General features: G+C 47.1%; 4 protein-coding genes across 11 annotated transcripts; 1 reads left to right on the top strand and 3 right to left on the bottom strand.

Moving 5' to 3' along the window:
- Positions 1-66,995: 66,995 nt before the first annotated feature.
- On the bottom strand, positions 66,996-76,100 carry LOC144094955 (E3 ubiquitin-protein ligase MARCHF3-like). Its single transcript, XM_077628819.1, has 2 exons — positions 75,745-76,100; positions 66,996-67,877 (listed from the first exon to the last, which is right to left on the bottom strand). The coding sequence occupies exons 1-2, from the start codon at positions 76,024-76,026 to the stop codon at positions 67,371-67,373; spliced, it is 789 nt and encodes a 262-aa protein (XP_077484945.1). The 5' UTR covers positions 76,027-76,100; the 3' UTR covers positions 66,996-67,370.
- A 25,106-nt stretch (positions 76,101-101,206) lies between these two features.
- On the top strand, positions 101,207-121,774 carry LOC144094041 (glutamate-gated chloride channel-like). The gene is made up of 9 exons (XM_077627899.1): positions 101,207-101,315; positions 102,080-102,182; positions 105,684-105,793; positions 106,667-106,731; positions 108,853-109,076; positions 110,466-110,548; positions 111,152-111,286; positions 112,363-112,757; positions 117,326-121,774. The coding sequence occupies exons 1-9, from the start codon at positions 101,309-101,311 to the stop codon at positions 117,557-117,559; spliced, it is 1,356 nt and encodes a 451-aa protein (XP_077484025.1). The 5' UTR covers positions 101,207-101,308; the 3' UTR covers positions 117,560-121,774.
- A 188-nt stretch (positions 121,775-121,962) lies between these two features.
- On the bottom strand, positions 121,963-525,880 carry GluClalpha (glycine receptor alpha 1). Of its 8 annotated transcripts, none has more exons than XM_077627890.1 (13): positions 525,788-525,880; positions 465,465-465,658; positions 413,961-414,015; positions 343,646-343,839; positions 268,314-268,438; positions 232,040-232,144; positions 199,097-199,200; positions 152,398-152,465; positions 141,084-141,307; positions 137,495-137,577; positions 134,014-134,148; positions 128,803-129,323; positions 121,963-126,985 (listed from the first exon to the last, which is right to left on the bottom strand). In XM_077627890.1, the coding sequence occupies exons 5-13, from the start codon at positions 268,397-268,399 to the stop codon at positions 126,755-126,757; spliced, it is 1,557 nt and encodes a 518-aa protein (XP_077484016.1). In that variant the 5' UTR covers positions 268,400-268,438; positions 343,646-343,839; positions 413,961-414,015; positions 465,465-465,658; positions 525,788-525,880; the 3' UTR covers positions 121,963-126,754. The 8 variants fall into 8 exon arrangements, with proteins under 8 accessions (XP_077484016.1, XP_077484018.1, XP_077484020.1 ...); XM_077627892.1 differs by having other exon boundaries at positions 128,902-129,323; XM_077627894.1 differs by lacking the exon at positions 232,040-232,144.
- LOC144094038 (uncharacterized) lies at positions 381,335-385,748 on the bottom strand. The gene is made up of 2 exons (XM_077627889.1): positions 384,888-385,748; positions 381,335-383,721 (listed from the first exon to the last, which is right to left on the bottom strand). Exons 1-2 carry the CDS (start codon positions 384,985-384,987, stop codon positions 381,377-381,379), a joined length of 2,445 nt encoding a protein of 814 aa, XP_077484015.1. The 5' UTR covers positions 384,988-385,748; the 3' UTR covers positions 381,335-381,376.
- Positions 525,881-576,716: the final 50,836 nt, after the last annotated feature.

Below are 576,716 nucleotides of genomic sequence, written 5' to 3'. Positions count from 1 at the left end.
GCGAGGGTATAGCTTCTTTTCTGTTGAAAGCACGTGTGCCCGACCCCAGTCGATGTCATGGCCTGTGTCCATGTTCCTCAGCGACCAGATCATAGCAAGACTCGACAACATGGAGGACATCCCCTTGCCTTAAGAGAGATGCAGACACCAGCTACCGTGGCCAAGAGTGGGTCCCAGTCCCCGTCTTTTGTCGAAGTGGTGCGCCAGTGCGTGCAGCGAAATAAGGAGCTCAAAAGCCGGAATCTCTCCGACCTTCTACGCGTTTTGTTTGATCTCCTGCGTTCATATAGCCAAGCGATGCAGCCTGGCACTTTGAAGAACTTTATACAGCTGGTGCTTTCCTTTGAGACCTTGATCACCGCCTTCGCAGAGAACTTCAACTCGTAGATGGCTAGTTTTCTTCAACCTGTTGCAACTAAAAACCCTAGAAAAGTGCCGTTTATCATGCAATGGAACTGCGCTGGGATTATAAGTCGATTAGCAGAACTAAAATTGTTCTTGAAAGAGACCTGTGTTCCAGTACTGGCCCTCTCGGAGGCTTGCTTGCCAAGCGGGAGGTCTTTGCCGGGATACGTCGCCCATAAGAATTGCAGCATAAAGTCTTTTCCCGCAGGAAGTGCCGCCCTTTACATACGAAGGGAGATTCCTCATGTGGCTTTGAACGTCACCGATCTTTGCACCGACAGTATTGAGGTAGTGGCTGTGAGGATTCGGCTCGCCTTCCGAACTCTGTCCATTGCATCAGTATACGTGTCCCCGCGGAAGAAGGCCGATTTGGCTTTGTTCCTCCAGCAACTTTGTGACCGCTGCCCAGCACCCAGAATCATCTGCGGTGACTTCAATGCCCACCACCCTGCCTGGGGTGACAGGAACACAGATCCTCGCGGACGCCAACTTGTAGAAGTCATCGACAGTTTGGACCTGTGCGTGGCCAATGACGGAAGTCCCACTTTCTTTCGGCCTCCAACCTCACCCACATCTATAGACCTAACCTTACATTCACCTGACGTCCGTGTGCAGTGGTCAACTAGAGCTGACCGAATGGGAAGTGATCACTACCCGATATTTGTGTTTACTGTCGACTTCCATCTGCATGGTCCTAAAATTTGCCATGTTGTTAATTGGGACAAATACAGGGAGCACTTAGCCTGTGTTTCCGGTGATGTGACAGACAAAATGATTTATGCTAAGATGGCTGCTACCACGGCGCTCAAGCTACCTGATCATTTTCCGACTCCGGATTTAAAACTCAGGAACCTCTGCGCAGCGCGCAGAAGGGCGGAGCGACAGCTGTTGCGTAAGAAGGACGACAGAGCGTTGAAGACAACTTTCAACAGGCTCAACTCTACCATTGGACGTCATGCGAACAAGCTCTGTAGGTCCCAGTGGGCATCCTTTTGCGCTAGTTTGACTGTTTTCTCACCGATAACGAGAGTTTCGCGTGTCGTTGGCAGTCTTGCTGGTGGCTCTCGTCCGAGTAAACCTTTCGAGGTGCTTGCACTACGCACGCAGAAACATCTCGTGTGCTTGGCAGAGGAATTTGCGGATGCATTTGTAAATTCCAGACCAGGCATTCATCCCTGCTCTCTGCCTGCTACGTCTCCGTCTGTTATGGACGCCCCGTTCACACTTCGAGAACTACAGACAGCGCTCCGCAGCCTGCGGCGTCGCTGTGCACCAGGTCCTGACGGCATTACCAATCAAATGTTACAGAACTTGCCTCTGGAACACCGGAAGATGCTCCTAACCTATCTCAATCGAGTGTGGGAGTCTGGTGACGTTCCCCCTTCATGGAAGGTGGCTTGTGTAGTCCCACTGCTGAAGGCCAGCAAAGAGATGACAGACGCGGCCTCGTATCGTCCTGTATCGCTGACGTCGTGTGTGGCTAAGCTCATGGAGAAGATGGCAAGTAAGCGTTTGTCTTGGTGGCTTGAGGATAGAAGGGTACTACCAACATGCATGACTGGATTCCGCACAGGTTTAAGCGCGCAAGATAGCGTCCTGGACTTGATAAGCCACATTGAACATCAGAGTGCTTTTGGACTTTCAACACTAGCTATTTTCCTAGACGTATCAAAGGCTTATGATAGCGTCCTCCAGAGCTCAATACTGTATAGCCTGCAGGTCATAGGCGTACAGGGCTATCTTCTGCGATTCATTCACTCATTTCTCAGTGATCGTAAATTTCGAGTGCGGTTAGGCAGTACAGTGAGCTCCGAAAGGGCGGTATTGCGAGGGGTACCTCAGGGTAGTGTCCTGTCCCCAACGCTCTTTAATGTTGTCATGGCTGGTCTTCCCGCAAAAGTGCAAAAACATTGTAGGCATGTCCATATGTGCCCCGCCGCGGTGGCTCAGTGGTTAGGGCGCTCGACTACTGATCCGGAGTTCCCGGGTTCGAACCCGACCGCGGCGGCTGCGTTTTTATGGAGGAAAAACGCTAAGGCGCCCGTGTGCTGTGCGATGTCAGTGCACGTTAAAGATCCCCAGGTGGTCGAAATTATTCCGGAGCCCTCCACTACGGCACCTAATTCTTCCTTTCTTCTTTCACTCCCTCCTATATTCCTTCCCTTACGGCGCGGTTCAGGTGTCCAAAGATATATGAGACAGATACTGCGCCATTTCCTTTCCCCAAAAAACCAATTATTATTATTATTATGTCCATATGTCGATATATGCAGACGACATTTGTCTTTGGTTAACCGGATATCAACACAAACGCTTAGCTCTATTAGCGCGACAGGCCGTGCTTTCAGTTAAAAGTTACCTTCAAGATGTTGGGTTGACTCTCTCGGTGGAAAAATCTGGCTTCGTCCTGTTTCTAGGAAGGGGACGACGGTATGCGCGGCTGAGCATAGACCTTGATCAGTCTTGCCTTCGTCAGGTCAACCACATACGTTTTTTGGGCGTCACTATTGACTCACGTCTACAGTGGCGACGAGCTGTGGACTCGATTGTGGCTTCACTATCTTCGCGTCTCAATGTGCTTCGTAGAGTTGGTAGTGAGCAATGGGGAAACCATTCTGCTTCAATGATCAGGCTTTACGATGCCCTGGTGACAAGTCGCATAATGTACCAGCTCCCTTTAATTTCCCCCTCGGTATCGCAGCTGGAACGCCTTGAGGTTTTGCACAGAATGGGACTAAGGAGGGCTCTCGGCGTTCCGCAGGCTGCTCCAAACAATGCAGTACTGCATGAGTCTCAATCGAAACTTCTTCGGCTAGCCGCTTCACAAAGACTTTTGCTGCAAATTGGCCGCCTCAGAGAGACTGTTGCCGGGAGAGCGCTTCTACAGCGCCTTCGAAAGAGATCTGAGTCCCGGGCGTACTTGGCTTTAAATACTCTTCGTTCTCTGGGTCTCGACCTTCGAGATCGACCTAAGACGTTGAAGCCACCTTGGTGCTTTCCGAGCCTCGATTGTTCCTTGACAATTCCCCACGTTCGTGCTAAGCGGAATTCTCCTTTAGTGGCAATGCGTTCGCTCGTACTGAAACATCTTGAGACCGAATATGCCAGTCATCTTCAAATTTTTACAGACGGCTCTGTGGACAAGGTCAGAGGATCTAGTGCAGCTGTTTTTCATATTCCGTCTTTGAAGTATGATTGGTCTGTTCGTTTTACTAAAGTCGTGTCCTCCACAATGGCCGAAAGCGTTGCCATTGAGGCAGCTCTAAAGAAGCTACGCTGTTGTACGCCTCAACCTACTGTCATAATTACGGATTCAAAATCTGCCCTTCAAAGGTTAGAGTACGGGTTCCCCACTGATGCCTTGAGTCTTAGATCCCTACGTTTGGTGCAGAATCTACATAGCAAAGGCTTCTCTATACGTTTTCAATGGGTGCCCTCGCACATAGATGCCTTAGGCAACGAGATAGCAGACAACCTCGCCCATACAGCTCTCTCCGGGATTCCAGTACATGGAGTCCCTCATGAAGTCAAGCAAATGTTCAGAGATGTGGTGTTGTGCCACTTCAGTTCTTTGTGGAGCTCTCCTCATCAGCCATGTGTGACCAAGGGTCTCAAAAGGTACCAAGCCACTTTGCTGCACCGCGTTCGCACGGATTCTGCTCGTACGCCGGCATGGATGTATAAGACTGGCCTAGCGTTGTCACCATTGTGTTCAACGTGTGGTGTGTGTGGTGACATAGAACATTACCTCTTGTGCTGTACTTTGTACAACGCGGAACGGGCTGTGTTATTCGGATCCCTCCAGAAGGCAGGAGTTCCTCACAGTTCTCTTCAGGACATTGTTTTCCCGTGCGGGAGCCAGTCGAGTAGAAGGGATGCTTCTCGCCTTCTTCTACTTTACCTGCAGGACACGGATTTGGCCTCCACATGGTGACCTCAGGAGTGTCTATTTGGGTTTTTGTGGACAGTGTTTCTGTGATTTCTATTTAAGTGTCGCTACGGTGGAGCAATTGCCGGCAGCAACTGCAAGGCTAATCCCACCGGTAGTTTACAACCACTCAACTCAACGCCGCTCAGGTCCCAATTTTTCGGTCGGCAAACGATTTTGTAGTCGTCCGTTGTTAGTCTCGGGGACGGTATTCACATTTTGGTGGCGGGCGGTCCTCGCTTCTTCTTTTCTGGGCTCTCGGAGTTCGACTTCGCATCGGCCTGACCCGGCTTATGCCTAGGGTCGTAGACCTGGGTGTCGGCGTTTTGTTTCTTGCGCCTGCATGGTCTTGAAGGCGGAGGACGGTCTCCCACTCTCTATTTTCTAGCTCTGCTGGCGTTATGTCCTCCCCTTCGACGGTGTAATCAATCTTCGGGGTTGCTCAGCTCTCGGGCGTGCTCGGCTGAGCGAGAGAGGAGCCCGCCGGTGTGGCGTCGAGCGAGGTACAGACGTTAGGCCTAGCTCCCTCGGCGATGTGATCGGGGTACAACGTGCGAAAAATACCGAAACTGGGCGTCGACTTGCCAAAATTTGAAACATGAAATCCACGGGTGCCGGGTTGTCCCCCGGAGATATTCCAACAGTCAGCAGATCTGAGAATCGAAGCGTTCAGCCAAAAGCTGGCTTCAGAGCGGGAGCCCATGCGACGCATGTCTGCAACGCTCGGCAGCCAGGGTGGAAAAGACTGTTTCCTGGAAACAATATCCTCTTCTACTTCTTCTTCTTAGTAAGCATGGCACATACCCACGCAGGGGGATTGACCAAGGTTCAGTACATAATCCCAGTGAGGTGTTTGCGCGAGGAAAATTAGGCGTGAGAAGACTAAATCAAGATAAAAATTAGAAAAGTCAAATCAATTAAAGAAATATGAATTACCAGGAATAGAATCGAGCATTTTTGGACATGCGACAAAATTTTGTATACAGCTAACAAGGTAATCGATCAGTTGCACTTATGAAATCATGAAGGTAGCCGCAGACACTGCTTAACGGGAATCCCTTTGCGCTCGCACCGAACGAAACAATAACTGGAAGAGACAGTGGGAGTCCTAACCTCGAAAGAGGGACCTCCAATTACTGTTTTCTCTTGACTGCGAACCGCCGGCAAGAGAGGAGAAAATGATCTATTGTTTCAACTTTCCCACATGATACACAAATGTTCGTCGCAGCGAACCCACATCTGCATAAGTACAAATTTAGGTTAGGAATTCTGCATCGCAGAAGCGTCATTGACACCTCACAAAACCTTGATTTACACCCCCGGATATTCCATGGGAACTTTAAGTGGTTAAAATCCACGGTATTGAGCAATGGATCACTCAGGTTGGCTGAAATAGGTTGGAAGCGCTGGAAACGCGAAGTTTCTAACAGAATGAGGTAAGGGACGGGATAGATTACAGGAGCGCTGAGAACTGACCTTGCCAGTAAATCAGCCACCTCGTTACAATAGACCCCCGAATGCCCAGGTACCCAGACAAAGCGGATCTCACGCACGGTGTGCGGAACAAAAAACCTAAGCGAACGATTCAATATTTTCCGGAATTTTGGAGAGAGACTAGAACTGAAAGGTAGTCTGCAAGAATAAGAATCCGTGCTACATACCTAGGAAGTTTGAGAAGAGCCAAACCAATGGCCAGAAACTCTGCGAAGAATATAGGAGCATAATCTGGGATACGAACGGAATAGCTCCAAGCCAGCTCCTGCGAATATATCCCAACCGCCTCCTTCTCACAGCTGCCGGAGGCATGAGTGGAGATAACCGTATGAAGAGGAAAATTCCATAGGTATTCAGAAAGGGGACCATTTAAGATATTTGCGGACATATGTTTCGCATGGAGCGGGGAAATATGGTCATAATAGAAGACCGGGTCAGCCTGCGTATCTGCAACTTGTTGCAAGGATATCGGATCAACCTGTAGCGGGGATAACAGAGGGATAACAGCGGGGATAACGAAAGCTGACAGCGTGGCCAATGATTGGTGAAAACAGGTGTAGTTAGGATAGAAAAATGGGACTACGAACGCCGGTGGCCGTGTCAAAGTACCTGAGGAAATAACGCACTGTTAGAAGGTGAAAGCGGGAAAAGAGATTGGGGTATACGGGCTTCCAGATATCTTACCCATATTCTTCATTTTCCTTCCCTTTGGCCATAAAAATGGGCTTTTTTTTCTCTCCTTGGTTAAGCATGCCGCTTTTTTACTCGCCAGGTTGTCTTAAATATTGTCGCCGACAAACGTAGGGCGACACAAAAGGGGGCTTTTTAATCCGAAGGCCAAGACGACCAGCAGCGCGCTTCCGAGCGGGAACGCCGTCTTCTTCGGTTCCACTCGAGCCCAGCCATGCCGTGCGGCCGCATGGCGGCGCTCGCAGAATGTGAGCAGTGTGGCATTGCCCCCCTCCTTTCAGGAGGCATCGCCTCGATGCCTCTGGTAAGGGGAAAAACAGAATTGAGGCACCGAAAGTGCGAAGGTGCGTGTGGCGGCGGCACTGAATGTGAACTCCGACAATGGCTAACGGGCGCAATACGCTTTCATCCGGGACACGTGGACGATTTCAGACTTGGGCGGTCGAGAAGAGCGGACGACTCCTTGAGGGAACACTTCATAGTTCACCTCGTTGAGTTGACGTAGCACTTTGTAGGGGGCGAAGTAGCGGCGCAGAAGCTTTTCAGAGCGCCCGCGCAAACGTGTAGTGCTCCATACCCAGACGTGCTCGCCGGATTGGGAAATCACCGCCCTGTGGCGGAGGTTGTAACGCCGGGCGTCAGTTTTCTGCTGGTGTCGAATCCGTTGTCTAGCAAGGTGGCGAGCGGCTTCCGCATCACGAATGAATTGGTCAGCGCCGGTGACAGACGAAGGGGCACAATATGGGAGCAGCATGGCGTCCAGCATGGTCAGGGCGTCCCGGCCATACACCAAACGGAAGGGAGTGAAGCGCGTCGTTTCGTGGAGGGCGGTGTTGTACGCAAACGTGACGTAAGGGAGTATTTAGTCCCAGTTTCGATGGTCAGCGTCGACATACATAGACATCATATCTGCAATGGTCTTGTTCAGCCTCTCGGTCAGACCATTTGTTTCAGGATGGTAAGCAGTCGTTTTTTTATGACTGGTGCCACTGAGACGCTGGAACTCATGTGTACGAGCCGGGGTAAACGTGGTTCCCCGGTCAGTTAATACAACGGCCGGGGCGCCGTGGCGAAGCACAATGTGTCGAACAAAGAACTGTGCAATTTCAGCCGCGGTGCCACGGGGAAGAGCCTTGGTTTCACAGTAGCGGCTGAGGTAGGTAGTCCGTGGCAACAACAATATGCCGGTTACCCATGGAGGACACTGGGAATGGACCCAGTAAGTCCATGCCGACTTGCTGAAATGGGATTTGCGGTGGATCAATTGGCTTCAGAAGGCCGGCCGGTTTTGTCGGCGGTGTCTTCCGTCGTTGACACTCACGCCAGGTTCTAACGTAGCGTTGGACGACCGCAGCAAGCCGAGGCCAGTAGTACCTGTGGCGGAGGCGGCCCAATGTTCTGGAAAAACCAAGGTGGCCAGAAGAAAGGTCGTCGTGGCATGCAGCGAGAACTTCCTGACGAAGCGCGGTTGGGACAACGAGGAGATACGCAGTTTCGGTCGGGCCGTAGTTATTCTTGTAGAGGACTCCATCTATTAAGCAAAACGACGAATGTTCGCGAGAGAATTCTGGGCGGAGACGGAGCGGTTCCTTCGAGGTACTCAATGAGAGGCAGCAGTTCGCAGTCGGCCCTCTGGTGGCGGGCAGGGTCGGATGTGGTGACAGCGCCGAGGAAAGCAGAATCGTCGTCGGGCTCATCTGGTGGGCACGGAAGAGGAGCTCCGGAGAGACAGTCTGCATCGCTATGTTGCTGACCCGACTTATACACGGCAGTGACGTCGAACTCTTGCAGCCGAAGGCTCCACCGTGCAAGGCGCCCCGATGGATTTTTGAGGTTCGCAAGCCAACACAGTGAGTGATGATCGCTGACGACTCGAAACGGGCGGCCGTACAGGTAGGGACGAAATTTGGTGATTGCCCACACAACAGCGAGATACTCCTTTTCCGTGGTGGAATAATTCATTTCGGCACGGGACAAAGTGCGAATTGCGTATCCGAGCACGCGTTCCACACCGTCTTGCCACTGCACAAGCAGCGCGCCGAGGCCAACATTGCTGGCATCTGTGTGCAGTTCCGTGGCGGCTTTCTAGTCGAAGTGGCCAAGGATAGGCGTAGATTGGAGGCGGGCCTTAAGTTCTGTGAAAGCTGTTTCGTGATCCTGGCCCCAGAAGAAGGGTTCGGAGTCTTTTGTCAGGCGAGTCAGCGGCTCTGCGATTTTGGAGAAGTTTTCAACGAACCTCCGATAATATTCGCAAAGCCCCAAAAAACGCCGCAGGCTTCGTTTATCTGTTGGCTGGGGAAATGCAGCAACGGCGGCCGTCTTTTCTGGGTAATGGCTAACTCCCTGAGCGCTCACAATATGACCAAGAAACTTGAGCTCCCTAAATGCGAAGTGGCACTTTTCAGGCTTCAGAGACAGACACGCGGAACGAATGGCCTCGAAAACAGCACGCAAACGTTTCCGGTGCTCCTCGAACGTGTCGGAGAAAATCACGACGTCGTCGAGATACACAAGGCAGGACTGCCACTTCAGGTTACTTAGTACGGTGTCCATCATACGTTGGAACGTTGCAGGGGCTGAACACAAGCTGAAAGGAAGCACCTTAAATTCGTACAATCCGTCAGGAGTCTTCTCTCGGTTACGTTCATCGACCTCGATTTGCCAATAACCGCTACGCAGGTCAAGTGACGAAAAGTAGATAGCATGGCGGAGGCGATCTAATGAGTCATCAATGCGCGGCAGTGGATACACATCCTTTTTGGTAACGTTGTTGAGACGTCGATAATCCACATTTCTTTGCGACTAGAACAACAGGTGATTCCCAGGGACTCGTCAGTGGTTGTATGACGTCGTCGTGGTGCATTTCGGCAACTTGGCGGCGGATGGCATCACGTTCCTTCGACGAAATACGATAAGGACGCTGACATAGTGGTCTCTGGTCACTATCGACGATAATGCGGTGCTTAGTTATTGGCGTCTGAAGAACCTTAGAGGTTGACGCAAAACAGTCGCGGAAAGAGTCAATAAGGCTTTCCACGCGGCGTTTCTGATTGGTCAGAAGGTCAGGGTTCACGCCGATCGTAATGGCTGGTGCCGTGTCCTGTTCCGCTGTTCCGGGGTCCGTTGTGAATAAGGCACATTGGACAGCATGCTCGCCAAGTTCTTTCAAAATGGGCAATCACTGTGTTTTTCGTCAAATGTTGGGGTTCGCTACTAAAGTTGGTCACTAAGAGCTCGGTACGCGCGTGAGCAAGGTCGACAAGGGCGCGAGCAACGCAAACTTGCCGAGACAGTAACAGCGACATGTTCGCTGCGGCAATGCCCCGAGTACCGAAGCTGGTATCACACTTGACTGTGACAAACTTGCTTGCTCTCGGCGGTATCGTTGTGTGGTCGTCAGAGATGCGTAGTGCTGCTCTGTGCGACTCGGGGTCTGTAGCAACGGCTCGCTGAGTCGAAAACGATACCAATTGCTCATGCAGGTTGACGACCGCGCCATACTCTTTAAGGAAGTCCATGCCGAGAATCAGTTCTTTGGAACACTCTCGTAGCACGGCGAAGGAGCCAATGAAAGTTGCACCTCAGCCGCCGCGGTGGCTGAGTGGTTACGGCGCTCGGCTGCTGGCCCGAAAGACGCGGGTTCGATCCCGGCCGCGGCGGTCGAATTTCGATGGAGGCGAAATTCTAGAGGCCCGTGTGCTGTGCGATGTCAGTGCACGTTAAAGAACCCCAGGTGGTCGAAATTTCCGGAGCCCTTCACTACGGCGTCTCTCATAGCCTGAGTCGCTTTGGGACGTTAAACCCCATCAACCAAACCAAACCAAGTTGCACCTCGGATCTTTATACGGCAGGTGCAGACGCCAACCGGCGTCACCACATGGCAACCAACTGTGCGTATCTGCGGCCCATGCCAAGGTGTTAGAGCCTTTCTGAGGGTCGGGGTTAGGTGGCTGCTCATGACCGAAAAGTCGGCTCCGGTATCCACGAGTGCTGACACGTGATAGCCATCGGCGGCAACAAGAATTTCGGCAGCGGAAACAATTCTTTGGCAACTCGTCGGTGAGGTGTTTGGTGCCGTCTTCGATGGGGTCGGTGAAGCAATCGGTGTGGTCGTCGACGCGGTCATCGGTGGGGTCGGCGGTGAGATCGTATGTGAGGTCGGCGGCTGGGGTCGTCGGCGCTCAGGTCGTCGCATACAACCGTCGGATGGAGGCTGTTCACTCTCTGCTGCAGCGGCGGTCCTACCCCCGGAGACCGCCGTCTTCAGTTTTCCTGGCGGGGGGACGTGCGTCTGAATTGGCCAGCGGATGATGCGTGACTGGGAACCCGTCTTGGAGACGGCGACTTAGACTGACATCGCGGAGGCGGTCAGGGCAGCACATGATCGGCCAGGTACTGCTCAATGTCTCGCGGTCTCTCACCATAGCGTGGTCGAGGTGCGCTCGGTGGAAATCCTCTTAATCCCATCCGCTGGTATGGGCAGTTGCGGAGGACATGACCAGGCTCCCCGCAGTGGTAGCATAGTGGCCGGTTGTTTGGTGTGCGCCACACGTCCGATTTTCTAACAGGGCACGGGTCACGCAGCTAGACGGGGGGAAGGTACCCCTGCGTTGGTTCGGCAGCAGGGCGGAATGCCTGTGGCACTGGCGCAGGTCTCCGCAGGGCTTCACTGTAGCTCATGATGTACGGCTCCGGCTGCGGTGTCCGTAGGGCTTCGCTGTAGCTCATGATGTACGGCTCCGGCTATGGTGCCGGTGGTGGCTGGACCACTCGCCGAATTCCGTCACGGTGGGCATCGGCTACAACTGCAACACTGGCAGGTGGAGCATCTAAGCGGAGGTTGCGCAGTTCTCGAAGCGCCTCGTCTCCGGCGACTGGCAGTGACGCACAATAGTTGGTGGTCGCAACACTGCCCAGACGACCGTACTACGCACTGCGTTCCTGCAAGGAACGTTCCATGGTCGTGGCTTCTTTGGCGAAGTCAGCGACGGTTCTTGGAGGGTCGCGTATGAGGCCAGCGAAGAGCTGCTCCTTCACACCACGCATGAGGTGGCGCACCTTCGTAGCCTCGGGCACTAGGGTCAGCCCGACTGAAGAGATGCGCCATATCTTCGATAAACATGGTCACGCTTTCGTTAGACTGCTGTGACCTGAAGCGAAGGGCAATTTCGGCGTTTTACTTGAGACTTGAGTGCGTTGGTGCTGAAGGTAGCGAGCAACTCACGACGGAACGCTCCCCAGCTGGTAAAGGATGCGTCATGGTTCTCGAACCATGTCTTCGCCGAGTCTTGGAACGCGAAATACACGTTTCGTAGTTTTCGGTCGTTGTCCCAATGGCTAAAAGTGGCCACACGGTCAAAGCCGGACAACCAGTTCTCGACATCCTAGCACCTTTCACCGTGGAAGGTTGGCGGCGAGCGAGGTGTGAGGACTACAACCGGTGGGACAGTGCCGGAAGACTGACCTGTCTGACTGCCAGTAGTAGACGTCATGGTACGCGCCGACCTCGTCAGTGGCTGACACTCAGGTTGCAGGCCACGCAGGCGGCGGCTCGCTTTGTGGACGGGTGTTGTGTCCAAGCGGTGCTGATGATCGTCAAAATTGTCCTCGGGGTCAGTGTTCATGGGACGATACCCAGCACCTCCACCAAAATGTCGCCGACAAACGTAGGGGACACAGAATGGGGCTTTTAATTCGAAGGTCAAGAAGACCAGCAGCGCGCGTCCGAACGGGAACGTCGTCTTCTTCGCTTCCACACGAGCCCAGCCATGCCGTTCGGCCGCATGGCGGCGCTTGCAGAATGTGAGCAGTGTGGCAATATTTTGTATTTATGTACAATGCGTTTTAGCCCTATCGATTCTTCATCTTCGTTGTCTTCAATTTTCTATATTTTTTGTACTCATCTGAGTTACGTTAATATGTGCTCATGTATATCTTTATGCTTTCTGTGTACTATTCTTACGGATGCATGTATTTATGGATGGATGGATGGTAAATTTATTAGCAAGCGAGTATGGACCCATAAAGGTCTCAGGGTCACCGCACAGCCTTCACATTACGCGCATGTGTCCAGGCCACGTAGGGCCGTGGCACTGGCACCCCGGTTCACACAGGAAGATGGGTGTCTGTGTTCTACGAAGCAAGGAGGGCCTCCCATTCCTCCCATGTTCCGATGGCGGGCTGTCCCTGCGGGGGAGGATCGGCAGAGCAGCCGAACAGGATGGGGCCTACGGCAGAGTGCGATTCTCTGCAGAGTGTGCACTCTGGGGAAACAGGGTGGAAGTAGGATAGGATCTGTGGGGTGGGAAGAGTTCGGGTCTGAAGTCACCTCCAGAGGATTTTTTGTGAGTGGAATAGGCGGAGTGGGGAGGGGGTAGAGTCGACAGGCTAGGCGTGCTTGTTGTGTGAGTTCTGTGAACGTGTGTGCCTGCTTCCTCGAGAAATCCCGGCTGGGGTCGCATTTGCCCGGCAAACAAATCCTTTGCTTATGTTATCAGCGGCCTCATATCCGGGAATGCCAGAGTCAGCCGGCACCCACACGAGCTCAATGCGCCTGTCGGAATTTAGGGTGCACATTCTCAACATATGTCACGCGAGGGGATGGGCGCGACCGCAGGCGAAGAATGGCTGTTTTGGAATCGCTAACTATAGTTAAGCCGCATTGGTCTGGGCGATGGCTAATGCTATAGCATCTCCTTCTGGTTCTTCCGAGGTGCAGAAGGGGTCTATGAAGTGGGTGAGTGAGGGGGGGGGGGGGGCGCTGAATGATAAGCCACAGCTACTGAAAGGTCTGGACCACACGCGGCGTCCACCCAGCGCAGACCTTCTGAAGTGCCATATTCTTTATGGAGAACTTTGGCTCGCGCGACTCGCCGGGATTGGTGGTATTCTGGTTTTTCAGATTGGTTTGATAATAAAGGCGGCGTGCATGGCGCGAGGGCGAGAGATTAAGTCTAGCGTGTGCGCGTATGCGAATTCCCCGAGAGTCCAATATGTGCAGCCCTGTTTCCGTGCCAGCCAGACGAAGGTACTGTGTGTCTCGATGTGCTTCTATGAGTTGTTCTATAGTGTTGTGCTTTCCTAATCTTGAGAGCCTCTCCGTGCTAGTGCTCTTTGTTATGTTGAGCACTGCTTTGGTAACCATGCGGATTAGAGCATTGAATTTATCTCTATCCGCATAGGAGAGATTCAGGTAAGGAGAGGCGTAGAGAATGCGACTAAACACAAAGGCATGCATCAGCTTGAGATTGTCTACTTCGTCTAGACCGGCTCGTGAGTGTGAAACCCTTCTAAGAAGATGGATGACGGAGTAAGTGAACTGTTTTAGTGCTTTTAGGATATGGCTGTTTTTCCCCGTGTCCTGCAAATGCAGGCCAAGAATGTGGTGAGTAGGTGTTTGCGGTATGGGAGTGTCATGAAGATAAATCGGGATGGGGGCGGTAGGGACGCACCGCGGCCAAATTATGAGGAGTGCTGATTTTGTGGGGTAGCATTCAAGGCCAATGCTTGCCGCGTGGGTAGCGATAGCTGTAGCTGCTTACTGAAGGGTGGATTCTGTGTCGCCATCCGAGCCGTATGTGGTCCAGACCGTTATATATCCGCGTAAAGTGTGTGTCTTAAGTGCGCTATGTGGCTGATATCTTCCGCCAGGGTAATGAGGGTGAGGTTGAAGAGGAAGGGTGACAACACAGCCCCTTGGGGGGAGTGCCAGTGTTACCAAGTGTGAAGGAGGGGATCTGTATATCAACTGCATGCAGGGAAGCGGTGCGGCCGTTCAGGAAGGCCCGGATATAGATATAGGTTTTAGGTCCTAACTGCAGCTCTTTTATGCCTTGCAGGATGGCCCTGTGCGTAACTTTGTCAAAATGCTTTGGTGAGGTCTACTGCCAGGATTGCTCTCGTGTGATGTGACATGTCATTGAGGAGAGCGTGTGAAATCTACAGCAGAGCGTCTTGTGCTGAGAGCTGGGCTCGAAATCCTATGCAATGGGGATAAAGTCCATGGGATTCATATGTTGCGTATGACATGCGCAAGCAGTTTGCTCAGGCACAAATTCAGCGATATGGGACGGAGATTTTGGGCATTAATGGGCTTATTTGGCTTAGTGATGAAAATTATTTTCCCGTGCTTCCATTCAGCAGGTAGCTCCCCAATTTCCCAGCACTCATTGAAGTAATGTGTGAGAAGGGAATAAAGCGGTCATCTAGATTTCTGAGCATGACATTTGTGATTTGGTCCTCACCAGGGGTCGAGTTCTGGAGCTTAATGAGGGCCGCTCTGACTTCAACCTCCATAATGGGGGCGTCGAGGGAGTGTTGATCGGGACCTATGTGGGCGGGATATGATACTGTTTGGCCCACAGGGGTATAATTTCATTGAAGTTGGAATAATAGTGCTTGATGATTATATCGATTTTGATGGCTAAGTAATTTGAGTGTAAATTCACTTTGCTTTTTAGTTTGAGTGTGGTCTATCATATGTCGTAGAAGATTCCAGGTGCTGGAGGAGGAGAGATTACCTATTAATTCAGTGTAAACATTGCTCACAGCCACGGCCGGATTAAGAAAAATGGGGGCCCTGGGCTAATGCGCATGCAGGCCCCCTTTTCCTATACTGACACCACCCCCCCCTGTCGCCTGGTAGCTAATGGAAATACGCCATGTTTCATTTTAATTCCACCAAATTAAAAAAAACGAAGTGCGATCAAAGGGATTATTATTATTGTTATTATTATAAGGAAAACAACAAAACTTGCTTGAAACGGGTGCTGTTGTAAACACCAACACATACGTTCACTTCGTGATTAATCTGCATTCTGTTTTCAGCAAAAGCTAGGCTTGAAGGAAAAGTTTAGTGCACTCAAGACGAAGACCTAGTGGGTGGATACGTGTCTGCTTCTAGGTCTGTGTTTTCGCTTTTCGCTTTCTTCTCGTGTGTGGCGTGGGTCGGACAGTGCCCTCCGTGAGACCGAATGCTGACGACGCCCCTGCGGAGAAATTCCCGGCACGGCGGGCGCATTCTCAAGTGAGAAAACCCAACCGGAACCCTCAGGGGCAAGCTAGGCTTAGCTCGGCGCTGCCGAGCGAGGCCGCGCTACGCGTCTGCATGGATTCTGCGTTGTCGACGACGGCTACGCGGATGCCCGCTGTGTTGCCACCTGACGCAACCTCCACGTCCACGCAATCGTCAGCGCCTCTGGGCCTCCAGCCTGCGCCGTCTTCCGATGCTACGACTTTGGCCTGTGACATGGACTGCTCTACCGCCTCCGTGACCGTGGCACTCCCTCAAGAAACTGTGCCCGTCGCGCCAGTTCAGTATTCCCACCAAGGGCCGTCACCAGCGTCTGAGCCTCCACCACAGATGCCTCCCGTGAGTCAAGGCTCTCTTCCGCCTGCTGCGAACTCGTTCCGCGTTACCATCAAGCCTACATTGCGCTTTGATATGACTGCCATCCCTGCCCGGAATGTTCAAGCCACAATTGACCATGCCCTTGGCTCTTCGAACTACTACGGGTTTGTCGTCCATCGCCCATCGAACACCATCACGGTAAACTTGTCATCTTTGATGGACGCCCAGAAACTTTGCGCAGTTACGCGGATCCCCCTGGATGACAGCAAGCATGTCCCGGTGCAAATATATTTTGCATCTGGTCCTGACACAGTCCGCTGCATGGTTTATCATGTCGACAGCACGAGCCCTCCCGAGGAGGTGCGTGCAAATATTCGCTGCTCAACTCATGTTGTACTGCAAGCACGGCCTATGGTTCGCAGGGGCTCATACGTGCTCATCCTGCAAGGCCCGTTGACTCTTCCGAAGTACCTTACCTACTACGGTGCGATCGTCAAACCACAGCCCTTCCGACCTCGTCGTATTTTTTGCTATCACTGCCACAAAGAAGGACATATGCAAAATACCTGCCCTAATCCAGCAGCTGTGGCCGACATGAATGAACCAACAGCTCATTGTGCCCTGTGCAAATCGCCGGACCATGACATTCGCTCCCCCGCTTGTCCAAAGAAGAAGCAAGCGAAGAAGTTTCACAAGTCGCCTGCAAAAATGGATGTTCCTACAAGTAATCGCTTTGCAGCTCTCGCAAGTGACGACAACGACTTCCCTGAACTTCTTTTATCTAAGCCTGCTGCTCACCATACGTCTCCTCGCCAGCGTACATATGCACAAGCGGCTCACCTTCCCGGATCAAATGGTACGCCCAAACCTCCAGTGAATCCATCACATGTGGATACCACAGATGAAGACACAGCTTTAGACAATGCAATCGCGGAGGCTCGCCGCCGACTAGACGAACTCACCCAGCGCCGGGAACAGCGTCGTTCTCAATCCTCTCGAAGAATTCTCATAACTCGGGAGCAATCATCAGAGGAATCACCTAGGGTAAGCACTGGCCCACAATCAGGTGCCGCCCACCTGTTAGCCGTGACTACCCCGACAGTGGACAAGATATTAGCGCTGATGAAGCAGGTGACATCCCTCATCGTGGAAGCTCTTCGGCCTCGTCATGGATAGCGCATCATCATCGGTGGTGGTGCAGTGGAACTGTCGAGGTTTCGCTAATAAGGCCTCTGAAGTGAACATCCGCCTTCGCGACGGAAAGCTGAGGGCATGGGCGTTCCTACTGCAAGAGCATAATGCACTCTCACGCCTTTCAGGTTTCTGCGCATACCATTCACCATCTATCCCTGATCGCCGTTGCACCGCCTCCTCCCTCAGCCCAGGTAAATCTGCAATTTATATTCCCAGTTCAGTTCCGCACACACCGCTCGACCTTTCACGGTGGTGCAACACACGTCAAGAGGTTGTCGCCCTTCTCGTAAAACCTGCACGCACACCCCTTATTCTAGTTTCTTTTTATAGTCGTCCTGGCTCCGCATCTCCCAATCTGGGATGGGTTCGTTTTCTACGTTCTACCAACTCGGGTATCCCTATTCTAGTTGGTGGTGACTTCAACGTCGCACACACTGCGTGGGGTTACCCATCGGATTCCTCAAGGGGTTCACACATCCAAGGGAGCTTTTCAGATCATTCCTTTCAACTTTTAAACCACCCGAATACTTCTACCCGCCCACGAGGTGGCCCGTATTCACCTGATTTGACTTGGTGGTTAGGCCCCGGTAACCCTCGTTGGGATGTTGATTCTGATACTTGGGGTAGCGATCACAGCCCAATTTTTATCTCCCTCACGCCTACGCGTCTACAGAAAATACGCCGCACTGTACGAATAACATCATGGGATTCTGTACGCGCAGACAATCATTTATCTACATTAAACCCCTCTTCAGCATTGTCTACTCTATCTGCTGTTCTCGCTACTCACACTATTACCACTACTGTAAATGAAGACGACCCAAACCCGGACATACATCTCTTGAATCTGTGGGCTCTTCGTCGCCAGGCGGATCTTTACGCTACTCGTCACCCCGATGACCCTTCGGCTCTTCCTACTCTTCACCGCTCTACCGCACGGGCGCGGTGCTATGCAAAGCGGCTAGGCAGGCAACGCGGGGCTGCATGGTGTGCCCGCCTGTCCTCTACGCAGGGCAATCGACATCTTTGGAGAGTGTTTCACGCCATTGAGCGCCCTTCTCAGGTTGCAGATTACACAGAAAGCATTCGCCTCGCGCTAAATGTGGATGAGGACACATTTGCACAACAAGCGGCCCGTCAATTTTTTCCAAACCATGACTGCACCGCTACGTCTCCACCTGACTTATCGGTAACAGAGCCCCCCGATGGGATTACTTCTGACCTCACCATGGCAGAGCTGCTGGCCTCCATTGACCGTTTAAAAACTACTACTACTCCCGGGCACAACGGCATACCTAACTGCTTATTCCGTAACTTGGAAGGGAGGCCTTTGGAAACCCTACTTGATACTTTTAACGAAGTGTGGCTTTCTGGCGTCATGCCGGGAAACTGGAAGCATGCTATTGTGGTTCCAATCCCCAAGTCAGGTCAGCCTCCAGTATCTCTCTCTGCCCTTCGTCCAATTTCCCTTACCCCTACCACCTGCAAGCTTTATGAAGACATTCTAGCCGCACGCTTATCATGGTGGCTGGAATCCCATGATTGTTACCCAGATTCCCAAATTGGTTTCCGCCCACAAATTGGAACGGAGGACGGCCTTGCTACTTTGGCTGCTGACGTGCTTGACCACTCTCCACAGAGTCACCTTATACGAACCGTAATCGCTACAGACATAACAAAGGCATATGATAACATCCTTCACTCTGCCATTCTTGCCTCCCTTCAAACTCTTGGTCTCCCTCACCGGTTCCTCCTCTCCATTCACGCCTTTTTAGCAAATCGAACCTTCAGCGTGCGTGTCCACGGAAAGCCCTTTGGTAATTTTACTTCCAATAGAGGAGTGCCGCAGGGCTCCGTTCTCGCCCCCAACATTATTTAATGTGGCTTTAATTCCTCTTGTTCGAGCCCTAGAGACCATCCCTTCTATCCGCGTGCTTGCATATGCCGATGATATCACCTTGTGGTGCTGTCATCCAGATGCGTCTATTCATCAGTCGGTCCTTCAACACGCGCTGGATGTATTGACATCTCGCCTCCCACCTTTGGGTCTAACACTCCTACTAAATCATGTTTCATTCGAATTGGAAATAAAGCCGCCTTACGGAAAGCACCCCCTTTAAATTTTACGGTACATAATTCTCTGATTCCTCAGGTAGAAACTGTTCGTATTCTTGGTCTTCTCCTCCATACATCTGGGACTGGCACCCCGTGGCTGACAGCCACTCGTAAATCGGCTCACGCTACTCTAGGTCTGATTCGTCGCATAGCTATGCGCTCTGGTGGCGCACGTGCTCATACGGCCCGCCAGCTTGTGCGCTCTATACTTCAGCCACGGATAGTATATCAGGCTCAATCCTGTATGCAGACGATACTAATGTATTTTTTTCTGGAACAGACTTAGAAATGCTTGAAAGGCAAACAAACAGCTGGCTAAACAACCTATCACAATGGCTTAACATTAATCAATTATCCTTGAACACTAATAAAACAAAGTACATTATTTTCCGTCCCAGAAATAAAGCCATCAATAGAGAACCTATTATACAATTTCGTGGGGAACACCTAGAACGAGTAAACTCTCACAAATTTCTGGGGGTTATTTTTCAAGAAAATTTGAGCTGGTCTCGGCACATAGAAAAAATACGAACAGTTATTTCCAGATCAATTGGAATTATCTTCAAAGTAAAGAACTTACTACCAATGTGGTTAAAAAAGCAGTTGTATTATGGTCTAGTTTTTTCTCGTTTGCAATATTGTATTCTTGTATGGGGAACTACGACAAAAGCAAACATGGAAAACCTGCTTATACTACAAAAACGAGTCATACGATTAATAGAAAACTCTCCATATAGAGCCCCCTCAGCCCCACTTTTCGAAAAACATCAGATATTAACTATCACGAATATCATGAACAAAAGAGTAGCTTTGAAAATATATGATCAAATAAAAATGGACCAGGCTGGGTTCTCGCAAACTTTCTTCTTTAGAGACCACGACCATAACCTTCGGCATATGACCTGTAGAAAAGAACTAGTGCGTACGAACTACGGTACACAAACGCTAAAATATCGAATCGCTGATCTTCTAAATAAGTACCCGGGTATTATAGAAACCATTCACAACAGTCGTTCCACGAAAGCATTTAGCAAAAAGTTAACCCATTTCTATTTGTGACATAGCAATGGCTTACTTTTTCTGCACATATCTGCCCTATATTTAAAAAAAAAAGAAAAATCCATGTTTTTATTAGAAAAGAAAACCTTACTTTGGCCGGCATAGTTAAGCTCTTCTTTCCTTTTGTTATATTCAGTGACACCGATATTTGTATTTTATGTGCAATTTTGTGTAACAATGTTGACTCGCGAATATACTTTTTACAGCATTTCTTAATTGTGTACCTTAAATGAATATGTGCTGTTTTTTTTTATGTTTTCGTGTATAATGTTATATGCAATGTCTCTTTGGTGTTATGATCTGTTTTTCTTTGGTTAAACCTGCCCACTGCTCAGTTGTAGAGTGTAAAGGGGGCGGACGCTTCGTCAGGTAACTTTTGATTGCCTTTTTGTTCGCCTCCTCGGCAACCAAGTGTTGTTGAAATAAATCTGAATCTGAATCTGAATCTGAATTTCAACGTCTCACCCGCAGACAGTGGGACTCCCTTGAAGCTATCAATCGTGAGGCTATGCGCGTCATAACATATCTGCCTCGTTTAACACCCATACCTGTGCTACAGGAGTTCGCCCAACTTAATACACTCAGTGAAATCATCGACCAACGGGTGGCAAATAGAGCTCGAAAACAGTCTCTCAAACTTCATCGTTTAAAGACACTTCCACCGTGGTCGTATTGCCAGCTCACTGACAATCGCCCCACTGTTTCCCTGTCGGTATCAGCAGCGTATCTGCCTGAAGGGTGCATATTATACACGGATGCATCTCATTCTGCAGAGAGGGGAGTTACTGCTGTGTATAGTCCATCTCATCCGCATCTCAACTCTCGCGCAACGTATACTGCGGATACGTGCACTCCCCTGGCATTGGAACTTCAAGCCATTTACAATGCCATTGCTTCCCTTCCGCTCGTTCCAACATTCAATACAGTTCACATTTACACCGACTCCCGCGCCGCCCTTAAACAGCTGAAGGCTGTTCGACGAACGTTCCAGATTTCACAATCTATTCATGTGCTCTGCGCAAAGTATCCATGTCCTGTGCGCATACACTGGATTCGCGGCCATGCCCAGGATCCACATAACATTCAAGCGGATGCTATGACTCATCTTCATACATTAGACGATCCGCCACCTTCCCCTCTTCCCCCAGATCCGTTCCTGTCCCACGTTTCCGATTCCGAAGTTCTGCGCCAGCGAACACGCGCTCTAATTCCTCCGTGTTCGCACCCTCTCCCCCGTAGTCTTACTCGGCAGGAGGAGGTATCCGTGCGCCGGATTCGGGCAGGGGCGGCTCTGACACCATCTGTCCGTCATCGGTGGCGTGCCAAAGATCTGCCACTACCTGACAGGTGCCCTCACAGTGGCGCTGCACCGGACATATGTGATGTGCGGCACTTGTTGTGGACGTGCCCAGCGACGGCTGCTATCAGAAAACGGCTCCTCAGGGAGGTGGGCCTGCGGTGGAACCGCGAAAGTGACTTCGTGAAGTGGACAATGGACAACCGTTTCATTAACAACCTGTGCGACTACCTCAGCGCAACGGTTCTTCACTCCTTCTTTTAACTTTCAATCCCGTGCATTCCTTCCCCCCTTTCCTTTTTCAACTTATGCCTCATGGCACACTTCTCGAATAAAAAAAAAAAGAACGCAAAAAAACAACAACACAGCTCCGATATCGATCTTTCTGAAGCTAGGCTTTGTTTTCATCACTATATTTAATCCCGTGAGGAGACTCATGGTTATGTCCAAAATATTCTTTATAAAAATTAAATATCAGACTGCAGTAATCGTTATACACGTTACCCTATAAATATGCAATATATTCAATACATAAGGCAATACAAACAACATAAAATGCACTATAATAGAGATGAAAATTACCAACTCTAATTACAAAACATCATTTGAAAATATTTTCGTTAAAGGTAAGACAAGCACGGACGACACCAAATAAACGTGGCGCTATGAAAAACAACAAAAATACTGTTGTTTATAAGCACGCTAAATATCCCAAGAACAACAAACAAGAGACAAACAACGAAGATTTGCATATCTTGAATTACACTGCTCAGCGTTTCATTGGTAACGTGGAGGCTGGAAGGCGACACAACGAACTTATTGGAACTATTCATGTATAGCGCAAACAGTCCTCTTTTAAAATGGCATCTTTCGCGCCTTCGCTTTGGCGAAATCAGATATAGTCTGTTCGAAGGATAGATCGCGGAGGAGGTCACTTTCAATGGACATGACAGCAAGCGAGTTCATCTTGTCGTCAAGGAGGCTCGAATGAAGGCGATTTTTTATCAGCGACAACTTGGCAAACGATCGTTCGGTCTCACAGTTTGCCACGGGTATGCTTAAGTACATTAGCAAAGCAATAGAAAGGTTCGTAAACACACCAATAAGCTTTCTTTCGTGCAGCAACTTTATTATTCCTAGGGGAATCACGTCCTGGCGCGCAGAGTTGTGCAGAAAGTTCGCAAACTGAACGATTTCAGCGGAAAATTCTGGCTCCAAATCATTATTGCAGATTTTCACCAACTTCTCAGCCTGCTGTGCCAGAGAGGCCTCGCTCCCAACTTCTGTCAGCAATTTTAAGAATCCGAGCCTTTCGCAGATTTCAGAGTTCAGTGTTCGCAAAGCAGAGCCTAGACTATAAAGTACAACATTGTAGCTCTCTACGATAAATTTTTTTCCACCTTGTAGTGCACTATCGTTTTTTCCGTCCGGGTGCTTACTCAAAACGATGCGTTTGCCCTCATCCTGATAACATTGATTGGTACTTAGCGTGCGTGCTCTCTCTTCGAAGGCATCAAAGAGAGGTCACAAAGAATTAACAAAGCTTTCTAGAGAGCTCAGCAGGCCTACAGCAGTTGAAATGTCTAGGTTGGTTTCTGAAGTGCTACGCTCGTTTTGTTAAAGCGCTTCAAGATTTCACTCCAGAAAATCACCATGAATGCAGTCTCTAGTTTTGTCATTTTCTTGAAGAGAGAGTGCACTTCGTTCCTAGTGTCACCGTTTTCTTCCTCGTTCTTTGATATAGCTTCAAGGCAACACAAGACTGCATTGAAATTTTTCAGAATGGCCTTACATTATTCAGCGTGTCTTGACCACCTGGTCTCAGAGAGACTTTTCAAAACAAGCTGCAGGCCAGTTCCGCCCATGCTGCCCAAAAGATACCTCCATCGCTTAGGTGAGGCAGCAAAGAATACATACAGTCTCTGAATTACAGAGAAAATTTGACGGCCTGAAGGCAACTGTCAACGCTACACGTGCCAACTAAGTTCAGTGAATGACCAGCACACGGGACGTAGACTGCCAATTCGTTAAGGTGTGTGATTTGAGCTTGCAGTCCTTTGTATTTTCCTGACATATTACTCGCATTATCAAAAGCTTGGCCCCTACAATCATCAATTGAAATGCCATTGGTCGTGAAGAGGGACATCACGGTAACGAAAAGAAACAAGCCGGTATGCGATTCGATTGAAACAAATCCAAGAAAGCGTTCGTACACTTTCCAATTTAAATAGTATCGTAAAAAAACTGACAGCTGATGAACGTGAGTAAGGTCTGAAGTCGAATCAACAATTAAAGAGAAGTATTTTGCACGGTTTACTTCTTCAACGAGACGTTCCTTGACAGCCTTTGCCATTCTTTCTTCTTCTCAACTACTGAGCAGAAGAATTTTTTGGTATAAACTGCAAGTCTTACACCCAAAAAGCAGTTATACCCGCTCTTAGTACTGAATTATGGCATACTCCGCATTTCCGGACAATCTGCAAATTTCAGTCATTCCGGCACAGCCTCCTACAAATACCCAATCAACATCAATATGCCAAGATAATTTCATTTAAACAGCTTCAAGAATCCTTTTCCAAACCATAAGTAGTCGCGTTTCTGATATATGTGTGCTTCACTGACCTATTATTTCTCGTACCTGTATGCTATCTTGATTTCAGTTATGATTGTACAAATCTACAGTTTAATTCAAATATGTATGTATGATGTATTCTCGGGTTATTTCTCATAATATCTGCGAACTAAGCTTGTTCGTATTTTGAATACTATTCAAAGTTATTATTGTATAGTATCTGCTATTCTAGATCTATTCATTGTTTCTCTTAACTATTTTTAATAACTATGTCGGCACTGTCTTGTACAGGTTTTCTGGGCCATGTCAAGCTTTGATTCCTAGCTTTTAGCCCAGATGTCATTCCAAACTTTTGGTAAAATAAAATGAATTGAATTGAATTGAATATGATCGCTAAATTCATCACAAATGGTTTTTGACAGATACGATGGGTGACCTTTTCCTTTGTTCCCGTAGCGTTTGATGTGCTCCTCAAGAAAAGGATCAAAATTGGCAATGGCCTCCAGCACTATCATATAATCGCCATTTCTCGGTGAGCGAAAAATCTCCTCACTGCCCCTAAACGCTAGGTTGCGCTCAGCTAGAAGCTAAGCTTCAACGACTACGCGCTTGAACACCTCTGTCCAGTAAGCGGTCTCAGTGACAAGATGCTTAACCAGCTCCTTGTCAATTGTACTGCTCGAGTTAGAGCGGGGGAGCCATGCTGCCACGCAGTTCCGGTGATCGACGCTATTTTCTTGTGCGCAAACCTTTCCTTCTGCTCTTTTCCAATCAGAAAAGCCGTGCGTGGTGAAAGCACTGGAGTTGCTTGAAATCGAAAATACATGAAACAGTAAACGAAACCTTTGGACTCCGAGTACATTAACCAGTGTCGCTCGTACGCCTCCCTATTTACAGCATTTCGCACGAAAAGATGAGGTTACATATAGCGTTTCTGAGTTTTCTATTGCCGTTCGGAAGACGGAAAATTTTCTGCCCGATTTTGAAAATATAATGGCCCTTTCTCAAGGCATACACTCCGATAGCTGTAATAGCGTCCGGCCACTTAGCAGGGTCACTTCGGATAATCTCGCAACGTACCTCTTACTGCGGGGGTGTCCGTACTTCTCTGTTGCCGCAACGAGAAGTTGTCTCATTCGTCCTCTCGAGGCACACTTTGTGGGTGGGAACATGATTATTTGAAGCCAAACTAGGGAACAAGTGAATCGGTTCTTGGAGTGTTGTTTCCTGGCGCTCGTCAGTAGAAGGAGGCTCACCGGGGACGTTTGGCACCTGTTGATCAGCAGTAGTAGAAATCGGGCGTGGCGGAACGGACACCCATAGAGCACTGTGGCAGGGGCCCGGCCGAGTAGCATAGACGTTGCTGACTCAGGAACAGGAGGGGGCTCGGTTAGCGTCGGGTGCTCAGAAATATGGACGACCGAGGTTGGCACCGTTTTCACAGGATACAGACAACCAAGATGAGTCAAACCTTGCTTCTTGCCAGGAAACCGTGGTGATGGAGATGGAAAGCCCTCCACAGAAGCACTGTCGGTACTATTGGGAGTTTGACACGGACTCTGGGTAGAGCGATCATACTGCTCCGCGGAAGCTGCATTCAGTAGGTACTTTGTCATCTTTGGTAGCTTCTTTTCACGCTCTTCTCTTTCTAACTTCGCCTTAAGTTTATACGCACCACTTTGATGCTTCCGAACGAGCATTATCGCATGAACGGATGCGAATTGTTCACCGCACCGGGCACTTCGTCAGTCCGACGCGAGCGCAGGTGTCCAAAGGTGGCCGTCCCGATGACCGGCGCATGCTGCCTGGATGGTCCGTGGCTGGCCGAGAGTGGTGCGTCCCTCGGGAGCCCCTCAGCGGGCGGGCTTATGCAAGCGCAACCGACGGCTCCGGGCTGAATCGCAGCCCGCGATCACCTTCCTTTCGTAGACGCGCGCCGCGTCTCTCTGTTACTAGCGCTAAAGCAGGCGTTCACATACGCATAGAGTTCCTTGTACAAATTCCCCCCTTCTCCCGTTCCGGTCTCGTCTTCCTATTGGCTAGGAGCAATCGTCTGTTCTGGGAGGTTCTCGATTTTTCTTTCGCCCCGTCGACGCCGAGCGCGAGAACGAAGGGGAGAGGGCGATTTCTAGCGAGGGCGAATTTACGCGCCCTCTGTCGCCTCTGAGTCATCTTTTTCTACTTCTTTCTGGAAAGTTCGGCGGCCAGTCTGACCTACTTTTCCGTCGAGCGTGCGCGAGGGTGCGCAGCCACTAGGCATGCATGGGCCCTGGAGACAATTGTGTCCAGCTCTCCAACTTCCCCCTTCACTCTTCCACAACCCTAGCCGAACAGGGAACATTCCATGCCCCACGGCACGCGGACAAAAACACGTGTGACGTCTTCTTTCCGTTCCTGCCTAGGCTCTGCCATCCGACCCATCATCTGCTATCGGACTCATCCTCCCCCGTCCAAATTACCATCACGGTAAAGAAAAGTCGAATGGGAGGCACTGTTGGGTGCTGCAGCACATCCTTTTTATGAGAAGGTCCGCGGCGGAACTATTTGAGAGGTGGAGGGTGGCGTGGTGGTGACGAGGGGCAAGGGAGATTTAGGTCCTCATCCCACATTACATAGAACTGCAGATTGGGCTGGTTGGTGATGCATAGTGGTGGTTCGACAGCGCAACAGCACACACAGACCAAGTTGGAGACAAGACACACAAACCAGGGCTGAACTTATAGCTGATTTTTTATTGGGAAGAAGCTCGTCATATATACAGTCACGAAAAAATAGCGCACATGCGCAATGTCAAGAAGACACCTAGTGATAGTAAATGGTAAAAACCGCTTAAAAAGCACGTGTGCATCCGCTGGACCGCTACCCACTATGTAGCATATTGATTTCTAGAGGCGATAATGAAACAGATGGCGTACTCACGCATGCTTCACTTTTTCTGATAATATGAAATGCCTCAGCTACTTCTCGAGTGCGCTGGTCAGGATGAGCGAACAGGACGTCAGTGTCATCAAAAAACGGTGTGCATTTGCACGCGAAACAATGTTTAGCTAGGTTAGTTTCTTATCTAACCTAGAAAACTAACCTAACAAAACTAACCTAGCTAAACTAAGAAACCAATTCGCGTGCATTTGCACGCAAAACAATGTTTAGCTAGGTTAGTTTCTTATCTAACCTAGAAAACTAACCTAACTAAACTAACCTAGCTAAATTAAGAAACTAACCTAGCTTAACATTGTTTCGTGTGCAAATGCACGCCGTTTTTTGATGACACTGATGTCCTGTTCGCTCATCCTGACCAGCGCACTCGAGAAGTAGCTGAGGCATTTCATATTATCAGAAAAAGTGAAGGATGCGTGAGTACGCCATCTGTTTCATTATCTCCTCTAGAAATCAATATGAAGCGGTTTTTACCATTTGCTATCACTAGGTGTCTTCTTGACATTGCGCATGTGCGCTGTTTTTTCGTGACTGTATATATGACGTGCTTCTTCCCAATAAAAAATCAGTTGTAAGTTCAGCGCTGGTTTGTGTGTCTCGTCTCGAGGTTGAGGTTGAGGTGTTGAGTGCTACAGGTGGGGTTAGCCTTGCTTTGTCTGCCGGCAATTGCTCCACCGCAGTGTCTCTTCGATATTAACAATGCCGCATCTACCCCGCTAAGCGCACAGTCTCCTATAATAGCACACATTCTTTCTCGCAGTCACCATCTATGCACACAATCAATCCACACAGTTCACATCACAGTCCACTTCAGAAGTCACCATCTATGCACATATTCAGTCACAGTAGAACATAGGCCATTGTAGTGCCACACTCCATACACACATTCACTCCTACTTGGTCTGTGTGTGCTGTGTCGCTGTCGAACCACCACATTACATGTTTTAGCTGTTTCCCCCTTGCTCCTTCTCTTCAGACAGCACTGGACAGACGGACTGACAGGAAACCACGAAAACTCTTCCAAGCAAACGCACCTCGTTCGTAAGAAAGAGGGCCCCGCCGGGGTGGCGGGGGATTCCTGGTTTTGCAGCTCGACAAGCTCTCCCCAAATAATCAGGCTAAAAGCATGCTGTTACATTAGGTGGGGAGGGGGCCTCTTGTTTTCTCGCTTCATACATGTCGCTCGAAGTTCCGTTGCCATGGTTCCATATACTAAGCAGGTTAGAATAAATGGGCCCCCTTCTCCTACTGTTCGAGGTGAGGCCCTTGTCTGCAGCCCCCTTAGCCCCCCCCCCCCCCCCCCCCTTGATCCAGCGCTGCTCACTGCTCTGAATGTAAGTGTTGAAGGGAGTGACACTATGTCCGCCAGCTGTGTTTGAATTCTTGTTGCCTCCTCGGCATCAAGTGCTGTTTGCCATGCACTTTGAAAATCCGGCGTCCGGCGTTTGTGGCACAGAGAGTGTAGAGGGCATATATAAAAAACAATACCATACCTAAGCGACAAGCTTCATTCGCCGCTGTTTAAATGGACTATGCAATGAATCAAATGTCGCTTGCAAATATTTTCGATGCTTAGAAATGATGCCAAGAAGCATTCACAATATGTATGAGCCTTCATTCATTATTACAGCGCAAAGACGGCACAGAACAAGAAGGGGACACAACAGCGCTGACTGTCAACTAAGTTTTATTCGAGACCAGTAGGTTTTTTTTTATACCACCTGGTGATCAAAACAGGAAAAAAACATACAAGAATAGCTGTAGGCATGCGCAAGGGTACAAGAACGGCGGTTATCCGGCACGTGTTAGATTTCACATTCTAGATATTTCATCTCTTTCTTATGTATTATGTATGAGCCGTCGGAACTGAGCAGGTAGTTTAATATGAATGAATGAGCTTTATTCCCGTCGTCATGGGGTCCTCACGGTCGGGGCGCGGCAATTAGGAGGGGGTGCCTCCCGGCCGGCTCTCAGCACCGGAGACCGCGGGGAGAGTCTTGTAATAAGCTGTCTCCGCCTGACGGATGAGGATTTTTTGCTGATCCGGGTCGTGGCTCCGGATCAGCTCTTCCCAGGTGGAAAGGTTTGGGATGCTTTGTGATTTAGCGCCAAGAGAATCCTGACACTCCCAAATTGACAAGGCAGCTGTGGCGTGAGCAGCACGGACAACACTCCCACATACCTGGCTATCCCGGCTCTACTTTCTATGCAGTGCCACCGGCCTCGTGCGAGCAACGTCTTGGCTTCAACGCATGGAAATCTGAGACCCACATCGACAGTCATCGGCGCACCTGCGCACATGCTACGCCTGGATAAGCTGTGAAGTCAACGCTATTTCGTGTATAAAATGTGACGACTGACCGGACGACATTCCACAAGGCAGCTGTGGCGTGAGCAGCATGGACAACACTCCCACTTACCTGGCTATGCCGGCTCTACTTTCTCTGCAGGTTGGTGCTTTGAAAATTGTGACATAACCGCTCGTTCTGTACTTTAAAGGTGCCACGCCACTGCTGTCGTTTTTTCCATGAAATTTCGTCATTGAAACCGCGCTCCTCGCGCAATCATGCCAGAATAAGGATTTGCTAAGCGCGTTTGAAGATCTGAATAATGAAATTAAAGGTGACTTGAAAGCTTTCAAAGATTCTCTTGAGCGGGACATCCGTTCTGAACTCAGAGACATAAAAAGCAGCCTAAACTTCATAAGCGAGAAGTACGATGAAATGAAAGATGACCTTAAGAAATCACTTGATGAAAATGAGCATCTGAGAAAGACGAATGAAACTTTACAAGACGATGTGACTGGCTAACAACTCAAATTAAGATGTTCGAGGCACGCTTGGTTCAATGTGGGCAATATTCAAGAAATGCTAATTTAGATATTAAAGATATACATGTTGAACCGGACGAGGACCCAGCTGAAATCATGGAAAAAATTGGCAACGTTATTGGCGAAGAAATCTCGGCCTCTGACCTTGATGCATGCCATCGCGTTCCTGTGTATGGAAACCCTTCTGCATTTAACATTGTTGCCCAGTTCGTCCTCTGCAAAAAACGTGATGCAGTCCTTCTAAAAGTGAGAAGCAATAGGAACCTTTCTTGTAAATAACTTGGTCTGAAGGAAAAGACAGAGATATATATTAAGGAGCATTTACCGCCTCGATCCTCGCCCATTAACCGAGCAAAAGATGCTCGGAACCGCGGCCACATCCGTCGACTGCCCTCAAGGCATACAAGGCACTCTTTGCCTACTTGAGAGCGACTGGATTGAGTGACAAATTGTGACAGTGTTGTGCGTGTGTGTGTTATGCTTTTTTTCCCTTCTCTCTTCCTCCTTTTAGTCCCCTAATCCCTCTTCCCCAGTGCCGGGTAGCCAACCAGAACCCCTTTCTGGTTAACATCCCTGCCTTTCCCTCCTCCTCTTTATCTATCTATCTATGCCCTGATCGCAAATGTTTGCCAGCACTGGCAATCACTAAGAAAAGTGAGGCAGATTGGAAATTTGTTTGGGTCCGTGGAGGCCAAATCTACGCACGGAAAATGAAAAAGAGCAAAGTACTAAAGATTATGACCACCGAGGACGTGAAAAAAATGACCTAAGCCGGTGCTCTAAATCGATGGTCCATCTTGAACATGGACAAGTATCATTTGCTCGCTCCGGTAGCCTTAAACAAGGTTCCCGAGGAACCGAGTCTGAAGATTTTTCATTTGAATTGCTGATCGGTGAACAATAAGAACGATGAAGTACAGTCACTTTTCGATTCTTTTAATTTTTTCTTTGAAGTCGTACTGTTTACAGAAACCTGGTACCAGGACGAAGTGAACTATTTAGTTTTAGACGGCTACACGCATTTTGCCCTGAATAGACCAAACCGTAAAGGTGGCGGCGTTTCAATCCAAGTTTTGAATACTCGCGCAGTTACAGAGGTAAAACAGTTCACTTTATCTACTGCCGACTATGAAGTGCAAACAGTTGAGTATGATCGCGAAGTATACACTGTATTGTACCGCCCCCCGGTCAGTAGTTTCGAGAAATGCCTTGATATATGCTTGAAAGTCTGATTATGCGTCCACCAATCTCGACAATCACTGGTCTTAGCGGGCGACGTGAACGTTGACATGCAAAGCGTCTCTACCCGACAAACAGAAATGGTCACTGTTTGATGCTTACGGGCTTTCGAACCTTATTAATACTCCCACTCGCATAACCTGCTCCACATCGTCCTCTCTAGACATCATGTTACTAACTTCGAAGTGTCCAATGCAAAGGCTGGCGCACTTCTATCAGACATAAGTGACCACATTCCAACTTTTGCTTTCATTCATGCTTCAAGGTCCAATTCTGTCCGGCCAACAGCTTGCCATAGCTGTCAGCGCATAGATATCATAACCCTGGAACGCTTCTGAGCTGATATGTGTGCAGCTAGATGGGATGACATGTTGCTCTCAAAAGACGCGAATGACGCATACAGCATCCTGATTGATAAGATAAAGGTTGTGTACGATAAATGTTCCTTGGTTCGCCGTCCTCGCAAACAAAAAGCTAAAAAGCCGTGGATAACGCAGGACCTACTGCGCAAAATGAATGTTAAAGAAAAGCCGTTTGCACAGTTCATTAAACCCCGTGATTCATCAAAGCTACAGAAATTAAAAATTACCGGAATTCTCTTAACCGAGAGCTGAAATTCGCGAAGTTTAGTTACTACAACAGCGCTTGTTTCTTCATGTCTGGCAAAAATGTGAGCGCGAAATTGTGCCAACTTAATAAACTATTAAACCGGAATCCCAAACCTCCTGTCACCTCAGTAATGAAAGACGGCATAGTCATTAGCGGAGACGATCTCTCAAATGCATCTAATGAACATTTTTCGAGCATCACAAAAACAATGCTCTCTTCCACCGCACCGACTGCCGGTTACGCTTTGCGAATACCAACTGTTGCTGAGTCTATATTCCTTTTCCCCACAACTGAAGCTGAAGTCGTAGCAGTTTTTAGTAACCTAAAATGTAGCAGTGCAGAGGACAAAAATGGATTCCGCATAAAACCTTTCAACTTTATTATTGACTTACTTGCTGCTCCGTTAACCCACATTTACAACGTTGCTCTCGCTACTGGGGTCTTTCCGAGAGATATGCAAGTTGCAAAAGTTATTGCCGTTCATAAAGGAAGCGACACGTCCAATTTATCAAATTATCAAAAATTATAAAGCGCACTTAGGACAACAGACAAGGGAGACCAAACAACACAACCATCCATCCGTCCGTCCGTCCGTCCATCCATCCATCCATCCATCCATCCATCCATCCATCCATCCATCCATCCATCCATCCATCCATCCGTCCGTCCGTCCGTCCGTCCGTCCGTCCGTCCGTCCGTCCGTCCGTCCGTCCGTCCGTCCTGTCGTTTGAAAAGAGAGAATGTTAAAAATGACGGAACGTCCGGAATAATAGCAGGATTTAGGACACGTAAGCGTGCATACGGTTATGGCACGTAGACAGCTAACCTCTTGCCATATCTGTGTACGCCGTGAGCAGAGGACACAGACGACGAGCGGCGACATGGTGGCCAGGAAGTGCGAACGAGGCAGCTTTTTGGGGGCCGCGGATTTCGCTTGCTCTCGCCGTCGAATGCCCAAGTGTGAACGAAGCTTTTGGACTTCAGACTTGGGTCTTACGCGTTAGGACGTGCCTTCGCGCCAAGGGGACGTTTGTGCCGTGGTCCGTGATTTGCTACAAGTGCGAGCAACGAGCAACGCGAGTGCCACGTAGGAAACACAGGACGTACTATGTCCCGCCGCTATGAACGATAGTGGCGCTGGTGAACAACTCTCAAGGTTCGTTTACACTACACGTAAGTACCCTCGAAAGGAAAAGAGTGGACAGCCGTCGCCTGAGCTCAGTTGGTACAGCACCGGAAGCGAAATTCGGAGGTCGTGGGTTCAGATCATACCGGATGCATGTGGTTGTTTTATTCTTCTTTCTAGTCGATTATCTGTAAGAATAATTTCCTTATTAACCTCCCATTGATGATGGCTAAAAATTATTAAAGAAGAATACATCCTCTATGCTCCTTGGTTTCGGTCCCTGTTGGCTTTCGTCGTGTGCGGCAGCGAGAGGCAGATATAAAACGCCCGTCAGAGAATTCAGGATCCAGCAGTCCGAGAAGAGTGTGGCGAAGCTGCCCGCGATTCCCATTTTTTAATAAGCAGAAGAATTTCAGCGCATTGGCATAACACAAAATTATTAAATCGCCATTGCATTTCATTGGAGTAGCATCTTTCTGGGCGTAATAATTATCTCATGTCAGCGAGCGCATGCATTTCCACATTTCTTCTTTGTGTAACCGCTATTTTTTTTTTTCAAAATATTCCTACCGCTGCTACAAGGGCGACTTTTCTCGCTTATTTTCGTTGTGTGCAACAGATAATGTTAAGATTCTTAAAAACAATAATTTATACTTAATTTATTTTGTAATGATAGTAATATCTGGGGTTTAACGTGTTAAAGCGACGCGTATAGTCTACCAGGAACGGTGAAGTGGACACTCCAGTTTAATGTAGACCAGCCGGGGTTCCTCAAAATTCGCTCACATCGCACAGCACACGCGCATTTTTGCATTTATACGTCATAAAAATGCGGCCTCGCCACCTGTATCAAACCCGTGTCCTTGGCATCAGCAGCCGAGCAACACAGCCTCTGAGCCAACGTGAGGGGTTTATTCAGTATTTGCTATCTGAGGCAAGGAATGCCTCCGAAAGTACACGTTGCACAACGTGGTTGGATCGTCGCGCCTATGTTCCACATTATGATTCACGACACAAAGAAAAGGAAGCTATTCTCACTTGGTGCTTTATCAGTTAGAACACTGCCAACAATTAGATTAAAGCTCTACGTAATCATGTGAAAGGGGGATACTATTAAACCCAAGATTTCACGTCAAGTTTGCGTACAGTGATTTATAATTACCGGAAGCACATTGCAGAAGCGCAAATTAGCTTTGTACGTAGACACCAAACTTCCCTAAGTTTTGTTGTCACCTAGACTGGATGCCATTTTCGCACTGCCTGGCGCAGACAGCTTTCGTTGGGTAAATCTACGCGCTAGCGCATGTCATTTTGTGCATAATAAAAAGCACGCCATGCTGCAAAAAAAAAAAATGCGGCTGAACCGGGTCCCGAATTGGTTCGGAATGCTTCCTTGGAATCGTTCCGGCCCGGTTTCAATTCCAAGATGGCGAAGAAATTTGGGTTTGGTTCGGTTCCGGTTCCGGAAAAAAAATGCGGGTTCGGTTCTCTTTTCGGGTTCGGTTTCGGTTCCGGTTCCGGTTCGACACCCTGGTGACAGTGAAGAGACATCCCAGCACGCAACTCCTCTATCGAGACCGCACCGCAGTGCAGTGCCGCCCCGACGAGACAATTTTAACTATACCGCGGATAGCTTTTTGTGGCTGTGCAGTGGAAGCTACGAGGGCGAGGCGTAAGGCTTTCACAAGCGCGCTCTTATCACGCCCTCACGAGGGAGCGAGAGAGGCGTTTCAACTGGCGGAGAGCGTCCGTAGCTTCCGCAGCGAAGCGACAAAAAGCTGTCCGCGATTATACTACTATAGCCTTTCAGGCAGGCTTCCGACGGTGTTGTGCGTATATCGTGAATGCGAAACTACAGTGCAGAAACCTTTGCGTGCCGGCCCGACGTGCTGCCAGTGAGACGCGCCCACCATCGAAGTGAGTGCGCGATGTGAATGACTGACGCGGTACAGTGGGGCCCTAGTAGATTCCACGAGCAAAAAGTGACTTTTAGTAAAAATAATTTCGTCCATTGCGTATTGTTAGCGTGGGAGGGGCAACTGGAACAGTATGTCTACACTTCGCAGAACATTCTGAATGTACAAAGACTATCTCATAAGTAGACGTATATGTGAATGTTTCTACGCACCCCAAAACTCTCGCGAATGTTTGTGTGCGTAAATATTTGCTAGTATGCAATTGCATTTTTACACTATATGTTTGGTCCTCTCATGTGTGACGCAAGAGAACGGTTAAGATATTGCCTTGAGTGAGGACACTCACCCATCTTTTTTACTGCGAAGGATTGCAACGTGGTGCACGCCACCTAGAAGTTTTAGCAGAAAAAAAAAGCGCACTCTCTGCTGAGCTCGGGGACCCATAACAACAGCGCGACAGACGGGACAGAGAAGAAGGGACACAACACAGAGCTCTGACTCAGAGCTGAAACGTTTAACAACTGGTATTGCTGAGCCCAGCAGAGGGGGTGAGGCCAGTAGCGGGGCTACGCGGAAAGGATACGCGAGGATAAGCGTCCCTCGTTACGCGGGGATCCCTCTTCCCCACTTTCTTTTTGTTGGAGGGCATAAAAAGACCAGGAAAGCCAGTGGCCTAGCAGTCTCGTCCGGGAACGAAAACTAGAGTGTCTTGGTTTGACCCTGACCTTCTCGCGGAAGCCCTCGTACGCGCGGCCGATGCAGACGACAGCCACCGCTCCCCGCTGTCTTAAAGGGGCTGTGAAGGGGGCTTTAATAAAGTTGCGACATGCCTGGGATATTGAAGCATGCCGCTTCACGAATAGTGTCCAGCAAGGATTTTTTAAATGCGCTTTGTAGAAGCGGAGTCATCTGTAGTTAAAATTTGAATTTCAGCGTCTTCGCGCCTTTCCCTTTCCTCTCGTCACTTTTTGCACGCTGGAAGGTAGGCGCTCCTTCGCCGACCCCCCTCTGGGAGCGGAGCTTCCCGATCCGCCAGAGATAACCGGCTTATTGGCCGCTGCCACGCTAGCTGCCTGACGTCTGAAGGAATCTAACCAATGGCCACCTTTCACCTTGTCTACGCAGATGCGGGGTCGGAAAAGGGTACGAGCATGAAAAAGTCGCCGGGAAGGGCTCGCCAACTTTGACGCTTGATTGTGGATTGTCTGCTGCGTGTGGAAGAGTATTATTTGGCTCTTATTTTCATGGCAGCACAGTGCAGTGAATAAGTGAGTTAATGTGCTCTCCTCAAAACGCGTTTCAGAGCCCCTTTAAGTCTCTTTAGCGGGCCGCCGCTGTAGCAGTTGTTGCCAGGGACAGTTTACCCTCTCTCGTGTTCAGCCTCATATGCTACGTGAAAACAGAAACTTTGTTTTTTCTTAACCTATACTTGGGGCCCCGTACTCGCGACACGAGCTTCCTTACACAAGCCTGCCACAAAGCAGGCTTTAGACAAACAATGGCTATATGCGGGTAATATCCACTATAACCGCTAGCGCACTAAAGACACATCCCGTCCACGCGGAATATCTAACATATCTATTGGTCCAATGTTTAGAGATGTGCCGGAAGGTGGAGTATATTTGTAATAATGGAGTATTTGCTAATTAGCATCCACCAAGCGCAGTCATACGGCCAGAAAGAAAAGCTAGCAGCCTTCAGAGAAACTTCACGTTTGACGATTCTGGGGTTCGAATCTGGGACTACTGTCTGTACGAGTCAGTCGCTCTACCGACTGCGTTAACCAGGACAGCAAGAAATGGTACGGAGAGAATTGATTAACACCTTTCCATTATAGACTTATGGGTGCGCCTAGGATCATGCTAATAATTACTCGCTTATTACATCGTGCACACCTGAGTGAAATCGTTGCACGACGGCTACTTTTTCGGGTGGGTACATTTGTTCTTGCAGAAGTTATTGTGCGATGACCGGGCGGCTATGGGAAGAACTGAGCACACTTGTACTCAAGGCAATGATCGTGACACAATGATTGCCGAAGAAACTCGTTTTCACATGCAAGGACTTAGGGAGGAGGTGAACAATGCTCGTCTTTCCCTATTTCCGCGCCATCGACGTCTCTCCGTTTCAGTGCGGCTATAACACCAATCACGACCAACAGCAGAGACATAGACCGCCGCGTGTCTAATTCCTATTTGAGAGCATATGGGCCGGAACCGCTGAAAGGTGGGGGCAGGCAGCTATATGGTTATTGTGACAGGCAAGAGACCTCTTCAGGACATCCTTCACTGTGGTCCTCTTGCCCTTTGTTTCGCGCACATTTTTTAGGGAGCATATCCCAACAGCAGAAACGGGCACGGTGATCTTGCGCTGGATTTGGTTTTACGGCATTATTTCCTTCGCCGGCTCTCGCCACGTCGACCTGATAAGAGACCATTATATAATTTAGATTCAATGCACATGCTAACTAGCTCTAACGACAAGGACAGAAGAAAGAAAGACGGACGCCACGTCCTTGTCTTTAGCGCTAGTTACCATGTGCATTGAATCTAAAGATCACCAACTAGCCCAGTTGTCTGCTTTAAATAAAAACCATTACGTAACACGTCAATGGGAAGCATACCGGAATGCATGCCCCCTACATCGACTGCAGGAGGTCAAATTTTGTTATCTATATATGTGCCCCCAGAAGTCGTAGTTCACAAACGGCTGTTTTTTTTTTTTTGCCAAGAAAGCTGAGCACCGCCCTGAAGACGAATATGAGCGGACACATTAGGGGCGTAAGTGTGATCCCGACATGCATCGAGAAATTTGTCCAGGTTTCTTCCACTGCCTTCTTGTTGAGACCACTAACACCACCTTTCGTGTGCAGTCGAATGCATCTGGTTGCCCGTGACTCTCTTCAAGCGAATCCGTTCTCCGTGGTCTGGGAGTCTTGATGTGTCCCCGTGGTCACCGCCGTAGCGTTATTGTTGGCTGCGGTCGTGCAGTTGAGAGCGGATGGCAGCGGGTTTGGAGGCTTGGAAGATGGCGGTTGAGGTCCTGGTGACGGACTACTTCCGTTGGCCGACGCGCCGTCCTTAGGGAGCACCAGGACGACGCTGAAGTTGCTCCGGCGCCACTTTATGAATGCACGGTGGTAGCGGCGCACCATGAGGTACATGTCGCGGACGAATATGAGCCCCGCAAGCACTACCATGATGCCCTTGAGGCCGAAGTTGAGCACCGACGAGATTTCGTTGATGATATCGATCGCCGACAGCAAGGAGAGCACCAGCTGCAAGATGGCTCCGAAGAGGGACACCGACATGTCCATGAAGATGTACCAGCGGCTGGCCCGGCTTTTCAGGTCACGGAGCCAGTCCATGATGCTTACGGGTGCCTGCTCGACCTGCACAGTCAGTGGGCATAGGTGGTGTGGTTGCAGCATTGGATTAAGGATTCTACTATCGGGGACAAACGTTCCCAGGACACGCAAACGGAAACTAAGGAGCATAGCTTTTTATCGGACGCTGTTTCAGCCTAAACCTGTGGACGTGGAAGTTGGACTTAAATTCTTTAATGCGTACCAGGTAAATCAGACAATTATTGGCTGACGTCTCACTTATACGCCAAAAGCGCCAGACGCACTTCTACAGACAGACGCACTTCTCGATTATACATGGGTGGGGACCTTGCGTAGTAAGGTATCCACGTAGAAAATATATCCGCAGAATATGTGACTAAAAAAGGTAATGTTTTCATTTGGTGGCTCACACTTTCTTTTGGGCCCAAGCGACCGGAGTTCACCTGTGAGGACGCTTTTAGAGCGGGGCGGTTTGAAGTATGCTTTGGAAGCGTCACAGATATGCTCTCGGGCTGTAGGGTTAAAATACCGAAATGCATATATCCGTGTGGAATGCTGGCGGCATGTGCAGCAGGAATCCATTGACACCAACTGCCTATAGAATCCGCTGTGTTCCATCGTGGTTACTTTCAATTTAGTCTAATGCATCTGCCTCTCCATCTTCGTTTTTTGCGAGCTCCCCAGCTTAACACCTCCACCTACGCAGCCACGCATACATTTTGTGGCTTTAAAGACGTAGTACCCATGGGAAGTGCCCCCCCCCCCCCCCTTATTTTTTGAGCTAGTGCGCCCAATGAGGAGAAAAGTATTCCACTCTATCCCGCGGACAAAAGCAATTGCCCAGAATGGCGCTGAAAACAAATGTCCTGAGGCAGCTGGTAAAACTGCGTACCTTGAAATCTATTAGCCTGTTAATCGCTGTCCTGGTAGGAAGATGAAAGCTATCAGCAACGCTTGCGCAATAGTCTCCTAGGCGCCAGGCACGCGCTGTCGGCTGTTGGCTGTTGCTCATTTGACATTACACCGTCTACCTACCCCTCTCTTTTGAATAACTCTGCTGCTTGTGCTGTTATGATTCAAGTGGTTCATCTCATCAGCAGCACAATTCCTACACATTCCCCATCAGTTCCTTCGTCACTCTCATTCCTCCTGCATAAGCTCTGTACAGAGAAGTGCTCTGTGTTCCTTTGCTGGACAAGGATGCATCTCTCTTTGGCCCGACACTGTGTTTGGACCTACTGTGCTTGTGACTATATCTGGGCTGACATTATCTGCGACTTTATCTGCGTTTCTGACTGTCTGTGTCTGGACCAATTGTGCCTGCGACTTTATCTGTGCTGACATTCTCTGTGACATTATCTGTGCTTCTGTCTGTTCTGTGCCTTTGGGATTTCATGTTTTGTTTGTTTGTTGTTTCTATTTTCCTGCTTTTCTCTTTAAATTAAGTTTTTTTCAGCGTTTAGCTCCTTTTCTTTTTTTATTGGCTTTAAGCCTGGTAAAGCGTTGCTGGTCCGTGCTCCTTCTCTTTTTCATTTATGTTTTTTGTTTTTTTTTTCTGAGAGGACTAATAAAAGGGTATACGGTAGCACTCTGATAAAGCTATGTATTGAAAGGAATACCAACAGCCGATGCCCTAATTTACTAAACAAACGCTTATCCAATAGTGGCGAAGCTTTTACGTTTGTTACGTTCAAATTAATCAGTGAAATGTTTCTATGAAAGCTTGGGCTTATTTCATCTGGTGCTTTGCGCCGGTCTCACACTGTCACGTCAATTCGAACTTACACATATAATACTCAGTTGCAACACAAAGGTACAACTTTGTTACACTCCTTGACGAGGTATTTAAGCTAGCGCACTGGTAAAGATGTTAATCCTTCTAGTTATACATAAGTGTTTTAAGGGAACAGTGTTTCCTCTTTCTGCGTGTTTTTTGTGCTGATCTCATGAGTTTTGCCTGATCTACTTCATTGTGTTTCTTTTACTTCGACTGCATTTGCATTGTCTTGTGCTGTCAAATGTGGTCAAATACAGGAGCAACCAAAAAGCAGCCGTGTCTCAGAGCCGCAGACAGCACAACCAGAAGAGAGACCTCATTTCGGCCCGCATGCTTTTATCTGTTCAGACATGAGTTGAGCAATGTTATTGACCAGTGGGTGCAAACGATTGTGTTCTATTACGACATACAGCGCGCCGTCGCTGGATAACCTGTGTTTTCTTGTAGCGCCCCATTGCTGATTGAGACAAAGGTCGTGCTTCTGCGTAAGCGGCCTTGATCACTAGTTAAGCAATCATCTGGTTAAGGACCAACATTGACTGTGCAAGAGGTTGTTACTGTCAGTCTTTCCCAGTCATTCCTTCTGCTTTGAGGGGCTCATTGAGCTCCTAGACACCGAAGGGTGGCATCGCATCTGGTTCCTTCAGCAGGGAGGCGTTCTAGCGTACACTGGGAGTTTCGATTAGATTGCACGGATGATATAACTCGCGTGGCTTCCTATATTGCTTACGGCGAATGGTCAAAGCATTGCTTGTCTCTCTGTACCGCCTGTCTTGGCTGTTGATGTCAGACACTACAGGTGGCAGCTGGAACGGCGCACAGAAAGCGTTATCGTCCTTTCCATCAGGTAGGAACAAATGTCTGAACAGCTGCTTTTTGGACTGTTGCGAACAGATGCAGAGAGCTCGCGCGACTGCTTCCACCATGTTTAAACCATGGGCATACAAGGGTCGCGCCATCATTATGGTTTAGATTTAGGTTTATGGGGGTCTAACGTCCCAAAATGACTCAGGCTATGAGGGACGCCCGTAGTTAAGGGCTCCGGATGTTTCGACTACCTGGGGTTCTTTAACGTGCACTGAAATCTCACAGTACACGGGCCTCTAGAATTTCGCCGACATCGAAATTCGACCGCCGCGGCCGGAATCGAACTGGCGCCTTTCTGGTTAGCAGCCGAGCGCCATAACCACTGAGCCACCGCGGCGTCTCCATTAATTTGGGAAAGCCCAGAGGACGCCCATCGGACAGGCCTATCCATGCTCAATAATATGGCACCCAGGTATGTGGGAGCGGAGCGCGTAGTTACCTTGAACTGGTAGGAGCAGATGTTGCACTCGTCGGTATTCCTGCGCGACAGCCACTGCTCAAGGCATGCCTTGTGGACGAGTCCTATGCTCCCTCGGCAGTTGCAGGGTGACAGCAGGCTCCCGGCGCGGGATCCCCGAAAGCAGATGCGGCACATTCCGGACTCGCCCATGCTGGACGTCGCGTTCGTGTTGTCGGAGCCCGGCTGCTTGTTTTTAGCGGGTGCGGTGAGCCGTCCTCCGGCCGCTCCGGTGCGCAGTGCTGTAGCCGGATCCCCCTGCTGCCGGCCTCTGCATCAGTGCTGTTTTCGGCCTCCTCTTCTTTCTCTTCTACCTTTTCGCCGGATTGAGTATTGGCTGCATTCGAGCAGGGAGCGTCTCCACGCAACACACCCGCTGAGCGCGCAAGCAGTGGGAGACGTAGTGCGTATATTACCCACTTTGAAGCTATGAGGTTCTCAAGGGCGCGCCGACGTCGAGGTTTACACTGTGGAAAGTTAGCTGGGGCGTAGATAACAAACGCAGCCTATATTCTAAAGAACTCAGCAGTCACTGGAACAAAAAAATGTACAGAGTATATCCTAACGGGTCTCTGATTCCCATACTGTTGTCTGCTGAATTAGGAACTTTACTCACCAGGCTTCAGTCGATTTGAAAAAAAAAACTCCGTATTTTGGGTCAGTACACCTTTTACTGTCATATATCCTTCGCCAGAGTTGAGCACACTTGTGTGGTGTGCATCGAGAGCCAGCTTAAAGGGGCTGTGAAACACTGCTTTAACGGATGACGGTTGCGCTTCAAATGGATTCTTTATGTCACACAGATGCTGGCGATGCATAGGAACGGGAGTTATTCAATGAATAACTTTCAAAATACAAGCAAACAAAATGCTGCCCTCAACTCGATTTTCGCGCAGCTTCCCATTCCCATTTCACTCTCCCAATGACGACACTCAGTGCGTCCAATCAAAACAACCTATCTGAGCACGTGGCGGAAGTTTGCACTCTATGGTTGCCTGTTCTCTGTAACTCGTTCATGCGAAGGCTGGCAGCGCCGTTTGCATGGTTACGACAACCATGTGAACGGCCAGCTGACCCAGCGATGCTTCACTGTCACGTCGACGGCGCAGAAGAGAAAACTGATCAGCTACGTTCCCTTACTTATGGCTAGGAACTCGAGCGCGAGATACTGCGAGGGTGCGACGGCCTGCGCAAGATATCAGACACATTTAGCATAGCGCGTACAGCTACTGCTTACCGCCTACCATCGCCCGTCGCTCCTAGCGCACTGGTTGGTCTCGGCGAGCAAGGAGCGCGAGCGGTTGACTAGAGTCACTGGAGAAAATTTCAGAGTACCGCAAAGGTCGGGATTTGACTGGCAACACTGAGCGGCCACCGCCATATACCTTCCAAGCCGACTGCGTCGCAGGAAGGCCGCCGTGTTGGAAGAGCTCGATATTCGGTGAAACATCGGGTCGAGTGTCGACTGAAGTACAAATACTTTGTGCCCGGAGATGATGGTTGCTAAGAACGAATAGAAAATGTTATTTTGTGCGAAGTAATGCAGCTTGTGCTTTTGGGCACGAACATCGTGGACCGCCGTCGGCTTGTTTTCAGTGTTTCCAAGGAGGACGAAACAAAAAACCTGATAGTGTCAGAGGCACGTACGTTCATTGTATAATTTCACAAGCTAAATCGGATACATTTTATTTAGTTTGTAATCGGATACCGCGCGTTCCCGACTCTGCCGTACGATTTTGTCCGCCGTATGCAGGACACACTGTGACTGCCGTGTGCGCACCGGTGTTTGGCCGTGATCGTAAGCCGATCTGTGCACAGCAGGCGTAAAAACCAACTTCGATGGCCATTTTGCGCAATACATCTGGTGGAAGGCCAATATGAGTCATTTGCGTGATTACAGCAGCCTCTGTACACTGATAAGTGAGAGTTTGCTATTGCGATTTATGAACGCGGCTGTCTAGTGCGTTCATGAGCGGCTGCTCTTCCGAGCTTATTTATGACTGCTTTTATTGACAGCGATCGTCGCGGTCTGCGAAAAACAAACGCCATGGGTCGATGTGACTCGAAGCGAGAGCGCGCTTACGTGCGCGGAGAAATCATGCGAGTACCTGGCGCCCGTGAGGACGCGGAATTGTCGTGTGACAAGTGTGCCTCCGCGTGCCACGAGCACGGAATAATCGCGTGTGCTGAGCAACAAACGCGTACACGTGTACCCGCGTCAAGTGTGCAAGGCGCGAACGATCCCTGCAATGAACTCCTATTTTCGTAGCATCGCTAACACCGCGTGCACTTCGCTTAAATATCTTCTAAAACAGTGCCGAAAAGCACAAGCAACGTGTACTTACCTCGCACACGCGGGTGTTTTGTGTAGGCTTGAAGTTCTCCCTGCTGATTCTGTGTAACCACGCAGAACGACGCTCGCGGTCATTTATCAAGGTCGGAATCGAGAAAAAAGTCTTTCCAGACTCGATTCGTTTGCTGCATTCGAAGGCGCAACAGCAGCCAGGCATGATTTTCTTGCAGTCAAACGCGAGGGCGACAATCGGAGCACAAGAAACCTGCGCTGCCTGCGCTCTAACTCAACCGGCCCGCCCGGCGCTTGGAAGGTATATGGCACCCCAAAGACACGTGGTACGGTTGGGCCAATGAACGCGTCGGCGGCGAGGGGCAAACGAATGCGATACTCTGAAATTTTTTCCAGTGACTCTACTGTTGACGGGAGCGTGGCGCCATCTGGCGCCGCCGCCCGGCGATCCTCCACAAGCTGACGATGCGCATTGTCTGCTAAATGTGAAACGATCGCATCCTTCCTTGTGACCGAAACGAACGCTTGTAGAGTGCTATGGCTGGATAGGATAGATTCCGCAAAGCCACTCTCAGATACATAGAGTAGCCATAAGTGGCTCGATTGGATCGATGCCGCAAAGCTACTCTCAAATACGTAGAGAATAGCCATAAGAGTTGAGTGCTAGGTCGTAGGATATTTACAGAGAGGCGCGAAGTCCTTCGATGCAAGAAGTAGCCAGAGCCTCTGGTGCCGTATTTTTGTTTTACTTGCTTTACATCGCTTTTATCTAAGGAAGACAAGTTCGTTTTGTTAATGTAATATAAAACACAAAAACTTGACGAAACATGTCTCTAGTTATTAAAACAATTTGCAGTATATTTACTCTTTGTCCAATCATCAAGCTACCACTAATTGATGTCATATCCGCTGCTAAAAACCGCCACTGTATGGTGACACCGTCAGCGCCGCGAATTTGCTTTTGCGAGCTAATTAAAATATTAAAAACCGCAGTATACGCGGTATGATCGATGTTAATAGCATCACTCTAACTCATTATATGGAACCAACAGGCAAAACAATGCACTGAAAATGTGTTTCGGGGCCCCTTTAAACGTAGGCGTCGCCCTTCTGCTTGTACGACAAGCGTACCACATTCGTGCTTCGCCTGAAGTTGGGCGATCGGAGACAGGTGCTGGGCAGCGAACGGCATCGCTCTCTTGGCGCTCGCTCTGTGCGAGAAATATATTCATGGCCTTAGTCGCAGCCCGTTTACTGGGCTTCGTCCACGGATGGTGACCCGGACGTGATGGAGGTGTAGGGCATGTGAACAGAGGCATGGGACGATAGAACTATGGTATCGCCGCAGCCGATCACACCTCGCGTTAAACTGCAACACACTCTCGCGCTGTGCATTGCGCATCGTTTTATTCATCGACTTCCATCTGCGGCGCGAACAGATCAGATCAGCTTAGCCTCGATCACTGCTTATCCTGAGTCTTATATCGTCCCTAGGCGTGCCGACGACCAAGCAAAGCAAAATCACGAGCCAACCGGACTAAACACATGCTTTCGCACAGCTACTGGGTTTAACTGCGTTAAAACCGTAAGACTTTGGTGAGGGAGAGTAGTTTCTGCTTATTTTTGTTTTATCCTTGATCTGGTTCCTACTACGGGCATTCACATGGCGCTGAGCTGGTCGGTAAGCACATCATATTAATCACCTCTGCCATGCCGCTTGAAAAGGAAGCACTCTGTTGTGTTTATTTCGAAGCAGTGTTAGAGCACTGAGCGGGCTGGGTCCTACCAAGTCATTGTCAAAACTTCCGGAGTTTTGCAGGGCCTAGATTGGGCTCAGAGTCGTACATAGACGGGGCTATTCGTTTTACTGATGCTTGATTGTCGGGTTGAGTATACTTTGGGTAGTCCGGCGGCAAATCTTGTGACAGAAATGAGAGGGGGCCACTGATCTGGGTAAATAAGAAGCAGGCAGCGTCTGTTTTCAGCTTGGTACGTGTGTTGCCTGTCTTGTTCCCATACATTCCCCACAAAGTGTACCCCGTTTCGAAACAGAATCCATAGGCTTCGTGGCATGTCTCCCGGAGTATTTCGGGAAATATAATAGCCTCGTCGCTAAAAGCTGGTTACAAAAGCTCTTCGATAGGACAAAAAGAAAGGGAGCTTTAATTCAACATTTATAAACTGGCTTTACATGGTAATACCGATATTAAACAAATGTTCAAATACATTTGAACGCGTACCCTAGACCACGCGATTCGATGAAAGGATACATGTCACGGCTCCTGCAGGTGATTAAAAAGTAGTAGCAATACACTGCATTCGCACACCTTAAAACACGGCTTCGAGCAGTCTCTTGAGCGCTGCGGAAGCTGTCGGAGGAAGTCGCTTTGGAAAAAAAAAATAACGACACTGTTCCTGAAATGGCTTCGTCAAAGCGCTTGAAGTTGCTTAATCAAAAATGCCATCTTGTTTTCTTCGAAACCTAGAATTTCGTGATTTTTGTCAGTCTCTTCTTCGTCAGGTTAAGCTTTATCTTTATTCCTTCAGAGTCTCAGCAGTAAATTTTCAGTAGATACTCCACTGAATCCACTGAAATGCGAAGGCCTTCTACGGTATCCACTTCCTGCTATCCGGAGCGCTTTGCAAGGAAATATCAAGAGCCTAGAAAGATGGAAAGATAAGGCCTTGAGAGCCGTTCTTTAAGTGAAAAAAAAATAAGTACAAATTTTTGGGACACTTAAGCTCCGCCTTTAAGGGTATGGCGTGATAGCGTCAATGGGCCACTTCAGCCGCTCCTCTTGCCCACGCGGACACGGACATTATGTCCTCGTTCACAATCACAATCACTGTTTAAGAGACCGTACGTACGGCACACATAAAGGCTCCGCTTTAACCAAGCCGTACAACGTGCCTGCGTGGCATAGGTGAATCGCTTTGTCGCGTTAAGGAAAGGGACACAGGAGAGACACACATTACCGCGCGGACTTTAAGATATCATTATATTCCGTGGAAAGGAATTGTAAAGGTGGATGCAAGAAGGAAGCACAGGGCCGCTGGGTTGGAGTAACAAGGCGGTAGGCAAGAAATGAAAAAAAAAGCGCCAAGATAAAACCAACAAGGGCAACAAGTGTAAATGACGACAAGAAAGCAATAGCAACAAAAAAGAAAGAAGCCCTATAAGGTTTATAACTATCAGAAAACGCGAGAATGGCACGCAGTGATGCAGGCGGTCCTTCAACCGTTGCGCCTGCTGCCTTACCTTCGCCGCCCATTGCGCATACGTACACGTTGGTACTCCGGCAGAACGGCGGCCACAGCTCCTCCAGTGCCAACACAGCTGCGTTCGAGCCGAGCCCCCGCACGTGTCCCTCTCCTGGCCGAAGCCAGGCTCTGGAAGGCTGACGTGTGGCGGGCGCCCGACCTCTGGCCTCTCTGTTACCACTGCTGCGAGCCTGGCCACATGCTGCGTCTGTGCCTTATCGCCGAGCTGGCCTTACGCCACTATCAAGTCACTATTAATTCGCTATTACGTCACTATTATAAATGATTGTGCAGAAACACTTGGCATGCTTTTCCTAGAGCCTGTATAGATTTGAACCCTTGAATAGAGCGAAATTCTCGCAGCAGTTCCCCTTTAAGGTAGAGCTTGTGCGTCTCCCATGTTCTTTTCTCGTTCTTCCGCCGAGCACTGCAGTTTGAAGTCGAGTGAACAGTGCCATGACGACGAAAGGACGTCTCCCACGTTAGGTCACCGCTTCGTCGACAGACAGTATAAACCTACATTCTTAAAGGAACGAAAAGAAATTGCGTATGTCCTTGACACGCACTCACGCAACTCACCCCCATAACATGTTTCGATATACAAGGGTGTCCCAGCTAACTTTGGCCAGGATATTAAAATGCGCCGAAGCACTCTGAGACGACACGACCAAATGCATGCTGCTGGATATTGTACGTAGTAAGTCACACTATTTTTGTATTGTGCTTAATTGCATAATTAGTTGAGATTACTTAACCAACTTCGCAAGCATCGAAGATAGGCGAAAAAGTCCGATGAGAAAGTTGTAGAACGGTCCGCGAAACGTCCAAACTAACAGTTTCCAACTGTCCATCTATTACGTACCGGCTTTTTTTCGCTCTTTGCAGATGCCCGCGATATGCAAAAAATACCACGTGACATGCCCGCTTGTACGCCGCGATTTCAGCGCTTTCAAACGTTCTGTGTAGGAACGAACAGATTATTTAGCCCGATGTGCTGCATGCCGCCCTGAAAGGTGACAGGGCAGCGACACAGCAGCTGGCTGTGCGATATAGGCCAGCGGTACGCTTCTCTTGGGGCGCGTGATAGCGACCCTTCGCTGACCAGCGCCTCCTCCATTTTTACAAATAGAGGAAGCGCTGCGCAGACACAGTCCTTATCGCTTGCGCTCGCGTAAATCGCACAGCCAGCACCTGCGCTGCAGCCCTGTCACCGTTTTAAGCAGCAGCACCCCGGCGATGGCCTTTTTGCTTCGCCAGATTTGTTAGGTATTAGGCGCTCACCATACATGCGCATATTGATCTGTCATATTGATTTAATTGCGCAAGCTCCCCAAAATAAAAGGCGAAGACCATCACTCATGCGATAAAACTACACAAGCTAGCGAGGGACTGAATGCAAATGAGCTGCATGAGAATGGCGATATTCGTTGATGGCTAGTGGGATTCTGCTCTGAGCATAAGCCTTTGGAGTTAGAATATTGAACGTTGTTTCGAAACATCTCTATCGAGCGGGCGTGGGCCGATGTAACACGAAAACGTTCTTTGGTAACCGGAACTCTTAAAACGCGAAAACCTCAAGCCTGACATCGGAATATCTCATGGCATTTCACCACACGAGCAGACGTCACTCACAATGAATCCTCAGTAATGAGTTCTAAAGGCGCGTGAAGAACACTTCGGTTACATAGCACGAATCACACATTGTTGTGGGGTGCCGCGATGAATACACGCGTACTTTATATGGATAACAGCGCGGGGTACATGGTTAGGAGGCCAGAGAAAAGAATTCTTTCGCTACGGGCGGTACACAACGCAAACGCAAAATGTCAACCATGGCGGGAGCCGGCGATTGGTAGACCGTGTCCTTCGTCTCCTCAAGGCGCGCTCCATGCTGCGAAGAGATATCATCGCCGCGTCGTACGCAGGCGAGGGGGGGGGGGGGGGGGGGGGGGGGCATTTAAGCTCCACCTTAAAGGTAGCTTTAATGGGTTAATGCCCATACATGCAGAATTTGTCATTTTCTACTTAGTATTCATAGATCTCTCGTAGTCCTCATACTACTCCTGGCGTAGTGGTGCAGAGCACGGCGGAAGAAAGAGAGGTGCCCCGATGGCGCCGCCGCGCTGCGGTGAGAGAGCGGCCACTTATAGAGACCGTGCAGAGCTTAAGCGATGTGCCACTGCCCTGTGATGGCAGGTGCTGCCATCGATGGGGATTGTGCGGCCCAGGTTGCTCTTCCCGAGCGACCCATCATTAATTTAAGTGCCACCTGCCACGGTGGGCAGTTTGCTCACAATCCGGTGGGTAGGTTGTGATGACTGCACAAGGTTACGAACCTTCGTGGGGCGACCTGCCTCCTAGGTTGATTTTTTGCTCATGGATATTGCGCTCATGGTCTTCGACGCCGACGACGACGCCGGATTTTGTACGATACGAGCTCCTTGACGCAAGCGTGTTAAAAACGTTTTTCATAGCAGTAGGGGTCTGCGAGCTGGTCTACTTGTTACCGTGAACAGAGAGTCTCACCTTGTGATTTGAAGAGGGGCGGAAACCGCCCGTATAAATTTCCTATTTCAGATTAATTCATAAATCACCCGTCTGCAGTCTCAAGCTTAAGATCGGTCAACAATAATCAAACTTCAAAAATACTCTCGCTGTAACGTTTATTTGAGAAGCCGTTACTGCTTCCAGCTTTTAGGCTTTTAAGTACATGGTTTATTGATTAGTTTTAGGCGTTACAAGAGTTATCAAGCGTACAGAGCCCAAGCGCTTTATCGGCCATGTTGTGTGCCTCGTACTATGCGCCATCGACAACTGTTTTGACGCTCGCCCTGAAATCTGGGAAGATTAGGATCGCCACAGATTGTACAAAAGCCTCATCGCATGGCTTAAAAAAAAACCCGGATGTGTATACTTCTCGGAAAGGATGCCTTTTCAAAAATGAGAGAGGCTGACGAAAGCCTTTATTGTTCTAAGCTTTGCCCCGACGAGTAAGTCGGGGAGAAGAGACGTCTCCATTCAAGACGTACAAACTTCGCGGGCAGGCGCAGCGTGCCTTAGTTTGCAGCGGCGACATCCAGGTGGGGGACACTGACGCGGCTCTGATAGAAATACAGTTCGAGAGAAGGCTGTATCGAACCCGACCGTGGAGGCTGCGTTTTTATGGAGGCAAAACGCTAAGGCGCCCGTGTGTTGTGCGATGTCAGTGCACGTTAAAGATCCCCAGGTGGTCGAAATTATTCCGGAGCCCTCCACTACGGCACCCCTTTCTCTTCCTTTCTTCTTTCACTCCCTCCTTTATCCCTTCTCTTACGGCGCGGTTCAGGTGTCCGCTGATATACGAGACAGATACTGCGCCATTTCCTTTCCCGAAAGCCGATTATGATTATAGAGAAGGCTGTTGGGCACTTTGCTTTCAAAAACCGAATCGGGTGTCAAGGTACTCAGTTCTTTAAATGTTATCAGCACGTTCCCTGAAAGTTTTTCCTACATTAGTAAGAATGTGTTAACTTTTGGAGAACGTTAAGCTGGACAAGCTTGTTTGAGTTTTCCATACTGTAACAGGGCATAAGACGAGAGATCAAAAAAGTGGTGAGCCCGCACAGCGCTGACGAACACATGAAGCCGTTATTCACAAAGTATTCCTTTCATAGGCCAGACAAAAGTGACCGTAACTTGAAGGATTCAGTTTTCACTCAGCGCTGCTTTGTCTCGCCTCTTTCCCGGTCTGTCGCATTTCGGTCTGTTACAGTATGGACAATGCCAGCTTAGTTGCAATCTCTGAACTGGAATTTTGAGCACCTGTATGTGCATGCATTGTTGCCGGCCGTAGCGTGTCCTTGGGAAGGGGGGAAAGAGAGAGAAACAACTTTATTGATTCTAGCTCGACGTCTGCTTAGACGCCGTCGATGGGAGTGGTTCCCTCTTCACGGGACCCATATGCTTCCCTAGCCGCCTGGCCCCTGGAGATCAGGACGAGCTGGTCTTCCATGGCGGGGCTGGTTAGCAAGGTCTCCCATCGCTCGGTAAGGGAGGGTGAGGGATGGGGTGGGGTAGTGGGGCAGGTAAGAGGTGGGGGGGATTTCCTTGTTGAAGTTGCATACTCCAATGACATGTTGGAGCGTGCCTAACTGCGCCTTACAGAAATCACATTCCTTCTCGTACCTTTCCGGGTACATCTTGTTTTGAAGGTAAGGGTGCGGGAAGGATCCTGCCTGTATCTGCCTGTAGATCGCTTGCTGTTCTCTGGTAAGCGATTTGTGAGGATCGGGGCAACGTCGCCTCTCCGTCTTGTAATAGTTCGTAATGTCCTTATAACTAATAATGGACTGTGGCTCACTTTCCTCTGCCCGGTATTCCATCTCTCGGGCGAACTGGTGGGCAAGTTCGTTGCCCTCCAGCCCAGAGTGAGCCGGTGTCCATATCAACTCAACTTTCCTTTCAGGAACGTCGCGTTTACTTTTGAGAATTCCTAGTGCCGCAAGGGACACCCACCCCTTTCTGTAACTGTTATACGCCTTTTGCGAGTCAGTGACAATTCTTCCCACCTTGGGCTGCGCGAGTGCTAGCGCTATTGCGGCCTCTTCTGCCACCTCTGGAAAAGACGTCTGAATAGAGACGCAGGTTACGAGCATATCCCGCGCCGTAACTGCCAGCGTGGCTTTCGATGAAAACTTGGGTAATGAAGCGTCTGTGAAGAGAGTGACGCCCTGTTCTTCTTCTTCTATTTGATCTAATGTCTCCGTCAAAGCCGCTATACGAGCCGCTCTGCGGCCGTCGTTACTACCCGGCCTCATGTTTCGAGGCAGCGATTTACTGTAGATTTTATGCGCCCACAACCTGAGTAACGGTCCCATTTCCTTCCGGTCTGCCTCCTGCCAGCCCAACTTGGCAAGAACGTGACGTCCCGCCGAAGTTTGACTGAGCCGGACTCTTTGATTAGACAGATGGGCTTCTATTAACTCTTCAACGTTGTTGTACTTGGCCATGCCGAGAAGCTTGTCGGTCGAGGAATGCGTCGGCATGCCCAGCGCCATCTTGGTTGCCTTGCGTATAATAACGTTCAACTGGTCCTGGTCTTTCTTGAGTAACTTCAGGTACGGCGCCGCGTAAACGATGCGCGACGTCACGAAGGCCTGGACGAGCGTCAGTGCATCGTCCTCCTTGAATCCTCTTTTTCTGTTCGTTACTCTTCTGATCTTGTGCGAAATTTGTTCCGTTGAAACCTTGATCTTGTCTATCGACGCCCCCGCCTTGCCGTTGTTCTGGAAGATGACACCCAGAATACGTGCTTGCGTGGTTGGCGTTATGTTCGCCCCATCGATGGTGATGCGGATGTTCTCTTGGCCTTCTTGCTTTCTTCTGGGCTTGATGACGAGTAACTCCGACTTCTGGGGCGAGCAACTGAGGCCGCACGATTGAGCGAACGACACTCTCTGAAGGGTCTCCTCCATCCAACTCTCCGACCCTGCCCTCGACGTCCACACGGTGATATCGTCTGCGTAAAGAGCGTGATCTGTGCCCTCTATGTCTTGAAGCAAAATTGGGAGAGGGAGGAGTGCCAGGTTGAAGAGAAGAGGCGAAAGAACCGACCCTCGCGGGCTTCCTCTGTCTCCCAGGGCTATTGGTTTCGACTTCTCCTCTCCAATTTTGATTGTTGCCGTTCTGTTGGTTAAGAAATCCTGCACATACTTGAAGGTGCGCTTCCCGCAGCCCGTTTGGCGCAGGTTACGGAGGATTCTTTTGTGTGTGACGTTATCGAAGGCCCCCTTTAGATCGATCGCCAGGATAGCTCTTGGCGTACGAGGCTTCGCTTGCTTGATAACTAGCTCGCGTAGCTGCACCAAGACGTCTTGCGTGCTCAGGTGCCTCCGGAATCCGTACATAGTCGGTGGTAGCTGATCAGTGACGTCCAAATGTCTCTCTAGTCTCTTGAAAACCATACGCTCGACCACCTTCCCCACACACGACGTGAGGGAGATGGGGCGCAGGTTGTCGACGTGGGGTGGTTTCCCCGGCTTGGGAATGAAACGCACCTCCGCTTCTTTCCATTTATTTGGTAACGAACCCTTCTCCCAGGACGCGTTGGCGAGGTTTAGCAGTTCAGCTCGGCTTTTGTCGCTCATATTTTTTAGCATCTTGTATGTAATGCCGTCAATGCCCGGCGCGCTGCCTTGATTAATTTCATCGATGGCCGCAACCAGCTCCAGCTCGGTGAAGGGTTCGTCCATCTCGACGTTGCTTTCCCCTTCATACTCGTGAGTCGGGTTACCGCTCTTCTCGGTCTTGAGGTATTTACTTGTGAGTTCACTAATGAGCTTCTCCCCGTCCCCGCCGTAACTGTTGATCGTTCTCGTGAGGTCTCGAGCGCATGCGCTCTTGCTTTTTAACGGATCTATGAGGTGTTGCAACAGCTTCCAAGTCTTTTTTGTAGACAGTGTGCCATGCAGGTCGTCACACATCTTCATCCAATTCTCCCTGCATAGCTGCTCCGCATACTCGGCCGCCTGCTTGTTGAGCGTATGTATACGTCTGCGAAGCTTCTTGTTATGTCTTTGCCTCTTCCACCTTCGGGTAAGACCGTGCCTGGCCGCCCACATGTGGCTAAGCCTGCTGTCTGCGAAGGGAACTTTCGTAGTCGTAGTAATCTTCTGCGTAAATTTCTTTACAAACTCGCGTTGCTTTTTGGCCCACGTCTCATACGTCTTGGTGTCTTGGTCCTCGTCCGCGCCTTCACTAGCTGTGCTTCTACGTAACCGGTCCCAGTCTGTGATGTTGGCTTGACCCAGTTTCGTCTTGATGTCGGTCCCCCCGAGTGTTACACAAATGATGTCGTGATCTGAGCCAAGATTTTCCCCCGTGGTACGCCAAGTAACGTCGAGATTCCCCCGATTTAACGTCAGATCAGGAGTGGTGTCTCTGACCGTGCTAGTGCCTGTCCTGGTCGCTACGCCCGGTTCATTAAGCACCTCCATGTCGTGATCCTCTATAGCTTTTACCAATTGGTTTCCTCTTTTGGACGAATATTTGTAACCCCACATCGTGTGGGCAGCGTTGAAATCTCCTAGCACTAAAAGTGGTCTTGTTCTTGCTTCTTTAATGCAGTCTAATATGGTGCCTTCAAAGTCAATGACCCTGCTGGACGGTCGACAATACGCATTCAGGACGAAAATGTTCTTGTCACCCCCCCCCCCTCTTCTGCTGTGTATTTCAATAAGCGTATGTTCGCAGCCTCGCTGAGTGGTCACGTGCTGTGTAGCTGCCACGTTGCTGCGGACGAAGATCGCAGTACCCTTTTCGCTGGGGTCGGTATACGTAATGTATCCCGCGAGCTTGGCCCGGCCGTTGGTCTCTTGTAACGCTATGATTTCCGGTCTCTGGTCCAATTTATCTACGTAAAGTTGTAACTCCCCTATCTTGTTTCTAATACTCCTGCAATTCCATTGAAGTAGAGTCGCAGTCTCTTTCTGCTTTCCTTTAGTCTTCGTCATTTTGTACTTTTTGAGCGGTAGATTTGCGCACGGAACCAACTTTTCGCGGCCTGACCCGTAGATTAAGTCGTGGTGACTTCATCTTGGCAACCATGAGATGCTTATTTTTCGCATCTAACGTCATGACTCTAACGGAGAGTTGGCTGCATTTGGCCTCCACATTATCCATTCTAACTGTTAGGCTGTTCACTTGCGCAGACATTTGAGAAACTTGGCTGGAGATTTGCGTAAGCATGCTCATGACTGACTCCATTGTCGGAGGAACAGCATCCTCGACCTTCTCTTCCTCCATGGCAACAGCTGCCGTTTCTGTCGGTGGAGCTTTCGTCACAGACTGCGTCAACGCCGGTGGTGTGGTCGGCTTCGTCGCCGCCGGAGCAGCGCTGGTGGTGTCTCTCTTGGGTACTTTCCTTTTAAGCACACTGACATCATTATCACTGTTCGTTGTTCTACTGAGCGTCTCGATGCGCTCCATCATAGCCTGAATCTGATCGTTTTGGCTCTTGATTTGATTATTCTGCCTCTCTATCATCTGTTTGAGTTCCAGACAGTGTCTACACTCGTTGTCTTTGGAAGGATGGAAGGAGCGGAGTGGAGGGAAATTGCTATTGTCGAGAGCGACGGGAGACGCCGCTGCCCAGCCCACCTGTTTCTCGGCGCCGTTGCACCGCCGGGTCTTGGACTTGGACCGCGAACGAGATTCACGCCTGCGAGCCCCAGCTGCTGATGGTGACCTGGTATCGCTCTTGCTTCTCCCTCGTCTTGTCTGGGAGCGGCTGCGACGCCCGTCCGGCGCCTGCCACGCTGGCCCCCTCGGCTGCTGCTGCGGCTGCTGCTGCACCGCTTCTCGTTGCTGGCGTTCCCAACGCCGTTTTCGAACGACGTATGGTGTCTTGAATCTCGCTTTACACTCCTTGTCCGCGGTGAGGTGGTTGCCCCCGCAGAGGCTGCACTTGGGGTTAGTGCAAACGTGGCTTTCTTCGGGATTCTTCATGCCGCAACCACGGCATATCTTGTCTTCGGGGTTAGGACAAACGTCCATCCGGTGACCGAGGCGACCACACAGGTAGCACATATCGATCTGCTTGCGATACAGCGAACACTCGACCAGCAGGTTGCCGTATCGGATGTAGTTCGGGACCTTGTCGCCGTCGAATGCGATGACCACCGTCGTCGTCTTGCCGATGCGGTTGGCTTGCAGAGCAGTGGGATTATAGTCTTGAACGATGTAGTCGTTGATTTCTTAAATAGTGTCGGTCATCGGAACACCCCTGATGACGCCCTTAACGGTGCCGTCGGGGGCGGTCTCGTAGGCGCTTACGTCTTGTGCCGTGCCGCTGATAGTGAGGTTTCTGACTGCCGAGTAGCGGTCGGCGTTCTCTCGGTTAGGCGTACTGATAACGACTATGTTTTGCTGTTTGTTCGGGCAGATAACATCTTGCGTCACCTCCTCGCCACTCACGTTCGCGGCTGCGATGATGGCTCGGCTGATCTCGAATCTAGATACTTCCCCAAGGTTCAGGCCTCCCCTGGGACGCATGACGATCTTGATATCTTGCCTCGGCAGCTCAGGCATTCTCGCTGCCTTGAGTAGCTTGCGAAATTTTTCCGCTGCGGGCAACGATGCCCGGCAGCCGCCGGTCCCCCGTTCAGCGGCGTTAGACTTAGCTTGCTCTCTTGCTCCTGGGTCTTCTCTCCGGCGACAGGCCAGCCAAACTTCTCGGACACTTCCTCCGGCGTGATATCTTCACCCTCCACTTCGACACGCATAGCGGATGCCATTTTCTTGAAACACTGCGCCTCTAGGGCCTGGGTGAGGTCGATGACCCCGCCGGAGCACTCCTAAGCACGGGCGCTAGGCCCTGCTATCTTTAGGCTTAGCTCGCAGCGACACGGTGCTCGTAGAAGGACCCTTCAAAATTGGAAAAAAATGGTTTCCCACCTCAAATTGGGTATCCACACGGTCCTTGTAACGTCACGGATGCTGTTGTGTGAGAACTTGCATGAGTTGGGGTGAATGAGTATGCCTTTTGCCGAGAAATCGAGGAGCACATGTGAGACACGTCCAAAGACGCTTCCGCGACGCGCGCTTCCCCCTTAGGAAGGCTGCCGTGCATCGCAACCATCCTGTTTAGTAGAGAAGTGTAATGCACCGTCAGTACTATTCATGAGTACTATACAGCGATATTCGGAGAGCACCATTGAACAGATATGATTTATGACCGTACCAACAGTTCTGTGTGGCATTAAATTGGAGGGGAGGCATGATAACACAAACACCACTGAAAAAAAGCAGAAAAACAAGCTACAAAATTTGCAACCACCGAAGTAAACGAGGGCTGAAGTGCAGTGCACATTCCACGAAGAAAGATAACCCGTGATTCGAGGTAATGGTAGCAATATCCTGTGGCAGGCTTTTAAGCTATCTCTCTATCTAAACACACCCAGCTATGCCTTTTAAGCGTTTGTTTTTCCTGCTCTCTTTTGTTTGTTCTCGTTTTCTTGCGCTGCTTTCAGCCAATTGCAAATTGACCAACAAGTGCACAGACCAAAATTAGGTCATTCCCACCAACATTTGTCTCGCCGTGCCTGACAGCCGCTCATCCACCCACACATAAGGCCGGCGTCCAGCGCGAAAGCGCAGTAAGGGGAACGAAGGTCACAAGAGAGGGATTGGGCAGAGGGGATGGAGAGGTGACAGCACGGATGGCACCGACGACACTATTTCGCCGAACTTGTCATGTTCAGTTGTCACTGCAAAACAGGCACTTCATAGATGGTACTGTCCGCGCCAAAACGTCGCTGAACTTCTTCCCTACCATGCGGGCCATAGGGTAAATGTGGAACAGTGTTCAGACTCTGCAAACTGAAAGCGCTGACGAAATGCTTTGTAACAGCGACCTAACAAATTATTCTTTCGGCCCGTTTCTGAAAAAAAAACAAAAACGCAGCGGTGACTGCGCGCCACCTACCCATCCAATAAGTGGCCCACTCCAAAGCTCATATGGGCCATCCTCATTCAGATCAGCGGAGCTGTGCTTGGACAGTATTTTGCAACGTTTAAGCGAGTTGTCATTTGACTTTGTGTCATTAGTCACTCCTTCCATGGTGGATGAAGTGACGCTGGCGGTGGCAGAAACCTCCTTGGATATAGTTCCATACATGCGCCCAACGCACGCGCTGCTCTCGTAGAGTGGCATCGGCGGCGACGAATTACGTAGTACGACGACGCTTTTGACGTGCCTGACGAGCACTGCCGGATCTACTTCCACTTAGGGATAGAATCTGTGCAATGGTTAAGCGACGCATTGAGGCAACATGGTCCCTTGGACACGGCCGGAATGAATGCGACGGCAGTAAGGTTAGCCCACGGTGTCGACGCGTCTATGCCAGCTATGCCTGTGATTGGTGATTTTCTTCCGTACCTTCTGTTGCTTTTGTCACAATTTACTTTCAGAAGAAATTGAACGTAACAAAATACGGCCCGTGACCCCTTCATTGCAAGCTCTAATTTGCTCAGCTCGCTCGAACAGCATTCGCATGAGCCAGCAGATAAACCCGGCAGTTGACCGCTGGAACATGCGCCGGCTACCCTGGTAGCTACGACATTCACTGCGGATTGTACATGGTGCTTGCGAATACAGAAATAAGAATTAGCCTAATAAGAGTATTCAGTCAGTAGTTAATGCAATAGTACCGGTAATTTCAGGCCCGCTAGGTGACCTACGCAGCAGGAACAGCTACAAGAAGTGGTAACCCGCGAGAATGTCATAAGCGAGGTAGTTCGTGAGGAGCTCCGTCGGATGTTGGCTTCGTTGTTGCAGACTCAAGTGTCGACACTCATGGGCGTCGTCCACGGATGGGTCTAGTGGTCAGATTACTAACGATCAGATGGGTCAGATTACTAAAGAGGCAAATCGCGTCCTTGGTTACTTTCGAAGAACCCTGCGACTAGCACCCCCATCAGTGAAATCCCTTGCTTACTTAACACTTATCCGTCCCAAATTAGAATATGCAAGCGCGATCTGGGACCCTCATCAAAATAACCTTTCCACTACTCTTGAATCTGTACAGAATCGCTCAGGTTGTTTCATTTGCTCGGCCTATTCTTATCATGTAAGTGTGACTGAACTAAAACTCAATGCTCATCTCTCAACTTTAGCTAACCGCGGAAAAATTTCTAGACTGTGTCTGTTTCATAAATTCTATCATCATTCACATCTCAACTCCAATATCAGCCCCGCACATCGCATCTCCCATCGCACAAACCACGGGAAGGCAGTCTACCCTCCTCCTGCCCGCACTTCTGCGCATCTGTCATCATTTTGCGTCCATACAGCAAGGGACTGGAATGACCTGCCAAACGACATCGTTGATCAGATCGACTCATCGTCATTCAGATCGTCCATAGAAGAAATGTAGTGCTGAAATTCTACCCCCTCATGTAATACCCCTTCAATGGAGCCTTTGAGGTATTAATAAATAAATAAATAAATAAATAAATAAATAAATAGTGTGCACTCAGCTTCCCGTTAGCGAGGAGTGTAACGCAAGAACCACAGACTGTGACATACGACGCTGCATCACCCTGCCTTTGGCCATAAAGACCACCTACAAGTCCTTTCCAACGTGAGCGTGTTATACTAGAACACCGCCCTGCAGCCCCCCGCCCCATCCTACCGGTGGCGCTGAAGCCCTGCGAAATGTTACGCCTTGACAAGTACTTCCGACAGCCGTGTCTTCCGCTCTTGTTGTGGGCAGGCAGGCCCCGTTCTTCGTCAGTGCCCGTATAGGAGTATGGTACTGCGCGGATTCTTTTCTGGCGTACAGCGAGCATGCCCGGCCAACGACAACCCGAGGCCGACGACTAGCCGTATCGCGCGGAGTACGTGCAGCCACCTGTCCTTTTCACTGTCAGAGTCCCCGAGGACGCTTCGGGCCACTAGATCATTGCAGTGCAGCCGCTTTACGATATTCTACGAGCTACCGGAGGGAAAAATAACAGGAGTAAGCACTATATGCGAGGTTGCTTCACAGCGAAACGACAAATATCTTTCGAGGACGACGGCGGCACTTACTGAGACGCAGGTCACGACGTTCAGACCTATAGAAAACGTGCAGGGACGCAACCGACCGAGATGTCATCCGATGCCGAAGCGGACGTGCAACAGCTGAGCCCGATCCTCAGAACTCTAAGTGGCTACCGATGACCTGGCCATAATTGCTGTAGCTGGCACAGAAGCGGACTTTTCCGTGATAAGTATATCCTTCTCCGAGTAGCTTAAAAAATTGGCAACAACATGAAGGTCCCATATATAGACGTAACCCCAGGCCACCAAGCTGCACATGGCGTACAGGCGATGACGTACATGCTATAAACCTTGAAAAATGCGTCGCCCTTGGTGACTTGAGGAGGATGTAAGCATCCCATGTCGTTCAAGCACCGTGATTGCCAAAGACCGCCAAAAGCATTGAAGACATTGCCGAGGGTCTCTCTCACAGGCATCGCCCATTTCCGGAATGGCCATGGTGCTAATGACGAACTTCCGAGCAGGAAATCTCAGCAAAGACCGGCAATAGCCTTCTCGTATGAAATCGCTGAAGAGGATGCTGCATTCTTACTTTGACTACAATTATCTAGAGAACGACAGAAATCAAATGCGGCGCCAGTTTTCGGTTTCAATGCGGCGCTGCCCAAACATAGAGATGACTATGTCCACGACCTAGTTCGATGGTACAGCGACTGCTTTACGTCCTTTTCAAAGGGGCAACAAAAGCTCATTGATATGGACCGAGTTGCAACCGACCAATACATTCGAACTCTCCGGCATAACTCCTGCCGAGTGTCAACGCTAGAACGCGTAGCCAGTTGAAGGAAGTTGAAGTGCTATGGGACGGTGTTATCCAGCCCTCAATGAGCGCATCGCCTTCACCCATTGTTTTGGTGAAGAAGAAAGATGGCAAACTCCGCTTTTTGCGTCGATCCCCCCCCCCCCCCCCCCGCTTATTTCTACTCCACAGAGGACCTGATCTGCCATGCCAAGTATATCTCGTCCATGGACCTCAAGAGCAGCTACTGACTGATCGAAGTCAACGAAAGACTCCGACAGCAGATGGTCTTCATTAGGCCATTTGAGATCAAGCTCATGCCTTCCGGGCTTTGGTGTGCGGCAGCTGCGTTCGTACGTGCTATCAACACAGAGTTAGGAGGCCTGAACTGGCAACGATGTCTCGTTATGCTGCGCAACGTAGTAATGTGCACTGAAACTTTGAAGATCACATGAAGCGGCTTGCATCAGTAACGACGCAACTATGCCTTTAGGACTCACCCTGAACCTGGAGAGGTGTCGCTTCGCCTACGACTGATTTTCGCTCCTTGGTCATATCTTTAGTAAGTACTGGGTCTGCTCTGGCCCGAGCGTCAAAATTTCCGCGCCCGAACGACAAAATTATATAACAAAAGTATATTACTGGAATTATGCTCCAATTACCGACGGTTTGTGGAAAACTTTTACGTGAAGCATTTCCGTGAACTTCGTGCATTTGACGAAATCCGACGTTGCGTTCAGAAGAAAACCACTGCAAGTCGAAGCCTTCAATAAAATTCGGCACAGCTTGTGAGCTTGCAAGCACCACCAGTCCTCGGTCACTTCGATGAATATGCCGAAACCGCTCTCCACATTGCTGCACGTAGCCTGGGTCTAGACGCGATACTCGCTCAAAGAGAAATTGACTCAAACGCGTCATCGGTAACGCAAGAGAGTGCCGTAGAGCCATCTAGGCTACACTGATATGCCCCTGCTTTTCAGGTGAGCCATTCAACGTAGTCAGTGGCCATCAATCTCTATTCTGGCTTACCGCCCTTAAAGAACTGAAAATCGCTCGCTCTGGGAAGGTTAAGACTCCAAGGCTCTGATACCCCAGAGGTTTACAAGTCTCGACTCAAATACTCCGACGCAAGCTTTGTCATGAGCCCTTAGCTGTGGATTCATCGCCTAAATGTGAAGACGCTGTAGATGCTTTCCTTGGGCTATCTAAGCCATTTCATTCGCTTCTGCTTAAAGAACGATCTCGTAAAGAGGCTCGCTCCTAACAACGCTGCATATCTGTTTATCGCCGCTGAAAACTTTCGTGATCGAATTCTGCAAGTTTCACATGAAGAACCATCAAATGGACATCGCATATATACTCGCACTCTGCGCAGCATGCGGGGAAAGTATTATTGCCCAGGGCTATCCGTCGACCGGTTACCCTACACGAAGAGAAGACTTGCCCAGATTGCTAACGGCGAATAACGCAGCCCACCACGCAAAGAAAAGTTTTGAATTGCATATTGCCGCCGACGAAGACTTATTATGGAATGGACCTGCTTGAACTTTCTCCGTCATCCACGTTTGGTAAGAAGTGGATGATTGTTGCGACAGACTAGATGGCCCATTATGCCGAAGCAAGCGCCCCGGCGTCTAAAAAATGTACGGAAAACGCCCAAATCTTCATCGAACAGATCTTTATATACACGACGACCGGCATGTTTAGGCCTTAGCGTATGCAAGCCAGTCTGCAGTACAGTCACACGAGTAATCGAAGAACCTCTGCCTACCGCCCACAGATCAACGCCCTTACAAATCGCTTGAGCAAGAACATCCCCAACATGCTTGCCATACACTGTGTTTGCCAAAAGTAACCAGACATTCAGACTTCCTTCTCAGCCGTACACTTTAAAAACAAAGGAGTAAAAAGGGAGTAATCTGTTCCATTGCGCACTCTTCTATAAAAGGAAGTGAGCTAGAGGACACCTTCATCCTTTTTACTCCAACATAGGCGTATTCTTGTCTAGAGCGTATAGTGGAGCCCTTACGGCACCCCTAAAAACCAAAATGTTCCCGAACACAAGACATGGGACACTATACGGTCCTAAATGGTGTTCCTTTAGAACTAAGCTTTCCTGGTGCCAACCCGGAGGACTCCATTCATGACTGAGGACATTTGAGTACGACCACGCTCAAAGCAGTGGTGATGGAAGTCCTCAACAAAGAAAACCTAGACGTCGCCGCATACGTTGGCCACGCAGAAGCCCGACGGCGGCGTTTCGCGTGGACAACTCTTTAAGAGGGGGTTAAAGCCGCAAAACGTTGTTTGTTTGGCGCTATTTTTTTAATAATCGCTGTCAGCATGCGGCCTCATCACTTTGCTTACCGCTTGAGCAGTCGCCGTATTTCGGTGCGAAAACTAACCGCACGCAGTTTCTGAGACAAGATTATTGCCTATTCCGTGCCTTATCTCGAAAGTTACATTACATTCAAATTGGTCAAAGAACCACCACCAGAGCGGTGGTACTTCCGATCTTGGACGACCTCCGAGAGCACTTTCTGCAATTGTCGCCGTCGAGATCACTTCTTTTGAAGACTCGAGTTGATCCGATAAACAGCTTTCAACTTCTACGCAGGCGTTTGTGCCTCTGTTCTGGCCTGCCAGCTGTACACTACGCGGTAATAATACGGAACAGGCGGGCCCAGAAAAAGCTGAAGTGACAACTGGCCATGGCGCTAAAGGTCACATGCGCCCTACGCTGTCGGGAGCAATATCATCGTGCAGTTTGCTATGCTCGGTACCTGGACCTTAAGATAGCCTAATGTCGTCATGCCTGTTGCAGTTGTACCCGCATTCTAAAATGCAAGAATGCAGGAGTGTGTCCCTTTTAGAGCGGGAGCTCTACTTCTCGAGGTACAACTTCCAATTTCGATGTGTATGAGAGAATGACCTCCAATACCTCACAAGATCAAACCGAACTTAACTGCATGGTGTTATGAGCCAATCTATGGTAGTTTGACCACGTGACCATATGCGTATGACCATTGGGTACCTGACCATGATCCTTGACCTTGACATTTAATTTGAGACAGTGGACACAACATCGACAGTGGCCTTCAATGCATTGCAAGGTCAAACAGAACTGCGTGGTGGTATGGCCCGAACTGTGATAGTATGACCACACAATCATATGACTATGACCATTGGGTACCTGACCCCTGACCCTTGACCTTGACATTTGATTTCAGACAGTGGGCACCACATCGACAATGACCTTCAATGTCTCACAAGGTAAAACCGAACTGAACTGCGTGGTGGTATGGCCAAACTATGGTAGTATGACCACATGATCATATGACTTACCACTGGGTACCTGGCATTTGACCTTGACCCTTCACCTTGACCTTTGATTTGAGACAATGGAGGGCATGCTTAACATAGCTTTCGCTCGTATAACTAGGTTCAAGCCACGCTGAACCCCTGCCATATTTTTCGTGTCTGTCAAATGCTGGGTGGCAAGCAGACCTTTCTGGAACGCCCTATAGAGCAGCATCAGTGTTCCCGAATTTCAAAAAAAACCGCAATATAATTAAAATTTCAAAGCATTACGCTTGTACAGAGCTTGTCAGAGAGATCTGTTGAATTTTTTTTTTGAACTTTTCCTTCCAGGGCAGCTTATTTGCTCTTGCAGCTGCTCATTGCGCGGGGTATGGGAGTAACGGGAGCATGGTTATAAAGAAGGTAGTAATGGTGTCTCCATCGCTTCGAGTACAAGCGCTTTCAGATACAGGGATTTACAGGAGCAGTGAACAAAAATGGTGTTGCCTCTGTTTTGTTCCACGTCATTAAGGGTTTTCCATCTGGGTAGGCCAAAAGCGCCAATCACAACTAACGTCAAGGACCTACACTACCAAGCATATCATTAATTTACATATTACAACGATATTAGGGTCAGCAGAGCTAAATACAAGAACCCAAGAGGCCAAAAGCTGATTGCGACGCGCAAGCTATTTCTGGAGGACGTCCTTCGGTTGGGTCTTTTTCGGTACTTTGTTACGAGAACGTTTTGTGTCATTTAAGCTTAATGGGTTTATGCCCATATATGCGGAATTCGTCGTTCTCTAATTTACGTTCATAGATCCCTGGGAGTCCTGGTATCAATCTGGTGCAGTTTTGCAGCGGTTAAGCGATGCGTCACTGCCCTGCGATGGCATGTGCTGTCACCGGTGAGACTTGGGAGACACAGGTTGTTCTTCCCGGGGAAGCTCCCGCGTCCAGTCATTAATGTATTCGAAACCTGCCACGGCACTCAGTATTCTCGCAATGCGTTGGATATTTTATGATGACGTCACAAGGTCGCGTGACCTTACGTCCTGCGTAGGAAAGTTAATGGAGCACGTGATACAAACGAGAATGACTCGATTTATGGAAGACAACGAGCTATGGCCACACGAGATGATCGGCTTCCGACCGAGCTTGAGCACCCAAGATGTAATGCTGAGACTTCAGCACGACATCATAGATTCGCGGTCGAGAGACGCAAAGGTAATCTTAGGATTAGAATTAAAAAAAGCCTTTGATAATTTCAAGCACGAGGCAATCCTAGCAGAACTGCGAGAAGTAGGTGTAGGCTGTACAACCTACAACTACAGAAGACTTCCTGTCTGATAGGACAGCGCGTATAAAATATCAGGACATAGAATCAGAGGAAATCACGTTGGGAAGCAGAGGTACCCCCAAGGCTCTGTACTATCCCCGCTCCTCTTTAACCTCACAATGAGAGGCCTCCCCACGAGACTCAGAGATAGAAAACCTAAACTTCAGCATGTATGCGGACGATATAAACGTTTGGATTAACCAGGGTAGCGACGCTGACATCGAGAGCAAGCTGCAGGAAGCCACGAATATAGTGGTGGACTACGCAGCAGCCAGGAGGCTCTCGTGCTCACCAGAGAAGTCAGAGCTCCTGGTGTACAACCCTAAATCTCTGAGGCTTAGACAAAGCAATGACTTTAACATCACAGTCGAAGGTAAACCGGTCCCCAAGGTAGACAAGATCAGGATTCTTGGTCTCCATATCCAAAGCAATGGATATAATGATGCGACAATAAAGAAGCTGGAAGGCTATGCGGCACAGGTCATAGGAATCTTTAGGAGAGTAGCCCTCAAGGGAAGAGGGCTTAAAGAGAGGAGCCTGATTAAGCTGGTGCAGGCCTACGTTATTAGCCGTCTGAGCTACGCCACACCATACCTTCATATACGTGCCTCGGAACCAGACAAACTAGATTCGATAATCAGGAGATGCTACAAGCCAGCACTCGGTATACCCATAAGCACTTCAACCGAAAGACTCTTAGGAACGGGAGTTCACAACACATGGAGGGAAATCGCCGAGGCTGTTAAAACAGCCCAGCTGGAAAGACTTAGCCAATCCAGCACAGGTAGGGCTATCCTAAACATGGTAGGACTACAAATAGACAGGTGTATGCAAAAGAAGCAGGACATCCCAAGAATAATTAGAGAACAACTTAGGGTGGATCCTCTCCCTAGGAATATGTACCCCACCTTCCACAAGGAAAGGAGGGAGAAGAGAGCTGAGGCGCTAGTCAGGCGCTTCAGCGATAATAATATTACTTGGTTTATGGGGAAAGGAAATGGCACAGTATCTGTCTCATATATGGTTGGACACCTGAACCACGCCGTAAGAGAAGGGATAAGGGAGGGAGTGAAAGAAGAAAGGAAGAATGAGGTACCGTAGTGGAGGGCTCCGGAATAATTTCGACCACCTGAGGATCTTTAATGTGCACTGACATCGCACAGCACACGGGCGCCTTAGCGTTTGCTGTGCGATGTCAGTGCACGTTAAAGATCCCCAGATGGTCGAAATTATTCCGGAGCGCTTCAGCGAGGCAAACGAGAAAACAGTAGCATACACGGACGCGGCGAGTGGCAAGCTGGGAGCGGCGGTAGCCTCGGTGGTGGATGGCCGGGGTGAGGCAGTCTCATCAGCAACCATACGCAGCCGCAATCCGGAGTCGGCAGAAGAAGCTGCAATATCGCTTGCTTGCGTAGGGACAGAAGCAAAATTCATAGTTAGCGACAGCAAAACGGCCATATATAACTATGGTAGAGGTAGGATTGCACCAGAAGCGGTGCGGATACTAACAGGAGGAAAGATAGGAAAATTAGCCTCGTATGGGCACCAGCTCACACGTCAGTTCCAGGCAATGAGGCGGCACACGCTCTGGCTCGAGGTCTCTACTTCCGAGGCGGAGCAGAACCGCCCGACTGCAAAGAACTAGACGAGAGACTGCAGAATTACACGGAAATAACTGAAAACTACAGATTACAAAGGAGACTAGTCCCTCTACCGGATAGAGAGCTCGGAAACAAAGAGGCGACGATCTGGCGCAGATTACAGGCAGGAAATTACATTAATTCGGTCTGGGCATCGCACGTCCTCAAAGACGAAGACATAGATGATAAGTGCAAAAAATGTAGAGAGAGGGGGACCCTCGATCACGTAATTTGGGAATGTGTAGACTCCTAGAGGCTAACGAAGGAATTGATAGTAGAGAAGCCTGGGAGATCCTTCTGCGGAGCACGGACCCCGTCAAGCAGAAGCAAGCCATTCATCTGGCGGTGGAGGCCGCGAAGAGCCAGCAACTCTTTGCCTGCCTTTAATCGCGGATGTCCCGGCCCCTACCCCCTAGGCCTGCGTGCCGGGGGTAGGGAGTAGGGGGCCTCCCTTCTGATGGAAATAAAGGTTTTTGGAATAGAATGACCTAGGTTGCCCACCATCCCCCTAGATTTATCCTCTGTAGATTTTTTGTACGTTTTTCACTCAAGGCCAACGACGCCGACGCCGGCTTTTCTGCCACACGGGACACATTCCGTTATCATGTTAAAAGAAAAGGCGACTTTCATCACGAGCTGCGTTTTATTCGGTGGCACTGTTCTCTTCACCGGTGCTAAAGTATGCCGGTGCTAAAGTATGGAGGAGATCGTTACGGGCGAAGTTCGCTGGGAGTACTCGAGTGCTTTCACTCATCGGCTGCAGGGGGTGAGATTTTGTTCTGTACCACGGCGTCCACCAGTCGTCATTCGCTATAGTAAATTTAGTTTTCTTTTATCACGTACGCTGAGATCGCCTCTGGAATGGTTCATTCGTGGCGTAAGCGTGAACGCGATGAGGGTCCTGCCGTTCGTCCAATGTCTTTTCGTTGCCATCTCCCCGGGAGCACCTACACCACCGCGAATGCGCAGTCGGACACACAGGCGTGCCTGAAGCGCGCTTCACACGACGGGGTGGTCGGTGCTCTGAGAGTCCTGTGACGTTACCGCATCCGTCGTCGCGGCGTTGGCGGCGGTAGTACTGTTGAGGGCGGGCGGAACTGAAGCGGGGGGCTCGGATGGCGGCAGCGGTGGCGGCGGTGGTGGACCCGGTGGAGTACCGCTGGCCTCCGCCGACGCGGCGCCGTCGGGCATGCCGCTCGGCAACACCAGGCGGACACCCCAGTTGCTCTGGCGCCACTGGATGAGTGCCTGGTGGTGGTGGCGCACCATAAGGTAGATGTCGGCGACGCAGATGAGTCCCGCGAGCACCACGATAATGCCGATGAGCACGCAGCCGAGCACCGACGAGATTCCGCTTATGATCTCGACCGCCGACAGCCAGGCGGACACCAGCAGCATGACGGCGCCGAAGAGGGAGAGAGACATGTCCACCAGGATGTACCAGCGATTCGCCTGGCTGCTGGGGTCGCGGAGCCAATCCATGATGCTTTTGGGCGTCCGCTCCACCTGCACAAGTCGGTGGTAGCGGTGGTTTTTCAAGCAGCTTCGAATTAATGCGAATGCAGGTTCGCGCAGAGAGCATCAGCGTTTCGGATATCACCAGCAGCTCTGATTATAAAGGCAGCCGTTATTCCAATAATGCGGCGTGGTTTCCGGGAGCTTGCGAAAAAGCTTTCGCAGAGGGGCAGCTTGAATTCTTCACTAGAAGACTATACAGTCGTTCCCCGTTAATACGACCCCCGTCAATATGGGTGACCCGAAATTTGTTCACAATTTTGTGAAAACCAAGCTTTTTCAATATATCTACGTCTCGTTAATATAGGAGCTATTTGCTGCTACAATAGCTAGGGTGAAAGCCGCAGCGGTGGCTCAGTGGTAATGGCACTCGGCTGCTGACCCGAAAGACGCGGTTTCGATCCCGGCCGCGGCAGTGGAATTTCGATGGAGGCGAAATTCTAGAGGCCCGTGTACTGTGCGATGTCAGTGCACGTTAAAGAACCCCAGGTGGTCGAAATTTCCGGAGCCCTTCACTACGACGTCACTCATAGCCTGAGTCGCTTTGGGACGTTAAACATCCACAAACCAAACCAATAGCTGGGGTGAAAATTAAGAGCCTAAGGGGACGTAGGTATTTTTGCCACGTTAACATGAATAGCGATCGGAACAGTCACGACTGCCAAAAAGAGACCTTTCGTTCCCTCTATTTTGAGTACAGGACACCAGAAAAAGGCAGTGCGAAAGCGCAAATGTCAGTCAACATTTTTTTTTCTGATTTCATGCTTTACAGGGCCAAGGGGCCCAGTCAATAGGCCTTATCATTTGCCGGTTTGCATGAAAGGCTGTGACGTCTAGGAACTTCTGCGACATTAAAAGCCATATCCAGGAGCTGTCAGCCAACATAGTACAGATATGCACTAGCGGTTAGTGGGTTCTGGAATTTCCTAGCAGGAAATAAGTCAAACTGCACCCCACTGCCTCAAATATAATGGCATCTAGGATAACGCACTTGTGGCTCCCAACATTTTCTCTGGTTTCAACGTCACTGCCCACCAGTATGCAGAGAAGCAGGCGATAATCATAGCGTTTTTCTTACCATTTTTTTCTTACCGATTATTTACTGTGGGCGACTAGATTTATAGTCAGCTTTTCTCGGGAACCAAAGCGGATTTATTAACGAAGCACGACTGCATACTGAACTGAAGCAAGTTAGTTACCAGTGTCTGCAACGGACTGGTAAGTAAGTAGACAGTACGTTGCCTGTCACTTGTATGGTGCTGTGAAGCCGTGGCTAGTGTACTTACGTGCTTTTCTGTCCTAACTGATGAAACTTTTGTTAGTAGCTGTGGAGCTTCTGTTTGTTTTTTGTTTCCTTATTCATGAATTTTAGCAGGCTGGTAGTCTTGGACAATATTAACAGCGGGCGGGTTCACGGTAAAAGGAATATTTCCGTGTTGCCTGACTGGTCAGCCAACTGGCATTTGTGACAGCGGATAGAGCGAGCATGTATCCTCATGCTTGCTCACTTTGCATTGCCATGCTTTGTTAAAATGCTCAGGAATAACTTTTTTGTACACTGTCATCCCTCAAACTTTCCACCATCATTATTCATCGTTTTACGAGGAATAAAGCAAAACACATGCATAAAGTGCCGTCAGTTTTTTCATGTGATACAAATGATACAATTAATTTTTAAAAAGCGCGGGAAGGCAGTACAGACGAAAGAAATAACATGCAGATAACTTTAAACTATAAAATATTAGCACCAACCGATCGTTACTTCACTGCAGGAGCATACAAAAATTACTTAAGGTTATTAAAAGGAAGTTCACGAAGTTTGAAATTATTGTTCCACTTCTGTGATGCATAAATTATGTTCTGTTATGTGCTCCCGTTCTAGAGTGGCATTAGTTGCTAAAAATTGGCTGTGGTTTAGCTCTGATTAAACCTGGAGTGACGCGATAGCTACAGCTGGCCGAGGGGAACTTGCTGAGTCGAATTGCAAAGTCAGACTTTCGCCGCTCCGTTTCGCTGGGCGTTTCTTCTTCATCTTCGTCCCTGGACGTGATTCACCCTCTCCCCTTCTTCCCCCCCCCCCGCCCTCGGTTTCGCCCCGCTGCCGGCAACTGCTCCGCACCACGTGAGCAACCACCTGATCACATGGCGGCACCGCCACGGCACTGCCACAGTGGCCTCAACGCCTCCACGCTGAAGGCTCGAATCGCTAGCGTAATGTAGCTATCGCTACAAATAGGCGTCTAAGATTTTGATTGTTACCCTGAGGCCCCTGCCATTTAGTATAATTTGCTTCTGTCTTCTACTAAACTTTTTATGCCGTTCTTTTGAAGGATCTGCATCTAACAAACCTACCTTAGTTGCGGAAAGAAATGACGGCCTAGGCTTCGTTCAGTATAATCCGCCAGTTGAGAAGGAAGGCGGAGCGAGAATATTTTCATGCGTGCGACAACACGTTGCCTGTGAGGCATTCTGCGAGGGATGCCCGAGATTTCTGAGCTACAGTTACCGGGCAATACCAGAAACTATCTTGTATTGTTTATATCACATTGTTTATAGTTTGATATCGTCACGTGACTCGGAAGGGAGCACGGACGCAAGCAGAAGCTTGCGGAAGGAACAGAGAAGACTGTGTGGAACGACAAGTGTTTTTTGTGCGATCTTGTGCAGGCAAACAGGAAAAACTTATGGAAAAATTGTTTCCCCCTCCGTTTCGATGCGGCTACCATCTTCATCGTCGTGCGTCAGAGCGGCACCGGCTCGGCGAGGAGGGAAGTGTCCCTCTTGGAGGAAACGGAAGCAGCGATGGGAGCGCCACCTCGATGGTTACGCGAAATTCCGCGGAGCCGGGAGGGTCTGTTAGGGATCCGGCCAGAGTCGTGAGCGGTCACAGCAGCACGCTGTCGTCACCTTCCGTGGCCGGCGCATGGAGATCCGTCGTGTCTTGCCGCTGCACTTCTGGTTCCAAGCAGCGAAATGAGTGCAGCAAACGCGCGCTCTCGGCATCTTCCCCAGCAAATGCTCGGGAATGGCTTTGCCCCAAGAAAGCGGCGCACACGGGAGACCCGACCGCCATTGTCGGCGGATACAAATGTTCGCCGCCGATACCTCCAAAGTCGCGCCCCTGCCCCAGCCGGTAAGTCGGAAGCCCTGCTTACGTAGCTTTCTATTTCCGAGGAATGCCCCGTTGATATTTTGTGACTAGCTGGCCCGCTCTGTATATTAATTGCAAGTGTTATAAAAAATTTGGAGGACACTTAAGCTTCGTCTCTAAGAGTGAGACGCGACAGCGCGTTGCAGCGTTTCCAAGGTGTTCACGGAACGCTATCGCCCGTTCGGCGCGACAAGTGGCCCGTTGGACAATTTAAGGAAAGGACGCCTGTCTCGCATATCTCGGTGGCCGCCCGAACCGGGCCGTAAGGAAAGGAAAATGAAATGAAAATTGGTTTTAAGGAAAAGAAATGACGCCTGTCTCACAATTCTCGCTGGACACCCGTACCGCGCCGTAAGGGAAGGAAAATCCCTTCCCTTACGGCGCGGTTCAGGTGTCCACCCTAGATGTGACACATAATGGCGCCATTTTTCGCTCACGGCCAACGCCGCCGACGCCGACGACATCGGCTTTTCTTCGACACGGAGCCCTTAACGCTGTCGCGTTAATAGCATATGGGTTTTCGCGCTTTGTCTTCCCTCGTTTTGTTCCTTTGAGCACGAACCCCTTTGAGCAGGCTTTCACTGTGACAGAGACGCAAGACCTGCCCGAATCTACTTTCGAGAAAGTATGGACATGTTTCTGGCCATTCAGAAGGCCGCAGCGGAGCCTCCGGAGTGGCTCTCAAGACTAGAGCCACTCTGTACACTGCGTGAATTTTAAGTTGACGAAGCCAGACTCATGCTGGCTGACTTCGAGTCGGGTGTACATAGCGTTTGTCTTTTGTTGATTGTTTGTTATGTGCAATTTTCTGTGTCAAAGCCAGGCAATAAAGAAAAAAAAAGCACGAACCCCTCCGTGGTCAGCGAGCGGAAACGCGGCATCCGCGGAGTGGCAGTGCGGGGGTGGAAGGTTTTTCCCCTATATTTCCACAAACAAGTACGTGAACAGAAACATACGCTATAGTCTGCGAGTCACGTCTTTTATTTCCAGTCGTGCCCGGACAAACAACGGCACCGAACACATTGATAACCAAATTTCTGCAGTATGCAATGTGTATCCTTCCATAATTGACGAAGCTGTAACTTGTAAAACCACTTGTCATTTCAAAAAGAAAATGAAGATGCTTTTTATGCGTACGACTGACCCATCAAATACTTGTGCTATGTAGTGTTTACAGTGATAGCCTCACTCTTGTCATATTTTCTATTGTGTTGCGAACTGTAGCGTTACTGGTCTTTTTCTTTTCTCTTTGTTATCCTATGTGCCTTCATTAACTTTCAACTACTGTGAAAATTGAACTAAAGAGCTTGTTGAGTTGTTGTGACCCGGGGTGAGGCCTCGTCAGGAAGAATGCCAGCAGCTTCTTCCTTTTGTCTCATCTCGTGGGCATGTACTGTGCATACAAGTTCATGTCTGAATAAAATGATTGATTGATTGATTGAACTAGAGGAGGCAATCTCCTCCTTAATGGTACGACGCAATGGCATTAATGGGTTAATGCTCATATAGGCGGAATTCGTCACGGTCTACTTTACATTCATAGAACCCTGGGAGTCCTCATACCACTCCTGGCGCAGTGTTGCTGCGGTTAAGTGATGCACCGCTGTCCTGCGATGGCAGGCACTGCCACCGGTGTGGCGTGTGAGACCTATAGGCTGGGCTTCCTGTACAACATTTCGCGACCAATCATTATTTTAGCCGCCACCTGCCACGGCGGGCAGTTAGCTCACAATCCAGCGGGCAGGTAGTGAGAACGTAACGAGGTCATGTGATATTGGTGTTCTCCTAGGTTGCTTCACTGGGAATTTAGTGCGAGAGAAGTACTTAACGCAGTCCCAAACAAAGAATATTTTGTGAAGCCTCGGAGTAACTCTGGTAAGCTCATGTTAGTTTGGAGGAGCGTCGTGCCAGCTGCAGCCAGTGGGAGGGTGACGTTGAGGGAGACCTTGGCCAAAGCTAGCGTAGCAACAGCCCATGCAGAAATAAAATAAATATTGCCGCAACTGGATTTCGAACCCGCGGCGGCACAAACAGATCAGCTTCGCTGGCCACTGCGAGAGGGCACTACGCTATCTCCGCAGCCGACCACGCCTGGTGTTAAACTGCAATACACATTCGCGCTGTGCATTGCACATCGTCGTTTTCATCAACGTTCATCTATGGCGTGAACAGATCAGGTCAGCTTAAGCTCGATCAGAGGTTAACCTGCGACTAATATCGCGCCACACGTGCCGACGACCCAGAAAAGCAAAACTATGCGCCAACCAGGCTAAACACATGCTTTCGCTTGTCTACTCGATTTAATTACGTTATAACCCTGCCATTTTTTTTCGCTCACGCCATCGCCGCCCACGACGCCGGGTTTTCCGCACAGCGGGACGCTTAACGTGTCGATAGCAGCAAATTGGCCGAAGGGTCCTCGGGTGACAAATGGCACCGCTCTAGGCCGCGCTGAATTTAAACCTAACGGCGAACGTTCGACATAAGGTGAATGTAACATCTACAGCAAAATCGGCCAAGACAGAAACGTTTGCACGCGACTGCAATAATTCCCGAGAGATCAGGTCACTTCTGTCGTAGCAAAGTGATAACGCCGCATGCTAGCGCCTAATAAAAGTAAGGGGAATAATCAGACAGCAAGGCTTTGCGGCATAACACCCTTATTAATATAGCATCGACGCAATGCTTACAGTGAAGACAAAGGCTGACAAAAATTAACGATAAAAAGCAAGCAGTGCAGTCCATTAGCCCGAGTAATAATGTTTGAAGCACACGCCACGCACTGCGTATGGGCTTGCCCCGCGCCGCTGGGATGATGTTGCTCCGTCGTGAGCGACTTCGTAGTGAAGCTCTCCGAGTCGACGAAAGATTTTGCTGAAATAGGGGCTCAAAAGTTTTTGTCTGAGTAAGTGGCGGCGTATGGGCAGCTGCACCCAACATGTCACCGACTTTTATTCCTCGCGGAGTAGGCTTAGGTTGTAGCATCTGGCGTCGGTGCGATGTTGGTCCTTAGTAGCCGAGCATGGAGTCAGGCTTCTTCTGCACGGTGTGGGTAGGCGGCAGCGTCAAGGCTGCCATAATGGGTGACATTGGGAAACAAGCCGTCGAGCGTGGTGGCACCGTCTGTGCCATGGAGGCGCATAAAAGGCATCATCTGGGTGGTCTCCTGCACAGCAGCGTTGTGGAGAAAGACGGTGTAGGGGAGCTTGACATCTCAGACTTTGAGGCTGGCGTTGACGTAAATTGCAAATAGTTGTCCTTTCCGACTGTAGTACAGGATGGCTTGCGTCAGCTCTGCCGTGAACGGTGTTTCTCAGTTCGTCAGGGGCGCCGTGTCGCAGAAAAGATTTGTCACGACCACAATTGCTGTGCCTTTTAGCAGCGATTTCCTCCACGCGCATCGGTCCAGATGGTCTGTCGCCATCATTATCCCATTGCTTCGGAGGCCTACGTGCAGAAGGCTTTCAACGGCGTGATGTGTACGACCATTGCGACGTACTAGCCCCCGCACCATGAATAGAGTCAACGCGAATAAAATACGAAAACAGAATTGTGCTTAAAAGAGGCACGGAAAAGAAGGCCGCCGAACAAAAGCTATGCAAATGGGGCGGTCAAAGGATATCTGCAGAGATGAGTAAATTTTTCGTCATCCCGCTACGAGGAAATGAGGGCGACGAAGAAAGAGCGACATCTATGGGTCCCACAAAAACCAACCGGGCCGCAGATCCACAGATACACAACAGGAAGCGAGCCTTAACCTAGGACTGCATGGCCTTCCCTGTGGTATCCTGCCTAGATATTAGTAATACTGGCTAGCGAGTGACAGAGCATTCTGTATCTAAATAGCACGGTGTCGTCAATGGCCGCAAAGTCCCCATGCACAGCCGCCGCTCTTTAAGTCAGACATAGTGCTCATGCTAAAGTGCGCTTCAGCGCGAGTTCAAAAATACCAGTAGGGTTTGTTTGAATTGCCGCAAAAGAGGCCGCAACTCTACGCCCTGCTTTCCTTCTCACTTCAGAATTAACAATGAATTTGTCCCAGACGTCATGCATGTAGCGCGTATAAGTTAAGGTCCGGGCTCCTTCATTAAGCAGAGAGGCGGTTCAGGATACAGACATGGAGTTTCCATTAAATGCGACCAATTTCGGCTCTCGTGAGTTCCGAGCTCTGCCGGTAAACAGTGAGCAGTCCGGACTGACTGTCCTTGACGCTTGTACTGGGTGCAGGATTCGAAGGCCACATCTGTCGCCTGCACTGACGCACAGCAGATGCTATAGACCTGTACATCAGGTGCACCAGAGAGATATAAAGGCGCGTCATCTTTGGAGCTTCGCTAAATCAAGGGGTTGGGGTGAAGATAGCTTGTGCTACTTTTCCCGTTGTGCTGGCACAAGGAGCATACAGCAGCACAGCGAGAAGTATAGTGACGGCCAGGGAGTCCTGATGGAGAGATCTATATATGATCTTGCACCCAGGAGTGCGGAGGTTGGTTTGGGTTGGTTTATAGGGTTTAACCTCCCAAAGCAACTCGGGCTATGAGAAACGCCATAGTAGAGGGCTCTGATGATTTCGACTGCCGGGGTTCCTTTCTTTACCGTGCACTGAAACCGCACACTACACGGGTCTCTAGCATTTCGCCCCCATTAAAATGCAACCGCCGCGGCCAGGGTCGAACCCGCGTCTTTCGGGTATGTGCAACTCGTTACCTTGAACTGGTAGGAGCAGATGTTGCACTCGTCGGTGTTCCTGCGTGACAGCCACTCCTCGAGGCACTCCTTGTGGACGAGTCCTATGGTCCCTCGGCAGTTGCAGGGCGACAGCAGGCTGCCGGCGCGGGATCCCCGGAAGCAGATGCGGCACATGCCGGACTCGCCCATGCTGGATGTGTCGTCGGCGTTGTCGGAGCCGTCCTGCGTGTTGTTGACGCTGCCGCCGGCCGCAGCGGATCGCGACGAGCCCTCTTCGGGCCGCCCTTCCGACCACGCCATGGCCGCCCCGCTGCTGAGAGCAGCAGCCGGACCCCCCTTCCGCCGCCCCCGGCGTCAGCTTCAGCGCTGATCTCGGCCCCTTCATCTTCTTCTCTCTCTTATCCGGAGTGAGCATTTATAGCTGCTGAACTGGGCGCACATTTGGAAAGCGTAGCGAGCTCAATGCATCATGCGCCATCTTAGTTTATTCCATTATGCACACTTTGTTAAAAAATACGTACACTGTAAATAAGAATCAACCCAAATGGCTGCTTAAATGTTTTGTGTCACACTTTAAACTCCATATGCGGAAACAATTATTCCGTCAATATGAAGTAAAACTGTGCTAAATGACCTATTCTACCCCCTGCACTCAGTAATGGCGCATAAAGAAGGATTATCCTCCGTGTAAACGCATTTTAAATGGAGCTTCTTGGTCTCAATGCGTACCAAGTCCCCAATGGAGTAAAAATATACCATTTTGCGCCATCCGCCCCGCCACCTAGCGTCTCATCTGCTTCTGGTCAGTCGTCTGATAATGGCGGCGAGTGACGACCCCTTGGTTACCTTCGTCGCTGGATCTCTGCAAACTTCTGCTCCTTCATGGACGCCTGACGCGGTGCAAGATGTCGGTTTGTCGCCGTTTCCGCTGCAGTAAGCTACACAATTGAACTGCTCTTGGTTGAAGGTGGCCGCAGCAGCTAATGCCCGTTTCCGCCGCTGGCACTGTTGTAAGAATGAGCCTGAATAAGGATAAATAAACATGACGCCATATTGGGGCTTCGTTTCTGTGGGCACAGTAAAAAATTTACTATCTTATACTCCTAAATACCTCTCTTGTATAAGAGAGTAAATAAAATACTCCATTTATAAGGAATAAATAAAACTTACTTTCGGATTTACGCCAGAGGACAAACCATTCACTCCTATTTGGGAGTTTTTCGTCACCAGCGTAGGAGGCAGGAGTCTTCATAGGAGAGGGAGGGATGACGAAGAAGGTAGAGGACTCCACTAAGGCGTTGGGTTGAAACCGGGCTGGTGAAGTGGGAGGATAGAGGGTATAGAGCAGTAGGGTATGGCCCTGCTCGAAGAGTATATTCTCGAGCTAATGCGTCCACCCTGACGTTGCCATCAATGCCCTCGTGGCCGGGGACCCAGGTGATGACGTGGTCTTGATCGAGAGCGTGACCCAGGATGCGTAGCGCATGTCGTGGGACGCGGCCGCTTGTATACGCTCGACAATATGTGAGCGCTGTTGGAGTGGGTGTAACTCATATTTTTGGCGAGGGCGATGTCCACCGCTTCAGCGGCGGTTGAGTGTGGGGCTCGGATAGAGGCTTCCAGAAGGGGAGTATTGGTGCTGTCTACGACAAGACAGGCGAACACCTGTGGGTGGGCATAGGAGGCGGTGTCAACGCAGACAGTGGTGGAATCGTACCCGTATTGTCTTTGCAGACGCCGGAGTTGGGTTTGCCTCCTGGCGTTTTGGAATTCATGGTGCCGGTGCCAAGAGATAGGGCTTGAGTAAAGGTGGGTGCGAATGGTGGGTGGTAGTATTCCTGTGAGGGAGAGTGTTTGGGTTGATTGGGTAACCCCGATATGTTGAAAGATGCCCCGTCCCGCGGAGGTATTGAGTGAGCGCGCGCGTTGCCAGGAGAGGAACGCATCTCGGATTTCATCGAAGGTGTTGTGGACGCCCAGAGTCACCAGCCGAGATGCTGACGTGCAAATGGGGAGTCCGAGAGTGGTTTTGAAAAGTGTGCGGATTACGACCTCAGCGTCAGTGGTACTTACTGTCAAAACAAGCCCTGCGTGGTGTTTATTTCTTACCACTGCATGCTCTGGCTTCTCATATCTCGGTTAGTTGAGAATGCGGTTTTTATAATAAAGCAGTAATGGCTCACGCTATTCGGAACTTTCACAAACGGTGTCACCACCACGGGTATTGCCTCCGGTATTGTTAGAGAGGTGATAGAGCCGAACGGCGTCTGGCTTCGTCCTGCGTCTGCTGCCCAGCTCCCCTTTTGTCAGTTCACACTGCGGAGTGCGCTTGGCGTAGACAGTTTATTTTGCGTTGGTTTTGATTCACAACAACGGTAGCAGGATACTACAATATCCATGCGTGCGTGTGAAGCACTGAATGGGGACAGAAAAGATAAAAAGAGCTTCATTCTCTTCCTACCGTAGTGTACGAACTGGACGGTCAAAGGTGCGATAACATACATTCCATCTTGGTGTTAATCTCAAGGCGTGGATAATCAAGCTTCATTCTGGAAAAACCTGAGGAAAGCGCTGAGGATTTCTAGCAGCACCGGTAAGAAATAATTTTGACTTACGTATCTCATAAACAAACGTTTGGAGAACAATTTCCAGCAGTGCAGTGCTACATGACAATATCACTGCAAAAGCGGTACATAACCCTCGCAGTTGCATGGATTGCTGCTCCTGCGTTGAACGTTTACGCTAAGGTGGAGCGCTGCGCACGGAAACGAGCTAGACGATAACCCTCTCGATAAAGACGGTCACCTCCTCGTCTGTCTGGCGGTGGGCGGCGCTGAGAAGTAGCGCGGCAAGCAAGTTTTACCGAATCTATCGTGTTATACGCTACTTTTGCCTCCGACAGTACCTCTTGAGAGCACAAATATGTTTCTTGAGAGTTTCAACCTATTCAGCGTTTGCATTCAGTTAATGCAGGATTTGTAATGAATTAAACAAGACCTCCAAAAGGAGCTTCTTTGCCTTTAGCAGGGTAGCAGGCCCTCGGCTCAGTTGCCCCATTGTGGGACGTCTGTGCAATTTAGGAAACGAAGTGCAAACGCAACACAAGCCCTAGGGCAGCTGCCTACTCATCTCTCGGCAGCCATTCTGGATTTTCATTTGCGCCTAGTAAGAACTGACGAGAACACAGTTCGTGTTCATTGTTTCGCCACTGTTCTTTATTATCAGCGCTAGCGCGCGACCTTATCGTCTTCGGCCTGTCTAGCAAAGTGAGTTGTGCGTAAGCTTGCTACACGAGTCCAGATTTTGCTAGAAAGGTCACGATACCACGAAGTCCATTCTACACCTTTTAGGTCTACTCAGGAAGGCGCAAGCGCGTAACCTGCAGGAAGTTCTGAGTCAGGTGTTAATAGACTACGGCTGACAGCCCCATCCTCGATGTGAGGACACAGAAGAAGAAATGGGCATGGGCAGGGAATGTAATGCCAAGCCAAATAACCGGTAGTCCTTAAGGGTATTTGAGTGGGTTCCAAGAGAAGGCAAGCGTAGAAGGGGCGGCAGAAAGTTAGGTGGGCGGAGGAGATTAAGAAGTTTGCGACGATACGTTGGCCGCAGTTGGTAAAGGACAGGGATATTGGAGAGCCATGGGATAGTCCTTTGCTCTGCAGTGGGCTTAGTATGGCTGATGATGATGACGATGAAAGTGGCCCACGGCTTTCGCAGAGAAATTCCCCTAGTCTTTCTATACGCCACGAGATGGCTCTTGGATAAGCGGCCCATTTTCTCACGTTAATTAAACCTTCTACCTACGCGTTGATGGCAGAGCAGTAACTGCGTTGATGACAGAGCAGTCGCAGTAACATTATTTCCATTCGCCCCCACATTAAGTTTACCAGGTGCAACTTATTATTAACTCCAGCATCCTTTTGGGTCTGCCAATTAAACCTTCTACCGACGCGTTGATGACAGAGCAGTAACTGTCGCCTGACATTCCTTCGTTCATTCTTTTGTTCTGTGGACAGTTGGCTCGTTAGTTCGTCGGCACCCCCTACGGACGTTACTGCGCGCCTGGTCTTGTGCCCGCGTTCAAAAAAAAAAGAAATAACAACCACAGTTTTTGGCCTGAACGGTGCCCGACTGGCCAAGCATCAAGTAACAAGCGCATCTCGATAGACGGCGGTTACTAGAACAACGACATCGGTAATGCAGGTTTTTTTTTTTGCTCTGGAGACGTTTCACAGCTCGGCCGACAGAAGACGATGCGATCGCAGGCCTGATTTAAAGGTGCGTGAGTAGTAGATTATCTGGACGCTGGCGTCCGGAGCGCTTCCTGGGTTGTGTCCCCATCTTTACATCTTACACAATAGCGGCAATCAATTTGTGTTACAAAGCGTTGTGTTCGGTTGAGTTTTGTCACAAAAGCGAATAAGGCCCTCCTGAACCAAACACATAATAAAGATCTTGGCTTTTGGCCCAGCTGCGTTCGTTGGTTTCCGCTGAGCAGGCGTAGGAACGCGCTGCATGTGCAGCCGAACGTGAGCACGCCAAGGCGCAAGCAGAGGCTGAGGAGCGCAAAACACAAGCCGAACACGAGCATGCGAAGTCGTTAGCAGAAGCCGAACGCGAGCATAGAAAGTCGCTAGCAGAAGCTGATGAGCGTAGATCGCAGCTCCAATTAAGGCTCGCAGAAGCTGTTGGGGTTATTCGAGAACCTGCAGTAGGCCCCTCAGCAGCGGTTCGCCCAGAAAGGTTGATCCCGCCTTTTCACAATCGCAGGGATGACTTGAATGCATACCTCAAACGTTTTAAGCCTACCGCAGAAGGGCATAGCTGGCCTAAGAAAAAATGCGCTACAGTACTCAGTGCGTCTTTGACTGGGCAGGCTCTCCGTGTGTTCGGTCGATTGTCTCCCACAGATTCAATGAACTATGACTAGGCAAAACAAGACCTGCTCCAACATTTTGGTTCACAGCACAGGGTTATCGCGAAAGGTTTTGTGAAAGTAAGCCGCTTGATAAAGAAACAGGCAAGGAATACGCAGCACGCTTGCTCAATCTTTTTGATCGATGGGTCGAGATATCGGGTACGGCCACAACGTACAATAATTTACGTGACTTATTGGTGCCCGAAGAGTTCATGAGGAACTGTCATAGTCGTCTGGCGGTTTTCCTTCAAAAAGAGAGTGCACTAAGAGAGTGGACAAAATGGATGAGGCAGCAAACTACTTTCTAGAGGCCCAGCGGCAAAGGAACGTCATCGTTCAAAGAATCGTTCGAGGTGGGCATCCTGAGAGAGAAGGATGTTCGATCAAGTAGACAGCCAGGAAGGTGCCTCATTTGTAACCGAGCTGTCGTAAGGCTGCCGACTGTCGCTCTAAGCCAAATCAGGTTTATTGTGTTTATTGTCGAAAAACAGGGCATGATGTAAGTTCCTGCTCAAGGAAGCACGAGAAACAGAAGCATTGTCTTGTGTTCAACCAGAGAGTGTTGTACCTGAAACGGTGTCCAGAACAGTAGATAGGCTTGAACCAGCTGAGGATATAGTGGTGGTCGGACTTGTCCGGAAAACGCCTGTAGACGCACCACACATGCCTGTCCTAGAGGGAGAGCTCCGAGGCCTACCCGTACGTGTTTTACTGGACGCGGGGAGCAATACGGTGGTTGTGTGAAGGGCCCTAGTACCTGACTCAGCTCTCACCGGCTCCATATCTACGGTGTTCCTTGTTGATGGCAGTAGCCTGGAAGTTCCCGAGGCAGACCCTTATTTCACTGGCACGCCCCTAAGTGAAGAGCATGGAGACACCATTGTACGATACCATAATTGGGAATATACCGGAGGCTCGTGAGCCATCGAATCCAGATATTAATTGGAAGATATCAGAGGCCGCTGCTAAATTATGTCCTGGCATAGACAATGACAAGGTTGCCAGTGAAAATGGCGAAGGCGAGAGCCCAGATGTGGTGCTGGCTAGCAAGGAAGTTTCCGGACGAAGTAGGGAAAATTCTGCTTTAAGCGTCGATCCCATGCGGTTCAACAAGGTAATGCTAGAAAAAGCGCAATAAGAGGATGGGTCATTGAAGGCCTGTTGGGTGAAAGTAGGACAGGTGTTCCGTGGCAAGCACAGCACTTCTCACATATTCTGTTGAAAAGGACTCACTGTACTGCCTCTATCATCTCGCTTCCGGCAGAAAGGTTCGACAGGTAGTACTTCCAAAGTCTTGCAGATCGATGGTGTGAAGGCTTGCCCACGATAGCCCTTTGGCGGGGCATCAAGGCATTAAGAAGACTACAGATCGAGGTCTGGAAGAATTCTACTGACCAGGAGTGCAGGAGGAGATTAAGAGATATGTCAGGTCGTGCGACCCCTTACGTTCCCGAAAGGCAAAGTAGGGAAAGCTCCGTGGGGACGCATGCCTCTTAACGACACTCCGTTTGACCGGGCCGTTGTCGATATTGTCGGTCCGCTGTCGCCCACGTCGCTGAAAGGGAATAGATATATTCTCACTCTCATCGATGTTGCCGCGCGGTATCCCGACGCCGTGGATTTTCCAAAGATGAAAATGAAAATTGGTTTTTGGGGAAAGGAAATGGCTCACTTTGCCTCGCATATCGGCAGGCACCTGAACCATGCCGTAAGGGAAGGGATAAAGGAGGCAGTGAAAGAAGAAAGGAAGAAAGAGGTGCCGTAGTGGAGGGCTCCGGAATAATTTCGACCACCTGGTTATCTTTAACGTGCACTGACATCGCACAGCACATGGGTGCCTTAGTGTTTCGCCTCCATCGAAATGCAGCTGCCGCGATCGGGCTCGAACCCAAAGATTGATTCAGCAACCGTGGCAGAAGGTTTGGCGCAAATGTTTTCACGAATGGGTTTTCAGAGAGATTCTTTGTGACCAGGGCTCCTGTTTCACTTCAGAAATGATGAGAGAGCTCAATGATGTCTTCGCGGTGAAACACATCAGCGCCACCCCTTACCATCTAATGTGCAATGGGGTGGGGGAGAAATTGAACGGCGCATTAAAGCAGATGCTGCGGAAGTTCAGTCAGGAGCAGCCCAAAACATGGGTTCATTATAACGCTCCGCTTCTGCTCGCACACAGAGAGGTGCCGCAGGCGAATCTGGGATTTTCTCTGTTTGAGTTGATATTTGGACGACATGTGCCAGGACTGCTCGCAGTCCTCAGACAGCTGTGGACCAGGGATGAGCTGGTAGGAGACACGAATACTACATATGGTTACGTTCTCGATCTAAGAGAACGTCTCGAGCAAACTGTGACAGCGGCATATCAAAATATGTTACGTGCCCAACAGTCTCAGAAGAGATATTACGGTAGGAACAGCAAGAAGCGGCATTTAAGGGTTGGAGATTGCGCCCTAATTCGTTTGCCTAGTAGCCACAATAAACTACTGATGCAGTGGAAAGGTCCCTTTGTGGTTCCTGTAGAAAAGAACGACGTGGATTATAGGATCGACTTGGCCCACTCTAAAAAGCTCTTCCACATCAATATGCTCAAACGATACGAAGAAAGTGCGTCCCAAGAGAGCGTGTAGGCGTCATCTTTCGTCCTAATCGAAGAATGTGACTCAGAAGAACAACTGCCTACTCTTAGCATGGACGACGGTAAAGGGATTGAAGCTGTGCAGATCTCCACCAAGCTCGATGACGACAAGCAGCAGGATATTCGGAGCTTACTTGACACAAATGCAGACATCTTGTTTGAGAATCCTGGGAAGTCTAATCTAGTGGAGTGCCAACTCAGGCTCTCGACTTCTGAAGTCATCAATACCTCGCAGTACCCGTTGTTTTTTGCCATGAAGGACATGGTCTAAAAGGACATAGATGAGATGATCAAATCAGGGGTAATTAAAAGCTCAAAATTTTCATACAACTCCCTCCTCGTTCTGATTAAAAAAAAGACAACATGTCTTGGACTTGCATCGACTTTCGACGCATCAATGGTGTTCTTGTGTCTGATGCAGAGCCCATTCCACGAATAGACGTAATATTTACCGAGGTTGGAATCAAGGGTAGAGGGACACAAGGCCCCTCCCGGAGGATTTGATCCTCGGCGCTTGGCCAGATTGTTCGAGAACTGCGCAGGCAACGCGAGCGCTCTCACGCTTTTTAAGCGACACCGACCTTGCCTCGCGTGTGCGATGTTAGAAAGAGTGCCTTGTTGTTTTTTTTTCGGTGTATTTTTCATCTGCCGCCTCTCATCATAATCCCCCTTCGCGACCCTCTTTTTTCTCCTCTTCCCGTTCCCCAGTGCAGAGTAGCAGGCCAGATATTTATTTTTCCTTCCGGCCAACCTCTCTGCCTTTCCCGTCAATAAACCCTCTGTCTCTTTTCGAAATTTCACCTTGGGAAAGGCTATTAGCAAGTACCCTTGGAGAAAGCTTCGAAGCGGCCGAAAACAACGTTCTCTACCCAATCAAGTCACTATCAGTTCGTCTATATGCCCTTCGGCATTAAGTCAGCATCGGCTATCTTTACGCGCCTGGTGCGCATTCTGTTACAAGGCATAGACAATGTCGTTCACTACATCGACGATGTTATCGTAGCGACTTCTTCCTAGGAAGAACATGTTTGGACCTTAAACAGGCTGTTTAGCAGGATACGTGAGGCCGACCTCACGATCAAACCGCAGAAAACTGAAATCGCGGCCACTAACATCTCTTTTCTTGGACACCAGCTTGGAGAGGGGACAATCCGACCGTTGGAAACGGTGGTGGAAAACCTTGCCAACGTGCCGCTTCCGAAGACTAAGAAGCAAGTACGTTCCTTTTTAGGGCTTACCGGATACTACCGCGATTTCATCCCTGGCTATGCCGACAAAGTGCAACCAATCGTGGAGATGACACGCAAAAATGAACGCAACGTTGTCCCTTCGACACCACAGCGGCAAGCCGCTTTTGAAGAGCTCAAGAATACATTAACTTCCAGGCCTCTATTAAGAACTCCAATTCTCAGTAAGCAGTTCGTGCTTCGCGCAGATGATTCCGAGGTCAGCATAGGCGCCGCTATCCTGCAGGAGCATGATGGAGTTCTCCACCCGGTATCATATGCGAGTGGATAGTTTTTACCACGCGAATCTCGCTACTCAGCGATTGAACGATAGTGTTTGGCGGTTGTGTGTGCGGTTGAGAAATTCCACATATTCTTACACGGGACGTTCTTCATTATTCAGAGTGACCACCAACTCTTGCAATACTTAACAAAAGAAAAACACTTAAACAGCACACTACAGCTTTGGAGCTTAACATTACAAGCATATGCCTTTCGTGTGGAGTACATCAAGGGGTCGGAAGACGTAGGCGCCGATTGCATGTGTTGTTTGTAAATTGCCGGAGGGTGGTGCCCAATGTACAGTCCTACTATCGGGTGTTCGCAATGGTTATCTGTGCAAACGCAGGATGGTAGTGTTTGTGGGTCGTTTTTCTTCCTTCTTCCTTCGTTCTGCGGTTATCGGTTGTGCAGTGCGTACATATTTAGCTTTATGGCACAGACGTGTTCAAAGTTTATGTCTGATGTATTGTAGGGTTTTTATTTTCCCTTTTGCCAGATGTATAATATTTGACCCCATGTTCCCTCTGTGCGCGTTTCCATGTGCCTCCATGGGTCACTGTGTAAAGTGCCTCCGGCGACATCGGCGGCGTCTAACTTGGCAGTTTTCCACGGGAACATTAGTGTTTGTGAATCAACGGCGTTTGCTTCCCACGTGAACGTTCGTGTTGTGTCCACCAATGGCAGTTTTTTCTGCGAAAAACTTCCGAAGTGGGCGCATATGTGAGGTGCATATCCTCGGGCGCATATCCTCAGGGAAGTTTTGAATGTGGTACGTCGACAATGGTGCGTCGACAGCGGAGCGCTGCGCGTACCAGTCCAGCGTTGCGCGTGAAAGCGAGAGAGAAAAATTTATTACTGAAGTGGGGGAAACGGTGGTACATGTTGCGGGACTAGGAGTGGGGCCCTCACCCCAACAGCCCTCGACGCTGCTTTGGCTCGGTGAACGAGCAGGCACTGGTCCTCCAGGTCGGGCACGCGGAGAACACGCTCCCAGTCCGCTTCGGTTGGCACTGGTATACGAGGGGCCGCTTGAATAGCTTGGCAGGCCCAGACGGTGTGGTAGAGAGTTGCCAGAGCCCCACACAGTGGACATTCAGGACGATAGCGGGCTGCGTGAACACGGTCGAGATAAGAGAGGCAGGGCAAAGTCGGAGTTTGGAGAATTCGAAAAGAGACCTACTCGGCCCTTGAGAGGCGGCGGTGAGGCGGAGGAAAAGCGGAACGGGTCGCGTGGTAGTAGTCGAGGATGTCCCGGTAAACAAGGAGTACTGGGGTGTGCAGGTGTGCATGGTGTTTGCGATGGGACGACGACGAAGAGCGAGGCGAGCATGAGGAGTGGAGAGCTGACGAGTGAAAAAACCGAGGTGTGAAAGGAGACAGAGCAGCGGAGGTCGTGTCATTCAAGCGTGGAGGTGGCAGCCGTCGGACGTTGGGTCCGTGCTGCCGTGGACCTCCCTTGGATCACCAACGCAAGCCTCTAGCGTTCCTTTCAAGCGTGGCGGCAGGAGCCGATGTATTGAGAGTCCGTGCTGCCGAGAGGCTTCCTTGGATAGCCTGCATTAAGCCTACGGCGTTTCGGAACGCCGTCGACGGGTCCTGGCTACGCTTTTCCTGTTGCTGTCAAGTTCCTGGGGCTGCTGACGGGAGTCCACCGGGGTCCTCCTGCGGTCTTCACCGCTCCTACTACCACCTGTCTTGTTACCGCCGTTTTCTTCCACGCAACGCCAGCGACGCGTTGCAGTTCGTCTACCTGCGTCCGCCTTGTCTACAAGGCATCCTCGCTTCACCTGGGACGCTCAATAGCTAGTGAACTCTTTCCTTTAACCCGTAGTGTTTTACTCGTGTCGAGTGTGTGTTTTTCTTCGTGTTTCCGTTTCTGATTGGCTCTATTCCTTTGAATTATAAATACGGCTTCGTTGTGTTTTGTCTGAACTGTTGTCTTGTTCGAACCTGCGCGCGAAAGCGTTCCCCTTCGGCACTCGGGGACGCGTTAGTAACTCGCGACAGATACGTGCCGGTACGGGTTGCCGTAGAGAATTCGCGAGCCAGTGATGATGAATATTGATTGATCTGGCGGCCTTGTTTTTATTATCAGGGCTATGCACATTCTTTCGCCTCCGTGCTATTTCTATTGCGTACTGTGGCTGTGGTAATAGTGTCACTCTTCCAGTCAGCCACCGCCACCATCTTTTCCATAGCGAAGTGTTGCGGCGTCTGTGGGCAGTCTCCAATTTTGCCACAGATAAGCTGCAGGACGTTTGCCGTTGACTTGCATTTTCCATTCTTGAATTGTGGATGCTTGTTCTTCGGTAATGGCGCAAACGAGATGTGGAGTTTTAATTCTAGTTCGGCTGCCCTAGGTCCCGAACTGCTGCAGTAACACGCCTGCTGGGGGGGGGGGGGGGGGGGTATGTTTGAGTCTTTCAAGCATTTTCATTTTATTGGCATCAGTTTCTGACATCCAGATTACAATAGACGAGCTTATGTTCGTCGATTGTATATTGGATGCATAATTGTAACAGTTTTTTGGTTGCGGAGCAAACACATACTCCGTGGTTGTTTTCGCGTCTGTACGAGTAAGAATATTTAGTTGTTTAGATTCAGTTCGCGGTAGCCGATGGTAGGGGGCGTGGTATGTAAGGCGGCTGATAATAAGGGCGTGGATAACTTGAAGGATTTTAAACCCTTTGAGACCGCGGTGGCGGTTAGGTGCTCTTCTTATCATGCGAATTATCTGCTTTGTGCAGCTCCGAAGTCCTTTCTCCCCACAGTAGCGCTAATGGTTGCTATTAATTAGCACTAATACGCTTAAGTTGAGGACAACTCAGCGAGATATGGAAAGAAAAATTATAGGTGCAACGTTAAGAGACCGGAAGCGGGCACAGTGGGTAAAAGAACAAACGGGACTTAATGACATGCCAGTTGAAATCAAGAGGAAGAAATGGACTTGGGCAGGGCATGTACTGCGAAGGCAAGATAACCTATGGTCCTTAAGGGTAACGGAGAGGATTACAAGAGAAGGCAAACGTAGCAGGGGGCGGCAGAAAGTTAGCTGGGCGGATGAGATTAAGAAGTCTGGGGGGTGTGGTGCCGCAAGAAGTGAGTAGAGACTCAGCAAAACAGGACGAATGACGTTTTATTCACGGCGGTATGGGTTCTATATAGATGCATGCGCGCACGCACGCACGCACGCACGCACGCACACACACACGCACACACACACACACACACACACACACACACACACACACACACACACACACACACACACACACACACACACACACACACACACACACACACACACACACACACACACACACACACACACACACACACACACACACACACACACACACACTCGCGCACACGCACACGCGCACGCACGCACACGCATATATATATATATATATATATATATATATATATATATATATATATATATATATATATATATATATATATATATTGTAATGAAGAAGACGGCAGTGCGCCACCATCGACGACGATGAGGAGGTTCGGCTGGTATAAACATATACATACAGCGGTGGCAGGTCGCATGCGAGCACACTAGTAGCATATTATAATATTTACAGTAGAAAACATTCATAAGCACAGAAGTTTTGAAACTTACTAGAACAATTACTATCAAACAATGTGCATTTTAAAGTGACACATTGGATTGTCGATAACATACGAGAAAAGGAGACCGATACGCATTAACACGACAATATTTAGTACGAAAGTTATGAAACATTATGCACAAAAAACACTGAAATCATGTGGTCGGAGGTTATACATGCTTAAGTGGTTTGATTCGTACCTGCTTAGAAAATGAGGTATAAGAAAAGAAAGCGTTTTCCACAAATTATTCTTGTGCATGGAAGTGTCCATTTCTCAGTGGATCGTGTTTGAGCATAATTTTCTGTGGGCTTTAACAATTCGATATTGAGCAAAAAATTAAAAATTGGTGGTGAAAAAGATCTGACGTAGTGTAATGGGTGATACCCAAGAAAAAGATTTAAAGAATTAATTACTTCATATTGAGCAAACAATTCAGCCGTATGGGGAGTAAAACTCGTACCTGCGATAATCCTGATAGCTTTATTTTTGAAAAATTACAATTTTCTCAAGATTCGTTTTAGATGTGGTGGCCCAAACTAGGTGACACTAGTTAATGTGTGATAGGAAAGGGGCATGATGAATCATTCGTTTTACACCGGAAGGAAATTCAGTTCAGTACGGAGCAAGAAAACCAACCAAAGGAGCTTTTTTCCGACGAATATGTGTTGCATGCCCGGTCCAGGTCATACAGGAGTCAAATACTACACCAAGTGATTTGAAGCTATCCACGATTTCTCTTTTCTGGTTCCCAAGTTGAAGATCATGGCTTAAGTTAATTCCGAGGTTTTTGGGTCCGAAGAATACGGCTCTAGATTTATTGGTATTAATAGACACGCCATTTTGGAAGGACCACGCATGCAGAGATTTAAGAGGTGCGTTACCGCGATTTAATAAATCGTCTCTTGAGGAGCCCGATAAAAAAATACTGGTGTCATCAGCGTAGAGAATGAATTTAACGCTACTATCAGTGTTTACAAGGTCAGTTATGCATACGTTAAAGAGAAAACGACCTAAGAGGCTACCATGATACACACCACAATTTATGGCTTGAAGAATGGATTCGTGTCCATCAGACAAAACAGCCGGTTTTCCATCAGTGAGTTATCAACGTAGAAGATGGAGACAAATTCCTCGAACACCATACATTTCTAGTTTAGCAAGCAAAATATTATGGTTAAGGCAGTCATAAGACTTACCGAAATCAACAAAAATACCAAGAGTTAGACATTTAAGCTCAAAATTTTGTAAGATAAATTCTTCTTGTGATGAAAGAGCAGATTCAGTACAGCGTCCCTTTCAAAGCCTGAACTGCGAGTCTACAAGCATTAGCAAGTGATGTTTAGCAAAAAAGCTTTCCAGTCTTTATAGAATATTCTTTTCATATTTCTTCGAGAAAACCGGAAGTATGAAAATCGGGAGGTAGTTTGTTAACACGGCTTTACCCTATCCTTTAAAGATAGCTGCTACTTTAGCATTTTTCATTTGACTGGGAAAAACAGAGCATGAAAAGGACAGAATAAAAATAATTGCTAGATACGGGGCTTTTATGTCTGCCACAAACTAATCGGCCTTATTTGCAGCCCATCGAAATCAATCAGCGTGTAGATTTCATATTCATTAATACTGCGAAAACTTCTTCCGAATCCGTTTGATAAAAGGCCAGGGATTAGTTAGGCATATTGCTACTTATACTAGTCGCAGCTTTTACATCCTCGCTTGGCTTAAAGCAGTAACAAAACGGTTAAATTTCTCTCGAAGTGAGCCCCGGATAACACCTTCTTTTCCATGAATAATTCCTCTAATGTGTTATGTTTTTTGTGGACAAAAGCTTCATTCAAAGCTTTCTATAGCTGTCGCTATTGTGCATGTTATTACTAACTAATCGCTATTGGTAAGCTTGCTTTAGCGCTCTTTAGCTCACTTGTTAGATTATTACGATATTTTTAAATGAAACTAAATCAGCAGGATCCTTAGTGAGCATAAAACGCTTAAAAGGTCACTTTTCCGGTTCATCATTTTCACATGAAGTGGAGTTTCCTACGGCTTTCGGATTTTAGATTTTTGTTTTTGTCTTCTATAGAAATCATCGTGTGTAATGTACCTTTAATTTATTAGGAAAGTAGTTATAACAATCGTCAGGCTGGGGGAATTGAAAATCGAGCTGCGATCTTCAGAACGTATTGACATTCTAAAGCGGTTAAGGGATACTTCATTAATACATTGACAAGTAAAGACACTCTGTTCACAATAGACAGAAGTGGTTTGGGCAATAACATAAGCAAATGCAGCTCAGTGATCACTAATACCAGAATTTATAGTTCCAGTACAATTAACATATGAAAGATGTCAACAATCAACAGATTGAGGCTACTTGAACAAATCGCTGTAAATCTAGTAGCTGTCGTTATTAAATTAAAAAAGCCATCGGACGAGAAAGCTTCTAAAAAGGCACCGCTGTTACGATTTTAATCTTGAATGTTAGGATTAAAGTCATCACTATTAAGCGCAGATCTTTCACGAGAGCAAAAGTCAAGAAAGGCATCAAAAATCTCAATAAACGTATCAGTGCAACGTGATGGGGATCTCAAAATTAGCCTTCACAACAGAAAACTCGGGCAGCAGGTCATCTTTGAGACCACTTTTGACGTGAATGGCTACACCTCCAGCACGTGTGTTGAGGTTCAAACATAAAAGTGAATGATCAGGAAAGTTTATAAAATCAATATCATGCACCGCCCATGTTTTTATGAGGAGCAGCACATCAAAGCTATGTTGAAATTGCGCTATGAAATAGGGCAAGTTGTCAGCCTTGTTTCTTATCGAGCGAATATTTAGGTGCAAAGCTGTAAAACTGCGCTCTTTATTGCTAGACTTCTCTTAACTTTGTGCGCCAGAAAAAGCTCGTGGTGATGCATAATTTGTAGAAAAAAGCTTAAGACGACTGAGCAAGGTCCGCTTCAGATCTGAAAACCACGACTGAATCACCTTGCTTCTTTCTGATAAAGATCCTGCCATTTGCATGCCAAACAAACGCATAACCCTGCGCTTTAGTCCAGTTATTTGTGACAGAGAGAAGGTTAGGAGCGTGCTTTGTTAGGATTTTTCCAGGATATAATGGTCACTTTCGTCGTCACTCAAGGCACGTTTATGGGCAAACAACCATTCGTTCCTTAATACCTGACGGGCAAAACGAACGAGGACAGCAGGTATTCTGTCTCGTTTCGACGGTAGCCTGTGGATTGCTGTGACGTTGTGCGTGATGAGGGGTTCAAGACTCATAGCTGCACCAATTTCATTGACTTTATCGAGAAGAATATCATTGTGCGCTTGAGAAATGTCATGAAACTTCAGGTTCAGCCTTCGGCGTCGCCAATCAAGGTAATTCAGTTAAGCTTTTAGTTCTGCCACTTCATTTCAGTCACATTTGTTTTAAAAAAGTTACGGGAGCACTTTGCCAATCTGAAGTGCGGCAAGGCGAAATCCTTTGGCCTTGCCGACTGCGATTCTATATTCGCAGGTTCCCATACCAGTGGCAACTTGCCACACTTTCGATCTAGACGAGGTTAATTATTGGCGCTTGCTGGTCTGTTTCTCTGGCCTTCTTCTTCTTCTCTTCTTCTCTGTCTTCTAGCATCTCTGGTGGTGACGCACAGGTGGCGCCACCAGCGCGCGTGCCGTTACCATGAAGACCTCGGGTGTGACGTCACCATCTCCCATCGCTATATAGACGTCCGCGCTATATCGATGCATTTGGTTGATTTGTTTTTTTGTCTGTAATTGGCTGTAATTAATTAACTGATCACTCTACAGTCATAAAACAAGGGGTGGGGGGTTACATTTTGTCCCCTCTATCTGATGCTATCATTTGTTTTTTGCTATCCTGATTAGTTGTCGGGTAATTCGCGGGAGACAGCTTTACATAGGACGCGCGAGTATGAGCCATTAAAGGCTTTCGCCTTATTATGTGCTCACCCTGTCTTTCAATTATTTCGTTTCTTTTTCTTCAGCATCAAGACGTGTAGCAAAGTTGTCAAATTCCGCGGAGAGCAACTGAATGGAACTTTCAATCGACTCGACTTTACTTGGTAAGCAAAGGAGAGAGTTCAGCTTGCTATTTATGTCTAGAAGTACTGCATGAATGTTTTCTTTATGCGAGACAGGAGGCTCAGCACAATTTTATTTTTACCCACCTGGCTTGCATGTGTCGCACTTTCAATTTTTCTTTAGTGACTCTCTCCTGCTCTTGGTTTTAAGTGCTTCCTTAGTAACACCAGAGCACTCCCTCACATGGAAGAAAAATGCGCATTCAGTGCAAGCCAAGCGAGCAAAATCTCCAAGAAACACACCCCTGCAAACAAAACAACGGGACATAGTAAGATGCATGAAGCAGCAACCACTGAATGCAAAACACTTGATAGGCAGCAGCGGTAGAAGGTTGATACGAGATAGGTGAATTTGAAAACTAATCCGCAAGCGCTCAAGAACTAAGATTTAGACAGTGTCCCGCAGACGGGTTACGCCCAAATTACGCCAAATTACGGGTTCCGCCCACACCGATCAAGCAGAGCTGACCTCAAGGGGTCGCTGCTGTTGACGAAAGGTACTTGTCGATGACGGTTGCCCTCGAAAAGCGATGGCAACCACTGCATTGCAGCTGCCTTGAGTTTGAAAATACAGGTTGCTGTATGGCCAAGGACCGAGTAGATAGGCAGTAATACTTTGGTGAGGCATTCCTTGGGTCTGCCGCAAAAGTTCAAGAACGAAGGTGCAGCGTCCCGCAGAGGAGCGGCCGCCGCTGCCGAAGAAAAGAAGGTCACCACTGACCAGTATGGTTTGAAGAACGTACTACACAATAATAATAATAGAGCAGCGCGTAACAAAACAGGACAAAAGGAGGAACACAGAACGACAGGAGCGCTAACTGTCAACTGTTTGTTTCTTGCTGTTGCTGCATATAAATACATGAACCACAGCATGAAATGGGAAAGAGCGTTCAGGTCAGTTGATACAAGCTATACAACTCAGCCTTTAGCTAGTTGCCATCGATTTAGAAAAGCGAGCTCTTTTGCTGATAGTGCCTGTGATGCCACGCTCACACACTTGTTGACTGCACGTGAAATATTAAGAGCCTCAATAATCTCTCTAACATGCTTATCATTGTGGCGTTTGATAATTTGGCTCCTTTTAAAAAGCGGCATACACGGCTTCGGACGCCCCCGTTTCTTAGACTGGATCTTGCAGTTGCGACAGTGCTGGCTTAGGGGGCCTGATTTTCTCTCATTAACATTGTAGTCATGTTCTTTTAACCTACTTCTTTTTTCCTGTTTTGTTACGCGCGGCTCTATTATTATGGATCACCAACTCGCCCAGCAAGCAACACTTCTGGTGACACACAAGACACGTATGACTGGACAAACGCTGACTTCAAAAATGTTTATTGAAGGGTTGATCTCTTTGTTTGAAAGTGGATTTTTTTTTGATTAACATTGTTAACTAATTTGCCGCGAGAACAAGTAATATCAATGCAATCTGACTTCATTCGTTGCTAATTAGCTGAAAATAGCCCAATCCCAAGTAACCGGGAGTATCAATACGACAGCCGCCGCGGTGGCTGAGTGGTTATGGCACTCGGCTGCTGGCCCGAAAGACGCGGGTTCGATCCAGGCCGTGGCGGTCGAATTTCGATGTAGGCGAAATTCTAGAGGCCCGTGTGCTTTGTGATGTCAGTGCACGTTAAAGAACCCCAGGTGGTCGAAATTTCCAGAGCCCTTCACTACGGCGTCTCTCATAGCCAGAGTCGCTTTGGGACGTTAAACCCCCATAAACCATAAACCAAACCATCAATATGACTGCACAGACGTATACAGATAGCTTCCTGTTGTTACAAATGCAATCTGCACATCTGTCTCTTAAAGAACTGTTTTTACGCCGTTCGTTACCCGTAAAAGTCTAGTTACTCTTCCACAGAATTCGGGCTAGTTTTATATGCTGGTCCAAAGGCCCATTGTCGCGAATTCGCGAAGTAGCCTTTTCTCGAATTTCCGTGGCGCTCACAAATAGCTCTCATAGTTACTTTTGAATGTGGGAATATTATTGGGCAGAATGTAATGGTTATGATTTTACTTTATATGTTCAAAATTTTGACATTCAAGAGTTAAAGTCTGTGATATTTTTAAAAGAATGCGTCATTTTGTTTCTTTTTCGTTTATTACTTGCAGTTAAACTCGGTTGAACGAAGTGAAGAGCCGCTGGGATTTACTTCATCCAACCGGGAATTCGTAAAATCGTCCCCAAAAGGTACTGCTGCGTCGTATTTGCCGCGAACCGTCTTCCGCGTCCATGAAAAGTCCGCGAGAGCGGTCGTAATCGCTTGTGCGTGATTGCGCCATCTGGAAAAAAGGATTCGGAGCCAAGGTAGGAAACGCTGCCGACTGCCCAGTCTACTGCTCCCTACTGCGGCGCAGAGTGCAGCTCCGTTAAAACAACTCTAGGCCTGTAACTATGGCGCCTAGATAATACTGCTGCCACGTCATCAACCATCTGCGACGCACTGCGGGCACGATAAGGCGGAAATAACATCTTGTTTCCCTCATTTCTTCTCGAAAAAAAAAACGTTTTAGGTCACTGCTGTAACCCGCATTGGAGGTATGCGAAAGCATTGACGCCTCCTCGTTTCTCTTTGCTTCACTCCTCGCCTCTCTTTGCTTCACTTCGCCCTTCCCCTCAAATTTGCTCAATTAAGCACTGATGTCAACTAATCCAATTTCCCAACTACCACAATAAATTGTCTTACATAATCAAGTTCCATCAATTGCCCATTGTGTTTTCAAACATGGCGCCTAGCTTCGTTTTCAAATTGGGCGCCACATGTTGGATCCGCCCACACGCCCGGTTTTTCATATTTGGCGCCACACGTTGCCTCGGCTCCGGCCACTTTTTGACATTTTGGCGATAACTAATTAACTAATCAACTTATCGACAGGATTATTTTTTCGACATCAAGCTCACATTATCCTCTTTCGATTAAAACCATTGATTTGGCGCTACCTGTTCGAAGTTCCTCACAACTGCTGCGAACGCGACCTTGTCGACACAGACTAGTAATGCTTTCGCATTAAAAACTTCGTCAGATCGGGTTTGGGTGTCAAGATTGTTTCCTTATTTCCGGTTCATGAGAGCATTGAGCACTATAGGAACAGCCTTTGCCAAAATGTTAGAGCCCACGTGGTTCGTTTTTAAGCCGTGTAGTTGGGTTCCTGTAGCATCCGTGGAAGTCCTACGCGTTGGAAGGGGCTGGACCAAGAATCTTATGCGCCAGGAAATTTTGACTACGAAGGATGCATTACAAGCCACGCAGTGCGGCTCAGATGCAAACCCCTTTGGCTCTAAACATTTGACAAAGGGTGTACTTGCGGGGAATCAAAATTTGTTCCTTACAACAGAAACTTTGTAAACTAGAGTTTCGTCAGATCGAGATTTAAGTGTATTTAAATTAGCACACAGCAGATTATTAGCGAGGTCGTTCTTGTTTCTAGAGCAGGCAATGAGTTGTAGCGTTTTATGACAGTTAGAAATATAATGTATTTTCGCAGATAAAGGTTTCTCTGTTGTTAAATCTACTAGTTCGTGGTTGTAAGATGTAATCTTTCTCGCATTCAAGACCAGTAACTTAAACCTTAACGGAAGATGTCGTATATAGAAGTCGAAGCCCTCTTTCAATAGACAGAAGTTGCCAACCTCGTTCTGCGCATGCCATTTAGGCGCAGAAGCCACCCTAAGTTTTGTATATGCGTTTAATTTCCTCGTTTCTTTCTCCCATTAGAAAATTAAGTGACGGAATCAGCATGCTAATTCTTTTAGCATGAAAAACGTTGCTTTTTCTTTTCTTTTTTGTGTATTTCAAAGTAATTTTAAGAAGCCGATTCTGGGACTCCTTGCCAGTGGGATATTCGCAGTTTTGAATTGCTTCAGAACAAATGGGCACAGAACACAGATCGGTGTCACCAGAGTAAACAATAAACATTCCTCTGTTGATAGCAGTCGAGAGATTCATTCATACTTTCAAAATTATTCAACCCAGATACTCTATTGGCAAGCCATTTCAAGTTTGCGAACACCAAAACGAAGCGACCGTCACTTATGTCTAGGTGGGCACCGATGACAAAGGACAGGGTTGATTGGAGAGACATGGGAGAGGCCTTCGCCCTGCAGTGGGTGCAGGCAGGCTGCTGACGATGATGGTGATTCATAATTGTAAAAATGCATTAATCAGTACTTAGAGAAACCGGCAAATGACACAGCATAGCAACTTTACTTCTTTTGTTTTTGCGATAAAAAAAATTACCCGCCATGCCGACACACCTGTGTTAAAAATAAATTTAAAGGAAGCTACAAAAGAAAGATATGGCAAACCACAAGTGCAACGGGAGGGTGGCGGCTGCTGACAGATTATAGCGGATATTCGGCGTGCTTTTTCTACAAAATCCCACCACGGTGACAGGTCAAATAGAGAGTGATGGAGAATTATTTTTCATTTCTACGCATCAAGGCAGGCCTCATCTACAGTATATGCGCTTTATTGAAGCGGCGTGGGCAGGTGAGCGTTTGGTTCAGGAGTCAGTAAAGATGAGCCAAAAAAAAAGCGGCTAGGGAAACGCAAACGTAAAGCCCGTAGCTCTAGTACCGCAACGTCATTTTACCAATCTATCTTCTGGATTACAGTCTTATATAGTTGTGTAGAATTTTTTTTTTTGGGGGGGGGTATATTATTTACAGTCGTATCTGGAAAAAATACCTGCAGACCATTCCCAGCAGAATAGATGGGTACACTTTCCGCTGTTTTTGTGAGCACTTTGCCGCTCTTTCCCTCGATCATTTCTAATCATGTATATGTAGTATAGGACCACTTCAGCACTTTGCCATGCCCACATTTTTTTTTAGTTTTCGCTTGCACCTCCCAGAGAACTTCATCATGCTCAGCGTATACTGCGTGCTTGTGAAGTGTCGTCAATGATTTTACAGCGCTTACGAGGCTTTGTAGGGATTGCGCTCTGTTCAGCCTTGCGGTTTCATTGCCGTTCAGCCTTAGGTTTGGTGCGACCGACATTTCGCGACGACACGTGGGTGACCGGACGCATTCAATTAGGGCTCTGCGCTGCAAGGTTGCACAAGTGTTCAAGCGAGCCACTGAGGGGGGAAAAGTAGAATTTCGGCCTCTTCGGCATCAGTGTAAACGTGCATCACTCAAGTTCGTTAGATTAAATCTCGCTCCCGGAACGCTCGAAACATCAATTGTTGTTTACCTTTATAGTATCAGCCCTTTATATACCAGTAATGACGACCTTCAGAAGAAACTTGAAATGTCTTTTTACAAGTCACGCGCAGCCCTCGTGGTAGTGATAGAAGGCTTTGACAAAAGAGAAACATTAAAAAAAACTGTTCTGCTGGCATTTTTTTGAGGCATGAAAACCCAGAAAAAAAACGGCCATTATCTACTGGCCCTTCAAAGAGGCAGTGGACAATTATTCCGGTGACGATTAAAGCTTCCATGGGCGGCAACAAGAAAAAAAACCCAGATAAACTTTCTTTTTTTAGTGTAATGTTTCAGTTGCCATCTAATTCAGGCTTGAGCGCTTACATAATTTTTATGTGAAATTTAAGCCCCAAAGCCGAAATGAATGCGGCAGCAAGCACCGGCCGGCTGTATTCCCGTATTGTGCATATTGCTATCCATTCGAACCGACCTGGATCCAAGACGCTATCAGAAGATCGCGCAGTCCTGTTCTTCATAATAACTTGGTTACACGTGGTGAAAATTAAAAATTTAATCAGCTGTTGTTCCCTTGCCACCACTTACTTATCTGTGCAAAAATTGTTAGCTGCCTTCAGAAATAAACGAGCTGCCACTAAATGCATTTTTGCTTTGAAAACATTAGAGCACTTTCATTATAATTAAAAAAATCATAGCCGCCTGCAAGCTCTATAGCATGGAAAGCAATAGAAAAAAAAGTGGAATTACATCAGAACACTCTCCTGTATCAAAAGTTGAACAGATACCACATTACAGTTTTTTTGTGGACTTGACCATGCACTTCGAAGTCTTGCAGCTTCATAAGCTTAATCACGTCTCAAAGACGCAAGCTATGCGCAGGAAGGGGGGGGGGGGGGGGAAGGGGGCACAACAACCTTGCATCTTGAAGTAGGACAATACTGGCCACGATCACCCATATCGTACTTCAGTGTTTCTCGCGTCGATAGTAACTATATGGCAAACACTCGCTCAGCGTCAAGCTCTCGAATAACATTTGAAGTCTGCGCAGATATGCTGTCCTGTTCGCTAGTGATCATCATTTCCCCTGCAGTGTAGAGGAATTATGGCCCTAACGTAGCAACAAAAAAAGTTCATCACGCTCTTCCCGCGCCCTTCCTGCTGCAGTTGCTCTTCGAGCGATGTTAACCAAAGCGCAGAGCAGCGCTCTTCGGCTGCCCTCGCCACCTTGCAATTTTCAGTCTCCGAGAGTGCCCCGTGTAAAAAGTGTCTTGTTGGTGGAACGACTACGCGCCATCGAATTCCGTAGGTTTGACGCTAATATTGGTTCTGAGTAACAAAGGTGCCCCACTGTTGTGTATTATCTCAGGCAGCTCCTCCTCAAACGTGTTGTCACACTTTAGGGCAATTTCCTCAACATACCTTTTCTGTGAGTATATACAGAAAGGCTTTTCTTTAAACTTTCTGCTGACCTTTTGGTGCGGTCAGCATTCGGCAGAACTCTTCCGGATCTCGCAAATTCATTAAATTGCATGCTGGAAAGTCTGAAACCACGCAAGGTTCGTAAACCACGTGGTGTATTGACTGAGAAAATAACTCTTATGTTCCGTGGATCCTTCCCTAAAATCTTCCTGCGTTGCTCCGCCTGTGTATTCCTTGGATCTACATGTTTGTTTGGGAGGCAAAACGTGCACCGATAACAAACGCCAGCAAAGGCCAGTTTTTGGGATAACACTTCGCCAGGTACTGACGGATGTATGTGAATAAAGAAACAGTCTTTCCGGCGTTAAATTCCAGGCATGCCTATATTTAGATTTTCTGCATATTCTTGCTTTGAATATTTTTCAGCGGTTTTCAATATTTCCAAAAGTAGTTCTACGGCTTCCAGTAGAAGTTTACTACATCGTTTTTTTTATTCCATGTCTCCATAAATTTTCCATCTCTACCTGTAGGGAGTGGTTTGTTGTTTGCATCCAACAGCAGGCAACCGAAATACCAAGTCGCCAATAGTCGTCCACTAAGCATCCCGGATCGCAACGTTCGCGCTGTCACGATCAATAACATTTAAGCTGTATAAAGAAAAACATCTCACTGCATGCGTGCGTACAGTTCAAAAAGACTGACAAGCGTTCAACTTGTTCGCCGCGTATTTTACCATCAATGGGATCGGCGGGGGTGGGCTGCTTTTTTTCCCTTAATGCAATATAGTCGCGAGTAAAAAATATTATCACTAATGACGTGTAACCAGAGCTGCAGGTAGCGACTCTAGACGCTACGGTTACCAACACGCCGACAAGAAAAGTGCCAGGTGTGCGATTTTCGGCGCTCCGGTGACGTCATTGTGCTAAACTTCTTTACTCGCGACTGTACTTGTCTAAGGTTTACAGGTGCCGGATACAGGTGCAGGGTAGGTCGGATCCATGACTAGTGGGTTATACTGGTATGATCGGAAAAGTTTGATTTATGGGGGCTTCCCCAAATCGACTCCGGCTATGAAGGACGCCGTAGTGAAGGGCTCCGGAAATTTCGACCACCTGGGGGCCTTTAACGCGCACTGACCCCGAACAGTACACGGCCGTCTGGGATTTCGCCGCCATTAAATGCGATCGCCGCGGCCAGGATCGAACCCGGGTCTTTCGTGTCAGCACCCGAGCGCCATAACCACTGAGCCACCGCTGCCGCGATTCCGAAACTGTTTAACGGGATAGGATGCTCTCTCGTTTGCGTCTGCTCGATTGGCATTGGGACGTTTTAATTGAAGACGCATGCAATTTCGGCATCGGGTTCGGTATGACAGAACCACTGGGTCAGCGTAATATGAGCAGCTTGTCAGTGCCCACCGACACACTAGTGCCGCCAAAAGCTAATTTATATTTCTCTCGCGGAGTTGTTTGCAAAAGCTCCACGACTGATTTGCAAAATTCTCAACAAAAAAATTTCAAACCCTCAAGGACACCTTTGGGCAGATTGGCGCCCGTTTCGTGGCCTGAGGATGCAACCGTCATTCAGTGAGTGCCGAGCACTGCTTACAGCAAGAAGGGAAAAGATGCTGAGAAGCGACGCATGCGTGGGGGTGCTAGCTCCGGCAGAGGGCAAAACGTTGTGCAAGCCGTGCCTCAGGTTTCATAGAGAATATTTTTTGTTTGCATGTTTTCCAGACCGACCTTGTATTCTGCGGGAGAACTGTATGAAAACGTTCGAAATAGAGAGAAAGAAAAAGTGAATCGAAACTTTGCACACTGCTTAAACTGCTTGTTGGGAGCTCCCATGGATATTTGGAATACCTTGTTTACTTTGTGCACTCCGTTTAATCTGAGGAAACTGTCCTGTCAGTTTATGAGAAGGAATAGAATCATCCCTCGTTTCATTGTAGCCGGCATGTAGCTGTCGCAGCACGCGCAGCGGTCGGCCGCCCTACACCCGCAGACCACCGCAGGGCTCGGATTGGCACGGCCTCTTCGCTTCCTTATTAAGCGCACCCCGGTGTCTGGGTTCGTCCGTGGGCCCCGCTGTGGGCGCACTCCTTCTTCAGGCGGCAGTCAGGGAGTGCCAGCTGTGTAGCGCTGCAAAGACTCGCCTTCCTCCAACGCCAGACGTCGCCTGCGAGGAGTGACGTCGCCGGCGACATGCCAAGTGAGACCCGGACGCCTTCTTCCTCTAATAGCGTCCTCCGTACCGCTTTTTCTCCTTTCTTTAGACACTCCAACCAGCAACGTTGTTTGAATGAGCACCATGATTTTAACATCAGCAGTGCTTTAAAAAGGGCTAGTTGGTCGTTCATTATTAAAGGGGGGCGCTTAACTCTAGAAACGGATAAAACGGACGACACAACACTCGGTGCGCTCGGTGTCTCGTGTTGTTTCGTCCGTTTTCTCCGTTTCTGAAGTTAAGCGCTTCCCTATAATAAAGAACCATTATTTTATTGAGCCACGGATAGCTTGAATTGAGATCAAGACTGGAGCAACATAATGGTTTTCGTCCGTGTCTGTCCTAATCAGACCCAGACGTCAGAAGGCAGCTCACTCCTTGATTTGGTTTCTTCACGTTCCGACCTTTCTTCAGATTTAAAGGAACAGGCGTACTGCGCAAATATTCAGTGTTGTTGCCTTTGGCAAGGCATTCCGTGTAAGCTTTCCAGATGACGTGCATGACGTCACAGAGAGCGCACACTTTATAGTTCGTCTGCGTTCTCGGAATATCCCAGATACATCCCGTACAATCGGTGTGAGTCACGGGGAAAAAATCCGGAATCCATGCCGACCTTTGCATGAAGCACGCAGAAATAAATCGTACGTAATTGTGTTAACCGTCTCAGCCACGTTTTAATAAAGTTTCTTTATCACTTCCTGAAACCATCTAATAAGGATGCTTGAATATCTGTGTGCGCCCGTTTTCAGGCTGGAGGTACATGTCCGGGCGACGTGCAAGCAAGAAAGGCTCGCTGCAATGGATGGAAGCTGGCATTACCTTCTTGGCGCTGGTCACATTCTGCGAAGGACAGTGGGTGTTTCCTGTTCCTCAACGCTATGTGCAAGCAACAAGTGTTCACAAATACGGCGGCTTGTGCAAGCAGAATAGACTCCCTTTTTCATTTCGGTTCAAATACAACTGTCATGCGTGCACTGTCTTGAGGAAGAGGTGAATGCCATTTATCCACAGGTCCCTCACGCAACAAAAAGTGTAGCATTGCTTGGTCTAATGCTTACTATCTGCTTCCAGTAATTTAGCTGTCTCGCAAAAGCTAGGGCCAGATTTCAAGACATTTCTATTTTCGACAAATTGCATTCCTATTCTTAATCTAATCGAGCAACGATGTTTCCTGCTCAACTGAAAGTTCAGTTACTTAGTCTAAAAAAAGCTCCACTTTGGCCGCTTTTCTATACGTCGTGTTGAACAATTCCTGCACTCTTTGCTGAGCTAATTAAGAAACGTTTTTCACTATTTGTTCCAGTTGGTCGAGTTTAATGAAGACCACACTGCAGAAATTTGCCGATTTGCATGTCTGTGTCCTATTCCACGCTCCACCACGTATTTGAAGCAGACGCGACAGGTAAAAATAGTTGGCCACCATCACTATCAAAAGTTGCGCGTTTAAAGAAGGAATTGTAAACCATTTTCAAGCTTTATTCTTTAAGAAAATACTTGTAAATATAAGCAGACGAAGTACCTAAACGACAAGAGTAAACTCGTAACTTGCACATAATGTTTCTAACTAATGCTAATGAAAGCTCTAAATGATTACCGCGTGCCCTCGAAAATAGGTTGCGCTCTTGTAATGGTCTTCAGCCTGATTTTATGAATTAGGCAGAAGTAAAGTTGTGGTTCGAACGTATAGGTTTCCTAACGACAGTCACGAGCAGCAAAGAAGAGTTTAAGATAGCCGGAACACCGCTTTGTCTTCCACTGTTTCTGCGGCGCTGTGAGAATCGAGCCATTGGATATAACGTTTCCTTTCTGCACAACGCAAAGACCAGCGTAAGGGCGCTCTGGAGGGTGATTTTTTTTTAATCTACAGATTTTATTTGAAAGACAATGAAAGATATATCCGTGCGCTCGGAACAGGTGGATTGCACAGTTAGGCGGACAGTATATTCTTGCTCAATATTTACACTGGTAATTAACATTAACTTATAAGCTTCGTTATGCTAGAGTTTAGAGGACAATATTATAGTGCGAAATTGAAGGCCACCAACTTCAAAGGTGAGCCCAGCTCTTAAATTGTCATTAACAGCAGTATGGTTCGAAATATCGAATATCAAAAATAAGCGTTTGAAACCTCGTGGTTTGAAACCATGCATGCTCGTTTTATGACGTAGAACCAGTGAACGTGATTGCAGCGACAATACTACGCGCAGCGACACTTTTTTTGTAAAAATGCAACGCGGGATAGCGAACAGAACGAGATTAGAAATGCCTAAAAAATTTGACGCTCGATATTTGGAATCACATTACTGATGAGGAACAATAAAAAAACTCGGCTCGCCATCGATGTTGACGGCCTTCAATTGCTCGATATAATATTGCCATTTAACACAAAAAATGGCGATGGTTTAGCTCTGGTCAAACCAGGAGTGACGCGATAGCTACAGCTGACCCAGTGGAACTTGCTCCGCACCACGTTACCAACCACGTGACCAACCACGTGGCAGCGTGGTGGCGCAGCCACTGGGTGGCGACGCCGCCACCGCCACTGCGTCGCCACGCTGAAGGCTCGAAATGCTAGCTTAATGTAGCTACCACTACAAAACAATTTATTAGTTAATCTCAGTTAATCAATAATCTCGATATTTAGCTATGTCACGTCCATAATGTAAGCCTTGCTGTACAGTCCACCTGCACAGACCACACCGACGTATTTGCCACAGTTCTTAAATACAAATTGTGTAAATGTTAACAAAAGCACCTATTATATAAGACAGCGCTATGAACAACGTGAAATAGGGCCACGTTATTTCCATTTTGTTAAAGTTTGGCAGACGACACAAACGTCGCCAGAGCAGACGCTGACATACATTACTCTTAGTATAAAATATTGAACGAAGCAGCAACGACTGCAGAAACGCTTTTAGAAAAGAAGAAGGACGGTCGATACAAGGCTTATCTCGTAATCATTTCTGCCGCTCTCTTGAAAACAGTGAATGCGTAAACGACTCCGATGTAGCAGTGGTAGCGACTGTCGTATTTCTAGAAGGCTCGAGGGCGATTGCTAAGAAAAGATGTTCTCATTGGCATGGATTACGCCATTTTCCTCCCTTTTCTTTCTGCTTTTGGATCCACATTAGCGCCTTAACCTGGCGGGATATTTACCTTTCGTCAAAAATATCTGCGGCTCAAAAATACTCTCATCATATATTTGCTTACTTTTGTACCAATCAATCTTAGATAAAAATTCCCTGCAAAATTAAAAATTATTCAATTTGAAATCGATGTAGAGGAAAAGACATCCCCAAAGTGAACGTGAAGGCTAGAAAGATAGAGAAACTTTATTCAACCAAGAAGTTTTCCTAAAGTCCGGTGCTCAGCATCCTCAGCTCAGGACACCGGTAGCTTTCACTGCCTCCCGGGCCCGGTTATTCAGCTCGCGCTGAACTTCCAGGTCCACGCTTGACAGGGCTACTTCCCACTGTTCTCGTGTGCTGTTCTGCTAATTTTATGCCCGAGCACTCCCACGTTATGTGGTGTTGTGTCGGTGCCTGCCCTCATCAAAGGCATGTGTTGCGGCATTTGTCTGGGTACTTGAACTATATTTAAGCATGTGGGCTCGGGTATTTGTTTATTTGGATTTGTCTACAGAAGGTGGATTCTTTAGCGTTTAATTTTTGGGTAAAAATAGGTTTTTAAAAGCTTGAATTTTGGTGGTTTTGCACTCGGTTAACCATACCTACCCCCAAACAAAAGTTTGAGACGTTTCCTAGAGTTTTAGTTTTTATGCTTGCTGAGAGTATTTGAGCAAGGATAAGATGCAACAAAGAGAATAAAAGTGCTCTTTCTACAGCCAAACTGACATTGCATGCTGGATTAGTGTTTTCAGTTGCTATGTAAAGATCCCCAAAGCCGTTAACCCTTTCGGCTTTTCACGACTTGAAAGCTTGTCTGCGAACGCTTGGTTCACAAACATAAGCCCCCTTTTTTCATCATTTTGAAGGAAAGCAGGATATAACGGCGGTGATAAATAGGTGGCCTGCTGAGCCACTGCATTTCCTTCCCTGGAGCAAAGAAATCATTTACTGGCGCAATCTCATAAAATATGGAAATGAAGATATCGCGGTACAATAGAAAATATTTTGAAAGCAAAACTCACCAGTGCCTGAAAGGCGTTGGCGGAAGTATTGCACGCCTCATTTATGGTTCACCTTGTCGTCACAGAAGGTGAGGGAAGACCTCAAAATTGAAGCCGCTCTATGTTGCTTGCTGAAGCTGTCTTATTTCTGACTGCTAAAATTGGAGCAAACCTAAGAAACGCTGGCCTTTGCTTCACGAACTTCATCTCTGCCAACACAGGTACAAGGTTAACGAGAGGAACGTGAAGACCATATACGACATTCTTGGTGACCGCGGAAGGTACCAGCGTTACCTGCACCCTACGGGTCATCGAAACGCCTCAACGTCAGGTGACCAAAATATTTGTGGGGTGCACTGTGAGATTGTTTACTTCGCTGAAAATGATACAACAAAGCATTCCTGGGCGAAACAATGTATTTTAGAAAATGAAGAATGGTGACATAATCAGGGAAAACAGATAGAAAATAATAGCGCATCACAGAAAGCACTAATATAAGTTTCTCTTGCATTTCAGTTTTTAACTTTAAAATAATACTACAGCCTTCTTATGTAAAAGCACGAATTGACCACTGTTCGCACCTATCTATAGCTGCTGAGCCGCTCACATTCACTAACAAACCATTGTTGGATAAGTCCACGCTTGTGGAGTTTTATCCCCCCCCCCCCCCCCCGCCTCAACCGATTTGGACAAGCCAGGCTCGTCATAGGCCGACTGTGAATTCAAGCTGCTGCACGAGTATAGCTTTTCATGTGTTTTCTGGCATTCTGTGTCCGGTTTAAGACAAGCAGGGTTCGTCCAAAGCATTTTTTGGCTTGTCGGCAGGTGGCAGCATGGCTTCTAAATTACCATTTTGGTGCCATTTTCGAAAATAATTGCGCTCGTTCTAGGGTAAATGTATTCTGCTGTATTATCGCACTAGGCAAATGCTGAGAAACAGCAAACATGAGATTTTCCACCTTGCCGAATTTTGGCGTTTTCCAGGGTCATTAAGTTTACAACTGCGTTCTGAAGTGTATTTCACCTGTGATGAAAATTTCAACATATAAAAGCAACTTAGCTCTCATAACGATATCACTGGCCATAGGCACTATGAGGATGGAGTTTTGGCATATTTGCAGAACACGTGACCACACTCAGGTGTGAGAGAGAGCTTTGCGTCTCGAGTATGTGCCCTCAAACTGCATCTTTATTCTTTCTGCAGGTCCCCTTCAAGTGAGCGTCGACATCTACTTAAGGCTCATAACAGCCTTCTCAGACGACACTATGGTAAGACGACCACTAATCCTTGTCCATCTCGATGTACGCTAATAATGCACGGTGGCCGCTTGAGCGAGAGGCTACGTGCTCAGGTGGCAGGACCAGTAATCCCAGCACCGAGGATTTCATCACGGCGGGCACGCTGCACAGCCTATTAAGATCCCAATTAGGCCATAGTCCAGTACTATATAAAATCCTAATAATGGCTTGAGTACGGAAGCGAAATGCCACGCATGAATGTTCTTTCCCATGCCCTTCGTGCTGTCTTTGCTTTCAAAGTAGTGTTCGCAGAATCTAGTCTTCAGTCGAATTTTCAGCCTAGCTTGCCAGCCGAATGCTCGCTTCTACTGATTCTCGCCTGTCGATGAAGTTATTCATTCCCCTAACACCATTTTACCGATTCTGCGTTTGATCTCATGAACGCTTCCAATTGGGTCGTGCATTCAAAATTCATTTAAGCTAATTGACTCGCTGTGCCCGTTGCTAAACGAGCGAAGTGCCACTCAGTCGATGGTTCTGCTCGTAAGGCTCCGAATATCCTTGGTTATCACGAGCCTTAAACTGAAAGCTGACTTAGCGTATTAGTCGTCACAACTTTTTTTTTGACATCTACGCCCATACTTTGAATGCGCTTCCCTCGCGACTCTAACCTCGACACGAACAATGCGTGTTTCCTTGTAAGTTACGCGGCTGTGTTCACGCTCAATTAAAAAAGAAAAAAGATGAACCCCTTATATTGAAGTTTCCTGCAGCCGTGATATGGCTGCGTGTTGTTTAGCAAGCACGGCTGCCTTTAAGACCACGCACTGTGAGGGCAATCATTTGGAACGTGTGGCAGCGGTTCGTACTGATATTTATGAACGCTTTCGGTACTTAAAAGCTGTAAAAGTCTTTTCGCCCCCATTGTCTCTGGCAGGGGTCTTATCTTGCCAAGCGGTCTGCATTGGAACACTTTTGTCCCCCGCCAGCCAGTAGGAGGAACGGGAAGTGGAAGAATGGCGGCTATGTAAAGGATTTAAACTTAAATTGTGATGTTTGCGGTCCCGAAGCGACACATGGGCTATGAGAGACGACGTATTTGATGGTTCCGGATTGATTTACATCACCTGGAATCTGTAACGTATGCTGACATCGAATAGCACACGAGTTACTTGCAGGTTAACCTCCACCGAGACGCGACCGCTGTGGTCTTGATTGAACCTGGGTCCTACGGCTCAGTAGCTGAACGTGCTAACCACTGAGCCACCGCGGCGGGCCCTCTAGGTAAAGAGTAAAAAAGGCAAGCAATGTTGCCAGAAAGTAAATTCAAAGAAAAAATATTTGAAAACTGATGAGTCAGAAGTTCTGGCAACCCATAAGCTATTAAGCATACAAGTGAAAAAAAAAGAGCCGATCGTTATGGCATACAATACGGAAGCCAACAGCCACCGTAACCAAGAAGCACAGGGGATGTCTTTTTTGTAGTTTTTATCACTGCGAGATTAATAAAAGCAGATGGAAAAACAACCACGTGCCACCGGTCGGATCCGAGCCCATGACCTCCGAATTGCGCGTCAGGTGCTCTAGCAACTCAGTTACGGCATGGCTGTCCAATCTGCTGCTTTGGGGGGTAATTATGAGTAGTGTAAGAGAACCTTGGGAGTGTTAACTTGCGCCACTATCGTGCATAGTGGCGGACGTTGCACTTCTTGTCTTACCGCGAGTGCCACGTAAGAGCGTGGTTGAACGGTGAGGGCGAAAGCTCTGCGAGAACACTCTTATTCTTCTTATGGTACCAAGGCTGCCAGGTTAGAAGTACTCTTTAAACTATTAAGCATACAAGTGAAGGGAAACAGAGGTGCTCGTTATAGTATACACGACGGAACCCAACAGCTACTGAAAACCAAGGAGCTCCTTGGTTTTGGCGGCTGTTGGCTACCCTCTGCGGGATACTTCGTCAACCGCATTGCTAGGCAATTATAAGGCGTACAGAGCACCTCCGTGTTCGCGAGACACGTTCGAATACTCAAGACTCCCCTTTCAGTCTGAACCAGTGTTTACGCTGCTCGGGTGGGCTTTCTTTGAACAGACGTATATGCAATCTGCTCGAGAAGCTCACTTCTACAGAGCGGTAATCTTTGCTTGGTGTAGGACTACGATGTGCAGTTTACGCTGCGGCACCAGTGGCGCGACGAGCGGCTCGCCTTCGACGACTCCCAGGGGGCCAGCCGATTCGTCACTCTTCCCGACGACTCGTCCATGTGGAAGCCGGACACCTTCTTCTCCAACGAGGTGAGCGGACACACCCACGACATCGTGCACCGGAACGTCATGGTGCGCATCTACCCAGACGGCACCGTGCAGCACAGTCTCAGGTGGGTTACGCAACTCTACGGCGCTTTGGGCGAATCACCCATTTTTCGGTCCGATTGAGTGGTAGAAGCTTAAGTGCTCCCTTCAGGGTATACGTACAGAGTAGAAATAAAATACATAAATCCAGAAGCATGAACAGCGCAGGGTATTGGGGCGATTGGCACTGACCCCAGTGGCCTTATGCAGGTACCCATGCAGCCCCCGAAATCTTTGCTTGAAAAATCCATTCCCGGACGGTGAAATGGAAGAATTCAGAAACATAACGCTTTCTTACATATTCTTCAGAAAGCATTCTTTTGATGGATAAACCCCGAGTAATATCTCGAGATGTTTGTGGGTTTGCGAAGATCTCGCGATGCTTGTATGTTTGTGCCAAGTGAAAGAAGTAAATAAATAGTAATCAAATAAATATCCGCGACTGGGATTCGAACCCGCAGCGGCGAAAGCAGATCAGCTTCGCCGGCCACTACGCGAGAGCAGTACACTATCGCCGCAGCCTAACACGCCTCGTACCAAACTACAACACTCTCTCGCGCTGTGCATTGCATATCGCCCTCTTTATCAACTTCCATCTGCGGCGCGCAGATAGAGAATTCTCTGTGTTCATCGTCGGCGTTATCGGTCAGGTAACTCATCTTTCGCACGTTTATAAAATTGTGTAAAAAATTCTCTGTCATTTTTTTATTACGTGAACTTGTGGTTGCTCTGACTCCACAAGAAATTGGGCCTTTTTATATATCTCATACACGTAGCAATGTCTCCCAAAATTATTTACTTAAAAGCCACATGTAAGGTTTATCAGAATCAAAATTCCCTCTTGGACAGTGAAAATGTTACATCTAAATACAATGTTTTCAAAAGGGGGGCAGTTACAATAAATGTCTTTTCCTCTGGCAGTGTCTACCTAAGACAGAGTTCAAGGGTGGGGGAAAAAGAGGTGAATTTTTGACTTGACGGAGCACATTGCATATAACGGTCATTCGAAAAACACCTACTGTTTTTATGTGTGTAGCCGTCTGCGCATTACTATTTCCCTCCGGGATCACAACAAAGCGCCTTAAAGGATCATATTGAGCGCCCAAATTAACCAAAGGTTTCTATACTCTTGGGACGAATTCTTACCTTGCTCGCATCGATGCAGTTTGATAAAAATTATAAACTGTAAATTGCAGGGTTTAATGACCTGAAGCGAAACACAGGCTGTGAGGGAAGGCATTGTGGAAGGTTCTGGTATAATTTGCACCACCTGAGGCTCTTTACCGTGTGCTCATATGACACGGCACACCTTAGGGAACCCCAAGTAGTCTAAATTTATCCGGGACACTCCACAACCCTTGTTTCACCTGAGGATGTTAAACCGCACTATTTGATGGTTTGCACGTTTCTTGCAGGGCGTCAATGAAATTCTGGTGCCACATGCAGCATGAGAACTTTCCATTTGACACGCAAGTGTGCCACATCACTTTGGCGAGCTGTAAGTAGCCACAGCCGGAAGGCCCAGTGCTGTCTTCACAACCTGTCTTCACAAGCACTGTTTTATTCTGGGGCAGGTTCCTCTTCTTTTTTTTTTGCAAAACAGCCGAAGTTGTCGGCAGCAGTGGTGTATTTGTCGTGAAGCGAAAAACTAGACACGAGTAAAGAGGCAGCTATCAAACCCAAGAGGCTTCAACGCCTCAATTGATTTCCTTGCATATAGAGGACACCGGCATCGTCGCGTGATAGCGGGATCAGCTGGACGTTCCCTCAGCGCTGTAGAGATGACTTTTCATGCGGTTCAGTACTGTAGGCTTTGGTAGAAGCTTCACTGCAGCTTTTTGTCTAGCGGAAGACATGGATGTCGTGTTTAAATTATATAGTTTTCAGCTTTACCGGAACTATCGACTTCTTCTTTGCCCTATTTCCTACGTTTCAAGGATATATTGTTCTGCGCGGCACTGTTCGTGAATATTGGTCTTTACTACTCTTGACGTGACAAAGAACTATGAAAACAGAACTTGTAGTACGCATTGGAGATGACATGTGTTTTGAACTTCGTATCTGTGTGGGTTTCGAGTAATTTTGTCATTTTATTTCTAAGATGCCTACACAACGGACGACATAGTCTATGAATGGAGGAAAGGGGACCCGGTACAGCTGAGCCAAACCCTGCACGCCAGCAACTTCAAGATGACGGAGCTCACGACGACCCAATGCACTTCCAAGACCAGGACAGGTGCAGAGCCTGCGTATCCACTTACTGTCAAGATCTTTGTTGCGTTTACTAAGGGGGGTGCGTAAGCGCGGCAAAAATATGTCGATTCCAACGAACAGTCTTCCACAGATGTCGATAACAAAGCGAGTGAACAAGTTACAAAAGCGGCAGTATAGGTAACTGAAATTTAGGAACGCTTGCCTCCTCAGCCATATTGCTGAGGAAGCGCAATTATTAAAAACGTCTGTTAAACATTCGTTACATTGTCATTGACCCTTGTCGCAAATAGCCTCATAACACTCTTCTAGTTTATCGCTAGCCGACGCATTTGCGGGTAGTTGAGAACTGCCATAATAATGTATGCGATCTCGATAACTCCGCAAACAGGACGCCAGTAGTCCATTCTCAAAGTGCTCCGAGCACAAACTGCTGCCAAAGCAGGAGCCCTACAGCTTACTCGTTGTATTCTAGAGCAATTTCTAAGTGCCATCCAGCGCGGCAAGCTAAAATCTCACATAGTGCTTGAGTGGGCATGCTGCACCGTAACAATATTGCTTCGTCCCCGGCTCAACATTTCCATGGGATGTCAGGCATTTCACTTGGTCGGCAAACCACCAATCAACTCATTAGTAGAACGAGCTTTTGGGTGACTTGGTTGCATTTTTGAGACATAACTGCAGCTGGAAGAACCACATTCACATTAAGAAGAAACATTCACACATGCGGACTAACAAATGGAGCAGCGTTCGTCCCTGTCTGTGGGTGTTTCTTTCCAATGTGAATGTGGTTCTTGCTATGCAGTGATTTCTGAAGAGATCACAAGTGTCCGACCACAGCACGGCGACTGTCGTCAGTCACCGTTAGGAAGGCCTCACTGATCAGCAGCAAAGAGGTTACGAACAGGATGTCAAAAACAATTAATGGATTACTTCCTGCATGCATTCGTTAAAACGTAAACACATGTTGTTTTCTAATAATATTTGACATAAAGAACCCTAAAGTACCAGCGTGCCTCGTCCGAGTAATCCAACAGAGTTTCTAATAAAGCCGCTTTCTCCATTTTTTTTTCCATGCTCCAAATCTTCCCCGCACATTAGGCGCGTACCCGTGCCTGAAAGCCAGCTTCGCCTTCAGGCGCAACAGCCACGACGTGCTCATTCGGCTCTTCATGCCGTGCCTGATGATGGTGCTCGTGTCGTGGATACCCCTGTGGATGAACGCCCGAACCGCCGCTCTGCTGCGACAGCTGTTCTCGCTGGTCGTACTGCTGGCGCACGCAGTGGTGCTGGCCGTAGTCAACCTACAGCTGGTTCCTCGGAGCGGAGCGACAACCAGCGCCGACGTGTGGACCGGAACGTGCCTCGCATTCGTTTTCCTGGTCCTCCTCGAAGTGACTCTCGTCGATTTCCTCCAGAGAAGGGAGCGACGCGAACGCAAGAAGCCTGAGCCGTGCAAGCCAGAACCGGACACGGTTGTCGACGGCGTCGACACGGTGAGAGCCGCCAAGTCTGTTTTGATGGCCGTTAACTGTCACTGCACGAATCAGGCATGAACCTGCCTCATCCGTGGCTCGGCACATATATTCATAAGCAGATGCATGGAACAAATGCTCAAGAACTTTAGAAAAGTGGTGGCAGTCGTATACTGTGTTAATTTCTGGCTCTCCAAAGTCGCCAGTTTTCTTAGGTGCTGTTTAATACAGCCAACAGTCTGGCGTAGTATCTTCGCATTGCTTCGTTTAAGTGGTAGACATAGTAGATATTTTAAATATCGAGCATTTGTTTAACGGACGCTTATTATGCCAGTAGATTGTTAGTGCTGTGCTTCACAAAATCTTCGACACTTGTCGTTCCCATGACACGCTGTGAGAAATAAGAGAGAAAACCACTTGGCGGTGGCTGATTTTCTGACTCAACGTAAGCTGCGCCAGGCCTCTTTCCTGGAGGAGGCGACAACATCACAATTGTACGATTCACAGCTGTGAACTGAGTAAAAATACAGCCTGCTTGAGTTTCAAGGCTTCTAAAATCTTTTGCGTTTTCCACGCTGAGCAAAGACAAAATATTTTAAGTCCAATTACTCGTAGCACAAAAATTTAGAGGCGAAATATCCGCGAGTTTGAGATCGCAACTCCAGCTAGGGTTTGCGGACAATAAGCTCAAGATAAGCGTTGGAAGACAATAGATTCTCGCTGATATACGCTCTAAGAAAATTTCTGCAACTGATTTCGCAAAATTCATAGGCAGGAAGAATGCCGGCAGCTGGTAGAAATGGCCGTGCGGTGACAAACATCCTTCAGGCATGCCCTGGTCTCTGTTCGCTATGCGACTGCCTCTAAGCTATTGGTTTTCCATGCACGGCTTTTTGAAGCAGGTGGAAGGCGCTTGAGAATTTGCCAAGTTAAAAATGGCATACGAAGAGTTTCTGACCTGGTGGCTACCTCTGAGGTTTACCACCGCGCGTGCGCGCGCTGTTTCTCATCTTTCGTGGGTAAAATGCAAGAGCCTCGCGGCGCCCACACCCTGCGCCGCGGATCGGTTTTTTTCTTATTTTGTTTTGTTGCTTTCAGGAGCACTCTAGATTAATTAGCTTTAGGGTTGCTTTATGCGCTTCGTGCGAAAGAGATTATCCTTTTTTCAGTTCCGGGCTGCACTCGTGTCTTGTTGGCGAATGGCAAGTACGTGGCTGGAGCATATGTGCGCTGCTAAACTACTGAAATCATGTTGGAGCTGCGACGCGCTACTTGGCATTCTAGTGCGATGCGGAAGGCTCTTGATTTCCTTACATTTGATTTTATTATCTTTTCCTGTTATTCTTGTCCCGTTGAAAAGCTTACTTCAAAGACGCTTTTTTTAAGCGAACGCTCACTATACTGACTTTTATTCTATAGTCGCCAGGCAGTCGAACCATATTTTCTGTAGAGGATACCCCACGCGCTCTGAAATAAAACTAATGGTTCTATTAAGCTTCCAGACATGCATAGACGTCTTCCGATACTTTCTTTTGTCGTCAAGAAGGCAGCCCCTGTGATTGGCGGCGTTGTCGTCATATGGCGCATGACAACTCGTCGAGTTCGGCATCAGTGAGGAAGGTCCCCTAGCAACAACATATCTCGCTCATTACGAAGTATTTCCCTTGGAGCAAAGTGAGTTTGACAGCCGAAAATAAGCGGAAGATTCGAGAGCTCACCATATCCACTACGCCAAGCACTGGCTCTTGAAGGAAAGTGCACCGACTCGCCCATGAACAATTAACTATCATAAATCCCCAAAATATATCGCCCAATAGTTTTATTGCGATAGCATTTGGGTCGCCGTACCACAAAGAAATTGGAGGGGACAGCTAAGCTCTGCCTTAAGGGTAAGACGTTTTAGGGTAATGGGTTAATAACCATATATGCAGAAGGTCATTCTCTACTTTACGTTCATAGATCCCTGGGAGTCCTCCCCGCACAGCGGTGCAGCGGTTAAGCGATGCGCCACTACCCAGCAACGGCAGGTGCTGCCACTGGTGGGCCTTGCGTGACCCAGGTCACTCTTCCAGAATGGCCAATCATTAAAGTAACTGCCACCTGCCATTGCTGGAAGTTTGCTCACTATCCGGCGGGCAGGATGTGATGACGGCGCAAGGTCGCGTGACTTGGGTGGCCCATCCGCCTCCTAGGTTGCTCTCTGGGGAGCTGGCAGCTGCCAGAGCCAGGACGGTGATTTTTCGCTCATAATGCCGACGCCGACGAAGCAACGCCGAGACTGGATTTTTTGGAGAACGGATCCTTTAACGCTGTCGCATTAAAATTTCCGTCTTTTTTGTCACGAAATTCCTTGGATGGTTTGGTTTGGTTCGGTTCTATAATGTTCAACCTAACTGCGCGAATCTTACTATAAGGGACGCCCTAGTGAAAGACTCCGGACAATTTCGACGACCTGGAGTTCTCTAGAGTACACTGACATGGCACAGTACACGGGCCTCCAGCAGTTAGCCTCCACCGAAATGGGACCGCCGCAGTCGAGATCGAACCCGCGTTTTCGGGTCACCGGCCCAGCGGAAGCTTAGGGAGAATAGTAGTTTAGTTCTGCCACATCAAAGATAAATTTGGCACTGAAATTAATAAAGTTATAAGATGCCTATGCGTATCGCCTCTCTGTTTAACACGTTTCATTTTAACGCGACCCTTAGTAAGCTTTGCTTCTTCATGCCCGACGCCGGAGGCACGATGCCTTGAAAATTGGTTTTTGGGGAAAGGAAATGGCGCAGTATCTGCCTCACATATCGGCGGACACCTGAACCGAGCCGTAAGGGAAGGAATAAAGGTGGGAGTGAAAGAAGAAAAGAAGAAAGTGGTGCCGTAGGGGAGAGGCAGAGAGATAAAACATTTATTGTAATTCGGGAAGGTTGCTTGAGCAACTTGGGTGGCACCCCTAGTCCAAGGCGCCACTGGCTTTCGCTGACTGACGGACTTGCTGAACCAACATTAGTTGCTGATCCAGGTCCTCGCTGGTCAGGGCCACCTCCCATTGCCCATATGTCGGGTTGGACTCAGGTAAATGTTTTGGTTTCGCTGTGCATTCCCACGATATGTGGTAGAGCGTAGGGCAAGCTCCACACCAAGGGCATGTATTCTGGTATTGAGCGGGGCTAATCTTGTGTAGGATGAACAGGTTAGGGAAAGTGTAGGTCTGAATTTTCCTCCAGTCTATGGCTTCGAAGAAGTCGAGTTTTTTGTGAAGGGGTGGGTATTTTCTGCGCTCCAGCCTAATATGTACTAATCTGTCACCACAGGTGCTAGGCATGGGCGTGAGGTAGAAATGAGGATCCGCCCAGTTGGGTAAATGTCGGGCTAGATCGTTGGCTACCTCATTGCCAGCTAGTCCTTCGTGACCAGGTGTCCATGTTAGTTTGTGTGTTTGGCTTAGATTGCCAAGTAGCTCTGTTGCTCTTGAGAGAAGCCTGCCATTAGGAAAGTCTCGGCAGGCTTGTTGGGAGTCTGTTGGGAGAGCTCCGGAATAATTTCGACCACCTGGGGATCTTTAACGTGCATTGACATCGCACAGCACACGGGCGCCTTAGCGTATCGCTTCCATTCGAAACGCAGCCGCCGCGGTCGGGTTTGAACCCGGGAACTCAGGATCAGTAGCCGAGCGCTCTAACCACTGAGCCACCGCGGCGGGTGCAGGTGGCCTTATTTAATACTTTGTGACAGGAGAGGCTATTAAATCTATATGGCAGGAATTAGCTACGCGCAACTACTTCTATGATGTTCGACATCATTTTAGTTGCCTTTCGTCCGTTATCTTTAAAGTTGCTCCTCGGCTTGAAATTGAGCACCACTGAGAGTGGCGATCATCCTGTTCTTTGTCGACTGCCAAGCCTGCAGCAGCCGTCGCCTAGTTGCTTCTGTTTGCCAGCACAAGATCTTCCAATAAACGGTTTGCTTTTCAAGCTTTGGGACGTATTGTATTCCTCCCTCCGGACTGCCACCACCCTCAAGTTACAATGTAGTCGTTGGAAGCTCTGTTCACTGCACAGCCACGGTCGTATAATGCTTACTAGAAAAACCATAATGGTGTACTATGCTGGCCGGTCACAGGCGGAGGTGGAGCTGCTCTTGCTTCCTACTCTCCATTTCCGTGTATGCCATATGTGATCTTTTCATTACAATGCAACGATTGCTGTGCCAAAATAAGTGCTTGGAAATGATGTCTCTATTTTACTAAAGATATGGAAGGGAGACGACGTTAAAAGCCACACAGTGTTTTACAGTTTCTCCTATGTTGCTCTCTGCATTATAAAATAGATAAATTTAAGATTTAGTTTATTTCAACGGGATTGACTGACTGTGTGGTTTAGCCAATGAAACATCGGCTTATTTATTCATTGAATCATCATTTTATGTATTTATCGGTTCAGTAGAGATTCATTTAGAGGGCTCATTCAGGCTATAAATTAGATTCAGAAAATTTCTTCAGGCGTTGCTGACCGACAACTTCAGCCGTGTGTGTTGTTCAGTAGGTGAAGATGCATTAAACGTCGCCATATTTATTCTCGCTTCGTTGTTCGCAGCCGGACTCCCAGAACGTGTCGGCCTCAGCAAGGGCTTCGTACTGGTCATCCATCCAGAAGTTCCTCAAGAAGCGGCGCTCGGTAGCCGAATGGGTGGACTTCGCCTCTCGCCTCCTTTTCCCAGTGGCCTTCGTTCTGTTCGCCATCGTCTACCGGTGCTCCTACACATCTAACCAGGCCAGAGTCCCCTGGTCACAGCCTACTTATTTCGGGGGCACTGTGACCTACCTGTGAATCGCAGAGGAGAAGGTACAGCGGCAGGTGTGCCCAATACTGCCAGTGGTCATGCAGTACTCACACCAAGGGAGAATTACTTCCGTCACGTTTTGAAAACGTAAGGTAGGTCCATCACAGAGAGGTCCTCAAGTATGAATCCTGGTGGCTGAATGCTAAAACTTTACCCACAGTATGGAAACCTCGAATCCATCAACTCGTTATCGCTGGTAACCTTTAATTCAGTCCCCAGTGCGCATATGTCAGTTAAATGGTAGACCATAGACGCTGTGTAGAAATTTGGCACATATTTCCACGCGAGTGTGTGAATATATTGTAGCCAGCCAGCGATGTGCGTTTCCTATGCTCGCTATGGTACCAGTTACTAGCGCCGCTCTCCATCTTTCCCAATGGCGCACAAAAAAAAAGGCGACACGACAGAAGAAAGATGAGTACGAACGCTTAGCCATCGTTTCTTGTCTGCCAACTCGTTTTGTTTTGTGCGCTATGGTTTCAAGTTTGATATGATTACTAGGCTTGCATTCTTCATGTCTTAGCTCGGCATACTTGAATCTATATTGAGGAAGAAAACATTTATTTTGCTTTCTTATCGCCATGCCGCTTTGCTAGAGTGCACAGGTAGATGAAATGGCAAGGATTTCAAACTTCAGTTTAGCTGGGAAGGCTTTTACCACAGAAGGAGTGTCCTCCACAATTTCGTGCACAGCATGTTTGGCAGTATGAGCCCCGTCTATTTGTTTGGAAACACTAACACTCCCTGCTTGCGCTCCCAGTGGGGTTCACCTGAGAACAATGTTATATTGTGTTTGCATACATATTTACTGCTTATGTGAAAAAGGTAGTTTTAACATTTGTGAACTGCACCATTTTGGCCCGACCACATGCTCAACGAAACTGCCGCCAGGTTTGTTTCTATTAGCATTCGCACGTTTTGAGGTGAATAGCATATGCTAGAGTTCGTTCGACGATAACATTTCGAGTCCCAAAAGAGCAGCTTTACAGGTCCAACGACGACAATCATCTCATGAGGCTATGAGGGTGACGGGAAGAGAAAAAGTAAAAAAAAACCTGCCTGACACACATACATTTGTCTCCTCTCCTGTCTTCTGGTCACTCTGACTCATGCAAAGGATATGTAGTCAGCCATTCATGAATGTAGGGCTAAGTTCCTTGCAATTTTAGACTCTACTCAAACTAGTTCAAAATAATATTTTGTTGGCTTACTATCGCAGCCTGGATCATTAAAACAAGAGGCTCTTCTAGTGGCCTCTTTCTGGTTTTCAGGAGTTTTAAATTTACCATTGCTAAATCATAGAACAATATTGGAAAAAGATAGAAAACCAGAGCCGCTTGCTGCCCTTTTGGATAAGTGTTATGATTTAGCGACCCTAATCTTGCACTGGAGGATTTCATTAGTGCCAATGATTAAGATTAAAGAATAAGAGAATTTCCTCTTTCACCCTGCAATCACGATGACATGTTAATAAAAACAAGTTTTTTTAAATTAAGCCGCTGAGTTTGTGTTCTCCAGAAAAAAACTCATACAGAGACACCGCGATAGATCACCTCGTCCGAGAGCAAGTGACAACACGGCTTCTATGAAACCATAGCTGCAAGCAGTGTCGCCCTGCCCATGCAGCCATAGCAAGCAGCATTTTATTGAGAGTCGGGTTGTCTCCGAGCACAACAAGAATGCAACAGCTGCTTTCACGTGGTATTACACACTTCATAGAAGCCACCCTCTGGCGAAGAGTTTCAGAAGCAGCCATACGTACCCTTGTTGGGCCGGACATTTTGCTGCAACAATCCGATTAAATACGTTTTCTTACTCCTTTCTATAAAAAGAAACAATTTCATAGCAAGATTCATACAGCTTCTGGTGTAGCTGAAAGAGCGCTTAGCAAAACGAGGAGTAACACAGTGTAGCTGTTAGTTAATAAGCAAGTGAAGGTGACGCGTAACGTGGGCCAAATTTTTAAAGTGTACAGTGGGTGATAGCGAGCTTGGTTCCCATTGCAATCTTTGTGCGGTCATGTAGCGTTTTCTTCATTCTTTTCACGTAGCTCCCACCTATTGATACAGTAATCGATTTTCTAAATCTTTTGCGAAGTGTCTCGTGCCAAATATACCTTCTTGGAAATTAGTGCATTGACTTCCGAATCACACTCTTCCTTGTGTACCAGTGCCTGTGCACTTCCCCTTGCGATGCCGTTAGTTGTTTAACTATTAAATCAATGCCCCCGAGTTAAAAAAGTAAAAAAAACACAAACCCAGCAACTGCGTCCACGGAATTCTCTAGAGAATTATACAGATATAGCCTGTACTAAAAATAAATTCTAAACCGTTTACTTCCAAACCCTGTAGTGGGGCGCTGGTTGCATCCTTGGTGGTCCTAAGTTCTGGATGGACGAAGGCGGCGTTCTCCTGACCTGCCAGAGGTACAGAACGTCGTTGATGCACAACGAGCCACAAACATGGCCCTGAATGAAAGCTCTTGGATGTTTTAATTTTGACAAAGGATCTACATCCGCTAGCAGCCTATTAAACTCGACAGGAGAGTGATGCTTCTTTTGCGCCTAGGCTTCGTCGAATGCGGTCAGCGCCACAGAGCATTGATCCCTGATACTTTGATGACCTGCCGTATGCCACAGATGACCTGCCGTATGCCACAAACACCGAACTTTCACGGCATTCATAAGTGCGTCGTATGAAATTCATCGGTTAGCGCAGTATCATATTCCTAATATTACAACATCAGTTTTTTTTTTTGTCCAGTGTAAGGTAAAAGCCGCTGGCGCTGAGCGAGCATATTAATCTCACAGCCAGAGTTTACTTTAAAGAATGGCACTCACGCTCCGCTTAAAAGGGGCATCCAAGATTTTTCTCCGTACGCAGTTACCGCAGACGACTCACACGCCTTCGTCGGTGAAGAACTCCACGCGATTAGGGCACAGTCCATCTTATTTTCTTCCGTGTCCTTAATATTCTTGTTCTGCTTGACAGAAGTGTTTTTAAAACGCCCCTATTTGCAGACTGAGATTGCATTCAATTCAAAAGCGTGAGCAGTTCTGATAGGGTTCTTTGCTGCATTGTCGTTTTCAAACTGTATTGTTTCCCTTTCTTAGCATGCTTGCTTCCCTGTGTAACTTTGCTTTGAGAAAACTTGTGTTTCCTGTTGCAGGATCTTTTAAAAACAAAAAAATACATTGCCCTCTGTCTTTAATCTTTATTCGAAAAAAATTTAATTTTGTCTTTCCGTGCTTTTTAAGAAACTTACCCAGCTCGCTCTCTTTTCTTTTCTTCCTTCATCTTGTAACCTAGCGCCGTTTTTCGTCTTTACGCTACTCTCAAACGAGCCCAGTGGCTAAATGCAACACGTTTGCCCACTTTAGTCATCACTGGGTCTTAACGTCGCAAACCAAGCCTATTTGCGCACCCTGCAAACACAGTCGGCACGATGTATCAAGTCAGTGTCAGCGACGGCCATCCTCGTGCACGGTCAGCCGGAGAACAGCGGCTAAAGGCTGTGTGTTCTTGCAAGTTCTATCGAGCAGAAACGTTGTAGCGTCCGTGATGAACGAAGTGTTGAAACTGGACCCATCAATGAAATTTTTCATGCTGTTTTCCGTAAAAACTTGACACTGCCTAAGTATAGAAACTCCTAACCTGGTTGTTAGATTATTAGTAAGAAGGTGAGCGATTAGCTTGCCTAATTCAGGTACGGATTGCAATTCTGTCTGAGTGACCGCCCCCCCCCCTCCCCCTTAGCCCCACCATTAGCGGTCTTGTTGCAGGATGGCAGATTTAAGGATTCTGAGGTGGAGAGGCTTGACGCTGTAGCTTGTCAGCTTGTGAGCTTGTATGACGACGTGGGGACATAGCACTGCCATTTTTGTCTATATTTGATCACTAACTTAGAAGTGCAACGCATATTTGTTACAGAAATCCGGAACTTAATGACGTTGCAGCCTTGGGCTAGGATGTGCCAGTGAAAGCTTTGGTTAGGTTCCGATGACGGCTTAAGGCGGGATACTGCTATGGTACGGCTTTTGTGAGAAAGTTGCTTTGTTCGTGATGCAGTGCAGTTTATGTTATACGTATCATTTATTAGCGGTGGTTGTATTGTGTTTTGTGCTCTTGATCGGTAGTTACAACTTTGAATGTTGTTTGTCGATTTTCTGCTATTTAACAAAAATAAATTGGTGGAATGCTCTAGATAGTCCTTCTGTTTCTTCAATGCGTGGTTCTTTTTGCGAACACGGACTGCCGCTTTTCCGCAGTGCTGTTACTCTCATACTAAAGTAGAAGTATTTTTCAAGCCCAGACTTTGAAGTTCGGCATTAGAAGTCTACGCACATACTGCCGTCACGAACAAGCTAGTCAAGAAAGACAAAAGACAACATGAGCAGCAAACTTCCTTCATTGAGCATTCATGTTCACTCGATAAAGCGTACGTTTTCTTTAGTTATACGTCAGTGTTTTGCTTGCACCTAACAAATTATGTCTCTACGTACTTCGAACTGTCACAGATCCACTCAGCCCACGGCGGCATTCTTCGCCACGAAAACTCCGCAGTTACAGTCGGTAGAATTAGGCCTATGGGGAAACATACATAACGAAATCGTTCTTTTAGTTCCTTTTTATTATTAACAGTAGCCATGTCTTCTCAATAGAATATCTGCGTGCTGACTGCGCGTACATGCTAGAAACGGGACCAACTGAGACTGTACATGCGATACGCCGCCTGGGCAGCAGCGTTTTGTCGTGTGATTCATCCACAGAGGCGCTATCAAACTTGACGGCAAATCATGCATGAGCTACAAGGGAGATACTGCACTGACTCTTAGTACACTCAGCACTGGGGGGTGCGTGGGTGTAAATCCAAAGGGGAACGGTGGCAGCAAAAGAAAACGAGGTCAAAAACGAAACACGTTGACACACCAGAGGTCAGTAGCAGTCACCAGACTTCCCTCAGAGCACGAACTGACACTGAGATGTGAACAGCCTTTGGTACAGTGCCTCCTCGTTGAAGCGCCAACGCACAAGACGCGCGAGAGCATGTCGAAAGTGACACCTGCATCTGCTGCCTTTTGTTCGCGCACAGAGATATACCGCCGAAGAAGGCGAAAAACCGTGTGCTATTGACTGTTGCAGCTTGCCATCGAAAACAAGGGTGGAAGCATTGCTTTCACATTTCCTGTGCGATTAGATTGAACTCTCTTTAAACGGAAAACAGGATTAGCGACAAGCTCTTTTTTTTAGCTACAAAGTTGGTACCTAAATACTTGCAGAAAAGCATCGACACAACGTAGTGAAACTGTACCTTCTGAAGGTTCAGTACCACGTTTATAATGTTATGGCTTGCTAAGCTTGACTAAATTATCTCCTAAATTGCGAGCAAGAAGTTTGTGTTCATTGATCAGCATGCGCGACTGAGAAAAACTGTGTTTCTCAGTCACACAGGGTAAAGTTTTAAGAACTCCAATAGACTTCGTCATTTTCGGGGAAGGAACAAATGGGAGCAAGCACACGCTTTCTGCCTGGCAAACAACAAACGCCCACTTGAACCACTTTTTTTACAGACATCTCAGGTTCACGTAAGAAAACACCAACTCACCATAGAAACATCTGGAACATATGTACAGCGAACCCAGTTTAGACAAGCACTGACGTAAGCATACACCGAGCTACGCATCTATGTACAACAGTAACTGTGGACCCTGCAATACGAAGTACAGACTTTTCTTTTTTCCTTTCTCTCCTCTCCTAAAAGGTCAGTCTTTTAAGTGTCGGTGAGTGCACATGCTTGTGTAGACACAAAGCACAAGAAGTTATATGGTTCACCAAAGAAGTTAAACTCACTTGTATGTACACGGATACAGGAAGCACAAAGTCACATCGTTCTCTCCAATCTTGATTAGAAAATAAACTTTGAGTGCCGAGGATTGCATTGTCGCTCGCGTATTTTCGTCGCGTTGGCAATTAGTCAGATAAGGTTTAAAGAGTTCTCCGTTTCCCAGTTGTGCAGATAAACAATGTAGTTTTTCTTCTGAAGCACGACTATCAAAACAAGTAGCTTAGGTTCTGCTAAGCCTCGCGGCGGTCGTACGCCCTGCGAAAGTCTGTGACGAGCGGACCACTCCCGCCACCTGATGGAAAAGCCTCTAGCTAACCCTAGTGCGTAGGTGACCGCAGGTTGTAGTGCACATATTCAAAGTAGTTTCACCCACGCGCCTCTTGGGTTTAATGAATAAAACTGCTCAGATTTGTGACTTTGACTGCTCAACCTACGAGCGAGTATACCAATGCACGAAACGCCGCGGTTTATTTCTTAACTAAGATGAGAACGAGCTGCGCAGCTTTGTGCCTCAAACTGTGCACACAAACACTTGTATATGCGCCTGTTGTGTACACCCGCGTATTCGCGTGCATGCTATATACATGCATAGATGCACGCTTCTTGATCTGTTCTGACAAAGCGGGCTCCGCGTCGGGCCAACCACTTGCTACGACGCTTCCCCGTTTCCTTTTTTGTTTTTTTTTTCATTTCAGAGGCCTGGCTTGCCATGTTTCCCGTTCACGCTTTTGTAGGGAACTGCGAGAGCGACAGAGAACGGTGGGAAAAGGGAGTGACGTCTGAGCGAAGCCCGGCGCGGAGAGCCGCTTTTGAACGAAAAGTGCACAAACTAACACCACACACGGTGTAATAAACACCAAAGCGATACAGAAAACGCCTTTTCAAGGGGTTACGGGACAGGGTGTAGTACGCGGCGTAGCTACTTTCAAGTGGGTATAGAGTAGCCTCGTGCAGGACGTGCCCAGACGACGGCTTGGAAGCAACGGCCCTTCGCCGGCTGTGCCGCGGCCCACCATCGGCCTCGTATAAGAACCGGAGCCGCCGAGTTATTCGCTTTCCACCGTATGCATTGGTCGAACTCGACGCGATATGTTGGCTTTGTAAAGGCGCAGCGCGTCCGCTTTGGACGACAGGTGCACCGCATTTCTAATCACACGTGAAGGCAAACGACGATTAAATTAGCGGTAGCCCATGTTAGGACGTTGCTCTTTTCAATGAAATTTCTGCCTTGTTAAAGACTCCGATGATCTTGCAAAACTCTAAGTTTGAAGGAGAACCGTTGCCAATGTTTAATGCCAACAGCTTGAAGCAAAACAAAGGCGGTAGATCAGACCCGTTCTTGCAGGTTGTGGCAGAACTAGTGATGACATCACTCTTTCGTTTCGTGCCTCTTCCAACATCGCAGGCGTGGTGTTATTCTGTCTCTCATATGTGTACAGTTTTTCGAGACGGCTACGCTTACAATTAAGCTCTCAGTACGAAGCGCATTGATGAGGCGTTGACCAGCTGTTTTTGGCTACAAAAGTTTGTCGTCGAATGCGCCTGTGTTCCGCGGCGGGTACAGTGACAGTACAGTAGTCTCTGAAGTTCCGGCTCCACTCAACCTGGACCCTCGCGGGGTCTCCCCTGCCATCGCATACACACGGTGGAAGACTCGGCGGAGTGCGCGCAAATTAAAAAGAAAAGTGAAAACAACGGGTCAGCGTCGGAATGACCTTTCACTCCCGAGGCAGGAGCCTACATTTCCTCAGCGCACACATAAAAGAGAGAGAGAGAGAGTAGAAGCCGAACTGAGGCACTGCTCAGAGGTACACAGTGAAGTGTCGCGAGAGCTATTGCAGCCCAGAGTCCGGGAAAGGCGAGAGCCCGGGCACTTGCCCGGACACCCTTTCCCCCACAACGAACACCTTGAAAACACGAGAATATCAATGTGTACACGTCAGGACGAGTGCTTACATGTCATTCACGCAAGTGACACAACTAGAGCCTGGTGCGCGCGGCGTCTCCCGGGGGTTCTTGGACGCTGCTGTTGTTGGCGCCATCCTCCAAGCTCCACCGATGCACATGGCATCTCCACTCGATACAAAGGCTGATCACATCTCAGTGGAGGTTCCCGGAGCAGAAAGAGAGAGAGAGAGAGACGCTATGTTCTCAACGACTTTTTTCCTTTTGTGGGACGGCACTACCGTAGAGCGTTGCGGAAATCAATTAAACCTTCGAACACTGAGAATGCACTTAAGCTTCCTGCTCTCTCTAGAAACACGCGGTATAAACACTTGACCCTCTATAAGGACAGTCAGCTTGCTTCGGGGGGAAGGGGGGGGGAATTCTGGGAGGAGAGCCCGGGGGACATTGATGGATATGGAAGCGTCAAACAACACATCTCCGCATCCCTACGTACGCTCTGAACTAGCTAGATCGATCTCTACGACCTTGGGAGAAGTTCGTACATGGTATGAATCGCAGTAACTTTCGTTTACAGCACGCGTGACCTTTCTGCCTGGGTGCCACAGAGCGCCTCGCCAAGCCGTCCCTCGAGCTATTCCTGCCGTGCTCTCGCGGCTGTTGTGCCTACCACTGGCGCCCTCCTGCGCGCCTTCATTTGTGATCGGAGGCGTCGGTTAACCCCACCCAGGATAGACTAGGTAGATTTTAGGGACCAATTCTGCTCACGGGTGATAGGTGAAGAATGCCTCAACGCCGGGAGACCAACACGACCCTTGATGGGAGCGTAGCCGCGGCCTAACAGTTGACAACGGGCACACGAGAGCACACACTCAAGTTCGAGGGGCTGTGCCTGAAACAAGCAGTCCAAGTATAAACTCTTCTCGTGTACACAAACTTCGAGTGCAACAACCAATTGTACAGTGGGACATAACATCGCATCAACGACAAACTCTTTGCTGTTTTTCTCGCCCTCTCGCTCTCATATTTGCTTTTTTTTCCCTCTCTTTCAGCTGCGTAATGTGCTTCTTGCGAAATGATGAATGCCTGTGGTGGCCGAAGAGAAGGTTCCTTCCTCGCTGGTGGTGAGGGGCTGGGCAGGGGCAGAGGGCCACAGCAGTGGTGGGCGGCGGTTCGAGTCGAATGTGATGCCGCGCAAATCACGTGGCAGCCCGCTGTCCTGGAACCTTCGCACGACCCCTTGGCGGTGACAACGACGACGACGATTCGAGCATGCACGAAAATAGTCGAGGCGGGATCTCCGCCCCCACGCTGGGGTCTCCGAAGCCGGGGCGAGCGGGGGAACCCGTCGAGAGTGTGCGTGAGACAAGAGTGCGTGTTTTGTGACGATGTGTCGGAATGGCGCCGACGGCGGCTGTGGCGTTCGTGTTCGGTCACTCGTCTTCCTTGTCTTCCCGGAAGAGGTAGGTTGTCCAGTAGACGAGGTTGAAGAGGGCGAACATGAGCGGAAAGAAGATCCGCGAGACGACGTCGATGCGTTTGGATCGCGTGGGAAACTTGGAAAGCCAGGCCTTGCAGAGGTTTGTTTTGGGTGTCTTCATGTGCACTTCGCATTGCCGCAGCTTGTCGGCGTGCAGTTCTCCGTGGTGGTGTACCAGGGGCTTCTGTGAAACACGAGAGGGAGAGAGTGATCAGAAACCCACTCTGATTTTCGCTTTTTTGCTACGAAATTCGAACTGTCCAAAGCACGCAATGTACGCACATTGGTTCATTTGGTTACGCGCTTTCTACCTTACATGCCGCAATAATCATTCTGATTTCACGTTCAAGAGTGGTCTGAAACTGGGGTACCTTTAATCCTGGACTATTTTGACCGAGGAACAGAAATTCTCCCTAGTAGTAAAAATGCAGGAAGGAATACGCTGGCCCGAGAAGAGCACTCCCGATCACAACCAATGTCACGTTTCGATGTAACGAAAGAACGCTTCTTTTGGAGTGCGCAGCAGCATACACACTATGAAGACAGCACCCTCAAACGTACAACAGCGACTTCTCTTCGCCTACGCACTCTTGCGCCGGAGCTTCCGCCGAGAAATTCAAATGCGTTTTCAACAGTCAAAATGTTTTTCGGTCAAGTACCAATGCGGTTAGTTTCACATCGCCTATGTGCAAGACGCTTATGCACATAGGCATCAGGTTAGTGGCTCTGAAAGAAGAACTGTTCATTGTTCACGTGTTAACCGACATACTTCGTTGCATTATTTACCGCTTCATTTGCTATCGTTTTAATTATTTAAAGTACGTGCCACGAAACTGTATATATCTTTGGTACTCCTCAACCTTTACCTCGATTCCATTAACACTAGACGGCTGTTAACGGATGTTTCGTATGAACTATTAACGAGTGCAGATGTTACGCGGCTCCAAAACCGCAGAGTCTGCAAGCACCACCGATAAAGCTGAACAGTGTGGTGTACAGTATGCGTGATACTTAGAGAAAACACGCTCTTCGCGAAGCACTTCCGCCTACGGCTGGTGAGAATAGGCGGCAAAATTGTGTGCGCAGTAAGCACGGCCGGTTGCTCTTTACGCGCACACGCCTGGTGTCGCGCAGACTTGCCGGATCTCGCCTGCTGAGCTTCGCGATTCGCGTGGGCCACGGGTTGCTGCATTCCGTCTAAGCAAGATTCATACTGTGCAACATGGCGGAGCTCTCGTGACAACCAGGTTTTCGCTAGAATAAGCCGTATTATCACAAAAACGCAACCACTCGCGATTTTTTCTCCTTTCTGCAATAGCAAAAAGACAAGGGATCTTTGGATTGACGAGACAAGATCTCAAGACTCTCTGCTCTTCAAAAACCAGATGTTCCTTTAATCCCTGCACACAGCCAGAGTCAGGTGACACAAAAAACGCTTTGAGAAAGAAACTAGAAACGATGCCAGCTCCATTTTCTCTTGGGGAGGGCTTGGTGCCACCATATAAATGCAGTGCTTCTTTATTACGTAAACACTGTAAAAAAACGCTAAACCTTTAAACGAGCCTATACTTAGCAACTATGCCAGGAAACGGGCATGCCAGGAATAAAAGAGGAAGTGTCGACGATTACGTAATTTTTTCCATGGCTGCACCAACATAATTTTTTCAACCCAAGGTTCATTTCCGATCAGCGAGAAAGTAGAAAGCCTTGAAACGTTATGCCAATAGCCATAGTGCCGGCGAACTGTGCCGTGTGGGTCGATCCAATCTGTTTCTTTCTTGAGGTACGATAACATGAAACAATCGGAGCTCACGAAGGAACGCTTGCCTTAGGTAAAACCCCGCTCTGTCCTCAACTCAAGGTAACGCTTGCGGGGCGCTTTCGTTGATGGCAAGACATTCCTATAGGTGGCGGCTCGTTCACACAAACACACACGCGCAGAGAGAGAGAGAGAGAGAGCAGTGCACAGCGCGCGTGCGCGGAAGGGTGCGAGGTGCTTACGGCAGCTTGCGCCGAGCCCCCCGCCGCCGCCATGGTGGGCGGCAGGGGCGGGGGCGGCCAGGTGCGCGCCATCAGGCCCTCTCCACCACCGGAGCTCACCATGGCGAAGGTTGTGGCGCCGTCCTCGAGGTGATCCGAGTCCAGGGGCGGCTCGAGCTCCCATTTCCTCTGCTTCTGCTTCTGCATGTTCTGCCGGTGTGAATCTGACCGCGAGGCGTAGTTGACCAGGGCGAACTCGAGGAGGGCGCCGAAGACGAAGGTCAGACAGACGCCGGTCCACACGTCAATGGCCTTGGTGTAGGAAACGGGAGGCAGCGAGGCGTTTATGCCCGATATCTGCGTGGCCATGGTGAGCAACGTGGTGACGCCGAGTGAGACTCGAGCCGGGATCGAAGTGGGATCTAGCCAGAAGGACACCCAGGACACGATGACCAGCATGCAGCATGGGATGTAGATCTGGATCAGGTAGTAGCTGAACTCGCGCTTGAACACCAGGTCCACGCGCAGGCAGCTGTACTCTCCTGCGACAGGAACCACGCGTAGAGCGATATAGCCAGCACCTGTGGCCCGACCACTTCTCCAACCCTCAAACCGGGTTTTCCCGTATTTTAGGCGCAGATCAGTGTGGTCTGAGGTTTCGGTGAGTGTGTGCTTTGTGTGCATACTTTGTTCAGTTCAATGTTTTCTACGGGGCAAATATCTAAGTAGTGAAACGGATTTTGTGGTTGTACCTGGGCACAGAGAGCTTTTGTAATCTCAATTGCATGTGCTTCACCACCCACCACTTCGATACCATCTTGTCATCCTTCTCAAGCTTACCCTTTCAACGAGGTTTCTTGCTGTACAAAACGACTACCAGTAGCCAGTGGTCATATTAACACAGATCTTTTAGCATGGGCTTACGTTTTTGGTTCATCATAGAGTGACAGGCTCGCCCCGTCACTCTGTTGACAACGTACTCCACTCAAATGTTCAACAGTCGAAGGCTTAAGAGGCAAAAGCAGCGAAGAGATGACAAGCACTCTTAAACAAACACACGCCGCCGCGTACTTTCAAGTGACTCTTTTATACCGAAGGAAGGCACTACACAGGCAAGTAGAGCAATGTGTAAGGGCCGGTGTCGTGTGTGTCATATAGTTTCTTACTATTAACTAGAGGGAAAGCTGGCGGCGCTGCACCTTAGCCACGATGGGCGCTCAAAGCATCACGGGGCGATGAGCTACTTGGTGCGGGACAGTTGGTTTTTTTTCATAACACAGAGTAGCGTTACTGAGATGTCCCATTCCGTATTCACGGCGCGCTCCGCGCGCAGACGACTTTGGCGCAAACGTAGTGCGCAAAAGCCATAGTGGCGAAAACGCAACAGCACACGACGTCAATAAAAGGTTTTTGTTTTCCGAAATGCCATGAAAATATCTCTTAAAGTGTTGAAGCACCAAAATTTTTTTCAGAACATATTTCGTTTTAAAAGTGCGCCTGTTAAGCATGGAATATTGGCTTTTGTGGTCTGTAATACTTGGCCTATAGGAAAGCAAGACATCGCTTATTTTGGGCAAACTTTACATTTAGATGCTTTTCTGCTCGTTTGTTGCAGTTTATAGACAGGATATTAAATGTGAGAACATTCTCGATTAACGACCAACGTTTGTTTTTTTATTATTTTTTGACCAAAAGTTGTGGTTATGCAGTCGGTAGCTCTCAGACCCATGATTCTTAGAGCGCCCATGGTGGCTGAGGGGGTCTCGAAGAAGTTCCATGCAAACTCCCAAAGGCGGGACGCCTGCTTTCCCTCTAGTTAATATTAAGAAACTCTGTGGTGTTTGTCTCTCTTCTGTTCATGTAGTGTTTGCCCGGTTCTTTTGTATTTAGAGTAAATGAAAAAACGAAAACTAGTTAAACAGGCACTCTTATAAGCAAGAGTACAAGGCATTCTTTAGAGAATTGCGCTATTCGCATAGATCAACCAGCTGTCATATAATAAGGTATTGGGTGTTTGAGCAACAAAAAGATAAACGAATCATACAGTAAGTAACTAAATTTACAGGCGCTCCATTCCAAAACAAAAGGCGCCAGGTAAATATGTCCTTTCGGGGAATATCCAATGGAATTTAAAATTTAGGAATATATCACCAGTGCACACAGTTAGCAGCCACTGAAGCTTCATACGTTGCATTTTTTTCCTTTGTCCCGACTTGGAAAAATATGCCTGCTCATGCATGCGATCTTTTTAATTTTTTTTTTTTTGGGGGGGGGGGGCATTATCTGGCGCTCATTAAGAGCGACGCTTCGTGTCCCCTACCGAGCAACGACAGCTTTCGTGCTGTTTGTCAGGGCCGGAGCCGTAAGTCGCTGTACCGCCCAAGGTTACGCCACTTTCCTCCAGTCGATAAGCGGAGTTTATGACCGACGACGCATTTGGCTCCAGAGGGCTTGTAATGCCAACGAGCTAAAAACAAAAGAACCAAGTATTGCGATTTTGGCTCGCGGCAAACGTCACCACGTTGTCTAACACTCTCCGAAGCTCTATCCAAAGGCACACCTAAATGACTCATAGCCGAACCTTTTCATTTACTTGTCCCGTAATCTCTAAACAGGTGATGTGGCCCGGCAGTGCACAATCTAGCGGTTGCCCTGTTAACGCCAGCCTTGGATCGCATCCTTATCGATCAGCAACGGTAACATAACAAGACAAAAAAAAGGAGGAGGGGGGGGGGGGGTCGATGATGAAACGCAAGTTAGGCAAGAGTGGGGCAAAACGCGAAATTTTGTTATTTAGCGTCTTTTAACTTTTACATATTCACTCATATTATCTTTATATCTAGCTGATATTACTTGCCACATGTCTGTTATTATTGACTTAATGCGGAGAAGATTAGTCTTTTACACGGAGAGAAAAAAAATGTCAAGCGAGCCTCCGCGCACCAGAAAGCAGTAGAAAAAAACGCTAAATCCATCATGCTATATTTTTAAAAATTGTTAATTTGAACTGGCCTAGCGTCCTAGGTTAACGTAATTGTTCGCTTATAATTTATGGGTATTGATGTTTTCTTGTAAAAATTTTCAGAGTATTTGCTTCAGCTACACGTGATGCAAAACGCGACTTTAGGGCGTTCTGGGGGGGGGGGGGGGGGTAGGGGGGGGGGGTAGGGGGGCATATAGTAAGTATAAATTTTATTGTTTGCTCTGAAGCTCTATTTGCGTTTTCCCGTTCTCTAGAATAGTATAAAAGGGAGACAGTGAATGCCGGCTAGTGCGCAGAAAACTTGAAACGGCGGTGACGCCACCGCTGCTTTTGTGTTCCCAAATGCATCCTACAGGACAGTAAACAAAAAGAGGGACTATGTAAGGCGGAAACTGCATAACACGTGCGACAAATCTAAGCGTCGCAATCTGTTCGATGGCTAAGAACAGCTACCAGTACAACACATTCTCACAAAGAAGCGAGCTCTGTTTAGTCTTACCTATGATCACCTTTGAAATCTCGTGTTCACGTGCTACGAATCAACCCAAATCGACTGGACGGAGAGGAGCTACTGTTGGGACAGTAGAACCGAAATAAAAAATGGCTGTGGTTTATCTCTGGTTAAACCTGGAGTGACGCGATAGCTACAGCTGGCCGAGTGGAACTCGCTCAGTCCAATTGCAGAGTCAGTCTTTCGCCGCTCCGTTTCGCTGGGCGTTCCTTCTTCGTCCCTGAACGTGGATTCACTCTCTCCACCCTTTCCACTCCCCCTCACTCGGTTTCGCCCGGACGCTGCTACGGTGGCCACGGCGCCGCCACGATGAAGGTTCGAAATGCTAGTGTAATGTAGGCGATCGGAGCGCACACCAGCTGCGTGTTCTGACATTACTCCGCGCATGCGCACAACTGACGAGCCGGGCGGCGTCTGCTCTGCCGTTGGCGCAGCGGCGAGGCGCGCGGCGTGCACGCCAGCTGCGGGCTATGACGTCACTACGCGCATAGCACAGCTGGCGGAGAGGTGGTGCTACAGCTCAGCGTGCAGCCCCGCTGACCTCGCGAAGTGGCTGGCGTAGTGTACCTATCGTTCAATTTTTGCACAAAACCGTCGGGCTACGATTGGTGTGGACTCCCTTGCTCGTTCCCTTTTGTTTCAACAGCTGGCTAATGGAGTAGTTCCACCATCGCTCGGTGATCTGTCGCCACAGAAAAAGGATACGAAGGCGGGAAATTTAAGACTATCGCGAAGTTGGCTTCACGCAGGGGCGGCTGTAGAACTGCTTAGACTCTTGAAGGTCATGGAACAACACAGTGCCCTGTTCGGTCTGGGTACTGTGTCATTCAAAAGAGCTCGCAAAGATTTATCTACATGTCAGTGCAGACACGTTCATGCGCATTCGTTGCAAATATGCGTAATATCTTGACTTTGCAAGAGCGTCTCATTCTGTCCCGCGGGCTTAGGCAAAATACTAAATTTTTAAGTTTATATATCAACAAAGTTCACTGCATTCTGCTTCTGCTGGCCTTTTCACACTTGGTGAGCGCAATGCCAGGGCGGTAGGCAATAATTCGGCTATGTTTATTTTTGATACCTGTGAATCATAAAGATATGACGGCGACTTTTCGTAAATTTGCGTCGCGGTGTGCCCCACTCTCCCCTAACTATTTCCTGTAGACGAATGGATTTTTGGGCCGCTCCACCGGACATTACTGGACTTTCTTAGCGTGTCCAGTGTGTACCTATATTTGTTGATACTTTATGCCAGCAGGCACACTGTCGTAATAAAAAAAAAGTTCCTATTGGAAATAACAGAGCAGGTGGACACGCGCAAGGCGTGTAACGGGAAAGCAAAATTAACCGATGATGCCGTACGGTAACGGCTGAAATCCAAGCTATGGCACAGGCAGCAGGAAGTGGCCGAAAGTCAGGTTGGAAAATTACTTCAGGAAGTCTGGGGGTAATTGTGTGACCGGTGCTGGCGCGAGACCGCGTTATGGAGGCAAGCAGCAAGGTGTTTGTCTTACAGAGGACATAACTCAGATTATGTTGTTGATGTTGATGATGATCAGCAGTTGAACACAAAGGTTTCCGACTACAACATACCACGGCGCAAAACGGTGGCACCATTCTTCTCCGCCGGAACTCTCATACAAAACTACCTGTGTAAAATAGTACAAAACGCAGCACTTTTTCAAGATCAAGCAACATCGGCGTACGTGCTGAGCTTGTAGATTTACGAACATTGACGTACCGGTGTTGGTCCGACTGGTGCAGTAGTCGGTTTGAAACCTTTCCAGCGTGAAGCGCGGCAGGTGGAGATTTTTGGTGACCTGTACAGGATCCCCCTCTTTCCATAAGAACACCAGATCTTCAGTTGTATATCCGTCTGGAGGAAGTGGCAGAGAACAGACGAACAAAAAGACACAATTTATAAGAGCCGCCACTCCGTGCTCCGTGCATAGATAGAATTCCAGCGCTCAACGATGATTTCCAAGAAGCGAGTTAAAGGGAAGGCGAAATGTTTTTTTGAGAATTCGAGATTTTTCAAGAATTTCAATCTGTGCCGCTGCAAGGTTAGGCATGCGAAGTAGTTTTGAGCTAGCATTTAAAATGAGGACGTAATCACCGAATAAAAACGCGACGATGTTCAGCCTTCGCCTCATTGCGGCGGAGGAGTGCGGAGAAACTCGTGGTGGCGTCATTGCCGCCGAAATTTTATATGTCCGCTGCCTTCGTCTATATGCTGCCGTGCGTATTTCGACGCTGCCAAAAAGTGTTTCGTGAGCTTTGCTTTCGACGGAAGTCATTTTTTTTCTTCGAAACAAGAGTTTCTTCGCTGTATACTTAGCGCCGCCGTACATGACGTCATAATTGGGGCCTCTACCCGTCGCTGTGCACTTGAGAGAAGCCTGAACGCCTGCGCCGCTTTACTCGGCGATTATGTCACCATTTCAAATGCTAGCGCAAAAAATATTTCGCATGCTTTACCTGCAAGTTTCACACATTCGACTCCTTTAAACTCGTCTAACTCTAAAACCTCTTCAGTTGCCCTTTAATGTAGCCTTGGGCGTGCACTGTATTTCCAGCAAACTGGATTCATAATTCACTGGTATGCCCGGCCTTCGGGGAAAGTATAAATCCTCCTGCCCGATCGCCTTGACCAGCCTGATGTCTGCCTGACGAGCCAACAAGCACTCTGTGCTTAGGCAGGTAAGAATCTGTGAATGTGTATGCGTTACAGCGAATAAATACTTTAAAAGAAACTGAATTACGCATTCGCAGTGGTATACACGCACGTGTGCAAACAGCTTAAGTGCGCCTCTTGTAAATAGATTGACAGCCCCGTAAAGAAGCCAAACAATGTTCGACGGAGGCTATGCGCGTAACGTGCCACTGATTCGCATTTCGCTCGTAGCAGCGGTTTTAAAACCGACAAATGAGGTCAAAGATTACCTCTTCGGCCTCTCCGATGAAGCTGATGACAACAAACAGAATTCTGTTTTTGTCACGTTACAAGAACTAAGATACTGATGCGCCCTACTGTTACTTACTTCTTTTTAGGGCTGCCCCACCTACCGACGAACGGCGAGCCAATACGAGCATAATCTCGAGATATCAGGTAAAATTAAAAGAATAATCATCCTTTCGTATACCTGGAGCATTGATACGCGAAATATTGCTACTAAGAAGCGTTGAAGGCTCTGGTGCAGCAGTATTTTTCCGGACACATTCTCAACAAAAAGGAGTAGAAATGAAGTAAGCTGTCCTCCAGCGCACCCGCTAGAAGGCAGCTTACTCCTTTTTCGCTCTCATCTAGGCTTATTTCTATTTAGAGTGCATAAGCGTTGGGTTGGGATATTTTTGCGCACATTAGTGATGAAATATTTTCGTTAAAGTGAAGTGCTAGATGCACCAGTACATAAACGCTGCACGCAAAAGTGGTAAACGTTTGCTAAGACTTCTTAATATAGAAGTATAGCATGTGAGGACCAACGAACAGTGGCGCACTCTCGGGCTCCTCAGGCGAAACTTTCACGTCTAGACACTGCGCCTCCAGGAGGTGCCGGGGCCTCACGATGAGATCGTCATTCCTGCCACCACGTCGCATTCATTTCCTTGAGTTTGTCGCCTTCATGTAATGACCGAGCAGGCACATTGCAATGTGCACAATCATAATCCTTCTTTCAACGGCACTGCCAACTGGCAATTTAGCTGTGCAAGATTGGAAGAATACATAGTCTAGAATGAAAATCAGCTAGCTAATCGCGGCGATCCTCCACCGAGGGTATGCGCCGTCAAGTTTCAGGACATCATCATCGCAGCATTTTTAAGGTTTGGTCTTGAGCGAAAGGGATTTTTCGCCTGGCGTTCCCGTAGCTCATTGTAACGACCTTCTGTTGTTCACCTGTGTTCAACCACGGAGGAAATTTGCATAAATTTAGCACATGATAGATATGGCACAGGAGTTAAATGCGGCATTGCTTATGAGACCTGGACTGCAGTTGTCTGATTTTAATTATGCCCTGAGTCTCCAAGAACCGCCTAGGCAGTGAAACTTGTACCTTGCCTCGGTGAAAGCTAGCTACGCTGTTTTGTAGCAATGTTCTATGTAACGGATTGGTGAAGGTAAAAATATCAGCTTTCGCTCGCTTAGTTTAACGTCCATATCAGGACGGCAAGCAATAATAATATTCTGATTTGCTTCTTTTCTCCTGGCCCGCAATCTTTTTCATGATCAGCGATCGTAATAGGCTTAGCCCTTTGTAATCTTTTCTAGTATCTGAACAATACAAGCTAACAGTGTTCTCGATATGAAACCAGTGACCATTTCAACTGCGGCGGAGACAGAGCAGAGGCTTTTCATGTGCGGTCGTGATAACGGGAAGCTGCAAACCTTTGCGGCTAATATGATTTTGTAGTTTTTTTGCCATATGGCTTAAAATTCATGCCGCTGAAGTGCTCTAACACGCACGCGTTGCTGCCCTGGTATAATGGGGCGCTATTGACACCTGATGTAATACGTTTTTATGCGCACTATGCGAAAATAGCAAGCGGGAAGTGTAAGTTCTCTACGAGAAACGCTTTCACGTATAAATAACCGCATGGATTACAGAGTGTTGTACCGTCACAGAAACAGGAGTAAGAGGGTTAGCTCGTCCTATACGAGGTTGTAGGTATCCTACTTTCACAACAGCTATCGCAAAAAGGGCGTGTAGCGCAAAGAACACATTAGAGGCAAAGGGGTATTGTTCATCGGTGTTACGGTTTTCTGAGTAAAATGTTGGCACGTGCAAACCTCACGGAAGAGTGTAAATAGCACTACTGCATCAAAGTGACCTCAGGCTGATGCTCCGCCTGTCCTAGACTGACAACTACGGCAGCTGATGCAAAGATATAAGACGATCAGTAGAGAGCGTCAATATGCATTATGTGGTCAGTCCTGACGCAAGAAATTATAAATCTAACCATATGTACTGTACTGCTGACGCAAGGAATCAAAGTTGCACTGGGAGTCTTTTAGTGCCTTTCCACAGTCATGGAAGCAGATGTGAAAGGGGTGAACTTGTATTGAAATTTCCTTGTCGAGTTGTAGCCGTAGACTCGGCTTAGACCGAACTGGCGCCCGCGGTTGTCTCCACTGACCCTCGGTAAGACCAAGAGTGTTCCGAAGTACAGACCTTATTCTTACATCACTTTTCATAGCAGAGGACCAAGAGGAACGGGGTACTTACAGCTCACCATGACGATAGAGCAGATTTGTTTATCCAAAGGATAAAATTTCAGGTTCATTGGACACGAGAGCACCAACGATATTCTGAAAAGAAAAAAAGTGTAAGGGTTATCAGAATGTGCAGCAACTTCTACCGGCAACAAATTTTGGAAAGGGAAGCAGCGGTGGTGTGTTATGCAATTAGGCTACACTGGTTTTTGCGAATGGCCCACACCACGGTATAGCTTTTGTGGAATGAGTGCTTGAAAGTTCGGGTTCCTGGCTTAACCATGGCTGCTCGATACGAAAGAGATCGGAGCAGTGTAGCCTTACTTGAGACATGAAAGAATAGCGCCTACAAAGAAGAACACAACAGAATAACGACGCAGAACATGAGCGCTTGTCCGGTGTAGTTCTTTCGTTGTGTTCCTCTTTGTAGGCGCTATTGTTTCCAGTATCAAGAAATCTGCTCCATGTAGCAAAAATTGAAGTTCTAAACTGAATCCTACAAGGGCGAAGCAGCATAAGGGCGCCTATGCGCACTACACTAGCGCTGCGGCGCTGCCACCATGTACTGGTCGTGATTACCTGTGACCGTTGGTTACAAGCGCTAGTATAGCACGTGCCAGACTACTGGTAGCGTTCAACAAAAGCATGTTCTGCACGAAGTCATGACCAGGCGCTAGAAAATGCTCTTGCATATCTTGCGCACTCTTTCTCTTACAAAATGTTGTTTCAATGTTCTTTCAAACAGATATTCAGCTTTGAAGCTGTGTATTGTTCATCCCGTTATTTGTATTCTATGCCTAATAGTTTGATTTTTGGTTGTGAGTGGCAGGAGGTGCCAATACAGACGCTGAATGTGGAACCTCCTTAATAGCATTCATGCAGCCACCTCAAACTGGAATAAAAAAAATTATTTGAAACGATTTGTTTTTCTCCGTCTGGCAACTTCATGTGACCGATCACCACAAAAATAAAAGATGCCAGACGCACTTTTGCTCGCAGAGGCTGCTGGTGTTGCTGGTTGGATTTCGCCCACCGTCGGTCAGAGGAACTCTCAGGTGGCAGCGTTACATTTGCAGTACTCATAAGTACAACTAAGTGTAGACGCAGTGGTAAAGCCCGAAACTTTTCCCCCCGCCCTTAGTATGGGGCAGAAGCTCACCATTGGTCAGTATTTTTCGTTGTCCCGAACTACTCTCTGAGCCTCAGCAGGGTCACTCGGAAACTCTCCTACAACATCAAGTGTAACTCAGCTTGGTCGTATCGAGTGGCTGTACAGAGTGCAGTATTGAGTGGCCGCGCTAAACCAAAGATACACAGTTAATTTTATTTTGTAACACGACAGAAATGGCGGCACAGTTTTCAGCGGCAGCTGACACAACTTGGCAGATATCTGCCGAGGACATTTAAATGTCCTTGTTCTTAGCGCGTGGATTTATGCGCTTTATTCACGAGGTGCGACAATGCGGGTCAGGTGCACATGTTTCGCGCGTCACTAAATGGGGAGGAGCCTAAGTGACAGTGTAAAAAACGAGTGCCCCTCCTTATATGCGTTTGCCACTGCTAACGGCAATCAGTGTAATGCTCGATAGCGCAAAACATCTACGTGCAGATGCCCACTGTCTGATGACAGCAATGAGACCGTGGGCATCTAAACGCCAAGCACTTTCCCTGGACAGTCAGCAGTATTTTCAAAATGTTAAGGGGGTTGGAAGATCGGGGGTGGAGATGTTTTTCAAAGCATAAACTTAAACATCGATAGAGGACTTGTTTTCGAAACAAGTCCTAAACCTTTTCTGACCACCCCATTCACGTTTCTGGTGGATTATTATGGCAAATAACAAGTGCATAAACATCAGCTTTCAGTGTGAAAAATATAGCTCACACACAGAGTCTGAAATTCCCTTTTTTGTCGAGCGCAGTTTGAAAGGTTAGCAACTCTGTTTTGCTTAACTCCACGGCTCTAAGGACGTCACTGTGGACGGACATCGGCACGTCGTCATCGAAAATGTCGCTGAAAACGAATCCAGTTTGCCCGGTTTGAGAAGTACAAAATAATAAACGGTAGATTGCCTACCGTCCATTTCTTACTCAGAGAACAGATGGACTATTTCTCGGGAATAGGCAAAAGGTATCAGTTAATTAGTTTTCTCTCGCACTATATTTTTCACTAGAAAGCAGGCTTACATACATAATCGTGCAATAGATTGCCTTCCTACATTTTCGTCTGCAAGGACATACTTATAAATAAGACTTCTGGCAAGCTCCTACAAAGGTCCTGAAGGACACCCTTCGCACCAATGCCTTCTCGGGCAGCGTTCAAAAGAGGTGTTTCACTGGTGGCGTGCTTTAGTGCGTCCACTGTGGGTGACCCTGCAGTTTAATAACTTTCATTTATTTTGATGTAATAATGAATTCATTTCTAAGGTTTCATATATTAACGTCGATGAACCCATTGGGCACAGAGCTCAACATTTTTGTGAGGGAAGTGTCTCGAAGGCACCATTACCTTCTAAAGCATCTCTTCTAAAACAATCGTCGTCATGGTTGCCCTCTAAATTTAACCTAAGCCGTGGAAAGTTTCTCTGGTTTCAGCTAAGTTTTATAGTCTTACAGCACTCCGTCAGAGAACTCCCAGGGATGTTAGTAGGTGTTAGATTTGCGCCTACAGTGGCTCTGCCGTCGCGCTTAGGCCAGCGCCACTGGAACCAGCGTAACGTGATTTGCAGTTTCGATCCCTTCTGTTCAACTGCGCTCGGCATTGTACTTGATCAGTCGTGTTTAAAGTCATTCTTTCAGAAATGACTAGTGGCAAGGCCACTGAAGGTACGTTTTTACCAAAGAGGATGCGACTGGAGCTGCAGGAAGGCTGCGAAGCATGCATTGGCCAATATCAGTAAAATTATTAGCTGGTGGCAGAAAATTCATCTTATGCTACTAAATAATATGGTACATATTTTTCCGGTAACACTTGAAGGAAGCACACCTACTTTTTTTTTATTCTACTGAGTCTGGCAGGCCTTTCCGGGAGGCAAAAAAGGTAGTAGTCGCTCGTGAACGTGTTATGGGTCCTCTCTTCTGTCCGTCGTCCGTTTCTTCAGCTTACTTCTTCACAACAATACCTGGCGATTAACTACGGACACTTCATGCGAGCTGTGAGGGATGATGTTAAGAAGAGCTGCACATTAAAGCTCGACCACTTCGGCTTAGTTGATTAAAGTGCACACTGACATCGCTAAGCACACACGTCTCTTTGCTATTTGCTTCTATGAAATGCTGCCGCCGCTACTAAGAATCCCTCCCACGTACTTCGGGTCAGCGCAGGCACGCAGCCAGTTTTTTTTTTTCATGCAGGTGCCCAAAGCAATCTTGTTGAAAAGGACGATTGGAAAGGAGCAACGCTGGGGGGCGGGGTAGTGGGGGCGCATGCCCAGCGAGTGCATTTGCAGGAGTGCTACTAGGGGACGGTATGGAACTTGTTCCGGTGGGTGCTCAGCTAGGCCCCACAAAATCAAGGCGCTGCCTTGCTCAGCAGCTGGCCGCCATTGACACTGACGCAGCGTAGCGGTTGGCACAGGGACAGCAGAGACGGAAAGGGTCCTCACCTGATGCTGAAAAGGACGTCGCCGTTTGGGTGAATGCGCAACAGCACGTTGGGCATGATGATGTTGTGGAAGTGTCCCTCCTTCTCGTTGGAGAAGAACAGGTCCGGCTTCCAGAGTTTGTCGGGTTCGGTGAGCGTCAGGTAGCGCACCTGGCCGCCCAGATCGTCGTACTGAAGTCTCTCGTCCCGCCACTGTTCTCTGAACGTCATTTGCACTGTGTACTCCTGCGGACGCGCGCAGCGCGCACAACGCACGGGTGTACGCGAGTTCAGGGCCAGAGGAAGAGGGGACCAGGACAGAGAGAGAGCCCGGGCTGCGCGATCCCACTGGCAAGTGAGGGCGGTACGCGGGCAACTGCGCGAGCGGTCATCGCCAATTGCAAAGCGAGTAAAAAGCTGCAGAAGTTAAAGGTTAATGCTGTAGCAGTTAAAGCGCTCGTGTCTTGTCCTACCTCTTTCTTTGGTCCTTGTTCTTTTCGTGCTGCCTTTCAGCATAAAGTAAAGGTCATTCCTGTGAATACGCTTTTGAAAACTGTAATCCTACATGGAAGCTGCGAATGTAAATACACTAGGTAACTAAACTGTGCAAATGCAGGAAACCAGGTAAATATAATGTACTTCATGCGCGTGTTAAAACTTCCTCACATTCAAGGAAGAGGGGCAGAAACCTTGTTGAGTTGCTTATCAGGGTTGTCTCCTTGTCGTGAATCCAGATAATGTCTTTTTTTAGGCGGCTTTCTGACTAACAACATGAACCACCGTCGCTGCAGCTTATGATTGTGGCTGTCATTAGCTCGTGTATTCGCGGCCCTCAGCGACCAATGGGATCGAGTCCCGTGACGGTGACGCACAAGCATGCAGAGTGATGCGAAATTGCGAAGCATACCGCGTTACGTACGGCACCTGCTTAACGAGATCAACTATGGAACGCATTTTAAGTGCTAAGCGAAATTCTGAAGCAAGCTGTATAGCACTTCGCTCTCGGGAGCTCATGATACCTTGCGTAACCACCGTGCAATTCTGGCACGCGCCAAACTAGTACAGCCTTCACTTCAGGGCTTGCAGCCACAACGGTCATGCTTGCCTAATGCCAGGAATGCATCAACGAGGATGTACTGCCACTCGCCTCGCTATTGCGCGTTTTTGTGTTATGAACGTATTTAGCTTAGCGTAGCACATAGGGAGCGGCCGAGCTAAGAGATTTTAAACGCTATAATGCGTTGCTTACCGTCAAGCAATACTGAAGGCTAATAGAAATCCTGTATAGATACGGTGCCGCGTTCTAACCACAAAGTGACTACCCTCACCGAAAACTGAGCTTTTAAAAGATAGAGAATAAAATTTAAATACAGGTGGCTTCATCAGCGACGCATTTCGCAAGTAAAATGCGTACGTCGAGACAGTTTAGCGCGCATATCGGAGGCTACTCTATACCGCCGTCTCTATAACACGTCTTTTTCGGATAGGAAGTCACCAGTTTGAATCTAGTGGCGGGAAGATATTTAAATCCAATTTCTCGCCCATGTATGCCTCTTCCACACCCAGAAAAACGTAAACATAGCCAGAAAGAGGCAGAGAATCAATTTTTACTAAGAACTATACTTGCATGGAGTTATCTGCAGTGTTCCTTTAAGTCCCTGATCAGTCTCGCCAGTGTGAAAGATTGTCGGGGCTTGAGCAGGCTAGGAACAACTTTCGGTTGCTGCAGGCAGCGAGAAGCTACAAACACTTGAAGACAACGCTAGGTAAGGGATTGCCGGTGGTCACTGCATGAAAATCTTGTTTTAGAAAGCACCTAACTCGGTTGTTGGCTATAATGATAATGAACCAGGTAAATAAACTGGCACCCATAGTGAAAAACACTAGCATTTAAATGCAAAATAAATGGACGGCTCTTCATAAGTCTGCAGTGACATGCATATACTGGCTCATTGTTTTGGCGCATAGTACTGAATAAATCGCGTCTCTCTGCCTGATATCTTTCCTTACTAGTATTTCATTACTTTCTCTATCTAGTGAGGACTTTGATGGATATTTTCCAGTACTTTTATTATGCCTCTTCGACAGCCTGGCTCCATAATGCCTATGAGAGTACGGGGGTTTCAACTGATTCAGATGCTTTATAGCACTTAGATTTGGTTGGCAAAGCTAGGCTCTCCTGCCCCATTCTCCGCCTGGTTCCTCTGCCATCATGCAGCAGAGGTCACGTGCAGAACTCCGAAGTTAAAGGCTGGCGACAGTACATAGAAAATTTTGTTGTGAGTACCCCTTTCCGCAGCGAAATTGAATTGAGTTAAATGCTCTCTTACACTGCGCGCCCAGGTAAATGGCAAATGCCTGTTGCGTGACACACGTGGGAACATTTTGAGTGTGTCAAGACTCCCCTGTCGCTGCCGCACTTGCAAATGCGAATGTTCATGAACAGTGCTCTCTTGTGGGCGATCAAAAAGCTAGGCGCACAACGCCGTGCAACTTCCACGAGCGAGGAAAAGGTGAAATGTCCAAAAGCAGGGCGGCGTTGAATCAATGATCCGAAGCAAGTCGTAATCCTGACTATCTATCTCGTCCTCGTAATTTTTAAGTTCGTTTTCAAACTGCCCGCCTGCACTTCCTGCGCCCCTCTGGATGGCTGTGGCGCCTTAGTAACAACAACGGTGCTGGTAAAGTTGGGCGTCGCGTTTGCACGTAATGAGAGTGGAAATAACTAGTTGACAGTGCGATCAACGTTGCGTAGCCATCTTTAGTTGAGATAACTTCCTGCACCTCCGCCCTCCCCCGGCGTGAGGGTAGGCCCAGCATATGACTATCTGCCTTACATTGGGATAAAAAGGCGATTCTTGCATTTATCTGCCGGGGAGCCGTCATGACCCAGAGTAAAGTTCGACGTGCTCTCATGGTGGATTACAGTTTTGTTTTTAAAAAAGTTTGAAGATTTTGCTCCGAAATTCTCGTCGCGTGAAGCACAGGCCCTCTCTAATGCAGGCTATCCTTCTCTCTGTTTTTTCGCGCCTCCCTTATATTCGGCTTGGCGTGGCAATGGCCTTTCCTAACCTCTTGTTTCCATCCTTCCTGGGGCTCTTTAGAAAATGAAGGTTGGTGAGCAAAAACGCTCTCGAACTTTCCCCGCAATATTTACGAGACGTCTTAGGCACTACATGGTGTAGATTGCACATTCTAGCATGTGCTTTCATTGGCCTGAAACACTGCTATGAACACGCGCCTAAATGCTCCACACTTGAATATGTGATGCGTGTTGTTATCAAGCAAGTACCAATATGAAAAGGCGAAATGTTTTTCAGGCATGATGATTCCTTTATAATATGTAAGCTGTGAAATGTAAGCCAAACAATTTGGGGTTTAATTCTGTCATTAATACGACGATGACGTCGTTGTTTAGGGGGCAGAGCGTACGGTGTCGGCTGCGGCTTAGCGGAGTATGTTCACTCTCAATATGAACAGGTTATATCGTGACATGTGCTGCAATCTACATGCAGTGATTTTCGATTCCGCCATTCAGTGAGCACAGGTCGAAAGAGGCCTGAGACATAGCTAATACTGCGAGATGCAAGTAGTGGACAACATAATCGGCCGCAAATATAAGGAGCATATTCTCCTAAATTAAAAGAGCTGGGTGTTCACTGGCATTGACAGATTTAAATACAAGGCAAAGCTTTTCTCTTTTCCATTTTACAATAGAGATTACGAATGAGGCCAACAAAAGGAAACAATAGCCTCCTCTCGTTGTAGCAATACCAGGCCGGTTGAAACAAATGTCTGATTATAACTCAACCTACATAATGAGTCATAAAAAGTCACCTATACCACGCGTAAATAATACAAAACCAGATACCTCTACGTGCCTTACATTGTCACCGGCACAAAATAACCAAGGTACAATTGAACAAGAGGCTAAAATTTTGCAAGCTTAGAAGATAAGTGGTCCCGTGGTAAAGACATCTATTAATCAAAAATTGAGATGCAGGCGCTGGCTGTTTGCGCGTGCATTTCAAATATGATATCTACCACCATGGCATCACGTTAACATCGCGTAAACACAATGCAGCTTGGCTATATACTAAGCAGTCACGTCCATACAAAACGCATCAGAAAGCGGTATACTCTTCTTATCTTGTAAGGGGTTTTTATTACCTATAACAGACAACAAAATATTTTACATATAAGTAGCACCACCTGCGGTTTGAGATGCTCTTGAAGCTAGTCCTAGATATAGAACGGCACTGACCGACCGACACCAGCCGGGGCTCGCGTATCTCGGTGCTATAAACCGTAAAACATTTCGAGAATTCCACCGAATGCACGATACGCACAATGCTAACGGCAACATAACTGGAATAATGGTGAAATGACAAAGCGAGCGTCCTCGAACACTTCTGCAGAACCTGTGTGAGCCGTCAGGTAAGCTGTTTCTGACTTTACCACCAAACTAGAGAGCACAAAGCGCACGCTTTCAGGCGCAGAAGCATTTGCCTTCGCTTTTCTCCCGGGGTTGGGTCAGATTTCCGTTTTATACAGCATCTGCACGGCTGCGCAAGGGGTTAGTTTCAAGTTCCATGCTAGTCCGTCGCAGTGCAGGCTTAACTGAGCAGAAGACTTGCTCGGAATGAGATTCCTTTTCTCGAAAGAAAACCGAAACAAAGGCCTGCGCGCCTTTCGGCAAAGACCCACACGACAGAGCGAAAAACGAGAGCAGACAACAGTGAGGAAAAAAAATACAGACAAAGGCAGATAGACAGAGAGCAATAGAGAGATAGAGGACCACGGCCAGAGTATATAGAAGAAGGAAGCAAGTAAAAGAGTGGGCAACATACAAAAAGACGCTTCTGGCACGGATTGCGGCATTTAGGGTGCGTTCGCTCGATGAGGAGTGAGTAAAACCCCCTCAGTGCTTTGGACGTATATATGTTGACAGCTATATATTACCTCCACAGCACAGAGAGGGTTTTGGTGCAATTGCGTGGCTCCTGAAGAATTGGGGGGGGGGGGGGGGGACGAAGGGGGGAGAGCGGGAGAGAGCCGACCGGCCGCCGGCCAAGACACACGCACATCAGGCTGCTGCACGCAACATACACGCACGCACACGCACACGTACGCAAGCAAGAGCTAGCACCTCGCACGCAGTTGGGGACAGCAGCACCGTCATCGCAATGGAGCCATTTGCAGCCACACTCGTACGCTACAGCACGAGAATACACACAGCAGGCTTAGGGTGTGGACACGCAGGGGTGCAAGCCAGCGCTAGGAAAGGGGTTAATCGATTCGAGAGGTGTAACTGTGTGACGGAACTAAGGCCGCCTACGTCGCGAACAAAAGTCGATCTTTTATCACATTGGATGATGGTGATCAATAGAAAATTAGTTATCCGAAAACGGATTTCCGCCCGATACTGTGCTGGTTGCCGACTGAGTGTCGTGTCTTGCCTTCCTATAGCGATGCATTTTAGGAGACTGCAGAGCGTGTATTCTTCTCAGTCAAGAGGATAGTGATTAAGGTCTGTTCTGCCTAACGATTCACAGCCAACAGCATGCAAGAGTATGCCTCTCGATAAACCGTGACGGAACGCTAATGCGTGCATTGTAGTCCATAGCTAAGTCAGCCTGTTTCCTTTTTTTTCGCTTGGTTGTTTCCGCACCAAATATCGGATGTTCTCTGCATATTGTGCTGCGTTTTATGACACGCAAGCAACTAAGGCTATCATGATCCAAAAGCGAATACTGTAGCCGTGATATGCAGCGCTGAAAGTTGAAAAGTTTTTCCTCCACGCTTTTGTGGTGTGTTGCCTGCGCTGTGACTCGCAAGAGTCACGTAACCGGTATCATAGTTGAATGTTTCGGAAGCGTCTTACTGAATTCAACCATACAGTACTCATTTAATGCATGCCGTAACTATGCGCAAACTCCTAAGTAAGATACAAATAGAGGAAGCTCTGAAAACTTCTGCTGTCAAAAGAAAACCTGTTTCGCTCTGCTTCTGTTAAAGGCAATTACCATAGCTAATTCATAGATAACGACTTAGATAATTGCACGTTTTAAGTGTCAGAGTGCCAATGTGAATTTGTTATCAAAGAGCGGAATGTAGCCTTACGGTTGCAAAATGCCGCCCACTACCGTAAATGCAATCCGAAGCTGTCGTAGTTCTGGTTTTTTTTTTTGCTTCCTCAATTGCTGTTAACCTCACGTTAGAATTAGAGGGGTGTCTAGATAAAGCAACACCATTAATTCAATAACTGACAGCTGAAACTAACTTAGCGCTTACGCGTGACAGCCTACCAACAGATGGAAATGAACTGTCAAGACTCTGGAGCTGTCGTAACCGGGTTTCTCACTTTCCCGCCTTTGTAAACTTTGCCTTTTAAAGGTCTCACACTGCACGGACCATCAACGCTGCCCTTATATGGGTGGGAGAGGAAAGGGAACTAACAGTGTTGTTGCTTTAACTAGCTAATGCAAGGCGCAAAAATAAATTAGGGCGACGATTTATACTTCCATCTCTCTTCTAAATAACAAAAAATAGTTAAATTAACGAATCATTTCAGAGTTTATGCATTTCCTGTCATACTGACATGTTACACAGTTCTTAAATTGATCACTGAAGGCAGTGCTACCACCCTTAAGCCGCAGTCATATGAGACTCGGATAACAGGGTTTGATTTACTGTATGATCGTTATTCACGAACTGCCCATAAGGATGAGCGTTTGTAAATACTTACGAAGGTTTTCAAATTTCGGAAAACTTCCTTCGAAGCGTCGCAAACGGTCTTGTGTAAGGCTTATATATATATATATATATATATATATATATATATATATATATATATATATATATATATATATATATATATATATATATATATATATATATATATATATATATATATATATATATATATATATATATATATATATATATATATATATATATATATATATATATATATATATATATATATATATATATATATATATATATATATATATATATGATCAAAATTACTTTCCGTGTGAGTGTTGGGGTAGTCGGTAAGCAAAGCTGATTTAGTTCGATTTAGTTCGTAGTTTGCCGGGCAGGTTCTACAGCTTTCATAGCTACCGGTAAGTCTAAAGTTTACCACATTGCAACAGTACGGCAATAACATGTTTGGAGATAAGGAAAGTAGTAGTGTCGCCTTACACAGCATTACCTTTGCGTTGCTCTCGGAGTACTTTATGAACAAACCTCATTTGAGGATACCTACGTTAGAAGATTGTGGTTGACTTTTGTTAATTCACACACAGCCTTGTGCTATTCCACTGTACATAAACAATACAGGGAAAGCTAGCTGAACAACTGAGGAGTTTATGCACCTTTGACCCTCGTTCCTAGAGATGAAATAGAGTTGTTCAGTGGTTGAATGAATAACTGAGCTTTTATCAGACCTATCTCTGTCAGCACAACTATTTCAAAGGCAGGTACTTGAGTTAGCCGACAAATGCTATCATGACCGATAAAACAAGAAAACAAATGAACCCTTACTTGGTGGTCACGTGTGTTTTGTAATGCATTTTGCCCTGGCCATTTAACATGCGACAAGACAGTGACATTGCACACACAAACACGCTCACAAGCATACAAGCACACGCACAGGCAAGTGAACAGACAGTGCGACGAGGTGACACACAGAGAAGCGTCTCTTTAATGTCAAGTTGCAGGACAGACAGACGGTGCGACAGTGCATGGCAACAGAGCGTTCAACTGCAAACACGGCCAAAATTTCGCTGTTTTTTTTTGTTTCTTTGTCTCTTATTCCTTGCGAGGCGTCGGCAGCTCAGAGAAGAGAGACATGCACATTTCAGGCGAGTGAAGGCTGCTTCTCGGAGGGCACCGCTCACGAACAGCATGGACAGAGTGCTCAAGGGGCGTACGGTTTCTGCCGCCAAGACATATACGTGCCGGGGAGGTGTGTGTGTGTGCTAGAGTTGAGGGAGGCTGTCGCTAGCAAGAGGTGAGATTTTGCATATTTCTCCAGGCTAATGAATGGTAAGCTTTTTCAGTATCCTAGGCATGCTTTGAGTGCACAGGTGAATCCAATGTGCTCTTGAAGTTGCCCGGTTGTGTCAGAAAGAAGTAATAAAAAGCTCTGCTTTTGCAAGAAGAGGCAAGATTTCTCACAGAACTCTGACCTAATTATTCTTGAATTGATGTTTTACACCCTCGCCAGCTCTCTTAAGACGGTGAACAGAGCGCAAGCGCATGACACGAAGGATGCGTCATGGCTTCCTCAACCTCTGCTACCTTAACATCTGTGGTCGTTTAAGTTGACAGAGTATACCGGGAATAAAGCTTCAGCCATTTTTGTGTACTCCTACTGAAAACGTGCTACAATCTGGAACATATTGTGGTCCGTTTACAGGAATGAAATGGAAGTGTCATTGGACGCAGGAAACCTGGGAGAGAAAAATATCGTTTGGAAGGGCGGGTCACACAGCTGCCGTCTAAACTGCGTTTTGCAAGGCGACAAGAGCGATGTAGTAAAACACACAACACTTATACAGACAGAGGAGCTTTCAACAACACTGCAGCATGGAGCAAAAACGCCAAGAGAAAATTTTACCTTGCACGTGATGGGTTGTTGTCCAGGAAATTCGACTGATTTTGAAAGAATGGTTGAAACAATCAACAAAAAGGCACTTACCTTCTATTCGGCTGCTTCCTCGGTGCACACACTCACTCTAGCGAACGGCAGGATAAAACTATAGCCATGCATTCAGTCTAAATGAGGTGTCAGTACTCTCCTCAGATACCGAAGGTTTGCGCTTCGTCTCATTCTTCAAGGCTATCAGCAACAGAAAAGCGGGCGAGATGTTGCAAGACTACGAAATGATGCTTTGTAAGCATCTCGCAAGCTAGAAGCCTGGCTTGCATGCTCGTGTGCCGCCGCGCAATTAGGTGAACAAAGTATTAGTTGTCAGCCAAGGCTTGATCTGAAGAGAGTTTAGGACACTAGTGGTTGTCAGGGACCGCGGAACTTACCTTTACTGATGACTGAGGTACGCAGAAAACTGCGTAGACGACATCACAAAGTTCTCTCATTAGCTCTGGCTGCTCTAAGTGCATTTTGTTAGGTTTACGGATTTTCCGCAGTGACACCTACAGCACATTTAGGTACTGCTTATGGGCTAAAAATCAGCGCGTCAGTAACGAATTTTCTTTACGACTCACGCGGCGAAAAACTGGGAGGAAGCCTTCGATTCTGAGGCCTACACGGTGTGAAGCTGCTGAGATCTGTGATCGCTAAAACCTGTCTCGACCTGTGAATGTGTTCAAAAAAATATGTGCCGCACGACAGGTTGTTGCTCTGCAGCATGCTTCGCCAGTTGTAGCCTATCAACAATTTCAGTTGCGAGCTCCAGCACAAGGAACGAGCTTCGTAACGGTCGGAAGGGTGGACACAATAGCATCGGTCGTTCACGTATACAGGTGTAGGCGTAACAACAAGCTCAGATAAATTGACACAAAGGTTCGAGGGGAGCTCCTTCTTACTCGTGCGCAGCTTGGATGGACATGCAACATTAATGGTGGATACAGAGTGACTGTTGACTTTAGTTTTAAAAACGTTTACTGGACGAAAACAAAAAAAGATGTTGTATACGGCATACACAACACAAAGAAAAGGGAAAAGGGGGACAAGAGGCTTTTGCCGAAAAGTCAAAGGTTACAGGGCCTCAAGAGTTTCACCTCAGGCAAAATTACATGAGACACGAATGGTCACGAACTAGGAGATGAGCGAACCATGTTTCACGGCGGATGACAAGGACACACAGAGACATCCAGAGCGGACATAAGCAGACAGACATATTGACACCAGCTGGGTACAGGTGACGTGCATTGGGAGACAGCAATATTAGCCTAAACGCCGCCAAGCGTCACTGCTGCCCATCAGGCCTAGCTAGACTTTTGCCAAACATCTTCGAGGTGTCAAGTAGCCAGATGATGGAACATGGCTTTTCCGTTTGTGATGCCTAATTGCTCCCAACTGAGATAACAATTCTTAATTTTCCAGTCTTACTTTTATATTCTGAATAAAAATTGAGAAAATCAAGAAACTCTGCAATATTAAATGACGGGTAAATGAACAGAGGTCGTAGACTAACTGAGCAGCATGTCCTCTCTAGAGGTTCCCGCGCAGCACTATAACGAGCAGAGTCATTAATTTTATAGAAATGCGTTCGCTACTCTCGCCACAAAGACCGAATTTTAAATACGAATATGAAGCTAAATGCCGAGCCACCTCCCGCCATTGCTGTTGCAGCCTTCTACAATTACAATCTATTGCTTGCTGATACCGCATGCTGTCGAGTATATGACGTAAAGATGACGAATACAACAAGCACTCCACCAGCAAGTCCTCACATCGCCACAAAGACAACACTCACACAACTGACACCAACCACGACACCTCACGCACGGAGAACACGGCAGAGCTGTGCGTCTTATGTTTGCTACCGATGAAAAATGAAGGGTTGTATAAATAGTTGTGAGTAATGCTTGATGGCGGTATAAAAGTTGGCTTAACGAAATGCAAGAAACCTCGTATACAGTCGCCATTGTAGCTTGCTAGAAGGCACACGCCGCTGACATTATTCAAAGTCAAATCTGGTTTTATGGATAAAAACAGATTTCCTGCAATGCGAATTCCTCGAATGACAAAATACCTTTCTGAGAGACACGTGAAGTCAAATTATTAGTATAAGACGGTTTAAATAGCTCGGATTCTTACCGCAATTAAGTACTGAATGTAGCCAAACAACCTCTGTTCAAAATATGAAAAATTGGGCCGAATTTCGAAGCGGCACTGGAAGCAACTAGTCAAGGCATAAGTGTATATGTGTCCGTGGTTGCGTTGGCAAGGTTCCATGAAGCCTGCGGTCTTGCACCTTCTAGACAGCTCAGGCGCGTTGGCCAGTGCACTCGTGCGGCACAGGACACGCGTGTACTTACCATGCTCAAATCGTCAATCTTGCTAATACTGCGAAGATAGATGTTGACCCTGACAACACACGGGCCATCTACAAGGAGGAGGGCGGGAAGGGGCAATTCGAGAAGAAGAGTAATAAGAAGGCGGGCGGCGAAGGAGGAAAATGGCGGGCGCGCGTAATAGAGAAAGAGAGAATAAAGAAATAAGAGAGAGAGCGCGTGCTAGGAGGAGGATGAGGAGGCCCTACCTAGCGTTGTCTCCGGTTCGCCAACAGACCGACTCGCGGAAAACCTCTCTCTCTTTGCGGGCCCTGCCTTTGCCTTTTGCGTGATGTCACACTTACCATGGTGACGTCATCAATTCTGCTGATACTTCTTATATAGATGTTAACGCGTACAAGAGCCGGCCCGTCTGCAGCGGGATGGGGGAGACAGACAGAAGGGGGAAACGGCCGGTGAAAGAGGGGTCACGAGCTGCCAGTCTTGGTGCTGCTTTTTTTTCCCTGCCGTCCACCCTTCTTTTTCTTCGTGATTAAAGAAAACATGAGAAAGTCAGCATAACACAAGTGCTCCTAGAAAATATAAACTTTGCTCTCATGCTTAACTAATACAGAGAATACAAACAACATAACTGACTGAAAGAAATAGATTTAATTTTTTTCTTTTCTGCCTTGTAAATGCAGGCCTAATCGAGCATCTGCTAAATTACATTCCTAGAAGCAGCAGCACAAGCAGTGGTAGGGAATGGGTGGCAGGTTCAAAAAAATGATTCTTATGATGCTAAATTTAAGGCAGCGAACACCCTGGTGTGCCCTTGTGTCTGGTTGTAAGACCAGCAGTGTGTTTCCGGTCTTGCTATGAACTTTTATTTTGATGAAACGAGCATATGCACTCATTTCGCACAGAGCATGGCAGAGAAAAAGCAAGACGCAGTTTCTTCACAGGAAACTGTGATATATTTTTTTTTAGTTAAGAGGGAAGGAAATGATTAGAAGTGAGCGTCAGTGTCAAATTCGCTTCAACAAAAAGTCTTTTACAAAAGCTTTCCATCGCTGATTCAGTTACTCGATAGCGCAAAACAGCTTTAAAGGAAAAGAGGTGCCTAACTATTGCCTGTCGGGCATGAAAATAGAAGATCATTTCACAAATATTTATCGTACTTTTAATAGTTCTTGCAGGCAGTTTACAATACCAGCCGACGTTAGGCCGCTCAACAAAAGTCACAGTATTCTGTCGCTTATGGGCCAGCAGCTGTTAAAGGACTGTAAAAATACTTTGAGAGAAATTTCGGTTCAAACCCTTCACAAAAATAGAAGACCCAGTGCTTCAATCCTTCTCTAAAGCTTTCACCGTGGCACTTGCTAATATAAAAAACTTTACAACAGCCTGTTATGAAGCCAAGGTATTGTTATCCATATAGTTCAGGCAGTTAGCCGAACCACAAACAGGCAACCACACCCTAGGGCTCTATAAGTGGCACGCAACGCCAAATGTTTATCGTTCAATAATGCCATGCACCAGAAGAAAATTTACGTGCCAAAACGGCAACCACAACACAAAAAAAACTGGACATTCAGGCAACAACCAGATGACAAAGAGGGACAAGGGACGCACCTATGGTGCACATAGAAGAATGCATATTATATGCATGCCTTGATACCTGTTTAAAAGTTTTCATACAAGTGGATAGAATCGCAGGCAATAATACCAAGGTTTTGCCTTGTGTTGAAAAAGCATTGCCATCAGGTGCTGTTTATCTGCGGCCAATTGAGGAACATTTTCGACTTTAAAGTATGTCACTTTGGTCTTGGGATGCGCTTTTGAAGAAATCTTTGAAGTGGTCTTGTCTAGTTTTTTTTATGAATGCGTGTAAGGTTTGAAATATCACATGATAAACATGATACGGAGCTGTAAGCTGTGCTCAGAGAACAAGGAGTATACTGAGAGGAGCAGTGATTTTCTGATGTTTCGATCATCAAGACATGGTCTGATTGTCTCACTTAGGAGGAGCTGCTTAAGTAGCTTAAGTATTCGGCAGCCAAACCTCTCAAGAGGAATTGGCTGCGTATACAGTTTCAGATGTTAGCGAAGGAACACTAAGTAGCTCATATTTAACCATTTCGAGGGACGCTTATGGTCACTCTGCCGATGCTGGCGCAATTAATTTGAAGGGCTGAGTGTCTCGATCTGTTAAGTGTGCCGAGATCTCAACATCAGGCGTCTGCACGCGCGTATGCTTAAATGCGTTGCTTTAGCATATTATGCAATAATTCATTTCTTCCCAGACTTTTCGTGTCAAATTCTTGACACCTCAGAAAAACAAATTCTGCAGACACAGCGTCATATCTGTTGCTGTCATGAGGCATGCATCTAATATCAAACGTGGTCATGCTAACTCATACACATCTGATCGAAATCGCTAACGATAAATTACATACCACTTATTCAGTAACGTCACCTCGGTTTTAATTTAGCGTTGTCAAGGATGTTCACTCTCAAAACATTTCCTTTGACAGGTATTTGATGCCACTCAGAGCTTGTCAGTGTTGTTGGTGCAGCTCCTCCGCATTCTTGGTTGTAAAGCGAGTATATTTTACGTGTTCCTTTTCAGTAAACCATCAGTTGCTAGACAGGACCTCTCCCAGCTTCTTTTTTCTTGTCCCTGTTCCTGCGCTGTTTTTGGTCAAGTATGTACCAACTCGCTCAACTCGCCATTTTACTGTTTTTCAGATAAAGAGGTTTGATGGTTTTATGTGACTGCATTTCAGTCAAGAGCACACCAAAACTCCTCTGAGTGTGCACACAAAAGCTTACTACGTAGTATTTAGGCAGCTTATTTTTTTATTTCAGCGTCAAATACTAAATGAGAAAAATAATTTAGTCACAACTTTATCGCAGACGGTTATTTCAAAACTGTTACAAACCCTGCTAGCACAAGTCATCATCTAGGTTAGCTCATACCTGCTGCACAGCACAGTTCTTCTTAAGCTGCAATTGCCTATGACCATTGGCTTTTAGTGCTACGGCACCTCTACGTCATTTCAGGGTCACATGCTGTGCTCTACTGTTGAAACACTTTACCTACGTTCAAAAATTATTTGCCAGCAAACACTGTGGCGCAGAATAAATTCGCGAACTGTTGCGTTTACGGCTCCACTATTATGCGTTTCCGGTCTATAAGTTACATAAACCTGTCAACATTCCATATCCACTATTTTGGTTTAAACCTTTGAGCTGAGAAATAGATTCACAAACAGTACACTTTCGTTATGTTCTGAAGAATTCCGAAACAGCCGTTTAGGCTTTTTTGGGTCAAGGAGAGAGCTTAGAAACAATAGCCTGCTTTGTTTTGTCCGTTTCAGCCAGTCTGCTCAGACCCCGGAAGCAAACCACTCATGGGAACCTGGTAGAACATAGAGCAGTATTTATTTTACGACAGAGGATACTACGAAGATGCCTTTCGTGATAGGTTCGCTAGAAACATATGACACCAGATGCCGAATGCAATTTAAACTCTACAGGAGTTCACAGAAAGACAAGATCAAACAGGACATAGGAGGAAGGCAAACAGGGTCATTGCTGGGAGAACGAAAACACAGCAAGCATACAGACACACGACACAAGTGATGCCTCACTACTTGCATTAGCATACACTGACGGAGACACCCGAAGGAAATGGCCATGCGGTCGCCGTTCTCCGTGGTCATTATAACCTTGCCCCGACCTATGAAAACACAGGCTGCCCTGATGACACCCAGCGGCGCTGGCCATGTTGCTTCGTGTTTCCGCGCGAAAGCTTTCATTGTTTTCCGACAGCGGCTCCGCGCAAGGATGACAAGCAATTCACGGCCGGTGTTATCTTTGAGGCATGCTTCCTCGCCTCGGTGTCGCAGCAGCGGACAAAAATACACACGACGCCAGTCAAACAATATTTGCACGTTCGAACGCCCGTCATAACGCCCTAGGCGCCATTGCGAGAAGTGTTGCTGGGCCGCTCCCTGTAAACAAGTGTTCCAGATCCTGCCCCCTAGTTTGCGTGGAGTGGGGCATATGTTTTTGAAAGGGACGGGACGGGATGTATATTCGAGGGGGTGAGGAAGTGGGGGAGGTATGGCGGGGGATGTCGGTAGTTTCATGAGGACGCGCCAGCTGCGGCTGGAAAAAAAAAGCAGCGTGTCGGTGCGCGTTTTGTTATTAGGAAAACCAGAGCCCACTTTATCTCACGAAACAAAATACCTAGGAATGACCCGAGCGGTCGGAAGCCCGCGCTCGAATCTTCTCCGTTGTTGACGCGACCTACCACTTTCAAAACTGCCACCCGGCTCTCTCTTGCTCGTACCTTGAGGGAAATAAAAATTTGGCGAGTATTCGTGCTCTACGTACATCATGACATTAGCAGCAAGCAATGTGTTAGCATTCAGTCACCGTGTTAATAGCAGTGCAGTTACACGTGACAACCGCCGCCGCTGTCATATGCAACTCTGTATCGCCCCACAATTTGGTCACGAGCCTTATTTGTTGAAGGCTGGACGTAAAGGAGTCGTAAGCAGTATGATGAGACACATATGCCTCTCATTCAAAGCGCCAACGCGTATCTCAAGTCCCAGCTATCAAGCGCTGTGAATCAATTTGGTTGAAATCTTTGGTTTTCATATCTGTATTGGTTGTGTTTTGTTTAACCCATGCCAAAACTTTAAATGCCTTTTCAAATACGTAACCCTGCTGTTTACAGGCATCGCGGAAAGCAAAAGGTATAATTGATGCTACACCAGTTCTGGCTCTTCACGGTGCCTAGATTGTTTAACGATGGCGGAGACAACAACGCGATTTGAGTACCTTCGCTCCTACACGCATGTTCACAGCTCTGTATAACGCCGTTGATTCGTGAAACCACGCAACAAGTTGTCAGTCATTCATATCGAGACCCTCGTTAGACCAAGCAAGGTATTATCGCGCGGATAAAAACTAGGACGACGCTTATTTATCTACTTTGAATTATTTGAATCCCGAGGGTCCCAGGCGGGGCAGTACATGAGCGTTGTGCGCATGAACGGTGGTTAACAATGTTGCGTGGCGATCATGAAGGTAACATGGTTTCCTCGATGGCAGTCTTGATGCTCTTGCGCCATAAAAATTCACTATCATCATCGTCATCATTCCAAGGTCATTCCAGTTGTAAGCTGTGTGCACAAAAACGACTTCTGGAATGCAGTAGTGTGGGCACGATGAGGGATAACGCTGTGAGGCATAACCTGTAGCATTCAACACCTCAACTCAACTGAACTCAACGCTGTGAGGATGGCCTGGGCAATGTGTTCGACGAAACGGTTGAATGAGCTGGTTGTCACGGGGTGAACAATGGAAAAAGCTCTAATAACGGCGGAGACGAGGAATTCGGCGATGGGAAGCAATAGAAGAAAGTTGTAGTTGAAACTTTCAAGTGCATATGCTAAAGTACCGTCAGCAGTTTGAAAGAATGAAGCAAGCAGCACGAATATGAACAGATTCAAGAGCTGAAATAAGGTTAGACTGGTGTGGGTCAAAGACTGCGCTAGCGTATCCAAGTGTACGTCGCACAACTGTTTCATAAGATGGTAGCTTTAAGAAAGAAGACGCCATGCGCAGGTACGATGGAGCTACCCAATTGTTCGATTATATTAATTTATTGCATAGCTAACGTGGTAGGACAATGATAAATCACTAGTGAGGTTAATATCGAGGTACTTAAAAGAGTTATTGGAAATAACGGTACTATCCTTAATTTTATAATAATAATAATAGTAATAATAATAATAATAATAATTGTTCTTTTGGGGAAAGGAAATGGAGCAGTATCTGTCTCATATATCGTTGGACACCTGAACCGCGCCGTAAGGGAATGGATAAAGGAGACAGTGAAAGAAGAAAGGAAGAAAGAGGTGCGGTAGTGGAGGACTCAAAATAATTTCGACCACCTGGTGTTCTTTAACGTGCACTGACATCGCACAGCACACGGGCGCCTTGGCGTTTTTTTTCCTCCATAAAAACGCAGCCGCCGCGGTCGGGTTCGATCCCGGGAACTCCGGATCAGTAGCCGAGCGCCCTAACCACTGAGCCACTGCGGCGGGTGATTTTATAAGTCGACGGAGTGTAATTTCGGCGACAGTGGAAAGAAATGAGCGGTCTTCGTACTATTCAGGGACATTACCGAAGTAGTGCACCATTGCTTTATACTATCCATGCTGGTATACTATCCGTTTTGGAGGACAGAAGCATTGTCTGGAACCAGCCCTCTTGAGTACAATGCAAGAGAAGTGCTCTCTTCCGACAAATAGACCGCAGGGAGTCCTCATACCGCTAATGGAATAGTGTTACAGTGATTAAGCGATGCCCCACTGCACTGGCGGGTGGCCGTTTCAAACACATTCACCGGTGGGTTTTTGAGATCCGAGTCCCTCTTTGCGGGCTCCCGTAAGGTTCATTTTTGCATAAATGTGCCCTTCTGCAGGCTGTCTACCTCTCGAAAAATGTGCTGATGAGCCATGGCAGCGCGGTGAGGTGGGAATTGCATTCAATGTATTTTAATTTTTCCACTGACACTTGCTATGGTGGGCAGTTTGCCCGCAATACCGTGGGTATAGATTGCCACCTGTCCAGATTTGGAGGTGGGCCACCTCCTTTTTCGTGACATGGACGGACGGATGTGTCTTTTCTCGTGAACGCAGCCTCTAAGGTTGTCACATTAATGAAGGCGGACAAAAGCTCATCTCTTATTGGTCTGGTGTAAAAACGCATCACAGCTTGAAGGCGGAGACAGACAAGGTTGCCTGCACTCTTACGCTGTATTCGTAAAAACGCAAGAATCGAAACTGTAGCAGTAATTTAACGCAAAAAAGAGAAAGGTGACCGGAATTCGGTTGGAATTCAAGTTTGGAGGAAGGCATTGGTTTGTTGCGCCGTGCATACGCTATGGTGAGCCCTTCTCGGGCAGCCGTCTCACTCCATCGTCAGCAGCAGCATTGAATAGAGTTACACCCCAGTGAGCGCAAGAAGGAGACACTGCTTCGCCTTTCACGAAAACAACACCGCCAAGCTTCGTCACTGCTTTGCCGTCTTCAGGAGGGGAAATTCTTTTCGACATCGTTAGCGCCAAATGGGGTTAACGCGCGCGAAACGTTCGCGTCTTGCGCCTGGCGCAAGATTTCTGCAGCCGGCCGCAGCCTCCTCGCACGCTTCTCTGTAGTGCGCGCTTCATTTTACTTTTCTTTATTTCATTCCTCGCTCAGTGCACTTTTCTCGTCCGATGCCGCCACCGTTTAAAAAAGGGCCCAACGCGCTTATACGCGCGGCTCGCGAGTCAATGGCAGTCGCGAGTTAAAAGAGCCAAGTCGGGCGAGAGTATTTGCGATACAACATCCGAACAGTTTACTACAGTGATGGATGGAAGTCGGCCGTCCCATTCAACGCGTCCTCGACTCAGCGCCACTTCGCCGCAGACTCCTCCGGGCAGTAGCGCCTGGCGCGGGCTTTCGCCCAATCTATAAGGCGCTACGCGCGTCAGGCGAATTCATGCCTGCCTCCTCCTCCTACACGACCTCCTTTTCTCTGGGCTGCCTAACTCGACTCGCCTCTCAGCTTCTGATTCCTACTTCTCAACTTCTGCTCTCACGATACTGTTCCCCCAGTCTCCAATGAATTTTGTTGCTGTTTTCTGTCTTATTTTTGGTTAGACTGTTGGCAGGCCTCCTTTCCAGGAACCCATTTATCCCCAGCTAAAGTGCGGTGGGCGCTGAGATCAAAAGCGGGCGGATGAGAATTTCCCGCTCGCTGGCTCGAAGGCAACATTAAATTCTTTGCCGCTCTACTCGTTCGCATTCATAGACTTGACGCCTTTTGATCCATATCTGACGCTTTTTCTTTTTTCGGTGCATGCGTACGAAGGATCTAGAGTTCGTGCGAGGAGTCGAGAGCTATTCGTGCTGCTTTCTTTTTCGTTCGGCTTCTGAGCGATCGCCATTTTGTATCCACGGCTCTCACGTTTTGTTCTTCCCTCAGTCGGTTTCTTCCCGTGTTCGCCTTTGTACTATTTTGCGTCACTGTGCAAGACGGTTGCGCTTTTTGTTGAACCTCAATCCGCTCTCAGTTACAGGCCGCTGCTACATTTGCGACTCTCGAGCCGCCAGCCACACGCATTCGTGAAGTACGAAGAGCCAGCAGAGGAAAAAAAGGAGGTATAGGAAGAACAAAACAAAACGAAGACGAAGACAGGGAAGAGCGAAGCTGCGCAAGTAGCGCATTTCTCTTCTACGCAGCAAGCGAGCAGGCGCGAGCGCGGATTTCACATAAATCACGCCCTTTGTAGTCGAAGCTGAGGAGAGGCGGCGTGCAAGGGCGCGCGCCACATCGGCATCGGCATCAGCGGTCGTCACCGAAATACATATAAGTGAGAGTATACATCTTCTTGCGCCGGGCAACGGTCTCCCTAAACGGGAGGCGAGCAAGGAGACGACGAAGGGAGAAAAGAAAGAATTGACAAAGAAGCACGGAGAGATCTCTTCGGGAAAGGAGCAGACGTACACCCGCTCGTGTAGAGGGATGAAGGTGGTAGGGAGTAGGAGAGACGAAAAGCAAAGAAGAGGGTGAGGATGCAGTTGGACAGACTCATCTGCGCCAGACTTACACACGCACGCACGAGCACAAAAGGGAAGGCGCCGACGCCACATCTCCCGCAGAAAGCATTGATTCCCGGCGTTTCAATTCCCCAAACTCGCTCCCACGCGCTTCGCCGGACGGCTAGGTTTTTTTTTTTCGGTTCTTTCTCGAGCGCAGTTTGCTTTCTTTTTCTTTATCTTATCGTTTTCTTCGCTATTGCGTGCATTCGTATATGCCGATTCCTCTTCTCTCTTCTCGAGAGTTTGCGTTCATTCGTTTGTTTCGTTTTCAGGCCTCGCGTGCGGATCCCTGCTGATTCTGCGGGTTATGCATGGTTTCCGATGGTTCGTCTTCAGACCTTTCAGCCTTGCCGCTTTTCTACCGATTCGTTTTAGTTTCCCGCGTTTCTCAGCTCCGCTCCGAGGTAGTCCCGCCGACGCTCGCCTGCAGCTATCGGGGGACACTTCCATCATTCCTTTCATCGAGAGCTCTGTTTTGTCCAATCGTAGTTGCGCTCTATCGAAGTCTAGTATTGCCTTTGTCGTTGTCTGTTACCTCATTCTTTACTCTAATCAACTTGAACAGCAAACGACGAGACGTTTCGCAAGAGTATCGTCATTTTTGTCGTTACGTCATGTCTTCGAAAAGTGTAGATAATGACCGCAAAGTTTGTGAAGCGTTGGGATCTCCAGCAGCGCTGAAGCAGTTTCACAAGAATGCCTTGACAGTGTGCGAACGATTCTGTTCATTCTGCTAAACTTGTGCAACGGTAGCAACTGTACTTGTCGCTGCCGAAACGGAAGCTAATAAGTTTTGTAGAAGCCAGCCGTGTTGGCGGGTAGAAAGTCTCGAAAGAAGGAAGCAAACAATGTATAGGGTTGTTGAGAATTGCCACATTTGATAGACCAGGCGCCTGAAAGGATTAGACTGAGAGGAATAATGTGAGTGCATTTTATCTGCAGAGCTAAATGCCTGAACAACTGTAGCAACAAATTAGGCGCGTGTGAATAATGACTCTCGAAGAAGAATGAAACATCTCGCGAACGGATTGTGAGTGCTTCTTATGAAATCCTGATATTACGTAACTAAAAGCAAGCAGCCTGCCAATCGAATACTAAGATGTACGATTTATATAAAGCGGGCGCCTACGTCCTTGATCTAAGCACGAAGTGGCGGCGTTCCAGATTTGGAACAGTTTTTCTGCAGCGCATAATGAAATTTCTAATCATAATTTTATGATAATGTGCTTATAAACGTCTCACTATGAACGAAGTGTAAAGCACTGGCTGCTTGAATTACCTTGTAGTGTGCTTTGAAGAAGACAATCAGCAATAATTGTACAAACAAAAAGAAACTTTTCCAATGTATGCCGCTGCGCATAAACAATCTGACCACTTGAGCAGGGCTTGCTGCTGCCTTATTGGAAAGCATGTAATGCCGCCAGCCCTCAGATTGCAGCCAGCGCAAGCAACACAAAAGTGAAAGCGAAAGTTGGGGTACAAAGTGTTCAATGGTACCCAATTTTCAGAGGTGCTAGAGGTCGGCAACATTTGTGTCGATCACAACTTCAATGCTGAAGAAAGCACCTACGTTTCAGCTTCTAATGGGTAGGGGCTGCTATGAGCGGCTTCATTCTAGCGTTCCGTGTCAAACAGCTGCTGAATGCGTAATGTGACGCACTTGCGGGTAACGTAGCGACCGTCAGGTGCTAAACTCCAGCCAAGACCAAGGCATCTCGTCGGCAGTGTGTTTCTGACACCATGCAAGTATTCGAATGGTATTTTAAATTTCAAACATTATCCAGGGCTAATCAAATATTCAGCCTTTCACGATTCCGTGCCGAGCACTGGCTGATATTAAACTGGAACGTTTACATAAAATGTGCTTGAATTCGCTTTTCTGATATGAGAGAGAGAGAAAAAAGTGGTAGAGGAAAGGCAGGAAGGTTAACCAGAAGAATGTTCCGGTTGGCTACCCTGATTTCCAGGGGCTCGAAAGCTTCCCGAACTTCTCGCAAGAAGCACGAGCTTCTAGACGTTGTTTGGTTCCCCATTAAGAGACAGCGTTCGAGCCAAGAAGCTGGGTGGAATAATAAAGTCAACCAGTGATCCTTGATGATTGTGACGATCCCGACTCTTCTGTACTACGTCAGGACTGACCGAGAATCAACAACTGGCTAGCCGCAAGAAAACCATAACATGAACAACAAAGTTTGTATTTGCACATCAGAAAACATACCTAATTGAACTGGCGCTCCTCTACGTATTCGCTGCGTTACGTCAAAAGATAGTTATCTAAACTTGACGGCATGCTGCGCGCGTTGACATTATTGTATATAAACGCAGTCATAGGAAACAGAAATTGCGCTCTAAACTTAAATGCCTCTTTCGAACTGTACAACACGAGATGACTACTACCGATTAAATTTGAGCTTTTCATCGGACGTGAGCGAAATTATCGACCGTGTGCTCGACGTTTCTAATGTTGCAGCTCAATCGGCGAGCCATCGGTTGTTTTCTCCCCTTTAAAAAAAACAACGGAAAGTTCATATTTTACTGGTGCTAATGCTTCACAAAACAGTCTCTAGCTGGCCGTCAGCGCTATTTTATCGACTTGTAAACAAACAATGCGACAAAGGCTTCAAAGATTCTCGCTTTTCGCAAATCACAGTTTGAGTCGGTGTCGGGCTTTCTAGGTTGGGTTGAAAGAGGCGCGAAAACCTGGCAGCAAACTCGGGCGTCTGCACAAGTGGCCGGCGCAGGCACGCTGCGTTTTGTTTGTTCCTAGCTTTCACCGGCGAACGGCGAACTGACGCGCTCAAACAGTTCAAAATGCAAGTTGAAATGTGCCCCGAACACCGGGCCGAGGAACAAAACACTTCCGAAGCGATTTCCACGGGCCGGAGACAGCTGTGGCGATTGCAGTGGAGTACGTCCCTGGCAAACAATCGATCGCCTGATCTTGCCTCCGCCCGTGCTTCGCCGGCAGCGAATTCAATCTGGTTCCTGGCTGTTTCCCGGCGGACTCGCCGAGGAAGGCACTTTACGCTTGTTTCCAGTCCCTCGCCGAGCGTTTAAAAGCAGAGCGTCGCAGCCAAAAAAGAAAAAAAAAACAAGGCGAAGAGGACCGTTTCTTTTCGCGAGTGCATCGGGGCGTGTTATGCGCGAATACCTGCCACGTCTGCCGCCCCTTTACTGTCTGCGTGTTATGAGCGTCGGCATCGACGTTGCTTTTTGCCGCAGCTCTTGGGGTTGTCGTTGGAAGTGCGTTGGAGTAAATGGAGCGCTTGCTGCGGCGGTTGAGTGTGAGGTGGCGAATGTGGACATACTTTTCGGTTAGAGGTGCGCCAGCGGAGCAAAGGGATGAAAGTAATCGATCTGCATAAAGCGTGAAGCGGGTGTCCCGGTAGCCGAACCATGAGTGCGGGATTGTAAAGAAGAGGTGATGGCAAATGCCATAAAACATTGAACCGGGGTGACGACAACCGCACTGCTCTTTGTCTGTTGATGATGCGAGACTTTCAACGTACTACCCAATATTCGTTGTCGCTGTGGCACAGCTTTGCAAGGACGGCTGGGATTGTTAAGAGTTGTGATTGTACGTCGTGTTGAAACTGTAGTCTTTGCCCACTCGATTGTAGTCTTTGCGACCATCAATCCCTGGACCAAAAGACGAAAGGCCCTCAAATGCGCACATATACAACTCACTGGCAAGGCAAGAAAGTATGCGCGGAACCTTATTACTGAATAAATGTTAGATCGGAATAGGAGTTAAAACAATGGTAGTATGTAATATTTTTATGCCTTCAAAAGCGTGCGACGTAAGCACCTTATATAAATGTCTGTTCGCAGATAAGGCCACGTGCAAGCGTGTCATAGTGTGCTGTTATTCGTGGTTGTAAAAACATGCCCGTGATCTTTTCGACTTTCAGAGTGCCTGTTTCAGAGTGCTTGGGGGTCCACCTAACTTTAACTAATGGTACGTCCGTACCGACAATGTATTGTCCTCGTCTAGACGTACTTTGGGTTTTCTCCTTCTGACTTTGATTTCTTCAAGCATAAACACTACGTATGCTCCCTGCCAGGTCCCTCATTAGGTCTAAGCTAGAAGACGTGTCTTTAATTGGGAACCCTAATTCACAAGCTGTGAATAGCCTCCTCGAATCTCTACAAAATAAAGCAGCCCGATACAGCCGGTGACAACTGAACATCTATTGCGCCCGATATCAAACGAACCTCATAGCTTTCTCGCTTGGCTCAGACATTTGATTTTCAAAGTCAAATATTTTGATAACATATTTTATATTATGCTGCACCAAAAGCGCCCGTTTTTTTTCAACTTATACTCCGGCTAGAACCGGCGACTGTTGCAAATTTTCTCTTCCATTCTCATGTATATCTTCTTTTTATTTCTCACCATTACTTCTAGTTAAACGGCCATGAAACAAACTCCCGAGCTCAACAGTTGCTAATAGTAATACTTGAAATCTTCGCCCTTTGACCGCTGACCTTTTAAAGTGTTTTAAATAACATTTTTATGATTGTGCAATCTTTTTGCCGGTTATCTTTTATGCGGCCAAGAACCCTCTTTAATGTTTGTAGTTGGCGTGTTTCTTACATTATTTGTGCCATTTTCGAGCTGAAAAAAGGTGGCGTTGGGCCGCGTTCCTGTGCCATCTCCTCTGCTTTCTGCCATATCCACTTATGCAATGACCTTTGGGCATTCAAACCAATAATAAATTATAATGATGATGACATCAAGGTCCTGGCGGCAAAAAACAAACAAACTATAATTTGTCTTTCTTTGCGCTTAGTTCTTGTAACGCCTATTTTTTCCGCAGAGAAGTTTCTGAGCTGCTGGCAAGAAGGTGGTGTACTCTACAGGGTGTTTCATCAAAGACTTACCGCAATTTTTAAAAATAGGCTTTTGAGTTCGAAGAGCGCTTTTTTCGGCATAGCACTGTCAGCGGTTTAGTACGTCAGAATATAGCAAAGACGTGCTAATTAGTAGGCTGGCTAACTAATATTGAATAGTTAACTGTTAATTATTATTATTAGGTTCCTTAATTATTCAGAGACATGAAGCCCTCGCAAGTAATATCCGTGTCATTTTTAAGCATTTCGAAAAGGCGGTTATCCTAGGCGCTGCGGCCCAGCAAATTTTTGCTATTTGGACGAATTACGTGCACTGGAGAACTTGCTTTCCCTGAAAGCCTCTCGAAAGCGCTTGTAATTTTGGCCCGATGTAGCCAGAATTTGTGGGGCCAATGCGCCGAGGGTAACCGCCTTTTCAAAATTCAAAAAAATGACACGGATATTACTCGCGAGGGCTACATGTCTCTGAATAATTCAGGAACCTAATGTTAATAGTTATAAAGTTATTTATTCTATATTTGTTAAAAATTCTGCTAGTTAGCACATCTTAGCCGTATTCTGATGTATTACACCCCTGACAACGTGATGCCGAAAAAAGCGCTCTTTTAATTCAAGAGGCCTATTTTTTTTTTAAATTGTGGAAAGTCTTGGGTCAAACAACCTCTCTACTCGCCTACAGCTTTTCTTAGCAATGGAGGAAATGCCACGGGCATAGAATATTCATAACAGTGCGCCACAGCGGCAAATAGTTCGGCAGCGCGAAGGTGCGCGTTGCATCCTGGCTCGTTGCTGTGTACGTGGTACGTTCACACCGTCGCTGGGGCAGCTGGCGTCATCTATGAAATCTTTTTGTAACTATAAGGGCCTACTAACCAAGAGAACTGTTTTGTAGTGCGCTGGCACAAAGCGAAGCCTCAAACCGAAATCGAAACCGAAGTGATAACCAAACTGCTAGCGCAGCGAATTCGCATTTGGCCTAACCGCGCTCAACCATCCGCCATTGTTTTTCCTTAGCATCGAAGACTTGCATTTGGGAGTTGAGTTAGAAATATACTTTAAGTGACGAATACAGTCGATCCAGGATGTATCGCATTCTAATGAGATCAGAAAATAGTTCGAGATAATGATGATTCGATCTACAGAAAGAGACATAACATTCCACTCGCGATCGTTACGAATGCAGGTTTGCCAGTTGGAGCATCCAATAACTGGAAAGTTGGTGAAGACGACATGAAGGAAAACCTTTGTTTCAAGACAGTAATTTTAAAAACGCTGGCTTTGATCTTCTTTAGACTGTCCAAGTCCGAGAGCCCTGTAAACTCCATTTTGAAGGAACAATGCCGAATTAGGCTGAACGCTTACTCCAGCCCAACGAATGTGAAGGGCGCGTTTCCTCCTGACTACAACAATCATCGCGGTCGTTAGAATTGCCTTCCTCTTCGGTGCCAGCAATTCCCGCCACAATGTTCTCGTCCGCGGGGTTGGCTTCAATTTGTACTTCGCCGTCATCGTCAACAAAATCCTCAACTGTCGCTTCAGCCGGGATGGCCCCCGGAAAAAAAAAAAAAGGAGTCGCGAAGCACGTCGTGCTCTCCTGCCGACACAAGCCGTGCCTTGCGCAAACAGCTGGTCACTGTGTCCTGCTTAACATCGTTCCAAGCGGCAGTGATTATCTGAATGCCCGCAAGGAAGTCAACCTTCCCATCGGCTCCCTTTCGAAGGTTATTCAGGAGCCGTAGAACAAGTAGCGCACCTCTTTGACCTGGCGGAATTGGATATATCAGACGGCCGGCTAAGGTGGAGTTCGATATCTAACGCGTCATTCCTACACTTTCACACAGTATTTCAAGGGAATAATCTGTGCGTTTGATAGAGCCAATGATTCAATGGATCCCGGTTAGATATATCCGGGTTCTACTTAATCGGTAATGTCATATGTTTTAGGAAAAAACCTGATAACCGCAAGATGGTAATTATTCCGCTGCGTAGAAAGGTGTGGCGTGTTTCGGTTGCTTAGCCTGCGCTTCGTCACGAGAAATAGTTGTCCCGGACTATAGTTTGAAGCACATATGGATTTCACTCGTAATTTCCTTTGTACTCGCTGTAGCCAAACAGAGAAGCCGAACATCCAGCAAAATCCCCGCAAAGTAAGATACGCGTCATCATTGTGATGGCCGACCGACGTATGAGCGCAGCAAGTAGTCACCATGACAAGCTACCAGCTTACTTCCTGATCGAGGGCTCGTCCACGCAGTGCATGTCATTTTGTAATACACCCTTTGCCATCATCGACTAAGCAATGTCCTAGAAAAGTCACAGTGCAACTGATTAGGCCATTTGAGTTTGCGTACTCATGCTAATACGTGAAAGAATGAAAGTCGCGAACTGCACGCAGGGACACCAGCGGTGCACGCTATCATTTTTTGTTCTTGGGAAGATAATGAGTTTACGTTTATGCACGAATTCACTTTTTCAGGGTGCTGCTGCAGTGCAAGCTAAGCCAAGAATTATAATGAACTGCACATCTGCAACCAAAAATTTTAACCTTAATCCAACGTTTCGAAGCCGACTCGGCTCCTTCATCAGGGGTGACTGAGGGCAGTAGCTAGCGTCTTTTAAGTATGAAGGGGAGGGGGGGGGGGGGGCGCTGTCAAAGGAACGACAGCTGTGACGCGAAAGGCGCGGGGGAGGGGCTACAGGCTGTTAGTCATGCTGGCGCACTGCAGGGAGGTGGTGAGTGGCGACTTTTTTTCGTTGAGTTGAAGACCAAAGTTCAAATTTTTGTTTGGAGGTGTGCAGCTCAATATAATTCTTCAAACCCAACCAGACAGGCAAATCTGTCAAAATGTTTAGTTTTCAAGCTAAGTCAAGGCAAGCCAGTTAAGGCAAGATAAGACAAGACAAGACAAAGGACAAACCAGTAGCAACACGTTCAGAGTGGGCATTATATTGTAGCGACCCCCGCGGATGGCAGTGCGCGTGATGCTGAAAAGGAAGAAGTGTTCCCAGCACGCGCCGGAGAGAACGCTCGGGACATTTTTGGCCAGGGCCGGACGCTGCCGCCGCCACTCCGCTCCTGTCCCCTCTTCGGCAGCCCTCAATAAATGTGGCCGCGGTCGCCTCCCTGGGCGACTTCCACAGTATCAACATCAGCGTACGTATTGAAAGTGTTCACAAAACGTAAGGCGATGTGCGCTGCAGGACGCATGAAATATCATTTATTTAGTCACGAAGAAATAAATGGTCCTAATAAGCAGTATATAATTAGAGGTAGCGTAATTGAAACATTCTTCATCTGTGGAGATATTGAAATGATGAGTGCTGATCTGACGTTCACTGCGCTAAAATCTACCTCATCTTTCATTTGGGAAATATTTGGGAATTTTTGTCTGCCTTGCTGTGTTTTACTCTCTAGAAAAATAGTCCCCAAAAAGGTATGAATATGTAGAGGTAAGTTTACCGGTTCAGCGCATAATCAGGCAAAGCTTTTATAGCTTTGTTTTAGCCATTAATTTTGATCCCCTTTCTCTCTCTCTTCCCTTTGGCATTTTATCTCTTACTGCCGCCGCGGTGGCTGAGTGGTTACGGCGCTCGGCTGCCGGCCCGAAAGACGCGGGTTCGCTCCCGGCCCCGGCGGTCGAATTTCGATGGAGGCGAAATTCTAGAGGCCCGTGTACTGTGCGCTGTCAGTGTACGTTAAAGAACCCCAGGTGGTCGAAATTCCCGGAGGCTTTCACTACGGCGTCTCTCATAGCCTGAGTCGCTTTGGGACGTGAAACCCCCATAAACCATAAAGCTCCTCGTCACTAAATGTGGTGAAGGGAATTTTTTTAATTTACATGAACAGTAAAGGAGAGGTTGGTGCAGCATAGCGGCTCCGGCTGCCCCTTCCTCGCTTTACTTAGCCCCCTGACCACCGTGACCGATGACTGCCACTGAATATTATTCATGTGAACTCAGTTACAATAAGTTAAATTAAACAAAATAAAGAATAAAAATAAAATGTTCACTAAATAATTAAGGTCTTGCGGCCGACGTTGCTAACGAAGGTTATTGGGCTTAACTTTTTAACAGCTGTCGCTGCAAAAAAATGGACAGCCAGAAATGCAAGAACCCATGCTTAAGGCTCGCACAACGACAGCATGGCTTCGTGCGCGACCGGCTTCGCGCAGAAGTCGGTTTCTTTTTATTTTTGTGCAGACATAAAGAGATGCCTTCACTTGTTTATTGCAAACAGGTTCCCGCGGATATTTCAGATGACGTAATGCGCTTGCATAGGATTCCCTCATGAGTTTGTTAAACTCAATGCATTGCCCACCTGCCCCGAAGCTTGCGTTGCATAAAGCACATAATGCGTATGTCTTCTCTGCTTTTTATCTCGGTAGCGTGCACTGCTGAAGAGCTTAGAATTTAGAATTACACAACAGTACTGTCAAAACGGAGGCGTAGCCTTCGCGCTGCTGAAGCGCATAGCGTATAGGTAGCGACATGTGGCCGAGACATTCAATGGTATGTGTCGCAAATATTTTCTCACTTTCTGCATTTATGCTGAGTACATTGTTTCTTTTCTCTAGGGCATGCATGCACCTTCCCAAAATATTGAGAGTCATGAAAGACACAGACTTCGCGTGTCTTTTATTTGCGCTTAAGGTTCCCGTTCTATTGCAGTGGTTACAAGAGCCCACTACGTATTGTCCCACATTCTACCTTGTGAAGACGCCATGGGCTCCAAACAACTTAAATAACAGAGGAGTGCTTGGTACAAAATGATGCGCTAATTGCAGCAACCGCGAATGAGCTTCCATTGTGCTAAACTGCGGGCGTTTCCCCAGGCGACCTATCTTGCAAAGCCCCGTTGAGAGCGCCATGAAGATGAGACGACCGGGCCACCGAAGAAATATCCGTATTCTCTGAATGGAGAGGAACGTGATCAAGTAGTGAGCGCGAGAGCCGTGCGTGACGGGGTCCGCTGCGGCCGAAAGCGAGAACAAGTACAGCGAGCACAGAAAAGAAGACGCCAGAAAGAGGAGAACAGACCTGCAGCCAGAAGCAAGAGACCATCGAACTGTGTGAGACAGCGTCACGTCGGCCGTGGAGAGGCTCGCCGGGCCTCATTTGGAACGCTGCTCTGACTTTCCAGGTCCCTTGCGAAAGCTTCCCCCGAGGTTCTTGCGCTGTTTCTTTCGCCTTTCCTTGCTGCCTTCTGCCTCGCTCTCATCCTCATTTCTCCTATGTCTGTCTTTCTACGTCAAGATTCTTGGCTGAGCTGTATGTGCGTGTAAGCTTGTCGGAATTGACTTGCACACGGATTTTCTCCTCGGGTTCTCGGTTCCCCCTCGCCTTTGACTGGCGCAGTCGACCTCCTGTCAGGGTTTATTCCCTTGAGAGCCAAATCTGGGCGAGAGGCAGTGGGACACGATGGATAACCCGTTCGGAGCTGAATTCGACGTGGTGAGTTGGACTCCCGGAGGTTGCGACGGCCCCACGAATAAGACGGACAAATCTTCAAAGCCAAACCCGAGGGCGCATTTGCAAACGAGATACGCTTAAAGTGCACGTGGAACTCATAACGATGTATGGTGTGTGCAAAGCAAAAAGCCTCTTAGAGGGCTTTGCGCGTAAAAATGAGGAAGCTAAAAACAATGTGATAATAAGAACACTACAGGGGATAGTGGCTGAGGAAATAGATTAATATCAATTGCTAACATAGAATTCACAGTAATTGCAACGAAGCTTAACGCATTTTTATGCAGTCGGAAAGAAAGCGTGCCCTGAGTAAACTACGATATCACTGAGTCTGAAGGACCACTTCTTGATTCTTTCAAGTATGGGCCTATGGTTGCTTTGGTCCATGTGTCTTTACCATTGCAAGCATGCCTGCTATACTTCATTTTTTATTGATTTATGTGTTTTTTTACTGACATGTTCGTTTACTGCTGAATTAATATACGCTACAGGGCTCCCAGGCGGTGTAAAGGGACTGGGCAAGAAAAATCAATTTTCAGAATAAATTAAAACAACTTCTGCAGCTTAAAAATCAAACAGGAACAGCACCAAAAATTTTGCTGAAAAAATTGTCAGGAAAGACGAATCTGAATGATCATAAATTTTTGGTCAGGGAAAACTTCCGGTATTCCCAGGTGTTTGAAAAGTAAGCTTCCAAACCGGGTTTTTCTGGTGAACCGGAACAGAAACTTTAAGCGATCAATGCGCGGCGACAGGTATGACAGCGGTGAAAAGAAGCTGCGCTGTAATGTGGGTTCAGGGGTGGAACGTTTCCTGAAAAACGCATGGACCGGAGAATTTTTCTTCGTGAGAGCAAGTCAGGAAGTTGGAAGTTTGCTTTTGGTTCAGAAGCATCATAAATGCGTGCATAATCTTTGGAGATGAACGACGGCGAACAATTCTCAGTGAAATGATGTAAGTTGATAATGCTTTTCATGGGTAATCCTAATTTGCGGAAGCGTTAAATGTTGCAGACAGTTTAGGTTTGATTTGTTTTACGTGGTTTAACGTTCCAAAGGGACTCAGCTTTTAGTGGAGTTCTCTGGTAGTGGAGTTCTTCGAATAATTTTTGGCATCGGCTGTTCTTTAACGTGGACTGACATTGCACAATACACTGGTCTGTAGTATTTCGCCTCCTTCGAAATGCGATCACTGCGGCCGAGATCGAACCCATTTTTTCGGAGTCAGCAGCCGAACACGATAACTGAGCCACCGCGACGGCTCAGACAGATTATCCTTTTATAAATTAGAAGCTTGAAAGAGAATGGCAGTGCTCAAAAATTGCTGCGCAAATAGCTCGCAGTACAGTTTGCCTTATTGAAAACGATTTGATGTTGTTTGCTTGAAGATGCCATTTGCTTACTGCACGAAAACGATATTATGTAACAGTGTAGAGGTTTAGTTTTATAGCCGAATGGATCAGTGAAGTTATATCTTGACGCTACGATGTAATTAAATTGGTTGTATAGCAGTTCAGAACACAGTTATTGTGCAGGCTGATACCGTTTAAATGTCATTTTACAAAATAATATGACTAATTTTGTTATTTTGGAGCAAAGATTTCAGCTATCTCCGAAGTGTGCTATATAATAGGCAATTACATAGAGAAGGAAACAAGTTAGAAACAGCACTGTTGCTGGCACTGACCGTAGTTATACAACAAATTTTACACCTAAAGAAGTGCACTATGATCATTGTCTATTACCGACTTTCTGCGGTTAGAAAAAAACAAACAATCCAGTTGAGAAAGGCGATCATTAATTAATTTTAGACGATTTATTTTAGGCATATTATTCTTTATTCATGCCAATTGAAGCGGTACCTCCTCAGAAATGTTTGAGAAATGTATATTAATCTGCAGAGGGCGTATTCTGGTTGTTGATGATGATGATGATAATTCATGAGGTGCATTCTCGAAACACTTTTCGAAATCTTTTTAGAACAACGCGCGGTCCAGAGCTCCAGCTGTGCACTGAATGAGGGTTAAACCTAATTCACAAACACGGCTTTGCAAAGCCGTGCTTGCATGAGCTAAGATGCTCTAAGTTATTGGACCACGATAGGAGAGCAGGGGCAGTGAGGGTCAAGCATTATTTGATGACGAACGACTATCGCCGACTTCCACTACTAAGGAGGACGCATAAATTTCAATGCCGAAATTTAAGTTCATAGCCTACACAGAAGTGGTCATGACAGCAAACCTCATCACAAGTTACGCAGAGGTAAATGCAGCAATACTTGACTAGTTTCACTTGGAAAGAATTCTGCACAAAAATATATTCGACGTGGACCAACGTTCCCCGCTAGTATTCAATCTTCTTATTGAAATCCACAAGTGGTTTTGCAAATTCATTAGCAACTCCAAATGAATTAGGGAATTTAACACTGTCGGTGCACTTTGAAAACAACAAGATGCTGCAAGGAAACATTTGTTTGACTTTTCATTACGAAAGCACCAGCAGGAATAAAAATTCATAGTGATTTAAGGGCAATCTTAGTTTTTCCGTGTCAGTGTCGTTTTAGCAAAGCAAAAATCCAATTTAAATATCTCTTTCAAGGATAAGTGAAAAAAAAAAGACGCAGCTTTGTTCTGGAGCCATTTTGCAGTCAATGTTCAGGTGTACGACGAAAGAAGCCGACCATGTAGAGCTCAAGATAATACTTATTCTTGGCTGACTTTCCCGCAATCCCCGCCGCGCAAGAAATGCCTAACTGTTTTGCAGCATTAATCTCTACATATTGCAAAATATGACAGATGCAAGCTTGAAAAGCAGCAGTTGCATTGCCCGGGAAGGCAGGGCTCGGTTATGCAAGGTCCAGCACGGTAGTAACAATCATGCCAAATCTGTTGAAAAAAAAAAGAGCACTGCATGTGGCAGGCTGTGTGACAAGTTTGGGGAAAGACGGAGTTATGGCATATATTATCAAAAAGCGATGAAGCCGAACGCAGCTCCTAGAAACAGCTAGGGCATATACCGACTGATTTTTACAAGAGATCGCGGAAGTTTCCAGTTGATAACTTAGCTCCGTAGTTTTGGCAATATTTAAATGTGTGATGTACTGCACAGCAAAAGATAATAAACCGGAAACACGACCACCTTATGAACATTGTCGTCGTGCTTTGTTTTAAAGAAATAGTGTGAAACTTGTTGTCCGTAGTCTGGATATTTGAGCACGGCATAAACTGCCAACTCGCCAACTGAACAACGCTACAGAAGACGCAGGTGAGAGAAACATTTTTGGGCATATTTGATGGATGAAATTTTAATTCAGTCACGAACGCGATGATGCAGGATGCTTTAAAACAATTGCTATATTTCGAAAGAAAAGAACAGCTAGTATAACGCATGCAACTAAACCTGCAAGATACATTGCGGTAAAATAACGGTCTTTAAGGAGAAGTTGTGCACCAAGCGCACTGATTACACAACGCGGATATGTTGTGCGCAATATGTTTTGATAGCCGGAAAAAGGTTGAGCGCACTGTACACAAAAGTATTAGTCACTTTTTTCATCTCTTGTTATTCTTTGTTTGCAATTAGACCATTTCTTCGTCGCACAAACACTCTGTGTGCGGCAATGCATACTTCTCAGGGGCAAACACGAATAATTATATGTAGGTATACTATTAGGGCGCAACTGCTTCTTTTAGCGCATACCATTACACCATGATACATAGCGGCTCCATAAAAAGACAATACGCTGACGTATTAGAATACACACTATAGTCAGAAGTACCATATAAAGCCGGTAGAAGAAAGGAGTACCGTGAGGGGATTCTTCTGAAAATATCCCCCCTCCCCCCTCCCCCTTCATGAAAAGATAAAAAGAAATACAACAGGCGATAGACAAATGGAAATGAAAAATGTTGTCCCTGGGTGCCGTGATTTGTTAAATTTCGGAACCTCCTTCTGAAGGATAGGTTACATAGTCCTGCTCTTGCAATGTAGCAAGATGCGCGCAAAGGTAGTGGCGCCTAGAACTCTTGTTGCATTACGAGGTGTCACGAATCCAGTCAAAGGTAACGTAGTGCGTTAAATGTAGCAACCGGGAGATAAAGCCGTCGTACTAATACTGCGTAATGGGAAAGCAGGAGAGGTCCGCAGGAGAGAACGCGATCCTTGCCTCCTGCTCCACACGGCGGAAAGGCGAATGGATGAAAAGGGAGAGATAGAGTAGGTTGAATATGAGCTTCGCCCACGCGCATGCACTGTCTGTTCACATGACGCTAACAGGTACTTTAATATTCTCAAATACTGAATTGAAAAACAAAGGCTCGAAATGCAGGGTGCCTTCATCCGATAGGGGAATTAGCTTACTTCTTAAACGTTGCCCTCATGCCTGAAACGTGTGCAACGCAATTGAGCTTTAATTCCTTCGCATTTACAATAAATTACTGCGTAACTCGTTCCTACTGGCTCAGCCGCCAAATTGCATGGTCGCAAATAATTGGCTATCAATATTCTTTTAGTGTTCTGGCAAACCTGAACTCAGTTTAGTGATGACCAACATGGCAGCATTGCTTCCAGCGCAAGCACCTGCGCCTTAATAGCGAGAACAACGGTGTTGTCACGAAGGAAATTCCCGCGTCCTTATTTGCAAATTCCGTCATTTCTTGCCGCAGAAATTCATGGATACGAGCCCCGGGTAGCAAAAATGCAGAAAAACACAGCACCATCTAGTATTGCACGGAGTGGAAATCAGCACTCTTTGAGAAACTAATCACAAAAACCCAACGCGCTCATGAAAGCAAAAGCGGAAGGAAAGCAGCAGCCGAGAAACAACTCAGCCTGGCTTGCAGTCTATCGATCCGCAGTGGTTGTAGCGGTGCTCAAGCGCAGAGAAGAGGCAAGTATGAGGCTATAAGAATGAAAGAGATGGGGCGAGTGGGAACAGGAATGCAAGATATACGGGAGGGTGGAAGGGGAGGGGGACGTTGGAGGAAGGAGAAGGTGATAGGTCAGAATAAGAGGGAGGCGGAAGAGGAGGCCGGTGGGGTGGTGTTCTTGTTTCTGGCTGTGACAGACCAATTACGAGAGGATCTTCGCTTTACTGGGCCAAAAGCCGCTGCTTCCAGACCAGCGCGGCGTCTTGGGTCTGTCCCTGCAGGCACGACTATCGCTGCGCACGAAGAGCGGAAGAGAGGAACTCGGCTGAGGGACCCGACCCGCACAAACAGTGTCCGGCTGGAAAGTAATGCAAACAGCGCAGCGCCGCGCAGCCGGGGAAAAAGGGACAGTGTGGATGCTTGCCTTTGGATGGACACGTCGTAAGGGGGGGACCGGAAGGGAGAGAGAGGAGCCGAAAAGAAACAAGTCGGGGAGGAGGGGAGCATTTGAAAGAGCGGACAGGACCGGACGCCGTCTTCCCCGGAGGAATTCTGGTACCGCACTGCGGTTCGCTATGCGCGTGTTTCTGTCCCGTTTTCAGTGGCATTTACTTGGGCCTTCTATGAAAAAAAAAAAACTCCGGCTCTTCCACACTCCTCTGTTCTAGTTTTTTTTGTTTTCCTTTACTTGTTTTTTTTTGTCCCTAAGGAGGAGACGAACGCAGTTCCGCATGGGCAATTAGAGCCCCGGGAACATGTCAGGACCTGGAGCTCCAAATCTTCTCAACCTAATGGATTCCAGCTCATTTTTTTTGTGAATACATGTGCGCATTTCTTTGGTTTAATTTCTGAGTAGAATTAGTACAAAATATGAATTTTGCTAGCGTGAAGACGCAGGAGAAGAAAAGAGCGGGTCAGCTTTCACTTCGAAACGACTAAGGCGGAAGTCTCTGTTCGGTGCTGCTTTCTGTAAATGTTTAGAGGAAAAAAAACTCTTAGGCGATCCTTGGTCGATCGTTTAGATGCGTTAGTAGACGTTCTTTACATACGAGGTTGAAACACGAAACTTAGTTATATCTGGGGTGGTACACTTAGGTCTCTTATGTACGAGGTCAAGAGATAAAGTTCGTGACGTCGATGTTACTGGCATGAAAGTTCGTTACATTCGAGATGCCATACTCAGGTTCGTTGTATACAATGTGACATATATGGGTTCAGCATATCCGAGGTTAACACACTAAATTTCGTTATATGCAAAGTGGCTCACTAAGGTTTCCTCTTAGCCTTTTTATTGGCTACTGGCAAAATGCGGTACTGGAAGAATGCTAGCGTATTAGTAACAGCCCTTATGCTTCATCGGTAAGTTGGAGCCGTTACGAATGGTAAGTCCATTCCGTTCTACTATTATGATTAGTTTCAATATGCTGAAAGCTCTAACAGTGTACCGTAGTTGCATGTTTTAACACCTATAGGCGATGTGAAGACGTGTCTTCTGTTACTGAATGGTTTAGAAGTGTTTTGTAACTACTTAGAAGAACAAATGACAATTACTATTATCCCAAAAATCTCGATACTGATGACACTTGAAGCAGTACCTTTTCGCAAGTCTCGCACGTGCTGACTGCCAAAGAGAGCGAAGCTATAGCCAAAGTTGCTCGCAACTTCGCTGCAGTCCAGCTTCGGGGAGAGTGACTAGCGTTCGAAAGCACTGCGCGACCAGCGCTGTCGAACCCTGCGCGGACCCCAGTGACGGATGTGTTCGCATCCCACGCACTTGTGGCCAGGGCATTGTCACCCAAACCGGAAGCTCCTTTGTTGCGCTCTTCCGCCGTTGTCGCGATAGAGGGTTTACTGCCAGGTCTTCCGGGTGAAGGTTTCTGCTCTTGTTTTCCGCGTTTTCACTTTCGAGCGCCGAGTCCTTTCTTGGTCCTCTCACTTGTGGTTCAGCCCGGCTCGTAACCTCCGCACTCGGCAGGCACTCAGCGTTCTTTGCTGGCTACTTTTCTTGTTCCCTCGCCTTTAGAAGGCCCGTTATTTAACTCTTCTTGCGATGCTGGGGAATCAGAGACCTGGAAACTAAATTTTTGTTGCCTTTTGTAGGCTTTTACCATTAAAATACGCTTCCGTCTCTGGGAGAACGCTGTAAAACTTGTCTGCACATTTTTAAGTGCGTATTTTGCGCTTTTTTGCTTCCCCGAAGTCCACCCTTTGTCACGTTATCGTTCAGTTTAATGGACTGCAGCGCCTCAACTTTTTATACATAGCGAAGAAAAACATCTCCAGCTCCTTGAGGCTCTTGCACACCCCTCCCCCTTACTTCCCTGTACTTCAATTCTATTTCTTTCTCTGCCACTGTTTTTCTTGATTCGCTCTCTCTATCTTTTTTTCACGCGCTCGTGTTCTATCGCTCAGTTCGTCCAGTTTGTTTCGCCGGGAAGAGCGAGAAAACCTACTTTTGCCCGAAAAAGGAGGAGTGTGCAAAGAAGAAGAAAAAAAATGTGACCCGAGCATGGGAACCAAGGCGAGAACCTTACGCTCGAGACGCGATAAGAAGAAAGAAAATGAGGCAGCGATGAGTAGAATGGCGGGAGCGGCGACGCAAAACAGTGGCGGGCCGAGCATGCACGAAGAGCGGCCGCGCTCAGAATCGATGGCCGCCCTTATTTCCGCCCGTCCGCCGAGAGAGGGAGCTCGCAGCGGCAGCGGCGCGGATGGCGACATCGCGGGTGTTCTGCTGTTGCTGAAGATTTCTTTTTAGATATTCTTTTTTTCTTTGTCTCCTTCCTCTTGCAAAGCGCATAAACGAATGTAAGGCTCGCCTCTCTGTGAGAAGTGGGAAGGGTTCGCCCATTGTATCGACGCATAATGGGAGTGGACTGCCGGATTTACCAAGGTGGAAGGCCCCGACATGCACACAATGAGCTTCGCGAGTGAAACGGCCGCCCGTAACAGCACAGCGGCATTGAGGGAGGAAAAAAAAAAAGGAACTGAAAAACGAATATAGCGTACAGCGGCTTCACCGAAAGCGAAAATCTTTAGATTGTGTTTCGGCTGCTGTCGCACTCTGTGCTTAGTTCTTTTCTTTTTTAATGCGTCCACTGCCCCTTCCCCCTCTTCACTGCACTAGCCCTTACTTCTTCTGTATTATTTCGCGCTTCTATAGAGATTTTCAAAAGGAGCATAAAAAAGTAGGATCGACCTTAAAAAACGCGGTTATTTCTTGCCGTGTGGGCTACACGTTAAAATGGGAAGTTTGAAGGAATAAGATGAACGGCAACGCCGGATTAATCTATAGAAATCAGCACGCCTGCGGAGAAACCGAACAATAATTAAACTAAATGTTCATTTTAGAAATTTAAAGTTACCGCCTCCCACCGAGCCTTCAGAAGCCATAGAGTTTCATCTAGTTCCGCTCACACAAAGACAATGCGCTATCACGTGAATAAAACGCCTCACAATATCTACGCATTGTAAGGGGCGATATCGTCGCACAAGTGAAAAAGGTAGCTAAATTGGGTCGAGAAACAACGTCCTCCCAGTAATATTTCAGTGTCTTTCAGGGACTGTATTAGACAATACTAATTTTACCGGCACAAGTGCGCGTAGCCGCGACTGCCTGCATTTAAATGTGATCACCTGTGATTAAGTGAGCTTTTGTGACTCTCATTACGCGCTATTAAGGCCTAGGTTGTGATAATATTTTAAACAAAGCCAATATATGTTTTCAAAGAACAAAAAAGGAACGAGTCCAAGCAGTAGTTGGCCATAACCCCACTCTACACCAAGCATCACACGATCGACGCAAGGATAGTTTTGAGCCCAAGACTTTACACTTAATTTATCTAAGCGGTAGAAAGAGAGAGAGAGAGAGAGAGAAATGTTTGTTCGAATGTGGTTAACTGAATTCCTGTGCAAGAAGCCTGCTACTTGGAAGCCTTAACAATCGCCCAAGTGAGTACATATCGTTCATTTCTTTTAAGTACTGACGCTACTAGAAACCGAATAATTCGGATGATTGATTTTACTGTTTGGAAATTGCAATACACATAACCTCAAACAGGTGTATGAATTTCAAACGAAAATTTGTGAATTTTGTCGGTGTCACGTCATGTTTCCCTATTGAGACAGAGAGAAAAACATGGTCTAATACGCCTACTACAGTAAGAAAAACTGATTTCACTACTTTTCTTGGTAATTTTTAAAGGAATAATCAGTATTAGCGAGGCGTCCTCAAAACTGATTGCAGATAGTGATAAGCCATTGTTCGTGTTAGCTCCGAGCTCCGACCAATGCCTGTTCTCAAAGAGGCAGTTTTGAAATAAATTAGAATATCATGTCTGGTGTATTTTAATACGAAACGAAAAATTGCGTTCTTTAGGAGGCAAAAAAGTGTCAATGATGGGTTTTTAACCTAACTCTAACCTATGTCTTAATTTAGGGACTATTATAAAACCAGGAAATTGCAGTTAAATGGAACATCGTATGCATGCGATTTGTATAAAGGACCTTTTTAAGTTCCGTAGTCTGAAAAGTCAAACGGAAAATAGAAAAATTCTGCGCCGCAATAATGAAATCATAAATTAGCATAATATGGTTACTATTTTAGATACCATTATAAAACCCGGAAATTGTTGCGAAAAGGAACAGCATATGCATGCGAATTGTATAATGTACCTTTTTTTCCTCTTATTGAAAGGAGTAAAATTATTCGTTTCAACGAAATCTCCGAAGTGAGTGCATTCTTCACATCTGAAAAGCCTGTCAAGCTGAAAGACCTTTTGGAATAAAGGGCCAGCTTATTTGCAACACACATGCAATCGTTGTACACGTATAAAGATATATTGTATTATAATGAAGCTTAATGAAGAAAATAACACTATGACCCTAGCTTAACATTCGTAAATTAAGTTTTGTTGTAACTATAAATGTCACTGTGGAAAAATGTGCCAGTAATCTCACACTTAGAGCCACAAAGCGCCAGATATGACCATGTCATCTAATTGTCATTACTATGAGCGGCTAGAAAACACAATGCTTACTGCATCGATAAACTTAAATTTTCTTTTGAATCAACCGAAAATTAACGAAATAACAGCACATCATATGACCTCATGAGATTAGTCTGCGGTTAGGTCAAACTATATTGCTGTTCCGTATTTTTTCTCTTAAAATCGCGCATACTACGCTGATTATCATGATCATAATGTTAGAGTTCTATGATCTGGAAGGACAAAACAAGCTAGAAAAATATTGCACCCCAGTATTGGGACAATAAATGAACAGATTAGTGTTTTTGATTTTGGAATTGTTAAAAAAAGATTCTAGGATCCTTTTTCTGAAGGACTTATCAAATTTAGGAAAACACGCGACTTACATTCATTTAGCTTTTTTAATATCTACGACACTTTGTAGTTAGACTGCGCAAGTATTAAAAAGGCATGTTTCATCCATCGACTACAGCGTGAACATCATATGCTAATGTTGATGAATCTTTATGGCGCAAGGGCATCTATTGCCAAACAATGCCATGTCACAAGGTATTTTCGAATTTGCAAGGTGGGGTCAAAGACCAATTTCCCAAGAATTTCACCCTAATGAAACCGAGTGCCAGGCAGAGGAAAGCTTGTACCTATTGTATCACCGGTGGGTACCCGGCGGCGCTGGGGATCGAACCCCGCACCTCCCGCATGCGAGGCTGAGGCTCAAACGACTAGGCCACCGCTGCGGCGTGTGAACATCATATGAACTTGAGATGCGAAATGAAACCTTTCTGAAATAGGGCATTGTTTTTAAATGTGCCCTGCTCGCGATATTATTTTTAAAGAAACCAGCGCTGGATAACTGGTGTAATTATGTTTTCCCGTTGATTGCACGAGCAGTTTTGTAAGAAAACAAGTACGATCGTTAGCGGCAACAGTTTGCCATTTATGGCTCGAATTTCGGACAATTCCCTGAATTTCCCAGGCGCCGGTGACTGAATCTGTGAACGCTTTCCCGTAAATGAATAACATTTGAGCTGAAATAGGGCCGCGCATATGTTTCCAGCGCTGCAAGACAGAAAATATAAATTTCCTTATAATAAAAACGTCAAATAAACGTGCGTTTTCGATCACTCATTCCTGGATTCTGCCCGCCTCACTCTCCACTTTTCTTTCGTTTCGCTGTCGCCTATGTCCGCGAAGTCGAGCACCAAGTGATGAACAACAGTCATACTTCTCCCCGCTCGCCATACCAACCTCCCATCCTTCCACGCCTAGCAGAGCGCATTTTCCTAATGAAATTTATCGCGTCTGCCGGGGCAGGCCCAGCGTCGTGAAGAGGAGTGCGTTCTTTTGCTAAGAAAACGCTTGAACGCGAAGAATGTTGGCCTAGGCGCGGGCAGCCACGCGTCGGTGCCTCCCCGCCCACTGCCTGCGCACCCTTATTCCCGAGCATTCCTGCAAGAAGCCGCCGCCATGGTTCCTTAATTCCTCTTCGTGAATGGAAGACGCGCTGACGTCTGCACACCGGCAGCAACGGGCGCTCAAGTGAGAGAGAGACAAACAGCGAGCAGGGGGAAAGGGCAGCTTTATTAACGACGCACCGGGCATGGTTGGGCAGCAGCCACGTATGCGGGCGCGAAAAATCAAACGGGAAAAAATAGAAAGGCCAGACCGAGAAAGATCGCACGGAGAATAGTTAGGAAGAGCAGCCACAGAAGCTACCGCCGCACTTGGCGCTGATGCGGCTGAAGTACTGAATTTAGCTCCCGTTAATGCAGGCCCACACAGGCGCGAAACGAAGCAAGAACGACGTGACTTATTTGCACAAAGTGCTCTCCGGCCTTCCATCCATTTCCTGGTGTGATACTAGGCGAACTTTAAACTTCAGACTTTATATTTCGGCTGGGTGCCGAGATTTTACGCCGAAGGACAGGGAATAGCGCGTCAGTATTATGTTGAATTGCTCCAGCATTGCGAAGTTCTCCAGTAGGGAAGCAAACTCGTCTTGACAATCACTGCCTGTACACAACACTTTTCGCAGCAAGTAAATGTAACAGCCCATTTAAGGATTGTAGTACAGTGTGCTCGGAACTTGGCAAAGTGACAGATGTTCTTATTGTACCACGCAACCCGAATTTCTAAAGGATAGGAGGATGAGAACGTGCACAGACAAATGCGATAGAGATTTTGTGCCATTTTATGAGGATAACAAGAACAACAACAACGTTCACTGGAGCAAGAAAAATGGACGGCTATCAATGGAGCAATCAGAGAAGACAAACGTGCCACACTGTGAATGTGTACAAATTTATAAGTATAAATTCTTAAGTCCACAATCAAAATATGTTAAGTGTGGGGATTACTATTATCGCGATTCATTATTTTCACATTCTCTAATGATAATTTATGAATACTCACTTGTTTTTAAAACTTCGCCTCGAAGTGCTAGTTATAACAAGGAGATTTTTTTATTGAACAAAGAATCATGTAGATGGCTGTGTTTTGGAGAAAACATTTCGTACCGAGTCTTCGACGTCTGTCATAAGGATATGTCCCATTATTTGATCTTCAACATCTTTAAGCTTCATACTTCTCCACAAGGCAAATTTCGTCTAAGGCGTTTGAAAACTTGTAGGTCAATAAAGAACCATAAATGAGGCAAAGCAGGGCCCAATATAATAGCCTTCGATGAATAAGCCGCAACGTAAGCATATGAAACGTGTTGAGTCCCGACAGAAAGTTAACATATCACTAAGGTAACAGCATACTGCTCGCGAGAGATTTTTGTGAGATTTTTGCCGAATTGATGCAGCTACTCTTTCTATAGCGCCACCTGTAAGCTCTAGTGAATGCCCTTTCCAGAGCGTGTTTCTGCAGACTGGTTCAGCAACCCGACGTGAAGCGGGTGGTGGGCATGTTTAGTTAGGGAGTACGGTGGCAGGCGTCTCTTACACAACCGTGTGTAACGCGTGCGACGGTACTTCAAGTACGGTCACTAATCCATTCATCTAAGGCAAGCGCCTTGTTTGAAAGGCATGGCGAGGTAGACGGTTAAAGAGGACAGCCATAGAGAGAAGAGGAAAACGTGGGTTGAGAGCATTACGACCTCGTCATTTTCGCCGAACGTGTCTTATACAGCTGTCGCTGTAATACCCTTCCAGCGGATTATTATTGACTAGACAGACGTTAAGAAGAAATAGTACCTCTTACAGCCCTCCTGCACCTTGGAACGATATGAAAATCCCAGGATGTTTCGCAGGTATCCCTATGAGAGAAATATGTTTGGTGTTCACTCTTTCCTACTGCAGCATAAAAGTTGGAGCGGCGGCCAGATGACTAGGCTAACATTCAGAGCAATTAATATTAATTCTGCAGGAAGTAAGACGTGTAAATGGTATTCTGATGCCCTGTATGCAATTCACATTGGAGGTTTTTATTTTGAATACATCGTATTAGCAGCGTAAAATGTAATTGTGTCTAGAAAACAACTTATATATAAATCAACATCACCGTGTCATTCGCTTTTTATTTTTCTTTAATTCTTCAGCAATGTCTTTCATGTTTTATTGTTTTGTTTCGCACAATTTCACCGCGCTATCGCATAAAATGTTTGCATTGTCCGCTTGTGGTAACGCTCCTAAATGTGCTGTGGGTATACAATAAACGAATAACAAATTACGCCAGATTTATATTTACCCGCGTAGAGAGTAGGGCTTGTTGAGTTGAGTTAATCTTGAAAAGACAGGACAAGAAAAACGGACAGCATTCGTGTTGTCCGCCTTCCGTGTTTTGCGCTGTTTCCCTGGATTATACTTACCTTTGTAGTGGACACAGGCCGTCCATATTCAGAAATGGTCGAGTGGTTATTAAAGAAAGCAAACAAGTCATCCTACGCATTAACTTAATATAATCGACGCGGTGCACAGCGCCTTTTGAGGAATTTTAATATTTTGGCAGTCGTAAATCAAGCTGTCAGAAAACTGTGTATAAAAACAACAGGGTTTCCTAGAAGTGAATTCTCGTCTTTAGTGAGTGAATTTTCAAGGTCATTGTTAGTAAGGAGGACTCATGGTTAATCTTAAGGAAATCGTTCTTACTGGGAATTAGGGGATTGCATAGCTGAAAGAATTTGAATTCTTTGAGAGAAATATTTAGAGCATTTAAAAAGTTAGTTCAGAGATGTTCATAGGTGATTTGAGAACTGATATGCTGGATGGTTCTTACAGAAGCAATTGTTTACTATGTTGTGGACCTTGTGAGTAAGTATACAGGTATGCAGGGCGTTCATCTCACATAATAACGACTTGAGAGGTGTGAAAAATAACTAGGCGCATGTTGAGAAATGGATCTTATGATATTGTTGGTGGTGCCCTTGACATGAATAAGAGCCCATGCGCACTCAAAGTGTATAATTTAGTAAAGTATTTAATATTGGTACCCAAGAACATGCTCGAATACATGAAATTACGAACTTCTGGACTTTCAAAGCAAGCTTTAAATTGTGTCTACGTGTGCGGTTATTCTTCACGGTAGTTGCTCTCGGTATTAGTGAGCTCGAACCACCGCTGTCCCGCGCTCCTGCGTGATTTCATGCATTGATTTCTATTTGGAATGAAAGCGCAAAAAATGAGCGTAAAGAAACTGCTCTATTTATAGCGCTACCTTGCTGTCAAAATATTATAACCGAAACTGTTCTTAAGTCTAAATAATCAATCTCGACAAATACATTGCTACAAGTTCAAAAACACTTACTACTTGTAGAGACACCGTAATTCAAGGTCTACATTTGCAATATGTATGAGCCGTTTTCACCTGCCACCTTGCATTCCGTTAGGGAGGAAAAGGACAATTTAGCTAATTTGGTCATCACAATGACATATTCGGCCTTTTTGGATCCAGAAGCTGTCGGAGGGTAGAAGTCGAGGCGGCACTATTAACCTGTTTTTTCAGAAGTCATCAAATGAGAACCCTGCGTTTTGCGGTTGAGAACAGCTGACAACGACATGCATGTATCACGTCTCGGCGTGAACGTACTACGGGACTGCAATTCTTTCCCTGCACTGTTTCATCGAATCACAGATGCGTTTACTTTCAGATGCGAAGCTTTCCGAGAAGGGAATAGTCAAAAAGTGGCGCATGATCTTCCTAATATGCCTAACAGGGGAGTTTGCGCTGGGACTGACAGCAGACCCGGTAATTAAGACGTGTATCAGGCTGTGGGTACAACTCCCAATGAAAACAAAAGAACAGAAAATCTTAAATAGTGACTACTTTCTTTACTGAGAAGTCCTTGCAGCCTTCCCCAATTAAAAAAAAAAGAAGGCTGGACCACCGGCATTACGAGCAAAAACGTGGCGCCTGGAGCCAGGCTGCGCTCTGGAAAGCCGAGGCCAAACAGGAGCAGGCACCCAGGCCAATGGGGGCGTATTGGTAATCGAACTTCGGCCTTTCTTTCCCATTTCGCAGCTGCCAGCTTTTACCGCTTTTTCGCCCACTTTTTGTCTGTGGGACTTCACTCCCCACCCGCCTTCTCATTGCCCGGCTCAGTTTTCTTCCAGCGGCCGAAAACACTTCTTCCTTCTCTTCTTCTTGCTCTCCTTCATCTCGTGCTATCGCACTTTCCTACTTTCGCCTTCTCTTCTTCTTTTCTCCGCTAGTTTCTTGGATGCCACTCGAGTTATTATCGTCTTTGAGCGGATGCCTCGGTGGAAATCCATAGTCTTCCGCCTCGTTAGCGCCGGTCTCGCAATCTCGAAGCCTTCCCAGCTGCTTCTTTCTCGCTCTTTCTGTTGCTCGGCTTCTTCTCAGCGAGCCAAACCCCGAAGCCGAGCCAAGCAAAGCCGATGGCTCGCTCTTTAGGTGAGTCGGTCCTTGCCTCTGGCTTCGATTGCCGGGCAGCGCAGTGAAGAAGCCGCCACAGGCCGGCCCGGCAAGAATCACGAGCACTGGCGTCATCACTGAGCCGAGCAGCTGCAAACAGTTCGAACCAGGGCTCAAGCGGCCAGGCAGCGGCAGAGGGGGTAAGAATCGCTGGAGTTGGTCGCACAATCAACGAACCGAACTGCTCGAGCAGCGCGAGCGATGAGGTGATTACGTGGTGCAGAGGAGAATGCGAGCAAGAGAAAGTTAAGAGACCTGCGTAAGAAGCGAGTCAGCGTGGCAGACTCCAGAGACTAATTGAAAAAAAAAAAAGCTAATTCTCTCTTGAACCGAACTAAGTCTCTGACTTCATTAGGTTATTTGCAGAGGAAGATTCAGGATGTTTTATCGCCTCTTTCTGTCCGAAGACTTCATTTTGCCCGGAAGTGGCGTTTATACCGAGAGTTGTGAATAAACAACAGGGTACAAGCGTTCTGTCTTTATGGCTGAGCCTGGTAGAACTAAGAAGGACGGTAAGCAGTAAAAACATACCTATAGCCGGCTTACGCTAACGAGCAGATTTTTCTTCCTTGCAGGCAATCATAATATTGTTATTCCAGGTGTATTTGCTGACAAAAAGAAAACAATGTATGTAGGAAGTGCTACAGCGCTGTGAATACCCTCTTAGTATGCTGATATAAAAAGCGTATGCACAAAACAGCTCGTTTAGTTGACAGCTAGGTGGAGAACAAGCGGCTTTATAGTGTATATGAAAACAGTGGCGCACGCTGTAGATTATAGGATGGGGCAACACGGGCGGGCAATGTTTAAATCTGTTAGCAGTGGCCAAACGTTCTCATGGGATCAATGAAACAGCAACTGAAAAACACAAATTTATTGCAATTTTCCACATCAATACTTTTTCTGTTCTGTGAAACTGAACATACCGTCAGTGGGCGTACGACAACTGTTAAAGGGAAGTCAGCGTCAGTTTTCTTATCAGGTCAACAACGTTCTCTAGCGATTGTTTCTAAACATTTTTGGCCCTCAACTCTGCGCGCTTATACTGTCTTAAGCTTTGGAGCAAGTTTCTCTTAGATCGATTCTGCTCGCGGTAAATAGCGTCATCCTCTGTTGTTCCCCGAAAATGCCAGAGGCTGGGCACGTTGTAATTAATTGCCGAGCATCGAACGCGTCATTAGGCAATAGAGAACCTAACAAGTTTGTCTCGCTGGACGCTGCGACACGCTATCGATCAGAAGCGGTGGCGGCGACAGCAGCAGGCCCAAAAAGGTAAGGAACGGGGGGCCAAAGATGTCAGGCGCTCTGCTTGTGGCGTGCCTCTTCGCAGCTCCTCAGCAACGTCCATAGCCGAGAGAAAGCGTGCGGGCGGAGGCAGCCAGAGGCGTTTTTAGACGCAGGAACGCTCTTACGTGCTCGGTTAGTGGCGACCAATAGGCTGTAATGCTGAAGCCTGTTCGTGTATTCCTTGAGCATCCGCATCACTCGCTGCGAACCCGATGCCACATCGGCAACGTGGAGACGAATGTTGGCAAACGACACCCCGATTCTAATCGCACGTCTGTTAGAACTAGGGTGCCTGGACCTTCGGCTCCGTCGTTGTAGGGTACTGGCAGCTTACCTATTCAGATTCATTTACAGAATTTTGTGCCTCCACAATATCATTCCGAGAGGCCGCAATGCGCGCTGTCCTTGCCATAGAGTTTCTAAATATTACCTGGAGGGAAAGCTCGCTCCGCCGTCTACGCAAGTTTCTTAATAACGAGCCCTTCATCTACCGCGGGAATGCCTGGAAGGCGAGGCCTCGTGTTCGGCTTGCCTAGTGTTGGGCCGAAAGCGTTGATTGTACCGAAAAATTGGTAGTTATTGTGCCGCGATTCTCTCATTGTACGCAGATTATAATATTTCGCTGCTGCGTTTTTCACTTCTTCAATACATTCAGCGCAAGTGAAAGGTCGTTGGTAGGCTGGAATGAAAACTTTCCCAGCATTCCTTCGCAGTGTGCCTCGAGAAGAGTCTTTTATTTTCTGCTCAAGCCAAGTCAAGCCAAGTAAGTAGGCTGTCTTCTTTTCACGGTATTCCTGCGTCTCTGCAAGGTGGATGAATGGTAGCGCCGCCACCTTATCCTTCATTCATGACGATACTGTACGGTCCCGGCCACGAGATATTTGAGTGCAGCTACAAGGCACGCAAGCCTTAACGCAAGAGAAAATTTAGAAGGTTCATGCTGCTACAAGTCCACATAGCCGCCGTGAAACAAAATGGCGCCTCCCGAATAAACAACAGTTGTAACCCCATTAAATCAATGAAGTGGCATGAGGCACCCTAGGTGGACCCACTAACACTGCCTGCCAAGGAGTTGGACCATGCACGGTATCCGCCCCCCCCCCCCCCCCCCCATGCGTACTTCTTCGCTGCTCTCTTTCAATATCCCCTATCCCATTTTTATAACGTTGTTCAGCTGTCTACCCAGAACAAGACAGTTACTGGCCCGGTGACCATATTTCTTCGTGAATTTGATGACTCAGTGCCACAAGTGGATTCGGCAGCAGAATAACAAGGTGGGACTGCGCTGCAAACATGTCTAATCCTCCCGAGCTTGATGTCCGGTTTTCTGCACTTCTGGGTACATTCTCTAAAAATCTTGGGTGATGTACCTAACCTCAAGTACTTTTGTTGTTTTGTGAGATACACGCTTATACGCGTCTACTGCGAGTACAGGACATCATATATTATTGTTCTAGCAGTCTGTAGTGGATCCAAAATAAAACAAGAACCAAAAAAAAAGTGCGATCTTGCGAAATGTTCAGTCAGCTGACCTCATTACGAACTTACCCCTAGGGTCGCCACTGTACAGAACTGTTAAAAAAGGTAAGAAAAATAATTTCTCTTCGAAGCCCGGGCACATATATTGTACAGTCTTCAAAAGTCACAGTAACCAGTGCCTCATTTTTTTTCTGTGGGCGGGATACCATCGCTGTGATGGTCGTCAATGCAGTGAGCTCCTCGCTAGAATTTCGGAACTGTTCTCGTTTAAATTCTGGCAAACTGTTCTAGTATGCAGCCTTATTAGAATGAGAACAACGTTCCAAGAGAAACACAGCTCGTTTCGTGCGTCATAGCTATTTTAGCCTGTGATTTGCTTGCCTGTTCGTGAGAGAGAGTGTCCTGGTGCAACGCGATGCCGGTGCCAGAGAAAGCGTGACATCTTCCCCTTTTCCTTTCGTTGCTGCGCATACGCGCGCTACGGTATATGTATACGCCGCGCGCTGCAATGAAGTTTCGCTGAAGTCAGCGCTTTGTCCGTGCTAGTTTTTGCGCTGTGTTATTGCAAACATGATTTACCAACACGCCCAGCAAGTGGTGTTAAGCATTACAAGAGAGTGGCAGTGCAGTCGTTATGGTGCCGTTGCACATGTCGCGCATCTTTGGGCTAATAGCGCAGTAAATTCAGTTTTATTGACAAACAGCATACTTGCCTGCACGCTGCACCCAGTAGATGCCTCAAGAGGCTCGTTTCATATCTTCATTGTCATTTAGCACTCTTGATCAGATGCTTTTGAAAACAGTACAAAGTGTCGTTTTTTTTTTTGTTCTTCTTCCTATTTCCCTTCCACCCGTTAACTGTCGTGCATTATAGCGATCTCGCTAATCCGCCTTGCTATCCACTGCTCTGTACAGCCTTTCCTTATCACTGTTATCAGCTCTTATTTCCACACCTTGACCGATAATTGTCTTCCGCGCTCGACGTTGTGCCGCGCATAGTGCTAGAGGCACTGATTTTGCTGGTTAATCACTAGCATTCATATTTTCGGTAAAAGCAAGTATCAAGCTGAACAATATCAACAGCTCCGGGCGTAGCATGCAGCCCACGTATGCAGGCTACCCATTCTCGTTGGCGGGCAGATTAACGCGAAATATTTCCATCACAACGCACCGCGCCCACAATAGACCACAACAACTGTTGCCGTAGAGCTTGATGTTCCACGTATACCTATCATTCTACAAGAGAGAGAGATAGAGAGTCGAGAGAGGGGGAGAGTTATTGCGTGGTTACTGCTTACACTGCGCAGAGCGCCTCACTGCGCACGGCATGAAGAAACTCGGGCAGTGATTTCGTTAATTTCAAGTTCCCGCGACACCGTCTGAGCGTCCCACTAATTGCGTTCGAAGCCCCCCCCCCCCCCCCCCCCACCCCGTTTTCTATATCCTGTTTTAACGCTGTCGCACTTGTGTAGTGCCGTTGGTGGCGTTCTGTCACCACCAGGGGGCCGCTTCTTCCCACGGTGACCAGCCCCGTGCAGAGACGACTCTGCGCATGCGCGAGTGAGCGAGCGAGGTGTTCAGTCAGCCGGGCTGCCTCCGACTCGGGGCGCCCTTGAGGCGGAGGGAAGTAATCTGCTCCGTGTCCATCCCAATCAAATCAATGACCCGGTCTCAGGGCGCCGCGAGCGCAGTCGGGGCTTTCCCGGCGGGCCGGTGACTTTCCCGAACCGTAAATTGCATCACGCGCACAGAGTACCGGAGTGCTCCCTATGTCAAGTGATCCGCGCTGCGGCAATGAGGACAGGTGAGCACGAGAGGCGAGAATGAGCAGAGGAGGACGACGCTGTTAATTTCTCTCCGGATACCAGATGCATTTTTACGCACTCCATGAATGTAAAAACAGGAGCCTTTCGGCGTCAAGGTTCTCTGGCAATTGGAAACACGAGGTTTGTACCAGATCGGAAATTCCCTCAGCTAAAAAAAATCCTCGGGCGCGAGGAGTATTAATCGGATAAGCTTCTTCGGTCGCGCGCTGTTAACTTTTTTTTTATTACGTTCGCAATTGAGATGCCGAGAAAGTTATGTAATTCGTTGTTCCTCCTATTCGTATCTTTTACAGCTTTTTTGTGCAATCGATTGTGGGAAAAGAGCTCCTTACTTGTCCAAAAAAGTAACCATGTGTCTCCTGCCACTGCAAGGGCCACTAAATTAGGCGCAAGATAAAAATAAAACTAGCGAAAACGCATTTTTCTTGTGCTAATTAAAACAAAGAACTTCGCTTCGAAATGAGTCACGGATCAGAGGTCACACAATGAAAAGCTAGTGCTGATAAAGGTGCTCCAGCATAGAGAGCCACTATCGCTGTTTTTAAAAGATGATAAATAGTTACGGCTGCAGAAAGCCTGCATTATTTTGACCTGTAATCGTTGCCCACTTGTTGTTACGAAACAGGCGTGTTTTTTTTTAGATAAAGTTCTATATACCGCGCACAGTTAGTACATAGTTCATGCCATGCACCCAAGTGAAGAAAATCTTGACACTAAAATATTCTCTTCTTTCATATTTAAGTCAAAATTACGTGCGGGAAAACCTTATTGCGCAAGCGCTGAAGACAACACATACGTATCGGTCTTCACGGAATGGGTCTTAGAGCATATTTTGAGAGTTCTGTGAAAATTTATGTATGTGAACCGCCGATTAAAGTGGGCCATGTCTTTCGTGCTTCAAAGAGCGAAGAAAGAGCGTAAAGAATGAGGAATTCAGAAGGCGCCCGAGCATTGTTCATATCCGCATACAGCTTAAGAACGAAGCTGCAGATTTCACTCAAAGGATGCCTTCCAACCAATGGCTTCGACCTATTTCCATGACGTCACGGTCAGTCGCCTGGCGCCTGGCATCGCGGCATCGCAGGCGACTGTCAAGCTCAATGCGATTGAACGCGACCTCGGCCGACGTTATTTGCCGGTGGGCGCTCTTTGAATTGCATTTGCCGCTTCGTTCTTGGGCTCCGTCACGCTATAGCAGTGTCACTTTCCAGTCATGTGCAGCTTTCGTCACATGTCTTCAGGGCACATGCTTTGATATGGATACGCGCTAAGGCGGCGTGTAGTAGAATACTTACGGCGCTCCTTAAAAGAAAAGTCTTGAAAGGCGGGGACGAGACTTTACACGGGCTTAGAGCTTGCGGGGATCAGTGTTGAAAAATCAGGAAAATCACCACGCTGTTTTTCCTGTGTGTCTTCTTCTTCATGACGCTGCCTTTTCGGGTATGAATCCGTACCGCTCAACTTGCACGCCTTATTCGGTTCCACGGAGTGCTGCACAATGTGGGTCAAAGGCAACCACGTGTCCGAAAGACTTTTAATAAAGGGTTAAAAGATGTGCACTGTGTCCCAAATATACTGCAAGGACTGGAAAGAAGCAATTACTCAAGTCACTGTTTCATGCCCAGCTATAGACATTCGAAGTGAATTCGAATGACTTGCCGGATACTAAGAGAGCAGCAGAGAAGACACGATGGCATAATTTCGATGGAGTAACATGCGTAGATAACTGGTTGAATAAAATAGGCAAGACTGGCTTCGCGCTAGGGCAGAAGGAAATCTCTGAGAGAGGCCTTCGGCCTGCTATCTACTTTACCTACGATGATGACGAAAATTTACACAAAAAATTGCCAGTGGCTTAGCTCGGCTATGCCCGGATATACATAGCGAGAGGTACGTTTCCCTGGCTGAGATTGTTGTGGCCACTGTATGTTTAGCAATGAGAGACATTGGGCTCCATCTCGGCGGCTATGCGCCATCTATTACGCTCGGCAGTCTGGCATCGCCGTTTGGCAAGCCGTCCCTCTCTCTGCTCGGCCGTCCCAGCTGCTCTCTGCGCCTTCTTACGCTGATTCTCTCTTTGTTGGGTAGCCAAGTGCCAGGCGACAACCTCAGGATCGAAAGAGTTAATCTTCTCTTGTCTATAACGCCGTTTGGCAGCAGCTGGACTCTCCTCCTCTGCATCCATGTCAAACGTTGTGATGCAGACGCCCACTACATCTCCGCCTTTTATACGCGATGCTGTGCATGCGACGCGGGGTTCGGGTGATAGAGCGGCGTGCGGCGAGGCGGCGACAAAGAACGCAGCGCAGCTGTGGGGTCTCTCTGGTTAGCATGGTATTGGCGCATGCGCACAACTTCTCATACGCGTGACGTCACGCTCGGCTCCGACGGTGAACCAGGCGCGCGACCGTGGCGACGGCGAACTGCACGCCGCACCTTGCTCCTCACCGGTTGTCATGGTAACGGCGCATGCGCACAACTAGCCGCAAAATGCACCGCGAAATGCTAGATTTGCAGCCTAGCGTGCCCCGCCGCGGTGGCTCAGTGGTTAGGGCGCTCGACTACTGATCCGGAGTTCCCGGGTTCTAACCCGACCGCGGCGGCTGCGTTTTTATGGAGGAAAAACGCTAAGGCGCCCGTGTGCTGTGCGATGTCAGTGCACGTTAAAGATCCCCAGGTGGTCGAAATAATTCCGGAGCCCTCCACTACGGCACCTATTCTTCCTTACTTCTTTCACTCCCTCCTTTGTCCCTTCCCTTACGGCGTGGTTCAGGTGTCCAAAGATATATGAGACAGATACTGCGCCATTTCCTTTCCCCAAAAACCAATTATTATTATTATTAGCCTAGCGTATTTCAGTGCCGCCTAAGAGATCGATCAAGGAGCTTCATGTGAAGAAGCAGAAATATTGGCGTTCTAATTCTCTCATAACACTTTTTTGTGTAGCGAGAGTTACACTAGGCTAATAATAATAATAATTGGTTTTTGGGGAAAGGAAATGGTGCAGTATCTGTCTCATATATCGTTGGACACCTGAACCGCGCCGTAAGGGAAGGGATAAAGGAGGGAGTGAAAGAAGAAAGGAAGAATAGGTGCCGTAGTGGAGGGCTCCGGAATAATTTCGACCACCTGGGGATCTTTAACGTGCACGGACATCGCACAGCACACGGGCGCCTTAGTGTTTTTCCTCCATAAAAACGCAGCCGCCGCGGTCGGGTTCGAACCCGGGAACTCGACTACTGATCCGGAGTTCCCGGTTTCGAGCCCGACCGCGGCGGCTGCGTTTTTGTGGAGGAAAAACGCTAAGGCGCCCGTGTGCTGTGCGATGTCAGTGCACGTTAAAGATCCCCAGGTGGTCGAAATTATTCCGGAGCCCTCCACTACGGCACCTATTATCCTTTCTTCTTTCACTCCCTCCTTTATCCCTTCCCTTACGGCGCGGTTCAGGTGTCCAACGATATATGAGACAGATACTGCGCCATTTCCCTTCCCCAAAAACCAATTATTATTATTATTAGCCTAGTGTAACTCTCGCTACACAAAAAAGTGTTATGAGAGAATTAGAACGCCAATATTTCTGCTTCTTCACATGAAGCTCCTTGATCGATCTCTTAGGCGGCACTGAAATACGCTCTCCGAACAATTATAAATAAGGAAAGAGAGAGATTCCTCTCATTTGACACGAAGTAATAAGCCGCACAATTACATGATGTAGTGAGCGTGTAAGTGAGACTCATAACCAACGAAAGCTGCTTTAGTCGGGTGAGATAATTTTTACTCTATCTGCACCCTTTTATGTCATGACACGATGATATTATTATAGAAAGATCTTTGGGCAGTTTGGTAATGAATCATGATGAACCTGCCGCGCAAGAAAAGAACGAATGGTCAAGGAAATTATGCCGGACAAGCGCTGGCGTGCATCTAAGCAATTTATTGCACCATACATACACTGGCGTACCAGATTCGCGTGAAAAATAGGACAGCGGGACAAATAATGCAGTGAGCCGACGCTGGGACAACGCATGTCATCTATGAAAGCGGTTTCTTTGTCTATGTGCTGACAGTTCTGAGATGCTTTTTTTTCCCTGCGTGGCATGAGTTGCCGAGCGGCCAGCACTGATCATTATTTCCTCAGCTACTGTATTCTGCACGTGGTTCTTGGGTATAAATATGCATCTACCGCAATTAATCTTAATTAAGTCATGGCTATTCATATCTACTATCGCGAACAAACGTTTCCGGCACGCGAGCTCTAGGAAAACCACTTTTATTGTAGCTCCACCTCGCTACTCAGCAGCCTGATATTGTATGAAGGCATTAAAGGCCTAAATGCTCCTTTTTCTCTTCACAATATCAGGCCACTGGGTAGTGAGGTGGAGCTGCAATAAATATTTTTTTTTCTAGAACTCGCGTGCCGGAAACGTTTGTCCCCAGCAGTACCTCTGTATGGGTCTCCGTCACGTTTCTGCGCCCTTGATTGCCATAAGAATTCACCGCATTTATTAGAACTATGGTTCTTGTGAACTCATTCTGCCCATAAAGTACTTCTCAACCTACGTACAATAGATCCAGCCGCACTTTAATACTTGGTACAGCGCAGAAATTCTTGCTCACCTGTTTCTATTTTGTGAAGTCGTGTTTCTTTCTCACAAGAATAGCGCCTTCCAGAAGTGGTCGCCTCCATATACTGACAATATACAGGGTGTTTCATCTAAGACTTTACCCAACTTTTCGAAATGGGATTTTTGAGTTTGAAGTGCGCTTTTATTTGGTACAGCATTGCCGGTGGTGTAGTACATCAGAATACAGCAAAGACGTGCTAATACCAAGCTCGTCCTCTAATACTGAATAGTTATCTTTCTAGCTATTACAGTTAGGCTCATTAATTACTGAGAGGCGTGTAGCAAACCATAATTGATATCCAAATCAGTTTCTATAGAATTTCGAAAACGCATTTACAATCGGTGTTGTGGTCCAGAAAATTTTGGCTACATTTCTCCAAAATACATGTGCATTTGAGAAGCTTGCAGGCAAAGCAACCTCTCCAGTACTCGTAGCTCGTCGAAATAGCGAAAATTTGCAAGCCACAGCGCCTACAGTAACTGAGTTTCGAAATTCTAAAAACTGAAATCGATATTAATTACGGTGAACTACACGCCTCTCAATGATCAAGGAACCTAGCAGTAATAGTTAACAAGTTAATTATTAATTATTAGTCAACCAGCCGGCTAGTTAACACGTCTTAGCGGTATTCTGATGTAGTACACCGCTTCAATTCAATTCAATTCAATTTATTTCCAGAAAAAAATTCTGGTGGCCGCTTAAAACGCTATGCCGAAGAAAGGGCTCATCTAACTCAAAAAGGCTATTTTTAAAAACTGTAAAATCTTAATTTAAACACCCTGCATACTGTGCACACGGAATTTATATAAAAAAAGAAACAAATGTTTCAAGTCCTTGAGCCGTGCTTGGACCTGTAGACGTCCTTGCTGCGTTTGATTCAACGCAGCAATAAAGCGAAGAGAGCGCAAGCGGTGAAAATGACACGCATCTAGGGTAATCCGGTCTACTACGGCAGTGCAACACAGGGCTCAAGAAATACGCCAATGTGATTTCACCTATGGATTCTCGAAAATCAGCGAGAGTTCATGAATAGAAGCGGCATTTGGGCTGTAGATTGATGCTGTAGGCTGTAACCTATTGGCGGCATTGGCCCTGTGATTATTCTGCCGCTAACTGCTTCGCCGTAGCGACACAGAGCTGCCGACTTGATCAAGCAAAGCCAGCGGCTTTGTCGCCGACTTCGCCAGAACAGATGGTTCCCAGGAACTGTCTCTATAAAAGTGTGGCGCGCACTCCAGTCAATGAAGCAACTCCTCACCAACGATTGCTCGATATGACGTAAATTTCACCTCTACTGCTATGATGCAGTTGTTTATCCTAAGTTCAAAAGTGGCTGTATACTTTCAGTACCAAAACGCCTGGTTACTCTACACTTTTGTCGCTGAGGCCCCACCGTCACTGGCACAAAAACTGCCCTTGTTTTTCGTCATGTTTCTAAGATGTGTGCGAGCTGATGACAGTCGGGATTTTGTGCCGATGCCTGATCCGAGGGTTCGCTGCTCGGGCAAGGCCGCTTAAGAAGCAGTTAACGCTTTTCAACACTTTGCGCAGAAGCGAAATGTAGAAGTCGAGTCGGCATCTTAGGCACTGTTTGGGCGCTGCATCGTGGCTAGCAATTTGGCCTATTTGAAAGAAGCGAGTGAGTTATCCTAACGCTCGTTATTTGCTAGTGCACTCAGACAGACGAAGGCCATTCTGTTGCAGAGGGCTTTCAGAGGTGTTTTCATGCTGCTTAGGGGAAGTTTTTTGTTGTGTTTTTTTTGTGTCGCCAGTACCAGACAGGCATTTCGCAGACTTTTTACTGCTTTTGCTGAATATCTTTTCTTGACGATTTTGTGCAACTACACTGGGGCTTGAAAATTGTGGCATTAAAATGCCAGTAGCCAGAGCTACTCTGCTTTCTTCTCATTGAAGAAGGAAGCCCCCTCCTGATTTTATAAGCAGCCACATATTTGCGAGCAGTGTTCTAGTCATTAGGATTTGCATTCCCCTTTCTTTTAGCACATTAAGGCTTCTTGGTTCCCGTGTAAATATAGGCGAATATCCAAGCGATATCGAAGTGTTTACACCTATACCCGGGTACTTGACCGGTAATATAGACGCTCACTATGAATAGCGCTCCATTCTACTCGAGTTCCTTGGAGCTAGATTATACAATTATTACAGATTGCAGAAAGCCTTTAAAGTATTTTCTGCAACGTTGTGATGGTTCTGTTGATGAATAAATGTAACACGCATTTTATATGCAATTGTCAAATGGCATTTACGCAGCATGTATGCATGCAGCGCCGGTGGTAGATTTTTCCGCCACTCCGGTCACACGCACCAAAAAAGGCAAAATAACAGACGCCACGAAACGTCTAAATCAAATTAAATTAGCGCCCGGGGATGCAGTTGAAGAGGAGCAAGCAGCTGACCTAATAGGTCAGGGCGCTACTTGGCGCGATGACGTGTACTATGGACGATTTCATCACGCGAGGCGCAAATGCTGCGGTAAACTTTATACTTCACAACTATCTCCCGTGGCTAGCAGGCACATGCTGACTCAGAACGCGACATTCGCGCAAAATGGTCCAGGACCACTACCAGACAGCCCCTAAGTAGGAGAACGAGCTGTAGGCGTCCGTTCCTACGTGTCAAAGTGCAGGAAATTTTTGTTATTTGTATTTCTGGTGCACTCATTGTTCCCCTCGTTTCAGGTGCGATTGACTTGGGAGTCATAGTGAGCACAACTTTTCACATACAACGCACAATGGCGACCACGAAAGAAGAGAGCGACCGCATGACATTAATTCCAGCAGAAAACTTGAGAACAATAAACAATAAGCAAGAAACAATATTTGTAAGGGAAATCAGTATCAATAAGGAGGAAGTACTGCGAGTAAAAACGATGCACATAAAATCAAGCAGAAATGAGAGGTAATACTCCTACGTCATAAAAAGAAATGTCAGGAACGTAGGACTAGCCTAAACTTCCCCGCCAGCATGCAAATGCTCGACAGTTGGGAAAACATGCACAGAACATTAGCGGGCAACGTGCGGTCTATATTCGGATGCGGCTTGAGTCATTCCAACAAACACACGCAAGCAGGACCTAGGTAAGGGTAGCAGCGCGGTGCACCCACCTGTGTTGTTAATTCCCATGGGCCGGATCCTGCAGTCATAACGACCCTGGCCAATGATGCTGTCCAATATCCGCTTTTCTATAGCGCGGAAATTTGCCTTGCCCCTGTGGAAAGACAAGAGAGTAGGAGAAAGAGAATGAGCGATCACTTGGCCAAAAAAAAAAGTAGCAGACGATTTAGCATGGTCAAGAACGGAATAGCGTGCGGTTCTACTAGTTAGGGTGGGCACTTAATGTCCTTACATGCTAAATGCATTTGGCCTAAAGGTCTTTCCTATAAAGGCCTTACTATATCAGGCCAAAGTTATACACTATAACGACCTTTGGTCTAAAAGCCTTTAACAGGAAGGTATTTACCATGAAGGCCTTCTTCATGCGGGAGGCGCGGGGTTCGATCCCCAGTGCCACCGGGCACCCACCGGTAATACAATGGGTACAAGCTTTCCCCTAGTCTGGGGCTCGGCTTATTTATGTTGAAATGCTTGGGAAATGGGTCTTTGACCCCACCTTGAGAAGCCGAAAATACCTCGTCCCATGGCGCTCTTGCGCCATAAAAATTCGTCATCATTATAAGTGCTTCGCTACGCGACTCAGAAACAAATCACCGTTGCCCGGTTACTTTTGGCAAATACTGTGCGTACATATTTATTTATTACAGAATACCTACATCGAAAAGGGGAATTATCGCAGGGGAGACAGTTTTAGAAAAATAAGTTTTCAGAACACCTAATATGAATCCACGAAAAAAAAATGCACGAAATCAGAAAATGTGTTCAGTAGTGCTAAAACACTGAAACCGGATGTAACTTCTACATTTACTTTTTTATCTTAAAGTGAAAATAAAACATTCACAACGCTTATAGTCAGAAGTGCTCAGTGATCTGAGCGCTTAAAAGTCGACAAAACTCCTGTTTCATTTATTCCAGATCCGACGTGGATCTGGACCCGAACAGACCCGTCTGAACAAGTCTGGTTGGCACGCTGAGTGCCAAGTGTTTCTCCAACCGAAGTTTACGAATCAGTGCACTTTGTTTAGGGTCTTGTTAAGCTTGCAAAATAAGAAACATTACAATAAGGAATTTTTCTCAAATTACTGATTAGCGCTAGATTGGCTAGGTCTAATCCTATCAACGCATAAACACATAAACGGCATGTTTTGAGGGCATCAGGTTACTTCAAGTTTTACAGCTGGCTGCAGTCAGCACTAGAAATGATGATACTTGGTACCATGGTACCATGGGTCTCAGAAAATGTCAGTTCCTTCTACATTGCTCAGTCAGAAATCCTTTTAACCTTTTTCGTTAGCAAAATGTTTTAACGTGATCGCTCAAGTCCACATATTCCTTACAATATCTACATTTGAACATTGTACACCTCCTTCGTAGTCTTCAACTACATCTACTGTAGGACAGATGAGTCTCGCTATGATTTCAAGTTAACACGTTTCTGCGCGGCCTGCGACCAGCTCATTTCCGCAGACTAACTAATGTCATCTGCCCACCCACTACTTCCGGGTTAGTTTGTTCGGCTTCTACACATTTCTTCATTTGACTATACATGAAGCATTACGTTTAGAGCTAGTATAAAACTCTGTCTTGCGTTCATACAATATTTTGTCTGCAAAGTTTTGTTCCAAAGGCCGAGCAGGATTTCAACCAAAGAGCCCTTGAGAAAGAGAATATCTTCTTTTTCCTTTCGTAACAATACATTAAAGCCAGAAATACCTGAAGTAAAAGCGCATGCACCGTGAATAGGCATACGCCGAAAGGCTTTATTCCTGGACATTTTTATACCATAACTCCGCATACATCAAAATTAGACTGTCGGGGGTCTTTTATCTCCTTTATACTCCCAAGTTGGCCGCCCCGTGAATTACCGCCTCGAAACGCCGCGAGCGTACGTCTAAGGCTTCCCTGTTAATAGGGGATTCATAAAGAATGCCATTCGGCGTAGTGCAAATTTACGTTTGGGGTTATCAGAACGTCGCGGCTACTAAGGGGAGCCAATATGCGTACTCCAATAAACGTAATGATGGGCATTTCTTGAAGTATTGGAGCTGAAGCCTGAAACCGGAAATAATGAAGTGTATACTGGCGACGGTGGTCTCTTTTTATATCTGTGGATGGTTGAAGGAAGGTTAATTTTCGGTATGTGGCAAATACCATAGGAGCCACTTTGCCAAGAGGCGGACTGCAGAAGAAAAGGAAATAGACCGAAGGAGATGCCCAAGTCCGGTGTCAGAGCTTTGAGTATAAAAGTACAGCTCCAGTTCTCGTCATACCCGTTATAAGGCTTCTCCTCTGATGCTTTTACGGCTTTCAGAGGGACCAGCCCTGCACTGCAATTTTCAAGCTTCGGTGCTTAACACACCCACTGCCATCTCGACCATCAACTTTACATCTGCGTAGACATGTATATCTGTTTCAGTACCAGCGAATACCTCCTCTATACCAGCATTACTGTACGCGACATGAATGCTCCCGTACTGCCCACTCATTGATGCACAAGCACACGGTACAGTAAACATGTGCGTGGTACAGTCTTCTGAGGAGCTAATTTCGTCAGTGTTCTTTAAGGTGTCCCCTCACCCACTATCACCGTCGGGGACGTGGAAACAAGCCTTTACTTTCTTTCCGTGCCGCATACTCTAATTCTTGTCACGTGTAAAGCCACCTGTGTAAAAGTTACAAGCAGTAACAGCGTCTAAATTGGTTGTTACAGCGCGACCGCGTTTGACGTTTGCCTATTTTTGGCTGGTGTAAAGTTAGAACGCCTGAAGGCAGGTGATTTATAAGTTTTTTTTTTCGGAAGAATGTACCGTACAACTCATTCAAAATACCGGTTTACCGGCGCAGGCCACCACCAACTGAAGGACGTGCTGCCGAGCCCTGCCTTCTAACAGGTCCTCTCTTGTCACCAACACCGTGACAATACGTTTTTCCTCCATAAAAACGCAGCCGACCGCGGTGGCTGCGTTTTTATGGAGGAAAAACGCTAAGGCACCCGTGTGCTGTGCGATGTCAGTGCACGTTAAAGATCCCCAGGAGGTCGAAATTATTCCGGAGTCCTCCACTACGGCACCTCCTCTTGCTTTCTTCTTTCACTCCCTCCTTTATCCCTTCCCTTACGGCGCGGTTCGGGTGTCCAACGATATATGAGACAGATACTGCGCCATTTCCGTTCCCCAAAAACCAATTATTATTACTATATTAATACGGAACTTACCAAGTGAGGCGTTCTGTTGGCAGGGACAAACTGCTCGGCTGCCTAGTCGCCATTAAAAAAAAAGCTTTTCTAAAGAAAGAGGAGAAACCCTAAGCACGTTTGCGGCTACATTCATGATTACATAAGTGCAACTGATCGGTTATCTTGTTAACCGTATACAAAATTCTGTCGCATGTCCAAAAAGTGTGCTTGATTCTATTCCTTGCAATTCAAATTTCTGTAATTTATTTGAATTTTTCAATTTCTATCTTGATTCAGTCTTCTACTTTGCCGCCTCACGTCTATTTTTCGCCTCGCAACTACTTCATTGGCATTCTCCACCGTAACGTGTCAATCACCCCGCGTGAGTATGTGCCATATTGACTGAAGTAAAGAAGAATAAACTCGGAAGCTCCTTAGGGACTCCGCCGCCAATAAAAACTGAAGAAAAGTGTCCTTTTTCTTTTTCAAGGCTACTTCCGCCTGAAGCGGCAATCTTCTGCTCTTAACCGCTTGATGCCATGTTTGGCGCTTCATTGTTTGAGTAGCGCCCGGTGAGTAAGGATTCTTTTCTCTGGCGTTGTACCATACCTCATGCCCCGCCGCCCTGTATTAATTTTGCTATTATCATTGTGAGGTGCATTTGCGTTCATGGCTCCGAAGCAGCAATTCGTAACTGCATGAATAATCACTGCGCGCTCAGAGGAACCATGGCAGAGGATCCTTGCCGACAATGCGACGTCGGTGTGTAAAGCCACTTCATGCGATCTGGCTTGAGGTTTCGCGTTTCAAGAATTTTGGTTGGCTAAGCACGTATGAAGGCGCGTATGCGTAATAAAGGCGCGTATGCGTAATGGTTAGCACAGATGCTTCGAGACTATGTTTGCTGATTTTTTTAAAAATCGTCTCAGGACAAACTCAGGACAAACCCACTAGCCATAGACTACTGCCGCATATTATTTGTCTTATCTGCATGCTGCCTTTAGTGTAACCTAAACAGTTTGAAAGAGTGCAGAGTATCATGACGTAACCGAGCAGTTCATTCTCTTATTTCTTCTGCGTAATTCGGCCAGCATGGCGCCAAGGTGCGGGCCTGTATTCTCGGTGTGGTGCACTGAACAATAACACGTTCAGGTGTGTAACTGAGCTACTTAGTTCACTATACAGTAATCCATCCTGCTACAGTAACCAATCATCTGTGTATAAATCGCTTGTTTGGTGCGAATAATTTGGTAAAAATTTTACGCATACAGTTGCTTATAATAGCTATTTATTTACATCGATTGTATCTATATATGTTTGTTTTCGGTACTTTTATGGCAACAATTTTTTTTATGGTTACAGAGAAAGGAAATCAGACGGCTGAAGCCGACGTGAAATACAAGCTGTCCTACAATTAGAACCAGCCAAATAAATATCTGGCACATCTAAATCCATTTTCTACACCACTCCTGTTACTTCAGGCGCTTACGCTGACAAACCCGTGCCCGCAGGACTGACAAATACAATTCCAAAAAAAGGTGTGCATTGCGATTAAGGGAGCAAAACAACAAGTTGGGGGGGGGGGGGGGGCGGCGCTTCTTTCAATGATTTCACAGCAGTGTCTTCTTAGTGCTACCATTCCTGAAACGTTGCCCGCTGGTGTCTTCCACTTTTTGCTGCTTTTGAAACGCAGTATGCTACTTCGTTCTGCTGAGCTCCCAGTGTGCGATGAGAGGGTACGATAACAGCGGATAAATTTGTGCTTTCCCAAGCTATTGAAGAAAATTGAGTTCGTTTATAATTACTAACTTTTTGTCCTTGCATTCATCACCATCACCATCAGCCTGACTACGCCTACTGCAAGACAAAGACCTCTTCCATGTATCTCCAATTAGCACTGTCTTTTACCAGCTGCGGCCACCCCACCCTTAGATCTTCTTAATCTCATCCGCCAACCAAACTTTCTGCTGCCCCCGGCTGCGTTTTCCTTCCTTAATTCTGTTTACAGTAACATCGGGCAGATATTGCATTCTGAATTATCTTCTGTAATCAATAATGTTTAATGAATGCAAGAATGCGAAGTATAGTACTGATAATAAAAATTGACACACTTCGTCAAATCAGCTGACAAAGCTGTGAGCACTATCTCCTCATTCTGTATCGTCATCATAATCGTCATCATCAGCAGCGTGACCATGCCCTCTGCAAGACAAAGGTCTCTCCCATATCTCTCCAACGAACCCTCTCCAGTGTCAGCTGCGGCTGCTCTATCCCCTCAAATCTCTTAGTCTCATCCGCCCATATAACTTTCTGCCACCCCCTACTACGCTTCCCTTCTCTTAGGCTCCACTCCGTTACCCTTAAGGACCATCGGTTATCTTGCCTTCGCTTTACATACACTGCCCAAGCCCATTTCTTTGACTAGGCTGTCATTAACTCATGCTTTATCCCTCACCCACTCTTCCGTCTTCCTCTCTCTATGTTACACCTATCATTTTTCTTTCCATAGTGCGCTGAGATGTCCTTAATGTAAGTTGAACCCTTTTCTTTAGCCGCCACGTTTCTTTCCAATAGGTCAGTACCGGCAAGATATAGATGTTACATACTTTTCTCTGTGTCAACTGTGCTCTGCAAGAGCAGGCCCTAACGGGCCATCTTCTGCGAGAACCTGCTGCACATCCAAAACCACCATCTGTGTCCATAAAAGACGAAGTGATTGCCTTAGGTGCGGTTCTATGCCAGTTTTTTTTTATCTTCTCCTTTCTCACGCCTTCTCTCTTTTGTATATTTTGTGCCTCTCTTGTGGTTATAAGCGGTTCTTTCGAGATAATAAAATCAGTTCGTAGTTGGCGCCTGTCCCGTCTTTTGCGTGCTCTTCTCCTCATTTTCTGAAGTCGTTGCATTCCATTTACGACGTTTATTCACCAACTAGATCAAACAAAAATCTTGCCATAACAAAGAACATTATTCTAGTTGACCGCCTCCTGAAGCCAAAAAGAGCGGCAACATGAGCAGCGCGACTCCTTTCTCGGCCTCGCGAGAGCCGAAGACACCTCGAGACGTGCCACGGATGGCAGAAACTTCACCTGAAGCAGCCCAGCTCCGGGGCTGGGGATGAATCGAGCGACACGCAAGCCAACGCTGGCGGTCAAGCATGAAGGTTACAGCTTAACCCATAAATTAATTGCAGTGGACAGCAAAGATGGCGGTCACAGAGTAGCCCGGAAATAGCTCATAGCCGACGGTAAAAAGGCGTGCAACTTTTAAACTGTGCACCTATAGCAAGAGTGACGAAGATTATAGTGCACCTTCGTTTTCTCAACGAGCGGGAATAAAGTTTACGAGGAACCTCAGGTCGACTTCAATAGGGCAGTTACTTGGAACGGGTTGGCTATTCCTCATCTCACGAAAGATAGGCCCTCATGCTTTGGACTGCTTGCACGGAGGACTACTAAGTCAAGATACCTGCTATCACGCCAAAATACACGCAAGGACGGCCCATGAATCGAATACAGTTTACAATTTTACACTTTGCCAATTGAGCTACAGTGAGCAACTAGCTTGACTTATTGATCTACGCACCGTGTTCCTACAAAGTGCGTGTTCAGCAGTTGGCTACACATCGATGACGCGCTACACTGAAGTGGTACAATTTAAAAGTGATTCTTTGAGTTTGGTTGTGCTTTTTTGCTCAGAGGTGTTGTGTTATGCAAGCGTGTTGCGGGTTTCTTTGACTCATTTTGCCCACTGGTGCTCTTGTTTAGTGGGGACATTGAAGCCAATCCAGGCCCCACCTTGTCAGTGTCTGATCAGTTGGAAACTGTTATTGAAAATCAGAAGGTGTCTGCAGCTGAGCTGACATCTATCAGGGAGAAGTTGGACGGTCATATATCAGACTCAAACCGGAGGTTGGCTTCTATTGAAGAAAAATCGCCCGAGTATCGCTCTCGGCGTAATAACTTGATTATCTTTGAGGTCAAGGAAGATAGCGCAGAAACCCCGATGAGCCTTAGGAGCGCTGTGTTAAGAGAAGTGTTTGAAAAAAAAACTAGGTATTACGGTCGGGAGCGTTGAACGCATACACCGCTTCGGCAGGCAATTAGAAGATAAGGATCGACCAGTGATAAGGCGCTTCTTCGATTTTAATGAAAAAATGAACCTTCTTAGGAACGCGAAGAAGCTGAAAGGCTCAGGGATGTCACTATCTGAGGACTACCCGCTTAGAATTAAAGAAGTACGGAAACTGCTGTGGTCTACCGTTAAAGATAATTGCAAACCTGAGGATAATGCATACCTAAAAGTTGACACGCTAGTTTTCAACGGTGACAAAGACGCCTGGGATGCAGAAAGGAATGAAAGACGGAATCTCACAATTTCAAATGAACGCAAAAAAGATTGATAAGGCGAAGATTCTGGCAGTGTCAGTGTTGCCTCAACATCTACATGCATTGTCACAGGAAATCAGAAGCGAAAGGCGTATAAATGACGAGCTGATAATACCAGACCGTTACGACTCGCTTCCTTCAAAGCTTCGCAAATAAGACAGCTGAATTCGAAGCAATCCTTTCCGACCTAGACGCGCACATTACGTTTCTGACAGAAACCTGGCTTCATTCTGAAATCCCTGATGGCTTAATTGTTCCCCCCGCCTACAAAACATAGCGATGCGACAGAGCGACACGTGGAGGTGGAGTCACGATAGTGCTTAAGGAAACTATATCTACTTTGATGCTGCCGGGTATTCCTAACCATGAAAGTCTTTTTTGTAAGATTGATTTCTGTGGAACACCATTGTATTAGGCGTAGTATATCGACCTACTAATGCTGATGTCGCCTTTCTTGAAGAGCTGTGAGATTATGTTCAACGCTTCCGGGGCGACCGAGTGAAATTGATTTTAGGTGGCGATCTCAACTTGCCTGATATTGATTGGATCCACATGAGTATTATGGGTGCCAATTCTGGTCATTCTGAGCTCCTTTTAGACACTGCCTTCACGTGTAATCTGACCCAGATTGTTGACAGACCAACCAAGAAATGTGTCTCTGTATCCCACATTCTTGACTTAGTATTTATTAGCCCTGCCCTTAAGTGTATTTCTGTTGATGTTTTAGAGGGTGTATCTGATCATAATTTTGTTTCCTCTGTTTTTTCTCTATCGGATTAGGTTGACAGCAAAAAGCGTCTCATTGTTGTGAAAAATTTAATAGAGCTGAATATGTTGAAATTTTGGATTTCCTAGAGAACCACTTTGACTCCTTTAGGGCTGAAGAGAATGGAAACGTGTTATGGTGTATGTTTAGAAAGATATGCCTCGATTGCTTGACAATGTATGTTCCGAATGTTAAGAAAAAACATAACCCATAGATTACGCGGGACGCACTTAAGCTAAAGAGGCGCTCAAGTAATCGTAATAAGTCTAATGAGAGTATGCTAGGCAGTCTATTAAGAAATAAGCTCAAGCAAGCTAAGGACTCTTTTTCAATGTTACGCTTGGTCGTTTTCTCAGTGAAACACCGGAAAAGTTCTGGCCACACAATAATGGTAATAAACAACAAAATGTGTCATTAATAGTTAATGGTTCTTCTGTCACAGTGTCAAAGATATTGCTGGTGTGTTTCATGCGTATTTTCAATCAGTGTATAACGATAAAAACTCGACTATTTTTTCTAAGCCAGACGGCTACACTTCTTTAATGCCAGATGTTACTATCTCCCGCGAAAGTATTTTGAATCTTCTTCTGAAGCTTGACGTTAAAAAGTCTAGTGGGCCTGATAACATCCCTTAAGCATTTCTCCGCCGTTACGCAGAATGGTCAAGGCGGATTTAAAGTGGTGGCGAAGGCTGGGCCGAAAAGTGGTTTAGCGCGACTGCAGCACAACCAGAGGATGGGGGGCAAAACACTCATATAAAGAAATAATAAAGCTACAAAATTGGAATGAATCTGCCAATAGAAAAGAAAAAATATATTAGCACCTTGTTTTATGAAAGAGGTAAGTCATTTTATTAAAACCTGGCAAATTTTGTATTTTTGCAACACTCTTGACCTGCCCCCTATTCATGAGTGTGCGGTGCATTACAGCGCGTCTTTGCAGGCCTTGTTTCGATACCCGGCTAACCCGGCCACAGACATGCTTCGCCAGTGTCTGGAAGTGTTGCTGCCTTTCTATGCTGCCCCTCCTTTACCAGTCACTTTCATTGCGTTCCCAATTGCACATTAACAAGGCCATAACTAGCAGGAACTCGAGCACATTTGACTGGCAAAGGTTGGGGCGCGCTGAAAGGCAGCAACCTTCGAGAGGTACGGGCAAGCTCGAAAACGCGGATTCTACAGAAAGACCGCTTTATAATTCGCGCCAAAAGCATACGTATGCGTGACGTCATTCTACGTCACGTTTGCGTAGTTTGCCCCCCAAAATCCAGGGGGCGCTGGAGTGCCCACGAGACGCCATTTTTTGGACCAATGGGCGTCTATGGAGCCTTCGCTACCAGTGTACATCTACCTTGGAATGGTTGTCACATAACCTGAAAGTTATGTTCAATGCCTGTTTGTCTCAGTGCGCAGCCTCATCAGAATAGAAAACCGCACATGTCGCACCTGTTTTTAAAGGCAATGACCCATCTTGCGTATGGAATTATCGCCCAATATCTATCGTCTCGACCAGCTGCAAACTGTTGGAGCATATAATCTGCCGAGCTTTGATGGAATTTCAGGAAGTGAGCCATTCCTTGTGTGATCAGCAACGTAGAGTTAGGCGGGGATTATCTACCCTCTCACAACTGATAGCCACTTGCCATGATTTTTTATTGCAGTTAACAACAAACAACAAATAGAGCTGTTTTTCTTGACTTCGCCAAAGCCTTTGATAAGGTACCGCACACTAAACTGATAGGAAAGCTTTACACTGCCGGAATCAATCCTGACATTATTGACCTGATTACAGCCTACTTATAAAACAGATTTCAATATGTTCATGTTGGCGATGAGTACTCTGATGCACTTCAGGTTTCATGTGGCGTTCCACAAGGATCGGTTCTGGGGCCTATCCTATGTTTAGTCTATGTAAATGACATAATGAGGTTGATTCCGAAGTTGAAGTTAATTTGCTGATAACTGCGTTTTATACTCCTTAGTTAACTCCACAGCTGACCAAATTGAGCTTAACAGTAACCTCCAGAAGATCTCAAACTGGTGCCAGCAATGGGGTATGTTTGTTAACGTTAATAAATGTTTGGTACTCACAATTTGTAAAAATAAAACTGTTCTGACTCATCCATATTGTATAGTTGGCGTACCACTTCCAGAATCCTCGTCTGTAAAATACCTTGGAGTTCAGAAAACAAATCGCCTAAACTGGGATGCCCACATCGATATTTCTTGCCGGAAAGCTCTGAAGACTCTAGGGTGCTTGAGGCGTTAAGTGCCGAAGGCCCCAAAACACGTGAAACTGGCAGCGTATAAGGCTTTGGTGCGGCCTCGTCTGGAATATGCCTGTTGTTTATGGGACCCATTTATAGCCAAGAATAGTTCCAAGTTAGAAAGAGTGCAAAGCATCGCGGCCCGTTTCATTTGCAACAGATACAAACGGATAGTGTAACAATTATGATCAATTCTATAGGCCTAGAACCTCTCCAGACAAGGCGCACTGAAGCAAGGTTGAAATTTCTGTACGTAATATATAATAATCTGATCAAAATAAACACTCATTATTATATTACTCCAGTTTCGTGACCAAGTACGCGTTATAACCATGAAAAAATGCTACAAGAATTCCGTGCACATTCTGATACAGTTAAACACTCATTTTTTGCCAAATCGACTACAGACTGGAATGAATTGCGGAAGTGTGTAGTGAATAGCCCGAATGTAAAAATGTTTGTTAATAATTCGAGAGTCTTTTGTATGTGAAATCCCTGTTTTTTGCTTACTTTTTTTCGCATCATCTGTTTGCTTTTGCATGACGCTCGTCTATATCTTGTTTATTTTTTACTCGTATCAGTGCTGACCCCTGCTTGGAGTCAAGCGACTGGGCAGTAATAAATAAATAAATAAAAATAAATATTAGACTCAGGTGAAAGTCTGAGGTTAAGCTGATCTGATCTGATCGCGCCGCAAATTGAAGTTGATGAAGACGACGGTGTGCAATGCACAGATCGCGAGTGTGGTGCAGTTTAACACCAGGCGCGATCGGCTACGGTTATAGCATAGTGCTCTCATGCAGTGGCCAGCGAAGCTTATCTGTTCGCGCTGCCACGAGTTTGAAACCAGACGCGCAATCGGAATTGGACGCGTGAACGCGCCGTGAGGGAAGGAATAAAAATTGGCAGTGGCTTAGCTCTGCTATGCCAGGAGATAAGTAGAGAAATGTAAGGCATAGCATGGTTAGCCTCGGTTAATCTTGATTGCAAGTCCAGGTTAGTCTGGTTGTCTAGCTATGTTGTTGTCGCCTTAAAGACAACATAACTGTGGTTGGGGCGCACGAGCTCTCCTTTTCAATCCTCCGACATGTTATCAAGCATGCGACGCAGCTGGCGAAGCGAGCGGAGGCGAGCGCAACGACGAGGAACGCGATGTGACGTCATACCAAACGGCGGCGGCGGCGAGCCGCGCGTGTGACGTCATGCCAGATGGCGCGGAGAGCGCGCAAATCACAGTAACCCTCTCGCATATCTCGGTGGACACCAGAACCACGGCGTAAAAGAAGGAATAAAGGAGGGAAAGACGAAAGCGCGGATCGGGTGTCCACCGAGATATGTGAGGCACGCGTTGTGACGTCATGTGCTTTCCCAGAGTGCGGCCACGGCGAAATCGCAAGTTCGCGGCCAGTAGCTTTCGCTTTAAAGGGAATGAGTGACATAAGAAACATAGACAGAGGGGCCGTAGCGGAGGATCTTTAACGTGCACTGACATCGCACAGCCCACGGGCACCTTTTGCGTTTCACCTCCATGGAAACGCGGCCGTCGCGGTCGGATTCGAACCTGTACTCTGGCTCAGTAGACGAGCGCCTACTGAGCCACCGCGGCGGGAAAACCCATTCGCGGCCATATTTATTTTATTTCTGAAAACTGAAGTTTAGGGACGCCACAAGTATTCTTGATTGAGTTTGAGCCCGTGAATGTGGCGCTTTCGTACTGATATAATGAATTTGAGGGCTAGCGTTCCCATGAGGTTCTCAATTAGTCCTCAGGCTGTTGCGACCACGCATACAGCGATTTCGCCTTCTATGTACGTGCAACAGAGTACACAACGACTCAGCGAGCAGTACGCCGCCACGCGGAGAGAATTCCTAGTAAACGACCAAGGAAAACGCATGAATCATGCGTTCTGGCGCTGGTAGCATGCAAAGCGCCGAATGTCACTACGCATGAGGCTTCAGGTGTCTCATCCGCCTTCAGGCCATCATACCAGCGTTGCACCAGCCCGTCAACTTTCGCTTCTTCATAAAGAACCCCTTCATCTGAAAGCTTTCGGTGAGGTATAACTCAATTCACATGCACGCCGGAGATGAAGGCTCGCCGAACGTTCTCCTCAGAGTTTGTAACGCCTGGCGTCTACCTTTTCGCTTCCTTTTTCTGTTAATGAACACTCTGCGTTGCTTGCAATTTGGAGAGGCTCCGTTTAGCTGTGCTCGCTAGCCCAGTAATATATTGATCGCGGCTGCTATTATGCTTGTTTCTATCTGCGGTTCAAACTGCAAATTTTATGAGTTGCTGGCACTAATATTGGCTTTTCGTGTTATACAATGCTGCCTAACTGTTTATAGGGATCTTTATATTTGCATTCCGCCTTCTTATACATGTTATTAACAGGTTACTCGCACAATCCTACGCCAGCCTCAAACATGAGAGTAGCAGTATGTACTAAATAAAAAAAATAGCTGTGGTGTAACTACTGTTGAACTTGGTTAGAGAGCGAAAGCTGGGGTGTATCGGGCAACTAGACGCGGCTTGGCGTCTGTAACGTTGAGTGCGTTCCGGAAAATTTCGCTACTGCTCAAGTGGAATATCTGTAATTTACACGCTAATAATTAAATTATTCATGAACGGCTCAGTATAGCTCGAAGGTACGTTTCTAAGAGACGCGGAGACGCGCGCCATCATTCAGGAGACGCGCGCCATCTGCTGGGCTATTGCTGTACATTGTGTGTTGGGGTTTCAGTGAGTGTCGCGTGATGGCGCCAGGATGCACGCAATGCACGAAGGAAATTCACCGGACACGTACTTCGCGACTCCCTTAAATGGACTGTCTATAATTTACATGCCCATAATAAAATTATTCATGCATGCCTCAGTACATATCTCGAAGATACGTTTCTTAGAGATCTGCGCATGCACTAGACGCGCCTTCATTAACTTGAAATTAAAAAAAATATTTGGTTTTTGGGGAAGGAAATGGCGCAGTATCTCTCTCATATATCGTCGAACAAACGAACCGCGCTGTAAGGGAAGGGATAAAGAAGGGAGTGAAAGAAAAATAATAATAATAATTGGTTTTGGGGGGAAGGAAATGGCGCAGTATCTGTCTCATATATCGTTGGACACCTGAACCGCGCCGTCAAGGAAGGGATAAAGGAGGGAGTGAAAGAAGAAAGGAAGAAGAGGTGCCGTAGTGGAGGGCTCCGGAATGATTTCGACCACCCGGGGATCTTTAACGTGCACTGACATCGCACAGAACACGGGCGCCTTAGCGTTTTTCGTCCATAAAAACGCAGCCGCCGCGGCCGGGTTCGAACCCGGGAACTCCGGACGCGTAGTCGAGCGCCCTAACCACTGTGCCACCGCGGCGGGTTGAAAGAAAAAAGGAAGAACACGGTACCGTAGTGGAGGGCTCCGGAATAATTTCGACCGCCTCGGGATCTTTAACGTGCACTGACATCGCGCAGCACACGGGCGCCTTAGCGTTTTTGCTCCATAAAAACGCACCCGCCGCGGTCGGGTACGAACCCGGGAACTCCGGATCAGTAGTCGAGCGCCCTAACCGCTGATCCACCGTGGCGGGTAAATGAAATTTGGTTTTTGAGGAAAGAAAATGACGCAGTAACAGTCTCGCATATCGCGGTGGACACGTGAGGGACGGGATAAAGGAAGGACTGAAAGAAGAAAGGAAGGAAGAGGTGCCGTTGTGGAGGGCTCCGGTATAATTTTGACCACCTGGGGTTCTTTAACCTGCACTGACGTCGCACAGCACACAGGCGCGTTTTTAGTTTCTTCTCCCTTGAAACGCGGCCGCCGCAGTCTGGCCTCTCCTCCACCCCACGCCCTAATCACCTTCACTCACTTCCAAAAGTCGAACATGCAATAAAGAATAAAAAAAAAGTACAGTCTTGGAGGAGTGGAACCATACCCATCTCGCTTGCTGGAAGCCCGGGTTTTATTCCCACCTAAACCATAATATTCTACTATACCTTATTAACTGAGGCATGTGGCGAACTAGCGAACTCAAGGTTAAGTCACTTGCCCCGCCGCGGTGGCTCAGTGGTTAGGGCGCTCGACTACTGATCCGGAGTTCCCGGGCTCGAACCCGACCGCGGCGGCTGCGTTTTTATGGAGGAAAAACGTTAAGGCGCCCGTGTGCTGTGCGATGTCAGTGCACGTTAAAGATCCCCAGGTGGTCGAAATTATTCCGGAGCCCTCCACTACGGCACCTCTCTCTTCCTTTCTTCTCTCAGTCCCTCCTTTATCCCTTCCCTTACGGCGCGGTTCAGGTGTCCAAAGATATATGAGACAGATACTGCGCCATTTCCTTTCCCCAAAAACCAATTATTATTATTAACGATAAGTCACTTTCAGGTGGACTTGCACAGACAAGAAACAAGTTGAATAATCATGCCCAAGTCGCCATACATAGCCTATTATGCGTAAACGATACATGTTTGAAAATCTCTGCTCCTCTCACCTCCTCTTTAATTCCTTCCTTTACGGTAGACGCCGGGTGTGCAACCGTTATAACATTACGCTATCGCGTCTTCCTTATGAGTACTTCTTATTTCAGGCAGGGATTTCGCGAATACGTGCCGATAACCAGCCAACGCCCCCTTCAAATCGCCTCACTGCAGACGCAGTCTCTAAATGGAAGGCTCTATGTGGCAGCCGCGATCTTTCCGGGCTGAGCCGATCGACGTGTCTTTTGGCTGCTTGAACCGAACGACACACGTCTCTCCTACGTAGACACGCCCAGAGCGCCCGAGAGCTGTTGCGAGGCTCCTGGCTACGGCTGCCCCTCTGAACTGAAAGGCGTACAGAGGGAGCAAGCTTGCGCTCTTTTTCATCGAAAGAAGAGCGCTAGACGTAAACTTACTCCCCTCTTACACCAATGCAGGTGTATTGTTTGCAGAGTGTAGCTTGGTTTATGGTTTATGGGAGTTTAACGTCCCAAAGCGACTCAGGCTATGAGGGGCGCCGTAGTGAAGGGCTCGGGAAATTTCGACCACCTGCGATTCTTTAACGTTCACTGATATGGCACAGCAGACGGGCCTCTGGAATTTCGCCTACATCGAAATTCGACCGGCGCGGCCGCGATCGAACCAGCGTTTTCGAGTAAGCAGCCAAGCGCCACAACCACTCAGCCACCGCTACTGCATTTCAGAGTGCGGCACTGAAAGGAAGGCTACATGGGAGAGAGTGCGTAGCTGTGCTATTCCGCCAAAATAGTTCGGCCGCTGGTCAGTGCGCCTGGCTGGGATGCCTAGAAGAGCCTGGCCCATTTTCTTCTCGCGTAACTTCATACAGTCGCTGGGCAGCTGGCGCCATCTGTGAATCCTCTTGGAACTAGAGATGCCTAGAAAATGCGTTGTAATCGAGAAAACTGTTTTTTCGTTGATTTTGAACGTTGAAAGCTTTGGCAGTTGTGTTAGAAATATGCCTTAAATGACAAATATTGGCAATGAACTACGTTTTAAGAGAAAGCTGATAACTGCAACCGGAGACTGTAATCCACTGCCTAAAAAGAGGGGGCGTGTTTCGGCTCCGTAACTTTCTCTCCACAGCCTGAAAAAAATTGCTGCACAGTACAACTACCGCTTGTCCCACCCGATGACAACAAATGTTGCAAGGTGCGCCAGGTAACGGCGGCGAGCAGGCACTGGAATTACATCATTGCTCAAGGAAGTACAAATTGTTAGTTATAATTTTCAAATTATTTCCTTTCACGCAAAATTGCACTCGCGTCTATCTTATTTGCGTCAATGAGTCACATTGTTTTGCTGTGCAATCCACCGTGGCGAATTCCCCGCTGTGAGTATGTGCCACTTCACCTAAGGCCCATAGTTCCTCTTCAAAACGTGATTATCTGCAGCTTAAGCGCAACCTTTATTATTATAACCGCTGCACGTACCTATCGAAAAAGTAAAATCCTGTTCTTTTTCATGTTAAATATATTCGACAGATAGGTTAACTAGAGAAATAAAATGCAGCTTAGTTACACAGACATGGCCAGCAAAATGCCAACACATGATCAATGTCTCCTCGTCATCAGGTGGCGCAAAACGTTCTTTGAGCTCCAGTTTAGACCAATATGCTCCTGAGACGATTGTCGAATATTGATTGTGTGGAACGACTGGGTACAATAAATCCTACATAGGATATACATTCTCATTATCGCAGCTGCATCGGTATAACGACGGCATCACCCTTGTAAGGATATCAGAGGGAAATAAACGTGCCTCAGGAGGAGCCCTGCAAACGAGCGAACCTCACTGAGCGAGTAACCTGCATGTTCTACCGATTATATGAATATTGATTAAGTGTGTGCTTAACATCCATTATAAATCACCTTTCCAGACATGAAACCGTTATAGATGTGCGTCAGAGTTAAATGATGCATCACTCCGCAAGTTGAAAAATGGCGCACTTGCAATGAATGAGATGAAGAAATACCGGGAGGGGTGGTCAGTGATTCGAGTTAACGCAGATTCATGCTCGCAAACCGCGCTACATTGCTTTCTTTTCCTTTTTTTTTCTGAATTAAGGCAAAGAAGTGATTAAATGGGCAACAAACCCGCTTCTTTTTCCTAGTCAATGTTTTTCTTCATCGGAAGAAAGTGATATTTCAGTCCCGTCGCTCGCTTAATATCTTCTACGGCTGATCAAACGCTGCGCTGACTGTGGGGGCCTGCCGACCTCTCGCTACATGCCGTGATCACTCATATCTGAAGAGCAGTTTTCAGTTCCGGTCCAGCTATGCGCAACGGGCCCCATCGTTGCATGCGATTGGGCCCGTTCCCCCTTTCTATTTTTTGCTTGTGCCGGCAGTATGTTCTTCACGGCCTCTTTCCACAGTCTTCCACGCCACTCGCCCGGGGTTTTTCCAATTCGTCACGTCGGAAACAACAGCGTCGAAGTGACAGCCTCGAACGCCGTTTCGAGGGCTAGGGTGTACTCTTGCAATCTCGGAGTGAAGCGCCCCGACACTCCTGGACCGCGGGGGCGGGGACGCAAGATGAAGGCGGCTGCTTGGGGCCCACAATCGGCTAAATTTAGAAAGAAAGAAGGACGTATAGGAAAGAAAGAAAGAAGGCTAGGAAAGGGAAATTGGAGCGAAGTCCGGCTAGGACGCCCGCGTCCGTCCACCACTGTTTGCCGCCAGAACGCCCGCGCGAGCTCCGCCGCCGCGGTACAGAAGCGCGCGAGAAAGCGCCGGAAGTCATCACCATTCGGCCGTCTCGACTTCCGGTGGCGCGTCAATCGCCGCCACTGGTTGGAGCCGACGCCGAGCACGACGACGGCGCCATATCGAGCGTCCAGATGCACTCCATCATTCACGCGGCGGAAGGCAGCGGGCCGAGCGGCCGCCAATGAAACCGCCCTTTTGTCGGCGGGCTTAATGTCTTGGAAGAACTCATTATCGTGATGCGGTAAGGAGGGCGCGTCGTTAGGGACGCTGCTCATTCTGCATGCGTGCCGCTCGTCCGAACGCCTCCGCGTCTCTTCGTACAAAGCGGAGGAAAGGGAGACAGCGCCTCACCGCAACGCGACCCGCGTCTCGAAAATAGTTCAGTGCAGCATTGAGCAAGAAACGGCCCCTCTCGAAACAATTGGCAAAACCAGAATCATGTGGACGGACCTGGGAGAAGGAAACGCGATACTAACAACGCAGTCAGTAACGGTACTAACCAGACGCAGTGTCAATCCAGGCAAGATTATAGTGGGAAAGAAGGTGCCTGAGGGCCCTTGCCGCTCTGTCATTCTTCGCTGAAGCTTTTAATGTGAACAATGCGCTGTCCCAAAATACTGAAATGGGGCCGCTCTTTTCAAATACGCTATCCGGACGAGAGCGGGCATGAGAGGGTAAAGCCCCCCCCCCCCCCCCACCCCCCCCCCTCCTAACCACCTGGCTTTTGTGCTTTCGGTAAGTGTTGTCCCGACTCGCGTTGTCTATTATAGTTGCGTTGGTCTGCCTCATTCCGCGTCCTCGAATTACCTTCGTCTCATGTGTAGCCTCGCTAAGTTCGAAGCATGAGCTCCGGAATTAGCTGCGCCCGCAGCGCACCAGCCACGGGCATTGTCTGCGGGGGCGGTCGACATTCGTGGGCTGTGCATGCAATTACGGAGCACCGAGAATGGAGAGCTTCCGCCTTATCGCGTTTCCTTTCCCGGCGGTGCTTTGTCTCGCGCCCGGAACGTTAACAATGGTGTCTGGTCGCTGATACGCCGAGGTTCAGGGTCGACGGAGAACTCGCTGTGTGCAGTGCATGGCGTGCACGGGCAGAGGATGCACTGGCCCTGCCTGTTTTAGCCGGAACGCTCAACATACATCCCACCTTGCTGATCTCTTTTTTATTTTCTCTTTTCGCCAAAATTCGAGCAATCGCCTTCTTGTAGTGACACATATCGGAGAAACGAAGGCACAGGAGCGGGAAGAAACTGACATGAAATGCGAAGCAATGTGTCATTTACAAGCGGTACATCGCGTTGTATTTTGGGGTAAAAACGCGCGTTACGGCATGATCCTGTGCAGCATACCTTGTATAGCCTGGCGTGTTTCATGACCACTGTAATTTTAAGGGCGACCGGCTGTTCAAATATAGTTTTAATGCTCTTACGTGGTGATGTTTCGTGCACGCATTTTTAAAAAAGCCAACCGTGGCGAAAAGTGTTTACAGTTTCTGCCACCTGTTCTCAAGAAATTTGTATTACCTTAGTTGTTTAATATTTTTTTAAATGTCCAATGGTGTTGAGTGTTTCAAATCGGGGGGAATCGACGACCCTGAACAGCTGGCTCAAGCTCCGTGCAGACCGCGTTGTGCTGAGAATGGCGGCATAAATTTCGGTGTAGATGTTTTCATGTTCGTCACATGCAACTTGCCAAATGCGTTCGCTTTCTCCTGAACCATTAATGCTCATCAGACGTCCGGAGTACTCCAGTAAACTAGGCGCATTTAACTGCTGCAAAGGCAGGCAGGTAGATAGGTAGATAACAACTTTATTGGTTCACAAAGGAACAAAGTGAGGCGGGGTGGGGGGGGGGGGGGGGGGGGGGGAGAGGAAGCAGGACGACGATGCTCCCTATAAATGGCCGGGCATTGTTGTGCTCCGGCAGCCCCTCGGGCCCAGCCCACTGTCAGAAGCTGTATCTCCGCCAGCGAGCTGCGCAGAGCAGCCTGCCATCACTCCTGATGGGCTGACCCTTGCCGCGCGGGCTTGGGTTTGTTTGGGCAGATCAGAAATATGTGATTAAAGTCGGCTCTGGTGCTAGGACACAAGTGGCAGTAAGGAGAGGCTTCCCTCCTCCTAAAGAAAGGGGTCGCAACTGTGGCCGTTTCAAGCCTACGCCAGAATGGCTTTCTGGAAGACATCTATGCGGTGGAGGGTAGATTAGGCGGCGGCAATTTCTATAAGACAAGGTAAGGTCGCGATAGTTGAGAAGCCGGTACCTGGCACTGCGAGACGAAGGCAGGTCGCTCTCAGCCCGAGTGACGAGTGCTCGAGCTTGGGTGTGAGCGGCCGTGTTGCCTGTGTGTCCGCTGTGGGCAGAGATCCAGAGGATGGAGTTGAGGAGACTTGGTGGGGGGAGTGCATTTTGCGATCGGGGGTGGATTTTGCGATTGGCATAGTTACTAATTGCTGTTTTTGAATGTGAGAAATGTAGTCAGCGGAGGAGTGTGCGATAGCTAAGGCAATTGCTGCCTCTTCAGCTTCCAGGGAATGTGCAAAGGCAAAAGCCCATATTTCTCGAAATATAAATTGTTTTAGACTGGTTGCTGGGAAAATGAAATGGTTCCATATCTGTCTCAGATCTCGGCGGACACCCGAACCGCGCCGCAAGAGAAGGGATAAAGCAGGGACTGAGAGAAGAAAGGAAGAAAAATAATAATTGGTTTTTTGGGTAAAGGAAATGGCGCAGTATCTGTCTCATATATCGTTGGACACCTGAACCGCGCCGTAAGGGAAGGGATAAAGGAGGGAGTGAAAGAAGAAAGGAAGAAGAGGTGCCGTAGTGGAGGGCTCCGGAATAATTTCGACCACCTGGGGATCTTTAACATGCACTGACATCGCACAGCACACGGGCGCCTTAGCGTTTTTCCTCCATAAAAACGCAGCCGCCGCGGTCGGGTTCGAACCCGGGAACTCCGGATCAATAGTCGAGCGCCCTAACCACTGAGCCACCGCGGCGGGGCGAAGAAAAAGGTGCTGAACTGGAAAATCTGCAAGCGCGCTTCAACAGCGCTAGACACCTGGTACGATTCATGAAAATTCATAAGTAGCCAGCTACGAGAAAGATATTTATAATTTGCACGTGCTAACGACCTTGTAAATTTTTACAGAGTGGCCGCTCTCAAACATACAATACGGGTACATTGCACTTAAACGCCTTGTAACTGGACACTCAAAAATAGTGTATACTTAACAGGCATCCGAATCTCTGATGAATGGAATGAATTGCACTGGAACTCGCGAGACTGGCGACGAGGGTGCCACGAGTCGGTTGCCTTGTATTTCGGATAATCGCGACAGCACCGGGATTACCGGGAGCGTCAACATGCAGCTCCTATGGACAGCGCGGCTGGACGTGGTGTCCAGCGTCCAGCGCGCCGTACGCACAGCCTCGTTACGGCCGAGCGATGCGGTCCGCAGCTATCCCCCAATCGCCGCCTGGATGGAGCTGTCGGCCGACAAGAATTCCCCGCGATCGCGTCTAATTACAGGTGCGAAAAGGCCGCGAACCAGTCCCGCGCTTCGATTGTTCGTTATCCCCCCCCCCCCCTCTCCGACTGGCAACGGGATTCAGCTCGAGCGGCCTAATGCGACAGCGAGTGTCTCCTCTGCGGGGCACGCGGGTGCAGCTTACAACCGGACGCTTTGATGAGCAGGCTTAATGCTATCGGGCGAAAGGAGAAGGAATCAGGCCCAAGGCTGTTTTACACAAGTGCGAGTTCCACATAGGCGCATTAAAAAAGACACGCAATTTCTCTCTTTAACCCATTCGGATTAACGTTATTCTGTGGTCAAGTGTAAGACCTTGACCACAGAATAACGTTAATCCGAATGGGTTAAGGAGAGAAATTGCGTGTCTTTTTGGTGTAGCTGTGTGGGATACGATTCCTGAACGTTGAGCAAGATCATAGTGACTGGCTAGTTGGTTCTGCATATTGGAAAAATTGCAGCGCAGCAGTAACAAATACGAGACGAGAAGGACGCAAACACAAGCAAGATCTTTATAAATACGATGTAATCTTCCATCTTGGCCTGCACAGTATTTGGCGAAGCAGGATGGCTGTACGACACTGCGATGAAGATGCGCGGTCTGTTCGAGATTACTTCAAAGAAAGCTTATTCAAGCTGCGTGAAGTGCACAAGGAGCTATGTTTTGGAGATGAAGTTATCGAGTTGATGGGAGAGTTGTTTTTTGAAACAGTTTTGATTTTCTCATGTAACTCAAGCACATGTCCGCTCCTGATGTTTGAGAGTGCAGCGCAGGACATAAGTTTGTTGTCTGTTGTAAACTGTCGAAACAGGCAATAAAGACAAAAAACAAGTGCTTCTGTGGTCAAGGGGTAACTAATCTGACCCGCAACGCAAGGATCATGGGTTCGAGCTCCGACTGATAACCCGAATTTTCTGTTCAGCGAAATAAATTTACTTTCCATCCTTATTCGTCACAATAATTTTTCAGTCATTCTACGACCTCATGGTCACAATATAACGAGAGTTTTATGCATTATCATGCCACAGGTTAAGAAGTGATGTCAAAACCATTTTGACCAATCCTGAAACAGTGTGACGTCACAAATCGCGCGGCTTTTCCTCCGAACGTCCCCTCCAACGCTGTAGCGTTAAAAGAGGGGGAGCGGAGGAGGTGACGAAGGAAATAAGGGTGCCAGCTGGTGACGGTGATACAAGCGAGTCCGTGAGCAGGAGGCTAATTAAGTGCATCAAACCACCGATGACGTCAGGTGCTTATTTAGTGATGGCGGGTATATTTGCACTCCACCGACTTGTAATGCAATCCGATTGCATGTGCTCGTTTTGGCAGACATATTTCGACTTGAAGGCGCCGCGGTGGCTCAGTAGTTATGGCGCTAGGCAGCTGAACCGAAAGACGCGGGTTCGATCCTGGCCGCAGCGGTCGAATTCCGATAGAGGCGAAATTCTAGAGGCCCGTGTGCTGTGCGATGTCAGTGCAAGTTAAAGAACCCCTGGTGGTCGAAATTTCCGGAGCCTTTCACTACGGCGTCCCTCATAGCCCAAGTCGCTTCGGGACGTTAAAATCCTATAAACAAAACCATATTTTGACTTGCCAGTGGAGCCACCCTTTGTGAGAGCTAATATCGGGTCACAGAAGAATCTAGTGCTGAGAGAGACGCTGTTATAAATATACACTGCTGCCTTTGCGAAAAAAGTACAAGAAATAACATGACTTTTACGCTCAGCTGAAGTGTATACCGATGCAGAATTGCACTCTACCGACTCTACCGAAAGGAAATAAAATACTTTTGTGTTGCCGGGAAATATTTTTTTGCGCATTTCACTTAACGTCTTATCTTTTTTTTTAGTTGTGATACCATCTCCAGCTCACATAGCAACGGCACGTGATAGATAAATTAAAAAAACAAACATACGCCATTACCATGGTATGTGAGTGTAGCTCAAAACGGGACAAAGGACAAAGAAGCACGCACACATGACAGGCGCTAACTTCCGACTGACAGAAACCCAGGCGACCGACTCAGGCGAGGCCTTTCCGACTCGCCCAAGTTTCTAACCTTGTGGATTATTCGGCATTACCACAGGAGCCTCTTTTGTCGCTGCGAAGAATGGTCTATGTATGTTCCCGATTCGACAGTCTTGGCATCTGAGCCTTATTAACCATACCGACACTGAAGTGGTACACGTCTGTACCTTTAGAGCGAAAAGTCTACCTCACTACCAAAGCTGCAAAAGCCGATTCACCGCTGAAGCCTTGTCCTTGAAGAAGCAAAACAAAAAAGTTAATATCACCGCGACGGAGATTAGAATTCGCTGGATACAACACAAGACCACTATGCTACCGCACCAGTCGTTCGCCCCTCTTTTTAAACTGTAACACATTCTCGCGCTGTGGATTGCACATCGTCGTCTTCATGAACTTCCATCTGCGGCGCGAACAGATCAGACGAGTTTCACCTCGGTCAGAGCTTAACCTGAGTCTAATGTCGTTGCTAACCGTGCCGGCGATCCAGCAAAGCAAAACCATGAGCCAATCAAGTTTAACGCGTGCTTTCTCACGTTATACGCATTTTAATTGCGTTAAAACGGTACCATTTTTTCGCGCGTTGTAGTACGCGTTCTTTGGTCGCTTTGTTCATTCCTCTCCGGGCGGCTGCAAAATATGTCATGATGTGGTATTTCCTTCATAAAAATGCTGGTCGTCTGCGCATGCGTACATAAATAAAATTAGTTTTGGGGGAAATTAAATGCGCTGTATCTGTCTCGCATATCGGCGGACACCTGAACCGCGCCGTAAGGGAAGGGATAAAGGAGAGACTAAGAGAAGAAAGGAAGAAAGAGGCGCCTGTACTGGAGGGCTCCGGAGTAATTTCCCTTTTCTGGGAATTCCCTGCAAAAGTGAAGTTTTAGAGGATATTAAAGCGTCTTCATCCAGTTAACCTGTGTCTTCTATGAAGAAAAGGGACATTATGCCGCAGGTTACAATTAATGCGTTACTGACTGCGGTATGTATTGGATTATATTGCATTTTGTATCCATTGTGCTGCCATCTGCCGGGAGTAAGGATAGTGTTGAACGACAAGTTTTTCCACCGCTCGACAAATGGGATAGGACCCGTGTAGCAAGAAAACAATGGGTGCTCAGACGCTTTGGGTGCTTTTCGGCGCATGTAAATGAACTTATTGCACCCTGTAAACCACCATTCTTCTTCCAGGGCGCCACCATGTTTTGGGAGCCTCGATAATGATTCTGGCGGTATAGCGCCATCTGTTGTCAGACCCCCTTTCAGCGGCCATACCTTTCCTTTGTCCGTCTTTTCGTGCTGAGAAGGTGAACAGTGAATTCGGCTCTGCCCTTTTATCAAAATAAGTCTCTTTCTCGCGCTGTCTTACTCAGCAGAGCGGCGCAATCCGGGAACCAGAAGTGTTAATTTTTTAGAGGAGATCGTCCGAGTACATTACAAGCAGCATTTTAAGCTATGCGTGTTGGCTCCTTACGGTCAGTGTGGACAGACAAAGTTGTTAGTTCCTCAGCAAGCACCCATTAAGCACTAAACGCAAAGGTACGAAAGCGACACTTCATCCGTTCAAGGACTAACGGACGGTTCCGTGCGAGGAGTATAGAGGTGCGATCATTCCCATTTTACCCATTTGCGGCGTGCAGTGAACCGTACTGTTGCTTAAGATTTATAAAGGCGATAGCCCTACACGCAGAAAAGAAGAATTTGCTTATCTAAATTGGGGATCTTTAACGTGCACTAACGTCGCACAGCACACGGGCGCCTTATTATTCCGGAGCCCTCCACAACGGCACCTCTTTCTTCCTTTCTTCTTTCACTCCCTCCTTTACCCCTTCCCTTACGGTGCGGTTCATGTGTGCAACGATATATGAGACAGATACTGTGCCATTTCCTTTCCCCAAAAACCAATTATTATTATTATTATTATTATTATTATTATTATTATTATTATTATTATTATTATTATTATTATTATTATTATTATTATTATTATTATCGAAACTGTTTTTACAATTAGCTCTTTTATATTTAGATGATTCAAGCGCTGTTTAGCCTGCGCTGAGCCTGGCAGTTAGCCGTAGGGCATATCAACGTGAAAAAAGAATAACTCTAAGCTGGTCTCTCTCTCTCTCTCTCTCTCTCTCTCTCTATATATATATATATATATATATATATATATATATATATATATATATATATATATATATATATATATATTAGCAGACAAGTTAAGGGAAATGAGGGGCTCGTTTGACAAACATATTAAGGAAGCCAACAGTCACCGAAACCAAGGGGCATAGAGGAAAGATTTTTTAATTTTTTTTATTTGTAGTGCCAATCAATCGGTTTTTAAAGAAAATTACTTATAAAGCAGCAGAAAAAACAGCCATGCCGCCGGTGGGATCCGAACCCACTACCTCCGAATATCGCGTCCGGTGCTCTTACCAACTGAGCTACGGTGACGGCTGTCCACTCTGCTGCTTTCGTGGGTATTTATGTTTTACTGCGTGTAAGCGGAGCTTGAGAGTGTTCACCAGTTCCACCCTCGACCATAGCGGTGGACGTAGCACGTCCTGTAATACCGCGAGTGTGACGTAGAACGTCATCTAACGGCGAGGGCGGAAACTGTGCGAGAGGCCTCTTATGCTACCTATGGCAACAAGACTGCCAGAACCGAAACCCCCGTTAAGCTATTAGCAGACAAGGTAAGGGAAATGAGGGGCTCGTTTGACAAACATTAAGGAAGCCAACAGTCACCGAAACCAAGGGGCATAGTGGAAAGTTTTTATATTTTTTTTTATTTGTAGTGCCAATCAATCGGATTTTAAAGAAAATTACTTATAAAGCAGCAGAAAAAACAACCATGCCGCCGGTGGGATCCGAACCCACGACCTCCGAATATCGCGTCCGGTGCTCTTACCAACTGAGCTACGGCGACGGCTGTCCAATCTGCTGCTTTCGTGGGTATTTATGTTTTACTGCGTGTAAGCGAAGCTTGAGATTAAAAAAAACTTTCCCCTATGCCCCTTGGTTTCGGTGACTGTTGGCTTCCTTAATATATATATATATATATATATATATATATATATATATATATATATATATATATATATATATATATATATATATATATATATATTGCCAGACGGCGCTGAAGCAAGAAGACGTTGACACTGTTGGCGCGTGGATTGAAGGAAGTTGAAGTTCGCCGTTTTCTCCCACCGAAGGGCGTGCTGCCGAACCCTCTCTTGCCGGGTCCCTGCCTTGTCACCAACCCCGTGACAAATCTGGTGGAGGTGGGATCGACCTCATGTGCCGCACCCCTACGGTTAGCCGGCGCTCAAGTCCTATACCCGTGAAGACGCCCGTCCACCGTGCTCGCCACCGGATTCAAGGCTTACCACCCGAGCCTGACCCATCGGGTATGTCCTCGGAGCAACTTGGCGCCGCCTCAATGCCTGGCGTGACCACCCCAATGCCTGCCGCGACCATCCCAATGCCTGGGGCACCCACACCCTACTTCACGCTCCAGAACCCCCGCATCCCGAAGTCCTTCCACGGTGACATCTTTGAGGACGTGGAAGACTGGCTGCAGCACTACGAGCGAGTTGCCGCATTCAACCAGCGGGACGAACGACGCCCACGTCAGAAACGTCTAGTTCAGTCTAGACTTGGCGTATCGTCTACAGAACGCGAAGTCATTAAGTCCCAAGTTAAGGAGATGCTCGCAGATGATGTTATCCAGCCTTCCTACAGCCCATGGTCCTCGCCGGTCGTCCTCGTTAAAAAGAAAGACTGCACTCTGCGTTTTTGCGTCGACTGCCGGAAGCTGAACGCAGTCACGAAGAAGGACGTTTACCCATTGCCACTTATTGACGACTCTCTCGACCGCCTTCGGCGCGCTCGGTACTTTTCTTCCATCGACCTAAAAAGTGGCTACTGGTAAATCGAGGTCGATGAACGGGATCGCGAGAAGACGGCCTTTGTCACTCCAGACGCCTTTATGAATTTAAGGTTCTACCTTTCGGTCTTTGTTCTGCGCTTTGCCGGTCTTAAATGGCATTGTTGCCTAGTCTATTTCGACGACGTAGTGGTTTTCGCTGGCTCGATTAGTCAACGTCTTGAACGTCTGCGGACGGTCCTCGAAGCCCTTCGTTCAGCTAACCTCACATTGAAGCCCCAGAAATGCCATTTTGGCTACCAGGAGCTGAAATTTCTCGGCCATGTCGTCAGCCCCGCCAGCGTGAAACCCGACCCCGACAAGCTTGCAGCGGTGGCGAAATTTCCACCCCCACGTGACAAGAAAGCTCTTCAGCGTTTTCTAGGGCTCTGCAGTTACTACCGACGTTTTACCGAAAATTTCGCTGACCTCGCAGAACCGCTGACTCGCCTCACCCGCGACGCCACACCTTTCGTTTGGACCCACGAGCAAGACATGGCTTTCGCCGAGCTCCGCCTGCGTCTTCAAACGCCGCCCGTTCTTGGCCATTTTGATGAGCGGGGTGACACTGAAATACACACCGACGCCAGCAACATCGGCCTCGGCGCGGTTCTCGTGCAACGCCAGGATGACGTTGAATGAGTCATCGCTTATGCAAGCCGCGCTCTTTCGCGTGCACAGATTAACTATTCCACGACAGAAAAAAAATGCCTCACCATTATTTGGGCCGATGGGAAATTTCGCCCGTATCTTTATGGTCGCCCTTTCAAAGTGGTCACTGATCACCACTCCTTGTGTTGGCTGGCCAACCTGCGTGACCCGTCTGAACGCCTGGCGCAATGGAGCCTTCGCCTGCAAGAGTTTGACCTCACCATTGTCTAGAAGTCCGGGCACAAACACGAAGACGCCGACACCCTCTCTCGTGCTCCTGTCGAACTCGCTACATCCGACACGGACGATGACATCAGTTTCCTTGGGGCGATCCATTCTGATTTGTCGACTCAGCAGCGCGCCGATCCAGTGTTACGACCCCTCATTGATTATCTGGAAGTTCAGTCGGCCACCATTCCTAAATGTTTTTCTCGACACCTGTCGTCGTTTTCCCTTGCAACGAGGCGTACTCTATTCGGTCATTCCAGCTCCTATAGGTGGAGCGGCGGCTGTACGACATGGCGGACAAGGCGGTGACTGCGCCGATGCCATAGTGTGCGTCTCTATAGAATCAAAGCGGTTTCTTGACGTTGTGGAACCTTTTTGTGATATTTTTAGGGTCTACTTAAGCAGTAGTAAATTATTCTTGGTTGTTAATAAGATCTTCTGCTTAAAGGGACACTGAGGAGAAATTCAAGTTGTCTTGTATCGATAGAATACGAGCTCCTGATCACAAAAACGCCGCTTTTACTGAAAACAAAGCTCTTGTAAGGTAGAAAATAGCAAGAGCCAAACTATAGGTATCGCCGCCACAGGCCAATCTCGCAAGTACAAGTGTGGTGACGCCATAGGACAGGAGACGCCACCATGGAGGAATTTTCCTTCCTACATGGGCGCGAATCTCTGAGGATGACAAAGGAAGATTGCGCGGTTCAATATTGAAGTAAGTTTTGTTTTAAAACCGATAGTGCACTTTTATCACACATGAAAGGCAGACAAAAAACAATCTGAATGTTGGAAGCAAAGAAAACCGATGCTTGCCGTCGCCACAAGCAGCCAGGAGAGTTTCGATTTCTTATGGCGCTTCGCGTCTACGAGCTTTGCGTGCCCCGTGGTTTTGTTTTTGACGCGCCTCGATTTACAAGCGCCGAACAGCAGAGGAAATCGAAGTGCCGCTTCAAGTGCTAGTTAACCTTTGAAGGAGCCTGTTAAGGCTTGTCAGATGATCCCCACGGTTGATGAAAAACTATGATGGCACGATGGTCGGTAATCGTACAAGGCAGCACTTGTGTATTCGCACGCTCGCCCGGCGAAACATTCCCGGCTGTGCCGATCTATCTTATATGTCCAGGACCCCCTTATAGTTCAGCCTTCTTAGGAGGGCCCTCCCTGTTGCCGAGTTCCTTAGCCTTTGTATCTGTGACATGACTTGAGCCCTGCTTAACTCGTCGAACGTGTTGTGCAGCCCCAGTTCTGCCAACTTGTCGTTCCACGTGTTTCTGGGTAAGCCCAAAGCTGTCTTGTAGGCTCCTTTGATTAGGACCTCTGCCTGATTTTCTTCACTTTTCAGCATGCTGTGATATGGAAGTGAGTAAGTTATCACATCAAAGGAGCCCTCTCTTGCCGGGTCCCTGTCTTGGGACCAACACCGTGACATATATATATATATATATATATATATATATATATATATATATATATATATATATATATATATATATATATATATATATATATATATATATATATATATATATATATATATATATAGACTACTAATATCGTGAGTAAAGTTATATGCCTCTCCGTGCGAACATTCAGTGACGGTGAAGAATGCTGTCGAACAAAAGGCTGTGTCTCGTCAGGTTTCAATGCCGCATGCAACATTTCCACGGCGTTTTATTGAGCTGCGTTAGTTTTACAGCGACAGCTGTTAGGCGCCCATCCCTGGCTTTCGCGTCGTAGTCGTCCGGCGTCCGCGTAACCGGTGGGTGCGTCAATGACGTCATTAACACACCCGCCGGTCATTAACGCACTCACATTATATCACGGTCAACCTGGGTCGCATAAGCCTACGACTGGCCCTGCCGTGCAACAGCCGCCTGCCAGCGCAGGGGTGCATCACTTGACCACTACAGCAGTGCGATATGAGGTCACTGTGTTTTCTACCTCAGAATATTCCCAAAACTAAACGCCTAGGCAGCTAACGCTGAATCTCGCATTACGTAGACGTAACTGTCCTGTGAGTTTTTTATCCTTGCCCATGTTTGCGACGTGTAAGGAGGGCAAGCCTTCCTCTAATCAGTTAATAATTACTCAATAGCACCCACCCACGTGCAGCCATGGGGCTGCAAATAAAAACCACACATCTGTTAGAGGAACTTTGTATCTGAAAGAAAATTCGTCGTGGTCCATATTAATATTTTCCAACTTTTCTTCAAGTAGGAAGGTTCTGTGGAAGCTGTATAGATATATTATGTAGGCATATGGCAGCTCTTGGGCGAATGCTGAGGAGTTATTACTACTTTATTGCAAATATACCCGACCTTAAGGGATTCCTCTAAAGGTTAGACGAACGTGTATTTTCACGTATTAGTTCCCAATAGACCTGCTTTGCGCACTGGTCGTGCTATCGTGCCGGCCTCGCTCACGTATATTCGCGTCGCTCTTACAAAACAGTACTGATTCTAATCTAAGCACGCCTCAATTGTAAGCCAGCGCTTGAACATCGCAAAGCCACCAAAGAAAAATCAAATATTTTAAGATGCAGGTTGACAAATAAAAGACTAGCCAAAGGAGCAACGAATCGCATAGAAGTTTATTTGAACAGTCGCCTCTTCTCTCTCACTTTCCTCATCCTGCATCGTGCTTCTCTGTGTGTCTCCGGCTATTCTGCACTGCGAGGCATCTCTCTATAAATAGTTCTGCCTATTTCTGGTTCTACAGCATAAAGACTGCTTCCTCGCTATGCTCAAAACACCATTCTTGTTCGAGCGCAGTTGAAACGGCGTTTTCTTTGTTTTCGCCAAAAGTGTGCATTTGTTTCGCTTACGCCACACCCTCACAGCAATTGGAGATTGGATCAATTTTCTTGTCGTCAAAGAATGTTAAGCTTGACTCCAGCATTCCAGTGACACCGCCTGGTCAAGGCTTCCACATCGAGGAACAAAGCAGCCTAAAGAAATTGCGCCAGCGCCCTACTGAACGACGTCGCAGCGATGTTGTTTAAGCCGCTTCTTTATATCTAGGCGGATCTGCGAGTCTGAAATCCGGCTCTTTCGCACAAACAACAGGCTTAGATTCGACCAAATACGGAAGTACGGCAGGGTCCAAATGCGCCCACATTTAGACACCTACTCGCCACCATTGTAGCCTCTCACGAGAAAGAAAAATACTAAGTGAGCTGAAATGCCTTGCTGCTGGCAAGAAAAGGGCACCTGAACACAATATCAGAAGTCCTGCACTTGTTTGCGACAATGCCACACGCTGCTGAACAGGCTGAGTTTGCAAATGAGCTTAGTGCGAGGCCTTCACGCTATTTAATGCGTTTCGTACGCTCCGCTCTCTGCCCATAATCTTGTCGCGCACGAAAGGCCGTTGCATATTCATGGAGTAAATCTGTCCGTTACAGGATGCGACTGGAAGAGATGCCCCTGCTGCTATCGTTTGTGTGGGTGTTTCACGATCTCCAGCGGCTCCGCGTTTCCGGAGCTTGCATTTTTCTCGATGACTTTACGTTCCCGGCACCTTTGAGCCGGCCCCTTTATGTATGTTCCGGACCCGGTGTATGTGCCTGAATAAAGCAGTGGGCTGTCATATTGTTCAGTGCACGTGTCGCTTGTTATTCAGAATGCACCAGAGCATCGGAGCATCGGCAACGCCGCATTTAGCTTCAGAATCTAGAACCGCTTGCAGAGAGCGTTATTCAAGTGAACAAACATGCCTTACTAATCCACCATTCCTCATCTTTTACTTTATTTTCTTCTCAGCTAAACCCTGCGCAGTTTCCTTTTCTAGTCTAGTTTTCCGACCATGCTGGTCCTTTTCGTGATTTTTGATGCTTTATGTCAGGCGTTACAAACACCTCGTTTGGATTGCAGCGACAATGCCGTTCCCTTTTCCTGACTTACTGCTGACAGCAGTGACCACGTTTGAAATGAGGCGTTGAGCGGCAACTGCATTTGATTGTTTTGAAAGACCCAAGTGTGACCACCTGTCCTGATGGTAGATACGGTGGGCGCGCTACCTGTACGATCTTACTTTTCCATTTAGAAGTTTCAAGCCCCCCCACACCCCCGTTGGCAGACGACACATTGTCCACAAAATGAGAACCAGTACCAATCCAGCACATAGAGTGACGAAAGCGCCAGCAGCAGCATGCGATGCTATTCCTTTTTTTGTTCGCGTTGTTGCTAGGAGCCGTTCGCAGTGATGTGCTCCGTCCGCAAGTCCACTCGCACTAGACTCCGACAGCAGGCAAGCACGCAGACCGAAGCATACTGCCTTATAAAAGTGGTCAATAGAACTTCTATAGATTTTTTGTAGATTTCGTTGCCTTCCTGCTGATATTCTTTTTAGTCCATTTATAGTCCATTCAGTATGACCATAATTCTATAGTATGTCTAGAGACTAACCTACCGAATCTGTGTATAGAAGGTATACAGACTTTATTGACAAAAGTCTATGGGCAGTCTACAGAATGCCTAAAGAAATTTGTCTAAGCGTGTACTGCTAGCTCCCCTTCCGTGGACTTCCCTCGCTTGTCACCATCCCATCTGACGACGAGCTCTAAGTCCGTCAACATCAACGGACACACCGTCTGATCCTTTGAGGCAAAAGGCTACAAAAGGTCAGTCAATGCACGAGCAGTGGAGCAAAAACGTCTCGGGGATTCTACAGTGTTTACGTCTGTTTCTAGGGGTGGAGGCTGAGCAGGCACTAGTGATGGAGTGGTCGAGCAGCAAGAGGCAGAAAGAAGAAGATAAATAGAGAAAGGTACGTAACTCTTTATCTTGGTAGCGGGAACTTTGCTGTTTCCTCAGGAGCATCGCGGCCGCGACCGGAACGCCCCCCTGGCCACGGGTCGGTGGCGTAGGCAGCGTTTCGGCCCTGCGCCGAAGACAGACACCAGTGTCGCCATCTGGTAGCAGTTCGAAGAACTACAATCCACTGCACCGGTGGTAGCAGCGGCCTCAGCGGCGCCACTCAGGCAAAACGAAGCATGCGCACTTCCTTTTCGCGCTGTTTGTGGATTGCTAGCGTTTTCGCACCATTATTGCAGAGCATTCCACACGATTTTTCTTGCGTGAATAATCAGTCAAAGCTAGGAAGTTTCTTTGCAGAGAACCACGGTAGGAATATTCTTTGGAAGCAGCTCATCTATCGTCAGCAGGGCAACAAAGGTGGCTGTGGGCCATGAATGAGGAGCGGTGTACTTATGCCCTAAGACGAACGAGGAGCCATAAAGAGACGAAACAGGTAACGTGCGCTATTTAAACAGGCATCGCGCACGTTACCTGCGTTAGCCTATGGTGCGATGCCCTCAAGCGAAGAAACAAAAAATTCTCTCGATTTCTAGAGAGAAATAGGATAGGGTGAGACAGGATAGAAAAAAAGGCAACGCTCTTAGGCACCGCTTTTTTATCACGGGTGGCCTCTGGAAATAGAAAACCTTCGGATATGAAACACTCAGTGCTGCCTTTAGCATTATCGTGAGTAATTAGTGGTAGCGGAACATCTTATGTCTAGTTATTACGTAATTTGCAGTATATTTACTCTTTGTGCAATCATCAAACTCCCACTAAGTGATGTCATAACTACTGTTAAAAACCGCCACTGTATGAAGACACCGTCAGCGCCATGAAAATTAAAGCTAATTAAAATATTAAAACCGGAGCATAAGCGGCACGACCGATCCCAATAGCATCACTATAACTCGTTCTATGCAACCAATAGGCAAAACAATGCACTGATTATGTGTTTCGGGGCCCCTTTAATAACAGTAACATGGATGATATTACGCGAAGGAAATGAGAAGGATCGCAGAAACTTGTTCGCTGTTGCCACTTTCAGCATATCCATAGACGACCCTTACTTTATGCCAGGAGTGCTGTATCCAACGGGTATGCCAAAGCAAGCATAGCTGGTCGCCCGGATGGTGAGCGACCACGCACGCAATCTCATTTCCACTGGTATTACTAATGCTGGATGGGGCAAAAAATACAAGCGTATTCATTTAATTTGGATAAAATGGAGACATTGATGACTGAATTTGGCTCGCGACCTGTTGCATTTTCACCCGCAAGCATGGCGCACCAAATTTCGTGAGAGAACATTAAAAGTCGTTTCTGAGCAGCGTGCGCATTACCAAAGTGGTCAACGCCGTTTTCATGTTCACAGACGGACTAAAGAATAGCCAGAAGAAAAAAAAAACATACCGGGGGAGGACATTCAATATGTGAGCTGATAACCAGCGATGCATTCCAGTGCCAGAATAGATGTGAAAAAAAGAAAGTCAAAATCATGGGTGGCCCAGAATGAGATTTAACAGTGAGCTTGCGAACTCTGGCCGAACAAAATGGCGCTGCAGGATGGAAGACATTAATGACAGCATGTAGTCGGTTCTGTCCGTCAGTGGAATGTACAACGCCAATAATGCCGGTTGTAACGATAGTGATTATGGTGGCGCATTCACTGTGGGACGGTGATGTTCGAGGCCTGCGGTGAATTTTTACTGCAGAACCCGAAGCCCATACCGTGGTCCTCGGCGCTGTTAATGCTGAATTCTGGAAATCAAGGCAAATTAAGTGTTCAACAAAGTAGCGTTACGTTGGGCATACCCAACACACGTGGTGCATGGTGGGATTCTTCTAGGCTGTTTCCGGACGCAAATTGACTTGTTGGTTTCCCGGGGTCCGTCTGCTTCTAATTTCTCATCTATTTCTTTTTTTAGGCTATCACATGAAGCACTTTGGGCGTTCCTTCAGGCGGTTCCTCCTTACCTTTAGACCGTTAGCGTGGGAAGGCGACCGCCCTGTCACGAATACCAACAATGTCGAAAGAGAACGAGCACGGCGAAGTCATTGCGCCGTAATCCTATCGCGCACTTTGCTGGCAGATGGTCTAAAGAACACTTTTCACTCCAGGCTGCGTCATTCCTTATTCGCCGTCCCTCGTGCAGAAAGCTCATTAATGTATTTTTCGAGGAAGCAGCGTTGAGGCGAACTCGGCGGAAATGCAGAGAGCGAAAAGGACAAGATGGGACATTTACGGCCCACATTTCTCACACGTGATGGTCGGCCGCTTATCTCGGGAGGCATAAATTCCAGATAGCGGGCTTGGCAGTTATCGAGTGAAGCCCTTTGTTATCGCGCGCCGAGGGAGAAACACGAGAGCTCGCGCGACGACGAGAATCGTACCGAAGCCGTGCGGCGGGGCCTGCTGCTGATTGTGAGAGGCGCACACAACAGAGGGCGCTGACTGTGCAATGCCAAGCGGCGAACCCCTTCGAGCAGGGAAGATTTATTGACCAACGTCGCCGAGAAGCGAGCCGGAGCTGGGGGGCCTGCAGGAGGAAGCATCGGCTGGGCCCCGGCGAAAACTCTGTCCCTTTTGCTGTTCGCCTTTTGCCCGCTTACAATCGCCCGCTCGTCAGACGGCAGTCGAAAAAAAAAAAGAAAAAGACAAGTGGCAGGTGCTTAGCACAGCTTTTCCCAACGTCTTGATACGAATTAGTGCGCAAAAAAAAAAGAGAAAGAAACAGGTTCACTAAGAGAAATAGAACAGACTTTCCACAGCCAGTAATAGGCGCCCTTTAGAGGACTTGTGCTTGGTAGACCGTGGAACTTTGCTTAGCTGCAGGCGAAAACGGCTACCCTATTTGTTAGAGGACGTCTGGGATCTTCACCCCTTGTTATTCGCTAGAAAACAGGATGGTGTTTTCGGTGACCCCTTGAAGAAACTACCGAATGGAAAAGCTATCCTGCGATCAACGTGAACATTTTGTAATCTTATTTTCTAAGCGAAAGGTACTGAGACGAGGATCGGGGCCGCCCACGTTAAAGGTATCACAAGCAATAAGATATTATTCGCGCTCGAGAAACATAATGCTTCTGTGGTTAAATAATAACCGATGCAGATCTTTGCCGACCGTCACAATTTTCGGCCGGGATTAGGAGCTACCTGCAGAAGTTACTTCTTTTCGGCAAACAAAAACAACCGCAATAATTTTATGGGAGACAGTGGCCTGCATGATGCCAAGATTTCCGACCACGTGTATTTGCAATCTTTGTAAAAATAAACGCTCGCCTTTTCATGGTATTCAGTCCGTTACCCTTAACGACCGTCGGATAACTTGTGATCGATTTGCATACTCTGGCCAAGCCCATTTCTTCGTTTTAATTTCGACTAGGGTGTCATTAACCCACGTTTCTTCCCTCCCCATTCTGCCCTCTTCCGGTCTCTTAACGTTACACCTGTCATTTTTCTTTCCATACCTCGCTGCGTGCTCCTCAATATAAGTTGAGCACTTTTCGTTACCCTCCAGGTTTCTGCCCCGTAGGTGAGTACCGGCAAGATACAGCTGTTGTATACTTTTCTCTTGAGGGGTATTGGTAAATTGCCATTCATCATCTAAGCCGCCCCAGGGGGGGGGGGGGGGGGGGTGCTTCCAGCTGCTGATAGCTGCCTGCTGCTATCATAATTACTATATTCCAGAATGTTCCGCTCAGCAACCCTGCGCCTTTTAAACGAGAATTCAGACAATAGCCGATCACGAATTTAAGCCCACTGCAAAACAAAGAAGACCTTCACTTCAGCTCGCCTGCTCGTGCATTTCGAATCGATGGCGTGTGCTGCACCCGGGCATTGCAAATCTTTTAAAATTGCAAGATTCTCAACTGCAATGAACCAAACCGGAGATGACATAATTTAAACCGGTGGCGACGAGCCGTGCCGGAGCAGTGCAGACATGTAGCGCCAAAGGAACTTCGATATTTGCAACTCAGCGCCAGGTACAGCATCAGGTACGAGCGGTGTACAACAGAGTAGTTTTCCCGGAATATAGCTAGAAAACGTGACTGAAAATTCCACTTTCGATTAACGGCCACACCTAGCCAAATTTGTGCAACAGAACTGCGACCCTTAATTGAATGTAACCAATACCTTCGCCGTCGCTCCCTAGGTGACTTTATTTTGTTTTGCTGCTCCTTGTGTGCGCATCATTTTCAAAGTCTTTCTTATTGTTACGTATTTGCAACAAAATCGTGTTTTTTCTTCGCATCCGTATTTCTAATATCAGTTCTGTGATTAGCCTGCTTACTGTAAGGATCTCTATGGAATTTATGTGCTATTTAAACTGCCTTATACAAATGCAAGATCAGATTGCGGTTCTTGTCTCGTGGTGCCCCAGTGCGGTTTCCATCCACGTGTAATTTGGGCTCTGCGATTTTCTGGCTTCCTCGATGCTTTATTGTTGACCCAATCTTCTCCACGTTAACTTCTTACGTCGTTTAACATTCTTTACGTCGTCAAACATTCGCCGCCACCTGGTGGATGCGCGCCACCCTGTGGCTGCACCACCATGCTGTCACGTGGTTGGTCACGTGGTGAGGAGCAGCTGCCGGCGCCGTGGCTAATGACGTGGTTGGTGACGTGACCAAGTTCCACTCAGCCAGCTGTAGCCATCGCGCCACTCCAGGTTTAACCAGATGAAAATCTTCCTCGCCACATTTAGGGGAAAGGGGGAAAGACCGGATGGCGACTGGCGGCGGAAGACTCAGATATTGGCTACCGTAGAAAGAAGAGGTTGTGATGCGGGCGGCGGAATGCGCTACCTGAGGGTGGTTGGCAAGCTCACAAGAAGGTTCTTAGGCTATTGCATTGTTATAGCTCATGATAATTAGGTGTCCTTCTAGTTTTTTCTTCAAGATCCTTGCACATATCTTGTTATGATGGCTCAATTTCGGTGCCTTGGCCTGCGCCCCCACTTCAGTTTGTACTTTTTAGGAAGCACCAAAATCTGCTATCCCAATTATGTCGATGATTAAAGGGACCCACGAAGGGGCTTTCGACAAAGGTGCGATATGTCTGGGATGTTAAAAGACGACGGTTAATAATTTTCCTCGAGCAAGAATTGGTTTGGTTTATGAGGTTTAACGTCCCAAAGGGACTCTGGCTATGAGGGACGCCGTAGTGAAGGGCTCCGGAAATTTCGACCACCTGGGGTTCTTTAACGTGCACTGACATCGCACAGTACACGGGAATCTAGAATTTCGCCTCCATCGAAATTCGACCGCCGCGGCCAGGATCGAACCCTCTTTCGGGTCAGCAGCCGAGCGCCATAACCACTCAGCCACTGCGGCGGCCCTCCAGCAAGAGTTATTTTAATGCATTTTGTGGAAGCTGACTTATATGCAGACAAAGTTTGAACTTTCGCGCCTTTCCCTCTCCTCTCGCACGCCAGAACGGCGGTGCTCGTCCGCCGGCCCCGCTCACTCGGCCCCTCCCCTACCTCCGCCGGCTGCGGCGCGCGGAGTGGCCTCGGCCGCGGTAGCGAGTGACGTCTGAAAGAATTTGACGCCGTGAACCAATGATAACCCCCGGCTGCTGAGGTTACTTGCACGACGTGATGTCGTATGCTAGGTTTTCGCGCGAAAGCCCGACACCGTGCGTCGCCGCGAGGTGCAAAAATTTTTAAAAATGTTTTGTAAAATTTCCCACTCGCTTTTGAGGTCTCGTTAGCGGCATGAACGCTCGGTGGCCTGTATTCTAAATAGTGCAATTATTTTAAAGCCACGCTCGAACACCCTTTTCTGTGGCCCTTTAAGTAGGTTGCCCAAATTTCAACCGATGCTTTAGTAGGATCTAGTGTTAAGACTAAAATCAGTCATTGTAACATCACTGAAATCATGATTATTACGTATTTGTATTCCTTCCCGAACATGATCCCCCTCATCACTGCCACTTCTGCTGCCACGAGTGATATTGGTATGGACGGAAACCCTTGTGGCGCGTAAATTTCGGAATTATCCACTGAGCCATCCAATTGTGTCGCATGGAAGTGTGAAGAGCACGTAACAATAATTAAAATGTAGAGAAGACGCAGCGAATCGCCTTGTCATTGTGTACGCTTTTATTGTGTACGCACACATGTGTACGCACACATACAGACAGTTTCTATATGCTGCAACAGGAGCAGCAGGGTCCATGCGCCCTTGTTTCGTGCTATGATTTCTGTAGCCGGCCTACACGTGTACATGTCGTTTCACATAGGACTGTTCGCTCTACACCGTGACTCCGCAATGCCTGCATGACCGGATAACTGTATGAGTACATGACTGCAAACCCACCATTCACGCGGCAAAATCACCATGTGCAAGCTACTAGGCAAACTTCATTTAAAAAATCAATTACCTTATGTATCAGCAATACGATATCATTAGAAGCTGCCGATGCCTTTACCAGAAATGGCATAGCTGAAAGTCTTGTGACGTCAGTTCCATACAGCGAATGGGTGAATTCTATGAAAAACGAAGTATTTTTTTTCTCCGATGAGGCTTTTAATGCTGTTTGATTAAAAAATAATGACGTTGTCTATTTATGGCGCATCAGGTGAACAGAACAAGTCTGTGACGTCAGAAGTGCGCCGGTACTGATTCGGTGCTCCTGACCCCAAACACATCCATTGGTAACTGCACAACCCCCCCCCCCCCCCTCCGTTCTTTCTTGTGAAGTGAATAATAATAATAATTGGTTTTGGGGAGAAGGAAATGGCGCAGTATCTGTCTCATATATCGTTGGACACCTGAACCACGCCGTGGGGCAAGGGATAAAGGAGGGAGTGAAAGACGAAAGGAAGAAGAGGTGCCGTAGTGGAGGGCTCCGGAATCATTTCGACCACCTGGGGATCTTTAACGTGCACTGGATCCCCAGGTGGTCGAAGTGAAGAGACGCACTTTTTTTGCAAACGAAGACTGCAGCAAGGTCCCGCATATTTCCAGCGCGCATTGCTCTTTTCCGCGGGTCACTCTAACGTGTTTTGCCTTCAAGCGGAGACGCTTTCAATCATACTTATTTCGGCCGCTTGCTCGGCACCGTCTCCGAAAGAGGGGCCATCTTTCACGCGTTGCACCCCTTAGGCGCAAGAATAGCGCGACCCGCGCATAAGCCCGCGTAGCGCGTATATATATATACGGACGTTTCGCCCAACGTCACCCTCGCTTCGACAGCCCACTTATAACAATGGTGGCACAGCGCGCCAGCGACTCGACGATTTTCGCGCTCTCCTTGTGTGACGTGACCGGCCGACGACGTCTTCGAAGGCATTTTTGGTACTGATAGAGGCAGAAATAAAAGAAAAACAAATAAAAGCGCGGCTAAAGCTTCTGCCTTTGGAATTGTGCGAGTGACACTTTCCCGTCCGACTTCCATCCATCTTGGGCCGTTGTGAATCCTCGTCGCTCGCCCGCTTGGCGGCGATATCTGCTTATCGCGTTTTTTGTACCAGCGTCAGAAAGTGGAACAACACAGCTGGCGCTCACTCACGCGCGCCACAGCTTCTACGGGAACCGCTGAAATTGCACGTTCGGGCTGAGCGGTTTTCTACGCCGCGCCTGCGTCTTAACGCCTCTTGCCCGTCGTGCTGCTCACGAAAGTTGAGCTGCTCGAGCTATCCTGTAGCTTGAAACGCTTTGCTTAATTTCAATTCCGAACATTCCTTCCGTATAAAATGGGTCTAAAGATTGTCTATATATTTCTTGTAGATTCTGTTGCGTTCATATAGATTTTTCTGTTCATAGTCTACAAACAAACGTCTACTGAAAGTATATGACCAAAAATCTATACATTGCCCGTAGACTATAGAGTTCGTACTGCCTGTAAACTAGTCTATAGGATTTGTCTGCATGAAGTCTACAGATTTTATAGACAGACGTTTACGGACTGTCTTTAGATTTTTTTGTAAGGGCTTTTAGAATGTGCCGCTTGACGACTTGAGTTCTCGCATCGGGGCGGAAAAGCAGAATGGAAGCTTCACCCGAGGTGGAAAGGAAACCTTGTCCTGCTGCGCCTATAAGCAGTTGGGAAAATTAATTTCCGCAGTTGAGCAGGCGAGACAATCCGTAGGCATCTATTGTAGTCAATTTCTAATTAAGCCCCGACAACCCGGCGTCTACGGATGGCTAAGTAAAGTGGCTGCGAAAAACGTGGACGCAATAAATTATTGAGCGGACGCTAAGAGCCAAGGAAAATAAGGGTCCGCTAATTAAGCGGGGCGGGACGCCGGAGCCAAGAACGCTGTACACGGAAGACGAGGAACTAGCGAAACATAAAAAGAGGAAGAGATCTACCGGAAGACGAGAGGAAAAAACAAAAAAGAAGAAACTTGCCTACGCCATGCTGATCGTGTTTTTCCAAGGAGATCGCTTGGATACAGCGTGAACGGCCTCTCTCCTTCAATCGCCTGAAGCAGGGCACACATGCTAGAGTGTCGCAACGGCTGTCGACGACAGACGCTCCCATTCGAAGAGCGTTAGCAGCGGCTACGCAGAAGCGCTGTGCCGGGGGACTAGGGGTTCGGGGCGGAGCCTTAGACACTCTCGATTGTTTCAGGCTACAAGTGGCCGCCCCTCCAAATTTCTATCCTCATGTACTAGCTTGCTGCTTAATCAGGAGGGCGGCCGAGAGATAGAGCGGTTACCTTGTTCGAACGAGGGCCGCGGTTAACAGGCACGGTTTTCATGCGCAGCTGTCGACTGGGCAATATCGAAAGAATCGGCGAGCACGAGCGGCAGAATTGCGCAACAGTCGAGGTACAGGAATACGTTTGCACACCAGTGGGATCTGTCGAAATAAAATTAGGCGCTATGACGACAGTTCGTATCATGGCGTGGAAGCAGTGTCCTTCAGTACTAATTTCCACCGCACTAGGGCATTTTAATCTCTCCGTTAATTGGCGATTAAGATCCACCATAGTGAAGCTCTCAATCCAGCACGTGATGCAGTAATCTTCACCTGAGTGCTGACGACAGGAAACCTCCTATTAAGCTGCTGCGGTAATACCACCGCTGATTGAGCTTTTGATTCAAGCAGAAGAAAATTTGTTGTCGATGAAAAAGAAAACAGGAAAATTGAATCAAACGACTTAGGCTGCAGTAATAGTGAAACGAAAGCTCGCAGGAATAAGCCCTTAATTCGGTTTCGCATCGCTCGCCCTTTGAAGCTCACTCGGCTATTTTTTTCATTGTTAAAACGCAGGGAAGATTAGGTTTAGAAAATCGGTGTGCTAACCTCAAACCGAATCCATAGCGTAAGTACTACAATGGCAATCGCATACGGCGTGCAGCCGAATTTTATACGCAGCTCCGAAGCAAACCACGCGTATATTAAGCCATTCACTGCATTAACGACACTATAAATTCCTGATGTACGCACACAGATCTCTAAGTGAGTCAACAGATGGAGTCGATTTCGTGTACATAGCTAATCAATAAATGTTTTGGGTACACTGTTCTGAGAAAAAAAAAAACTGTAGGTAGGTATCTCTCATTTTGAATCTTCTCAGTCTGTTTGCATTTTTCTTCGAAGGGCTTACAACATGGTGTACGTAGTCCCCGAGGATAGTTTTTAAGATCCATTTTATCGAATTATCGCTTATAGCGAATATGTCAGCCCGTATATTTTCTCTCCTGGGAGAATTTAGCGCCTTAAAAAGCAACGTCTGCAGTCTTTTGGCGCCATATCATGGATAATGTGCTAGGGTATTATGAATGTCTGATACGCTCCTTTATTCTTTTCCTTTCTCAAAACGAGACACTCCATGATTCATTTATTTTTTGCAACTCCCACTTTGGGTGTTTAAAATCAAACTAAGCAATCCTGCATTCAGTTACCAGCCACAATTTCAATATAAAATGTCGATTTGCAACATCTTTGTACCTTTTGTCACGCTACGTTTATTATGCTTTAGTCTCTTTTGCAGCCAATATTGAAAGGTGCATCTATTCGACTTGCACACTGTCTCAAAGCTTCCATGATGTACGTGTGACCATTAATTTTCACTATTTTCATGTGTTGATTCCAAAAGAAAAGCTTTTTTTAAGCATTAGGTCAATCTATAACTGTGCCAGTCTGTCACGTGCCTTAAGATCTACCATGTTAAATAGTCAAGATGTTTGCAAACTTATTAATTTAAAAAACCTCCAAAATTTGGCATCATTTAGCCAGCAACGACAATTTATTCTTTGCGCCTTCATGATTCCTTATTGTTTATTCTTATGACGGCGCTTACTGCCTTGCACCATATAAATAGAAATGTAGCACACGGTGCGGTATTATGGCAGTTAAAAGGAATAAATATCAAATTTTTCTATTAGTACAGATTATCGAGATGTACCAAATACAAGTAGAGCGCAGATGTCCGCCATGAAGAGATGACAGGAGCCAGCGGCTTGCTTAGTATTTTTTTTCTTCAGAGTTTGCTGTTCTTCCCTGTCATGATTTTTATACATGATCAAACCTGCGCCACAAGAAAATATACTTCCTCACTTTGTGTAGGTGTTATTTTCTCACCAGCTGCGTTTTACGCGGCCTCGGATGTCATTCGCGCTTTTCTCTTAACTTGCTGACAACTGACATTCACACGAGATTCAGCGATAGCTGTGTAGGAATTTAGTTTTGGTAGGCGGCTGTTCTAAACAGAGCTACCCGTAGGCTTATGCGACCCAGGTTGACCGTCGCATAAGGTGACATCAGACGACGGGACAAAAACAGACGCACACCATTAATAAAGGCCTCAACACATGCTATGTGGTGTTTTTATCCGCGGGCAAAAGACGAGTACTGCAGGGTGTGATGTCAACGTCCTCCTTAATTGTTCGTTGTAAAATGTCCCAGAAGATATCATCAATGCACAGAACAAAACGATGGTCAATTGTCTGTGGTGTATTGCAGAGGCGACAATTCACCGTCCGTGGCGCAAGCATCTCCTTAGCATGAAGCCATGCCTTCACAGGCAGCGTTGACGTGTGCAGCTTAAAAAAGAATGTTTTCGCGGCAGAAGAAATGCACATTCGCCTAACCCGTTTTAACACACTGGCGTCAAGGAACTCGAGAAAAGGTTGCCGATACAACGGTACAGGGAACAGGGTGCAGGGCGTTTTTTGTTTTTCAAATCGTCCAACCACCCTTTTTTAGTAGCTGTGCTTATTAGGCGTCTCAGTGCTCATTTTCCTTTCCTATTCGCACCGAGTGGACACACTCGTGAGGGGCCTTTATTGAGATTCCTTAAGGAAGTTGCTGACACCTTCAATTTTCTAACTGCGCTTTTCTTTAGACTACCTGTATAGCCTCTCCAGATGGCAGATGACTCAGGCACTTACAAAGTATTTGTTCACTATCACTGGGACTAGAGTTACTGTTTTTGAACACATATAAATGTTTGCATTATGAGTTCCGTGGCGCTTCTTGCGTATGTTTCGTGAACGTCTGTCATTTAACTTCACAGATCGATGCCGCGTTAGTTGTCACAGCTCAGTAAATGATGAAACAGTCCAGACAGCAGCGGCGCGCCACGGATAATCTTTGCTCGGAAGCAATTTCATGGTGCACGGTATGTTGAAGCCTCACCCTTCGTGAACAAGATAAGTGCTGTGCTGCTGCATAATTCCTTGCATTAAAAACGCTGTGAAGCTTCACTTGAGCACTGGTCGACCATTCGCGCCGTATCAGCACTACAATAGCAAGTATTTAGAGTGATGTTTCGCGGCGAATCGAGCAGGTTTACGGGATCTGACAGAACTGTTTTCCTTGAACTGAAGCTTCGCTCTTTTCTGCGAAGCGCTTGTCCTCGGAAGAGCACTGTTTCGAATAATAATAATAATAATTGGTTTTGGGGGGAAAGGAAATGGCGCAGTATCTGTCTCATATATCGTTGGACACCTGAACTTCAATAAAACATTTTGCTGGGCGAGTTGGTTCATATTGCTCGAGGGGATGCTTGTAGCGCGACAAAATAACACAAGAGACAGAGACGAACGGGACAAGCGCCACTCTCAACTGGTTTTATTCAAAAACACGATCGCAACATTTATACATTTCCCCTTCTTCTTCAAGAACATAATCACCCGATCCCACATGCGAATGACACGCAAATATCACGCTTGAATCAAATCAGTTTATCTAAAAACCTGTACTCCTTAGAAAACATCGTCACCGAAGGGCTGCTGACGCATTCCGACCCTTTCTTTTTGATATGGAACGCCTCAATTAGCTCACGCGTAAGCGCATCTTTGCTTCTGCCAATGACCTCTGTTCTGTTTAAAAATGGTGAGCATTTGCATGACTTGCAGTGAACTACCATATTTGTTCCGCTCCCATTTTCGAGGCATTTTTCATGCTCGCGCAGGCGCTTGTTCAGGCATCGTCCAGACTGGCCAACGTCCAGACTGGCATCGTCCAGATTCCACTTTCATGTGGAAAAGTGTACGTTGGCCAGTCTGGACGATGCCTGAACAAGCGCCTGCGCGAGCATGAAAAATGCCTCGAAAATGGGAGCGGAACAAATATGGTAGTTCACTGCAAGTCATGCAAATGCTCACCATTTTTAAACAGAACAGAGGTCATTGGCAGAAGCAAAGATGCGCTTACGCGTGAGCTAATTGAGGCGTTCCATATCAAAAAGAAAGGGTCGGAATGCGTCAGCAGCCCTTCGGTGACGATGTTTTCCAAGGAGTACAGGTTTTTAGATAAACTGATTTGATTCAAGCGTGATATTTGCGTGTCATTCGCATGTGGGATCGGGTGATTATGTTCTTGAAGAAGAAGGGGAAATGTATAAATGTTGCGATCGTGTTTTTGAATAAAACCAGTTGAGAGTGGCGCTTGTCCCGTTCGTCTCTGTCTCTTGTGTTATTTTGTCGCGCTACAAGCATCCCCTCGAACACCTGAACTGTTTCGAAAGAGATGTACCAAATTAAGAAAGGCGGCTCCGGGGGGCGTAAAATACTTAGCGATTGCGCTAGGTTTCGGATAATTTGCGACAGTTACAAGGCATTCCCTTCTCATATGCATGTACGTAAAAGCATGCTTTCGCTGAGTGGTACTTATTTAGAACCTTTGCTCAGGCATATCGCTTCTTTTCTGCAGCTCAAAAGGATAGCTCTTCGTTTACGTTAAGCGGAATCAAGCGCGGACCTATTTTACATGAGATACGTGTCGTAGGTGACTAAATTGCTCCACTGCATTACAAAAGCGAAAAAAAATTAACATCGCCCAACTTCTCCTGGCCGTAGAGAGAGTGCAGTGGCGGTTGTATTCTTCTCTGCCACAGGAGGCGTTTCACTCCTTAGGCAATCTGGAGGAGTAGAGTGCTGCTGTAGGGAGTACAGTGGCCGGTATACTCTATCAAAGAGAGTAGCAGTTCTTAGAGTGGGTAAGCATGGTAACGCACCCACCGGTTACGCCGACGGCGACGACAAGGCCGCCTAACAGCTATCGCTGTAAAAACATGTACCGGGACAAGATTGCATGAAGAGGCTTCTTGTAAAAGCCTAAATGCGTTTTTCCGCAGCGACGGCTGTTAAGGGTATGTATCTGTGAGGTGCACAAAAGATCCTCGGAGGATTTGTGAACGCGGTTTGTCGACAGTGGTGCGTCGGACAGCGGAGTGCTGCGCGTTCCAGTCCAGCGTTGCGGGTGTGCGCGTGCGAAAGGCGTGTGCGAGGCGACGGCGACAAAGAGCGTGGCGAGCACGAGGAGCGGAGAGCTGACGTGTCGGAAAAACGAGGTGTAAAGGAAGGCAGCGCAGCGGAGATCGGGTCATTCATGCGTGGAGGTGGCAGCCGTCGGACGTTGGGTCCGTGCTGCCATTACCTTCCTTTGGATCGCCGACGCAAGCCTCCTGAGTTATTTGCGAGTTTGGAGGTGGCATCCGATGGACTGAGGGTCCGCGCTGCCGAAAGGCACTCTTCGATAGCCTGCTTGAAGCCTCCGGCGTTTCGTGACGCTGTCGACGAGACCTGGTTACCATTTTTCCTGCTACGGCCAAGTTCTTCGGGCTGCTGACGCGAGTCCACCGGCGTCTCCCTGTGTTCCTCTCCGCTCCTACCACCACCTTGCTCCCTACCGCCGCTTTCTTCGACGTAACGCCAGTGACGCGTCGCACTACAACAACCCGCATCCGCCCTGTCTGCAAGGCATCCTCGCTTCCCCTGGGACGCTCAGTACCTGGCGAACACTTTGTTTCATCCTGTAGTGTTGTACGCGTGTTGAGTGTGTGTTTTTCTTGGCTTTTTTCCTTTCTTATTGGCCCCCTTTCCTTTAAATCATAAATACGGCTTCGTTTTGTTCTGTTCGATCTCTTTGTTCTCTTCTCTGGTTCGAACCTGCACGCGATAGCGTTCCTCTTCGGAGAGTCGGGGACGCGCTACCCATTCGCGACAGTATCCCGGTTCTGCAGCGTCTTTCACGTAACGCGAAGGGGGAAACGAGGAGCAGAGGCGACATGGATGGGGATGGATGGAAGTTAGGGGTGTCTCCCTTGAAACCGATGGTGGCAGTTGCAACCAGTCTTGGCTCATTTTTCTCCTGCTATTTCTTAAAGCAATCCGTCAAGCTTTAGTACGGATGTGTGGCGTCCTCTCTGAGAGGCGACATGAACTAGTTATTGCAATGGTCACGACTCTTCGCATCTCATAGGGGACCTATCACACGCTTGAGAGCAAACGCGATAATCGATTTACGATGGGCACGCATTCACCAACCGCTGAGTGATTTGGACTAGTTAACTCCGGAGTGCACCACTGGAGGGACACCCCTCAGCCTAGAGCCGCAGCGGTGGCTCAGTGGTTATTGCGCTCAGCTGCTGACCCGAAATAAGCGGGTTCGATCCCGGCCGCGGCGGGCGGATTTCGATGGACGCAAAATTCTAGAGGCCCGTGTACTGTGCGATCAGTGCACGCTAAAGAATCCGAGGTGGTCGAAATTATTATCCGGGGCCCTCCTCTGCGCTGTTCCTCATGGTCTGAGTCAATTTAGGACGTTAAACCCCCATAAACCAGACCAAACCTCTGAGCCTAGCAAACAAAGCGGGAAAAAAAGGACGAAATAATGGAAATTTGGACGACAGAGATGCTCCGACAAGAGAAAAAAAAAATGTTAGGGTTTTAGCGTAGCTAAACCGAGTAGACGTGCGAGAGCATATGTTCAGGCTGATTGGTTCATGGTTTTGCTTTGCTGGGCCGTCGGCACGCCTAGAGAGGAATTGCACTCATGTTAAGATCTGATGAAGGTTAAGCTGATCAGATCTGTTCGTGCCGCAGATGCAAGTTGAAGAAGAGGACGATTTGCAATACACAGCGCGAAGGTGTGCTGCAGTTTAACACGAGGCGAGATCGGCTGCGGAAATAGCGTAGCGCCCTTGTGCCGTGGCCGGCGAAGCTGATCTGTTCGGGCCGCTGCGGGTTCGGATCCCAGTCACGGCGCTGAATGTTTTTATTTCACGCACAAGAAACATCACGTGGCGTCGCTTTTGCTCGGGAACATCCCAAAACTGCAAGATCGGTTGACAAGATTCATGGTGATAGTTGGTGAGCACGTGAGCGCTTTCGCACTAGATGAAACACGGACTGATACATGAAAGCGATGCTATGTCCATCAAATTCAATATATAATTATCCTGCTGTTCCAGCCTCGCTACACTGCGCGAAAGGTCCCCTAGTTGTGTAGCGCGCGGAACAAATGTAGCATACCCGTGGTCTTGTGGCAAGGTACGGCAAGCAGGGATCAAAACCAGGAGCGAGTCTTTAAACAGGTAAGGATGCCACCACTGATGGAGCAGGCGCCTTTAAATGAACGAGATGCGTAGTTGGAGGCAGGATACAAAAGGAACCTAGATGTTCAAGAAAAGTTAGAAAAGTGTCGATAGCCTGGTTGAGACCTTTGAGCGTGCTCGACACAGACGAAGCTGAATGTTGTCGAACGGCGACCGCCAGTGACAGCCGGCATTTTTTCTCTTTCGTGATACCCACCGGTGATGCAAAGGGTACAAGCTTTCCCTTGGTCTGGTGCTCGGCTTACATGGGTGAAATGCTCGGAAGAATGGGCCTTTGGCCCCATCTTGGGTAATCGCAAATACCTTGTGCCATAGCGCTTTTGGCCATTGATGCCCTTACGCCATAAAAATCCATAATCACCATCACTTTCTAAAGGATGCTGTGCCTGCGAGACAGGCTATGGTTATCCCTAAACCATCATCCTTACTTTCCTACCTGACATTTCATTCTTAACTCAGCTCTCTTTATACATTCCGTATCCCTCTTCGCCCCGCGCAGGGCTGCTCAGCGGTTCCTTAACCACCCGATCTTCCCTTGCCTCTCCATGAGAGAGGCGAGTGGCGTTTTCTTTTCGCCACTTACCCGGGTTACTGCCAATGCAAACCAAGATACAGGGGCTAGGCAGGGCGCCTCCTTTCGAAGACGATGCCGACCAGCCTCGGATTCATACCGCCGCCTCCCGAGATCCGGCGGGATTACTGCCGAGGGGGGACGCGACGCAAAAAGGCGTCGGGAAGGGGGGCAGCCCGCACCGCTTCTCGGCTCGCTGCTCGGCTGCCCCGAGCGATGCGTGCTGGCGCGCGCTTTCCCAGGAAAGCAGAGGGGGCGAACAAGAGGGAAGGGGCCCTGTCCGGCGGACCGCGAAGACGGGCCGCGATTACGCACCGCGCGCAAGCCAAGCATGGACGGAATTGTGACACGCGCCGTCACCCCGGGCTCGTTTTCGGCCTCCTCTCTACCGTCCCCTTTCCCCCGCACCTCGTCCTTTCCTTTCGCCCGTCCATCTGGTTGCGTGCGGAGACGACTTCATCTGCTGCCGACAGCGAAATGCCTGCACTCGCCTCGCGGAGCCTGCGCCCCCTCTGCTCTCGCTGTTCGCCGAGGTGAGGACAGGTGCGGCTTTGCACAACGAGCCCCTCTGTTTCCTTCCCTTGTGTGTTCATATATATATATATATAGATAGATAGATAATATGAAGGGAGCCAACGGTCACCAAAACCAAGGTGCATAGGGGAACGTTAATTTTTTTTTTAATGTGTTATGCTTATCAGTGGGATAATAATTCTTAGATTAATAAATCGCTTAAGAAAATGGTAAGAGCACCGGACGCGATATTCGGAGGTCGTGGGTTCGGATCCCACCGGCGGCATGGTTGTTTTTTCGGCTGCTTTATAAGTAATTTTCTTTAAGCGATTTATTAATCTAAGAATTGTTATCCCACTGATAAGCATAACACATTAAAAAAAATCAACGTCCCCCTATGCACCTTGGTTTCGGTGACTGTTGGCTCCCTTCATAAATTTGTCAAACGGGCCCCTCATTTCCTTTAACTTGTCTGCTGATAGCTTCACGAGGGTCTCGGTTCTGGCAGTCTTAATGCCAAAGGTAGCATAAGAGGGCTCTCGCACAGTTTCCGCCCTCGCCGTTAGATGACGTTCTACGTCACGCTCGCGGTATTACAGGACGTGCTACGTCCGCCGCTATGGTCGAGGGTGGCGCTGGTGAACACTCTCAAGGCTCGCTTACACCCAGTAAACATAAATACCCACGAGAGCAGCAGATTGGACAGCCGTCGCCGTAGCTCAGTTGGTAAGAGCACCGGACGCGATATTCGGAGGTCGTGGGTTCGGATCCCACCGGCGGCATGGTTGTTTTTCTGCTGCTTTGTAAGTAATTTTCTTTAAGCGATTTATTAATCTAAGAATTATTATCCCACTGATAAGCATAACACAATAAAAAAAAATCTACGTTCCCCTATGCACCTTGGTTTCGGTGACTGTTGGCTCCCTTCATAAATTTGTCAAACGGGCCCCTCATTTCCTTTAACTTGTCTGCTGATAGCTTCACGAGGGTCTCGGTTCTGGCAGTCTTAATGCCAAAGGTAGCATAAGAGGGCTCTCGCACAGTTTCCGCCCTCGCCGTTAGATCACGTTCTACGTCACGCTCGCGGTATTACAGGACGTGCTGCGTCCGCCGCTATAGTCGAGGGTGGCGCTGGTGAACACTCTCAAGGCTCGCTTACACCCAGTAAACATAAATACCCACGAGAGCAGCAGATTGGACAGCCGTCGCCGTAGCTCAGTTGGTAAGAGCACCGGACGCGATATTCGGAGGTCGTGGGTTCGGATCCCACCGGCGGCATGGTTGTTTTTCTGCTGCTTTGTAAGTAATTTTCTTTAAGCGATTTATTAATCTAAGAATTATTATCCCACTGATAAGCATAACACATTAAAAAAAATCAACGTTCCCCTATGCACCTTGGTTTCGGTGACTGTTCGCTCCCTTCATAAATTTGTCAAACGGGCCCTCATTTCCTTTAACTTGTCTGCTGATAGCTTCACGAGGGTCTCGGTTCTGGCAGTCTTAATGCCAAAGGTAGCATAAGAGGGCTCTCGCACAGTTTCCGCCCTCGCCGTTAGATGACGTTCTACGTCACGCTCGCGGTATTACAGGACGTGCTGCGTCCGCCGCTATAGTCGAGGGTGGCGCTGGTGAACACTCTCAAGGCTCGCTTACACCCAGTAAACATAAATACCCACGAGAGCAGCAGATTGGACAGCCGTCGCCGTAGCTCAGTTGGTAAGAGCACCGGACGCGATATTCGGAGGTCGTGGGTTCGGATCCCACCGGCGGCATGGTTGTTTTTCTGCTGCTTTGTAAGTAATTTTCTTTCAGCGATTTATTAATCTAAGAATTATTATCCCACTGATAAGCATAACACATTAAAAAAAAAATTAACGTTCCCCTATGCACCTTGGTTTCGGTGACTGTTGGCTCCCTTCAAAAAATTTGTCAAACGGGCCCCTCATTTCCTTTAACTTGTCTGCTGATATATATATATATATATATATATATATATATATATATATATATATATATATATATATATATATATATATATATATATATATATATATATATATATATATATAATTAATTTACCTGTCACGGTGCGACTGTTGCTCATAGTCTCGTGGGCGGGTCACGTGATCTATTTGCCCCCCCCCCCCCCCCCCCTCCCTGCCTCCTAAGTTCTCTCTCAGGGGATTTTTCGCTCACGGCCAAAGGCGGTGACGACGTCGTTGGCTGCTCGCCGACACGGGACGCTTAAAGCGGGACCAGTCCTCATCACAATGGATGAAGTCTCATGACGACTGGTCCCCAGTCGAAACATCAGTAAACCCTTGTTATGTATTTATTCTTGTGTCAGTCTACTTTATAAGTGTTTATATATATACACCTGACGAAATGTCAATTTAACTGTTGTTTCGTCATGAGACTTCATCCATTGTGATGAGGACTGGTCCCGCTTTAAGCGTCCCGTGTCGGCGAGCAGCCAACGACGTCGTCACCGCCTTTGGCCGTGAGCGAAAAATCCCCTGAGAGAGAACTTAAGAGGCAGGGAGGGGGGGGGGGGGGGCAAATAGATCACGTGACCCGCCCACGAGACTATGAGCAACAGTCGCACCGTGACAGGTAAATTAATTATTGCTCGAGAGAGGTTGTTAGCGATGAGCAACCCGGGTTTCACAAGTTCCCACCAGTGGCTGCGCTCGCAACAGCCTGCTGCCCGGAAAATGACGCATCGCTTAACCGCGGCACCACTGCGCCAGGAGTGATACCAGGACTTCCAGCGTTCTACGAATGCAATGCAGAAAATGATCAAATTTCATCAATATGACCATTAACAAATAAAAGATCTCGCGTTAAGGCGGAGCTTAAGTGACCATTGTAATTTTTGCTTCCACTCAAGCAGCGCGACAATTGCCGCGTCTTTATGATGATGACTCTTTATAGCGCAAGGGCATCTGTGGCCAAAGAGTGCCATGGCGAAAAGTTGTTTTTGTCGACTCAAGGTGAGGTCAAAGATGCTTTTTCTAAGCTTATTACCTTAAAGATGCTGAGCACCAGGCCAGGGGAAAACTGCTATCTACTCCAGCACCGCTGGGTGCCCGGTGGCGCTGGAGATCGAACCCCGCACAACCCGCATGCGAGGCGGATGCTCAAACGACTAGGGCACCGCTGCGTCTATCGCTGTGTCTTGCTTACTTGGCCGAAATCGGAAATATTGCGCTGATTATTTATGTCTTTAACTCGCCTTACATGGGACGGCAACGATGATGTCTTTGATTTCAAATTATCTAGAAGCGTGCGTTGACCGTCGACCGCTCCATTTTAACGCAAGCTGTTTTGAAACGCCAGACAGCGATTTTTTTCCTGGCTCTCGTTTATTTCTTTACGCTGTCGAAAGGCAAAAGACTGGCTCATACGAGGCTGCCTCTTTAAGCATAAAAGCGCCACTTGATGCCGAATTTGGAAAACAAACGTGATTCTACCTAGGCTGCCCACAGCAGACGTCCCCCATAACGCCCCCGTACTAGAATTGTAGCCGTATAGCTACATAAAGTAGATGGTAACGAGGAATTACGCCCTTAATAAAAATCTGTACATATCCTAACTGAGCAAGAAATTTTTTTTTCGGCTTTAGGTGCCTAACTTCATTACTATAACATAGAGTGAATATTCGCCCTCATTATATATATATATATATATATATATATATATATATATATATATATATATATATATATATATATATATATATATATATATATATATATATATATATATAGGTTAAAACGCGGCGTATTTGCTAATGGCTTCGGATATAGTTAACTTTTCAAATACATTTGGAAGATTAGTTTGAGGGTGCTCTTAGTTAAGACCCACCATTTAACTTTCCATGTAGGCAGCATAAACGGTCCCATAGTTTAAACGATTTTAATAAGTGATCACTATAGAAACGCGACGTCAAAGCTAGCCTAAGCCTGCGGTCGATTCTTCGTTCAGCCCGGAAAATAACCGGGATGGACCTTATTATTGACGAGAGAACGACGCTCCTCTGCTGAGAGCCAGCTTAAAAACCTTTCCGCCGCCTTTTCTTTTTCGTAGCAGCGGGAAGCAGCTGCTTTATTTAGCGCGCGTTATTCCATAACTATGTTAATATGCAAGCAAGCAGATGAAAGCCACAACCGGAAAACGCGAAAGAGATGTGCTTGGGTTCCTTCGACGGCCCAGTGTTGTTCGAGTGCCTGTTCGCAATCTCTGCGTTCGTTTGCTTCCGGAATACCGCTTTTGTTTCACGTATGTAAACGAAGTAAAAAAAAAAAGAGCGCTACATCAGACGTGCTTATTGTCATGTTCATTGCGAACAACGTCGAGCAGAAAACAAAGGCGAGCGCAGTGCTTATGCGAAAGCGACGGCGAGGCACCCGTCACAGGGCCGTAAATCTCTCCCGAACGAGACCGGCAACAAAGGGAAGCCCGAGAGGAATGGGGGAGAGCGAGAGGAGGATGACGAGGAGAAGGGCATCCCGGCGCCGGAGGTCGCGCTTTAAAACGCGCCGCGAGCGCTGGCCCGCGAACGCCGCCGAGTTGCCAGTTGACGCCTCCCTGGCAGATGGGAAACAAGACGCTTCCCGCGCTTTCGGCGTGACCGCTTTTCAGGGAAGAGAGCGAGCTGGGACGGCGCGCGCGAACCGTGAAGTTTTGCGGCCTGGTTCCCCGTCGTTTCGAATTGCGCCTCGGCGATGCACACGCGGGAAAATTTGCCTTCGCCGGCAGTATCGTCCCGCCCGCTGAACATCCTCGTTTCTTGATGCGAAGTAGCTAACTCGACACCCTGTAAAGTTATTGCGCACAGTGCTCGATATGCTATTCAAGAGCTTAGGTTTGAAGCTCTCCTAAACTGTTACCTTTACTTAGAGCCAGTTCCCAACGTGACTGGACATAATTGTAGCGTGAAAAAAGACAGCCACATTGAGAAGAAAACACTCGAAACACGGACAAACTCTGCATTTGTCCGTCTCTTGAGTGTTTTCTTTCCTATTTGTTTCACTTTTTTTTTGCGCTGCAGTTATTTATGTCCAAGTTCAGCAACCAACTTGCCCAAAAGCTCGCTTTACTAAATTTCTAACGTCAGCTTATGATTGCTCGTTTTTCACAACTGATGAGAGCTGCTGCTTAAACGATGAACGTTATATTGCCTCAGCTGTTGAGAGGCCTTTCCGTCTGGGCGGAACGATGGGATTATCACGTTTCGAAAAATTCTGGTGCTTGAATTATCTACCTTCCACATTTTGTCCGCAGGCCGCAAAGACTAGCAAAATACATATCTGCAGTGAGGAATTCCTACAAGGCTACTGCAGGCCACACTAAGTAGATAAAGAAAATACTGACTGGAATGGAACCGAAATGAATGCTATTATAGCTCGTGTTTCGCGCTACACTGCGGGAATTCTCCGCGCTTGCTGAAACGGTTGCAGGCTATACCTGAAATTTTTGTAGAGATGGTTTGTCCGAGGGTCTGCACAGTCAAACACACCTGTGCACAAACGCCACGCTTTCACAGTTCATTTATGTGTTTCCTTCTGCAATTTTAGGCAGATTTTTGGAAAAATGCATTCTTCAAAGTGTTATTCGAGTATCGATAAATAACAATTAAGTTAGATCTGTTCTCGTGATTCGCTTTGTTTCGGCTGTAGAGTCCCAGATTTTTTTCGAGATCCTTTAAACTAAAATTTCCTTGGAAGCTAACAGGGACATTATATGCTGAGGCGATGTTCTAACACAAAAATTTTGTAATGGCATCTCCCCTGTGGTGTCGCGCGCGTACTGGATGGAACACTATCACAACTGGACGGAACTCGACTGTCTCAGGAATTACAAACGAGAGCTGGGCATCTTGATCGTAGCTGATGCTGCAATATTTAAAGAAGTCCCCGCAAAGGCGAAGCACAAGAGCTTTTCTGTCGTCTTATAGCTGCCTTACCATACACTTCCGGTGTATACCGCACAGCTCTTTTTAGTAGCCTTTAGTCGTTACTGTTGCACATGCGCTATAAAATAGGGGAAGGGGAGGGGAGTATCGAAAGAGACTTGCTACGCCATACAAAACTCCTTAGGGTGGTACGTTCACGTTCAATTCAATCGTAAATGTGCCAGATGGGCAATAAACTTTCACAATATAGGAAATACATTCCGTTTTCATGCTGCCACTAAGATTTGAATTTTTGATATCGCGGAAACCACTTGCGAAGGTGAGCTCCCAAAGCACTTCCGCAGCGCGATCGATGTACCGTGAGTAAAAATGCACAAATTAAACACGACCGCTGCCCGCGTTTTGTTTGAAGCGAATTCCGATGCTCTCTTTGCATGCACGCCTGTATGAAATGTACCTGTAAACAAGCTACTCACGCGCCTGACGCTGGTATTAATTTTTTACTTATTTGCTTCGAAACAAGCAGTTCGCATTTTTTATCGCGTTTCCTCAAAGCAAAGAGAAAGATATCCAGATGCAGACAGTGCTGATCAAACTGCGCCATTCAGATTCTTAGCTGAACCTTTTCAAAGGAACTGAGGAATGACATATGTTATTAGAAGCATACACCCGGTCGTGTTCGGCATTCGAGCCGCTTTCATTAAGTTAATAAGGGGATTTACCGGGAGCCCCGCAGACTTCTTTGTCAAAAACGTACTTGTTCACGGTCTCCGCAGAAGACGCGGGGTAAAAAATAAAAAAAAACATATTTGCACCCGCAGTAGTTTACAAGCATGCTGAGCGCGTCGATAAGAGCGAAGTCATCCTCAGGATTAGTCTCGAGCAGCGTCTTCTCATTACGGAGCGCAGTCTTTCTTTCAAGAGACAGAAATTTTAAGCTCTATGGGCAGTAATTAACCTGCGGCGTTCTCAACATCATAGCGCAGTACCACTCTTTTCATTAAGCGTGCGCTTTCCTACGGGACCTCTTTGTTATGGTTTTTTTTTCCGCCATAGATGCTCAAACAGGCTGCTTCTTTATAGCCATATAAAACGAAGCGCGTTCTTATGAAGGCTGCTGAAGAGAATCATTCTCCTCATGGTGTTTCGAACGAAGTCACTCATAGCAGATGCAGCAGCTGCGTTACGCATGCTTACGGAAATATATCAAAGCTCTAACGTTGAGCATTATCCTTAAAATTTTTTAAAAATGAGGCGACCTTGTAGTTTTTTTTTTTTGCGAACCACGTACAAACGCACGCGCCAGAGACCGCCGCTCTCCCGCCAGGGGTTTAAAAGCCATCGTTGCTATTGCGACATGTTGCCAGCGTATGGTGAAAGGGTAACGCGTAAAGAATCGTGAAAACGCCTGTTGGTCATTATTATCGCCATGACTCCGGTCTCAAAGTGTAGATATACGAAGGAAGTTATTCATTGGGCCCAAAGCAGGACTCTTAACTCGGCCCAGCCGCCCCGGTGACTCCGTGGCTATGCTGATCTGAAAGGCGTGGGTTAGACCCCGGCCGCGGCGGTCGCATTTCAATGCAGGCAATTGCTAGCTAGAGGCCCATATACTGTGAGATGTCAGTGCGCGTTAAAGAACCCCAGCTGGTCGAAATTTCTGGAGCCCTTCACTACGGCGTCCCTAATAGCCTGAGTCACTTTGGAACGTTCAACCCTACAATCCTCTCCACTCGAGCGCATAAATGGCGCGATTAGCTCTGATGGGAGAACGCACAAACGCAGAAGTGTTTTTCTCCTTCCTTTGTACTTCCCACAAAGCGAAATAAAAGTGATTTTATTTATGCTAAGCTTTCATGTTTCGTTATGCGCCAACAGTATAAACCCTAGTGCTTGCCAATAATGATTCGCCCTCCAAGTATTAGACCAGAAAAATTTCCTTCCTTACACTTGCTGTGCAAAATGACGAAGTAGCAGATTTCCATAATACGCTACTAAGCGGCGAATTTCCGCTACAGATGTCAGGACTGAAGTAAGGAAATTGCAAATCTAGTGGAATACGTCACGATCACAGCGGTAAATAGAAATGCTAAGAGCGGTGGAGAAGTTTTAGATAGCGCTAAGGGACGCTAACATCCTGCGTACTCACTTAGGAAATTTTTAGCAGCACCTCTAGTATGGAAGTACTTTGTAAATGTCGCAGATATGGACGCTTGGAATTATCAAGGCTTCGGCCGCCTCACGCCTGTTTGCGGCGCGCAGCCGGTCTCAACTATGAATTTCATTATTTGGCGTTGATGGTACAAAAAATTGCCTAATTTCGACGTCTAAGCAGGCGCATAAACGCTCTTAGGAAACGTGAAGTGGCACACTCTCCTCCCGCAACCTGGCATGCGTGTGTGCGCGACTATGAGAGAGTGCGTGCTTCAAAGGCGCTAAGGGTATCAGGCACTGCCGCAAGCTGCGGTTATCAAATGTCACTACAATTAAAACCAATTAACTATAATATGGGAAGCTTTTAAATCAGTGACGCATATAGGATGCTGCTCTAAAAATAACTATGGGAAGGAGCGCTTTCGAACGCTCTTTGCAAGACAGGAAGTTTACATCTCTGGCGGGAACGAAGGCGTCACGAGTATACAGTTCGGCGTTGGGAGGAATTTGTGTTTTACTTGCGCTTGAGCGAAGGGCTCAGTTATCACTTGCTAGACGTTCGGTAGTTAAAGTGAACGTTAAGGTTAAAGTCCACGTTAAAGAACATAAGGTGGAATAAATTATCTGGAGCCCTCCACTATGCTTCCCTTATAGCCTGTGTCTCTTTGTGGCGTTAAACTTGTATATAAAAAGCAAACCAATGTGCACATGAAGGGCTTCTGAAAGGGGCATGTTTCAATCAAGCGCCTTCGGGCTTACCGGTACCCTCTTTTCCCTGCCTCAATTCTTTCTGTTGAGGCTTCTATTAAGGCTTCATTCAGGTGTTTTTGCGGAAAGAAACAGCTAGTCAATTTTGATTGCTCCATAACCCTATTCTAACCTGCCTTTATAAGTAAACACAATTGATGATCATCAGTAAAACGGTTGACGGTATTCTAGCTGAAAGTAAGAATGAGTAGATTTGATCAGGGTATGTGATTCGTGATTAGCGGCTCTTTATTTGAGCAACCGAGTGGATGCCAAGGAGCGCTAGATGCAGCCGCAGAGGCCAGAAAGTCATGTGAAGTGGCGAAGTTTGAAAATCCGCTGTGCTTAATTAAGGTAGCCACGGCAAGAGCGGCTGGGGGAGGGGGGTTTCGGCAATGCTTTCTACGGCAGTCGATGCAGAACCTGCGGAAAACGACGGAAGCGATATATATATATATATATATATATATATATATATATATATATATATATATATATATATATATATATATATATATATATATATATATATATATATATCAAGAGAACATACACGACACGTGCGGTTCTTTCTGAGCGCTCTTTAGTACGCAATTAGAATCTCAATACCACTCACTGCTAAGCCGTTTGAACGAGGGGCTGTTTTGTACCGACTGCATGAAAAACGCCGGCATGAACGGAAAACCGCTGACATGAGACGCATGCATCGCCTTCCCCAAAAGTGCGCACACGCACACACACTCGCACGCGCGAGCCAAACTGTCGCGAAGAAGCGAGCCAAAATTATTCGGCCGTCGCATTAGGGGCGCCGTGAAGCAGTACGCGTCGTGAAGCGGAGCACGTCAGTTCCGGGCGGCCGCAAACAAGTCGCTAATTAATCTCTCATTCATGCGACCCAATCAGGACACCCATCAACGCGCAGACCCGCGCTACATTCGCATTAGCGCGGTTGCTGCTGCTGCCTGCCCCCGCTGGACGGAGCCGCCAAAGCGCAGAACGGCGCCGCCGCTAGTGCGCGTCTTCAGCGCTCGTGAATACATTATGGCCCTCCTCTTGTGTGACCTCTCTTTTGTTCGTTCCTGACCTCGTTGGCTCCTTCGCGCAATTTTCCTGCTCCCGATGGGGAGTTTTTTGTTTCTTTTTTTTTTGAGGCAGTTGAAGAAAGGAGCGAGCGGAAGGAGAGGAGAACGAACATATGGTTGCAAAGCTCTGGCGGTGTCGCATTTTTCTTCGGCTCGTATACGTGTTCCGAGACATGCCCCCCTCACTGCGCATAAATGCAGGAAGATGGCACTGAACAGCTTGCGTACTCTGCGTGGCAAGGAAATAAAAGTGGTCGTTTCCTTAAATATTTTTTTTTCTGTTTTTCTGCGAAGCCCATACAGGCACGCATGCGAGCGCAGCCACCCACAAAAAGAAAATGCTGGTCGGCTCAAATGAGAACATTTATTTTTTGGAATACAAGGATTCGTTGATATCTCTCAAAATGAGAGATCCACGTTCCACTCACGCTGCAAAATGTAACGAAACAGATAGTTGCTCAAACAAATATTCAGAGCATTCGGTGAACATCATTAAAAACTGTTAATTTTTCCTCCATTATAAAAGCACCTAATGGCTCTACTTCGCTGCGATGCAGCTCGGGTGGCCGCCGCTCAGTGCGCCAGCTACGGTGACCATGCCCACTCCTCCTCTCGGCTCCATTTATCATTTCTCGAAGTGTTGACTGGGCATCCAGGCACACGATGAAGTTACCGCACGATACCTGCTCTCCAACAAAGTGGTCTTGGTCTCACCAGCTCCTCTTGTCATTGATAATCAAACAAGCACTACTATTGCCAGTTATACCAAGTGCGAATGCTTGTTCACTACTGCATGAGGAAGGTAGTCCTGAGAACGAGATGCCTTATTGTGTATAAACTCAAGGACGCAACAAAATAACGTGGAAAATGAAAGCGAAAAGATGTCAGCAATTGCCCAGAGGACTCTCGAAAGGGCAATAAAGTTCGTCATCAACATCAGCCTGACTACGCCCACTGCAGGAAACGCTCTTTCCGTTATCCCTAAACTTAACCCTTTCCCGTGCCAGTTGCGTCCGCCTTATCGCCACAAACTTCCTAATCTCATCAACAAACAGACTTTCTGCCGACCTCTACAACGCTCTCTTTCTTTTAGATTCGTGCCTGTTACCTTTAAGGGCGATTGGTTATCGTCACTTCGCGTTGGATGCCCTGGCCCCATCCTTTTCTTCGTGAATTGGACTAGGATGACATTGGCTTTCTTTCTCTCACCCACTGTGCGCTCTTTCTCTCTCTTAACGTTACGATCTGCATTTTCCTTTCTATAGCTCGCTACCTTGCCCTCAGTTGAAATTCAGCCCCTTCCCTTAGCCTCCACTTATCTGCCCAATAGGTGAGTGCGGCTAAAATACAGATATTTTGCATTTTTCTCTTAAGGGATACTGGTAAAGTGTCATTCCTGATCTTAGAATGATTACCGAATGCACTTCATCTCATTCTTATTTTCCTATTTATTCCAGTCACGGGACCAGCCATGGCGGCTCACTTGGTTTGGCGTTTGCCTGTGATCCAAAGGTCGCGGGTTCAATTCCGACCACAGCGGCCGTGTTCCAAAGGAGGCGAAATGCAATAACGGCCGTGTGTTTGCGATGTCTGCGCACGAAGAACACCAGGTGGTCTAAACTTATCCAGAGCCCTCCACTACGCGTCGCCCCTTAAAACCCAGTGTCGCTTCGCAATGTTAAAACTTACAATTTACAATTTATACACTCTGAGTGGCCGGACCTGCAGTAGCTACCTATCCTAAAATAATAATTCTAATTTTTAGACACAACGTTCTTTCTTAGACGTCTAGGTCGCTCATCATGCTTTGCAATTTGTTCCCTTCGTTATTTACCAAGGCAGTGTCATCAGCGAATGCAAGGTTACTAAGCGTTCCCTATTAAGTCTTATCTTCAACTCTTCCCAATCCAGGTCTCCGAGTACCTCATCTACAGTGTACCTCATCTAAACGCGCCGTGAATAGTACTGGATAGATCTTGTCTCCCTTCCTGACACTCTTCCATATTGGGATTTCATTGCTTTTTCTATGGCGGGCTATGGTGGCTGTGCAGCTGCTATAGATATTTCTCAGCACTTTCACACGTGCCTATTCTACTCCATTATTCTGTACTGCTCCCTGACCGCTGGTGTTTCGAGTGAGTCAAATGTTTTCTGATAATATATGAAGGCTGTGTTAGTGGGTTGTTAAATTCTGCGCATTTATCTGCCAGCTGATTGTTTGCGAATATGGTCTATTGTCCAGCAGTCTTCACGAAAGCCAGCCTGGTCCTTTGGTTGATTAATCTCTAAGGTTGCTCTGATTTCATTAACGATTGCCTTAGTAAATAGATGGTAGGCAGTAACCGGATCGGTCTAACTTTTTAAGTCCCTGACGTCTCCTTTATTGCAGGTTAAGATCATGTTAGCGTTCATTGAAGATCCCAGTCCACTCTGTGGTGAGACAAAGCGCATACAGGGTGGCCATTTTTTCTGGCACTGTCTCTCCGCCATCTATCAACAGATGTACATTTTTCTGACCTCACAAGCTTACTTTTATAAGGCTTTCTTTAGTACCTCTTATGGACCGTTGTGATGTCGAATACCACTGCGTCGCTGTCGACGTCATTATCCACATGATTACTTCGGCTACTGTATAGATCGGTGTAAAACCTCTCGGCTACCTTAGCTATTGTGTTCATGACACTGGCCTTCTTGTCTTTTAACGTGCACAGCTAATTTTTGCCCACACGTAGCTTCCTCTTGACCGCTTTTAGGGTACCTCCGCTCTTTAACCCATGCCTGGAATTCTCCAAATTATATATCCTTATGTCGGTTACGTCACACTTACTGCTTAAATCCGACAGCTCAACAATTCCTTTCTATCTATGAGGTTACAGGGTTTTATGCTTTCGCGTTTCTTAATCACATCTTTCCTCTCGTTAGAGAATCCGCCAATGTTGCGTCCAGCTAGCCAAATCCCTACTTATATTGCACAATCTCGCAATGATATCTGTGAGATTATCATTCGCTGCTTGAATTTTAAGTTCGTCGTTTTCATTTAAAGCGTAATATATGTCTGCAGCGAGATCCTGAATTCCTCTGCTTTCCCTATTACCGCTAACTCGTTGATGACCTCCTTCCTTACTAGTTTCCTCTGTTTTCTGTTCAAGTCGAGGTTAATTCGAGACCTAAACTTCCAATGGTCTCTACATCTCACCTTTCCAACAACCTCCACATCCTGCTTGATGACAGTATGTACGACAATATAAAGCCTAGCTTATTTTAGCCTCAGTACAGGGGCTCTTCCACGTCCGCTTCTGTTCTCTCGTTTACGGAAGAAGGTGTTCATGACCGATAAATTATTTCCTTCCGGAAATACCTTCCATCTACTATTCATAGAACTGATGTCACAGTCACCCACCGCATGGTCTTCTGCCTGCTTCGTGCCTACTGTGCCACTGTAGTCGCTGTCTTTGCAGGATAGTGTGTTTTTACTTTACTCTATGCCAATTCAACGTGTTCATATCAGCTGTCAAATATCTGGTCATCATGGCTGAATGCAGGCACGTAGGCCCGTGCCTACTTCGATGTGTAGCTCTTATTAAGCCTACGTACTCTAACTGCCAACCTCTCGTTAAAACTATATAACTCCTCTATGTCACCAGTTATGTCCCCACTGATTGTGAATCCCGTACCTATTCTCTTCAGTCCGCTCAACCACGATAGTATAGTATGTACCCGCCCTTTACCAATGTCCTATGCTTTGTGAGTACTATCCTCACTAAACGCTATGATATCCCATTCAACACGTGTTAGTTTCGCGAGGAGCACTGCTAGGCTGTAGCCTCACTATAAAAGTCCCTAGCGTGAAGCACTGCCTAGTTGAATTTCCTGTCCGGTTCACAGCACCCTCTGTTGCGTCATAGGCCTGAGGGCCGCGTTGGTAAGTTGCTCTTCCTCCGCTCGGGATGGAGGACCTAGGTTTAGTTAGTGAGTTCATATAGGAGAGGATGGCCAAATACTGCACAAATGTGGCCGTATTGGGCTCTTGAAAGGATGCATTTGTCGCCTATGGTTGGCGGGATTTGGCAGCACCCCATGCCTGGTTATTTAATTCCAACCCCACACTCATTCTTTTTATCCGGTGGATAATTACAGCGGGATCAGGCTTCGAGCCACGGTCCCCTTGCTAGCAAGGCGTGTGCTCTGTGCGTCATCGCTGCATCTCCTGGAATAAAGCTAGCCCTCCCCCCCCCCCCCCCCAGAAGGAATCACGTTTCTTTTTAGACACACACTGCATAGACAAGCAAGTCGGCTAATCAACAGCTAGAGGGGACCAAAGGAAGCGTGGTGATGCAGCCAGATCACTTGAATTCATTTTTTACCTGGGATTCAAAAATAACGGAGAAAAAAAGCAGAATCCAGTATTGTGCTTACAGCACGCATATCTGAATAAAATGCTTCCGTTCGAGTGTATCGCTTTCTTTCAGATGGTTGCCTAAATTGCAGGTAATGTGGACTTACACGAGTAGCTATGGACTGGAACATGTGAGCGGTGGCTTTTAATTTCCTGTGGTTGCTCTCGGAAGGTTACAAGAGCATCAGACGAGTCCAGGGTACTCGGCATGCGACGATCGTTTGTTTTTATTTCAATCGCTCATATTTCTTCAATTGGTCAGCAGTGCCTTTAATACCGAAGCAGCGGCTCGATATTTCTTCATAGCTATCGGTTCTGACTCACTGGCAACAGCTACCGAGAGCAAAAGGGCGAACGAGTTATTCGGGAAAGGGAATCGTTACAAAACGCGACATGATTGTTAGATTGTCGCTAACTCGAGCGGGTTTAGTTGCAATGGTTTCTGCTCAGCATCCCGCATAGACCTTCGGCTCCCTAATTGGGTTACGAAACTAACGCTCGCCGGACAGACGGGCCGGATTTCGCGAAAGGAGCTTAGCCATTCTAATTTGAGCAGCGATTTCTTGGAAATTGGGCAGATGAAGGAGGGCAGAGGAGCTTGTGCGCGTGGCAGCGTAAGCAGCAGTGAAGCCCCAATCCCTCCCACGTGCTCGCTGCGACCGTGCTGCATCCGCCTGGTCCTGGCTTCGGCGCAAGCAAAGCGAGATAAAAGGAAGCTAAAAAAAAAACGGGAAGCTTCCCAGACTTCCCTCGGCGTTGCGATAGCCAGAAGAGGGCGCCTGCACGCGCGCGCTTCACACCGACGTGTTATATTCGTTTCGCGGCTGAATCAGAAAGCGGCGATTCGAGGAAAACGCACCCCGCGGCTGTTCCCTTTTGGGGACACAAACAAGCAGCGCCACATTGACAAGCTCGCCCAAGCAGCTTACTGGGGGTGGGCGGGGATGGGCGGAAGGCGGTTCTCTTTCTGGACCCGAGAAACAAGAAGCGAGTGTGGTCAGCGGCCACCGGTGCCGACGCAACTGAGTGGCCGACGGGCCCAAAAAGAGCACCGGCGGCGGTTCCAATCCCAGCGTGCCGCTCTCCCCTCGTCCCGGACGGAAGCTTAGAGTTTGGCTTTCGATGTAGAGGACCGTAATCCTATTACGCGCCGGGCTAATCCAGCGAAATGGGCTTGCCTCCAACCGCGCAACGTCTTTTGACGTCTTTATAAACGCCGTCGGCAGTATCCAGCTTTAGGCCATTCCGAGTTTCACTTTTCTCCTGCTCTTCCTTTTGTTTTGTTTCTTTTATTCCTATCTTCTTTATTTTTCCTCTTTTCCACTTCTTTCTTCCCGACCTTCTTCCTAGCAATTCGTAGATTCCTCCGACCTAACAACGGATTCATGAATACGACAATATTAGCAAGAAAGCAGATATTGCATAGAATTAGATTAGAGGGAACACGGATAAAGAAGGTGCTGTCTCTAAAGGCTTTCATTCAATCTTTTTCATTTAATTTCTTTGCTTTCTCTTTTTTTTGCTTTCAAACAACATTTTCCAGGAATTCTAACCCATTTTCGCGAAGATATAAGCCATTTTTCCGCGCAAAAGCTTCCGGCAGTATTTTGACAACTTCAATAAAAGTTTACGCGGTCACCTAAACATGTCCGCTTTTTAGAACAGTGTAATCTTTGAATAAAAAGATGGCTTGAAAAGCGCCGGCACCTATTTTATGCGCAATTAAAAATGATTTGGTAAGAAAGGCATGCGTTTTTCCTTTCACAATGTAAAATAACGAAATGCCAATAATGCCATCCTCTTGTGGGATAAATTTTGTCTTCAACATTACTTAAGTTCTAGGTGCATTCTATATTAGAGCGGCAGGTTTTCTCGTAGTGGAGCGAAATTTATTAGCTTCAACTACTTCTGGTGGTGGAATAGAAGCTTGGTTAGAGTAATTCGCAACAAAATGTATTTACCACATTCCGTGCATGCGGACAGGTTAACAGAGAACACAGTAAAGGTCGATTGAAATGCGGTCTCTCGAGACGAATAAATTTTCCTCGAGCCAGATGACACACTGCATTCAGAAACGAAGAGAATGAGTCCAGGAAGGCTTCTCCAGTCAGCAATTTTCAGCGCATATGAATGTAGTTGACGTTCAAATGAGGTTAACGCAAACATCAGCGTTTCGCCTAGAGCCAAGATTTGAAACCATATTGGTCAACACCGCTAAGACACACGGATGGAACACAAAACGCGACTACATAGGGGCTTCAACTTCAACTTTATTCCAGAAGGCCACCGAACCATTGCATATATACCCTCAAGACAAACGCCCACCAGGGATGCCAAATTTAACAAACATGGCGCCAAGGGGTGAGAGAGAAAAGGTAAAACAACAAAACATAGAAGATGCTTCCGGGATTCTACACTGAATCGGACCGCGAGCGAAGCTAACTTATCATTAAAAGCCCAACAGGAATAGGGAAGCGTAACAGGGTGATAAATAACAAAGGAAAGGGTTCTTTACAACAGCCAACTTCTTTCCTGAAAACAGAATCGGCGTGTTGACACCAAACAAGAGCACGGAGCTAAAAACACACAAACAATTAAAGCATGGTGAATACATAAAATGGCACGAAGGCCTGAAAATGTCGTTAGGATGATCGGGTACATAAACGAAGAAAAAAAGCGCGTGGGTAACAAAGGTGCAGCGAACGATTAACATGGCTGAAAGAAAAAGATGAGAAACATTAACGTTTAAAATCATTAAAATAATGCTAAAAATATAATCAATTGACAGAGTTGTAAAGGCTTAAGGCTGAATACAAGGTGGGCGGTAAAATAGGGAATGCGAAAGGATCTTCTATCTTTTGTTGTTTTACCTTTTCCGTGTCACCCCTTGCCGCCACCTGTGTTAAATTTCTTATCCCCGGTGGGCGTTCGTCTCGAGGGGATGTATGCAGCGGTTGGGCGGCGTTCTCAAATAAAGTTGAAGTTAAGCGCCTGCGTCGTCGTGTCTTGCGTTCCGACCGTCTGTGTAAGCGCTGTTGACCGATGTGATGCAACGCCAGCTAGCCCGACAGCTTCTCTTATTCAAGAGTAGAAAGCTAGGGTGAGGATATAACCATTGGACAATTTAATTTTTCGAGATTTTCGAAGGGAACGTTTTACTTCTCCCCTTTAACCGAGGAGCGGATGTGGTGGCGCTATTCCCAAATACATCAACCAAAAGTCTGAGCAACCATTCGTCGTACACTGCATTCTGGATGGTGTCATAGCATTTCTCTTACATGTTCACACGTAAAAGAAATGCTGACATGTTACAGCTTACATGTTTTAGTCAAGCTGGAGGCTAGCTTGCAACAGGGCTTCGGACCAATGACATATGCACCTTCAATTGCATACTTGCTGAGACTTGCGGCAGGCGTTCGGACCGATGGCATATGCACGTTCCGTTGCACAATTTAAGGCGCGGTTGAGGTGTCCACCGCGATGACGAGATCTGAGAGCTACTGTGTCCTTTCCTTTCTTCAAAAGCCATTCCGTTCCTCTAAACCACATGCTTTCGCATTCCTCCAAGTAGGCAGATTTAAGTGCCCTCAGAATTTGTTTTTTGTAATTGCTTAGCTCAGTGGTGCTTTCCGCTTATCAGTGTCCAGTCAGTATCTAAGAAGTCCAAAGTGGAAATCTGCACAACAGATTTACGTATGGCGACTCAATATGTTGGTATCGTTGATAGCAATCTCTGCATGTTTCACGACTAACATTGGCAATGACTTTTTAGTGCACTGCAAATCTGCAGTTGCAATAACCCGCCCTCACGCCAAGATTTCCTGGTTGTTTCATGTTGAAATCTGCAAAGTTCATTCGGTCGAAGTCGCTGTGTTGTGATTTTATACGCGTACACAACGTCACAAGAAATTAAATAAAGTTCCTGTAAGTGCACTGATTATGAGAAAAGGAGCGCGAAAAACAAGACGACGGACGAAGACAGAACACAGCCCGAGCGCTGTCTTCGTCCGTCGTCTTGTTTTTCGCGCTCCTTTTCTCATGGATCGACACCGACTCGCCCAACTTTCCAGCCTTGTACACTGAATATGACGGCACCATAATCAAACCGTGATCGTTTGCTATTGCTATAGTTGGAGCTAAAGGCAAAACGTTATTCGAGGAAGGAAAAAACGCCGGGTGATATCAGCTGAGAAATAACATATTCACGAACAGTGACGATTTTGGGATAGTTGGTTGTTTGTGTATTCCTAGGATAAGCATTCTTCTATGAATGCTTTTACGCATCCCGGAATACAACATGGCTAGGTGAATGATACGTATATTTGTACGAATATGCAGAGTTTTTGCGTCTTGTGGGTGCCTCTCTCCGTGCCTCTACAAACGGATATGATTTTGAGCGCTGCGAGAACACAAGAGGTAAAGTGATATTCCACGTATCTATCTTGACTAGTCTGATGAGAACTCAAAATACTACTTTGGTACAAAGTGACCACCTGCAACAAAGTTTTTTTCTACCTGTTTAGCAGGTGCGCGCGAATTTTAACGCGTCCTCTGTGTAATCATGCTCACTCATGCATATCGAAGGCCCCACTCGCAAGTCACAAAATGTTCTGCGACAAATGAATAAGTGGTCATCGGCTTCTGGTCTTTCCCAGTGCCTTTCATACACACCAGCTTTTTGTTGTTATAAAAGAAGTCGCGCTATCGAATGGTCCTAAGCTTGTTATGCTCCCCTGCTCCCGATATAAACTTCTTTTTTATCCAAAATGCAGTCCCGGCGGTTTCCGTAATTTGAGCGACAATATCCAGCTGCCCAAAAATCTTACTTTTTTATTATTATCTTGACGCGCACCACCAAGGAAAAGTTGTACTGGTGTGCGTTCATAAAACTATTCGAAAGCAATTACCTCTGCACAATTTGCCCATCCTCTGTGCACTGCAGCCAGACACAACACGGAAGCAGGGTGTATGCGTGCCTGTCTCGACTGCGCTCATTCGTCGCACAACACCCTGCAACATGCGGGTCCGCCCCAGGGGGCTCCTATACATGAAGGGTAAGCGTGGTACTCACCATGCCGATGGACACGACAGAAGAATCAACAAGAAAAACGCTAGAGCCACTAGTGGGACACAAAAGCGCCATGAATGTACGCTCATGGTGACGGGCGAGTCTCGGTCAGCGATGTTCGCTCATTCCTGCGACAGAGAAGAGGGAGAGAGGGGAGGGGGGAGAAAGAAGCGAGGGGGAGAAAACGTTAACAGGATTACCGTTGGCGAAGGATCAATATAGATGCACATTCTGCATCGAAAAGACTACACCATTTACTGTTGTCCTGTGTGCAGCTCGAAACATTGCGTCGCATGCAGAAAGTCAGTGTCAAGGTCAAAACTATACTTGGCAACATTTTATTAAGTTAGGCCCACTTTTACTGCAAACGTATAAGTGACAAGCACATCCTAGTTTCTTGTTTTTTTTTCACAGTAATTTTATTTTATATAAAAGCTAGCTTTTTTACTGGGGTTTAACTTCCCAAAGTGACTCAGGCAATGGGGGACGCAGTTGTGAAGGGCTCCGGAAATTTTGACACACCTGGGGTTCTTCAGCGTGCACTGACAACGCACATTACACGGACCTCTGGAATTCTTATTTCCTTTAGTAAGGAGGTATTTGCCCTCCAGAATTAGAATCAGCTACAGTTTTCTGAACCTGAACTTTCTTTCCCACATTAATCCTATCTGTGCGTTCAAGCCAGAACCAAAGGCGAACAACTGCTGTGAACGAAATTCAAGCATCGTTCACGCATCTGCATGCATTGCCACGTGAGGTGAACAATCATCAAAGCAGCTACGCTTTGATGCCGTGCTAGATGCTCGCGAAATAGCGCTTTCCGGAGTTCTCATTAGAATACGGCAAAACAGTTAACTGCATGGCTGCAAGAGAGGTAAAGTTATACGCTTCATTCTTAATAGTCATTAACGTTTGCGCGGTACAGTCGGCGTAGCATAGCGTGGCTAGGAATTTATGTGTACGCTTCTATGCCTGCGAAGATCATGATGACACAGAAATAATGACCTAAGAATATTTGGCAGTGTAAGCAATCTGCGAACTTGACACTCATTAAAGATAGAAAATACGCCAAGGATTCACTCAGAAATTGTTTGCGCTCGAACATAGTAAAGGATATGAAATTTCATGGAGCTTTGTGTCAGTTTGACATTACATAATCTCAGGCGCTCAGTTTTGCTTCACTGCTGAAGATTGCAGGCAAATGTGTTAGGTGGGAATAAAGAGAGTTACCACGTGGTTATAGGGAAGCAGTATACAGTGGCCACGAGGGGTTTAAGGTTTTTACTCTTAGGTTGTACGTCTTCGCGGTCGTGTTCGTTTTAAAAGCTTTCTTGAGAAACACAGCAATACCACATCAAGAGGACAAGCTCATTATTTTGTTCAATACGGTCGAAAGATTTCTACAGAACTTCTTGATTACCGTCTAAATTACCGTCTAGCAGAGTCCGCTTCAGAAAGAGGACATTTCATTTTCAGTTTTCGAAACGCCCTTTACCTGCCGGGACATACCGTAATATCTCCCTTGGGGGGCTACGTCGAGACGTAGCCCGCCAGAACTTGTGATGTTGCGTGAAAGAAAAAAAGAACAAAGAAAAGCGCCCTTTCCGGCACCAGTGATGCATCACATTACATGTCCCTTGTTAATCAAAGCGCAGGAAAACACAATTCAGCGAAGCTCGAATACCACGGTACCCCGCTTCGCTGGAGCACACAGTGACACTCGTTTTCGCATACCGCAGCCGCTACCGTTACTCCTTTTCAACAGAGGCGGCCGTTTGCACATACATGCACGCACGCACAAACACACACACAGACAGCTCATGTCGTCTTCATAAACGCCGGCTCCTTCGAAAACGCACCGCCGAGCAGCGGAGAGAAAAGCAAACGAAAGAAGACGGCAAAGAAAGGAAAAAAAGGCCGGTTCCCTCGAGAAGCCAGTCCGGGAAGGAGTGGCTGGCTTATTCGAAAACAAGGCGCCGACGCAGGATGGGAAAAAAGGAGGACAGGGAAAAGACAAGGCGAGGTGCAAGAGGTCGCTTATTACAGCGGCTCGACAGGGGAAGAAGTCCCTGTTGAATATAGATAGCCTGTTCGCAAACCCTCAAAATGCTCTCGGGGGCGAAGCAACACGTTCTTTTTTTTTTCTTTCTTCCCGGTAGGCGGGAATGGTCGGCAGCTAAGCGGGGTCGACAGCGGACGAGCGAAGACACTGTGCACGCGCTATTTTAGAGAATAACGTGGTGCGCGGACAAGCGGAGGGGTGGTCTGGCTCGCCGTAGTCTTGCTTGTCGTCGTGTAAGGCCGGCGGAGCTTCTCGCTGGGAGCTCCTTGTTTGACCCAGACTGGAGCACTTGAAAGGAGCGTCAGGTAGTATAGCCGCCCGGCAGCGTTGCATTTATCTTTTCCCGTTTTTTTTTTCTCCGCTTCACTTTAACTTCATTGTGAGTCCTGGCGGACAGGGAGTCGCACTCTGCCGGAGTCACAGGCGTGCCTCGGCGACATGCTTAACAACTAACTAGACTGATAGGCTTTTCGTTGTTTGCTCCTATAAAATTCCAGCCATTTATCACGACAACCTTAGCACTTTTCTCGTGCCCGGTACAGCCTGAAAGGAATACGTGTATATGCAAGCGTATCTGGAAGGAAAGGAATTGCAGTGGAATAAAATAAGTGAAAGGAGAAGTAAACTACTAGGAAATACCAGCTGGATATGTCGCTTTGTGTGCGGACAAATAAAATCTTGGCGCAGTACTACAAATTGCCGCATCTCCTTCTTTTGGCAACGGGATATTGCGCCGATTTCAGTTAGGTGTACCACGGGCCGTATTCTGTAAGGAGTCATTTCAAATAAATATCAATTTTTCATTTCATTTCGAGAGGCGCTATCGCAACTGCAGCATAACAGGAAAGTAGCAATCGACCAATAAAAAAATCACGAGGTAGCGGGCCCACACGTGGACAATAGCCTTTGCTACTCGCCGCACGTAGCGGTTAATCATAGGCTGCGTGTCGCAGCCTATGGCGAGGTCCGGCCGCCAATAAGCCAAAGGTCCGCTTGTTTCACACGGATGCTTGATAGCCGCTGCTACGTCACCGGACAGTGACCAATGCTAGAGGACCAAAGGGAACCGTAATGGCGAACAGGCAAATGGATCCTCACAGAATACGGCCCCAGCCTTTAGCTAATCTCTTCATTCTTCCTTGAGATAATGCCGGTCGTCATTATTCTTAAGGCCAACTAATATTTCACGTCCCAAATCAAACAGACAAATACATGTGGGCTTGACTGCCCTTAATCGGTCGGGTTTTACGCGTTCTTAATGAGCCTGATTTCTTTAAAAGCTGGCTTGAAAGCAAAAAAACTCCCAAGAAATCATGTCAACCGACCGCAGGCGAGATCGTTTTCGTCTCTTATTAGATAGCTACGGGTAGCAGTGTAGTGGCGGCGGAGACTGCTGCATTTTTCTTGGAAACAACACTGTCGCCATGGACTGCAGCTACTACCCTCTGGTCAGTGCGCTCGAATCCGCATGATGTTGCCCCCCTGAGTAAGCCTAGACGCACAACCAGTGCTGTGGCAAGTAACCATAATCCAGCCGACCGTCGAATATAGAGCCTTAGTTAAATGACACCAAGCCACGTGGTCCCCTTTTGTGCTGCAAAGTCACACACCGCCCCGCTAACGTTTATGAGACCCTGAGTGTTGAGGTAGAGGGTTCTAGTTGTTTTAGGGATATTTAGAGCTTTACATGTGGCATAACAGCCCCACTACACGGCTGAACCGTGTGGTCCAGAGACTTTTCACCAAGGCTCTACACTTCCAGTTCTTGTCTACAATGCCTGTTTCACTGTAAGTTTTCTCCACGGACCAAACTTTCTTGGGAGAGATAGCCGCTGTTTTAAGGCGAAAGCCTTTAATGGCTCATACTGTCGTCCGTCTGTTAACGGGTGTCACATGTGTTAATTCGGGAACTAAAAAGAGATAGCGAAAAGCAATGGTTGCATCAAATAGAGGAAGCAAAACTCAACCTAGAAGCCAAGTTTGATGACTGTAGAATAATTAGTTACATAATAATAGTAAAAAACGTCCAAATTGCGTCGAAATAGCGCGGACGTCAATATAGCCACGGCAACGGTGTGACGTCACATCCACCGGAAGTCGTCGCGAATAGTGAAAATTGTCAGAATTGCCGGGAAAACGTCAGATTTGTGTCAAATTAAATGAAGAATTGTGTAATCAAGCGTAATTAATACTTAAGATCTCCGAAATATGTATATTTTGAGTATTGATATAGTCACGGGAACGGTGCGACGTCACATCCACCGGAAGTCGTCACGGCATAGTCAAAATTGTCACAGAATGGTCGGCTTTCGCCTGTCAACACTTTAGTTGCCAAAGTGTCTCGCAATTTTTTTAACGATTTCTTTTGGCGGGAAAGCCATTAAATGGGTTCGAAATAAATATAGACGCTCCTTGCTCAGACAGCGGTAACGAATAAATGTAGTATGCATGCAGTTCGGGGCATCATATATATGCCTTCCCAAACTGAAACACTGACACACTATGGCACTGTCCGAGGCACTATCTGTGGAAAGTCGAGCTGAGGCTGCTCTTGCGATGCTTTCATGCACAGCGCAAAGACGAACATGGAAAAGAGGGAAGACACCACTAAGCGCCGACCTCAACAACGTTTATTGCTGTGCGCAGCGAGTACCACAACCTGTACTTTCTTTTGGTTCAGCCCACTCAAAACTAATTAAACGAGCAATTGTAAAGTCTTGGTTCTGCAGTGCGTTCGAGAAATCGTGAGAGCATCGACTGGATTCTGCGTTCCCTAGCCGGGTGACCCGGTTGAGCGGCTCTGGCTATCCATGCACACTTTTGTTATGGGTTGCAGAGAGCATGCTCAAAGAAAACTGAAAAGTGGTTCCATACGACTGTGGGGCTGACACAGATTAGAGAAAGAATGCGACGGTATTGCCTTACATGCACACCATCGCACACCAGCTCAGGAAAATAGGGAAAAGAGCAGGTGCACATGCGGTGTTTTCCGCACCAGACAAGCTCTCAAGACTGTGCAAAAGGGTGAATTCCACCGTCACTGTGACCAATTTCTTTACTGTTAAGCACAGGCAACCATTTGTAGAGTGCGCGAAAGACGTAGTCTACTCGGTACCTTTGCCCTGTCGCCGAGCCTCTTTGGTCAAACGGGCAGATATCTTAACGAGAGGCTCATGGAACACAGCAATAGCGACATCGGGGCATCTCGTCATCTAGGCATGCACTGCCGTGATTGCCAACATCATAAGGAACGTGGTTCCTTTTTGGGAAGTACCCCAATCCTTCATAAGTATGTCAGCAGAACAGCCAAGGAGATAGCTGAAGCTGGTGAGATCGCGGAAAAAGGAGATTACTGTGTCAGCACTCCATCGGTGGTGTTAAGTGATAAGGAGCATCGATCTTGAGAATTTCTAATTAGAGTATTATGTTTTTTGTTCTGGTGTGAATCCTGCCTTTTTAGGCTTTGGCATTATGCTTTCTTTCTTGTAGCCCCGATAATGTGTTCCTTTGCTGTTTGGCGCTGTTACCGTCTTTACATGACTTTCCTTTTCGTTGCTGTGCTCTATACGTACCCGCTGCGCGCAGCAGTAAACGTCAGCGCTTTGTGGTGTCTTCCCTCTTGTCCGCCTTTGCGCTGTGAATGTAAGCATGAAATACCCAGCAACTGATTTTAAGCTGTCTTTTGAGATTCTAAAAACATGGGACGAAAGAAAAATTTACAGGCAGGAAGAACAGGCTATGGGTCACAATAGACAGGCTATTGCACTAGGCGTAGGAAGAGATGTAGTATCAACTGGAGGATCAGTTCTGTGCGTCCGAATTCGCAAACGGGCATGTTGTTTTTTCTTTCGGATTCTGGGGTTTCATTCGAGTGCATACATCAATCAAACAGTATTTCTGGAGATATCCAACTCTGCTGCAGTGGGTTATCATGGGCAGAAAAGCAAGTCCAAGCCCGCGACCAGGCGAGGAAGCCGAGTTGTCGGATTGGTATCGGCATCATGCACATGGCACGTTTTCGAAGCATCCATTAGGCCGAAACACGATGGGAGGGCATTAGGTTCGTTCTGATAAAACCCCAAGCCGGCGTCAGCATCATAGCGTTTTTAGAAGGTCAAACGCATTACCCTTCACGGAATACCGTTCAATAGAGAACGCGCCTGCTCGAAATCAGGTGGAAGCATATGTTTGCGAGAAAGAAACGACCTTTTCCGTTTGCTTAAACTGTGTGCTCTGAATCGAATTTCCGTACCAGCACAGACGATGCAGGGAGACAATGTTTTACACTGCTACTTTTGAAGCCTCTTTTGCGATTGAAGCAGCAAGGACTTGGCTCCTACGAGATGCTGAAAAAAAGGGAGGAAGGAATGGTTCATGCGACAGTGAAGGAAACCGCGGCTGCCACCCGGCCAACGGGCCGCAAGACTGCAGACTCAGTGAAGCGTCGATCGGTGGGCGATCGTTTCCCCAGTTTGGCAAGCAGCTCGCGGCCGAGATAGGTTGGTTCGATGAGCGCAGGCCGTGAGAAGAAACGACAGGCAGGAGCGCTGGAAACCAAGTTTTTTTTTTCGATTTTTCCCCCCGTCTTCGCAGCATGGGTAAAGCGGCGCATCTCATTACCGGCAGTGTGTGTACGGGAAAGCGAACACGTACAAAAGAACGATATGCGTTACGCGAAGAGAAGATCGAGGTCTTGCAGGCGTGATCTAAGCTGCGGCCTCCATCACAGTGGGACGTGTGAGAAAGAGAAAAATTGAATGGCGACTAACGGACGAAAGATACGTTTGCCAGAAACGACTAAGAGGTTGAGAGAGAAAGAGAGAGGGTGTGGAGAAGGAACGAAGGAAGGGTGAAAATGGTGCAGATACAAAATCAATACGTCTCTGGCGTGGCAGCTTTCTGGCAGTTCTTTTGTTCTACTTTTCCCCTCCCCGTTCTTTTTTTTTTACGCTGCATGCCCGCAGGATCCGAGGAAGCTTACTTCTTCCTCTTCACCATCGGTTGCCGCCCGCCGTTCCGGGCTGTTCAGCGAGAGAACTTTAGCATGGCTCGTAGCCGCAGCTCGGAAAACAAAACAATAATAAAACACACATGACCAGATGCTGGCATCAAAGAGAACGTAGCACTTTTCAGGAGATGCTGAGCGCCATTCTTTTAGGTTGTAAAAGGATGTGAACAGTCGCGTACGCGGGCATAAAAAAAGGAGGGAGAGAGAGAAAAAAGAAGGAAAGGAAGTACGAAAACAAAGACCGGCACAGCGCAGCCGTCGCCATCACCGCGAAATAGCCCTGAAGACGACGGGAAGCAAGCCCGCTTCTGGGCGCGCCGCCTGTTCCCCTTCCGCTCCCTCTTTTTATCCCCTTTTTTCCGCCTTCGCGCGCTCAGCGCGGTGAGCCCAGATGGCGCGGCCAAGTTCGAAAACTTGAGGAAACAAGACAGACTGCGGCAGCCTGAAGAACGAGTGCACGTGGCGGAGAAATGCGGCCCAATATGTAGGGGGCCAGATTTATGGGACTGTTATATACACAGGACTGCATGAGAAACACAGAAGATAAATAAAAACTACGCATTTTCCTTTATTATTGTATAATTTGTGGATTTTTTTTCTCATTTCCCTGCCTTTCCCTCCTATTTGAGGCAAGCCTGGTGAAGCATACAGGTTATCCAGTTAACTCGCAATGCGGCCGTTGCTTTCAGACAGTGGCCCTAGTAACCTTCATGCATAAATTGGAATGAAAGTACGAAAAGACCCGGAAATGAGATCACTTGGGCAATGTTGAGAATAAGCGGAAGCGGTTACATTTGGAAGGAAGCGGTTTACTTTTTGGAAGCGGTTACATTACCTTCATATTTCACAAGTACAGGCAAGCAAAAGGAGGAAATTATCTCTTTTCTTTTGCTATAAACTAGGACTAAGTGTTTGAATACAATGTAAGAAAAGAAGAAAAAACTTTTCAGGACGCCTTCATTCAGTCCGCACTTCAACAAGGCTCATAGCTGCTCTAAAAATATGTCGCGAAGGTATGTGACTTCAAGCTTAAGGTGCTCTTCTTGGCACTTAATCGGGCTTGTGATTTGTCTTCTTTTTACAGCCATATTTTAAAAGCACGCCGTCATGGGCATGAAATATTTTTTGCGGTCAAACGGGCCCTCCTGTTTAATGCCGTTTAAAATCCATGAAAATAATCAGGAGAGCCTGATTCGTACGTTCGCAGTCGCATTAGGGCAAAGTGCCGCTGTATTAACACTTTTTTTTAACTTCAAGTTGTAAGCTCGGCATTGAACATGTATGAATCTGTCAGCTAGTTTTCTTTTGACGCCTGTCTGGACTGTACATGCCTCGAACACTGAATTAGACGTGCAGTGAACAGTTAAGAACTCTTGGCGATTCTTTGCGTGCAGCGGTTTTTCTGTCATCGAGCCAGTATTTCAAGCACCGCCTCTTCCCAGTTGATTTCTTCCTTGACGTAGAGTTTTTACCCTTTCCACTCGACTCGGGAAAAAAGCAAGCATGGTGGAGTCTCATCGTGACTTTATGTCTCAATTAAATGTAATTCCTTCGAAGAAGTGAACAGAAAAACACTTTCCTCGATATCTGCACCGAGCTTAGCTATAGCACAAGATATGGTGGAATTATTGGAGCGGTAAGATAGTGTGTGGGCAGACAACTGATTTCACTTGCGCTGAGCGGGATGTGAGAGGGCTGGAAATGAAGCAAAGGGTTACGCTGTTTTTTCTTTTCCCCTCGACATGCATACACGAAGGCATAAGTTAATTAGACGGCGCTTCGGTTTGTTCATGCTAAGGATGGGGAAGCGTCCACCGTTCAGTATATGCAACTTTCATCGACGTCACGCACAGCCCCATAGATTCTTTTAATAGACGTTTTTAGCATACCGGAGACGTATACCGGTTTACCGTACCCCTCTTGCGCATACGCAGTGGCTCCCTCTCACCCCAACAATGCCACTGCGCATGCGCAAGAGGGGTCCGGTAAACCGGGATACGTCTCCGGTAGTACGTCTCCGGTATGCTAAAAACGTGTAATACTACGCAAAGGGAAACCTGGCGGCGCAGCACATCATCCACCATGGAGACGCGTAGCAGTGCCGGGAAGATGAGGCTTGGTACTTGGCTTGGCTATTGTTAGGCACGAAACTTGGATTCAGCCATGGCAATACGACTCCTCTAGCGGAAAACCTCGAAGAAATGCAGTGAAAGTTTCTATACCAGCCTAACAAAGGTGTTAAATTTATTGAAGCAATGAAAAACGGGCAACTAAAATCCACGTCTCCAGCCCAACACTAGCCCCGCCGAAACCTCGTCTTCCCGGCATTCTCGCGGTTAATGAAGGCCTCTTTAAGCAACTCGCATAGACGCGGGCGATGGCTTTCTCCCTCGGTAATATTGCAAAATTCTTTGGTGCTGCCTGTTTCGCAGACGTCAAAGATGCCATGCAAACTACTTGAAATTCGACTGGTTCTGGTGAGCTCGCCCGGCTTTCCATTTTGTCAATAAACTGTTTTAACGCAGGTAGCGGTGGCAGCCTGCGAATTGGCATCGAAGGCGCGTCGCTTTTAGACCACTATGGCGGAGCTTGTGCCAGTACTGGTTGTTCTGCTTCGTGCCGGCGGCCTTAGCGCAAATGCCACTTCTCTCTCGCACTGACGCCACACTTTAGCGACGACGCAACGCAGGCGCCACGGCGTGCCCTACTGGCGCGCTCCTCCGTCCGTCGTCTGCCGTATGCCGTCCCGTTTCGAGGCCGCGATGAAGCCTCTCAGTCGTCGTTCGCAACTCCTAATGCCCCGGGTTGCCAGCAGCCGCGCTTAGCATCTGCATTGCGTCCCAGGAGCGGCGGCAGAGCTGTCGTGTGGGAGGAACAGAACCGGGTCGTCGCGAGACGAGTAGCGGGGGGGTTATCGCGGCAGCCGGGCACGAAGGGGGGGTACCCGGGGCGGATATCGATTATGGAGATGGAAGACGCCATCGCCGCCGCCACCGCCGCTTCTGTCGGCCTGAACGAACCAACGAGGTTTGGAGCAGGGGGGCGAAGAAGGGGGGGGGGGGGGGAGGCACAGTGGTGCTACAGCCGCCAAGTATCGCGGTCCTTACACGGCGCTCGGGAACAGAGGCAGCCTGTTCCCTTTCTCGGGAGAGAACCGACGGCAAGGGGGGGGGGGGGGGGCTGTTGGAATGATGCGATCGCCTCCCGAAAGACCGCCGCCGCGGTCGCAGCCGTGTTCTACCCCGTTGGTGATTTTTCCTTGCACCCCACCCCCATGTTGTGCAGTATTCCACGTGTCTGTTGTTTTTTTATTGTGCCTTTCGTCAGTCGGCGATCGGCGTACGCGGATGTTGGGGCGCGAAATGCGTGCGGAGAAAGACGATTTTTGAACAAATGCGATGCTCGTTTGCGACCGTGCTATAGTGCTGCGGCGTTGGTCTTTTGAGCCAGCTGCGCAAGACACTCGTTGTTTGTTGCTGCCGGAAATGTCAGCGCGGACGTTGCCTATAAACAGACGGCAGCTTTTTCGTTCGTCGTGCTTAATACATAATCGCTATGATGCTGACGAAAACACAGCTGATAGCGCAGGCGGTAAGCGAGGCACGCTCGAAGATACCAGCGCACAGGGCGCGCCGGTAACATACACAGCCGTCGAATTTTTTAGCAATACCACGAGACTGCACAAGAGCGTCGACAAGACGGTCGTTCTGCGTCCCATTCAGTACGGCAGTGGGAAGTCGGACGGGAGTATGCGCATGCGCACAGAGTGCTTGCCTGTGGTCGCGTCGTCTGCTCGGCTGTTCGGCTGCTCTCGAGCAGACGATCACGGGGGTTGCGTCGCATAAGCGGAACAGCCGAGCGAGCAGATGACGCGGCGAATGGCAACCGCCCAGTGCGCATGCGCATACTCTTCTCCGTTTTCCCACTGCCGTCCTGAATGGGACGCTTAACGATCATCTGGTCGAAGCTCTCGTGATATTAATGTAAATACAGAAAATTGTAGAGTTCAGCCCACTTTTCTAGAGCGTACGAGTGGGGCTCTTCGCAGAAAAGAAAGGAAAACTTTAAAGCAGATATTACAGTTTCACAGCTGACATCTGCGCTGAAGCCCAGCCGTATAGACATATAAACCATGCAGGTACGAGCGCCTTACGTTAACATTCCACTTCTTTTGCACCTGCTGAGCACTGTAGGCAAGCGTCTTCAAGCATGCACAGCCTCTCGTGAAAAGTAGACAGCCCAAGCGGTTCGCTTCAAAGCTGTGTTGAGCGGGTTATGATCCAATGACAGCGTTCTAGATCATTATCGATTTAAGAACAACTCTTGTTATCATTCCCTCAAAAGTTCAGAAATTCTAGAAGTGCTACCAGAGGTGACAACTCGCACCCTTTGTAGCATCCCTGTACGCGCCTCAGAAGCAAGTCTCTCGGGCTGTTTACCTTTTACAAAGGTTGGACAAGCGACCCGCAATTCCAAAGCGGTCATGTCAGGTACGCGCAGGTCGGAGCACAAAAGCTAACAGATACTCAAGCACTACCTCGTAAGCAACACTGAGAAGCTTTTAAGTCGCTTTAGTGCGATTGCACTTATAGTGGACATTCCCGCATTTAGCCCTTCAGTGTGCGTTCGTCCGAAGCCTGCTTTCTGACAAACTGGCCACCGGAAAGTAGGCAACCTGCCCCCCCCCCCCCCCTTTCAGTTGCACCACCTGCCACAGCAGAGCAGTGCCACATCGCTAAATCACTCACCCACTGCGCCAGCAGTCCCACGGATCCACACGCGTAAAGTAGAGAATGACCAATTTCGCATGTATAGGCAATCACTCGTTATCACTGTTCGATCAACTTCCATCCTTGAACAATGGATCCGAACATCGAAATCGAAGTGAAAGCCGAAGTTCTAGCGTACCTAATTTGCATTTGGCCTAGCCGCGCTAATCGACCGTAAATTTTTTGTCTAGTAATTTTTCTACAGACGACCTCTGAAATCCCCTAATCTTCTTTAAAATGCGATGCGGAATCAAAAATAAATTCCGTCCCCTATTGCTAACTTCATTTTTATTGTTTCCATGTTACTCCCACCAGGAACAATTAATCGTTGAATAAAAAAGGATTAACTAGCTGCTTCCAAGCAAATGATTGAGAGTTGTCGTCGGAGAAAAGTAGTTGCGGGAAGTTCAACTTTAAAGGAGATTGAATGCTTTTGCGAGTAGCTTTTTTTTATACTACTAAAGATCATTGTTTTCATACATACCGAGAAGCACTTCGAAAAGGCGGGTAGCCTGAACCACTCAATTTTAGGCGCTCTGGACAGCAATTTGCCCCACCTGAGCTATTCACGTGGGCTTCGACGTACGTGTTCGTGTGTTTAAGCAACGGACAACAGTAGCGATTAGTCTGAACAACGGTGTTCACTTCTGCAGGAGCAGAATTTGAGGAGAGGGCCGCATACGGGTTCACAGGCACGTGCCTGCGATGACCACCGCGTTGTATGGCATTACGATGGTGGCTAGAAATGCCGCGTGATCTTCCTCCCGAGCATAAGCCTAATGGGATTCTAACTGGCGTCCTGCATTATGGGTGACCACCGTATCCACCTACCTCGAGCACGTGCCCTGCGGATTAGGCGGAGCGCCAATGTAGGGGCTTATGGAGGTTAACCTCGCTTTGAGCGATGCGGCTTTTTGTGGACAGCGGATCACGACGTGATCGTATTCGTTCCCGGCTTCCTTCAGCAGAACAACGTGCGTCACGACAGATGACAATATCAGAGGATCGGTGACTGTGCGTACTCGTTTCGCTTACTGTGCGTCGTGTTATATTACTATTGAACCAATTCGGGGAGTTAAATACGCTGAGGGCTGTATTTGAAGAAACCTTGAGTAAAATATACGCCGGCTTGTTTGAAAGAGGAATAAATTAAGGCTACATTAAATGCAGAAAATTTGATCGCTGCTGAAGTCTCTCAAGAGCGCGCATTTGAATGCTGTGGCCAACAGCCGCGAATCGACTCAACTATATTCGTCTGTAACCACGGTCACGTGTTCAAATTGAGTACTGATATGCGGGCCTCATGCACACGTTCTATCCCGTTCACCGGGTGCTGCATTACAGCGAGGGAAGCTCGTAGCCAGCCAAGCTGACGAAAGTTGCTCGAAGACAGTGGTACAGCATTGGACGGGGTGCGGGGTACACAAGATCGGATGAATCGGCATCGTACAGAAAATACGTCTAGCTGGGATGGAATCTTTGGGCGCGAAGGTTGCCTTTTGCGTGCGCAAGTCCTTTACACGAAAGCGCTATGTGAAAATAATTATTTTGTTTAAGTCAACATCCAGACACGCTATTATTCAGACTTCTTCTGGGTAGACAACTCTCGAGAAGTTTGTACCACTGGATGACGTCATATGCATCCGTTTAAACAGCCATAAGTCAAAGGCGTTTTCCTCTGCACTGAGTTGCTTCACAGGTAAGTCCAAGTAACTCAGTCGGTGCGGAACGTTGTAGCAGCCCTTAGAGCATCCGCATTTGCGAATCAATCAGTATTTTCTTCAACATACGAGAAATAATAGACAACCTAACACTTCTGCAGGCTTCTATCAGCAATACGCTGAGTCATTACAACGCCTAGAAATGCCAAAAAAAGGACAAAAAAGCAAATTTACTGTGATCGGGACTCGTTGAAATGTACAGCGTAGGTCGATGCCCGAAAAGTTACAAGCGCCTCAAAAATTATACGCAGCAGGGCAAGAACACCAATATACCCGAACATCTGAAAATGCCAGACAAATCCTAGGCGAGGGCATTTAGGAAAAAGAAATTGTCGGTAGACGGTAGGATAAGACGAAAATCTCCGCCAGCAATTGCAATCGCTTTTCGAAATTATAACCGTCCGCCCAGTTCTAAGCTCGAAAAGGCTTTTCTTGGTTTTCAGCCGCGGAAAGGACGCAAGATCGTCGAAATGGTTTGAGAATTGCCCAACGCTGTGCCGCCTGAAGAAAAAACAAAACGCAAAGCGGCCAGACAAGAAAAATGCGCGAAATTGAGGGCTTAGCCAATGATCGTACGGTGCACACGGAGATTGCACAAAACAGTAATGTCGAATAATTGTCGTGCAAGAAACATAAAAGTGCTTGGGATTCCTAATCCTGGCAGTTTTTCGGCCGGAATTGATTTCTTCTCTTTTTTTTCTGTGCTCTGGGGGTTATAACTGTTCCTTGTCTGGCATGCTTTGCTTCTTTGTCGAACGCTCGCTCCTTAAAGCACCTTGCCTGGACCTCTAACATTTTAACGAGACCCAGGCCTCCAGCTGCCTCGCCTTTCGCGAAATTAATGTGCTAATTTCTCTCATGTCCTCAGTGCGAAAAAAGTTTTTTGTAAAGGCTCTGCTCGCGTAAAGTCCTAAATTCTCGCCCTTAAGTTCAAGATTTGTTGCATCTTTTCTTTTATATCCCCATTCAAATGCATGCTGCATCTTGAATGTAACAAAAAAACCTCTTTGACAGGGACACGAAGATTCATTTACTGAGTGTCTATTAGCAGTGAACGGATATTTTCTATGAAAAACTAGCTGATGTTCTTTTTTTCTCTATAGTTGCGCATGAAACATAACAAATAAACATACTTCATTCGTCGTTCTATTCTTTCAATACCATTTCAGATGTCTGTTACCTATTTAAGCCATTACCTATTTACTCGAAGGTTTCAAGTGGTATTGCTTGTACATGTTGCGTAACCGAGTGATGTTTCTGCACATTCCTAGAATGCCGAAGGATGTTTGCACGGGTAAGTGTTGAAAATTTACAGCCTCACCAAAAACGTCCTTTGTGGTGAGTATTTTAAGAGCCCGGCAGTGTTTCCCAAGTGAAGTAGTCGTTATTGAACAAGCTCTCGCGCCCCAAACTAGGAACAACTCGGTAGCATGTATGCCACAGTCGTGCGGCCTTATGCCTGTTCCTTTTAATGTACATGTCCGTCTGCATCACTGAGCTCGCAAGTCACTATAACGTGTAGGGTTGTTCTGGTTTACTTCAGCATTTTAATTTTTGCTTCTGTGTTCAGCGGGGCAGCCATCAAAAGACACTGGTACCCTTCATCGCTCGCTTTGCACGAATTTCGAGGACACAGCCGCTTTCCATGCTGTGTGCTCAATTCTTGAAATAACTACCGGCCATCTCGAGACATTATGCCAAATCTCAGCCTCGGCTGCCTCGCACTGCCATAACGGGCGTATTTTGATTAAAGTTTACCTCCAACATGCAGAGACAATATCGGGACTCGCTGATAGTAATCGCACTGTCGTAGCTTTTAGCTCACCTTTTAGCCTTAGGGGCTAACGAAACAGCTTGAACTTAAACTGAAGGAAACGCAATGGGCTGTGAAAAAAAGTTAAGTGTAACGTTAAGAGAAAGGGTAGATAGGATGATGTCTCAGGGAAGAAACGCGAGTTAAAGACATTCTAGCTGAAATAAAGCTGAAGAAACAGGCATGGTCAGGGAATGCGATGCGAAGGAAAGACAACCTATTGCCCTTTAGAGTTAGGGATTGGAATACCAGAGAACGAAAGTGTAGCGGGAATGGCGGAGAGTCAGATAGGCGGATCAGATTAGGGAGTTTGCGGGAACAAAATGACTGCACTTGGCAAAGGAGAGGGTTAACTAGAGTTATGTGTAAGTGGGCTTTGCCCTGCGGTAGACGTTATCTGTTGAGACGCCAACAGGACAGGTTTATTCCAGACAGGCGAATACCGGCACGAGCCCGAGACGCACGACAGCCGCTTGAGTCTCACGCTAGCGCGCAGCAGCGCAGCCAAACTAACCGGCCTAGCCACTGCACGTGGCTACTTCCTACAACATAATCAAGCAATATAAATAAGATACTCCCGGTTAAGGCAAGTCTTTACTGAGTAGCCCAGGGTTACACAGTTGGTGTTCATGAAAGCAAGAAGAAATGAAACAAACATCACTGTGAAGAACGAAAACTGCCAAGCGAATTGGAACATTCGCTATCTAGCTGTTGGTGCCGAAACTTTCAAAATAGGAAACGAAAGCTAGAATGTTTAGCTTGTTCTCCATGTGTATACCATGTTCTCCGCGAAAGCACAGACATCATGTTCTTAGAGCTAAATCGATATGAAACGAGAACCTTGCCAAACTTAAGACTGTAGGAGAGATGCGAAGTCTTCCTCGTTCACCTCAAACGCCACAAGAGCGATTCTATCACGCACCACATCCACAACAATCACGGCCAAGCCCGCTGTCAACGCCGCACGTGTACTCTGATGACGCCCATACATTCCGCAACATTACTCACGTTTAAAACAGCGTCACCCAATTCTTGTGCTAATGACACGTTGAAAGCGCCCTATTTAAGGCGTGGACTGATCTACTCTACAAACTTGCTTCCCCACAGTTGGTAACTACTGTCTCGAAGCTAACCGGCAGTTTACTGGGTGCCCCGATTAAACATGTAAGAGCTATGTGGGCTTCATAAAACTGGACTGGGTGTTCCATTTACAACATTTGCTTTCTCTGCCTCCCAACACTTTATTGTGTCAGCCTTTGCATGTATTACTGTAATATGACCTCATTAGCAAAAGGACGCGAATGTTGCTCCCGAAGTCCAGCAGGCCGTTCTTGCAACGGCTACCTTACGCGCTATGAATGTAAGTACAGTTAAACCCGGATATATAGTACAGCACGAAGGGGACCCCGAATGGTTCAATACATGGTTCAATATATCCGTAATTCGACACAGAAAAATTGAAATAGATGTGTTTATCTGTAAGCTGAAAGCAAGAACGTTGCACCCAGACTATACCTACGCGCTTCTTGCGGCGGCGTGCACCCGTTTTCTTGCTGGCAGCGTACTGCTGGCTAGGGATTACCAGGTCGCCTAACCTGCTTTGCATCGAAGACGCAGCGGTCGGTGCTTTGGAACCACCTACTGCCAATTACAAGATGTGCACTCATTTTACAAGTACACTTTATATACAATAATCTGGTTATAATTAACGTACAGCTGGTTTCTGCAACGCTTTCGGTAGCGAAGCATAACAGGCTAGGCCGCTGATAAACTTTGGTTATATAGGTTGGCATCACCGCATGACCGCAGCAATGTGTCGTAGAAAATGAGTACAAGAAGCCCAAGGCCACTGCGAAGAATACCGCACGTCTGCCCCGTTCCGCAATTGCTGCCAGCAGGTGCCCAAGGCTAAGCAGCCTATCCGTCTTCGCGTGCGAAAAGTTACCAAAGAGCGCCGTGAGTAGAACCGGCACCTGCAGGGGCACTACGCGTTGTCCGATATAACGAATGAGAGGCAATATTGAAGTGTAGTATACAACGACGACTTTTCTAGACTTTTATAGAGCATTTTCGAAGGCATAATTCGTGTGTTCGATATAGCCGATATTTTGCAGTATCCGGCTTCAAGCTCGACTATATTGACGGGTATGTATGCCATCGGTCTTATTCAAAAATGCGTTTGCATATCAGGAGAAAAAAAAGGTTTTGATAATTCGGAGCTTCAAACGTCACACCCACTTTCGCGGTAATGCACCTCTGCATGGTCAATTTTTCGTATAGGCATAAACATTTGCAGGGATGTACGATCTCTTTTAATTGGTCCATTAATTACCCCTGCCGAATATTTACGGCTGTAATATTGGTAGTTATTCGCATTATTTCACTGATGCAGAAAGCATGGCAAGGAGTTTCGAAGTTGAGCAACAAGTTCGCGCCGTAGTCAGTTCCTCTTTCCTGAACAGTTTGTTCTGTCGCAAGAAGAGTCTTTTTGCGGAGAAGCAAGCTTTCTGAAATGATGAGAATGACACCTACGTGACGTTTTCACGAGCCATATTCGGTTCGGTAAAGGGTCTTCTTCAGGGAGAAAAGGGGAAGGAGAACGTATTATTTTAAAGGATAAATAGACTGAGAGAAAAAAAGAAAGAAGGCCTGAGAGCTACGTAGCGGAAAAGCGTCATGTGCACTCCTGAGTAGAATTGTCGGAAACGGTGGCATGACATTTACCCTTGCCCACCACTCGCGACACCTTTACGTTTTGTGTCGTTTAGCCATTCTTTTAACATATATTACTTGTTTCCACTACCCCTTTTTGTAAGGTCCTTTCGTGCGACTGAATACAGCTCGCGGAAACGTCAATTAAATGCCAGTCGTTCTTTTTTGCGAAGCTTGCTTCTTCTTATGCAAGCAAGTATTGCAACAGAACAAACCATTCAAGAAAGACGACCTGACCGCAGTGCTAAATGGAATCGGAACGCCAGCACTTCTTAAGATGTTGTATGCATTAACCAGTATTGAGCAATTGTCAATGCAAAAAAACAATCCAATCAAACACAAAGAAAAAAGTGAAGGCACTGAAGCAGCAGGCGGATGCGTGGGGTTTGGGCGGAAGCCTCTAACATGCGCAATCAAGGGCGCAAAAAATATTTAAATGAGTCTAAACCACGAAACTTTTTAGTGGTGAACTCTTGAGGCTGCTGAATATCACTAGGTGCTTTTAATGCATTGTATAAAAAGGGGAGTGGAGGGGTGAGGTGATATTCAGGTCACTTAGGTGTCAGTACGGTTAGTGTTGACAGAATGCGTAAGGGAGATGGATACATCAATATGCCGGTAGAGACAAAAATGTAAGATTCTGCGCCCTTTCGACTTTTCTTCTTGGTAGAAAGACTAAACATTGAACCGTGCCTGTTTCGACGTGCGCGCAGAGTATAAGACCTAGAAGAGCCTTACATCACGCATACAGCTTGCGCTAGTCTTATTCACAAAACTTCCTCTTACATTACAACTCTGCGTCCCTTACCAGCACGTAAAGCCAGCACCGGAAAACCGGTGAATTGTCTCAGGTAGTAAGCTGGTTAACTAATTTCTCATAACTAATTTTAACTCTAACAGCTTGGCAAGTGGTTGTAATTAGAGATTTGTATTCGGCGATTATTAATACCCATATCAGATTTTATGATTTCAAAAACGCGATTATCCTTGGCGCTGTGGCTCAACAAATTTTGGCCACATCGTGCCAAAATACATGCGCTCTCGAAAAGCATGCAGGCTAAGCAACCTTTGCATTGCATGTTACTAGTAGAAAAAGCCAAATTTTGACGAGCGATAGCGCCAAGTGTCATCGCGTTTTCTAAATTCTAAAACTTTATTTGGCCATTACTAACGACCGGCTAAAAGTCTCTCGTTGCAACAAGACGCCTGCTTCTAAAAGTCAAGAAGTTAAGTTTTAAAATCAGTTAACAAGCTATTTAGCCTGATTCACCGGTTTTCTTATGTCCGCCAACATTGGTATTGCTATGTTCAAGAAGTGATAAGTTTGCCTCAAAAAAACATATTTTTGAGAATTACTTAAGGTCTTCCCTGAACCAAGTGGTAGGAGCTTACGACTCAGCTCAGCAGTCTGTGTAATTTTTCATGTTTCGCAGACCTCTGTACGAAATATGCAACGATAGAAAAAGAGAACGGAACGCATTTTAAATAGGCAGACGAAGATCGTTGTGAACTCTATCACATTTTCAATGGCTGCTGGATAAAGATCGGTTGAAATTCGCCCTCAAGCAAAGCAGCAGATTGTTCAGCTTAGTGTTGCTTATCTGCGTTGCAGCTTCCTTCTCTCCTTATTTCGTTTAATTCAAATAATCATTAAAGAAATGGTTGCTGCATTCCTACTGCTATTTCCGGTACCGCCTAGTTTAAAAACTAAGCCTTACTTCAAAGGTGTGAGCACAAAACGTCGCCTTATAGAGGTAACACATCCGCTTAGCCACGGACTTTTTCTGTCTAACCATTTAGCTTAATACAGATAAAGAAGCACTAAACTCTCATCGAGATGTATTTTAAATGTTTTTGTGTGTTTGCTTTATTCTGTGGACCCCACTTATATCTTCCGTTAAATTCAGATGGCTTCTGCGTCAATAATCATAAATTGCAACAAAAAGTGCCACCCTTTTGACGCCAGGTCTGAGCGTCAGCGCGAGTCCACCGTCGGAAAAGCTTAATACTCTGTTTAAGCTTCTGTGGTGATATCAATACCGGAAACTGTTGGAAAAGCTCATCGATGAAAAACCGGAAGCTTTAAAGGGACCCTAAGCGGAAATAGCAAACTTCGAAATGTACACCGAGTGTTCCTTTGAAACACTGACAGCGTTTCTTCTGTGCAGAAGGGTGGCCGCTTTGCGAAGAAAGTCGCGAATAAAATTCACAAATTACTTCCGCGTTCAAATAACCCGCCAGATTTCCGCACATCGATGCCGCTTTCATGTCGTCGCTATGCTCAAGTTCTCCAGCCAACCTGAACGAGAAAACCCAAGCCTGCTTCACACGATAACAGCTGTCGAATATGGCGGCGTCGTCGACAGCGGCTGATATAGATCTCCGGATGTATTGCATTTCGTAGCATGTGCGCCAGTTATCTCATGTTCGGTGTTTTTGCGTGTTCAGACATAACCCAACGGGAGTGTGGGTTTCGTCAACGATGAATCAGTGTCCCTCCTACTTGTGCACGTCACCAGGTTGGTGGTTTCAACGACAAAAATGGCACAGCTAGCGAGCGGAGTGATTTGGCATCGGCCTATTTCCGCATCGAGAGAAAGCACAGGCGCCCTCCTCGGAAGCTTTTAATTTCTCGTTTGGCATCACTTGCCGAGAGTTCGTTCTCTCTGAGCGACGAGTTAGTGCACTGTTCGCCTACGGGTGCGCTCTCTTTGCTGTTTTCCGCAAGGGATATGGCGCAGTGAGCGAGAGAAGTGGTTTGCTGTTGGGGTTGTTTTCGCATCGAGGAAAGTCATTTCAGTGTTCGTGCGCGTCCGTGGCTGTCAAGCTCAAACACTGGAGTGGCAAACGTAATCTTGTGGGTGACCTGCATGGCAAGTGCGCACACAAGAAGTTACAGCGCCAGCCAAGTAATAATCGCTGAATGAAGACGGTGGGAAGATAAAAAAAAACTGCAGCCTGTAGGCGTCCGTTCTTTTGCATCAGCATCGTCTCACCCATTCTTTACGAGTATTGAGCTAAAGAAAATTCGAAAAATCCCAGAGGTTGTGAATGTTGATACGTATATAACCCGACCGAGTGCCTTACGCGGTGCGCTTCTTGTCTCGAAACTGAGGTTATTTGTAAACACACAAGGAGGTACAAGAAACTTTCGCTGTTCTTGTCCCTTAGTCACTTTCGGTTGGAACACTTCGTTCTCTTGCAGCCGCAAAAAGGAATACATTTCGCCGCTGATTGCAAAGCAGCTGAGTATAATAATTATTGTTTATTTCTTGGTAGACTGGTCAATTTTGCGGGGCTTATTGTTGGTTTCTCGTTTTGAGGACCATGCTGATCTCGTTCCTTGCGTTGTGCATATTTCTGGCTAGACAGTGACCCAAAGCGTTCTTCTTTGACATGAATTCTGGCTGCCTGGTGAAATGCCACTAGTGAAATGCAGCTGTTTCTGAGTCGGTGTGGCAAAGGTAATTTTTTACTGTGGCGCGCCATCCTGACCCCAGTTCTTCACTCGATTTGTTTGTATTCGAAAAAAAAATTGTTTACTATGCCGCAACTTACCGAGGTGGAGTGCTATTTACTTAGGACGTTGAATGCGCGTTTCAGTTCTCTGAGAGGCAGCATCTTGGCACTTACTTGCTCATCTGCTTGCTAACCTCTCACACCGCGTGTTTAAAAAAATTTTGAAAGCGCACTGTCATTAAGAGGCGCTCAGTTCTCCGACGGTGCTTGCTCATTGCCGTGGAAACAGCGCTGTTCGAGGGTTCGATGAACCAGTCGTGGCCGGGCGCAGTTGCAGGAATCCGCAAGGGGTGGCACCACGTGTACATCATTTATACGTGCTTTTACGCAATTTTATGGCCTATCAGTGATATGTTTTTGGTAACAATTACACATTTTGCTTTCACGCGACGCTAGCCTATTAAAGTAGCTTGACTTAGTAGTCCACTTTAGTGTCCTTTTAATGAAGCACGCTACAGGTCATACAGAATAAGACGCAAAAAAATTTAGGGGGGCACTTTGTTGACCTAAAGTGCGGTGAGGCGAAGGCCTTTAGCGCGGTGTTGCTCCTTGTGTCACTGAAGTGTGGTTAAGATGTTAATTAAGTTTACAATTATTTTTGAATCGTAAACGCTGCAGACACTGGGGGGCGTTTGTGGGGCCTTGCCAGCACCAGTTACACCTACGGCGATTATCAAAAGAGTTTCTAAGAGTTCCTTACTTTGGCAACATTGTGAAACTTACCAGAGATACACCATATCTTTACCAAATACACTATTCATGTGCCACACTGACGTTCATGATCAGTTCTTTTCTGTAATGGCTGCATTGTCACCGGTGGTTGAGGATATCTCGGCGGAGAAAAATTACTTGCAACTGAATATTCCTTTCAGCATACTTGAATAGAAATAAATGCAATGCTTAGGAATTAAGAGAAAAAATTAGCTGCGGTTCAAACTTTGGTTAACCCTGGTGAGAAGCAAAAGCTTCGTTTGCATGGCTACGTTCACAAGCGCCGCACACACACTGCCGAACGCATTGTCTGTAAAGCGTCGATGAAATGCCTGATGGGGCAGTTGCCACCTGCCACGGTGGGCAGATTGTGATGACGTCAGTAGGTCACATGACCTGCCACGTTACGCAACGTGACACCTGTCACGTGACCGCACTGACGCTACCCTCTTGAAAACATAGCGTTGGGAAGAAAAAAGTCTTGTCCTAAATACTTTAAATGTGCTGAAGCAGCACTATTGGTAAATTCATCATCAAGAATATAAAGCAAGGTTCGAAACATCCACAGCAAATTTCTCAAACGGTTGTCACAATAAACGGCCATTTAGCGAAAAAAGAACAAATGGTAACGGGCACCTTAACATGAAAAACAAACCTGCACAAGTCGTCCTCATGAAGTGGACGAACGTGTGTCTCTGGCGGCATCTCTTTTACAATTAGTTTAATTGACGAAGAACACGCTCTTCCTGCTCTTCGGTTCCATAACTCGAAGGCGAACGACGGCTTGGAAAGAAGGAAGTCGGCAGAGCTGAATTATCGGAGCACTTAGCCGTCTTCCGCTTAATTCTGATTCAACTCAGTGTGTCGTGTTCGCGTCTGTCGCACCAGATTCGGGAGCAAATCCCCCGGGGTTTTCCGCTACGAGCGCGTGGCGTGGCATTAAAGATGAACCCTCCGGAGCGCCACGGTGCGATGCGCTGTAATTGCTGGTTTCATTAGGCCTCGCTCGAACCAGGAAATAAGAAAAGGGGAAGATACATAGATAGAGAGAGAAAGAAAAAGAAGGATGGAAGGTCATTCGGGCACGTGGCGTACAAAACTGCGAACCCTCCGGTCTCTTCTTTCATCGGCGCATTCTTTTCTTCTTTCCTATCAACAGAAGCAGAGGAAAAAGAGGGGCGTAGGGATGGAGGATAGAAAGAAGAAATATAAAGGGCAGCGTGGCGTCCGAGATCCGAGGCGGTACGCACATGTGACGCGCGGTAGACGTTGCGTATCAAAACGCCGGTGAAATATAGTCCGAGGTGTCGCTCTAGGTAGCCGCGCGGGAGCGGAAAAACACGGCCACGGGAAATTCGAAGGCGGCAGGGATTCTCCGCGAAAGCTGAGCGATCCAGTTGCCATCGAAGGCAGCTGGCAAACGCGAAACAAAATGGGACGAAAAGGAAATACGGGACAAAGCGGGACGCAAGAACGAAAGAGCGAACGAGAAGGAAGAGAGCACGCGGAAAGCAGAGAAAGAAGGGATAGAGCAAGGGGGGATGTTGGTTGCGGCGCAGCTAAGGCGAGCTAAGGCCAGCGAATAAATTGAGGCATCTCCCGTTCTTCCCCCTCCCCTCCTCCACTTCTCTCCGGTTTCCGTCACGCCGTATATATAACAAACGCCGATGTTCCACTGTCGCAGCGTTTGTCTCTCATCCTTTGATTTCGTCTTTTTTTATTCGGCCGGAAGAGCTACGCTGTTTGCGCCCCCTATTTTTTTTCTTCTCTTCTCACTGTACGTTGCTTCTTTGCGTTATCGTCGTTTTCTTTTTGTTTTCCTTGCTTTGCGGGGGAGCCGCGGCTCCCGGTCTGCACGTTCGACCCAGTGTCCCCGGAGAGCCCTAGAGTGCGCCGCAAACGACTCATCGAGGAAAGCCAAAAGGCGACCCGACGGAGCTGTTGTTTTCTCTCTGAGCGTATAGACACACCGTGTATGGGATAGGAGGGTGGGCTGTCCCTTCTGAATCTGTACTTTTGCTGTTGTTGCTGTTGTCGTCCTTCCCTAGTTCGCTGCTCGGTTGCGCAGCTTTGCGTCCACCGCCTGTTCGCTCGGCTGTTTGTATATTTTTTGCTGTATTCCTTCCTGACCCGCGCAACAAAGGGACGATATAGACGCACACACAATGTGAGATAAGGGGAGTGCTGAATTCCTCTTTGTTTTCCCTTCGTCATTGAATACACTGCGATGGTTTGCATTTCTGTTTCTCTCCTCTTGTAGATTTTAGCACAGACTTTCATGTTGTTGTTGTGCTGGTGGTGGTATTTTAGACACAGAGGCATTCTTTTTCCTTGCGGTATTTCTACTCCAGGGCGCATTATTTTACGCTACCTCACCTCGCATCTGTGTTGCCGCGCCAAACTTGCTTCCTCTTTTCCGGTCTCTTTTTTTTTTTGCGCTGTTTAGCCAGCCGCAACATTTTCTTTTTTTCTGCCTCTGAATGGAGCCAGCGTGTCGCAAGGAATGAAGGATACTTCACATCCTGCCAAATACGCAACACATTTCCTACGCGAAAGCGTTCGTCTTCTCCTTTCGAGGCGAGCTCATCATCCACAAGGAGAGAAAAAAAATGAATAGAACGCGCGTGAGAACAACAGAAAGGGGGAGAATGAGAAGACAAGATGAAACAACGTGGCGAACTGAACGGGACAGCGGCAGGCGGGTTATGATGTTGCTTGAAAGGAATCGTCTACGCAGACGGGGTGAGGAAAGAACCAGTTGAATTTACAAATGGGCGTTGGTGGTGAAACGGGAGGCAGTGTGTCCTGGTTTCTTTGTGTTTCTGTTACGCGTACCTATGCGAAAACCTAGCGCGTGCTTACGCTTTCCCTCATCAGGCAGGGTCGGCTGCGTACAAAGAGCAGCTTTCTTACTTCCCTTTTCTCTTTCTTTCTTTCTTTCTTTCTTTCTTTCTTTCTTTCTTTCTTTCTTTCTTTCTTTCTTTCTTTCTTTCTTTCTTTCCTCCTTCCTTCCTTCCTTCCTTCCTTCCTTCGTTCCTTCCTTCCTTCCTTCCTTCCTTCCTTCCTTCCTTCCTTCCTTCCTTCCTTCCTTCTTTCTTTCTTTCTTTCGTTCCTCTTTCCTTCCTTCTTTCTTTCTTTCTTTCCTTCTTTCTTTCTTTCTTCCTTTCTTTCTTTCTCTCTTTCTTTCCTTCTTTCTTTCTTTCATTCCTTCCTTCTTTTTTTCTTTCGATCTTTCTTTCTTCCTTTCTTTCTTTCCTTCTCTCTTTCTTCCCGTCTCTCTTTCTTTATTTCTTTCTTCTTTTCTCTCTTTCTTTCGTTATCGTACTTTCGAGAGTAGGAAGATTTGAAGGCACCGTGGATGTCCCGAAGAGAACTTGACCTCATGCGGTTTCGCAGATTGCCAACGCCCCGATACAGAAGTTTCGGAACATTTACGCACAAAGTAGGCATGTAAATTACGTAGAATTAATGAAGGAAGATTAAAGGAATTGAAAAAGATTCTGCAAACTAAATGCCGAGGCCATCCTGATTTCCTCGTCTTGAAATTAGCGCTGTGGCGTCAATGATAGTGAAAAACGCAGTATTTTCTGCCAGGGTAAGTAATACAATGGTATTGTGTGTTTTATGCATAAAAGACGAGATACTTCTATGCCGTATGGGCTAAGAGGTAATAGTTACATGCAGTATTTGCAAGATTGACGACGTCATTCTGCGCAGGCATCATGAATGTGCACAGTTTGCTTTTACTGATTTGGTCCCAAATGCGTCTTTATTGAACTAGGGTCCCTGTTTTATTACTATTGAAATTTTATAATTATTTTTTCTTTCCTTCCTTTTTACAAAAAAAAAAACAGGTTTCGTATAATTTCTCTGAAACACATACTAAGTGTTCAGATTTGCTGAAACAACGCGGCAACAAAATTCGTTGCTTGCACTTCTGGGTGCCAATCACGGAATTCTTTTTACAATACATAAAGGTGTACTCTGTGTAAAGAGGTGAACCGTCCACTGAGTGGACTTGAGAGCGCAACTCCGCCGTAATAAGTGACATATGTGGTTACCTGGCACATATCACTCAAATGTGTGCGTGTACACTCGTGGTTACCTGGCACATATCACTCAAATGTGTGCGTGTACACTCCTACCAAACATTGGTCATAAAAAAAAAGTTAAGCTCGTTTAAGCATGGGTTGAACCTAGTGAAAGCTCTGTTAAGCATGTTTAGCGTGGCGCCTGCGGCGAAAAGTTGACACGCTCAGACCGGCACGCGTTTAATCCATTGCCAGCTGTCAAATCCCTGCTAGTCACGTGGTACCTCAGCGGGTCACGTGATGTGACGTCAAAGGACACACCTCCGCTCCGCCGGCTGTAGGTCAAACTCGTGCCACAATTGACCTTGGGAGTTTGCCTAGAGGGGTAGACCTTTCGCTCTAAAAATTCTGATCAGGTCCGCACGTTCGACAGAGAGGAAATAATTCGGGCCAGTCTAATCAAACAAGGCCAGAGGCCACTGTGTTACTGAGCTGTCAACAGCGCTGCGTGAACGTGAGCTGGTAGTCTTGGACAATGCCAGGTTTCAATGTTTTTTTTTAGTGTTTCTTTGGTGTCTTGCATCTATAAGAAAGTGCCTCGGCGATTTCCGATAATTATACAGCAGTGGTAAGTGGTTTCTCTGTTTTCTATCTTTCTACCTTTCGCAATCATCCGCTTTTTCTCAACTATCAAGTCGTTACGACGGGGTACGCCATTTGGACAATCCACTGTCGTTTCGGGACGCCGAGGGTGTTCTAAATTCTGCACGATTTTGAGACAACGGTACAAAAGCTAAAGAGTCAAAGTAGCGATTGTTCAAGAAAGTGTTAAGGTCTTCAGAAATGACATGAATAGCATGAACGCCTGAGCACTGCAATTATGTGGTCACGAAAGCCAACAGTGAGCGCCAACAAACGATAGGAATATCTCGGACAAAAGCATCGTCGTAGTCAGTCTTAGAAAACGTATCCTTAATGATCGAAACTAGGACTCAACAATTACCACTCGTACTTTGCTAATAGCCCGCTACCTATGGTATGCTCAGTGCTCCGTCGTATGCACTTCTCGGTCGTTTTGTGGGATGTCGCGACTTGCACTACGACAGCCATAAATCAACTCTATATTTCAGACACTAACCACGTGAAAGGACAACTACAGCCTTTGCTTTGCAGACGTCGTTAAAACATGTAGCGCATTCAGGGGGACTGAGTCATCGTGTATAGTTTGGCCATGCTTACGGCAGTGTGGCAGGGCGCAACTCGCGATGGTTCGTCACCAGGACGAAACCCCTCCTCCTCACCCCGCAAGACGACCCCACGCAGGAAGCGAACAAAGGGCAAGGTTTGAGAAGAAGCGGGGGGGGGGGGGGGGGTGGACGTGATCGGATCGAGCGAATAAGGTGCCAGAGAAAAGCAGTGCGCCCCTCTACCCTCGTCCGTCGCACTGGAGAGTACGGAGCCCCATTGACTCAAGCAGTCCAGCGCCATCCTGCAGCCCACGACACATACGGTATTGGGCGCACGTATGGCCCGGATTTGAGAACCAAAACCCCGCGCCCACTTTCAGCCCTGCTGCGCCTTTTTACCCATTCTGACTTTTTGTCGCTGTCGTCGGTTTCAGTTGCGGCCGCCCATGTGGCACAAGACGGCGGGTGGTTTATGTATATATTGAAAGCGTGAGCCGTCCTTTAGGTTGGCGCTGCCTGTATTCTTTGCTACACACGCGCACAAACCACCCGCTAATTGAGTGAGCAAAATGAAAATATCCACGTGCACATGCAATAGCTTTGACGAAAGAAACACCGACCATGTGTGCATGCCAAAAGACAAACACATCTAGGGAATATTCCGCCCGATTTTTACTCTTCTACATACCACGCGCGGGGCCCAAGCAGCAGCATGAACTACAGAAGACGAAGTATCAACTTTATATACCTGGGGTGAAGAAGAAGAAGAAGAAGAAGAAAAGAAGAAAAAGAAGAAGAAAAAGAAGAAGGAGAAGAAGAAAAAGAAGAAGAAGAAGAAGAAGAAGAAGAAGAAGAAGAAGAAGAAGAAGAAGAAGAAGAAAGAAAAAGAAAAAGAAAAAGAAGAAGAAGAAGAAGAAGAAGAAGAAGAAGAAGAAGAAGAAGAAGAAGAAGAAGAAGAAGAAGAAGAAGAAGAAGAAGAAGAAGAAGAAGAAGAAGAAGAAGAAGAAGAAGAAGAAGAAGAAGAAGAAGAAGAAGAAGAACAACAACAACAACAACAACTCTTCTACTTTGAGCCCCTTTTTCCCATACGGTTCCGTGTGGTCCTTTCTTTACCATTTCTATCCGGTCGCGTATCTCAACTGGCACGCCATCAGGTACGCGATAAATGGGTGGTCAAACTTAGCTTGACGTTGCAACAGAGACGTAAACTATGAAAGCAGTGGCAAAAATGTGACGAGCGATAAATTCGCACTGGCATTTTGTTTTGACGTTGAAGTAAATAAAAAAGGGAGAGACCTGAAACAGAAATGGTCAGCATATCCTTCTTTCCCAGTTATGCAACAGCTCGCCTGGCGTTTTTCTTTTTTTGCAGACCCGGAGCACGCTGCCATAATCAAAGTGGCACTACTGTTCAGTCCGCGACCTCCTTTATTTCGCGTAGCGCCCAGAGACGTCAACCCAAATTGTTGAATGGGGTTCCCTTCGTAATTTTCTGCCGTCGCCTTGACACAAGCGCCATTTTCTTTAGTGCAGTTACTTCTCTCACACAGTTTTCTCATCGTTGCTTTAACATCCATGGATCGCACTTGCACCCGCGCACAGTCCCTTCACGTGCGTGTTCGTGTTGTTATCTAAACACAAAGAGCCAGCATCGGTAGCGCCCTCTTCATTTTAGAATAATGGCGGCTTTCGTACAATTGGAGGCAGGAAAAAAAGAAAATAATCGAGAAACAAATACGCTGGTAGTAAACAAAACATCTAGCCCCGCGCCGACAAACAAAATAATATTATCAGCAAAAGAATGAAGAGTTGAGACTAACATCGGTTCGCGTGACTCCCCGAATCAGCGCCCGCAGCCAAAAGCGCCGCGGCCTTCTATCCATTCTTCGTTGCAGGTCGCTGCCGAGCCGAGGCCGCAAAGGTCAAAAGCGAGCAAATCGCTTCTGACCGTGTTGTCAGATATACCGCTGAGCGACGGGAACATTTCTGCCGACAAGGCGTTATTGAACGGCGACTTCCGGAGCAGACGCCTCCTGAGCTTGCGGGAAGGGAGGGGGAGGGGGATGCACTGAGCTTCCAACGTATATACCGCACGCAGTGGCAGAAAAGAGGGGAGAAAAGCATAGAATGTCGCAAGAGCGAAGCGGGTGGCGATCATGCCAGTAGCACCAGGTCTGGCAGCAGCAGCAGCAGCAGCAAGCGGCCCAGGCATCAACAAGCAACCCCCCCCCCCCCCCCCGTCCAAAACGACCGTCATCACGACAGGCTTCCTTCCGGACAAAGATAATCTCAGCCCAGGGCGTGAAATCAAAACGCCATCAGTCAACGTCACTGGCTTATGATGTCACGACAACCTGGATCCGACGCCGCAGGCTTGCGGGCGACACACCGCGGGGGCCAAGCGAGATCTTGCGGCGCTCGGACCACGCCTTTCTTTGCTTAGTGGTAGTATTTCTCCGGTCATGGCCGAAGGTGGTCGCGCGTCAGCTCGACTGCCGGTTCGGGCGCTTGGGATGAGCAATTGGCTGCGGTATCACAACCCTAGTAGGACGTAGAAAAGAACGAGCGCGTCGGTGAATGCTGTGAGCGCCTCTAGGTGACGCTAGTGGCATGCCTACTAACTGGCTTTCATGCGTCGAAGATTACGCTACACGGTCAGAATGCCAATGGGCTCAATATCGACTCAAGGGCGGCAAGCCGACCAACGCAGTTCATCGCTTGCGTATGGCAATAATTCACACAGGCAACACGGCTCATCTATGTCATGTGCCATGAATGAGACCTATTGTGAGCTCAGTTTCGCTTTCTTCCCAAACGCAAGAGCGTCACAAGTAAGAACTAATCTATTTCGCTTTACAGAGAATATTATGTTAATGACCATTCTAATAATGGAGTTATCCGAGAACGCCATGACACCATCGGTGGATCTGCCTCTCTGCAGCGGTGATCACATAAAAATGAGTCATGATTGTCGACCAGATTCCACGTAGTTCATATTGCCATGCTACTAACCACTCTAGTGGCGCTGTGACGTGGCCGAACTATTATCTTGCCCTTGGCTAGCCTTGAGCATGCTGGAGACCAGCGATTTCCTCTTCCTCCTGTCGATATCCCTGCTGCTTTTAGCCTACCAGCACGTCTAATTAAACCTTCGCTATCGACGCCAACCGTTTGTTGGTGACAATATGAACTCTGTTCGACCGAAGTACACTGAAGACCGCAGTTATACCATGAACTGCTTGCCACGAGTCAGCTACACTCATTAAACCCTGCTACAGGAAGGTCACAATGAAGCGCTACACGATCTTGTATCTTCACAACGAAATATAGGTTAAACGTGCCCGAAGTGTTCTTGTTTTTTTAACTCCTTACATCTCTTAGATGGTGTTAAACGCCCGTACCGAGGTTATGAAACCACCATATCGTGAACTAAGCACGCCGTTAGGTATGAAATACCAAGCTACTTTTAGTGTAATATATATGTGTTGAAAGATACATTTGTTATAATACGAAGATAAAATAGTCGGTAAGCATCAGTGAAATCGCGACGCTATGCGAATGTATTTCGCCAGTATTATAAATGAAGATATATTTACTATAAAAAAAGACCGACAGGCGATCGGTTCGACGATCCGACGGAAATTCGTGGCATTAGGCTTTCATTCCCATTTGCATGACAGGGCACATCACACACATTTCTTTGCATCAATATTTTATGCACATTTGATGTTCTTCTAACTTCTTTACACATGACCCCTCTTGCATATTTGGTCTTCTATTCCATGTCTGACCTCCATAACCCATGGGCACTCGTCTATGGAGGTTGCTCGCACATAAGGACTTCAACAGAATAGTAGCATCCGGCGTGCGCGCGCCGATCTGCTATCTCCGCTCCTCTTCTCAGCTCACTTTCGTTCTCACTCTCCACCTTCCTTCCAAGGTGTCCACCCGCCAGGACGCTCCCGTGGAACCCACGTTCGGGTTGCGCATTACTCCGCTCATGTCAGAACCTCCTCCGCCCACGGCAACCACCCTCTCATTTCTTCCTATGGCAGCCTCTTCCTCCTCTCCCCTATAAGAGGAGAAGGAGGATTTTCCTCTCTCTATTTTGCCACTTGACACGCTTGGCAAGTGGAAAGTGATTATCGAAAATCTTGGTGAACCCGGCGCGGAGGCTCAGTGGTTAGCGCGCTCGGCTACTGATCCGGAGTTCCCGGGTTCGAATCCAACCGCGGCGGCTGCGTTTTTATGGAGGAAAAACGCTAAGGCGCCTGTGTGCTGTGCGATGTCAGTGCACGTTAAAGATCCCCAGGTGGTCGAAATTATTCCGGAGCCCTCCACTACGGCACCTCTCTCTTCCTTTCTTTTTTCACTCCCTACTTTATCCCTTCCCTTACGGCGCGGTTCAGGTGTCCAACGAGATATGAGACAAATACGGCGCATTCCATTCTCCAAAAACCAATTATTATTATTATTATTATTATTATTATTATTATTATTATTATTATTATTATTATTATTATTATTATTATTATTATTATTATTATTATTATTATTATTATTATCTTGGTGAGCGACATACACTTTCCAAAACACTCTCGGGTCTTCGGAACACTTAACAGTTTCATGTCCAACCATTTCGGACGAAAATTTTCAATATTGGAAGACGGTAAGGTACTGGTATAGAAATATTGAAGGCAATGGTCCATTCTTCCGATATGTAGCAAATATTTCTTTTATATTGTTTCCATCACTCGCATCAAGCAGTTAAGAATGACATTGAAAGCCAATGGGGAAGGCTTTTGTCGATAGCAAAAGCGTTAGTAGCGAAAAAATTCAAACCTGCCGACGGGAGATCTGCGGCTATATTGATTGCTGTAGCATTATGTTACAATATATAAAAAATGCGTTCATAAACTGGTTCCTGTTCAAAAATACTTCTGTCCAGAATTGTAGGGTATGCTGGCGCTTATTCGGTCTTCTAGAAATGCACGTAGGGAATGCTTGTTTACGCTTGAGGAAAGCAGGTTTGCTGCGAGTAAGCCCTCTGTAACAATTTCAGTGACGAGCGAATTCCCAAGAAAAATAAGAGCCGCATTAATAATTCGTTTTGAGCAAGTTGGTTCATTCTTAAAAGCACTCACTTGCACGACGACGACACAGACAAACCAGTAACATATATGCTCACTCTACATGTCATACGCGTTCCTCGTTTGTCCGTGACTTTATTGCGCAACTATCTATTGTTAAGAACACCACATTAAAGCATGAGGTGTTTTCTTTCAATATAATTACTGCCATTGTTTGTATGCCAAGTGAAATTTAACCGGACGCGAGTGGTCATCCGTCGAAAATAAATCCCTGTAATGTTATTTTCTCGTGGTTGGTTTCTCCGTTCCGCAATATACCCCTACTATTCATTCTCTTATTAACCCAAAAAATGTGGACGGAATGAAAAGGAAATTCCCTTTGCCTCAAACTCAAGCTTCTCATGATCAAAGGCTTGCTCCGTGCAACATCGTATACTCCTCGAGACGCTCACCTTTATTAACCGGCAATCATTCCAGCTGCTGTAATTAAACGTGAACTACGCGGCCGCCTTTGCAAGGCCGAAAAGAAACACACTTCGCGCAGCCGCTCAAGCCGCCTCGTGCACATCGCGCACTGCGGGACCGGAGTTTCTTATTCTTGGCAATTTGCGTCAGTTACTAAGCAAGCAGCTATACCACAGCTCGGCGGCACGCGCCCACGCGGCGCTGCTTTTATACGGGGCAGGCTGCGTAATAAGGCGGCGCTGCGCCTAGTGTGGCCCCTCCTCTGTTCTTGTCACGCCACACGCCTCTCTGAGCGCACGGCTGCCTTCGCGAACAACGGGAAGAGAAGAGAGTGGCGGCGCAATGAAGGGCGGCAGCTCTGCGTCGGATCTGATGCAAACAGGACCCGCGGCGCCGGTGGATGTAGGCCTGCAGGGGCGCTGGTTCTTAGCGCGGGCCGAAGAGGGCGGGCAGACGCCTGGTTCCTTTCTTCGCTCGGGGCATGACACATCGCACTCAATTACAGCCCCACTTACTCAGGCGCCGACACCGCGAAACAACGACGACGCTGCCACGGGTGCACTCTCACCGGCGGGGCGCTTTAATTATCGCCCGAACGCGGCTTCCACTTAGGAGGACACCACGCACAGCAGCGAACGCGGAGCAAAGCTTCAACGCAGGCCTTCCTCCTCCGCCTCCGCCGCACTCTCGCCACCGAAGCCCGTCGTCTTTTCGGCACTCATGCTGTGCAAACGGGCCCCGGGGCACGAACCTAGCCGGCCCAGAGCACGAGGAAGCCTCTCAAAAACTTTTTGCGAACCCCTGAACTTTGTCGGTGCGCGACGGTTGCGTATCGCTGCCGCTTGCATTGACGTCAGGGCTCGTTCGCTGAAACTGGTGAAACGCTCCGCCTGCTGTGTGCTCGCGGAGCTCTAGCATTATGCGGCGCTGCTGCCCGACGACACGTGCATGAACCATTGTCGCCAGGGTGCTCTAGTGCCCGGAACACGGCTCATCGCGCTCTCTTTGGGCAGCGCCTCACTTTTTTTACTTTTTGTGGAGCGCAGTGTCTGGTTTTCTGCTAAAATCAAAGAGCAATAGACTTCGGTTTGCGATGAACAAACTGCGAGCTGATTTTAAGCCAAGAAAGGCTCTCTTTGCAAGTAGGTAAGCTAAAATAACCAACCGAAGCCTGGGTAACAATCTGAAAACATGTCTGTTCACTGTGTCCAATTCGTTCGGTTAGGAAGCATCATATCGAAGAAGAGAAACTCAAATGCACGTCCTCTTTAAGTTCACTGCGTCATGAGCCTAACAGGCAGTTTTGTCGGCGAGATCGTTACCGCACCGAGCTGGTGCCACTAAATTATGACGTGTTCACTGTTGTGGATATATATTTCTATAAGTTCAGCAATGAATTTTATTTGCTGACTTCCATTACGCCGCCCTTTCTTCTAGTCTTTGGAGGATTCTGTTAGTGACAGAGCACTGAGTTTTTTTCAGAAATGTTGACCTTCCTGACAGGAACGACTGCAGCCAAAAAAGCACTAATACTGCACGTGTGGTGACTTCATGGGTGAAACGTCAATTAGGTGAAAGTGTCCTGAAGGAACCGCGTCCCATACTGCATTATTCGCCTATTTTTTTTTTTAATTCGTGAATTTTCGCTAACACGTAGAGTTGCGCTCCTGAATTGAAATACTTTTCGCTTTCTCATATGCTGTTCTCTCATATAGAGTTTCTTAGCACGGGCTGCATATTTAGGTGCAACGGAAGGTCAGCGCAGACGTCAGAAGTAATGTATATCATCGTCTTCGCAAAAAAAAAAAGGATCTGAATTTCGCGCGTTACACCCACGGTTACTACTTACAGACAATTCAACTAAAACATTGTTAAACACGATAGCCGCTCGTGTTATTATTCAATAGCGTTTTTATTGCACCATTATAGATTACAGCATAGATTGACGATTTTCTAAGGACAAAACGCTGACTTTAGGCCGTTTCGGTCATCACTTCAATTCAGATTTCATTCTTTATCCAAATCCCCTTCGTTGTTTTCTTTCGATTTCCACTACTTCTCAACCCCGAGTAAATGGGAATTGTTCAGCAGAAGACGGCACCTACACATTCTCCCAAAGAACTAGTCTCTGTATATTCTACTAACCGACACATCACGAGACACTTTTGATAACAAGTGCAAGATTCCGTTATTTTCGTTGAGAGTTACGATTGTGCAACTGATGATATTGTCTTTTACAACAGGCACTACACTGCACTTTCAAGCCTCAGTCAGCCTCAAGTTAGCAATACTTAAACACAGACTGAAAGCATAATTCTTCAAGCAAGAGTGTCTTTCCCAAATCACTATCACTTATTCTAGATTTTTAATATTGTGCTATAGATTAGGCTGTATTCAGTGCAGCTGTGCCTGTAACGTCCTGCCAGTTCAAGGTGATGTCAAAGTAATCCGAATCCCAATATTGTGGGCAGAATCGTTGTATTCTGGCTTCGCTCCGTTCATGCCCCATCGCAAATCATAAGGCGTTTCAGCTCATCTGAGTTTGACACTTCAAGAATATCATTGTATATACGCAGGTGGTGGAATATACCTCGCTCCCTATTTCGATGTGCATGACTCTCTGTGCTGACTGAATACCTCTCTTCTGATCTCTTCCCTGCATTTATTAGAGAAAAAAACTTTCTTGTCGCTGTTCCTATAGAGGCGAATAATCTTTCGTCTCGTGATTTTTTCTCGTCTGCTTTTTTCTTGTTTTTTTCCCTGATTTTTTTGTCGTGCATATTTGTCACTGTGAAAATAACAAAGAATGAAACGCTTACTTCATATACAGTTACACATGTTATTTAACGCGGTGGAATAAAATGCTGCTCCCTACGTTCTCTCCCATTGAGTTTCCGCTGAGTCGAAACCAGCCAAATCCGAACGCCCGGTTGTAGAGAGCGACACTCTTCGCAAAATGTACACTGCCCTTTTGCCGCTGTTAGCTTGTGTTAAGGGAGCTCATATGCCTTTGAACATATGAGTGACAGCGCTAACCCCCACACACCTCATATTAGCTGTCTGAAATGTCGTCTTTCGGTCTATCTCTCTATTTTCGCACATCTCATGAGGGCTCACCTGCACCCACTATGCGCATCACAGCAATGATGGGATGCTCTAAATACACGCAAGTTAGTCCTTGTACACGCGTTTTCCCCACAACCAAACTCGATTTTATTTATTTTCCTGCGTACAATATCTCGTAAGGGCCCTCGTGTGAGTGCATTACATTGGGAAGAGAAGTAGGGGTAGGGTGTGACCGGCGACCGTATTAACAAGGAACATTAAAAACCACGTGGACAAATATAGCACCACAGGAGAAAACCACACACGCAATGTGAGCATTTAGGGAGAGCCGATATTCTGACGCGGCCTTGGACACTCACTCCTATTTCATTCCTTTTCTGGACACCGGTGTTGCTTCCTCTTTTTCCCGAGCACAAACAAATGCGCCGCCAACGTGCGCCTCTGTGTACTACGGGGCCCCGTGTGTGCGGCGATCTGTCACGGTCCAGATGGTGGTGCCGCCGCGCAAAAAGGCGTGTCCGGATTTCTCCGGGCCAGCGGCGCCGCGTACACCAAGTCCGCGTAAGCGGCGATCCACTTTGGGGCGCCTCCACTCGGGCTCTGCACTCTATCATTCGTTCCGCGGACCACCCAAACCTTATTTCTGCCGCGCGCCAGAGGCGGTCTCGCTGGTGCGGTCTCATCAGGACTGCGCTAAGGCGAAAATGATTGCCGCCGCTTGAGCCGTTCTCTCCCCCCCCTCTCTCCCCTCCATCGCCAGCCGCTGATGAAGGCTTGGGCGCGCCGAGATCGGAACTGCATCTCCAGCACCTTCGCCCAGCCGTGCCGCCGGGCTCCAGATTGCGGACGCCGCAGTGACCATCTTCCCGTGCCGCCGGATGGCCGCAAAGCGCACTAGCTGACACACGATTGAACGCACGGCTTTCGAAACAACTCAATTCGTTTTCCCATTGTTTCCTTCGGCTTCCTTTTCTTGCTGCAGCTGAGTCCTTCTAAAAGAAAGATCGAGAGTAGGTTCATTTTTGTTTTGAAACTTGGCTTCACGAATAATGAAAATGACGTCTTGATTGATTTGCTTTTTGGCGGTTTTAACATCGGCGCGCATAAAAAGGATAGTTGTATAGTCTACGCCCGGCAACTTGCTCCTTGTTTCATCGTGTTTGTAGCATTGAGGCGATTTCTTTTGATCCGTGGAAAGGACTGCCCCATTCCGGTACATTTTAACGTTTGTGACGGAAGGCTCGATTTGGGGACAGAGGACCAATAGGCGACATGAAGCAAAATGCGACAGTTTTATGCTTAGGCCTCCACAACTTTAATAAGTGCGTGGCCATATTAACTTTATACTTAGCTGCTGTGACCACCCCACATGAGCACTACAAATGAGCCTAATATTGACGATGTTGGCCTCATTTAGGCAAGAAAAAAATGGTAAAACTTGCCTAAGTAAGAAATAAAGCAGACGAAAAGCCACGAAAGTTTGCAGGCGAAATTATTCTAAACTGCGCCTTTCAATAAAACTAGCATCCTTGATTAACGCATTCATTTTGCAATTAAAATTTATTATTGTTCTCGTCTTATGCGATGTTTAAAAATTTTGACTCCTCGTCTTAAGAGAAAAGTATTTTACCATAATGTTAAGGGGTGGGGCAAAACACGACATTCTGGTGGTCTCAATGGACAGAAGCCAAGATAATGATTTTAATGCTAATAGTTTTAATGCTTGTTGTAAACTCCTATCTGTCATATTTCTGCCCCCTAAGATGGTCCGAACGTACAAGGCATTCACACTGAATGCCGACTAGCACGCAGAAGAAATGTGTATAAGCTGTGAGAGTTATAAGCAGCGCCGGCGCCATCAGTCGTTCTGGTGTCACCAAAGGGGCCAACCGCATAACAGATAAGAAAATGAGATAATGTGAAAGCAGGAACAGCATAAATATTGCTTTGAGCCTAAGCATCACACTCCGTCCGGTGGGTAAGAACAGCTGATTGTATTACCCATTCTTAAAACGGAGAAAGCTTGCTTATATCTGACCTACGATCACATTCAAAACCTCGTGTACACGAGTCACGAATCGAACCAAATAGCACGTATAGATTCAATAGGTCTGAGCGAAAGAACAACTACGAGATTAAAACAGAGAAAAATCGCGATAAAAGCAGGAAATTTGAAAAATATCGCATAGCCAGGCCACAAGCAAAGCATGGCTGCAGAAAAGCCCAGCCTGTATTGTGCCATGAAACAAAACAGTGCCGCGTTGTGATTTGGATACAGCGTCTGGCATTCCAATAGGGCTTCAAAGATTGAAAGAGGTCCTTAGAGCCACCTTTACGTATGTGCATTCATTTTGAAAATGAGCAATACTTCGATTTTGGCAGGTCGTTTAACTTTGTTCGATTCACTGTCTTTGCCTCCGAGGTGGAGCAAATTGCGACGTTTTGATGTTTAAAATTTCAATAAATTGTACTGTGTTGCTGTGTTACTGTGTTAAGGACAACGCAGCGAGACAAACGTTAGCAGACATAAAGCGGGCAGAGCGGGTAAGGGAACAAACGCGGGTTAATGACAGCGTAGTCGAAATCAAGAGGAAGAAATGGGCTTGGGCAGGGTATGTACTGCGAAGGCAAGATTACCGGTGGAATTACCGCTGGTCCTCAAGGGTAACGGATTGGATTCCACTAGAAAGCAAGCATAGCAGGGGGCGGCAGAAGGTTAGGTAGGCGGATGTGATTAGGAAGTTTGCAGGCATCGGGTCGATGCGGCTGGTGAAGGACAAGGTTAATTGGAGAGACATGGGAGAGGCACTTGCCCTGCAGTGGGTGTAGTCAAGCTGATGCTGATATTGATGATGATGATGCTTATGATGATGAGTGTTCCTCTTCAGGTAGCCTTTTCATGTCTGGTAATCGTGATGCCAGGGTGGTGGGAAGTAATTGGGAAACATTTGCTTTTTGATAGCTCTGAATAATAAAAAAAAACAGCCAGGATCTGCAAATTTCTGGCACGCTTTACTCCGCTCTCTACCCGCCGTGGTGGCTCAGTGGTTAGAGCGCTCGGCTGCTGATCCGGAGTTGCCGGGTTTGAACGGTGCGTATGTCGTGTTTCATCGAACACGGCAGCCGCTTTCTTCTCGGAAACGATTGGTACATCGATGGATGGGGAGGACAGGCAGCGGCCTGCAATCGAGAGTGCGGACCGCTTCCCGGAACACAGGGCAGGAAGCAGTGCGGGCGTCAGCTTCGGGCCGCGGCGGTGGCAGCAAGCAGCACGGCCGCGATCGAACTGCAGCCGGCCCTGCGTCGTAACGAGCTGACCACACGGAACTTCTTGTTTCGTTGACGCAGGCCCGCGCTCCACCGCACCCGATCCTCGGCCGACTATACGCGCGGGGAAGTTGTGGGCAGGGACGTCAGATGTCGCGGTGGAAAACTGGTCCCGGAAACTTACCAATCCTATGTAAGGCATCTTGATTGTTGTTTAATTGAAGTTTTCATTGGAAATGAAAGTGATTTCTTTTATCGCACTTTGTAATATTAACCCAGTCGAAAAACACAACAGAACAGTTCCTCTCGACACAACATATTTTCAGTAATGTTTTTGACCATTAACATGTAGTAACAACAGGATTTTTTGTAGGAACAGACGAACGTTCTGTAGTTACTACAGAAAGTACTATACTACAGAAAGTATTATAGGACTACAGACTACAGAAGAGTACTAGAGAATAATCTGCAGTACTACAGAGAAATATTACTAAACAACAGAAGAATCTGTCGTAAAAACAGAACTACAACATATATTTTCGTATTTTTGACACGCTAGTATCGGTTTCCTCAACTGGGTTTCCAAAAATAATATAGTTCGGTATTATTTTGTGCCACTACGTTATTTTTTGGCCGCCTATTGCTATATCTAGTGAGGAAGTGTATAAATTCGCATTCACTGTGGAATGCGCCATATTTTGATGTATGCACAAACTCGATAATACAACTTTCCATGCATTCTTGCTTCTCGACGTGCTAGGCTTGCAAACTAAAGAATAAAAACAAGGAACGCTTTTTCATTAATTAGAGAGAGAGAAAGACGACCGGAAAGGCAGGGAGGTTACCTAGGCTACGCCCGGTATGCTACCCTACACGTGGGAAGGGGAACGGAGGGAGAAATAGAAAGGGCAGAGAGGAAATGAAGACGATCCCTTTTCCACGTGTCCGTTGGCCATTACTTGCATGGTACACAGGACACAAAGTGATAGTTTACCACCTTGCACTCAGTCCTGAGTCCTTCAAGAACTTTAAAAGTGCCTTCAAAGCTGTCCTTATGCGATGAAGGCTTACTCCAAGGACCCAGAATCTTGGCTTCAGTAAGGGGCCGAAGATCTAAACGGCGGAGTGTTGCAGCCAGGAGTGCACGCTCACGCTGAAACCGAGGGCAGTTACAAAGAAGGTGTTCTGTTGTCTCGTCGCACCCACAGATCTCATACGCAGGAGAGTCTGCCATTGCGATTAAGTGGTGGGAGTAGGCTTTTGTGAACGCCGCTCCCAGCCACATTCGACACAAAAGCGTAGCATCGCCGTGGGAAAGGCCGGACGGGGGATCGAGTGGAAGTATGGGGTCGAGGCACTGCAGACGGCATGCGGAAAATGCGTTATAGTTATGCTGTGGCTGTTTGCTATGCTTGAATTCAAGCACTTCCGCCCAGCATTTAATTATGCAGCCACGTATGTCAAGTCCGTGTATAACGCACTGTGAGGAAGGCTAGTTATTCAGTAAAAGACGGGTCCACTCCAGTTTCACGGCCACAGAAAACTACATTTTTTTCTCTTTCTCTCTCCAATGATATAGCATGTTATTCCGGGCAACGAGTCTCGAACCGCTTAACTAGCGACACGGAAGGGAACATCCAAAAGAAACTTAAAACCTGTCCTTCTCAGCTGCAGTTCGAGTATGCTGCTTCGTAGAGTTTCCAAACAGAAGAGAAGAGAGCCAGTGAGGAGCGTTGCTGAAACACAATTAAATGTGCAGCAATCACGTCAGAAATAAGACCGCTATTTTTTTCTGCTAAACGTCAGACACCGCTAAGTCATCTACTTAGATCTTCTAATATGAACATCGACCTCCTTAGAAGGGCATTACTTGGCTGTTTTCTTCTATTTTATATTTTTATTCTTCATACTCCGCGAGATTCCCAGCTTTGTCTCAATGATCGTTGGCTTTATTCAGCTGCGCTTGAAAGGGCACTCGTAGTGCCGTGGCGAATGCACAGCCTTTGCTTATTTCACTGTAATACAAATACTTTGTCTCCACACAGCACAAGGGCATCGCAGCGTGCGCATGATTTTGTAAAAACTAAGACACATACATATAATTATGAAATGATGGAATAATTATGAAAAGAATACAAATAATTATGAAATGATGGGGACATTACGTATGCGTTCCCAACGTGTGCTACATTTGCGAGAAAATACTTTCATCTCTATAGTAGCCGTGCGGACGGCGCACTGAAATAGGCCGAAGGTGAATCGTGTGAACAGAAAAGAGCATCGACGGTTTTTTTTATTTATGCGAGTTTAACGTTCCAAAGCGACTCAGGCTATGAGGGACGCCGTAGTGGAAGGCTCAGGAAATTTCTACCACGTGGAGTTCTTTAACGTGCACTGACATCGCACAGTACACAGGCTTCTAGGACTTCGTCTCCATCGAAATTCGACCACCGCGGCCGGAATCGAACCCGCGTCTTTCGGGTCAGCAGCCAAGCGCCATAACCACTGAGCCACCACGGCGGCAGAACCGCGATGAACACGTGGCGGTGCAATCAACTCGAGTGCACGAGCCAAAGGAGCAATCGGCAAGGACGTATAGCTTCTTCATTGTTTCCCGGATCTGCGTCCCGCCGACCAGCTACAATAAAATAAAACGATAAAAATAGTGTCCGCGAAAGAAAGGAGGAGCATCTCACGCGGCCCCTTTGACCCTCAGGCACGCGGCAAAACCGCGATGGCATCCAGGAGCTAACGAGCGTGCTCTGTCTTCCCCATTCCGTTCTTTTTCCCTACGTTTTCCCGGCTGCATCCCTGCTGGTGGCTAATTGTTTCGGGCCCGTCTGCAGGCATGCGTGAAGAATGCTGAGGCGCAAATAGGGACATGTTCTCCTGCGCCTTCCGTTTCGTGCTGATCTCCAGTAAAAGGGGAAACGTTTTTCCTTAACTTCATTCATGCCAAGGTATGTATGTGCGCGATATTGGGATCAGCAATTAGCGCCGCTGAGCGAAGCCGCGTGTAAGAGCAAGTTGCTGCCGGATAAAAAGTTAATGCAGCGAGCCGCGATAGACTGGTGTCGACGGCATCGACCGGAGGATACCTTGCCATGTAACCAAAATGGGCGCTCAGACGCAAGCAGTATCGGCCCTTATTGGAGGCTCAGTCCTCTACCAATGACATTTAACATTACCGGAGATGAACAGCTTATTTCTGCTTGTGTCCTTGGCCATCATCAAAATTTATGCCTTTCGTTACACAATTTATTTGCATTACTGCTTAGGAGCAAGCCACACATCAATGACCAGCCTCCAAGCCTTTCGTCACTGCATTGTGTCTGTCTTCCTGCAGTAAGGCAGTAACAATGGGGAAGCTGAGGGCAAAATTTTTCTTTCTGCAAGTGAAGCTCCAGCAGTACGAACAGATAGGCGCATACCATTGTTGGTGGTCGGAGTGGCATGGAGGGGAAAATGAACAGAAGCAAGAAGCTGCGCTGATAGGTTACTCTTCGGTGCGCTGCACTGCGCTCTTCTTCACAAAATGGTGACTGCGTAGCTGAGAAAGAACCAAGGGAAGTTTCCGAGTTCTTCCATCGTGTAGAGGCTTCAGAAAAGCAGGCACGGGTAAGTAAGTGTTGAATGTAAAATAAAAAAAAACGAAGGCAAAAGAATTTTGCCAACCCCGGCATCTGCCATCACTACGGCGGTGGCACCTGAGCTGGGGCAGCGGAAATAAACGATAGCAGGCAGTTTGAAGAAGTGAAATGAAAGAGGTGAGGAGACAGTAAGAAAATATAGAGGGAGAGGTGATAAATACACTATTTATATAACAATACATTTGTAGAAGTTGCGCGCGTGCAGAGTCAATAAAGAAAAGAAAAAAACACGCTCACAACACTTTGCACACAACAGCTGGAGTGGGGCGCCCGGCTGTTAATCGTCCAAGGTAGCACACGCGGAGCGTTCGCTCACTACGTGTAACTACCTGACGGAGAACAGACGGGACGTCAAGCCCGTCTGTTCGAGAAATGCACAGAGGCTCAACAAGGTTCGCTCACGAGTGCGCGCACTGGCCTGCGGCCACAATAGCGTCTTGAGGGAGTCTGGTAGGATGCCCAGCACCCTGTAGGCCGCGAGCATATCACGACGAGCGAGGGCATACGCGGCAAAGCGAAGGAGCACGTGCTCCAGTGACTCCACTGCACCGCATCCGTCACACACATCACTCGTCGCGATTCCGTGACGTACCCGTCGTTCCCCGCGCCACACGCAGCCAATACGCGCGCGGAGGATCATAACGCGTTGCGACCGCGTAAACCTCCGGCGATGCGTGTGTCGGGGTGCTGCTATCGGAGATGGCCCTGGATGACCGCACGCACGTCCTCCAGCGCAAGGGGCAGAGGCGTGGAACACTTAGTTCAAATAAAAATTTAAGAACTTCTTTCTACAATGCAATTCTATTTAGCACGTGGGGAGCAAAAAGGCGTGAACAATAGATGTGATAACCCTAAGCCGGCGCGAAACGCGCGTGCATTGAAGCCCCATGGTCGTGCCATTGACTCTATCGCTTTTCACGATATTTCGACCTCATCGTTCACGAAAGAGCGCGAAAAACCCTGGCATCTTGTGCCTAATTACTGCTTATGCAGTTTCTGCTCACGACGGCTTCCCCCAGCCACCTATGCCGCATGCGAAGTCGGCGAGGTTTCGATTTTCTTTCATCACAGCAGCACTCGGTGAGCGGGTATTTCGAAGATGCTTTCCGTCCCCGTCGAAATAGTGTCTCGCGTGAAATCGTTCAGTTATCGTGGCCGGCGAAGGAATAACGTGCGTCGCTGCAGCCATCAGTTTTACTCCATGTTCTTGCTTATCAATGTCTCTTTTCATTAACAATGACCTTGGGACACTAATCTCTCAAATGACGTTTACCTAGCGTACCCCATTACTACCTTTAATGTTTAAGTACTACGTCGGGGCGCAAACACTTGGTGCTTGATCATCCAAACTGCTGTTATAACATTTCAGTTTGTGCATCTTCCGGTAAACGATATCCAAGAGACCGGCCAGCCCAGAGCGGGCCTCAGGCGCAGGAAGGCTTGTGAATTTGGCCACAGCTGCAGGACTAATGACCTCGTTCGGTGCCAGAAATCAGGTTTAGGAGACCTCTGTAGACAATGCACTTGTCAGGTAGTAATTGAGGCGTGAAGAACTGCAGGGATGCGTTATTTTGCTCTTGATTTTGAGACAAGTCCGCGGAGCGACTGCAGCCGTTTTAATCAGGCACCACTGTTTTTTCAACAACGCCATCAACAAAGAAGTGACAGGACACTAGAAGAATTGGAGGCTATTCACCGTCACTTGAACCATGACCGTATCAAAGCTAAACTTAATGAATAGAGGAAAAAATGTCCGCTTTTGGCCGGTCTCGGAGCTCTTTGATGACAGCTCTTAGAACTCCCCACGGATCCAAAGTATCAAAACCAAGCACAGTATTATTTTCGAAATTGGAAGGTTACCTCACCGTCTCGGCACTTCCGGTGTTCAAATGAAATGCCTGCGGGTGCTCAAACCAGTGATGTTCCCAAAAATAACACTTGTAAGGTTCACCTACCCAGTGGTGCTGGCACCGTCGGCAAATCTCCAAAAAATTGCAGCAGGTTATTCCCGGATTTCGATTCAGAGTTTAGTGGCAGCTATACGCAAATAACATTGTGCAGCTTCGTGAGTTGATGTATCAGGGTTGTTCGCCTTGAGCACCTAGAACGAGATACAGCTCATTCACGTTTATCCGGTGTTTTCTTGTAAGCATACTATGTCACAACTAGACAGCACCAGATAAATGTGAATGAGCTATATCTTCTTCTAGGAGCTCAAGACGAACAAAGTTACACGAGCCGCCGCGCTGGCTCCGTGGTCATGGCGCTCGGCTGCTGATCCGAAAGACGCGGCTTCGGTCCCGGCTGCGACAGTCTCATTTCGATGGAGGCGTAATTCTTGAGGCGCGTGTACTGTGGGATGTCAGACCACGTTAAAGAGCCCCAGGTGGCCGAAATTTCCGGAGCATATCACTACGGCGTCCTTCATAACCTTAGTCGCTTTGGGACGTTAAACCTCCATAAACCAAACTGAGTTACACGACATTAGAGCTCAACTATTACCACAACAATACTGCTAGTACTGATTAATATATTGCGCCCGCAGAGCAGATTAGTACACGACTCTAGTGTGCTGTTTTTTTTTAGTATAATTTCTCTAATCAGGTGTAACATATACGAGCACCATTAATGTTCTGGTCTACATTAGTAGGTAGTAGAGCATGTTAACATAACGCACTGGTAAAACAGCGTAATGAGGCACCGTAGTACGCTGCACGGTAGTTGCGCAACGTCTAGTTACACTGGATCAGTGTAATACGGTACGCCGCAACGGAAGCGCCGCAGGTTCGCCGTCTTCGATTCTGCTCAGCAGCCCGTGCCGAGCCGGTGGGCTGGGCCGCTATCGCTGCCTTCGGTCCGCAGAGGCGCGAGCCCCTCCTGGCCGGTTCGAGACAAAAGAAGCCGGCGTCGCCGTGACGGCTCCGCGCATCGGCCATTGTTCGCCGCCGCGGCGGAAAGCACTCAGCCAGTCATCGGGGCCCCCAACCCTGATCTGGCCTTTGTTTTGGCGCTTGCGCGTTGGCGGTGGTGCGCTTTGCGGCGCAACACCGTGGGAAGGAAAAGAAAGAAAATGGGAGGAAAGGAGTTTCAACCCAGCGGAGGCAAGAAGCGCGCGAGCGAGGGAAAAAAAGGGCAAATAAGGAAAAAAGGAATCGTAGCGGACGAAGGAGAGAAGACGGTCAGGAAGGAAACGGGATCGGAAGGGGCCTCTTCCTGCACGACAAGCGACAGCCGTAAAGAATGGTTCGAGAAGACAAAAGCGACGACGACGGCGAGAAGCGAAAGGGAGAGGAGGTGGGGGAACCGGGAGTCTAAGCCCCGCTCGGAGAACAACAACGCGCCGTAAAGCGCCGGGGAAATGCGGAGCGTTGTATGAGCATGCGAGTGAGACACAAGGCGCGTGTTTTTCCTCGTTCCTCTCTACTCCTACCAGCAACAAGAAAACAAATTGGCTGCAGAAGTGAGGGATCATAGAGTTTCTAAATATTACCTAGACGGAGAGCTGGTGCCACCGTCTACGCCAGTTTCTCAAATGGCACTTCATGCGCCACGGGAATGCCGGGAAGACAGCGTATCGAACTTGGCTTGGCCCTAAAATATAACCACGACTGTAGAAATACAAATTTTCGCAAAATATACAACGAAACGAAGCGTTGTTTTACAATAAATAAGTCTTGTGATAAAATATGCTTATTGTACATTTCAATAAATGACCAGAAAAGCAGATGGCCGTAAGCGAGCACCTAATTTTCCCATGCGCACAGAGGGCTTTCTCTTCATGCCGCCAAATATAGCTAGCCGGGAAAATAATTTTTTTTTGCATTTTACAGACACTTATCAGAATGAATATTCTTTCAAAAATTGCTTGCGCTTAAAATATTACACTTTAGAAGCTTCCGTTTTCGCCCTGTGACAAACAGAAACGTTTCATTGGTATAGTCTGCTATTGCGGGATGCGCCCTGTGCCCGTAGAAAACTTGCCCGAGCCCTAGCTTTTCAATGATAATCTAGTTTTCACGCACTAGGTTCCAGCTATCGGCATGTCGTGCCGCTGCGCTTACCGATTTTGACAAGAGAAACATGAATTAGGAAGCGTAAACCTCTCCTACCACAAGTAAGCAACAGCCGTGTTACTGCCGACACGTGCAACATGCGTGTATTTGTGTGAATTAATTTTGAAGTGGAAGTCGCTCCTGTATACAATGCGCGGCTACCGCCAGTCTTCGAATTGAACCAAACGCAATCCTCGGCGATTACGGTTAACATAAGTTGCGCTTGTCGAAGTACTTTTCTCTTTTAAGAGATAAATGACTTCGAGACAGTTACGAGAAATGTGCAGAGTGGTCACGGCAGCAGACTGCTGAGTTCTCAGTTAAAAAAAGAAAACGTCCTGTCCTTCTTTCAGAATTCGATGCACAGGCAGCAGAGGTTCCCGCTGAGCAAAACCCAGCTTGCAGAGTAAATTACTGCCAGTGAGGGGGCAAACGAACTTTAGGCCTAGCTGGCACCAGACACAGTGCTCAGCTCAATTCAAGCCAAGCGCCTTCTGATTCTTGGGATCTCAAAAGAACTGCGCGCGTGGCCGCACTACACAACCACTTAAGATCAGTGAAAACTACAGTGATGAAAAGAAAACTGAACAACGAAAAACATCCAAGCCGCGCTGTGTCTCGTCCCTTCTCTTCCTTTGGCATCTTGTCGTTGCGCTGTTGCACTACAAAAACTGTCAACAAGCCACAAGATGTCAATCCGGTGTGCTGTCTTCCCGGCATGCCGCGGGCGTTCATGGTGGATGAACTGGAGAGCCCCCAGCTTCCCCCTAGTACACAGTAAGAAACTCTATGCTGAGGATAGTGCACGAGAAGAAAGAAGCTAGTTTTGAGTAATGTTAGTGGCTGACACTGCTGCTTTGTGTCCTGGGGTCGTACTGGCTCTTTTCTAGTGCCGTCAGCTCAGCGTACGTCCGCTTACAAAATTTACACGAAATGACGCAGCTGCACTAAGAAATTCTAGAAAAAACAGCGCACACAGGACACGGACCAAGGGAAGAACCGACGACACGAGCGCTGACTTACAACTGATTTTATTAAGCGGAAAGTGAACAATATATATAGGAAGGAAGTAGCAGATACAATCAATAGCAGGCAACGTCAAAGAGGTGTAAATGGCCGATAAAATCGATAAAACCGTAAGGGGTGAAGATAAAACAGGATAAATTCAACAGATGACAAGCCATGGTGTAAAGAACCATAAAACGCTAAGACACGTGAATAACATATACAATGCCATGAATAACAAAACCGAATACAATCAACAGGTGGAAGGCATGTGAAGGTGACAAGGATTTATGCTGTGTGAACAAATTTAACAACTGACACGCGCTAGAAACGGATAACCAGGCACATAACTCACACTTTCATCCATTTTCTTTTTTCTTTTCTTGAGAGGTACGCCACTTCTTTTTCTGATAAAACTACAGATGGCGCACTGACGCAGGTGTATTTATTAGATTTTATGTTGAAGGCTTCCATCACTTCCCTAGTTATTTGATCCGAGTGGCTTCCTATGATTTTGCAGTTTTCAAATTCAGGTTGACAAGCACTGCAAATTCCTATATGGGCTGCTATATGTCCTTTTACCCCCTTTTCCACACCTTTATTATGTTCCCGCAATCGGTCATTAATACATCTGCCCGTCTGACCAATATATTTGTCTCCGCAAGTTAAAGGTATTGAATAAATTACTTCCTTCTGACACGGTACGAATTGTTTACGATGTTTTTTGCTGCATGTTCTTGCTGTCTTGGAAGGAGGGTTAACGCGGTTGCAGATATTTGCAAGCTTTTCCGGAGCTGAAAACACCACCTTCATCTTTGCTTTATTCATGACCTTTTTCAGATTATGGGACAGAGCGTGGAGATAAGGGATCACTGCGACTTTTTGTTTCTTTTTTTCTTTGTCACTACCTCCTTCATTTATCCTTTCTTTTCCTCTCATCCTCTTTTATTTATTTATTTATTTATTTATTTATTTATTTACAGAAGACTGCTGGCTTTATTGCAAAGCCTTAAGCAGGAGTGGGTGTGAAATACACTTTGACAAAAAGAAAACCTCCCTGAGGTACACGCAACTCAGCACACAATACCGAAAAAATGAACGACGAAAAGAAACAACATTATACAATATTAGACGACGCCTGGCGTCAAAATGAGCACTGGGGAAGAAAAAAAAAGGAGGAAATGTTGAATGCTGCAAAATTGTTACGAATTCCTTCTGGGCTTCTGGGCGACGGAGATTAACAGGTGATTGGGATAGCCTGCCCCTAATAACCTATTGCATTGTGTGTCAAAGCTGGAAAGCATGCTGTGAGGACATGATTTCTTGAGCGCGTTAGACATGCAAAGACTCGCGATTGCTCTCTTCACTAATTTCGAATGAGCTGAATGGTAATGAATCACCGGTTTCTTATTACGTGGTTCATAGCTCCAACAAATGTGATGGCCCTGGAATTCCCGCTTGATGTCAAGAAATCAGATAGTGCTGTCTACTGGCAGCTCGTGAGTTAGGATTAGAGGGAACATGGTCGAAGTGAAAGTATGCAAAATATTCTGAAGGTCTGAGTGGAACGCCTGCTTGTGGCTATTTATGACCACGAGATAATCATCGACATAACGAAACGTCCTTATAACAGATGAGCTGGAAAGGATGGAAGCCAAGGTCCTGTCTATAGACGCCAGAAAAATGTCACTGAGTATGGGTGCTAAACATGATCCTATGAGTATTCCAGATTTTTGGAGGTAAATGTGCTCGTTCCATGCACAGTAGGTTGAGGAGAGGTACGTAGAAAGTAACTCGAGAAAGCCTTGTACAGACATACCGGAGGCGTTTTGAAAAGCGGTAGAGCCGTGGTGATCTATGCAATCTTCTACTGCTTTGAGCAATTTTTCTTTTGGAATAGAATAATAAAGATCTTTAATGTCGATAGAAAAGGCTATGGTACCCTCTATTTTCTGATCTTTAAGGAACTCTATAACTTCAAAGGAACTTTTGATCTTGAAGGGGTCATCAACATGCAGGAATGCTAGATGAGCTTTCAAAAACGTGGAAACTGACTTCTGCCAAGTACCGTTAACACGTTTTGGCGGGCTAGTTGGTTATGCATCTTGAATAAACAGCGCGAACAAGGACGAGCACAAAAGACAAGAAAGCGAACGACACGGCGCTGACTAACAACTGAGGGTTTATTGCTGATCACACAAGTATAAATACATAGATGTCGGCAATGAGGGAAAGGTTTACAAAGTGCAAAAAAAACCAAAAACAAAACATAAATGTGACAACAGCAAAATAAGCACGCTAGAAATCAGCAGAGATTATCAACCCCCAGGAGTGACAGCTCTTTTTGCAGAAGTGTTAGCGAAGGGGTACTTATACATGCATTTCCCTGCTTGAATATATTGTATGCCTCGATAATTTCCCTCGCAGTTTTTTCCCGATTTTTGGCAATGACCTTGGTTTCATGATATAGCGGTACGCACTGTTTTTTCTCTTTCTTTGCCCATTCACAATCCCGGCAATGAATGCCGAGATGACCTGAAACTACTTTTGACACCTTATAGCGGTGTTCGGTCAGCCTTTTATTTATGCAACGTCCCGTCTGTCCAACGTACTGCCCTCCACAGGGCAGAGGGATGTTATAAACAACCCCCTTATCACAAGGGACGAAGCGTGACTGGTGCTTAGTTGTGCACTTCGCCACTTTTCCTTTGAACTCATTAACAGATCGGCACAAACCGGCCAGACGATCAGGCGCGGAAAACACAACATCGACACCTGCTTTTTTCCCCACTTTTTTCAGGGAGTGTGAAATTCCATGTAGATATGGAATCACAGCGACACGTTTGCGGTTGTTGTCCGAACCCTGATCGTCTCGTGTAGCTGGTTCTGACTTGCTCTTCTTTAGGGCCGACTCAGCTACTGACGTGATAAGTTCTAGTGGGTACCCTGCCGAAAGCAATCTTTTTACCTGGTGTGAAACGCTGGAATGCAGTCTGTGGTGGCAGGATTTTGTTAATGAGCTGTTCAAACAGGATCCTATGATACCCCTCTTAATGAGCTTGGAATGGCAAGAACCATAGGGAAGAAGGGGCTTGTTACCTCGGGGTTCGAAAGCCCAGCAAACGTGGCTAGGGGTGAAGTACAGGCCAAGGTCTAGAAACTTGATGTGGTTGTGAACAGGAGTTTCATAAGTGATCTCAAGGGGGAAGAGAGTGTCAGAAAAAATGGACAGAAAAAATGGACAAGTACCGTTTTCGGTTATTATTACTCGAAGGGGGCAATCAACTTTGTGGGTCTTCGCGGTAAAGAACATCTTCAAGGTGTTATTTTCATTATCCTCAATACGTTTTAAGAGACCATTTAAGTTGTGCTGAGAGCATATTTGTCTGACGTTTTCCTTTGCTGAGGTTACTGATTTTTCATTCTTTTGTAAAAAAACCGAGTTAATGGCTTCGAGTGCTCTTGATGCAAAGACGGCTTTTGGGAACACAGCGAAATTCCCTTTTTTGTCTGCTAACAGCACGCGTAGGGATTTTTCTTTTAGATATGATACAGATCGGCTGACGAGAATGTTGCAGTATGACGGTTCATAACGAATTACAGCGTCAATGCTTTCTGATATACATCTTTGTTTATCACATTCCTCAGCTAGACGGGAAGCCTGATGAACCATTGCCACTAGTTCCGGGGGCGTCTTCTTTGGTGGAATAGCGAATTTAGGTCCCAGTTCGAGCACACGGCGCACATCGTGCGGAAGGGAAACCCCACCTGTACAGTAGATGGCGCTCGCGGTGGTGACTGTTTTCTTCGGTAGTAAGGTCCGCAGGTGCGGCAAAACCTGTTGCCAAATGAAGTCGGTGCATCTGTCCACAACGGAGAGATGATCTCTGAAGGCCTGCTTGCCTCTGGTGAGACCACACGAAGCTTGCTGCTTACCATTCAGCTCATTCGAAATTAGTGAAGAGAGCAATCGCGAGTCTTTGCATGTCTAACGCGCTCAAGAAATCATGTCCTCACAGCATGCTTTCCAGCTTTGACACACAATGCAATAGGTTATTAGGGGCAGGCTATCCCAATCACCTGTTAATCTCCGTCGCCCAGAAGCCCAGAAGGAATTCGTAACAATTTTGCAGCATTCAACATTTCCTCCTTTTTTTTTCTTCCCCAGTGCTCATTTTGACGCCAGGCGTCGTCTAATATTGTATAATGTTGTTTCTTTTCGTCGTTCATTTTTTCGGTATTGTGTGCTGAGTTGCGTGTACCTCAGGGAGGTTTTCTTTTTGTCAAAGTGTATTTCACACCCACTCCTGCTTAAGGCTTTGCAATAAAGCCAGCAGTCTTCTGTAAATAAATAAATAAATAAATAAAAGAGGATGAGAGGAAAAGAAAGGATAAATGAAGGAGGTAGTGACAAAGAAAAAAAGAAACAAAAAGTCGCAGTGATCCCTTATCTCCACGCTCTGTCCCATAATCTGAAAAAGGTCATGAATAAAGCAAAGATGAAGGTGGTGTTTTCAGCTCCGGAAAAGCTTGCAAATATCTGCAACCGCGTTAACCCTCCTTCCAAGACAGCAAGAACATGCAGCAAAAAACATCGTAAACAATTCGTACCGTGTCAGAAGGAAGTAATTTATTCAATACCTTTAACTTGCGGAGACAAATATATTGGTCAGACGGGCAGATGTATTAATGACCGATTGCGGGAACATAATAAAGGTGTGGAAAAGGGGGTAAAAGGACATATAGCAGCCCATATAGGAATTTGCAGTGCTTGTCAACCTGAATTTGAAAACTGCAAAATCATAGGGAGCCACTCGGATAAAATAACTAGGGAAGTGATGGAAGCCTTCAACATAAAATCTAATAAATACACCTGCGTCAGTGCGCCATCTGTAGTTTTATCAGAAAAAGAAGTGGCGTACCTCTCAAGAAAAGAAAAAAGAAAATGGATGAAAGTGTGAGTTATGTGCCTGGTTATCCGTTTCTAGCGCATGTCAGTTGTTAAATTTGTTCACACAGCATAAATCCTTGTCACCTTCACATGCCTTCCACCTGTTGATTGTATTCGGTTTTGTTATTCATGGCATTGTATGTGTTATTCACGTGTCTTAGCGTTTTATGGTTCTTTACACCATGGCTTGTCATCTGTTGAGTTTATCCTGTTTTATCTTCACCCCTTACGGTTTTATCGATTTTATCGGCCATTTACACCTCTTTGACGTTGCCTGCTATTGATTGTATCTGCTACTTCCTTCCTATATATATATTGTTCACTTTCCGCTTAATAAAATCAGTTGTAAGTCAGCGCTCGTGTCGTCGGTTCTTCCCTTGGTCCCTGTCCTGTGTGCGCTGTTTTTTCTAGAATGACTACCTACCACTCACCTACCACCTACCTACCTACCACCTGCACTCAGTCTGCCGCGCTAGTCCGCGCATGCGCGCGCCCAGCGGCACTACATATCCCCGCACGCTATCGCGTGGCGTGGTCACGAGGGGACCGACTCTCTTCTTAATGCATTTTTACTTTCTACGACTAGGCTTCAAGTCTCTCGCCGGATGCCCCCTCCTCATTTTTTCTTCCTCCATGCCACATAGTTCCACCTCTATCCACCATATTGAACCATGAGGTCGTAAGTGGCACGCGGTACGTGGTTGTTTTTACAATGCTATTGTAAATGGCGCTACAAGTCTCAATGCAAGATGTGCTGTTTTCTAATTGCTGCCACAGATGGCGCGGTGATTTCAGGGTTTTAGCAGACCCCACGAAACCCGAAACTTGATGAGTAAGAGCTAACGCTCTTAAAAATCTAGTCCTGCCGGCAGTGGCGATATAGTGTGAGGCTGTCTAAATCAAAGCTACTCGATGCACGCCGGCACAAGTTGGAAACCTAGTCGGAACGCTGGAACTTTTCACTTATGGCCACCATTCGTATTGCGATTTCGGCTTTGAAGGACGTTGGTTACGGAGTCAGTTCAGCGCTCATTTTGAAGTTGGCTTCACCGTTATTTCGCAAATTTCCGAGTTTGCCGGGAATCCGGGTTGAAACTAATTCGTGCAAGCCTGGAGAGTTAGTTCACTGGAGATCCTACTTTGTATTCACATCAAGGTGTCGTTGCTGTATTTGAGTCTTTCAGGTGCGGTCATTCTCGTTCTGCTGAGGCAAGTAGTTGATATTTAAAAGCATTGGTATTACACCGCCGTACCTTTCCAATGTGTGCTAATAAACTGATATATTGGGTGGCACTAAATCATGGTCTCCGTACTGTGGTCGACAGAGCACGTTATCTCGCATTAAATGAGGCCTATTTCCTGCTTCAAGTTAGAGTCAAGTGACCACGTAACAGAGGCAGTGATACTAATGCCAACGTTAGTCATCATCCTAAAGAGGCTCATATGTCATTATTTACTCGCCCGAAAGCGCCAAAACCGCGAGCACGTGTCCTCCTAGCCGTCCGGCCGGGCCACAGGTCATTCGCCAATGGGGGAGGTGAGGGGGGCATGAAAATGGTAGCGCAAACTCCAGCTGTCAGTAAAAATTACAATTACCAGACCAAGCATACACACAAGGAACCCTCACTGCACTCAGGAATTACGTTACCATACTTGTTGAACGTTTGGCCGCATGCAAAATCGATGCCACAGCTGCAGTGACACTGTTCACGAAAAAATAATAGGCCGCACGAAGAGCTGAACTAGCACAACCTAGACTTTTTCTTCGGCCTCGAATAGTGCGAAAAGGATCCATAATTTTTATAAACCCGAACGATATTCTCATTAAAGGTCTTTGAGAATCAACTTGAATTCAAGCAGCCATTAAACAAGATTTGCTAACCTTTACTTTATATATGAAATAAAACAAAACCTACCTGTGCTAGGCTCCAGATAGGAGTGCTGCTCAGGTTTCCATCTCGCAACTCGCGTCATCTTTTGTCAAAAGTTTGGCGCATATTACGCGGCACACCATGATAATTCGGCGCTCAAGAAAGTTGCGCTTTATGCAGAATAAAATTAAAACAATAAAGTACAGGAAGTAATACCTTGGACCTCGATAAAGATGTCTTCAGTGATAACTCTGAAAGCTTTCGAAGAATTTTGATTTGAAATAAAGTCTCTCCCCATCTTACAGACGCAAACAGAGGAGTTGTAGAAGAAAGCTGCTCCTAGACTACTTGACACCTGATAGTGGCATTACATTTCTTGGAGCTCCATCCCTTATTTGTAGCAAATCGGGTTTTCAAATTAATGATGTAATAATGCAATATAAAGATAAAAACAAAACGAACTTAATTAGAGACCGGGCAAGGTGCTTGAAGGCGATGCTTCGCATTACCGGCAAATGATGTCACACACGCCACGTCAAAACAAAAGAGCGCGCAGCGCAGATTTTTCAGCTAGTTCGTAACTCTAGTTTACGTGACTACTGCGGTGGAAGCAGAAAAAGTGACTGTAGAAGACGAGCGTTGACCCGTAGCTCTGGATTTATTAAAAAAAAATATTCGATCGTGCGCTCAGTGATTGATGTGGCGACTGCAAACTATCCCCCCTCCCCCCGTCTTCCCCAGCCTTTCGATGCCGTTTCCCACTAAATTCACATGAAGGACCGGGGGGGGGGGGGCGGAATGAAGTTACCACTGTAGTGTAAAAAATGCAATCTGCCACCACAGCATACCTGCCCGCCATCGAAGCTTCAGCCTCCTCTATTTTGCAATAAACATATTCAAACATTGCCAAATGAAAGGAAGGAAAACACATTGACAGACAACGCTATTTCGGCCTAGCTTCTTCTTCGACGCTTTATCAAAAGCCCAACGAGCGCGTTTTGCGAGACGCCATTCGCAGTGGAGCCGCAATCGACAGCAAAGGCACGCAGAGAAACGTTGTCTTTCTCTATTAGAGATAAAAACGAAGACACCTCCGGATTCCAGCGACGTTGCAGGAGAGCGAAAATACACCTCAGTTCGAGGAACGTCAAAAGAGGCACGCGACGAGGGAAGGGAGAGGCCGACCAACGAAAGGGCGATCGGGGATAAACAGGGGGGAACGGAGCAGAGAGGCTAGGAAAGGGGAAATCGGGAAGAGGAAGAAGAAAGACGCGGGAAGAGAAAGAGAAAAGGGAAAAGGGCAGATTCTAGGAAGGAAGGAAGGGAGCGTGAGGAGGCAGGGGGTGCGCTGCAGCGGCAGCTTCGGCCGGGAGATGGAAGGCGTTCGAATGACGCAGCACCTTGCCCTCTCACCTCCTTCTCTCTCTTACTCTCCTTATTTTTTTCTTTCATCCGGTCGCCATGGTAACGGCTCGTCGATACCCATAACTAATACCCTTCGGCAAGGACGATTCCATCAGATCCGCGCCGTTTGGAGCGCCAAGAGCGCGACGGGAGGGAGGGAGGGTTGGAAGGTTGGTCCCCCGACGGGAGCGTGCGAGGTTTGAGAGGTTCCCGTGGGGGAGAAAGCGTAGTCGTCGCCCGCTCCTGTAATGACGACTCTCCGATTTGTCACCCACCGCGGCCGCCGCCGGAGCTCAATGGCCGCGCTGACTGGTGTGGGCGCGAGCGCGCGTGTTTGTATGTTCGCCGGTCGGGGCATTGTGTTGTCCGGTGCATTCAGTGGGCTCGCGTGTTGCGGGTCGTCTCACACGTGAGAAGACGCTCCCATCTTTGTTCATGAACAGCGGCGTTATACACTGCAGCGGTATTAGCGATGCGTGGGCGGCCTTATTGAGGTAAACATCTAGAGTGCGTTACAAAAACACGGGTATCTTCTACATGCCTAGGAATCGAATTTATGCCAGATTTTGTGCAGGTCCAGCTATTACTGACAAGGTGAAGCTAAGAAGCCAGCGTACTGGATTTCGGCACGAGCCGATTCATTCTTCCGTAATCTGTCTAATTATATCCCATGTTTCGCTGTACACGTGTGACTGAGTGCCAAACGTTTTTTATAAATGAGTTCAACTCTTATGTCGTTCTCTTTGCGGACACTATGCTTGCTTTTTCCACGTTTGGCCTAATCCGTGAGCTCAATGTTACTTAAACGGCATCGTTCGCTCTGACCTCGCTGGCTGCTAATTCGGAGGTTCCCGGGCCAGGCGTGCTTGTCGAGGTCGTAGTAGTAGTAGTGAAGCAGCAAGGGGTGGGTGGGGGTGAGAAATGCCACCCTATGCGGTCGCGATCACATGACCACCCTCTGCATATAACACCCTTGTGCCTTGCGCCTTCGCGCTAACTTTCCCATACAAAGTGAAGGATTTTGATAAAGCCATCGTTTCTGTTCGTAGTCCTTTCGCATCCGTGCATCACAGCATGAGACAGCGGGGAGGGGGGGGGGGACGTTTTACTGTCGCGGTCCTGCTTATGACGAAGACGTTGGAGCAAAGGCTGATGCGACCTGATGCGAACCGGTACGGGCATACCGCACGGGCATTATCTTCTTGCGCGTAATCATTATCGCATGTCAGCTAGCTGCATTACGAATTGCTTAATCACCATTAATTTGTTGATGCCTTTAGAAGGCACACATCACAGGGAGCTTTTAAAAGGGTAGAATTCGTCTCTCACCAGCTAGCAGATTGTAGGAATGTAAGAAATAACTGAGAGTTATCCACATGCTGAGAAAATGACAAAGAAACAACAGCATTGACAAACCTAACTCCTGGTAGTGTTGCCACACATACTCTACTCCACGCAGAAAATTTATAGTTATTAAGGAGAATCACTCAACGACCATTAAACTGAGCAGTACGCGCTATGACAGTTAAGCAGCGAGGCTTAGCTTTAGAAGCAAGCTATCCTGCGACATGCCATCTGCATTCGTGCGACAGGTAGTTATAATTTTACTTGTGAGATGTCCAATGTGGTTCCCGTAGTCTTGTGATGATTTCCTACTTGTAAGACGCGAAAAAAAATACATTTATCAATGCTTTCTGCAGCGCACTCATGGCATCCAGAACGTTATTGGTTTATTTTTAAGGACTTGAGAGCAATAATTCAATTCTGCAATTCAGCAATAATAATCCCCAGCTTTTTCTATCATGATAGCGTAAGAGCACAGGCACAACACAAAGGCGTCCAATTTGAGGTAAAAAAAATACCCCAGACTTCTCGGCTATAGCGCGACAGATAAACCGCTGCAGTTTTCCTCTCTCGCTACCACCGGCGATTCCTCGAAATGTCCAATGGCAATGTGCTCGATGTCAGTACTCCAGCTGCTTAAATAGCAACTGCAGAGGTTCTATAATTCGACGACCTTTAAGGCGTAGAAAGCGTGAAATTTTCAGGTAAAGCATGCGAAATACTTTTGGGCGAGCATTTGAAATGTTGGCGCAATTGCCGATTAAAATCGCGATGGCGATCAAGCTTCTCCGCAGCGCACAACGCCAAGCGGGGGAGCGCATGACGACGTCATCTACGGTACCGGAACATCTACAACGCATAAACTCTTTCTTTGAAGCAAGAAAATCCACGCCCCCGAAGGTAAAGCCCACCTAGCGTTGTTTGGCAGCATGCAACGATGCATGGCAGGCTGTGGAGGACGCAGCCCCGGAAAATTGAAATCTTAAAGACCGTCACATCACACCGAGCTTCTTCGCACTAGTAGTGTGCTGTGGGGAGAAGCCTGAAATTTACTCGTCGATTACGCCGTCATTTTAAATGCTAACGCAAAAAACTTCTCACGCTTTACTTGCAGCCCATACGAGTTTGATTCCTTGAATATCGCGTGATGGCCAAAAAATGGTGCAGTTGCCCCTTAATCTTGGCGACCAGGGCGTTACACCGTGCCTGGTCGAACAGTACTCCTTGTCCCGAGATGCTTTGCGCTCCGACTGCATAGACCTGGGCGCTTAGCCTCGGAATACAAGAACTACCGCAGAGTTTTGTTACTTGCAGCGCCTTCAGCTTGAATTTCCAGATAGCGGAGGCACCTGCTAGCAACAACGCTACGAACTGCCAGGTGGCCTAAGGCTACTTTAACAGCGCTGGCTATTAGTGGATTTCGTGACCAGTCGTGCGTTCGGCGGAAGCTGACTACTGGTCAGAGAGATTCTAAAGAAAAAACAAAGCAAATAGGCGCTGCGGTCACTCATCCACTGTAGTTAGGCGCCGCAATGCCGTGAAGTGGACCCAGTGTGTTTGGCTTGGCTAGCGTTTGGTAGGAAACACAGATTCAGTCTAAACAGTGCAATTTTATTTGGAAGAACAGCTTCGAGAAATACCTTGACAATTTCCATACGATTATGATACCAATAATAACTTATAATACGATTGTGTGTCATAAAAGGCACGTTTTCTCCAGCGGACCTCCTCTCTGTTGTTCCTGCCTTAAAGCTTTTGGTTCCCCTCCCTCTCTGCCACTTCAGATATCGCACACTCGAAGGAATCCAAGAGATTTTCAGCTGAGCACTCGTGAAGCGATGGAGTAGGCACTGGTAATAGCTTGCCGTAGCGCGACTTGGGTTTCAATGTTTGTGTACCTTCTGCCTTTGGCAATTGTACTCGATGTGGTAATGTGTGTGGTGACAAGGTGTTGATGCTCGCAGCCCATGTTTATCCAGACTGTACACCTTTGAACGGCTGCCAAGTGTCGGATAAGGAAAGAAATGAAAAACAGTGCTTCCTGGCATATCAGACAAAGTTGTGTTTAAAACTGTATACAACTTGAATGGCTTTGTAAATTCGAAAATAACTCGCTGTCGGCACTCTTATATTTAACAGATAACAAACGGCCCATAGGCAGGTTTTGGGTTTAGGCTCTTTCTTGGAAAGAACGACGGAGGTGCTAACCACTGAACTCTTACGCCTGCATGATTGCAGTGACATTAAATGCATACTACACCCGCTTTCAGTGTTTTCGCAAGAAGAATACGTCATTTAGCCCTTAACTCTGTCAATAGTAGTCTTCTAAGATTTATTATTTTAACTTTAAGCTTTAGCCTTTAATTTTTTTAACCTGCTTTGGTGGCTAGTGGAATCCACAAGAAATCAGTAAAGCGGGAAGTACTGATGCGTCACAAACTTTCATTATTCATTTCTGCGGACTTGATAAAACACCCGACACGCCAGAAAAGCGAAAAATGTTGTCTCAGGAAGTAAAATGAAAGCATGTTGGATAGTTATGTTTTAGCACTTTCTCACCAGCTGATTTAATTTGGACACGCGAGACATGTGCTACAAAAGAAAAAACTTGTAGAAAAGGCAAAAGACCGTGCTGGACGTAAGAGTCTCCTCACAAGGACAGGTATTAAAGTTTTTTTGTTATTTGCTTTGTTCTTTGAGAATTACCGACAATCCCACCTTACTTTCCGCGATAGTCGTGATATAAAAAATCAATCGTGTACACAACACCCGCCTCCAAGTCGAAACCTCAAAACTGAAGTCTCGGTCTGTCAGTCCCGAAACGGTAGCTGCTGCAAAAAGTCGATCAGAGGAGTGTCGGTAAGCTGTATCCTGTTCACCTACGCAGCCGCAATTTGCTGCATTTCTTTCGCTGCTTCGCGAAAAACGTAAGAGCAAAGCCCCTCACTCTGGTGTGTAGCCCAGCACCGTTGCCAGGAGTAGGCAGCGCGAGCGCTTTTGTTGCTCGCAGCCCCGTTGGGGAGCCGATCGCTGGCATTTGCCAAATCGAGGTCGGTTCATTCGACGCAGCCAGCCATCGAGCGGAGGCTACAACAAGCGGAGCACAGAGTATGCCAGCTAACTCGGGATCCGCCGCTAATTATGTTCGCGGCGCAGTGCGCCTCCCATGCGCGATTAGAAGAATGCGCGCGGGAAACCCTTTTCCCTCTCTCCCTCCTCCCTCCTCGCTCCCAGACCTCTTCCTGGCTTCCCCGTTCTTCCTGACTTTCTAATCTGATGCCATCACTCGGCAGGCTTCCGCGTTCCGCGCCATAATTGCTTGTCGGTGTCCTGCGTACCGGTAGCGGCTGTAATTTCTTGGTCTTACTGCGACGATGAAACATGCGTGGCGCGGGCATTGCCGCACTTGGAGAAATAGTCTATAAATACTGCGAAGCAACTAAAGAGAGTAAGTAAAATTATGGCTTCTGGTCTGCGCCAGTCCAAATTTATATGAAGGTGAACACTTCGGGCTTAACCTATACGCTGGGATAAAATGCCGTTGCCATGCCGCAGCTCATTTTTACGAAAAGGCTGAGCAAACTAGCACGGATGGTCTGATTGGCACCTCTATCTTTCACAGACGCCTTTCTTGGACAGCGGCTGATGGTCAAACTAGAGAAAAATTATTGGTCACGTTCGGCATCTCGCCCTTCTGTGCATTGCTTGGTGCATTGTCTGCAGGGTAGTGCCAGCAAAGAGAGACAAGTGATTTAGTTAGCAGCGATGCGAGATGGACTGCAGCAGCTCGTTCTCGGTGCCTTCGTTACTTGTGCCTGCATATGGCACGTGTATAATCACGGCAGCTTCCATTCAGGCTTAAGCAATGCATATTAGGAAAGATGATGCTGTGATGGTGCGTCGATGAAGCACGCATTCGCAGGAGAGGTTTAGCTTGGCGATCGTAAAAGCAAAAGCGATATGTGGAGTCTGCTCCCTGTCGGGCTTTGGCATGCTTGAATAATGCTGTCAGCCGGACGAAAATGAAGTTTCGTTTCTTAAAGCGCTCTTCAAGGCGGTGACTGCGCACAGAGGACTACGCGATGCAGTGCAATGCCCCTCTGAATAACCCGCTCAAATAAGGCTACGACACTATCCGGCCTTTTGGTGGTCCTCAGTCGTTAGAACGAGGGCTGTGACGTACTTCGACGACTCTTCTTGTCTGTAAACGTGCAAGCTTGAAAAAAGTTAGCCTAGATGAGTGCCACTTCAAAACGTGAAGTGACACTTAAGCTCCGCCTTAAGGGCACGTCGCGATAGCCTTAATGGGCCCTTAAGTGGCTTCGGGTTCTCTATGCGTATCACTTCGCTCACATGGCCATTCTCTACTTTACGTGCATAGACCACGGGGAGTCCTCGTACCACTCCTACCGCAGTTGTGCGGAGGTTAAGTTATGCTCCACTGCCCTGCGAAGGCAGCTGGCTGCCTCAAACACAGCCACAAGTGGGGCTTGTGAGACTCAAGTGCTCTTCCCGAGCGACCTATCGCCACCACTCATTAATTTCACTGCCACCTGTCATGGTGAACAGTTTGCTAACATTGCGGTGGGCACGTTGTCACCTGCCATGATGGAAAACTTGTGATGACATGACAAGGTTGCGTGACCTAGGTGGCAGGAGCGCTGCCATCGGCTTTTTCGCTCGCGACACCAACAGCGCCGACGCCGCCTTTTCCGCCGAACGGTAGCCTTAACGATATCGCTTTAAAAAGGTTATGAGACCGTAGTGATAATATGCTGTGCGGTATAATTTGTTCATAACGCTGTTCTGGCCAAGCTGAGATAGACGCTGTGGCTGACCAAGAAGAAATGGCGTCATATCTACCATTTAATCTTCTCAACTTCGAACGTGAAATCCCGGTTCCTACGTAGAGATAATTTAAGTGTTGGTCTGCATAATCAGTGCCACTAGCATTTTGGCACTTTCGTTTCTGTAAGAGCAAACCTTGTGGTGTGGCAACAAGGCCAATTTCTGCGAAGGCAGCTTCAATTAAATATAAAGAAAAATAATAATATTGGCTGAGATCTGAGGGGATCATTTTTGGAGAACTTTTAAATTTTGCTTTTCACCACAGCAGCTTCGTGGCTTAGAGCATGATCTACCTTTTAGAAAATATGAAAACCACTCGGATATCATTAGCTAGTGCTGGTAGTGGTTTTATAAAAGTAATAGTAAAAAGGAAGGAACAGATCTTTGCTAGCCCCGGCTCTGCCATCGATACTGAAGCACCTGAGCTGGGGCAGCGGAAATAAATGATATCATTAGCTTATATCCATTAATAACACAATGTACCGCCAGTGTGCTTCTACAGCAACGAAACTAGTAAATGTGAGAGTGCAGAATTTCATTCACGGCATATCTCTTTCAACGGCCACGAGCCGGATACGCATGATATCTTCCTCTTTTCCAGGAATTCGTTTGCCCTCGACGATGCGCACCTCTAATAGAGCGCATAAAGCGACGCAAACTCTGAAAACGAAAGCGCTCATGCCACCAAACACCACGATGCACTAATGGAAGCAAGTGCCGGCCATCCGATCACTCGCCAGCGCGGCTCCCTCGACACCATCCCCCCAGAAAGTTCGTGCACAATGGAGCGAGCGCTGATTTTCCGGACAGCGACGGGTATAGGTATATGGGGAGCGAGGGGATGCCAGCCTCCGTTCACTTCCCCCCCCTCCCCCATCCCTCCACAGGCTCTTCAGAGAGCGACCCCTCTGTCTACGTGCAGGCGAAGGAATGTCCGCGCAACGCTGCACGGAAGCAGCGAGCCCCGCCAAACGGTCACCGCGACACCGGATTAATTAAGCGGCGCCCCCGCGGCATCAACTACCTGTCCGCGCGTCCCAGGGATCGCCTATAGGCCATCCGCCGAAGCGAGCCCGGCTGAGCGGGAGACCTCTTGGCACAATGCTTCGATAACGCCTCTTCGAGGTAGGGTCTCTTGGTCACCGGCGCCGCAGCCCTGACCGGGCCGCTTGTGGTTGTGGCGTAAAGTGACGGTGAAGTGATTAAGTGACGATAGGCCTACAGGGAAACGCGCGGAAGCTTCGCGAGGGCATTGAGTGGGAATCGCGAGGAAATAGTTCAGCTTGAGTGAAAGCGAAATGAGAGCCAAGTCTAGCTCGCGAGTCGTGCAGCTTTAGCTGGCAAAATAATGGCCGGAAGATGCGTGATGTCCCATGGGAAAAGCATGTGTATTATGCTTTATTATATTTTAATACGATGTTTATTCTTCCCGAGAAGAAAATTTCAAATCTAAAGAGGACGAAAGAACGGAAGCGGAACGCTCGGAATAAGGGGCGGAACAAGTCCTATGGCTGTTGTGGAAAGAATAAGTAGAAAAAAAATCCGTTTATTCCACAGTAATCTGTTTTGACACTAACCCCTCCATTCGTTTTCAGTATTATGCACCAGGAAAGGCTGTTGTAGCTCCTGGTGACCTTTAACTGAGTGGTCATGTGGGTTCATCAGGTCTGGGGCAAAACGGCGCTAATAAATACAAGACAAGGCGCCTGTCTAACTTTGTTCCGGCAAAGAAAGGCTAGAGAAGTCAGAGATGGCTCGCGCAGAATATTGCACAAGTTTGCAAGTCTGCGAGGTGCGGCTTCACATAATTCTCGACGCAAACGACCTAATTTCCAAGACCGATTAATCTGACATTAAGAATATGTCATTGCCTAAGGGCATGTGCCGAAATAAACACTTATCGCTTGGTAGGACAGCCTTTCTGAACTGAAAGCGTTTGGCAGAAAAAGCCTAGGCGAATCACATGGAATGCCAAAAGAAAAGAGAAACTAATTCTGCTCCGTTTGCGCTATAGCGCAGCTCGTATGACAGTGAAGTTTGTGAGCTTCTCCGTCCAGTTTCACTATAAAGTGGTCGCGCAGAGAGGCTGTCCCAAAAGCACAGTCGTGTACGCTATGCTCTGCTCGTGTACAAATCCTGGAGATGAGTCGGCAGTGTTCGGTGCAGCGACCTCAATGAAGCAAGTCAAGGAAGCTAGTGGGTGCGCTTTTGCGCGTGTGTGCGTGCATACATGCGTCACTAATTTCGCACTGCCTATCGCGTGGCAGCGTTCAGTGCCTTGTGCTCGCTGAAACACAGCGCAACTGCTTCTCAATGGGCATTCGGAACTAAGTTTTCACCTGTTTCCTACAGTGGTGTGCGCATGAGCGAAACTCTCGAAAATGAAATCGAATGAGCCGTTCTTCGATTCATCGGTAAAATCAAATAGTGCGTACAGTCCGAAAGGACTATTTCTACGGGTAAACCCCGAGCAAAATATTGCGATGATTGCGGGTTTGTGCCACGTGAAAGACACAAATAAATTTAGGTCAGATAAACAACCGCGACTTGGATTCGAACCCGTGGCGCCGCGAAGACATAAGCTCGGCTGGCCCCTGCGCCAGAGCACGTGGCTATCGCCGCATCCGAACACGCCTTATGTTAAACTGCAGCACACTCTCCCGCTGTGGATTGCACATCGTATACTCTTCATGAACTTCAATCTTCTCTTTTTTTCCTTTTGTTCCCGTCCCCACGTGCAGGGTAGCCTACTGGGCATAACCCGGTTAAGCTCCCTGCCGTTCCGTCCTTCTGTTTCTCTCTTTCTTACGTTTGTAGAATTTAGGCAAAAGTTATGTCATCTTTTTTTGCAATTCTTTCCAACTAATTTGTTACACGTATGTTATCAAGTCCTCGAATACTTTCCAAATAACTGGCACGACGCTCGAGCAAGTTACGCCGCAGCTTTCTTTCACGAGTGTACCTAAAGCGGAGCCCACTCCGAAACAACGCGGCACGTTGCCGTGGCCTGCCTGCGAGGGGCGTAGGCTTGAGTGCCGTGACGCGGTCCAGTCCAGTGGACCTTCATAATGCTCATACATGGCCTTCGAGATGGAGCGGCGCGGCAGGGCGCAGGCAGGTTCAGTGCACCCCATTTTGGAGTCCGTGGCTCCTACACAGCTCTCGCTGTCCTGCTCTGCTGAGATGCGGCGCTAGATTACTCGTTATCGTCGCTAGCAGTAAAATGCAATCACGTATAATATCGAGGTCATGCCAAGTCGAAAAAACAAAACAGAGAAGTTTCTCTCGCCACAACAGATTTTCTGTAATGTTTTTAACCAAACACATGAGGTAACAATAAAATTTTCAGCAGTTCCTACTGAAAAAGGGTCCGGAAAAACATGTACAGTGTTAAAGAAAAACACGACAAAAGAACAAAAAATCTGCCGCCATGACAAAATCACAAAATATTTTATTGTGTTCGTGACACGGTTTTGTAGTTTCTTTTTGGACTGGATACATTATATATACGGACACCGTATTGCGTGCCCAGAAGTGGAGGAGGTCGGTGTTGCGCCTTTTGACAGCTAAATCCATAACTTGTCAAGATATAGATCCTCACCGCATCGCTGGCGCTGGCACTTCGCAGTTTTACACTGTTAGAATTATCAGCATCAGTTGCAAACATTCGTAAAAATATTTTATTCACATTCGATTCTTTTTTTAGCAGCACTAAATGTTGAACCTCGTCATATCGAAGTTGAAGGGCTCGGCGATTACTTCGTTATAGCCGTAGCTTCATTATAGCCAGTGTTGAAAGAGCTTTCAAGGGGAATCGTCATTCCTTCGTTATATCCATTATCTGGATATAAAACGTTTCGTCATAACGATGTTTGAGTGCATTCATGTTTGTTAGTTTTTTTGGCAGGAAAGCTACACCATTCTTACCCGATTTTGAAAGAGTATGCGATTGAGGCATCCATAGTTCTTTATATGTAGTGCCTATCTCGCTTCTGCTTCTGCTCGCACTGACGCTTCTCTGCCTTGCATTCAAGAGTCAGTTGTCGGTTATGGGGCGGCCTCTCAGAGGAATTTCGAGTGAGTAGACCCATGAAAATTGAGATCAGGCCTCGAATGTACTCTGGCAATCACAGCGTCGCGTCTGACAGCCCGCTGAGGACAGGAAGAACCTTCAACCAGGGCGTGCAGCACGTTCACGACGCCGCTTTGTGCCGGGGCCGTACACAACAGGAGACTGTGTGATGGGGAATGAAGAGGACGAGACTGTGTAGGAATCATCCCACATTTATGGTAACCGAAGTGGAAGTGGCTGTTGGGCATGCCTTTAGTGTCGCAGTCGGATAATAGTACACTTTCGATCATATCCAGCTCAAGGTTCATCTAAGCCAACAAGTCCGTCAGCTTGTCCGAGGCAGGATCCCATTGAACCCTGCCGCTGACCCCTCAACATCCTCTTTCAAGCATGCCAATGGTGGCCTGCTACGGTACTGTGTCATTGCATAGTAGATGATATACAGGGAGAGCACAGCACGGGCTGCTTGAGCATAGCACCCAGACATTGTAATACATTTCTGGTAATCTTCAGTTGTCCGCAATTCACAGAGATCGCCATAGGACAATCTTCAATTCACACACACGCCCCACGAAACAATTGCTGTTCAAATAAGAACTAAAGGATTCCATATGTCTTAAGTAAATGTGTTCTGGCCTTTAAGATCATGTGGCGTAAGTCATATTTATCCAGTCAGTGACGGTGGTGGAAGGAACACCATCATCACGCATGATCGACTCTGAAGCAAGCATTGGCGCTTTGTGTGCGGCGTTTTCGGATTTTTCAAACTGAAACAAAACTGGATAGATTGAAAAATAAAGAAAATAGTTGATTGTGACAAAGATGCGATCACGAGAAGGGCGGCTCTGCTTCCATCACTCCTGCTAAGAGTTTCTTTATCGTACTTATTTTGTGGCTTTCATTTAGTGTACGTGGTGCCTCCTTTATTTATTTCTCTCTCTCCCTTGTGTCCTTTCGTTTCCTCCACTACCCTCCTTTTTTTGTTATTTCATGCTTCCTACATTTCTTTCCGACAGCTCTCTCACTTATATTTTGCTCTTCCCTCCTTCACCACCCGCCGAAGCCGTCCCCTAATCTTCGGCCGCGTTCTGATTTCCTCCAAGTGACGAATGTCAGGCCTCGAGGTTCTAGCGGCGGCGCCGGAAACGAGCACTAAGGGATTATTAAATTTCAGCGCCATTAGGAGGCGCGGAGAGAGAGAGAGAGAGAGAGAGATGAGTTGCGCAAAAAGAGCCCTCTTCCTTTCCCTCCCATTTATCTCTCTCTCTCTCTCTCTCTCTTTTTACGGTCGTCAACCTTCTTTACTCGGTCGCCATTCTTTCATGCGCTCACACTTTGGGACAGCAATCTCGTCTCGGCAGTTCGGTGCATCACTGCGGGCGGCTGATTTTGTCGGAAAGCGCGAATAGCATCAGTATCATGAGTACAGAGTTTTAGCCCAATCGTACAGTAAACACGGTAACTACGGCAACTGCTACTACCGTACAGCAAATCTATAGCTGGCAAACCTGGCAAGCCTGGCACCGCTAGCAACGGCATCGCGTTACCGTATTTACCGTAAAGCTGTCCGGCTACGCTAAAACTGTCTAGTGTTAAAGCATAGCGGAGACGTACTAGTGCAGACGCAGAAGTATGCAGAAGAAGCAGGCGATATGCCACGTGTCTGCAGAGGCTAGGCGAGGACTCGCATTTGCCATCGCTCATGCACGGCAGGTACCCGTCAATCAGTCAACCGATCGGTCGATAAATCAATCGGTAGTCATCTCAAAGTGTATAATCCTCCCAAGCTGAGACTACAGTTCAACTGCAGTCCACTGTAGGACAAAATCATCTTTTGTATTCCTCCAATTAACCCTCTCCTGTGCCTGCTGCGGCCACCTTAACCCAGTAAACTTCATGATCCCATCAGCCCACCGGACTTTCTGCAGCCCCTTGCTACGCTTGCCTTCTCTTTGGAATTCATTCCTTTTGGCTTAATGGCTATCGCTTCATTTAATGCGAAGCGTATTATCTGCCCAGCTCATACCCATTTTTTCTCCTTGATTTCGAGGACATTGTTCACTCGCGTTTCTTCCCTGACCCACTTTTCCTCTTGTCTTCCTCTTTTTTAATGTTACACCTGTCATCTTCCTTTCCACCTTTGCAAGCAGTTCGGGGAGCGTGGTTAATATATTTCGCAACCAGGCTCTAAGCGTGCACGCAGTGGTCTATAGTACCGGACTGCTCGAATGCCGAGATCAAGACGCCTAGTTTTCTACTCTGGAAGATGATTTTACGTAGTTTCCACGGCTTGGGCTCACCTCCTCACCAAACGAAGACGCAAAAAGCGCGGGTGTTGGTAATAGATATGTCTGTATGCCCTTTTCATGCGTGCGTGTGCGTGTGTGCGAGTGCGCTTGCGTATGTGTGTCCCCCTCTTTCTTTACTTTTTTTTTTGTATCGTCTCGCCAATGTAGACTTTCGTCACGCAGACCCGAGTCTAGTTCTACACCTTTCCACCATTTTACCCATTTTGTATGTCTTTTTCCACTCGACAGTATTTTCAGTACGACGTCTCTGCATGGGTACTGGTGCGGTTTCCGCTAGCGAGTAGTATTCTCAGCGAGGCCACGTACAAAAAAAATCGACAGAGAAAGACTGAAGATGAAGGCAAAAATTCAATGTGAGCGTTATCGAACTTCAATTGTGTTTAACGCTGCTTTTTGAAAAGGGGATTATGTGGATGGAAATTCGGGATCAAAAGGAAAAATTTTAACCAATTGAATGCCACAGGATACTGGTAGGCAAGGGGAAACCCGCGCATGCCACCCCCTTCCCCCCTACTCTTCCCACCCTCCTTGTGGTGGTTGACGTGCGTCCTCAAACAACCCCCGTCCTCAGTACTGTACCTTGACTTCGACCCCACTCTTCAAAAAATATCCCGGCTCAGTGCAAGCGCTTTCATAACTTAACTGAATTGCCTGTAGCAAGCCTAACAGCAATTAGTTCTAGAGAGTTATAATAAGCAGAGTTGACCGCGTGTGCATTTAACTCTTATGTCGAGTGGTACATCAGGTAAAGGAAAAGAGAGAAGCAAAACACCGATGGTACCGCGGGACGGGGCCGCATAATTCGTACAAATGGGTATTTCGAATAAGAAAGCTTCGCTATAACGGGAATGGCGTTGTACTACGGCGTCAAAAACATTCCCGAACCGTGAAAACGCCTACGAAGGTCTGCGATGCACTCAACTATAGCGCATACTTGCGCTGGCCTTCGCTCACTCAGAAGGCGAGACAAGCGCCCGCCTTTTTTCCTTCACGTTTCATTCTTTTTCCCTCACGCAAACGGGGGCAACGAAAAGAAGCAGCCACGTCATGTCGCCTTCTCCCCTGCTGCTGCCGCCGAGGGGAGACAGAATCGATGCTGGGCCGAGGCAGCCCCGTTAACGACGCAGTTCGCCCTCGGCCGAGAACGACGGAGGTCCAGCGCCGCCCAAGATGCCCGATCGGATGGACACTTTCTCCGCTGCTGCTCTTTGCCAGCTGACTCCCCGGTCTTCGACAAGTTTTGTGTTTCGTCCGTTTTTCCCTTGTTCGCAGCGTCTATATCCTCACTATCGGGACATCGATAACGCGGCTCCTGTTGAACGGCCTCTAGAAGAAACTCCTGATAGAGGTAGATTAAAGGGGAAATGTTTTCAGTGAGAGTGTCTGTCATGCTTTTCAGAAACTTTGACCTTTTATTTCGCCATTTCGATGACAGTTTTAATGAAGTTTCAGGCACTCTCTTCTTGGATTCCGTGTTTTTATACTAGGCAGTAAAACAACACCGGAGGCAGTAGGCTGATAAGTGATAAAATTTTCTTATCCCAGAAAAACTTTCGCTTTTATAGTAGTAAACTGAACCTCGCGCATTTATCACTATTAATTTAGAGCACCAAAAAAGGCCTCACTGCAAATGGTTGTGAACACGCTACAAAATAAAGGCACGCAGAATAAGTTCATCAAACCCAAGCAGGAATGAGGGTAGATGCGAGTGACTAAATTTAATTCGAGAATACGGAATAATGGGCTAGAAATTTTGCACCGCTGAGCGATAGTTGCACTGGCATTCCAAAAACAGCCGTTGACACTTTTGCATCTCGCTTCGAACACTGTTCGAAATATTCATTAGCTAGTAAGTCCATGCACTTTACTGAAACAACAGCGATAGAGAATACTTCAGTTTCTGGAGCTCTGGTGTTTCTTGAAAGGTATTTAATTTAAACAGTCGCGACAGAGTGGGAGGGGGGGGGGGTTGTTTTGTTGTTCGTGCGGAAGTTCCTAAAGAGAAGTTCACCTGGTATTATGCTTCGAGATGCCCAATGAGCGCTTTTCCCCATTGCATCTTCGACCTCCTTTCTCTCATTCTTCCGCACGCAGCCCTGATTCCACGGAGTTCCGACATAAAACGCAATTTCAAAAGTACGAAATACAAGGCCACCCAAATAACACGCTGCAGGACTACCTTTTCTTTCATTTTTTTATTTATGAAGAGGAGAAATTTTATGAACATAGAAGCCCAACTCTTTCTTGAAGAAGTTACTTTTCCTTCTAATTATGTTAATGTCAAACCATTGCCTGCTCGGACATTCAAACGCGCACCGCGATGCAAATGCGCTTTCGTTTCCTTTGAACACAACGCTGCCTTGCCTTCGCATAGCACCGCTATAGAAGTAACATGGGTTGGGTGAGTTGATATTGTTACGTGGCCTCCAATAGCGCACAAGACTAAGGCGAAGAAATATGCAGGACGAGCGCTGTTTTGATTCTTGTATTGTTTTGTTTTTGTCCAGTCCTGGTTGCCTAGTGTATTTTTTTTCACGTTAGCCCCAGATCTAGTGTGCTGTTGTAAGCAATAGACCTGTCTTCGGTTATTCGCCTTCTTAGTCGATTTTTTACTGCCGCAGTAGAGGCGCCGATGCTAAATTGTAAAAACTAAGACGAAGAACAGTTTACAGCATGGCACTTGAACACGACCACCCGCCATCGTCAGTATTTCCACTATCCGCACGTCAACAATTTATCATTATCTAAGGGCACATTAACGACAGCTGCTGCGTGTCGTCGTAGTTATTACATGAGCGGTTTCTACGTCTTTAAGAGCAGATCCTGCGACAGCATTCACTGCGAAGAAATTTGTCTGCGTACTTGAGGTGCGGGCATATGACGTTGTACAAAACCTGGCTTGATAAAAGAGAAATAGGTTATATCCGACACAAACGTAGCAGTTCAGTTTGCTTCCTGCGGTCCCCTTCGTTAGCAAAAGAATGTCGGAAGAAGCTCGAAGTTACGAGAGCCGGGGAAGCCGAAAAGGCAGCGCGCAGCAGGGCAGATCAGCTGCCAGTCACTGACAAAACATAATGCAGTAAAATCTTTTCATGAGCACACAAGGCGTTGTTCTTTTCAGCTCGGCGACACTTAAGACAACCTCACAAAGAAAATATCCACTGTTTCAACCCCAAAGCAAATTCAAATGCTGTTAGTGTCGCTTAAGCCTTGCGTCATATCAAGCGAACGGCATAAATTAATGGCTGGTGCGGAGAGAGAAGGCAAAATGGAAAGTGATAACGAAGCTCATGCAAAGCAGCTAGCATATTTCGGTTATGAAAAAAGAAGGGACGTCCGAAGAGCAAACACTGCCCCTAGTCGGCCGCGCCGGCTTGCAGGAAAGCGGGCGCATAAGAGCCCGGATCCGCATTGATCACGCGGTGCTCTTCGGATGCTGCGAACGCATTTATGCTTGGTCGTCCGTGAGATGCCATGCTGCAGTGGCTGTGTATACACTGGTGCCCCGACTCTGTGTGTTTTGTTTTTCGCTCTCTCCCTCTGCTGTTTGCGCCTCGCATCTGCCGCCGTCGTTTTCCCGCGCTTAGCACCGCTTGTGCGTCGTCAGTAAAGAGCGCAGGTCGCCATAAACGCGTTTCTCTTTCTCCGGTGAGAGTCATGTGCTTCTGTTTTCTTGAAAACAACCTGACTTCGCTGCTGCCATCATTCAGTGGCGCAGCGCAGAGCGCAGTTGGGGTTGAGACAGGGAAGAGCATCATTGCAAACGGCGGCTCGATAAACAATGGTGGTTGTTTTTGCGAAAACGTTGCAAGTTGAAAAACGAACCGGGCAGTGAACTGAGGATGGTGTTGAGACATCGCGTTATTTTCGATCGGAACTACAGGGCGTGTGGACGTATTCTTTGAAGATTGCAAGCGGATGTCACCGCATTGTAGAGCGCAAAGAATACGGACAAGTAAAACACGCGAATGAGTACAATATCACTCCACCCAACCAGTTTCGTCGCGTTCTTCGACTTCTTTACCGTAGCAAGCTTCATACTTCGGAACAACAGTGCAACAGGACAAGGGACTAAGAACGGGTAGTACACACACAGCGCTGTCTACTCGTTCTTGGTCCCTTGCCCTGTTGCGCTATTGCTCCCAAGTATGAAACAACAAGCCCGAATTTCAACGTTGCTCAAGCAAATTTCAGTTCTCCTGAAGGTCGAAACAGAATGTTGCGCATAAAAGAGTTCATGTGCTCCAAAATGTTATCAATCAATCAATTGTTTATTTTTCCAGAACGAAAAGGCACATCTTGGAGAGGTTCATGGGCTAAAAGCTGTTAGCAACAACTTGACAGGGGCTCATGAACCTCTAACTGGGAGACAGTGACAAAACGCACATAAACATAATTAAACATACAGAGAGTTCAAAAATAAACAACGAGCATAATCAAACAATCCACAGATACCAGGAGTATTTTTGCAAATCCAAAGCACGCCTAAATACAATTACAAACACAACAAGCGGGAAGATGAAAACAAAGAAACATTGAGAATTCATATGTGGTATAGAAGTTTACAGAAGCGCACACATATATGCTATAAATTACTAAAATACATTTTAAGCTCTTTTGGGCCTACATTAGCTGGAAAGTTGTGTTTATTAAGAACTGACAGAAAGTTGTGCTCAAGTGCTTGTTGTCTGTAGTTATTTAAAAAATATGGAACGTACCAGGGATCGTTGTTTTGGATGCAGATCGGATTTGATGCGCATGTTAAATGTACAGTTCGTATTAAGAAATCTCTTCAAGCTTGTCAGCAATGGTAAAACAAGTGCAAAATCCGGAAAATGTAGATGTGTTCAAGACGAATTATTTTGTAATTGTGGAAGACAGTTTGTATGGGGGGAGAGTTAAGCAGCTTGAGCAATGTAACGAAGAATCTTTTTCTGTAGAATCTGTATTTTTGTCATATTTGTTTTTGTGGTGGTCGCTCAAACTAAGCTCCAATAATTCAAAACCAAGGCAAAGAGAGCACGATAAATTTGATTTCTAACCTTATTGGGCAGAAGCTAGCGACAAATATTTTCGACATGCTGATACCAATTGAGGTATGTTGAGAAGATAACCCCAAGGATCTTATGGTTATCTACAACTTGGATGTCTTGATTTAGGTATTTAAGTACGTTAATACTATAGGTGGCTTCTTCCGTGCGCAGAAATTTATAAGATAACCTTAGCCTTTTTGTCGTTAATTAGAAGACAATGTGAACAGGGCCAGTGTTGCAGATCAGTAAGTATCACATTGCACTTTGCAGTTAAATTGTTTATAATATTGACAACTTGAAAATATCGACCAAACAGTGTCCGGCCGTTTTACGCTGCCGCGTTTCTTATACTGCTTGTATTTAGCGACAATTCATTGGATACATTAAGTATCATTTGTCTGCAATGAAATCTTCAGATTACTTTTCAATTGTTCTCGAAGCCAGTGTGCCAACTGTTTTCAACTAGGAAGGTAAACCAGACACGCAACGCTGCAAAGTGCACAACATATGGTAACAATGATTACCGTAAAATGAAAAATAAATCAGAGCCCTATTTGATGTGTTATCCAAAGAGTGTCATGAGCGACGCTCCGACTACTATTGAATACTTAACCTGCGGCCACGCCTCGACGATTTTTCGATGAAATCAGTGGTCACATTTCACCCAGTGCTTTCACTGTGCGGTTTCGCCGTCGACCTTCAAACGAATGCTTCAGTGCTCAGTCCACCAAGAAAGTGTCGTACGCTTATCACGTGTTGCAGGTGCTTCGTTTAGTTTTCACCGCCGACTGCAACACCCGTGAGAGGCGAATTCTTTTCAGATTCCGAGACCTGTAGATGCAGGCACCACACCCTGCCTAGTTCTTTAATAGTATATCGTGCGACCATCGAGCAGCCTACTTGTCGACGCCTTATCACGGTGTGAAGTGGTGAAACAAGCGAAATTGGACGCATATATTTGACATGCGCTTGAAACAGGTGGTGAAACAAGAGAGAATAAGCGCATGTGTAATAAACGCGTCTATTATCGCCTGTTTCACCGCTTTTCGCCGTGATTAGCCCAGCCCAGCTGACAAGTCGGCAGGTCGATGGCCGCGCGATACTGTTAAAAGGATTGGCCTAGCGTACAGCCTTCGCCAAAAAGTAACCAGGCTGCATGGCTTCCTCCTCATTCGAGTCGTAGAGCCCTTACGGCTTCCCTAAAGATCAAAAAGTTCTTGGAAGATGAGGACAAGGGTCCTCCTTACCATATAGAGATTTAGAGCTAGGGGTCTGGCATAATAGTTTAAATATACGACTGAGAAGCAAACCACGCAGCGCGGTTACTTTTGGCAAAGACTGTTTACGTGCTCATGCAGAGTTTTCGAATGCGTACCAGAGAAGTAGTTGATCATTGCGGTGTTGCTCAACGACGATGTCTGGGCTGGGGCCGTCGTCTCCAGGGGGCCGCTCTCTCTCCCGTGGAGTGGCCAGCGCGGCGCCTTGTCGCTCAGCGGCCGAGGTCAGGGCTCGGGCGGCCTCACGTGCGCCCGGGTGTCACGGCCGGCGCAGCAGTTGTGGCTCCTCCTCCTGCGCAGTCATTGAAAGGGGCTCATGACATGGTGACCATGACTGCGCACCGTTGTCTGCCCACGTCTATGACTATGTGCCCAACACGTCCGGGGAAAAAAAATGAAGAAATCGCCTCTTGATGAGCGTCTTGTGGGTCGGTACTGTCACGAACGAGCTAACCACAAATGACAGAGCCGAGACAGGCAATAAGTCGGCAGCGCCACGCAGCTGCGAGAACATGAACCGGCAAAGGGAAAAACGCGAACACGATTGCGACTGCATAAGCGCAGTCGGTCTTAGACGAGAAAAGACTTTTTTTGCGCTCTATCGCGACACTTTGGAGCTCCATCCGCGAACGCATTCAAATACCACAACTTTTGGGTTTCTGTTTCGTCTCAAGCTCTGAATTTCGCAAATGCGGTTTCACATAAATTATCTCCACAGGGACATTCAGCTCGGTACGTGACGCAGACAGCACGGGCGTTCCGCTTGTTTATCATCTTGTTTATTGATGCTCTTGTGGCCGCAAGGAGCCATTGGTCGATTTTGTCGTCATTCTGTCATTTCGGCTTACACTTTCTGAATGCTTGAACTCATCCGGGTTCTCAAGACTCTACGAGCCGCAAGAACGTTACATTCTGGACGTTGGTAATTAATACGGTTTCATCGAAATATTTATAAAAAAATAGTTTGACTTGGTGTAGCGTTTCGAGATAAACTAAAATTTCTTCTTCGTCAACGTACCATTTCTCCGTATTGCATTACTCCGTTACGGACTGTTTCATGATTACACTGGCCGATTCGGCTCGTTTACTTTTTTATTGGTTAGCAATAGGAGTAGTACATCTCATATTCGTTCCACTGGCTACTGAAGAAGTCTCTAGGCGCGCGCACCACCGTCGCTGACAAGCCAAAAAGTTTTTGTGCATAAAGAGCTAGTGTGCCATTTTATTGATACATTTTTTTTTCTGCTGCTGGCCACACGACCTCTTCAAAGCAGGAAAAAAACTCAAACGAAAAGAAATCGAAAACCTTGCAAAAATGAAACGAACAGAAAAAAACACCAGGCGCTGCTTCAACGAAGTAAGTACACTACAGTGTATCTCCCGTCTACAGGTCATTGCGTAGAGACTAAGTATATGTTTTGCACCACAAGCGAACAGTTAGAAACCTAACCAGGAGTGGATCTGCGGTAACACCGAACCTAGGCTGGAGCCTCCGTAGAAGAAAACCGACAATGGTGATCATAGAGAGAAGTGTAATGGTGAAATCTTAATTATTCCTTTATTTTCCCTACCAAGGGCAAGCCAGCGAAGCAGAGAGAAAAAGCTAGAATCATAGTACAAGTTCCTGCCTTCCCGAAGACAAGAATATAACCCCATACCTCCTTAAAGAGTTACCTTCGGTCTCACGCTCAGCCGGAATGCATGGAGCTGTCTTAAGGTGTAGCACGAGTATTGAAGTGAATTGGTGATGTGAGGCACGTGACATGCTTGGAAATCAAAACATTCGCTCCATTGTTTGTTGACACGTGCACTGACGAACACCACTCATAGCGATGTCGACTGTCTTTCTCTGGAGATAAATGGCAAAACTGAGCACAAGTGAAAAAATTTGCAGTGGCTTAGCTCGGCTATGCCAGGATATACGTAGTGAGAGGTACGTTTTCCTGGCTGAGCCTGTTGTAGTCACTGTGTTTAGCAATTAGAGACATGGGGTATAGACATCTTTTATTGATTTTGCTTGACAGAGACGAAGACTGCCCGATGATCTGGGAAGTAGCATGCAGTGGTCTCAGTTTTGTCAACACAGTATTTCGATTTGGTAGAGTATCTTTAGTATACAAGCTATGTAGTAGTTCTCCATTCTGTAGTCTGGACGTGAGGGTCCGAAGCTATATTAAAGTCAAACTTTTCTTTCATACACTGACTAAGAGAGCCCGGTTTCCTGTTGGAATCACCCAAAGTCACACACAACTGTGAAACTGGTATACACGTGGCAACCACATAAATACTCTGCTTGACAGATGTCTCCGGTGCCACGTAGACTCCTTGGATGATAATGCCGCTCTCCAGAAGCCGAAGGTATTTTGGCGCGATGTAGCCAAAATTTGTTCGGCCATAGCACCGAGGGTAACCACGTTTTTCGAAATTATAAAAACTGATATGGATATTCATTACAGTCGGCTACATGCCTCTCAATAATTAAGGAACATAATAGTTAAAAACATAATTATTCAAAATTATTTAACTGGCCTGCTATAGTCAGCACATCTTAGTTGTATTCTGGTGTACTAATCCGCTGACAATGCAATATCGAAAAAGCGCTCTTCTAATCTGAAACGTCTATTTTTAAAAATTTTGTAAACTATTCGGTGAAACGCCCTGTATAACCGAACACCAGGCTGAGGTACGGCTGCGTGCATTAGAAAACCCGAAGATATTCGGCCTACACAGAAATGAACCGAACAGAACCCGATACGATCAAAGGGGATAATCTGCACTGCAAGGACGTCAATGTGGGATGGTTTGTCTAACCGAGTATTGCATAATAATTACCAACCGCTATTGACGTTTTTGTTTGTTTTCAACTTCTGCTTCGTTTGCACTGAAACGGAGCACGTGATTTCATAAATTGAGAGTTTATCTATTTTTCCAGGCCACAGTCGCATTCGCAGTCATTAGCATGGGCTTACGTGTACGTGATTTACCAAGTAACACCTGCTCAGGCTGTCGTGATATAGTTCTCAAAACTAGGATTCTCTTCTTGTTCTCATCGTTATCAACGAAATAGAGAATCGCTGTCGACTAATGGGTTGTTGTGAAAAGTCTGGTGCCGAATGAAATTCCTGGAAGAGACTTTAGCACGGACGAGCCGCTTGTTGGAGCAAATAGTTTTTTATTTGTGCTGTGTACTAGAATTACGCAAAATCCATTAAACGACACTGGCCGCCGCTTTTGTCTTAATTTCATAAGTGATTGCGTAGCGGCTCTTGTTTTTACATTCATCTGGCAAAACTCGCAAAAATGAGGCACGCACTGGGTTCTAGTAATTGAGTTGGGAGTTGTGCCCTGCAGGGTCTTTCGAACACGTCTTCACGCTTTGCGTGTAAATGCGATAAACCATTTTGTGTGGTGGTGGTGGTGCATTTGCCTTGAATGCATGCATCATTCTGCATTAAATGTTGATTTATCGGGATATGTTTACATTATTGGGACTTAACATTTCGCCTGCGCTGGAAGGTGTATGCATCACCATGAATAAACAAGTTCAATGCATGTCCTTTTCCGTGCTCATTCCTTTATTCAGCCTCTTCCTTGTTGAGTTGAGTTGAGTGGTTGTAAACTACCGGTGGAATTAGCCTTGCAGTTGCTGCCGCAAATTGCTCCACCGTAGCGACACTTAAATAGAAATCACAGAAACACTGACCGCAAAAACCCAAATAGACACTCCTGAGGTCACCATGTGGAGCCCAAATCCGTGTCCTGCAGGTAAAGTAGAAGAAGGCGAGAAGCATCCCTTCTACTCGACTGGCTCCCGCGCGGGAAAACAATGTCCTGAAGAGAACTGTGAGGAACTCCTGCCTTCTTGAGGGATCCGAATAACACAGCCCGTTCCGCGTTGTACGAAGTACAGCAAAAGAGGTAATGTTCTATGTCACCACGCACACCACACGTTGAACACAATGGTGACAACGCTAGGCCAGTCTTATACATCCACGCCGGCGTACGAGCAGAATCCGTGCGAACGCGGTGCAGCAAAGTGGCTTGGTACCTTCTGAGACCCTTGGTCACACATGGCTGATGAGGAGAGCTCCACAAAGAACTGAAGTGGCACAACACCACATCTCTGAACATTTGCTTGACTTCATGAGGGACTCCATGTACTGGAATCCCGGAGAGAGCTGTATGGGCGAGGTTGTCTGCTATGTCGTTGCCTAAGACACCTATGTGCGAGGGCACCCATTGAAAACGTATAGAGAAGCCTTTCCTATGTAGATTCTGCACCAAACGCGGGGATCTAAGACTCAAGGCATCAGTGGAGAACTCGTACTCTAACCTTTGAAGGGCAGATTTTGAATCCGTAATTATGACAGTAGGTTGAGGCGTACAACACCGTAGCTTCTTTAGAGCTGCCTCAATGGCAACGCTTTCGGCCATTGTGGAGGACACGACTTTAGTAAAACGAACACACCAATTATACTTCAAAGACGGAATATGAAAAGCAGCTGCACTAGATCCTCTGACCTTGTCCACAGAGCCGTCTGTAAAAATTTGAAGGTGACTGGCATATTCGGTCTCAAGTTGTTCCAGTACGAGCGAACGCATTGCCGCTAAAGGAGAATTCCACTTAGCGCGAACGTGGGGAATTGTCAAGGAACAATCGAGGCTCGGAAAGGACCAAGGTGGCTTCAACGTCTTAGGTCGATCTCGAAGGTCGAGACCCAGAGAACGAAGAGTGTTTAAAGCCAAGTACGCCCGGGACTCAGATCTCTTTCGAAGGCGCTGTAGAAGCGCTCTCCCGGCAACAGTCTCTCTGAGGCGGCCAATTTGCAGAAAAAGTCTTTGTGAAGCGGCTAGCCGAAGAGGTTTCGATTGAGACTCACACAGTACTGCATTGTTTGGAGCAGCCTGCGGAACGCCGAGAGCCCTCCTTAGTCCCATTCTGTGCAAAACCTCAAGGCGTTCCAGCTGCGATACCGAGGGGGAAATTAAAGGGAGCTGGTACATTATGCGACTTGTCACCAGGGCATCGTGAAGCCTGATCATTGAAGCAGGATGGTTTCTCCATTGCTCACTAGCAACTCTACGAAGAACATTGAGACGCGAAGATAGTGAAGCCACAATCGAGTCCACAGCTCGTCGCCACTGTAGACGTGAGTCAATAGTGACGCCCAAAAAACGTAAGTGGTTAACCTGACGAAGGCAAGACTGATCAAGGTCTATGCTCAGCCGCGCATACCGTCGTCCCCTACCTGGAAACAGGACGAAGCCAGATTTTTCCACCGAGAGAGTCAACCCAACACCTTGAACGTAACTTTTAACTGAAAGCACGGCCTGTCACGCTAATAGAGCTAAGCGTTTCTGTTCATATCCGGTTAACCAAAAAAAAATGTCGTCTGCATAAATCGACATATGGACATGCCTACAATGTTTTTGCACTTTTGCGGGAAGACCAGCCATGACAACATTAAAGAGCGTTGGGGACAGGACACTACCCTGAGGTACCCCTCGCGATACCGCCCTTTCGGAGCTCATTGTACTGCCTAACCGCACTCGAAATTTACGATCACTGAGAAATGAGTGAATGAATCGCAGAAGATAGCCCTGTACGCCTATGACCTGCAGACTATTCAGTATTGAGCTCTGGAGGACGCTATCATAAGCCTTTGATACGTCTAGGAAAATAGCTAGTGTTCAAAATCCAAAAGCACTCTGATGTTCAATGTGGCTTATCAAGTCCAGGACGCTATCATGCGCGCTTAAACCTGTGCGGAATCCAGTCATGCATGTTGGTAGTGCCCTTCTATCCTCAAGCCACCAAGACAAACGCTTACTTGCCATCTTCTCCATGAGCTTAGCCACACACGACGTCAGCGATACAGGACGATACGAGGCCGCGTCTGTCATCTCTTTGCTGGCCTTCAGCAGTGGGACTACACAAGCCACCTTCCATGAAGGGGGAACGTCACCAGACTCCCACACTCGATTGAGATAGGTTAGGAGCATCTTCCGGTGTTCCAGAGGCAGGTTCTGTAACATTTTATTGGTAATTCCGCCAGGACCTGGTGCACAGCGACGCCGCAGGCTGCGGAGCGCTGTCTGTAGTTCTCGAAGTGTGAACGGGGCGTCCATAACAGACGGAGACATAGCAGGCAGAGCGCAGGGGAGTACCAGTGTGGTATTCGGAAAGTGCCCTTCTTGACTACTTGAAACCGCAAGGAGTTCTGCACGTGCGACGGTTAATGCGCCGGGTGGAGCCTGGAGAACAACAATGGGCAGCGAAGCCTACAGACTCTATTGTGCTAACGTTTGCTCCCAACACCGAGCGCCCTGGAATAATTGACCTTGGTTTCACCAAACATGCAGTCCACGAGTTCGTTGAAACTCCTCCCCGGTGCTTCAGGTGCCAACGCCTTGGACATGTAGCGAGAGTTTGCAACAAAGATCAACGTTGCAAGCGGTGTGGTGGTGGCCATGATTACAAAGAGTGCAAGGCAGATTTTGCTTGCGCTAATTGTGGAGGTGACCATCCAGTGAGTTTCAGTGGCTGCACATTCCGTGTAAGCGCCTTACACCGTCGCAAGTCCTTCATTAGTGGCCCCAAACCACAACCTACTGAGAAGCCGATACATGGAAGGGAAGAGTTCCCTGCGCTCGAGTCGGCAGCTCGGGACGTGGTAGCAAGCAACGTCGCTGCACGACCTGATCCGAGCAAGTCGGCAACGGCCTCCGAGGGTGAGCTGGCTGTTCGATCTGCCTCTGCAAAAAGTGTCCTTGTTCCTCAGCGACCAGATCGCAGCAAGACTCGGCAACATGGAGGACATCCCCTTGCCTTAAAAGAGATGCAGACACCAGCTACCGTGGCCAAGAGTGGGTCCCATTCCCCGTCTTTTGTCGAAGTGGTGCGCCAGTGCGTGCAACAAAATAAGGAGCTCAAAAGCCGGAATCTCTCCGACGTTCTACGCGTTTTGTTTGATGTCCTGCGTTCATATAGCCAAGCGATGCAGCCTGGCACTTTGAAGAACTTTATACAGCTGGTGCTTTCCTTTGAGACTTTGATCACCGCCTTCGCAGAGAACTTCAACTCCTAGATGGCTAGTTTTCTTCAACATGTTGCAACTAAAGACCCTAGAAAAGTGCCGTTTATCATGCAATGGAACTGCGCTGGGATTATAAGTCGCTTAGCAGAACTAAAATTGTTCTTGAAAGAGACCAGTGTTCCAGTATTGGCCCTCTCGGAGGCTGGCTTGCCAAGCGGGAGGTCTTTGCCGGGATACGTCGCCCACAAGAATTGCAGCATAAAGTCTTTTCCCGCAGGAAGTGCCGCCCTTTACATACGAAGGGAGATTCCTCATGTGGCTTTGAACGTCACCGATCTTTGCACCGACAGTATTGAGGTAGTGGCTGTGAGGATTCGGCTCGCCTTCCGAACTCTGTCCATTGCATCAGTATACGTGTCCCCGCCGAAGAAGGTCGATATGGCTTTGTTCCTCCAGCAACTTTGTGACCGCTGCCCAGCACCCAGAATCATCTGCGGTGACTTCAAAGCCCACCACCCTGCCTGGGGTGACAGGAACACAGATCCTCGCGGACGCCAACTTGTAGAAGTCATCGACAGTTTGGGCTTGTGCGTGGCCAATGACGGAAGTCCCACTTTCTTTCGGCCTCCAACCTCACCCACATCTATAGACCTAACCTTACATTCACCTGACGTCCGTGTGCAGTGGTCAACTAGAGCTGACCGAATGGGAAGTGATCACTACCCGATATTTGTGTTTTCTGCCGACTTTCATCTGCGTGGTCCTAAAATTTGCCATGTTGTTAATTGGGACAAATACAGAGCCTCTTCCTTCTTCATGATTCCATTGCAGATGTACGTAAGAGCGCAATTTGATCGCCCCAAAACTCTCATATATCAGTGTCTAAGGGATACATTTCGCTTTGTAACACCTTGTTTCGTGTTGGAAACTAATCTCCAGCACAATCGCGTGTTCATTTCTGCGGAAAAGGTTCTCATATGCTTTGCAAATTTTCATCTGGGGACATTTGACAAAGCATTTAGGCAGTTTCGGGTGAAGTTATTGGGAGGCAAGTCGTGAAGGAACAGAAGCCATGTCGTACAGGGGAAAGCCGTATTAAAGTAAAGCGTTTGTTGGCCAGCTGTTACCGGTTGTCATCCAAGTGTAGGACTGAAGGACACTTCTACAACGATAGCCAGTATAAATGACTTTCCAATAAATAAACAGCACCGACCTTCGATACCGAAAGGCAGGAACATTTTCACATTTTGGAACGGATCATAACTGACCTGCGGAAAGGAATGTAGGGGCTCTCCAAAATGTGCTGCCATCTGTTAGCTAAGTGGTTCAGGTAAGTCCTGAAGTGCACGCAGTAAAAAGGGATGGGGACGGTTCCACTATAACAAACACCGTTGCTTCTTTGTGTATTATCTATTCAATATGCATTTCGCTCTGCATATTTATATTGTTGTGAATGGGCGAGAGGTTTAGGATATTTCATTTTTTTCTTCAAGTAGTTTCCCCGCGTACACGTAAATACCCTCAATGACGTTTGAAATTAATCGCAGAACGAAAAATAAAAGTCACGAAACAAAAATTTATATCTCACTCCATTATCCAGCCATATACTCCTGCTGTGGCAGAACCAACCGACATACGGCGGCTGCATTTCCCGTCGGTAGGCCAGAACTGACGCCGGTGCGCAAACATGGTCGTACCAGCGTAAAGTCAAACGGTGCCAAAAGGGCGACATTTAAAGCCTCGCTAAAACGTGACTATGTAGGAACTTTATCTTTCCTACGAGCGCCTAACGAAAGAAGGCACTGCGCCTACATGAAGTTCTCTGTCGCACAATGAAGCGCCGTGTACGGCAGTATATGAAACGCCGTCCGAAGGAGCAGCCGTTACGCGCCACTGAGCGGACACAGGGAGTGCACGGGGCGGAACAGAATCCCACGCACCGACGGGCTCGCGATTGCATCGCGAATGAGAAACTCATCGACTCTTTCCCTCATCGGCGGCAAGATAAACAAGTTCGGCTTCAATGTTCGCCGGATAAAGTAAAAGTGCCAGAGAAAGCTGCCGGCGAAACCCGAAGGTCCGTAATGAGCGGCCTCGCTACAGCGCGAACGGGCCAAGCCACTGCAAGCCACGTGGACGCCGAAAGAAGCGAGCCGGGATACAAAACATAAAAGGCTTAGTACAAAACAGCGCCCCGAAACGACGATGCAATAATCCGGCGCTGAAAGCGCATTAGGTCTAATCTCCGAGCGAGCGAGCGACCTGGCGGTGAGCAGTCAGTTACACCAGCGTCCACACGCGGCTACAGGCAGCCCTCCAGTGGTGGAGAGAGGCGTCAGGGGAGGAGGGCGAAAGCGCTGATGACTGCAGCGCGACCTGGCGTGCGTGTCTCTAAAGCCCTCCGCAGAGAGGAGTGAACATCACCGGACGAGCGTGCGTTCGAGAGAGGGTGTTCTGGGTATTCTGGAGACTCGGCTGACCACACCCCACTCGGCTTTGCTAACCATCGCCAGCGGGAGCTTAGCGCGGAGAAACATGATGAGGAATGCCGGCGTCCCCTGCCCCCTCCGCTTCTTCTCGCTCCTCCTCAATCGGCTTCCTGAGCCGAGCGAAGCTGAGGCAGCGCAAATAAGCGTGCTCGCGTGAGCACGCGATCGCCACTGTCGTCGCCGCCACGCGGCGCTAGCAGCAGCAGTAAGAGCCGGCAGCAACTTCCGCAGCCTCCGGTCTCCCTAGAGCGCGTGCGCTTACCGCGCCAGAAGCAGTGGCGGCGGCAACGAGCTCACAAAGGGCGCGATCGTTTACATACACGGCAGGGCAGGGATCGGCAAACATTTGCCCCGGTTCACAAAAGGAGGCCGACCCTATATTGCGGGCCGCGGAAGCGCTCCCGAGCCCTTGCCATTTGCGTTGCTAATCCCGCCTCAGACTGCTGCTGGGCGCGCTTCTATATTCTTCCTCGCCGCGGCGGCACGCACACTCACACACTGGCACAAACAGACGCACGCTTCGGTTGAAGTGGCGCGCCTCTCGCGAAGAAAAGTTGTGCTGAAGCCGCGGGAAGGGAAGAAGCGTTCCGAGAGGAGGTTTGCCAGCCGAAGGATGTAAATAAGAAAAAAGGGAGAGAGCTCTTTCCGGCATCGCGCTACAAAATATAGGGTTTTAAAGGTCTGCTTCCAGGTACGATGTGAACGGAGCCGCGACTGCTGAGCATCGCTGAGGTGGTGCGCGAGGGAAGGTTTCGTCGGGAGCAGGGCCGGAAAGCGGGGCGGAGCACACGTATGCATATCAGCGCCCCGCGGTCCATTTTGGTCGGGGCTTTATATCTGGGCTGGAAGCGAGCATGCAACGCGCCGCGGACCGCTTTCCATGCAAATGCGGGCCTCCACCGACGCTTTCCTCGTCTCTTTGTGTCCGATGGCGACGAAGCCGTAGCCCTCTCCCTTGCCTTCTGGGATGGCGGTGGTTGGGGATAGCGCACGCGATTGCCCCACTCGGATGGGGAGACTGATTGCGCCCAAGATAAACAAGCAGATTCTGGCTGGCGTCACTGTGGGGCGGGGCCACGGCGCGGACCCTCTACTGTCCTCCCGAGAGCTCCGAGCCGATTCGCTTTGAGCCGCCGCGCAAGCACTTGCGGCCCAGCTCTTGACCAAGGACTGGTGCCGACACGTGGTCGAGCGAGCCGTCCTCTTTGGAGCGGGAGAGAGGTGACGAATGTTGGACGTCGCTAAGTCACCTTCAGACGCTTCCCAAGAACGGATGATTTCTTCCTTTTCACGGTATCTTACTTTTCTTGGGGATGTATATGCACCTTATTTAGGGGCCTGAGCCGCAGTGATGTTTTCAGCTATTACATTTAGAAGAGTGTCCGAAACAGCCGAATCTCGAAGGTAGCCAGGAAAGAGAAAGGAAACGCCCGGTTATAAGAGGTATCTCTATGCTCAAAGATTTTCTGTTTCCGATGTTAAAACGATTTTGACTTTTATTGCTTAATGTATATGCGGCGTAGGCACCAAGTTACATGCCTCCCCAACGTATTGTTTCTTTGGGGTAAATTTGTGAAGGAATAGAGGTAGTGGCTTGGTTGAAGAAGCCCAGCCGTCCTGGACAGCACCAACTATAGCGCCATCTGTCGGTCACCATCAGCGAACTCAGCGCAACTCAAAGGTGATACTTTAATTTGTAGTTTGGATTAAACAAGAGAGACGGCTATATTCTGACGGAATATGTTGAGTGCAATTTTCTATTCTTCCTCCTCTGTACGGGCTCTGACCTGAAGAATGCTTGCTGCACTTACGACGGCTAATTCCGACGTCCATAGAAAAACAAGGAGATGTGACTTGCATTCGAAATTCACGCGGTGATTTTGAATGCTGAGCGCCTTGCGGTACGTGGTGGCAGTCGTGCGAACTAAAAGCGTATGCCCTAATTTCCTGGTCTTGAACATCAATCACGTCGCATTCGCATGCGATATAGGTGCAAGCGAAAGTAAAAGGGTTCCAGCTCCGATCATCACGCCGGTCTAACATCTTCAGCACAATTAAGCACTACTCTCCCGACTAATTTCGCTGTAGCCCTTTAAATAAACCCCTCTCTCGCCGAAAAAAAAAGGAGTCCTCTGGAGGACCTGCCGCTGTGGCTAAGTGGTTAGGGCGCTCGGCTATTGAGCAGGAGTACCCGGGTTCGAACCTGACCGTGGGCCTAGGCCGCGTTTCGATGGAGCCGAAACGCCAAGGCGCCCGTGTGCTGTGCGATGTCAGTGCACATTAAAGATCCCCAGGTGGTCGAAATTATTCGGGAGCCCTCCACTACGGCACCTCTTTCTTCTTTCACTCCCTCCTCTATCCGTTCCTTCCGGCGCGTTTCGGGTGTCCACCGAGATATGTGCGACAGTTACTGTGCCATTTCCTTTCCTCAAGAAACCAATTTTCAATTTTCAGTCATCTGGGGATGCGCTAGCAGCAACCAGAATTCTGATACACATATACCTCACATGACGGGAACGGTTCTGGCATAAACGGGTGACAGTTTCTAGGTAAACAAAGTGGTGGTGGTGGGGGGGGGGGGTTACAAATCTTAGGTTCGAAAGTGTGCGATTCTCGACCAAAACGGTAAGTACGCTGCTGAATGGTGGTAAAGAAAATTAGAGGTGGAATTTCGCGCCTCTAAATAAACAACCGTTTTCATAAAAGGGATTGAGCTAGAGGAGATCTTAGAGCATTTTCATTCTCATTCAGGCGTATTCACGTTCAGAGTGCAGGCTGCCGGGTTCCGTAAAAAGCCGGAAAACTGCGTGCACTAACTGAGAGTGATTTGACTATGTACAAATGGGAATAGGTGAATAAGTAGGAAGTACTCGCAGAGATCAGCTTTTCTTGTTTGCTTTGGGAGACTCAAATAGGGGAGAGGCAAGGTGCTGATAACCACAATAGGAGCTAACAACGCTATTACTATACATATCAAGCCTCAACTTATACCTTCGCTCGACGCTCAACATGTGATCATGGTGGGATTAGACTAAAAGAGAGAGAGAGTGGAAGGGTAGGCAGGCAGGTGAACCAGGAGTGTGTTCACGTGGCCGTCCTATATTAGAGGCAATGGATGAGGGTCGTAAAAGGGAAAGAGAGAATGGGCGAGCACATTCGCAACCTGTCACACAAGCCCGACGACCTCACGTATAGAAACAGTGCTTTGTAGGATTTGAGGGCCGTCCACAGCTGTGGCCACGATTCGGGCAGCTTACGCTCCGTCCGAGAGCGAGGATCAAGGCAGCGAAGAGCAGAGCACAGCTTATGTCTTTCGGCGTTAAACACGGGGCACTCACTCGCACAGTGGATGTTTTGTTTTCTGTATCGCAGCCGCACGTGCCACTGGCAGGGCTGTTTGATATGAACATGCGGATCGAGTATTCCATTGTAAAATCACCACCGAGCAATGCTGCTGCACGTAGTGGGAGTAAGGTGGAGTACAAAATTATGGCGTGTGGTCCAGTGTATTGAACCGACGTTTGAAAAAGTGGCCAAGTTCCGTGAGGCAAGTTTGAGCCGGCGACCCAAAAAATGCCGTTATGGAAAAGCCCCGAAGAAATATGGTCCCTCGGAAACTCGGGCTGACAAATCACGACGGGAGTGAGGTAAATTCAATTTCGCGCAACGTTTCGCGGGGATTCCACCTTTACGTGCGCACGCGCTCACCTCAGGGTGTCCGCGGGGCAGCTCCCGTCTAAACAGGCCATCTCGAGCAGAGCGAGAATTTGATTGAAATGCTGTTTACGTTGCACTGTGCATGCAAAACTACTCCCACGCACACGTACACTCACGGCCGACATCGCGCCGGCTACAACCAGCGGCCCGCAACGGAGCGCAGCCCTCCGTCAAGAAGATGGGAAGAACGGCGTACAACGCGCTGACAGATCCGGGCTGCGGGGAGGGAGCGCTTCTCGCCCCATCTGCCGCCAGCACAGCAGGAAATAAAACGGGAACTCTCCGAGGGCCCCTGAAAGGTCATTTCTCACAACGACCCGCGGAGCGGAGCTGCGTTTCGACCGTTTCGTTTTTCCCTCGCTCTTGGTATCTTCCTCTTTTTCCCCTTTTCCCGTTTCATTGCCCCGTCCTTCATCCCCCAATGGCGCTCTCGATTTCGATGATTGAGCCTTTGTTTCGCGCTTACCCGTCTCCATTACGTTATGGCTTTTCCACGTCCTCATAGTCTGTTCCACGTTGCATCCTTTGGATTAACGGGCGCGAAGACGCTTGCACTTTTAGTCGCCAGAATGTAAATGGCGGGGAGACATCTGGAAAGTGCTTTCGCGTGCAGCTGGCAGTCTCGGAAGGAAATAGGGGCTGGATTTGCTTCTCCCGATACGGGTGCAATTCGCTCTTTGTAAACGCTTTGTCAACACCGCAACTTCCACTTTAGCCATAGGTAAACGATTCCCGTTTAACTAATAACTGTCTACTCATTAGGTTAGTACCTCCACAAACCTAGGCCTGCTTATTGCTGTTCACAGTTAGGCCTGTTTTCTTGCATTTATGGGCATCATTTGTTGACGCTCCATAGTTCCGATGTAAGGCAATTGCTAATACAACAAAGAAAACATTTGTAGATTTTTTAGACACACTGAAATCTTGAGCAGCAAATTAAATCATACCAACAGAGCGCATTAGGAAGAAATAACAACTGTTGTTATTGGTTAACAAAGACCATTTTACCGACGCGTCGCAACACACATTGTTTTTGGATAACTTACATCAACTATTAATTTTCGCAGCTCTATCTATTGCTCTGTATTGAAAGGCAAGAAGAAAAATGTTAAAATTATTTTCTCACAATATAAAATTTCTTCTCGAGCACGTAGCACTAAATGTTTTGTGTGGTTCATAATAGGATGAATACTGAATGGCCAGTGCTCCCACTACAGCTTAACAGCAGCTATGGGCTACCACGATTAAGCACTGCATGTCGTTGACATTTCATTTTCCTCAAGTTTTCTGGCCCTGGTATCAGTGCTACCGAATTTCGTGAACAAGGAAACAGTCTCAATGGCAGTTCACAACACTGCCACAAAAAATTTGCACGATTATCTGTAAGGGCCTGCAGAACGGTAACCATCAGGCTGTATTTTTAAAAATAATTTTTGTTTCTGCAATATAATTGATTTCAGAGCATACCTATGTCAAAATTTTAGTACCCGTGCGTGAATCTCGAGCCTCCAAAACACGTGACATTTAAGCGACAGGTGAATTAGAAGCTTTCCTGGATGTATATGAAAGAATCGGCGCAGTGTGTCGTGTCCAGAAGCTAACGCTCCCGACAACCAGTCCACCTAGGAGTAAATTTTCGGCCCACCTTCGCGAGTAATTATGAATGGCATGTGACGTCTTTCTAGCTCTAGCATTTGAGTGGCAAGAAGAGAGCAAGCCTTTAAATATACGCTGAGCGAAAGATTACTGTCTGATTTGTGTATTTTTACAGCACGTTAACCTATTCCTTATCACCTCGCTTATTTACTGAGAACACGAATACGACTATCATTACTTCTTTAACTCCCTTTCGGCTGCCACGCAGTGAAGTCCTATTCAGGACTCACGTTCGAAAGCTGCTTTAAATTATCCAAAAACTTTAAGGCTAGTCCTTCTTACACATTAGCACCTCCATCTGGAGGTTTACAAACCATTTTCGCATTTTTTGCACGGCTCCTAACACAAATTACAAAATAGAGGTTCTAAGTGCATGAAAGTGCATTTGAATAAAGGAAAGGTAACCGACATCTTTTCTTGAAGATAAAAATGGACAAAAATGCAATGTCAAAAAATTTTATTCTCAGCCACTTTGTTTTGTCTGTGAGAATTTTAGATCATTGAAAATAGATGGGTACATGGTCAAAGAAAACAAAGGCCGATGTGGAGTCTGCATGCGCACCAAAAGCTGCCGAGGCGAAGCCGCCTCGAAGTTTTTCGATGCTTTGGTAAGCTGCTGTCTCGCCATAGTGAGCGAGCTAATAAAAAATATATCTTCATGCAGTTGGTGGCATAAGCTTGAGGGAATAAAGAAATAAAGCACAAAAGTAGAAGTTCATAAGGACGTGTGTATACTGAGACGCGAATTGAATCAAGCCACCGTAAAAATCAATGATGCACGGCTTTGCCGTTCCGGATAAATGCCCCAGTTCACACTGTTGAAAAGCATGGTCTCGTCTCGCCAGTCCTTCCGCAAACTCTTCCCCACCACCCTGTTTTTAATTTCTCTATTTATTTCCTTTTGAGTGCTTAATCATATTTCATTTTGGCGTCTTTCGCGATTGGAAGCTTTTTTCTGTACATTGTTCCAGCTGCTCATGAAGCGAGAAAAAAAAGAAGTTAAGTACGGCTGAACAATCGCATTCTAATTTACTCTTTCTTCTGAGATGAGTCCAAAATTTTCCAAAGCGCTGACGAGCGCACATGTTTTCCCACGTTCCTCCCCTGCGGCTTTAAAAGCGGACATTTCGAGATACTTGTTTCGCAGTGCTGTCTTGAAAGTTTTTACCTTGTCAACCAGGTTTGACCCGCACCCTTGGCTGTACAACTGTTATATTCGAAACCTGGCAACATATACTGATGTGGTCTGTAACTTCGTTCTTCATTAGGTCACCCTTTGTTTGGTGCCTGTTTAAAGCGCGAACTCACGTAATCGTTGAGTAGCGGTACCATCCGAAAAAGTCCTATGCACATACGAAATGATCACATCGCTCATAAGTGAAGCGAAGATAAAGGCCAAGCGATGTGGAGACTGCAAATCACGCTTACAAACAACACTGGACTCTTTCATGCGCAAGCTCTTGCAGAACCTGTCAGCACCTTTTTTATTCGAACGAGATTTCAGGAGAAACAGAAACGTCCGGACGAAGCATTGCGGTGGCGGTTTGGCAGGGATTTCGGTTCGACATTTACACGTGGTGGTGACGACACTTATACAGGCAGGTCAAGGCCTCGGCGGCAAACAGACTGTTTATTCGCCAAACTTTTGCCCAACAACAGCAGCAATGATGCCCGATGGTTGTCACATTAAGGGCACCCGTCGGTCGCAGCCACGGTGAAGTCAAAGATGACGACTAACTTTTGAGGTAAGACGCCTGAGATACCGAAAATACTATAGAATATTGCACAAAGCTCTTTGCGCACTTGCAATCTTCCCAGAGAGATGTGGTTCGGGCTCGCATGGCAAGCAAACCGATAACGACTCATACCGGCGGCAAAAACATTGCAAGACAAACGAACCATCACTGCAATAAAGGAGTTCAGTATATTAGGCGTTTTACATTCCCAGCTTCCATACAGGTGTTTGATACAGACGGGAATTTGGCTCACGCGAGTCCATTGCAAGAAAAGTTTCCTTCATATAAAACTTTTATGTCATTTCTGTCAGCTAACCCCGACACAAACTGTCAGTCATCTCCGCGGATTGACCACGCTACCGCTGCGTTGGCAGATTAACGCCGCCTGTAGCTTGGCCGTCCATCCCCCTTCCCCACATCCCGAACGTCGTGCCTTCTCGTCGAAACGCTCCGGGCTGCTAGGCGGCAATTTATGGCCGTTTAACTCCGGCCTTCCGCAATTGGAACGGCTTCGAAAGCGCTTCGTCCCGAAAAATTGTTGCCTCCCATAAACCCGCGCTACATCCTCGCTTCTCCCCTGAAGTCGTTTGTCGGACGGCCCCTTCTCCGTCCCCTCTGTCGAGGCTATCGGGTCTTGCCGACGAGCTTCCTGCTGCCGTTTCCTACCACTCCCGCCGCCCTGCACGTTGTTGCACCCTCGTCGTCGCTTTACAGGGAAAGCAAAAAAAAAAGGGGAGGAAAGCCCTACGCTCCTTCGGAGAGGTGAAATGAAAACGTCGTTGGGGATCGACATCACCGTTTGTCAACATATTAACGCTTCCTGGGCTCTTCCTTCGCTCCTCTTTTCTCTTTTTCTTCCTTTTTTTTGTTTGCACTCAACGTCTCGTAGAGATCACTTTTTGTCCGAGTTTAAGCTTTAACACGCTGCATTTCACGCCGTTCCATTACGTCCTCAACTTGTCTCCTTCTAGTCGTGTCTGCTTTGCAATTCCTTTTTATTTTCCAGGCACGTGGCAGTCTTGCACCCTGTGGTCGTTGGCACCGCTTTCTCGCATGGCTCGTCCCCGCGAAGTGCACCTCCGAGAAAAGGGCCTACGGCTACTATTTTGTGCTCTGGAGACGCTGGGGGAGAGCCCTTGCCTTTCGCAAATAGTGTGGGGGTAGCGTCCCGCACAGCCGTTGTCCCTCAGCCTTCCTTGTTTGCGGTTTCTATTTTTCAGCCCCTTTTTCTTTCCCCCCCCAAGGGACCAGCCATCGGGCCACCGTTCTTGTCCGGCGGGGAACGGCCGCCTCCACTGTCCGGATGACGACGACTACGACGACGGGCGAGTAAGAGCGATGCGCGCAATTTTCAGCGCCGACCAGGCAACGTAAATCTCTGGGCACTTCTTCGCTCCGCCGGCGCGACGCTTAGAAGAAAGAGACGAAGGGGGCGGTGTTCGCGGCACGACATTTTTGTGGTCCTTGTCTCCGCGCCGTTCTTGAGGCCCTCGTTGTTACGCTACGTCTCCTCTCTGATATGTTTCGCCCGCGTGATCTAGCTTGATGTAGGAAGGAAACCGGACACCTTTGGGGGCAGGACGCGATATCAACGGGGGCGGGAAACACGGCCGAAATGTCATTTCGGCAAACCTTCCCCTGCGTGTACCCGAACTAACGACAAGGCTCCGGATGACCCCTCGTCTGTCCAGAATGTGCCAACTATAGTCATATGATCTATGCTTAGTTTGGGGAGAATCAAGGCAGCAATGTAGGCAATTTGGTTGTACATTTGATGGGAATAACGTGCTACACAAGGAAAAACAACTGAAACGACGGACACAGGACAATCGCGCTCTTTCAACTTTGTCTCAGCAAAATTCTTCTCCAGCGCAGTTTGCGACATATCCTTACAGTGACCGTCTTTGATCACCACAAACTTCCCCGTTTTATGCGACAGTAGCAACGCTAAGTTGTTGGACTTCAAGGAGTCCAGCGTCTCCTTAGCGGCGCACCTTCTCATGTTTGGATGAGAGTACCTCATGACACATCACACATCTTCAGCAGTACAAGCAGCTTTCTGTTGCCTGGGCACCTTCGGTGTAATGGCATGCATGTGCCATACTGAGAGGTTGTTCTGTCGAGGGACGAATGTCAGCAGTGAACTTGGGCCCTTTGTCGACCGTTGCTCTAACCTTCGCTGGTAGTTGCAAGCCAGGCAAGTTCTCTTGGATGAGGTACTTGTAATACTCAGGGCAAAAAGCAAAAAGGCGAAAGGGGGGTGGAGTATCGGCTGCGGAGTTGTGGACACGGACGACCAAGTGGATACTAGACATAAAGAAGCAATTACTGATATTTTATTACTTATTTTCCACAAAAATCGGGACATCAGCTATCGCAACATAAAGGACTCTGTAGTCTTTTACTGACCACCATCACTTTTTGCGTTCTGCTGAGATGAAATTAAACAAAGTGTATCGGAGGTAGCTTCCATTAATTTTGAAGCCCTCAATGTAGTTACGGCATAGCTTTCACAAACCTGCTTCTTGTGCGGCGGGAATCGCAGCTAGGCACATTTTCATAGCGCTAGCGGTTAGTTATATGTTGCGCCGGTTTATGCTGACCGCGCCGTAACGCATCCGCGGTCACATGATCATCCACACACTGCATGGTGGACGCATCCATAGACGACAATACAGAAGCATGAGGAGAGGTAACTCCTAGATAACGGCCGCACTGCGAGCAGACAGTACTGAGCCTTGGCGGCTCGCATGAATACCAAACCCGAGTGCGGAGAAATAGGAAGGAATGCTCTCCAGCGACCGTCTGGACGTCCAGCTTGGGCTGATCCGGCGAGCGCAGCTGGCAGCGGCATCCAGCGGAGCCCTGGACTAGGGGCAGACGACCATTGCTAAGAAGACGGATGACACACCTGACTCCGCCAAATTGCTCACCTACTCTCTAGAGCTCCATAAACGTTTTCCTTCCTTCCTTCGTTCAGATGAAGAACTTGCAGAACGTGGTTTTGTATAGAACGTGCACGCGCGCGCAAGTTCCGAGGGCGGGAGAGTTCTGTTCAAAGTGCCCGTGAAGTAGATAAGATGGGTCCCCCGCAAAACGGTCTCGAACTCTCGTTCCCCGAAACCGACAAGAAAAGACGTCAGCGACAACGTTTTAAGCTGTACATTCCTGGGAAAAAAAGGTGCTGGGTCCAGATGTCGAACATCGGTCCCGGCCGCGGCGGTCGCATTTTTTTTGGTGGCGAAATACTAGTCAGCGTGCGTTAAAGAACTCCGCGTGGTTGAAATTATGCGAAGCCTTCGACTACGGTGTCCCTCATAGCCTGAGCCGTTTTGAGACGTTAAATCCTATAAACCAAACCAAAACAAGCCATGAGATGTCGAACAAATCAGCATGGATCTACTCAGAAGTTTAGTTTAGGCTTATATTCAGCTATAACCCATTTGATTTACCGCGTTCTATTCTCCGTACATTGTGGCTTAGGCCGATTACGTAACTCTACCCAAAACAATGCCGTCCAGTTCAGTTCAGGCAACCAGGCGCAAGAGACAGGCAAACAACTACGGTGGCACTCTGGCCTTCGAGCGTCAATTCACTATCAGCGCGTTCGTTTTTGTGTGTTCGGTCTATGAAACTTGCTTTTTCTCTCTCCCGTAACCCTCAGAATTGTGCCCTTTACTAAAAAACCACGCAGCATGTTATGTGAAGTTCTTTGAGAGCGTATTTTTCGCAAAGCTTGCACCACTAACCGACCTCTGCTTCCGAGTTAACGGAAAGCGTTATATGTGCGCAGCACAGAGGCACTTATCCAGGTGTTATAAATCAGCTTTCTGAATGAAAACTCTATTATTTTACCCTCAATTAAACTGCGACACACATATCTGCGTGGCGACATGAGTGTGTTTCTCGCGTATCAGTATTTTTTCATTAAGAAAAAAAGGCAGTAATATTTAAAATAAAGAATTTCTAGATATTTTTTTTTAATATTGAGCAAAGCATCTCAAACTAGAACGCACAGGACGGTTGCCACCGCGTAACGCGAAGTTCAGCGACAGCTGGTGGATATAATATGGTTTAATGGCCTTAAATGAGAAATTGTGAGATGGATATTCGACACGGAAATTAAGCGTCGCTCAAAAAGTGGCGTTACAAACTCGTGATTGTTCGAAACGCTGTGAAGACATCAAAGACGGGAAAGTACGAAATGCAAACTAATACCACCAGTATTTACAATTGCAGCAACTACAAAGCAGTAGAACAGAATTGCAGTAGAAATGAAATAGAGCGCAATTGAATATCGTGAGGCAACGCCAGGGAATACAGAGGCTGTTGCCGTTAAGGCAACACCGCATCATTTCAAGTACTATTCGTGTACTGCTTAGATTGACGCACAAACTTTCCCAATGATGTGGTTTCGGGTCAACAACATATTCTGACTGCCCTAAATGTCGCACAAGTACGGGGCCAGCTGCGTTCGAAACTGCATGAGATGTAGCACAGAACTGCTGGCAGTAACGTGGGTCAACCATCAAACGGTAGTCGAATCATGGACCAACAAATGCAAGGGTGTCGATGGGAGCGTGTTGACCTCGTATCGTAAGCCCGTTGGTGGACGCAGAGCGATGCTATCGCATTGTCACGAGCAATCAGCGATTAAGTGCCCCCTAAAATTTTAAAATTAGGTTCTTTTTGGCAGAGGGTACTTGACGTTACGATGCTATCACGAGTGACGTCAATCGTTAAACAACTTACCGCAGTGCGCTGCATGGCGCGTTGCGGTGATGTCATGCGTAACGCCATAGAATTATGACCATTCGGTGTTTCCCACTGCTACGGCGACAACACTAATGCCGACGCAGCGAACATGGAAATGCGTCATTAGCAGCCGTCACCCTAAAGCAGGCCGAAATATAAAGAACTGACATTAGATAAAGTGTTCGACTCTCTTGAGTCCCGTTTTCTAGCCCTTTTTTCATAAGTATGTCGAACAAGTAATCTTCATAACCTAGAGATGCTAAAAATGCAGGTTTTAGCTCGAAGCAACGATGAAAAATTAACCTACCATCTGTATGCTTTTATTACACTTTTTTCTTGATATGTGAGCTAAACAGTTATATCGCAAAAAACGTTAAATAATTTACTCCACTGATAATGCAGACTCCACTGGAAAAAGTATAGCAGCGTGTACACAGTCCCTCCTTAAAAGTTCTTTCTGGGCGAGTTGATGCGTATCAATATTAACCTTACACAGGCCCTGCCGAAAAACAAGTATGTGAGAAAAAAAGAAGAAGAAACAGCAGTTCTTGCTCAACTGATGCACCGCTCCGCGTTAAATTGATGAATTCGTTATATTTGCGAGAAGGATTATCGCCGCGAATTCGGACTTGGGGGAGCAGGCAACTTCCTTTTTCCCCATGGTCCCGTTGCCATTCGTGCGCAAACATTCTTGTCTATCCACAGTCCCCTCTGGAATCCTGAAAGCGGTACATAAGCAGCGCGCACAAATGTTGTCCTCTTTCACTCGCTACTTCCAGTCCTTGCTACCTCCTTTTCCTTAAAGAACGCCCGGTGCAGCTCGAAGAATGCGAAGGAACCCCAGCCCTGCTGTTGGCCGCGTCATCCTCACAAATCCCAGGGCCTTCCTTTTTTCCCTCCGCTAAGTCCAAAATCAATACAGCGCGTCTCCGCGTTTTTCTCCCTCGAGTACGACGACACACACAATTTCTGCGAACGCAGGCTCCATCCGGTTTGCTTGCCCGCATTCCGGCACCATCTCCTGACGCTCCCCCCAACGCTCTCCTCTGGAGAGCGCGGTAACGTGCCGGCGCTCTCTAGCACGGGCGAGGCCGGTAACGATGTTTGGAGCTTCCCTTGGCGCGTCAGGTGCCTCGGGGCGCCTCGTTGTCTGTGCATTGCAAACGCGTTTCATAATTTAGCCGCATATCAAATCCAGTTTCTCGAATCCCTATTCACATGTTGTGGTCTGAATCAGCGCGAAAGTTAACATAAGGGTGAATGAGGACTCGCCGGCTATTGTTGCAGTGGCATAGTGGGGAACCATTCGGGGTTTTGCTGGCAACTTGATTCCTTTTGCTTTTAGTGTGCGCTGCGAAAAATGCGCTGTGTACGTGGTCTGCCTCCTATTGCTGGTATTAAGAGAAGAAAATATCGCCCACAAACAACTCAAGACTGCTAGATCAAAAGAACCGTATACGCGGTGCCATCTTGTTCATTGTCTACGTAGTGTTTCCAACATTGTGTTTCTTCGCCATCATTAGGATTTTTATTTTTATTTATGTACAGACACTGATGTCTCAGCTTTGAAGCATTGCAGGAGTGGTTACATATAAGAAAAAAAGAAAATTATTATACATAACTAAGCACTTGGTTTCCAAACTGTGCAGGTGGTAGCTTTCGTAAAGAACTATCAAGTTCGTTCAACCCCTCCACTACTCGCGGGAAAAAAAAGAAAATTTATAGAAATCAATAAAAGATCTTAAAGGCACAGTGTTCATGCTACCAGTCCGGCGGTACACGCGTGGAGAATGGCTAATGGCTAGAATTGACGCAGCCATAAAAATGGACTTGTGCACCCTTTTATTTTTGCAAGTAAAACTTGATGCTGGGTCAGTTGGTGCAAGTCCTTCGTGAAACGTTAGCTCAACATAAAACAAACACGTGAAAGGAAGGCAGGACGACGCACGCCGTCCTGCCTTCCTTTCACATGTTTGTCTTATGTCGAGCTATTGTTTACGGAATAATTTTATGTAGCATTATAATAAGCCGATAACACGTTCGTCGAAGCTCCACGGAAATCAGCGATAAGACATGGCAATGCTCTGAACACGAAAAGGTGCGATCGTAGCAGTTAAAAAAGAATCTGATGGCTTTGTTAACGCTGATTCAAAGTCACCTTTGTCGTGAACATGATGGGGGTGATCATACAACTCCAGTGGTATAAAGACCCCTGACCAGAAATTTATAAGCTGGCAGTTTGCGTACTTTAGGAGCATCTTATAAAAAAAAACTTCTTAGGTATCTTATTTTCTGCGATGACTTTGCGCATGTACAGTGTCGTCCACCTCCACCTTCAACGCTGCACCTTGCCGCCGGTGCTCCGCAGAGCGCCTCTCGCGGGCGCCGAGTGAACTATTGCACAGGCGCGGTGAGAAGCGTGGTCGGGTGCTCCAGGTTTGTCTGCTACAGTTGCAGCTGCTACAGGCCGAAGAAAGCGCAGGGAGGTGCTGTAGCAGACGGTAAAGCCGGAACACACGCCTACCCCTTACAAAAATTGTCTATAGACAGTCTATAGACTTCTTATAGCCTCTATTGCCTTCCTATAGACATTTATTTTTGTCCATTCATAGTCTACAGACTGCCTATAGACAAAAGTCTAATAAAGGTGTATGGCCATAAATCTATAGATTGTCTATAGACTGTCTATAGGGTTTCTATTGCCTATAGACTGCTCTTTAGGGTTTGTCTATAGAGAGTCTATAGACTTTATATACAGATGTCTATGGACAGTTTAGAGACTGTCTAAAGAAATTTTTGTAAGGGGTACGACTCTTACTGCGCCTGCGCATAGTTGTCCAGGCGCGCGCAAAAGGCGTCAGGCGGAGCGCAGGCGGCACAGAACCGTGTTCAAGCTGGAACCGGACGACTCGGTACAGACATGTTTATGGCAATTTAGATCATAGCAGAATAGTACACCAAGGTAAGTGAATTGGTGAACGCTTCCTCGTGTGTGTTCCGCATTGCGACCCCTTAATTAAACTAGCGCCATCTTGAATTTCAGAAACCGAAACTATGCCGCCATTTTGTCTCCTGATATCATGCTCACATAGTTCCACCTCTATCCACCATATTGGATCGTGGCGTCATCATTAGCACGCGCAGGTGCTTGTTTCTACAATGCTATTGTAGACGGCGCTACAAGTCTCAATGCGAGATGTGCTGTTTTTTAGTTGCTGCCACAGATGGCGCTTGTGATCTCAGGGTGGTAGCAGACCCCACGGAATATGGAAACGGGATGAGCAGTTGCTGCCACAGATGGCGCTGTAATTTCAGGGTGGTAGCATACCCCAAGAAATCTCGAAACACGATGAGCAAGAGCTAACGCTCTTAAAACGGTGACACGAAGAAAACACACGACAGGGCGAATGCTGCGAACATGTTTCAAGATGTATCGATACCACCTGGCCCAAACATCGGTGTTGTTAGACAGAGTAGGTATCCTAAATCAGCAATGTAGTGAAAAATACCTAATGTGTGATGATTCGAGCGTTGCTTGTTGTGATAAGCAAGTGGTTCAACCTGCAAGGCGCACCTAACCTAACACCATGCGGCAGGAAAAGGCACTCTTTCTGAAGCCATAGCGCAAGGCAGTTTCGACTGCATGTGAACTACAGTTCGCTTTTGGAAGAAACGGATAGCGTAAAAAAGACACACATGAAAAGGCCGCTCAAGACAGGACAAGCCCTTGTGCGCCAATGCTTTTCTCGTGCTTTTTATGGCTTCCTCTTTTGCGCTATTATTTCTTTCAAAACAACGCACCATGTTGCCAGACTACAAGTTTTTTCAACTATTATTCATAAAAATATATATCGTTTGTCAAACTCCGAATGTACGTTGCAATAAATCATGCGCATACTCTTGCTGCGAAGTATTTTTCAAAATTTTCAGTATTTCCTGAAAAAAAGACGGTTCTTCTCTCGTTTTTTTTTCGGCATCAAAATTTTCCGAATATTTACGTTTCTAGTTGTAATTGTGGATGTGAATTAAGGTGACAGCTATGTGACGACAGCTCACCTATCTCTCCTTTTACGTAATCTCGATTGAAACTACGTTTCCCATTGCATCAGCTGTCTCGGTGCAAAAATGAAAATTACTAAACGTACATAGTGCTTGGCATTTGTAATAAAGCCATCACAAATGCCTACAGAAACTTGTGTTTGATTTAAAGACCGTGCAGCTCCTACGCTACAATAGCGTTGTCCAAGGAGCCGGCAGCGGCGTTTTCCCTTTTGAGGAGAAGCAGAACCCATCCAATTCAAGCCATGTCCATTTGGACACTTTTGCTTGGGGTACAGTTCAAGAATAAGGGCCCACGTAACCACCGTGCGAATTAATTTGCAGGCTACCTTTCGATGTATGGTGTAGCTCGAACGCGGTTTTGGCGCTTAATAGCCCACGAATTGCTTTAGCCAAGTGCCGAGATTCCCGGATCAGCCACAATATGTCTCTCCACTGCGTTAACCGACAGTTCTGAAGAGGCCTGAGTGGTAGTTACGGTGACCATAACCGCAGTGTAACGTCCCGAACCTAACCATCCGACCACGCACCCATTAGTCGAGGCCGCATCTGCGAGCCCATTAGCGAAACCACGTACCACATACACGTTCTTACAGACAGTCTCCGGGGCACAGACAAGAACCACGCAGCGCAGCGACGCTGGCGGTAAAATTTCACAGGTGCCGTTTTGCCCTCTGCTTTCCGCACTCGGTGCAGTGACATCAGAGGGCCCTCAACACAGCGCTACAGCCTTGCGTAACAACCAGAAACTTCCGTTTCGAAACGAACGCCATTTTTGTGATTATTATATTTTTTCTTCGCTTTAGTTTACCCTTCGTTTTCTTTGTTGCGTATGTATTTGGTTTCTTTATACTCTTTTACTCTTCTTCGGGACAGACATGCTGGGAACTTTGTAAGCATAGCGTTGCATCACCGGGTCAGAGAGGTTGTCGATTAAAAAATTACATTGCCCGAGGGCATGACACAGCTGCGTCGCGCCGATAAAACAACGAGCAAGCCATGCGCTTATTGAAACTGAAGCGCGACCCCTTAGCCCCGGGTTACACCCAAGTTCAATATAATAAACGCATCAAGAAAGAATGGAAGCAATATGTGAAACTTTCACTCCTAGGACATAGCCGAGCGGTGACATCTTGCTAATGCAGATTAATCGAACATCGTCGAAACAGTGCGTCATTTTAAGAATACATTTTTTGTTAGTTTCCTTTGTGCTGAATTACTGCACTGAGGCATGCGTAAACGGTTGTTACGATATCACTTTTCTGCGCATGGCTGAACGTGACCAACTCGTGACCTTGCTCATTTAGATGCTCTCCTTATTTTTTGCCTTCAGCGCCGATGAAAACTACTGCGAAATGAGGAGGGGTGCCACTTTTCTCTACAGCAAGCTTTCCGGACTACAAAAGAAGCTCCTTCTAAGCCCTGTATGTGCAAGCGAACAAGTACCCGCTATAAAAATAACCACTGTAGTTCTTGTTTTTGTTGTTGCTTTTATTCTGCTTTAAAGTCCCGTCTCTCCGAGTGCATTTGGTGCTAAATGAGCTTTAAGAATCCAGCGACCAGTCAAATAACACGAATGAAAGGTGCACAAGCTGAGCCGGCTCTCGTGTCGCATAGGACGTTCAGCGGTACGTCGTGTGCGCCGCGCTTATTAGGAGACAACGCCGAGGGCTTCTCTGCTTGAGCGGCTGAGTTCAGAGAAACCCTTGAGTTTATGCCCCCCCCCCTATCCTCACCCCATCGGCTCCCTTTGAAAACGGCGCCCTGCTCCGCCTAGCCCTTACCCTTTCCTCCGAGCCCACGCCGTCCGACTGCAGAATTCCGCCGCTTCAACGCCACCATCGCACAACATCGCACCTCAAAGCGCGCTCGCCGGCACATTGCGCAAGGGGATGACTGTGGCGACAACGACGAGAAGAGAACCAGCGACGACACATGTGGAGAGAGTGCGGTAGAGGTTGAGTGGGCAGGGGATTGGAGAACACTGGGCGAGTCTTCATCGAGCCCAAGCCTCCGAGGCGGGCCTCCTTTGAGCCGACTTGAGTGGGACACGCGCAGGAGCTCGGAGGCGCCGAAGGGAGAGCGTGAATGTGAGCCAGAGAGAGAAAACGTGCACGTTTTCTATGTGCCGCTGAACGAGTATCTTAAAGTGCGCCCGGTAGCGGATCTCTTGAAACCCATCCTTCGCCCACTCTGATGAAGAGAGGTACGTACACGGAGAGGTAGCAGAGTAAGAGGGAGGATTTGTGCAAGGCCTCCAAGCTCTCGCTTCGGTTTGTATATCATCCGTTTTTTTTTTATCTTATCCACGCCAGCGTAATGAGGCTTCGTGAATAAGTAGGATGCTCCATGCCTGGGCGCTGGCATGGAATGCTAGAGGCGATTCCGTATCTGCCTCCTCATAGATGCGGTCTGCCGTAATCCTACCGGTTAATATAGCGCAAAAATTAACTGCCGCTTGTCTCGGTATCTGGTAGCATTTGAGTCGCATAAATTTTAGCGCTTTTGATGCGGTAGCGTTTAGGCTGAAGTCTCACAAAAAAATTACCTGCTTCTCACTGATGAAAATTTCTGATTAGTCAGTTCTTTGAGCACGTCATCAGGGTAACGTGATTCCAACTGACCAGTCAGAGAGCATCATCTGGTTTGCAATTCCCTACGAAATTTCCTGACTGGTGATAGAGTTCACGTGACTTTGTGACTTCATAACAAAAGTGCCGTCCATGGAAGATGGCAACCTGCTCCCCAGACTGTGAACAAAGTGCCCATCGTTGCGAAATTGAATGCAGGTGCCACCAGCACATCGCAGCGCTACGCATGAGCCTTACGGGAGGTCGGAAAAAGTAGGCTAGGTCTCACCAGCCCCAACGGTAGCTGTGTCTGAAACAGGCATCTGCCGGGGGCAGTCATACCACTACTGCGCCACTAGAGGTATGAGCACTCCACGCGATCTAAGATTACGAATTAATGGTCGCGATGTCATCAACACCGTGCTATCACCAGTGGACCAATCATGGGGCCCGGCACAATTTGAAAATTTAAGGATCCCCAAAATTTTGAAGTTGGCCCGCCTTAGCAAACTGATTAAGGTGTACTAGTGGCTCTGATTAGTAATCCGATATGATAATCCAACGGAAGGTACTCGAACATTATAGACGGTGATGATTCATGCATACCATATAAGGGCAATGAAACTTGTTCCGACATGTGTTTTGGAGGCATATTCGCTAAAAGAACATTAGGCACTCATTGTAGACACCGCAGAAGGCGACCTAAATTAAATGCTGTTGGATTTTCTTCTTTAAGAAAGTACTAAAGTCCGCAAGTCATCAAAAACACTTTTGTTTATTCCCGTCTTGTATTTGCGGTGGTTGAATACGACTAGATTATCACAACAGCAAGAGTAAAAAGATTTTCTTTTTCAAAGCAAGAAATTTGTTTTATCATATAGACAGATTAGATGCACGAGTACAAGAACTAAATTTGCCGTGTAACTTTTAAATAATCTCTCAGGTTCTCTGCAAAGAAACACATCTTTGCATGTGGGGAATACTGAAAAAAAAATTATTCACAACTGCGCATCAACTAACGCTTATCAGTGAGAGAAAAACCTATAATAGCTTTTTTTCGAACAAACGTGCTCTTATCTATAAAAATAATTTTAAAAAATTGCCTTCTGTATTCACCAAGTAAAATTAATCGAATTGTTAATTTCATATCTGTTTCAGAAGTATTGCACATTCTGCAAGCATGGTTTGATTAATCGTTCTCTAATGCCACTAACTTATGCAAACGATTTGCTATTATAGAAAAAAAATTCGTCATCATCTGGCAGAGGACATATAGACATCAAGGCAAGACATACTCTTTTAACTTTTTATCTAATGTCAGCAATTAAATCAAGGCTGGCGCAATTGCTAAATGAGCCTTTGTTTATCGCGTTGCATAGTGAGCAGGTATGTGGGATCACCGAGAAAGGTATGATATGCGCTCCAGCGGAGACTGAGAATGCCTGTTGCCATACATTTTACACCGTTCCTTGGTTTGAGACCCCGCATTACAGCAAATGCGCTAAACATTCTGCTGTACACAAATGGCAGTCAGACAGAGAAATTAAGGAATGCGTTTCAAACACCTCTCAGCATGAATGAAAAGTTCCGTGTGCTATAGTGCATGTTTTTTTATCTAATCTGTGTAGCTGCAATAGTCGGATACAACTTAAGTCTGCAGTGACGCTCCGGTCGCATTGAAGGCCTTTGAACAGAATTGCGCCACGACAAAAAAGTAGTCAGTTTTTTAAACTTATCCTGCTACGTAAACAAGAAGCTAACCACCAGACTAAATTATAAGGACAAGAATATTGACGTCTCTTGCTTATTTAAAGCAGTCAAACAATAACAAACTGATTCCGCTTGCTGTTCTGATTGGTCAGCGCAGTAGCACAGGACGCCGTGGCTACCAAGAGCCGATTTTTGTTTAGATTGAATCCTACAGTACGGAAACCGACCACATTACCACAATTCATCCTTTCATTTGTCAGTGGTTTCATCTTCAGCCTACTTCAGCGCACTATGTGACAAAGCTTTTTACTTCGTAAGCAGTAGGAGTGTCATTAGACTAAAATGGCGGCGTGTGTCTCTGCGTGTCAGTCGAGTGAAGCATCCGGCGCCTTCATTGAGCTGAGCGCTACAACCGCCCCGCAACGATAGGCGAGAGGGAAAACCTGCATCGGCAGAGGTGGAGACGCGGGCTTCGCGACGCCCCCAAGCAGGCGGCCTGTGCGAAATGAGGGCAAGCGGAGCAAAAAAAAAAAATTGAGTTTGCGTCATCAGCTGATTCAAAGCGGCGCTCCAAGCAGAGCGGAAATATGTATAAAGTAAAAATTGTACAAGCATAAAAATAAATTCAAAACTTGTGTAAATGAAGCTAGTGCATCTGAGGGTCTGTAAATTTCTATAATGACCTTCAAACTTTGCCTGTTTTGCCCGACGTGATAGACTAGTGGCTTCTGCTTGGTTTGTTTTGGTTTATGCGGGTTTAACGTCTCGAAGTGACTCAGGCTATGAGGGACGCCGCGGTGGAGGGCTCCGAAAATCTCGACCACCTGGATTTTTTTAACGTGCCCTGACATCGAATAGTACATAGACCTCTAGAATTTCGCCTCCATTGAAATTCTACCTCCGCGGCCTGGATCGAATTTGTGGCTGTTGCATTCTGCTGTCGACCCGAAGGTCGCTGGTGTCGGATCCCGGCCGCTGACGCTGCATTTCTATGGAGGAGGAATACAATAACACCCGTGTACTGTGCGATGTGAGTGCACGTTAAGGAAACTTCTGATGGTCTAAATTAATGCGAAGTGCTCCTCTGCAGCTTCTCCAGAGCATCGCCCATTTGCAGTTTTGGGACGTTAATTAAACTCCACGTACCACAACATATTGTCACCGAGAAACGGTTGACGGACGCAGGGCTCGTTTACTTGTACGTGCAAGACGCTGTTGGAACGCGCAAGGCAGCAGGCAGCTCGAGAGATGAAGACGAGGAGGCATCAAGCCCCGAGATGGCTCAAGGCTTGCCAACTGCCAGGTAATACACTTTAACCGCGATACGGCGCCACTATAGGAGTCAGTAGTGTGGCAATATGATACCATTTTTCTTTTCCGAGCGACCTGCGGCCAGTACAGTTTAAGCGTACAGTGTTATATTCGAAAATTGCTGTCAAACTTCCAGCCACTGCGCAGAACGCACCCAAGCACCGGTCATGTTTCATCTACCGGCATCAGTACGCCAAAGCGCTGATTTCGCAAGCAACGGAGAAAAGCTGCCCGGACACGCCCTTGGTATCAGGCTTGTTTCCGTACATGCATGCACGTGCGCTGAAAACATCACCGAGCGAATGCGCCCCTTCGCGCCGTCGCGCTTTGGTCGGGTCGAATTTCAGCCGAGTACGGTGGCTCAATACCGGCGGTCCGCAGAAAAAAATTCCTAACCGGGCATAATTTCGCTCAACTTTGGCTTGAAATGCGTGGAAGAAACTTGTAGGAACATTAATTTTGTCCTTCAGAACGTCACCTAATCCGGTAGCTTCTTCAGGTGAGCGCCTCGATTCTCACCCATGAAGAGAGCGACCACATTCCATGGGAAAAGAAATTACATCAGCCGACCCACTATAGTACGTGCATTGCCACATGACATTGCGCTCTGCAAGAACAATTTAACATTTGGGACGCTGCCGTTGCGGTTGTAGACGCCTGTTCCACAAGCGTCTTAAATGACATTCAATGCCTCACAAGGTCAAACCCAACTTAACTGGGCCACCGCGGTGCTCAGTGGTTATGGCGCTCGGCTGCTGACCCGAAAGACGCGGGTTCGATCCCGGCCGCGGTGGTCGAATTTCGACAGAGACGAAATTTTACAGGCCTGTGTACTGTACGATGTCAGCGCACGTTAAAGAACCCCGGTGGTCCAAATTTCCGGAGCCCTTCACTACGGCGTCCCTCAGAGCCTGAGTCGCTTTGGGACGTTAAACCCACATAAACCAATCCAAACCAAAACAAACCTCTATGCCCTTTTCATTAGTTACGCGGGCTACGCTAAAGGGGCACTAAGGCGAAGCATATACGGAAACAGGAAGCTACAGTTGATTATAAAGGATCCTTCGAAAGCATTACCGGAAGCTTTTCTTGTGCGTGGAAAAAAGTAACTGTGTCGTTGGTAACATCGCAGCTGAGGTCTCCAAATTCCGGTGTTTCGTTTCCGTTGTTACGGGATTTCTGTAAATTGCAATTTTTAACGTGCAGCGTGTGTCTTCGGGAGAATGAGAACAAAATAGCAACAGCAAGCATGCTTTATCCGCCAATTATACTGCCTTTAAAATATTTATCAACAAATGACATAACCATACTGTCTATCAGCAGAGAGAGTCCAAGTTTTCCATCCTTTATGCTAATAATGGCCTCCCTGCTAATAACAGCATGAACGCGTGGCTTGTACTTGGCTTGCGCTTCCGAAGTTACTCCGCATGACAGCGTCACGCAGACAGACTAGGAGCCACGCGAATTCAGCGACGCTTTGACATGTCGTACCTTAAAGGCAATAATCGCACTGCTTTCGTATTTCGGTGTAATCTCTTGTCAAAGCCACAGAAGCGGTTTCAAGCGCTTTTGCTCTTTGTAAGAAATTATCCATATCGAAGATGAAGACCACAACCAAAAACCTGTGCAGCAGGTCTCAGCTTCAGAGGGTTCTCAGGGGTATTGAAGCAAGTCATTGAGATTTTTTCGACATTTATTTAGCGTCGAAACGCACAAGGTTGACGGCCCCTTCAGAGCAATCCTGTCAGAAAACGGCACATGGCAAAAAAGCATTGCCTTATTTTTTCAACAGAAGCTCAGCCTCTTACGCATTGACGATCCTTTCCTGGTTAAGAACTCTGACGCTGTCCTGGACTATCTCAAATGCTCAGCACATACCAGCCGGACGGCTTACTCAGTAGACATTAAGTACCTTTTCTATAACATTGCCTCAGTCGAGTTAGCTTTCTTGCGTCCAGGACTGAATTGACAGGTTTGGCACTATAGATTTTATGAATGAGACAGGAACGCCAAGCAGTGAGACTTTATAACTTAAAATTTTTCACCTTCGGTCAACGTTTACCCAATGGGAGGGCGGACTTATCTTCAGAAGGAGGGAATTTTTATTGGCTGCTGAATCGCCCCCATTTTCAGCGACTTATTTTTTCAGAAATTGAGAGAGGCCTCTGTGCCAGCCTCACAGATTTTAAAACAACCCAGCTTGCTAGGCATGTGGACGAATTCCTAACATTCCTTGACTGCAGTTCTGACCCTTTCGAATTATAGGTAACTAACATACTAGCCTTTTTACGTTCTGGCTTGTCGCCGCTAGCAATAACCCACGAGGTGCCTTCAGACGATATCAATAGATTTCTTTACACCAAACTTTTACATCGTGACGAGCATATTTTCAGGAAATATGAGCCACACGCAAGTAAGCCACTACTGCCGTTCAGGTCATCCCCTTCCAAGCATGTAAAGAGGGGTACTGCACGATTATGTTTGAGAAACGCTCTAAGCAAGTTTGCCCCGAGCTTATTGCCTGTCAGCTTCAACGAACAGATTCTGCGTCTCAGAGCCGCGGGGTTCCCTACACATATCCTGCAAAGTGTCGCAGAAGTCATTCTTGACCGCAGCGGTGGCCGAGTGGTTGAGCATCCGCCTCGCATGCTGGAGGTGCGATCCCCAGTGGCGCCGGGTACCCACCGGTGATACAATGGGTACAAGGTTTCCCCTGGTACGGTGCTCGGCTATTAATGGGTGAAAAGCTTGGAAAATGGGCCTTTGACCCCACTTTGAGTAATCGAAAAGCACCTTGTGCCATGGCGCTCTTTGGCTATAGACGCCCTTGTGCCAGAAAAATCCATAATCATCATCAGAAGTCATTCTCACCTGCATCTGTTTAAAAGGCACCATAATCTCCCAACCTTGCCCTAAACAGCAGATCGCTGTGATCGCGTATGTACAAGGCGCCTAAAAAAGATCAGACAAAGGGCGAATGTAAAAGTTCTTTTTTCCGCCCCTGACAAGCTGCAAAAATTGTGCAGATTGGCTAAGCCCGTTGGCGCAAAATAACAAAGAGTGCAAAAAGCAGCACCGAACCAAGTTCGTTGAATGCGCCAATTTAACTGTGTACAGCATTTCATTGTCACGTGGGAAAAGCTACGTTGACCAAAGTAGTAGATGTTTGAACGACCGCTTCCGGGAACATTGTAACAATGTGTCTGAAAAATAAAGGCGGACTTCTTGACGCACACTTCAGGAAATGTAAGCCTGATGACAACAGTGCAGATGAAAATGGTGAATCAGATCAGGTTTCTACGTGCCAGGCTCTCTAACAAGACTGCACTGTTATTTCCAAAAACAAATGTAAACTGACTCGCGAAATTATTGAAGCCTAAATGATGTATCGTTTAGGTAGCTCTTGCGTACCGGTGCCATCGGTCGCCCTTACCCGTAAGGAGCTTTTGCACCTACGTCAGGGCCTAATGTTCCGCTCGTCGCGCATGCGTGATGTTGGCCATGTTTTACCTGTATATTCCGGGGCGAGGTTCGAAATAAATTTTTGTGAGTCAGCGCTCATGTCTCGTCGTGTCTATCCTTGTGTTCTCGTCCTGTGTGCGCTGCTCATTCCTGCTCCAGTCGAAACAGCGTTGCACGAAAAAGCGATGAACCAGTCATCCCGCACAAAAACAGTCTATAGACATTCTATAGACTTCTTATAGACTATATTGCCTTCCTAATGATATTTCTTTCAGTCTATCTATAGTCTATAGACTTTCTATAGACAAAACTCTACTAAAAGTATATGGCCATAAATATATAGACTGTCTATAGACTGTCTAAAGGATTTGCATTGCCGATGGACTGTTCTCTAGGGTTTATCTATAAAGAGTCTATAGATTTTAAAGACAGAAGTCTATGGACAGTCTATAGACTGACTAAAGAAATTTTTGTAAGGGATGGCCGGCAAAGGATTCTGATGAGCAAGAGCACTCTCTGGAATCTTCGAGCGTCATCGGTAACGTCTTTCGCTTTTGCGTCATTTTTCAACTTATCCAAGGCATGTGCTCGGTGAAGATTGCCGCATTTAGAATTCTGGGACAATAGTCTCTCAATCTAGCGTGGTAACCCTATTGCTGCAGCTTGCATTGCCGAACGTCAGCTATCTTTTTTTTTTGTTTCAGGGCTACTGACAAAAATATTTGCACTAGTAACATAGTACTAAGAAAAAGTAGGTAAGGAAGGTTTTTCAACTCATTTTCGTGCAGTCGCATGCAGTGTATTTTCCTCAAGTGATAGCTCCCAGCTGCGAATTACATAATACTGCTGTGTGTAAGATGTTGAGCCCACCTTAGACAAGGTGCACAGGGCTTCCAATATGGTGCGCAGAAGAATCACAAGGCGTGTACAAATCAATAGTGTTTGTGTTAATAGCAAAAGGGAGGAGGCTGTTGATAATGTTTCATCGCAGAAAAAAAATCAGGTCAGGTGTTTTCACTATCTTCTTCCATGTGGTGCATTAAAGACGTCTCAGGACCCGCAGTTGACAAAAACATGCGGGGAAACTACGTGACCACAGGGGCCTCAAAGCAGCGGAGAAAATTTTTTTCATGCTAAGTGATGAAATTAGCTTTCGCTTAAATCATAGAGAAAAGCTCTGCACATACTCTCGCAGTTCTCCATTCTTCTTAATGCTTCCGCATTCACATAAGTTATATAACGAAAGTGGGCCATATATATTGAATTATGCCAAAACAGATGGGTCAATTGCATAGCGACTCGCCCATTTATTTCACGGATGGCCTAACGTGACTGGAGTTCTGGTGAGAAAAATTACGGTTAACTTTGATTACCGGGAACAGCGAATCACGTGTGCCGTGTTTTTGGCAGCGCAGCCTAATTTATGTGGTATAGCGAGCGAGGACTGAGCGCCTATTATGGGCAACTGCACAACATTTTTATAATTCGATAATATTCAGCGATTCTAATCTACACAGGCTGTAGGTAATCCTGCCATGTTTTTTAGCGTTAGCATTTGAAATGATGACATAAACAACTACCAAATTTTATGCTTCTCGTCCCAGCACCAGAGAAATGCAAAGAAGTTCGATGTGACATGAAGGATGTTATTTTAAATTTTCGCTGCCGTCAAGCTGTTGCCAAACAACAATCGGAGGGCTCTGCCTTTCGTTGGCGTTGATTTTCTTGCTTGAAAGAAACGTCTATGCTCTGCAAAAGTGCCGGTACCTTAAATGGTGTCATCGTGCCTGCCATCCCGCCTCCACCACCACTTGGCGCTGTGCACTGCGGAGAAGCTTGAAGGCTGTCGTAGCTTTATTCGCCCATTACGTCACCATTTCGAATGCTTGCCCAAAGTCTTCGCTTGCTTTGTCTGAAGGTATCCCACATTTTACCCCTTTAAACTTTTGGAAATCTAAAATCTCTGCATCTGCCATTTAAACGGTTTCAATAGAGGTTTCATGGCACACAGGTGCAGCGGCCACTGCCTCCTGCTGCGCATTCCCTCTGCGTCACCGTATGAGGCGCCTAAAAGGCAATCAGGGATTGGTGAGCGCATGAAGAGAAAGCCTGCATAAATGAGGCAACACCGTATGTGCGTGGGCATATGCAACAGCTAGCCTGCGTCTCAACTAGGGTGCCTCGATGCGCGCGCCCTCTCCGCCGCTCCGTGCAGGGTGGGGACAACCGCGTCGTCTGCTGCAGTGTCCGCCATATTTGAGCCCACTCGTTTCAGAACACTGGAGGTAAGCTTCTCTGCGCAGCGAAGGCCCCTTCACCATCGCGGCGAAACAGGTTTTGGAGGCAGAAATAGGGTGCATCGCTGGGGACATCTATTGTTGCCAAACCCTTTCCTACAGGCTTCTGCCCTGTGTTGCTTTCACAATAAAGAGATTAGGGGCCGCTCTCCCAAGCCATTGCTGCGGTTACAATGCACCCTCCCCGGGCTGCATTCCTGAAGGAAATTTGAAACGCAGCTGTGCCAAGGTGCTCGCCTGGCCGTGCACACCATAACATAAAGGAATAAAAGTCGTTTGCGCTGCACCCAACTCTTCTCCCTCGGACAGTTCGCGTCGCAATCGTAAAGGTGTTTTTTTTTTATGCAGAAAAGATGACTTACGGAGTTTTGTAAATTATCTGGGACTCAGTGCGCTGACTCGCAAAAACAGAGTTTATCTCGTTCGCCGCAACGTATTAGTCAATATTAAATGCTGAGAATGATAAGGCTTATTAATGAAACATTTTACCCCCTCAGAATCAAATGGACGCAATCTGTAGGCCCTTGGACATTCGTAGTCGTTTGATCCTTGGCATCGCTTGTTTTTGTTTGTTAATTTGTGCAGGTAAAAAAAAGAAACAATGCTGTGGTACAGGAGTTTGCACTGTAGCTGTAATATACAATGCAGCTGCATAATTCGTGCAGCTTTTTTTCATGTAAAGTAACCACTTTAACAAAGCATGGGATAATTTCGGCGCCTTCATACCTTCACCGAAAACATTAAGTGAACGCAAACTTGACTGTGAAAAATACTCTCATGAAAAGGCAAAAAAATAACATCTATCAACAGAGCCTATATTGGGAAAATGCGCGTGTCTCATCGACTGAGGAAGTTTTTCTTATATAGTGTGAAGAGTTAATGAGAAACGTAAGTGCATAAATTTCACTTACTTAGGAGTTGTAATAATGCAGTTTATTTATGTTGTAAATTATTAAAGCTACTGTCAAAAAATAGGAGACAAGCGAACTATGGTGAATTTGACATTTATACACAATATTTACAAATCTCTTCACGGCAAGCTGACGCCAGCACACGTTTTGCTTGCATGTCCATTGACTTTTTTTTCTTCCAGTTGTCGCAGGTGAATTCGCAGCCTCGTTCGAGCGTAGGTCGAGTATAACAACTTCTGAATGATTTCGTTGTGAACCTGGCATGTTTCAACATTAAACGGAACCATTTGTCTTAGGTATGTTATCACAGCCTGCACTGGAGATTTCATAGTTAGAAGGCTTTCCGCCCATTCTGTGATGCCCTTAAAATGCTCCTCGCACGACTTCAGCACTTTCATCACTTCAGGACTGGGGTAATGCAGGTTGTCGCCATTTTCGAGGTACTCCTTCAGCCTTGTGAGATATGCATTTTCAGCGTCACTAGAACCGAGCAGAGTAGCTTTGCACTGCTCGCAATTATTTATGGCTTTCAGAATACCTTTAACGAGGAATCCGGCAATATGGAACAGAATGCTGCATTCAGTCGATGTTAGCGCTTCAATGAAAAGAACCTCCGAGTCATCGATTTCCTTTACCTCGGCTTCAGCGAGTTCACGTTTCCCGTTTGACAGAAGGTCAACCAGGTACTCAGAATCGTCAACACTGTAGCTGGTGGTAGACGGCGTGTGCAAAAATTGGCTTATGCACACAAGTTTCAGTGCGCATTTCATATCATAGGCGTCTGGGACAGGCTTCCTGAGACGAACCACAGAGAAAAGATTCTCAAGGCAATCTTGTAGCAGCCTGCTGGTGAGTAAGAAGCTGTAGCCCTCCGAGTTCAAAAGAATGTCTTGCAGGCGAAGCACGACCGTTGTGGAGATCAGGAGGCCCGCCTGCGATGGCTTCCACTGAGACGTGCTGCCCATGCTCATCCCTTGAAAGGTGTTTAGAGCCAGGTTTAGAGTTTCCAGAGCTCTATGATGCTTCGCCACATCGTGCAGACTTAGGGCAACAGATGGATGACGCGACGACATTAATGCGTACCATCTTGATACCAGCTCTAAAAACCAAGCTGTTGTTTCCGCCTCTATGTCCAGCACTTTATCCTTGATGAGGTATCGGATTGCACTGGGAGCTTCTCTGAAAAATTGCACGGCAAGTCCGACTTTCATTTTCGTAAAATGTCCAGATGAGACATGGGCTTCAGAGAGCTTCGGTGCGAGCTTTAGCTCCCTTTCCTTGTCAAACTCCAGCACAGCATGCACATGATCCAGTTTCACTTCACGTGAGGGAAGATCGCACTGGCTGGCTGTTGCTTCACTTAATGTAAATGCATGAGATGTTATCAACTGACCTTTAATATTCTTCAAAACATGAGCAGCGTCTGCGTTGAAGAACAACTCCATATCATTGAGTGAAGGGTGTGGTATTGAGCAGGTTGTCTTCGAATTTCGGTGGCTAGAAAATCCCAGCTCACGCCACATCGCTCGATTTGAGGCGCCCATGTCGGACGTTACAACCCGAACTCTGAGGGAAATATCGGCGCAGAGTTGGACAACTTGCAGAACAATGTCCTTGAGCGTGCGGCCATCCACATGGCTTCCAGTGAAATGATAAGCTATCACCTGCTTCCATCGCTGGTTGAGACCTCCAACCATAAACACCAGAGCGTGATTAGCAGGCTCATCTGGCTTTTGTGGCAATGTCACTCCCCCATACACAATGTCTTCAGCGCGGTCAAGCTGAAACCCTCTGGCAATCTCCATCTCATCGATAAAGAGGACGCAGTCTTTTTCTACATCTTCCATGCCTTGTGCCTTCGCTTGGAGAAGTTCTACAACGTCTGTAAGAATTCCTGGTGAGAACTTGAGCCAGTGGAGGCGACGAGATAGAGTTCTTTCTGCCGGAAGTGGATAGCCGAGCTGTCTGAGAGTTCTGTAACCAGACTTCCCACAAGAAAACTTCAGTTGAAGCCCCTGTTTAATAGTCTGCGGCGACCAGATGCTTCCCTTGTTGCTTTTTCGGGAAAGTGCACGAACTTGATCTTTATTTAAAAATTTTATCCTTTTTTTAAAGTGCTCTACGGCGCTTTTTAGCTTTCGCACCTTCTTTCTAAGAGAGTTAATAGTCAAGTTGGCTTTTTTATGCACTTCTTGAAGTTGTCTGTGGTTCTTTCTCACATCTTCCAGTTGTTTTCTCAGTTGAGCGCAACAACTACTGGATGAATGTGCATCGCAGCCTTCATTTTGCTCTGTTTGTCCATCGCTAGGCTGATAGACAACCTCTTCACTTAAGTTCGTTCCCCCAGGCTCATCGCAATCCGCAAAGACGCCAGGTCCTTGTTCATGCACTGTTGAGTTTGATGTAGTTGGTAGAGCGGGTGTGCCTCTCTCCTTAGGAGCCTTTCTTTGGTGGTGGACCATAGCTGCACAAACAAAAGGAAATGCAAGAGCAGAAATGAGTGAAGTTCGTCAGAATTGCTCAGTGTCGGCAGTTATTTCATAGCTGCGCGAACCATAACCTAAAAGCGAAAATTTTAAGCTTGAAAAGTTCCAATTCCAATTCAATTCCAATTCCAATTTATTTCAACATCAATACCCACAGACACTGATGTCACGGACAGTGGGCAAAAAGCCACAAAAATAGGGCTTGGCAGCGCCCACTGACCGTCTTCTTGACAGCGACACAGCAGTGCAAATATACATTAGATATGAGCAAGACATGAAATCAATGAAAAGAACTTGTGCAAAAAAACTAGGCAGGTAACACTTTGCATACAAAAAATAATGATAGGAAAGTAACAATATCACCACACATCTGAACAAACAGTCAATAAATAAGTGCAAAAAACACAGAGGCGAACGCGTTGTAACTTGAAAAAAAATATATATATATATGTGTGCGTAATCAGTTAAGTAATTTCGGCAGTTGAAATCGCAGCATCTGGTCACCATATTTTGTGCGGTTACACGGAATCTCCCAAGTCTCGTGATAGCGAGTGTCCCGAACATTTCTGTTTAGTGTTAGACTCGATATAATTTCAAGAGTTTTGTTTTTCTTTCTGATACCTGTTTGATAACGCTTTCTGAGAGTATGGTGATAAAGTTCAGGAAGCGGCACTAATTTTAACTCCCTGAATAGTGGTTCGGAATGAGCAAGGTATGGGACATTCATGATCGCTCGAACAGCCTTCTTTTGTATTATATGTAACTGATTAATGTTTGATAAAGTGGTTGTCCCCCAGACTAAATAACAGTAGTTTATTATTGACATAAAAAGAGAGTTATATATAAAGCGTTTTACACATGTAGGGAGGCAATGTCTCAATTTAGAAAGTACTCCGGATACTCTGGATATTTTCCTAATGATTGTATCTACTTGCAGATCCCAAGACGTGTGCTGTTCAAAGAGCACTCCCAAACATTTGGCAACAGGCACAATTTCAATGACAAAGTTTTAAAATTGCAATTGGTAATGCAATTGGTACTGCATTTAGAAGGCCAGATTTTAAGCGCTATTATTCTAACTCATGAGTCACAACAGTGATGCACATCATATTTGCCATCAATAATAAAATATAGTGCAACTTACGTCTGAACGAAAAAATGGTTGGAACAGCGTTTGACTTTAGCAGCTTCCTTCCATCCGCGCGGTGATTCTCGTAGCAGTTGTCTTCGAAATGGGCCTGCATAAGAAAATTAATTCAGGCGTCCAGTATGTAGTACAAACAGAAAGAAATGCCCCTTTTGAAAGATACACAAGTTCTGGCACTGCTCCAGCGATGTTAAGGAGTCGCGCACACTCGGCAGCTGCATTTATCAAATCCTAAAAGTCAGACTAATAATGGCTGCGCACAAGGGAAATAGCCGGCACTGCACAATAACTGCGCCAACGTTAGAAATGCCAGATAGAAGCAACAAGTTCTTAGCGAAGCTACTATATACGAAAGCTCACATTCACGGGAGTTTTACCAAAAGTAACTAATTCCTGGCTTCGTCAAACAGCCTTGGAACAAATAAAAACTCTACAAAACTATTGTCAAAGTTTCTGACGCTTCTGACGCATGTCTCTTGATGCGTTTGCTTTTAGGGCCATTTGAAAAATTAATCAAGAACCTGTCGGCTCTAAGCTAACCGACTACAAGCAAGCAGTCTGTTATTGCATAAATGCCGAGTGCTTCTGCAACGCTTCACTGTATATAACTAATATTACCGTTAGTTGTGTTTATTAGCCTGTGCACAGAAATACAAAATCCATGTCCACACCTGCGAGTTATGAAAATGATTTTCCGCCACTCATCTGCTGTATAATTCCTCCTTATATATGTTTCATAAAAGATGTAGTCACGTAGCGTGCGTAGTTACAGCCTTTCCAGGAACACTAACACAACTTCCAGCGCACATATTAAATGTAAACCTGCAGCGACAGACATAACTACAAAAAATCGCAACCGTCCAAATAATCACTGTACTTACATGCATATGCGCGAAGAGTTTGCAGGCTGCCATTTGTCCCGCTTTATCTTCACCGTCCAGAGGAGCCTTCTTTTAGGGTCTCTTGGGAATGAAAACATTCTCCAGCCATTTCTGGAGTGGTTTGAGCACAGTGGCACGCAACAGCCAGGCATCTTGCGAGTTTTGAAACCGAAGAAAACTGCGACCGGGCGGACGCGCGACCACGCACGTGCAACCGGCCCGTGGGGAAGCGAGGAGTGGGCTCAAATATGGCTGCCCTCTTCCGCGGCGGCGGCACTGACCCTGTCAAAGGATGGCTCCACCCTGCACGGAGCGGCGGAGAGGGCGCGCGCATCGAGGCACCCTAGTCTCAACCATCATGACCCGCTCTGGGTGAGTGAAAACGGGTACGCATTATAACATGTTACACGAATGTCGCTGAGCGGCTGGTCTTAGTTGCTTTTTTTTACGTCCGATATGGACTTTTCCTAAATGTCCTTTAAATTTTCAGAGAAGATTTTTGCAACAGTAGGCGCAAGCGCTCTATCGGCGAGCACTGGGCTGCTTTAGCCGCCCTTTTGCATTCGTCGTTAAGCGCAAAAGGCTAAGATTTCAGTTTTGGTTGAGTTTTTCCCAGGGTTGAGTTTAGTTCGAGCTCAGTTTTCACCCTCAACTCTTCTTTAGTTCACTCTAGCTCCCTCAATTCCGTTGCTTTGGCCAACATGAATAGCATCGCAGCGGGACCCAATATCCCGCTCCGAGGAACGAATAATGGAAACCCATTTGAAGCTGCATGGAGCTCCCTCAATATCCCGCCGAGAGTTGCATAACGCAGAACGGTGCTCTAGTGAAAAAAATAAATAAAATAAATGAAGAGCTCTTACATAAGCAATGTCGTGGCCGCTCTTCAATCGCGCTGAAAAACGCTTAGGCTCACCGCTCCTCGCACGTGTCTAAAGCTTTCGGGGGGACTGGAGATATATCGCTCAGAGAGCTCAGTTTGGAGCTGTAAGAAACTTAGCGAGTAACGCCTGCACTTGATTGACTACTCGATGTGTAGGAGCCCCTGTAAGCAAGGAACGAAGTACTTGGGAAGTAACGGAAAAAAAAATCAAGTGACCGACAAACAATTGGCAAAGAAAGAAAGTTGCAAGAAGAATGGCTCCCATATATTTGTCATGAGAGATAATGTTGTACGTTGCCAGTGAAGAAAAGTTTGAGGCGAAGTGATTTTGTGAGTGGCAGCATCCTAATGCATAAATCCATTCTCGGCCTGCTCCCCCCGTTTTCCGAAAAGGTATGTAAGCCTCTGTATTTCAACCAGCGCCGACGCTCTCACTTATCAAACAGGCTGTGATTGGTAAAACAATAAGTAGACAATAAAGTGGCAAGAAACGAGTGTAATAAACTTTAAACAAGAATGTCACCCATTTCTGTCATTTTGAAAACTGTTTCTTTACTTTGGTATGCCTTACAGGACTAACAGCCAGGGGCACTGAAGACAGAGAGAGAGGGAGAAACAGAAGGACGGAAAGGCAGGGAGGTTAACCAGGCGATGCTCAGTAGGCTACCCTGCACGTGGGGAGGGAAACAAAGAGATAAAAAGGAAAGAAAGAGCGGCAAGGAAATTAGCTAATCACGAAACCATTGAGCCTGTCCCTAGAGGACGCACACTTAAAGCGCGAATTTTATAATTGGGATTGTAATGTTTTGCGCCCGGGCTCTTTTGTAGGATATAGTAATGCCATCTATTGGGAAGAGTAGGTCCGCACTCTGCGGTGGAAGTATATGACGAAGTGGAAGAAGTAGCAGACCCCCAGTTGTAGTATAGTAGCCCTCACTCCAGCCATCACTACGGCTTCCAGTTCCGAGGCTTGCTTCCCCGTCGACAATGCCAATCGCAGGAAGTGAAGCCGACATTCACCCACAACTGTGGATCTGCCAAGGTTTAAAAGCAACACTAATCCGGCATCCAGCCACAGTTGGTCTTTAGCCGTACAGCTGTTCACCCTGTGATGCTTGGACGCACGGACCGCAGCATCTGTCAACGCTCGACTTCATTAAATCCGCAGATTTTTTTAATTTTTGAATCTATCCCTCTTGTTTAAACGAAATGATCATTTCCTTTCTATACACTCAGACTACAAACACCGAGAAAAAATGGAAGTAGCCTACAAAAAAGGAAATAGCGACGAAAGAGTACCCCGACATAAAAGAGAAACAAACAATGGCATTGCAGTTCTGCAGCCCTGCTACCCAGGGATTCGCATGTACTATATCAGCGCCTGATCTTGTTTACCCTAATATGAAGATAACTTTCGTACCATTTCTGTCCTCAGAATGTTGGCCTTTAACCATTTATAAGGCGCAGGATGCGCGCATGTCTCACATACATAAAAATGGCAAAACTGTGCTCAGAATTTCTCTAGGAATTGAATGACATAACTTTAAAGCTGTTTCAAGTACTAGGTTTAATGAAAAAGAAGGACATACAGTTGTATGAATGACTTTGTAATAATACCTCAGATGTGGTACGTATTCCTACCTGAGTCTTTTGGCTGTATTTGACAGCTTGTGCTAGAGCTTAAAATTGCTTAAGGCTGTACCGTGAGGACCCCGCCGCGGTGGCTCAGTGGTTAGGGCGCTCGACTACTGATCCGGAGTTCCCGGGTTCGAACCCGACCGCGGCGGCTGCGTTTTTATGGAGGAAAAACGCTAAGGCGCCCGTGTGCTGTGCGATTTCAGTGCACGTTAAAGATCCCCAGGTGGTCGAAATTATTCCGGAGCCCTCCACTACGGCACCTTTTCTTCCTTTCTTCTTTCACTCCCTCCTTTATCCCTTCCCTTACGGCGCGGTTCAGGTGTCCAAAGATATATGAGACAAATACTGCGCCATTTCCTTTCCCCCCAAAACCAATTATTATTATTATAATTATTATTATTACCGTGAGGCAGCTGAGTGATCAAAAAGGCCCAAAAGCTCAACAATTATTCATTTTTTTCCCTACCAAGATGGGTCTCGTCAAACTGTACACCCACGCTTGCGAAAACACACAAAACCCTAAGGAGGCCTATTAGCGGTATAAAAAAACGCACTGAATGGCTTGTTTGATTCTTGAGTAATGTTTGACACGCAAAAATAAGGTACGTAGTTGCATCGTTTTTCGTTCGCTGACCCGTGAAGTAAGTGGGACGCATGCGTCTCGCTGCCGGGCATAGCTAGATCTTCCGTTGGGGTTCCTCAGATTTCTGATAAAAATAGATTCTCTCTCTCTTCCCTGTTAGTAGACAGTCTATAAACTATTCATGGACATTTGTCTATAAAGTCTATAGACTTACTATACACAAATATTGTACACTAGTCTATAGGAAATACAAATCCGTTAGACAGCATACAAAGAAACTAAATATTTATGGCCACATTTTGGTAGACTTTTTCTATACACAGTCTATGAACTAAGAATGGACAAAAAGAAATATCTAGAGGAAGGCAATAGAGTCTGTATGAAGTCTATAGACAGTCTATAGACCACTTTCATAAGGGAATCGTTCCATTTTCATCAATTTAAATCCCCTTTTTCCTTAAAATAGCTTACAAATAATCACGCTCAATGACGCAACCTCTACCCTCACGGCGCAGGTCTCTCGGGAACTGCGTGACGATCAATCTTCGGCGCCGTTGCTCAAACACCGTAAACGCGAAAGCGTGCGCACATGACACATAATGGTGACCTGCGACGTGTCGGAAATAACCGTGTCCCGATCGAGCTCCCCCAGCGTGCTCGAGCAGGGCACGAGGCGATTGCCACGGCGCAATTATTCCTTCCGGGGGAGCGGAGCTGCTGACAGGGGCCCCGAAGCGCGCACGCAGGCACCTGCCAAAACTGCCGCGCGCCAGCAGCGGCGATCAAGAGAACCGATCGAAAGACGAAGGCCGCACCGCTGGGGAAGCGACAAGCACGCGCTCGAGAGGCATTGTCAGGAGTGCCTCGCCCGCTACGATAGGTGAATGTCTCTCCGCGGGTGCGCTAGGGGCGGGACTGTGCATAGCCGGAAAGATTACAGACCTCGTACCGAGCGAGACAGATTGAACAGGAGTTGCTGCTTCTACTCCCTTCTACTGCTGCCGCTTCTTCCCACTCTGTGATTTACGCGAGAGAGTTGGAAGAACGGGTTCTAGGGTGTGGGAACATTCGCTGTCAGGGAGGCGGCGCGCGTGTTTAGGTTCGACTGTTTGCAGTTTCTTTTTATATTTGTCTTTTTCTCAGGCTGAAAAGCATGAAAAGAAAGCGCGATTCGTCCATAAATGCACCGCTTTCTTCCTGTCCGCCCCTCATTAGACACGCCAGTGAGCACAGAGGCAATACTCTCTTGTGCTCGACCAAGTGACGCCCTGAGATGCGTTCATAAATTATCGCCGCTAATTATCCGTCTTCCTGCGCAGCACCGAGGGACGCGACGGGGTCCTTTCTGGCGACATTTCTGAGTATACAGAGCGGTATTTAGAGCTGCATTCGGCGCGTCCTCTCCGGTCGGGCAGAGGAAGGCATAGTTCGAGGAAATTTGCGCGAGTAATTTTCTGGCGGCACGAATTCAGGCCCTCGGGCATCGCCTGGGGATTTACAAGGAAGCGGACTGCTGTAGCGCTTTCTAAGCGCCGTGCTTCAGACTATTCGAGTGGTGACTGTTGCTGCAGCGTTCATAGCGTTTTCTAATGACCTATGAATAAACAATCAATCTTATTCCCGTAAAGATGGATCATTAGGCACAGTAGCCCACAACACGCGTGTCTAGAGCACTCGAACAGCACGCTCCGTTCTGCATTTGTGACATTTGCCACTGCCTCATGGGCCCGATGGAGCTTTTACAGACGTTAGTAGTTAAACAGGATACGTGCGAATGTGCATGCATGTAAAGGTCGGGTTTTGAAGCACTGGGCCATTCTTAAATGACGAAAGGACACCCCGTTGCGTCATTCGAGCGTTGTAGATATTTTGAGTGGACGACTGCACTAACTAGGCTCACGTGGCTACGTGAGCTACATCTCAACAGCTTCGAGCGATTTCTGTCTAGAGGCAACGTGGAGCCTAATTTAATAAAACTTTTTCATGAAAACCTGCCTTCGTTGGTCAATATCGAAGGCAGTGTTTTTTTTTTCAGTATTTCCTCACATGCGCAGCTATGAGAAGAATTGAGCTAGTAAACCTAAGTTAAATCGTGGCAAAGTATTTAGGAACAATGAATCCAAAACATGACGCTGTCTTCCTACTCTCAGTGAAAATAAAAAAAAACGCAGATAACAAAGGGCCAGGAGTTGCACGCTCCTAGGCAGTGCTCCGAAAGTTTGAACTGTGCAGCCATGTCATGAACCATTAAGCATCGGTGCACCGTTGATGAGACCAGAAAAGGCTGCTTTGGCACGTTTGAACCTCAGGAACCTTCCGTAGTGATACGCATGTACGGGTGCACCTCTTCGAAAGTATTCTTTGCGGCATTTTCCGCGCGTCCGTATAATAAGTGGGACTGAACTGCTGCCATGATGGCGCGACAAGTTTCGCTTACTAAATTATGAGGGAGCTTACGAAGAAAGCCTGTTTCGCTTAAGCTGTCTTGCATTCACGACCGTTTGCGTTAAGACGCAGAGCAGCGTGAAACATCTGAGATTTCTGCCAAACTCTGCGGCAGCGAGGACAACACCAAGGTTCCTCAAGTGACGATGCACGAAGAGCGCCGAATTGCTGGGGAGCGATACTGGCGCTTTTGATTCAAGGACCCGGCTCACTGTCTGAACTAGGTAAGCATTTTTCTTCGTTTTGTTTATCGTCTACATTGTCGTGAATAGGAACGAAATTTTACTGCCCATAACAGCGCTGGTAATGTGAATGACCAGATACAACCCGTCCTCAATGCGCTGAACGAGCACAGTTCACAACCCCACACTCGCATCGGCTGCATCCAGTGCCCTTCCGCGAGGCCGCTGAAGCGACCCGTCGCCTTTGGCGGCTGTGTCATAAGTAAGAAATATAGAAAGCTAAGCGACTTGGAAGTTCATGACAATAAGTAGGCGAAAACTTGTGAGGTTGAATTTGGGAGATAAATAGTTTCTCCACGCTTAATCGCGGCTGACACTGTTCAAACCGCGAGATCCTACCCCGTGATCGCGTACGCTATCGAGCGCACGCCAACCACGGCGGACCTTGCTCTGAGGAAACAAAGGAACGACACATTGGCGGACACAAACAGGCATTTATTGCTACGGCAACTATAACGCCAGCTAGCAACAAGCTACGCTAATGAATCAAGGTCGCCCGACTCACCAGCAAGGTTCCGAGCGAATGTTCGCCCGCGCTTGGGCAAGGGATACCACGGCCGGTGTCTAGGGGAGCGCGCGCTTTCGCGCGCAACCCTAGAGACCGGCCGTGGGGATACATACTTCGAAGGCCGGACGGGACGATATACGGGAGCGAGTCTGCTCGTTGCTTCCTCGCCCCGCCGGCGAAGAGCGGAGCCACGAGCGACACGTCCTCCTGCGCCGACGATCCCAGCCGAAGCCCCCATGCCCCCTCTCCCGCGCGCGGGCTTCAGCAGTCTCCCGCGCAGCGACGCTGGCGCCCTCTCTTGCCAGTTAATGTAACTGACAAGGGAATGCGTTCATCCTCGGGGTGAGACTGCTGCTGCACGGTGCCTCGCGGGAAAGCAAACACGGGTGGCTGCAGGGCAGGTCCCCGCAAACTTGACGAAGGCAAAGGCGCGCGTGCCCTGTCTTTTCTTGCCTCTCTTTCTTTAAATTTTCACCTAACCATCATCCTATGCATCGTCACAACTTCTGCAGCTGCTTCTGCGCAGCCGTGAAAGATGCCGCACCGCAATGCATCCTTCGTCTCGCGCTAACATCATTGTCATCGGATAAGGTAGCGCAGTAAGAGAGAGGCGCGGACTATGTGCACGGGGTGGTCACGTGGCCAAGTCGAAGTAGTGATCATGTGGCTGCTAAGTACTACAGTCGGAAACAACTCAGTAATGAAGCGACAAATTCCCCTCAAATGGGCCCCTCAAGCCAATAGAATCGAGAGATTCTCCGCCTCGACTGACCCCCTTGAACCTGCGAGTGTGAAATCGCAGGGGGATGGACAGATGAACGGTGAATAAGCGCCCCTTCATGGGATTGTCGCTGCGTCATGGATATCGGTCGACGCCATTGGCTCGAGGGCCTGCTTTGAGGGATATCTCCTGGTTCACTCTTGAGTTGTATTCGACTACAGTCGCTCTCACACACCCTGCGGGCACTGCCTTCTCACGAAGATATGATACTACTACTTCGTGGAGGCTGCGAAACGAAATTTCACTATAACAGCTAGCGCTTTTGCGTCACTCTAGGAAAAAAAATAAACGCTGTTTTTTGATTCGAAGAGGTAGAACACCTTTGTGACGATGGAATTTAGACCCTACAGAGATGCTCTTGCCTTAAGCTGGCCAAAGGCCGACGTGTGAAGGCAATAACTTTGAACATTCAGGAATGCTTTCCTTAGTTTCATAGCTTAGACGCAATCTAAGAACAAGAAAGGTAGACACACACACGATACTAGTTTTTTTTTGTTATTGATATATTCTTCACGGTGAAGTTCAACCTTTTCTCCACCCGGTTTCTGTTCATCTCACAGTACTCTGTGACTCATTTCCGCCCAGCAAGAAAGAAGTTGCAAAAAAAGAAAGCGAAAAGAGACAGAGCAAAGTGGCTAGAGGAACAGGAAGCGGCCAATGTCGTAGCCTTTGCAGCACTCTGCGCGAGACTGACTTTCCTGGCGATGGTGTCACCAACACCGCCGCGAAACTTGGTGGCACGCCAAAAAGTTACGACGGCTCGGCTCCTTCGCATCGCGCCTACTTTGTTGCACACGTCGGCGTCGGTGATCGAGTTATATTGGCCTGTTCGATATGTACGCAGCAGCAGCCGGCACAGAGTGGCTGCCGAGGGGGGGGGGGGGGGTGAGGGGAGAGTGGGCGGGCGCTCTATCACCTTTCTCGGGCTTTCTCTTTTGTTTTGGTTCCACACTGCCTCTGTGCCGAAGCGGCGCGGAGATCTATATCGATGGGCGAGGCGACAAGTCCGTGAGATCGGGAGCGGAACCAACTTCCGTTTCGTCGACACCCTTATTGGCCGCTCCGCTGCAGCTGTGCGCCGCGCCCTTGGCGCGATGTGGCCGTGTGTCACGCATAAATAAACAACTCGGTGAAAGGCGCACCAGGGCCCCGAGAACAAGAGAGGATGGAAATGAAGCGAGCCTGGCCTGACCTTCTCGTCGACGTTCGGAAAAAGACGAAACATGCGAGAGAGAAAAATAGGGAGAACTATGGGAAAAAAAATAAGGGAAAATGAACCCGTAACGACGAAGGGTGCCGCTTTACTGCGCTTGTCACCCCCTTTTTCACTGCTTTACTGACTAGCGACACTGCCACTGGTTATCGCATTGTAAGAGTCGTGATTTCAATCCCTTTCAGCCGGCAGACATCGGTGCCCTCTTGCCCAGCGTTGCGTTGATTTTCTTCTTAATGCGATAGGATTAGAGTTGCCGTCACACCAAGACACCGCCGATGTCCGGTGTCACCAAATTTACTATTTGGTCGAGACAATGTTAACGCCACAGGTCTCACGTGATCACAAAAAAACAAGCATAGAGCACCACACCCTGGAGGCGAATTCAAACCACCAAATGCAAAGTGGGTTATGAAGGATTATCTGATGGCATTAGAGGGCCCGTTCTCGAGAAAAGCCGGCGTCGAGCTCGTCACGAAAAAGCGGCATCGGTCGAGAAAGTAGTGACATAGAAAGAAAGACAGTTTCGCTGAAAAGAAAAAAAAAGTGGTCAAGCTTTAATCAACGGCTGTAGTATTGGGTCGCGAGCCGGGACACAGCCTCTGCGCCACGAAGTAGCGTTCGACACGATGCTATCTCATTGTACTCTTAAAGGAAGGTATAGCGTCGTTCATGTTTTTGTCTTTTTCGATTCCACCTATGAACCTTAATTTGCGCACAGTGTGCCAAATTATAAGTCATCTGTGGTATAATATGTGTACTGGAACGAAATATTATCCTGACTTGCGACTCCAAGGCTACTGCGCTCGGCTGTTAAACACGCGTTCGCGAGTTCGATCCCGGCCATGGCGATATAAGTGCAGTCTAAGTGCAAAGACGCTCGTATTCTTATGCTTTAGTTCTAGAGAAACCCAGGGGATCGAAATTACTCTCCTGCCTTCCATTACATCTACGTCTATGTCACCGTGGAGGATTATGCATGCAAATTTTGTTATTTGTAGACTGCATTTTGTTTCGCGTCCTCCCCAAGTATAGACTCTGTAGCATGTTTCTGATCTGACGTTTATCGTTCAGCGAACACAAAATAAGCCTTGTCGCATAAATTTCGTCTAGACTTTCTTTTTCCGCTACACCGATACATTTTCCACAGTTGTTAACGATTAGGAATTTATGACACCTTTGCCTTGATCTGCCACTGACATTGCCCTGACTGTTGCATGCATTTCTTTTCTGCCACAGCTCTTTCCGCGAACACACCAACCGCGGCATCATTTCCACGAGCTTCTCAGCGTTCTATCTGTAATGATAAAGTAAATGTCTTTTTCTCATTCCTTTCGCATCTCTCTGGCTGCCGCCAATTCTCTCCCCCTCTTACAGTTCTTCCTTACACCTGTCTCTCTTTCCTCTCTAGTTCTCTGTTTGATCTAGTTTTCTGTCCATTTCCTTGCTCACTGTTCTCGCATGTGCCCCCTTTTTCCCTACTCCTTCCCCAACACACAGTGCACGCTGGTCGCCTTCCCTTCCTCCCTTCCTTTCCCTTCCTCCGCCCGGCGGCGGCAGCAGCAGCAGCGACGGCGAGCTTATATTGCTCGGGGCGGGCTCCCTGTTTTCTCAGCTCTTGGCGGCGGTGCTCGAGCGTGGCTCCTTCGATGATGAAAGATCGGCCCCGAACCTCGGGACACACGGCCGCCCGTTCCGTCAATGGTCCGCGCCGACGCCGCTCCCCACTGCCCCCGACGACAGGGCCGAGACCGAGCGCTCTTACTCCCCCCTTCCACCCTGTCTTCTCTGTTTCTTCCCTCCGTGTTGCCCACCTCCTATTTCGTCCCCCCTTCCCCCCCCCCCCTTCTTGTACGCTGCGCGTTAATCGCCCGACTGCTGCGTGCGTTGTACGTCAAGAGATATCGGATGTCGATAAAAGCGTCAGTACGGACGTCGCAAAGTTTTTGTCGTATGACATTATCAGCTCGCCACCCAGTATGCCCTATCAAGTAAACAAAATGAATTGATGTGTGAGAGCAAAGGAGTTAAATTCCCTAAGTGCAAACTCTTACTCTGAAGAAATGCAATTATGTTATACACTAATGGCAGGACAAATTTGCGTCCGGAAAACGCCATGGCTAAGCAATTTTTGGTCTGACGAAGCAGAGCTAGAAACCTATTTTTCTAAGCATGTTACCTCCGGGAACCCGATCACCTGGCCATGGGAAAACATGCGCCTATTGGAAAACCGGCGGTTAGTCAGAGGCACCGGGGATCGAACGGCGAACCTCTTGCATTCGAGGCGGATGCTGATATCACTAAACCAATGCTGTGGTCGTGAAGAAGCATGAATAGGGCAAGGGCTGTGATGGGTTTTTTTTCTTGTCACTTCACAAGAATCGAGTCACATCCATGTCAGGTGGTTTTGAGAAAAGTCTTGAAGACAAAGGAGACAGAGGAACTGAATGCGTATCAGGATGAACCTACAGGCGCGATAGCGTTTTCACCAACTTCGCATCATAGACTTCTGTATGGAAGAGTACAAAAGCTTTAAAAGGGGAAAATACTTTTTCTTTCAGCAAGACATTCTGGTCACTTACCCTTCCATAAAAAAGAAATGCCCGCCAGAGTACATATCTGTCTTCGTCCTGGCATAATATTCACGACCATAAAGTGGCGCCCAGCCCGAAAAGTAAGCTGAAAAGTTTCTGTCGTCACAAAAAATTGCCTATAAAGTTTTTGAACAAAAGCTTCTATTTAAAACGAAATTTTGTAGCAGCAACACAATTCTGCGTACTTGCTACAGAAAAGTACTGCAGAAAAAAACTACAGCACTACAGAAAAATACTTCAATAAAACAGAAAAATATGTCGCTACAACAAAATACAAAGTGTTTTTTTTTCATATTTTGACAAGATTTTGCCATTGTTTTCAGCTTGGCGCTCATTATTTCTGTGTTCAGCAGTTTATGTTTTGTGTTGTATATTTAAGTTTTCCTTGATGAATCCCCCCCCCCCCCCCCCCCTATGTAATGCCCGCATTGGGCCTTTAGGGTATTGAAATAAATAAATAAATAAATTACATGAAGATAACGTTTTTTTGGCATCATCCTTGTCATTGCTTAATTAAACGTTAATGCAGAGAGCTGCAAACTCTTTGTACCATTCTGCTGACTAAATGTTCTTTTCAGGTATGAAGAAGTTCATGCCGTAGAAAGAAATTGCAGCTTATGCTGTAGTTTTATTTTCTGGTAATAGGGAAATATTTGGAAGCTTTTGCAATGCAGATCGGATAAAAACGTAAGTCGCACATTTGTCGTACTAAACGCAACGTAGTATTCGACCTTACTTCGTGCGTACGCGAGCTTTGGTAGTACCTTGCGTGCCGTTGGGCTTGAATTTCCACACAAACTAGCCTAATAACCGCTCATGACCTCTGTATAGACCTCGATAGAGGAAAACGGGTCCTTTTCTGCTCCTAGCAGAAAAGAATCAGGTAAAAATTTGCGTAAACAAAATCTATTTCAAAGCAAGGAATCAGCAGGATGACAGAAAAGAAATCGTAGTTTTGGAAGTTACGACCCTTCTGTCGGCTAATTCTTTCGTAGTTGTATGTATTACGGATAGCTAGAATGTGCAGGATACGTGAACCTAGAGGGCAGAATGCGTCGCTTGAGCCTCCATACTCGGCTCCTCGCCGTTCAGGCTATGCAACGGCTAAGAGAGGCGGAGCCATGACAAAGTTTCGACACAAAAGTTATTCGCTTACGTTCGAAAGTTCACCTCCAGCGAAGCGCGAGAAGATGGTTTTTTACGCTATCTCGGCAGAGAGAACTCCGCCAAAAAGATTCTGCCAAGATCCTGGGAGTCTGCGTTGAGCTGATACGCAGAAAAGCGAGCTGTACAAACAAACAAAAAATGTCAGTCTGTCCACGTGTTGGAAGAGGAAGGAAGAGAAGATAGAAAAGAAGAAAATAAGTGAAAAAAAAAGAAAACGACAGCAGAAAGACGCTGCGCAGCAACCTTGGTGGGAGGCGCAAACGGGTTCTCCGTGTACCTGCTCTGAATGAGATCAGGGGAGGTTCTCCCCCGGCTTCCCGCTTTTCCCCCGCACAAAAGGGGATCCAGGGCCCGCTGCTGTTTTCATCATCTTTTCATGGGCGCTGAAGCAAGCGTGCCGAGCGGGGGAAAAAAGAGTAACACGAATGCCGCGCGCACTGCAGGCGGGACAGAGTTCTTTTCAGCCGTCCGCGGTCAGCCGAGAGCACACTGACCAGCCAAGTTTGTTGCCGCCGGGCCTGAATGCCACCGGCGAGTCTTCAACCGAACCTCCTCTTCCTCCCCAATTCCTTCCTCTCCCAACCCTTACGTCTTGCTGCTCCTGTCAACTTTATGCCCAGACGTTTTGATCAGGGTCCCTATAAATATATCTGTCTCCGCAGCTGACGCCACTGGGACAGGACACCGTGCACCAACAGTGCATTGTCAAAGCAGTTCTCTTGCTTTTTTTTCTTCACGTTATGCGCCATGCCTGCTTTGATGTCCGTTTTTTCTCTCTCTCCCAACTTGGTGTCTTTATTAGACACCCTCAGCGCCAGCCTTCAACTCAGCCCATGGCAGCGCATCTTGCTCGTTGCTTTCGTACGGTGTGGGTGTTCCTATAATAACACCTCCGACCTCGGTCTGAGCCCGCCGAAAGTGCCCTATCCTGGATGTTTTCCGAGGTGACCGTATATAGGCTAGGGTGGAAACAAGTCTGCAGGGTGCTTGAAGATGCGTAACCTAGGATCCCTTAGAGCCCATAGTGTAACTTAGCATCAACGCACTTCGAAAATTTCTGAAACGTAAACAGGTCCGTGACAAACAAATGAGAAGGCACGGATTTTACGAGCGCTGAGAGGGGCTCGAGTAATGTGTAGCATATCAGGCTTGGTGGAGTAGGGTTAACGAATTGCCACAGATATTCGTCGAAATCATGGAAGAGGCATGCACAGAATGATACGGTATTTTAGAACACAACAAATGAGGCACGGACGAGAGGCTCACATGTTGTTCAGCGTCGGCGTTCCTTGTTGAGCTAAAGTTTCCAATGTCTGATATGACCGAATTCGATAGTGCAGTTTCCTGCGGTGGCTTTCGAAATTCTTGTTAAATAATGGTGGCATAAATCCTCATATTCTATCGGTGCAATGACCGTTCTATTAAAAGGGTTCTCCTGAAGTATTTCGGGGTTTTCTTCTGCTCTCACAGCTTGAAAGGCTTTTATTCATAATTTACCTCGTAAGTATAAATATATCTGAACTTGCAGACATAAGCCCACATTGGTAAGTTTTAGAGACCACAGAGCGGATGCAAATATTAACGTGTGTTTTATCGCACTTATCTCTTGCATAATCCATTTGCTAAAGGCGCTCATTGCCCGGGAAACGAAAGTAGCCACAGATTGGCAACAGGACACATGGTAATGCAAAGCAGCCTTTAATCAGATTTAATAAGAAATAGAACGCAAGTAAATAGTAGTTCACAACCAATAAAGGGACTTGGTGCCGTTCTTGAAGGAAACCACCGCCATCACATATTTCTCCCTGATGTTTTAAACTACGCTTTAAAAAACGACCCACACGATGTAAAGACAGGGCACTGACAGAAGGGCGCCTGCAATGTCTTGAACGAGATGATCAGTTCGGCTGGTTGGTTCGGCTGACACATGTTCGGCTAATACATGTTTGTGTTACGCGTACCTATATCTAGCCGCTTATGCCAAGTGACTTTCTTTTTTATAGCATGGCGCTTTCTCGTGAGATGAAAGGACCATTGTGGTGCCACGTGGCAGGTCACTGCAGCAATGCGTTATATACCGAAGCTGCTCGAAGGGGAAACTTTGCGTGTAGTAGACGATCAAGGTGGTAATTTTCCAGCCGCAATTCGTCCAGGATAGGCCTTTACCAAAGGCGTGTCCAGGTCGCTCGAGGAGCCGTAACAGAATACCCTGACAACGTAGCGTGACAGGGCCACATTGCCGGCGCTCTAATAACGACAGCTTTGCTGCACACCTAGCGAGTCGTAACCGCCCCTTCTGCCAGCGTAGGCTAGTGAAACCAGAGTTATAGTGCCGTAAAGTTACGTTATGCTTACTTTTTTTTTCTTTCGGTGTTCTGTCTTTATCGCCGCTTATGTTGGATGGCCTTCTTTTATTTTCTGTTAGACGGTACGGATTTTCTTGTGTATGTTCGAGTTAGAAGACTGGTTTGTTCACGAAAGATTCAACGGCCTGCCATCAACGTTGAGCCCTTATCATCTGGGTGTTTCTGCAGCATACAGCGCAGCCTGAAGCGAAGACCACTATGGCTCCGACGGCATCTGAGGGCCCGTGCCACTAACCCTAGTGCCGAGTTTTTTCTTTTGCTGAAACAAGCCCTCCCCTAGAGCAGTTTCCAGTAGACGTGTTCGTATGCCTGTATTCTCAGAAGTTGGCTGGTCGGCGATTTTCTGCTTCCAAGATGTTCGTGATCTTCCGTAAAATTTTGTATATTGTGGCGACATGCCTTCTTTATGCATAAGCTCATTCATTAGTAAAAAAATAACTTGAGTTGCTCCATATAATAATGAAAATACTTCATAACGCCCACATGCTTGTTAAAACCATACCATGAATGACAGGCAAGCCACAGATTCTGACCGAAAAGATGTGTCATGGCTAAATTTCTCTTGCTCCTCACGCTCCTGCCTCCGTTAACGCTGTAGCCTTTCACCATTTCGAAGGTGTTGGCAGCTTATTAGGAAAACCGTAGCATGTGCCTCGAAAGCAGGATTTAAAAAAAAAGTGCGCTCATAACTTCGGCGTATGTCTGCAGTATAACTGCGTGCTACGGACCGGTCATCGCGGCCTAGCGTGACATTCAGTCACAAAGAGACCGTATGCCCCCCCCCCCCTCCCTCCGCCCCCCCCCCCCCCTTCAAAAAAGTTTTTAGTTCGTTCTTCGGCCTACTGCAGTCGGTGCAGTTTCGCTTTCCAGGCAGCGAAAAAAATACTTTTATATCGCTAACAGAGCGTGGGGATTGCGGAGAGGGTGAGTTATCAGTTCAGTTCTTGTATTAGTTTTTATTTATGTCACAAACAATCACGCATTTCATTATGAACTCTTGTAAACCACCGGCTTAACGCGTCGTCTCAAATGACTCACGTCCCAAAATTATAGGGCCAATCAAAACTCATTAAATGCCCGCGGAGCTTTCTCTCTCATCGCTTTGCGTTTCGGGGTAGTCCGCGTCCTACGGTTTATCTGGAAGAAGATCGTGCACTCCCATGTCGGGCTGTTTCTCTGAAATGAACTGAAGCTACCGTGCCGTCCACCTCGACTGCAGATGCCTGTGACAACGGTCAACGCAACGACGAAACCGCTCGGTTGTCTCCGCAGCTTCCGTGGAAAGCTTGTCTCGGATGACAACCGCTCTATCCGTCAAGCTGGGCTCATCCCACGCTTGTACACTCTGTGGATCTTCTACTTAAACCTATTTCGCCGTGGGCTACTTGGAATTTACGGTAGCAGTGCTGCAGCCTGTGTGGAAGGCGTAGCGGCGGAATGTATTCCGACCAACAAAGTAAGGAGCGGAAGGGCACGACGGGTGGGTGGAGAGAAAGGGAGAGAGATAGAAAGAGAGACGACTCCGCGCTTTCGATCTTAAAGCCTCCGAGCTCGGGTCATCAAGCATCGCGCAGCTGACACTGCCTGTCCGCCCAGCGCAGGTTGTGATAGATGGATTTCGGACGGGGCCCCGAAACGGGGCGCTCCGGCCGCATCTGCGGATTACAGCGGTTCCTGGGCGCACAAAAAGACAACGGAGCTCGTTTTATCTTTGCTTTCTTCGCCTCAGAAGAAGCTTCCTTTCGCTTGTTAGTTTTTTTTTCTTAGAGAAATAAACGAAATCAAACAATCGGTAAGCCTTCTACCTCCTCGTCTCGATGTACCAAAAGTTTGTTGACATTTAGCCACGCGTTGTCGAGAACCATGTTGGGGGAACTGTCCGATGACAAGCGACGGAAAGTTTCGTGAACATGGAAAACTTAAATTTCGTCGACACACTTAAGAAAGAACACGGTTCATGCGATTTTGGATGTGGGAAATGGGAGAAGCGTAGATTGCATGCACACACTCACACAAATAGGTACGGCAGTTGTCTATCTCGGAGGGATGAGCCTTATCTGTATCAGAGGTAGTTATCAGTAGTTTTCGCATAACAGCTGCACATAGAACTGTACCTCTACAGCGCAGGAATATCTCAGCACATGGAAAATAAGCATGGTGTAAAAGAAATTTAGCACCAGGCACAGAACCGAAATGTAGGCTATTTTTGAATTGGGAAGTTTTTGCTAACAATCACAAAACCTTACCGAAAAAAAAGCACAAAAACAACCAAATGGAGGCATTAAGACTCTCATACGAAGCATATATTTACGTGCAGGCACGCGGAACAAGATGTTATAATACTATGTGTTAACTGATGTCCTCCTACTATTGTGCCTACCTTTAGAAATGAATACTCTCAAATCGCACGCTGCAACGTAAATTATATCACATGAAGCTAACTCAAATTTTAGGGAACAAACTGAACCTGAAGCAGGAAGAGGAATTCGATCTACTTCTTCTGACCACAGCTGGTACAACGCATTCAGGGGATGTATTGAAACAAACGAGTACTTACTAATGTGCTTCTTAAAGCAAGCTGGAATCATGTTTACAAAGAAGCCCCGAACATTACTTGAAACTCCTAAATCTATACCTTTCGCGTCATTTCTCAATCAAAATGGTGTCGTATGTTACTCAAAGCTGCCGTAAGGAAAATCTAATAGTGCCGGAGGACGGATGTCCAAGGTCGATGAGAATGCCTTGAACATCGTACTGGGATTTTCGAAAGTTGGACGATGCCAGCAACCATGCCTCCTTTTCCAGACACACTAAGTGGAGAGTTCTAGCTTTGTTTCAGACATAACCAAAAACCCCTTTTGTTCGGAATGGCCGCAAACTGCTCGAAATTGGGATTAGGAACCCTCTCAACAGCGGGATTGTTTGCAGCGAGGACTCGACCAGCAACGAGGACTGGATCGCAGGGTCCACGCTGCGGTGTCGGCCGATGGGCTGTAGCTATAGGTGGGGCACCCAAGGCTCAGAGAATTGCCATTCAGTCAGTCAGTCCGTCAGTCAGTCAGTCAGTCAGTCAGTCAGTCAGTCAGTCAGTCAGTCAGTCAGTCAGTCAGTCGGTCAGTCGGTCAGTCGGTCGGTCGGTCGGTCGGTCGGTCGGTCGGTCGGTCGGTCGGTCGGTCAATCAATCAATCAATCAATCAATCAATCAATCAATCAATCAATCAATCAATCAATCAATCAATCAATCAATCAATCAATCAATCAATCAATCAATCCCCTTTTCTTCAATTCTGTATTTCTAATATGCATGGTGTAGCATCGCTAGCCCTTGTGCCTTGTGCCTTGTTGCTCGGTAATGAATGGGAAAATCAACACAGCCTATCTTTAAGGAAAAAATTACCAGATACCGTGGCGATGACGGCTCCTTGCAATAAAAAGCCATTAAAGGGAAATTTGGGAGGTCTTTCGAATATTTGGACTATTATAAAACATGCCATTTCCTTGGAGCCCCTACCGACCGCAGCACACCGTTCTTTAAGATGCCGAGAGGAGCCATTTTATAACAGCAAAACAACAAACCGAAGCCCTAACTCAGTCTTTGGCCTGGGAAAATCCTTTGCGTGACGCAGCAGGTACGTGACGAACATTAATAGAATAACACTCGTTGAATGCATTGAATGGCTGAAGAAGTGACTGAAAATGATGAGCACTGTTATAAAATTTCTATGACCTAATATAAGCCTCAAATATATGTTACAGAAGCGGGGAACGGATAATAAAGCGGTGGATGTTTGTACCATCAAGAATGCAGAGTTGCATGCAAAAATACTCCGAACTAAGACCGCCCAAACTTCGAACTTCAAAAGCAATTAGCCCCTGCAAGAAACGTCGCATCGCTGCCAAACTTTGTGGAACTATTACAGAAGAAAGAAACTTGCGGTTTAAGTTTAATTAAAAGATGGTAACCTCTAAAAGCCCCAATATCTGCCCTTTCAACGACACCACATCACAGTTATCGACCAGAGATATCATCTCTGTCCGTGCTAAAACCCATTTTTTTCGCACAAAGCTGTCGCTTGCGCCTACTAATGTCACGGGTCGTTGCTACGAAATCGCTGAAAAACACCCGTTGCCAATCATGGTCAGTTGCGAGATGACATGGACACCAGGCGTGCCGCCATCGCTCCATGTTGATAGGCCTGGTGCGAAGTTTAAAAATGCTCCCTGATACGGCTGACAAAGACCCAATTCAGAAACTTAAGTACAGTCCTCGCAAAGCATGCTGAAAGGATGTGTTTTTCCAGAAGCGGCACGGATTGGTGAGAATGGCTAATTTCGGGCCATCGTTGAAAGTGAGCGGTTTGAACGGGCGCGATAAGGAAAGTGGTAGTAATAACGCAGTTACGCCATTCGCAATAAAGCCATTGCGCTGCTCTCCTCTCCTTCCGGGCCCTCTCCGATGTTTCTACCCCTGGTCGACTAGCCACCGCAAGTAAAAATTCCCTCCCCTCCACCGATTTCAGCGTCAGGCGCTAAGTGCGTCAGATGCCTGCGTCATAGCCCTGACTTGCCACGTACTTTTTCCTTACTTCTTGCAACCCGGAGTATTTCCCGCGGCGTCTCCGCCTTCGGCGCGCTGTTTTTGGTTTTTGGAATGGGGAAGTTCGCGACAGCCCTCGGATTGAAATGGGCCCCACCATTCTCCCCGTTTGAGAATACCCCCCGGTGATCACATTGTGCGCAGGATTAGGGACTTTTAGAAAAGAATGTCACTATCGGTTAAGTGCATAGGAGATTACATGCGCCCCGCTATTCTCCTATGCACTTAACCGATAGGGTCACCCTTTTGTAGAAGTCCCTAATCCTACGCACAAGATGGTCACCAGGGGGATGCGCACCGCTATTCCCTTTGCACCCTTCCTGTGCACTGTGCACTGCGACTGTGCAAAGGGGTGCCTGTGCATTGACACCCTTCTGTTCTCCTACGCTCGTAACCGATACACTCAGAACAGAAAGGAGTAAAAAGAAGAGAAAGTTGTCCTCTAGAGTACCCCCTTTTATAACAGGGGGTGTGCTAGAGGACAACTTAGCCCATTTTTACTTTTTACTTAATCCTTTTTTATTGCTTTTTACTCCCGTGTTGCGTGTTTCCGGCTAGCCCGCACCGCTACAGTAAACTGTTACCGTTTGCTGAATTGTATGCATTCTTTATTTTCTTCAACATGTGAAATGCGCTAAAAAATCAATTGTGTATAGAAAATTTGTGAACTAGCGCAAACTTTAATGTTTTGCCTTTCACTTAAGCAATTTCAACAGGACTTGTCGGGCTAGTTGGTTGATCATAATGCAAAAAAGACGAACTGCGCAACAAGAACACGGACGAAAGGGAGGCAGACACACACTAACGCAGACTTACAACTTTACTAAAGGAAGGAATACAAGGCAAATATATATAGCGATCCCAACGCACTTCAAATCTGATCAATATGGCACGTGACAATCTGCCCAGGCGATAAACAGACCACACAAGAACCAACGCTTACAAGATAATCTTATACCGGGCCGGCCCTTTCTATGAAAACAAAAAGCAAAGGAACGCTTAGCGACAGTGCACTCTTGAGAATTACGCGTTCTCCAAAGTAAGAAAATTCAAAACAAAACCACACCACTGTAGCCATCTGATACCACTGAAGCTCGAACCGCTTACAAGCGCAGGTGCTGACACCAAAACCAAGAGATGAAGCACACCCCCTTTTGAAAGCAAACAAAACGGGAAACAAGAACAACCACATCGGTTATCGTCAAAATAAAAAAAACAGTGAAAAAAGGCACCAGGTCAAAAGGGTAAAAACACCAAGAATCAGCTCAAGAAGCTACGTCACAAAAACAGTGAAAATAGGCACCAAGTCATTTAAAAAACAAAAAGATGAAAGACGGGACAACAGTTTAAGACAACAACGGTTTTAAAAAAGGGGGAGGGGTGAATGAAATCCGAAGCGTAGGAAAACATCTCAAACCATGACAGAACCGAAACAAAACTGAGATCGCTAATCAAATGAACAACGAAAGCATCAAACGCAATCAGGAGGCACTGCTCAATCACCAGGGCACAAACAGGCCACTAGGCTACACATGCCCCCGCAAAAACGAAAATTCTTTGGATGATAAGGAAATGGAAGCCTTGCTAATACAGTTGTCCGTGGTGCCGATGTAAAAGGTTTCGACGACGAGACGCTCCCATTTGTCATTCAATCTGGCCAGAAATTCCGTCTTTTCGAACCATGGTACACAGTCCCGTTGCTTCATTTTTGTGCAGTCCGCACAATGCTTAGCCAAAAACCCTCCATCGTTGTTTGCCACGCTCAACCGGTGCTCCCTTGCTCTTTCATTAAAGCATCTGCCGGTTTGGCCTATGTAGACTTTTCCGCAACTAAGGGGAATGCGGTAAACAACGCCGGAAACGCAATCTTTGAACTTCCTTAGATGTTTGATTTTGCAAGGGGTCTTCTTAGTGTTCTTCATCATCACGCACACCTTGGACAGTCTGCATGGAGCCGAGAAGACAACGTTGACGCCTCCTTTTCTCGCCACTTTCTTGATGTTGTGCGAGAATTTGTGGATGTATGGAATGACATGGGCCTTCTTTTGCTCGGCGTCTACTTTGTCTTTGCGTTCTCTCTTAATTTTTTGAAGCACATTTTCACACACACTCGAAATGACGTGCGGAGGGTATCCAGCTGCTTGCAAACGCTGAAGCTGGTACTGGTACTGGCCCTAAAAAAGTCCTGTGACCACAAAGTCCAAGAGAGCTTCCAGTACCAGCTTCAGCGTTTGCAAGCAGCTGGATACCCTCCGCACGTCATTTCGAGTGTGTGTGAAAATGTGCTTCAAAAAATTAAGAGAGAACGCAAAGACAAAGTAGACGCCGAGCAAAAGAAGGCCCATGTCATTCCATACATCCACAAATTCTCGCACAACATCAAGAAAGTGGCGAGAAAAGGAGGCGTCAACGTTGTCTTCTCGGCTCCATGCAGACTGTCCAAGGTGTGCGTGATGATGAAGAACACTAAGAAGACCCCTTGCAAAATCAAACATCTAAGGAAGTTCAAAGATTGCGTTTCCGGCGTTGTTTACCGCATTCCCCTTAGTTGCGGAAAAGTCTACATAGGCCAAACCGGCAGATGCTTTAATGAAAGAGCAAGGGAGCACCGGTTGAGCGTGGCAAACAACGATGGAGGGTTTTTGGCTAAGCATTGTGCGGACTGCACAAAAATGAAGCAACGGGACTGTGTACCATGGTTCGAAAAGACGGAATTTCTGGCCAGATTGAATGACAAATGGGAGCGTCTCGTCGTCGAAACTTTTTACATCGGCACCACGGACAACTGTATTAGCAAGGCTTCCATTTCCTTATCATCCAAAGAATTTTCGTTTTTGCGGGGGCATGTGTAGCCTAGTGGCCTGTTTGTGCCCTGGTGATTGAGCAGTGCCTCCTGATTGCGTTTGATGCTTTCGTTGTTCATTTGATTAGCGATCTCAGTTTTGTTTCGGTTCTGTCATGGTTTTAGATGTTTTCCTACGTTTCGGATTTCATTCACCCCTCCCCCTTTTTTAAAACCGTTGTTGTCTTAAACTGTTGTCCCGTCTTTCATCTTTTTGTTTTTTAAATGACTTGGTGCCTATTTTCACTGTTTTTGTGACGTAGCTTCTTGAGCTGATTCTTGGTGTTTTTACCCTTTTGACCTGGTGCCTTTTTTCACTGTTTTTTTTTATTTTGACGATAACCGATGTGGTTGTTCTTGTTTCCCGTTTTGTTTGCTTTCAAAAGGGGGTGTGCTTCATCTCTTGGTTTTGGTGTCAGCACCTGCGCTTGTAAGCGGTTCGAGCTTCAGTGGTATCAGATGGCTACAGTGGTGTGGTTTTGTTTTGAATTTTCTTACTTTGGAGAACGCGTAATTCTCAAGAGTGCACTGTCGCTAAGCGTTCCTTTGCTTTTTGTTTTCATAGAAAGGGCCGGCCCGGTATAAGATTATCTTGTAAGCGTTGGTTCTTGTGTGGTCTGTTTATCGCCTGGGCAGATTGTCACGTGCCATATTGATCAGATTTGAAGTGCGTTGGGATCGCTATATATATTTGCCTTGTATTCCTTCCTTTAGTAAAGTTGTAAGTCTGCGTTAGTGTGTGTCTGCCTCCCTTTCGTCCGTGTTCTTGTTGCGCAGTTCGTCTTTTTTACTTAAGCAATGACGTTCGCGACTGCTCACGACAAAGTTGCTCCGAAATTCCACACATATTGAGCCAAATGTTAAGGGTTAGAACAAGGATCTGAGAAACACTGTTGTATAAAGTGCGCATCGTGAAACACAGCCTGTCATATAAAAAGCTTACTGTAGATTAGTAAGTCCCGCAAGGGGCGGAAATGCCATCCTAGTCACCAGTAGTCTATCATAGCTGTCTACCGTTATAAATATAGCATAAATACGTAGCCGCACACGTTGCGTGTATATACACTAGCTTACTACGTACATATCCGCGTGCATTGTACATGATCGCAAACACAATAAATATGCATGAGAAGACACGGTAGACGTATCGCGCGCATGCCTTCCAAATGTGATCACCCACATAACGGCATGTCGACTTACCCTCACCAGCCACGAATGCTGCGCTCATCATCTGCATGCATGTTCGAGACGTCGCAGAAGCTACATATGCATTCAGAACAAAAATGTGCCTGCATGAGAGTAAAAGGGGAGTAATCTGCCTTCCAGCGCAGTCGCTTTTTACAGAAGGGAATTCGCTAGAGGACAGTGATTTACTCCGTTTTTACCCTCTTACGATCAGAGTGCACGTTCCCAGGCCCTTCCGCTCTCTCGGAAACAGTGCAACGCCAGTGATGCTTGTCTAGGGTGGACAACACCAGACTCAGCGGTCGTACGGACCGCCCCCATTTTCTTGTTTCGACCATTTTTCTTAACTTGAAGAAAACAAAAGCAGGAGCAAGGAAGCAATTAAGAAAATAAAAAGAATTCGGAGGGAGGGAGAGTTAAATGCGGCAATCAAAGTAGCACGAAGACTGCAGGGAAAGCGGCCTCGGCGCCTGTGGTTCATCCCCGCAGAGCTTGGCAAAGGTTCTTCCTGCGGCTCCTTGGTTGAATGGGTGCCGAACTAGCAGGGGGGCCGCGGCGGAGGTTTGAATGGCGCCGAAATGAAGTCCCCATTCAGGCAATCATTAGAAGAAAGCCCACGGAGAAGATAGCGGGCCAGGGTAGGAGCCCTGCTGCTTGCTCTCAGAGCGCGCGTCTGCAGCCGCAGGGAGGTCTCGGACGACGGGTAGCTGATGTGACGCTGAAAAAGATCAGTGGCGTGCTACCTTCATAGGAGTACCGTTGACGACAATGCTTTCCGAACGCCTAGTTTCGTTTAATTTGTTTGTTTTCTTTCTCCTTGTATTTGGTTCGCAGACAGCCTGTCAGTACGTAGTGTCCGTAAAACGTGCCAGTGTTTGCATCAGTCTGGTAAGTGGATCTGTTCGCCGCTATACATGCGAAAATGACTAAAGATGCGCCGCAAGCTCTGCGGGCTGAAGCATGACGCTCTTGTTGTGCGAAAGAGCTACTTCACGAAGTCAAACCAGCTCACCAAGTTTATGTGAAGCTTGACCTTTAGTGCGACCATGGTTAAATCATACATAAATAAAACAAATACTGCCGCAACTGTATTTGAACCCGCGGCAGCGAGACCAGATCACTTTCGCTGGTCACTACACGGGAGCACTATGCTATTACCGCAGCCGATCAAGCCTGATGTTAAACTGCAACACACTCTGGTGCTGTGCATTGCGGACCGTCGTCTTCATCAGCTAATACCTCTGCGATGAAGATGATCATGCGCCGACGTCAAGGACGAAGAAGCTCTTGAGGCGGCTGGCTGACGTGCTCGAGAACTGCTTCTTGTGATCCTCCCTCTCACCCCGCTGCTTCATCGATTACTTATGCAAGAGTCTTCGTCGCCGGCGTTTCCCATGTCCCAATGAGCCATCCTTCACTAGTATCCAATTGACATCATCACCAGACGGGCCGACGACCCTGCAAAGCAAAACCATGAGCCTACCAGACTTTCGCACGTCTACTTAGTTTAACGACGTCAAAATCCTACTACATTTTATTGGTAAGAGTTGAATAATTTAAACTGCACAACGAAAAAATTTTGAAAATGTGCTGCTCGTTCGCTCGTTAGGTTGACGCGTACAGAACAAGACAGAAAAGTCGTATATTTGACATTGAATTATCCTTTATTCTGCCCGCGGAACAATATCTAATATTTACGGGACCATTGTTATCCAAAACTAAGGTATATCAGTTTTCTGCATCCTTCAGAAAATAGGAACTATCTGCAGGGATTTTCTTTTTGAGCAAGAACATTTTTTTGTGAACTAGAAGCAAAAGCAGAAAAAAAATGCCCATGCGGACTATCGATTCCTTGAAATCTTGGTTGAGGTAAAAAAAAAAACCTGAATTAAGAAATGCTCGAGGCGGAACGCGGGCCATATTTCCATTGTTTAGATCTGGTCATAGTAAAATCATGGGGAAAATGTTTGTGGTCTTTTTCTAGTAAGGAGACACCACTATTGTCCCAAACCGCATAAATTATAATTAGATGAGCCTGTCCTTAACCACTGTTTCCTTTCTTGCCTAGCTACTGCGCTATAGATCCCTAATTGAGCTGCAGACTGCGCTTTATCCTATCTCCCTGCGAGCTCTAATATACCATCACCTCATCTGTATCCCTTGCATGCAAATCATGATGAAATATCAACAAAATAAAAAAAGCTCTCTACCTATTGGCCCATTGTACTGAGTTCTCTAAAAATTGCTATTCAAGTACTTTCACTGCGCGAGCACAATCGAGAAACAATAGCCACTTCTGAAGGCCTTTTCACAGCGTCGACGACATCTCTATTAACCCGACCCTTGTGGATCTCTTACTGTTATCTCAGAAGACAAAAGAGATGGTTTCAACACTGAATTAGCCCGAAAGCATAACAAGAAGGCTGAGATTTTTGAAGTGCAACTTTATCCCGGCTATTTTGCGGCATGTTTTCTCACTGTGACCTGAATATTTTTGATCAGCGTGTGCGTTTTCATTGAACTGCGCTCATCTGTCCACCTAATGAAAATTTTCTCGAGTTTTCTGCGAAAGTTTCGACCTTTCGTAATTCTTCGAATCGCGTCATCGTAGCGACACCTAAATCCTGCGACCGAAATTTGTGGAAGCTCAATTTTCGTAATTAGAATAATGGTTTCGAGGTTCTTCGCTTTAAAGCACACGTGCCTCAACAGCTGCACCTGAGCAGTTTTTTCTTCCTAAAATCTATGGGCAAATATTCGCGACTGAAATGCTCTGTAGTGATTGTTGCCGCCGCATTCTGTACATCAATTTTTTTCTGCACCGGGAGCGATCAAGTTGAAGAGAGTATATCGGAAGTGTTTCAGCATCGTGTACAGGGTGTCATCTTAGGTCATGAGGTGCTTGTGGGTCGGGGAGGGGTTCTCTTGAGGTGCGGGGAGTACACTGAAGCAATCACACATGTCCCGCACATGTCCCGTAGACATCCCGTACATGTCCCTTACACGTCCCGTACACATACCACACACGTCCCGTGCACGTTCCAAAGAGGTTCCTTCCAGCACATCAGACGACACACTATCAGCGGCTTGTCAAAGCTACATCCTTGTTCTTAGAAGGACTTTGGTGTAGGCCAGTTGGTATGATATCATGAAGAGCAAAACCGCAAAACAAGACGGGACTAAGGCAGGCAGGACTAAATCGTCGCTTGCCTTAGTCCCGTCTTGTTTTGCGGTTTTGCTCTTCATGATCCTTGTTCTTTACGGCAGCGAAAACAGACTTTGCCTCTGCATCCAGCATTGCGCTCAGGGTGGTAATGAAGCACAGTAAATTAATTGTTTGGTGTGTTATTGCTATACTCTTTGAGTTACCGACATCTAATTCAGGTCCCCTTAAAGTTTTCTCCTTTCCGTGTTTTTTTTTTCTCACATTCCTGCATGACTCCATCTTCGTGTACTTACGCTGCGTCACTTTCTCGCTAAGGAGACCCTCTAATAGCTAGACCAGGGTCTGCGGCGTTTTTTTCTTTAGTTGTGGCCGCTTATGGACCGGTAACTAAAGGCGCTGAGAGGCTTTTCTTTTTACTTTTTTTTCTTCTCTAATGCGTCTGTCAGTGGCAGACCATATGGCGGATAACACAAGACTTTATACACCCATACCGCTTTATGATCATGAAGTGCCCCTGGTTCGACTCTAACGAACCACCGGTCTGCTTAACACCTGAGATTTACTTATAGAATATGCGCGAATGCGCCCATATATGCGCGCAAGTGAGTAAACTGTCCTCTAGCGCACTTCATTTTATAATAGGGAGTGCGCTAAAGGACAGCTTCCTCATTTTTTATTCGTTTCTGTTTAGAGTGTACCATACACTGGGTCATTGGGAAATGTGTTGAGACGCTAGAGAAAGCTGCCTCTCTGATCATATATAATCTTCGTGCCCGTAGTTAATTATTTTCATCAGAATACTCAGCATACTGCAATGCACCTCTTGGTTCTGCGAGGTCTTCGCACTGAGAGCTCTTTACCTCCACCACGCAGACTACTCAACAATACTTCTTTCCACCTGTTTTTCCTGTAACAGAGATCAACATGGTATCTCGGCGGTTTTCGTTATATCGAGCGGAGAAGTAGGTGGCTATTCGTATACACAATGGTGAATACTTACTTCTGTTGTAACCTGGTCTAAGAACGCAGGCGGTGAATGCGCGCATACGTAACACCGATAGAGCGTGGGTTACCGCACTACACATCGACGTCCGTCCGGCACACTGGAGAGTTTTAGTACTGGGGACCCGAAATAAGGGGTCCTCTACTTGCACCGAGTACAGTGGCAGTGCGGGGTGTAACGTCGAAAGGTTTAGCTTAGGGGGCTGGCGGTATCTGAAAAGTTTTATTCACTTAGAGCGCCATCTCGCCTGGAAAGTCAAAGTCTCAATTGTAATCTTGCATATTAAGATTTATTTTCGCGTTTGCTTACGTCAACATTAAAATGCAGCAATTAATAGCACATCTAAGCATTACGGGAAATTGAATAGCCTGCAACCTCTCTCTCTTTTGTACGTGAGCAACATCAACCTCTTTCAAAATCGTGCGCTATCTGACATCTACATAAGCCATGGAGCTGTCGATGTATAGAAGCAGTCTTAAATATTGTGGGGCTTTATGGCTCGAATTTTGAGATGCCGGCATCTTGAGACCAATAAAAACCTTCGTGCTCAATTCTTATGCCACAGACTTTATTAACTGTGAAGTGACCATGTAAAATTTGTTAGGCGAGTGGCCCACACTACTCCTGACGTCGCCATGTTGCCCGAGCCTATCCTGTGTTAGGAGTCCACGCTATTTCGCCGGTTTTGGGTTTGCGTTACCTGGTAACCCAAAGACCTAAATCTATTTTGCGTTCGGCCCATGCGCAGTGGCGAACCGTTATCCCCTTACCAACTAATGGGGTGGAGTCACCCTATGTTGAAAGCCCCCTATTATCTGCGTATCGCCGTGGGTGAGCCAACCATGCTGAGAGAATGGCCCTTTTCTGTCACGTTGTGCTGCATTTTTATTTAATTCAGGTATAAAAAAAGTCACTTCTACCTCTGTTTCACTACGTATGCAAACGCGAAGGAAAAAAAAAACAAGTGTGAACTTACGTTAGAAGGAGCCACAGGTTTTTGTGAGCGATTGAGACCCTGAGTGTGAAGCCCGCTGCAAGAAAAAGAATGCGTGAATAGGTTAGGCATTGTGCAGTTGATAAAGTTTTTGAGCACGTCGCAATTTTTAGGGGTACGACTACTGCTATAATTCGTGCCTTATATCGCTCTCCGCTTCCTAGCTAGATGACAAGTGTCGAATGATATTGTTGCTCTTCTTGAAAATTTTGAATGATTTATGTTATTTCTCAACCAGTTTTATTTGTTCACCTTCGAACAGGTCAATATTACGACGATCAAGAAAGCATGCCTTTTAAATCTTGTAGCATTTCTTTCGGGACAGTTTTTTTTCCTAAATTCAGGTGCAAAGTTTATGGAGAGCAGAAGTTTCTTAAGTGTCATTCTTGAGTACCCAACAGACAAGACAACAGCATGGCACACAGAGTTTGCTGCAAGACTTGGGACAATTTAAGCTTCAGTCAGGCAATCAGTGGTTGCTGTCAGCAACAAATGAATGGCGACAAGGATACATGCAAATTGAACGGAAAAATAGAATTTATCAGCTGTGGCACAAGAAATACAGGCGGTGTACATTAATATTTCCACGAAACGGTCTAGTGCCATCGAAGCGCAGATCAAAGGCACTAGCCATACCCAACATTTCTGGACAAAAGAATTTTGTAGCCAAAGCTAAACTGGGCTGCCAGTCGAGCATTTCGCGGTAATGGGAGAGGCCAGTTGTGCGCATGCGCCGTTGCCATGGCAACCGAAGAGAAGCAAAGTGCGGCTTGCACTTCGCCGTCGCCGCGGCCGCGCGCCCGCTCCATCGTCAAAGCCTAGTGTGACGTCACGCGGATGAGCAGTTGTGCGCATGCGTTGATGCCATGGTAACCAGAGAGACCCCACAGCTGCGCTGCGTTCTTCGTCGCCGCCTCGCCACATGCCGCTCTATTTTCAACGGGAAAGAGTTTATGAGCGCAGTTGTTGTAGCGATAGCTACATTACGACAGCATTTCGAGCCTACAGCGTGGCTGCGCCACCACGCTGTCACGTGGTTGGTCACGTGGTGCGCACCAGCTGACGGCGGCGCGGCGCCGTGGCTAATGACGTGGTTCGTCACGTGGTTGGTCACATGACCAAGTTTCGCTCAGCCAGCTGTAGCTATCGCGTCACTCCAAGTTCAATCAGAGCTAAACCACCGCCAATTTTTTTTCATATATTGTAAAATTTGATATGACAATCAATATACCCGCCGATCGCCCGTCGGCAGGCTGGAATTAATTAACGTTTTTTCTCTCGTCAAAATCGTTCCCCATTGGTTTTCTGTGGCAGTCCTAACTAATCGATGCGAGCGATGGAAAACACTATAGAAGAAACATTTTGCTACATACCAGAAGAATGGACTATTACCTTGAAGTTTTATAAACCAGAATCTTACAGATTCCAATATTTAAAATTTGTGTGCAAAAATTTTAGACATGTTTCAGCGTCTCTCCTGTAAAATCGTCTAGTATTTATGTTCCCGATTCTTGTTGTCTTGTATCCGGCAAGCACTCGAGGGGCTTGGGGCACAGCTAACCAGCCTGGACTCATAGAGGTGAATCTACAACACAAAATATCACAATGGAAACAAAAGCTAGCACATGGATGTCAGACACAAGAAAAAAATTTCACGTCATATCTCATGCAAATATCTGCTCATTTAGAGCACGAGTAAAACTATCAGAAATAGTGCAATAATCTGAACATGGCAGATTTATAGGGGCGTGTTTTTTTATTGTCCGCGGTTCAGAATAGGTGTAGAGTTTATAGTTTCCCGTCGACATTATTTTTCGCCTATCAATTTCTCTTCGCAAGTCAAGCACGTATAGAAAATTCCACAGTCGGCAGATCGATCAGTTATTTTCCTCTAAAGCGAGGGACAAGATTCACCTTTAATACGACGCCGTTTGCACAAAGTCTTCGGCAAAACGTAAGTCGTCAAAATTTCCGGAACCAGTTATTACTACTCCGCTCAAAAGGTAAAAAAGACATCTGTGTGTGATAATTTACGGGGCCAGACAGAGAGGGATTGCGGAGTTAGAGAGATATGCGGGTAGAAATATACAAAATTTCATGTGATGATTGCAGCGCCGAAGTGCTTTGAAGTTGAAATACTGCGAAGCGGCAATAATAGCAACTGGAGAATTTTTTTTTTCAGACATTCTAGAAGGTCCCGGACGTGCGCTGCTGTACAAGCTAAAGCCCTTGTTCGTTTCATCCCGCTAGAAGATTGGTGCTTTGGAGTCAACAAAGACGCGGCATAGATCTCTTACGAACATAGCAGAGCTTTACATCCAGTCGCCCGTGTCACGGAAGCGCGCAATGGCTACGCAAGATTGCTCGGCTCCGTCGATAAAGAATCCTTCATGTCGAGGAAAGTAGGCGTAAAAAACAAAAGAACAGGAACCGAACGGCGTGTCCGCCTGGCGCGACATGGCCTACGCGAGGTTGGACCCTCGGATCGACACTGCGTTGCCTTCGGGAACGAACGCCGCGCCGGCTCAGCAAAGTGACCGTGACGAATGCAACGCATGGAGTCGGAGCGAATCACTTAGAAGCAGAGCCGCGTAGAAAAGAAGCTGACAAATAGATTGCCTCCCAGCCCATTCGGAAAGAAACAGCCGGGCAGAGCACACGTTTCAAAGGCCCGGTTCCGTTCAGGTGTGTTCGACCGGAGATATACACGGCGCGGCAGCGTCATCGATATCATCCGGACCCGCGGGAAGGGTCCTCTTTTTTCTGACCCGATTTCCTCCGCCTTCTTTACTTCTTCCTTTCTTTCTTCGTTATCTGGCGAAGGCAATGGTAGGCTCTGTTGTCAAGGTAGAGATGCAAGTCGATACTGTATAGGCTCGCATTGTGCCGGGCCCGCGCTGGGGAATGGGGAAAACTGATTTGCGTGCAGAAAAGATGCAATCCCCGACTCTGCACTGCTCCGCTAACCCCCTCGTCCCTCTCTGGCAGCCTCGGCTCTTTGACTAAATGCACCGAGAGGCCAGGAGATGCATACTCGAAGTTACACTGGGGCCCCATACAACCAGGCTCGACAGAAGCAAAGAGAAAGGAAATGAACGATAGAAAGATGGAAGAGAGAAACAGGAGGCAGCAACAGAGGTTGAAAGGATAAAGCCACCAGCGAACGAACAAGAAACGGAGGCCCCATCGTATGGGAATAGATGCAGGGATACACGAAGAGAGGGCCGCTCCAGCGCGAGTGGCTGGGCGAAGCGGCACACCTTGGGGGAGTTCCTTTGTCGCGCCGACTACGCCATCGGTGTACCGGAAAGAGGGCCTTGTGGCGCCCTGACGAGACGCAGGAAGTCGGCAAAAGGCCGGGGCTGATGGCGCCCTACTGGGGGGACATAAATCTGTTATCAGGGGGGGCGGGGGGAGGGAGCGGAAGCTTGTTTCTTTTTGGTCTGTTTTTTTTTTTTGTTTTCCGCTGGCGCGTTTCTGAGTTTGTTTTTGTCATCGCTGAGTACTTTTGACGAGCTCCGCAACACGCGTTCGGTTGCGTCTTTTTTTTTTTATTTGTCCTTCACCGAGGCTCGGTGTGGCTGTTGGTTTCGCTCAGAGTAAAGCCAATAGCGTCAACGCTCAGTGCCTCGAAGAGACAGAACAAGTGCTTTGTGGGTTCGTTCAGAGCAGACGCGCTCGTGCGCATAAACACACGAAGGCGGCGTCTTGTCATTAAACATGCAAGCTCTCTCGTACGTGATGACTGCATCGGGTTTATTTGGCTGGCAAACATGAAGTAAGTGGTAAAAAAATTTAAGAGAACGTCATCGTTTGGTGCCAGAGTTTGGCGTACCTAGACGGGTCGTTTCATTTTTTTTATAATGGAGTAAATCAACCCCCAAGCTTGATGAGCAACGCTAACGGGCGCTGAATCTAAATGTTTAACTGGCTGATTCACATGTGTGTCTGCCAGTCCGTCCGTCTGCGTGCGTGCGTGCGTGCGTGTGTGCGCGCGCGTGTGTGTGTGCGCGCGCGTGTGTGTGCGTGCGTGCGTGTGTGCCGGTAAGGAGGTACTCAATCAATCACTCGCTGACTGCAAAGGAATCCACTCGGTCCACGCGAAACATGAGGGTTTGAAAACGGTCAGCCTCTTCCTTAAACATTTATAGAATGACAATCAACGCCTAATGTAGGTATCACACTCCACACACACAAACATACAGGCACCAGAACTGAGGCCCATGTGCTTAAACAAATTCGGAATGCAAACAACTTCACACAGCTTCGCTAAAAGGCTTTGGCGACCGAGAATGTGGGCTGCATCCCAGGGGCAGTGCTAGGGCAGTTCCTCGCGGCGCGTTGAATGTCCGCCCACCATAGGGGGAGCAGCTGGAGATGCTGCCAGTAGGCTCGACCGCTTCTTTCGGTGGAGGTATATATACATACAAAGGATATGGTAAGGAGAGGCAAGGAGGTTGTACGAGGAGGAGGTTATACGGGACGAGGATTTCGGTGGAATGTTTGCATAGGGAGCTTTCGCTTGTTCCAGAGAAGAGCTGCCCTTGGTTAAGGAGCGCAGCTGGTTCGTGCGATTTTAAGTGCGCCGCGCCAGAGCGACCACTTGGTTCCTTACTGTAAAGTTTAAGCCACTGCCATTGTCCTTGAACGCCAGGAGCGCATCTTAAATATAATGCTGCCCAATGTAGGTGGCACGGGCTGCCAGACCTGAAGCAATCCGCGTTTTTTTCTGCAGCAAGCTAACCTGACTGATTGTGATGGCCTTTAACTAAGAGCGTCAGTGATGATACCTCTTACTGAAAAATGTGCATAGGTTATAATGGGCTAGCAAATAGGATTATGACATATTTGGCTTGGTTTTATAGGCTTAACGTCCCAAAGCGACTCAGGCTATTGGGACGCCACAGCGGAGAGCTGCGGACAATTTCGACCACCCGGTGTTCTTTAATGTGCACTGACATCGCACGGTACACGAAACTCGCGGGTTCGATTCCGAGCTCTGCGCTCAAATTCATATGGAAGCAAAGGGGCGCAAAACACTGAAGCGCGTGCCTATTGGAATTAAGACCAGTTCTGTTGCAATCGAAAGACGATTGAGTAGGAAAGTGCACGGAACCTGTTCACTGGCCGAGCCACAATTACTGCCACGCGCAGATGGCGCGACAATCACTTGCGCCGAAGGGACAACGCTGTGCCCTCGTGAAGATCGCTGGGAGCCGCTAGATCGGTTCCAGTGAATTTCACCTTATCGAAACTGTTTTACAGCAAAAACGGAAAAAGGAGCAGAAAATAGTAGTTAAAAAAATTAAAGGCCCGGAACCACCCGTGTAAAGTTAGCGGCAGTCCCAATAAATTTAGCGGCAAGCGCCAATCTTACGGCGGTTAGCCCATACTTTCTCGCTTTTATGCAGCTACTTATGTTTAGTATATGTGTAGATTTAGGGCACCTTTCTTTTTTCTCCTGCAACGTCATTAGAGTCGAGCCTGGATATGTCAAACCCAGATATTTCGAATTATTGGCTCTATCGAACACATGTTACCCCCTCGAATATCCTGTCTAAAACTATAAGAAAGTCGCGCACTATATCGAAATACAATTTCACCGGTCGCTCTATATGTCCAAGTGCGCGCGACGCCCCTGCAAGTGGCGTCACTCAAAAATACGCTCTTAGAGCAATTTAATGCGTAAAAATGTGTTTCGTGCGTATCAAAGGCACCTGTTGACAACGCAACCGCTGTGAAGCCGTGTGACGAAGTGAGCGTGAGGTGTACTTGAGGGTGGCCTTCAATCTCTCGGACTCGTCTTCCACACAGCACGGTTGTCGTGCGGTAAAGCCAACGCTACTAGAGCCTGGTGGCGTCTCCTCGCCTGGCATGCTTCTGTCGCTTCGCTGCGGAAGGCGTTGCGGAAACCAACTGTATCTTCACATGAACGAGCGACGATCGATTTTGTAGAGCACTGGTAACAGAATCAGACATCTTATGATAGGCACCGATTAGTTCTAAAGAACTGTCCGCTACGGCTTAGATGGGGAGCATGTTAGGCTTATAAAGCAAAGGCTAGCGAGCAGCACGCTGTCAGCACGCCGGTGGGTGGCACTTCGAGCAAGAAGCAAGTCACCACCGTGGGTGCAATGTATTCTCGCTTCTAGGCTCCTTGTGTTTTAATGATAGGTTTACCTGCTGACATTTTTTTATACATATCGAATTTCGGTATATCGAACTATTCTGCGATCCCTTTCGAGTTCGATATATCCGGGCTCGACTGTGCCGCTTCTGCTTTTTAAAACTGATATGACGATGCACAAAGGCAAAAGAGGACCCAAATGTCAGTTATCAACATCACAGGATGTGTTAAGCAGAGAGAGCCACCAATGAGGAATCACGAGTGACTGCGTTCCCCAAAGGTGATTTGTATTTGCGATTTTATCTGCTATCAAATTCCTTTCATTCACACAGCGCGAAGAGGAACACGGACAAGAGGGAGACACCACCGTGTTCGTGTTCGTCTAAGCGCTTTGTGAATGAAAACATGAAATACCAACTCGCTCAGCAACTGGTTTCATCAGATTGCCCCACCATGTTACTCTCCACTCGTCATTATTACTGCGCATAACAGCTACACATCTTAACATGTCTACTCTTTTTTTTGTTGTTGTAGTGAACCGAGTGAACCATAACGATGACCTCGGTACTGTCTGTCTTGATTCTATACGTAGCATAAGAGGGTTCTCGCAAAGCTGCTGCCTTCACCGTTCCATCACGTTCCACTTCAAACTCGCGGTAATAGAGGGCGTACTAACTGCACCGCTATGAACGAGGGTGGCGCTGGCGAACACTCTCAAGGCAAGCTTACACGCAACTTAAGTACCACCGTAAGGAGCAGATTAAGCAGCCGCCGCCGTAGCTCAGTTGATAGAGTACCGAGCGCAAAATTCGGATGTCATGGGTTTCTATCCCACCGGCGGCGTGTGGTTATTTTTTCTTGTACTCTAATACAAATTATCTTTCAGCATTAAAATAATTACAATATTACTTTTCCATTGACTAATATCTCAAATGAAAAAAGAATACAAACATTCCCCATTGCTTTCCTTGGTATCAATGTCTATTGGCTGCCTTCGCATGCATGTAACAGAGATCCCCTAATCTCCCTAGCCTTCTCTCTTTGACGGCTACCAGGTTACGCACGCGTCCTCTTGCCTGTCGCCTATAGGTTTTTCTACCCTTTTCTACCCTAGGTTTTTTACCTTTTCTAACTGGCACCAATCATTTGTGACGCTGCTTGTTTTCGATTTATGGCGGCGTCTGGACGTCCCAGAAGTGTCTGGGTGCGAGGATTCTTAAAGGAGTAAAAATGGGCACGAATATTTGGCACGAGGTCATTTGGCTTGAGCGGTACGCAGGTATCAATCGTGTCAATCAGTCGATCATTAGCACTTGATATAAAAATTAGGCAGGCTTATTTTTGAGACACGAAATATTTTTCAGGGCCACTTTAATTCATTGCGAGGCGTTGGCGTTGTATGCGATCAGCTTCTTCCGCCAAGACATTTGTAGTTTCTACTCGTAGCTTACGGCCAGTGGAGTGTTTCACGTGGTATTTCACTGCAGAAAAGAAAAGATATTCGCTAAGAGCATCATTAACACTTTTTAGCCCGTTAATATTTAACCGCAACGAACGGCGCGCTCAAAACAACGGTAAATGCCGCAAGAGGGCTTGTGCTATACGTTCGCTATGTGACAGAAAGCTGTGCATCGTTACGACTCCACCGCCAGCTATTGGACGCGATGCGGCGGCGGAGTTCTCGATCAGCAATTCAGTTGACTTTGTTAATCCCTCCTGTCGTCGTACAATATGCGCGTACTGTGCTGCAGGGGATAACAAGGTCAGGGCAAACGGCAAACGACCACTGTAGCGCTCTCTTGGTGCTCTGCCTCTTCCAGTGCCGCCCGCAGAGAACTGAGTCGCACTTGGACCGCTGGGTATAGCTTCGGAAGATGGACTAAAAGAAAAAGCATTCCTTTCGCCCCCATTTCGCAAACCTCAATGAGGATCAGAGTAATACAGCGTCTCTGCGTCGGTTTGTCTGCTTTCGGGCGACGCTCGATACTGCAGCCTTTCGGAATTTCCCCCACACGCAATGCGCGCGGATCTGTATAGAGGAGCGGAGCGGACGGAAGATTGCGTCCGACGGACCGGGCAACATCAGCAGGAGCGGGGAAAGAAGAAAGAACTCGCCGAGTTTATATATACACGTATATCCCGCTGCAAGAGGACGCAAAATTGGAGAGATCGGATTTAAAACGTGGACCGGAGGAGCAGCAGCGCATCGACATCGTTATGAGCCCGCCGTCGGGGATCCAAGTTTGGCCCACGCGATTGAGAAACAGGCGCTCTTCGGACGCGGCCTGATACGCTACACCGTTTGGGCGGAATCCGAGTCACGGGCTGTACGGGAGGAATCCCTTTCTTTTTCTTCCCCAAGAGGGAAATAAGAGGGAGAGAAGAAGCGCTCTCCTCTTTCTTCAACTCTCCCTCCTTCGTTCTTTTCGTACTGAGCGCTGGCGTTCGCCTCCACTTCTTAAAGCCCCGCAGCCTCCGCCAAACTCGGCCCGGCAGATTTCTTCTCCTATCGGCGATGCAAATAGCGACTGGGCACAAAAGGAACAAGGAGCGCGGCAAACAGACGCTGCGCTTGTTCTCGACCCAATAAATTGAAGTGCGCGGTGAGGAGGCCGACCGAGGTCTCGGCGCATAAATCTTGGAGGGCTGCCGCTGTGAGCGCACATCGCCTGCCCTCGGGCGGCCCGCCAAGTGCTGCCACTCAAGGTGTGCCCCTCGTTATATGCGAACAAGGCTGGCGAAACATCCTCTTTTATTTTCTCGTTCTTCTAATGCCCACGCCCGCACAACTATTATATACATTTTCTCCCTTCCGCTAAACTATACCACCGCTCATCAAGGAAAAGGCACCTCGGCCTCCGTTCTAACTGTATTCTGTCTTTGATATTGCGTTTCTGTTCACTCTGTGTTAGCCGGTCCAGACGTTACCACAGAAAACAATGTCGGACAAAATCATTTTTGAACGGAAGTCCTTTGATGAACGCAATTTTTTCATATAACGTAACATTTCACTATAACAATCCATATATCCGCAGGTCACCCGTCGGCAGTCTTGCATTTTTTTTCTGTTAACGTTTTCTATCGTCAAAAGCTTTCCCCATTGCTTTTCTATGCCAGTCTTAACTGTTCGATGCGGTTGATGGAAACACTTTGAAAGAAAGATTTTGCTGCATATCAGAATAATGGACCATTGCGTTATGTATTTCGATTACTTTCTTACAATTTTACAGTTTTCAAAATTTTCTTCGGAGAATGCTGGACATGGATTTTCGTAGGCTTCAACGCAGGCGCTGAGTATGTTGCGGCCGTCTTCACTAACTGCTACGTCATGTGTTTCAGATATAGGCACAAACGCTGCATATAGCACCGCTGCCTCAATCGCGCCATGACATGAGCCTTAAAACAGTCAGTTAACTGTCTTTTTTTTTGGCAATGAAAACATCACTGGCTGACCCGTTGTGCTATGCAAACGCTAAGCATGTCAATGAAACTGACCTCCGTTTAAGCGGCTGTCGCTGTTTCGGCTACAAAGATGGAAGAAGCGTTACCCACAGAAAGAAACTGCCATTGGCGGTCAGTACCATCTTAATTACAGCTGTATGTCAGAGTATAGTTAACATTACATTAAATATCTCTCCTTCCCTCAGTGCATAGTAGTCAACCAGAATCATATTCCTGTTCGCAACTTCCGTTTTCATCTTTTGTACTTAATCTGTCTTTGAGAAAATCAAGTGCATTCACTGTTAACACCGAAATACTCTAACCGTAGTGTAATCAATATTTTGACTCGTACGCGAACATGCATAAAATACACACCGGACCACAGAGCACTTGATGAGAAATGTGAGCCAGCAATAATAACCAGCTAACAGGGCATAATTCAGCAACCTCTTACTGGCAGATCAACTTGATCTTCTCGTGTTACAAGGAGTTAAAGCGCACGTCTTGGCCCAATTACCTACAGTAGTCTTGCAGGTATTTTGTAAACAAGGTATTTATCGTTACACGTAAATACGAAAAATAGTTGCAGAAACCGCAACGCAGCACCTATGCAAGTGCATAAGAGGATTAGGAAAGTCATAAATCTGGCTAAGCCCAGAAACTCAGCTCCTTCATAGTTGCTGAGCTTCGCAACTTGTGCGAAAATTAAAAAGAACAACAGCTTCTAGAGCCGTTGACAAAAAGAGCGTCAATGATAGGCAGGCAGTGCGCCACTGAAATAACGTTAAAGTGAACCGATGTGAGCAGATAGTATAGTGACAGCAGGTTCCTACTATACTAAACACTCTGCGGTAGCATAAGTTAGATGTCATTCTCTTCAGTTTGAAGGCATTGTCTTGTTACGAACGCCAGCTGACAATATTCACTAAGGAATCTGAGGGGAAATCAATTGCATTGATGTGGAGGAAATACAGCATTCTTCTTTATCTTCTCTTGCTTTGTACTACCGCTCTGTAGCCTGGAGCACGAACTGTACAACTGCCGCAACTTGTAACTTCAGTGAGCCGCTGTCATCACTAGAACCCAATCAACATGATCTGTCACTGAGGTGTCCTTACCGGGCTGCTATCCCCGGCGCTTTATTATAGCTGGCGTGTCATAATAGACGGCTTTTTGTTTTAGTCGGTGTTATAATAGGCGGCATGAGGATAGTTGGCGGGTGCCTAGTGGAGAGCGGAAAATGCCCCAAAATGTCACCAGCCACCTGTCACAGTTGGCAGGTGAAGGCTTCACAAAGTCGCCGGATGCCGGAGAGTTCGCCGTCATGGCCCCGCATAAAACGCGTCTATAACCGATGTATCAGGCCAGTGCTCTCCTATAGGAGGTTGGAACTTTGGCAGGCGACCACCAAAAGTAGCAAAAAATCAACTAAAACGGCGTTGAAGACTAGGTAGGCGGATTGCGAAAAGAAAATGCCAGCTTCAGCGCTAAGACGGAACAAGAAAATTAGTTTTGAGGAAACAGAAAGCGCACAGTAGCTGCCTTACTTCTCTGTCCATGGACAGCCGCGCCGCACTGCCATGGAAGGGAGTGAGAGAAGCATGGAATTAAGGTCAAGATTTTGTTGACGGAGACCCAGCTCGAAACGAACAGAAGGAAATGTGCTTTGTACCGGAATTGTAAAGACCACAAGATAAAATATATAGTTTAAAGGCACCTGACAAAAGAACATCTGGGAACGAAAACAGGCATAGACAGTGGCAGAGGATCAGGCGGAGCGACGAGGTTAGGAAATCCGCTAAGACATGGCTAATGGCTACTTACATCGGGTGATAAAAAATACATAACAATTATGAAGAATAACGGCTGCTCACTGCTCATCGTCAGATAGAGGAGGTAAAAATTATCCGCACGAAAGCGCTAACGCCTGAGATGGTTCCTGCAATTTCACAGTCATCCCCCGGCACTCGCCTGACTGAGTCATGTAAAGATAAAGAGAGAATTTAAACCTATCACTACCGTAATGAGCTCGAAAGTACTAATTGTGCTGAGAAGAGCGTGCGCGGCTGATGCGGAACGGTGTAGAAGCAATCTGATTCAGAAAAGGAAAAAATAAAAAGGATATTAGAGAGTGATCGCTTCCTAATTTCTATTCATTTCACGTTTGACTCGGCTTCTACCAGCGAGATAGGCAGCAAGCTGTGTGTTTTTTTTTTCTTCACTTTTTGGGCAAATGCACCAAGAGCTCTTCTTTCAATGCCATTACTTATTCTCGCTTATTTCTCCACTAGAAAGATGAGCCTCGTCACTGCTGCACTTTGCAGGAAAAGAAAACAAAAAATAACGAAAGAAATTCGACAAGAAAAACACACATACGCCAGCAACAGCAGCGAATACGCGAAACTCAAAGTGAAAGGAAAGACGACGCCCAAAGCGGTCGCTCGAGCCGGGGGAAACACTCGGGGGAGACGGCAAAAGGCGATCAAGTGGTCTATTGCGGCGGATTAGGGGACAGGGCTTACCGGAGGAAAAGAGCTCGGTGGGGATTCTGTCGATTCCACAAACGAATCAAAAATACATGCCAAGCAAGACAGGCACGCCATCTACATCAGTACTCACCCCCTCCCTCCTCCCCCATCGCCTAGAAAAAAAGTTTTCACCCGCAAATGGGAAGGCACGGTTCATGCAGAAAGCAAAACACACTTGCAGCGTGTCTGTTTTCAGCAACGGGAGTTTTTGTTTTTGCTGTCATAATTTATATCGCCTCGTTCTTTCGCTCGTGCTCTTTGTGAGCGTGTATGAGTGTGTCTCTAGTGTCGGGAGAGTGAGCCTGTGGCGTTTGCTCGCTGCACGATGCTTATTCGATTATTTAGCGAGCTCAGTCGCGCCTTCCGGGCCAAGCTCCGTGCTTCCGTTTTGAATTCCGCTAAGCTCCTGATACGCGCGTTTGAGCAGGTTTTCTCCCTTCCTCGCTTCTATACCCTTCTTTGATCCCGCGGGGCCTACGCCTCGTTCGGCATCTGTTTATTTAGTGCATTTCACGAGCGGCGAAATAATATGTTCCTGAAATAAAAACAAATATATAAAAAGGACTTCGTTTGAAAGGGCCTCTTTGGAAAATAATCGCGCGAATAGCAGAAAGTTAAGCACAGCATAAAAATGGTCGGCATAAGTCCGCACATATCCCCGAGGTGCAAGAGCGCTTCGGCAGGAGCCCGACGGTCGGTACACCCAAGGAGGCCTTGATTGAGCTCTCGGCCGCCATTGGTCGATGTCTGCTGACACGACAATTTCCCTTCCCGTTTACTTCCGAGGAGCCCAAAGAAGAACCTTCCAAAGACACGGCGCCTTTTTCGGTGTTTGGCGAGGGATTATGAGATAGCAGTCTGGGTGCACGACCTGTCCTCATTCTGGAGCTGTTAACGAAATTTTCGGGCACATGGGCATATTTTTTTCTCTTCATAACCTCACATATCGCATAACCTCAAGGAAACGGAAAGAAATCAGGCGCCCAAGCAAACACCGGAGTCGGCCCTTTCAGTTTAGTCCGGCCTAATTTTCTTCGCAGCTCCCGCCAGCCTGCCTGCAGCCGGTTATTCTTCTTTTGTATGAGATATTAGGCGAACTTTTCGTTTTGAAGGCTACCAGAAACAAGAATGACAGCCACCAAAAAGAACAAACGTAGGCGATGGAGGGCCGAACGAGGATACTACTTTTGAAAAGCAGAATAAAAAGCGAAGTATGTATCGAGAGGTCGAATTCGGCAAAGTCAGCACGACGGTAGCCGACGGCGAAAGAGGTTCCCGCCGCGCACTTTCGGTGTATAAAACGCCGAAATAAAGGCGCCGCCTTAAGCTCTGGCGCTGCTCGCGTCTTTACTTAGCTCGTTTAAGTGGCTTCTCGAATGAGTCAGCGAAAAAAGCTATTATTCTTTGCGCTTGCGAATGCGCTTGCCGCTGCCGCAGCGACGGCGTTTCTCGGCTGAGCTGGAGGCCCGGAAAGTAAGTAGAGAAAAAAGAAAGCGAGCGGCAGGAGAGATAGAGGGTGGGGAGGTGCGAAGCCTTCTTCACGCACCCGTTGTCTGAGCACACACGCAAGGGTGTGCAAAGCGCGCAATGCGGTGCCGACTTTGCTGACTCGTCCGCCGCGCTCTCCCAAGGCGCTCAAAGCTCGCGGCAACTTTCGTCGCCGCCGAGCTGAGAAAGGCTTCCGACGCCACGCACCCGCGACGCGCGCCCAAGAAACTCTACGGGGGATAGAGTGGGCGAATCGGGGGCAAACAAACCTTCCCTCCTTCCTTTCCACCATTCTTCGCGGCACCTCCAGTGCCTTCCGCCTTTTCCCACCAGCACAGTCCCCAATTGGGGGGTGGGGGCTTCGTCCGTTCCGGCGGCCCGTGATGCAGCTAAGCCCAAATCAAGCCAGCACCCATCCAAGCCAATCTGAGCAGTGCCACTCGCCAAACCAGCGAGCCAGCAGCGCCCGAGTCGAACGGTGAAGCCAAGCCAGGGCGGGGTCACTGGAGCGGAAACGGACGAAGCCAACGCTGGCGTCAACCTCCTCCTCTCCTTGCCTCTGCGCAGCGAACCAACATTCACCCTCTCTCTCTCTCTTTTCCTTTGTCGTCGTCTTCTCCTGAATTGGCTTTGTTTTTCCGTTCGTCTTTTAGCACTGATTTTGCGCTACTGCTGTGCCCTTTTTCACTCACCCACTCGTACTCTCAGCCTCCTCGCCCCTTTTTATCACCTTCGCTTTTTGCCACTTGGCTGCCGGAACGGATGAATGATCACTGTTGCGCGGCCGGCTGAGCTCATTTGGCAGTCAGTGTTCGTGCCGCTCTTTTGGAGGCGCGCTTTTATCGGCGGCTTGTGTACTTTTGAGCACGGACTCAAAACTAAAGTCCAGCGCCAGCGACATTTTGCTAACTGGAGAAGGCCGAGGCAAACGATGGAAAAAAATAAAAATAAATGAAAACACGTTGGAACTTTGATTTTTTTTTTTTGCGTCTTCCCGCCATAGACAAACAGGGCCGAGGCGAAACAAAAGACGCCCGAGAGAGACGACCTGCCTGGAACTTAACAGAACGCAGCAAACAGCTTTCGTCCTCGCCTGACGTCTTGAAGGAACCGGGCATGGATTTTACACAAACGAAATAAAAACAAAGAAAGGCGGACGAGATGCAAAAGTGGCGGAAGAGTATATTTGGTCGGTGCAGGGTGCGTTGACTCTCGGCTGATCTCTCCTTGGCAGCGTCCCATAATTTCTTTCGCGCTTCAGCGAATCTGCTTCTGTCAGTTTATTTTTTTCTTTGTTCCACCGCCTCCGTTACTTTTCGTCTCTGGTTTGCCTCGTTGGGAGGAAAAAAAACACGACTTAACTGAAGCGTGTAATAAACTGAAGGCTCTGACGAATTTTTATGAGAGCGCCCGCTGCCAAGCCCTGTGCCATCGCGCGGAGCGAAGCCTGTCGTTACGCTGGGTCAACCTTGAGACGGGATACGCGCGTCGGCAATTTTTGATTCAAGCGTTTATACACTCCCTCGTTTCTGTTCATTTCCTTTTTTCTTTTGCCCCCCCCCCCCCCCCCCCCTCCCGCAAACAGCACCGACCTGGAAAAGTTGCACTGAATGCTTTGTAATGCAGTGCAAACTTGGCTTGGGCGGCAAACTTGACGTCGAAGAGAGGATTTAGGAACTTCGCTTTCTTTTTGTAGTTATTAGCGGATGAAAGACTGGTACCGTCCACGGTCGGAGAGTTCCAGGTCCGATCACAGGGTGTTAGTATTCGCTGCGTGTGCGTTTTTAAGAACAAGTAATGTGCCTGGGTAGCTTCACAGCCTGCAGATGCATAATGCTGTGCCAATGTGATGCGTCTTGAATCATTTACTTTCTTTGAGGAGGAGGGGGGAGGCAGCGGAAAAACTGTTTAGATCTTTTAATGCATAAATCGCTCAGATGTAGTACTGGGGTTTGAACGTAATTAGAGGAAGGGGGAATCATAAAACTTTGTGCGTTTACTGCTATTTGCATTCACGACGCAGTTTTGTGAGTGTTCAGATTAAAAAACAATATTATTCTGAACATAAAGGTATCGGTCTGACGACTTCGAAAAGAAGAAAAAAACATTAAAAAGTTACAAAATGTGTTAGATACCTGTGTGTGAAAATTACGCACGTAATTAATGTATGACCTCGCAGCTTAGGAATCTAAAGAAGGCCGTATTTAAAGAATACAGTTGAAAAGCATCTCTAGGAGATTTTTCTTGAGCTTGTTTTTTCGTCGACAAGGATATTCGGTGACCCTGACAAAGCTTCAGAACTGACAGATTTGAAGCGTAATTTTAAAAGTCGACGCGTTTTCGGGATGAGAGCGTTCGACGACAGACCGCGAAGCTGAAAAGCACGGGTCCCTCACAAAAATTTTGTAGAGAGCATATCATCATCATCAGCAGCAGCAGCAGCATGACTACACCCACTGCAGGGCAAAGGCCTCTTCCATGTCTCCCCAATTAACCCTGTCCATTGCCAGCTGCGCCCACAGCATGCCTGCAAACTTCCTAATCTCATCCGCCCACCTAATCTTCTGCCGCCGCCTGGTACGCTTGCTTTCTCTTGAAATCCACCCCCTTACCCTTAAGGACCAGTGGCTATCGTGCCTTCGCATTACATGCCCTGCCCAAGCCCATTTCTTCCTCTTGGTTCCGACTAGGATGTCATTAACACGCGTTTGTTCCCTCACCCACTCTGCCCGCTTCCGGTCTCTTAACGTTACACCTATCGTTTTCCTTTCCATGGCTCGCTGCGTTGTTCTTAACTTAAACTGAACCCTTTTAGTTAGCCTGCACGTTTCTGCTCCCTAAGTGAGTACCGGTAAGATACAGCTGTTGTACACTTTTCTCTTGAGGGAAATTGGTAAGCTGCCGTTCATCATCTGAGAGAACCTGCCATATGCGCTCCACCCCATTCTTATCCTTCTAGTTATCTCCCTCCCAAGATCCGGATCAGCTGTCACTACCTGCCCTAAGTATACGAATTCTTTTACCACTTCCAGCACCTCATTGCCACTTGTGAACTGCTGTTCCCTTGCTAGACTGTTGAACATTACTTTGCTTTTCTGCATGTTAATTTTTAGACCCACCGTACTGCTCTGTCGGTCTAACCCTTTGATCATGATCTGCAGTTCATCTCCTGTGTGACTCAGCAAGGTAATGTCACCAGAGAATCGCAGATTATTTAGGTATTCTTCATTAACTCTTATTCCCAGGTGTACCCAGTTCAGGCCTCGGAATACCTCCTGTAAACAGGCGGTAAATAGTATTGGCGAGACCGTGTCCCCTTCCCTGACGCCTTTCCTTATTGGAATTTTTTTACTGACTTTATGGAGGACTATGGTAGCTGTACAATTCCTATACATACATATATATATATATATATATATATATATATATATATATATATATATATATATATATATATATATATATATATCTTCCAGTATTTTGACATAATGCTCATCTACACCCTGATTCCGCAATGCCTGTAACCTCGGCAGTCATAGAGAGTATATAAACTGTCCATAGACTTCTGCCTAATGGTCTATAGACTGTCTATAGACAAACCCTAGAGAACAGTCCATAAAAAATATAAATCCTATAGATAGTATATAGACAAACCTATAGATTTATGGCCACACACTTTTTATACTTTTCTTTTTAGAAAGTTTATAGACTATGAACAGACAAAATGAAATGTCCATAGGAAGGCAGTAGAGTCCATAAGAAGCCTATAGACTGTCTATAGACCATTTTGTAATAGCTGCGCGGTCGTCCACTTGATCGCCGAATACATGGCATCTTTTGGTGGTTTTAAATGGTCGCGGTTGCTCTAAGGCCAAAGATGCCCTTCGGGGTCCTGCAATAACAGGTGTTCACTGTCACATATCCAAAGGCGTTTCTACATATGCACAAAGTTCCTAGCATATAAACAAGCGTAAACAATATAAAAGAGAACATGCAAGCACGGGCCACCGCTGAAGGCGGCCGCATGGCTAGTGTAAACATAGGGAAGAGAGCTCATTGCAAGACCGACGCCGAATTTTTGCAACAGTCAGTCCACGAAAGCAAGGATTTATAAATAGTGACGTGTTCAAGAACAGTGCCTCCAGGTTTAAGGAATATGCCACTCACGATGAATGAGCAGTTGGGTGCTTACACTCCTGGGCCACTTTATACACCAGACGACTCGACAGCGTGACGGGGGCGGATATCCAGCTTTTAGAACAGCCAAGGGCGCGTTCACTTTGTCAATGGCCGACGTATACGGGCGTCCACCTGTTGACTACTGTAAATCGCAAAATCAGGGGCATCAGGCCGTTGCCATAATAACCTATTATCGATTCGATAAGCACGAGCTCAGGTCTTCACTTCGGCGTTTTCATTCTTCAGCCCTACATAGTTAGGATGTTTCGGAGTACAGATTACGACCGCTATCATTAGGCGAACATAGCACTGATAAAAATAGCTTATCAATAGTCTATAGACTTAGAGATTTGATTGCCTTCCTATCAATATTTTTGTCATCTCATAATCTGTAGACTGTTTATAGACAAAATTCTACTAAAAGTGTATCGTCATAAATCCATAGTTGGTCTATAGACTGTCTATAATATTTGTATTATCTATTATCTACTATCTAACATTTGTCCACAGATAGGCTATAGACTCGATAGGGAGAAGTCTATGGACAGTCTATATACTGTCTAAAGAAATCTTTTTAAGGGTGACGACAAAAGCGAAGGCTCCGCGCGGCAGTAATAATACAAATGAGGTGCAGCGTGCCTTTGAGGACGCTAAATCATGCACCGGAAGGCATTTTTTATACTAGACGCATTGCCTATGGGGTGTGTCAAACATTTTATGCTACTATGGGCGACGGTTTGTTGCCCACGTCCGCGGGGGCCAGGCTCAGGAAAAGGTTATTTAACTATCACAGGCGGAAGCTTTTGTCCAGCTGTCAACGCAACCGTGTCAGAAGATGATTACGTCACTACTTCTAATACGATGCGCCGTAGTTCTCAGACAGCGCGCCGCCACACACTCTGTTTTCCAATGCGGAAGTTAAACAGGTGCAGAGTTATTCGTGTCGCCAGTGAGGCATCTGTTTGAGAAGCGAACCGCCGTTGTCGGGGCACTGATTTCCAGACCCGCCCGCATATTACATCGCAGACAGAAGACTGTCGCGAGCACACATTCCTTACCTTAAATGTCCCTAGTGGCCAAGTCTCACGTTACAACAGCTCCGCCGAAGACACATATCCATTCACTAAAACCGTACAGTTCAATTACGCGAGAAACGAAATGCGGAGATACAGCCTGATATGCCCCAAAAATTTAGGAGAACCCCGCGGGCTGCAGTAGACTTCAATTAATGGAGTAATTCCGTTTTAACATGCACCTTATTGCGGCCATGCGGCTGCGAGAACATATTGTTTCGTAGCAATATTTGTAAAACATACAAGTTTGCAGACGTGTCGATGGCATCAGGCAAATGCCAACGAGCAGTTATTCAGTTAAATAAAATGTGTACCTTCCTCAATAAAAGAAGCTACCACGTAACCATCGAAATGAGCAGTCTGGACCACGTGATAATTTAGGACCGGTTTTTCTTGCAACTGCTGCGATTTAAGGACGAGTTATGCCCCATCAGCCAACGCTGACGCATAGCAATTGCTAACTCTACCTGTGTCTTGTATACATTGTGCCGCTTTTTTGGCGCCTTCCAGTTAACAATTGAGCAATGCTAATGAGCGATTATTAGTCCAGAGCATTTTCGTCCCTTACTGGGCTTTCCAACGAACCCTTCTGATCCAACATGATCACTTTAGTTTCTGCCTGCTTTTCGTTACTTGCGTATGGCACAAAATTCTATCAGAGGTAGACAAACCTTCTCACTATTCCAGTTAGTTGAAACACTGCTAGCTATGAGACAGTTCACTCGCTGTCGAGAAGCCGGACTCGTGTTAATCTTCTGTCGATTATAAGTATCGGAACTACTGGCAGCTGATATGGCATCGAAGCATTTCGGCGCACGCGAAATTGTAATGAAAGGACGATGCGACGGAAAGGAATGTCGTGTGGCATAACTTTAGTAACAGTTTCTTGCGACCTGCCCAAGGAGAGCTCTTTCAAATATCGCTGACTTTATGACGATCAGAAAACTTACGGAGAAAGGGCACCAATCCAGGGTCTGCTATAAAACCCCGGTGACTACAACAACAAAAAAAGAAAATAACCAATGGTATTGAAAGGAATACGAAGAGGAAAAAAAGCCAAGACATGGGGGCGTGATGTCGACACCACCCGTCAGCTTCAGAGGGGGCAGCTAAGCGGCTGGGTACACTTGTTTCCGCCTCAGTCGGCAGGAGACAGTTTGTTGCCGCGCCGAGAAATTGGGATCGGTACCACGTGGGCGGATCAGACGCGTTCGCTTAGCGGGGCGTCAATCGTAAACCGGCCGCTGTGAGGAGATCGCGGCCCTGGGGCGCTAACGGGAGGAATTAAGAGCTCGTATAAGCGGCCCCGGGACGCGACGCGAGAGAGCATTAGCGACACAGCGAGCCAAACGGCGGCGGCGGCCGCGGAAGCCCGCACCCATAAAACCTGCAGCACGTCGCGCGAGATGGTCGGAGGGAGGGGCGGGGGCAAGATCGTAAATACGTGCTCCACCTTTTCGCCACAACTCCTTCCTCGCGCGCCTTTCCTCGGGCCGCACGGCTGGCCAAGCCGCAGCGCCGAGCCGAGCTCTGCGGGAGAGTCTACTGCTGCTGCGTCGGCAGTCACGTCTTCGGCGGCCGTGACCCGAGATGGGTGGCGACGTGCTTGGCGCTCAGCCTGCGACTCAATTCCGGGCCCACACGGGAGACACTGGGGGTCTTCTTTGCTTCCCCCTCTCTCTCTACGGAGCGGCATGCGCGGGCGTGGTCTTTAGCGTGACAGCGACTGTGAGAGCTGGCTCTTTTGGATTCGCGTGGATATTTACGTTTCTTGTGCAGGTTAACAACTGCGTTGTATGACGCACAAGTTCACAGCTGGAAAATGAGAGTGTAGGAAGGAAGAAATAAGAGGGGAGGGGGAAGAGGATCGTGTGCAAAAGAAAAATGGGACCAGAAAGCGACCAGCGTTACGATTGTAGTGGTTCCCAAGGACATACACGGGACTGCGCTTCCTGGACCTTTTGCTCTTAGCGCCGGAATAAAGTTTTCCATCCAATTCAAGCTTCTTCCACACTCGTTCGAGGCATCACGCCTGGTCAGTCGAAAGCTTGAAAGCTTCCGCATTGTATTTCATTTTATGCAGGCAGTGACAATGTCAAACTTCCCGCGATCTCCTCCCAGTCTCAACTTCTTTTCTTTCTTGGCGTTCGTGCCATGCTTCAATAACAGCCTTATTAAAGCCCGCCATATTAATAGTATCCTCCAGAACTTGCAACTGAAACCATGCTTCTCTCGACATTCAGGACATTTTTTTTTCACATTTCACACCGTTAGCTGTCATCACGTCTCTTCTCATCGTTGTGTCCGCGTCCTCAAGTCCACCCCCGGGCGCTCACCTGTAAGTATGCCACTCCCACATACAAGACCAGCCCCTCCAGCCCCTACCACAACTTTCCGCACGCAATGAAAATGGTCTAAAGCTATATAAACTCTCGAATTCATTCGCAATGACAAGCCAGATAACGCAGGATCATTCGGGTTACAAAATCCAAACTGTCCTGTTATTTTCGTTCCTTTGCCTTTTATGCGCATGGAAGCTGGCAACGAGGAGAGAAGAAAGGGGGCACTGCTATGGGTGATAACTGTCCTTTCGTTCTCTTCCGTCGCCTCGCTGTTGCGAAGCAAACACTGCATAGATGTAAAACCTCTAAACTCATCACATTATTTACCGGACGTTGCACGAACATCCGAGACATTTTACGGAGGAAAAGTGAATTCACACTGCAAGACTTGGCTACCGAGCAACGGCTCTTAAAAGAGACAAGAACCAGCTTCGTTGTTCCTGAAACAACGTCCTCCCTACACTAGAAATGCTCTAAATGTAAACCAACTGCATGCAAGGTCGCAAACACTTAAGTAGAAAATGTGAGATCTGAGAGAAAATTCTTGCGAATACGCAGGTAAGGACGGAACACAATACCGGTGAAGAATACTGAGATTGAAAGGACTATGGCCACCCATTCACCCTATCAAAGAGGCGAGTGTGCCAGCTCGCCAGCATTCATAATTGTTGAGGCACTTCCTCGCATCGACAAATAATCCTCGAGTAGTTCCAAGCGTACAAAGCTCGCGATACAAAAGTATTTAGGGGCTCGAGTACAGCGATGAACGGAAATAGCAAAGGAAGCCAACATTACTAAAATACCTGCCTAACGCGATGTCGAAAACAGCTTCTTCTTTGAGACGCGTTGACAACCAACAGAAGTAATGCGCGGCATCCACACCTTCTGAGCATCCTCCAGGCTTATATTTTCTCTTCATATTGGCCCCCTGTCCTCTCCTTCACTTCTACGCCTACCTCAGCTCGTAAAAGGGGCAAAATGGCAGGCGTTTACACACACGCGGAAGCCTTTATCCGTGCGCACACACATACCACGCATGTGGAAGCACACGGCATGAATTAAGCAACTGCAGCTGAAAAACGCGCATTGTCCGTGCAGGCGGAGTACAACGCAGTGCAGCGCACGCCAAGCGAGTGCAGCCACTAAGCCATCAGGCGCCAAGAAAATAAGCGGCTCGCGCCGCGCGTGCGCTGTCCTCCTCCTTCTCTTTCTTATTTATTTTTGTCTTCGCGGCAAATGCTAGCCACCGACAGCAAAGCGTGAATTATTTATAAGCGTCTCCAGATCAATCGCCTTCGCGAGAGAAAAACCCGATCGGCCTGTTGTACTACCAGCAGCTCCGCTGCCGGCCCGACGCCAGCGCTCCACTGAGAACCAATGATGCCGCCGTTCCCTCCGTAAGAGCGCGAGATCCTTCACTCCCCCCCACCGTCTTCCTCCCACGCACACTTCCATCTTCCCCCATGCAGCCGCGCGCGTCTTCTTAAGGCTGACTCGCATTTCTGCCTGTCTCCCCGTCGGAGCCGACGGCTTCTTTCTTCTTTCCCTGTTTAATCGGCCTCGGCTCGCCTGAAGAGCGTACGCGCAGAGCATGCCGCCCCAACGCGAGCCAGCTAGGCGCGCCGATGCGGCATCCTCTATGCCGACCGAGTCTGCCGGGAGATTCGAGAGACGTGATGCTCGAGCGCGCGGAGCCCAAAACGCAGTTTGCGGCGCGTCTTCAAGAAGGCGCCTGGGGGGGGGGGTCGCCTTCTTTTTCTTTTTTGCGAGGAAGGCGCACGCCTGCAGCTTGCTCATCACGTGCGGGCGCCACAGCTCGGAATTTCAACAGGTGGGAAAGCGTGCGCTCTGCGGTGTTGGAGTCCGCTTCTCAGCCTTTCGGCGGGCATTTCGGCTGACGGAAATGGGTCCTGCGAAGCATTTTGCTGCAGCAGCATATCAATGTGCGAGAATTCTAGATTCACTGCTGGCTGGTTCTGATGAAAGCGGTCGTTGTGAGCCAATTCTGCGTCTCTAAACGAACGTAAGCTGCGGTGCTAAACGTTAGACCCGTTGCCCTTGAGACGCGTCTTGTTTCACCATGCACTCAGATTTTGTCGCCTTTCCCAAGTCGTTTTAAATCGACATCAACCGACGGGACTTTATCGGCATCGGTTGCACTTCATCCCCATCACTATCATCCCAGCTGCGTCTGCTGTGGGACAGGAACTTCTCCCAATGACCTTCAACCATTCCTTCTTTGCGCTATAGCCACGGGAATTTAACTCGGATTATTACAAAGCAACAAAGAAGCGCTCTCAGCCACCACACAATGTCTAGGGCAATAGTCGGAGGCCATGGCGTGCCGCAAGCTACAAATAAACGAGCACCCGTACCCGCATGTATTTATTAAGATCCAGCCGACCACATGCAGGAGCAACTGACTGTGGTGTGGCAACAAACCGACACTCTATCACACCACCCGGGAGTGCCAGTAGGTCACGGCACTCTTCCCATCCTGTACCCTAGCACTGACCAGTAAGAAGCAGCGTTGTCCTGCCCAACTCTTGAGACCACGCGCAGGTCGCTGACTCAGGTGGAGAAGTCAGCAAGGTCGAGTGTGACCTTAGAATAGGGACTCCATCCACCGCATCAACATACCTTTTTGGGCAAATAAACGTTTCATCTCTCCCTCTGTCCGGCAAATTTCGAAACCTCGGTCGGCCATTTGGTCGCCCTGGATATTCGTACAGCTTTTCTTCGTGTCCACAGAGACGCTGCAGCAGAGCTCAGGTAGTGAGTCCGACCGCCGTTATGTGTCGTTGCCAAGAACCCGCCGCGCGAACATGCTAGCCGCTTGGAATATTACATAAGCAAGCTACTGCCAAGTCCTGCGTGGTCATGTGGGCCAGAGAGCGGCTTCTGTGGTGAATGCGCTATGCGCAATTCTCTGCTCCATGTGAGTTTGGCACTGGGCACACTACTACGGACGAAGAGGATGCGCTAGAGCTGTGCCGTTTTCATTTCTCTCCCCGGGTGGGATTAAGTACTCTGGCAGTATATTTGTCAATTCGAGGCACTCTTAACCCACCTCAACCGCGTTTCGCGATGTATCCGAACGCACGCGTAAGCCGAGCGCGAGGACAGGGAGAGGCGCCGGCACGTGCTTACCAAAGGAGAAGGAGGGGTACAGCTCAAGATCCCCATCGCAGACAAATGAAGAAAAAAAAATGGCTGCGGCTTAGCTCGGTTAAGTCCTGTTATGCAAACGAAAGCTTTGTTACGCGTGGTTATGCTGTGTTGCTAAGCCTGGTTAGACTCTTCCGCGGAGGCAGAAGCAGCAGCGGCTGCCTCCAAAGCTCTTCGCTGCCGCCACTTGGCATCCTTCAACCGCCGATGAGCGAGTCGACTCACCCGTTCTTCGTCGGTCTCTGTCGCTAGCTTGGCACGTTTAATTTCCCTACTTCCAGGAAAATACTTAATTAGCATGATTGACAACGCCAGCCGGATGGTCAGAGTCAGACCGTCGTCTACGAGACCGTGCTGAAGGCGTAAACGGTCCCGGCCGACTCCTCGCTTCATCCATAGCGAGACACTGCGAGGCGGCAGTGTCTATGCACGCGAGAGCGGCGCCGTCCCCTTCCAAGCGAACGGCGAGTCACTTGGTTAGTCACGTGGACACAGCTGGCGACGCAGCGGTGGCGCGCGGCTGCAGCTGCGACGAGTCACGTGGTGCGTCATATGGCTGATACACCTCCACTCATCTACTTGAAGGTCAAGTGTACCCCTCCGATGACCTTGGCTCGACGAGGCAAGTAAAGCTTTCGCTTTAAAAATTGAGGTCCGGCCTCGCAAGCCACAGCGGCAACCGCCACATACAGAAGAGGAGAAGCTGCATGAAATGAAAAGTCCATGTGCAGCCGTTGCTGATAAGGAGCGGAACGGAAGATGCGCCTTAAGCACAAGCTCCCGACGCATCCCAGACACACGAGGCGAGGCTCCGAAACATGCGCGTAAGTAGGCGACATTATGCGCAAGAACAACCCTCTACTGCCACGGCCGATGCCTACTTCGTGAAGCACTCCATGCAAGGTAGGTTCGTAGTGTCGTGCAGCGTGTGCGACCAACATCACGAAATACTATCAGATCCGATCCCGACATAAGATGCGAGTACCTTCGCACGTTGCTCAAAGTGCAAAGAACCTCTAGCAAAAACGAAAGATTCCAAGACTCGAAATAACGGTTTCGTGAACCCAGAAAGGCAGCCGCATTAACCAGCGTTCAGCGACATCAGCAAGCATTTAGTGGCGACGCGTAGCCTCTTGACGCGCATCAGACTTCTCTTGCACGGTAGACAATTCAGATAGCCGGCCGAATCCTAAACCTGCCAGTTATTCAACGACAACACCAAGGACAGAAAGGCGACAGGGAATGTAGCGGTGGATTTCAGCGTGAATATTTACAAAGCAAGAAATCACTGGCTCCTCGAATACATGTACAATGCCAGTAATGTGACAATAAATACAAAGTACTTCGTGCCAGCAACACTACATAACAGTGTCATTGACCACATCTTCATTAAGGGAGCCGACTTAATGTCTACTAAATACCTCTGCTACTTTAGTACGCACGAACCGTTATTCTCATTACTATAAACCGAACATTACGGCAGCAACAACAATATCGAAAGTATGGATGATAAAGAAAACTCCAAATCAAGAAATTTGGTCGGTGTATTTAAAGTGACAGGTGTCGTGAGTATCTTGCGGAATGTTTTTGCACTTTGTACAGAATCAGCGTAGTGGTTTCTGCTATAGCTTTAGTGTGGTTGCACTACTAGGCGTATTTTTCGGATTTCGGGCACGCGTACCTACGTGACTGAAGCCTAGCTTTGTCGTAGGTGGCCCACCTGCCCACCGAGTTGTGGGCAACTTGCCATGTGTGAAGGCGTGGGTTAATGGTACACCTGGGTGAAGGCCTTCAGAGTGAATGCCTTCAGGATAAAGGCCTTTAATTCAACTACCTTTGTGATAAAGGCTTTGAGATCAAATGCCTTTAGGTTGAAGGCCATCATTTTAAATGCCTTGTGGGTAAGAGCCTTTAGGTCAACGGCCTTTAGGGTGAAGGCCTTCATGGTAAACGCATTCCGGGTAAAGACATTTAGGTCAAATGCGTTTAGCACATAAGGACCTAAGTGCCCACCGTAACTAGTGCTACTGCACGACATTCCGGCGCTTAGCCATGCTAAACCGTCGTCTTTATTTTTTTACTTCTCCACAAAGGCAACCTATACATTTTAAGTGCTGCGATAGCTAGCCTTATCCCCACACATTCACAGGATTGTCCAGAACCGGAAACGGTATTTGCCAAAATCAGGAGCAGGAAATTTGTTGCTGCTATCAAACTTTTGTTGCTTACCGGAACACTGATTTAGCACATCAGATAGTCTTAGTCAAACATATTAAGCAAACATTACGGGCCGCCCCGGTGGGTAAGTGGTTACGGCACTCGGCTGCTGACTCGAAAGACGCGGGTTCGATCCCGGCCGCGGCGGTAGAATTTCGATGGAGGCGAAATTCTAGAGGCCCGTGTGCTGTGCGCTGTCAGTGCACGTTAAAGAACCCCAGGTGGTCGACATTTCCGGAGTCCTTCACTACGGCGTCCCTCATAGCCTGAGTTGTTTTGGGACGTTAAACCCCTATAATCCAAATCTAAACAAACAAACATTAAAATTTCATCAACAACAAATATAGAGGAGAAAGACCGATGTAATGCAGTGTCATTACAATTCTTTCTTTCGGCTTATCATGCGTTCGCACTAAATAAAGAAATGAAAGCATTATTCCGATGTGGCAGTACGGTGCTATGACAGCCTTAACACGTCGAAGCTGCACATTGTTTATGAGGAACCCCGTAGTGGTGGGTTGCGCACTAATGTAGACTACGCGGAGCTTTTCACCTTGTACTGACGCTTTGGACATAAAACGAGTGTCTTAGATTCAGACATCGGTCTGGATACTGCCGCCAAGGCCGGCTTCTGACCCTTCGTAGTTGAGCTCAGGTGCCGTACGCCATAGAGTGTGAGCGGCTGCGACAGGTTGAAGAGAAAAATGCATTATTTCACAACGGCCAAATACATTTCTATTGTAGCGCATATCGACATCCAACCGTGCCGATCAGTGTGCTGTCCACCTAACGGGGCCCTAAGCTCAGAGATGAACCCGCAACTCATAAACACCATTCATCTCTCGCATCTTCACTAAACCTTCCCAAGCGTAAACGCACTGCTGAGTCCCACACACGCACTCAGTAAAAGTGCTCGCGCCCTGAACCGGCAGATCTGTGCGGTTTTGATCGGCACCACTAAGCCCACTGGTGCTGCTGCGGCGGTCGATTCCACAATGGCGTTGCCGAAGCGCATATTTCGCAAACGCGCTTACGGGGCGGAACTACATCGCGGCAAGAGCGGAATTGTCGACAATCAGATTACGGGCACTGGTTCCATCGCGCCTCGCTCAATCGACGCAGCGACCGGTGCAAACGAACGTTGTTGCGTAGCGCCGGGGATTCATCGGGCTAACACAATCAGCACCAAGAACCTATCGTACGCGCGCGCGCACGCACGCACGCACGCACGCACGCACACACACACACACACACACACACACACACACACACACACACACACACACACACACACACACACACACACACACACACACACACACACACACACACACACACACACACACACACACACACACACACACACACACACACACACACACACACACACACACACACACACACACACACACACACACACACACACACACACACACACACACACACACACACACACACACACACACGTGCCTTGCTTGCCCGGCCCCAATTGGCCTTCGCAACTCTACGCGGCGTCGCCAGCACAGCTTTCTCTACAACAGTGGCACACAGCTTGCACACACACGCACAAACACCGTCATTGTGCCACGAGAATCGACGGTCAGCTCTTATCGATCTATCGAGCTAATTGTTGCGTGCACCGACAACGACCATCCATGGTCCGGAGGCAATCGGGCGGCGGCCACTGTACGGACCTAGAGGATAGCCGTGGGATCCCGTTAGCTGCTGCGATCACCGCGTGATGGTGGCGTCGTCGTTCGCACGTATGGCGTTGGATGTTGGCGTTTATGCGGCGATTGTTGCTGTCCTTTCGAGCTTTTCGACATCGGTGCGCCGGTGACACAGAAGAAGAAATGGCGTCGATTGGCGGAATGGGATGGCGGGTGGAAGAAGGGATTTGTCCGGTGAACGTTGCGGCGGGTCTGCATTGAGAGTCGATTTCATTACTGGTTTTACCGTTTGTTTCTATAGCACGGCTTTGTTTGCCTGAAAGTCTGAGTTTGCTTAAAGCGCTGCAAAAAATAGCGTAAGAATATGCCCAGGGAAATAGAGCGTGTATACCCTTATGTTAGTGAAACTCAAACGGCCACCTGCTTGGTCTGATTGAGTCGGCAGTATGAGCAGGCAGGGCAAGGGAAAAAAAGAAGCTTGTTATGATTTACATGAATGAAGCCAACAGTCGCCGAAACCAAGTACCGTATGGGATGTTTTTATATAAATAGGTTTCTGTGGTGTTCATCAATGGGAGATTGGTGGCGTAATCATTTTAAAGATAATTGATTAAAATGCAGCAGAAAAATGCGAAATTCGCAGATCATGTGTTTGAATAACACCAGCGGTATGTGGTTGTTTTTACTTCTGCCGTCTAATCAATTTTATTTAAAATTATTAAACCATCAATGTCCCACTGATGAACACCACAAAATATAGTTATAAAAAATTCTCTATGCTCCTTGGTTTCGTGACTGTTGGCTTCCGTCGCGTGAGTCTGCAGAATGGAAAATAAAAAACGACGGCCGTTTTGTGTAGTTGAGCTAAATGCGAATTAGGTGTGCTAGCACTATGTTGACATTGTTTGCATGTTTTTTCTTGGCATTGGATTGTTTATCGTAGTTATGTTTTGTTTATAATGGTCTTGTTATTCATGGTATTTTGTTATTGATGATATAGAACGCTGCACAAAGCCCCAGCAGAACATGAAAGATAAAAGTTAAAAAAGCGAACATATTGTGTGAATTCTTTATAAGTGTCGTTCCTTGGTGCAATGCGCAAAAAAGTGGAACTTCTTTTCAGTGCACTCGTCCTCCTAGGTTTGACGCGCGGACTTCGTTACGAATGGGCACCGCACCTGTACAGGTGTTCTGTCTAATCGGTGCCTCTGCGCTGCCATGAAGGACGCACAGCGCGTAGGCTGTGTTGTGCTAAGTCTCTGCAGCGCCATCATGGTACCGAGAATAATGTTTTAGCAAGAAGAGACATTAAAACATCAGCAAGCCACTGGTCTTTCCAAGCGTGGAAATGTTCACAAGGATAATATTTAGGCATTCATTACCGCCTGATCTTAAAAACGTTGCTGGGGAGCTGCCCCTATAGCGGCTAACATGGTATACCGGTTTGATTACCGCGATTGCATAAAGACGGCTGTTGCCATATTAGTATGTAGTGCATTTGGTCCGTCTTGAAGGTGTACAGCCACGAAATTTTGAACGCAAACAAAAGACATGATTTGTTTTAATGGCGCAAAGAGATGCCTTCTAGAAAGTTTAAGCCACAGGCGATCAGTGGAAAGTTTAGTACGGTTCCGGAACTTGTCCGAGGAGCAGCTAGGCATTGCCGCCCGCATGGAATGGCGCCAAGGTACACTTACCCAATTATTGTGACGTCACTGAATCTACTGGATGCTCGAAAGAACAACCAGTGCTTGCCGGCGATGCTGATGTCTTTAAGAATGTGGTAGTCGAGGTTTGCTGGTCGACCGTGTCGTCAAGGTGGGTTTCAGCGCACTCGCCGACCGAGATCAAAACTTCCGGTATACAATTGTTTGTAGTTAACTATTAACGGTGCGCACTGGTATTTTGAGCTCATTTTCATGATCACCAGGCCTGTAGGTCTCTTTCGAAGCAAAAGAACGGACACTAAAAATCTTTGTGTCGTCCCCTTAATAGAGGTTGGCTATCAAGAAGCGTTACAATAATGGTTCGCAATTTTGTGGAGAGGGTTTAGGTGGGAGTGCATCCACCACCTTTGGTTTAGACTCAGTATATCAACTTTATGCTGCCAAATAATCAAATAAGCCAGACGAGTCCCCGTGCACTTACAGCTTCGCTGGTTCGCGGCATCTGACGCTTCGGCTTGCCGCCCCCTTTCCCTCTCTCCCCCTCACTCTTCCGTTTCGCCTGACGGGCCTTGCGAGTTCCGTGAGATGGACACCAGCTGGCGCTGTGCTCACGTGGCTAGCCGGCCGCGATATACGTCGCGGAAAAAATAGCGGAAAAATTACGGCGGCTCCGCGTTCGGGGCCCGGGGCGCACTCAGATGGTGCGCGGCAGACGATGGAAATCACGCCATACGGGCATTACGCTACGTCATGCACCCCGGTCGGCAGGCGCCAAAACACGCTGGCTCTCCTGTTGCGAGTATAGCCTACGTCCTGACGACTATGGCAAGCGTGCCGCCTTGAAATACCCGTGTTTATTTGCTTCTATTGCGGCGCTTTCATCTCGGGTCGGTGGAAATTCTGACTGCTTTCTTTTTCAAAAGAAACACGGGAATGGGAGTGAAAACTGGGTGAGCAACCGGGAAAGCTGGCGAAGAAACGTCGCAAGGATGATGCAGAATAACTTGGGGAAAACTTAAAGTGAACTTAGCAGAATGGCTTAGTTCCTTTTAAGAGTACGAGGCACTAGCGTTAAAGCGTGTCTACACTCGCTTGTGGGCCCTCTGGCACACCTTTTCGCAGACATCGCCTCGCTTGTTGTCATCACATACTTCTTTATTACACATCGCCATTGACATTGATAAGCGAAGCTAATTAGTTATCCTAATTAACTCAGTGTTCCTTTAATACAATTCGCCTACTGTGTGGTGTGGGGTCTCGTAAAAGGCCTCCATTTACCCTACTGAACAAGCGTTCCTCAGTGGTGTAGAGATAGCTTGCCCGGCCGCCAACCCGAAGGACAAATTTCTGTTCCCCTTGACCAAGTTTTTCCTTTTCAACGAAAGTGATCTTCTAGTTCCCTACCCTCCCGACCAATCAGATCCCGGCAAACGGCTGCTTTAACTCTGTGACTTTAATATCTTAGTTCTACGGGACAGTCCAGGTGGCACTGTGCACAAAGAAACCAGAGGCACATTCGTCATAGTTCAAGCATTTATTGTCCAACACTGATACTGCATGCTGGCAGCGATAATGGCGTTTGGAGGTGGGCATGGACTAAAAATTATATAAGAAAACGCGGTAAAGTGTATGAGAGCTTCCGTCGCCCGCTTTTTCACGTCCTTGAGCCACAACGCAGCGTTTTCGACGTGGTAGGCTGCACGGCAGCAGATTATTTATTATCCGCTCAATGTGGTTCTCTAACCTGGCTGCCACTGTATTAGTACTCGGGCGTTCCTGCATCTCGCCCGTACCGAGGTGCTGTTCCGTGGGGCTGACAATCTGCTGTCCAGGAAAATATCAGAACAACTGCAAAGTGAAGGGAAATGCCGGTAGGCAAAAATAAAATTGTGCGAAGTATTTAGTCACCCGCCGCGGTGGCTCAGTGGTTAGGCCGCTCGGCTACTGATCCGGAGTATCCGGGATCGAACCCGACCGCGGCGGATGCGTTTTTAAAACGCTAAGGTGCCCGTGTGCTGTGCGATGTCAGTGCACGTTAAAGATCCCCAGGGGGTCGAAATTATTCCGGAGCCCTCCACTACGGCACCTCTCTCTTCCTTTCTTCTTTCACTTCCTCCTTTATCCCTTCCCTTACGGCGCGGTTCAGGTGTCCAACGATATATGAGACAGATACTGCGCCATTTCCTTTCCCCCAAAAAACCAATTAAAAAAATACATATTTAGCCCCGTGTCAGTGGCCCTCAAAAGTGAAGCCCATGAAGGCCGGGCTTGATTATCCCGTTCCTCTGTGCGTAGCATGGCTAGCAGGGTTGTACCTCACTAACTGCTTCAGTCCTTCTTCTGCCTCATTACCAACCTTCATTCCAGCTGAGGTCGCTACTCACGTGTCCTCAAACGCCGATCATTATCAGTCTAACCTCTGCTAGAGTTCTACTGTACAGCGCAAAAAAAAAAGGTGAAAAGTGACTAACTGAAATAAAGTGCCCTCTCATTGCGAAAGTGCAGTTTCCTAATAGAGCGGTCCAGCGTATTTCCCGGGGGAACACGCCCTGATTCTCCGGCACACATCGGTGCGTCTTGTGATCGGCTTCCACAAAGATTCGCCTCCTTCGGCTGCTTGAAACCTACGTGACCCGCACGTGGCAGCGACCAGCCGGAGAAGCAGACGGCAGTGAGAGGGGGCGCAAACGCACGGGGAGGCCGGGCTGTCCAAGAAAACGCCAATTTAAACCAACAAAAACGTATAAAAATGCATAGAACAGGGAGCGGAATGGCAGAATGGCTCTTGTGCAACAAGCTTAAAGATTGCTGCAGACGTGCGCATCGCGCAAGAGAAAATAAAGAAAGGAGGAATAGAAGAAGCCACGAAGAAATGGCCAACAAGACGGTGCTCGCACCAAACGAGCCGAACGATCGCAATAACGGGAACAATGGATGCGATCTTGTAACTTTCCCTCTTCATCGTGGCGCCCTCCTACGGCTGTTCCACAGTTTTGTGAGTTGTTATGCCTTTTGAACTTTTTCTTTTCTTATTATTATTTCGCTTCTCTAATTCAACGTCGATGGCTGAAATAGGTTCTTCAGTTTTTCCTCTTGCCAGATTCGTCGCGCTTCGTCCGTGTGCGTGCGTTCGTGTGGACGTTCCGGAGGGCCGGAATGGCGCTGCAGAATGGGAGCAGTGTCGTTTGCAACATCTTGCGGTGCGCACAACACGGCCTTCGGATGGTGATGGCGTAATAAAAGTGCCCTTCTTTCACTTCTAATTTCTCTTGCTCTCTTTCTTTTTTTTTCGGAGAAAAGGGGATCGCTTGTGAGAAAGACTGAAGTAACGGACGCAAAACAAAAAAATCCCTGCACGGTCGCAACTCTTACCGGGAACATTAAAGCGCAAAGTTCTCGTGCGAATTAAAATCGCGCGACTTGCAACGTGACGCCTGGGATGGCGAGGTGAATAGCAGCAAGGACGTGTTGCTGTGAAGAAAATTTCGGAACTTTGCTCGTTACACTTTTTTCCCCGATTTCTCCATGTTGGGCAGCTGGCGGGATGAGTTTGTGAAAACTGCTAGCCAAGAACACCAGTGGACGCTCTATTGTGTGTATTTTTCTTCGCCCTTTTTTTATCACGGAACCTCGGAGTTGATTTACTGCATGAAATAGATAGGCCAGTTAAACTAGAGACGTTTAAGTTTACCCAGCAAGCTTTCGCGGGTGTATTTGTGACATCTGCGTGCTGCATGTCCGTCCACGATCGCGGGCCTTCTCTCACAGCTACGGCGCAGGCAAGGAGCAGCATCCCGAGGCGCGTGGCTCCTGGCGCACGGTGCATGGCTGGTGAGTGTGCCGCCAGTCAGTCGCTCGCTACAGTGTTGGAGAACATGGGTCGCCCTAAGCACTACTCGGAAGAACATCCGCGGATGTTGCCGAGAACGCGTGTGCTGGTGAGGACTACTTCGAGATCCGGAGTAGCACACCTTTAAAGTGGAGGGAAAGCGTCAACTGCGGGCGGGTACTCCCGTCGCCGCTATGATCAGTATGCGCGCCCGCAAATTCGAAGGAGACGTACGAAAAGCACATGTGCACCATGATTGTGCACGTGGCAGTTTATGCGCCTGTTTAGCGAAAACCCGCTAGGCTTTGTGAGATCGCTCAGTGACGGAGTCAGTGATGGTTGTGGACTTATAGCTGGGTGATTTATCAGAAATATCACAGAGAGCAGCTTTCAAGCGATGAACGTGAAAACAGCCCAAGGACGCGGAATGAAGGAGAGACAAATATGGACGAACCGGCGTTTGTCTCTGCTTCATTTGGTGTGCAATCAATGTGTGTATGCCAGTCCTTCGCCCGCGGCTTCGGGCTGTCTTCACCTTCGAGGCGTGAGGTAGCGTTTTTGTCGAGTGAAGGCAGTGCGGTGGTATGCCCTGTATGCTTGATGACCGCCCGGTTGTTGTTGTCCTCAAGACGATAATGGCGCGTATCCACTGCGGGGGATAGGCCAAGATACAGGCGCGGATCCACAGGTGCTCAAAACGATAAAAAAATAATAAAATAAAAATAAGAACGTAGATTTGATGATTGAAATTAAAAAAAAATCAAACGCTGTGAGATTTGTGACTGAAAATGAGAAAGGGGCTATCCCTGCCCTGCTTAGGAAGTTTTGGTGAACATTGAGACGAATTCTGAACGCGAGTAGAAAGATTTTAGGATTGCCGCCCGATATTTATCGGTCATATTTTGTTTTCATTTTCTTCGATACAATATAAGTGCTGTGGTTGGTCTTGAAATGAGGTCAGGAGTTACTTCAAAGCTGAGCTTTTTAATACCTCATTTACAAGCATGTTTTCTTTGAGGACAGTACAGAACCCTGCGATTAATTCGTGTTTCCTGAACTTTAGGACAAAGAGAAGATAGTTCTAGTTCCTTATGTTTAACGGCGAAGTGGAGCGAACAAAATCACATCTTCTTTCAAGAAAGAAAGAAAAAGGCTGAGAAACCAGCGCATGCTTGACTGGTAGCTTATCATTTTAAGATGGTCGGCCGGCCAGTCTTCAGCTTTCGATTATTCAGCGCAGAACATCGTGACTGTTCCTTTCGTTAGGGACATTTAGCAAATAACACACAGGGTAGAGTGGAATAATGGATCCTTATAAATGAACCTTCAACTAGTAATGTACGCATCTCGTAGTTTTAAAACAGAAGAGAGAAATTAGGTGATGGCGAGGACAACCTCAAATCCGAGAAATGCGAAAAGGAACAAAGAAGTTACCTGCCTAAAATGCAACCGCGCAAACGCCATCACTCTCGCTGCCTCCAGCGATACACCATTTTCTTAAATTTCAGCCTATACGACACTGTTTGGCCACCTCGATAAAGCAACGACGCTGAAGCGCCTCATGAAACGTCTTTTTTCTTCTTAACTTCGACGCCCGACGTGCCCCCGAGCGAGCAGGAAGCGTACGCGCAGGCCGCCACGGGGCCGATTTTGAGCGGTCCCGACCATTTCACTAATGGAAAGCCGCCCCGTGCGTCGACACAAATCAGGCCGCGCCCCGCCACGGAGGGCCGCTAACGTCAGGCGACGCTGCCAGGAGATACCGCGCCAAACGAACGGCGCGTGGCGCTCGCAGGCAGCGGGGCCAGATGCCGCTGGCGTCCCTGGGAGAAGTGTTCAAGGAACGAAAACCAGCGACGCAGAAAGAAGAGAACGTAGCCGGCCATGAGAGGGGGAGATCCCGCAGTGGAGTAAAGATCACAATGAAAAGAGAAACACATTGGAAGGAGTGAAAGTAGGTAATAAGCAATAATGAAGAAACAGAGCTCGAAACGAACGTAGCAATGAGCGCGAGAGAAAGCAGCCTGAGGGGAGAGTTCACCGGCCGCTTTGTGTCCGCACTGTCGGCAGCGCGACGTTTAAGGAGGCCCGGGGTAAACGAGGATAATGAACACGGTTGCGATGAGGGCCGGCCGCGTGGGAGGGAAACGAGCCGGGCATGAGCGCCGTCTATGAATCGCGACCTTACGGACTTTCCTGTTCAGGGTAACAAGGGGGGTGGAGTAAGTGACGTCCTAGAGGGGGGTTAAAGGCTGAATTGAGGGAGTAGAGGGAAGGTGGGGGGGGGGGGGGGGGGGAGTTCGTTCAAATTACGGCGCCGATAAGACGGCTACTAACTAACGCAGAGTCGGCGGTGGGTGCTTCTCGGCTGGCGAGCGCGCGAGCAACCAGCCAGCCGGGGCCGGCTTCTTTCTCCTGGGACGGCACAAAGCGATTGCGGCGCGCGCGGGCCTATCTTAATGAACCGCCCTTTAAAGAAGGGAGACGCGGCGCGATCAGAAGCAATGTCGTCGAGTCAAGGGGCCGAAGACGTCTTGGCCGACGGGGGGAACAAGAAAGGAGCTCAAAGAAACACGCACGCGAGCGCAGAAAATTGAGTGCTCCGTGCGGGGCCTGCGACGGCGGCGCGCACAAGGAGGTATGTGGTATAGTCCGCGCTGGAAGGAGAGAAAGAGTAGGGACCGGGTCGGCCCCGAGTGCGCCGGGGCCTTATCAGTCCGAATTTCTTCGCTGCCCCCAACAGCTCATTCCCGGAGACACCCGTTTCTTCCACCCCTGCTTTCAGCCTTTTTTTTTGTTTCCTTTGGCGTCGATTTCTTCCTTGCGACCATTTTCCGACTTCTTTTCCCCCCATATTACAAGCCGAGCTGCTCCCACCTCAGAACTGTTTGCTTCAGCTGAGATTGCTTTCCCCCGCTTCTCCCTAACATTCCCTTTTCCGTATAGGTTGTTTCTTTTGCATTCTTTTTTGACCCTGCCTTTCATTGCGTTTCGATTTTGTCTTCGTTACTATTTCACTGTCCGTTTTCCTCCCACGCCTAGCTATCCCCCCCCTTCCTATTTTTCCCGCCTGCGTTTTTTTTTTTCTCCTCTCCGAGATGCCCTCTTTCCCGGCTTTCTCTCTCCCGCCTGCTTCATAGCCAGGCTCCGGGGGCACGCGGGTGAGCCAACCTTAAAGGCGAGCCCCAGGCGATAGTGACTCGGAAAGCTGCGGTTGAAGAAGACTGATGGCCCAGTTTATCTGCCTTCGCGTGCGCTTTGCCTTCCAGTCCGTTTCGCATACGCCGGACTCCTTCGCGCGGTGTTCGGTTTAAGGCGTCTTTTTCTCCTCAGCTTTCGCTTTATTTTTTTTCTCTACTTCTTCCGCCTCACTTACGTAGACGCGTGGTGGAAAGAAAGCAGCCGCTGCCAGAAGTTTAACTTGGTTACCACTTTATTGTTTCTATTCTCGCTCTTTTTTTTCGATGTTCGGTTTTTTTTTTGCGCCCTCCTGTGTGGGGGCGAAGTTTAGCGTGAAGATCGAGTTGCACTGACTCGGGTGTGGGGGAAGTTCTCGGAAGGTCAGTAAGTTGCGGCGTTGATTGCAGCGTGATGTATTTATGTTCCCCTCTTTTCTTCTCTTCGGTGTTGCTTACGGGCGAGTTAATCTGTGACGCCTCCTCTGCTGTGTGAAATCTGAGGCTCGCTGTTTCCGGTTTTAGGCGTAGATGGGCTCTGCATTTGTTACTGCAGACTCCTTGTTTAATATGCAATAAAAAAACAACACTTAAGCAGGCTGTGCGTGGCATTGTTCAGATGTAAACCGGGCGCATGAGTTGAGCCTCACCGTGCGCTAACATTCACCGCTTAGCGCCTGTTACAGGGTGTTTGCATAATGAACACGTGTGCGAAAGAGTAAATTTTAGGGTGCAAAGCAACACACACAAAAAAACAATGATAATGGCTTCAGAGTTTGTATTTATTTTTACATTTTTAGTTTCCCACACTTATAACTCTGGTGCACAGATATGTTTCCACATTTGCTGCGACCAAAATTATAGAATGGACGCACATGGACAAGAAGGGCACAGAACTGTGCTGGTCGTCTGCCAGCGCAGGATATTCCATAATGACAGACTGCAACGAGGTAGCGCCGCAACGCAGCCTGCTCGTGACCTAGGTATGGATACCGAAGCTGAAACATAACCTACCGACCCTTTCTAGCCATTAGGAGCTGGAGCTTGCTTGTGTGGCATCCGTTTATGTAAGCACTGGCCAAGAAGGCGAAGACGAGGCGAATATGCCGCCGACCTCCAGCAAAAGCAATCCTCTACACGACGGCGTTTCGTTAAACTGGTCTATGGTGTCCTCACTTTTCTGCACACTGTTTATTTGAAAAGATAACGCAGTAGACATCTAAGCTGGTCTGTGCATGAGGTGGGTCCGTTTGTGCAATGATAGTTTTTGCAGCACTTAATTAAAGCGACCATTAAATGAATCAATCCATGTACAAGTGACAGTGGCTTCTTCCTACAGCTGGCTATAGAATGTCTACGTTTATACTGAGTCTGCGCTGAGAGATATTTTTAGTTATCATGAAAAATACCTTGTCATTCGCACTGTACGGCTGAATGTTCTCTTCGAAGCAGAAAAATTTATACTTTTGGAGTTCGAAAATGCGCTCATATGCGCAGCTCGCGTGTTTCCTTTTAGGTAGGGAACAGCTTTGCAAAGACAACAGAAATTTAGTAGTCCAGCTCTAATAGTAATTTTCACGATAGTTACCAAGTTAAAGATATTTTGGGTATGTGGTTGGTTACTCACAGAATAAAATAATTAATATCATTTCATGTACCAATGTCGTGCGGCGCACGAACTCCTGAAGGAGGGGCAAGTGCAGTCACCACGCCATCATGTAAAACTGCAGTGGACACCACTAATTACCCATAATTTTAACCAGTTAGCTGTTTAAACCGAAACCCAACTAAGCGAAACTGTGACACCTGTTCCTGTACCATTCATTTCTGGCTTCAGAAAGCAGCAGATGCAACACTCGGCAAGGACACGGGCGCTAAAATACCAGACGCCTTTAGCACAGCACTACCGCGCCTTGTACCGTGTACCGTGTAGCCTGTACTGTGTACCGTGTACCGTGTAGCCTGTACCGTGTAGCCCCAACCGTGTACCGTGTACCGAGTCCAGCCGCTGGGCGCGCACTGATCGGTCTCGACGCGGCATACATATGCGCTTTTGGTGGGAACTTGGCGCCTCCTAGCGCCCTGAGGGCGATCTGCGCATGCGCAGTAAAGGCAAGCGGTACGCGTTAAGCGGTAGCGGTACGCGCTGCGCTAAAATGTACATTATTTCAGTTATTGTAAGTTCAGATTTTGACATTGACTGAAGGAAAGTATTAATGTAAGACATCAGCCTTCCTAGCTAGCTTTATAACCACGAACAGTGGAAGCGAGTCAGGAGGTTCTTGTATTCATCTAGGCCTTGCGGCAACCTCGTTACCCTGCCCCAAATCAAATTTCAACTTTTATCTCCACACCTCAGTTTTTACAGCTACCGATAACTTTTCCCTTTCATTGGAATCCATTTTCGCCCCATGATATACCACCAGCTATCACTGATCCGCATGATACATATCTGCGAAACTCACTTTTGTTCTTCTGATTTCGGATATCATTATCCTGTTTTTATTAATCAATTCACGCAGCCATATTTCTCTTTCTTAACGGTGTTCGCAACATGTTCGTTTTCGTAGATAGTTGCACTCTATTCTAAATATAGTTCCATGCCTCTATTCTCCGAAGTTTTGCATTCATTGTATTATCAGATTGGGTGCAAAACGTGGTGCGGTCGGATGGTTGGTTGGTTATGAAATAATGAAAAACGCATCATATATCAAAGACAAAGTTCTGCGACGGCAAAAGAAAACGGCCGCAGTTTAGATCGAGTTTCACAGCGAATGCACGAGAGGACTAAGGGCCCAGAATAGTACCGCGGATTTCTCATAAAGCTAAGAAGCCGTACAGGCAAAGGGCATCGAGAAACTCACTTTTTCCTCTCTTCAGACGTCAGCGCCTCCCAGCCAATCCAACAAAGACGTCAAAGCAACGTCACAAAAGCCACAGCTCGAGCGTTACAACATATGCGTCTCGTCGCTATGCGTATGGATTATTATGCGGTTAATTATTTATTTTCGAATGCTCGCCGTATGCAACGCGCTTTATGTCTTACTGTCTTCGTTAGTTCAGTTTCGCAAATGTCAGCTCTATAACAGTCGTCCTGTTGTTTCACAATGGCGCTTTTTCCAAAGCCGAAGCAAGCAGTGGTGACCTTGCGAGGCGGCAACTCTCGCGTACAAATGAGTGCAAATGTTTAGCTTTCTGTAATATCCCAGCAAAGAAAAGCTCACGATCATCGATCGAATGTACTCACAATTAACGATCTGCGCCTATGTGCTCCTCCTAGTGAAAGAACTGCGAAAAGGCAGTGTTTTTCTCGAGCGTCACAGAGAGAGAGAGAGACAAAGAGAGAAATTGATCCGAACAAGGAACCACCGGCAAGGGAATGTGCGGAAAACAACAAGAAGCGCCGACATCCAAAATGCCATCTGGCGTCCGAAGTCATCTCCCGTCCTCGATTCCTCAAAATGGTGGCAGCGAGAAACAAGCGCTTCACGAACGACGCTAACCTTCGTCTCGCTTACTTTATCCTTTTTCTACTTTTGTCTGCCTTTCTCGCTGTCTCGTTCTCACCGGCGTTCTTGTCGCTTTGAAGCCTCCGAGTCGTGCGAGGAACGATGGCAGAAAGGAGAAAGAAGGACGGCTGTCGGGGCGCAACACTGGGCTCAGTTTCGAGACGGAAAAGTAAAAGGAAGAAAGCGTCCAGCTGCCAGACGAATGACGGAGTGAGCGAAAGCGGCAAAAGAAATTGGCAGCCGCCGAGAGTGCGGGCCGGTGCGTGCCGGGGGGGGGGGGGGGGGGGGGGGCGGATGGTCGACGGTTGCAGGCTGGGGCGGGCAGTGCACTTATCCCGATACCTCACCGACGGCGCGCGCACATCCCGACAGAAACCGGAGCGACCCGTTTGAAATGACAGCCGGCGCACCCCACCTCCACACCGACACTGGAAGACCCCTTCCCTACCTTCCCTACCTACCCTCCCCCTCCCTTCGAACCCACGTTCGTGTGTGCGTGTGGTCCGCCGTGAAGACGAGCTCCTTCTTCGTGGACATCGCGCGGCGAGGACAACCAGGTTGTAGGACGGGAAAGATGAGCAGGCTGACGCATGCCCTCCCTTCCTTTTTCCCTCCTTCCATTCGATCCTTTTTTTATTGTTGTTCCCTTTATTCCCCTTTACTGCGCCTGCGTCATTCTTCCACTTGTGACGGCCGGTTGTTGCTCGTGCGCTGCCTCCTGTTCCTTGCCTTTATTTCCTTTTTTTCTTCTGCCCTTCTTCTCCGCGAATGCCTTGTATCCCTTCGTTCCTCTTTTATCTTATTTTCCTCCACCCACCCTTGTCTTCTTCTCCGACTCTCTTGTGTCGTGACGCCAGGGTCATTTCCTCTTACATGGTGCCTCCCTCTTTTTTATTCGTCCTCTTTTTGTCCCTTCACCGGATGGCTCCATCATTCGGCCAGGAAAGCAACACCGAGAATTGAAAGGGCGCGCTGCTGTCCTTTATTTTATCTCTTACCTTATAACGCAGTGTATGATTTCAGACTTTGCCCTTCTCTTTCTGCCAAGTGCCTCTAAAGCTTGGTGCAATCGCTCCTTTGCCTTCCACGCGAGCGTCTGTATGTCCCTCTCCTTTCTTCCGCACTTGGAGGAAGGGAAGAGAAAGGGAAGAGGGAACGAGAGAGGGAAGGGGCGGTTTAGCGCGTCGAAAAAAGACGCTTGCTCGGGATGACTTTAGAGATGAGAGCGAAGCCACCGAAGGAGAGTGAGACGTCAATTCAGTTTTGTTTCAAGACAAATCTCGGTTGTCTTCTCTTCGGCCTTGTAACAGAACGAGAAGACGGACCGCTTCTTTTATTGTTCACTACGTGCGGTGTAGTGGGCGCTTCTATTAGTTAAGCTGCTATATGTCGTCGTCATACGAGTGTGAAGTTAATGAAGTAGAAATTTTAATAGGTCTTTCAGCGCCCTCATTATTTTTCGCTGAACGAGCAAGACCGCAAATTACTGTACGCGACACTAATGACCACATTCTAAAGTCTGGTCCCTGCTGGAGAGAACAAGGCATGATAAATTGTAACAAACAAAAAGGAAAATGAGCTCACTGTAAAAATTCATATTTCTTCTGAGAAATCCTACATGTGTACTATACTGACGCAAGTGTGCGTCTCCAAGAGCTTAAAAATAAGCAAGCTTGTTGAAATCTTTCACCGAATGCATAAAGTACCGACGCGCGTTTCGCTTTGTGGAACTTCACATTAGCACTGCAGTGCCCGGTAAACCGTAACATAAGCTCTTAAAAATGCCTTTTTACAGCCCCCCGTTCAACATTTGCTGCCTTCATACATCCTTCTGGAATGTATGCTGATGGCTTAGAACAAAGTTATCACCCATCTATTCCTCATCGCGATCTAGGCACAAATTTTAACGAAGGTTTCGCCTAGCGCAAATCGGAGGGATCGAAATATTAGGGACTCCTTTGTATAAGGATGCAAAAAGATTACGAGCCGTGATAAAAGAACAATAAGCCGCCTATTTTCCTCAGAAGTCTAGTTGAGAAAAAGGGGTTTGTAAAAAATCCGGAACGATAATTTTATTTGATTTTATTTTCTACATTAGCGACCCAAAATTATGCATAAGACTTCATTTTAGCCAGCCAGCATTCTGTCTAAGCTTCAACCACAAAACCGCGACTGGAGATGGAGGGACTAGTCGCATGACGTTGCAAATGACTATCAGCTGCAGAGCAGACGCAACAAGAACGCTTGTGGCGTCATCATTGTCGGTTGTCAGGAGCAGAAGTATTTGCATTTTTAATTCTGACGATGCGCACTTTGTAGTATTGAGCAGTGCACGGAAGCAACAAGACGGGCTGAAATAACGCGTGAAATAATTTTTACGCTAACAAAAGTATTACAAAATTTGGTACGATGCTTCTATTGGATATAAGTGCTGACCTATGAATAATAATTAACATAATAAAGATAGAAGGCATAGTGCAATATATGACCGCCAGCTGATTTTAGTTGGCACAGAGCAACTGCAGAGTACCTATATTCTTGACCCCAGTGCACACATGCATATTTCCTCCCAAAGAACTGCACTCATTCAAGTTTAAGCAGAGAGGTTTGAGCCGATAGGAAGACGCGATAGCGTTAATGAATTCATATCTGAGGAATTGTACGTTCTTTACGTTCAAAAATCCCTGAAAGTCCTCATGCCCCCTCTGGCGGAGAGCATCCACTGTCCTTCCAGGTGGCTGTTTCAAACAAAGCTACTAGTGGGGCTTGTGAGAGCCACATTGCACTTGCCGAGCAACCTCTTGCGAACGGTGAATAGTTTAAGTGTCGCCTGCCAGGGAGGGCAGTAAAGTCACAATCTGGTGGACAGGTCGGAATGACGTCACAAGGTCACGTGGCCTACGGCATCCACCTAGGTTGCTTCTCTGGAAATTTTCAACTGCCGCCGATGGCAACGAAGACAGCGTTTTCCTCCAAACGGGGCCTTCAATGCTGTCGCGTTAAAACCCCTGTTCAAAACCCGCACAGAGGTCTAGGTACAATGACGAGGTCGCGATCGCTTTGCAGTCTTTTAATGTACCACTGGTGCCACAAATCCGAGCAGAAGGAGCCTCAGTTTTGTTTATTTATTTTGTAAAAGAAATTTTGTTCAATAGAATAAGTGCAATGGTATTGGACCAGTGGCTATAGTTCACGGCCCATCACAATAAAATACAACATAATTGCAGCAAGGGGAGACGAACACTTCTATCCACAAAATGAAAAATAACAAGTTTACAACTTTTTCGGGGAAATTACAAGAATGAAAACAAAACACAATAACAAAACACAAAACGTTTATTCATGCTGTCGGATCACCCTGCTTGCTTTCAAGCCCCATTTCATCTTATTAGTCAATATTTGTTGGAATCTTCAGCGGGAATGGACTACACCATCGACAAAAGGCATTTTAGAAAAAATAACGAAATCGTCCGCTCACCTGCGCTGGAATCGCAATTTGACGAAAGTGAAAAAGAAACGCCTTCACGCTGCAAAATATGGATGAAACCGAGGCACAGTGGCTGGAACTGCAACCGAGGGCTGCGCTAGAGCCACTGTAGCTGCGCGTGGCGGAATCAGAAAATTGAGAATTATATAGCGACGGCGGTAAACGAACGTCCACCTGCAGGCCCGCGATGATTACTAGTATGCCGCAATAAATACAATGTTCTCGTTTTGCCTGGTGCCTCCTTCTGTCGGTTTGCATTCCAAGACATCCGTTTGTTTTCTTTGTTCGCAGCACGATTCTCCCCGTGGCATGTCCAACATTTTTGGACAAAAATGTTGAATTTTGAAAAACTGTAAGGTATGTAAATATTGAAGGGAATGGTCCATTCTGCTGTCTAAAAAATGTTTTCTTTGACAGTGTTTGCATCACTCACATCGAGCAGTTAAGGCTGCCATAGAAAAGCAAAGGGAAATGATTTTGACGATAGTAAAAACGTTAATAGCGAGAAAATGAAAGCCTGTCGACGAGAGTTCTGCGGATATATTGATTATTATAGTGAAGTTTTACAATAAAAATGCGTTCATAAACTAGTTCCTGTTCAAAAATGATTTTGTCGAGAATTCTTCAGTATATACCTACAAGGCTGCCTTAGATTCAAGAAAATACGGTACCTGTAGCCGGTGCAAGAAAATACGGGCTGTTCCTTAAACCTATCTAATGTATTCGCGTGCAAAAGCTCCCCCGCTTTATGCTCGTCTATTTACGTAATTAAGGGAGCATATACATGCGCGAAATGATCGAAAGGACGAGTATGTTTACCTTCGCGTCGTCATAACGACGTTATAAAAACCAAGTGGTGAAGTATATCCTGAAACACGGCTGCCGACACAAATATAGAAGGACAAAAAATGTGTTTTTTTTCGCCTTGTTACAGTGTGTTGTTTCGTGCTTCCCATGAAAAGTGCTACCCGAGAAGACATTCTCGTCTTCCTCAAGTGAGTCAACAAAGCTCCCCTGGTCTAAAAAGTATGAAAGACGACAACAATCGAAAGAGGAAAGAAAAAAACTACAAAGTAGACCCTAGATTGTCGTGCGACCAAAACTCTTTCGCTGGTAGTTCCAAACAGGGTTTTGATAGCACCGCCCAAAGAAAAAGCTTATAGCACAACCTGGACATAAAAAGAAAACGAAACGAAAATTGAAGCAGCACTGGGAATACGCTGGTATCTACGTGAAGGAGAGCTTTATTTCGCCAAAACAGAGTCGTCGATCTAACCGCAATTTTTTTTTTGTCCCTTTTTGTTTTTTCTTGCACTCATGTTCACCGAAGGAGTGAAAAACATGGCCAGGAACGACGCTAACAGTCGCATATGGTCAAGGCAAACGCTTGAATCGTCCGACCAGTAACTACAACTTTTTCAAGCGAGCATTTAAAGTAAGCGCTCAACTGTGCGATGTGCAAGCGACGACTAGCAACGACAACACAACACACACAGAAGCAGCAACGACTCAAGAGCGAACTACTGCAGCACCCCCCCCCCCCCCCCCCCCCCCGCCAGTTTACAACCAGCGCACGCACGAATGGCGCGGTAATGAAGAGAGAGATGCGACTCGTAAAAACGACGCGGCCCTGCGAAATTACGCGGCCAGCACAAGAAGTCAAGACCGGCCAAGTCGCTCACGACAGAACGATCGGTCGGCGCGGTAACGACTCCCTTCAAAATCACAGCGGCATCTCGCGCAATCTCACTTTCCTTTTCATTTATTGTCTTCTTTCTTGCGTAGTACTTTATTTTTCTCTCGTATTTGACGCTTCCTTTTCTCACCCTCTGAACTTCTCCCACGAAAGCTGGTGATGGCCTCCAGCCTGCAAAAATAAGACTGCTGCATCGCACTAGCCCAGCGATCAACACGCCAAAACAGCGCAGCTAAAATAACAGCGAAAAAAGCACGGAATAGGGTAAGTGTATGGAGCAAAACGTATGTGCGTGGACAACAAGCGCCGACTTCAAATCATACACCGCATGCTGTAGATGGCCTTCTCTTTTCTTTTTCTTCCTTTGTTTCCTGGCCGGCGTATTTTCGTGCCGTTGCTGGCTTCCCCTAAAAACTGTCCGGCAGTGCTGCCCCCTTTTTATGAACTCCTCCATCGATTTCGACTCTCCGCCACCTCGCTTTCTGCGCCCGCCTCTGAGGCAGCGCAATAATAGTAGCACGGCTAGAAAACAGGCCCAATAAAAATCACGCCACACGCGCACACACAAAAAGAACACAAAAGAAGAAGATCGGGGAAAGCACACTCAAGGCTACCGTTGAGCAAAAAAAAAAATTACCTACAAGAATAAGAGGAAAGTTTCGCTTCTGTTCTCGTCTTCATAGTTTTCTCTCTTTCTTTTTTCCTCTATCTTTCTCTCTCCGCAGCACGGGTCGGCGTCGTCGTCACCAAACGCGCATCAGGCACGAAAGCAGGCCGTGCAAGCGGGTCGTCGGTGCTCAGCGCCGTACCGGTGTATCTTTGCGATTACTTTTTTCTTTTGTCTTCCTGTGTGGAGGGGCGAAATTTGTCTTCGTTTTAGCGGGTCTGCTTCGCCTTAAGAGCAGCGGGGGGGGGGGGGGGGGGGGGGCTTTTTTTTCTTCTCAGTGCGGACGTTTTAAGGGTGCTCCGGCCTCCGGTCTTGCTCTTGGCTCCAAGGCGCGGAGGAGGCGTGTGACTTTTGTTTCTGGTGGACGGAAAGCCCCAGCCATCGACGGGAAAAGGTCGGCGCAAAAGCGCGCCGATAAAAGCGCCCTCCTGCGGAGGGAAGGGACGCGGGGCCAGGTGAGGCGACGCGTACTCTCTCTCTCTCCCTCGTCACAGCTCGGCCTGGCTTGCTTTGGGACAAGGTCACCATGGGGTGCTTTAACGTGTGAATGCATGAGCATGGTGAAATTTGTGAGCGCGCGCTGATGTGTGTGTTTCGCGCTACACATATATGGACATTTTTATTCATGCACATTTTTTTTTCCCTGAGCCCCAACACACACGCGTACTTTTTACCTTAATTCCCAGTGGTCTACTTCAAAAAGCTTTTTCTTTCTTAAAATGATGAGTAGCGTGTCGATGATTTTTGGCGCAGAAAACACCTCTGCACTTAATATAAGAGCCCGTGTGTGTGTCGTAGCCTACCGCATCCTGTACATGCGCATGCCATTCCGCACAAACGTGTGCCACTAGGCACGGACGTATGTCACTGCGTGGAGCGTCCTGCACAATGATCTGGCAATCCTCTTGCCCATCTGCACGGACTGGTGCCATTGCGGGTGTCATTACTTAGGCTGCTCTAGCCGTACTTGTGGCATCCTACTGCTTGCTGCGTGTGCCTTAGATCAGACCGTCTGCACCAGCGTGGACCGTTGCATGGGCCCTTCTGCACTAGTGTGTGCCACCGCGTGACTCACAAGGTGACGCCACAAACGCCCGCAATTACAACCTCATATCATTGACATCAGTCCCATGCAAGATCCTCGGGCTCATCATCGTATCAGGCGTTGCGCAGCATCTCGACACCAACAACTTTTTTTTTTTTTTACTAATCAGCATGGGTTCAGGAAATGATTCTCATGTGAGAATAAACTATTGGAATTTACAAACGAACTGCTACATAATATGGACGACAGCTTTCAAACAGCGTGCATATTCTTAGAGTCCTCTAAAGCATTCGAGCGCGACACGCATTCGCGTTTAAGAGCTAAAGTCACCTGCCTTAAGCTAGACTCACTAACGACATCATGGAAAAGAAATTCCTTGTCATCTCGCAAGCATTTTAGAGTTGTTAGCAGTCACCACCCTCCATTTAGCGACGTCCTTTCTGGCGTACCTCAAGTAGCGTTTTGGGCCCATTGCTCCTCCTCATTTACATAAACGACCTGCCATCAAACATTAGTTCAACTGTTCGCATGTTCGCAGATGACTGCATCATTTACCGCAAAATACGCTCATCTTCCGATCACATGGAAGTTCAAAGAGACCTCAATCGCATAACCGCTTGGTGCACATCGTGGCAAATGTCACTTAACGCCGAAAAATGCAGGATAAAAAAAAATTCAGCCGAAGAACAAACAAACTTTTCTTTCAGTTACTTATTGAATAATACTTCAGTGTCCTTCGCGTGTTCATACAAATACCTCGGCGTACATTTCTCGAGTAACCTCTGTTGGTCCACTCACGCACAGAAAGTAACAGCTAAAGCATCACGCACATTGGGGTATCTAAAACGTAATCTTCATGAAACTCCTGCCATTCCCCGTAAGCGCGCCTATCAAACGGTTCTTCGTCCACAATTCGAATACGCATCTCCCATCTGTCCATCCCGTCAGGCTTATTTAATTAAATTTCTGGAATCAGTTCAGAAACGTGCTGAACGTTTAATTTTCAGAAACTACAACCGTCAGTCGAGCAATATCATATCATCGATCTCTCTCCCTCTCCACATTGCAATCACGGAGATTAATAGCCATATTTCTATTTCTCATAGCCTATTTTCAAGAATAGTCTAGAGTACCTACTCTTTAACGCTGCCTCTTGTACAACGAAACTGCACCTCCTGTCGTTTGAACAGCCCTCTAAGTTTCCAACGCATATCTGGTAGAACCGTTGCATTTAATTCATCTGGCTTGCCGTAGACTATCATTCACTGGAATGGTCTTCCGGAGCGCATCGTGAACATTCCTGGTGCAGCTCCTTTTAGCGCGAGAATAACAGCCATTTTTCGAAGTTACTAACGTGTCATTAAATATTTGTATAATAATTTTCATACTTTTCAGTGATCGGTACTAACAGTCGGTAAGTTTTGTATAAACGTGCTACTCGTGCTACTCTCGTTTCCCCTATCTACGCAATACCCCCCTCACACGCAATACTCTGTTCTTGGAGCCTCTGAGGAGATATGAATAAATAAATAAATATATTGTGCGCGAGCCCCTGCCATTGCTTGCGCCATTCAGCACCACTGTGGCCCATGCTGCGCGAGCGTGTGTAATTGTCCTCATGCATGTGTCATTTCATGGGCCATTGTGCACGTAAGCGTGTCATTCTCTGTGCATTTCTTTCACCTGCGTTTTTAGACAGCAGCAGCGTTTGCAGTGCTTCTGGAAACCGTAGCGTGCCGCCGTACACAGGCAAGTGGTACGGTGTATGTTTATCCCTCTTCCGGTTGGCATCCACCAATCGCGTTGTGGTTCTAGATGGTTACGGAAACTCACTCAATTTTCTGTTTTGTTTGTAAACATGTGCTAGTCTACTGGCGCGTAATGCCGGCCGCGAAATTCCTCAGCCGGCAATATACTGATTCCCCAACGAAGTAGCAGTGTGCATAGGCTCGCCAGGGGTTCACAGTCGCGCCATCGGCTTCCAGTAGGCTTGGCGAGAAATAATAAATCACGCCCTGTCCTTCAGCTTCAGGCGTTTTTTTTGCGTTCGGCTTGGCACAGCTGTCAGAGACGTCGACAGTTGTGTGTCATCATAAGGTCGGTACGCGAAGAACATTTGTGAAAAGAAAAATAGGAAGCTCGTGTTTAAATTTGTCGTGTGCATTTTCTGAGCGTTCAATTAGATGTCAGCGATGAGAAAAGAAGACATTAAAGTGCTGCGCTAAAAGGGCAACTGAGAATTTTCTGCGAGAGCGCTTTGTGCAATGACTATGCGCCGCGGTTTGAGGATAAGCTGCCGTGCTTGGTGTGGTTTTAGGTATTGAAAAAAATCTTTAACATATATACACAAACAGCAACTTTGAGAAAGCACCATGCGATTCTGGTAATTGTTCGCTGCTGGAAGATATAAGGCATCAAGAGATGCATTAGAGTGCCTCATAAAAAACTAAGCTACCTTCCTCATTTCATTTTATTCTGTTTTCTTAAACCTCGAAAAAAAATAGAGGACGCTTAAGGTTCGTCTTGAAGAGTAAGGCGCGACAGGGTGTCAAAGCTTTACCGAGGAGTACACGGGACGCCATCGCCCGTTCGCCGCGACGCGTGGCCCGTTGGACAATTTAAGGAAAGGACGCCTGTCACACATATCTCGGCGGACACCCGAACCGGGCCGTAAGGGAAGGAAAGTGAAATGAACAATTGCTTTTAAGGAATGGAAATGACGCCTGTCTCACATTTCTCGCTGGACACACGGATCGCGCCGTAAGAGAAGGAAAAATAGACCAATCAATCAATCAATCAATCAATCAATCAATCAATCAATCAATCAATCAATCAATCAATCAATCAATCAGTGAATCAACCAATAGATCGATCAATCAATCAATCAATGCTTAACGTTGTCGCGTTAAAATCCCTTCTCTTACGGCGTGGTTCAGGTGTCCACCGAGATGCGCCATTTTTCGGTCACGGCCAAAGACGCCGACGACATCGGCTTTTCTGCGACACGAGCTCCTTAACGCTGTCGCGTTAAAAATGTCACTGTACGATGTCAACAATGAGGAAATGGAAGCTGCACAACTCTCCAGTGCTGTTATGTCAGATACCTAATCCGTGCAACAAATATTGCATGCTCAGCACAGTATATGGACCAGTAAAAGCCAGCAGTGTATAAAGGACATGGAAATCTTCAAAGCTGTGTCCCAAACACATATACATCATCATCTTCATCAGCCTGACCATTCCCACTGCAGGGTATAGGCATCTCCCATGTCTCTCCAATTAACCCTGTCCTTTTCCAGCTACGGCCACCGTTTGTCCGCAAACTTCTTAATCTCATTCGCCCCCGGCTACGCTTGCCTTCTCTTGGAATCCACTCCGTTACCACTGAAGACCAGCGGTTATCTTGCCTTCGCATTGCATGCCCAAGCCTACTTCTTCCTCTTGATTTCGACTAGGACTTTTTTAACCCGCGTTTTTTCCCTCACCCACTCTGCCCGCTTCCGGCCTCTTAACGTTACACCTATCATTTTTGTTTCCACGGCTCGCTGCGTTTTCCTCAACTTAGGTTGAACCGTTTTCGTTGTTTGTCTCCATGTTTCTGCCCCATAGGTCAGTGGCGGTAAGATAGAGCTGTTGTAAACTTTTCTCTTGAGGGATGTTGGTAAACTGCCGTTCATGATCAAGGAGAACCTGCCATGTGCGCAAAATCCCATTCTTATCCTTTTATTTATTTTTCTCTGATGATCCGGATTAACAGCGACTACATGCCCTAAGTAGACGTATTTCCTTACAACTTCCAGCGCCTCGATACTAATCGTAAGCTGCTGTTCCCTAGAGAGACTGTTGAACATTACTTTTGTATTCTGCATGTTGTATTTAAGACCTACCACACACATACACAAACATGTAGATAGTAACACCAGCGCGGATACTTTATCGCGCTTCTCTCCACATATTACCATCGATACGCGGAGCCAGCGGAGCCAGAATTCGAAGATTTGACCACGCGTTACAGAACAAGCCAGACAAATAGATGAAATTGAAATTTCTCTGATCCTTCGAGCACTTGCACGAGTCCTTGCATAGTTGCGGACAAGTTCATACTTGCAAAATTGCCGCCACTTAGACGGATTACGGTCTCTGGCGGTCGCAGGACAGGCCACCGAGGGGTACGTACCGAGTCGTAGCGGGCCGGCGCGCAGTGGTGCCAAGCGCGCCACGCCGGAGGCCTTTCAGTCGCGACAACACATCGGGCCAGAGCGCGGAGGTTTGCTCCCGCCTTCGGGAGCTGCCTTCTCAGGGGAGAGCGGGAGAGGGCGTACACTTGTCCTCCTCCTCTGCCACCAGCGACTGCCTACGTCCCGACTGCTCCTGCGGTGAGGGATAAACAGAAGAGGGAGGGAGAGTGCTGTGAACTGTGCTCAATACAAAAGGGCCATTGATTCGACGTAGATTCGCTACGAACCAGTCGAACGGGCAGGACGCTTCCGAACGAACATGAAAGTTCTGGCGCGAGCGCTGTGGTGGATGTTCTCGGTCGTATTTATTCCTGAAAGTTTACTTCCTCGTACGCTCATTGTACAGATACATGCAAGTTTAGCATCCCTAAACCTTCCCAGTAACAAGTACACTCCCTTTCTTTCGCCTGTAAGTGTACACATCGCAAAACTTATTTTCCTACCCACTTGTACAAACAGCGCGCGTTGCAAGAATCTTTTCGGCAGTGAGAACGAACTGCGCAAAAAAGTGTTTTCTTAGACGGATGAATGGTGCCATGCTGAGGAACAAAGTAAGTCCATGTCCCTAATACTGCTTTCAATCAAGACACTTTGTTTTCAGAAAGAGTTTGTTATACCAGACGTTCCAGGAAAGACTAAGGTATTCTAAAGAATAGTTTTTTTGAGGTAAAATTATGGCTTTTTCGGTGTTACCAGTGTTGGCGGACACAGAAAACCAGTGCATCGTTTTAAGTTGCACGGTGGTTAACTAATATTTAATTATTTACTCTTTAACTATTGGAGCTGGGCGCCGAGATGCAATCGAAGATTTGTAGCCGGTCTTTAAAAGTAGCCATATCATGTTTAGAACGCAGAGTCCGCCCTGACCCGTTACTGGCCAGCTCACACCCGTTGACGCAAGTCCGGGTTACTGAGTGGGCTCACCAGGTCGCCGAGAGCCATGGGCTCGAAGCCCTCTAGTGTAGTGCCCACTAGGGCTCAGTGCTGGCAATAATTTTTTTCCAATCCAACAGAAGACGCGAATACCCATTTGCGCTGTGGCTCGACAAAAGTTGGTGTTTTTGAATTGTTACGTGCACTGGAAAGCTTGATTTACCTGCTTGGTTTTCGAAGCACATGTAATTTGTCCCAATGTAGCCTAATTTTCTCGAGCCACACCTCCGAGAATAATCGCGGTTTCGAAATGGTAAAAACTGAGATAGCTCTTACTATCGACCACAAATCTCTAATTGCAACGAGTTGCCTAGCTGTGATTGTAAAAACGGTAATTATCACAAATTAGTTAAGGAGCTTACTACTTAAGACAATTCACTGGCTCTCCGGTGTCCGCCAACACTGGGAATACTACGCCGCAAAAGCCATATTTTTTCATCAAGAATGCCTATTTAACTCCATAAATAACTCCATAACTGCATAAATTAACTCCTACGAATAATTTCAACGACGGCAGTCAGAGGGGGTTCAACGCGCTGTAAGTTTCCCCAGTACGAAATGAAGACACAACACAGAGCGCGAACTTACAACTGGTTTTATTGGAGGATACAGAGGTGCAACGTGGTGCAACCTTGTTGCACGAACAACCACGAAAAAAAAAACACGTCGAATGTGACACAGGTGTTGTTTATTGCATCCCGCTCTCCGGCGGAATGAAAGTAAGCTGGTCAAACGGGTCGTTGCATAAATAAAAGGCTAAGTGTGCATGCTAACAACTATGACTTCGTCACGCATCCAGTAAAGCTGGCGACGCATTGCTATCGCTGCAAAAAATGCAATCCTCTGTTCTAAAGAACCACAATTATTAAGCATTCCAAAAACAAAATAGAAAGAGAGATCGCAGAAGCTTTTCAAACCAAATCCGCCGGCGCCGAAAGGTGTATAAGCAATGTGTCGTTGTCCGAGAAAGAAGTTGACCTGCCTAGGCTATCGCGATGAGTGTATTTTGTAGCGTGGATCTGCTTAAGATTGCTGGTATCAGTATGTTCTCTCGTCTCTTTGTGTGCCACTGATGCCGGTCACGTGTTGTGTGTAAATGAATAACCGTCTCTCCTATTAAAAGCAGTTGTACATTTGCGCTCTGTGTTGTGTCTTCATCTCGTTCCGTGGAAAGCTAAGCGCGCTGTACCACCATGAACACCCTACTAGGCCCAATCCTCGCCTTTTCTTGCAGTTAAAGAACAGAATCGTAAAATGCTTGGTTAAGGTTAATCCTCGGAGGTAGTCATTTGGTGACAGCCTCTTGGTAAAAGCGCGGCTGAGCAGACTCTATTCTGAAAAACAACCAGAGTTTGTGAGGAATTTTTTCATGGTGCAGGAACCGATCTCTCAAATTGAGCCCTCAGAGACCGCTGGATGATCATACGTTTTTCGGAGGGCATTTAATTTTGTTTGACGTAGCTTCTGTACCGTACAGTCCTCTCGCTAACGCCACAACAATGTTGCTGTGAATATTCAAGTGAATATTCAACCTTTGTGGCGAGATAAGAGGCAAGTAAAGGGGCTTTCTGATAACGTAAGATTGTTAAACTTTCCTCGTGAATTGAAACTTTCGGCGAAAGTTGCAGCAAGCGCGTATAATCTCTTTTTCATGCTCAATTCTTCCCAATTTTCCTGAGGTTTCAATGAAGCTTCTGCATTCTTGCGCGCGGCCCGACACGCATCGCTCATTCCGGAAACTCCTGGCGAATGTCAAGCGGGCTAGAACGCTTCCTCGTGCAACATGTGCAATGTAAAACGGACTTTGCGCATCCAGCTCAAGGCTATCGTAGGCACCGTGCCCGGAAATTGCACTCCCTACTGCAGTAAAAAAAATAACAAAACAGCAGCGTTCTTTACTAACCGGCGTCAATTTTTTTTTTTCACTGCAGATCCGGTTTTCCGGTTTTTAACATCACGAATTTTAGTGAATAACTTTGCTAGGTTTCCGTTTCATGGAAGAGGAGTAAGCGGTGGTATTGAGGTGTCGAACTGAACTGTAATCTCCAGCGTGATTATCTTCTGAACGGATACAGCCAAGACCGTTTAACATAGGACCGAGATGAGGAGAGTGGAAGTTAAATGCGTTAACAAAAAGTAATTGTTCGAGACAACGTCTTCATTCGTGAACAAGCAATAAAAGATAAAAGGAAAGCGATTAATATCGTTGTCTTTCCTCCTACACGATCGTTATGACGCTTTTTACACAGTACTTCAGTCCATGTTTCACGTGAGAATACGCGTGGCAATTAATGCTTATCATAATTACGCCTGTGTTGCGTTTAAAGTAGGCACACGTTAAATCGCTTTAAGCGACATGTTCCGCTTAATGTCCCAAAGTTCCGAAGGGTCCGAAGAGAAAGTTCCGAAGAGAAAAATTCTGTTGGTTCCCGACTTTTCTATTTTCGGTACCGACCTCCTTTCACGTTGTCTGATGTTAGTAACATGTGCGTGATGAGGACTGATAAATTACATGCTTATATTTTGAAGCTGGGGACAACGTAATTTCTTCCCAAATCAGTTGATCACTTTGTGCATTGAAACCTAGCTTGCAGAAGCTTTTAGCACAGAACAGAATACGAACATCTTGCCATGCTGATGAACCCGTTCGAGAATTCTTTTTCTTTAATCGAAATTCCGGGAATGAGTACATAGCGAAACTGATTAGCCAAAAAACGTCTGCGCTATATAATCGCTGCAATAAACATTTTACCAGAGTTGGTAGATAAAATTCCTTTAGGTTTTACAGCGGCATATGCGGTACCGCCGAAGTAAGAGCTCCGACCTGCGTTTTCTCAACGGAGATAATGACGTTCTGGTGGATATGAACCATGGCGACGGGAAGAGAGCGGACTTCAGATGGCGCCGCCATCGCAACGCAGTTCTGGTGTGGAATAGTGGTTACGACCCATGTTTGGTGACCGACACGACAGACTTTCGACAATAAATGGTGGAGTGAGTACGACTTGGGATCCAGAAAATTGCTAACATAAACTTTTTTCTCCAATATCTTTCCAGTTTCTGAATTCGATTCGAATCCAAAGTGGTGCTCCCCGGAATATTCTTCATGTCAAGGTCCCTATGTGACATGTGAGCTCTAAGCAGTAATTGTTACTGCCGCTCTCCTATTCCTAGAGTGAGCTCGATGAGGGTCAACGATACCGCGAAACTTAAGTGCGTTCATTGTCTCTGGAATGTCAAGACCAGCAGAAGCGTACATGAAAGCACGACAGCAATAGGAAAAAAATGACCTTACTCCCGAGGTCGTTTAACTAGTTTAGTGAATGTTTAGTAAACTGTCGCAATGTAAGTATTCACACTACACTGCAATCAATAAGTCAATAAGAGTAGCGCTGTTAATGGCTTATTATTACTGTTAAGAAAGATGTGACAATTATGTTAAGTTTTAGTGCCGCGAAGAAAGGTTACCAAGAAAATGTTGTTACTACTTCGTTTGATATCGTTCAGTACCAACCAAAGCAAATTGGTTAAGCTAGTTTTTACCGGAAAGAAGCTTTCCTTACAACATCGTCTGGAGTTTCTTGCCGCGAACAAAAAAAAAAGTTGGCCTGCGGCATCGCCACAATGAAACTATTATGGTTTCGCAGCAATAAAGACTGAAAAAAAAAGATTCCCAGCAGCACTTAAAGAACTTAGGTGCCAGTAATGCTAAAGCATTGCAATTCTATATCAATGCAATTTCATTTTAATAGACACATTTAATTATAATTTTATTCTAATGACATCCAGTTATATTGTAATTCTATTCTATTCCTCTGTAGTTGATGCAGTTTTAAGTACCAGTACTGACTATTACTGGTTGACATTAATTATTTTCTCGCCCTTGTTGGCGTCACACCGTTCCGACCAATCGTGAGTTTTGTAACGGAGCCACTTTTTGGGCAACACCGGATTTTCGTGTCGATGAGCGATCTAATGCTTTCTCATTATTAATGCGAAATGACTCAGCGACGCTGGGCATTTGTCGCATACATCGCTCGTTGAGGCAACTTTGAGTAACCATTAAAATTTCCTGGGGATGAGAGTATTTAAATTGTCTTCCTTTCACAAGCAGCACAACAAATAAAGTGCTTTCCTCCTCACCCTTCATATCAGGTAGCTCAAGTATTAATAGCGCAAAACAAATTCTTACCGCTTGCGTCACCATATGTACTCGGTCGGTGTGTTTTTTATGTTGTTGCAGGTAAATTTCCATCAAGGTTGCATCCACATATACACATACACACACACAAGCACGCAAACGCGCACGCACTGAAGCCATAGAAGTCGATTTTTCCTGAGTGGTAGCGCATATTATTATTCTGCGCTCAACTTACAAGGACCAATCTTTGAGATCAGACAGGAGATTGATGTAATGCCTCACCTCATAAAAGGAAACGGGAATAACAAAAACTCAATGGTCAAATTGTAAAAGAAGCGCCTAGAAAGCTCTTTCCTTCTCAATACTTTACCTCAGCCAACACCCAGCCAGACTTGCAAGTGCACAAAAGCTGGCTTCTCCTCAGACAGGGTAGCGCATGGTGAAGCAAGCTTTCTGAAAGGTATGCGCTCATGCCATAATCTCATTCCGCCCTCCGGAACACTATCGATATTGAGTTACTCATAATTTTATCGCAGACGCTGGTTCAAGCTTTTACGGTTTTTATGCCATTTATTTCACAGCTGCTCACACAGGTTTGCAAGAAGCGAGATGAACCAGCCTTAGCTGGGGATCCTCCTTAAAACAAGATATAATAATGCGTTGCCGTAGCTCTGCCTTTAAGCTCCTCATGTTCGGGCGTAGTTATTCTCATGAAGCGTTCAAGTTGCGCTATTACACTTATTTCTGGTGCGCGCAGAACTGTATCGAGACATGCGTTTCTAATGTCTATCTAAGGGAAATTTCGTGGTAAATACAACTTTCGAAGGCATAAGTACGTCCATTACTTTCACATAGACTCAACGTGGACAACGCATCTTCGGGAAGATTTTTTGTAGGGCTTCATCATTGTTAATCGTAATTAGCACCGAAGTGACTGAGGCCTTTTAAACTTGGGGCGACATTAAGCTTTCTCAAGAGCAGTTTTCACAACTCCAGATTATTTCATTTTTGGCGATGCCATGCACAGAATCCAGAAATGCTTCTTCGACATATACTTCACAATTCATCTACCCAACCAAATGAAGTGGCCTCTACAACTTGCTTGTTACATTCCGCTAAGTGTTATCAGATACTGCAAATAAAACAAAGATTCCTGTATAAAATAAATAATCAGGCTTGGCGATGGTTAGTCATAATTGTACATTGTTTGTGTAGACTTCAAGCACGGCACACATTTCTTTACGAAGAATCAGTTCACAATAAAAAAATAATGAATGCCCCTTTATTTCTCGCACCTGTGTACAAAAAAGCAAGTTGCAGATCACATGACTCATTTTTATGATACTCCGCACTGTTTTCACGCGGAAAAAGAAGATACAATTCGTTTTCACTTAGCAAGATCCTCGACATGACTGCCAGACGCTACCGCAAGCTGAAAATTAAGAGTAATATGGCATTTAAAAAAAAATACACGAGTTGTACTCTTGAGGTGAACAAAATAAAAGAGCGATTTTTTTCGTGATATTATTTTTTCGCATGATACAATTTGCTCTTGGGGCGGCGGTAAGTGAGCATTCAGTAAGGACCTCTCGCTCAGTTGACTTCTATTCTCTAGTTTCAGATCAGCAAAAATCTTGCTCCCCTAAAGGAGAAGAGTTAGCACATGGATAATGATTAACTGAGCTTATTGGGGAGATAATGGAGAGACTTTTGCCCTGAAATAGGCTAAGCCAGGCGGATAATGACGTTGGCACTGAGACAATGTTCACTCAAGACTCTTCAAAGTAATTATTAGTGTGTTGAAGGCAGGAATCAACTTTACAGCAAACAGAACTCCGACAAAACAGTACAAGGATGGTGGCATACCGCCGCCTGTAATCTCTTCATCAGGTGTATCAAGACTGCACAAACCTCACCGCTACAATAGCCAACAATGGGGCGGAACGCGATAACGTCGTAAAAAATTCCACTCAAGCGCACTTTTCCTTTCTGTGCTTTTGCCCTAGACTTCCATGGCATGAATCGTGCACCTTCACGGCCACGCGGTATTGAACAATGAAAATGTCTGGGCTAGAACCGGTTTGAAAGAGCGTTGCGCAAACCTCACATACGTTTGTGATCTCAGCACGGGATTGAGAAAAAAACAAACATATGACAAAAGAACCTAACACGAAGGAAATTGAAACTGGTGGCCTTGATATCAGGCACCTAAACTGCAAGCAGGTTGCTGTTAGTACCCGACGTTTTGAAATCTGGAGTAAACGTTGCAGTGGTAGCTTATGATTGCGGCAGCAGGGGAGTACTTGCTCCATGTACATCAGCAAGTTTTGTCGCCAGCGGCGATCGTTTTATATAAAAGCGATTGCGAAAGTGGCGCAAGACATATGTCGGAAAACGTTTCTCGTTATTGGCTAAGCTTCCCCGTAAGCTGCGCTCGAGGCCGCGCGATTACGACCGCAGGGACAATGGCGTAAGGAGCATTAGTTTTCAGGGACATATCTTTATTCGCTGGGTATTTCTGAGGAAACAAAAATAGCAAACGATTTATCACGGCTAAGCACGGATTATCGTGTAGTAGCACTTCAGGTCCTCACGTGCTAAGGCCATTTGACCTAAAGGCCTGTACCATAAAAGCATTTTGCCTAGAGGCCTTCTGCCTGAAGGCATTCACCCTAAACGATTTTACCCGAAAGACCTTTCACCTTAAGGCCTTTATCCTGAAGACATTTGCATTGAAGGCCTTCATACTGGCCTTCACCCAAATGAAGGCCTGCCAGATGTACACAGCTGGCATATTTCCCACAATCCGGTGGGTAGGTGGGCCGCCTGCCATAAAGCAGACCTCAAACACGTACGTATGCCCGAATTCGGGAAATGCACCTCGGCTACTGACTCGGAGTACCCGAGTTCGAACACGACCCCGGTGGCCGCGTTTCGATGAAGTGGAAACGCAAAAGACGCCCATGTGCTGTGCAATGTCAGTGCACGTTAAAGATCCCCAGCTGGTAGAAATTATTCCGGAGCCCTCCGCTACGGCACCTCTTTCTTCCTTTCTTCTTTCACTCCCTTCCTTATGTCTTCTCTTACGGCGCGGTTCGGGTGCCCACCGAGATATGTGAGAAAGTTACTGCGCCATGTTTAATGCGAAAGCGTTGTATGGTTATGTAGTGTCAGCAAAAAGTGTCCGCAATTTTTGCCCGCACGATTGTCATTCTGTGGAGATAAATGTGCAAAAATTTTATTGTTAGGTAGTGCGTGAGGAGATCATGAAATTGAAAAGTGTGGTTGATGATTTGTAATTGATTAATTATATTGAATTAATGAAAAAAAATGGGCGGTTTGAAATAGGCTTTGTGTGACTGATTCGATGAAAAACGATGTAAATGCGTGAGAAGGTTTGTTTAGTATTAAAAAATAAAAATTAAAGAAACAAAACATGACAAAGTTCCAAACAATAACATAAAAATTTTAAAAATTCACCAGTGGGGAGAGAAAGAGAGAAAAGGGAAAGGCTTTCACATTTCCGCTCTTGAGTAGACTGAAGTGCAATGCTGTAATTTTTTTCCTCGAAAACCAATTTTTAATTTTGCCAGTAGTGCTACCGCACTGGAACAGATCATAAATAATGGGATCATTATTGCCTGTGTTGAACGCGCTACTGGGGAACGGTTACTGAGCCGTCCTGATTGTCAGCGCAATGCCGCGAGGTGGAATCGCGGCCATGGGGGGCAACCGTTTGATAAATACCAACTGCAGAAACGCCCGTGAGCTGTGACATGCAGGTGCGTGTTGGAAATTCTTAAACAGTCATCGAAATGGATCCGCAGCCCTTCATTGTGGCGTCTTTAGCTAACCTGCTGCATGAATAGATGGAACCCCCACTTATCGTACCATTCAATGACGTTAGCTGAGGTTGGTAGCGAGAATGCAGTGAACGGCTCTTCAAAGTTTTTACGATATATACAATCGATATTGAAGACTTCCCAGCAGTTGGAAGTATTAAAGCTGAAATTTGAGCGAGGTGGTGCGTATTCATTATGCGCCAACAGCGAAATCAAAGGCAGGCCGTATATGTAGACGTCTCAGCGCGCTGTTACACCCCTTATAGTGTAAACCTTGCAGCGTACTCTTCTGTGAGAAGTGTAACTGCGTGCCGACATGGAAGCTTTCTACTGTGAGAATATAAGTGAAGCGAGCATTAGCAACGAAGAAAGGATATTGCCTCCAAATCGTCATAGATGCAGTCATTATGGCTGCTTTTGAAATGTTTCTTTGGATTTGTTTTCTCACTGTATTTTAATGTGTATCGTTTTAAACCAATTCAGTTAAGAGGTAGCGCTTGTATCTGTTTCCGTGTGCGTACCATTTTGTTTGCGCTGATGGCGCACAGTGGATTGAAAGTCTCTAGCTGCATTGGAAATGTACTCGGAAACGTTAGCCTAGAACCATATTCTAGAAACCATTGATAGGTTGTCCACACTTATGGGTCCCCTGCTTCGAGATCTGTAAATCGGTAGTGCAGTGAGACGTGCCGCTTGTTTCAGCTACTAACCAGTGGTTTGGAACCAAATTTACTAAACATTTCAAGCGGTAGAACGATATGTAACAAGCAATTTATCTATCGCTCTCTTGGCTATCGCCAATGTTGAACTGACCGGAGAAGAGTTACGCATGGATCGTTCTTACATGCACTGCGCTTTGGTAGTTTGGTTCTTGAACTGCCGACACCAGCCATATTCAAGATTCACAACGGCGCAGTAAACACGGACAAAAAGGGGGACAAGACAAAACAAGTGCTGCTTGTTTTGTCTAGTCTTTCTTCTATCCGTGTTTGCTGCACTGCTGTGAATAGTGAATACCAGCTCGCACAAATTTCTTCACTCTCCATCCATACCCTATATATAAGTGCTAACAAACTGTGATAGTACAGGCGTTTTTGTGCTGATTATTAAGTGGCGCGCTGACTCGCAGTAGGCCATACTGTTACTGCCTTAGTGACTGATACAGTACACTCGCTGTGTCACTTGAACCCTATAGTCCCTTAAAAACGAAGAGGCTCCCGCTTTCTTCGCTGTGCCAATGGTGCTGTTATGTACCGTATTTTCCGGTGTATAAGACGCACCCTTGTATAAGACGCACTCGCCATATATGAAGGCTCTCATTGAAAAAGTTGGTATATAAGACGCACCCGTGTATAAGACGCACCCCAATTTACCCACCTAGGCTAGTCAGGGTTAATTAAACACGCTTGATCGACCATCGCGAAATGAACCATGGGTGGACTCATCTGATCGCATAAAAGCTCCGTAGAGCTAAATAAAGTTATCCTACCCACCTACCTACCTATCTGTGAGAAGTTCTTGGTTTATGGTTTATGGGATTTAACGTCCCAAAGCGACTCAGGCTATGAGAGACGCCGTAGTGAAAAGCCCCGGAAATTTCGACCACCTGAGGTTCTTTAACGGGCACTGACATCGCACAGTACACGGGCCTCAAGAATTTTTCCTTCAAAGAAATTCTAGACGCCGCGGCCGGGATTGAACCCGCGTCGTTTGGGTCAGCAGTCGAGCACCATAACCACTGAGCCACCGCGGCGGCCTGTGAGAAGTTCTTAAGCAACGCTAAGTGATCGCAAAAGGCAACACCCACGCCATACCCGCCCAAGTTTTAGCAAAAAAGAAAGAAAAATACGACGAAAGAACTCTCCCATATGTCCATAACAACATTTTATTTTTACTTAAAACCATCGAAGTCTTCATCTTCGGATGCGCTCTCAAAAAGCTCGCCCATTTCTGGAGGCAACGCGGCTGAAGCATTCTCTTCATACTCAGAACCGCTGGTCTGATTGTCGTCGTGCTCGGTTGGCGATGAAGCTAGCAGGCCAGCCTTCCGGAACCCTGCAGTTATGGTTGCCACTCTAACAGCACTCCAGGCCTCATGGACCCACTTCGCAACTTCGCTGTAAGAAGCGCGCCTCATGCGTCCAGTTGCGGTGTAGCTGTGCTCGCCTTCCGTCATCCACGCCTCCCAAATACGTCGCAAAACAGCTTTAAAGCTGCGGTTGACGGAAATATCCAAAGGCTGTAGAACCTTCGTCAAACCACCGGGTATTATTGTAGGGGTACAGTTCTTCGCCTTGATTTGCCTCAGTGTCAAGTCAGTAATGTGCGCCCGCATGCTATCCATAACCAGAAGGCCTTTCCGGGAGTGAAAAAATCCATCCGGGCGCTTCGAAAAGCACTTTTCGAGCCAAACTCGCATCATTTGCTCATCCATCCAGCCCTTCTGGTTAGTTGTGACAATAACACCAGGCGGAAAGCTTTCTTTTGGCATCGTTTTCCTTTTAAAAATTATCATTGGCGGCAGCTTTGTTCCGTCAGCACAGCACGCAAGTACGACAGTGAAGTGAGACTTTTCGTGCCCAGTTGTTCATACTGTGACAGTCTTATCACCTTTCTGAGCGACACTTTTTGACATAGGGATGTCAAATGTTAGAGGCACTTCGTCCATGTTTACGATGTGGCTGTCGATGATGTTATTCTTTTCGACTTCCTTCTTCACAAATTCATGGAACTTCTCCACTTTCTCTCCGAAATCGTCTGGTAGTTGTTGAGACATTGTCGTTCGCGCTCTTATTGACAAGGCTTTGCGCTGCATAAATCTATAGCACCATGACGGCCCACCAACAAAATCAGCGGCACCGATTTCACTCGCCAAAGTGCGTGCTTTCAAGCGCAACTGCACGGTTGACAGAGCCCTACCTTGAGCCCGTTGTTCAAGAGCCCACTTGAGGAGCCGGTCTTCAAGTTCAGGCCACCGCGCCTTCTTCCCGCGGTCAGCCTTCTTTCCGCTCTTCATCGCCTGCAATTTGGCGGACGACTGTCGCCACGTGCGAATCATCTTCTCGGTGACGTCGAAATGGCGGCCCGCAGCCCGATTTCCGTTTTCGGTAGCATACTCGACCGCAGATAATTTGAACTTTGCGGTGTAGCTCTTGCGCAACTTCGGTGGCATACTGTAGTAAGACCGAGCACGACAGGTGTAGGTAGTGGAAAACACACGCCGAAGTCACCAACACAGACGTAATACGTACACGGTTGCGAAGTTGCAAAGAATGACTAAAAAAGAACGCCGGCTTGGCTTGTCTTGACAATGTCGAGAAGCGCGACTGTCGCCATCTTTGGGAATTTCACATTACTTTTGCTTGCGCCTCCGAAACGACCGCGTGTTTGCGATTCTGGAAGTCGTCATCCCCGCCGTTTCATGATAAATTTCACCTAAAAAAAGTTGCGCACGGCGGTCCCCGTATTGAAGTATTAACCGTGCTACTACCGCATCATTGGTAGTGATATTTTTTCGATGAAAAAAGCTTGAGCATGAACCTGAGTAATTTCTGAACCCGCAAAAAAAAAAAACGAAAAATTCGCATATAAGACGCACCCTTGTATAGGACGCACCAGCAAGATTTTTGGAAAAAAACCGCGTCTTATACACCGGAAAATACGGTAAGCCAAGGAAGCGTGAAGCATATATTGTTAGAAAAATTCAGCTCACATTGCATCTGACGTCTTGGAAAACAGTGTTAACAAAAGACTGCAAGCTGCTTTCAAATCGAAAGGCATCTCTCTAAAAATCTATAGACTCGGTTCCTAAATTTCCGTTGTCCAGATGCTCTCTCGTAAGCGGCGGCGAGACATTTTCGTGGCGCTAATGCCTCTTTTTCGAAGCGGACGCCTGTTGCCGGTACGCGACGCTGGCTTGTAGCGGTCATAAATTTATTGACTTTCTTTAGGCTTTAAAATTGTTACACATCACGGGAACGGTTGTGATGGTTTAAACGACCAATCGCTTATTCTTGGGCAGTTTCTGACACTATTTCGTCAACCCGTATCTTCCTCTATCAGAGAATGGGTGACTTACGAAGCTGAATTTGCACAATAAAAATGTTTCCGACAGTGCGTTTAGATTCAAAAGAGGACATTCGAAAGAGGCCTATCTGGTTGGGAGAAGAAATATAATTTAAATTATAAAAGAACGCCAACCACAGACTTAGAAAACACTACATACCAGAGCCTACTCGGCTCCCTCATCAGGTTTGACTGCGGGCTAGCTGCAGCTCGCCTTAGTAAAACCTCGTTTAGAGAGCCGTCCGGTCACTGGCTGTAGACCATGGATATAAGATAGGTAAAGAGTCCCTAGAGAGCGGTTAACATTTCCCCGCGCCTTCTGAATATTGCATGGCTCATGAAAGTGCCTTCAGCGCGGGTGCGCCTGGCTGTCTAGGGAAAATGGTTCCCTCGAAGACAATACTGTGGTCACATACCTCGCAGTATTCCGCCACCAGGTTTCGACCTCTTGCGTTTGTTTTGCTTTTCATGCATTTTATAACGAACTAAAATCGACTATCCCTCTTTCTTCTCTTACGCATCCTTAGTCCCCCTCCCCAAGCGTAGGGTAGCCAACCGGGCTTTGTCTGGTTAATCTCCTCGGCCCTCAGTTCTGTCTCTCTTTTCCTGCAAAACAATGGAAGCTAATGCATCTTGTTGAGCGAGAATACCTCGGCCACAACACACAAGAGCTTGCTCTACCCAGCTGCCCTCGCTAACGACTGCGATTTTTTTTAGCGTACAATGCACCATTAGATACAGAGCCACAAAACAAGCAAACGCGTTATCACATCTGACGCTGGTGCAGCCACGCTTCGCAGTCTATCGATTTCATCGCGCAGACTGAAGCCAGCGCTAAGACAGGGCTGCAGGTGATGCTGTCAACACGTAAGAGTACCACCGCGCTCGTTCGCTTCCAACTTGAGACAAGGAATAAGAGGTTGATACCGGGGGAGGGGGGAATTTCGCGAGAGCTTGCGTTAATAGCTGTCTCTACACCAAGCCTGTTTTGACTCCTTTTTTTTACCTTCCAACCGGGTAGAAAACGTGTCACACACGCGACGTCGTCCTTTGTCATTTCACATTAGAGACAAAACAGAAACTGAAGAAAAACTGAGGGCAACCCGAGGGGGCACCTCTTCGGGCTCCGCTGCTCGCGCGCGACGCAATTTGCGAGAGTGAAATGCGCGTCCAAGCGAGAGGAGGCGGTGTTGATGGCGCGTCCTGTCATCGGCGCACGGGTATAACATGATTAGGCCGGCGTCCATTGAAACGCGCTGCTCGCAAACGAGCCCCGCGCGAAGGGAGCGGGGAGAGCCCGTCTCGCAATCGCCGCCCGATAGCGGAGTAGAAGAAGCCTCCCTCCGCGTGATCGGCCGCCACCGATGGCGTCCCTCCGCTCCGACAACGTGAAGCCACGCTAGCGCGCGCTCATCGATCTCTCCCAGCGCGCGGCCGTATTTATTCTAAGCGCGGCGGCACACTGACGCCGAGTGCTCCCCTTCCCTCTCCCCCTCTCTCTCCTCCTCTTTCTCCTCCCTCACTATCTCAGGTCTCTTTCTTGAATTCCGTTTCGTTCGATACCCAGTGCGACCATGCGCCGCAGAAGCTGCGTCGGCGCGTGCTCTGGCTGATTCGAGCAAGCGCGTACACCACTGGCCTCGCGAAAAAAAAAGAAGAAAAAAAGAAACCTGATAGGGTTTCCGCGAAACCCGCCTCGCTCGCATTCTCTCTGCTGCCCGGACGTCGTTTTCATTATTCTCGTTTGTTTCTTGTTTTTTTTTTTGCTCTCTCTGTTCTTCTTTCAATACCAAGATTTCTCCGACTAACTGCGCTCTGAATGAACGAAGAACTCGTGCTTCGAATGCGCTGTATAGCTTGCTTGGTGCCGCTGTATCGATGCACTGGTTGCGCGCGCTTATAAGGCTCGTTCAGCTGCGCGTTTCAACAAGAAAGGCGGCAGCAACAAGTTGTGCGTGTATGCTACGGTGGAATCAGGGCCGCACGGCTCTGTAGGCATGAGGTTCATTATGGGGTCCAAGTGCGTGTTCATGACAGGCTCTGTTGGTTTCAGCAAAACAACCTTGTGCACGTAATTTTCACCCTGGAGCGAAGTTAGAGTGTCTTGCAGCTGCAGAGTCAGCAACGAGATATTTGGAACGAGACTGTGCTCTGTGTGCCGCCAAAGCTCGAAAGCTAGAGCAAGCAGCCCTCCTTGATGAAACTTCGAGGTAATGCGTAAAAGAAGAGAAATTATTTAGCAAGTTGGCTTTATCAAGGGTTCATTACTCATATGTGGCAGACTGGGGATCTGGATATACATATCAAGACCGGCTAACATTTCATGCCACTCCTTGAAGTATACGTTTTTAGCGTTGCTTTCAGTAAGTACTTTCACCATATAATCTTTCGTGGGTGGTTATTTATCCAGCGCACTAAGTAGAAAGAAAAAAAATGTCACAGTGATGCGTGTACTGCTGATTAACCTCGTATCAGCACTCTAAAATGTGTCGTTATTAACCCTTACTTTGGAATTTACAGATACAATCGACAATATATAGTTTCCTTGTCAGTTGTTTTTTGGCAGTCGGGAATGAATAAGTTAATTGAAAAAGAAATCACAGCTGGCCTATTTGTGAGCAGCCGGACAGTTGAACCTGTTCGCTTCCAAGCGTTTTGTTACTTGGTCACCATCTTGACAGTTACATCGTTTGATTCTGAAATAGCTGATCTTTTTCCAGTTCGAGCGTCAATCGGGCAAAACAAGCTAAGCGTAATATGCGCAACACACTCAGATAGTATGGAGTCACGCACAGATCGCTTTCAACTACGGTCCTCGTATGCCACGCAATCCACATTCACAGACACCAACACCGCAGAAAAAACAACAACAATATACTAGGGTTACCCAGTTGCCCGGCAATGTTCAAAGGCTGCTTCTAAGTGTGGCTTGCCGACATATGTAATTGTTGTTCCTGTTGCTTCAATAAAACACGGCGCGTTCCCGCAAGGAATAATTATCCGATTCTGCTAAAGATTTCTTCTTTTATATCGGCACCCCCGCGGCTCTATCAGTCACTTCCAATGTCCAAAGTGCAGCCTATGATGGAGAGAAAAGCGTTCTGCATAAAATGTGCGAACGTGACAGGGCAGAATTCGCGAAATACTGAGGGAGGAACAGGTCATTGCTGGGTAGAGTATGCATCACCACGTTAGGCACGCGTCATCGGTAAGGCGCTCAAAATGATCTTTTTGGAAGTTTGTTGCTCCCGCTGAAATGGAAGAATATCTTATACGCTGGAAGTTAAAACTGAGCGCGTATTGTTTACTGAGTCGAATTGGCTTTCGTCACCCTGGCTACAAGAGATCTTCACATACTACGAAAGTTCATGATTTGGCGCAACACTTCTGTCATGAAAGGCGTTTGTTTCTGAGCCTGCACTTTTTTGCTCGTTTCACTATTTCTCTCCGCTTTGCTTAGACACAAAGCAAGGTCTAGAAATTTATTTCGTCGAGCTGGGCGCGTTGCATGCTTTCTACTGCGTGTGCAAAAAACGCATTTCAATGTACAGTGTAATAACGAACACCGATCCGTCCCAATAAATTTACCGGGTGGCGTAATTCAGACTTAAGTGGCAGCGAAAGCACTGCAATTATATTTCAAAACAATTCTGATTCCATTGCAATTCTGTTTTAATTTTAGCCCGAGTTTATTCTAATTCAATTTGAAATCTATTTTATTCCACTGTAGTTGCCGCAGATGTACGTACTAATACTGCCTATTACTGGTTAACATTTTGTATTTTCTAGCCTTTGGTGACGACATACCTTTTCAACCAATCGCAAATTTTGGAACGCCGTTACATTTTGGGGGACGCCTGTATTTAACGCGTATTAGCCGTATAACTCTGTCACATTAAAACGCTATTGAGATCCAAACGTTGCGCCATAGGGCTTAATGCATTGTTTCAGTTCTGCGGCCAATAAAAGCGACCAAATCGTTCAGCCTGCTAACCACGACGCTTCAAGGCGTCCACAAAAAAGCCGCTGCCCGCCGGGCCTATGCCAGAGTCATTGTGCTCGAGTGTATCTCTCGTGGCTTCAATTGACGAGGTGGCATTGTGAATTCTACAGCTCTCGTGCTGCGCGCGACCCCTTTCATGGCGTGCCTTTATCGGCGTTGGCCGGAAGTCATTAAACACGCGCCGGTCGTTCGTACAAGTCGCCTTCCTGTTACGTCATTTTTATGCGTGCGTGTGCGCATGCTTTGCCTTTGCGTGTGCATGCGTAGTAGGCTTGATTGATGTACTCGTCAATATCTCTTATCTCTTCGGCGACCCAAAATAGACAACTCATCACAACACCAGCAATGCGGACGGTTGTTGTACGTTGTGGCACTCTATAGCACACGCACTGAAATGTGCTCTCTGCCCTCACTGGAGTTTGCTTAATGGCTCTGCCGGTTGTTACGAGTGGGCACTAGCTGGCTTTAACTGTCGCCGCACAGTAGCGGAACGACTCTTTGGCTCACAGTGCGTACAATCGGACAAAAGTAACTGTGTGCGCGCTTTAAAAAAAGTATAATATTAGGTGGTGCGGTTTTTATCATCTTGCCAAGTATTATGTTCTTCAAGTATGTAGGCGTCAAGTAAATGCCACAAGGGTATGCTGGTGGTAATAGCCGCGTGAATGCGTCTCAAGATAAAGTTGCTGAGTTAGTTTTGGTCGTAGATAACATGGCCATTTTAAGCCGAAATCATGAAATAATGAACCGAACTGAGATTTGCGTGCTTTGTTGTGCAAGATAAAGCGTACGTACGCATTGACGAACTATATCCGTTAATGTTTTCGTAACGTTGATAAGCTATAGAGCTGCCAGGAAGCAGATATTGTTGAAAGAAGCCACGCATGTATCTTGCATTGGAAAAACTTTTGGTACCGTCAACACGTCAAATGGTAAGCAGCCATGAAATTAAGGCTACAGACCCCTCTCAGCTCAGCACACACACGCAAAATATTTGCTCTCTTCCATTTAAGGCAAAGCTGCCCTCATTATTTATCAATTCAGCATACTGTCCTCTTATATGTGGCCTAACCCAAGTTCCAGCCAATCCGTCGCCGAGACTCTTTCAGAGGGGACCACCACCGGCTTTCAGGCACTCAAGCAAAAAAAAAAAGCACGAACGCTAGCTCAAAAGAAAATTTAACTGTTGATCTTCATAAAAGAAAGAAAACAAAATTACTGATAATTTTAATTTTTGAAGTGGCTATTGTTAGCGACTGAAACTTACTTCGAAATCTCGGCTACTGTGACATCCAAATCACTCCCGGCTGTAAGAGTAATGCATGTGCGTGAGATGGCATCCGCGAATCCGCCTTTCACGGCTGGGCACGCGCAAGCTCGTGACTGTTGGACCCTTCCTAATGGACATTACACCACGACTGGCATCTACAGTAGCCACGTAGGCACCCGGGGACAAAGGTTGGGCTCGGGTCATCTTGTTGCTCTCCGCTGTGTTGAGCAAGCGTGCTATGAGGAAGAGGGGGTTCACAGGAGGCCAAGAGCGGCGGAGATAAATACTTTATGCAGCTGCGTTTCATGCTGGAACGCTGCCCCACGATATCAACATGTTGACGACAATACATCGCAATGAACCGGCTGCATTGCGTTCCCTTTCTCAAATGCGACGGCAAAGTGTGTCCCTGATTCTCGTGCTGCGCTGCAGTAACAGCGGCGTCAATTTTGTCTCTGTTACTTGATGAACGCAAACGACAGAAGAAACTCAGCCCACCCTTCGCTCACGTGCGACATTTACTAGTAACAGTATCTTCATTCTCTCCATCCTATTCGCCTACTACTTTCATGGATTTTGGATGTAAAAATGAAACTCGCAAGCACTTTTTTGGGAATATTCAGGCCTATACGGCACGGCACCCACAGATACATGCAGGACGTTCATGACCACGCATAACGTGTGATACCGCAGAGAGCCAGGGGCATTAAGATCACAACAAGGCAAGCTGGCTTCATTTTTATTGCTACTCCCACAAGTTTCTAAGCGCAAGCCTTTTCTGACAGTGCGTTTAAAAGTACCCTAGATAGAGAGAACCCCATCCGAACTCTCTAAAAGCGCCCGAGCCATAGTAGCATGTGTCGAAGCACGCTTCCAGAGGAGCTACTGCTTCTGGCGAAATGCGTGGTGTACGTCAGAGGTTGGAGGGAGCGTCCAGAATGCGCAAAAACAGTAAGATGACCACGATGGCGGTGAGTAAAAAAATGATGGGTCCATCGAACCATCTATTGCGTCTATCCCTTGCTTGCTTGCAACTGGTTCTTACCGGATGAACTGCACGTGTTCAGTGAAGACGGTAACTAATGAGAACGGGGGCTGGTGATAACAAAATATTGTCCCACCCAAGCCTGTAACTTGCTTGCCTTACGTGTATTTGAAGACTTCATGACATTTAGGACACTTTCTTTCCTTATATAGCGTTCTAAAAGAAGCAGTTCCAAAACGAGCATCGTAACAGCTTAAAAAAAGGAGTTTTAGAGTTTATTTAAGGCTAAGTCTGATATATAGAGCAGTTAGCATTACCGATTTCAAGAACAGAAGATTTGTCCAAGGCAGCTCTCCATTTTAAGAAATCGACTGATCGTAAGAAGTTCACGTCTACATTTCCTTGGCACCAGTGTCATCTATAGCACGTGACTCGTTATCCCGACCGCCACAGCCAAATTGGGACAATATGGTGAGTGGTGGGAAACTTTCAGAGAATAACCCGTCATCCGGTAAACGGAAAATGAGAGAAGAAAGACGAACCGTTTTAACGCATTTAAGACCGCCTCCCAAATTTAAGACACGCTCCCCGAGTGACGCGACGAGCTAGTTGTAAAACAGGGACGGCCCTAATTTGATAAGACGCGAGCGGCCCCGTTCAGTAGCCACTTTCACGCGCCAACGGGCGCTCCTCTTCTTCGCCACTTGCGCGCTTTAGGCCGCCCAAGCACCCACCTACTCAGCGAAGAGGAACCGCATGTGCGCAGACACACGCACAAACTCTCGCAGTCGTTCGCGCAGCGTGGTTTGCGCGCCACTCTCTCTCACACGCACAATAGGGAGAGAAGGGAACTGGCGGTAGAGCATCGGCGTCTTTTTTCACCTCGGCCCCGGCGGCCGGCGTGTCGCAGGTTACTACCGGCGAGGCTTTTACTGTCGCGGCCCACTTGTATACGAGACGCCATTTGGGGGATGTCTTCGCGCCGAGTCCTCCCTTCTTTCCCCTTTCCGCCGCTGGCTCGTTCCCGAAAGCCCCGTGGCGCGGATTCGCGTGTTGTCTCCCCTCGGAGTGCCTCGGCACAGCAAACGCAGCAGCAGCACATGGAGCAGCGACGTGGCATCGGGTCGATGGCATGCGTTCCTTGTTCGCGGCAGCAGTGCACGAGCGGATGCCGTTGCACCAGTAGCGATTCCTTTTCCCCGCCTCACCCCTCCTTTGCGTCTTCCCTTTTAGTGTTTCTTTCGCGGCGATTTCTGCGGCTGCCGCTCGTTGCCGCAGCCGCCGCCCTTCTCGTTGAGGCAAGAAAGGAAGTGGTCGCCGTCGGCGGGCGCTTTGTTTTGTCCCATTTGCGGCTGCCAACGGCGCCGGAATGCCAGCGAAGGAGGCGGCGTAAGAAGGAGACGGGTACACTTCGTGTCGGGCAGTCGTCGCTGGCTCGACTCGCATGCAACGCGAATCGCGACTTTGGGGCTGGCAGAAAAAGGGGAAAGGGAGGAAGATAGTACACGAGAAGGAGTTTCGAGCCCGTCCGATCCTAGCGGTGCTATGGCGGCCTCTTCTCTCGTCACGACACTGGTCGTAGCCGCGCCACGCACCGTATTAGGGAAAATGGGAAGCACGGCAGTTGGCGGATACTCGCGCGCCCTTTTTCTTCTCGTCCCTGTCTTTGGCTTCCGTCCTTCCTTTCTTTACCTTCCTTTTTTCCCCTCACATCGCTGGGTTGTTTTCTCTTCTCCCTCTGCGTCGATCCTGACTAAAACGACGTTCATTGTCGGTTCCCATCTTCTTCGGCTTCTCTACATCTTCGTTTGTTCTCGGCGTTGTTCGAGTCCCTTCGCGTTGCAGGGCAGAAAAAAAGTAAGCAAACTAAGAGCGGAAAGTGGCGCAGCATTTTCGGGAAGAGCTTCCTAAGCTGTTAGGCCTAATGCCCAAGGTTGCTTCTCCAAATGGTTGCCACAGACGAGGCATCGAATGTAGCCCGTGTGCGCGAGAACAACCGAGAGGAGCTTTCGTTGTTTGACGGATATCAGGGCAGACAACCCGTGTACGCTAGCGTAGATGGCGCCAAGCTGTGTCGAAATGGTGCGCAATTTTTCGTTTTTCATTGTTCACAAGACGCCTTGTTCAAACTGTGTAGTTAAAGGTATCTTTCCACGTCGTCAATAAAAGAGGAATACGACCCGTTCAATAGAGGCGCACAAAATCACACTGGCGGTGGTTTGTAGCAACCACCAAACGAAAAAAATATATATATAAATTGCGCTACTTGGCTTCTAGAAGGAAGAAATATACTTTGAAGCACGGTAAAAGTGTTTACTACTAAAAATTCCTCAGTCTGCGTGGAGCTACAAGGGCTTTTACACAATTGTCTTCACAAGGGGCACATGATTGCCTGCTGCCCTTGAGAAATTTCTTGGGCGCTTTATCTGATAGTGTCAGCTTCAACTGACTTACGCTTGAGTTCTGCATGGAAGTATTTATCTTTCTCTCTGCGTTATTATCTCCAGCTACAATATGCAAGTTTGGCACTTATATATTTGGAATTTCAACGCATCGTGCAAGCTTGGCCTCCAAAGAACAGTTAGCTGTTTTTGATATCTAACTCTCGCGGGATAAACGCGTTTTCTATTCCAGAAAAACGATTCTGCTTGACCTTTAGTGCGGCGATTTAAAAATTGTTGCCCGCTTCAAAACAAAAAAAAAATTCCACGATCGCCTTCTAATGCTCTACCAGCGTATGCGTTGGCGTATTAGATTTTACGTTTATACAGGTAGCGAACACGGCTAAATAGAACTAAAAGTCATTAAACGTAACACTCCTTTCGCAACATCTGGTTTGGGAGTTCACTGCAGACACGTTTTTCCTAAGAAAGTTGGAATAAATAATTATTTCTTGTCTTAAATAACGAGGTACTAAGACTTTTGAAGATTCATTTCAGTGCACTTTACGTGAATCGATTCACTGCCTTCAAGTTTTCTGCCTGTGCTTGTTGAGCCGGGCAAAATCTGAAATTTCGGAATATATGCCTCTATGAAAAGAGAAGTTTCTTTCGCGGTTACTGTCGTGTGTTTCAAGCCCTGCCATTTAAATATACGACCATTTCTTTTGACATCTGATGCCACAAGATGATACCACACTTTATAAAAGCGCGTTTTTTTAAATTAGTTCTTTTCGCGGAACATGGAGTCACGGTCTGCTATTTCGCTTGAGTGGTGCTAAATAAAACATCTTCTCTGACGATCCCAGGTGCACCTTTTAAGTGTTTGGTTGTGAAACCCGCCGCTTGATACGCGCGGATCGTTTAGACGTTCGAGCAGCAGCGTCGCAGAAATAAAAGGTTAATATTTGTGAGAGGAGCTGATTTAAAGCGAAATATAAGGGGCTTTGCGAGTGCCTACACTTGCTTTTTCCAAGATGTGCTGTTCTCGTAGGACTGCAGTAAGCGTCCTTATCAACTGCAGCTATATCACGAGCGCTCTTTTCGGCATGAACCTATCAGGTCTCAGTGAGCTGCCATGCGTTGCAAGGCCAGGTCAGACACAAATCACTTCTGTCTATAACAAACCCATCGGGTCAGGGGATGGAAACAAGCCATGTACACCATTAATTCTCCAGCAAATCCTGACTCCAGCGCCAATTCCTCCCATAGCGGCCGGAGGAAAGACAACTGGAGTGTTGTATCGTCGTGAGAACGCTAGCCAGCTGAAAAAAAAACTGCATCCCCGAGCTGGATTCGAACCACCGCCGCCGAAAACAAAGCTGCTTTGTTTCCTAGTGCCGCAAGCAGTTCGAATACCACCGCTGCGTTTCGCGCCCTGTGCCTGCGCATGAATTATTCACTTATGAACATCAGTTCTAGTCACGAGGTGCCCTGAAGCAGTTGAAACCGAAACTAACCTGGGTTCCCTACCTCTGACCGCGGTTTAAGACATCAAGGTTATCACGCCTACGGACGCTTGCGTTCATCCGCTTTCCTTTTTCGACTAAGAAAATTTAACCAATACGTTTCTTAGGATGCCTCATAGTATGCATTCAGAACAATGCGTCAGCCACCGTCACTCCAGATAGCACACATCTTCGAGCCAGGCCTCTGACGCATCACCCCGTGCTCTTTCACATAGACGCTGCATTTCAAAGCAGTAAACTCCGTTCAGAAGATTGACAGTTTTGGTTAGTGGTTGCTCGTTCAAGACGATGCTAACAGGGCACATGATGTCGTTAACAGTCCGCTCTTAACACTGTCGTAGTAAGTACAGAACGGCAATCCTTAACTTGCAAACCTTGCAAAAGCTCCCAAGGTCATCTGTCCCAAGGTAGTCTGTCGAATGAGAATTGGCTTTCGCAGAACACACTTTGGAATTTACAAAGTATCCTTCAATTTTTGACCATTAGATGATGGCGGGAAGACTAATAGGCAAATTCTGTTCACCCACTGCCCTTATCAACCTAGTGTATACACCTCTACTCACTGCTCTCTCTCTATCCCTCCGAAGGCGTGTAATTATCCGATGGACACCCATGCCGGCGGAGCAATCCAGGGAAAGCATCGGCGCTCGCTGGGAACAACACTGTAACGCATCAGCCCGGATTCTCGTGATATAAGCAGCACCCGCACTCTATCCCTCTACTCCGACACTCTGGACACAAGCATATATGGGCGTAAAGATGAAGTAAGCCGTCCTTAAGCGCACATCTTTTTATGCGTAGGGTAAGCTGCCCAAGTTTCAGCGTATATTTAGATCACTAAATATACGCAGTCAATACTCGTTGCAACGGACATATGCTTCCACATCAAAGAGTAGTACCTAGATTCAGTTAGCAGTGGTAGGATGCTTTTAAATGTGGTGCGGGGTGTCCTGAGGTTAGCAAATAAGGGAGATCAAAACTTCGGTTAAAATCTTCGGAACTGCTAGAACTTCGCACGTTTTTAAGATGGAATTTGTTTCTATTGTCTACCATGAGCATTTCGCATTTTCAGTCAAGGAAATTTACTCCAAGGCTTGGGCAGCGTACCCAGCCGCTTAGAAGGAGTGTGCTAGAGGGCAGCTCACTCCCTTTTTACTCCTTTAATGTTTACAGTGCACTCCGCTCGGATCTAATCCAGCGGGAGCTACAACGTAGCGTCGCTTTAAACCTCCATTTATCCCTCAGTGAACAAGTGGTGTGTTGGGCAGAGGCACTTCCTTTCTTAAAAGGAAGAGCCCTAGAGGACAGGTTACTCTCTTTTTTACTCCTTTCTGTTTAGAGTGTGGGGCTACTTTCTGGCAATCGAATAAATCATTGTCAGTCACCCGCTGTTTCTCGCATTGAAATTTTGATGAGCTGTACTTTAAAAGTCCCAACTGAGAGAAGAGAGTTTTGATTTCCGTGCAAAAAAATACGCTTGTTTATCTGCTCACTCTACTCCAAATAAAAAGAACAAAAAAATTCAATGAAATATGCAAACGCACTGTATATTTCATACTGTGCATAATTCTAAGGCTATATGAGGGCGATAAGTTAGCAACACTACATAAAAGAGCTTAGACCTTATAATGTGACCTCACGCGTTATTTGATTTTTAATGTATTCGATCATTTTTCGCAGCATTCTCAAAACGGTAAGCATCTTATATCCCCACGCTGTTCACGGACCTTACATTGTTCTGTTCACTAAACTCAGTGGCATCAAACAGGAATGAAGCCTGCAATGCTGTCATGTATTAAAGTAAATGAAAATTAAAATAGCAAGAACACCTTCGTCACTACTGCCACTGTCCTAGCAATTAAGCGCCTCCAATGTCTATGAGTTACCACGTGCCGCAAGATGGCGGCGTTCATCTAGCCGGTACCTGAAGGCGGGAGCAGTCTCCTGCCTAAAGAACGGGAAAAGAAACCAAAGAAAAAAAATCAGCTATATGGCCTTAATTATCCTCCCCTGGTGAGTTCTCAGTATATCCAAATTGGAGAGCCAAGACTTCAGCATTTAGACTATCTCATCAAGGCTTGCTCAGATCCAGTGACACTGAGCTTCATGATAAAACAGAAATTTCGACATAAAACGTCGCACTAGGAGCCACAGTCACGCTGCCGAGAAAAATGCAGCGACATTTAGCTTTGAACGTTGCCACAGTCGAGTACAAAAAATAATGCTACGACACTTCTCGTCTCTCCTAGCAGCAAAATTGGACCACAGTTTTAGGCTACCCTTCCGCATCTCATAAAAACACTTACCGCCTGTCAAAAACAATTTTTCAGTAATGTAAAGAGCAGCCTATTTCAACGTTCCCCAAAGCATGCCCCGTTCACGATACGTCGCTCTACCCGTGAGGTGAAACTCGCAGCAATATAAATATCCCGGAGAGAAGTGCGCAATCTCACGCGACGACACGCACGACCAGGCACGTGGGGAGCACGACCAGGCCTTATCGTGTGAACGACGAGCCGTCGGTGCCTGCCCAAGTGCTGCCGCTGACAAGACGCTAAGAGGAGAGGGCGCTTAAAACGGAACACACCACCAAGAAAAGCGAAATCCATCCGAGCGTAAACAGGCCCGGGAAGAAGACACGAGGGGTGAAAGGGCTCGTGGGAGGCTCCCGCACCAACGGCGCTCCAAGTGCCGCGGGGGGTGGCTTGGAAGGCACGCGCGCTGTCGACGTCGCTTCTTCCGCCCCCTCGGCCGTCGCCTGACGGACGCGTCGCGGCGGTGATGTAGACGACAGCGGCAGCCGGTAGGGAGAGCTGGGAACAATGCGGCCGCTCCTAGCTTGGCTGGTGTATGCTGGTGGCGTCTTCGGCGCCTCTGCTACGTACAGCTTGGTGGCGGCTAAAGTAGCGTGGGTCCTGAAATCTCTCCGATACGGTGCCGTCGAAGACCGATGGAGATCTCGTGTCCGTGGTTGCTAGGCTGTTTCGAAGCCGTAAGCAGGGTTTGAGATGAGCGCGATGGGTAAGGATAGGAAAAAAGGAATGGTAGAGAAAGGGTGCAGTGTACTTGAGTAACCGCAAAACTGTCGGCGCACTTCATGCTTGCGAAGGGGCGCCGTCACTTACACGAAAATGTACACTTTTTAATGCGAAAGCCTTATATGCCATATCGCAACAAAATACGCCGTCCGTCGGCGTTTATACGACAAAATTCCTCAGTGACGTCACCGTGCTCTCGCATGGCGTCAGCAGTAGACCATAATATATTGACGTCTAGAGCAAAGGAGAAAAAATAGGACTTCTTACGACGGTGCGGGGAATTGAACCGAGGACCTTAAGATTGCCAGGCTTGCAGACAACACTTTGTGTACGAAAACACGTTACTTCTCGGCGAATAAACGTGAACTACAGTATGTGGTTCCTTGCGATTGTATCCTGATGAATAGGTGTGTCATTAGAAAGGAAGAAATAATTAATGAACCTCGCAACAGAGCTCACGATGAGACAGTGCTTTCGCATTCTAAGCACGCGAAGTCTGCCCGTAATTGTTTGTTTGTTTATTTTTGATTTATCAAGGGTTTTATGCCCTCGATACCGCCAGCAGTGGGGGCGCAGACATCCGTTAAAGCTGCTCGTTTTCGTTGTGTAAGCCACTAGTTAGATTTTAGGGCGTGGTCCATCGCGGCGGCCCGGACGGAGGCCAGAGTGTAAAACGTGAAAGGTGAGGGTGACAACTGACGCCCCCTGGTGCCACAGTGGCTAAGTAGCCAGCGGCAAAGACAGCAGCGTTCGAACTGCGCATAATCGGCGTACTACAACGCTCCGTTCAAGCGAACGCTTTCAGCACACTGTCGGAGCCGCGTTCCGGTATAGACACGCGTATTCAGGACACCCCTCTCGGAGAGTCGCAGATTAAAATTCACAGCCCATTCGTCGGAAGCTTGATGGCTCTTTATGCGGGAGCTCGTAGTACCGCATGGTCTGAAACATTAAAAAAGTATGTAGTCTAAGTGAGCGCCATCTTTTTAATGATGCGAAGGGCAAAGGGGCCAGCTACAAATGAAACCCGTCGTCGGGGTAGTCTGCGCAATTACGGCAAATACTCGTGGCTCTGGTATATGCAGGCCCCTTCTCGGCATGGGCGTTCCACTACGGAGCGGTCTAATTGACGGGGAAAAAATAATTACGCCCGCCGTGCCGTCTCGAGCATGCGCGGAGTTCTTTCTAGCAACCACGGAGACAAGGGTGAACGGGGTTGTTTATTAAGCATCGATTCATCAGCGCCGGCCGCCATTTGCTCCGCTTCTGCTGGTTCCCGCCTCTCTGTCGTTTAATCAGCAGATCAAACATGGCCGGAATACTCTAATGAAGGCGGCCTTGAGAGGAGTCTAGCTTCGGCGCCCGCAGTTGGCACTGGCGCTGGGAGTTTCGGCCGGCGCCCGCGGAACGCAGTGCGCATATTGCTCGCAAGGCTCGCCGATGTGTCTTCGTTGCACCAGTCAGCGCAAGAGGGGACCAGTGTGTTACGCTTGTTTGGTCGCGGTATTACTTTGGTGTCGTTATTGGGAAAGTGGCTGGGCGCTTAGACGCGTACAGGTGCGGGGCATGAGTAAACGGAGAGCACGCTATTCCGTTCTGTGTAATCCAGCCTTCCCTATTAGAAATGAAGAATCATTGTTTTTACACTGTAGGACACGCCCTAGCATCCATTGCTAGCTTACGCATGCACCAGCTGGCAATTTTAATTAGATACGGTGTGGAAGATTGTAGAACGCAAAAGCCTGCTCCTTTTACTCGTGTACGGCAATTTGATACAAAAATTTTTGAAAATTAAAAATTTTAAGATGCTTTTGCACTGATAATGAAGGTAATGATCCATTCTTTTGATATGTAGCATAATTTTTCTTTCAGAGTGTTTCCATCGGTCGCATCGAACAGTTAAGTCTCTGATAGAAAACCAATTGGGAACGCTTTTGACGATAGCAAAAGCGTCAACAGAAAAAAAATTCAAGACTGCCGTTGGGTGATCTGCAGATATATTTATTGTTATAGTGAAATCTTACATTATATGAAAAAACTGAGTTGATTAATGGTTCCCCGTTCAACAATGTTTTTCCCCAGAATTGCTGAGTATGTTTTGTCTGCACCTGTACGAACGTGATCTGATCGAGTCATTGACCATTACATATAGTTATTGAAAAGCGTTCTTTCATCCTCTCGTCTTCGATTTCTAAGTAAATAAAATTGTTAGGGACAGCCAACTACCTTATGTATTTGGCGTTGCGATGGCATTAGAAGCTGTTAATGTTTTTACCGGAATTGACTTCTCTCCAGACAATGGTAGTTGTCTGCTCTTGGGGCCTCACTTCCCTCGAGCGCATGAGAATTATCTAGTCTGCTTACATCACTCCCCTCGAGTCAATAGGAATTACCCGGACTGCGGATGTCACTTTCGTCCCCCCCCCCCCCCCCCCCCCCCGCCACTGGTATTACCCAGCAGGGTCACGTCACTTCCCTTCAGCCGACAGGCGAATTTCATCACCGACGACACAGTTTTGAGCCGGCGAAGGAGGATTTTATGGTATCGCAATAAAAAATTAAAAAAAAAACTGGAGGGGACACTTAACCTCCGCCACAAGTGTACGCCGCGATAGTGCTAATGGAGCATATACGCGGAACTGACAATTATCGACTTTACTTCCGTAAATCGCTGGGAGTCCTCTTACCAATCCTGGCGCAGTGACGCAGCGGTTAAGCGATGCGCCACTGCGTTGCGATGGCAGACGCTGCCACCCGTGGCGCTTGTGAGAACCAGACTGCTATTCCTGTGCAACCTCCCTGGGCAAATCACTAATTTAACAGCCACAGGCCGCGGAGGTCAATTTGCTCAAAAACCGGTGGGCAGATTGGGATGACGCCACAAGGTCACGTGAACTAGGTGGCCCACCCACGTTGCAGAAGCGGCCGGAGCAGCTGTGAGGCTTCCATGTATCGCCAGCTCCGCCCACGCCAGACAAGCTTTCCGACATGGGGGTACTAACGATATCGAATTGAAAGAAAAAAAGCGTTAGCTCAAGGAATGACAGTGGACGGCGCATCAGGCTCCTAATGTTCATCCGCTTGTCGTCTAAATGTGGTCTCTAAGCTTTTGAAGTAGTACAGATAAGCGTTTGTCTTGTTAAACAGTGAAGTTGCTTGATGCTCATAGGAAAGTTTAGTAAACCTAGCAGAATACTCGTACGCTGAGAGAAAACATGCAGATGGGATTCTTGACAACACAAAACGAAGTGAACTCGGGTTGAGGGGGAGTCTGAGCAGTCAACGCTTTGCCAACTGCAACGGTTTGCGAACGTTTTCCTTACGTTTGGCAACGTTTTGACAAGAGCACTTGCCTATGTCAGGGCAAGTGCAGTGGTAATTGGCAGAGGTTATGTGGGACTTTCGTTCCTAGGAGGCAGCACCGGTGATTGGGCTGACGATGCGGAGTGGAGAGGATGGCAAGGAAGAAAGCTCCTATGTGACGTTAAGTGTGACTAGAATAATCCCTGGATCATCCGCTGGGGCCTCTGTTAGACCTCGTGGCGCTGTGGATGCCTTGGAAAGAGAAAGACAGCATTGCTTACTGCCTAAAGCGTGTCGGCAGTGAAAGAAGCTGTATCTCATTGATTCCAGGGTGTGCTTAGCGCAAGTGAAGCGCATGGTGACACCGGACACGCAATATACGAAGTGAAAGGTGCGGAGCAGTGCGTTTCACCTACATAGCATTGCAGATGCTAAAAGTAAAACTCCAGCTCAGAGAATTTCAATCTTGAAAGAAAAAAGCCGTAATCTGCACTCTAGAGTGAAACTGTGTGATTTGCATGCAGGGTTTGGATGGTTTGATTTTTAGGGTTTTTCTTTCCAAAGCAACTTCAGGTGTCGTGCTCTTCAATCCACATTTATCCCAAGTTTCTGAGCTTGAATTTTGTAAAGCTGGGCATGCAATGCTTTTTTTTTTTTAAATTAGAGTTTTTCTTTAAAACTGTAGTTTTGAACTTCACGCAAGAAGCTGCTCGTGAGTAGGCAGTCATAACAATGCACCATTTTTCGCGACATGCCCGGAATCACTCTGCAAATAACCAATGTACTTCTTACCGGGCGAGTCGGTTCATGATGTTAAATTCAGGACAAATAGCACTAACAAACAAGACAGACACAAGAAGTTTAAAATAAATTATAATACCGATAACCGAAGAGTGACGTGGCGACATGGCTATGCTTTGATGGCTTCTGTTCACTGATCCTGAGTATGCAGACGCTAAGGAGCAATCCAATTATCTATACTTAACTCTCGAAAAGCATTTAGGAAACTTGAGCTCAGGCGTACGGCGAGCGCTCTGATAGCGATCACTGCGACCGTTACTGGACAGAACTGCACGCCCGGAAGGTTTGACTTTTGGCCGGTTCTGACAAGCGTTTGCCGTACCAGCGTCTGGCCAATTAAAAAGACAACATTGGGAGATACCGTAAATAAGATAGCTTATGTAAGCCTTCGAAAATAAGAAGAGTTGTTCAGTCGAGACAACCTTTCCGCCCATACGTTGGTAGCAGGTATTGGGGGAAAGTGGGAGTCTGGAAAAGCGCTATTTCGACGCCGTCACGCAAGCCCATCGCCTAAAATACCTGCAGGTATGACTCAATGTTCATTTTCCGTTCGCTGTGTCAGTACGATGTGATTGGTCACGAAGCAACTCAGCAAAAAATTTGTGTGTGAGCGCACGCATCCCGTAAGCTTTAGGGGAGAGTGTATGCTTTTACGGCGTTACTTATAAATGGCAGACGCCCACTGAGTGTGATGACACTGTCGTCTCCGCATGAAAAGAAGTCGGATTCTAAGGGCAAATGATTTATTGTCATCGATTATAGTCATTCGGTGTCACAAGACTATAAAATCTTTAAGCATGACCATAAGCCCTTTATACAAACATCAACCTCATAAACCCGCCTTCACTCTAAGGTCCCTTAATAAATGACACTAACACTGTCGTGCCACAATATGCGCGTGCTTTTCAGACTTTTTCTATATCTGGAAACTGGTGCACTTATCATCTCCGTTCGCAACCCTGCGCACTTTGAAGCTTAAGGTTACAACAAATCTTCCTGCCTCTCTGGTACGGTTACGGTGCGTGCTGCCATTTTGAGTCACACTAAAACAATTCGCCAAGTGAGTGTTTCACTGTGAGGCGCGTGCACGCCCTAGAGCCGTGGAGGCCGTTTGGCCGGAAACTCTAGAGGTGGAGAGGACCGTGAATCCTGGCCGAATTCTTAGACTCCGTAATTTCTCCTTTCCCAGGCAGAGAAGCAATTCTGCTGAGTCTTCGTCATCATCTCACCTTCCAGGACGAACCAACTCCTCCCGCTTTTGTCTGGGGCGCCTTGTTCTCACAGAGCCACATTGGCCACAGTAGCTTTCGTCCTTTCTGTTTCCACTCTTTATTATGTGCACGCTTTCGGGTGGTAGAGATGCGGGATAGACCCTTCGCCGCTAGCGCGAGAAAAATGCGCGCGATGGAGAGGGAGTTGTGGTGCCTCCTCGTCCGTGGCGGACACCAAAGGGGGAGAGACATGAGCACGAGGTGAAGTAGGAGGAGAAGAAGAGGGAGCAAGGGGAGGGGGGCGAGGGGAGGAATCCAGGAGAGGAAACGGCTCTATTTACTTAGGCAGGTGACGCGAGACCGACCCCGGAGTAATTTATCACGTCGGATGCAAATGAACGCCGCCCGAGAGCGTGGCGGTGCATTCCTCGCTGGAGAAACCGAGAACCCCCCTCGTGCCCTCTCTCCCTTCTCTCCAGCCCCCGCTGCCCTCTGCGGCATTCGGGAAACACCGGGAGCCGCCAGCGCCGGTGGCGCTCTATCACCGCAGCGCCGAGCCGAGATAGCTGCAAACCGCTTTTCGGGCACTCCCGGGAGCTGTAGACGTGCCGGATAAACAAACGGACGCCTTAACGCGTGCGCCAACGTTTCTGCCTTTTCTGTTTTTTTTTTTGCTTTCCTCTTCTTTCTGTTTGCTCAGGCCGGGCTCTGTGGCTTGAACGGACCTGGCATCTCTAGCCCATACTCGGCAGTTTCCTGGCTCATCGAATGGCATGTCTTCATGGCCAAAGGAATTGGTCGAAGTGGGTATGGTTTCTCTCACGCAGTGGCTGAAGGTAAGGAACTGTACTTATAAAAGAGTATGCGATCGAGCTTGAATTAAATGTGTGTAATAAGCGTCAACAGGGACGTGCAGCCTTTATTTAGCATATGCAGCGCAAGCGATCCGTTTCGAAGCGCACAGTAGGGCCCGCGGGTGAAAGTCGTTGGCTTCTGAGGAGTAAAACCAAGGATTCTGCTCTCCTTCGAGAAAATTTCGAGGCTGGTCACGTAATACAAATATAATACAAGGACGCCGATTCGGCTGCGTACTTTTTGCAGTAACTGTAGGTTGTTTCCTGGTTCTACCTTTATCCAAATTACCGAATGGCGGCGGTTAATATTTCGGAGTTGAAAGTTAAGGGGACTGGTCGGGCGTCGATGTCCAGTAATGGACTTCCTCATTACCGCCTATGAGGCCAAAATATACATATGCCGATAAGACTTGCCTGTATTGAGGTTAGGGTCAGGCACAGGGACAGAGGCGACTTCACGATGTTATACTGTGAAGCGCCCAGGCCATATGAAACAGATAAGTAGTATTTCAGGGCAGTTACATAAGAAACAATAGATGGAATAACTAAGCAACATCTAAGACGCTTTTAAGCGCCAAATAGATTAAAATATCCCTCAAATCATGCGCTACATAATACTGCAATAAACGCAGTGGAAACCCTGTGGCGAATATATATATATATATATATATATATATATATATATATATATATATATATATATATATATATATATATATATATATATATATGCGAGGGCTTGCCGTTTGTTCTAAATGGCCTTGCGCACCCCCGCACTCCCGTCGGAGGAGCGCTGCGTCTAACTGTCGCTCTCAACTTTTGATCTGATGTTATGCAGATTATACTCATTTCCAGCAATTAATTGCAGTCTCGCTTTGAATTGCAATTGAATTGGCCTGACGTCCGAGTATGGCGACAGCACCGATTGCGTTTCACGAACGTATGGCGAGGGGACCTTCGCGAAAGCATGAGCAAAAGCATCGCACGAGGCACTCCTCATCTTCTCATTGCATTTCGCTAACGCCTTTAGTTGGGCGAGTTCGTAATGACTTTCTAAATTTACCGTTTAATACGAGAGCGTCAAGGAGCTCGCGAGGCGGAAAAGCAGACGTCGTAGCCGTCGCCACAGTTGTCGCGTTGTTAGTGCGGGAAAAACCTAGTGCGAGCTATCCAATAGTGCTGGAGGCCACAAGCAGTACTGCGAGAGACTGTGACGGCACCATTCGTCCTTGAGGGAGCGGAGTCGAAAGCGTCCATTGCGCAAGGGGGCCTCAAGGAGCAGTGCGGAGTAATGCCGTCATGTGCATGGTGTAAAGTTGCGAGCTATAGTTAGACGCAACGCTACCCGCCGCTGGTCAAGGCCGTTTAGAATAAACCGCAAGTAGGTACAGTCACATGGCCCTTTACGCGAATCTTGCCCCTTCTATCCCGCTCTTGTCTGCGAGGCGGACGCTAACCACTTGCTTTGGACCTGCCCCTATTCATGCCATCCGGCAGAAACACGTGCTCCAGTGAGGACCACCCCCAAGCCGACCGCCTGATCTATAAGCCTGCATTCACGTGCCGCACCACCGAGCGTTGCTGGACTACCGTCGAGACTGCAGGGTGTACCTATATTTGTAGACATTACTTTATTCCCGCACGCCCACTGTCGAAATGAGAAAAAAAGAGCGGGTGCTTGCTTGCTCCTGACACACGTGTGTGATAGAGCCGGCCACGTGTACGAGTGTGGGGCTTTGTTTTGAGTCTTAGCCTTCCCTGAATGCTGGTGCGCCATTTACATTGGCGTGTGCTCGACCAGAAGGGAAGGCTGTCATGTTTCACTAATAAGGTGGAGCTTATTTATGTCTCTAAAACACACACACACAAACAAACAAACAAACACACACACACACACACACACACGCACGCACGCACGCACACGCGCACGCACACGCACACACAAACACACGCACACGCGCACACACACGCACACGCACACACACACACACACACACACACACACACACACACACACACACACACACACACACACACACACACACACACACACACACACACACACACACACACACACACACACACACACACACACACACACACACACACACACACACACACACACACACACACACACACACACACACACACAAATTACTCATTAGTATCAAACAATCTTTCTCCAACACAAACTGATGTCCATAGTAGAGAGAGGGCAAGTGGACGGATTCTTTGAAAACACGAAGGGAGCAGAGTGCGGAAAACGTCACGGAGATTGCAAACTCTTCGACAAGAGGACACCTTCCTCTGGACGAAGACAAGTCCTCTTGTCGGAACTTTGGCAAGTTACCTGAGGCTTCCCGCTCCCTTGTTCACTTTGTATTAGAAACTGAAGAAACACATCGTAAAACCATTGAGCCCGGATATATCGAAACCGGATATTTCGAATTATTGGATTTATTGAACATACAAACTATCCCCATAAAAGTCCAGCTTAGGAAAGTCGCGTAGTATATCGAACTCCAATTTCGCCGGTGATTCGATATAACCAACTCCACGCCGCATTCCTGCAAGTGGCACTTCTCCTAACAACGCTTCCGCGATAAACTTTCGCAAGCGGGGACGGGTCGACAGCGCAGCCTTGGGCTGCGACCTGAAAATTTCGACCTGAGAAAATATGTTCGAAAGCAGCTACTCCGTGGTGTTGTCACAAGAATTGTCTTTTTTCTTTGAATATTTTTTTTGAAACTTGCTAGGATGTAGAAGCTCACCTACTATAATATATATTCTTAACAATAGGCTTTTAAAAATCATTGCGCCCCCGAAATGGCTCATTGGTTATGGGTACTGGGCTGCTGACCCGAAAGACGCGGGTTCGACCATGGCCGTGGCGGCCGCATTTCGAGTGCTTGCGATGTCATTATTAGACTGACTAGACTTAATGCATAAAAATAGGGTTTGTACCTCTTTCATGTTTTTGGCTGCAAAACAAAGCCTTCCCTAACAAGGGCTCACTTGTTACTGCACGCAACTGTTCTTTAAACTTCACAAAAAGCATGTAGACATCGTGCATGCACACAAGAGCAGTAAAATTTCTTGTGGACGTTAGCTTCAAAAAAAAAAAAGACCAGGAAACAAGCTGAAATTTCTCCAGTAGAGTCTAAGCCATACAAGCTCAACGATGTTGTAAATGACCGAGACACCCTATGACACGCCTCTGCATTTGCGACATTTTTTCATGGGTCATCGGCGTCAGCTCAAGGTTCGAACGAGAATAAATTTAGCGCTGCTTTTTACGGACGGACACAAGACCACTGAGCACCACGAGAGCTGTCAGAGGCATATTTTATAGTGGCGCGAAACAGCACGTGCATCAGTGAACCGTCAGCCTCCCTCCGAGCCTATCAAAGAAAGTTACTGAACAATAGGCGGTAATGGAGCCATGTTTTGCTGCACAACCTACAGTGTTCTTTTTTTCGCTTTCTTTTTGTTTTCTGTCAGCACTGTTGCAGCAAAATGAGGGGCGAGCACTTCAAAAAACATAACTGGAGCCGGCGCCCGTGCCATCTCGTGTATTCTTGCGGCTGTTTGCAAAAAGTTGTAGCGAATGTCTTCTTTTTCGAACATGCTCCACCACCTAGCCCCGCAAGGTTTTTTGCTTAGCTCAGGGCCGTTTCCTGAAGATAAGCATCTAGGCACGCACATTCGTGTTGATCGAAATTGTTCTGGGTCAGCTGAGAAAGAGACCGCGATAATATCTTTTCATCTCTTCAGCATCCTGGCTGAACTCCTCAGTGCAATTGAGGAACGAAAAAAAAAGGGCGGGGGAGGGGGGGGGGGAGGGTAGCTTCTTTTTTTCAGTCACGATGGCGGTCGCTGTAGAGTTGGTGGGACAAAATATTGGCCCCATTCTGTTAATGCGCGGCAGATAACTGCATAGCACTGCGAACATCCGTATTGGATCTTACGTGACACACACACACACAAAAATTAAGTAAACCGGCAGGAGCTTGAAACAATGCTCCTCAGGGGACAGGAGACGAATTCTGGGCTGTTTTTTTAGGCCCTCATTACCAAAACTAATACCAGAGCATCTGACAACAACTTGAGGAATTACCGGTGATCCACGCGCAATCAGTACGGTGAGGAAAAAGTATAATTATAGAAGAACAGAAGATTGCGCAAGTTGTTACTGCTTCATAATATTGCAACAGCGCAACACAACGAGGACAAGGGCGAGAAGTGACATAAAGACGGCGATGAATAGTTATGGACAATTACATATGGCTAACTCAGTGCTGTGCCTTATTAAGGATAATGGTTTGCGGGAAAGGTTGTTTCGATCGTCGTTTCGAAAAGCTTGACTTTCTAAGGTCGCATGGTAAGCCGTCTGTAGAGAAAGTCTTTGTGGTTCACGTGAATAATTTCGAAAACCTTTGTGCAGTGTTTTGGCGTGCCACTGTATGAAATTAAGGATCCGTTTCTGTTGTAAGTGCAGCATACGTTCTTGAACTGCGGCTACGTTGCAAGTCGCTGGTGTTTCTCACCGTGAGCAACCAAATGCGCATTTTTGTTCATTCCGAGCGTCTTAGAGATGTCAACAATGTTACTTTTTTGCGCAATTGCGCATGCGCGTTCTTGCGCGTATACGTATTCTGCAAGGCTACATCGGGAGAACAACCCTAACCAGCTGCAGAACGACACATTTCCCGGCGCCATAAACTTTTTATGGTCAGTCGCTAGTCGCCCATCACAACAACCCGTCAGGACAAAGTTATGAAAGCCCGGCACTGGGAGACTGCAGCACCCGCACATTTTTCAGCACAGTGATGTCCTCGACGAACAAAACAGCAAGGATCGTATCTCTCGCCTGCGCAACAGCCTACAGAATAAATCCAAGGAGAGAGTCTGGACCGAATGCGGTGTGGAGTCCACACCGTTGGGCGAAAAAGTCGGGAAAAAGTGCCGGCGTAGATTGGAGCTGATGTGTGCGATGTGTTCGTAACAAGATAGACAAATAAGAACGCCGATAAGGTGGAGACGGGCGTATTTTTTTATCTTTCATAGAAAACGTGAGAATCGAACAGAGGAGGGTGGGGGGGGGGGGGAGCACGGACTGTGCTTGACACCTCGGTTGGCTCGTAAATAACGCGGGGCAAGAGACGCCGAAGGCCGCACCGTAGAGCGTAGGCTTGCTGTGTCGCTTCAGTGTCACGTCGTCGATAAGCGACCCTTCGCTCGGAAGCTCTGTATCCGTGTCCGAGTCAGCTTACGGTGTGTCTGATTTCTTGAGCCTCGAATTTTGACTTCTACCGCTTCTCGTGATCTTGCTTTATTTGAAGTATATGGTGTACGTTTTGTCCATGCTGTCTTGATTTCTCACGCGACCCGGTTTTAGAAGTACCTAACGACTGAAAATGCTTCGCAGAACAATGGGGAAGATATAAGTTAACCATTTGTCTTACTTAAACTGCTCATTAACACAAAAACCAACAGGGAGCTCTTCCTGCGTGCGCCAATTTATGTTTCAATTAAACTAATGTTGTAAAAGTCCTGGCCAAGGCCCCTTGGGCAGATCGCCTAAATTTACAGATTTTAATATTCAAACGCACATTAATTATCTTTATTTGCGCCGCAAGTCTTGCCTGGTGGCCTAAGCACGTAGGCTATGCCATTGAAATGAACAAGAGGATCTATTAGAGTTGATGCATGCCACCAAACTGATCACTAGTTTCAACAACGATAACACGAAAACACAGCCCAAGGAATATTTAGTTCCATCGCTTTGTCTGTTATGTGGATGTTTTAAGCACAAATCATCGTTAAAGGCGAAATTAATTTTGTCCAATAATAAAGTGCCAAATTTGGCAGGCCAGTTTACCTCTGCTCTTCCCTCGGCAAGATGCATGCTTCCACGCATACCCAAGCGCAGTGAAATTCCTGATTAGATTGCCAGAATAATCATAACGCGTACTAGTTTTAACTGAAGAGCAGTCGGCCGCCTTAGAGTCAGTAGGGCTAATTTATTATTTTTCGTTCTGGATCAGGGGTGTTTGGTCAATTGTTCATCAGCTTACAGCTGAAACCAAATTGTTTGGTGTCCAGTATTGTCGTGCATAGCCATCCTGCTTGGTCTTCTATGGCTACAGTAGATTTTAAATGCATAAACAAATAAAAAAATGGAAGTATTGCCTACTGCGCAAAATTTCGCCAAATGCCAGGAGTTACCGCTGCTGTAAATACTCTTCAATTCTGCAGGCAGGGTCATGTTCTCACTCTTCAAGCTACTTGTAATTATAACTGTCAAAGCAAGAAAATGGCAATATTTTTCTTAAATTATTTAAAATGAATGCCTGGTTTCAGTCACTCTGGGTTTTTTTGTTGGCTGAGAAATAGCTGATAGAATAAAATGAGTCCGTTTTTTGTGCCGTATTTTTTTCGCGACTCATCCAAAGAGGACGATGTTGAAAGCCCAATGCGGACGCCCAAATGCGGAGGTCGGGTTGAGGGGGGGGGGGGGGGAGGGGTAAGAAGAGATGAACCGACAGGAACCGAACCCATGCGCGGCAAGACAGATTCGGTGCCAAAAAACAATGGCGCCGCCGCAAACAAAAGCCCGAGTGCGTCGGGTCCCCGCGCCATCGCACAGCATCGGCCGTCCTTCACTTTCCCCCAATTGGGCCGGCAAAGTGAATTAAAGGCGCTCCTAACGGGATTACACTCATCGCGATGGCGGCGCGCGAACGGCCGCCCCGGAACGGGAAATAAAGGAAGGAAGGGAAGCTCGGGCCACGCGCTCTTTCTACTTCTTTCTTTCTTTTGTTCCCTCGCTCATTCTGCTCCTTTCATGCCGCTTCGGAATGCGAAGTGTGCGCGTGACCAGAACGGCCAGAAACAATGCGCGCGGGGTGACAACGAGGCAGGTCGTGTTGGGCAGGCCTGGTTTCCTTCCAGTTCCTGAAGCTGCATGCACCGCATAACTACGCTGTCAAATAAAGAAGTACGCTTCGCAGGGGAGGGGGACGGTTGGGGGATGTAGGAATCGCGATAGCACAGCGAAGAACCGACGGACAATTGAAGCCCGCAGGCCCTCTCTCCTCCTTTCCTCCCTCGAGTTCCTTTCCTGCGAGCTGAAGCGGCGGTGAGAGGAGGTGCGTTCGCTCGGGCAGAGGGGAGGACCAGCGTCGATTAATAACGACGCGCCCTGAATGGACTCTTTGTGTCCCGTCCAAAGTGATCAGCGCCGACGGTTCTCACGCCGCAGCCGCAGCGTGTGCGCCTCGTCGCCCTTGGCAGTGCGGCCGCCCGGTACGACGTGGAGCAATTTGGGGACCGACGGTGGTTGCGCGAAGAGGCATCGCAGTTTCTTCGCTGTCACACCTCTGCCTCATCCGTCCGGGAGATTTGGTCCTCTTATTATTTAGAAGAAACATATAACTGACATAACTTAGGGTGCCAACGCCGACACAAGTTTTTACGCTCGCAGTCACCAGAGTCCTGTGGAAGTCATCACTTGTCGGAGAAGTGTGTCCTCTTCTATCACTCGTTTTTTATTATTGTTGTACTTAAGTAATCGAGTTAATAACGTCACTTAGTAGTTGCATCCTGGCGAGTTGGACTGAAACAAATAAAAGTGCCAGGGTTTAGCTCGGTTAAACAGATTGTAGTGAGAAACCACGGGCAGTATCAGTGGACGAAGAAGACGGTGCACAACGGACAGCGCTAGAGTCGGTTACAGTTTAACACGAGGCGTGTTCAGCCGCGGCGGAAGTACGAGCTGTAATCTTTTGCATTTATGGAAGTGGTCGTTAAGGGACAGGGTTAAAGGCAACCAGATTGCTTTCCGCGCATTCAGGAGAACTTTGTTGATGAGAGTATGTGGCAGTAGCCCCTAATTCACGTTTTGTACACTCTCCGGTTGCGGTATATACAGTACATGCGTGCATGACACTTGTTATGTCTTGAGTTCAGTTACTTATGAAATTTGATATAGAGAAAGTAAATATATAGGCGGAACCTTTAGCGACAAACACCGATGAACTGTTTGAATACAGGCAAGCTAAGTCAATTTGAAAAAAAAATAACACAGACATTGCCTCGCTTTGCGTGGCTCTACTGAGCGCGTGTGTCTCTAATTTGCTCATATAGCAAGCATAAGTGCTTGAAACAGTTTTAAAACGGTTTATACGCTTACATAGTGATTTATGATTGCATGATGATCCGGCTCTAAGCAAATAAGTTTATTAGAGTAGCCAAACGGTGTGTTTCGGTGTTTGTTCTTGATATTTCTCGTTCCCAAATGAGCTCAATATTGGGTTTAAAGTAATGAGATATAAACCAGAATCAATACGAATGTGCATCGTGTCGAGCAACAGATTACTTATAAATGACAGTAGCATAACCAGCAGTGGCGCTGTCGCGTACTCTAGAAAAGTCTGTGGAGAACTGTGCAATTGAGACCCAGAAAACTGCGTCAAATTACAATGTGCTCATTTGAGGACGGAGAGCTATGGCATACATTAGTGTCCGGACAGTGGCGATTTTATTTGCGTAAGCATTGCAGGTTCCTTGAGCAAAGCAAGAAGTTTGAATATGTTTTTAACGTGGCATAGACAACACCTCGTGACTTACGCGAGACGTTTTTAATCATCCGACTAACTAGCGTTGAGCAGAATGTCACATGTTTCAAATTTTCCTCTTCCACTTCAAGAGATACTCTAACCTTGCAGTAATAGCTTTGTACACACGCGAATCCTTAATATGTACGCAAAAAAAAAGCGCCAAGAAATCAGTAGTTCATAGGAAGGCTTTATCTAGAGAAGAATAGAGAATGACGTACTGGTTCATATTAGAGATTACTTTCGAAGCAATTAACGACAAAGACTGTTCCTAATCATAATATAAAAGCCATGATGGCGAACGTCTACCCCTGATGCTAACGCTGCCAGAGGACTACACTTTAAACTGTTATGGACATCGTACTTAAAGTTTGGTAAGGACCCCAATTAAGGTATTTCTAGATGCAGGTAATCAAAAACGTACTGTTAAGAACTTACTAAACAGGGAGTAGTTATATTAGGGAAATAGTTACCCATCTCGGCGCCGCCATACGGCTACAGAGCAAAGCTATGCAGCTTCATGAGAAGTTTCCTGGTACAAGAAAAATTCGTCTTGGTCCGGAGTCAGGACCATCGCATGTCTAGGGAAGTCGCTCTACCGGTTTAGCTAACCAGCGCGGCTAGCAGATGGGAGGGAAAGGTCGAATTACCAATTAATAATTACTACTGTCCCCATAAATACATTGGAGCTAACTACCCAAGCTTCGAAGAAGCTGTATATCTTTTTATTCTAGCAGTATAGCCGAGGTCCCATGGATGCTAATGAGTAATTACGCCCTAATTTAAATCTACTCCACATGAGGATTTTGCCTAAATAAGTCAGATTATCAATTTCTGCCCGCTCAGCCCATACTGAGGAGCGCCACGTCCCAATTCCTCTTTCTAGAACTGACGTGGCACGGAAGCTCCGCCTACTTGCTCGGCAGTGCACCGAGTCGCAATGTAATGAGCCACATTTAAGAAATACGCGACTGTACTCACTTGATCCAACATTAAGTCTTCGAGCGCCATCACAGCTTCGCCGTAAAGACGCCACGCTTTTATATCGACTTTGGTTGGGTGTTGCCTTTACTAAAGCCTACGCCTTCCGCATAGGGATGACCGACACCCCAACCTGTGACCACTGCGGCCATGAAGAGTCAATTGGCCATATATTGTGCTCCTGCCCGCAGTACAGTCCACAGAGGGCATGCCTTAGCCACGAACTTGACCAACTGAACGACCAACCGCTATCCGAAAAAAGAATTCTACAACATCGAAAGGACCTACCGTCGCAGAAGAAGGCCGTGCAAGCGCTTTTGCGCTTCTTACAATCTACCGGCCTGTGTGAAAGACTTTAACTGGAACGCCTTGTGTGTGTGTCTCCATGTGTGCACGTTCCTTTTTTTTTTGCATTTTCCTCTCTGTCATCTTTCTAACCCCTATCTCCCATCCCCAGTGTAGGGTAGCAAACCGGAGACTCACATCTGGTTAATCTCCCTGCGTTTCCTTTTCATTCTCTCTCTCTCTCTCTGCCAAATTACTAATATCATGCCTACACCGCGAATGGCTCAAAAGCTGCCACATCGCAAATAAATGATGCAGAAACTGGTCAATTTCCGCCGTATTTCAAATGGCGGTAACATAAGACTGCACTTAGAAGGTCCATATGACAATAAATAGAGAATTAAGCACACAACATGGCCCAGTTCCAAAGAGGTCACACAAGGCACACAATTTTACGTAGGCCACATGAACCCGTTATCGCGTTTCGCCCTTGACTACTGCACATTAGGGTGGACACTAGCAAACGCACGCCACTAAGCGGTTTGCACAGAGCTCTGGTGAGAGTGTTTACGGCAAGCCCAAGGCAAGGCGACCAGAAAGCCAAGCTCACTACAGCTCGTTAAGAATATGTCATAGGAGATTTCCTGAGATGGCGACAGCGCCACGCAGTACTCTGGTTTCTATTCGAGTGTCGCGAAGGAGCGTGGAATATGCCAAGCAACATGACCATTGTATTTCCCCCCTGCTTTTTACGTGCTGCAGCGCTCCCTGCGTAATACCACGACCGGTAGTTAGGTTAGGTTATGAAGAAGGGGAAGGCACGGTAACGGCTTCACACATTGTTGGTGAACGTCCAATGTGAGAAAGGATAAAGGAATGGTTCAAGAAGGGGAGAGAGCGAGAGAAAGATGCGCTGGTATATACTAGGCGTGGTGAGAGAAGGGCGAACCAATATGCTTAAGCTGTGAACTATTGAATGCAGGATAACTCTTTATCTGAGGCCGTGCTACCAACAAATAATACATGGCTATGATTTACTAATATTGTGAACTCAAGAACGAAAGATGAAAGCGATGCTCGACACGAATCGAGCTTAAGCTAATTTATTAGTTTCAATTCGGCCGGCTCATGCAGACACATCATGTCAATACTCAAGCACTAGTGCAGCCGACACCAGTTAAAGAGGATGAAATAAATGCTGTTGTGGGTACCAGGTTTCGCTATTGTTACCACAAAGAGGGCGCAGCCGTGATTCATGCTACACAACCGCCATGGCCTGCTGCCAATTAGCGCCGACTGTAAGGCCGCGGATCGCATTAAGCGCTTACATTGCCGGCAAAAACGCCTATCTGCGTCCTTTTACCACCTCAGTAATTTTGAAGAAAAAAAATGTTGACTTATTGTTTTCGGAGAAACGTTCTAATTTCAACATACAGAGAAGCTTGGCTAGACAAGTTAGTTTAAATGCGTATGGACATGCGCTCGAATTCGACCCTTGACCAGGTTCGCAATTAACCACTGTGTGAAATGAGCACCTTTCGCGTGGACAGATTTTGGCGCCAAATTCGAAGGAGCTTTCGGCGCGCAGTTTGAAGGAAGCTTCGATGCAGAAGTTGGAAAATAACGCCGCCAAGTGGTGCTGTGCGTTAGCTGGCACACGATACAGTTGCACACAATGCCGGAAACAATCAAAGGGAACGAAGCGGCCGTCGAAGGTGCGCTTTGCTTTGGTAGTCTAACGAGGCAGTCTTTCCTATTTGCCCCAAATAACAGACAGACAGAAAATACAAGGCGAGCTCGGCCAATGGGAAGAAAGTATAGAAGTGACTCGGCATTTTTAATCCTAATTTTTTTCTTTTCAACGGGGAAGGGCAATGGTCTAGCTTCGGGCGCCATAAAACCATGAAGATGGATAAGAAAGAGAAAGGTTTTGTTTTAGAAAAATTGAGTACGCTATATGAGAGAGCCCAATGTATGTGCGCATAACTTCGATCACCATAAAGTATAGTCGTCCAAGCAAAGGAAAAACTGCTTCAGCACGGTAAATTAATTAGAGCAATTTTCTTGTTTAACCAATTATGCGCATATAAATGGACGTGCAATATAAGCATGCTCTTTCTTTATTCTTGCTAAAGATTGATAACAAAGGAAGAGGCTAACGAAGTAAGCACGAAGACAGAAACTAGAAAAAAAAAGAACGGCGTCAATACATAATTTCTAATAAAAACAACGGTACCGTCGCTGGCCCTCCAAGAAAGGCTAGAAAAGAAGTGCGCCGAGTAGCAAGAACCCAGCCATACAGCTTAGCGAAATTCCTCATATAATGTCGTGCACATTACCATGACCATAGGGCTCGTACCCTAACGCCCGTTGATCGCTTGAAGGGCAAAAAATTAGCCTCGCGAGCATTACGCAATTCAGGAACTGCGCGTTACTCTTAACCTCCCCTGCGTCGTCGCCGTCAGTACTGGAAGCAGCAGGAGTGTATCGCGACGCGCATACATAGCGCGCCCGAAACGGGAGGCATTCAAAATAGTAGCAATAAAGGCCTCAGCAAACTCTAACCCCAGTCCTTCTTTTTTTGCTCATCCACTGCCTCCTACTCCCCCTCCCCATTCATCTCTCCGCTCCCACGCCACGGTCTCCCGGCAGCCAAGCGCAAAAATGGTCGTGCGCATATTTCGTTATATCAAAAACAAGAGGAAGCGGCCCGTGTCACCGAGGCCGCATGAATCTCAAACTCGCAAAATATTTCTTCACGGAACGCACCGCTCATGCATAATGCAGTCGGTCTCGGGACTACTTAATCATTCATAAAAGAACGTGTTGAACCGGGATCGATCCCGCCACCAGCGCTGGAAGTAGAGGAAGCGGCCGGGATGGGGAGGATGGCTGTGTGAAGCGGGCCGCCTAGCGCTTTATCGGAGGGGCAGTTATTCGGTCGCGCTAATTAGAGCGCGTGCTGTAGATAAGCGCGATATTTCACTGGGGCGAGGCGCGTTTTTATCTTGAGACGTTGGTTCCACGCACGCCGGCTCCCCAGTGCTTAGAATGAAGCTTGGGGCGTCTTCCCTGCATTGATTGATCTGCATTTCCTTCCGGTGAGGAACCTTTGTGGTGCTCGAAACCGTCCTCGCGGGGTATCGGAGTTAGAGGAATGGACTTTTGAAGCATGCGGGTAAATATACTTCTCAGCGCTACTCTGTAAACTGCCACATTTGCGAACACTGTTAAAAGCGACTGTTAGTGAAAAAAATCACTATGGCCGAGTGACTTCACTGCGTTACTTAAATAAGCGGAGTACAAAGAATAACGCAGCACTATGTTGTTAACCTAAGCTGCCTTGGTTGTTTAACTTCCTCAACGCTGTCAAATGAAACATTCAACAGCGCGCTCAGGTAACATTTCTCCTCGTTCAAGGGAAATACTTTAGTAACGTGGTCCCTTGGCTCACAATATCCTCGTCGGACATCACGTACAGTATAATGTACATTTGACTTTTTCAGGGGTTAAAAATAAAGCAACAAGACACCTCTACAGCCAAATTTTCATCATAAAACCGAAAATATTCAGTGTTTCTTTCTGTATTCACCTTTCCAGGTACTATGTGGTATTATCGACGCTGCGATCAGCCTTACAAGTTAAATTGTCTGGACGAGATTTATGACCCCAGCGGCGAAATAGCTGACATATTTGTCATGTTTCACCGAGAAATTATTTGTTTTTTTAAATAAAAAGCGCACTCCGCCGTGCATGTGTTTAAAACAAATATGTTTCATAAGGCGTTCTTGCATGTTTTAGCACGACAAGAGACACGTAGTGCAAAGCTTGCAGGAAACTTGCAAAGGAAGAAATGTCGGCCTACATTTTTTGTGTGCATTCATAGTAACACCCATACTTTAGAAGTGTATCAGTATCAACGCGGACAACTCGTCTCTGGTCTAACCAAAACCGGTATGTACGGGGTATCTTGTCGTGGAAGGAACCGTAAGGAGCCTAATGTGTAGTGATCGCTACTCCTCAAGCCAGTGCATAGGAAATCAGTACCAAAATTGTGGCAGTAACTACTACGCTGACTACAGGAAGTAATTGTTGCACGTAATATAGAAACACGAACCTTATACGCGCATAGTTAGGTGATCAAGAAGCAAATAGTAGTTCCAGACTCTTGAACTGAATAAGAGGAGTTCTTTTTGCCGAAATTTTAAGAGCATGGCATCATGGCGTACTAGCTGTTCAAGTCACCGTTTATTTTTTCCGCACAATTTGGCCCAGTGAAATTATCTCATCAACCAGCTCGTTTGTTTTTGGACTACTAAATTCCTTACGCTGCGGGAAGTCTGCAGTTAGCATAGATATTTTACCGAGTAAGTAGTTACGGATGGGATACTTTGCTTGAAAATCAAAAATACTCCGCCTCATTGTTGCCATGCGTTCCAGGTGGCATTGCAGAAAAGGACAAAAACCTTAAAACGTTCAGACGCCGCATGTATTTCCCGTGTTCTTCTGCGAAGGTACACGTTCTGATAAGGTCTTATTTTAACCTCAATATGTTTTCCCGGCTGTTACCAGAGATGCAGCCACTGACTTCGCAACAAGAAAGCGAACCTACCCTTGGTGTAAAAGAGTACGAAATGCATAGGTCCTGAGGGTTTAAGAAGAGAGCTTCCAGTAATTACGTTCCTCGGAAGCTATCCCGTGAGAGTATATGTGGTCCTTTCGCACTTTTTAATTTTATTTTGTTTTCTGATAAGAATGACCGGTAGAATAAACTGTAAATTTCTCTATAGGGTCTCTTTTGTCGTCTTCTTGTGTCCGCTGCGTACTCTTCGTATTCCTATCATCGTCTTCTTGGCCGCCAACTGTTTTTGCTTTCGATTCTTCCTGGCTCAACCCGTGCCACAGTGGTTCTTCCATGGCGTTGACGTTTCACGTTCTCAGCTATTTATGCCCTGTCTGCCGACTAGGCCGTAAAGCAAGCGTCGCCTTCACCCTGAGGGTTTTTTGGCTCGGACCGGACCGGTGCTCGTTAAGCTACAGAAAAAAAAGAGAAAGTACAAAAAAGGAGTGCTTTTAGTTCTAGTTCGGGGCCGCGCAAATTATCGGCTATTTCACTTTTTCCGGAGATTGAGAGCGGCTGCGGCGAGTCAATGGGACCCCGGTACGTCGTTAAGGGTGTCCTTGTGAAGAGGGTGTCGCTGTTCGACGATGGGAAACGCCCTGACCGAGACCTCGGCCACAGTTCTGCCCTGTCCTTTCACCTCTGTGGCTTTTAGATGTGAAGCGCTGTGTTGCCGTTGCAGTGGCGCCAGAAGCAAAGTGCAACGCTGACTAATATTCTATGCCTGGCCGGACCAGTATATTTCACTACCATTAGCTCTGATTATATATATACTACATTTTTGACAACCTTACTGGTGGTTTGTCATCAATAAAAAAAGGAAGCGAAAATGCCAGGTGGCGCACCACGCGACTTCACGTCACCGTTCTGCGCGCATCACGCCTGCGCGGCGGGCGCAGTAGGCGGAAAGGGGACGCGGATTAAGCTCTGGGATTCTGGGGGTGGTATTGTGCGCTTCTAGAGAAAGAAAGATCCCGGGGCATGGCAACTATTGCACGTTTTTTTTTTGTTTTACTGGCGCAGGAACGACCGTCTGTCAGCTTCGTGGTGTCGCGTCTCCAGTTGCTTTGTGTGGCCGGCTCCTTGTTTGTTGTGCAGTTGCTGCATTGTGAGGTTATGTGGATCCCAAATCGGTACAGTTGCGGGCAAAAGTAAACAGAGCACGCTGCTCTATCTTAAGCGCCACTATGCCTTCCTTAGGAGAAATGAAACAGTATGTATTGTTGCCAATAAACTACGCTATTGAAGACTACCAGTATGCTCATACCATGCTGGGTAATTTGAATTATATGAGAGGGGTAAAATGTGCTACAAGGCAATTGTGTGCTGGTTTAATTTTTTCGCACCTGTACGTACATTCCAATGACTCTGGTAAACATTTACTTGTATCAATAAAACCCCGCTCTTAGTGGAAACAGACGCGACAAATACGCGAACACCGTGCCTCCTCCGTTGTGCGATTCCCTTCAACACGTGCACCAGATTGTCGCCCTCATCGGTAGCGGGCGCAAGGGCCATAGCAGCCAGACGTCATTCCCTCACTGCCTTCATGTTGAGTGTACTGTCGAACGAGCTTCCTCGCAAAAACACCTTAGTGCAGCGGTTGCGTCGTCTCCCAGCCCGCGGTGTGTATGTGATTGCAGCCCGCCGGTCGGCGCGTCATTAGGAACGTGATGCTTCGTCCCTGGTCTCCTCCGTCGGGTGGATTGCTGTTTGGGCAACGGGGTGGATTCGAAGTGAAGGTAAAACGCATTCGGAGCGGCAGAAGTCGATTAGGGTATGCAGTTTGCGGGAATATGGTGGTCGCAGTTAAAGCAGGGCAGGAAAAATTGGAGGCCAGTTAAATGGAGTGTACGCAAGTCGGCCGATAGTAATGCTGATGATGAGGCTGTTGAAATCGTGAGGGCTAGGTGAAGGGCTGTTGTGCCTCACCAGGATTGATGAACTGGTGTGGCAGCTAGTGAGAGTTTGCGAATGTGATCATTTGAAAGGAATGGCGTTAAAATTTATGAGTAGCTTGACCAACCAAACTAAATAGTCAACTGGCTTAACTAGAGTGCTAATTCAGTTTCGCCTTTTCTTCCCAGGAACAGTAGCGAACCAGTCTCATGGTTCTCGCGTAGGGTCTGGAACAGTTTGGCGTGACAGAAAATTGAAACGACGATTTTTGAAGCCGGGAAGTGTGAACTAGATTCTCACGGTAAACGTATAATCAGCTCCAGGGGTACAGCTTTAGGCAAACCATCCAAAAATGCCCTCCAGGAATTCAGGAACTTGCATCAATATCGTAGACTACTCGGGGCTGAATGAATGGTAATGTTGCTCTTTATATAACATTCATGAGTGTATACCGGTACTCTTGCGAGACGCGGGGACAATCCCCGTGTGCGTGAGCTAGCGCCGGGGGAAAGAGTGCCAGCAGCGAAAACAGTGAGGCGCCGTGCGTGTTCGATACAGAACATTCGATTGCGATTTTCTTTCGCGCTGGGCTCTCAAGAGAGCAAGAGTACACCCCGTCCACAGTAAAGGCATTCATGCGTAACAACAATGTGGAGGGGCCGGATACGAATATAATAGTGTGAATCATGGCGAAGCTTTGATTTTGTGGCAGAATGCATGTTTTCGGCGAAACGCTAGCCAGGCCGAAGAAAAAGTTTATATTTACCAGCATTCCTGTACTGAATAGAGCGCCCTTTAGGAAACTTACATATACTGTGGTTCTTCCTCTACTTTTACATTATTAGGAGAAATATTGAAGGGGACATTTGAGCTCCGCCTTAAGTGTATGAAGTGATAGCGTACTGGGTTAATTCGCATACATGTAGAAGGCCATTCTCTACTTCACGTTCATAGATCCCCGGGACTCCTCATACCCCCTCCTGGCGATGCGGTTATGCGGTTAAGCGATGCACCCCTGCCCTGCGATGGCAGGTGCTGTCACCCGTGGGCCATGTGCGGCCCTGGTTGCTCTTCCCGAGCGACCAATCATTATTCCAACTGCCACCTGCCACGGTGGGCAGCTTGCTCACAATCCGGTGGGTAGGTTGTTTTTACGCAGCAAGGCCACGTGACCTTCGTGGGCGACCTGCCTCCTAGGTTTCTCTCTGGACACCAGCTGCTAGAGCCATGCCCGTAATTTTTCGCACACAACGCTGACACAGCGTACGCGGGTTTTTCTGTGCAATGGGGACTTTAACGCTATCACGTTAAAATCTATGCGACGCGGGTCCAGCTCGAAGAACTTCGAAAGCTACGAAAGCTTCATTCCATGGAGTGTAAGATCGTTAGTGGCAAAGAAAGATCTTATTTCACAATAAGCGGATGAACCGTTTATTTGTGTGGACCAGTGGCCGCTAGTGGCATAAGTGTGCCGTTGCTCTTGCGGACATTCCTGCAATCAACCAGTATTGGGTGCATTAGTTTGCCGAATATGATCTGACCAATGACTGTGTGTACAGCGTTGGCAAATAAGTCCTGGTTCCCGTTCCTTTTGACGCGAAACCTAATCGGCTCTCCGAATGAAACAAAACATGCGATAAGTGCTATTATACCAATAAGTGACTGGATAGTAAAATGCTTTCATTAAATACCGGCGCTGTTTTTGTGGCACCCACTCAATACAAAGAGTCCTCTTACTGGTTTCGTTTCCAAACTAGATATTAAAATCGACTAGTAGTTGATCCTTTATATCAAATATGAGAAGTCTCTGTCGTCTATCACCAGTTTAATTGCTTGTTTTCGATTCGCCGGCTTTCAGCGGCTAAATCGTGGTAGTTAATTGCGGTGCGCCATGTTGACGCCTGCTGGTCACTTGCGTTTTCTTATTAAATACACGGGATCGCACACGTGGTGTTCTAGGAGTTCGTGTATTGTTGATCAGCATGGGAGTGGCAAAAAAATTACGGAGGGAACTTAAAGACTACTTGCGAGCATTGTGTGCGAAAGCTTTGCTTTGTATCTTGATTTGTGTTTTACCTTTATTTCTTTTTTTAATTTTTTCTCTTCCTTTCTAATGACACACCTACCCATTAGCATACAGTCGTAAGAAAACACATGCACTAGGTACGCCTTTAATCGCCAAGAAGCAACTCAGTGTTGTGGCCTATGGGCTGCTTGCTCACCTCGTAATCTGGATCCCCCGGGTTTAATTTCAGCACCTTAGAAAAAGTGTTACTTTTCTCTGATACCACGGTGACGTAATCTGGGATCTTTGGGACCATTGCTTCGGGCCAACGCCGACGACAGGTTTCGTTGACCGTGACTCATATTAGGCTTTCACATTAATGCATCATAAACATATGAACATTAGGAGGGAGAGCATTTACCTGGGAGTAAAATATCGTCTGTATGGAGCGTATTCACTCACATTATTCGCATAAAAACATTCTTCAAACGACATACTCGCAGTAATATTCCAAGAAGTAATTCGTTCCGTGCGCACTGCCGAGCGCCCCTAATTTTTCTTCTTTGGTGACAAAAATGCCACGATACTAAAGGCTCCCGTTGACAAAATCACGCAAACTATTACGCGTATATTTTTTAGCTCGCATACTGAAATATAAAATCCTTTCCGGCCGATTTTTTCAACAACTTCAGTATCTTGCCTGCAGTCTAGCTACCATCGAATATATGCTTTTTCATAAGAAGCCGCGTTCGCAGTCATATAAATAGAGGTTCATTTAAAGAGACACTGAAAAAGTGTTGCAGTTAAACGAGCTTATAAGGATCTGAATGCCTGGAACTTGGAGGTAAAACCTGCGAGGACTTTTTTTTCTAGCACCTGAAATGGTGACGTGATCACCAATAAAGCCACGACGGCGTTTAGGCTTCTCCACAGCGCACAGCGCCAACCAAGGGTCCCATGGACAACGTAATCTACGGCAGAGCTGAAATTCTAGTGAATAAACGTTTGCTTGATGGAAAAAAAAAACCAACACCAAAGAAGGTAAAGGCCACGAAGCGGTCTTTTGGCGGGATTAGACGACGCTCAAAAGGATGTGAAAAAAGGCGGCGGTACTGCAAAATTTCGGCGACAATGACGTCATCACCGAGCTACCCCGCACTCCTTTAACCCATTCAGAAGAAGCTTAAAGACCGGCGCTGCTTTAAGCGGCAACTACGTAAAAATTTTAAAACATATATTTAAAAATATTTGGCATGCTTTAAATAGACGCTTCGTACATTCGAACCCTGGAATCTCTTCGAAATCTAATAACAACGCTGCAGCCTGGTTTTAAAACGTGGGCGTACCCCCTCTTAAGAAAAAATTTGTCCGTGGCTAAGCCAAGCCTAGTCCTACTTTTTTTTGAGAATCGAAAGCACCAAGAAAAATACTGCGTGAAAACAGTCACCCCTCTATAACCGTTTCCTTGAGCAGGTACCCATAAATCTGCCTCTGTATATGTGAACGGAAATAACTTGTTTCTTAACGAGAATCTGTCGGATTATCCATATATGAGGAGACGTTCGCACAAAGGCAAGTTCTCGCTTCTAGCGCAGAGAAATGTTTGGAGCAATAACAGCGTACGTCAAGCACGGTACTATTGCAAGATATATCTGATAAGTTTTTGCGACCCTCCATCTTTGGTGAAAATTGCCCTGCCTTACTCGGGAACAAAATTTCTAGGCGTGAAAATTGCTAAGGATACATGTTGTAACACGGCCCACAGCTAAACAGACACACAGCGAGGAACCAAAAATCAACACACAAGCACACAGCGATGCGCAAGTCTGCTTGTGCACTGCTTCTTCGTTGCATTATGTGTTTGCATTTTGTGTGAGCAGTGTTACACCATGGCTACCTTTATCACCTACAACTAGCTGTGCGCACCATCGCAACGTATGTTAATAGTCACGGCGCTGGTTTCAACTCAGGAATGTGCGAGGAATGAAGTGCCCGACCAATTTAGCTGTTCAGTTTTCAAGAGCTAAAGAAGAAGAAAGAAGTGAAGAAAAAAATGCCACAGCGTTAGCTGCCAATGATACTACAAGAAACTTTCGCATTCAGACCCTAGAGCAAGCGGATATTTCATAAATACGAGCGTGAAATGACAAACAAAGAGGAGCCTGCCTTCAACAACTATCGCTCAAACTCAACACACATCGGCAAGTGAAATTGTGAATAAACGTTTTCTAGTATCTCATGGCCCACAACACGTTCTTAGCTTTCCGACAACGCACCTAGCTAAAGAGAAGAACTTATCATTTACTTATGAAATATGAAAAGAGAACGATGCACTCGGTTAAACAAGCACTCAGGGCAATCATTTTCGCGCATTTCGGGCTATACGCCGCTGAGCGAAATAGCGGGCACCGCAACATAAATCACCGCGAGCACTGCAATAACAACGGACCGACCCTTCCTTCTTCTTCTCCCCCCGTCTTCCTCCCCAGCAAAGGTGGGCCTCATTTGCGTCATTGGCCGGGTTCCGGTGAACGCCCTTCGGACCAGCTACACCCTCGCCGGCAGCCACGGACGGAATCACGTCGTCGTCCTCTTCCTTCTCCGACTCGGCCGCCGCGCAGGAGGAAACAGCTGACAGATAAGGGCGTCGCTTGGGGATGGAGCCGGGAAAGAACGGACAGCAGTAGGGAAACGGAGGGAGGTGGGGAGGAAAGGAATCCCGGAGCGGGACGACGGAGGTCGTAAAGAAAAAGCACGAGGGCACCGAGGGGAGAGGATGTAGGCTCGCGCGCAGACAAGCGACAAAGAGGTGCGGGAGCGAGGGAGCCCTGATAGGGTCGTAAATCTTGGGACGGCCGTCGTCGTTCTCTCTCTTCCCTCTCTCCCTCCGTCTTTGGCCGTCGCTCTGTCGGAGGGACGCGCGCACGCGCTGCGATGGGGGCAGGCAGCAAAGGACGCGTGCCAAGGTGATAAATCATGCTTCGGCCAGAAATGCCCGGATTAATGCTGTCCCAGAGAGACGTTGATGCTTGCGCACGAGAAAGAGAGCTCCCCTCCAACTTGGCCACATGCGCGTGTGAAACTGAGTCGCTCACAGGGCTGAACCATCCCTTTCTGTTCTTGCCCGCGGCGTGCTGGATGCGCGGAGCAAGCTAGCAACGAGACGAAGTTGAGGTATTGTTTATAGAAAAGTAATTCAGTGCTGCCTATTTCCCACAAGCACACAAACAGACATGACCGGACGGGCGCTCACTCCAAGCTGTCTCGAACATGCCTGTCTATGTGCTCGTGTGAAAAAGGCAGCTCACTGAATTGCTTTTGCGGAAACATTGCATCGCAACTTGCCTGCAACATGTTACTATTAGGTAGAAATAATGCTCGAAAAATATTGTACCTTTTTTTTCATCATGTCGTTGATGTGAACCGTAAACAAACGTGCTTTCACGAAGCAGCTTTCGATGAAAAGGTACGTTTGCTCCCTTCGCTAGTATAGGATCTAAGAGCCGATTAAGCAGTGTCTTTTGCAAGAACGTTCGTTCGTGACTAGAGAGCGTTGTGGTTGTGCTTTGAGCAGTACAGAGTGAGTTCCCAGCGTTCGGCTATTCGGTTTTTTTATCCAAAATACGTGCCGCACCGTGTCATCATTAATTGCTTCGGATTTCTTAATACCTCCGTAGAAAGGTTCCAAGCGGGGGCGAAACACAAAATATGTTTTACGTAAGATGTCTCTAAGCAGCCGGTGCGTTTCTGATAGCCCACGACGGATCGACCCTTGCATACATCGCTATAACGATCTAGCAGTGCTCTTGCGTCAGCCAGTCATGGAGGGCTCCGGAGTAAAGAGAATTCGCGTCCTATTATGCAAACCGCTGCGATTCATTAAACTGGTGTAGTGAACGGAGCCTTCCTCGATATCCCATTGCGGCGATAACGTGTTGGATACGCAGCTTAAAGTTAGGCGTTTTTAAACTGAACCGACCGGTTAGCCCAAATAAACAATCTGAAGATGTTAAAAAAACTTAAGGAGCAGGACTTCGTAAGATGAGAGGCTGACAGGCCTTAATTTTCTGTCAGCAATTTGGCAGGTATCAGAGAATTTTCGACACCACATTGCATTAAGCGAATAATCTATGGCATGACTACTCGCTAATGACCTTCCTAACTATTTATAATAGAAAGTTCATTGCTTTTTCTCTTTGAAGGAACGGAGACATTAACTTATTCCCTTTTGAACTCTAATGCATCAGTCTAACTGCCATGATAGACTGAGCGGAGAGCATGCCTGAAACAACTTAATTTGCTGCGCGCATATGCCGTCTCCGTTTACGTGCGCCGGTATCTCCGTGTATCAGGCAAGGCAAAATTCCATTTGAGAGAGCGTCGTATGATATTAGCTTAAGTTGCATTTGGCCCGACGAACATCTTGAAAATTATTGACCAGTGTACAACGAGAATTCTTGCAAATTTCTACGCAGGGTAACAGATATTCCGTGCTAGAATCTGCCCTTATTATCAATGATAAGGCCGTGGCAGGTAAATAGAACGTTTTAGCCTTTCTGAACTTGCCAGTTTCCATCACATTCACGAACTACTTTGAAATGTTTTCGGTTACAAAATCACGCATTTTGAAAGGACTGTAGTTATGAGAGTTAAAGAAAGTGTAGTTCAGATATCTGTGCTCGACGTTCAGACTTTCTGGCATGTATCTTCTTCATCTACTGCCCTCACCTTCAGTTCTTCAGTTCGTAACTAGCGAGTGTAAACAACATTGCAATTTTTCTCTTGCAGACTGGCACAAAAAAACAGGAGCTTCGCGACGTGAAGTACACTGATGAAAGTTAAACCAAATTTTTAGTTTTTTTTTAAGTTTAATTTTAGTTCAAGAGGAGTTCAGCGTGTGGCGTTTAATATCACTGATGTTAAATGAGAAAGGCGAGCAGACTCAGTAAGGCTCTTACGAGCACATTGTAATTTTTCGGTCGAGTGTAACATGGGTACCACATATTTATTGAGGACGTATTCCATGTTTGTCGAGAAAAGCTAAAAACGATTCCTTTATAGGAACGGTTCTTATAAGAGGTAGCTCTGAGGGTAGAAATGATAAAAAGCGGCATGTTAAGCAGACTTGACAGCATTCATAGTTGTCTTTATGCACACCCGGCGATGAGAAACGCAGACGCCGTAGTGTATGCCGCTACTAAAAGACGAACATCCACCTTTGCGAACTGCGTCCATTTGGAGCATATTTTTCGTATATTTGTCTCTGAAGGGGCGCTATTAGTCAACACAAGCGAATGAATTGAATTGAACTGAATTGGCTATTAAGAAAGGAAATGGCGCAGTATCTGTCTCATATATCGTTGGACACCTGAACCGCGCCGTAAGGGAAGGGATAAAGGAGGGACTAAGAGAAAAAAGGAAGAAAACGTGGCTGTAGTGGATGGCTCCAGAATAATTTCGGCCACCTGGTGATCTTTAACGTGCGCGGACATCGTACAGCACACGGGCGCCTTTGCGTTTCGCCTCCATCGAAACGCGGCCGCCGCGGTCGGGTTCGAACCTGGCCGCAAGTGAATGACGTAAGTGTCTTCAGTAACCAACTTCTTTCTACTTCGTATGAGGCGGGATCTACCACGACAGCTTTTATTCACTGAATGTCTCCATAGTTATGGTCGCGCATGTAATCCATTGTGGCATCTCCTGGCTCCGATGCATGTGCTGCTCTCATTACAAGAGAGGAAAGGAGGGATCAGGATGAGCGAGCAACAAATGAAGAAAGAAATGAGAACATGCCTTCTGTCCGGCGCTTGAGTAAGACGGGCAGCAAGATGTTTTGCTCTAAAAAGAACTGGCAAGCACCCTTCGCGTGAAGTTGCTGCCTGTTAAACAGTACGTTCAGTCATACACACAAAAATGAACTTTTAGACAAGAAAAGGTTTGCAGACCGTGAGATAGATTACACCGATCATGCCTATATGGCACGCATCGAAGTAACTGCAAACAAAACAAACGAGATCTCATAGGCCTCTGCCCTTATATTCAATCATGTCGAAATCCTTACGCACGTGCATGGAGCTTGGCATATCATGCGCTGACGCGCTCAAAGGCTTCAGCCAAGCCTCCCCCCGCCCTGCTCCTCAGAGACGGTCGACTTCGTTTGCGCCCAACACCTACGGAGGTGTTGCGACAACGTTACAGTGCAGATGTCCAATCCGGTCGGGCACTGGCAGGTCGGACGCAGCCGACGAGATATGAGCACCGCGGGCCGAATGCCGTGATTGGACGCGGCCCCGGCCATGATGATTACAGCAGGGAGCGACGTTCAGAGGTGTAAGGGCGGCCCTTATTTCGACACGCACACTTCTCAGTAGGACATGAAAAAGAGGGGGGGGGGGGGGGGGGGGGACGCTTATGATTAGGCCTTCGTCGCGTCGAGTGCTGTCGGGACGATTGATCGGCGCCGGAGAGACGGAGCGCGACCAATCGCGCCGCTCTGAATTGTAGCCCCAATTTGGGATCGAAAAAGAGCGAATACGGCGCCTCCGCAGGGGGTGCTTCGTACTTTTTTTTTATTTAAGCCCGGAGAAGGCACATAGCGAACAAGGTTTTTGCACCATTGAATGAAGCTCGTTACTTTTCGCGGAGGTCCTGAGAGGTAACCTCTCTACACCTCCTCCCCTCCTCGATCCGTCCCCTCCCATTGTCTTTCTACAGCGCTGAGACCAAAGGAAGCCATGGAATAGGGCGAAGGAGTTAGGACGACCCGTGATGGTCCCAATTCTACGTTTGTAGTTCTCAGCTGGGAAAGCTGGGAACGCCCTCTTCCCCTCTTCCTCCTTCCCAGTTGCGTCTCTTGCCATTCCCCGCGTGCCTCACCGATGCTATGTTTTCTTTTTAGGCTTTTTTAAAACTAACTTTTCTTTTCAACACGTCGTAATAAATTTCACCCTATGGTCGAAATCTGGCGCACATGCAATACAGCAGCACGCAGCTCATTCGTTTTTAGACAGGACAAAACACAAAACAAGGATGGTAGAAATTCTCAGGTATAGCAGACAGTGATAACGTACCAGTGCATCTAACGCATTCAAGAACTACGACTGCTGTTCTTGGATGCACCAGTCAGGAGTACCGTAAATGACAAGAATTTTGTTGGAAGTCCCTTAGAAATGCATTTAAACGTAACTTGTCACGGGTGGCGGCTGTAGTTGAGAAAGAGGTTGTCATTTTGCTGGCATCGAGCCGCGGTTAGAACAGTTGTCTTTCTCCTCCGGTTTTTCGCTAATACCCGTTTTTTTCTAAGGAGAACTAGAATCGCGAATTGGTGTGGCGTATATTTAGATTGAATTATCTCTGCATAGACATCGGTTCATTCAAATAGAACTGTGTGAACAAAGGTTGCACGAACACTTGCAACGCATGGGCTTCCATTTAGTCGCATAAGCAGTACGTCAATGAATTTTCAATTAATTCTTATCACTCCAAAGAAGACATATTAAGAACGCGCTTAATATACATGATGTTTTAATTTTTAAGGCCGTTGATTTGAACTCTTTCAGATAGCATTGTATGACTAACTAAATAGCGCCAAGAATTCACGGTTTATGTTGCATGTCTCAATATTATATTTAATTTAATAATAAAGGTAAATGTTACTTTACTTGAGAAAGCGCGATTTGCTGAACGATCTCCGCCACGTTTTATTTAATATATATATATATATATATATATATATATATATATATATATATATATATATATATATATATATATATATATATATATATATATATATATATATATATATATATATATATATATATATATATATATTAGAGTTTACCGCCCCTCAGATTACATAAATATATTGCGTGCTATGCTATTCCCACTATACTTTCATCAAAGAATGCTTGTCCTAGGTAGTAGTAAAGTAGGGCCAAATTAACTTAAAAACTAAACACAGGCAATTCAGAAATTTTCTTAAATAAAAATGTAAAGTAAAGCGACTTCGATTCGCCAGCTACGTCTTCACTGTGGTCGAAAATGAGAATATGAGCCATCTAATTAAGCTGCGCAGTTTCTTTGCCCTAGTTGTTCAACTTAAATCTTCACACGTGACTGCCGTAACCCTAACTTTCAAAAAGAAAAAGAATTAATTGCCAATAGTATATCGATAAAAACAATAAACATTAAACACCCGTTTCTACAATCCTGCTTTTGTACTAGCTCTAAACGCTTACTATTTTTTATTTATTCAAATTCGTTCAATACCAGCTGCAGGTTTGCATCGAAGAAAATGAAGACCAAACAATGAGGACCATTCCTTTTAAACCAGCTCCTATTTTGCCAACCGCCTATCGAGTTACTGCTAGTATAAGCATCCCGCAAAAAGGTTCTTTGAAGGTTTGGAGTTAAACTGCAAAGACGTTTTGCATTTATTTTTGTCTTTTCCGTGAGAGATGTGCGCATCAGTAATCTAGTGTCCCTCAAACGTATCAGCCGGGCCATTAGAGCTGTTCGTTAAGGTTAAGGCAGCTCGTTTTGATAAATATTTTGAAGTGCATGAGTATTGGTAGATATAACCTAACCTAACCTAACCTATAGCAGACAGCTGGAAATAGTTACCTTAAGAAAAGATTTGAAGAATGAGAACATGCATCGTAACATTCAAGAGATGAAATATGATCTGCCATGTAGTATAACTGAGGGCAGCTTCCACGATGAACTTTGAAGGCGAAATTCTCAGTTCTTGAGATGCAATTTTGAACAGAGCGCCTTGACATCGTGGTAGGAAACATGTGTTTCGATGTTCAGGAGTCATTTTCGACTGCATTTACAATGACACTAACGGTCTTCTAGAGTCTGGGCGCAAGCCGCCACATGACTAGAAGAACAAAAAGCAACTCCGGTGGTAATTAAAAGTAAACTGTGAGTCTTAATATCGTCCACCATTTCAATGGCTTCCATCGCGTTCGTACCTAATCTCAGAGGTGTATTTCAGTTTTTCCGCAAATCAGCTGTGGCACCCCTTGACATAATGTGTAAGTTTTTGTACATATACGTGATGACGTCATTATTGAAGCCATCAATTATCACTTACCCAAAGCAAATCATTCTCGACAAGCACTGTGTTCGAAACTGCACTCAAAATCTGCCATCCGGGACCTGTCTTTTCGCGGCATTGCCTACTGTCAAAAATTGCTCACAGTGAATTTCAAAGCGAATGACTTCGTGCGCAAAGTGCTGTCAGTCAAAATTGGAAGCACCGGAGGGCAGCATTAATTGCCATTACACTTGGTAGACTGAGAACTGGATCACATTCAAAGGCCTGCCTCTAAAGACGACAAAAGGCGACAGTCGTACTGCCGGTCTTACGTTCGTTGCTCTCGAGCTACGCGCCGTTGACAGCCACGATCGGCCGCGTAACGCGCCAGACAAGCGTAGCTCTGCACTCCCGCGTGTCGCGCGAGCGCAGCGGCGTGAGCGTCGTCGGAGCCTACCTGATCGAGCGCCGGGTTGCGGGGTTGTTCCGCCGCGCGCCGCCGAGATGCCGAGCGAGCGACGGTCACGCCGGAGCCTGGGCTACCAACTGAGCCCGGGCTCCCCCCGGCATCCGGGAACCTGGCGAGGGCCGGCGCACCGACCAATCACGACGCGGCCCGGGCGCCCACCCGCAATCGATGCGACACGACATGTGCGTCGCCAGCCGGCGCCGACGAGTGCGCACCGAGGCTTCCGCGTTTCTGCGCATGCGCGGAAGAGGACTCCAACATGGCCGCTGCCCAGCAGCGACCGTGTGCGCCTGCGCGCCCGACGCGCGAACTGCGACGCGCGAGTTTTGTGTTCTCAGGCCGGAACCGTAAACGGTCACCGCCGTTACAAAGCAGTTCGAGTCTAAAGCCTGCTTACTTCGGCTGTGTGTGGCTCCTAATGACTGCTTATCACTACATGGGGAGCGACTGATCTGCAGAGGTAAACTTCCATTCCGTCTGGGAGCGAAAATTAATCAAAGAGAAAAAAGTAGCGCGTGAGCTTTGTGCATTTCACTTATGACGCTGTCAGCACCCATTCTGAGACAAAATTGTGTCTTTGAGTTCATGCTATGAAAGGAAATTGACCGGGGGAAAAAGGGCGGTGAAAAAACTAGCATTCACTGAGCTTGTGGCCATACCGTACTGCTATTAAGAATGGCGCATTTGATTTGCTTCTCGGATCGAGTTTACCGGAACGGGAATACTATGACAAGGTTTCAGTGAACTTGTGCATTTGCCTTTCATATTGGAGAGTCATAGGAAGCGTTCGAAAACACGGAGGTTGTTTTTGCTGTTCTCCGTGCGGTCTCGTGTTTCAGGCGAACTCGGACTTCGTGAGGACGAGCATTTTTAGGTGATAGGTAGGTTTCGGCTCCCTCTCAGGTCGTTCTTCTTTTGTTGCAGTTGAATTTTCGTATGCCCATGCCTAACTACGGCACGGCAGAAACGGCAGCCCTATCAAAAATAAGATGTTATGATAGTTAATCAGATCCCAATGAGTCCACTGTGCCGTCGATAAGGAATTCGAAATTCCAGTCGAATTACGTTGGTGACACCTCTTTTATATACTTTTGGTGAAATAAAGCTTGCCGATAAGTTAGTTTTAGTAAACAAACTGAGCGCGCTTAGTCTGAGCCCTTAGTGTTAGCGCACTTAGTCTTCTATCACCAGCCTTTTCAGTTATACAGATTTTTTAAATGTAAACACACCTGTCAAGAGTATCTTCTTCTGAATGAGCCATATCCACACAGAGAGAAACTGGCAAAAATCGTACAAATTTGTTAGCCGCACAAACCGTAGCGCTATCAGAACTATTATATGATACGCTTTACATGTGACATAAACGGTACGCAACAATTTAATGAACATTTTCTAAAACAATTTAGTCAATATCAGCAAGTAACCTTTGGATTTTACGATTTTCGATGTGAAACTAAATTTATTCAATTTTTTTTGGAAGCCTTAATTTCTAAAATTGTTTTCAAGTTTTTAGTAAAGATAATGCTGAGAAGTTAAGTTATTATGCGCTCAAGACCACAGAAATACAATTAGAACACTCAATGTGTGCAATTAGAGGCACAGCTGTACTTCAACACAGGCAAGTAAAGATGAATAGTGGGCTTACATGAAAGCTTACTTTTTCATTCTTCACAGTTTGGCAGCGGAAAAGTTCCCTAGCTAGAATGCATGGAATCTAAATTATACTTTACTTCACTGTACAATTTTAATTCATGAGTAGTAACAAAATGATAGAAGCGCACAGGACGCACAATGATAGCGGCTGGCATTGTCACTTCCTATCTGCCTTTGCTATTTCGCGCCTAATAATGATGAAAAAGCCGCTGTGAACTAGCACAACCCAACGCCTTTATACTCACTGTAGCAGAGGCGCATCCTTGCCATCAGCTCCCATCATTGTCGTCGTCTTCTGGGCTCAGATCTTCCGCCGATCTCTCCATAACCTTCGCAGTTGATGTGAAATCAGAACTAGGTAACAAATAAATAGAACCACGCTCGAAACAGTCAGACCTAGAGGGCAGAAGCCGACAAAGAAAACTCTTACGAGTGAATAGGCTTATTTTCAGCCGTAAAAGCCAGCGTGGTGGCTTAAGGGTTATGGTGCTCGGCTGCTGACCCGAAAGACGTGGGTTCGATCTCGGCCGCGGCGGTCGCATTTCGATTCAGGCGAAGTTCTAGAGGCCAGCGTACTGTACGATATAAGTGCACGCTGAAGGACCCCAGGTGGTCGAATTTTCTGGAGCACTCCACTACGGCGTCCCTCATACCAAGAGTCTCTTTGGGACATTGAACTGCCTAAACCAAAAACCATATTTTGATCCTTACGTCGGCAGCAGCGGGCTCATTTTTTTTATTTGAGATAGGATTTGTCACCAGGCTTTCTAGGCGTTACTGGGACCTTTCGTTCTCGCAGCTTTTGTAATGGTAAGATTCGTGGAAGAGCTTTCCTTGAGAGCACAATTGGACTTAATTGCGGTTTCTAGATATGGCTCGTTTCGAAAAAAAAAAAAAGACGGACGATTACACCCTCGTTAATGCGATTTTTGAGCGCAGCTGCTGTGATATTTGAATCGCATGTCACGGCACACGAAACACGCGGTGTAGGACGAAGGTGACACTGGGTTACGGCCTGGACAGCACGCACCGCGATCCGTCATCGCTCAACTTCTCTTCGGGCGACCGTGCGCTACTCTGGCGCCATCTCTTAGCGGGTCGCCGCCGCGGAACTGTTTTTCACGTCACCCTCCTCCTCCACTTTCCTCCTCTCCATCTCTCCGCTATCGCTGTCTTTCATCATCCGCTGCGCTCCGCGCTTGGTTACGCCAACGACGATGTTGCACGCCGCTCAACCTTGGAAAGGGCCTTTAAAAGCTGTGCTCGGAAGCAACTCTTCTTTTATAGCATACCGTCCGAATTACGTAACAACGAATGCTTCTGCCATAGATAAATGAGGGCTAGCTAAACACTATGCGAGTATCAAAGCTGCACGCTGTTGTCAGGCAGTGAACGCGATGCTGTTAGGTCAATACGCATGGGTATTGACTTAACAACCAATGAATTAATAAAACCTTTATTACAAAGAGGGATGGCTCTCTGCCCTGCTGGGGAGTTAGGGGGGATGGGGTTGTAGGGGCTGAAGCAACTTCTACGCGGTCGTTTATATAGCCTTCAGAGCTGCGCGTTATAAGTGAGTCGAGCTATCCTACACTGCTCAAAACAGGCCGTTTTCGCTACCGTATGCTGCGATGGGATATTGTGCGGCGGTGCTTGGTAGTGTCTGGCCTGCTAGGCTGGCCATGTCGCCATGAAGTATGCTGAATTTCGTGTCTCTCTAGAGAGAAAGATGAGCAAATAAGTCCATATAAGATGATGTAGATCTGCCCTACAGCTGTCTTGGCAGTAACTGCATCTGTTGTGCTTTAGTGTTTCTTGTCTGGCAGGAGAGCACGTTTGAAGTATGTACGGGGTGTACGCTGCGTCTGCAATGATTTTGTCTAAGAACATCTCTTGTGGCCGAGTGAGCGCTTCCTTAGTGTCAAGCACTGGCGCTGGTGTTCCCTCCAACAGCCGAAGCCTGCTGTCCGCTTTTGTTTTGGTGTGGACGTTCGGAAGGTTCGGCAGGAAGTTGGGATGTGGGGCGTGTGTGTGTGATCCAGCCCACCCGCTTGCGCTGCTGCGTTTCCACCGTCCGTGCCGGTGTCCATATAACACTGACGTTTGTTCCCACGTTCCGTATCCGCTTCAATCTCTTCCTGACACCGTTGGCCACCGCGTCCTCTGTCGTTGGTGCTGTCACATCTGCTACCGCTGCATATGTGTAAGGATAGGATAGTTATTTGCTGTTCTCCGTTGCGCAATGTCCACTGTGGTGGTCGTAATAGTGTTGACGGCTCCCCATATAAAAGCTACTTAGCGCCTCCGCGGTGGCTGAGTGGTTATGGCACTTGGCTGCTGACCCGAAAAACCCGGACTCGATCCCAGCCGCGGCAGTCGAATTTCGTTGGAGGCGATATTCTAGAGGACCGTGTACTGTGCGATATCAGTGCACGTTAAAGAACTCCAGGTGGTCGAAATTTCCGAAGCCCTTCACTACGGCATCCATCATAGCCTGAGTCGCTTTGGGCCGTTAAATCCACATAAAAAATATAGCACGTAATTCCGCGTGTAAGATTCAGCCTCCAGGTAGGCGGTATCTGCCTTCGCCGTTGAGTTAGAGAATTTGCGCACGGACCCAGGCCATGCCAACCGTTTCATTTCTAATTCTATTGTCCGTGTAGGTGTCTAATGTCGTTGGCGGTCCCCTCCAGGTCAGTTATGTTCTCTCTTCAAAAACTTGCCTCGCCACCACGTTTCACTACTAGCAGGTCGACGTGGCCTTCGGCCGGTCACCGGCGTCTCCCAGGGAGGTATTCTTATTACTCATGGGCCTCGTTGTCCCGTTCGTTCGGTTGTCCCGTGCCATGATCTGCTTACCTTGTGTCGTTGCTTCCAGTCTGGATCGCATTCGTGCTTTCGCTTTGTTGGTTGTGTGCCGTATGGGTGGTATGGTTACCAGCCTAAGCAGCGCTTTTGTTGCTCGTGTGTTTTAGCAAGGCAGCAAAGGCACGAAAGTTGGCCCTGTGTAGCTTTTCGATGCCTTCGAGGTCGAGATCAGAAAACTCGTACGCGGGTGCTCCGTACAGAGTCCTTTCGACCGCAACTGCTCTAGCGAGTGTTTGGCACAATTTACCCCCCCCCCCCCCCCCCCGCACCCCCGCCGCTCTATCGTACTTGCTCGATATTCTTCAGACAAATGGGCAACATTGGAGTCCAGTTTAGCTGGAGTGTACGAATTCACTGGCGAGGACTGTCACAGCTAGCGATCTGTGCCCCAAGGTCTTGGTTTTGCCGTTTCTAGAGGCGACGCCGTGTTCACCATTGTGCAGGGTGATGTGTTTTTTGGCGTTAGTGGCAATTTTTTCCGTCTATACTGACCAGTTGCGTCGGTTCTGGCGACAGCTGTAGCCAAGAAGTGTCTAAGTGGTCAGTAAGGCTGATGTTTGCCGCTAGCACTTCAGCCTGCATGCTCTCTTCATTTGGATAGTCAACCGCTTCCGCCCATGTATTGATATCACCTGCGTAAGGATGACATTCAAAATATGTACGGGGTGATCTAGTATTGGGTTAAACACGCGAGGATGTGGCCCCACTCTTCGGAGCGCGTGCGTGTTCGAGAACGGCTGCGATTTGCAACAATTTAAAGTGGCGCACACGCAGGAAGAGCTGGAGGCCTTTTTTTTTTTTTGCGTCATCTGCCCCTTCGCTTCAATGAGTGACCGGTCTCTGCAAGCGTGGTAACGCGGCCACTCACTCGCGTATTCACATGAAGAGTGGGTCATCCTGCACATTGCCACCACCGTATTTTGCGATTTCACTTTTAGATGTCCTATATCACTTTATTCACTTCGAGAAAGCTGGTGAAGTAATTTAGTTGAAAAGCACGGTTTTACGGAAAATTACGTTGCTGAAAATTTCCCATGTTCGCATTATGTTGCTTAACGGGAGAAATCAGGGGCGATAGCTGCCAGGGCAGAAACTTGCCATTGTCATCGGGCACCGCGTTTGTGGGCAGCGTCCCAAGCGTGTGCTTTCTGTGTTCAAACCGCCAGATCTTTGCGGGCTCTAGCGCCTCTTTGCTACGTGCAGCGTCCGAGGTGTGTTTCTAAGAGCATGGCGGGATCTTTGACCATGCGTTTCACCATAAGACAACGAAGGTTGCGGCAGGCGGGTGTTGCTTGCATGGGGTGGTCACGCGACCACGGGTGAGTGCAATCCACGATAAGACTACGATCGTAGCGCAAATCACATGTGAGTGGACGGGTAGTTCCTCATTGTTGTAGCTTTGGCTCTAGATTCCCTCGCCTACCTGCAGAACAATATATTGTTAACGAGTGTAAATGCGCCAACAAATATTTCTTTCGTGGTTCCTAGAAACAACTATTGCTGCAAAGTGAACGAAAAGCGCGAATTAACAACCTGCAAGAACGACTCTGGTTTTCCTCTTATTCATTCGAGACCATGTTCATGACGGATGCAACGAATCAAGCCCATGTGCTCATTGAGGTTGACGTTTTCTTTTACTACCGCTTTCTAACATTGCTGGTCTTTACAGTAATCACAGGGTTCAAGGAAGTGCTCATTGTGCAGTATATAGACGTCCAAAATAGTTTTTTCAAATTTTGTTTTTGTTTTCGAAGTGTTAATAACGTATTGAATTTAATTGATCTCTAATCGCCGCACTGGTTTTAAGTGAAATTCATAAAAGCCTTTCTCCCTCACTGTTCTTGCTCTCTACAAGGCTTACATTCTACTGTATTTATGAAAGCGTGATCTATCATGCCCTGAAGCTTCAGGAACTCCAGTTAGTAGTGTACGCGTGAAATTTAAACGCACAGTTGCCTTAATACACTACTGAGAACGCACGCATATCAAACTTTTTTCGAAAATTATGTAGCGTGATCCCACCGTTTCTGTTCCCTTAAATTAAACAGGTGTATTTCTAAAAGGTAAAACGCATGGTAATTTACAATTCTATTATACCGCGCTCTCTTCCTGAGAATTACCCGTGTCTTTTTTTTTGTCCTTCAACGGTAAATAGTTTCTAGACAAGCATTTAAATATTCGAACGGGAGTTGAGATGACAGGAACTCAGTTCGCAATGTTCGTAACGTTACGTTACAGTTGCCGCTTACTCAGCGTCGTTCCAATGCTGTAAGTTCGGTTCCCGGGGTTGTGGCAATTAATCCTATTACTAATCTCAATGATCATATTATAATCCAGAATCCGTAGAGATGATGTTATAGACACATAAATCTGCCTCTCTGTCCAGGACAACAGTGTGGTGGGTAGGCGATAAAGAATATTATGAAATTTCTGCGCAGAATTTTTTTACATGGTCGGTTGAGAAAGCGGTCTTTCCTTTCGCATATTTTTCGCGTGATCTTTGTTTAGGTCCTTATTTAAACCACTTTGCCTTTTCTTTTAATTCCGCTCCCCTTTTATCTTTGCTTGATGGCAGGTAAGATCAACTATCCGGACCGATACCTTACCTTTCCTTCCACAAAAGTTCACTCAATAATTCGTGATATCGTTCTGGGAAAAGTAATGTAGGTTTGTGTCAAAGGCGAAGTTAGCCATATCATCCCGGCATCAAAAAACCTTTTTAGTGAGTCCCCAAGTTTTTTTGTAGATTATAACCGCATACCGGAAATCGCCATTAATCGAAAGACAATGTGGGTATGACGTCATTCTTCAGCAAGCCAGTTTGAACTCTACCGCAGCAATCTAGAGGCCCGTAAAATGTAAACCTACTTGCGTAATAATGCTCAAGCGCATGTAGAAAACAGACTAGGGGTCTGGGAAGCACGTTCCAGCTCTAAGCATGTTTGTCCGAGTTGATGCTCAGATGTGAGGTTTTTTTTTTTTTAACCGGGGAAGAAATTATGCAATACGAAGGAAGAGCTGTTACCTTTTTCTGTACGACGCTGTGTATTTCAAGAACCAGCCCTGATGGCGGGTGTTCTTAGCCATGCACCATTTCTGCTTCCTTCCGACTTCTCTATGTTGCTGCCCTGTATTGTTTCTGCTTTACAATTTCAATGAATTACTAGTTCTCTAGGAGCTGCTGTAAGCGCTTTGACAAGAAAAAAAAGTCATCTTTTCCCAGCTGCATCATCTCTAAATACTCGAGGTAAAAGATGCAATTTTAACGGTCTGCTGCCCTTTGGGCGGCTGCTAGGATAAAGAGAGTTAACTTTTTAGTCTCCCCACACGGCTGATGGAAGCTTATTTGAGGGACACGAACACAAGCACGCACGCACGCATGCACGCACGAATACACACATACGGGGTACATTAAGACCTTAGGCTCATTTTCTGTGAATTCATTAAAATACTTCTCGCAAATCGGGGCGCAGATTGTTGCCCGTAGTGTGGCAAAAACGGGAAAAGAAAGGCGAGCACGCGCAAAATTCGAAGCTCGCGAAAGGCTGTGCTTATGAATAAGCCCTCTCGCATAATGCGTTTGCATAGCGATGAAGAACATCCGAGGCAATAACAGAGGCTTACGCCGGGATGAAGATGGCGTGGAGATTACCGCCAGCGAAATGAGCGAAAAAAATGTGACGGGGATCGGGAGAAGGAGAAGCCTGTGGACGTCCCCGAAGTGGTGGTAGCGGCCATTGTTTCGTGGGCGCTTTAGCTTGCGACACAAAAGTGTGCACGAAGGAAGTACATGCACCCAAGCGTGGAAAATTGGGGTGAGTTAAGTTGCTTTCCGTGGTGGGAGTAGAAAGAGTGCTTGAACTTGCGCGGGACATTGCGGCACTATTAGTGGTACTGCCAGTCTATGGATGAGCTATTCACCTTGGTATCACGTTCATCCGCGAGTATTATGTGCAATCTATTACGCTGACATTGGTTTCACGTTAACATAAATGTCCGTTTAGTGTGACAAGTATTTTTAGTTGCCGACGCCTCATGCCAAGTCATTTTGGGGACTCGTTGCCGTTATCATGGTAAGATGTTTGTGAATGCGGCTAGCTTTTTAAATATAATTTTTTTTACTTACTGTTGCTCATAAACTAAACCGTTGAATACCTAACATAAATATATAACCGAACCAATTCAGGCACTGTTTCTACTCAGCAGAGGTAGGTGGTGCACCGCACAAAAGTTGAAGAACAAACAACAGAGAGAATAGAGAAGAGGGCTACCTACCAGGGCATTTCCCCGCGTGTCCTGTGCTTTTACCCCATGGAATTTAGGTGGCAGGTGTGGAATCCCGGATCGCGTCTGCGCGTGGTGCTTTATAATAGACGTTCATCTCTGGAAGCGCCAGAGCCCGGTGGCCACTGTGATATCCCTGTCAAACAGAGACGCACGGCCCGGTGACTCCTGTGATACCCCGTGGCGCCACTCCCGCCCAGAGCTCCGTCGGACACACGGCCCCCGCCCAATGACGCAGTCTTCGGCCGGGCACCGAAGCCCTTCTCGAAGCACGGCGGAGCATCGCAGCGTGTTTTGAAACGGCGCAGGAAGAGAGCCGAGCGGGAACCGTCCGCAGGAGTTGTTTCGGTGCGTTTGGAGGCCCAAGTTCAGTGGGAAGAAGGTGGCGGCTGTGGGGACGGAGTCATTGCGGAACAACCTAGCGAATGGACGAGAAAGTGCAAAGAAACAAGCTGACAACGTGCAGCCACCAGGGGAAGCAGAAGAAGTAACGTTGGCCAGGAAGTGGCGAGACAAACCGAAAGCCAGTGATGGTCCCCGTGCCCGATTAAGTGTCCCGTCGATGCATATAATGCCGATGTCGCCTGCTGGGAAGGCGGCGAAGAATTGGCCGCCCAGAGCCGTAACCTGATTGATTTGGGACGTTTTTCTTTGACTGCGGACGCCTTCAAGCAAGTGGAAATTTTTTGACTTCGAGCCACAGTATGGCCCCGTCTCTTCTCGGCGCTTTTGCTGCATCTCCTCAGAGAAAGATGAATCGAAGGCCGATCGGATATCTCCATCCGAAGATGAATGGCATGATTACAAGTTCACAAGTATGTCGGTCCAGACTACAGACATAGAAGCAACCCTCTTTTCCCCGCGAAAACTAGAAGGGGGCGCGACTGGAGATGCACTTCCAGAAGCGAACACCAAGCAGCAAGAGAAGATACAAAGCCGGAGGTCAGCGGTTCCGTCGCCGCCGAACCGCTGGCTACGCTTGAGGTGAAGGGCCTGTTCGAACCCCTGTCTGAAGGCGAGCCGGCATCCTCGCCGCTGTTGTGCGCGGAAGATCAGCCTGCAAGCAGCTCTGATGTCTACATGGGAAGTTTGGGATCGAATGGCCTTTCCACGTCTTCGTCACGTGATGATGCCTACCGCTTATCAAGTTCAGTTCCTGAGGGGAGCCTGAGTTCCGGATGCCCTGAGGAGCACCTGGAAGAGCTCAATACAATTTCTCCAGGAATGCTGCCCATAAAGAGACCACCGCGAAATGCGCAAGTACCGCGTGGAGCTCCTCGTATCTTTGGATTACTGTCGACTACGCCGTTGGACGCAACCTTGCGGGGCACCGGCGCGGAGTCGGCGAGCCCACACGCTTCTTTGCCGCGAGTCTTGTCCTTCACTGCAATGGAGTCGGGTGGCATAGGACTGGGACGCTATCACTTGATCGAAAAGTGGCTGTCGGACGGCCGGCCTCCTGGGTACTGAACTCCGACTCAGACGCCGACCTGTGTGAACTTGCGGAACTTCCCCTGTACCCTTTACTCGCCCCCTCCTCCCTGTAGGAAGTTTTAACGGTGAAGACGAATGTGGCGCGCGACATGAAAGGCGAAGAGGCGCTCCAGAGCGCGAGGCAGAAAGAAAAGAAAAATGGCTATAATATATATATATATATATATATATATATATATATATATATATATATATATATATATATATATATATATATATATATATATATATATATATATATTAGCAGAAAAGGCAAATGAAGTGAGGGGCACGTTTGACAAACATATTAAGGAAGCCAACAGTCACCGAAACCAAGGGGCATAGGGCAAAGTTTTTTTCAATCTTTTTTTTTATTTGTAGTGCCAATAAATCGGTTTTTAAAGAAAACTTCTTATACAGCAGCAGAAAAAACAACCATGCCGCCGATGGGATTCGAACCCACGACCTCTGAATATCGCGTCCGGTGCTCTTACAAACTGAGCTACGGCGACGGCTGTCCAATCTGCTGCTTTCGTGGGTATTTATGTTTTGCGAGTAAGCGAACCTTGAGAGTGTTCACTAGCGCCACCCTCGTCCATAGCGGTGGACGTAGCACTTCCTGTAATACCGCAAGTGCGACGTAGAACGTCATCTAACGGCGAGGGCGGAAATTGTGCGAGAGCACTCTTATGCTACCTATGGCATCAATACTGCCAGAACCGAGACCCCTGTTAGGCTATTAGCAGACAAGGCAAATGAAGTGAGGGGCTTGTTTGACAAACATATTAAGGAAGCCAACAGTCACCGAAACCAAGGTGCATAGGGGAATGTCTCTAGAGGGTGGCGCTGGTGAACACTCTCAAGGTTCGCTTACACGCAAAACATAAATACCCACGAAAGCAGCAGATTGGACAGCCGTCGCCGTAGCTCAGTTGGTAAGAGCACCGGACGGGATATTCGGAGGTCGTGGGTTCGGATCCCATCGGCAGCATGGTTGTTTTTTCTGCTGCCTTATAAGTAATTTTCTTTAAAAAAATTGATTGGCACTAGATAATAAACATATATATATATATATATATATATATATATATATATATATATATATATATATATATATATATATATATATATAGAGAGAGAGAGAGAGAGAGAGAGAGAGCTCTACTGCACTACTGGCAGGATTTCGGGGCTTATTTGTTGGGGCCCACAAGGCAGGATGTCCATGGTTTTGTCTTCTTATTTCTAATCAATTATCTTTAATCGCTAAAATAGTTACACTATTAATCTACTTTGATCAACATCGCAAATTAAAGAAACATTTCCTTATGCATCTTGGTTTTAATCGCTGTTGGCTTACTTCGTGTGCGTATGTATATATGTATGTCACAATGCATCCACTTGCTGCTTTGACAGGATTGCAAAATGCAACATAGCGTTATTAAAGCACTTCTTGTCTGTCAGCCAACACTAAGATATATGCAATTTAGTCTAAAATATATTTTTGAACAAACAGATCAGACGTTCAGCACACTAGCGGTCAATAATATTTGCAAAACACTGCAGTCCTGTTTTGAGGCGGTTCCTAAGGTAGAAAATTTGACTGATTTTGACAAGACCTTCGCTGCGCAAAGGCCACTTGAATAATGAGTGTAGCTGCAGTTTCTACGACACGCTAAGTAGTAACTACAGCTCGAAACCGTGCGAGAAAAAAATTTTACGGAAAATTTCTTGGCAGGCACCATAATATTCAAATCTGCAAACGCATTAAGAATGCAGCTCTAGTATTCAAGGGGAACAAACAATATTTTTTCTAAACAAGTTTTATTTTTTTGCGCATTACATTAGAAAAATATAAAGCATCGCTGGATTTATGTCTCTTCCTTGACGCATGATGATTTAAAAATGCTACGAAGAGTGCATACACAAGACCGCCGATATAAGAAACCCGCATTTGTAAATACCGCTGTGGATGCACTGATAACTGGCCTCACTGTTTTCACGAAAGTAAGCCCGTTAGTCTGACGATCGAAAGTGCAGTCAATATGCAGGTCACACTATTGCATAATCGTATTTATGAACATGCACAGAGGGCTCAACGATGGTTATTTCTTTTAAGGATGACAAAATTCATTGTATCAATGCAGAAATTGGAAAGAGTATGATGCCACAATGAAAGCATGGTACAAACGCTTCTTGGGGCATACTGATTGTGTTAAAATTTGCACTACTACTTTTTTAACTGCTTATTTGGGCGTCATTATTTTCTAACACGAGAAGAAATAATTAACACGTCTTTTTAGAATTAGTACGATCATTTCTTAACGTTTTCTCTTCGCTAAGCGCAATAATCAAGCCAGTTTAGAGCGTTGGTTCACTTTCTCAGAACAGCGTCTCAGTCTTCGTGCTAGATCGGGTGTACTCTTTTGTGGTCATTGTATGCTACGTTCCTCATTAAACACCACGACTGTCTTGTTTAAATTTTAACTTTTGGACATATGAATCTTTTCAGTCATAATAATACAGCATTACCTTTCCGGTGTGCGAAGTTGCCTGCCCTACTAATGACAGGCATGTAGCCGGACTTTATTCAGCGACGAAATGTGGAAAACTGCAGAAATGAAAGCATAAACTTTTATATTTCCGTGCTGTTTTGAAACAGGAATGCACTTCGTTTACATTTGTTACTTGCTTGTTGGTTTTTCATCCGACAAAACAACACAATCACATTTTTTAAAGTTTGTTTTTTCTCTTAACAGTACAGTCTAACAGACAAAGCACGCTTTACAGGAGCACCTTAGTGATTCGTTGCACAGTGTCCCGGCGCCATCCACTGCGGCGTGTGAAAGCTTATTACCGCGCGAGCTCTTGGAGCGAAGGTGTCCGGGGAAGGCATGTATGTGTTCGCAACCTTTTTGTGTCCAGCACCATGTGACCACCAAGTGCACAGCACCATTGATTCGCGCCCAGCGATAACTTCGTCTCTATGAGGTATGCCGCCGAGTCTTTCGAAAATGGGCGCCGCAAACGCCTCGAAACGGCTGGTCAAAAATTGCCGTTTCCAAATTCGCTTGGAAAGCATTCATGCAAGAATGCTTGATTTTTGGTAGATTTTCGAGCACATGACTGGTGATAGGACTGCTTATGAGGCATTTTGTGATTTTGCTGACACCTTGTGGACACTGCTTTTAACATTCTAAAGTTTTTAAAAATAACCGCCACTGGTAAGATAAAGGCCGGTGTCCTTTCGAACTATCTAAAGCAAAATAACCTTGAGCACTCAGCTATTGGTCTTTCGTTATCTCCGTTCAGATAAGCTCCAGTGTGCATAGGTTCAAGTGCGCACATAGGTCACCTGAACCCAAGAACGCATATATTTAAGGCCATAGTAAACAGTAATCGCACTTTGATCTAAGAAGGCAAGGACTGCCGATTGGCTACGTGTGATGAAGGCGCCTTACGTAAACGAAGTGCATTACCTTGAAGTGGCGGTAAAATAATATCGAGAAGCACTGGCCGGCATTCTAGTCGAGCCAGTCATTCGAGGTATTAATGACTGCTTTGAAAATTTTTGATGCTAATGTGTGACTTTTGATTACCATAGTTCAACGCATCGAGCTAGCTTTTCGTATTTTGTTCCCTGCGCTTTAAATCCATCTCGTCTCTGTTTAGTACGTGTCAGTCAGTATTAATTTAGTGCGCGCCAATTAAAAATTCACCTTTGTCTTCAGTGTCCTGGATAGAGGGGAATAAGTCCTATTGCAATACTAGAACAATATCATCAGTTATAGGTGAAGAAGAGCGAAGAAAAATGTGTGGCTAGTTCCAGAAACGAACCTTGCCTCTGTGTCTTCAGGGGTACCTACCAGGATATCTATCTTTCATTCCTTCTTTGCTTCTAGGAAAGTAAGCACGAAAAAAAATGGTGTGGGTAATATTTGCTAGAACTGTCAGCGGTCTGTAGGCATCCTTATATCATCTACGTTTACTTACCAAGAATTGAAAACTTGGGCTAATTGTGCCTATGTTCGGCGAGGCTTTGTTAATGCATCGACTTCGGAAAGACTGGCCTTGAGCAGCTTCTCCGTATTCTAACAGTGATTAAATAGCACTTCCGACGTGGTTTGACGAATGATGCCTAGTTCGTGACATGAGTGTTGCTGCATACGTGAGTTGAAGCGCTGAAGTGCGGGGTATTTGCACGAATTCCGAGCGGCCTGTGGGACTCGACTCAGCGCCTCTGTGCAATGCACGGGAGATCATTTTCCAGGTTCCCTTCCTGTGACCTCGGTATGCGTATGAAAGAAAAGCGGTTCGTACGATTATTCAACGACTGGTTTTCGTACCCCTTATGAATAGATCGAGTTTAGTTTCCAACGTAAACATTAGCAATAACCTCTCATATTCACTCAGTCCCTTTGTGCAACTTTTTTATTTGCCATTCCGCTCTTGCCTATTCTGGGGTAGCAGGTCAGAGAAATATTACTACGCCACCACTCGAGTCCGCACCCTTTGGCTGTAGCTTTCCTCGTAGGCGGCATTACAGCGTTAACTTGCAAGAAATGACTAAAGAACATGAAAAGCTCCGAAATCAGCTAAGGATCCCAGCTCATACAGAAAAGTGAGCGATTAAAAACGGCTTTTCTAATTTCCAGCAACTCTGATCGTGTGTTTGTCCCTCGCGATATTGCCAGTGGTGATTAAATGACGGTGACTCATTAGAACCTCTGGCCGGATATCTCTGCAGAAAATAGAAACAGGCAGGTTCAAATCAGAAGAAGGAATTCATGGTTTTACCTATCACAAATTTAAAAATGTTGCTTATTAGCACTCGGCATTTTGTTTGAAGGGATGTTTATTCCGGGTCAAAGAATCGAGTGCACAAACAGGCCAGCACTGTCAGTGTTTTCCACTGCATCGAACCTGCCCACGGCTGCGCTTCTTTCTTTCACCGGCACAAAGGACACGACCTCCCGGACCGGGGCACAAAAGGAAGACTCCTTCGGTTGCCGAGCATGCAAATCAGTGGCTCAATCAAGACAGCAAACATGACTCTATATACGAACAGGAGGGCGCGCAGCGCAACTTCGACCTCGCCTGCTCTGCTCCCGGTTGCCGCCGCTGGTGCGTTAGGCACACGTTGCGCAGTTCGTCGTCCGGCCACCGCGGAGCAAACTTCGCTCGGTGCTTCCCCTCTCCCCCCCCCTCTCCACCCTCGTTCTCCTTTTCCTCCGCATCCTCCTCCGTTCCGCCTGATCGGGGAAGCCGGAGACGCGCTTCGTCCGAACCAGTGACATCGCATGCGGACCACGTAGTCCGCCGTGATTGAGCGTCGAGGATCTTTCGGTGGAAAAACTCACCTGGGCCTCTTTACTCGCCGCCCAGAGAGCAGCGGCGGCGGCTCGTTTTCGCCATGAAAACGCCGGGCCAGACGTGACCCGAATGGCTCGCCTCCATCCACCAAGCACCGGGGAAGCCGAGCCTTTTCCTCCTCCTCTTCCTCCTTTTTCTCCTCTCCGGGCTCCTTCAGCCGCCCCAGAAGAGGAAACTTTAGCGTGTCAGTTGGCGACTGTTGCGAAGGCGCTCTTCCTTCCTCCCCGGGCGCTGCGCATCCTTTCTCCGAGGACTTCAGTGGCGGGCTGGCTCTCGTGCGGACTGGTTTCACTCGCGAGCGAGGGGCGTCGCTCATCCAGCCACTAAAGCACTCATTAAACTACTCACCCACAAACCGGAGTCCTTTTTGACGCACTCGTTAATCGACGTTTTCCTAGGCGTATGTTATCGCTGCTTTAAAAGAAAAGGGGGCTTTCCTGGGCTGAGCGATGCGAGCGTAGCCCTGGCGTATCAGCTGCATTCTCAAGGGTTACCAGATTTTCTTCGTACTCAGTAATTGAGGCTGTGGTGGGCACACTCCAACGAAAGAAGCCCGTGTCCTGCACATCCGTAATGCCTTTCGTGCAGCTTACTGACTTTTTTTCACATGCACATTAGCTCGACCAAAACGCATGTGTCTTACTGTCCATTGAAATTCGGATATTAAGATTATGTTTACCCTTCTAATTTGCTGAATGCGCCTTAAATCAGTCGCTCGTTTGCGTGTTTATCACAGCATAGCCTCCGATAAACAATAATCTACCACAGGACGATATGCATCATATCATCCCCATTCATTTTAAGAACGCTATCAAAACCACTGTTGCTTAACTGCCACGCCCATCCCTCATGTATAGCCTCATGCTAGGGGCCTTTGAGATATGAAGTAATAAAAACAAATATTAATAAAATAAAAAGTACTTGTTGTTCCTAGACAGAACGTGCAGTTTTTCAGTTTCAGCGCGTGAGCGTAAGCTAGAGGGGCTCAGTACTGGCGGAAACAGCGGAAGCAAAACAGCTGTTGTTTAAGACGACCTCCGTGTACCACGTAGAGGACGAAGGGAGAAAAAGCTCGCTTGTCAAGTTTGGGTGTATGCTAACGGAGTGTTCGTCTTTGTTGTACAGAAACTTCGTTATGCAAATAAAGTTTGGCTCTCCTTCCTGTACACGTCGTTTTCATGGCGGAAATTCTTTTTATATATTCAGCTACTAATACGTTGACCCCCAAAAAGAACCTTTCTCACAGGTCTGTTGTTACTTGCTTCAATGAAAAAGTTGACTATGGTCGTTCGAACAGGGCAATAGATAGCATGACGTAATTTTGTTTGTTTGCTATATTGGTGAAGCCACAATCGTAAACACCACAGTACTCTACTTTAATCAGACACTTCTTGCCATGACCATGATAAGATCTACGTAACTTTATAACAACGTTTTGGAGCAAGAAACCAGTTTAGTAGTTTACCACTCTGATATTGCTTTTCAGAGAAAGGAAGCGGGCAGAGTGGATGAGGGATCAAACACGGGTTAAGGACATCCTAGTCGACATCTGGTTAATTGCCTCAGATAAGAAAAGAAAATTTAAACTGGCACAAAAAAGCGGTAGTGTCGTACCGTATTTAAACCGAGATCTGGTTAATTGCCTCAGATAAGAAAAGAAAATTTGAACTGGCACAAAAACGCGGTAGTGTCGTACCGTGTTTAAACCGAGCAGACGTGCAAAAGCATGTGTTTAGCCAGGTTGGCTCAATGCTGAGTCATCGACACGTCTAGTGATGATTTTGCACTCAGGTTAAGCACAGATCGGGGTTAAGCTGATTTGATCTCTTGGCGCCGAAGATGTAAGGTGATGAAGACGACGGCGTGCAATGTACAGCGCGACAGTGTGTCGCTTTTTAACAGGACGCATGATCGGCTGCACTGCGTGTGCCACTTTCAATATTATTTTAGTGTAATTTTGTTATGCTACCGCTGCAACTTTTTTTGACCGCGAACAGGAAATACAGAAAAAAAGCGGCGATAGCATAATGTTCTCGTGCAGGGGTCAGCGAAGCTGATCTGTTCGCGCCGCCGCGGGTTCGAATCCCAGTAGCGGCAATATTGATTTCATTTCTGCACGGGCCATTGCTACGCCAGATATGGCCAAGGTGCCCCGCCCACTGGGTGCAACTGGCGCAATGCTCCTCCAAACCAACCCGACCCTACCCGAGTTACTCCGAGGCTTCACACAAGATTCTTGGTCGAAGCCGTGTTAAGTAGTGCGCTAGCACGGAAAAAACCGTAGAGGAATCTGAAACAATATATTCACGAGGGTCACAGGTTCATCTTCCCCACTCTACGCCTATTTTGTTTTTCATTTATTGTTTCCAGGCTACAGCTGAATGCGGAAAAAGCTTGTGTTGGCCTCAACTCGCAAGCAGGGTTGCGCGCTTAAGGATCGCGTCCGGATCAGTGGCCGAAGCCTGAAACGCTGAGGCCGCCGATTTCAATATCGCGTCGTGTCTTCCCCCTGAGGCCAGTTGTCCTATTCCAGTTGTCGAGACAATGGTACAGCGCGACTCTACTCCAAATTGGCGGCGGATTGTCCGCTTCACGGAGCTAATCCCTCACATATTGAAATCCGTACAGCATCTAACTTTGGCCGACGGGCAAGCCTGTCCTGTGATGAAACGTATATTAAATTCTAATACCGTATGAAGATTTCCACTTCAGCTTGCCTAATCCTCGCATTCTTTAATTCCCTTTCCTTCTGTTGTCAGTGTCTTTGGAGGTTACGACTACGCATTTGTCTACAGGGGTATTGATTCCGGTCGTCTCATTTGATTTCGTTTCCCGAACAACAGGGTACCGATATAACTTTAAAATAGCTCAGGAATGACTTTTCTTCAGAACAGCAGAAAGAGCTTGGATGCGCTGAAGTATTCAGAGGCCGATGATCCGCATCGTCTAAAGGATAAAAAGGCAAAGAAAATTGATGCTTGTCCTCTGGCTTATACCCTTCCCGTTAAAGCTATTCTGTACCTAACAAAATTTATGAATTTCTGCGCATGCACGCGGTACCTTGAATATGAGACAGGAACCGGTGAGGCTATTTGGATGAACTCTGACTGTGAGCATACCTCACGCATGTAGTCCTCCTATTGCATCCCCCGACAAAACGAAAGAAATATTGGAATGTGTAACTCAGTGTAGTTAACTAAGTGCTAGTCGCAGATTATGGTTTGATCCGCTGGTAACTTACTGGCAATGTGGAGACGACGCAACTACAGCTGTAGGAATGAAACTATCAGTCATTTAGAAACTTGCGGACATCCCCCACTATAAAAACAGTCTATTCTAACAACACGGGACACCAATTTTAACTGAAGCGTTCTGTATCAGCAGTGCGTATGGAATGATCAAAATAGTGATTCGGCAAAATATATGCAGTTTTGAGAAATCTATATTCTCTCTGAATGTGTCCAGTGTGATTTCCATATCTTTTCCGTATAGTTTCTAAATGGTTTTCATATGATTTGTGCAACGTCGTAAGCAATTGATATGAATTTCGAGTTTTCTGTTTGCTTCTTATATATAGCTCAAATAGACACCGATCGCCATTTACCGTTTCGACATGAGCCATAACTGGGACATACATAATTAGGGATTGCCACCCTATGCTAGAGCCGCGAAGGTTGTAAGGGCACCGTGACCCGATGGTTCTAGGCCTTTTGCTCTGCAAGGAGCGGACGCGCCAACTTCACCTGGGGCCTTCCTTTCAGATAATTCAGCAAAATTTCTGGCAACCCGTCGTGTCCACAGCGCCCTGTGCGACGACTGAAAGCTGGTCAAGCTTAGAGTACAGTGCAAACATTGAAATTCCCGCCGGCCTTCGCCCGCATTTTTTCTGAGCTGCTTTGGGCTGGCCCAATGATTGGATCCCAATCATGAACGAAAGCAGAATAGATGGGCACCGGGGCTAAGAGTTTTCTTCTAATTAAGTCAAGGACTACTTGTTTTAAAATACTGGCGGTTCGTGAAACTTTCTTTGAAATAAATGACCTTACCATCGTGGTCGCAGGTTATAGCCAAAAACACTCACGTTCGCCTGGTGGGCCGACCAGTTATGACTGTGTCGAGGCAGGTACGCGGTATAAGGTCCACCTGGCCGTGGAGCAGTTGCTGTATAGACAGTGTTCCACCTGCTACCAAACGATCCAGGTGGGCGTTTCAGGTGCGCGAGGAATGCCGCTCTGAAATTACTTCAAAGCGATTGCGCCGCAGTACACTAGTCTAGCAGCAAGTTTCCTTTGAACACCTCCTTAGCTTTTTGTTTACGTACGAGTGGTATTATATGACAACATTTTATGCGCTAGCAGTTTAGACCTTTTTCGGCGACACTGTGCGTGGCTCTTTTTTTAAATTCGTGGGTTGGCTACAGCAATGATCGTGCCAGGCGCCGGAAGACTAAGAGAAATTGTGGACATTTGTGCAGGAATTTTCACTTCGTCCGTTTGCAAATGTCAAAGAAGTTCAGGCACTGGGAAAGTTCCGTATACCAATTTGTTGGAGCTGTCCATTTTGAACTGTAGTCAGAGTGTGACGCTTTCGCCGTGGTCGCTGCCGTAATTTCGAAACCGTTTCCAGGATGAAGCGCCCGTACATTAGCAAAGTGCTAGTATTAAAGGCTGGGGCAGTGAGGAGCAGTGGTGTAAAGAACGCGATGTGGAGCCTGGTCTTCCAACATCACCAAGTCTTCTTTTCCCGGCATTCCAATGCTCCCCCCCCCCCCCCCCGTTTCTGTGTACATAGCTAGCCGATCCGCTGTGAATGTTCTTCCTACTTCGGCACTTCTTGTGACAAAAGGCAAAATAAAGCCAAAGATATAATTCGCCACACTTCGTCTTTATAATGCAGCGCTGCGCCTCACACGCCATATACTGACCGCAGGTAGTTTTCCTATGAGATAACGGCGACACACCGCTTTTGCAAGGTCAGTTTGGCTAGAAAAACTATTCGCACCTCCTTGTCTTATGCAAATACATTTCCCGTGCTTTGAAAAACAATCGATACTATCGATACCTGGCTCGTTTTGCTGCATCTGTGGTAAACGTATCATAGAGGCTTTTGAAAGTTCAAAAATTAGCCGCAATCCGCATTGGTGCCTTTGCTTGTTATGTTAATGTGACTCTTTAGAACTACTTTCCACAATGCAACGATATAGCCCTGGGTTCCAACTTCACGTTGTTCAGAAATAAATGGAAATATGTACTAAGATAGTTGGTGCACAATTATTTCATTTATGAAAGCTCACCACTGGCGGGAGCCAAAACAAATAAAAATGAAAACTTTTTCTGCGTTATGTCTGTTTCGCTCCTGTAGGCAGCTCCAGCACTGAAATGCAATGGTAGAGCGTGTAGACCAATGTTGCCCGCTATGATAAAACTCTCGGTTCGGGCTACAAATAGTGCAGGCCCTTAAAGGGAGACCCATGTGCAATGTTTTTCCTCTCCAAAGCCTTCAGTGCTGCCTGAAAATGAGGTTCCCCCTCCCCCTTTTCCTGAGCTAGGCGCATTGGTGCCGGCACTGTCGCGTGCAACCGTAAGCGCCGAGATATCTCCTCCACAGCTTGTATTCAAAGGTGTCAAGGGCTTTCGTTGCGCTGCCTTTATGCTCTTCTGGGAATAAAGGCGAAACGTGCATAATATGTGCAAAGTGGGACCACTGGTAAATGCATGCCGGTTCATCTACAGACGTGTCTGAACAACGCCCATGCGAGGTTAACAGCGTCCAGCATTCAGAGGACCAGCAAGGAGTTTTAAGACGCTGTCATTATGTGCACAAACGCTTTCCTCGTGGTTTCACATTTGGCGTACGCGGCAGCACTGTAGTCTCTCACGATGCCCTCGAATTTGAAGTGGGCGTAGCACGATAAGAAGACCTGCAATGAAATGCGATGTACTGCTGGGCATGCCACCATGGATGTCGCTGCGGCATAGATTACACGGAATGAAACACAGGGACAAAAATTTCATTAAATTCGCAGTGCGATAGCGTTCAATTTTGTTTATGTCTTTGCCGGAAGTGAATGGCGGAGCTTTTGAGACCCAGGTTGCAATTTCCGAGCAAAGCTCTTCCCCACCTCTTTCAGTACGCCACCTGCCACCTACGACGGTTGTCAGGTGGAGGCTTCACACAGGTGGACCTAAGCTAAGGGAATTCACCAGTCTGGTGGCCTCATGTCCCTCCAGCCAATGAAATTTCTCCACTCTGGCGATGTCACAGCGCGCCAGCCAATCAGGATTTTTCAGGACGACACCGTACAGCACCGGGTTATCACTCCGATTAGGATTCAATGCTTTCGCAGCAAGAAAAAAAAAACTTGCTGGATGAGAAAAGCATGCTGCTGCTCAAAAAAGACCGCTGAAAACGCAGAAACCAATGCAGGGAAAGGAAAATAAGCCTTGTATAGGAGTTCTTTTGAAAGGGATAGCACTTTGCCCAAAGTAGTGGAATACATCAGAGGGGAGGAAGAGAGGAGGTGTGGTTTAGTGTTCACGATCACATTAAAGTCGTCAAAATAAGTAAATACGCTGGAATCCGAATATGACCTCGCGCAGCACAATGAGAGAAGGTTTATTTGCTTTCAGAAAACATTCGACAGGTCACGCATTTACTCTTAAACCTCCTGTAGATACTTGGCAGATATTCAGCTCCAGCCTTTTGAAGGGAATTTTGCGCGCCCTATTCAACTGGTTACCCAAAACCTTGCTGTGTTTTGAATGGGCGCATTCGAAGATGGTTCAAAGAAATGTTTTCTCTTTCTTTAGGGTAACTGCGCGAAAGACGGGGACAAAAGAGGGAAGAACACAGGACGAGCGCTGAGTTACAGCTCATGTTTATTCACAGGAAACTACCCGAATATAAAGGAAGCGCAGCGAAACAATCAGAGAACCAAACAGAACGCACGTGTTGCTACGTGGCATCTAAGACCACGACGTCGTTATCAGGTAGACATACAGAGGGCTTGCTGACGCACAATCTCAGTTTCTTTCTTGCTATGATGACTTTCGCTAATTTCTCTTATTAATCGGACAGGGTGTCTGAACAATGTATCACTGTCATGTAAAGAAGCAAAAAAAAATATTTGCAATCCCGACAGTGGTCAGATAAGCTAGTAGTCTTGTTTGAATTTAAAGAACCTAGATGTTATTTATACGTGTACTAGGGCACCGCCATATATCGCCAAAGTATATTTGTCCGGAGGATAGAGGGATATTATACGCAACCCCAACAGAGCGCAGCACAAAATTTGTTCCGTGCTTTATCCCGCAGGTGACTTGAGGCTCTATTGGTATATGAGCCTTTTTTTCTGCAAGTACACAAATCCTATGAAGTTTTCTTTGGTGCAGAAAAAAAGACACCTACATCATGATTATTGGCTACATTTTTGAGATCATGTGAAAGGCACTGCTCCTAAGGAAGAATTTTTAATGTTTGCCTTTTTTTACTTTGTCTGAAACGAACTTTGAAGCCGCAGCTTCTATTTTCCTGACTATTTTATTTCAGCCCAAAATGATAATATTGTTCGACTATCCTGCATTCCTGAGCCTGCTCGCTTGTTCGCGGAAGCTGTGTTTATTAGTATTATGACTGATGTTTGAGAGAACTGAACATCTGCTTTAATTAGATGAAATTAAGTCCACTAATTTAGTTCACCATTGGCGAGACTGCGAACCTTATTTCTTTCTTTACATTATTTATTCAAATTCTCTGTCCGATAAGCAGGAGAGGCCAGCGAAGCTTGCCAAATGAAGAAAAAGCCAAGACTGCGCGTCGGCAAACCCTGTATCTGTCTACTTAGTGAGGAAGTCGTGCTCCCTGTTGCCACGTAGCAACGCATGCGTTATGTTTGGCCGTCTGATTATTTGCCTGACCTTGCCTTACATTAGCCTTGTTTCCTGTGAATAAACTTGAGTTGTGAGTTGGCGCTCATCTTCTATTCTTTCTGTTTTGTCCCTGTCTTATGCGCTGTTACCCTCAAAAATGTATAACCAAATCACCAATTCAGCAATTGTATTGTTTTCTCTTTGCTTCGTCTTTGGGTTACTGAAGGCCAGACTGCCCACAGTAAGGCTAGGCCTACCAACCACATCAAAAGGCTTCACATGGCCTTCTTTCCTTGCTCTCGAATTTTTTTTTGTGTGTTGTTGATAGCGTACTTCAAAACAAGAGGGGCGTTAAGAGTACCAAGCTTAGACTGGGAACATAAAGAAAAGGAAAAATATTTTCTACGTGCACCGAGTGGCACTGAGCCTGTGGAAAGTAAAGAATAGGTACTATCTGGCGCTGTTATGTTTTCTGACATTACACAAGCTGCTTGACTTTAGCTTGCGCATCGCGCGCGAAGAAACGAAACAAAAAGCTGCAAAGAAGCTCGGCAAACCCTAAATCGGCTTTCCGACCGGTGCCTTTCAGGAAACCTCACTGACGTGAAGGAGCGTTTCGGTAGAAAAGACTGACCGATGCATCAACGAGAGTGCACTTTGCGCGAAGTGCCTCCCATTTATCGAGTTACTGTAAAGCCTGATACTGCGATCTACGAAGCACTAGTATTAAGATTTCTTGGCAGGAGTTGTTATGCAACAAAACGAGAAATGACCGTTGGCTTCTCTATTAGAATGAAGAAGAGAGGATGCGTCACACAGGAGAGAACTATACTGTGGTGACAGCTTCGTCAAAAATTGGAGCGGCCACTTGAGCTCCGCCTTAAGGGTACGACGTCAAAGCGCAATGGGTTAATTCCCATATATGAAGAATCAGTCATTCTTTTCTTTGCATTCATAGATCGCTGGGAGTCCTCAAACCACTCCCGAAGCAGTGATGCAGCGCTTAAGCGTTAAAATTATCGCGTTCAAATTATTTCACAGAGAAAGATGTCTGGGGGAGTTCATCTTGTATTGATGAGTTTAGCGTTGTAGTATATCATACGCCCGTCTGTGAATCCGTCCACATGCCTTCATCTTTTCCGGGAAGACACGGCAGTTGGGACCGTATAAAAGCAGCGAGAGGTAAGGTGCTGCGCTACGGTGTTGCGATCGCTCATTTGCATGCGGCTTGTACATCGTCGTGGATTGTATAAAAGTGATTGCGTTTTGAGAATTTGCGTTCACATCACGATTGCGATGAAAAACGGCGTCAGTGGGGAATAAAGAATCAGTTGTGAGCGTGATCTTCTTTCTTTTGTTCTTTCTGGCATTTTAGTCTCTGAACACGCATCAGCTAACTCGACTGTCTAGAACTGCACGTAGAGTCTTGAGATTGTGGGCACCGTTTCTTGTTGTATGAAATACAGAAGTGGGTTATGACTTTGCCTACAACAAGCTAACTTCTTATTATACCCAGCATCCGTGTATCTGCTGTTAGGATGCGTTCGCTGTGATTTGTGGTGAAAGAGAGATATTAACTTTTCACCCCGTATTCGAAAGAAACATGATCGTTGTGATACCGTCAGGCGCGAACACTATAGCAATATCTGCTGAACGTTCATCAAACGCAATGACGAACATTGAGAATAGTGGTGTTCTGAAAATATGTCTACAGACCCTTATAATTCCTAAGCACCTTGCATTGATGTCCCATCATGCATCCTTATCCCACGGACATAAGTCGTAAGGCGTCAGTCAGTCACTCTCGAGCCTTTGTTGAGGGTTATGTGCTGCTCTTGAGGAAGCTATTTTGGCCAGAACAAAACATCCCCGGTGCGCGCCGAAAACAGCAGGCTTCTTAAATTAATGATATGCTGGCGATAACGGTAATGTTCAGACAGGAAAGCGCATACGTCTTTGTATGTATGTCTTTTTACGGATATATGTCATGTATACCTGGCATAAACCATTTCCATGTTTGAACCGTTTCACCGTTTCATTTCTCTACCTTACATAACTGGTCATTCATTTTTCTTTTGTTCCTTTTTTAGAGCGCTGAACAACCATCTTCTCTATTGCTTAAGAGCCACAAACAAGAGCGTCCGCTTACAGGAATTTTTTATCGAAATTAGTATTTCTCTTCAGACCCCTTTATGCCTGTACAGGACGTGTTATTAGCGTTCAGAAGCACGTCGCTGTCTTTTCACTCTCTAGCATCTCGTACGCTCCACGTCAAGAAAAAAAAATGAACAGGTAACGCACATGTGGCGTTATGTGGGTACTAGAGTAATGTATGCATGTATGAGCACTCAGAAACAAAATATAAAAAACGACGCTGAAGCCGAACGTGAAGATGAAAGCCTCGCAAAAAAGCTCCACATAATAAGCAGGAACGCTGTTCTCCGAAGGATGCAATCCCGTACAAGGCCAAGGGGTCCCGCGAGGCATGGCCGACTAAAAGTCTCGTAAGGGAAGAGCGTTAAATGAGCGGCGGAGACGGGGCGAAAACACACCACCGAAAAAATAAGCACCGAGCAGCGCCACGACAGAAACGTCGGCGGCTTCTAATCTGAAAGACAAAGACGTCGCACCGGAACATGATTAAAATTGTGTCATCAATCAGAGAAGTACTCTGTGGCCCGCATTTTTCTCTCTTGTTTTCGCTTCGACTTCTCTTCACCGCCTACCACGGCATCTATTGGCGTCTTTATTTATTTAATCGATGCAAGATCTAGGCTTTTGCTTTCCGACTCGCTCATATTCTGTCATTGCTCTTTCCTGTTCTTTCGATGTCTTATAATGTCACGCTTTTGCCCGCCCGACGTCGTTTTAGCCTCTATTTATAAAGACATTTGCCCTTCGTCTCTTACCCTTTCCCCCAACCTTTCGCTTCCTCTCTTATTGGCCCATGTCTGCAAATCAAAAGAAACGACGAAAGGGTGGCCTGTATATTCAAACTCCAGTTCTTGTTAGGCAGACTTCTTGCGTGTTTGATTGTGCTTTTCATTCCCAGTGCGTATTATTTTTCCTCCGTTTGCTTTTCTTTCTTTTTTTTCTGAAGCCTACGCCAGAAACTCCAAGGACTGTTTCTTAACGAGCAAATTATTCTGCGCAAGAATCGGCAGACCTCCCACGCCACAGCGCGGAAGACTGACTCACTAAAGGCTTACGGCTGAGGTTTCCCGCCAGTCGTGAATTCCATCTCCTGCACACCGTCGTTACAGAAATTCGTTCTTGTTGGCTTCTTCCGTCTTTCCATATCTAGGATAGTCACTGAGTAGTTTTTTAAAATAAAATTCAATCCAGTATGCGATCGTTAAAATGCAATGCCATAAAAGTTGATGAAAAATACTTTCTCCTATTTGTTTGTTCATTCGCACATTTCTTTCGCGATATCTCTGCATTCTATCCTCTTGCAGTTAGCCTTTACACTTTTCGAAGGAATGCTGATGAAGAAAACAAAGCGAAATAATTACTGCTGACTTTTTTATTTTGCACCATAATAGTTATTCGTCTTTAAAAGTTTGAAACTAAACTTAAAATGGTTCTCGCTCTTCCTCAAAGTGCTCTGAAGCCAGCGGCTTCTGCTCAAACGGTCTGTGCAGATGAATCAATGTTTCTGCCATTATAGGCTAATGCCTAGCACGAAAAGCGGTCAGTGTAAATGTCGACATCCCGCACTTTAATTCAATCAATATAGTTTTCACTTAGCGAATACAAAAACGCAGTGCGTGCTGGCATATTAGACGAAAAAACAAATCGTTTGAAATTGCAAATTAAGGTCGTCGGCCTATTTCTAGCCAGTCAAAACGGACGCAACAGAAATGAACTGGATAAATTTCAGATGTGTCTGGAATGTTCTGAACAGTCAAAGGCTCTTAAACCTTACTCCAGATTACTAATGACTTAATCTGAAGTAAGTCAAAACTTTCCAATTTTCAATCTTTTCAAATGCAGCGTATCTGACTAAACAACTCGAACTTTATATTGTGTTTTGTGCTTGTTCCCTCAATTACATTAACGCCACTCCTGAATGCCTGCCGTTCACGATGGTATTTTTTAAAATGATTCTTCTTGATGTCTTAAATGATGATTTATAACTTGATTACTGTAACGATGTTGTTTAGCTGGGGCAGGAATCAAGAGTGCAGTACGACGGAGGCGAAAGCATTGAGGGGTAAATTGATTTCCGGTAACTCCGCGTTTACGAAACCTTGTTAAAACGGTTATTGCTGCACAGTACTGAATAAATAGTGTATTTCGACATCTACAGCGTTCCGCACCTTCTTTTAAAAATGCTTCAGGGCGACTTCAAACACTCAATTGAATGAAAATAATTTGAAGGCAAAAAAAATATCTCTCCATAAAATTTGACCTCCTCATGCATACAGATAGAGATAGACTTTTCTTATGGGGAAGTTATGACATTCGAAGCGAATAAAGGCGCACGCGACGAAGAAGGCGATGATGACGCGACAATTTCTTGTCCTACACAGCTTTTGTTTCTATAGCCCCTCCCCCCCCTCCCCCCAGGAAAAAAAAGAAGAGTGCAAGAGTGTCTCAAGTAGAGCAGTTTAGAACGCTGAAAAGTTCTGAAAGATCCGCAGACCTACATATCGAAACAGGACTGACACAGGAAACAAATCTTTTTTTCTCTTTTAAAGCTGACGATATAGAAGCTAAGCTGTAGGGGCGAACACTGCACAAAGCCTCTCTCTCTCTAAACTTCAGCGTAGAGCATGTAGACGATCTATGTTAAGCTTAAAGACCGAAATATTGGCTTCTGGACCACGCCGTGTGGCTTATTATGCATCCCCAGGGTTCTAAATCTCTCTAAGAGAAAGACTATGAACCTCTCCTCTGGGATGGTTACCACTTCCACTGACGCAACAGAGGCCCGCTGCGCGGTTTAGCAGCAAGCCTCGCTGGGCTCTAATCATTTGAGAAGGCTGAACAAAAATATGATAATAGATATGCACACTTCCTTATGAAGTGCATCCATTTTTATTCGTGGCGTTCGCAAGTCTGAAACAGAGTGTGATAGTCAACGTCAGAAACAATTTGACCTGCTTTCACGTTACTCTCCTCTTATCTTCATGCCTTCACGCCATGACGTGTGTGTAATTTTTCGCTCCTCCAAAAAAAAAAGCGCGAATTCAAAAAGCAAAAACTATTGAATTCTTTGCATCCGCAGCCAAAATGCAGATGTACAAAAGATCGTCCTACGCCTGGCGGAGGAGGCTCACTTCAAGACCTTCTCCGTGGTAACGGCGCAGGAGGGCCGGCAAGGGGGAGACCCTCCCTGCGGCAGAGCCCCTGCCCCGAGGCGCATGTCGGTGTAAATACAGTCTTTTCTCTCTCTCTCTCTCTCTATAAAGCAGCCTAGATAGGGGACCGGTATTCGAAAGAACAGAAATTCACGCTGCGAGGGAGCTTCTCAATCTAGAGTGCACTCTCCGCGCTAAGAGAGAATGTGAGAGGCGTGCATTAACGGTGTAACTGTGTGACAGGGATTCAGTCATTTTTATGCTAACGCTAAGGACTACAATAAATGCCTCAGTATTTCACTACCAGCTTACTTGCCGAGCATATTCAACATATTCAACATACATAGACGAAGACGTATAAAAGTAAAAGCGTGTCAATTGAAAAGCCACGGAATACTGGGTAAGTTACAGCGGTGCTCCCTTTGTACTGCGCTCAGTTGTTGGGGACTTTTTAACTCAGGCACGTTTTCCCTTCACGCCAGTTTGAACACGTCCTTCGAGTGATACTTGGAAAGGTAGCACTCTGCAAGAGACCGTATACCAACTTTCCCAAGTCCAGCTTTCTTCGATATCACATTTGATTGTGAGGCAACTATGGAATAATGCAAAATATGAAATTTGGGCGAGTTGGTATGTATTAATGATTCACAGCAGTGCAGCAAGTACGGATAGAAGGGAGACGTCTTCTCGAAGCCTCCCGTCCGTCCGTGTTTGCTGCTCTGTTGTGGATGATGATTTTTGCAAGATGCTTATATATTAAAGAAAGGTAAACCAGCGCGAAACACGGGACGAAAGAAGGAAGCGACACCCAACGTGCTTCATTGTGTCAGCAAGCCGTCTGCTCACCTCGTCGAGAAAGAAATATACCTATCTCTCCTGTTGACTTGATAATTATTGCATCCCTTGTATCGAGTTGTCTGTGATGTTGTGTTTTGTTTTGTTATTTTTGTTTATATGGGTATATATTTCGCTCTTGGCGTATTAAGCATGACTTGTTAGTTACAGTCTTCTGTGTCGTTTTCTTCCTTCATCTCGTGTTTTGCGCTGGTTCACCCTTCTTTAGAATGTTGTACTAACTAGCCCGAGCTTCTGCCTTGATACTGATATACTTTAGTTACTCTAAGACACCGAAAAGTAGTCTAAGCTTTCAATTTCCTTTGCTAGCACCAAGTAGTTAAGTCTACCGTACAAACAAATAGGGTGCGTTTTTGACAATAAATAGGAGAAAACTACAAGCGTCCTAATGGGGGATCTGCGGATATATTCACTTGTTAGGCGTAATGTTAGGATAACAGTAACTATTGCGTTAGTCAACAACGTTGCGTTGTAGAAATGCGCTTATGCCAAACGTCAGGGTGCGATTAGCTGTTGAGGACGCTGCAGTCGAGAAATGCGCGTGAGTTGGCAAGAATTCATCAGAAAAAGGAATCAGAGCAAGAAACCAACCCTCATTTTTTTTCTTTTTCCTTGTACCTTTCCTCATTCCCACGCTGTTGTCCTTGAATAGGAGAGGACGCTGTTGAGTATGTTCTAAAAGTTCTGATCTGGAACCATTTTGCATGTGCGGGATGATCAAGAACTCACAAACAAGTAAAAATTTATTCATTCGAAAAGTAGAGACAGTAATGGGATGTGATTTTCACAGGAATGCGCAAAAAGACATGATATTAACAAAAATGTATTTCTGAAAAAAATATTGTGTCAGATATTATGATAAATTGTGACAATATAACATTTCGGTATTAAAGTGTTTCTCGCGCTTCTTTGTGCACTTCTATGAAACCGCATCAAGCTACTGTCTGCACTTTTCGAATTGTTGAAATTTTACTTTCTCTACGACTTTTTAATCACCCTATACTATACCCTAAACTGTATTCATAGGTGTGTGCCGAAAATTATTGAGCTCCTTATTCTCCTAAATGATTAGCTGTTTAGCATCACTGATGCCCGCAGCGAATTCGAGTTGTTTCGCCTTTACGTCTAGTTGACTGCAAAAGTTTTCCAAATGCCGCTGTTAGCAAAAGAAATTATTTTGGTGCTGCCATCACGCAAAGCCAATCATCTTAAAGGGTTGTTAATGCAAGGAAATGTGCACGCTTCACCTGCTGGTAAAAGTACCGGGTGACTGGAACTCGTTAAAAACCTGTACTAAATAAAATCTCTAGCGCCTGCATCCCGTTAACCTTTGGTGCCATCTGTACCACGCTGCTCTCTTGGCAACGCTGCTACTCCCCGACTCTCTCCTGTAAATGCCGCTTCTATCAAGAAGCCAGGTGGCGCTATCGCCCCTGTTATGACGTGATGTAACTGATGACATCACTATGGCTCTGGTGAGAACGCGTAAATAGAAACCAGAGTTGACGTGAAATGTGAAGGTGTTAGAGGCCGCGCGCACGCTCAGTAACGGACACAACGCTGCGAACAGGAAGAAGTAAAAAAGAGAGTAAGCTGCCCTCTATCACACCTTATTTTATAAAAGGGAGTGCTCTACAGGACGGCTTTCATCATTTTTACTCTCCTACAGGCGTATTCGTGTTTAGAGTGCACAGAGGAAAGCAGCAGACAAAACCAGCGCTGTCGTTCTAGTTGCCGCTCACTCTGCCGTCAACCTTGGCCACACGAAAGTGCATGAAATAATTACATCTCCGTTTTATATTGGTGGTCTTACAGCAACGAAATAATGTTTATAATATACAGGCCCACACGTTCTAATTTTCATTGATTCCTCACGAATAACCTCACCAAGGAATCTTAAAGCCCTTTTGGTTAGGCTGGTTTCTTGAGGTTAGCTAATAGAATAAATCTAATCGCAACAGCGGCATGTGTGGACGTGTTAAATTTTGGAGTATTGTAATTTTTTTTTAATTCAGGAGAGTTTTAACTTTTTTTTGTGGGTTTCAGCGCGGAGGCCTTGTTGGATTAGTTTTAAAATGCCACGGGTCTGCACAGCCTTGCCATGAGGTCAGTCTTTGCGAAAAATTACGAGAAAACGTGGTTTACTTCTTAGAAGTTTAGTGACGCACTTGCGGCGTCCCGCAGAGCAACAAAATGCAGAAACTAACGCACATTTATAATTTAAAGGGTGCCATAAATGCGCCACTACGCAGGCAAGCAAAAAACCCTGTGTCTGGTTACTTTAGGAAAGGACGGCACGTTAAAATGCAAAGAACCGTATTAACTTTAATCCCTTCTAGCCTTATCGATACCGAATTTGCGGTGCTGGAGAGTGTTCCACTTCGCTTTCATAGAAAATCGGGCCATCCTTGGTAGAAGTGCTGCTTGCAGACTGGTATTCAGCTGCTCAACACATTAGCCACTGTGCGACCCAGTCCATTGGGAAGTATTCTGAACTAAAAAATAAAAATAAACAATATACATTGTCAAAATGTGGCAAAAGCGTCTCAATAATTTAACTTCAGCTCGTGTTGTAATAACGCTGTCAATTTTTAAAAGATACAAGCACGCAGATAGCAGCAGCTGTGGCAACAAATGCTCTGTCTTGATGTTAGCGATTATTGCCGCAATAACGCACTTCCCTTTAAAAAAAATCGAAGGACACGTTTCTACATCGTAGCGACCCGATGTGCCGCCGTGGCGTCACAGAAATATAGCATAGATTCAAGGAGATGTCAAGAGGAATGAACTGCCCATCAGTCTTGCCACTAAAGGTGAGAACATTATTTACACCAGTGTCGCCCAAGGGCGTCAGCAAGCTTTAACCTTGCTCAGCTCCCGGCAGCCCTGGCGTGAGCTACGTCGCGTTTTCAACAAATTTCACCCAACCGTTCCTTTTTTCTCGTTTGTTCGGTGATTGCTGAAATATCCGGGCGAGCTATACCCCGTCACTTGAGCCAAACCAGGCGGAAGCACGGCAACTATCCCGGTAGATGGGGCGCGCGCGAGCTGTCTTCTTCCAAAATGACGGCTCCGAACACTCCAGGCAAGGCCCAGTGAAAATAAAAAAAAGACAGGAAGGAAGGAAAGAAGGAAAGAAAGAAATAATAGGCAGCAAAGCGCCAAAGCCCACGGCGCTCTCAATTTAAGCACGCGGCGCACTACGGGAGCTCCTAAGCCCTAACCGCTAACCATTACCTCTTTCCACGATAACGGTACATTTCTCCCGGCGTGGCGGCGGCTCCGCTCACACGTGAGATGAGAAAGAGCGGTCGAGTAAAATAACGAGCCGTGCAGGCATCCAAAAGCAAGCGGAGTGTCAACACGCGCACGGGCGCCCGCCTCGCACGCCATCGCACCCCTGCACTCCCTCCTCCTCCCTTTTTTCCCGGGGTACGTTGGAAGACAAAAAAAAACGAGGGGATATTGGGGAAAGAGAAGGAAGAAAAGCAGGCCAGCGCAAGCACAGCTCTCATCATTCCCCGCGTTTAGTGGGGCGAAAAAGAGCGAAATAATACAAGAAAGGACAGGCGAACGTCATCACTCGGAGCGCTCGGGGTGAGAGAAGTAGAAAGCGAGCGAAGGCGCATTAAAGCGCTCGTCGCAAACATAGGTAAGAAAGGTTCAAAAACGCTCTCGTAATATAATGTAATCAAACAGCGCTCCTCGAAATTAGGAAAATTGGGGAAAAAATAATAAAAAAACATCAACGGCCACTTGCCACCACGGTTTGCGCGGGGAATCCAAAGGGGTTGCCTCTTTCGATAGAAAAAGGAGGAAAGAGGCGTTTGGGGAGAGACGGAAACGCCAAGACACGGCCTCCTCAGGCAGGTTTCTCTCCGCTTCTGCATCTCTTCGCATTTCTAACACACTCGCGCAAATGTTCTCGGTGCGAAAACCTCCCGCAACATCCTCGCCCACCATGGAAGCACGCAAAGAGAAGCGTGCATCCACTTTTTGCGTAATCTGCCGGTTGCCCTCGCGCGCCGCAGCTTCTCTCCCCTTTCTCCCTGCTCTCTCTCTCTCTTTCCCGAGGGAGACGGGCGCGCGCTTCTTGCTTCCCGATTCCCAGTTTCCTCCAAGACGACGCAATCCCGCAAAGCGGGTGGCACCCTGCGCGAAACGACGACGATGACACGAAGCAGCAGCAGCAGCACAAGCGGCGCGCTCGTTCGAGAACCCACGCAGGCGTTCCGGACGCTGCAGAGTGCTATGGAAAGAAGGAAAAGGAGTGAGGGAAAGGGGAGCTGCGCATTCGAGTGAACTGGCACGCGATCAAAATAAGATGGAACGGCGATAGTTTGGCACGGAGAGCCTTGGGGCGAGGCAGCCCGCTTGCGCGCGCCCCACCACCAACACCACCGCCGAGTACTAGTGGCGTCGCACGCACAGGAAGGGGAGGGGCGGGAGAACGAGAGAAAGGGAGGGAGGGAGGGTAGTCTCGGCCACCGGTCGCGGTCCCAATCTAATTACGCGGTTCTCGCGCGACGCGACGCTCCGGCATGGACGAGCAGACGCGCGCCTCGCTTCGAAGCCTGGAAGCAGCGTCGTCGCAGAGCGGCCGGCCCGTTCGCTGGTTTGGTGGGCGAGTGAGGGCAAAGCAACAACTCGAAATGTTGGCCGCCCGCGCACGACGCTGCTGGGAGAAAGAATTATAAGCAAACAGGGGGCGGCGAAACCCAAATTGGATTCATAAGCGCTATTCCGCGCGGCAGCCTCGCGCGCGCTACGGTCGTGGCGGCGGCAGTGGTGCTGGCGCGTGAGCGTGCTCGCACGCTCGGGAGCGGACCGACGTCGTCGCCGAATAGCCCCGGGCGCCAGAGGCGCGGTCGGGTGTGCGCGGACCCGTTGGGAGAGGAGGCGTCCTTCTTGAAGCGACGACGTGCCGGTGGACGGTTCGCGCATTTTTCGCAGCTGCAAAGTAGACAGAGAACAAACTTTCAGCAAGAATAAACACAACGCACAAAGCGATATACATCAGCCGTTAGGCGAGAGATGGCGCTCGTTTTACATGCGCAACTAAGTCCGAGCCTTTTTGTTTGTTTGTTTGTTTGTGTGATGCTGGTTGCCACATTCGCACGGCGCCTCTTCCTAATGGGGAGCGCGCCCTTTGGCTCCTGGGTGGTGGCGCTCTCGTTCTGCCCTCTAGCGGAGTGAGACGGGGTTCTCTGAATCGGGAACCCCCGCGGGGCCCAAGTTTTATTACTGCTGATGTCGCACGACTGAGGAGGACGCATCAAGGCATGAAAGCGTTTTGATTGTGAACTGCGAGCAGGGTTGGTTTTACGCGACATGCGTCCGTTCGCGCAGCAAGGTATGTGTGCTCTGCGCGTAAGGAGCTATTTTAGCCGACACTCTCCCTTCTAGTGCGTCATTGGCTTTTGCAATATTTTTGTTTCTTATTTTTCTCTGGCGAAGCCTTATTTCGTCGAGAAAATTATATCCTTGTTCACCCACTACAACTCCGAATTGTAAACGCATTTCACCGCTAGTGAGATGCTCCCAAGAAACCTTTTTTCTGGAAGGCAGGAAATAGAATAAGGTTTTCTCAATTTTGGAATCGCATGCAAGCTTGCTTTGCTCTCATCCGGCCACAGTTACGTTGTCGTAAGCAATGGCTTCCGAGTAGATTTATTCATGTACGCGCGACTTTTGAGGGCAGAGGAAATTTATTCTTGCAAAAAAAAAAGATTCACAATTTTTTCTTCAATTTTTTTTACAAGGACGAAATTTGACACCAATCCTGTCAGTTACAGAATAAAAATCTACCAAGTATGTCAATGAATTGTCTGTTGTACGACACTGGTAGTGCGCAGTCAAGTGCATATCCCATGTATCTGCCGATCTTGAGAGTTGGAGAGCTCAACAGTTCTGAAAAATCTTGTTAGTATGATTGTGTAAAAAAAATTGGAGGGGACACTTAAAAGCCACCTCAAGCGTTGACGCGATAGCGTAATCGGCCAATTTCCGTATATGCACAATTGGTCGTTCCCTAGTTTATTCATAGATCCCTGCGAGCTCTCATAGCACTCTGGCTCAGTGAGTGGTGCAGCGGTTAAGTGATAAGCCACTGCCCTGCGATGGCAGGTGCTGCCACCGGGGGGACTTGTGCGGCTCAGGATGTTCTTCCCGAGCGACCAATTATTAATTTAGGTGCCACTTGCCACGGTGGGCTGGTTGGGACAACGTCACAAGCGCACGTGCCGTAGATGGCCCACCTGCTCCTATGTTGTTCCTCTGGGGATTGTTCGAGTGTTTTTTTCTCACGGTCAACGATGACGCCGATGCCGAATTTTCTGAGATTCGAGCTCCTTAACGCTATTGCGTTAAAACGGCTACATTTAGGGCTTCCTGTTTATAGGTGTCGTATGCAGTGCAGTATGCTCTTTCTTTGAGTGAACCCACTTTTACACTATGCCTTAGCCTTCACACACTCTGGTTGGCGGAGATGTTCCACCAAATGTGAAGTGCTCCCGCCACCGCCGCCGCCTGAGTGGGGCGACCATGATGGCTTTCGCTAGGATTCTTTAACTGCAACCTGAAAGCTGGCTCAAATCCCTTATAGGCTTTGCTGACATCAGCCCTTCGCAGTTGCACAGATTCACTTTTGCGACACAATTTTTCCATGGTCGTTCTAGCAGTCAGCATAGGAACTCCCGCAGTGAGACTCGTGCATCTGAAATGACTGGTGGTGAAGAAATGCCTCTACGCTTATGCCTCCGAAATAATGCGTTTGACAAGCGGAGCTGTGTCAGCTCTTACCAACTGTGGCTTTAATCCACTCCAGGAAAAACGTGATAATTTCTGGAAACTTCAGACCTAGCTGAAAAATTCACACGATCTAGAGCAAAAAAAAACAAAATAGAGGGGAGTTCATGTAAAGAACAATTTATGAGCTATCAATCCGATTGATGCGGCAAAGTATGCGCTAGCATCGAAGGCGTCGAAGGTTGGGTGATGGTTGTAGCTTCTTTCTGCAGATGTAACGTGGTGGTGACGGCAATCAGGAAGACAGCGAAAGGCTCCCAAATAAAAAAAAACGCTTTTATAGGCTGACTGGCACCTATAAACAAAATGAGCAACTCGGTGGCGGGAATAGCAACAAACGTGTAGGGCGATCGCCGAAGAAGAGGTTTACCGCCGCTTTTGGCCGAGCTCAATTTATAGCGGACAAAGAACTTTCGAGATAAGGCGCCAAGAGCAACTACGATCATCCTGAACAACGTAGATGTTCTGCAAGGCCGTGATTATTCGAGATAAAGTGATCGCAATTCACGCCAAAAACAAGGTGTAAAAAAAAAAAAACTCGTTCCGGCGGTTGTGAGCAAGAGGAAACAAACGTCATAAAATTTCGCAGTGACATACTGCAATTGTCTTATGAAAAATACAGACATAATTAAGGCATGTAAAGAAGGTACCGAAAGCCTCGCCCCGAAAGAGCAATGTATGGCCCGCCACAACAAAGTTCAAAGCTGCGGCTTGTAAAAAGGCTATAATCTTCTACTGAGTTTTCTAAATGCAGGGAATATATAAGGATAAAGGCAGGGACCATCTGAATGACATAAAGGCAGCAGAAGGAACCTAATCTGAATTAAAAGTTACGTACATTAGGTTGTGAGGATCCCTCGATTACTGCAAACCCTGAATAATGTCGTTGTATCATCTTGAAAACGCAGCCTCAGTGCACTCACCTCTTTCGTTTTATTTCTCCATTCTGCCTGATATCTTTTATTTCCAATGCCCCAGCTCAGGTGTTTCAGTACCGATGGCAGAAGCCGAGGTAGCAAAAATTTTTTCTTTCCTTTTATTAATATTTCAATAAACCACTTACTTCTACTGCATGTTGTTACCGTTCCCAACCAAAGAAGAAACGCAGCGAATAGTGCGGCGTTTCCGTCCGTTGATGATGGAGAGTTTGGATCCTTATCAGCAGCTACCAGACAACAAGTCACTTGCATGCGATAAGATTCGATTAATAACTGCAAGCTTAAAGCGACAGTGCCGCATATCCTGAATGGCTGTTTTCTGACGACAAATACCCCCAAGTCTAAACGAACTAAAATATAAGTGCAATGAAGCAAATTATAAGACACCTGCAATACTCTCAGTTTCTCAGTTATTAGCATGCTAATGGAAAAAATTGCACACCGCAGTGTGACAACTTCCTTTTGTGATAAATATTCTTGCTTGAGCACCACTCACTGTGGTTTTTGTCGTAATAGTCGCACCGTTGAGCGCCTGGGCGCGTTGATAATGAAATGATTTCAGTTGCAATTCAAATTGATACTTTGTCTCTTTATTATAGGAGGTCATTCGATCTTGCAGCTGCTCTTGTCCTTTCGGTCAGCTCCTGCTGATTTTTTGGGTCTGAGCTGGACAGTATTCAGCTCCCCGAAGATTGGTGTTATACTATTAATAGTAATTTGAATACGAATCGGTGTGTTTTTGTGGTTTTCTTGGGTTTGTCGATGCGATACAGTATAGTACTCAGCTTCTTTTAATTAAGTTAGAAAGCTACCGGATTCCGTGGCTCAATAAGAAGTTTTCTTCTCAACCTGTGTTTTGCATCGTAGATGTGCATAAAATAAAGTATGCATTTATTAATTTTGATGATACTAAATACTAAACCATAGAGTTTAGTGTTGGGCTTGTATTGTTCAACATTTGAATAAATCACGTGGTAGGCCTGGAATTAAAGGATTATTAATTTCATTACGCTGGTGACACAGCTTTCACTAGGAACGTCGCTCTTGTCAAGTCAATTTTTTTGCATGGTATTAACTGTACCAATTGAGAATGTGTGCTAGTGCCGTATTCTCTATTAGAAATCTCGAACAGTATGTCTATTTAACATGCGCTGGCTTTCTCCAATTGATCAATTAATCGAACGCCTTCGCGGGTTTTTCGTGCAAATCTATTGAAGAAAATACCCTACCTCTGTCAACGTGCTTCAAACAGTATAGGTATTAGAAAAATCTGCTCTTAGGTAGGTGTGTCGGTATGTGGTTCGTGTGTGTCCGCATCCATAAATACTGGACAAGCGCATTTTTGAACGGGAAGTAGTTTATGAACGCAATTTAATCATATATCGTAATATTTCTCTTTAACAAATAATATAACCGCAGATCTCTCCTCGACAGGCTTCCATTTTTTTTGCTTTTAACGTTTTTGCTATCGTAAAAAATTGCAGGGGCCACTTAAGCTCCGCCTTAAAGATATGACGCGATAGCGTACTGGGTTAACTCGTATATATGAAGAAGGTCATTCTCTACTTTACATTCATAGATCCCTGGGAGTCCTCGTGCACCTCCTGGCGCAGTGGTGCAGCAGTTAAGCGATGCGTCACTGTCCTGCGATGGCAGGTGCTCCCAGCGGTGGGCCTTGTGCGGCCTAGGCTGCTCTTCCTGAGCTGCCAATAATTAATATATCTGCCACCTGCCACAGTGGGCAGTTTGCTCACAATTAGGTGGTCAGGTTGCGGTGACGCCGCGAGCTCACGTGACCTAGACTAACCTGACTCATAGTGTGCTCTCTGGGCACCACCTGTCAGAGTCACGCTAGTGATTTTTCCCTCACAACACATACGCCGACAACGTCTGCGCCGGATTTTCTGCTAAACGGGGAATTTAACGCTCCCGCATGAAAAGGTTCCCTATTGGTTCTCTATTGAAGCCTTAACTATCCGATGCGAGTGGAGCAGAAATATAAAAAATAAATTTGCTACGCGTCAGAAGAATGGACCATTACCCGGATTTGTTCTAAGCACAAGAAGGTTGACAGATTACTGTGCAGAATATCCACTAATTGAATGGATAGAACTGCTCGCGAGGAGTCGGAAGACCCTGCAAACTGATTGGGGCGGCAGTTACTTATCTCTATGATTTATACTTGCAGGTCACATTCGACAGAAACTACTTATCCCTGTGTGGTCGCCTGCCTCAGTCCCGTCCTGTTTTGCGGTTTTGCTCTTCACGATTATCACATGAGTTTAAACATGCAAAGAAGAAACCAAAATCACTCAGGTACATAGCGTGTAATACGTACGGTGCCGATAGTTAACGTGAAGTATTCAAAACGACAAGACAATTTATAAACATTATTATTCGACCCAACTGCCTGAAATTATGTTGTTTTGGTTCTATTACGGCTGTAAATATGCCCTCAGAGCTAGGTGAACCAATCGCCCCGAAAGATTTAAACTCGCTTCCTTGTAACTTTCTTTCTGTATTTACCAAGTTGTGTTTCTTTCACTGATCACAGTGTTACGTTTTTTTCGGCAGTATATTTGTTAATTTGGTTACGGTTTGAGTAAAGATAATCAATTATAAAGCTTTTTTTCCTTACTGTTTGGTGTACATTGACTAAATAGCGTCGTTATCTATTTCACGCTTATTGGTACTGACTGTAAAGTGTCCTTGCTTCTCCGGGCAGACATTCTATTCTGTTCATATAGATCAATAACACTCGTGCATGTATACGCGTTTATCGTGTATGCGAGGCAGTGGGTGCATCTATTTACCGCCCAGTGTGAGCGCACGGGTGCTAGAGTGCAAGAAGCAGTTTCGAAAAAAGAGTACGCAGCGGTTTATTCACTTCCGCTCCGGCAGGATCCTCAAAGCACAGGAGTACCAGGAATCTCCTCAATCATCTTGGGCTCCGGAAGGCACGAATTTCATAAGCGCTTATCTTTAATAGAGGCATGTTTATATATTTTCGCGTGGTCGGGACAAATACATATGATCGATCCCGACTCCAAGAACCAACATTAAAGCAAGCCGCGTGAGGCAAGGGCGCTGCGTTGTTCTGATTCAGCTCGGGATTCCAATATGTTTTTCTTTTCCATTTTGACCATAGTTACAAGTGCGTTGCTTACATTTTAAATTTCATCTTACATTTTGTGCATGTCGGCATTCACCCCTTAAAGGGCAGGTGAAGAGGTTTTAGAATTCGACGAGTTTAAAGGAGTAGAATGTGAAAAACTTGGAGGTAAAGCATGTGAAGTATTTTTGTGCTAGGATTTGAAATGGTGACGTAATCGCAGAATAAATCCGCATTGGCGGTCAGGCATCTCTGCAGTGCGCAGTGATGGGCAGAAGCCGCAACGATGACGTCACATTAGGCGGCGCTGCGTTTCCAGCTAATAAACGGTTGTTTCAAGGGTTGAAACCAACGCCGCCGACGGTTAAGCCCACGCAGCATTGTTTGGCGGTGTTGGAAGGCTCACTGCAGCTTGTGGACGCAGGTAGCGGACATCCCAAATTTCTTCAACAATGACGTCATCGTGAATTTCTCCGCACTTCTCTACCGTAGTGAGGAGAAGCCTGGCTATCGCTGCGGTTTTAATCGGCGATTACATCACTATTTCAAATGCTGGCGAAAAAATACTTGGCATGCTTTGCCTTGAATTTTCATAGATTATATTTCTTGAAGAAGCTCAAATTCTCCAAAAACAATTTCACCTTCCCTCTAATTCGGATTCCCGTCCAACAAAAAGTTACGCTTTGTATACAGTTCCGTAATGCTGCCTGGAAAGCGCTAATTCGCCTTTTCTGGCGCCTCTGTACTCAAACTTGAAATGCTCTCCAAGGATGGCGCCGTGTAAATATAAAGCGAACAAATAAACAAACAATGCGGCCTCGCGTTCGGATGCAGTGGCAGCAGAGCTCCTCACCGCAACTGCGCCAGTCTGGCCCCACTTTGCAGAAGTGCCCGTCCAAGAAGCGCACGCGACAGAGCGAGGAGCTGAGTGATGGATGCAACGGCACCCGGCCCGGCACAACTGCTGCGGGAAGCACGGCAACAGGTGCGCCAAGATTGACGTGGGTGCGAAGCAGGGCCAGTACTGCGTTTCCGAGCGCGCCTGAGATAGATTCCCTCGTCCCATTATTTTTTTATTCATTCATCTTCTCTTTTCGTTCATGATCGAAACTCTTCTTTCTTTACACTAGGTGAGGCTGCTTGGAAGGTCAGGAAATGCGGTGTCAGCTATAGGCGGGTCGGTTTGCTTGCTCACTTCAGTTTGGCGACTTAGGCGGCACGTATAAGCTATCGCTACACACCGAAAAAAGCAACGCCAAACTTCGAACACGCTTGAAAGTTGGAGGCGTAAAGTACCTGCCACAAAGGAAAAAGCATTAAATAAAACCAGGAAATAGGAGGAAATAAATACCCGACAGAGCACGGCATCGACCCAGAGCTTCGGCTATGCTGCCTGACTTCGGGAAATGCACCCTTCTGCCTTGTAGGCTTTGGAATTTGAAAAAACCCAGAATTCACGCCTGCCCAATGAAAACACACTTCGTTCCTATCTTGGTAAAACAAGATCTAAATACCGAAACGAAAGTAACCCAAAGACGATTGAAAAATCAAGATGCGGAAACAAGACCGTAGTCTGGACCAAGAATATTCTGGCACGACTAGGCTGGCGCAGCGTTATGTTTGGGTTGAGATAAGAAGGAGAAAGAACAATAACTCTGAAGTGTGTCAGGCATGCGGAGAAGTGTTGCCACGGTTGTCTTGCCCGTCGCCGTCACCACGTTTTGCTTAATCTTGGACAAACAAGTGCGCGCCGGCAACTCATCGGCGCAACAGGAATTCCGGAGTCCACCGGCGAGGAAGAGTTCTGTGTTTGAACGCCGCCACCGTGCAGGACTGGCGAGCGCAGAAGGAAGTGTGGGCGCGAAATGAAATAAAACAGAGAAAATAGGACGAGCAAGAGAATAACGAGGTAGAAGAAGTGTTGGCGCTGGAATGAAGGAACTCCGAGGAACAAAAGAGGACAGAAGAAAGAGGAGGATACGCGCGAACTCTCGCTGATGCCGTACACACAGCGTCAAAACGGAGAAAAGAAAAACAGAAGGAACTGAAGAAACAATATGATGGGAAGCTGCGAGGTGTACTGGAACGCCGCGGCGTGCCATCGAGAGAGCGGAGCAAACATGCGTCTCTTCTTCACGTATACGAGCACAATGGGAAAGAAAAGGGAATAGGAAAAAATCATCATACGCGCTTTCTTCCTGTAATCGAATAACGCTAGAAACGCTTTTCAAGTCCGGCGTTGACTTTATGCGCGCTAGCGTCGATGCGAGGGACCTGAACCCAAGTTTCCCGTTCCCCCCCCCCCCCCTTCTTATCTTACACGCAGAAGGTAGATTTTTTTTTTACTGAGTTTGCGTGCCCGTTCCGATTCTTCTTCCCTATTCAGCCTCTCTCGAGTTTATCCGTCGTGTCCTGGCGCGTTCCTTTCACTCGAGCCCCGCATTTCGCGTTGCGAGAGAGGAAAGGGTTTGCGCATTTCAAAAGGTGCGCGTTGACGCGCGGACCTTTCCGCACTATACCTGCGCCTGCTTTTGGAAAGTCGCGCGTAGCGGATGCAGTCTCTCGTCTCGATCGGACAGCTTTCTTTTTCTATTTTTTTTCTCTCTGAATTCGCCGGGAGCACTTCATGCAGTCCTATTTTGAGGCACTCCTGCGCTCCCTTCAGGACGGACGTTCGGCTGTAGCAAGCGCTGACTGTGAGGGCTCTCAGTCCTCCATGCATAACACCAGATGGGGCTTACACTTAAGAGGGCGAACGGAAGTGATCAATGAAAGGATGCCGGTAGGCTGCATCTACGATGTCAGGGTTGCTTTAACGCGATAGCGTTAAGGGTGCCTTGTCGCGGAAAAGCCGGCGTCGGCGGCGTCGTTGGCCGTGAGCGATAAATCTCGATGGTAGCAAAGAATTCGCGTTAACTGCGCTGAAAAAAAATCTTTTAGGTGGGAATCGAAACTATGATCTCAGAACTGAAAGACGGGCATGCTGCCATAAGCCACGAATGCAGGTTGGGTTACGGGACTAAGGTGACGAGACTATAACCTGCATTCTATGTGAATGCCCTGCCTACAGCGCTGGAAGGCAGTCTCTCACCTGTGCGCTCGCTATGTGAATGCCTTACCTACAGTACCGATAGGCAGTCTCTCTGCAGTGCGCTGGACCGTCTAGATCCACGCCCACTGACGGAAATGAAGATGGTCGGCCACTGGCCGCGGCGATCATCGGCGGTGAAGGCCTCCAAGGCACTGCTCCGTTTCTTGCGAACTTGTGGCTCGCACGATAAGCTGTACCTTTACCGGACGCTGTGACTTTGCATAGTGACTTCAAATTCCAGCTACTCCCGATCCAAACGCACGACAGAAATTCCTGTCGCGCATCTGTCGCGCGACAAAATTTTGCGTCGCAAGACAAGCTTTCTTGTCGTGCTATGGGTCGCGCGACAAAGGGTCGTGTCGTGGCTTCTGTAGCGCGACAAAAACCTCTGCAGTGGGGTTTGTCGCAAGACAGACATTTCTGCTATCGCGTGTCGTGCGACAAAGGTATCTGTCGCAGGCTTTGTCGCGCGACAGACATCTGTCGCAGGTACTGTCGTGTGACAGAGAGAGTCGTGCCGCACGACAGAGCTGCGCGCCTCGACAGAGCTACCTGTCGTGGGTTCACCCGCGCGACAAAAGTGCCTGTCGTGGGTTCTGTCGCGCGGCACGACTTTGTCGCGCGGCAGAGCCCACGACAGGCACTTTTGTCGCGCCCACGACAGGCAACAGCGCCGCCTGTTGTGGGTTCAGCGGTGCGACAGACTTGTAGCACGCCTCTTTTAGCGCGACAGAGGTGTATGCCGCGGGTTCTGTGGCGGCGCGACAGATTTCTGTCGAGGGACTGTACTGCTTTGCTGCAGATTTGTCACAATGCTGTCACTGCGCATTCAGAGCTCAAATTCATCAATGATGACGTTTAAAAATGACGTTTAAAAAAGTTTTGTACTACAGAAATAAATTGTCTAAAAAATTCATATATGTAAATGGGTCTAAAAATTAACATGCTGCTAACTCAGTTTTTGAAGGAACAGCAGTTTAGAATTGGTTGCGAGACACTTGAAGTGGTAAGGGAATAAGTCTATTTTGGGCTGGTATAACTGCAAATCTGGACCATATATGAGTGTGAATTTAAAAAATGAGAATGGGGCATATTTGACAGGTATATATTCAGATAAATTTTGCTTTATAACAATCTCACGAGAAATATTTTATAGCTAGCTGTACATTACTACCGGTGCTCACCTGTGGGGCAGAAACATGGAGGCTAATCAAAAGGGTCCAACCAACTTAACTTGAGAACAATACAGAGAGCTGCATGGAAAGAAAAATAATATGTGTATACTGATAAAGGACAGGAAGACAACAGTGTGAATCCGAGAACAAATGTGGATAATTGACAGCCTAGTGGAAATCTAGAGGAAATAGGCTTGAGGCATGTGATGCGAAGGCAAGATGACATGGTCATTAAGGGTAACGGATTCGGTTATAAGAGAAGGCAAGTGTATTTGGCAGAAAGTTCGGTGGGTGGGTTATATTAAGAATTGTGCGCAGAAAGATAGCTGTGGCTTGCACAGGATGAGGTTAAGTGGAGAGATATATGAGAGGAGAGGCCTTCGTCCTGCAGCAGGCATATACGCAACATACATGTTACCATCAGGACTATAGTGATTCATTGTAATAATTCGGTGAATCGATCCACCACATGATCTAGGTTTACAGAGGATTCGCAAAGTGCTGCATTCAATGGCTAGGTTTAAGTACGCAATGGGCCTGTAGGTGCCAATTTTGTATTCCTTAGCCCATTCCTTATGGCTGCCAAATAACTGGCACCCTTGAAGGGCATAATGATGTTCCTTGAAAATGCATCTCATTTATGAGCAGTGGGACTGTCATTGTCATGCCTTTCTGCCACTGATGCTCTCTACAGCATCGAATTGGTAACTGGTCCACACAATGCAAAATCAGTGCCCTCCAAATAGTGCTTTTATTTTGGCACGCAAAGCTCTGCACTAAGCAGCACTGAGATACTGTTGTTGGAGCTGCATGACTATTATATCTCCAGGAAAAGTTGCCAGTCTTCCCCAAGTGAGTTGCATAGTCAGGCATGACTGCTCACTGCAGGCCACCTTGCAGTTGTGCATTCTAGCACCAGATCAGTATTGTTGGGACAGTAAGTAGGCACAGAAATTATTTATTGTCAGGGCCTTATAACACAGAAAATCCAAACCTTACTCAAGGTCACAGTGAACATAACCCTCGTCATCTGCAGAAAATTCAATATGAACACCAAACAAAATGCTGTTCTTACAACTGCTCATGGGTGAAGTTCTCAGCATTATACAGTCAACAACCTACTTCAACCAACCACCATAGGCACCAGCTTCACTGACTAGATATTTGCACAATGCACATATGGAAAACAAAAACTGTGTTTGTTATAGTTATACTTCACCTATCAAATTCAATTGTTTTCCTAAGTGATGGCAAAAAATAGTCACAGAAAAACAAGGAAACAGTGGTGAATTTACTAACAATGCTTGGTGATTACACATGGCAAAAAATACGTACAGAGCAGCACTCATGCATTCCTGTACTGGGGTAGTCGAAGTGTAGAACATTACATCACAACTTTTGCGGTATAATCACTTCAAAACCACAACTGTAATCTACAAATTATGCATGCGGAAAAATGCCATATACATATGACAATATGTATGCACTGCCAAAGAAGTAAACATATTTCAGAAACACAAACTAATTGCACAGGAATAATACAAAATGCTGGTTACATGTGTGGTAACTACACCTGAGGTAAACTAAACACATTTTCAGGTAACAAAGAGGAAAAATTGATGACAGCATGTCCTTGCTAAGAACTTGTTGGAGCCAGCAATGGTTTCTAAGGAGTCTGCAGAAAGGCCAGGGGGCCAACAGGCAGGAGACACGGCCACAAAGGGAGGAATCAGATGGATCCCTGCAATATGGTACTTCATGTAAATGAGACCTCTGAGCAAAAGAGCAATGCATACACACTAAAAACAGCTGGCTTGTAGAAACTGCACTACCTGGTTCGAAGTTATCCTTGACCAGTGCCACCATATCTTTGCATGAATGACAAAGACAAAGATGAAGCAGAATATGAAAAGCATAGAGAGGCAATTCTGAGTTCTGCGTCACCAAGAGCAGCACAGCCATAACTTTAGTGGTTTCTTTTGTGGTTAAGAGTAGCACTAACAGTAGGTTATGACTCTGTTACATATCACTTTAGGTGGGGTTACTTCTATGCCTGGCAATTACCTATTAATGACCCTCGCTGATCAAGCACCAGCAAGGACTGACTGTACAGCTGTGTGCTGAATCAATGTCATGTCTGTGTGTACGGCTTGCACTGAGCAACAGCATGACACAGAAACACTACTTTGGCAGGTGCAATCTCTTGCATTGGATCATATCAGGCATAGTATGCAAAATATTTGGCAAACTATGCTGGGTACCAAGGCCAGAGCAGTAGCCAAATGGTTTCAGTATCCATCTTGAATGTGACGGGTGCATGGTTCGATCCCCTATGGCATTCAGTACGGACCGGCATAAGATGCCAGGCACCTATACCACAGCAGTGGAAAAGTGGTTTAAACATCTGCCTTATATGCAAGAGCTAGGTGTGCAGCTCAATCCCTACTGGCAATGAGTACACATTGGTATAAGCTGACTGCTAATCGAAAAGCAATGGGTCTACACCTGGTCTGGTGATCTGCTCTTCAGGGGCGAAATGCTCGGAAAATGAATCTTCGACGCCACCTTACGCTATGGCACTCTTTGGCCAAGACGCCCTTGCGCTATAGGAAAACATCATTGTCATCATGACAAGCAGCTCCAGCCGAGCACATTTTCTTAACCAAAAGCACCCCTATTCGCTTATTTAAATTGGCTGCCCCGATGGCTCAGTGGTTATGATCCTCGGCTGCTGACCCTAAAGACATGGATTTGATCCGAGCCACAGCAGTTGCATTTCGATGGAGGAAAAATGCTTCAGGCCAGTGTACTGTGCAATCTCTGTGCACGTCAAAGAACCCTAAATGGTTGAAATTTCTAAAGCCCTCCACTATGGCATCCTTTCTAGCCTAAGTCGCTTAGGGACATTAAACAGCACAGAACCAAACCACAAAACCTATTTAAATAGAGAAAAAGGTCTAGGAAAAAAATATGTCACAATTACTAAACCTTCGCATAGCATGTATTTGTGTGTGCAGATTTCAAATATGCCATTTAACCTCATGTAAACAAAGTCCTAGTGAACGCATATGTTATGTAAACTTTTTGTCACAAGCTTTGAGGAAATTTTGCTGCAAGGATTTTGCTAAAATGCATGGCACTGGCTTCCCCTGACAACATGAAATGCAGCAAGAGTAAAATTAATACTGCATAATACAAATTGAGCTCTAAAGTTTTTAAAGTTGTTGTTGTTTAAACAGCATATTTGTAATTATCATTCAAAATATATGTTCTTTTAAGGCTTCAAAAATGTGACTCCAGTAATATAATTTTTTAGGCCTCTATTCTCCATTTAAAGTTGGCAGTACCAAGGTACTGAAATCCTTCTTTCACTCAATCTATGTTGTAATTGTTTGCAATATCGCAAACATAAGAAACATTCTCCATTTCAAGCAACACACACTGGGCAGCAACATCATCAGATGAGCACAGACAGAGATTTCGACTCGCAGGAGCATGCTTACAGGGGTGCATGTACGTGACATTTCGGAAGACTGGATGGCAGATTACCAACTCTTGGCACACGAGTGCAACCTTTTGGCCATTTATGTTGAAAGAGCAGATGTCTATCACAAGGCAGTAAATGCCATTAGTCATCCTCACACAGTAAGAACAAGTCTTTTCAGGCCTATTGTACTGAGTACTGTGAATGGTGATGCCATTTATCTCTACTCGAGCATAATGTGACATGACAGACACTTCTCCATACTGAGTAATGAACATTCCGGTGACGGCGTCCTCCAGGTGCATCGATCGCAGTGGTGCTCCTAGCACATGTTTACCAGTTGTTTGCATGTCACAAACCATGAACATTTTGTTTTTTCTCTGCAAGAGAGTTGATGACAGGCCCACAAACCTATATGCATTTTTGAGCCACATTTTCATCATGCAACGCTCCGCCACCTGCAATGGCACACCTTTTGCGGCTGTAACATGTCTTACCAGTTGGCCATTTCCATTTTCAAATGGAAATGTGGAGGTTCCCACAGAGGCCCAAACATTTCCACACATTTAGCAAGATGCAGCAATTGATGCACATTAAATGAGGCATTGCTTTTTCCGTACAGAAAGGAAAACCTGTTCACAAATAATGACAGCAGTTGCTCTGCTTCAGTGAGGTGAACACTACTCACGGAGGTCTGAATCAGCAGAAAAATGCCTTGACACAACAATGAAAAATGATTTAGGTGCCTTTCAGGGATCAGATCCCTTAAGCAAGGGAGAGCATAATACAGTAACCAGAACATCCACTCAGTGGCCTTCCAATTTTTACGCTCTGAAATTGGTCTAGGCAATCTGCAGAACTTAATCGGAGGCTTCAGTTGCTGAATGCGATGCTCGAGTTCATGAACATGCCTGCCAATATAAAAAGGCTTTCCAACAGCAGTCAGCCATATCTCGGTTACTTGTTGCGTTACCCCCTCAAGAACACAGTGCATATAATCGGGTGGCAGACCCCACACAAGATTGAAGCCTTGGAGGCTCACAAGTGGAGAAAGTCCTTTCACCCACGCACGGTCTGGCGCTGTCTGTGGGCAGACTGCATGTCTTGACGCATGTTAGTGTGCGTGCGTGGCGCTGCTGGCTCAGCTCCTTCGATGTACCGAATCGTGCCTGCAAGAGACAGGCACAGGAATTAAGCACTTACAAAACTACAGCATCATGGTGCAAAAACAGAACAGATGACTGCAAAAGAGCGAACGCAGTTGTCTGCTTTCCTTCCATTATGCCTGTGTACATTCTCTGCTGTGCCTTCATTGTGAGTATAGACAACCAGGCTATCATTATCAATAAAATCATAGCAGCTGCTAAAGTAAAATAAAACCTCAGTAAATATGAATACATGATTGCCTGTGCTACAACATTGACTCACAATCAATGGAATAACAAAATTCTCTGTCATGCAGTGCACTACAGCCACTTTATATAAAGGGCTCTGAAACACCTTCCGAGGAGAGTGCATCAACTCGCTCAATCAGTGCACTGTGTTTTCACGAAAACCTGACCCAAAATTACACTTCAACGCGCAGCATAAAATTGACGAGACCTTCCCGCCGACTTTCTCATGTTCGCATCCTCCTCCATTGCCTGCACCTGCATATGAAAGTTGAGAGCTGACTATTGGTTACATTCTTTGAGACGTCAGGCCGCTATCGTGACCACAGCCACTAAGCCGTGCAGCTCCGGCAGGTCAGGAAGCTCCGCTCCCAGAATTGGGGTCGGTGGAGGAGCGTCGACCTTCCAGCATACAAAAAGTGATGAGAGGAAAGGAAAAGGTGCGAAGACGCTGAAATTTATGATTTCAACTACAGATAACTCGGCTTCTACATAGCGCATTAAAAATATTCTTGCTGGACAATATTCGTGAAGCAGCATGTTTTAACATCCCAGGCATACCGCAACTTTATTAGAGCCCCTTTAAATATGTGCACTGCTATATCACAGCACTAAATTTGTCACCAGCCCGTTTATGAGGCTTCAATGCCATGCATCAGGGCCATGTGTACTACATGAAGCTTTTTGAGATGCCTTAAACACGAAAACAATGCTAGCAGTGCAAGACAGCAATCATGGTATCTTGGGTCCTGCCTTATGTCAAAGGATGTTGTATCTAGATCTTCAATGTCAGACTATACACAACCAGTAAATTGCACACCCTACAATAATGAAAACTTAATATTCAAGGAGCAATGACAGGATGAAGTCAACTTGCATTAATAAGCATTTTCAATACATGTTACTTCTCATGACATGAACTTTGTTTCTGAGCCTCATAATGCTACTAGTAAGTGTGAAGAGAAGTGTACAAGAGCAGATGCCACGATGTCAGGCACTGTGCATACAAATGATTATGTTGCCAATGCCACTCATGCAGGTGGCTGCCTCGCACAAATTACACGTACCTGTGCCATGAACAAACAGTGCTAAAACAATAAAATTACTAGTTTTTAAAATATAACAAAATACTGATGTACAGGTTAAGCAAGCTTTGACGCTCAGCATACAATACAAAGGACACTTAGTTTAAAAGCATTTAGTAGACCACAATGCAAGCTAATATGAATACAAGCCCGATTC

This window comes from Amblyomma americanum, chromosome 6 (genome assembly GCF_052857255.1).
Source record: "Amblyomma americanum isolate KBUSLIRL-KWMA chromosome 6, ASM5285725v1, whole genome shotgun sequence".
Lineage (NCBI taxonomy): Eukaryota > Metazoa > Arthropoda > Arachnida > Ixodida > Ixodidae > Amblyomma > Amblyomma americanum.
The sequence above is the reverse complement of the archived record's forward strand: the minus strand, read 5'-3'. Positions and strand labels throughout refer to the sequence as shown.

What these genes read in the sequence shown, in the direction of transcription:
- LOC144094955 (XM_077628819.1), bottom strand. Translation starts at nt 76,026, where the DNA reads ATGGCGTGGTCGGAAGGGCGGCCCGAAGAGGGCTCGTCGCGATCCGCT. An exon ending in TCTGCTCCTACCAGTTCAAG is followed by an intron (nt 67,878 to 75,744) that starts GTAACGAGTTGC and finishes CGACTTGTGCAG; the next exon opens with GTGGAGCGGACGCCCAAAAG.
- LOC144094041 (XM_077627899.1), top strand. An exon ending in ACCGTGCAGCACAGTCTCAG is followed by an intron (nt 109,077 to 110,465) that starts GTGGGTTACGCA and finishes CGTTTCTTGCAG; the next exon opens with GGCGTCAATGAAATTCTGGT. An exon ending in CCACATCACTTTGGCGAGCT is followed by an intron (nt 110,549 to 111,151) that starts GTAAGTAGCCAC and finishes TTTATTTCTAAG; the next exon opens with ATGCCTACACAACGGACGAC.
- GluClalpha (XM_077627890.1), bottom strand. Translation starts at nt 268,399, where the DNA reads ATGAGCGTACATTCATGGCGCTTTTGTGTCCCACTAGTGGCTCTAGCG. An exon ending in GAATTGATGACGTCACCATG is followed by an intron (nt 141,308 to 152,397) that starts GTAAGTGTGACA and finishes GCGCGTCCGCAG; the next exon opens with GAGTACACAGTGCAAATGAC. An exon ending in CACCAGTCGGACCAACACCG is followed by an intron (nt 129,324 to 134,013) that starts GTACGTCAATGT and finishes TTCCTGTCGCAG; the next exon opens with GAGAGTACAGCTGCCTGCGC.
- LOC144094038 (XM_077627889.1), bottom strand. Translation starts at nt 384,987, where the DNA reads ATGCAGGCCCATTTCGAAGACAACTGCTACGAGAATCACCGCGCGGAT. An exon ending in AACCATTTTTTCGTTCAGAC is followed by an intron (nt 383,722 to 384,887) that starts GTAAGTTGCACT and finishes TTGTTTGTGCAG; the next exon opens with CTATGGTCCACCACCAAAGA.